The sequence below is a fragment of the Ornithorhynchus anatinus genome, chromosome 5 (assembly GCF_004115215.2).
Source record: "Ornithorhynchus anatinus isolate Pmale09 chromosome 5, mOrnAna1.pri.v4, whole genome shotgun sequence".
Classification (NCBI taxonomy): Eukaryota; Metazoa; Chordata; class Mammalia; order Monotremata; family Ornithorhynchidae; genus Ornithorhynchus; species Ornithorhynchus anatinus.
In genome coordinates this window covers 41,684,007-42,260,722 of record NC_041732.1, presented here as the reverse complement: position 1 = coordinate 42,260,722, position 576,716 = coordinate 41,684,007, and the positions used below count along the sequence as shown (strand labels likewise).

At 42.1% G+C, this 576,716-nt stretch overlaps 2 protein-coding genes across 6 annotated transcripts; one reads left to right on the top strand and one right to left on the bottom strand.

The window, feature by feature from the left end:
- The first annotated feature begins 102,467 nt into the window (after window positions 1–102,467).
- LOC100077790 (60S ribosomal protein L31) lies at window positions 102,468–103,560 on the top strand. The gene is given in 4 exon segments (XM_029066652.1): window positions 102,468–102,554; window positions 102,794–103,021; window positions 103,024–103,056; window positions 103,525–103,560. Coding segments are annotated over 4 exon segments (384 nt in total).
- Window positions 103,561–132,874: 29,314 nt separating this feature from the next.
- On the bottom strand, window positions 132,875–551,850 carry PSD3 (pleckstrin and Sec7 domain containing 3). Of its 5 annotated transcripts, none has more exons than XM_029066223.2 (17): window positions 551,738–551,850; window positions 488,198–488,306; window positions 440,746–441,865; window positions 428,599–428,988; window positions 359,536–359,730; window positions 359,337–359,417; window positions 358,189–358,301; window positions 355,362–355,420; window positions 343,024–343,113; window positions 251,534–251,577; window positions 237,218–237,411; window positions 216,903–216,973; window positions 191,347–191,424; window positions 173,610–173,767; window positions 168,457–168,601; window positions 156,280–156,423; window positions 132,875–139,320 (listed from the first exon to the last, which is right to left on the bottom strand). In XM_029066223.2, exons 1-17 carry the CDS (start codon window positions 551,756–551,758, stop codon window positions 139,105–139,107), a joined length of 3,228 nt encoding a protein of 1,075 aa, XP_028922056.1. In that variant the 5' UTR covers window positions 551,759–551,850; the 3' UTR covers window positions 132,875–139,104. The 5 variants fall into 5 exon arrangements, with proteins under 5 accessions (XP_028922056.1, XP_028922057.1, XP_039767953.1 ...); XM_029066224.1 differs by having other exon boundaries at window positions 551,743–551,836; XM_039912019.1 differs by lacking the exon at window positions 191,347–191,424.
- Between the last annotated feature and the right edge of the window lie 24,866 nt (window positions 551,851–576,716).

Here is a 576,716-nt window from a genome sequence, read left to right as displayed (position 1 = left end):
AGCCAGATTGGAGGGGATCAAGGAGAGAATTGGAAGAGAGGAACTGGAAACAGTTGGTGTAGACAACTCGCTCAAGGAGTTTGGAGAGGAAAGGTGGGAGGGTGATGGGGTGATAACTGGAGGGAGCCATGGGATCAATGGGTGGGGGTTAGGATAGGGGAGGTATGAGTATGTTTGAAAAACAGTGGGAAAGAAGCCACTGGAGAGGCTACCAACTTTGTTGTATGATAATCTCCCAAGCACTTAGTCCAGTACTCTACATTCAGTAAGCACTCAGTAAATACCATTGATTAATTGATTGAAAAACTGGAGGGTAGAGTAACTAAACATTTCTAGTTGCGAGCAAAAACTGATGATGGCTGTTACTAAAATACAAGCAACCACAAAGTAATACCTATAGTAGATGTACCTGTAAAGAATATTAAACAGAAGCATACCTCCTTTTTTAAAAGTTTCATATTCACAATATGCAGCATGGCTCAGCAGAAAGAGCACGGGCTTGGGAGTCAGAGGTTATGGGTTCTAATCCCCACTCTGCAACTTGTCAGCTGTGTGACATTGGGCAAGTCACTTAACTTCTCTGTGCCTCAGTTACCTCACCTGTAAAATGGGGATTAAGACTGTGAGCCTCACATGGGACAACCTGATTACCTTATATCTACCCCAGCGCTTAGAACAGTGCTCGGCACATAGTAAGCTCTTAACAAATACCAACATTATTATTATTAATATATTCAGTGCCTCATATGATTAAGTTAAGAAATATAATCAGTCTATAAATAAAACTGAGATGAGTATCTGGCCCTTTTTACAAAAGTAACTCTTCCTTTTTATCTCTTATGCCTGTAAACATTTGAGTAATTGTACTGAGAAGTTATCTGTGGTGATCATTTCAGTCAAAGGGTCTTCATTTTCATCATAGAATAAAATGTGAAATCTTTCATTACAGTAAAAAACACCTGTAAAACAGGACAGCATGGCTGTTCGGAGCACACCACATGCATTCCTGAAGGAGCCACTCACTCCTGTCGGTGTAAACCTGGATTCCAGGACCACAGTCCTGATGTGCCAGGATGAGATTGCCTAGGTAAGAAGAAAAAACACTTTGACATCTGTATTTTCTTCTGTGTAACTGTCATCTCAGGAATTAGCTTCAAATGTCTCTATGGGTCTCCAACTTCCTTCATCTTGTAATCACCTACCCCCCATCCTTCCTTATGTCTTCCATCACTGCTCTGCTCCCCTCTCCTTCCCCCTGAAGGAACAACAAGAAGTGGGGGGGTGAGGGGGAAGAGAAGAAGTGTGACCTAGTGGAAAGAGCACGGGCCTGGGAATCAGAGGACCAAGTTTCTAATTCTGACTCTGCCGCTTGCCTGCTGTGTGACCTTGAGCAAGTCACTTAGCTTCTCTCTGCCTCACTTACCTCATCTGTAAAATGGGGATGAAATCCCCTCCAACTTAGTCTGTGAGCCCTATGTGAGAGAGGGGCTGTGTCCAACCTGATTGTCCTGTATCTATCCCAGCACTTAGTATAGTGTTTGGCATGTAGTAAGTGCTAAACAAATACCATAAAAAATGTGGCAAGATGCCCACGCAATTGAAGGGGAGTTGCAGGTCTTTTCCAAGCCAGGAAAGGAGACGTAAACAGCGAGAGGCAGATGTAGAAGGTAATAATGAGGACCAGCACAGCCCTCTGAACAAAATGAGAGTAAATGTTTCTGCCTGGCTCTTTTTACAGGAGGATGGGAGAAGAGGAGTAGTGGGGGTTGGTGGAAAGAGCCCAGTCTTGGGAGTCAGAGGTCGTGGGTTCTAACCCCATCTCTGCTGCTTGCCAGCTGTGTGACTTTGGGCAAGTCATTTAACTTCTCTGTGCCTCAGTTACCTCATCTATAAAATGGAGATTAAACCTGTGAGCCCCACGTGGGACAACCTGATCACCTTGTATCCTCCAGCGCTTAGAATAGTGCTTTGCATATAGTAAGCACTTAACAAATACCACCATTTCTTTTTTTCTTTTTATTTTATTGTGAAGGAATGAAGTAGGGTTACATACAGGCTGTTACAACAACACCAATATCATGGCAAAATGGATAGAACACAGGCCTTGGATTCAGAAGTTAAGGGATTCAAATCACAGCTCTGCCACTTGTCTGCTGTGTGACCTTGGGCAAGTCACTTCACTGGGCCTCAGTTACCTCATCTGTAAAATGGGGATTGAAACTATGAGCCCCATGTGGGATAAAGACTGTGTCCAACCCGATTTGCTGGCATCCACCCCAGTGCTTAGAAAAGTGCTTAGCACACAGTAAGGGTTTAACAAATACCACAATTTATAGGAGCTCCATTAGCTCCTGATTCCACAGCCCCCAAGAAATTCTCTGGAAACTGCAACCTCCACTTTAAGGGACACTAGTTTAAATTAAGGTCCATCCTGTGCTAGAAACCCTCACCAACCAGACAATAACATTAGTCCTTACAAAACACGATGATCCCCAAACAGTCATTTTTCCTCATGTAACAATTTCTGGTATAAAGAAAATTGAACTTGATCTTCCCTTGCTACTGATGGAAGTTATTTAAAATTAATTTCTTGCCTCATTCAAAATATATTTCCTGGGAAAAGAAATAGTGCCATAAAAATTGGTCTAATCATCTCCAAATTTTTTTAAAAAAGATTTCTTCCTTTATTAGATATAAATGAATGCTCCACAAATAACCACACATGTTCGAATTTGGCTTCGTGCATCAATACACCAGGAAGTTATGATTGTCGGTGTTATCCAGGCATTGAAGATGAGAACGTGCAAAATCCTGGAAGACAGTGTAAAGGTAAAAAAGCATTGGTTTACTTGTGCTATTTTATGAATAATAGTAGGTGAGGCCAACACTTTGAAACCTGAGTCTCTCAACTTGCCTTCTGTTTGCCCTAGCCCCCCTACAATTGTATCCCACAACAAAAACAATGGCCAAATACACACTTCCCAAGCCCTTAGCATTTCTCCCTGCATCCCAAGCCAGTGAAACTGGTTGCAAGAAGAAACATCTTTCTTCATATCCTATCCGGTCAATCAATCAATGGTATGTATTGCACACACAGAGTAAGCATACGCCATCCTTGTCCCTCAAAAAGGCGCTATTGAGGCTTTGTAGAGCTTTGGTGGTACTCAGGAATATTACCTAACCCTTGGTTTATCCATAAAAGCAAATGAGCACCATTTTTTTTTTACTTGGATATATTTTCTTCAGTTGCAATATCAGCCATTTTCTTTTATCTCTTACTTTCCAGATCCCATAGTCTGCTTTCACAGCTCTACATTCTGTTCACCGACCACTGCCTGTCTTGGCTCAAGAAAATCTGTATGTGCAAGTAAGTTTTTCTAGTTCGGTTTGAATAACAATTCTCTCCTGCTAAACTTTCAACCAAACGATTTAACCCAAGGAGTATTTCCTCATTTTGATTTATGTAAACTGTAGGTAAAATCCTTATCTTTGGTAGGGGTGATTTATGCCACCATACGAAGTAAGGGTGATTTATGCCACCCAGGAAATTAATGAGGACTGCTATTATTCTTAAATGCCCAGTATTCCTCCCCTCCCTCCCACAACACAGTTGAGCTGTATCACCTCTGTTTAGTCTGCTGTTCTGAGTTACAAATGCAGGCATGGATATTCTAATCTGAACTGAAGACACTTCCATTTTTCTTTACTTTGCCAAGCTTCTCTTTCTGTCCAAATCTTGTGAAGATGATGTTTGTAAAGAATTTTGGTTAAAGGTGATGTAGAAATATATAGAGGACTTCCTTGGAACCAAGGCTGCTGCCACTAAGGTACCTACCTATTTTTTTTGGAGTGGGACTTCATATGCATTTGTAAAGAGGAAGTCATACAAAATGCTTCAACGTCAAACCAATCTTTTTTACATCATATATTTTTCTATTCATTTTTTCTTGCTTTGCCCTATCACTTAAGAGCAGAGTGCATGACTGATCCCATCACCTTCTCCAGAATCTCAAACATAAATCACTTGCACCACACTGTATATTCCTCCATGTATTTCATATTTTCCTCAGCAGCATTACATTGACTATCTGGAGTTGTATGAGGAATTGGAGGTTGCAGCAGGAAGTTAGTTGGGAGAATGAGGCACTTGGGGAAAAGTTTATAAACTGAAATGAGTTTGATTCCCTGAAATTTCTGATTGCTGGAATCTGAAGGGACTCATTTTCTGTGGGTGAAAGTTAATATGATACTGTCCTTTTACCCTCTCTTGCTCATGAAACTGTGGTGAGATTAAGGTGAAATACATTGAACGTCCCAGAAGAAAAGAGGATATTCCTGTCCCCATTGAAAGTGGAAGAAGAGAATGGGAGAGAAGGAGGATAATTTGGGGACTTCCCTGGCAGTTTCCCTCATTCTACCACCTCCCTCTCTGTGGGTTTTGTACCCCAGGAGCACATAAAGTGAGGGGGAAAGTGAAGATCTGAAAGGATCTGAACCTTTTAGATAATGATCCCTCCCTCCTCCCCACTATTCCTTACTGGAGAAAAAGAAATAGGGGTTTGGGCCTGACTAGCAGTAGAGATATAGGCAGTAGCCTGAGGCTTCCTAGAAGGGAAATTCCAGATCTCAAAATGCAGTTGCAATCCTGCTTCCAGACCACTGAAAGAGGATTAGGGAAGTAGGGCGGGTTGCTCTCATTCAACCCACATATTTAATCTGTCACCAAATCCTGTTCTATCTTCATAACATTACTAAAATGCACTCTTTCCTCTCCATCCAAACTGCTACTAAGTTTATCAAAGCACATCTTATATCCTACCTTGACTACTGCATCAGCCTCCTCACTGATCTCCCAGCCTCTTTCCGCTCCAGTCCTTACTTCACTCTGCTATAAAACTGATGCTTCCATGCTTCCCCATTCTTCAAGAACCTCCAGTAGTTGTCCATCTTTCTCCAAATCAAACAGAAACTCCTTACCATCGGCTTTAAAGCACTCAATCAGTTCCCCCACTCTGACCTTACCTTCCTGGTTTCCTACTACAAACTAGCCTTTGTACTTCATGTCCCTAAAACCACCCCACTCACTGGACCCTGGCCTTGTCACCTACCCCTCACCCATGTCCTGCCTCTGGCCTGGAATTTCTTCTCTCTTCATGTAAGACAGACCCTCAATCTCCCCACCTTCAAAACCTTATTAAAATCAAATCTCCTCCAAGAGGCCTTACCTGATAAAGCCCTCATTTCGACGACTTCTGCCCCCTCTCGCTTGGATTGGCACTCTTTAAGCACTTGATATTCACCTTATCCTCAGCCACCCAGTACTTAGGTATATATTTGTAATTTATTTTAATGTCTGTCTTTCCCTCTAGACTTTAAACTTCTTGTGGGCAGGGAACATGCCTACAAACTCTGTTAAACTGTACTCTCCCAAGCACTTAGTACAGTGCTCTGCACATGATAAATGACAATAAATACCCTTGATCAACAGATTGCAACAGTTGTCTGGGAAAGCATGCTCAGTGGAAATGAGTCAGGCAGGAACCACTGGAAATTGGTGAAAATTAATTTTAATATATGAGTTTTCCTGAAGCAAAAGCAATCAATCATATCTATTGGGCACTTACTGTATGCAGATCACTATATGAAGGACTTGGGAAAGTAGAATACAATTGAGTTGTTAGACATGATCTCAGCCTTCAAGGAGCTTTTAATTTAGTAGGAGAGACCAATATACAGTAAATTACAAATAGGGAAAGCCACAGAATATGAAGATATATACATATATATAAATGCTATGGGGCTGGGGGTTAATAATGTTGGTATTTGTTAAGCACTTACTATGTGCCGAGCACTGTTCTAAGCACTGGGGTAGACACAGGGGAATCAGGTTGTGCCCATGTGGGGCTCACAGTCTTAATCCCCATTTTACAGATGAGGTAACTGAGGCACCTCAGAAGTTAAGTGACTTGCCCAAAGTCACACAGCTGACAAGTGGCAGAGCCGGGGTTCGAACCCATGACCTCTGACTCCAAAGCCCGTGCTCTTTCCAGTGAGCCACGCTGCTTCCTGCAGCGTTGGGTTGGGGTGTGTGTGTGTGTGGAATGAGCATTAAAGTCCTTATGGGGTACAAACCCAAGAATATAAATGATGATGAAGGGAGTGTGAATAGGGTGCGGAAATGATTGATTAGTCAGGGAAGACTTCTTGGAGAGGATGTGTTTTAAATAAAGCTTTCAAGATGGGGAGAGCTAGAAATGAAGATGGGGAGAGACACAAGAAAAGGGTCAGTGGTGAGAGAGATGAGACCAAGGTATAATAAGTAGGAGTGAAATATATGAGTTCAGTTGTAGTTGGAGATGAGTGAGGTTAAGTAAGAAGGGAAGAGCTGATTGAGTGCCTAAAAATTGATGGTAAGGAGTTTCTGTTCAGAGGTGGATGAGCAACTGTTGGTGGTTTTTGAGAAGTAGTGTCCAGGATGACTTTTTTTTTTATAAAAATGATTCAGGCAACAGACTGTAGTAAGAAATGAAGTGGGAAGAGACAGGGAGGTAAGCAAGGAGGCTAATGCAATAGTTACGGCAGAATTGATAAGTTCTTCGATAAGCAAGGTAGCTGGGAGAAAGAGGAAGGGGGTAGATTCTAAATTTATTGTGAAAGTGGAAGCAACAGACTGAATATGCAGGTTAAGTGAGAGAGATGAGTCAAGAGTGATGCCAAGGTTATGGGTTTGTGAGAGAGGGAGGATAATGGTGTTGTCTATAGTAATGGGAAAGTCATGGGAAGGAAAGGATTTGGATGGGAAGGTTAGGAATTATAATTTGGACTGTTAAATTTAATGTCAATGGGACATCCAAATAGAGATGTCCTGAAGACAGGAGGAAATGTGAAGCTGTAGAGAAGGAGTGAGGTTGGAGCTGGAGAGGTAGATTTGGGAGTCATCCATGTAGAGGCGGCAGTTGAAGCTCTGGGAGCAAAAATCAATCAATAAATCAATGGTATTTAATTAGCATTTACTCTGTGCAAAGCAGTATACTAAGCACTTTGGAGAGTACAGTAGAGAAAATAGACACAATCCTTCAGAGCTTACAATCTAGAGGGGGAGATAGACATTAAAAGAAATTGCAGGTAGGGGAAACAATAGAGTATACATACATAAGTGCTGTGGGGGTGAGGATGAAGTGAGTGCCTAATACTTAGGGGGTGTGACTAAGAATCTAGGTCAACAGTAAGGAGGGATGGAGTTTAGGCAGGAAAGGCTTCCTGGAGGTAATGTGATTTTAGTAAGATGTGTGACAGAGAGAGTTGTGTCCCTTGGATGTGAAGGGGGAGTGAGCAAGCGGTCAATGGTGGGACAGACAGATTAGCATGAGGTACACAATGAGTAGGGTGGTATTAGAGGAGCAAACCACACTGAGCTCATTCCAGGACACGACTGAGGCACCAGAAGTTATGCAGTAGAGGAATTCTATAGAGTCCCCAGTCAACCTCTTAATTCAGAGATCTGGTTTCTCGAGGAGAGAGTACATAGACAGGAAGGGGAAAAGTCCCCCAGCACTCCCTCTACAGTAGGTTGTACAGTGGTAACATGGGGAGGTTGTTGCGGCAGTCTCACCAGAAGTGCTTTTGCCCGAAGCAACATGGAGCCCAAACACTGTCCACATTATTTTATTGTTGCTATTTTTGTCTTGGTACATTTTTAACCCATTTCTGAACTACAACTAAATGTTTTGGGTTTCTGTCCTCTCCTGTTCAGTTGGTGAATGCCAGAAGGACCACAATCCTCACTTAAATTTGAATTGTTTAATAAACCAGCACTGGGTGTCCTGCAGCTCAAAGTACTCTATAAATGATAATATTGATAGCAAGAGCTAGAAGTCCATCAGCACTGCCATCTCCATTTCCCACCGGGAGTGAAGGGTATAAATCCAGGTGCAAACATATCTAGTTGCATCATTACTGCCAAACAATAATCTCAAAGGAATAATTATTCTTGGCACTTTAGGCCTTTTTCACAGAGTCACCAAACTGGGACTAAGATGCCCCAATAAAAGCTGTAAAGGCATCCTTAGCTCATGTGGGTCCATTTCTTCTTTGCTATATTGACCAAAAGGAAAATCCAAGGTATTTTATGCCAAGGTCCTCAACAGTACAGCAGCTTCAAGGCTTCTCTTGAAATAGGTGCTGAAGGGAGGTACAGAAGAAAAATATAAGACAAGGTTCCTATCCCTGAGTAGTTTCCACAGTCAATCGTAGGGGTGAGATCTTAATTAGGTGAGGTCAAAGTCACAGTTCAGCTGTCACTCACTTTGTTTCAGCACACCTATTCTAACAAAGACTGAACATTTTGTTGCTGGGAAAACAGCAAGCCAAAGCACTAAGTGGGCATGTTCATGAGCCCTAAGGGGCAGCTGCTTTGTTCCTTCTCCAGAGAAGGCAAATAAATCACCTGCCTGATGAAATACCATACTGTGAACCCCCAGGAGCCACACATTACCCAAATGAGATTTGTGGAAAAAAAAAATCCAAAGTACTTTCCAGCCCCCGTGATCTTTTCCATCTCTTCCTCTGCATTGTCCCCAAAATGTTGATGTTACAAAGCTGCCATTTTCCAGGTAAAGTGCTAGGATTACACTCTACATCCCACCAGGTTTAATTTTGATGCACCTTCTAAACACCTAGAAGTGCTTTTAGATCTCAAATCATTTTTCTCTGGTTACTCCCCTGTCCGTGCAGACTCTTCCAGGCCCAGCTATGATATTGCTGACACATCACAATCACCCTCCTAGCAGGCCAGGCTGCAGCTCTGAGCTGGGTGGGGGAAGCCAGGAAGCTGGGGAGGGGACAACACCACACATCTCCCCTCTGACCACTGGATGTCCCTGTAACTCCATCAAAATATTGCAGAGCATTTATTTGCCAGAAACTCTGAAAACAAATAAATAAGGACTGGTTCTCATAAAGGCCAACGAGTTTGGAGAGAATGTCAAAAAAATAAAATAAAAAGAGTGCAGGGCTCTCCCTCTTTGACCAAAAAAAACCCGCCCATCCCAACGACTGAAAATGATGAAAATAAAAGCAGGGATTTGTATATCATGTCCAACCAGTGATGCTTTCACCCAAGCAGAGGCAGAAGCTCTGTGGTCTAGATAGCATTTGGCTCCCTGCCTCAAGAGAGACTCAATTAGGAAAGCAGCGTTTGCTGATGCAACCCTACAATTCCTAGATTACTAGCGCACCTTCAAAAAATAATGTTTCAGCCCTACAGGTCTCATTTTCCATATCTGTAATTCATTTATTTACATTAATATCTGTCTCCCCCATCTAGGCTGTAAGCTTGTTGAGAGCAGGGAATGTGTCTATCAACTCTGTTGTATTGTACTCTGCCAATAGCTTAGTACAGTGCTCTCTACACAGTTAGTGTTTAATAAATACCACTGATTGATTGAAAAGCTCATTTAAAAGCTGTGGTTCTCAAGAATAGCCACAAAGGCTTCAAGCAAGACCCAACAAAGTAATCAAATAATCAAAAGAATAAATGTTCTCATCTGACTAGATAGCTTCAACTTAAAATCAACGGTCATTATCATTAGTCTATAATAATACATTTGAATCAGTGCAACCATAAATTAATCTTATGGTGGCCACAATTACAGCACAGCAAATATTCCTTTCAAATGTCTCAAAATATCCTCCGCTTAGTCATTTGGGGTTTTTTTGTTCATGCTACACTTAAAAGGGGCTTATTTAGAAAATGTAAAATGCCTGCTGTGTTAATGTGGAACTGTCAGTGGGTTATTAAATCTAGATTGAGATAGCCAGAGAGGGTGTTTAATTTAAGGACTTCTACTGTCTTTCAGGTAAGCAAGCTTTTGGATGTCGAATCCAGTTCAAAGACTGGGCGTTTGTTCCTGAACTTTATAATCATGAGAGCCAAAAGTTCAAGATGATGTCCAAAAATCTCACTGAAAATGTAAGTTGTCATGTATTCATGACAGATCACTGGATTGGATAGATCATTTCTTTCATTTTCTTATGTTTGGGGCCATCCTGGGGAAAAGATTATGGGATATGGGGCTGTTGGTCAAATACTTTAAAGAGTGAAGCTCCTTGTTGATATAGTAGTTCCACCCTGAAACTGCTCCTTTCCACATTTCGCCCCTCAGAATAAGCCCCGGGAGCCAGTAGTTCCATGGCCAGTTTAATCCAACAGAAATGGCTTTATCACTCACTGAAGGGGGATGGATCTTCTAGGCCCCAGGGTCTAGGGCAATTGGCCCTCCTAGGGACCACCTAGCCTAGGTTCATAGAGCACATTAATCTCTAGCTAAACTATATCTATCTCATTGTGTAGTGGATAGAACATGGCCCTGGAAGTCAGAATGTCATGGGTTCTAATCTTGGCTCCCCACCACTTGTCTTCTGTGTGACCTTGGGCAAGTCACCTAACTTCTCTGTGCCTCAGTTACCATATCCGTAAAATGGAGATTGAGACTGTGAGCCCCACGTGGGAGGGGGACTGTGTCCAAGGCGATTTGCTTGTATCCACCCCAGTGCTTAGTACAGTGCCTGGCACACAGTAAGAGCTTAACAAATATCATAATTATTATTATTATAAAAACTCTAGACTGCAAGCTCAGTGTGGGCAGAGGGCATCCCTACCAATTCTGTTGTATTGTACTCTCCTGAGCACTTAGTACATGATCTGCACACAGTAAGCGCACTGAGCTCCCCTTCTCCCTCTACTCCCTCTACCACCCCCCCTTCACCTCTCTGCAGCTAAACCCTCTTTTCCCCCTTTCCCTCTGCTCCTCCCCCTCTCCCTTCCCATCCCCTCAGCACTGTACTCGTCCGCTCAACTGTATATATTTTCATTACCCTATTTATTTTGTTAATGAAATGTACATCGCCTCGATTCTATTTAGTTGCCATTGTTTTTATGAGATGTTCTTCCCCTTGACTCTATTTACTGCCATTGTTCTTGTCTGTCCGTCTGCTCCGATTAGACTGTAAGCCCGTCAAATGGCAGGGACTGTCTCTATCTGTTGTCGCCTTGTTCATTCCAAGAGCTTAGTACAGTGCTCTGCACATAGTAAGTGCTCAATAAATACTATTGAATGAATGAATTAATAAATACCAATGTTGATGTTGAAAACTCTTGAGATTTATATACCTGATAAAAATGGAATAGTAGAAATGAAATAAAATGGAGCAATTATGCCAAATAAATTTACAACCCACTGGAAGATTTCTGGCTTGGTCCAATCCCTCTGAACCCACCTCCTACATGCCCAACAGGAACTGGATAGCATCAATATCATAATAAAGAGTCCAGATACACATCTCTCACAGAAAGGCTAAGATTAGTTCAGTAGTTATTTTTTTCATTCAAAACATGTTTAGTGACAGGAATAAAGCTACCCCAGTGACCCTGAAACTCGGGAAAACCTACAAAGCTTATTAAGCTCTAAAAGTAGGGTCAGCTTTCAACTATCTGATTTCTCTGAAGTGGGAAATAATTGCCCCTTCACAGCCCCACCTGCATAGTTGGCAGATACCAAGTACCCAGACATATGCGACAGGCACACAGTGTAATGAAATGAAGTCATAGCGAAGTCTACCAGGATCTGCCTGAACCTAGAACATTTTCAGGATCCCTGGCCCTGATCTCTCAACACTCGGGACCACTTTGTTCCCCTCCCAAGCTCTTGTTCACACAGTTGCTGCTGCCAAACCACAGGACTCTGCAGCTGAACCTGAGGTGGAGGGTGGCTGGACCCTCTCAAAGTCTCAACGACTGCTGTCTCAGTGATGGTGCATCCTGATAGTGCTTACCATCTGAAACTAGCCCTGGCTACAGGACTGAGAAAAAAAAACAGTCATCATATGGGAGAACCAAGGACCATCTCAAATATGTTCAATATGATCTCTCTCAGGCACTACTCTCGAAAATAATTTTCACAAACAGGGTTGTACATTTCCTAGTTTGTCTTTGATGGGTCCAAGCCTTAGCTTAGATCTCTTAGTTTGGTTACCATGCTGTTTTTAGACAAAACACTTTGTCTCAGCAGATAGAAGTGTACATGACTTGGAAGTGCATTGCATTAAAAAGGAATATAATAAAAATCTCTCCATTTATTTGAGCAGATGAGTGCAAAGAAAGGAGATTTTCCTGAGTGTTCAGACTTCTTGTAATCAATTTTTATGATTATTTTTTGTTCTCCAGGTGGTTAAAGAAATGCGCACCAGATTACAAGATGATAGTTTTGATATTATAATGGTTGGATTCCAACCTGGAAGTGTTGTTGCCTATTTTATATCTCTACTCAATGGTCAAAGGTACATCGAAGCAAAGGATCTTCAAGGAAAGTTAAGCCAAATTGTAAAGGCCAACCTCGACACGGAGATTGAAGTGATAGTTGAATGTGAGTATATCATCATGTAATGTCCTAATGAGGTTGCCACTCTTTTCGCCAGACTCTACCCCTAGTCCTTCAAAATTATACAGTGACAATTCTAAACTGAGCTTGTCAGAAATATGTTCTTATTCTCCAAAGCATAAAATATTTCTCTTGTAGTTCTACAAGGGTAAACAGGAAATCCTATCTTCTGGAAGACATACACATTGCCATTAATACTGACATATTTCAATGCTAACAGAGATCATCCCTTCAAATCTTACAGCTCAAAGGAGGCTTAAGAATATTCAAGAAGCAATGTGGTCTAGTGGATGGAGACTGGTCCCGAATGTCAGAGGGCCTGAGTTCCAATCCTGGCTCTGCCATTTGCCTGCTGTGTGATCTTGGGCAAGTCACTTGACTTCAGGGACCTCAGTTTCCTCATCTGTAAAATGGGGATTAAATACTTGTTCTCCCCTCGGCTTAGTCTGTGAACCCCATGTGCAACAGGGACGGTGTCCAAACTGACTATCTTATACCTATCCCAGGACTTAGTACAGGCCTTGGTGCATAATTAGCATTTAATAAATACCATAGTTATTATTAAATATTTTTGATTCAACTTCTACCTTGATGCAAAAATGCATTATGCTTCACAAACATTACATAATGGATACTGGTGAACATTAAAGACAAAGTTTAAGGCATCAGTTGCTACCATTACAATTCAATGTTTTGTAATTTAAATTGGCAACTTGAAAACATTTCTAATATACTTCTGTTCACTTACAGCAATGACTCTTACCACTCTGATGCTGAGTACTGAAGATGAACCTACATTGAAAACAGCGGTTATTTTCACTGGTGCTCTTCTTGGAACTGCACTGCTACTCACATTATTGATCGTATTAGTGAGTGTGCGTAGGAGAGGAGAAAGATGTTCAATGTCAACCACAGCAAACAAGGGTGGCAATGTAGTATACCAGAACCTATAAAAAAGGAGTCTGAAAAAAACACTTTTAAATAGGTTATTTTTTTCATTAAATCAGACAAAATGATAGAATAAACATAAATGGAATGCACATATTGCTAATTCTGCACATGGAAATTTCCTACCCAATGAAGTAAAACTTTTCAGTACCCCAGAACCTGCTCTCTGTCTTTATTCCATAGACTTTACAATTTTGTCTCATATGCTCAACTATCCAGATTTCTTCCATCTTTGACCCAGTTTTGATAGTGATTGATGCAATGTTACAGGATTTTTTTGCATTATATATTGCCATAAATAATGGCTATGGAATTTGTTAATGTAAATAAAATGAAGCATGATTCTAGTGACTGGATCTTGGGAAGTGGAGTCAGAGCCAGGAATAGAATTTTGGTCTCTTATCAAGAATGATTCTGTGACTTGGTCGAGTCACTTCACCTCTTGGGGCCTTAGCTTCACCGTCTGCACAATGGGAAGAATAAACCTTACTTCAAAGGGAGGTGGCAAAGCTGGGATTGCAACAGAACAAGGGAGTTCTTAGAGGTCAAAGTTTTAAATGATCATTTGTCACATTTCTATAATCCATTTTCTGCCATGTTTATTCATTTCAAAAACTGAGTATTCTGTGAATTTCCCTGTCCTTCTTTGTGATTAGCCATTTTCCACAACTTTATGCACAGTGAATTGTTTTTGCAGAAACATTCTGAGAAGAGATTTCAAAATATATTTTCTCTCTCTTTTGCTCTTCAAAGCCCTTCTCAAGTCACATTTCCACCAGAAGCCATCTCCCCAATTTCTCCTTTCCCTTGGTTTTATTCTATCTACTATCATCTCATCACTTCTGGGACTACCACATATGTACCCACAACCCTCTGTAGCACTTTTGTAGACACCCTACTACTTAAAGCACTCAGTCCCCTATCTATCCACTTTCCTTCTTCCTCTTGTCTGTAAATTGTTTTAATATCTGCCTTCCTTGCATAATGGTGAGCTCTCTCTAGACTGTTTCATCCTTGTGGGAAGAGAACACATCTACTAACTCTGTTGTACTGTACTCTTCCAAGTGCTTAGTACTGTGCTTGGCACACCGTAAGCACTCAATAAATTCTATTGATTGATCAATTAAGGAGAGAGAAATGGATCAGAAAAGGTGAAGATTTAGGGAGAGATAAAGGGGCTAAGAAAGAATCCATCAATCAACCAATCAATTGTATTTATGAAACACTGTGTGCTGAGTACTGCACTAAATGCTTGGGAGAGAGTACACTACAAAAGAGTTGGCAGATGCATTCCCTGCCCACAAGGGAAACAATGTGGCCTGGTGAAAACAGCATGGGCATGGGAGTCAGAGGACCTGCTCTCTAATCCCAGCACTGCCACTTGCCTTCTATGTGCCTTTGGGCAAGTCATGAAACTTCTTTTTGCCTTAATTTCCTCATCTGTAAAATGGGGATTCAATACTTATTCTCCCTCCTACTTAGACCATAAAGCCTCATGTGGGTCGGGCACTGTATCTAACCTGATTACCTTGTTTCTGTCTCAGTATTTAGTACAATGTTTGGCACATAGCAAATACATATATCACAATTATTATTAAAAGAGAAATAAGGGGCTTAAGAAGAAAGAAATATAGAAGGGAGACAGATTACAATTCCTAATTAGGGGGCAAAAAGAGGCTTGGGTGATAAAATAATCTGATAACCAGAAAGAGGCAAGAAGGGTTTCCGTGGGATTGGATGAAACAAGACATTAACTGGGAAAGTGAAGGCCTGATTCGGTTGTCTGAAAACAAACCAGTAACCAGGATTGAATAACAAATGTTCTAAAAATAAAGTCACTGAAATCAAATCATCTGATTGTCCAAGGTTCTTAGGGAAAGAAAAAAAAATGGTAAAATTATAGACTGATTTGGATTTATGGATTTAAGAAATTCAGTTTTAGACTATTCCATTTCAGTTATTTTGATTACATAATTTGACATCAGGCCAAGCTGGAAATAAAGCTTTAGTTTCAGATTCCTCCAGCGCCTTCAGTTAAATGAGCTGGAGTTGTATCGATTCATCGTGCTGTCTTAGAGCTTGATGGGAGGCTGAAGCAGCAGAAGGGATTCTTGGAAATTGGTTTGCTTGATTATAGGCAACTGAATTTTCAATTATTTGAATTTGGTGCAAATTTTGACATTTTGTTACATCTCTTCATGGCTGATGAGCTGTGCAACTTCTCTCAGTCCCACCAGAGCCCCTGCAGTCTGACAGTTTGGTTTATTTTTATTGAATCATTAAACTGAATTACCCTATAACTCTCTCACTTTTGATCCTAATAAATAATAATAATTGCAGCATTTGATAAGTGCTTACTATGTGTCAAGCACTGTAATAAACACTGGGGTAGATGCAAGTTAATCAGGCTGGATACTGTCCCTGTCCCACATGAGGCTCACACTCTAAGTAAGAAGAAGAGCAGGTACTGAATCTCCATTTTGCAGGTAAGGGAACTGAGGCAAAGAGAAGTTAAGGGACTTGCCCAAGTTGGCACAGCAGGGAAGTGGTGGAGATGAAATCAGACCCCAGATCTTCTGACCCCCACACCAATGTTCTTTCCACTAGACCATGCTGCTTCTAAATCAGAGTCAAATTGGATTTAAAATATTCATAAAATGGTTTCATATTAAAACCCATTAAAATAAATAAAACGATAATTCCAGAATAAAAGAAATCCTAATCTACCCAAAGTGGCTCAAATTAATTCAATTTTTAGGTTTTTAAATGCCTTTGAGAGTTATTTCCCCTGACCAGTCTACTTCCTGGGGTATACAGCAATAAAGGAAAAACTAAATTCAATCAGTGGTATTTACTGAGCACTTCCTGTGTGCAGTGCTGTGCACTAAGCACTTGGGAAAGTACAACACAGTAGTTGGTAGACAGGTTTCCTGATCACAAGGAGCTTACAGTCTAGGGGGGAATTCTATCTATTTCTTTTATTGTTTTCCTTGAGGTTCCTTTGGGAGAACCTCAAAGCTCTTGTAGCAGCCCAACCCTTCCACCAGAGCTAGCCAATGTTTTTTCAAGATCAGTCTGTCCTGTCTTTACAGTTAGATGCCATCTTATTTTGACTGCTTTTATGGAGTCTATTCTGGGTGAAGGAAAGAAACCTGACTTTCAGAAGTTCTGAAGGAAGAGATACATTTTTCTACCAAACCCTTCCCAAAATAGTGAACTGCTCACCCCAAAGAAGTAATGAATGATTGAAAAGAAACAATTCAGTAAATCACACCCTCCGGAACACAAAATGGCTTGAGAAGGGTTAATTTGCCTCCAGTATTAGAAAACAGTTAATCCCCTCCAAAATCATCCATTCCTCTGCATTAGGAGACTCCCTTACTTCTGAGCAACTTCAAACGCTGTCTGGACAGTATCTAATTTCATTATTCCTCTCAGGAGTCCTGTTGGATAGAGAGAAGGCTGATTTTATTATCCTTACTATGATTATTACCCTTGAATGGAACTGCAAGCTATACTTTCGTTGAATGAATCAAATTGTCCGTACTTGTTTAGCAAGTATCCTTGCCGCATTCAAACAATAATTATAGGAATAGAATTTCTCATTTCCAAGTAAAATTATGAACAGAACTCCATAAGAAAACACTCCAAATGATTTGTTCATGATATTCTCTAGTGGGAAGGTCTAAAATGAAAATACCATCTCTCCCCTGCCCCTTGTTGAAAATAGTTATTGGATGAAAAGATCCCATCTGTACTGCAAAAAGTGGTCGATCCCAGTACTACTACATAAAGTGCATATTAAGATGTGCATATGGTCTTTTTATTATGATGTTGTTAAGTGATTACTATTTGGGAAGTACTGTACTAAGTACTGGGGTAGATGTGAGTTTAGGAGGTTGGACACAGCCCTTGTCCCACCTGAGGCCCACAGTCTAAGTAGGAGGGAGAACAGGTATTTAGTCACTATTTTACAGATGAGGAAACTGAGGCAAAGAAAAGTTAAGGGCTTTGGCCAAGGCCACACAGCAAGCAATTGGCAGAGGCAACATTAGAACCATGTCTCCCAGGACCATGCTCTTCGCTCTCCATCCAAACTGCTACCACGTTAATCCAATCACTTATCCTAACCCGCCTTGATTACTATATCAGCCTCCTTGCTGACCTTCCAGCCTCCTGTCCATCTCCACTCCAGTCCATACTTCACTCTGCTGCCCAGATCATTTTTCTATAAAAATGTTCAGGCCTTGTTTCCCCATGCCTCAGTAACCTCCAGTGGTTGCCTATCCACTTCTGAATCAAGCAGAAACACCTCACCCTTGGCTTTAAAGCACTCAATCACCTTGCCCCCTCCTACCTCACCTCACTACCACCCAGCCCACACACCACTCCTCTAATGCTAACCTTCTCACTGTACCTCAATCTTGTCTATCTTACCACCACTGACCCCTTGCCACATCCTGCCTCTCTGGTCTAGGACACCCTCCCTCCTCATATCCAACAGGCAATTACTCTCCTTTCTTCAAAGTCTTATTGAAGGCATATCTCCTACAAGAGATCTTCCCTGACTAAGCTCTCCTTCCTCTTCTCCCACTCCTTTCTGCATCACCCTGATTTTCTTCCTTATTCATCCCCCGAGCCTCACAGCACTTATATACCTATCTGTAATGTATTTATATTAATATTAATGTAATTAATGAATATATTAATGTAAATCCAGCCCCTCTAGACTATAAGCTCACTGTGGGTAGGGACTGTGTCTGTTATATTGTATTCTCCCAAGAGCTTAGTACAGTGCTCTGCCTACAGTAAATGCTCAATAAATATGATTGACTGACTGACTTTCCACCAAGCCACGCTGCTTCTCAAGAAAGTAGAAAAAACCCCTCATTCAAGCAATGGTTTCCTAGGATTCACTGGAGTCACTGCTGGGCCATTCATTGCTGCAGCTGCTGAGGTTAGTGGGCTATTGAGGAGGGAAAAGATTGGATGGGTACAGGGGACTTGTTGGGGGCAGGGGGATCATGTCTACCAAGCCATATTGTGCTCTCCCAAGTGCTGAGTGCTCTGCATGCAGTAAGCACTCAATAAGCCCCACTGGTACACTGATTGATTAAAAATTGTTTTACGCTAGAAAGAAATGTGCACTCAATAATGTGATCAGATGCTTAATGTCTGGTCTAATGATATCAGGGTAGAGGGAGGGCAGGCAGAGTGAAGGAATTTCCAACTCAGTCTTCCTAGAAAACAAGGTGCTTTAGAGACATTTAATCAACTAAACACTATTAGCTTTGAAGAGGGCAAGACTGAGATACAATGGCGAGGAAGAGGGCAATGAGAGAGAAACCAGGAAGATGACTTTTGCCATCTCCACATTTCCTAGGGTTGATGCCACAACTGTGAGTCACAGACCCACTCCCTGTTATGAGAAAGCAGCCTCTGAGGCAGTGCCTCATCTATCACCCATCATTCAGTATTTATTGAGTGCTTACTCTATGCACAGCACTGTATTAAATGCCTGGAAGAGTACAATTAGCAGCATTGGTAGACACGTTCCCTACCCACAGTGAACTTACAGTCTCAAGGGGGAGTTACAGTCTAGAAGGGGTATCTCAATCTACGCTCAACTCATTCCCCTTTTCAAGAGAACACTGAATCTATTGTCATTACTATCTGGAGGAAAGGAAATATTGGTATTTACTGGATGCTTACTGTGTGCCTGAACATAGAGTCAGAATGTTCTATCCTCTAGACTATAAGCTCCTCCAGACTGTAAACTTGTCCACTAGACTGTAAGCTCCACTGTGGGCAGGCAATGTGGCTATCAACTCTGTTGCACTGTATTTTCCCAAACACTTAGTTCAGTGCTCTACACAGAGTAAACACTTAATAACTACCGCAGATGATGGGAAAAGTAGGGAAGACAGACTGGAGGGGTGAGAAGTGGAAGGTAAGGAATCCAGTAGGAAGTCGGTCCTACATCTGGAAAGGAAAAACAAGCATAGAGTAGGATAAGGAAAGGACCCTAGATTATGAACCCCTTCCTAGATTTTGAGGCCTGCTAAGGGACAGGTATTGTGTCTAATTCCCAACTATGTATTATCTCCCAGGACTTAGCACAGTGCGCAGCACACAGTAAGTGCTTAATCAATATTATTACTACTGAGAGTGAAACAGTAGGGCCCCTCTAGACTGTAAGCTCATTGTGGTCAAGGAATATAATAATAATAATAATTAGGGTATTTGTTAAATGCTTACTATGTGCCAAGCACTGTTCTAAGTGCTGGGGTAGATACAAGGTAATTAGGTCATCCCACATGGGTCTCACAGTCATAATCCCCATTTTACAGATGAGATTACTGAGGCACAAAGAAGTTAAGTGGCTTGTCCAGAGTCACACAGCTGATAAGTGGCAGAGTTGGGATTAGAACCCACGACCTGTGACTCCCAAGCCCGTGCTCTTTCCCTTAAGCCAAGCTGCTTAGAAACATAAATCACAGGGTAATCAAGGGAAGAGAAGCAGCTTGGTTTAGCGGAAAGAGCCCGGGCTTGGGAGTCAAAAGTCATGGGTTCTAAATCTGACTCCGCCACTTGTCAGCTGTGTGACTTTGGGCAAGCCACTTTGTTCTCCCTACCTCAGTTACCTCAGCTGTAAAATGGGGATTATGACTCTGAGCCTCATGTGGCACAACCTAATTAACTTGTATCTACCCCAGCGTTTAGAACAGTGCTTGGCACATAGTAAGCACTTAAACACCATCATTATTATTATTATGGATGAGAATAGGCTGAAAAGATTAAGATTTGTCAGTTTGGAGAGATGAAGGCTAGAGGCTGGACTGATTAAGACTAAAAAAAAAAACCCATAAAAGATGTGGATGGAGCAAAAATAGAACTGTACCTCACCCAGTTGGACAGGATGAAGGGAAACCCACAGAAACTTGAAAGCTATAGGTTCACTTAACAAGTGATAAACATAAGGAATCTTTTACCACAGTAAAGTTGCAAAGACAGAAAATGCTTGCATGATATAGAAGCAGTACTACCCATTGGAAAGAGCACGGGCCTGCGAGTCAGAGGACCTCAGTTAAAATCTCCATTCCACCTCTTCTCACCTGATGTAGGACCTTGGGCAAGTCATTTAACTTCTCTGGGTCTCAGGTTCCTCATCTTTAAAACGGAGATTAAATATATGTTCTCCCTTCCCCATAGACAGAGAATTCCATGTAGGACAGGGACTGTGTCCAGTCTCTACACACTGCATGTACTCCAGCACTTAGCAAAGAGTTTGGCACATAGTAAGTGCTTAATTACCACACTTATTGACAAATAAGATTGGTAACTAAAGGAAAAATCTAAAGATTTAAAAAGATTCCTAACCATAAGGTTAGATTTCAAAGAGGGCAAAGACTGTTCCTCCAAATGTTCTCTGTTGCCGAAGTCATAGAGAGTATATTGGATTAGATTGTTCTGCCTTTGGAATGACAAGTCTTGCGTTTCAGTATATCTAGAGTTTGATAAAACATCATAATTGTTCTGTATATCCCATTATATTGTTCATTAGTTTTTAAATTTATCCCACAGCCAGATTATTTTCAGGCACTAAGCTGAGGATCTGTCCTAATTAGCACACCAGGCTAGTCTATCAAGTTACCCAATAAAATGTGTTGGGAAATAACATTTAAATTGCATTACTTAAGGTAAAAGAAAACTTGTTCAACAGATTCAAACCCAGTGATGTGAATGGCCATCAGCTGAAAGAGGGGGCACCTTTTTTGTGCTAAACACTATCATCAATCAATTGTATGTCTTGAGCACTGTGTGCAGAGCACTGCACTAAGTGCTTGGGAGAGTACAATAAAATTGGTAAACATGATCCTTGCCCTCAAGAAGCTTACTGTATTAAGCACTAGGGTGGATCCCAGATAATTAAGTCAGACACAGTCCCTACCCCATGTTGTGAGGGAGGAGCAGTAGTTAATCTCCATTTTACTGATGAGGAAACTGAGGCATAGAGAAGTTAAGCAACTCACCCAAGATCACACAGCAGGCAAATGGAAGACCCAGCATTAGAACCCAAGTCTTTTAACTTACAGGCACTTGCTCTTTCCACTAAGTCTTGATAGAGACTGGCCCAGATCTCAGGGTCCCTCACTTCCATCAGAAAATTCCCCAGGTCTGACTGAAGCAGCTCTCAAAAGATCCTTGGTTTGAGGACTCCAGGGAAATGGATTAATCCTTGGACTCCCAGAACACTGTAGTTTCTGTTTTGTGAACCTGGAGCTTCTGAAGCATTTCTTGTCTGAAAAGTGTGGCCCAATCCCAAACTCTTCCAAGCTCTCAGGATAATGGTGACTTAAAACTGATCCAACCAACTCTTCTAGGGTGTCCACTGCCAACGAGGACAGACCGACTCAGGTGAGCTCAGAGCCTGACTGGTAGCCCCTTGCATGAGCCAGGATATTCCAACAGGTTCCAGAGCCCCAGGGGGTGGGAGTGAAGGGTGGCTCAGCACAAAACCAGACCTTGCCAAACTTGAATGGGCTCGAACTGTGAGCCTGTTATTGGGCAGGGATTGTCTCTCTCTGTTGCCGAATTGTACATTCTAAGCACTTAGTACAGTGCTCTGCACATAGTAAGCACTCAATAAATACTATTGAATGAATAACTCCCCCTTTGATTCATGGGACATCCAACAAGGGCTAGATGATTTTCTGCTACCCATGGAGCAGCTTCTAAATAAAATCCTATGCAAGTTTGTGGATTTTGCCCAGAAGGGTCTAAAAAGAACACTACCCAATCCATTTACCTATTAAGTTTGTAAAATGTGTGTTAATAAAATTAAAGTAAAATTTTGCAGGCTGGAATTAGGGAGTTTCAGAAGTACAAAAATTAGATTTCTATAGGAGGGAGGTAGAAAGGAAGGAATAGAGAGAAAGAAAGAGAGAGAGAAATAAAGAAAGGAAAAAAGAAAGAAAGGAAGAAAGAGGTAGCCCGCATAGACTTGTGACTGGAAAATTCCACAGTGGAGCTATCACCCATCTCAATGTTCCACGGAACAATTTGGGGTTGTAGGTCTCAGTGACATCTGTGTCCAGCTGCCCGATGCTCTTTGCATAAATTACTTTCTACCTCTGTAAAAAGTAAGGAGTGTCACTATGACTCTAACTGTATAATCTGACAGCGAAGGTTCAGATTTATTGAACTCTAACACACTGTGCAAAAAAAAAAATCAAGCAAGTTATTTATTCCAGATAAAATAAATGGTGTCAGTTGCCCTAGTTCCTCAGAGAGAAATAAATCCTCAGAAGGCTCTGCATAGGGCTGAAAGGCCTTCCTGAAAGCTTTTATTATGCGTGAAAGTCGAAAACAGCAACAGTAATAATAACAACATGTATTCATGTAAAAACCTTTCATCTACTGGGCCATAAGGCTTTTACAACTGCTTTCTCATTTACTGTCACAGATATGGGCCTTTGGAACTTGTAAATATTTTTCTTGGTGACATATATGAAGGATTCTTAGAAAGTATGCTAAATTGCATTAATGACAAAAATCAATTTTTTCTGACCACATTAAAGGTCTGTGGACAATTCTCCTTTCAGTCTTGTTCTTTTCATTTTTACACATCATATCATAATTCTCACCCTCAACTCTCCCACCTCCACACTTTGCTGTCTGAAACGCATCCCTACTCTCAGTTTCACCAAATCTGGTTCTTCCTCTCATTTAAAGCCTTACTAAAATGTCATCCTCTCCCTGAGGTTCCCTTGATCAATCCCCCATCTTCCTTGTCCTGTCAGTCAACTCAGCACTCATTATTGAGAAGAAGGAAAGCATAGTGGATAGAGCACAGGCCTGGGAGTCAGAAGGTCATGGGTTCTAATCTCAGCTCTACTACTTGTCTGCTATGTGACCTTGGGCAAGGCACTTCACTTCTCTGGGCCTCAGTTACCTCATCTGTAAAATGGGGATTGAGATGATGAGCCCCATGTGGGGCAACCTGATTAAATTGTATCTACCTCAGTACTTAGAATAGTGCCTGGCACATATTAGGTGCTTATCAAGTACAATTATTGTAATTCTTATTATCTGTTTTTTTACTCACTGATCTCTAAACTTACACCTAGCCTCTCATTCAGTTTTGAAAATACTACTCATTAGTCCAAACAGGTAGGTGGTTCTATAATTTTGCTGAGTGACTGATTGGATGCTTAAAACCAATGCTTAAGAATATATGCTTGGAACAGTGAAGATCTTTCCAGAAGGAAAACTGTATCCAGTACATCTTGGGAAAAGAAATAACACTGTGAATTCTCCTTAGCAGCAAACACAGATTTCTCCTCATCTACTCTAGTTGAGGTTTTACATGGTGGAATAATGACTTTTTTTGAGTTACAGGATTATAAAAATACAGTTAGCAAATGAAGGCCACCCCCATCCTTCCCACAGGCAAACAAAAAGCATCAGAAACCCTAATGGTCAATCTTTTGTTTTGCATTTCTGAATGAGTCAGAACCACACAGCACCCAACTCCCTGCCAGGAAGCTCTAGATGACTGTTATAAAAATTCAACTATTATACTCCTGCTTTAGTTCAGTCCTTAATCTTGGAACCTGAGAAGACAGTGGTGGAAAATTCCCAAGTCACTCTTCTCATCTCTAAGGAATAAAGTAAAACTTCCAGTTTCAACATCTCTAAACTGTAAGCCTTTTGAGACCAAGGAACTTGTCTACTAACTCTGTTGTATTACCGGATCAAGTGCTTAGTACAGTCATCAATCAGTCACTTTTATTGAGTACTTACTATATGTACAGCATTGAACTAAGCCTTTAAGAGAGTACAATGCAACAAAATTAGCAGACATATTCCCTGCCCATAACAAGCTTACAGTCTAGAAAGGGAGACAGATAACATGAATAAATAATTTAAAATATGTAATTAAAAATTATACGTAAGTGCTATAGGATTGGTGGTGGGGCAAATATCAAATGCTCAAAGGTTACAGATTGAAGTGCATAGATAATGCAGAGGGAGAGCGGGCTGGGGAAAAGAGTACTTAATCTGGAAAGGCCTATTGGAGGAGATGTGACCTTAGTAATGTTTCAAAGGTGGAGAGAGTGGTGGTCTGACATATATGGAGGTGGAGAGAGTTCCAGGCTAGAGGGAGGATGTGGGAAAGGGGTCGGCAGTGTGATAGATGAGATTGGGGCACAGTGAGTAACCTGGTGCTAGAGGATGGCAATGTGCAGGCTGGGCTATAGTAGGAGATTAGTGAGGTAAGGTAGGATGGGACAAGTTGATTGAGTACTTTAAAGCCAGTAATAAGGAGTTTCTGCTTGAGGTGGAGGTGGATGGGCAGCCACTGGAGTTTCTTGAGTGGGGAGACAAGAACTGAATGTTTTTGTTGATAAATGATTCATGTAGCAGAGTGAAATATGGGATTGGAATGGGGGGAAACCGGAGGCCAGGAGGTCAGCAAGGCGCAGATGCAGTAGTAAAGGTGGGAGAGAATGCGGTTTGGATCAGCATGGTAACAGTTAGATGCAGAGGAAAGGGCAGAGGGTGCCCAGACATCTGATCCAAGGTGGTTTGACTTGAGAAGACAAGTTTGAAATTCCAGGCTCTACAACAAGCCTAAATCCCTTGAGATGTATGTCCTTGAAATGACACAAGTGAACAGAGTCAGAGCAAGACAACATTTTAGATGTCCATTATCTACCATAAATTTTATTCTGATATCTGATTCCTCTAGGTAGGAAACGTGAAATGTGCTGGTTCTGCATCTTTAAAAGGCATGAACCTCTGATACAATGGCATCTGGGGATTTTTCCATTCAGCAACTTTACTCAATTTGAAACACGACACCTGAAATTTCAGCGTGCTGAGCTTTAGAGAGAGCCTGAATTGTGGTATCACACAGTTCTGCTAATCCTGGGGTTGACCAATATTTTCCATGACATTTCCATGGTACCAATTGCCTGGTAGGGCTCCTTAAATTTCCTTCCTGTGAGTTGTGCAAAATAGCCCAAATAATTGCTTTTTTAAGTTATTCTGCCCCAGAACATTCAAGCCGAGCATTTCCTTCTGGGAATGATGCCTCTCCTTCAGAGGAAAGTCTGTCTCTTTATTACTTTACACTTGGGGTGCTGATTTTGGTCAAATTAGGGGTATTCTGCTTCCTTAGAACTTCTCCTTCCTCTAAAGTAAAGATTTATGTTTCTAAAAGTAAAGATGAAGGAAAGCAGCAAGGTGAAATGAAGGAAGGGAAACAGATGGTAATAGACTGTTTTTGTATATTTGTTCTCAGCACCCTCATTTTAATGATGACTGATAACTCCTCTGCCTTTTGGGAAGATGACTATGCAACTCTTTTTTACAAATAAATACAGAAGGGAGAGGAAATGCTAACTACTACTTCCCCACCCTATAGCATCAAGAACTGCCAGAGACGTGAAGTGGGCTCTGTCATGATTTCATGAATAAACAGCTTTTGCCCCTCCTCTTGCTGTGGCTTCCTAAGGGATCTGTTTAGGAAGCTTACATTTAGCAAAACTCTGCAGGTTCAGCATTAATCCCCCAGCTGTGCTAATGACCCAAAAGACAGCACTCAAATTTCCCCTGAGAGTCAGGCCTGCCACAGAGGAAAAAAGATACATTGTCCATTTAAAATACAACAAAAACCACTGGAGGAACATAGGGGAGGTTCCAAATCTTGGTTGCTGAAGACAATCAAAACCCCAGACATCTTAGGCAAGCAATCACTCTGAATGCACACTTCACTTGAAAATGATCATCTATTCAATCATCATTTCCCAAATCCCATTCCCTAGTGAATAGCTTGCACATAAAAGGGAACAAAATCTTCTAGGGTAAAAATATGTCTCTTCTCTACACACTGCTCTTATTTAGGAGTGTGTGAGCAGCTCCATTCCCCTCTCGGGATCACACCTGGAGATTTTCCAGTACTCTACCAGTCACAGCTACAGGAGGGAGAGTCAAGCAAACATACCCATTCCATTCCTAGCTTTGGGCAGTGGCTATCAAGTGGAAGACAATCTACTACAAGTCAAAAATCACCTGTGCTGGGTAGAAGTGGCATGGGAGAGAGTCGAGGGTGGAGACTCAATTTTACTGCGTGGAAGAAGGCAATGGTAAACCCTTCTGTATTTTTACAAAGACAACTCTATGGATACACTACCAGAATGACTGCAAGTGGAGAGTGAGGTGTTCTGGGAGAGATGGATCCACTGAGTCACTATGGATCGACCTGAAACTTCAGGAGCGAGAACCAGAATGGAGGAGTTGATTATAATGCTAGTGACTTCCCTAGTGCCTCCACTCACAAACTCTCATCCTTCCCACTGGGTCATGGGGAGCAACGGATGACTAGGAGGGCAAGGGTGTAGCAGACTTCCAAGTGTCCACGTTAGCTACCTACAGGCAGAACCACAACCAGAACTAGAAGTCAGGCTGCCCAGATTCCCAACAGCAGTGCTATGCTACAAACATACACACACACACACACACGCACACACACGCACACACACAGAGTCATACATGCTCACAAACACTTTGCACAATTATCATAACTTCTACATTCAGATGATTGTGTTCCAGAAGAACATACACATTCACATGATGATGAATTTGTTTTCAGAATAAGCCACCACACACTGGTGAATAGCCTGAAGAAAGAGGTTAAGTATCACACTACCTCTAGCCTACCCAACATACTGCCAAGGAGCTCCATCAGTGACTCAGAGTTGAATGCTGCTGTTGAAGCCTGCTAGGCAGAACTTTGCCCAGTAATGTAAAAATAGATGAAGAAAGAGGCGACGGTTCAAAGATAGAGCCAGAACATTAGAAAAAGATATTTCCTTTGGAAGAGTAGCACAATATATGATGCTAACAGGACATCAACATTCAGATGAAATGGTAGGTCTCTACAGCAATACATTTGCACTAACCATAGTTAGGGCATTCAACAGACATTGAGTACAATTCCAAATGCATCACCTATGTGCCACACTTATTAATAGCAAGATGCATCAAAAGCAATAAATTCCTGGAATGCAGTCAATCCCCTAAAATCAAAGTAATGCTCCTTACATCACTTCTGCACTGAACAGAATGTTTCAGCACAATTTTCAAGGGCAAGAGAATGGATTTTAAAAAATGGGATACCCAAAACAGTTATTGTGTGGGGAGTCAAAGTAGGGCAACTAAACAGGGAATACAGAAGAAATGTTTGAAAGGCACAATGAAGCAAAACCTCAAATCATGTGGCAGAACCACTAACCTGTGAAGGGTTAACAGTAGAAGACAGCACAAGTCTCTTGGGCAGTGAATAGACATAGAGAGAACTGGGATCATTTTATTTATTTTTGTTCTCAGAGCAAAAACAGGAGAAAAAATGTTTTATTTTATAAGTCCAACTGTAGAATGAATAATTATCTTCTACTCCTGAAGTTTACATTTCCCATATTTACTCATTCTCCATACCTGTCTTCACTGCTACAAGCCTCTTAACATTTGAACCTTTGTTCACGTGCTAAATTGGACCATAAAGCAACCTATTTTTTCAGCTATGCCCATATTTTTGCGAAGACGTGATAAGAACAGCCACTGAAATGCACCTTTGCAATAAATGTGTGATCCACATTGAATAGAGGCATAAATACGTAATTTAACTGGAAGACAATGCAAGGTTTGTGTCAGCAAGTGGACCATTCTACTTGATTTCAAGAGCTGAAAAAAAAGTGTCCTGAGATGTTCCTGCCCTCCAAAGTCAGAGGAAGGGAGGGGAGAATAGAGGTAGTGGAGAAAGAGCCTGGGGAGGGTGAATGTGGCAACCATCCTAGCCTATGCACGACTGAAAAGTGGCCACTTGGAACATCCCCAGACCTCCGAGGAGCACCTGGCTGCCTCTGTCCTACTGTGGCCTCCACCTCAAGGTTGTATTTACTCAAAAGTACACATGCAGAACACCAACCTCCAAACTAAGTACAAATTCATTCAATAGTATTTATTGAGTGCTTACTATGTGCAGAGCACTGTACTAAGTGCTGGGAATGTACAAATCCGTAACAGAGACAGTCCCTGCCCTTCGATGGGTTTACAGTCTAATCAGGGGAGACAGACAAGAACAATAGCAATAAATAGAATCAAGATGCGCATAGGCACTACTGTTGTCTTCCTTCTCATTTGCCTACTTGCTCTATCCTCTGCATCACCTATGTACTTGCATCTGTACTCTTTGAGCACTTTTTCATTCATTCAATCATATTTATTGAGCACTTACTGCATGCAGAGCATTGTACTAAGCACTTTGGAAAGTGCAATACAGCAATAGAGACAATCCCTGCCCACAGTGAGCTCACAGTCTTAAGTCTGCAGACATCAATATAAACAGATATCAATATAAATAAGTAAAAACTATAGATATATACATGAGTGCTATGGGTGGGGAGAGGGGGAAAGAGCAAAGGGAGCAAGTCAGGATGATGCAGAAGGGAGTGGGAGATGAGGAAAAGTGAGGCTTAGTCTGGGAAGGCCTCTTGGAGGAGATGTGCCTTCAATAAGGCTTTGAAAGGGGGAGAGTAATTGTTTGGTGAATTTGAGGACGGAGAGCATTCCAGGTCAGAGGAAGTATGTGGTCCAGTGGTCGGTGGCAAGACAGGCGAGATCGAGGCAGAGGGAGAAAGTTAGCACCAAAGGAGCAAAGTGTGCAGGCTGGGTTGTAGAAGGAGAGAAGCAAGGTGAGGTAGGAAGGGGAGAGGTGATGGAGTGCTTTAAAGCCAATGGTGAGGAATTTTTGTTTGATATGGAGGTGGCTAGGCAACCACTGGAGATTTTTGAGGAGGGTGGTGACATGTACTGAACACTTCTGTAGAAAGATGATCAGTGCAGTGGAGTACAGTACAGAGTGAACCGGGGAGAGGCAGGAGGTTGGCAGGTCAGAAAGGAGGCTGATGCAGTAATCTAGGCTGGATAGGGTGAGTGACTGTATTACTGTGATAGCAGTTTGGATGGAGAGGAAAGGGTGGATTTTAGCGATGTTGTGAGGGGGAGACTGACAGGATTTGGTGATGGATTGGATATGTGGGTTGAATGAGAGAGCGGAGTCAAAGATAATGCCAAGGTTACAGGCTTGTGCGACAGGAAGGATGGTGGTGCACATGATATTCACCCACCCTCAGCCCCACAGCACTTTCTGTACATATCCATAATTAATTTTAATGTCTGTCTCCCTCGCTATATTGTAAGCTTATTGTGGGCAGGGAACCTGTCTCACCAACTCTGTTGTATTATACTCTCCTAAGCTCTTAGAAACAGCTTGGCTTAGTAGATAGAAAACAGGCCTTGGAGTCAAAAGATCATGGGTTCTAATCCAGGCTCTGCAACTTGTCTGCTGGGTGACCTTGGGCAAGTCACTTCACTTCTCTGTGCCTTAGTTAACTCCTCTGTAAAATGTGGATTGAGACTGTGAGTCTCATGAGGGACAGGAACTGTATCCAGTCCTATTTACTTGTATAATAATATTAATTAATAATTGTGGTATTTGTTAAGTGCTGTGTGCCAGGCAGTGTACTAAGTGCTGGGGAGGATTCAAGCAAATCAGATTTGACAAAGTCCCTGTTCCGCATGGGACTCACAGTCTCAATCTCCATTTTACAGATGAGGTAACTGAGGTACAGAGAAGTGTAGTTACTTGCCCAAGGCCACACAGCAGACAAGTGATGGACCCAGGATTAGAACCTGTGAACTGCTGACTCCTGAGACCATGCTCTATCTACTTAGTAGAGTGCTCTGCACATAGTAAGCGCTAAATAAGTGTGATTGAATGAATGAATCAAAGGACTCAGGCTCAGAGAAGGCCCTTGAGCAATCTGTTCTTATCAGCAGCGTCTCCAAGGCTGCTGGTTCTGGGGTGTTTTCTCTTCTTTGAGTTCCCCGAAGAGATGAAGGTCCCTGCCAGACATACCCCTGAGCGGGGTCAGTTCCCTGAAGCAGGTGCTATGGGACTCCTCTTGTCCCCATAAAGGCCAGTGAGTTGAAATTCTCTGGGTCTTGGGCGTCCTGGGTAAATCTCCAGGAAGAATGAACAGGCTGCCAGGAGAATGTGTAGCTGAGATGCATAATCAGTCAGTGGTATTCATTGAACACTTACTGCGTACAGAGCATTGTACTCAGAGCTTGGGAGTGTACGTTACCATACAGTTGATAGACACGGTTCCCTCCCCACAATGAGCTTTCTAACAGCCCAACCGGGTGGTAGCATTGCTGCCTACCACCCTCAGCATCCCCACATTTGTCTCCAAACTGCATTTTACTAGTAGGGGCACAGGGAATAGAATGGACACATCACTTTGCAGTTTGTTTGGATGGGGAAGGAAGAGGCTTCTCTCCCTCTCCTTCCCCACTTAATTCAGCTGAAAACAGGAGAGATCCAACTCTTTGACTTTAAGCTGTCATCTAAGGTGCTCAACATCTTTATTGGTAGCTTTATTCTTTAAAGTTTGTTTAGGGTTTTTCAAAGATTAGCAGTATTTACCAATCTCAAACTGAGAGTCTTAGTTACACACCAAAGCAAGACAATTGTGTGTCCGATGTGGCTTCTTCCCTCTCATGCTGTTGTCATTCTTCCCCTATCACCACCCACTTAATTCCACTTCAAACTCCCAACCACTTGTCCCTACTACAGCAAGAATAAAACCAGGGCAGCAAAAATATGGGAGTAGACAGGACCTACAGATCTCCTCTATACACATTGTTGCTAATGTTTGCCCATGGCAGTTCTTGCAATATTCTGCAATTAGTGCAATTCCTGCAATTAGTGGCCAGCATGGCATAGTGGAGAGAGCACAGGCTTGGGAGTCAGAAGGTCATGGGTTCTAATCCCTCCTCTGCTCTTGTCTGTTGTGTGACCTTGGGCAAGTCACTTGACTTCTCTGTATCAGTTACCTCATCTGTAAAATGGGGATTGAGACTGTGAGCCCCATGTGGGAGAGGGACTGCATCCAACCCGATTTGCTTGTATTCACCCCAGCACTTAGAACAGTGCCTGACACATAGTAAGCACTTAATGCCATAATTATTAGTATTATTATTTTCTGTTTTCCTTCTATGTATTATGAATCACCTCAAATTACATTACATACCAAGTCCTCACTTCTCCTTCTGAAGCTAGTATCTGCCACTTATTGGGGAGAGTTATACTTACCTCTGTGTGTCATTCCCATCAAATTGAAGCATGCTTTGTTCCAAATTTGACTCCACAGGCAACATCTAGACAACACTGCAATGGGATTGGCCAAGGACAAAAATCACTCCTGGCCCTGTATGGCAGACGCACCTCTCCTATTTGATAACACAACTGCATTTGATAAGTGCACAAAAACTCTGATGTCCTTCCAGACAAAAAATATTATTGAAAGGATCAGAAGCAAATATTTATTGGCTCTTCTAGGGGCTACATCCAAATGATTTATATAATTGAGGCCTAAAATAATTTTAGTAACCCAGATCTAAGCTAAGCACACTTAGATCTGAAATAATGGATTAATGAGGCTAAAAGAACCCCCTTAGGTTTTCATTAATACAGTAATTTTGTGCAGAATCACAGCATTTCCCATCCTGGAACAGCTACAGAACCTCACATTTGTTTTTCCTAGACCCATTTTTCTTCAAAAAAGATTCAGTCCATGTTTCCCCACTCCTCAAGAATCTCCAGTAGTTGCCCATCAATCTCCACTATCAAACAGAAATTCCTTACTTTCAGCTTTAAAACACTCAATCACCTTTGCTGCCTCCTACCTCACCTGGCTACTCTACTACTAAATCCCAGCCTGCACACTTCACTCCTCTAATGCAAATCTTCTCTCTGTACCTCCATTTCATTTATCTCACTCTGGACCTCTCGCCCACATCCTGTCTTTGGCCTGGAATGCCCTCCCTCTGCATATCTGACAAACAATTACTCTCCCACCTTCAAAGCCTTATTGAAGGCATATCTACTCCATGAGACTTTCCTTGAGCCCTCATTTTCCCACTCCCTTCTACATTGCCCTGATTTGCTCCCTGTATTCGCCCCCACCCGCAATCCCACAGGACTTATGTACATGTCTGTAATTAATTTATATTAAGGTCTGTCACCCCCTCTAGCCTGCAAGGTGATTGTGGACAGGGGATGTAACTGTTATACTGTAACATTGCACTATCCTGAGTACTTAGTACAGTTCTCTGCATTCAGTAAGAGCTCAATAAATATAACTGATTAATTGACTGACTGCCTAGGAGAGAGGGGGCTGTGGCACACTGCTCTTATTTTCAGTTTCAAACCAAAATAACAAAGGCAGGCAGGCCTACTGAAAACACTAGAGGACTCTGAGTCAGGACACCTGGTTATCATCTCAGTTCTGACACTAGACAGCTCTGGTGCACTGACAAGTCATTTGATCTCTCTGAATCTCAGTTTCCTCATTAATAAACTGGGGATAAGATACCTATTCTCTTCACTGCTTAGATTGTGAGACCCATGGGGCACAGTGACTGTGCCTGATTTAATTATCTTGCATCTGTGTTTGGTATAGAATAAATGCTTAACAAATACCCTCAAGTAGAGGGAAGAGAAGCAGGAGGGTCTGGTGGAGAGAGCATGGGCCTAGTGGTCAGAAGGACCTGGGTTCTTATCCCTGCTCCACCACTCGTCTAATGTGTGACACTGGGCAAGTCAATTCACCTCTTTGGATCTCAATGACCTCAGCTGTAAAATGAGGATTAAGACTAAGCCCCATGTGGGACATGGACTGTTTCCAACCTGATTAGCTTGTATCTACCCCAGCTCTTAGTACAGTATCTGACACATAGTGAACACTTAACAGATGCCATAAAAAAGTGCATTCTCTAAGGGATGATTCTCTAAAAGATCTCACTTCCCATTTATACCAACTATGACATCATTTGGCAGAACATAGATCCAATTAAATCAGCACCTTTTTAAAAAAGCTGTATTCACTGGGTATTTTATTTCATATTCAGAAGCTGGTCAACAGCAGCCAGCCATGCTTTAAAATCAGCCAAAATTGTGAGTCACCTAAGATTAGTAAGCTCTTTTTTCCAGGAGAGTTAAATTCTCCTGTACTGGAGTAGGGGGAGGGAGGGAGAGAGAGAGAGGAGAGCACAAACATGTGTGTATACACACACACACACACACACACCCCTTCTCTTCCCCCCTTCCCAAACCCCTTCTCCTCATAACTGAGGAGCAGCAAGGCCTAGGGAAAAGAGCATGGGCCTGGGAGTCAGAGGACCTAGGTTCTAATCCTGACTCTGTCATTTGTCTTCTGTGTGACCTTGGACTAGTCACTTCACTCCTCAGTTGCCTCACCTGTCAAATGAGAATTAAATCCTACTCTCTCCTCTTGGACCGTGAGCCCTGGGACAGGGATTGTGGCCAACCTGATGAACTTGTATCTAGAACAGTGCCTAGAAGAGTTTTAGAAATATAGTAAGTGCTTAAATGCCAATTAAAAAAATTCATTGCTACAGAATATCACATAATCTTTTCCCTACTTGTTGGTTCACTGGGCCAGCATGATGAGCTGTCAGCCATCCTGTACATTGTTTTGCAAGAAAACTTCCTCCAGGACTATCAGTTGATATTATTTTTTGAATACCTATTTTGTGCAAAGCACTGTACTAAAGTGTTTTTGTGCATACATTAGATTGGATGATATAAAGGCAGCAGAGAGATCGAGAAGGATGATGAGAGAGTTGCATCAGTTAGAGTCAGAAAGAAAGTCATACATGATCTTGAAGAGGGTGGTTTTAAGGGAGTAAAGGGGTCCAAAAGTGGATTGAAGGGATTCAAGGTTTGGAGAAGAGGAAATGGAGACAGTGGACACTGTAAAACAACCTACTCAAATAATTTGGCTAGGAAAGGGAGGAGGGAGATGGGATGAAAGCTGGATGGTGCAGTGGGGTCTGGAGGAGGAGGGTTTTTTGAACAAAGGGGAGATATAGGTATGCTATTCTCCCAAGTGCTTATTACAGTGCTCTGCACACAGTAAGCACTCAATAAATATGACTGAATGAATGAATGTATGAAGGTGGCAGAGAAGGAGCCATAAGAGAACAAGCAGTTAAAAAGACTGTGGTCAGAGAGGAAAGAGTGAGAGTAAGTGTCTTTCAAAGGTGAGAAGGGATGGGGTCAGATGCAAAAGTGGAGGGGGCATATTTTGCAAGCAGGCAGGAGATCTCTTGGGAGATGTCTGAGAAAATGAGAGTGGTGTGTCAGAGGGGGCTGGAGAAGTGAGGTATTGTACCTGATGGTTTCAATTATCAACAAAATAGTTGGGAAAGCTCTCAGGGAAGGGGAAAGGGGAAGGCCAGGGCACTGAGGGTGCAGAAGAAAGTCAAAGGTGTGGAAGAGTTGGTTGGGGGAATGAACATGGGAGTTGATGGTGGAGGAGGAGTGTTACAGTGCAGAAAAGAGGTTAGAACTTTAACAGTCACACCCATAACATTGCTTTCAGGCAAAACAAAAAGTTAAGGCTAGCAAAATTAACCTACAGTCATTCATTTCATTCCAAAGACAGCAAATCTGGGCCACCCCCTCCAAACATCCATCTTTAGTCCCCCTCTCTTTAGTAATGCATTCTTAAATAAATTTTCTTGGTAAAATGAAGCTTACGTCACAAAAGAATATTAAGGTATTATTTGGTCTACTGTCCTGACTTCAGGCAGGACCATGGGTAGCAACTCCATCCAGCTTCACATCCAACTGAAGATCAGTTTCACCACCTTCAAAACTTTATCCAAGAGCCTTCCCTAAGCCCTCATTTTCTCTTCTCTCACTCTCTTCTGCCTCACCCTTGTCCTTGGGATTTGTACCCTTTATTCACCCCACCCTCAACCCGACAGCACTTGTGTACATATCTGTAATTTATGTATTCATGTCTATCTCCCCCTCTAGACTGAAAGCTCCTTGTGGGTGGGGATTGTGTTTAACTCTGGTTTATTGAACTTTCCAAGTGCTTAGTGAAATGATCTGCACACAGGAAGCACTCAACAAATATGATCAATTGATCAATCAATCAAATAACAAGATGAGATCATCATCAGTAAGGTCCTATGCTGAGCCGGATGTGGAAGAATACCCACAAGCATCCACAAGCAGCTGTTGCTCGGCAAACAGAATAGGGACACCTGCAGGCATAGAGAGCAGAACAAGCATTTCAATTGCTATAGTCGAGTGCAGTCTCAAACGACAGGCTAGAATAGCAGATGGTTGAAATACACACTGAACAGCCAGGTAGCTGACATTTTTCAGGCAGAGGCTGAGAGAAGATATGTGGCCAGAGCAAGTACTGAAATTGCTTTTCTCCAAACCCTTCAAGCCCAGGAAGGCATTCAGACTTGAAATGGTAGGTTCACGATGAGCAACGACAACAAAAAATAAAACCGGAATATTGGACTAGTGGACCATTAGTTTGACCCATTAACGACATTTTCTATGTTCTTAAAATCTGGACACCAAGAGGCAGATCAGAAAGAGCGACAGGCACTTGAAATTACAAATGAACAGTACCATCTTTTCATGCACAAAATGTGGATTGGATTGTTGGTTGTTCAAAGGTCTTGGCAGTTGCGGACACACCCACTTCCATAGCTAGGATCACACTGTCTGATGCATCATCTTCCAAATAATAAACATAATAAATGATATTTTCTGAGGACTATGTGCCAGGCACTGTACTAAATTCTGCGTTAGATATAAGCAAGTCAGGTTGGACACAGTCCCTTTACCACATGGGACTCACAATCTTAATCCCCATTTTATAAATGAGGTCACTGAGGCCCAGAGAAGTGAAGTGATTTGCTGACGGTCACACAGCAGACAAGAGGTAGAGCCAGGATTAGAACCTAGGTCCTTCTGATTCCCAGCCTTTGCAATAATAATAATAATAACAATAATAATTGTGGTATTTCTTAAGTGCTTACTATTGCTAAGGGCTGGGGTAGATTCAAGCAAATTGGGTTTAACACAATCCCTTCCCACTTGGGGCTCACAGTTTCATTACCCATTTTGTAGATGAGGTAACTGAGGCCCAGAGAAGAGAAGTGACTTACCCAAGGCCACATAGCAGACAAGTGGTGGAGCTAGGATTAGAACCCATGACCTTTTGACTCCCAAGCTGGTGTTCCATCCACTATGCCATGTAAGGCAGAGCCTTGTCTCACCCGCCCCACCCCCACCCCCACAAATACAGAGAAAGATTTGGTCACCTACGCAAACAATTTTAAAACTGGTTCTTGTTCTATTACCACATCCAGTTTCTCACATGAGACATGAGTCCTTCTTTGCCCAAGCATAGCTACTGAAAATAGTTTTAAATCTTACCTCTCTATAGCAATGTGTTACTACATAAACATATTGACTTAGCTCAGTCACTAATAGTTGAGGGGCTGAATGCTGCACAGAAGCTCTTGAACAGTGAATTTTCGAGCCAACATGTGTTTTAACGTAATTTACATCTTTGTTAGCAAGGCTTAAAGGCTTCTTTTTGTCTAATTGGCCAATCCATTTGCTGATTATGACAACAGCTGTTGTTCAAAAGATTATCCAATGATTTCCAATCCTTTGTAAAGGTCTTTCAAATGACTGAACACAGACACAGCACTGGACTCATAATACTGATGATGATGATGATGATTTCATTTAGAAGAGCTAATTCAAAGAGAAAGTTCATCCTACAATATGGTTCTTAAATGACAATTTAAAAGGTCCTCATTGACTGTTTAAAAGTTGTGAAGTGGGTGTTAATGTTTCTTTAAAATCTTTAAATAATGTTACTGACAAAATCATGTAAAGTCTGGGCAAGTTGCCTGCCCATTTACAGATTTGTGTTTCTTTTTTAGTATTTCAAAGAACACCTTTGAAACGATTGCTGATCAGCTTGTCATTAGCAGTTTAGCATTTTTGTCTAAATTAGAAACTGAAAATTCCCAACAAATTGTCTAGCAAGTCACCAAGAGTATATTGAGGTAGGATATGGGGAAAAGTTAAAAAATGAGAAGAAACTTGCATTGTTGAAATTCCATTTTGTTCGACTGTGGCAATTTAGCATGGCTTAGAGGAAAGAGCATGGGTTTGGGAGTCAGAGGACATGGGCTCTAATCCTGGATCAACCACTTGTCTGCTATGTGACCTTGGGCAAGCCACTCAACTTCCCTGTATCTCAGTTACCTCATCTGTACAGTGGGGATTAAAACTGTAAACCCTATATGGGACAACCTGATTACCTAGTACAGTACATAGCACAAAGTAAGCACTTAAATACTGTAATCATCATCATCATCAACTTCAAAATCTTTTCAGTTTCTGTCTAGCCCTGCCCTAGTATTACTCCACATTCAATCTTAAGTCTCTTAATTGCCAGGTGGAAGAGGATTTTGACCCCTCTCAGGGTCACACCTGGAGAGTTTCCAGTACTTTACCAGTCTCAACTACATGAGTGAGAGTCAAGCAGAGGCATATCCATTCCATTCCTAGCTTGGCCAGTGGCTAGCAAGTGGAAGGCAAACTACTATATACTCACCTGTGCTGGGTATTAGCAGCATAGGAGAGAGTCGAGGGTGGAGACTCAAGTTTACTGTGTGGAAAGAGGAAATGGTAAACCACTTCTGTATGTTTACGAAGAAAACTCTATGGATACATTACCAGAACGATTGCAGATGGAGCACTCTGTGAGAAATGTGTCCAACGCATGACTATGGGTCAGAGACAACTGACAGCAAGACAAGACAAACAGATTTTCAATAAAAGTGCTACCCCGTTATTTTCATGATCCTAGTTATCACCCATGAAGTTCTAAGGGAGGTCTGTGGAGGAGTGTCTGGGTAAAAACTGAGAGGGAGGAGAAGATGGACAGGTCACTGATCCAAATGGAAAAGTTTGGCTCTTTGCTGCCCCAGTCAATCAATGGTATTTATTGAGCATCAGCAGTGTGACTCAGTGGCAAGAGCCCGGGCTTGGGAGTCAGAGGTCATGGGTTCGAATCCCTGCTCTGCCACTTGTCAGCTGTGTGGCTGTGGGCAAGTCACTTCACTTCTCTGTGCCTCAGTTACCTCATCTGTAAAATGGGGATTAACTGTGAGCCTCACGTGGGACAACCTGATGACCCTGCATCTCCCCCAGCACTTAGAACAGTGCTCTGCACATAGTAAGCACTTAACAAATACCAACCTTATTATTACTGTACTGAGCACCCAGGAAAGTACAATGCACTAGAGTTGGCAGACACAGTACCTGTCCACAAGTATTTTACAATCTGGATTGGAAAACAGACATTAAAATTAACTAAATATATTTGCATAAATGCTGTGGGGCTGAGGGTGGGGTACACATTCATGTGCAGAGGTGATACAGCAGGAAGAGGGAGTAGGGAAAACAAGTGTGGCCTGTGGAAAGAACATGAGCCTGGGAGTCAGAGGATTTGGATTCTAATCCCAGCTCCACCACCTGTCTGCTGTGACCTTGGGCAAGTCACTTCATTTCTCTGGGACTCATTTACCTCATCTGTAAAATGAGGATTAAGACTGTGAGCCCCATGTGGAACAGGGAGTCTGTCCAACCTGATTATCTTGTATCTACCTCGGTGCTTAGCACAGTGCTAGGCACATAGTAAGTAGTGCTTAACAAACACTGCTGAAAAAAGGAGGGTGGGGGCACTCAGGGAAGGCCTCTTAGAGGAGATGTGATTTTAATAAGGCTTTGAAGGTGGGGAGAATGGTGGTCTGTCATAATTAAAGGGGGAGAAAGTTCCTCACCAAAAGGAGAACATGGGCAAGGGGTCAGTGGTGAGATAGATGATATTCCTATTTTTCCCCCAAGATAAATGACTGGGCCAAGACTTAATCCCTGTCTCTAAACTCATTTAGTAGACTTCTAGCCCCTGTTGCCAAACAAGAATTTGAAGACTCCTCTGCAGTTACCCAAAGTGTAATTTGTGCCAGGAGATGGTCAACAAAACCCTAAGACTTAGGTTAGGGTTTCAACTAGTTCCAATTATCTCTTCCAGATAGCTGGCCTGGATTTTCCAATGGCCTATACTAACCAAAGTTTAACCAGGTATAACTATTAATATTGCTGATTTTCATTTTTACCAATGTCATTTATTCTCATAAGCCCTAACAGTACTGAATGCAAACTCTCCTTTGATAATTAGATTCCTGAAATCCAGTTATGACTAAGCAATAGTTCTATAAAAGAATCTATTTTCTGTCCTTTTAAGTCTACTGTGTAATGCTGCAATCCTCCTAAACATCCATAGAAACCATTCATTCTTCTTTAAAAGCAAATGGAAAGACCCAATATCTTTTTAAAATGAAGAAAAATTAAATAACATACCAGAGGGGACTCAGAGAATATGAAATGCAGCAATATACGCTGTTGATGTAATTTAATTAACTAAAAAAACTGTCTCACAGCATCTTTCTTGAAAATAACAAAAATCCTATAGGTGGTGAAATAACCACCTCAAGTGAAAACAGAATGACTCTTGTATTCTCATCCTTTCAATGCCAAAGTATTTGCAGATCTTGGGATGACAACCAACAATTTCCGGAAAACTTTATGCCATAAATATCTTTCCTTGCTCACCTAACTTCTGAGAGCCCTGCTCTGAGAGATGTTCCTCAGACAGGGGAATTTCCAAATAAACTGAGTAATTATTCAAACAATGACAGAGCTGGTTAAAAATGAATAATGTCACTGGGGATGTTTACTGCATCTCTTTTGATGTATGGTCCTCTTTGGAACTCTGGAATGAAAACTGGAGTGAAAGTAAGAAAATCAAAAGGGAAAAATTCTGCATTAGCTAGACCTCTTCATGAGGTATAGCATCAGCTAAATCTCAACCTGTTGATAAAAAAAAGTCTCAAGACTTCACATTCAGCTTTGGCAGATTTTGGGTTCAAAATAACATTTGAAATGCACCACTCTCTTAAGTCATTTAGCCGTAACATTTTAGTGGCTGACAAAGTACAAAAATAATGGCATTCACTGTGACTGGAGTCCTCTAGACTGTAAGCCCATCTCTAGCCTGAAAGCTTGCTGTGGGCAGGGAATGTGTCTATTATATTGTACTCTCCCAAGCACTTAGTACAGTTCTCTGGACACCATAAGCATTCAATAAACATGACTGACTAAAATGGGGCATAAAGGTGTCTGCTGTTGCAGAGCTGAAGGAACTCTGCCTGACCTTTTCTCCAACACTACTGCAGTGAAGCAGGATTTGCCATAAGTCAGATTTTCTTTAACCTCTTCTATACTGCCAGGCTCTTGACGAAACCAAGAGGGATCTCCAAGTTGGAATCAGAATGCACTTCTGATTGACTGGGCAGAATTTCAGTAGATAGTGGGAGGCCACTGCAGTAGATAGGTCAGTCTGGCATTCAGCAGTCATGACAGAGGGTATTGAGAGAAGGTGAAGTATACCATCACTGCCTCTTTTCCAGGACTTGGAGCAAGAGAAACCCCTCATTCCCAGTCCCAAAGCCCCAAAAGGATATGTGGTCTTTGCCTGAAACATCCCTCCAAGGTCCAGTAGGCAGCCTTGGAGGTTCTCTGAGGACTGACAGAGACCCAGATGTGGAGCCAAGGGACCAGTTTAAAGCAGAGCAGGGCTGCAGCTCCAGACCTTTCCAGGCTCCTGCTTCACTGAGGTGGATACAAAAATAGAGACAAAGACAGGTAGGTGCTGGGCTGTTTTGGATTAAGAATGAGCAATGATTATTGCTAAGTCGCAATCATTAAACCCCAAATTTCTTCAATTGGACTTAAAATTAAACCAGAAACCGAAAGGAGTAGTGATGTATACATCCTAGCTAGAAACTTTAAAAATCAGTAAATTCACTTAGGGTATGTACAATTCCACCTGGGGATCTAAACTACCATTACAAATGCAGGTTAGCTTAATTAAGTAGATCTTTTTTTGGAGGTTGCAGATGAGGTACTGTTGAATAATCTGCAGGTCTGGATCAGATTCAGGGGCAAAACTCTATTCCCCGGCAGGCTTCTATTCTTAAGGTCTCCTCCTCCTCGAGTATTCAGTGATCCTCTTAGTCCTTTGGGAGGATAAATTTCATTTTTTTCAGGAGCGATGAAGGATTCATCATGCTGATGTTCATTATTGATTTTCTGTCTTTACTGGGATGGTGGCAATATTAATATTTCTTAGGCCTGATAGCAGAGAATTACTTTGAGCAATGAAAGCAAAATTCTCTGTGTGCAAATTTTTTTAAATGAAAATTACCCTTGGCAATTATTTTCACTTATGTAGGTTTTGTTCTTCCAAGTGCAGCTACTTACTTTGGTCAGAGACCCTACAGACATCACATAAACATAATGACACTCTGAAGGCCTATCAAATATGAAATGCCAGATGGCTCATAAACTCCCATATGCCAAACTCCTGTGAGCAAAGATAGGTCTCGGTTTAATATACCCCAAAGTATAAAAGACTTGGCTCTGTTAATGGAATAGGGAAAGTAAATTCCAAAGTGAAAGACAGTATTCAGAGATCAGCTCTACTATCCTGTTTAAGACCATATCTTTCTAATAAATACCAAAGGTCATGGCTCCATCCAAAATGGATAAGAGAAAACTAAACTAAATGATAAGAGGAAACTGAACTTCTTTACCAGTATCCTTATTAATCAGTTATTTGAAATATTTCTCTCTCAAACCATTTTCCTGCCTTGAAACCTGAAAATGCAGCATCATACCCCAAATTGCATATTCTTAGAGGTCAGGGATCATGTCTTCCTACTGAACTGCACTCTTCCAAGCAGTAAGTATAGTGTTCCGCAAAGGGTAAGTGCTCAGTGAATACCATTTAGCCACTAATTAAGAGGGAGCAGATGGAAGCTAGACAAGCAGTGTGGTGTAGTGGATAGAGGAAGAGCCACCACTTTTCTGTGAGATCTTGGGCAAGTCACTTAACTTCTCTGTTCCTCAGTTACCTCATCTGTAAAAAAAGGATTAAGACTGTGAGCTCAGTATGGAACATGGACTGTGTCCCACCTGATTAGTGTGTATCTACCCTAGTGCTTAGTACAGTGCCGGGCACATAAGAAACACTTAACAGATACCACTAAAAAATAATTTTTTTAAAAAAAGGTTTGTTTCCACCAATCCAGAGAATGGAGACTGTGGCCAAATTCCCAAGAGTCTTCTTAAAAAACAATCATTTTTACAGTGCATGCTCCTTGTGAAGGGATGTTTCCCTTTCAATCAATCAATTGCACTTATGGACTGCTTACTCTGTGCAGAGCACTGTACTAAGCTCTTGGGAGAGTATGGTATATCTAACAGGTTGGTAGACACGTTCCCTGACCATGACAAGCTTACTTTTTGGTTTTGTTCATCCCGGGTACTTATGTAGAGTGCACTGGAGCAATAGATGCTCACTAAATGCTATTACTATTGCTACTAAGGGGTAGTGAACATATGTGGACACAGAATATAAATCACGAGGACATGTATCATTATAAGACATTGTCATATGAAGTTTACAAGGTGCTAACAAACAACTGATGGTGCAAATGCTGCTTAACCTTTAAGTAGAGGCATTTTAAAATGTTGGTCTCCAGCCCATATGCAAGTTTCAGGCCATGTAATCATTTATCCACCAGGATCTGGCAGGATTTTGTCAGCTGGCATGCTCTAACAAACCAGTTTCATTCTCAACAAGATGAACATTTCTTCCAAAATGTCATTTAAACTCATCATATTTGTTCTCCCCATGGATTCTAATTCTAAGGCCTCCCCTTCCATATAATTATCCTTTTAAGAGCCTAATTTGTTCTAGTGGTGCCAATCTCCAATTCTCTTAACCACTGCTTCAGAAGAAGAACTGAAAGAATTGATACCTCTAATGTGGTGAGAAAACAAATACCTAGATAAAGAATCTGAGTGAAAAGCCAGGAAAGAGTACAGAGTAAAATACAATAGCCCGGTTTAATAGGAACGAGGGAGGCCATTTTAAAATTCACATATGCCTCCTACTTTCTCTTTCAGGAAAAAAGACCTTGTTACCAGCCTCTCCTCCTCTGAATTGTTGCACTTATGGGGTGTTCTCTTTAGGAACATTATAGAAAAAGAATTGCAGTGCTACAGTATTTTCTGGGGGCAAAACAGGTTTTTGAGTCTGACATATATATATATATATTCCTTTTTTAAAAAATGGTATTTATTAAGTGCTTACTATATGCCAGGCACTGTCAAGTGCTGGGGTAAATATAAATAATCTGTTGGATCCAATCCCTGTCCCACATGGGGCTGACAGTCTCAATCCCCATTTTACAGATGAAGTAAGTGAGGCACAGAAAAGAAGTGACTTGACCAAGGTCACACAGCAGAAAAGTGAAATACCCAATTATTAGAGATAACAGGTATTTCTTAGAACACCACTACCATCATGAACATTGAGATCTTTATGTCTGGGGACTGTCTGCACAGTACCCTAAACTTCAAGAAATTAAGGGAAGATTTACAAAGAATATCTTGAAAAGAATGGTCCCAGTGGGATTCCAACACACCCAATGGAGGGAAGTGAATGACATTTCAAAGTCAGAAGCTAGGAAAAGGATCAGAAAAATTAGCCCAACAGAAATAAAAAGCTGTATGTACGATCCTTCTGTTCATGATTCTCAGGGAACTAAAAGAAGGGTCAGAGCTATGATAGAGAAAGAAGGAAAAGGGAGAAAGGAAGGAAGAGTTGGGGGGAAAAGGGAGGGCAAGAGAGGAAGGAGAAGGTGAGGGCAAGAGGGTAGGTATTCCTCTTCTCCCCAGCTACATATGCCACTCACAATTCCCTAGCCCCACCATTTCTGGCCAGGAGGTGGCTGCTACCAAGCCAGCTGGTGGTGGTGGGCGGTAGCAGTGGTAACCATGGCCGTTCAATTGTGCCATCCTTCTGGGCTGTTGAAAAGAGTTTTCACTGTGACCAGGTGGCATTTTTCCCCAGAGAAGGTGAAGCTCAGCTGTAGTAATGATGGCTGAGGCGGAAGTGAATCCTCCTGTAACTGCTGCTGAATAAGAGGAAAAGGAATGTTCCTTCTGCTTGTCTTCATCAGTGGAAGACATATCCGTCAGAGAGTTGCTGCTACAAGCTCTCATAATATCCCGACTGGATTATTGCATCATGCTTCCCTTCCTACCTCTCCTCCCTTCTCTCTTTCTACCACCCACCCCGCACGCTCCGCTCCTCTGCCGCCCACCTCCTCACCGTCCCTCGGTCTCACCTATCCCGCCGTCGACCCCTGGACCACGTCCTCCCGCGGTCCTGAAACGCCCTCCCTCCTCACCTCCGCCAAACTGATTCTCTTTCCCTCTTCAAAACCCTACTTAAAACTCACCTCCTCCAAGAGGCCTTCCCAGACTGAGCTCCTCTTCTCCCTCTACTCCCTCTGCCACCCCCCCTTTACCTCTCCGCAGCTAAACCCTCTTTTTCCCCTTTTCCCTCTGCTCCTCCACCTCTCCCTTCCCATCCCCTCAGCACTGTACTTGTCCGCTCAACTGTATATATTTTCATTACCCTATTTATTTTGTTAATGAATTGTACATCGCCTTGATTCTATTTAGTTGCCATTGTTTTAACGAGATGTTCTTCCCCTTGACTCTATTTATTGCCATTGTTCTTGTCTGTCCATCTCCCCCGATTAGACTGTAAGCCCGTCAAACGGCAGGGACTGTCTCTATCTGTTGCCTACTTGTTCATCCCAAGCGCTTAGTACAGTGCTCTGCACATAGTAAGCGCTCAATAAATACTATTGAATGAATGAATGATCTCCCATCCTCCTGTCCTTCCCTGCTCCAGTCTATTCTTCATTCCGCTACCCGGATTATCTTTCTACAGAAACGCTCTGGGCATGTCACTCTCCTCCTCAAAAACCTCTAGTGGTTGCTTATCAACCTTCGCATGAAACAAAAACTCCTCACTCTTGGCTTCAAAGCTCTCCATCACCTGGCCCCCTCCTACCTTACCTCCCTTCTCACCTCTACAGCTCACCTCGTACAGTCCACCCCTCTGCCGCTAACCTCCTCACGGTGCCTCGTTCTCACCTGTCCCACTGTCAAACCCTGGCCCACATCCTACCACTGACCTGGAATACCCTCCCTCCTCACATCCACCAAACTAACTCTCTTCCCCTCTTCAAAGGCCTACTGAGAGCTCACCTCCTCCAGGAGACCTTCCCAGACTGACCTCTCCCTTTCCCTCTGCCCCCCCCTCCCCTCCCTATTCCCCCTACTCCCTCCCTCTGCTCTTTCCCCTTCCCCTCTCCACAGCACTGTGCATAATTGTATATATTACTCTTTCATTAATGATATGTATATATCTATGATTCTATTTATCTTGATGATATTTATGCCAGACTACCTGTTTTGTTTTGTTGTCTGTCTCCCCCATTTAGACTGTGAGCCTGTTGTTGGGTAGGGATTGTCTCTATCTGTTGCCAAATTGTACATTCCCAGTGCTTAGTATAGTGCTCTGCACACAGTAAGCACTCAATAAATAAGGAATAAATGGAAACAGCAGCCACTGTTGTTGCCATCCCCATCTTCATCACCACAGTAATTGAGGGGTTCTATCCTGTCGCCCTAGACTTCAGAGGAACCCTATAGAGATCCACCTTAGGTTTTTTCAGTGGGCAGGGAACATGTGTTCCAGCTGTTGTACTGTAATAATGTTGGTATTTGTTAAGTGCTTACTATGTGCAGAGCACTGTTCTAAGCGCTGTGGTAGATACGGTACTCACCCAAGTGCTTAGTATAGGGCTCAGCACATGGTAAATGCTCAATAAATAACAACATTGGTTGATTGGGAATGGAGGACTTTGGCTCACCCTGCTTAATGCAGGGTATCTGATCATCTTAAATTTGTTAGTGTAATCACCTTACAAAGGGACTTTAGTTTACAGTCCAATAAAGGTCCACCAATCATTCAGTCACATTCATTGAACACTTACTGTGTGCAGAGCACTGTACAAAGTACCTGGGCTAGTACAATAGAACAAGCAGCCCACAGCAAGCTTACGGGCTAGAGGGGGAGACAGATATTAACATAAATTTAAAAATTACAGATATGTACATAAATGCTTGTGGGATGGGGATGGAGGGGGCAGTGAATTAAAAAGCAAATCAGGGTAACACAGAAGAGAGTGGAAGAAAAAGAAATGAGGCCTTAGTAAGGCCTCATGCAGGAGATTTGCCTTCAATAAGGCTTTAGAGGTGGGACAGTAATTGTCTGTCAGATATGAAGAGAGAGGGCATTCCAGGCCAGAGGTAGGATGTGGGTGAGAGATGGTAGTTGAAGCCATGGGAGTGAATGAGTTCTTCAAGGGAGTGGGTGTAGATGGAGAATAGAAGGGGACCCAGAATTGCAGCTTGCCAAAGTGAAATCTAGCCTCTTTAAAGGTCCAATAAAACACAAAACACTCCATGACTTTTTTTTTGAGGCTTTCTCAATAAAAGAGTTCCTTGTTAAGCCATGCTAAGCCAGAAAAACAGATGCACTCATAATGCTGTTCCAAGTCAGCTTTGAGATTCTCTTTTAGTCTCTTTATGCATGCTTCACTTTGATAAAAAGAATACGTATTATCCTCCATGTAAATTCTATCACTAACCAGCCTATGGTTATAATTTCATTCAACAGAATTTTGCATTTTTTTCTTTTCACTCTGAAAAAGCTGAGGTAAAGTCAATACAGATTGCATAAACTATGCATGTTTTAAAGAACATTTTTCTCCAGTCTTGCTTAATAATAACAGAAAAGTGAAGGAAAGATTATACTGTAGTTCTTTTGCTTTCTCTTTTGAATAAAGCAGAAGGCTTCACTGAAGTGCTCATAATTTGGCTGTACATATTCACAGCATTAGTGAGACCAGCAGAGCAGCAAGCAGAAGCTCTCACCTGCATGCAGAAACAGCAAATGTTTTCTATTGCTCTGACTACATTTTTTCCACCTTCAATCTGATCTGAGAAGAGAGTCTACAAAGGAAAAATTGCTGCTCAGCTCTTCCAAAATTAAAATACGGAACTACTATTTTGTCATTAAGCATTCAATGAATAGATTTTCAGCAGCATGGCTGGACTGAAAAATGAAGGTAAAAAGAAATCAGCAGATTACGACTACAGTATAGATCTTTCATGCATTTCTGATGGAGTGGAAGGCAATGATAAAAAGTAGTGACAACCCAAAACAAAAATTTTCAGATATAATGGCATTCATCTATGTTCTAACCCAGACTTATGAAATGTTGCAGGCATATCATATGTTAATAATTAATCATTAATGACATTACTATATTAATTATGGTATATCATATATACATTTGGATGAGTTTATAAATGTACATAGCTTGTTGTGGGCAGGGAATGTGTCTTTTTATTGTACTCTTTCAAGTGCTTAGTACACTGCTTTGCACACTTACTGCTCAATAAATACAACTGAATAAATATGTGTACATATGTACATATCTGAACAGTGCTTGACACAGTAAGCATTTAACAAATACTATGATCATCATCAAATTCTCCTGCACTCATGTTTTGCTGCATGGGAAAAGAAATGCCCATTACCTTATTTTTTAAAGCATTAACTCCTCCTTGCTACATGGGACTAACAGTCATTGCTGATGATATAAAATAGCACTATATGGATACCATATAGATGATAATGAGAAGCCATAGGCATCAGAATGGTTCAAAGCACTTCAACCTAAGATGAATGTATTAGATGGGTTTCACATTTTTATTAGACTCAGAAGCTGTTGCTTTAGGAGTCTGAAATTGGTGTTGAACTATAACTAGAAATAACAAAAATAGAGACCATTCTGTATTGCTCTGAGGGAAAATGGGTATATAGATAAGGGTCATGGTCCATTTGCTGGCTCCAGGGAGGCCCCAGTAATCATGGTTGGACCAGATTTCCAAAAATAGTGCCCACATAATTAATCAGTATTACAACTAGAAATTATACCAATGGAGGGATTAAAAAAAAGATTCTAGAATGATATTGAATCGTCAGAGTTTAAAGATGTAAATTCAAGGCTTGGTTGCCTAATTACAAAAGCCATTCACCATGGGCTAGGTTTCAAGGACACCTTAAAGTTTTTGCTTGGTCTAGGGGATGGAAAAGATTTTAGATTAAAATAACTTTAGCTCACCCTAACCTCCTGTTTCCCAAGAATGTAGCTTTCCTACTATTGGTAGGGAAGGTAAATTCCTCCCAAAATGTCCTAGTGGCTTCTGGCATGGCTTAGTGGATAAAGCACGGGCCTGGGAGTCAGAAGGTCATAGGTTTTAATCCCAGCTCTGCCATTTGTCTGCTGTGTGACCTTGGACAAGTCACTTTACTTCTCTCTGTCTCAGTTACCTCATCTGTAGAATGGGGATTCAGATGTGGACAGGGTCTGTGTCCAAACTGATTTGCTTGCATCTACCCCAATGCTTAGTACAGTGCCTGGCACATAGTAAATGCTTAACAATACCACAATAATTATTATTGTCATTCTGGGAGGTGTAGGCAAAAACTTCCTCTTTTAACTCTGTGTTGTATGATTTACTTTTTCTTTCCTTCTCTGCAATTCTATTTCTAGCCTTTTAGCAGGTCTGTTCGAAATTTCTTGTCATGTGCTCACCAAATTAGAAGGACAAAAAACACTTTCTACATTAAATGATTTTTTCCTTATTCAATCAATCAATTGTATTTATTGAGCACTTACTGTGTGCAGAGCACTATACTAAGTGCTTGGGAGAATACAATATAACAGAGTTGGTAGACACATTCCCTCCCCACAACAAGCCTACAGAGTAATATTAGGATGATTAAGTTCGTTTCGGAAAATAAGATCCTCGGTGCATGTCCTTTCTTTTTCTGAAGGTGACCATACAGCTTTGATTTCATTCCATGGATTTGTGTCAGCTCCAAAGCACAAAGAGAGTGGTTATGGATATGGACATACATAAGCCCATTTTGGGTCCTTTCACATCATTAGAAGACAGCATCCATGGAACAGTAGAGCTGAGGCAGTACTGATGAGGCAGAGAAATGTCCAGAGAAAGCCAGACTAAGTGAGGCTGGGAGAGGAGAAGCAGGAAGACAAAGGAGAAAAATAGATATGGGAAATTTGATTCTGCCAATCTCACCCTGGGCATCTTGATGAAGCGGGGGATGACCCGACCCTCTGGCTATTCCTCCTTTAAACTCCCCTTGGTTGCTCTCTTCTGCTACTCCTCTGGGGAAATTAGACAGATAGCGATTATACAGAATCTCTTCATCCATACACAGCAGTTTTTGCTAGTTACCCATATCCTTGATGTGCTTTTTTTTTAAAAAAAAAATGGTATTTGCTAAGCACTCACTATGTGCCAGACACTGTTCTAAGTACTGGGGAAGATACAAGGTAATTAGGCTGGACACAGTCCCTGCCCCATGTGTAGCTCACAGACTTATTCCCCATTTTTATGGAGGAGGTAACTGAGGCACAGAGAAGTTAAATGACTTGCCCAACGTCACGCAGCAAAACAAGTGGCAGTGCTGGGATTAGAACCTATGACCTTCTGACTCTGCACTAGGTGACACTGCTTCTCACTAGGCCACACTATTTCTTGTGCTTTGTAGTAAGAGATTAACAGGCATGTCAAATAGGGAAGAGCAGAGAAGTACATGAACCCCTTATCGCAATGCTCATAGACCTTTCAAAAATCCATGACACCAGCTGGGCAACTGTTAAGCTGCTTGAAGTTTTATCAAGATCCTAAAACTAGAATTAGTGGGGCCTTGCCTGATCCATTCCTCATCATCATTAAGTAAAAGGGGTCTGTGCAACAGGTTTGATCATGTTCAGCCAATTCTAAGCAGACATGCCCATGAATCAAACAAAAAATTTGGAATTTGATGTCAGCTAAGATTCTGGCCCACTGTGAAACACTTTAAAACTCAATTGGCTGGAAGTAGATTACTCATATTGGAGTTCCTATACTCTTTCGACTATGAAGTGCACATGCGAGCATGCACACACACATGCACACTGGCACCAAGATGATTATGAAGCAATTTTCAAAATCAGGAATGCACTCTGACTTTCAGTTAGCCTGAGCCTGGCAAATCCTACATACAGTGAAGTTTTTTTATATTGACTATCCAGATTTTTAGTTAATGAATTATTCTACTTCTGCAGCACCACCCAGAAATGCTAAGAAATAAAGAACAGAATGAAATGTGCAAAAATAGGGGTAAAAAACTCACTTTGTAAGGCCTCTGTTGTCAATAAGGTAACATGATTCAGACCAGACTGAAGAATTATAGAGTAACTGTAGTATACAACCTAGTTTGTGACAGGCACCCTTATTTAGCATCTTTAGCTTCCTCTTCCAAAACAGTTCCACTAATGTCAACTATGTGCCCCAGATAACATCAGTGGCAAGACAGAATCATAAACACTGAGGTCCTAGAATGCATTCAGCCCACTAGCATCAAAGTGATGCTTGTCACATTATACCCTTGCTAGGCATTATGTATGAGCAGAATGAATAGTGAGAGCAGGATACTCAAACAGCTGCTGTATGGTGAGCTAAAACAATAATAATCATAAGAATAATTGTGGTATTTGTTAAGCGCTTACTATGTGCCAGGAACTGTACTAAGCAACGGGGTGGAAACAAGGAAATCAGTTGGGCATAATCCCTGTCTCACATGGGGCTCACAGTCTCAATCCTCATTTTACAGATGAGGTAACTGAGGCACAGAGAAGTGAAGCGATTTACCCAAGGTCACAGAGCAGACAAGTGGCAGAGCCAGAATTAGAACCCGTCACCTTCTGACTTCCAGGCCTGTACTCTATTACACCATGCTGCTTCTCTGAGTTGTAAACGGGGTGAGAAACACTTTAAACATCCGCTAGAGCAAATCCCCAAATATGAAATAGTTGTGCACAGTTGGGAGACAACAGCATATCACAGTGCTTGGCACACAGTAAACACTTAACAAATACCATAAAAAAGCATCACCCTGTCAGACCGCAATTTGAAATGCTATGACTGTCCTATTAAGGTGACTCCTGAAAGATTGCCACACTAAAAGAGGGTAACAGAATTAAGAATTCCCCCCGCTACTATAATTTGCTTATAATAGATTGCAGATTTCAAGGGCAGGGGTGTCTGCATACTCTACTGTACTTTCCTAAGTGCTTAGTACAATGCTCGGCACACTCAGCATATACCATTGACTGACTGTCCAAGAAGGGGCAATCTTCTTATATTCAAATGTTAGAGGGATTTTCAATATTAGTGATCATGCATAAACAAAATGATGGAAATCTCACAGCATCACACAGGAACCCAAAGGACAGCTACATAAATGCCTGTATATAAATACAAATATACAGAGCTGTATATGCCAATGGCTTAGACTTTTGTAGCCAGTAGTAGCTCTTTGGAAGCTTCATATTTTCAGTGAGTTTCTCAGGTGGCTGGACTGATTTCTGGACAGTTTCTGGTTAAATCGCTGTCTTGTTACTGAGGTCTACAGGTTATTATTGTCTGTGTTCATTTTCTGATTGAAATGAGGATGTTGCATATCAATAATGAGCCTACTGTTTTGATGTTCACAACCAGAGTGTGGTATGAACCATGTAGTTCAGTCTTGCCTGAAGGATCACCTGGCTGGAGTTGAGATTTATGCAGTGAAAAGGATTTTTTCTCCCTCAATATAATGCAGTATCATGATTAAGAACATGTTGTTTCGTGTCTATGAGACTAGGTTAAAAGCAGTTTCAAGGATTTCAATGTGACACTAAAATGTACAGAGTACTCAATAAATACTACTGACTGATTGAAACTTTTAAACAATTCATAGCCACAAAACCCTTGGGGCTTACTCTGAGGGACAGCAGAACTGGGAAAATGAGCCAAAATCTCTACAGGATGCAGCATTATAAAATGAAGGGTAATGCCAAACAGAGTTTGTTATCAGAATGTTCATTGTGACATGAATATTCAATGCCTATCACATAAAAAGAAAATGTGCTAGTCTGGTGCCTTGAGAGGAAATTCAGTGTTTGCTGTAATGATAATAATAATAATATTTTTTAAGCACTTTCTAGGTGCCAAGCATTGTATTAAGCCTCGAGGTAAATACAAGATAATCCAATTGGACATACTTCCTGTCCCACACAGGGCTCACAGTTTAGACTGTAAGCTCGCTATGGGCAGCAGATATGTTTGTAATATTGTACTCTCTCAAGTACTTAGTACAGTGCTCTGCAAATGGTAAGTACTCAGTAAGTACAACAAATATAATACCATATGTGGAGCGCTGTTATAAGCACTTCAGTTTAATACAGCGGGAGAGGGAGAATATATATTTTACTCCCATTTTACAGATGAGGAAATAGACATGAACCAGTTAAGTGACATGTGTAGGGTCACACGGCAAATAAGTAGCAGATTTAGGACTAGAACCTGGGTCTAGTCCCAGTCTTGTACTCTTCCTAATAGGCCATGTTGCCTCATTGCTCTAAGAATTTCCCTTGAAAAAAGTATTTAAAATATTTATATAGATAGGAACAAGAAACTAAAATGTTTCTTTTTTTCATTTTCTTCTTAGATCCTTCCTCTATCTCTTCCTTCATCTCCTTTTTCATGTTCATCCTTTTCTTAAGTCTTGTGTATTTTCACTCTTCCTTGGTGGCCTCTCCAATCCTCTCTTGATATGAGAATTTTCTAGTTCTTCAGACTGGAGCTACTCCTCCTGATGTAGGTTTTGAGTTTTATTTGATTCTCTTCCTTCTCTTTCAACTTCCTCAGCAATTTCCTTTGTCTCCCTCCCTTGCATCACTTGAGGAAGCAGCATAGCCTACTGGAAAGAGCATGGGCATGGGAGTCAGAGGACCTGGGTTGTAATCCCGCATCTGTCACTTCTCTGCTGTGTGACCTAGAGCAAATCACTTAATTGCTCTGTGCCTCAGTTTTTTTATCTGTAAAACTAGAGTTAAGACTGAGAGTCCCAAATGGGGCATGACCTGTGACTAACCTGATTATCTTGTGTCTACCTCAGCGTTCAGTACATTGTCTGGCACATAGAAAGCATTTAACAAATACCAATAAAAAGAAATTGACTTTTTCTTCTCATTCCCTCTTCTGCTCCATTACATTTTAATCTCTCCTCCTTGCTTTCCCAAGACACTTGTGTCCTCCTTTCTGCCCCAATTCCTTGCCTAATGTTTGCCTCACCTCTCCCTTCCTCCCCCAGTCCCCAACTCTATCCACTTGCAAGTTTCTCAGGAACACCCACCTGCAAGCTGATGCCACTTCAGCACCAGTGGGCTCTCTCGGGCTCTGCTTCAATTAGCCAGGCTCCCAGCTCGGCCTGGAGCATATGGCTCAAACAGAAGCCAGGTTAGGGAGGCACCTGCATTCATCTTACTTTTTACAACCTTTCAATGCAGGTGTCAGTGTTCAAAGTAAAGCTTTCTTCATTCTCTCTATTTGATTTTCATTTGCTATAGAGCAACAGGAGGTCTCCAAGGAGCCCAGATTAGAATGCAAATTTTAAAATGGTAAAAAAAATAGGAAAGAAAAAGTAGTTGAAAAAAAAATCAAAGATCAATCTCTAGTTCACCCCTGAATGGATCTGGCCCAAATACTGCTTCTTGTGCTCTCCCACTTAACCCTCCCAAAAAAGTCCATTTAGAGAAAGGATGTGAAATGGGGTCTATGACGGGAGCTGCCCTTGTAGGTCTGAAGGTGGCACTACTGGTACCAAGATTCTGCTGTGAGCGTGGTGGATAAGACTGATGAGGAACCAGAAATTCCTCCCACATTATCTGCTTGCAAAGATTGCTCAATGTTATGCTGGCACATTTGCTGCCCTGTTCCTCACACTGTTTTGTTTTTTGTCTCTTTCATGATGTCATGATTTTCTGGAAGTGAAGCACTTTGATACTCACCACAGCACTTATGCTCATATCGTTATACTCTACTATTTCCACCAGCTGTAATTTATTTTAATGTCAGTTTCCCACTGAAGACTGTAAGCTCCTTGTGGGCAGGGTTGTCTCTACCAGAGACAGGAGCCTGGGAGGTCAGCAAGGAGGTTCATTCAGAAATCAAGGAGGGAGAGGATAAGTGATTGTATTAAGGTGGTAGCAGTTTAGATGGAGAGGAAAGGGAAGATTTTAATGATATTGTGAAGGTGGAACTGACAGGATTTAGTGAGCCTTAGTGATACTAGGTTGACTGGTCTTCTGCTGTTATATATCTATCAACCATTTACTGTGGACAGAGCACTGTACTAAGCTCTTAGGACAGTAGAATATAAGAGTTGGTAGACCTATTCCCTGCCCACTACAAGCTTAGAGTCTACAGGGGGAGACAGACATTAAAATGAATTGCAGGTAGCAGAAACAGTAAATGGATATGAACACAGGTGTCATGGTTTCATATGTCCACAGATATACCAAATCATTTGAAACCTAGGTTTTCATGAAAGTTCCTGGGGCATAACCAGGCCCACGTCTCAGAGAACTACAAAGTTGGCCTGGCGAGAGTGCTTATGTGACCTTAAGCACGTCACATCACTTCTCTGAGCCTCAGTTATAATAATGTTGGTATTTGTTAAGTGCTTACTATGTGCCGAGCACTGTTCTAAGAGCTGGGGTAGACACAGGGTAATCAGGTTGTCCTACGTAGGGCTCACAGTCTTAATCCCCATTTTACAGATGAGGGAACTGAGGCACCAAGAAGTGAAGTGACTTGCCCAAAGTCACATAGCTGACAAGTGGCAGAGCCAGGATTCGAACCCATGACCTCTGACTCCAAAGCCCGTGCTCTTTCCACTGAGCCACGCTGTAGTTATCTCATCTGTAAAATGGGGATTAAGACTATGAGTCCCATGAGGGACATGGACTGTGTCTAACCTGATTACCTCATATCTACCCCATTGCTTAGTACAGTACCTGGCAGTACCTGGCACATATCCGTAGTGATTATTGCTGCTAATATCAAGGAGTTTACAATCCATCTGGGGAAAGAATAAAATGAAAACCTATCCATTTCATAAAGACTAGGTTATACTTTCCCATGGATGACTTAGGTGCAAAAGGTGCATTAGTAGACACAATTCTTGCCCACAAGGAACTTGCTTTCTAGTTTTTGATAGTTTAGAGTTCTTTTAATAATAGAGATTTTTCCTATTTCCCAGTCATTATTATTTCAGAAATTTCATTCACGTGGTCCCTAGAAGGCAGGTAGGAGTTAGGAGATCTAGATGAGAAGCTTTTATCTATCCACTGCGGTGGGCGTTCTTTGAAAGTCATCACAGTTCCCTGCTAAAGAGAACCCTGAAGAGAGTGATGATATAAAATGCAGATCTCCAGACCTACTATTATTTAAGCAACCCAATATCTGAGTATTTTAGTTTCACAGAGGATACCAATCATGGAGCCTGAAAGAGCAGGGTTATACTAGGCTAATCACTCTCTTCTGTCTACCTGAAGTTACCATTTGACTCTGCTCTATGGCAAGCAAAAGGAAGTTGTCCATTGGCATGTGGGAAAATAATCTCTCAATAACCCCATTCGATTGTCTTGGCTTGAACTTGGAGTGAGATTTTCATTAGCATTTGTGACAAATATCCAAATAACCTCACCAATAACCACTTATAACCCAAATGATGGCAACAAATCAATCTAGATTACTAGAAGGAGAGATTAATTACCTTCTGAGTGACTTACATTAATAGTATTGTTTACCTTAGCAAAAACACAGTCAATAAAGTTTGCCTTTCTCCAGTAGAGAGGCTTTGTTTAGATGTACAATGTAAAAAGCCTGTGATCAAAATCCTTTGAATGTCTATTAAGGATCTCAAAGCATTTTATAGATATAATCTATGAGAAGCAGCATAGCCAAATGGATAGATCATGGGCCTGAGAGTCAGAAGAACCTGAGCTCTAATCCCAGATCCACCGCTTGTCTGCTTATGTGACTTTAGGCATGTCACATCACTTCTCTGTGCCTCAGTTATCTCATCTGTAAAATGGGGATTAAGACTATGAGTCCCATGAGGGACATGGACTGTGTCTAACCTGATTACCTCATATCTACCCCATTGCTTAGTACAGTACCTGGCACATAGGTAGCATGCTTAACAAATGCCATAAAAAAACCCCAGTGAATCCTTACAATTGACCTCACAAAGAAAATAATCTCACCGACTTCATTTACTGATGGGTACAGTGAGTCATAAAAGGGCATGACTGACATGGAGTAAGGCAGTGAATCAATAAAAGTATAGGTGATAATAATAATGTTGGTATTTGTAAAGCGCTTACTATGTGCCGAGCACTGTTCTAAGCGCTGGGGTAGACGTAGGGGAATCAGGTTGTCCCACGTGGGGCTCACAGTCTTAATCCTCATTTTACAGATGAGGGAACTGAGGCACCGAGAAGTTAAGTGACTTGCCCACAGTCACACAGCCGACAAGTGGCAGAGCTGGGATTCGAACTCATGAGCCCTGACTCCAAAGCCCATGCTCTTTCCACTGAGCCACGAGGTGATAACTAAGCCTAAGATTTCTGGCCAATCCAAACATTAAGCCTAATTTTCAATTATTAGATCCACAAGTTGGTAACAGCTCATGGAGACCCACAGTTTTATAGATTCTGTTCATCCAAATTCTGTGCTGGCCCTTCCAGTTCAGCTTTAAAAAAAATGTAGAATCACAGTAGGGTATCATACCCTACTTAGGCCTGTCAGTTTTTGAATTTTAATACAGAAAATATTTCAAAGACAATGCTGCTGATGAGATGTGTTCTGTGTGTGCGGCCGCTGTCGGCTGCGTGACCTTGTGCAAGTCACTTCACTTCTTGGTGCCTCAGTCATCTGTAAAATGGGGATTAAGACAGAGATGGACTGTGTCCAATCTGATTTGTTTGCAACAATAATAATAATAACAATAATGGTATTTAAGTGCTTACTATGTGCCAACCACTGTATTAAGTGCTGATCACTGTACTAAGCTCTGGTATCAACCCCGGTACTTAGTACAGGGCCTGGCACATAGTAAGCGCTTAATAAATACCATTAAAATAAGAAATTATACTCAATCAAAAAATCACTCATTTATTGAGCATTTACTGTGTGCAGAGTACTGTACTAAGTGCTTAGAGTGTACAATATCACAATTCAACACAGTAAGCACTCAATAAATACAACTGAATATAAAAGAAACATTCCCTGCACATAACAAGGATATATGAGTGTCATATTGGGAGTCTCTTGCAAACTGGGTGCAGGAAAACACAGCAATGTGCCTGTTCTGGCCCCTTGCCATTTGGGTGAGCATCACTCATCATCCCAGTGGTAAAGAGGGGGGAGGCCAGCAGGACTAGTGCTTGAGTGGTTTCTACAGTACTTAGTGGTAGTGTTTGCACTGATCCACACATTCAGTCTTACTCAGAGGTGACAACTCTTGGCCAGAAGTATGGGTGCACTCTGATCACTCACTAGCTCTGGGATGCAGACAGCAAGGAAATACCACTGCACCCTCACCCATTTCATCAGCCAACTGAATAGGCTACTCAATGAGGCTTAGTAAGAGTCAGGGAGCGTCTCTTCCATTTTCTTGCAGAAACTCGAGAAACACAATAACAACAGAACAACACACCATGGTCCTTCACACAAGTAGAGAGACCACAGCTAGAAAGTGGCAGGAGCAGCATGGGGAAGTAGCATGACCTAGTGGAAAGAGCACAGGCCTCAAAGTCAGAGGACCAGGGTTCTAATTCTGACTGCCACTTGCCTGCTGTGTGATCTTGGGTAAGTCACTTCACTTCTCTGGACCTCAGTTACCTCCACTGTAAAATAGGGATTCAAATTATCCCTCCTACTTGCTCTGTGAGCCCCATGTGGAACCTGATTACCTTGTATCTACCCCAGTGCTTGGCATATAAGTGCTTAACAAATACCACAGTTATAATAAGGAGCATCAAAGCAGGGTTCAGGCAGTAAAGGGTGGTTATATTAGGAGGAAGTGCAGCATTGCCAGACAGCTACTTTAACCTCTGGACAGATGTGAATGGGCTGTTTCTAGCAATGATCTAATGGCAAAACCACCCGCTGGCAACCAGTGCTGAGGTGAGGGCAAACTCTTCAAAAACAAAATGTATCCATTACCTGATTTGTGAACCATCTTTCATCAGGCTTTATTCCATCCATCCATCTGCCCATCAATCAATGGTATTTACTGAGCGCCTACTGGGGGCAGAGAACGGTATACTACGCTCTTGGGAGAGTTTCATATAACAAAGATGGTCGACACATTGCAGTCCTTACAGTACCATCTGATGTTGGAATAGCTGCTCCACACTTGGCCAGAATGGCTCTGGTTAAATAAATTCCTTAAACTTGATGTAGAGTCTGGAAGGTTTCTATAAGTTATATCAAGACCTTTCTATTGGTCTTCTCCAGCATTCTACCTGCCTCTAGAATCCTACTCAGACATCTTAAAAATGGAAACGCAGTGCCAATTACATAATCTCTGATCAGAGTACAAAACTATCACTCCCTGTTGGCTCCTCTAGGCTGAAATACAACTGTTCTTTTCTCCAAGGAACTTTCTCAACAGATCTCAGTACCTCAAAAATGCCAAGCCATCTGACTCTTCCCCACTGCAAATTAAATAACATTTTCACTAAATGAATATGTTTTACAAAAGCAAAGTCTAAGGCACTCAGGAGAGAATTTTAGCTGCATAACAAGATGAAAATCTAAAGGAGGAAAGCTGATTAAATCATACAATCATCCACTCCTCCTGGGGCAGACTCACCCAAACCTTGAGTTTAGGGCTCAAACTTTGGTCACCTGAGCACAATTTCTCAGTAGGAAGTTGTAATGCCTGCAAGTGTCCAGCATGGAAAGGTCCTTTGGATTAATAGGATTAAAGACTATTTGGATGTTTACCTTTCTTTGAGGTGGGCCTTGGTTCCTAGATCATGAGTCCACTCAGTTCTGCCATAATGCATTATTTCACTATGCACTGTGATAAGAACTCGATGGCAAAATTAAGGAACTTTCTGACTACTGCATGCATCAGACTGGATTCAGGGCAATGGAATGTTGGAAGAAAGAGTTGTCTGTAAGGGGGTAGTGTCAAATCTGATGTATTTACTACATCATGAGCATTTGTTAAAGAATCAATCTGCAAGAATGCAATCCCTGCCTCATCAGACAGCTGTATATACTGAACCCCATGCCCATCAGCTCTATTCCAAAGTGTGGGGGCTGGAAGGTACCCAGAGGCAGCAACCTGGGGTGGATAGTGGGAAGGATGGCTAGACACCGTAAGTGGGGGCTTTGAGGAGCAAGTCACCTGTGATGCTTCTGCTGTCACAGGAAAGACGGTAACATTGTCCCAAATATGCAGTAGGTAGGATTTGGCTTTTAGAGGTTTTAAAAATATAGAATTTGTGAGTAACTATCAGGTGTTATACCTAGAGTACACTATCTGAAATTGGAGCCATATAGAAATTAGCCATTATAAATTGTACAAACTACTGGTCATTTTCTTTGCAATTATTTTCCCCCTTTTTTTGTATTCAACAAGAGTTCGGACTTTGACTTGAAAAAACATGTAGGACTTCCTTATAAGGCTATCAGGAAGAGAGTTTACCTAGGATGCTTTAGGATCAACCATCAGATCAGTGAAAGAAGACTGGAAGACCAACAAAAACAAAGATGGATGGGGTTGTTCAATATAAATACCAGAAACCTTAAATATCAGATACATCAGAGTTAAAGGAATTTTGACTTCAGTTTAATGCAAGATCCCAAGAGTAAATCCCACTGTGCTTATAACAAAGCAACATTGTATCCTTCCTTATTTTTTCATGTGATTTTCAAAAAATGCAAACTGCCTTCCCACTATTTGAGACTTAGGTAAAAGGTTTTAGAGTATGGAAGAAATCTTAGGAGATACATGAAAAAAGAAGGGCTATTTTTCCCAAATGTTCTGGGCACTGATTGTATTTCAGTATATCGATCAGTGACATTTATTGAGCACTTACTGTGTACAGCACACTATACTAAGCTGTTGTGAAAATACAAGAGAGTTGGCAGTTGTGATCCCTTCCTCCACAGAGTTTACAGTCTACAGTAACAGTTAAGATTTTTTTAAATGCTCACTATGGGATTAGTTATAGTAAAAGACTTTCTAAGATAAATGAATCAGTTCCATTCAGTCTTCTAATCTTTATTTTCAGAGTTAAATTTGAAAAAAATTATTTTTTGTCCTTCAGCAGCTGGTAGAATAGGGAAATTGTTCAGCTGAGGTCAGACCTTTCTACTTTTTCTGAGAAACAATCTTAAAGGGGCAAAACCTTGTCCCTCGTAATCTCCTCTGTACAGAGGATGGAGGCTGTGCTCTGTCTTCCCCACCATCTAATCTCAGTCTGCACAGAAAACTGCTGCTACCTTTTTACTCTTTCATAATTCCTGATCATACCAATTTAGGCAACAACTTTGAGCAGATGGGATAATGGCATGTCAGAGTGAGGGGGAAGGGGTGGGCTTAGCACAAAGTTTTTGTTTGTTTTATAGCATTTATTATTTACTATGTGCCAGGCACTGTACTAAACTCTGGGACAGATACATGACAATCAGGTTGGACACAGTCCCTGTTCTGCATAGGGCTCACAGTCTTAATTGGGGCTCACAGTCACTAGTATCCATTCCATCATCCCCTTCCCACACAGATAAGTTACTTGCCCGAAGTCACACGGCGGGCAGGTGGCGGATCCAGGATTGGAACCCTGGCCCCTAACTCCCAAGCATGTGCTTTTTCAATCAGTCAATTGTATTTATTGAGTGCTCATAAATGCTTGGGAGAGTGAAATATTATAGAGTTGGTACACATTACCTGCCCACAAGAAGCTTAGTCTTGAAGGGAGACATTGATATTAATAAATTACAAATATGTGCATTAGTGCTGTGGGACTGCAATTCTGCTTTTCAAGCTCTTCCTGTAATAAAAAATGTCCTTGCAAATCGATAGCACTCCAAATTAGTGTCCTTGATGTTTAAACAACATTAATTTGCAAATAAGTGTAAAAAAATGTGGTATGCCAGTGTTTATTAATCCCTGGGATCTTCATTAGCCCCTCACATGCCTACCAGAGATGATGTATCTGCTAGGAAAGTAAGAATTTTGATTTAAAATTGAAATTGAATCCAAATATTCCAAAGAGCATGTCTACCAAATCTGTTCTCTTCTACTCTCCCAAACAGTACAATGCTCTGCACCCATTGTGTTGGATAAATACGATTGAGCCCATTGAATACCGGGCTTGGGAGTCAGAGGTCATGAAATTGGATCCCGGCTTTGCCACTTGTGAGCTGTGTGACTGTGGGCAAGTCACTTGACTTCTTTGTGCCTCAGTTCCCTCATCTGTAAAATGGGGATTAAGACTGTAAACCCCACGTAGGACAGCCTGATTACTCTGTATCTACCCCAGCGCTTAGAACAGTGCTTGGCACATAGTAAGTGCTTAACAAATACCAACATTATTATTTTTGTCCCATCTGAGCTATTTCATCCCTCCTATTCCCCATGAATACACTCCCTGACTTCTCACACACCTTTCTTGCAATAATTAGAATGAGAAACTGCGTGGGAAGTCTTGTGGCCTAGTGGAACGAGCCCCTCTCTGAGAGACAGAGAACCCTGGTTCTAATCCCGGCTCTGCCACTTGTCTTCTTTATCACCTTGGGCAAGTCACTTAACTTCTCTGTGACTCAGTTACCTCATCTATAAAATGGGGATTAAGACTGTGAGCCCCATGGACTGTGTCCAAACTGATTATTTTGTATCCACCCCAGTGCTTAGTAGTGTTGGCACATAACAATTAAATGCCAAAAACAACAAAAAAACCCTCCAAGATATACCCAGGGAGGAGAGAATATATGCACATGAGGCAAAGAGGGAATAGCAACTGGTACAATGGGGGAAAGATAATACCGCCACTGCCATAGCCCAAGGTTTGTAATGATAATTATCCTAGGGCTCCCATTCAAAAATGAAATCGTATTAAAGGGACAATTACGGCAGCCATAAGCCACAGTAGCAGAAGGAGTGCATTGGGGTTTTATGTGTATCCAAGAGTGTCCATGTGAAGATTTCTCCCCAGCCAGTTCCAAATTTCTCATCTCCCTCCCAAATCCGAGAGATACAGCTTGGTGATCTTTATTTTCCAATTTCAAAGGCACTGTATTTATAGATTGTTTCACAATACCAATGAAGGAAGGGATGTGGAAAAAAGGACCTTTTAAAAATGAAATGTTCTTATCAAACTTGAAAACCATCTTTGCTGCCTAGTCCCATATCAAAGAAGGAAGAAAAAGATAAGTCTTCTGTATATTCTGTGCTCCAGGAGATTAGTATGAACCAGGAGTTGGCTGCATTTCTGAAGATAAACAAAAATCTGTTGTGAGCAAGCCAGGGATGAAGGCTGAGAAGGTGAAATAAAATATGTGTTGCTTAACCTCTAAATCAACAAAAGTCGGCAAAGGTGCCAAGAGTAAATAATCCAGAAACTGAATCTGAATGGCACTACAGGTTGATTTTGGGGAAACTAAATCCTCTCAGTCTGTGAGTCTAACAGTTGGATGGGAGCACATCAGTGATTTTAATTACAGATAACTTCTGAGAGATGTGTACCTTATGTTTCATACCTTATCACCAATGCTTTGGTAAAGGGCATTTGAACCACAAGACAGACACACGTACAGGCGATTTCATAAACCAGTGAACACACCTTTCTTGTTAATTACCAGTGTCAGTTGCTTCTTGGCAGAAAGCAAGGGAGCTGCTGAGTGACATTCATTAACAAGCCCCTGAATTCTCTTAACATCCCAGGCTGGCAGGAGAACAAAATAATGAGTCACCCTATACAGAATAATTAACCATCAAAGTTCTGAGAGCTACCCACAAATTTGGAAAAAAAAAATCTGTCTTTTTTGATTTCTAGAGTGCTCACCTACCTATCCAGATCCATAACCATGCCAACTCAAGAATTACTGGTCCTTAAATTTGGGGGTTCAAAAGACGTGTTAACTAATCCCTAAAGAATGGGAGCACTCCAACATAGTTGGGCTGCTGGATGGAGACATTTCAGTCATCAGTTACTCATATTCATTGAGTACTTATAGTGTGCAGAGCACTGTATTAAGCACTTGGTGAGTATACTATACTAATAAACAGACACATTCCCTGCCCACAAAGAATTTACAGTCTAGAGGGGGAGACACACATTAATATGACATTTCTCTAACCAATGAACATGCACTGTCTCTGCTAACAAGATAACACCCAGATAAGCCTAACTTTAATCCTTACTGACATGAATTTGCACAGACAAGCCAGGTCTCACTGAGAAATAGGAAGTGGGATTTTCTTAAGAAGGTTCAGCAACAACCTCTTCCCCACAAAAAAGCTTCTGGTTTATCCTTGTGCAGCATCCCAGCCTGACCATATATTTGATCCCAGAGTTGGTTTCAGTTACTAAATCAGGGTTCAGGCTTTTCTGAGTGCTGAAAACTGAAGCAAATAGGCACTTTCTTCATAGAGTGGGGCATGGACAAATAGAAATCTTCCATTCATTAGAACATGAAATGAAATTTAATGGTAATGTCAGCCAGAAGCCTATTAGAGAGGAAAAAAACAGTTAAAAGGTGATGACAATGGTATTTAAGTGCTTACTATGTGCCAAGCACTGTTCTAAGTGCTAGAGTAGATACAAAGTAATCTGGTTGTCCCATTTGGGGCTCATATTCTTAATCTCCATTTTACAGATGAGGTAATTGAGGCACAGCAATGTTAAGTGGCTTGCCCAACGTAACAGAGCAGACAAGTGGTGGAATGGTGATTAGAACCCATACCTTCTGACTCCCACGCCCAGAAGCTTTCAGATAGGATGGAGAGCTGCTGCTGCCATTCCCAGACATCTGGGAACTATACCTGCTTATTACAGATCATTTGGTGTAAGCCAGGTTTGGATAGATTTTGTAATAAAGTGCATGAAAACATAGGAAATTACATTTTCAGAAACTCTCTTCAATCAGCTAGGAGAAAGGCCCTCTCAATTCATCAGCCCTACCATTGAGTAAGAGAGAAAGGAGAGCACCCCAATTCTGGTTGTGTAACATGTCTTCAGGCCACTGCACCAACTCTCTATTTATGGTGCAGATTTAGGAAAATTTAGTAGGTTCGGCAAAATGTTTTTACCTGACTCATCTTTGGAACCTTTCTCCAAGCAAGTTCAAGCATTCATTCAATTATATTTATTGAGCACTTACTGTGTGCAAAGTATTAAGTGCTTGGGAGAGTACACTATAACAATAAACAGATATATTCCCTGACCACAAGGAGCAGACAGTCTAGAGGGGGAGACAGGCATTAATATGAATAAATAAATATTTGGCATCTCTGAAATGTTATTCTCCTTTGTCAACCTTATGATTGTTCCTTCCCTGAGGGTTCAAATGCAGAAAGAATCCTCTGTTGTTTGAATTGTGACTGCAACTCTTTTGGGACCAGCTTTTCCAACTACATAAACACCACAAAGGGCATTGGGAAACCTCTTAATCTGTTTGTGAAGTACATTTCTAAACTGGCTGGGCCAAGTTTTGCCTTCAGAAATTTACCCTCGCTCAAAGTGTGTCTAGAGAGAAGAAGGTGGTTTAGTTCTAATCCTGAAATGGGATTTCCTGAGAGAAATGCAATCTTGGGTCAATGCAGGAGCTTTAGCTCCAACTACTCCCCCAGAAGCAGTGTGGCCTAGTTGAAAGGGCATGGACCTGGGAGTCAGAGGACCTGGGTTCTAATCCCAGCTCTGCCACTTGCCTGCTGTGTGATGATGGGCAAGTCACTTAATTTCTCTGTGCCTCAGTTCCTTCACTGGCAAAATGGGGATTTAATATTCATTCATTCAATAGTATTTATTGAGCACTTACTATGTGCAGAGCACTGTACTAAGCGCTTGGAATGTACAAATCGGCAACAGATAGAGACAGTCCCTGCCCATTGACGGGTTTACAGTCTAACTGGGGGAGACAGACAGACAAAAACGATATCAATAAATAGAATCAAGGGGATGAACATCTCATTAAAACAATAGCAATAAATAGAATCAAGGTGACGTACATTTCATTAACAAAATAAATAGGGTAATGAAAATATATACAATTGAGCGAACAAGCACAGTGCTGAGGGGAGGGGAAGGGAGAGGGGGAGGAGCAGAGGGAAAGGGGGGAAAAGAGGGCTTAGCTGAGGGGAGGTGAAGGGGGGGTAGAAGGGGAGCAGAGGGAAAAGGGGAAGCTCAGTTTGGGAAGACCTCTTGGATGAGGTGAGCTCTAAGTAGGGTTTTGAAGAGGGGAAGAGAATTAGTTTGGCGGAGGTGAGGAGGGAGGGCATTCCAGGACAGCGGGAGGACGTGGCCCAGGGTTCGACAGCAGGATAGGCGAGAACGGGGGACAGTGAGGAGGTGGGTGGCAGAAGAGCAGAGCGTGTGGGGTGGGCAGTAGAAAGACAGAAGGGAGGAGAGGTAGGAGGGGGCAAGGTGATGGAGAGCCTTGAAGCCTAGAGTGAGAAGTTTTTGTTTCGTGCGGAGGTTTATAGGCAACCACTGGAGGTTTATAAGAAGGGGAGTGACATGCCCAGAACGTTTCTGCAGAAAGATGAGCCGGGCAGCGGAATGAAGAATAGACTGGAGCAGGGAGAGACGGGAGGAAGGGAGATCAGAGAAAAGGCTGACACAATAATCCAGTCGGGATATTATTAGAGCCTGTACCAGTAAGATAGCCATTTGGGTGGAGAGGAAAGGGTGGATCTTGGTGATATTATAAAGGTGAGGCCGGCAGGTTTTGGTGACGAATTGGATGTGTGGGGTGAATGAGAGAGCCGAGTCAAAGATGACACCGAGGTTGCGGGCTTGAGAGAAGGAAAGGATGGTCGTGACATCCACTGTGATAGGGAAGTCAGGAAGAGGATAGGGCTTGGGAGGGAAGATGAGGAGCTCAGTTTTGGCCATGTTGAGTTTTAGGTGGCGGGCAGACATCCAGGTAGAGACGTCTTAGAGGCAGGAGGAGATACAAGCCTGAAGGGAGGGGGAGAGGACAGAGGCAGAGATGTAGATCTGTGTGTCATCTGCATAGGGATGATAGTTGAAGCTGTGACAGCGAATGAGTTTTTAATACCTGTTCTCCCTCCTATTTAGAGTGGGATCCCACGTGGTACCTGATTATCTTGTCTACCCCAGTGCTTAGTACAATGGTTGGCTCATAGTAAGAACTTAACAAATATACACCCAAGTATTATTACTCCTACTCATTGCCAACAGGTTCCCAATAGACATACGTACTCACTTGGATACTTCAGGTCTCTATTCTATGATTCTATTTATCTTGATTGCCTTGATGCCTGACTACTTGTTTTCTTTTGTTTTGTTGTCTGTCTCTCCATTTTAGACTGTGATCCCGTTGCTGGCCAGGGATTGCCTCTGTTGCCGAATTGTACATTCCAAGCACTTAATACAGTGTTCTGCACACAGGAAGCGCTCAATAAATATGATTGAATGAATGAATGAATATTTTTAGGTTACAGTGAAGAGGTATGTAAGGAAGAACTTGCAGTTCAAATAAAGGAGAGCAGAATTTGGACTTTGGAAGATGTCATCAAGTCAACTGATTAAGAGAAAGAGTTTAAGCTCCTGAAATTCTTACTCCAAGTGCCAAGTCAGCAACTGCTTTTTCTTACCATCAAATTGGATTCCTATGGGTTAAGTTTTTTCTACTTAGATGAAAACTGCGTACAATTTGCAGAGTTGCAATGGCCATTAATAGAAACCATATTATAGATTTCAACTTGTTTAGTGATCAGAGAGGGGTTGAAGCTGAAAGTCCTAATTAACTCTCTCAGCTTTTCCATGGAAAACAAGAAGAATTTTTCCATCTGCCCTGATCATGGCACAAATGGCACTGCCCAGGAAAGAAGGCAGTGATTATTTAGTTCCCATAAGGCTAGTGTGACTTCCCCAGTGTCTTACGAAAAGTGAACATATGGCCCTGCAGAGAAAAATGAGCAAAAATCATTTTCAAGATTCATGTGTTCACTAAGAATATAAATCAAAGAAAATTCTATCATGTTAGTTCTGATATAAAAATCAAACTTTTTAAAATTCAGATTTTGATGTGATGATTTACAAGATTTACAAATTCCACGTTTGATAGATTAGTTACACTATCTATACAAATTATGCAAAATTTTAAAAATGTCTTTTGGCTGAAATCCTAAAACAAAAGCATATTAAAAAATCATCCAAATTGCAATTTAAAATTCTTTACAAGCAGCTAAAAATCTTCCTCCTGTAAATGTGTCACACTGAAGTTCCATTATGAAGCATGTTAAAAACAGCTTTACAGCAACGAGCGCAGAGTTAATCTAGAAAAATTGGGCCACCAAATGAGTTTAAGATAATGCTTGTATTTTTCCTATCAAAATTTCCAGATTAAATTTCCACAGTTCTCAAAAATTCAAAGCAGAAATATTAGCATGAATGCCAGTTTTTAAACACTCATTAACATGAAATCAATCAAAAAATGTGAAAGAGAAGTTGAAAATAGAAATCTCTAAATGGAGTCTGCTACTGCTGGAGTATAATTAAATAATAGAACAATGAAATGATCATATTCATATCAAAGGTAAAGATGCAAAATTTACCATTAAAATGCTATATTCAAACCCTATATAGCAGTAAATTTATTGAAGAAATTCTTCTTATGATGCATTTAACTACAAAAGGAAGCAAAAAGCTCCATTTCTATTCTCCTTCCAGACATAAGGAATAGATTTTTGTATAATTTTGAAGGGATACATGTCTTATCCTGCAAGCTTTCCCAAGTTTACCAGATAAGCTCTGAGTTTACCAAAAAAGGGAAGAGAATTACAAAAGTAAGGGAAGTGCAGGTGATCCAGAACGGAGACTTGAGGGACACCCACAGTTAGCGCGGGGAGAAGCAGAAGGGGAGCCAGCAAAAAAGACTGAGACGGGGCAGCCAGAAAGGTAGAAGAAAAACTGGGGAAGAACTGAATTGATAAAACAAAGGTTAGATAATGTTTCCCAGAGAAAAGAGTGATTCACAGTGTCAAAGGCACTAGAGGTAAAGAAGGATTAGGACAGAGTAGATTCCACTGCATATGGCAAGGAGGAGGTCAGTGGTGGCCTTGGAGAATGTGATTTTAGTGAGGTAAAAGGTTCAGAAACCAGATTGTAGTGGGGCAAGAAGAGCATTAGAGGAAGGGATTTACAACCTGGTTGTGGAGTTTGGACAAGAATGGAAACAGGAAGCTCTTCCCCTTTGGACTGCTGCTCTTTGTGGACAGGGAAGGTGTCTACCAATTCTGGTGTACTGTACTCTCCCAAGCATTTAGTACTTGCTAAATAAATACCACTCATTAAATGGAGATAGGGTGAGTGTTGGATGTGGCAGCTGGATCTCGATGAGTCCTTTTGAGTATAGAGGAGATTGGAAAATGTTTGAAGGCAGAAGGAAAGAAGCCATTGCAGAGTGACTGAAGATTGTGGTTAGAGACGGAAGATGGGTGGGAAAAAAATGTTTTTAAAAAGTGAAATGGGGTGGAGGTGGATGCTCTCATGTAGAAGGGGTAGACTTTGGCAATGGGTGAGAATTATCAGTAAAGGATGAGAGACTGGATGTAGAGATGAAAAGCAATTAGGGAGATGAATAGTTACTTTGGGGATAGTTTCCATCAACAAATTGGTGATGTCATCAGGAGCTAGGAAGAGGGCTCAGGAGGAAGTTCAAGATATGGAATAGCTGTAGGAGCCAAGAAGCACAAGAGTTGATGTAGCAGAAGTAATATTGCTGATCAGAAGAGTTGCTCTAAGTGTAAATTTGGAATGACAGAAGTTGGTCTGTGGTCTAGCTTAACAACATCCTAGCCAGCAACTCCACTGCAACCACGACAACGATGCTGGCCAATCCACAGCCCCAGGCAACAGCCCCACTCCCTGCTGTGTGTGCCCAGCTTGCCTACTCATTTTCTGAACACTAACCTATTTTAGCACAGCATGACACACCGTGTTTCTAAGGAGTGGCTTTGATGTGTTGCAAAGATAGAAGATAGCAATGGAACCATTAGAAAGACAAAACTGAGCTCGCATGTACTGACATTAGACTAGACAGCATGTCTGTGCTGCCTGGGTCCAAGCAGAGTAAACATTATGAATGTGCATTATAATAGACAATTAAAGTGTTGTTACTAACTGTTACTATTGTTAATAATTGTAATTGTTATTAATAATGATAATGATAACTGCAGTATTTGTTCCATACTTACTATGTGTCAAGTACTAAGTGCTGGGGTAGATACAAGATAATCAGATCCTGAATAGGACTCACAGTCTAAGTAGGAGGTATTGAATCCCTATTCTGCAGCTGATGGAACTGAGACCCAAAGAGGTAAAGTGTCTTGCCCAAGGCCACCTACAGCAGATAAGTGGCAGAGCTGGAGTAAGAACCCAGGTCCTGTGACTTCCAGGCCCATGATCTTTCCACTAGGTCACACTGCTTTTCTGCTCCATATTTGATTGGTCTGGTCCTGCACAGCATAACTTGCATGCCCTGATTGCATACCTTTACAAGTGATTCTAGAAAACACAGCAAAATGGTTTGGGATCAGCTTCAGAGAGCTTCAGGAACAGGTGGAAAGGGGTGTGGAGATGGAGGGTGCTTCCAGGATTTATTTCAATAACTGAATCTGTTGCTGAGGCCTGCACATGGTGTGGAATAGAAGACCAGGTGGGAGGGAGGAAGGGGGAGCTCACAACTGGAGAGAGAGTCTACAAGTTTGCTGACAATAAACCAACAAATGGAGCCTCCATTTCCAGGAAATTGAGAGTGGGCTGTACTGGGGTGAAGATTAAAACAAAAGTTAAAGAAAATACATGGAAAGTTAAGCCAAAACATATTTTTTCCTGTTTTCCTAATAGAAGCTATCCCCAAACATCTGACACCTTTAAACTTCCAAAGATGATGTTTCATTTGAGTCATTATTAAAGGAGAGAAAAGTGTGAGATTGATACCTGTAATGAAGGAGAAATACTTAGGTTAGTATGATGGAAAATAAGTTGAGCAAATCTCAATTTTTTATGTTATTACTGTCTCAGCAGTCCGTAGCAATTTCTCATTAATCATTCAGATAGCCCTTAGGTTGAAATTTGGTCTTCAGATTCCCCTGTGTTCTAATATGAGCTATTAGCCCATTTTACAGATGAGGCTTCAGCCCAGGTCACAGAGTTTGTCAGGGATGGGGCTGGCACTAAGGTTCAGAGAGTTCAGCTTCAATCATATCCCCAAGTTAATATGAACTCTAGTGTTAGAACAACCAACAATCCACCTAGCCCTCAATGTTACAGAGTAACCTCGTTTTGGAAAGGGAAACAGAATGTGGTTTGAGAATGGTTCTAACAGGAGGTAGGGAGGAGTAATAAATATTAATTTCTGCAGCACAATGCACCTTTCAGCCTTAGGATTCTATAATCCTATTTTGATTATCCATGATTTATAACTAGCCATCACTGTACCTATGGCTTTTCCTTGGAGGAGGAGGAGGAGGAGGAGGCTACATCTTTGTCCCAGAGAAACACTTTGGGCAAAATTTCTCCTTCCACAGAAATGTCCAGAGCCTAATTTGATCTTTTTTCTTTAAAAGAAAAAATACAATTTTACTTGCTGAAAAGGTGAAATTTTGTTAACGTTGACTTATGTCAGAGACAGACAAAGGTTCATTTAAATGCAAGTATGCCGTCTGCTTAGCAAATGAGTCTACTTTTGCTTGTACCTCTCTCCCACAGATAACAGGCAATCTAAAATAATGATAAATGCATACTGCTGTCAGCATTATTTAGTGGGAAGTCAGAAGTCCTAGTAAAAACATTATTTTAAAGTCCTATTCCTTCCTGGGATCCTGAGTTTTGGGTAAGAAGGAGAGGCTCAGCCTTGCTTTTTAACCCATCATTGGATCTCCTGGACAGTGTCCAGATTTTCTGATTTTCAAAGAGTAACAGAGGGTGCCACGTTCTGTGAGTAGTATTGGCAAGAGGTGTTCAAACATGGGTAGGAGGGAATTAGTGAAGGAAGAAATAGCCAATATAATTGGAAAGGGAGCAGAGGCAAAGTTGGGGAGAGAGGGTCAATAACCCAAGCCAGAAGGATAGACGCAGATGACACTTCCTAAATTCACAATGCCTTTTAATTAGCCACAAATGCTTGTGTACCCACTGAGGGACATACAAATACTTACCTGCTAAATGTGACTGATGCAGAATGAGTAGAAGCTGATTGTGTGTTAAATAGCAAAGTTGATTTCAGGTGCTGCCACATTTGGCTCTCTGCATTCCTACAACAGCTGTCCAACGGTAAGTCCTTTAGCAGTACATCTCTCGGGATGGCAGAGGTAAGACATCTGGGGAGCCATCAGGGGTAGTAGTTGTGCTTAGCTCATGCTTTAATTTATTCATCCCTGTTGCATGACCCTGTGCTGGATTCTCTAAGGCCATGTCTGGTCTGTCCCTCTGATCTTCTTGAAGAATAGTGGGATTATAGAAAAAAATATTTCACCCAGTGCAAGCTTGGCACCCCAGGGTCAAAAATAGAACTCAAATGATCCTTCACTCTTCAGCAGCTAGCAGGGGCCAGCCAAAAATAAGTGCCACTAAGGTAATATTGACCCACTTTAAGTACAGTTAGGTCAACGTGATGCTCAGCCTGCATTAAGAGTAAAACTGTTGTGTAGAATGTAAGAATCTAAAATATTTGAGTAGCCAAAATGACATCTCTTGACCCTTAGATTCCCTTTTCAAGAGGAACTAATGCCCTTTCCCCTTTGGAAAAAGATTATATAAACCCTGTGCTATCAGTTGGGTTTTCACTCTTCCTTTGGCAAGCTAGAGTCTGGACATGGATGGATGCTATTTTGTTTTTGTGTTTTCTCTTTTCCTGACTTGAATGCTGACCCCAATAAATCTGTTAGGCAAGCATGAGAACACTGTGCTAGTTTCAGGCACTGAAAGTCATTTATAGCCAGTGCTCACCATTAGGCTTAATGGTTAGGAAAGAAAAGTTAGGGCCAGCCAATCCAAATGGATTATTTGCCTTATTTGTTATTACCAGGCATCACAAACCCCCTTCTAAACAGTCATCAATCAGAAATCTGTTTACTTATTAAAGGTTCAATTTGGCTGGAGCACAGAACGTGTTTAGGACATTAAAATGCCTTTAAATTGCAACACCAGAATTTGTTTCTAGTTTTGCCTGAATTCCTTGGGACCCAGTTTATTTAAGCTAGTAGGGAACAGGGATAAAATGGACAAATTAAATTGAGAGCTAGCAAATTCAAAACCCTTATTTCACCTATGAGTTCCATCCTCCTCCACCAAACTTTTATTAACGTTACCAGTAATTAATGAAATGGAATGATCTGGGTTATCCCTCCTCATCCTCAACCTCTTCTAGAGGGACTAATTTACAGTGGAATGTCAAAAAAAAGCATAAGGTTAAAAAAAAAAAAGGGAAGCTAGAGGCATAAATGTTCCACACTCTGGGAAAAACTCAGCTCCCTGAATAATCCAAAATCAGTTGGCGCTGGTGCAAGGGCAACAGAAAGTCCAGTGCAATACATTATTTTGGGAAGAGAACTGAAAATAAGTTAGAGGGCCAAAATGAGACAGCACATCAATAAACAGAACAGATTTACTGAAATGGTAGTAAACATAACGCTTTATCCTAGACATAGGGAAGCAGCATGGTCTAGTGGATAGAGAACAGGGCTGGGAGTCAGAAGTACCTGAGTTAGAATTCCAGCTTCACCTCTTGCCTACTGTATGGCCTGTGGTAAGTTACTTCACTTTTCTGTGCCTCAGGTACCTCATCTATAAAATGGGGATTAAAACTGTGAGCCCCATGTGGGACAGGAACTTCATCCATCCTGATTAGCTGGTATCTACCTCAGTGCTCAGCACAGGGCTTGATACACAATAAGCGCTTAACAGATACCCGCATCATCACATTCACTTCCAGACACATTTTCATTGCCCCTCTATTGACCACTTGGCATAGCTACCAATTCTATGTTTTACACACTGGGAAAGAAAAAAAACCCCTTACCTTCTCATTACTGCCATCCTCCAAGAATTGCCTCTGGTCTGCAGATTTATTGATCAATGGTATTTACTGAGCATTTACTCTGTATATTAATATATCAATCATATTTATTGAGTGCAGAGAACTGTACTAAGCACTTGGGCCTTTAGTAGACACCATCCCTGTTCTCCTAACCCTCTAGCCATGGGGTTACTACCTAGAAACAAATTCTGCTTTCTTTGCTTCTATCCTGCTCCATCATTCTTAGGTCAACTGAAGCTTCCCAATGGGATCCCTTTAACCAAACCTACTGTGCTTGGGATCACCGTTTCTTCCATCTGATCCAATATCCTCTTCAATCCTACTTTTCCTAGTAGAATTCTTTCAGAGCAGGTGGCCCACCTCATCCTCCTCTAGCCATTTGAAAATAATCCATTTGAGCCCATCTTTGTTTTCCAGGGACCCTGGTGAGAGAATGGCATGTAAGTGTAACTATTTCCCCTTATATTTTACTCTCCCAAAGGCTTGGTACAGTGCTCTGTACACAGTAAGCACTCAAATACAATTGAATGAATGAAATGAGGGCTTTGCTGGAACAACTAGATAATGGCTCAATTAAGCTACTGGATGGCAGCAAAAACTCTAGGCCAAGAACCCCCTGACCAGATGCTGATCAGGAATCAGTGATAATAATAATTATGGTATTTGTTAGTGCTATGTGTCATGAACTGTTCTAGGCACTGGGATAGATACTAGGTTTTCAGTTTGGACACAGTCCCTGTCCCACATGGGGCTTATGTCTACGAAGGAGGGAGTAAGATTTAAACCCCATTTTTACAGATGAGGAAACTGAGGCACTGAGAATTGAAGTGATTTGTCCAAGGTAACGCAGCCAACAAGTGGCAGAGCTGGGATCAGAACCCAGGTCCTCTGACTTCCAGGCCTGTGCTCTTTCCACTAAACCATGCTACTTTTCTAATTATTGCCATCTGCCTTGGGTCTGCAGATTTATCAATCAATAGTATTTAGTAAATAGTAATACAAATCAGCACTGTTATTATTACCATTGTCATTACGATGAAAAAGTGAAGAGTGAAGGAAAGTGCATCACCTTTGGGAGTCTTGGAAAAACATGTGGGGCCTAGTGGATAGACCACTAGCCAGAAGTCAGAAGGACATGGTTTCTAATTCCAGCTCCACCACATGTCTGCTGTGTAACCTTGGGTAAGTCACTTAACTTCTCTGTTCCTCAGTTACCTTATCTGTAAATTGATGATTAAAACTGTGAGCCCAGTGTGGGACATGGTCTGTGTCCAACCTGATTGGCTTGTATCTACCCCGGCACTTAGAGCAGTTCCAAACACATAGTAAGTGCTTAACAAATACTCATCATCATTATCAGGTTCCAGAGCTCATCTAAGTCCAATTTTTAGACTAGGAACATGGCCTCTTGGATGGAGCATGGGCCTGGGAGTCAGAATGACTTGGGTTCTAATACAAGAACAGTGCTTGGCACATTGTAAGCACTTAACAAATACCATAATTATTATTATCCCAGCTCTGCCACTTGACTGCTGTGTAAACTTGGGCATGTCATTTAACTTCTTTCTGCCTCAGTTATCTATAAAATGGGGATTAAGACAGTGAACCCCATATGGGACAGGACTGTGCCCAACTTGATCAGCTTATATCTACCCCAGTGCTTAGAACAACACTCAAAATATAGTAAATATTTAACAAATACCATCATTATTATATAGTGATTGCTACATTATTATTATATAGTGAGTGCTAAAATACCATAAAAAAGGTAACTGTGGTTCTGTATTTCCCTTGAGCATTCTGTCAGCCTTAAAAAGTTTATATGCTAAAGGCAAAGGCAATATAATTTTAAAAGGGTTGACCTCATTTTAAAAGGAGGAGCAGCTATTTTGAGACACTAAATATGCTGAACCCAAAATGAAACACAGGATTTGACTAAGCAGCAGATTCCGGAGCTGTAGGGAAAATGCACAATTCCAAAAAAGTGGGATGCGGATTGGCCTGCAAACAACCTGTTGGAAAAACTCCAACTCCAAAGCCAAGTAGTACATTGAGGCAATTCCCTGGGCTGACTGGTGAAAGTCAAATTTTCGCGTTAATTATTTGGGGTTGTGGGTAGGGAAGGTGTCTGCTAATTCTGTTGTATTGTAGATAATGGTACTTTTTAAGCACTTGTATAAACCAAGCACTGTTCTAAACAATGGGGCAGATACAAGTTGATTGGGTTGGACACATGCTCTGTTCCACATGGGGCTCACACTCTCATCCCTATTTTACAGATGTGGTAACTGAGGCACAGAGAAGTTAAGTTACTTGTCCAAGGTTACACAGCAGACATGTGGTGGAGATGGGACTCCCCCATCTGCTTGGTACAGTGCTCTACACATAGCAAACAATAAATACCATTGATTGATTGATACACTTTGCTGTGCCAGAGCATATGTGGCTGATAGAACTTGCCTATGAATCCCTCTGATAAAATCTTCCTTCACAAATGAGTAACAGGCCTCACTCTAACCATGAAAACAACCACCAAGAATCTGTGTAAAGAAAGAAATGATTAGAGTGATAATGGTTTGGTAGCACTGTACCTTGCACTCACCCCTCCCAGTTTTGTTCCCCCTGTGGCGTGGTGTGAGAAGATAGATTGACTGATTGATTGTTACACAGGAACTGTGTATACATCTTTGTCCAGGAATTATGACTTTTAGAGGAAACACACACCAATAAGAAAAATCCTATTTGCAACACTCAGTCAGTATTTACTGAGCACTTACTGTGGGGAGAGTAATGTCCTAAGTACTCGGAAAAGTACAGTATAACAATAAACAGACACTTTCCCTGCCCACACAAGTTGCAATGAAGCAAAATACAAGATTTGTGAAAAACATTCCCACAGCTGTTAGAGAACACTCTCATGTCTAAACGTTCAGAAATTAGCAATAGCTTCTGAAAAGTTGCTAAAGCTAGAATCATCCAGTTTTTCCCAGTCAGTAAGTCCAATCAATCTGTGGTATTTATTGAGTGCTTACTGTGTGCAGAGTACTGAACAAAGCATTTAGACAGTACAATAGAGTTGGTAATAATAATAATAATAATGTTGGTATTTGTTAAGCGCTTACTACGTGCCGAGCACTGTTCTAAGCGCTGGGGTAGACATAGGGGAATCAGGTTGTCCCATGTGGGGCTCACAGTCTTCATCCCCATTTTACAGATGAGGGAACTGAGGCACAGAGAAGTTAAGTGACTCGCCCACAGTCACACAGCTGACAAGTGGCAGAGGTGGGATTCGAACTCATGAGCCCTGACTCCAAAGCCCGTGCTCTTTCCACTGAGCCATGATACTATCCCTGTCCACAAGGAGCTTAGAGTCCAGAAGAGGAGACAGACATTAAAATATATTACAGATATGGAAAATGGCAGAGTATAAGGATGAGTGCAAAAACACTGTGGGGCTGGGATGAGTATCACAGTGCTTAGGGGGAGAGGCTCAAGTGTATAAACAGAGAGGGAGAATAGGATGGGGAAATGGGAGGTTAATGAGGGAAGGCATCTTGAAGGAAATGTGATTTTAATAAGGCTCTGAAGATAGGGAGAATGATGGTCTATTAGCTATGAAGGAGGAGGGAGTTCCAGGTCTGAGGGAGGATATGGGCAAGGAGTAGCACTTAAATACTGTTTTTAAAAAAGGTAGACTGACAGGATTTGATGACAAACTAAATATGTGGGTTGAGTGAGAGGGAAGTGTCTAGCTTGACTGCCCAGGATTATTGGATAATAAAATAAAGATAATAGAAGAGTTTTCCAAAGATCTTATATTCTGAAGAGAATGATCATGCTATAGGAGTGGTCAGAGCACCTGCTAACATCTTGTCAAATAGCTATTTATTATTTAGCTACAAATTCAGAGTTGAGTGATTCAAGACAGAGAAAAAAAACCTTCACCTTTTGTTCATATTCTCATTCTGGCAGATATTTCTGTTTTGTTAAAACATAATTGCCTCTTAAAATTCTCCAAATTATTACCCACAAATTTTTGATTGAATATTTTCAAAAAATTCAGGCTTTTATTGGTGTCAAGATGAGTGACAAATCATCAAAAAAGTGGAACTTTAAATGACTGATCAATTTCGTATTTCGATATGATACATTACTAAAAAGAAATCAAAATTTTCTTACTGAAAACTCCGGTCCTTAAAACCCTCGGGAGTTCTGGCCATAATGGGCACTGCAGAAGTCTGAGTTAGAAGACTTTTAACTGTGGATAACCACTCTATACAGAGTAAGGACTGTTATGCCCCTACCTCCTGGAAAAATAAGAATAATTGTGATATTTGTTAAGCACTGTATTAAGTGCTGGGGTAGAACAAGATGATCAGTTTCCACATGGGGCTCACAATATAACTAGTAGGGAGAACAGGCATTGAATCCCCATTTTGCAAATGAGGGAACTGAGGCACAGAGAAGTTATGTGACTTGCCCAAGGTCACAAAGCAATTAACGTGGTGGAGCAGGATTTAGAATCCAGGTCCTTTGATTCCCAGGTCCATGCTCTTTCCACTACACCATGCTGCTTCTCCTCTACAGGCACCCCTTCCACTATATCTGTGTTACTGGGCAAGAGCAGACTAACATCTGATGTCAGGAATACCGGTAAGGATCCTGGGGAATGTAAATCACAGAGTTTATATTGGAGTGTTATCCTTGATCCAGATTGATGCCAAGTAGCTGCAAATTTGATATCTGATCCACTTACCCTAGTTCAGCCCAGGTCAATAATGAAGGGGTGGGCTAAAGTAAGCAGGCCTTCTCAAAGGATAAGGCATTGGATACAGAACCTCCCCCTAATTTCCTCACTTCATCTCACCATTGACCCTTAGCCTACATCTTACCTCTCCTCTGGAACTCCCTTCCTCTTCATATGGAACAGACCATCACTCTCCCCAGTTTCAAAGCCTTATTGAAATCACATCTCTTTCAAAATGCCTTCTCTGACTAAGCCCTCATTGTCTCTATTTCCTCTCTCTTCTGCATCCCCCTTGCACTTGGATTTATACCCTATATTCACCCCACCCTCAACCCCATGGCACTTTTTTTACATATCCATAATTTATTTCATTATTATCATTATTATTCACAAATACTATCAATTAATAATGATGATAAGTATTAATAATGATGATGCTAATAATAGCACTTGTGAAGCTTTTACTATGTGCCTGGCACTGTACTAAGTGCTAAAACAGAAGTAAGAGAGTTGGGTTGGACACAGTCCTTGTCCCTATTTTACGGATAAGCTAACTGAGGTACAGAGAAGTGAAGTGAGTTACCCAAGGTCACAAAGCAGATAAGTGGTGGAGCTGGGATTAGAACCCAGATCCTTCTGACTCTCAGGCCCATGGTCTATCCATTAGGCCATGGTGCATCTCAAGAGATGTCAAAATATTTTCTTTAGAATCTTTTTGTAGACAACTGATAATTAAGATCAAACTGCAACATCACTATACAGTAGGAAGCAGTATCAAAGCGTTTCCAGATTGGATGCTTACTTCTCAAGTGCCTCATCTTCATTCTCAAATCTATAATGCTAATGCAGCTGTTCATTGATTATTAGAAACTGCCACATGTTCCTAGAGCATCTCTGACAAACCACCCATTACCCCGCCACCTAAGGACCAGAGAAAGCCATCCCTGAAATCCTGAAGGGAGGAGCAAGATAGGAGCCAGAAAGAGATCTGGATCCAAGGATGGCTGACCAAGTCTTTCCCTGGCTCTCCCATCCTCCTCCCTTGTTATATTGGGTTGATTCTTTCTGAATATGTGTCTCTGCACAGTCTCCCCACTACCACCTCTCCACCTCCCCAACCACAAAACATGCCTTAACTCCTGCCATAGATCCCATGAACTCAACTCCATCTCTCCCATCTAACCCGATCACATATGCCTCCATTTTTTGATGAGGCCTTTCAGCTAGTATTTCTCCTCTTGGCACTGTACTAATATCTTGATTTCCACTCCTGATCTGACAGAATCCTTGATTTTTTACCTTTCAGACAGTGAGTGAAGACATTCAATCCAGTATCTTTTGTGAAGGAACTACTGCTTTTGGCTCTAACAAGGTGTTAACAGTAATGAATTCCTATAGTTTTGTATTTGAGTAACACAAACTCAGAGGCCATTAGAAAATTGACTCTGTTCTTTAAATCCAGCAAATAAATAAGTAAATACCAAATAGCTAGTATACTAATTGATAGGAAATGAAACAGAGTATGGGCAAGACTCCTGAAACCCTAAACGTTGAGCATTTCTCCTCAGAATGCAAAAATCAGTTCACTGAAATCTGTTCCAACAATACACCACTGGAAACATGTACACAAAGTGTGTGTCCAGCCATATATGTGCTAGGATATGCTTGTCGCATATGGGTACATATTCATGCACTTACAGATCAGAAAAATACTCCAAAGAAAATTTATATCTTTTTTTTTTCCCCAAAAATTCAGTAAACAGAACATTTAAATCTTCCAAATTGCTTAACTGCTTAATCACTAAATTTCTCTCATTAAAACAAAAACAGGCAGTATCTCTGGGCCAAATTGACCTACTCTGATGATAGAAAAGCACTTTATGAGAAGGAAAAAATTAGACATCTTATTTTGCCTCCTTCTCACCTAATTCCTATATCCCAGTACTATTTCTGCAAAGATCCCTGCAATATGACAGTCTTTTCATTCAGTAGGGGAAAATATTTTTATAGGGGTGACTCACCAATACAGGTTCAGTTTGATCATTTAAGACCCTTTCTTTCCCATTTTTAAAGCCAAAAGAGGTAAGAAACCACATATTATATTACCAAAATACTCTGAATTATTTCATCAATTATATCAGCATTTCAACCCCAATAATCCTTGACACCTTTCTTCAAGAACTAATCATTCTGAGAGCAAGCCAAACCTCTCTGACAATAACCAAACTCAACCAGGGACAGGTTAGAAAGAAATGACAGTGGAGGAAAAAAGCACAAAGCTAAGGAAGAGCCAAGTAAATGCATACTTCCTGAAAGGTAGAAAGCTTGAAAGGAACATTACAATCTCCCTTGAGATTAGGCTCTATTGTCCCCGGCTATTCCTGGGGGAGCAGAAATGAATTCTGCCCCGTCTCCCCTCCACCTTTATTTTCTTGATTTTTTTTTCTTAATTCATACAGGTTACACAGAGATGAAAATCTCAAACCTGTGATTATTATGGAAGGAACATTTATCTAATGCACACATGCACCAGGTACTGTTTAAAATTCAAGTATCTTGCTTTAGACTCTTGCCTCCACAAATCATGGGACATAAACCAGGGGTGTTTCATTCATGATGGAAATTTTTTTTTTAGTTTTTATTTTTAACTTCATTTTTTTTCTTTTTCAGCTCTGTATTTTGCATATCTTGTGGGATGGAGAGGGAGTGTAGGTGGGTGAAGTGGATCGGGGGTTGTTAATCCATCTTTAATCAATATGCTCACCATAACCTAGCTCCTTATGGGGCACTCAGTAAGCACCAAGATAGGGAGGGTTACTCTGGCTCATTCTCATGATGAACAGTAACAATAAACTAAACCATGAGTCTTGCCTGAGAAACCTTTGTGGGAGAGATTGGGTATTGCTTTAATAGAAGTGGGAATGTGTCTGATTTGATATCCTGATTTTAATATTCCCATCTATTCCCATCTATTAGGATGTTAATCCAGAGACACCAAGAAAAAAGTACTCCACCCCAGTATACCAGCATACTAAACCATCCACGAGACTGTAAACTCGTAATGGGCAGGGAACATATCTGCTAATTCTGTTGTATTGTACTTTACCAAGCATGAAGTATAGTGCTATGCACATAGAAATCACTCAGTAAATGGACTGACTGATACCAGAGTTAGTCCTGCTCCCTAGATGAGGCTGGTACACCTTGAGTCCTGCTCATGGATGAGTAGAAAGAGCACTGCTCTGAGAATCAGGGTACCTAGATTCAATCATTTGCATTTATTGAGCACTTAAAAGCCAAAAGAGCCAATAATAATAATAATGTAGGTATTTGTTAAGTGCTTACTATGTGCAGAGCACTGTTCTAAGCACTGGGGGAGATACAGGGTAATCAGGTTGTCCCACATGAGGCTCACAGTCTTCATCCCCATTTGACAGATGAGGCAACTGAGGTACAGAGAAATTAAGTCAATTGCCCACAGTCACACAGCTGCCAAGTGGCACAGTGGGATTCGAACCCATGACCTCTGACTCCGAAGCCCGTGCTCTTTCCACTCACTGAGCTATGCTGCTTCTCTAATAGAGCAATAGAGCAAGGCTCTATACAAAGTGCTTGGGAGAGTACAATATTATAGAGTTGGTAGTCACATTCCCTGCCCACACTGAGCTTAGAGTCTAGAGAGATTAGACTCCAGGATATGCCTACTGAAGCTATGCCATCAGTGGTGAAGGTTTTTGCCTGAAGAACCACTTTGGGCATTCCCAAAAGGAATCCTGAAAAATAGATGGCTATCGTGGGCAAAATCTCCAGCAGCCAACTATTAGTCCATGGTTCTCCAGCATCAGAACTATGCTGCAGGCTTCCTGGCTATAAAATGGGCCCTGTATTTCAAAAGAAAATCCTCAAAAAAAACTTTATATGCAACTCATAACGTGTTACACCTCTACCTGCTTACTCTTTCATTGCTCTGCATGTCCTATAACAGCACTATGCAGGGATGGGAGAGTGCAAGTGGTGCTGTGCAAACACTAGTACTAACAATTTATTTGCATCATTACTTGCAGCTATTCTCTGTCATTTTCATTGCAATTCTATATCACCAGACAAGTGGCAAAAGATGTGCATATGAGGCATGATAGACTCTGGGTACAGTCCCCTTAGAAAGTGGAAGAGACTGAAGGAATTAGCAATGCTTTGCATATTTCCAGCAAGGAGCTTTTAATTTACCAAGAGTGTGAATTCCTGCTCCATTGTCCCTTGGGGGATTGTGGTAAGCATGATACTAATTTACTCAGGAGATCATGTCAGGCTTGAGCAGTAAATAGCTAGGGTAAGTCACTGAATTCCATGGAGCCCTGATGAAACCCTTAAATAAGACTGATGTAACCACTGTCATTGTTTCCCTAAGGTAAGAAAGTAGTCAGTGCTTTATAGTAGCATCTGAAGGAGGTGGAGAGCAAGATTTGGGTGGAGTGTCTCAGGAAGGTTGGGTGATGGAGGGACAGAAAGGGCTGGATTTTGAGATGCCACTTTTTAGCGGTAGTTCTACAAATGGGCTGTCAGGCTCATGAGGCTCTCTATGGTTAAAAAAATTATCAATAGCAAAATTAAAGAATTATGTTCAACAATGAACATAGTGGCAACAACACACACAATAAACCACTTCTCATCAAACAATAATAATTGTGGTATTTGTTAAACCTTTTCTATATGCCAAGCACTGTACTAAGTGCTGGAGGAAGATACAAGGTAAGTGGGTTGGTCACAGTCCCTGTTGCCCAATTCCTGTCCCATTTTACAGATGAGGTGACTGAGGCCCAGAGAAGTGAAGTGACTTATCCAAGATCACAAAGTGGTCAAGTGGAAGAGCTGGGATTAGAACCCAGTTCCTTCTGACTCCCAGGCCTGTGCTCTATCCACTAGGCCTTGCTACTTCTCTTGGAGGACATGGACAAGCCTCTCCACATCCTGCCTTTTTGTGGCATTTGTTCACTGCCTCTGCACAGGCCATTAGCTATATTGGTAGCATGTAGTACAAACAATTGAACGGGACTGTCGAGTTTTATAATAGACTACAGAATTAGGGCTTTTGCTTATACCCCCAGAAGGCAGCCCCCTTTGACATTGTCTATAACTTGTTTAAACAAACTCCAAAGGATCTCCAACAGTGTTTTCAGAGAGATGTGTGGTCTCACTAAAGCTATCAGTCAAGCAGTACATTAGGGCTTCAAATCAAGGGATCTCTAAAAACCAATTTCTCAGACAAACGAATTCAATTGTGAGTCACAAAGCACTGCAAGGAGATTTGACTTTTTTATACTTATTTTTAAATGTTTCATCTCTTGCACTGATAGCAAAAGGCCTCTCCTCCCACTCAGGGCCGCTTTCTCCTAAGACTCACATTCATCATCAGTTACACAAGATTTTTCATAACATTCCTTTCTTTTGAAAGTGGATTTCTTTATCTTAGATTTAAACAATATCTTCTTGTCCTTGGTATATGTCTGGTTCTAGAAATCTATTTCTCATAATAACTAAAGCATGAGCCCTTCCGTCCATCATTTCTGTTCCCTGATTTAGACGATTGTTATTTGCATTGTATGTCTGGATTGAGATGACTGAAAATTGATGCTTGGAAAAAATGTGAGATCACGAAATGCAGGTTAAGTGTTCCTCTTTGGAAGTGGAAGCTGTTTCACAAAGCCCGTTTTCAACAAATCCTTATCATACATCATTTCCATTCTTTTGCCTATTTCGGACAATGAAATTCAAAGAGAAAATGTTCAACTCAAACTTCTTTAGCCCCAGGCTATATTACAAAAATAGATAACTGGAGAAGAGATGTACCTACCACAACAACAACAAAAATCCTTTCTTGGAATAGCACCATTATGCCTGAGGGATTTCAGGTTGGTGGCAGAGGAATTGCAGAATGATCACAAAGAAATATGTTTTTTCATCGTGTTCTCAGTGCTGAGGCTGACGTGTACCTCTGGGGGGGGGGGGCGGTCCTATAACTAGGGAAATTTTTCCTACTCCCCAGCCTAGTCCTTGATTGACATGTAGGAAGCCAAATTCATCCTGCTACTAACCTATACCCAGAATAGAGAGGTTGCCAGATTCAAACTGCTGTACAGAGACCTGGCTGGTTTCTTTAGGTGGCAAATATCAAGACTATGGAAGGTCTTCAGCAAGGGAAGGTTCAGGATCTTGAGAAGTCATTAAAACACTGGGTGACAGCCTGCTGATTGCAAATCAGTCAATCGTATTTATTGAGTGCTTACTGTGTGCCAAGCAGGTACTAAGTGTTTGGAGAGTACAATATAATAGAGCTGGTAGACACTTCCCCCGCCCACAATGAGTTTACAGTCCAGGGGGTGAGACAGACATTAATATAAATACATTACCGGTATATACAATAGTGCTGTGAGCCTGAGGGAGGGATGAAGAAAGAATGCAAATCCAAGTGCAAGGGTGATGCAGAAGGGAATGGGAGAAGAGGAAAAGAGGGTTAAGTCAGGGAAGACCTCTTAGAGGAGATGGGATTTTAATAAGGTTTCAAAGGTGGAGAGAATGATTGTCCGCTGGATAGGAAGAGGAAGCGCTTTCCAGGACAGAGGACATGGGCAAGAGGATGGCAGAACTCACCAGCTTGGTAGGGCCAGTGATCAGCCCACTGGCAGTACCAGCAACTTTGTTCTCAACCTCAGAATATGGGACAAGACACTACACAAGACCATGTGGAGTCTGGCTGGGTCTCATATATTCTTGTGGAAGGAGGTTGAACTTTAGATTCCTTTTCCATCAAGATCATCCACAAGAAGCACATTTGATGTGAATGGTAGTTGGAAATAATTCCAGTTTGCCCTGTGACTTTCAGCTCCTCACACTTCCTGATTTATACTCCACAGGAGATCTGGATGAGAAAATGTACTCTGCACATAGCAGGTGGCCAGTAAATACTATGAATACTACTGAATGAAGTCCTGAAGATTGTTGGGTGTGAACAATTAGTCTATGGGGTTCACAGAATTCCAATCAAGAAGAATCATTTGAGGGCTCTACTCAAATTCTGGAGACATTTCTAGCTAGAAGTTAGAAATTTACTCATCCACAATTCCTATGTTTCTAGGCAAATCCATTTACCTCCTTGTGCAGAACTAAACCATGTGTGCAGAAGGGCACATGTATCCCCCAGTATCCTGCCAGCTTATAAACTCCTCGAGAGCAGGAATCAGGTCTACTAACTCTATTGTGTTTCTTCAAGTGCTTAATACAGTGCTCAGCACACACAGCCTAGTGGATAGGGCCTCCAAGTCAGAAGGATCCCAGCTTCACCACTTGTCTGCTGTGTGACCTTGGGCAAGTCACTTGGTGATCTGTAAATTGGGGATTAAGACTGTAAGCCCCATGGGCGACAAAGATTGTGTCCAACCTGATTAGTTTGTATCTACTCCACGCTTAGAATAGTGCTAGACCCATTCATTCAATTCATTCGTTCAGTCATATTTATTGAACACTTACTATGTGCACAGCACTGTACTAAGCATTTGGGAGAGTGTAACACAAGAATAAACAGATACATTCCCTGCCCACAACCAGATTACAGTCTAGAATGGGGGAGAAAGACATCAATAAAATTAATAAATTTCAGATATGTACTTAACTGCTGGGGGGCTGGGAGAGGAGAAGAGCAAAGGGAGCAAGTCAGGGTAACACAGAAGGCAGTGGGAGATAAGAAAAGGTGGGGCTTAGTCTGGGAAGGCCTCTTGGAAGAGATTTGCCTTCAATAAGGCTTTGAAGAAGGGGAGAGTAATTGTCTGGTGTATTGAGGAATAAGGGAAGGGTGTTTCAAGGCCAGAAGCAGGACATGGGTTAAGGGTTGTTGGGGAGAGAGATAGAGGTACAGTGAGAAGGGTAGCACTAGAGGAGCAAAAGCATGCGGCTGGTTGTACAATGAGAGAATTGAGGTGAGGTAGGAGGGGGCAACGTGGTGGACTGCTTTAAAGCCAAGCGTGAGGAGTGACTGTTTGATGTGGAAGTGGATGGGTAAGGTGGATGGGCAACGGAGTGTTTTGAGAAGCAGGGTGACATGTCCTGAATGTTTTGTAGAAAAAAGAATTAATGACACAGGAATCATGAACTAACTCCAAGATTATGGACTTTTGAGACAAAAGGATGATGGTGCTGTCTACAGTGATGGGAAAATCACAGGGAGGACAGGGCTTGGGTGAGAAGATAAGGAGCTCTGTTTTGGACAAGTTAAGTTTGAGGTCATGGGAAGACATCCAAGTAGAGATGTCTTGAAGGCAGGAGGGAATGTGAGACTGGAGAGAAGGAGAGACACATAGTAAGCACTTAACAAATACCATCATTATTATTATTATTAGCACACAGTAGGCACTCAGTAAATACTATTAATTATTGATCATCTCATGTTGCTAAAGTTGCTGATGAAAGCTGCTACTCTAAAGATTTCTATGGCCCTGCATCCTTCTCTCCACAATACATGAAAAAGGGCCACTTGGTGATGAATGACCCAATGGGAAGTTTTCAGCAGGCTCCACAATATCATCAACTCACTGCATTCCCTGCCCTAACACCTTTGGTTTTTTTTTTTTGTTTTGTCTCTGGAATGCTTTGGCAGCTATCTATAATTGGTTAAAGACTAAGTGTTGTAACTGTGGATATGTACTACTGAGGTTAACAGAAACACCTCACTATTTCTTTGCAGGAATAATCTTCCTGCTCTAAACCAACAATAACTAAAGACAGCAGAAAGAATTACTAGAAGAAAATTTGGTGAGAGATGCTGCAGAAGTGAACAAGAATTCCAGCAAGAATTCTCTCAAGCTATGGTTAAAAGAATAACACACAAAGCCTCTCTTCTTTCATTAGTTGGAGGAACTAATGAAATATTAAACATTTATGAAGACAGATGACCATAATGAATATGGGAACCAGCTTTAATTAAAAACTAAAAAGTATGTGTACTCAGTTTATGTATTAGCACCAGTAGATGTCTGGAAATTGAAAAATGCTAATGGAAAAATGTATAATACACACATTAGAATTGATTATTTTGCACCACTCAGAGAACAGGGCTGGAGGCTAGACATTGCAATAGTTTTAACAACAGATTTGTCAAAGCCCAATCCAATTCAGTGTAGTCTAAAATGTAACAATAAATCCCACACACCAAAAATCTTGTCAATAAATAATTCTTTAATAGGCTAGAATGACTTTCAGCAATTTATTAAAATCCAATTTTATGCTATTTTGAAATGATGATAAAAAGACATGATGGAGCTTCTGTGGAATCAATCAATCAGTGGTATTTATTGAGTTCTAACTGTGTGCAGAGCACTATAGTAAGATCTTGGGAGATTACCAGGAGTAAAAAGAAACATTAGGGGACTCTGTGACTTAGATATTTAAGTAAAAGAAACAAATAGCTGGGGGAATCTTCAAATACCTGAAATTGACACCATAAACAATAAGTGAAAAACAGGATACTATGAAATAATAATCCAAGGTAATGAATGTGAACAAAACTCAGCAGGTTATTCACATATCAATAAAAAATAAATCTTCAGAAAAATAATTGCAGTAAGATGTCCAGGAATTAGAGACAAATAAGGAAATCAAACATATAAAGAAACCCTGAATATCAATGAGTCTTCTAAACTGTAGTAAAATTAGGCAGAAATACTAAAATCCTGAGTCTTTCCTGAATTGGGATGGCACTTCAATATTTTAAAATAACTAAGCAACATGTCTGAATGGCTCTATTGGGAATCTTAGTAACAATTTCAAAAATAATCAGATAGAATTAATTGTGTCCCCTACCTTGAATTTCCTGATGAGGATGACTGAATAGATGTTAATTAATTAAAAATCACACATTGTTCCAGCTAGAAAATAGCCAGTATTATGCCATATGGTAAAGAGCCCATAAATTTGACAGTACTCACTATTTCTCCTCCAACCATAGCAATACTCATCTACTTGGGATTCAGGAAGATCGATAGAAAGAAGCAAGTTGCATTCACAATAGGCCAGGAACTAGAGGTAGAATGAACAAAGCATCCAAAAGAGTGACTCGAAATGCTCTTATCTCTGTATACAGAAAAAGCTGTTGACATAGAATATTGCAAATATCAATTATTTGAAATTTCAAAAGAATTATTTTCCCTTATAATTAGTCTAGGAGACAAACCCCATACCGACAACTAACAGCCACTACAATTCATTTACTTTATCATTACACTGGACACATATCAAGGGAGTTCTCTTTTTCTCTTTTACTGTTTGGAGTCTCTACAAAAATTCCTGCAGTCAGTAGAAGGGAAATAGAAAGTTCCAGGTAATTAAAGTAGGGGCATTATTCTGATCTCTTTTTGTTCCGATAATATTTTGCTAAATGCATCCATTCTAAATAAAAAGCAATTCCAGAAATTTCAAAGGGGCAGCAGTAACCAACACTTCCCAGAATTGGTCCAAGAAGGTCCAGGCTGGTCTGAGCTGGGCAGAGTCAGCCATCATAAATCTGCCCCTTTGAGAGGAATATCATCAAAATGTGCAAGTTCTCTCTGGCTGAGTAAAGCACAACAGCAGATTGGTGATTTCAACATTTTTTTACTACCCATTGGACTAGAGGGGGTGGGGAGAGAAAGGGAAACAGACTGGTGAACTCTTTTTTTGTGATTGGTACATTTTTTATGAGCTTGAAAACTGACCAAATATTTTTATGGAAAATAAATGTCAATATTAGTGGAATATCAAGATTGAAAAGTAAGGAAACTTTTTTTGCTTTTTTGAAGATCAGATGCTACTACCCTTCTGTGGTTTAGTTTCTCAGTTTTACTTAATAATGGTATTTATTAAGTGCTTACTATGGGCCAAGCACTGTTCTAAGTGCTGGGGGAGATACAAGGTAATCAGGCTATCCCACGTGGGGCTCTCAGTCTTAATGCCCATTTTACAGATGAGGTAACTGAGGCACAAGAAGTTAAGTGACTTGCCCAAAGTCACACAGCTGACAAATGGCAGATCCTGGATTAGAACCCACGACCTCTGACTCCCAAGTCTGTACTCTTTCCACTAAGCCATGTGAAAACCCAGTCAACTTAGAATTAGGAAAAACTCAAATGGTTTGAAATCTTAGGAAAATATTTTGGGATAAATTATAAATTCACATGTAAGTAACAGATCCATTCCATAGCAACTACCTGATTTCCTAGTATGAAATGTGGATAACAAAATAATGGACTTAAGAAAAAAGACAACTTGTGTTATTTTAGTTAAAATTATCCTTCTCTACAACACATTTTGCATATCTTCGATGGCCTAGTGGAAAAAACAGTGGCCTGGGAGTCAGAGGACCTGGGTGCTAATCCTAGCTCTGCCAATTGCCTGTTTGACCTTCAGCAAGTCACTTAACTTCCCTGTGCCTCAGTTACCTTTATCTGTAAAATGGGCATTAAGACTCTGAGCCCCACGTCAAATGAACTTTGTAAAATGAACTTACAGTTTAGAGGGGAAGACAGACATTAATATTACTACTACTACCCATGCCTCTCCTCTGTTACTTCCTCACATCTCTCCAGCATCTACACCTGCTCACTCACAGTCAACCCATTTTTATTCTGTCCCTCCTTCCTTCACTCCCCTCTCTGCGTACATGCTCTGCTCATTCTTCTCCCTGAGAGTTTCAACTGTGTCATTTTCTGAATTATGAACAATTTCCATATGGCAAAAAATTTACCATCTTTGGTCACCTAAGGGGCCCAGGAATTAATATGAAAAGGAGGATTAAGAATGACAGGAGATTGCTAGTGGAATCTGGGGCTTAGTGAAGATGAGGCGCCTTCTCTATAATTCCCTGTTTTTGTATAAACACAAATTGCCTCCAAACCCTATAATACTAAAATATCAATAATGGCCTAGGGACAAGAAGCCTTCATAGAAATAAGTCATGCACATCACCCTTTCCAAGGAGCTTTGGACCTTTAATTCTCATTTCTTAAAAGCCTTCCTTTACTCCTTCCTAAGGCAATGGCACAGCATTTCTACTTCTAATTTGAGACTCTTAGCATGTCTTTCCAAGCAGAATATTCAGTCCAAGTCTCTTCCCATTGGCTCTAGTTGGTGTATGCAATACTTGGTAATTTCCTCCACCACTATGCTTATCATGTTCTCCTAAGCAATACTCAGACAGAGCAGGAGTAGAGATTGTAAGTTTGTTGTGGGCAGGGAATGTGTCTGTTTATTGTTATTTGTACCCTCCCACGTGCTTACTACAGTGATTTGCACATAGTAAGTGCTCAGTAAATATGACTGAAATCACACATTTACAAGATCCTTCCCCCATCAGCCTTGCTTCATCTGCCCCCCTCAACCAAATGAGATCACGAATTTAAGCAAATCAATTGCAATATGACAGGTAAGGATATAGACTGAGACAGTTGCCTACCTTCTATTAAAGTAACTTCATCCACAAACTAGTTCAGGCCCTGAAAAAAGTGCCATCCACGTCATAACATGACCTAGGATAGACCTTACAGAAACATTTGACACCATCAGTAGAGCTAGACTCTGGAAATTTGATTGCCCTGAAAAATTCATTACATTTCTGACTATTTCATGATGGGATAAGCTGAACATGTAAGAAATGGGGGTGTACTGCCTGATCCCATTACCAATGAGGTAAAGCAGGGATACTGAGTGAGCCTGGTCAATTTAGTTTATGCAGCCTTGCTGCAGGCTTTACAACAAAAGATCTGGATTTGAAATATTATACTATGCTTCCACTCGTCAAAAAAACTTTTCCAATTCAAAAGACTCTGAATGTCAGCCAAGTCCCAGAGACCCACAGACTCATCATTCACTAATTGCTGTTCCACAAATGATTGCGAATCTAGGGGCACACACAAAAGAAGACTGAAAATGATTGTAACTGCTTTACAGATGAAGATGAGTATAAATAAACTTGGTATTTATCAACATGTATCAAACACACAACCAAAATTCTAGATTTGGCAACGACAGAGCTAAATGCTGTCACAGAATTCTGATACTCAGCAGCAAACTGACCAATGGTGCAATGATAAATGAAAAAGTAGTAAGGCGAATCAAGAAGGCAGGTCATTCTTGAGAGACTACCAAACTATCAACATGGTACTAGGCTTCAGAGCAGTATAAAAGGCTTCAGAGCTGTAAAGACGTAAACACATTTCTTGACTGTGAGGTCAGACACTAGCACCATGTCGGACTCCTTGAACTGTTCCATTAAGTGTCATTTATGAGCTAATCTCAACACCAAATGGCAAGACAAGAACACAAACAACAAAGTCATTCTTCTGCATTGGAGTTATCACCTCATAACAGCTGCACTGGGTGGAATTTATGAAGAGTATTCTCCCTAGCACTTAGTAGGCTCTGCACATAGTAAGCACTCAATAAATACCATTAATTGATTGAATGGAAACCCATTTGTAGGAAGCCCAAACAGCTGCTGATTTATGAGTTGGAACTGGAATACTGAAACCAAGGAGCCAGAAGAAACAATAAATCACAGTCTCAGACATGCAGCTCTGCTGAAATATCAGAGTCAGTTGTTGCAGATAGATCACAAAGGGACACTGCAATCAAGAAAGGAACAGCTCTTTCTGGAGCAGAAGCTCCATTAGGATCCTGAATCAAGGTGCAAAGTGAAAAGAGCACCAGGTGCTGAAAACAATAAATGTGACAGCACAACAAAGAACAACATTGGAATGCTCACATTTGGTTGGGACTGTAGATCCCTCATTGGCTTTTTCAGCCTCACACCCATAATGAATTTCACAATCGGTCACATCTTTAAACTCAAAAGGCACCTTTCTGCAAAGAGCAATGATGGAATCTCGAGATAGCGGTCCCTATGGCCAGACAAGATCACTCAGGCTCAGGAGTGTGCTAATGGAGACATGCCTCACAACAGCCAGCTTGAAATTAAACTGTGCAGTACAAAAAATGCTCTTTTTGAAAGAAATGGGCAGGTATAAATCTAACCAAATCCAACTGCCTATGACAGAACACAGTGTTGATTTATCCTTAAAAACTGAGAACAAAGTTAGAATCATTTAATTCAAGTTTAAACCAAAAAGTACCATTGCCCCTATTTTGCAGCTTCAAAAGTTGAAATAAAAGAGACCTTGTATTATCAAGGTCTCCATGTGAACCAGTGGAGGAGTTAAAACTAAAATTCTAGGCTCTTGCCCTTTAATCTAAGGGAAGCCTCGAGCTAACACCTAGCAGTTACAGTAGTAATAAGAGTAAAAATACTTAATGAGCACTTACTGTGTGCAGAGCAGTGTTACTAAAGCTTTGGGAGACAATACATAGGTGTGATTAAGATTGTCCCTGTCCTGAGAGGGGACTCACATCTAAGAGACCACTTAACCTCCCATATCTTGGATCTATAAAGCTTGAGACAAGTTTCATCCGTTATAACTTGTAAAATCCTCAAACACTCTTCTGGATTTCATCAAATTCAAGAAAAAGGTAATTTTTTACATTCCACAGTTCTTTTCCCTAAATCTACTGTATTCTGCAAGCCTATATCTCAAATGCAACAACTTGGCCAGCATAAAGGCACAATTTTCGCTTCAACAGCATGTCTCCATGGCTTGAAGTTATCACTGTCAAGGACTCTTAAATTAGCATTAAAGATAAGGCATTCTGGGAGGCCATTACAAAGCATGAAATCCAATCAGAGAATAGAAATGAATGATTTTCAGAAACTTGATTGTGCTGCTGCTAATGGTGTTGATCACTGGTTGTCTGACAGTCATTTGTATACTGGGGGACTAAGGGTTCCCAGACCATATTCTCATGAGTTTGGCACAAAGCAAACACCTTGAGAGTTGGGGGAGGGGGAGGCTCTCATGTCGAGAGACTGGAAGAAAGCTAGTCTGGAAATTTTTAACCTCCTCATTCTTGCCAAATAAAATAGGATTTTACCAGTGTTTGTCCTTCGGAGAACTTGGGAAATGGGTATGTACTACTAGATTGTAAGCTCAATTTGGCAGAGAATGTGTCCTACCAACTCTATTTTACTGCCCTCTCCTAAGCACTTAATACAGTGTTCTAGCAAGGGAGGGAAGCTACAAGGGAATCAGCGTGGGTTAGTGTAAAGAGCATGGGATTGGGAGTCAGAGGTCATGGGTTCTAATCCCATCTCCACCACTTGTCAGCTGTGTGACTTTGGGCAAGTCACTTAACTTCTCTGTGCCTCAGTTCCCTCATCTGTAAAATGGGGATGAAGACTGTGAGCCTCATGGGGGACATCCTGATGACCTTGCATCTTCCCAGCGCTTAGAACAGCGTTTGGCACATAAGTAGTAATGTTGGTATTTGTTAAGCGCTTACTATGTGCAGAGCACTGTTCTAAATGCTGAGGGAGATTCAGGGCCATCAGGTTGTCCTACGTGAGGCTCACAGTTTTAATCCCCATTTTACAGATGAGGGAACTGAGGCACAAAGAAGTTAAGTGACTTGCCCACAGTCACACAGCTGACAAATACCAAAATTATTATTATTATTATTACAAACAGTAAGCACTTGAATGCCATTGATTGATTCTTGCCAGGCAAAGTCCATGCTCTTTTCTATGCCTTTCCAACTCTTCCATTAGTGGGGAAGAAAGTAATGGGCTAGCATATAAAGTGGCATAGGTTCCATGGAATAAGGTGTCCTTTTGCTGCTCCTCCTGCAGCCATATTCATTCATCCAATCATATTTATTGAGCACTTACTGTGTGTAGAGCCCCACTTGGGAGAGTACAGTGTAACAGACACATCCCCTAACCACAAAAGAGCTTACAGTCTAGACTTAGTATTACCACTAAAATCCAGGCTGATCTCCAACAGCCACAAGACCTGGGAAATTTCCATATCTGAGAAAGGTCTACCTTGCGAAGGGTATTTTGAGACTACAGCCACCCAACTTGTCTGTCCAGGAATGTTGGATCTCAACTAAAGAAACATATGATCAAACTTTACATTTTTTTTTCTCCCCAACTGAAAAAGCAGAGATTAAAGAAAGCAGGGAGGACCTGGGTCTCTTGCCACCACAAGAATCCAGAAGGTACTGACACTGGCTAGATTCCTCTACCTTCCTCTCCTGCAGACAGCCACTTTATGGAAGGCAAGAGATGAGCACAATACTTAAGAGAGATGGAGGAGAAAGGATAGGATAAGAGGAAAAGAATAGTGGAAAAAGAGGAAGAAGAAGGAGAGAATGGGATGGGAAGTGGGTCAGGGGAAGGGGGGTAAGAAGAAGAAAAAGCAGAAAACAGCATACGAGAAGTGACTGTGAGTCCCATGTGGGACAGAGACTGTCCCCAAATGAATTAATTGGTATCTATCCCAGGCCTTAGAATAGTGTTTGACACATAGTAAGATTTTAACAAACACCATTAAAAAAACAACAAAATTAACATGGGGGTAGAGTAAGGGAGAAATAAAACAGAGATAGATGCAGGGCACGTGCAATATAACGGAAACTAGGATAAGAAAAAGACCAGAACACAGGCAAGAAGGAAGAGAGGAAGAGAAATAGTGTAGCCTAGTGGAAAGAGAACAAGCCTGGGAGTCAGAGGACCTGGGTTCCAATCCCGGTTCTTCTACTTGTTGGCTGTGTAATCTTGGGCAACTCACATCATCTGTAAAATGGGGATTAAGACTGTAAATCCACCGTGGGACAAGGACTGCGTGCAACCTGATTAAATTGATTCTACCCCTATGCACATAATAAGCACTTAAATACCATATAAAGTATGTGAGAGAGAGGGGAGAGAGAAGAGAGGAGAGGAAAGAGATGGGAGGAGACCAGACGGGTGAGACAAGAAGGGGAGATGAGGGAGGGGGAGATGAGGGGGAGGAGGGGAACGGGGTGGGGGCGAGGGGAGGGGAACAGAAAAGGAGGAGGGGAGGCGGCCAAGGGGAAAGGAAGGGCGGGGATGGGAGAAAAAGTGGGGGAAAAGAGGGTAGGAGGAAGTGGGGTGGGGAGAGAGGAGAGAGTGAGAGAAAGGAAGGGAGAGAAAGAAAGGGAGAGATTTGGGAGGTAAATACAAAGAAAGCAGGGAACAAAGATGAGGGAAATAAGAGAATCAAGAGGTGGGCTTTTCTGAATTTTAGAATAACTCATTTATCCTCAGCGTGTAATCATTCTATCCTTGTCTGGAAGTCAGTCACTGGAGCCTCATTCAGTGAATCTGCCTTCCCGAGCCCTTCCATAAACATCAAGCTTCTGGTTGTCATTTAAAGCATTAAAAATGAGCATCCATGAGTTATACTTATCAAATAAAATCCCTCTTACATTCTCCAGAAACAGGGTCCTCTTGACCTCTGAAATGAGTCACTGAGGGTGCTGCCAACAGTGTGCCCGAGAGCTCTGCTCTCAGTTCTAAGAACAACCATTTTGCATGAAAAGAGAACAGCAGCTTTCAGGGACAGCTAAGATCACAAAGTGCACTCCTAGGCAGTACTGAAATGGAACAGCATCGAAGAGGGACTCAGCTCCCACCCCTTAGCTTCCTGGTGAAATGGGGACCAGAGCAGGAGAGGCAAGGACAGGGACAGAGGAATCGTGAATGTTCTTGTCTCATCATGAAAGACCTACGTCGGTTACCTTTATCGGTTTCCTCTTTGAAATAATTCTTGAAACCTGGCTTTTGAATCTGTGCTGCTCCTAATCGGGTCGAAATTTCTCTGTACTGCATTCCTAATTTTAACAGACATACTAAAGGCTGACCTGGAGGGAGGACTGCTTAGATCAGCTAGAAGAAGTGAGGCAAGGAAGGGACTGAATGAATGGTAAATTTAGCAAGTGCACAAGAGGTACCATTGCAAGTGATTTTGCAAGTGATGGTTCCTTTTAATAAGCTTAAACAGGCTACCCTGTCTGAGAAGTGGCATATTGATAGACAGTTCTTATTTCTGCAACTATTATAGAGGCTTGTAGTAGATGAAAAAGAATGACTCTGTCATGAAACATCAATGACACGTAGCATAACAATTCCCTGCTAATACAACAAGTCAGCCCAACTTCTTCGATTGCTAAACAGAAAGCCATGAAGACGTGCTCTGTGTTCAAAGGAAACCTGGCCCCGAATAACTATTAACAGAGCAGGGATGTGGGAACTAAATTTTTGTCTTTAACTTTGTCAAAAAACAGTGACAATCAAAAGGCAGGGTTCAAAGGCAGATATTCGGGCAATCAAGAGAGTTCAAATTGTACAATTGCTTTGAAGATTCAACAACTTCTACTGACTGAAATATCAGCATTCTTCACTGATTAAGGAGGGTCCCAGCTCCCTGGTGGTAAGGGTAACATTTTCCTTGCTCATTAACTCTCTTCTCCATTATTCTTATTGTCCTTTTTGCAGAATCATTAATGTCCAAGGAGCCAGAAGGCGATCAGTCTCCAAGAGTGATACCGATCATGAATGTTAAATGCAGAACAATTGCACTGGTTCATCTTAATGGAAATTTGCTTGAATGATCATGAAAATTAAATGACATGGTAATTTTTCAGGAATGATATCTCTGCAGAAATGGGATTCCCCAGGAAAATGGCATCGACAATTTTCTATATGATCTCCCACCAAAATTCCTTTGTGATAATCACTACCAATCAATTGTATTTATTGAGCACTTACTGTGTGCAGAGCACTGTACTAAGCTCTTGGAAAAGTACAATATAATAGAGTTGGAAGACACGTTCCCTGTACACAATGAGTTTACAGTCTAGCATAAGAAGCCATTCTTATTTTGCCAGAAAGAAGAGCCTTAAAAAAACCCAGGGGGGTTTGCTGGTCAAGGGCTACGAAACAGATTGAACATCTTCTCAGAGAATCCCCCTTCTGGGCCAACATCCAGTATTAAATGTTCAATTTGGTGTTAACATTTCCAAACCACTCCTGCTAAATGATCACTTTTGCTGCTAGTCCCCATATTCATACTTGGTCAGGCAGCAGGTCTAAAATTTTCAATATGAATCTGGGTTACTGTGAAATTCATTTTCCCTGAAGGAAGCCCAGCTTTGCTGACCTTCAAGAAACAGTACCTAGTCAGACCTTAAGCTAAGCAGTTCGAATGAACTATGGCAAAAAGATTGTTTCCGTTTTAAAATAACAACTCTTTGTAGTCCATCTTCAGATGCATTCAAGATACTTGCATGATGGGCTATATGAAATTACTAAGAAAAGACAAGTATTAAAGCAGATCAGTAGTACTGTAATAAAACTCCTATAAAATCATTCCATTTTGAAGTGAAGAAACATTGCAACAAATTATTTGAAACAAATTAACAAACAGTTGAATGACCAATTAGGTGGACTGAGTTTTTAAGCATACCACAATGTAGGAAACATCAAGAGGGGAAAGGGATCTTATGGTGTCTGTTGCAATGCCTTCATTAAATAATGCAAGAGCCCAAGGCAAATGAAAGTGATCTCCGGTAGTTGAAAAAAAATAAAAACCTCTTCCAAGAGGACAATGCTTTCATAAAAATTTAAGTTTAGTAAAGAAACGGCCAAGAAGATTAATGTCTCAGGGGTGCCTCTGCTTACTGGAGCTTAGGTAATGCAGGACTTACTGCATCAAATGAAATACAATGAGCAGCCAACAATTCAAAAGCATATTAAAGTTGTAAATTTTAAAGGTTCACAGGCTTGAACACATAGAAGTTGCAATCATTCTATAATATGAATCATACATAAGATGACAGTAATACTGAAAATGACCCAGCTGGAAATTGGTGCGCCTGCAAGTGGTTCATTTTACAATAATGTGTGGCATTTAACCAACTCCTTTTTATAAAAGAGTTCCAAGTGACTCACAAAGAACATCACATTAGTCATAGTATAGATTTGTGAGGATGGTTTTATTATCTCTATTTTACCTATGAGGAAACTGAGATCCAAGGAGTTTAAACAACTTGTCCAAGACAGCAAAGACAGAATGGAAATGAAAACTACGGATCGCCTGGCTCCCACTCATTATCATCCTCCAAAACTATGATTGAGGACCTGCTGTCTTCATCATGGTGTTCCCTTCATGAAGCTACAATATGTCACTCTTGCTCTCTTGGACTGATTGCTTTAACTTTGTAATTTTAAATTTGTATTTGTGGAATTCCACCCAATCCTCTTCACCCCCTGCAAGATATTTAAATTATTAAAAAATCCAGATTGGAGAAAATCATTTCTATTGAGAGTCTGTAAGGAGACAACTATTTGAGGTTTAATATGTCCCATGGGGTTTATACTCTGAACACTCTAAGATTACTAGATACCTTAGCTGGGCAACAGAGATTGGTGCTTCTTTCTTGGAGGGATAAGCATGGACCCCAGTGTAGAAGGGAATTTGGAACCACACAGATCTGAAAGCCAATTTGGTTCCTCACTACCACCATGATGTCCCCCACCCTGTCTCCCAGCCAAGACTCCTCCAGCTGGTGAAGAATAAAAGTCATCCGTACTTTCAGCCACCATGGCCTGAATACTTGAGGGTTGCCATGGCTACGGGCTTTCCACATCTCCAGGCTGCCCACCAAGTGGCATCGTGCCTGCCCCCTGGAGGAGAGCAGAATGAACAAGGATGAAGACCTACCAAGACTTGGATGACTGTGATGGTTTATACACAAGATGGCTTTGCATGGAGCAGATAGGAGCCTGGGGATTTTTCCGCCCAGCAGTGGGATGCTGTTGTTCTACTTATTGAATTAATATTGAATTTATCCTGTTACTGTTTCCCTATGTATATCTTTCCCTCTCCCTCATCACTCCAGATTGTGGCTAATAATACTTTGCCAAATGGTAAGAAGCTGTGAAGACAAACTCAGCTGAGCCTACCCAACATGCTCCACTTACCAGAGACCACTTTACCCCATTTGGATTCCCTACCCTCTCTTGAAATACAAATCCACACACTCAACTCCACTTTCTCTGAGGGATATAACTGCCTTTTCTATCTGGCTCCCCAGATCTCTGTTAAACTCACAACACCATTCCCCTGTCCTGGATAACTTCCAGAGTACACTTTAGCTCCTAAACTCAAACATCAGACCACTCATTGCCAGAAAAACAAGCACGAGACCTAGTTCAGCCAATTCAAATTCATCCTTACTTGCTATAACTCTACCATTTCTTCCAGTCACCAACACTCCTTCTCTTACTCAGTGCCCATTGCCCTAACATTATTCAACCTTTAGCTTCCTCCTGAAAGTTCCAGTGCCCTACCAGCCCTTTTCTCATACCTGATGGATAGTCTTGCCAACTACTTTACTGACAACACTGAAAGCAGTAGGGGGAGCCTTTCCTGAATTTCCCCCTCCGTGCTCAGTTTACTCAAACCCCTCATATTTCTAGGATTTTACCTTTCCTTTCCATTCAAATGTCTCCCATCCTGAACCAGACACTTATGATATTCTGGTTTGACTACTGTATCAGTCTCCTTTCTGATCTCCCTGCCTCCAATCTCTTCCTTTCTCTAGTTCATACACTACTCTGCTGCCCTAATCATTTTTTCTAAAACCTCACTCTGCGCACTTCTCTCTGCACACATCCCCCCACTCATGAAAAGCCTCCAATCGATAAGAACACAGGCCTGGGAGTCAGAAAGACCTGAGTTCTAATCCCAGCTCTGCTGCTTGTCTGCTGGGTGATGTTGAGCAAGTCACTTAACTTCTCTGTGTCTCAGTCACCTTACTGAAAAATGGGGATTAAGAACTGTGAGTCAAGACTGTGAGTCTCATATGGGACATGGACTGTGTCCAACCTGATTAGCTTGTATTTACTCCAGCTTAGTACAGTGCCTGACATATAGTAAGCACTTGGCAAATGCCATTAAAAAAATGGTTTCCCATTTTTCACCACCTTAAGCAAAAAACTCTACTTAACCACTCTCTTCTCCCACTACTCCCAAACACATTCTTTGTTCCTCTCAAGCTAACCTACTCATTGAAAATTGTTCTCATCTATCTCATTACCAGCTTCTTCCTCTCACCCCTGGAACTCCCTCCCCCTACTTTTTTCATGGTATTTGTTAAGTGCATACTATGTGCCAGGCACTGGACTAAACTCTGGGGTAAATACAAGCATATCAGGTTAAACACAGACTTTGTCCAGCATAGGGCTCACAGTCTTCATCCCCATTTACAGAAGAGGTAAGAGGCACAGCGAAGTTAAGTGTCTGGTCCAAGGTCACACAGCAGACAAGTGGCAGAGCCAGGATTAGAAAGACAACAGCAGCTATCCTCCATTTCTAGAGCCCTCCTTAAATCACATCTCCTCCAGGCCTTCCCTAATTAATTTATATCCCCTACCTCCCACCACAGTAGCAATAATAATAGTAGTAGTAGTAGTACTAATATTCATTAAGTGTTTACTCTGTGCAAAGAATGTAAATTAGATTTGGGCTCTAACCTTCCAGGGGCTCACAGCACATCCATCTGAGCACATAAATTCTCCAACCCCCCAGGACAGTCAGATCCACATCATATAAATTCTTGTAATTTACCATACTGCCTGTGTTCCCTGCTAGACTAAAGGCACCTTGAGGAAATGAATCACATATACTAATGCTGGTGGGCTCTTGCAAGTCCTTAGTACAATGTTTGGCACACAGTAGGTATGCAATAAATTATACGGATTGACTTTTTGATGCCAACGCTCTAGGCTGGGGGGGTGCTCTCTAATATGTTCAAGAAGGAATAGTTTACTCTTTTAAAGAATGACCAAAATAAAAAGCTGGGATGAGACCTCCCAGAAACAGCAGAGAGCAGAGAAGCAGCGTGGCTCAGTGGAAAGAGCACGGGCTTTGGAGTCAGGGCTCATCAGTTCGAATTCCAGCTCTGCCACTTGTCAGCTGTGTGACTGTGGGCAAGTCACTTAACTTCTCTGTGCCTCAGTTCCCTCATCTGTAAAATGGGGATTAAGACTATGAGCCCACGTGGGACAACCTGATTCCCCTGTGTCTACCCCAGCGCTTAGAACAGTGCTCGGCACATAGTAAGCGCTTAATAAATACCAACATTAGAAACAAGTCCTCTAGGCACCAAGCCCGAAAGATAAAAATGATGCATTTACCCTCTAGCTTTGATTTTTTTTGCCCTCAGTGAACCTGATAACTTGACTGGAAAGATTCTAGATTGTGGCTGTTCAACCTCATTAAGTGGACAAAAGATTTTTTTGTGTGTTTTCTTTTTTTTTTTCAGCAAGGCACTTTTTCAAGGGAACTCTCTTAAATTTACAGAAATTGCTAGAATCCCTCCTAAAAAGATGAAAGGTCATTTTGAAATCTGGGGAATATAACTCTCCTCATAGGTGCAAATTTTAATTTCCACCTTCTTTTGCAACATCAGAAGCCAGACTCTAATCAATTATTTCTCTCTAATAACATTAGAGAGAACATTATGCAGAAATGTTATGCATGGGAAAGTCTAAAATATTTCATTTATGGCATAGCCAGCACACAGTGTTAAATTTACTATGCCAAAGGTATAAATAACTCATCACTTATAAGAAAATATGCTGTCATTACTTTTTTTTCAATTAATTTATTTTAAAGTTATATACACCTTGCTGCTAAACAGCCTCCTCTGGAAAAATTGTCCAAGCAAAAATAACATAGAAATCAGGTTCTTTGAAGTTTGCTATGGTATTCTTTACATACTGGGGAACAGGACTCTCTTATTAAGAAAGTAGTCGAAAACACCAATTGGCATCAATTCAAAATTAAACTTCAACCAGTAGAACTGCAAGTTACAAATAAACTGATTGATATCTTTAATAGTGACTCAATTCTTAAATAAAGCTGCCTTCCAGATGTGACAGTAATGCCACTGATACCAGACTTTTTTTTTTTTAATCAGGGTGTACAAGTGTGACTGTTAAAAACCAAAATGTGAATGAAAATCCCTTCCATCTGAGAGACACTGAGGCTCGCAAGCAGGAGTTGTGATGGCTACCCTCAAGAGAGGCAGAGAGAAGGGCCGGTACACCCTCAATGAGGTGATGACATGGGAGTACACCATCAACATCCATCGAGTGGGCTTCAAGAAATGCTCATCGTGAGTAGCAGTGTAGCCTAGTGGAAAGAGCAGGGGCCTAGTCAAAAGGACCTACGTTCTAATCCCAGGCTCTGCCACTTGTCTGATATGTGACCTTGAGCAAGTCACTTTGCTTCTCTGTGTCTCAGTTACCTCATCTGTAAAATGGGAATTAAGACAGAGCCCATGTGGGAGTGTGCATCTACTCCAGCGCTTTGTACAGGGCTAGGAACATAGTAAACACTTAAAATACCATTTAAAAAAAAAAAACCCTTCAAGGAGATATGTAAATTTGCTATGAAAGAGATGAGAAGTCCCAATGTACACATTAACACCAGGCTAAACAAAGCTGTCTGGGCCAAAGGAATAAGGAACATCCCCTACAACATGTGGGTTTGTCTGTCAGGAAAGCAAAATGAAGATGAAGACTCAGCCAACAAGTTGTATACACAGGTACATAAGTGACGACTGTGGTCATTTATGTACCAGTCTCCACCTTCAAAAACCCAGCTCTTCCACTTGTCTGCTGTGTGACTTTGGACAAGTCACTTTGCTTCTTTGTATCTCAGTTATTTCATCTGAAAAATGGGTATTAAAACTGTGAGTTTCATGTGGTTTATCTACTCCAGCCCTTTAGTGCAAGGCCTGGCACAAAGTAAGGGCTTCACAAGTACCCTTACAAGTATTGAGAAGCAGAGTGGCTCAGTGGAAAGAGCCCGGGCTGGGGAGTCAGAGGTCATGGGTTCGAATTCCGGCTCTGCCACTTGTCAGCTGTGTGACTGTGGGCAAGTCACTTAACTTCTCTGTGCCTCAGTTACCTCATCTGTAAAATGGGGATTAACTGTGAGCCTCACGTGGGACAACCTGATCCTGTATCTACCCCAGCGCTTAGAACAGTGCTCTGCACATAGTAAGCGCTTAACAAATACCAACATTATTATTATTATTATTAAGTATTAAAAAAAACAAAAAACCTGCAGACAATCATTTTGGATGAAAACTGACCAAAGGTTTTCTTTTTCCCTAATAAAGTTCTAAAAAGGCCTCAGACTGCTATTTACACATTACTGGTCAGGACGGGGAATGTGATCACTGCCTCTTGTCATGTTGAATTAATGTTATGACTAGCTATCTTGGGGCTGTGGATCTAGAAGGGACGCCCTCTAGACTGTAAACTCGTGAGTAGGGAACATATCTGCCAACTCTGTTGTATTGTACTCTCCCAAGGGCTTAGTACAGTGCCCTGCACATAATAATAGTTCAATAAATACAATTGATTGATTATGTCAAGCAGTGCCTACCTACAAACTGGAGGAAGAGTTTATAGGCTGATGAACTAGGGAGGGTTGGTAGAGGCAATGCCTTCCTCTCACCACTTTTCCTTTGCACTCACTGAAAACTCAGAAGGACCTGGGCTCTAATCCAAGCTCTGCCACTTGTCTGCTGTGTGAACTTGGGCAAATCACTTTACTTCTCTGTGCCCCATGTACATCATTTGTAAAATGGGATTAAGATTGTTAGTCCTATGTGGGACAGGGACTTTATTTGACCTGATTAGCTTGTACCTACCCAAGCTCTTAGAACAGTGCCTGGCACATAGTAAGCATTTAACAAATACCATAAAAAATGAATAATGACAGAAATCCAACCCTCCTAAAAACATTCCCAGTAGTTTGCTGCTATCTGCACCCATTTTGAGTCACCAATAGCCAGAGCTGAAGCAGAGGGTACCCAGGCTAATGGAGACCGCTGAAAGTCCTCCCTTCACCACAAGTTTAACATGCTCAAGACATAACTCCTTATCTTCCCACCCAAATCCTGTCCTCTCCCTGACCTTCCCATCACTGTAGACAGCAATACCATCGTTCCTATCTCACAAGCCCATAACCTTGGTGCTATCCTTGATTCCTCTCTCTCATTCAACCCATGTATTCAATCCAGTGAGTCTGACCTCCACAGCATTGCTAAAAATCAGCGCTTTCACCTCCAAACTACTACTTTGTTAATACAGCATAGAGCAGCAGGGCATAGTGGATAGAGCATGGGCTTGGGAGTAAGAAGGTTATGGGTTCTAAATTCTGGCTCTGCCACTTGCCTGCTGTGTGGGCTTGGCCAAGGCCCTTCACTTCTCTGTACCTCAGTTACCTTATCCATAAAGCAAGGATAAAGAATATGAGCCCTGTGTGTGACATGGACTGTGTCCAGATGGATTTGCTTGTTTCCACCCCAGTGCTTAGTACAGTGCCTGGCACATAGTAAGCACTTAAATACCATAATTATTAATACAATTACCCTATCCTTCCTGGATTTCTGCATCAGCTTCCTTGTTGACCTCCAGCCTCCTGTCTCTCCCCACTCCAGTCCATACTTCATGCTGCTGCCCAGATCATTTTTCTACAGAAACATTCAGGATGTGCTCCTCCTGCTCCTCGAAACACTCCAGTGGTTGCTAGGAAAACAGTGTGGCTCAGTGGAAAGAGACCGGGCTTGGAAGTCAGAGGTCATGGGTTTGAATCCCGACTCTGCCACTTGTCAGCTGTGTGACTGTGAGCTAGTCACTTCACTTCTCTGTGCCTCAGTTCCTTCATCTGTAAAATGGGGATGAAGACTGTGAGCCTCACGTGGGACAATCTGATTACCCTGTATCTACCCCGGTGCTTAGAACAGTGCTCTGCACATAGTAAGCGTTTAACAAATACCAACATTATTATCTAACTCTGAATCAAACAAAAACTCCTCAGCACTCCATTACCTCAGCTGTTCCTAGCTCTCCTCACTACTCTCCTTCTATAACCCAGCTCACACACTTCACTCCTTTAATGCTACCCTTCTCACTATGCTTTGATCTTACCTGTCTCACCACCAATCCCTAGTCCACATCCTGCCTCTGACCTAGAACACCCTCCCTCCTCAAAGCCAATAGACAACCACTCTGCCCCTCTTCAAAGCTCTATTCAAGGCACATCTCCTCCAAGAGGCCTTCCCAGACTAAGTCCCTCTTCTCCTCTTCTCCCATTCCCTTTTGCGTTACCCTGACTCGCTCCCTGGATTCTCCACTCCTCCCAGCCCCCACAACCTTTATGCACATGTCTAACTTTTTTTTTGTACTGATGTCTGTTTCCACCAGTCTAGACTGTAAGTGCATGGTGGAAGGGGGATGTATCTGTTTAATGTTATATTATACTCCCCCCAAGCACTTAGTACAGTGCTCTGCACACAGTAAGCATTCAATAAATATAACTGAATGAATAAACCCCCGACAATGTGACCCTCACCTGCACAAGCTTCCACCAACAGCCACCATAAAACATGGTTGAATAGACCTTGCTGCCTTGGTGCCAGAATTCCCTTCTTCCCTCCATCTCCTCTCCTTCCCATGACTCTTGTCCTGGGGACTGGGTACACGGGAATTGTCATCCCCCATGAAAACAGTCCATCAGGCTCAAGAAGGCTCTGGTGATGCAGCTTTGGTAAGTCAGGAAAGGAGGAGAAGCATCTTGGGCAAGCAGGATAAGAAGTAGCATGATCTAGTGGAAAGGGTTTGGACCTGAAAGCCCAAGGGCCCAGGCTCTAATTCCAGTTCTGCCACACTTGCCTAATGTGAGACTTTGGAAAAATCACAACATATCTGAGTCTCAATTTCCTCATCCTAATGGGGATAAATGCTTATTTCCCTCTCCATTAGACTGTGAACCCCATGTGGAACATAAGGAAAGCAGCACTGCCTAGTGGATAAAGCACAGGCCTAGGAATCAGAAGGACCTGGGTTCTAATCTCAGCTCCTTTGGCAAGTCACTCCACTTCTCTATGCCTCAGTTACCTCATCTGTAACATGGGGATTAAGACCATGAACCCCATGTGGGACAACCCGATAACGGTGTATCATCCAGCACTTAGAACAGTGCTTAACACATAGCACTTAACAAATACCATCATCACCATTATGGGGGACATAGACTGTGTCCAAACTTACTGTCTTGTATCTATCCAAGCCGACAGTGAATGCACATAACAATTGTTACTCTCACCACCCCCCTCGTTCTTTTCTTCTCTCTTCCCCCCCCCATCTTCACCTCTCCTGTCCTCTCTTCCCCTTCTCCTTCCTCTCTTTCCCCCACCTTCACCTGTCCCCTCCTACCTTTTTCCTTCCCTCAAAATCCGTGGCTGTGAAGGAACAGACCAGGATGAAGCCTCTGAAGAAAGCCACTGCCCTGGAACTGAAATGCAAATAGCAACCCCGTAAAGCTAAGATCTAATAGCTGTTAGCTTCCTCAGTGAACGGCAGAGTGTGACTGTTAATAGGGGCATCGCCTGGATCACTCACGTAAATGATCAGCTCCGGCTGGGCTGGGAGCCTGCTGCAGACGAAAAACCAGCTCTAATCAATTAAGTTCAGGAGGGTCATCACTCACCCGGTGACATATGGCGTCACAGTCCAGGCCCTTCGCAAATCCCATAGGCCCAGTTTAAATAAGGGTGCCAACATAACTTTACCCATGACCTGGGCCTTTGGGTCTAACCCTAAATACCAATCAATCAATCTATCAATCAATCAGTTGCATAGAGAAGCAGCGTGGTTTAGCGGAAAGAGCACGGGCTTGGAAGTCAGAGGTCATGGGTTCTAATCCTCACTCCTCCACTTGTCATTCATTCATTCAATCGTATTTGTTGAGCGCTTACTGTGTGCAGAGCACTGTACTAAGCGCTTGGAATGTACAATTCGGCAAGAGAGACAATCCCTGACCAACAACGGGCTCACAGTCTAAAAGGGGGAGCCAGACAGCAAAACAAAACAAGTAGTCAGGCATCAATACCATCAAGATAAATAGAATCATAGATATATACATATCATTAATAAAATAGAGTAATAAATAATATATACAAATATACACAAGTGCTGTGGGGAGCAGAAAGGGGTAGAGCAGAGGGAGGGTGTAGGGGGAATGGAGAGGGGAGGAGGGGCAGGGGGAAAGGGAGGGCTCAGTGTGGGAAGGCCTCCTGGAGGAGGTGAGCTCACAGTAGGGCTTTAAAGAGGGGAAGATAGTGGTCAGCTGTGTGACTTTGGGCAAGTCACGTAACCTCTCTGTGCCTCAGTTACCTCATCTGTAAAATGGGGAGTAAGACTGTGAGCCCCACGTTGGACAACCTGATTACTTTGTATCTACCCCAGTGCTTAGAACAGTGCTTGGCACATAGTAAGTGCTTAATAAATACCATCATCATTATTCTTTATTGAGAGCATACTGTGTGCAGAGTGCTGTACTAAGTGCTTATGGAGAGTAAAATAAAACAGAGTTGGTAGATACATTCCCAGCACACACTGAGTGTTCAATGGTATTTTGGTGCTTACCCTGTGCAGAGCACTATACTAAGCCCTTGGGAAACTATAATATAACAGAGGTGCTAGACACACTCCCTGCCCACAATGAATGATCAACAATGAATGGTATTTGAGTTCTTACTGTATATACAGTACTGTGCTAAATGATTGAGAGAGTATCCCAGAGTCAGTAACCACATTCCCTGCCCACAACTAGTTTACAGTCTAATCTAGGGAGGGGGTGGGGAAATCTCCAAGTAAATCCTGAAGGTTTCTGTATTAATAATAATGGTATTTATTAAGTGCTTACTATGTGCCAAGCACTGTCTTAAACAATGGGGCAGAATCTAGGTATTCAAGTTGTTCCACGTAGGGTTCACAGTCTTAATACCCATTTTACAGATGAGGTAATTGAGGCACAGGGAAGTGAAGTGACTTGCCTAGAGCTACACAGCTGACAAGTAGCAAAGCGGGGATTAGAACCCATGACTTTGGCTCTCAAACCCGTGTTCTTCCCACTAAGCCACACCCAGCCCACCCCACAAAGCCAACGACTCATGTTCCATCCAGGAAAAGGTTTTCATCCCGACTGAGGTGGGACAAACCTGGCAATGATTTAATCTGCAGCTGTGCATAAACTGGAATTTGAAAATTACTGAAGGTGGGAGAGAGATGTCTAGTTCTGAATTAGAAAGGAACCATCCCTGAAGATCTATTAAAATGTTCACACTCACACTTGTGTATGTTTGGCACTATTGTTATCATTAGCAGCTGACAGACATTTTAGAAACCCATCTCAAAAGGATTCACCTCAGATGACTTGGAAAGAAAGATTCATTTCATGATGAACTTTGAATCTGCACAACTGAGCTGCTTCACATTTCTCATAAACAACCAAGGGTAAAGTATAGCAATAGCTCCCAGTTGGATGGTATAGCTACTATTGATAATAAGAAGAAGAATTGTGTTATTTGTTAAGCACAATAGTGCCAAGCACTATTCTAAGCATGGGGGTAGATACAAGATAATCAGTTTGGACACAGTCCCTGTCCCAAATGGGGCTCACAGTCTTAATCTCAATTTTACCAACCAGGTTACTAAGGCATAGAGATATGAAATGATTTGCCCAAGGTCACACAGCACACATGTGGTGTAGTTGGAATTAGAACCCACATCCTCTGACTTCCAGGTTCGTGCTCTTTCCACTAGGCCATGCTGCTTCAGTGTGATTAGTGGTTATTGGACTCAACTAGTGATTAGTTGAGGGTAAAATGAACAAGATGTGTTGCTATTTCTGCTATGAGAAAATTTTGTCTGTCACAAATAGACAACTGCTTGGTCATTTCAAGAGGACACTAAATTATCCAATAGGAGATGGATTGTTTCAAAGGTTACATTGATTTAATCTGGTGATTTGGTGAGAATTATTAAGAGAACCACCAGGGTAATCTAAACCCTCTTTTTCCCCTTTTCCCTCTGCTCCTCCACCTCTCCCTTCCCATCCCCACAGCACTGTACTCGTCCGCTCAACTGTATATATTTTCGTTACCTTATTTATTTTGTTAATCAATTGTACATCGCCTTGATTCTATTTAGTTGCCATTGTTTTTACGAGATGTTCTTCCCCTTGACTCTATTCATTGCCACTGTTCTTGTCTGTCTGTCTCCCCCGATTAGACTGTAAGCCCGTCAAACGGCAGGGACTGTCTCTATCTATTGCTGACTTGTTCATCCCAAGCGCTTAGTACAGTGCTCTGCACATAGTAAGCGCTCAATAAATACTATTGAATGAATGAATTGAATGAATAAAAAGAAAGTTGTTGATATGACACTGCTGACTAATTATGGGACAACCATTAATGAGTATATGTGACATCTTCACTCAAGGGAAATGACTTTCAGTGACAAGGTATGGCTCACTACAGGTTTCATGCCATTTGCAGTTGACTAAAATAGGTAGTGGGAATCCAAGGAGAGGAGCATAGCAAGGAATGACTGGATCTTTGACCCATAAATACCTGGAGCCTGATAGATAAAATATAGAACATTCTAGTAATATTTCATGCTTTCAGGTGGTTTTATAATTCTGAATTAGCCACTCTGATTAACCTATAAATGAGAAAATTTTGTACACATCACATTTCTCAAAAGATTTCAATGGTTGCTCATTCCCTTCCAAACCAAGCAAAAACTTCTGGCCACTTGTTTTAAGGCCCTCAGTCATCTCTTTCCCTCCAGGTTATCCATTCTCTGCTCCCATTACCCCCAGCTTTGTTTCTTTCAAGTTAATATACTAATTGTACCTTTGTTCTAGTGTCACCAATCACCAATCTCTTATATCCTGCCTCCTCCATGCTACTGCCTTTCTCTTCAAGACCAATAAACTACTGCATTCCCCATCTATTTATCTGTTTACCTAGAAATTTCCCATCTCTTCAAATTTCAGCCTTTCCAGACCTCACAGGAGGTAGGTCTCCACTATAAAGCAGAGAATTAAGGCTTTTTCCACAAAAGAAATCTGCATTTATCATCATCAATGGTATTTATTTATGCATTTGTTCAAATTGCCTGAGTCCCGCAACATTAGGATGTTGAAGACATACGATAATATTCTTCCTCAATTATCCAGGTAATGGATTCAATTTTCCCTTTTCCTACATCATCTAGGTACTCATGTTGATTTTCTGCTTTGTTTTACCAGTGAGGACCTGAACCGAATAGGTATTATTTTGAAAATATATCTCTGCCGTATCCCAGGAGCTGCTACTAGATTCCTTTCTCTTACTCCGTCTCACAGTCTGCCACATCACATCCCCCTGGTGACAAGGCAGCCTATTCAACTGAAATTGCCCTGAGAATCATAAATAAGGACTTTGGACCTAACTGTTTGGTGTTCTGATTACTTCTGGACAAGGGTTTAACCCCCGACTTAAAGGAGAAACAAAATACTTGCTCTCCCCTTTATTTGGATGCTGAGAGAGATCATGGGAAAAACTGTTGCAATTTTGCAGAAAGGGACCAAGGAAATCCAAGGTAACATTAAAATCTGATTAATTCAGACCCCAATAATTTGAAATTGTGGTAATTTGCCCCTCCTGCTTCCTCCCTAGTCTTTCTAGAGTTGCCCTGGAAGGGAAAATTTGATCTAAGGAAGTGCTTGATACCCAGTAAATAAAGCTTCAGTGAACTGTAAGAGATGTACAGAGGTAGGAGATAGGGAGAAAAAGGAAAAAAAGACATGCCCAGAATCTCTAAGTATACTAGTCTGATGATTCACACCAGTGCAGCACATAAAAGTACCTTTGAAAAAAAATCCATAATTCACATTTAGAATTGCCCATCCAATTCAGATTTAACTAATTAATAAAATTGCAAATTACTTGCCAGCCAGGTAGAAATCACCCTTTATAGATCTGATTGAACTTCAAATTTCCATTTTAGTAAATTTGCGAAAGTAGTACTCAATCCATCAGTTGCTTTTATGAAGCACTTACTGTGGGCAGAGCACTGAGCTAAGCACCTGGGAGAGTACAGAATGACAGAGTTGGTAGAAACACTTCCTGCCCACATGGAGTTTGCAGTCTAGAGAAGACAGACATTAAAATGAATTATGGATAGGTACGTAAGTGCTGTGGGGCTGAGAGTGGGGTGAATTAAAAGGTACAAATCAAAGTGCAAGAGCAACAGAACGGGTAGAGAAAATGAGGGCTTAGTTGGGGAAGACCTCTTCGTGGAGATGTGATTTTAATAAGGTTTTGAAAGTGGGGAAAGTGATAGCCTGTTGGATATGAAGGGGAGGGAGTCACAGAACCTGGGTGAGGGGTTAGCAGCATGATATATGGGATGGAGGTTCAGCGAGTAGGTTGGCATTAGAGTGAAATGAATGTGCTAAATTGTAGTAAGGAATCAGATAGGAAGGAGCAAGGTGATTGAGTGCTTCAAAACTACTGGAAAGCAGCTTCTGTTTGATATGGAAGTGGATGGACCACCACTGGAGGTTCCTGAGGAGTTGGCAAACATGGACTGAAAGGTATTTTTAGAAAATTTATCTTGGCAGCAGAGTGAAATGTGGACTGAAGTGGACAGAGACAGGAGGCAGAGAGGTCAGCAAGGAGGCTGAGGCAGTAGTCAAGCTGGGATAGGATAAGTGCTTGGATCAACGTAAGAGTGGTTAGATGGAGAGGAAAGGGTGGATTTTAGCAGTGTTGTGAACCAATGAGAATTGGTGACAGATTGACTATTTGGGTTGAATGAGAGAGATAAGTCGAGGACAGTGCCAAGGTTATGGGCTTTTGAGACAGGGAGGATGGGGTGCTGTCTATAGTGATGGGAAATAATAAAAATAATAATTATGGTACTTAAGCGCTTATGATATGCCAACCACTGTGCTAAGTGCTGGGGTAGATAGAGGGTAATCAGGTTGTCCCACATGGGGCTCACACTTTTAATCTCCATTTTACAGATGAGGTAACTCAGACACAGAGAAGTTAAGTGACTTGCCCAATGTGGGTCACACAGAAGACAAGTGGTGGAGGCGAGATTAGAACCCACATCCTCTTACTCCCAAACCTGTGCTCTTTCCTTGTCCCACATGGGGCTCACACTTTTAATCTCCATTTTACAGATGAGGTAACTCAGGCACAGAGAAGTTAAGTGACTTGCCCAATGTCACACAGAAGACAAGTGGTGGAGGCGGGATTAGAACACACATCCTCTTACTCCCAAACCTGTGCTCTTTCCACTAAGCCACACTGATTTGGGTGGAAAGATGAGGAGTTTTGTTTTGGATATGTTAAGTTGGATATCCCGCTGACACCTAAGTAGAGATGTCCTGAAGGCAGGAAGAAAGACAAGATGGCAGGAAAGTAGAAAGATCAGGTCTGGATATGGAGATTTGGGAATCATCTTCATAGAAGTAGTAGTTGAAGCCATGGAATTGAATGAGTTCTCCAAGGGACTGGGTGTAGATGGAGAAGAGAAGGGGACCCAAAACTGAGCCTTGAGGGACCCCTACAGTTAGGGGGTGGGAGGCAGAGGAGAAGTCCGCAAATGAGGCTGAGAATAAGCAGCCAAAGAGATTGGATAACCAGGAGATGACAGTGTCAGTGAAGCCAAGTTTAGATAATGTTTCCAGAAAAAAGGGGTGGTCCACAGTGTTGAAGGAAAGCTGACAGATGAGGAGGATTGAGTTGGAGTAGAGGTCACTGGATTTGTCAAGAAGGAAATGATTGGTAACTTGAGATCTGTTGTTGTCTTTCCTAGCCTGTCCTTCTTTTGTTCATGTGAGTGGGGAGGGGTTTTACCAGGCTTGGAGGTTCCCCCTCTGTCCTGCCTACTGGAACTGGCAAGTGACCAGGGAGGAACTCTCTGCCCCTGTATTCTGTTGCAGCCCTTACAGCCACTGAGAGGAGGAGGGGACTGGGCAGAAGATCTAAGGCTGGTTTTGAAGGGTTGGGGAACTCTGCCACCCAACATTCTGCTCCGTCTGTACTTGTTCTCTGGCTTGGGTGGAGAAAGGAATTTACAGGATATGAGGGTGTTCCACTTTTTGCTGAGGTAGCAGGAAATAAAAGGTGGTGGTGGGTTGGGGTCCTTGAAAGTGGCGCAGAGAGGATGCAACATATATAGGGTTGGGGTGTACAATCTGTTCATTGCTCAACAGGAAAGGGGTTGAATACCTAATGACTGAGGGTCCTGGGGAGTGGAATTCACTCCTCTGATGCGCAACCCACTCATATTGTATTATTGCTTCTCTATTCCAAAGATTTTTCTTAGGGAAGTGATGGCCTTTACAGCATTAATAACACTGTGATACTGGATTTTATCAGGGGTCATTCATCCCTCACAAGTTTGGAAGCTCAGGGTAATGACTATCTTCCTTGACATCCATGTGAATGATTTGGGATGAATTTTCTAACATCCCTAACTTTCCTCTTTAGTACCATATTAAGAATTCACCCATGACTTCATCCCACCCAAATATCAACCTGTTGATATTTTCTTCCTGCATAACTTCCTGTGTTAATACATTAAGAATGTTTACTATCCACTGGGTGTAAGCAGCATTGCCTAATGGAAAGAGCATGGGCCTGGGAGTCAGAGGACCTGAGTTCTGACTTCTCTGTGCCTCAGTTACCTCATCTGTAAAATGGGGATTAAAACTGTAAGCCTTACATGGGACATGGAATGTGTCCAATCTGATTATCCTGTATTTACCCCAGCACTTAGTACAGTGCCTGGTACATAGTAAACAAATACTGTTTAAAAATTTTCTTGTTTTGTTTTAAAACTCATTTTCAAGGCTCAGTGAGTGCCACCTAGTCCTGATATCATGATATTTGTTGAGCAATAATTCTGTGTTCACTATGTCTAGAACTTTCATAATCTTTAAAGTTCAGTCCTATCCCCTCTGTCTTTCTCTTTCCAGACTGAGACACGCAGATCACCTAAACTGGGAGATTTGGGCAGTCAGTTCCTGCAGTTGTTTATTGAAACGATTTTATCACTGAGTTTCATTCAGTGCTCTATGAGCAAGGAGCTTTGCAGGTGACATTTCTTCTTCTTCACTTGAACCATTACCTCCTTGGGACCTGATCAATCCAGTGGAGTCCCCAGAGCTTTGAATGGCCCTTATTTAGCTACAACTGCTGTTCTGACAGCTCTCAAAGCCTTAGAGCTTTAGGATTGCTTGCTGATGAGACTGGCTTCATTATCAGTGACATACTCCATTTAAATAAGGGCATCTTTGCCTCATAAAACCCCATATTTTCACTAGCAGTGTTTATGGAGAAAGAAAAGTCAACAGACTTGGACAACTGTGCTTACTGGGCCTATAGTAAAGAAGAAAAATTCCTCTTCTGAACCTGAAACAGTGATTTAGAGCCTGAATAATGGGCAGAGTAGCCAACTTAACAACCCAAATTGATACTCTCGCAGTCTTGTGAAAGCACCGAAGGCAACTCAAAAACACTAAATGACTCTGAATCTTTGTGAGGAAAGGGAAGGTTTCCGTGCCGACTCCAAACACCTAGGGCAGTGTCGCTCCTCTCTAGATCCTTCACTGTGTCAGCAGGATCTCAGGGTTGGTGCAGTCAAAAGCAGCTTGACTCTGAACAGTGTCTCCTCTGCGCAACATATGGAAACGGCAGTTAAAAGACAGCCTGTGGGTTAGGGATCACACTACACTAGGTAGAGAAAGGATCACACTACACTAGGTAGAGAATAGATGGCAGTCCATAGTGTGTTGCTTCCGTGGTCTAACTGTGTCATATAATCTAAGTCTCAATCCTTTTACTTCGATCAGTGCTATTTACTGAGGGCTTACTCTGGGCAGAGCACTGTACTTGGGAGATTATAATACAGTATTTTTTTTATGGTATTTGTTAAGCACTTATTATGTGCCAGGCATGGTACTAAGCACTGGGGTAGATACAAGATCGTCAGGTTTGACTCAGTCCCTGTCCTGCATGGGGCTCATAGTATTAATCCCCATTTTAAAAATGACATAACTGAAATACAGAGAAGTTAAGTGATTTGCCCAAGGTCACACAAAAGACAAGTGGCAGAGCCAGGATTAGTACCCAGATCTTTCTGAATCCCAGGCCAGTGCTCTATCCACTAGGCCACACTGCTTTACTAGAGTTGGTAGGCACATTCCCTGCCCACAAGGAGCTTACATTTCAAAGCCAAAACGTAAAAGAGGATCTGGTAGGTAAGAGTTGCTGGAAGGAAAAAAATCAGGACAGTTTTTATTTTCCTGACTTGATCCCAAACTTCCAGTAGTACTGCAAATAGTTCAGCCCTGTCCTCCCCTTTTTGCTATTCTTATTCTTGTTATATCATTACTACTCCTGGTGCTTTGTGAGTAGCTCTGTATTAAGCTCCGGGAAAAGATGTTAAATATAATAATAATGGTGGTATTTGTTAAGCATTTATTATGTGCAAAACACTGTTCTAAGCGCTGGGGGGATACAAAGTGATCAGGTTGTCCCACGAGGGGCTCACAGTCTTCATCCCCATTTTACAGATGAGGTCACTGAGGCCCAAAGAAGTTAAGTGACTTGCCCAAAGTCACACAGCTGACAAGTGGCGGAGCCAGGATTAGAACCTATGATCTCTGACTCCCCAACCCATGCTCTTTCCACTGAGCCACACTGCTTCTCTGCCACACTGCTTCTCTCTCTATAATATATATTATATATATATATATATAATCATCTCTGGCCCACAGGGAATTCATTATCTAAATAATAATGATTAATTTGTTAAGTGCTTACAATGTACCAAGCACTGTTCTAGGTGCTGGAACACTGTTCTAAGGAGGAGCAGCATGGCCTAGCAGATAGAGCACTGGCCTGGGAGTAAGAAGGACCGGGTTCTAATCCTGGCTTCATCACTTGTCCGCTGTGAGACTTTGGACAAGTCACTTCACTTCTCTATGCCTCAGTTACTTCATCTGTAAAATGGGAATTAAAACTTGAGCCCCATGTGGGACATGGACTGTGTGCAACCTGATTAGTTTTTATCTACCCCAGGGCTTAGTACAGTGCCTGGTGCTTAGTAAGCACTTAACAAATACCATTATTTAAAGGGTGGGGGGGTCTGTCAAGCTACAGTAGGCAGGCCCTGCCATCCCTGCTCTTGGCTACCCTGGAGCTTTGCTCATGAACCATTCTGCACCAGTATGGTGAAAAAGACATAACCAGAGGCACAGACCCCCCTTCCTCCTCACCCAAATTGAAAAGTTGGGAAGGTTGTGGTGGATGCTGTGACTGAGGGACTCAGAGCCACAAGGAGCCTGGAGCTCTGCTCCTCTAGCCACCATCCCCTGTTGTTCTTTTTTATTTTTTTGTATTCATCATTGTCTATGTCATGTAGCTTTTGTGTTTTGTTGTTTTAGCTCTTCTTATGTGACTGTTACCAGTCCCCTCTCCTGTCATCCTAGATTGTGAGCCCCCTGGGGACAGGGACCGAGACTAATTCTCTTGTGTGTGTTTTTTTCCTCAATGCTTTGCTTACAATAGGAACTTAATAAATACTGTTACTATCAATGCTCCTGGGGGGAGGATAGACATACTGTAGAGAAATAAGTGCAGTACAAAAAATCCCACCAGAGAAGCAGGAGCAGTATGTTACGACTGGAGGGAATAGTCTGCAGACTCATTTCCACTTCCTTTCTTTGTCTAGATTGTAAACTTGTCCTTTAGACTGTAAGCTCATTATGGGCAGGGAACATGTCCACTAATTCTGCTGCATTGTCTAGCCCAAGCCCTTAGTACAGTATTATGCACATAGTAGTGCACAATAAATACCATTGATTGATCTATTGATTGATTGCTCTGGTAAGAGCCATTTTTTGTCTTCACAATCACGAGCAGCTCCAAGATTTAACAGGCATAGGGGTAGCTTTAGCCAGCCCTGCTCCTGTGGGGTGGTTCTTCTCTCTAGTCATATCAGGAGAAAGAAGAGGGGAGGTACTGTGGTCTCAAGTCCCTCACCAACTATTGCACCGATGAAAATTTATGTTGTCATACTCAACTCTTCCTATGCATCCACAGGTATGCAGCCATTTTCTTCTGACACAACGCTCTGTATCCAAACAAACTTATGTTAGACAAATGTTCCTGAATTTCCTATCAATATGCTAACTGAAACGTGTCATAAATAGATGTTACAATAGAACAAAGTGGTCCCTTTTCTAAAAAAACACAAGTAGTTGCTCATCTGCCCCCCATATCAGGTAATGGCTCTTTATCTTTGGTTTTAAGTCTCTCCACCTTGTTTGATTGGCTAACTTCGCCTCCTGCTCCCCTAATCCCATTCTTCATTCTTTCCAAGCCCACCTCCAGGTTGTATGCCACTTTCATCTCACCCACCTCAGGCCCCTTGCTCATATGGTCCCCAGAGGCCTGAAGCTCCCTCTCTTCTCCTAGTCAATCTTCTCCCTCCCATAATTACAAACTATCCACCGTTTCTTTCCTCAGATCCCTTTTAAAATCTCACCTCCTTCAAGAACCCTTCCTCAACTATTAGTTACTCCATTCTATCCAGCTGACAGCCTCCTCCTGCAGTTAGATAGATTTATTTATGGCCCACCCAAGCACTTGTCCCTATTTGCATTTTGATATTTTTTCATTAATCTCCGCCATTAGAATGTAGACTCTTTATGGGCAGGGGACATATCTTGTGCTTCTATTGTATCTCCCAAGTGCTAAGTATGGTACATTGACAATACTGTACTCCCTCTCTAGACTGTAAGTACTCTGAGGACAGGGAACATGTCCATCAACTCTGATATACTGTACTCTCCCAAGCACTTAGTTCAGTGCTCAATAAATACCACTGATTGATTGTGCTCTATACATACTGTTAAATTTGTAGAACACTTTTAAATTTCCTCAGTGCTTTCACATCCATGATCTCATTTTAACTTCATAACATCCCTGTGAGATAGATAAGGAAGCTGAGGCACAGAGATGTTAGTTTTCCCAAAGACTCACAGCAGGCCAGGGGCAGAGCTGGGACTAGAACCCAAAAACCCAGGCCCAGGCTCTATCTACTTGGCTGTGTATAAGTCAATGGTCCTATGAAGGAGTATTGGGGAAAAAAAGTAGGGGGAAAGCAGTTAATTAATGAAACATATTTATTGAGCTCATAGTGCAGAGCAGTGTACTAAGCACTTGGGAAGGGAGAAGGTACAATAAAATAGAGTTGGTAGACACAGTACCTGCTCTCAAGGAGCTTATAATTTAATAGGGGAGATGGTAAATTACTAGAGGAAAGCAGCCAAGTATAAGGATATGTACATAAGTGCTCTAGAATTGGGGTAAATATCAAAGGATTTAAGGGGTACAGACCCAAGTGCATAGGACTAAGGAAGGACTAATAGGGTAAGGAAATGAAAGATGAATCAGGGATGACTTCTTGGAGGAGATTTGATTTTAGCAGGGCTTTGATGATGAGAAGAGCAATGGCCTATCCGATATGAAATGGGAGGAAGCTGCAGGTAGGAGTAAAGGGTTGGCAGTGAGAGAGACGAGATTGAGGTACAGTAAGTAGGTTTGTGTAACCATCGAAGGGCGGTGTGTTTTAATCCTGGGTGGGAGGGGACATGATGTGATTGGATGCAAATTCTTTACTTGGGACTGGTAAAGTCTTTCAATTGATTTTAGCACTCCATTATGAGATCTTTCTGAAAAAAATTGCTAGTTCCCAGCTTTGACAAATCAATCAATCAATCAATGGTATAGATTTAGCACTTACTTTGTGCAGAGCACTATACTAAGTGCTTGGGAGAGTTCAGTACTGCAGAGTTGGTAGACATGTTCCCTGCCCACACTTAGCTTACAGGCTAGAGTGTGAAACATACATTAATATCAATAAATAATTTATAGATGCATACTTAAGTTCATTCATTCATTCAATCGTATTTATTGAGCACTTATTGTTTGCAGAGTACTGGACTAAGCACTTGGAATGTACAGTTCGGCAACAGATAGAGACAATCCCTGCCCAACAATGTCTTAAAGGGGGAGACAGAGAGCAAAACAAAACAAGTAGTCAGGCATCAATACCATCAAGATAAATACAATCATAGATATATACACATCATTAATAAAATAAATAGAGTAATAAATAATATATACAAGAGGAGGCTGATGCAGTAATCTTGGTGAGAAATGATGTGTGTTTGGATCAGTGTGGTATTAGTCTGGATAGAGAGGAAAGGGATGATTCTAGAGACGCTGACAAGGTAAAACCAACAGGGCTTGGTGACACTGAATATGTGGGTTGAATGAGAAAGATGAGCCTAGAACAATGCCAAGGTCACAGGCTTGTGAGATAGAGAGGATAGTTGTATTGACTACAGTGATAGGAAAGACATGGGGAAGACAGCATTTGGGTGGGAAGATAAGGAGATCTGTTTTGAACACGTTTAGTATGAGGTGTCAGAGAGACACCTGAGAAATATAGAGATGTAGAGAGATGTAGAGTTGTCCTGATTGCAGGAGGAAACTCTAGATTCTGAGCTCACTGTGGACAGGGAATGTCACTCTTCGTTGTTGTATTGTATTTTCCCAAGAGCTTAGTATAGTGCTCTGCACCCAGTAAGTGCTCAATAAATATGATCTGCACAAAGTAAGTGCTCAGTAAATACGATTGAATGAATAAATGAGAAAATGCAAGACTACAGAGGAGAGAGATCAGCGCTGGAGATACAGATTTGAAAATCATCTATGTAGAGATGAAGTTGAAGCCATGGGAACAAAGAGTTCTCCAAGGCAGTGGGTGTAGATGAAGAATAGAAGGAGATCCACTGAGCCTTTAGAGTACCCCTCTGTCAGAGGGGGTGAGGCAGAGGAGAAGCTTGCCAAAGAGACTGAGAAGAAGTGTTCAGAGAGATAGGAGGAGAACCAAGAACAAAGATATGCACTTCTCATAGCTGTAATTTTTCCCTGATGTGATTACAATGGTTTAATGCACATCTCATATTTCAAGGGACCATTTTAAGGAAGGCAGGTTACTCTCTGAATTAGAAAGGAGAGTGAAAATCTAGTGGACTAGGTCTAGACCTACTTGCCTCTAATCTTAAGCAAGTTTCTGTGCCATCATGCCCAAGTGCCGATCAGAATGCTGTGGGAATAGCTAGTACCTAAATGAAATGAAGGTTTATACTAGATGAAAGCCACAGGATCTGACACAATGTTCTGTCCTTCCTGCTTTTCCTTTCTTCCTCTGCCCAGCTACTTTAGTCAGAATAGCACAGGAACCATATGCGGGGCCTTTTAGCTTAGTCATTCATTGAACTGACTGTCAAACACTCCGGTTCACACACACAAAGCATTCATATCAATTATCTCTCCATCTGTTACACAATTAATTTTTGTTGTTTTTGAGCCATTTTCCTTATTCAAAATATGAGTCTTTAAGTTTCCTGAAAATGACGTTCTAACCAGCAGCCAGCAATGCTGGAACTGAGGAGAAACATGGATGGCAGTAGCAACAGCATATATGCTGGAGAGAAAAAAAAACAGAAGGGCAATTTATCCACCTTGGGAGGGATAAAAAAATGAAGTTTTTCAAAAGCTAAACCTGAAAGCCTGCTCTCTGAGTAAGCATCTTTAGTATTCTATAAGATAATGAAACTCTCCCACAATGAGCACTCTTCTGATTTTGGTCATACGGATAATGGAGGCTTCTGGACCCAGGGTTGGAGATGGCTCTAGACAGTAAAGCTCTTCCAGGGTAGGAACTATGACTCGTACTTTTGTTGAATGTTTCCAAGAGTCTAATACAGTGCTTTGCACACAAAATTTCCATCATCCTCAACATGGGGATGGTGGGAAATTTTGTATCCCATTTTCCATCTGGGTCCCCTGGATTGGCAAGAAGTGCTAATAATGACAGGGACCTACTCAACCCAAGAGAATGAAACAATGTGCTAGCCCAAGACCAAGTATATTTATAGTCAGTGTATAAAGGCAAACCATTTGTATTACTGCTGAAAATCCTGCAGGAAGCCCGCTTGAAGAAAGTGCCCTTCTAGAGCAGTTTATTTTCTCCCTTTGAATTCTCCACTTCAGTCCCCCAGCTGTTTCTGCTGTATAAAGTGTCTTCTTGAACACAACCCTTTCGGGGTGAAACACATGGTTCCTTGGGGACCAGAGGCACTCTGCTTGAACTGCACTCAGTTCTCCCATAACATGAGTTTTCACTGCAGCCAGTTACTACTGCATCATCTCCTTTTGCTGATCTCCATGTCTTTTCTTTCCCCTCTTCAGTTCTTATTTCACTCTGCTACTTGGATCTTTTTTTTAAAAAATGATGTTTTGCATACTTCCCCTCACGTCTCAAGAACCTCCAGTGTTTCAACATTCATCCCTGCAAAACTTTCTGACCATTGTTTTTAGGCCTTCAATCAGCTCTCTCCCCCTTCTTATCCCCTCTTCTCTCACAAACTTCAGCTGAGATTCTTTGTTCCTCTCAGGCTTAACTACTCTGTATGCCTTGTTGCTGTCTCTCCCACCACCAACCCCTTGCTCAAGTCCTTACCTCCCTCTTTATTTCTGATACAACATAGCTGTACCCATCTCCATAGCGCTTCTGAAATCACATCTCCTCCGGGCAACCTTCCATGGTTAATTGCTAATCTCTCCACCCTATACTCCCAAAATGGGAGTTGTGGCATTTTCATGCCTTCTAAGTACTCACAACCTCCCCCTTACCACTTAATATCATATATACTCATTACTTGACTCCTCTCTGTCATTCAACCCACATAGTCAATCCATCACTAAATCCTGTCAGTCCCACCTTCAAAACAGAGTTAAAATCTGCCCTTTCCTCTCTATCCAAACTGCTACCACATTAATACAGTCACTCATTTTATCCCACCTGGATTACTGCATCAGCCTCCTTGCTGACCTCCCAGCCTCCTGACTCTCCCTACTCCAGTCCACACTTCACTCTACTACCCAGATCATTTTTCTACAAAAATTTTCAGGACGTGTCACCCTACTCCTCAAAAAACTCTGGTGGTTGCTCATCCACCTCCACAGAAAACAAAAACTCCTCACCATTGGCTTTAAATCACTCCACCACCTTGCCCTCTTCTACCTCACCACACTACTCTTCCTCTACAACCCAGCCAGTACATTTCACTCCTCTAGTGCTAACCGTCTTGCTGTGCCTCAATCTCACTGCCGACTCCTGGTCCATGTCCTGCTTCTGGCCTGGAACGCCCTCTATCCTCAAATCCGACAGACAATTACTATCTTACTTTTCAAAGCCTTATTGAAGGCACATCTTCTCCAAGAGGCCTTCCTAGATTAAGCCCCCTGCCTTCTTCCACTCCTTCATGTGTTGCCCTGATTGTTCCCTTTGCCCTTCTCCCCTCCCAGCCCCACAGCACTTGTGCACATATCTGTAATTTATTTGTTTGTATTGATGTCTGTCTCCCCGCTCTAGACTGTAAAATCATTGTGGGAGGGAATGTGCTTGTTGTATTGTACTCTTCCAAGTGTACACTGCCCTGCACGTCGGAAGCGCTCAATAATTACTTTATCTATCTGTAACTTACCTCAGATTCTGTTTCCTGCACTCCATTATAAACTTCTTGAAGACATCAATCATCTCTACTGATTCTGTTGTACTCTCCCAAATTCTTAGTGTTAGTGCTCTGCACCCAGTAGGAACTAAGTTAATGATTTTGATTGATTGATTGATTCATTCATTCAATAGTATTTACTGAGAGCTTACTCTGTGCAGAGCACTTTACTAAGTGCTTGGAATGTACTATTCGGCAACAGATAGAGACAATCCCTATCCAATGACGGGCTCACAGTCTAAACGGGGGAGACAGACAGCAAAGCAAAATAGAGCAAAACAAAATAAGACAACATCATCAAGATAAATAGACTCAAGGAGATATACACCTCAGTAACAAAATAAATAAGGTAATAAATAATATATACAAATGAGGGGAGGGGAAGGGGGAAGAGCAGAGGGTGGGGAAGAGCGGAGGGGAGGGGGAGCAGAGGGAAAGGGGGGCCTCAGTCTGGGAAGGTCTCCTGGAGGAGTTGAGCTCTCAGTAAGGCTTTGAAGAGGGGAAGAGAGTTAATTTGGCGGATGTGAGGAGGGAGGGCATTCCAGGACAGTGGTAGGACGTGGGCCAGGGGTTGACGGTGGGACAGGCGTGAACGGAGGACCGTGAGGAGGTGAGTAGCAGAGGAGCAGAGTGTATGGGGTGAGCAGTAGAAAGAGAGAAGGGAGGTGAGGTAGAAGGGGGCAAGGTGATGGAGAGCTTTGAAGCCAAGACTGAGGAGTTTTTGTTTCATGTGAAGGTTGATAGGCAATCACTGGAGGTTTTTGAGGAGGGGAGTGACAAGCCCAGAGCATTTCTGTAGCAAGATGATCTGGGCAGTGGAATGAAGAATAGACTGGAGTGGGGAGAGACAGGAAGAAGGGCAATCAGAGAGGAGGCTGACACAATAATCCAGTCGGGATATTATGAGAGCTTGCACCAGCATGATAGCAGTTTGGATGGAGAGGAAAGAGTGGATCTTGGTGATATTGTGGAGGTGAGACCGGCAGGCGTTGGTGACGGATTGGATGTGCGGGGTGAATGAGAGAGCTGAGTCAAGGATGACACCAAGGTTGCAGGCCTGTGAGATAGGAAGGATGGTAGTGCTGTCCACAGTGCCAGGGAAGTCAGGGAGAGGACAGGGTTTGGGAGGGAAGATAAGGAGCTCAGTTTTAGACGTGTTGAGTTTTAGGTGGTGGGTGGCCATCCAGGTGGAGACACCCTGGAGGCAGGAGGAGATATGAGCCTGGAGGGAGGGGGAGAGAACCGGGGAGGAGATGTAGATGTGGGTGACATATGTGTAGAGATGATAGTTGAAGCCATGGGAGCAAAGGAGTTCAACAAGGGAGTGAGTACAGATGGGGAGCAGAAGAGGGCCAAGAACTGACCCTTGAGGAACCCCTACAGTTAGTGGATGGGAGGGGGAGGGGGAGCCTGCAAAGGAGACCGAGAATGAACGGCCAGAAAGATAAGAGGAGAACCAGGAGAGGATGGAGTCCTTGAAGCCAAGATGAGATAAAGTGTGGAGGAGAAGGGGATGGGCGAGATCCAGAGATCCAGGGCTGCGGGTTAGTGGAACAAGAGTAGCAGAGGGAAAGGGGAGCAAGCGAGTTGAGTTGAGAGGGTGGAGTTGAGAGCAGTAACCTGATCATTGAGAGTGGGAAGAGAGGAGAAGGAGGCAAGTTGGGGTGTGATGCTTTGGGAGAGATGGATGGCGTCAAGAGAGTGGAGGTCTCTGTGGGGGAGTAATACAGATTTGCTGGGGAGGGAGTGTGAGAGAGGAGGCAAGTGAGAAGGTTATGGTCAGAGAGAGGGATTTCAGAGTTGGTGAGGGTGGAGATAGTGCAGCGGTGAGAGATGATATCAAGGGTGTGACCAAATTGGTGAGTGGGTGAGGTGTGGTGGAGCAGGAGGTTGGCAGTCAAGGAGTGATAGCAGGCAGGCGACAGAGAGGTCACCGGGTACATCCATGTGGATGTTGAAGTCTTCGAGGATCCGAGTGGGCAGGGAGTTAAGTGAACAAAGAAGTTAAGTGATTTGCCCAATGTCACACGGCAGACAAGTGGCAGTCCTCTGACTCTCAGCCTCATGCTCTTTCCACTAGGCAACACTGCTTCTCTGGTTCAATACTAGACCATTAATTAATGATAGTATAGCACTGGGAAATGCAAAAATGGATTAATAATAGGTGTTCAAAGGGAGGATAAAATGAAGGAAGACAAATACAATAGTAGACCAGGTTCAGGAAGCAGCATAGCCTAATGGAAAGAGCATGGCCCTGGAAGTCAGAAGGAACTGGGTTCTAATCCCATTTTCACCACTTGTGTGCTGTGACCTTGGGCAAACCACTTAACTTCTTTGTGCTTCAGTTACCTCATTTGTAAAATAAGAATTAAGAAGGTGAATGGGATATGGACTGTGTCTAACCTGATTAGTTTGTATCTATTCCAGTGTCAGTGTGAATGTACAGTGCCTGATAAATAGTAAGCACTTAACAAATGCCATAAAAAGAGGTAATTTGCTACATTGTTTTTGGTCTTATGTGGCATCTGAGTTCTTATCTAATAGTGAGTTGGAGCACCTAGTTTTGCTATGTGTTCTGACTAGAATGTGGTTAGGGAATAGTGCCAGCCTACCTGGATTCAGGACACCCTGGTTTCCAAAGGAACCCTTGTGCACAGATGCTGGGATGTCAGAATGAGTGAATAATATGGCATCAGTTTTTGTGAGACTGCAATGCTGACATTTTAGGAGAATGACATGTAACTGTCATTGTGTGATGTGCAGTTTTATGTCCCCACTTTATTTGGATTTTGGACATATTTAAATCTATAAGCAGTTCTCCCTGGTTTGGGGATCTTTCATGTACATTACCTATATTCCCTAACTCTGTGTGATGTATAGCTGTATAGCGCTCCTTTTAAGCATGTATGAAGAGAGAAGCAGTAGTAATAGTATTTATTTAGTGCTTACAGTGTGCAGAGCACTGTTCTAAGAGCTGGGTGAGAATACACAGGTGGAAAGAGAGCCATCCAAAGTCGAGAGTCTAAGTAGGAGGAAAAGCAGGTATTTAATTCTCATTTTACAGATGAGGAAACTAGGACACAGAGAACTTAAGTGACATGCCTAAGGTCATACAGTACACGGGGAGAGGAGTGGTCTAACTGGTGCAGTGACCTGCCGAGGGGAGGTGCAGTCACTCAGTGCTGCCTCTCTTACCTCTCCTCACCCGTCACACTGGAATGGTGTCACATCTGTAATTTATTTATATTAATGTCTGTCTCCCCCTCTAAACTGTAGGCTGGTTGTGGGCAGGAAGCCTGTCTGTTACATTGTTCTTTTGTATTCTTCCAAGGACTTAGCACACAGCGAGTGCTCAGTAAATATGCCTCACTGACAGATTATGGAAGGGTTCATTCATTCATTCAATAGTATTTATTGAGCGCTTACTATGTGCAGAGCACTGTACTAAGCGCTTGGGATGAACAAGTCGGTAACAGATAGAGACAGTCCCTGCCGTTTGACGGGCTTACAGTCTAATCGGGGGAGACGGACAGACAAGAACAATGGCACTAAACAGCGTCAAGAGGAAGAACATCTCGTAAAAACAATGGCAACTAAATAGAATCAAGGCGATGTACAATTCATTAACAAAATAAATAGGGTAACGAAAATATATACAGTTGAGCGGACGGGTACAGTGCTGTGGGGATGGGAAGGGAGAGGTGGAGGAGCAGAGGGAAAAGGGGAAAATGAGGCTTTAGCTGCGGAGAGGTAAAGGGGGGATGGCAGAGGGAGTAGAGGGGGAAGAGGAGCTCAGTCTGGGAACGCCTCTTGGAGGAGGTGATTTTTAAGTAAGGTTTTGAAGAGGGAAAGAGAATCAGTTTGGCGGAGGTGAGGAGGGAGGGCGTTCCAGGACCGCGGGAGGACGTGACCCAGGGGTCGACGGCGGGATAGGCGAGACCGAGGGACGGCGAGGAGGTGGGCGGCAGAGGAGCGGAGCGTGCGGGGTGGGCGGTAGAAAGAGAGAAGGGAGGAGAGGTAGGAAGGGGCAAGGTGATGGAAAGCCTTGAAGCCTAGAGTGAGGAGTTTTTGTTTGGAGCGGAGGTCGATAGGCAACCACTGGAGTTGTTTAAGAAGGGGAGTGACATGCCCAGATCGTTTCGCCAGGAAGATGAGCCGGGCAGCGGAGTGAAGAATAGACCGGAGCGGGGCGAGAGAGGAGGAAGGGAGGTCAGAGAGAAGGCTGACACAGTAGTCTAGCCGGGATATAACGAGAGCCCGTAATAGTAAGGTAGCCGTTTGGGTGGAGAGGAAAGGGCGGATCTTGGCGATATTGTAGAGGTGAAACCGGCAGGTCTTGGTAACGGATAGGATGTGTGGGGTGAACGAGAGGGACGAGTCAAGGATGACACCGAGATTGCGGGCCTGCGGGACGGGAAGGATGGTCGTGCCATCCACGGTGATGGAGAAGTCTGGGAGCGGACCGGGCTTGGGAGGGAAGATGAGGAGCTCAGTCTTGCTCATGTTGAGTTTTAGGTGGCGGGCAGACATCCAGGTGGAGACGTCCCGGAGGCAGGAGGAGATGCGAGCCTGAAGGGAGGGGGAGAGGGCAGGGGCGGAGATGTAGATCTGCGTGTCATCTGCGTAGAGATGGTAGTCAAAGCCGTGAGAGCGAATGAGTTCACCGAGGGAGTGAGTGTAAATGGAGAACAGAAGAGGGCCAAGAACTGACCCTTGAGGAACTCCAACAGTTAAAGGATGGGAGGGGGAGGAGGCTCCAGCGTAGGAGACCGAGAATGATCGGCCAGAGAGGTAAGAGGAGAACCAGGAGAGGACAGAGTCCGTGAAGCCAAGGTGAGATAAGGTACGGAGGAGGAGGGGATGGTCGACAGTGTCAAAGGCAGCAGAGAGGTCAAGGAGGATCAGAATGGAGTAGGAGCCATTGGATTTGGCAAGAAGGAGGTCATGGGTGACCTTAGAGAGAGCAGTCTCGGTAGAGTGGAGGGGACGGAAGCCAGATTGGAGGGGGTCTAGGAGAGAATGGGAGTTAAGGAATTCTAGGCATCGATTGTAGACGACTCGTTCTAAGATTTTGGAAAGGAAGGGTAGTAGGGAGATAGGACGATAACTGGAGGGGGAAGTGGGGTCAAGAGCGGGTTTTTTTAGGATGGGGGAGACGTGGGCGTGTTTGAAGGCAGAGGGGAAGGAGCCCTTGGAGATTGAGTGGTTAAAAATAGAAGTTAAGGAAGGGAGGAGGGCAGGGGCGATGGTTTTAAGAAGGTGAGAGGGAATGGGGTCCGAGGCGCAGGTGGAGGGGGTGGCACTTGCGAGGAGGGAGGAGATCTCCTCTGAGGATACTGCAGGGAAGGATGGAAAGTAGGGGAGGGGGTTGTTGGGGGGGAGGGGAGAGGCGGAGGGGTGACTTTGGGGAGCTCAGACCTGATCGTGTTGATTTTCGTGAGGAAATAGGTGGCCAGATCATTAGGGGTGAGAGATGGGGGAGGGGGAGGAACAGGGGGCCTAAGGAGAGAGTTAAAGGTCCGGAACAATCGGCGGGGGTGACGGGCATGGGTGTCGATGAGGGAGGAGAAGAAGCTTTGCCTGGCGGAGGAGAGGGCAGAGTTAAGGCAGGAAAGGATAAATTTGAAGTGTGTGAGGTCGGCTTGGTGCTTGGACTTTCGCCAGCGGCGCTCAGCAGCTCGAGCATAGGAGCGTAGGAGGGGGACGGAGGAGGTGATCCAGGGCTGTGGGTTAGTGGCGCGAGAGCGGCGGAGGGAAAGGGGGGCGAGAGAGTCGAGATGAGTGGTGAGGGTGGAGTTGAGAGCGGAGACCTGATCGTCGAGAGTGGGAAGAGAGGACAGGGCGGCAAGGTGAGGCGAGATGCTATTGGAAAGACGGATGGGATCGAGAGAGCGGAGGTCTCTGTGGGGCAGTAGCGAAGATTTGCAGGGGGAGGGAGTGTGAGAGATGAGGCAGGTGAGAAGGTTATGGTCCGAGAGAGGGATTTCAGAGTTGGTGAGTGAGGAGATAGTGCAGCGGTAGGAGATGACAAGATCGAGGGTGTGACCGAGTCGGTGAGTGGGCGCGGTATGGTGGAGGAGGAGGTCGGCAGAGTCGAGGAGGGACAGCAGGCGGGCGGCAGAGGAGTCGTCGGGTACATCCGTATGGATGTTGAAGTCTCCAAGGATCAGAGTGGGCAGAGAGAAGGAGAGAAGGAAGGTGAGAAAGGGGTCAAGGTGGTTGAAGAAGTCGGAGGTGGGACCAGGAGGGCGGTAGATGACGGCGACAAGTAACTGGAGTGGGTGGTAGAGGCGAATGATATGGGCTTCGAAGGAGGGGAAGGAGAGGGAGGGGGGAGGAGGGATAGTGCGGAAGCGGCATCGGGGCGAGAGGAGGAAGCCGACGCCTCCTCCCTTACCGGTGAGTCTGGGGGAGTGGGAGAAGGAGAGGCCTCCGCTGGAGAGAGCGGCGGCGGAGACCGTGTCTTCGGGAGAGAGCCACGTTTCTGAAAGGGCGAGGAGGAGGAGAGAGCGGGAGAGGAAAAGGTCATGGATGAAAGGTAGCTTGCCTGTAACAGAGCGGGGGTTCCAGAGGCCACACTTGAAAGTAGCTGTGGGTGCAAGGGGAGGAGGGGGGGAGGGGCGGGGGGAGGGGAGGGTTCATGCAGGTGAGCTCAAGACCTGGGATAGTTGCCCTGTCATCCCTTGTGGAGGGTGGGTGAGCACTAATTCATTCATTCGATTACTCATTCATTCATTCAATCATATTTATTGAGTGCTTACTGTGTGTGGAGACACGACTGAGTGCTTGGGAAAGTACAATATAACAATAAACAGACACATTCCCTGCCCATAACGAGCTCACAGTGTAGAGGGGGAGGCTCACACTTTTAGACCATTGACATACTCTCTCAAGCACTCAGTACAGTGCTCCGCACACATTAAGCACTCAATAAATATGATTGCATGAATGAATGAAATGATTCCCGTGAGAGATGACCTCTGAAAAAATGACACGTTGTAAACCTCAGCACTTGAAATACATTTCATTTATTTCTTTCTAAAGTTTGTACATATACATATATCATATACATATTTTAAATCCTTCACTGGTTTGCATGATTTCTATTACATAAAAACCATTTTGAATGCAATAAATTCTGTCATTGTAAAGCAACATATCCCCAACCTATAAAAACACAGAGGAACAGTTATAGTCATGAACATTTACACAATAGAGAAATGTAATATATTTATCACAGCTTCTATACATATCAGGTGAATCACTGTCTACATACTTTAGGTTTACTTCAACAACAATGAAATATAGGGCAATATTTATGTACAGCAATTTTAATGAAAAATAAAGCAATTGTAAATGTAAACTTAATTTCAAAATATTTTTAAACACTAACAATATCCACATTTATCCTTTTCTAGTTGAAAGAGAACGATCAGAAATGCCTTCATTTTCTAGAAAATGGCCTTTCCAGTACCTGTTTCATGGAGGTATCTCAGATTTCAAGAGGAAGGGCAAGGTACCTATAGTTGAGACTTTGTGACTGTGACGTTTGGCCACTGAAAAAGAGTAAGCTGCTGTTTTGCCTCTAATTACCCACACCATTTGTTGCAGGCATATGGCACTATGCCGGAAATGAGACAGAAATTGGTGGTGGAGAAAATTTTGAAAAGAGAGGGGAACAACCACCCTCTTATTACCAGAAAAATTAATTTCTAAAATTTGACTTTACTATCCCACCTATACTCAATGAAATCATACCTCATTACCGACAGCTAGGGTGAGCTGCAAGTAGGAGAGCCCAATTAGTAGGATGGAAAAGCTTCACAGAAAAAACATACACCGTTTCCACTCTTCGATGAAAGACATTCTTACTCTGCCAAACTGTAGTGTAGTGGGAATAAAGGCAGTAGGCCTAATGGAAAAGAGCATGGGACTAGGAATCAGGAGACCTGGATTTTAGTCCTGGCTCTGCCTCTTGCCTGCTGTGTGACCCTGAGCAATTCACAGCTTCTCTGAGCCTCAATTTCCTCATTTGTAAAATGGAGATCTAAAAAACCTGCTTTTCCTCCCTCCCTCTTAGACTCTGAGCCCTTTGTGCGACAGCGGTTGTGTCTGACCTGATTATCTTGTATCTACCCCAGGGCTTAGCACAGTGCTTGGTACCTATTAAGTGCTTCATAAATACCATTATTATTATGATGATGATGACAATTATTGTCATGATAGTTGGGATATCTGTTGGTAACATTCCTGCTGCTGCAAAACCAGTTTTCTTGAAATGAATTTCTAAACCGTGTGTCAGGAAAGAAGGATCTCAGGCTGGAGGCTTTGCCATCACAACCGTTCTAGAACCTCTTCTCTCAACTGAACAACTCGGCAATCACTTTGGCCCTATCTGACAAACCGATATTGCTCCAGGTAGCCTGTCTATGAAATACAGGCTCCGAGGGGAAAGGAATCTTTTGTGTCTGGTTTCATATTTCAAAAGACTGCTTTCTCCTGCCTGATTCTAACATCAAATTTGATTTTGATGATTCACTATAGTGTCTTTTCACTTCACTTGGCCACCCTCCTTGGGGTTGAGGGGCTTCTCTTCAGTCTCCTTTTCCTTCTCACAACCAGGCTTTCCATCTAAAGACTACCATCACTAGGGAGACCTTCATTCTCTAAGGGTGCAAGGAGTTTTTCCAGCTGGTAGTCTAGTGGGCAGATCCAAATACGGCTGCGTTTGGAGTTGAGAAAAGGCAGGTGGGGAGAGAGTGTCCTGCTCCCCGTGTGGTAACTATGGTTGGCTTGGCTAAATTGAAAGAATGTTTCCTCGGGGATTTCAGAACAGGCAAACCAGAGCTAATAACTGCCAATCTTTCTTTGGGTTCCGGCCATAGAGCCTTCCATTTTGAGACATGGTTAACAAAAACACCAGCAGCATCTCAAAGGATGGTTGGAAAATTAAAGGGGATAAGTGACACTTCAAAATTCTCTCCACTGGCAAACTTTCTGGGCTTTTCTACATTAAAGTGCTTATTTATTGTATACATCTGTTAATAAGAAGGAATGGCTACCCAGGAAGAATGAAATGCCCATTGCTAATATCTTTCTCTGTCTTCGTTGTGAGTGGCACCCCCTAAAGCCATTTTTGTTATTTGTAACACAAATTCTTCCATCTTCAGTTTGAGTGTTTTGCAAAACAGGGTTCCATTCTGAGAGGCCATCATAATTTTTTTCTAGAGACCCAGCCTAACATTTTAAACTTTTTTTAAAGGGACATTCATCACAGTGGCACTGCCTTGCCCTGGAAAAGATTTTCAGAACTTAGGAGCCCTCCTCTGGGTCCCTAGAGAGTGGCGCTAATGTCTTCAGAATATCTCTCTGTCCTGGTACCACATGAAAGGAGACAGACTTGGATGTGAAAATGACCATTACTAAGTAAAAGTGCAACATGCACCCCAATCAAAAACCTGACCCCTGAAATTATTCTAGACTCTGGGGAGCCACCATTTTGTGGGAGCTCATGGGTCCTTGGTTCAGCACGTTTAGAAATGCTGCAGTTCAACACTAAGCCTGATAAAATTGGGTTGCCATACTGAAATTTTTCACAGAATGTGTTTGGGTGCCAGTGAACCTGGGGTGATGATGGGCACAGTTATGGTGAACTTTCTATTCTTTTACAACCTTATAAATATGGCAAATCAATTTTTAGCCTTTCTATTCTCTTACCATCTTATAAATATGGCAGAATGATTTTTAGCCTTCTTGGGGCAGGGGATGGAGAATCATGGCTAGTCAAATTAGGAGGCAAGAAAGTCTATTCCCACTTCAATTTGGCATGTTAACTCATTTCTCAGCTTTAAAAATGCCAATCATCATAATAGCACTTTTATAAAAAACATAAAACAGAGCAAAACAAAACAACTGACCACAGGTTCAGCCAACATAAACAGGGGATATTATTATACACAACCAACAGCTGTGTGGGTTTAAAACATTTACGGCTTCATGAAAAAAGTCTTGTCATTTAAAATGCTTAAGGCTGAAAGCTAAACCTAACTGCTCTACCACTCTTTCTTATTATTGAGAACCAATAATTGAGAATCTTCTCTTGCAGAACAAGTCATCAAGCTAGCCTAAAGCATGTCAAGTATGAATTTAAGACTACGCTAAATCTGCAAAAATAGTTTGTAGTCACATAGTAAATAACAAACAACTCAAACAACGAACCCACAGTGGCTGTTTTTCTACCTGCTAAACATTTCTGCCTTCCCAAACCCACCTCTCAGACACAACTCAGAACCTGGCAGTGTGTTAGAACTGAAAGAAGGTCAGACATCCAAACTGGATACACATGCATGCATGCGCGCGCACACACACACACACGGAAACATACATACACACACCCCCACGGAAACATACATGCACACACACACACAAACACACCCTCCCTATCACAGTTCAAATACAGCAAACGAGCCAGTTAATATAAATTTAGTCTCCGATTATATATCTATTTATGCACTATGAGACAAATAGTAAGTTCTAACACTAAGGCCAGTGGCTCTTCTTTGGGGAAAGGCAGAAGGATAAGAGACCTTAAGTACAAAAATACTAAACAAACATGTAACCTAATCCATAGCCAGTTCCAAGACAATTATCTCATTTCCTAAATGCTAAGTTGTGTGCAGGTGTGAACATAAAGAATGCAGCCTCTTCATTGGGATGGTCAAACTTAATGGTGAAGTACTTGTGAAATTTCTTTAAACCAAAAATTATCCACTAGAGCAATTGAAAGAGATGGCAAAATTATAAAATAGCATTTCAACTCTACAATTCTAAAAAAAATTACCTTTCCCTGGATGAATTACAGAAAAAAGATGAGTTTTAAGAATCTTATTTTGTAATAAACCCAATAAAATTTTCAGCTTGGCCTTTTTCTAATCCTCTACTTCACTGTCAAAAGTGGATGTACTTTTTTTCTTCCTGTACTTTTCAAATAACAAGGGACCTTCCAAGTACCAGATAGGGAATACAGTGATCGTTTGAGATGAGTAGTTAAAAGATTTTTTGCCATTTGAAAGCAGAGTAAATTTTCTAATGTAAAATATCATAAAAACTCCAATTTCATACTACTATTCACTCCCAATAACTCAATTATATTTTGAACTTTTTAAGCATATTTTTTCTGATCACACTAGTTGAGAAAACCAAAAAAATTAGTCTTGCTGATGTGAACACGTACCGTGTATTGAGATACATTCCACACATTGGTACACACATATGAATATATACACATGAATACAGCATTTGCAGATGGCAGAACTTCTCTAACATTTTATATACTGTATTTGTGAATGTTTTTCTCCAAACTTCTGGGTTACTATAGATACGCGAGTTACCATAAATGAGACACAAGGACCCAAGAAACACTATCTACTCTGTATTTATACATCTTGTAATATTTTCTGCCTTGTTTATTAACATTGACTATCAGTCAAGATGGTTCAAGTATACACTGAAATTCTCTCCATGAGAATGGGCCAACTTTTGTGTATAAAAAGAGACAAGCCTCATAGCTCAATGATGAGAAAGTTATTAGGGTTGCTCGAATCCTCGGATAATATGGTCATCAAGGAAAGAGTAACAATTAGAGGGGCCAGTGTGGAGATCTGAACCTGTCTCTCTGTTTCTATTCACAGCACGGCTAAAAAAAGTGGGCCATAAAGCTATATGTTTGGATGTATTGGCATTTGAAACTGGGGATGCAGATGGAGCAAGTGCAATAGGCAATGGGCCAGAAGCAGTTGGGACACAAGGAAGATTTCAAGAAGTCAGTGTCATTCTCATGCCATTTACACCTCATTTCCCCAAAGCATTTCTAACTTTTCAGGATTTACTGTCACTGTGAATTAGTGTTCTTTGGAGAAGAGACCAACATGAGAAAGTCAAAGTTATATTATTACTATTATCATAATTATTAATTTTATTAATAATACTAGTAAACTATTTTGCTTATAATTGTAAGAGCTGATGCCTTCACTTTTTGTGCTTCGTTTTATAGTAGGGGTTTTGCTCACTTGGAAAAAAAATAAAACAATCTAATCTATTTAGAAAACTGCAATGGGGAGTTCTGTGCCTGGGTGAAAAGGAGGTGATCAGTTGGCTAGGAAAGCTGGTAATGTGGTCCCAATAAGCTTCAACTAGTTTCCCTGGAATCCAAGCTAGAGTAGGTCAGAATCTCAGTCCTCACAGTTTGGGCAACTCCAGCTTCTGGGAAATGGAGAAAATCAAGATGGGGATGGAAAAAGAGTGTAAAAGCTGCTTAGCAAATTAAGCCCTAAGAATTATTTCTCTTTTCAGTAATTATGAAGGGAAACTTTTGAAAAGCTTTATCCCTCAGTAGGCAGCTGGAAGAACTCAAAAGAGGAAGAAGGGGAAGTTCTTCTAGTGCTAAACTACAGATGGAGTTGGTATGGTACTTCATGTTTTAAGTGGAGACATCCTTCACTCTGATCTTCTTCTTCTTGGTACTTTCCAAGGGTGGGCAAAGGAAAATTGTGCCTACTCTTCGTGTGCATGTGGGGCAGTAAAGAGGGAATGGTGCTTCACCCCACCCTGCATGCATTAGAGTTGTTTTATGACTCTGAGGCTCCATTTGACTTCAGAAATTTTTCCATCCTCAGGCTGGCCACGGATGACAAAAAGAACACCAGATTGCCCAAAGAGAATGGAGCAGGGTCTCATCTTGTAGAGTCCTCAATTTACCATCTTGGACTGAGATGCTAAAGTTTAAGCAGAAGTGTGAGAATTACAGGGCCTAGGTTAGCTAGTCCTATTTAGTCGGATTCCTCCCATACTTTCAGAGACTGGGAAAGACAGCACTTCTGTTTGCTAGCAGAATCCATCTGCAGCCTACCCACCATAACAAGAGGAGGACACTTTAATTACAACACAGCATAATAAAATACTGTCATGGGGACATCCCACCTGCTTTCCATGTTGTTTGATTCAAACAAATGAAAATGTACACATGTACCACTTCGCTAAATTGGACATTTATAAAGTTAAGTTAGAATATTGGCCTTGTTTCTGTGATCTGAAAAATAAACAGTATACATGTATTCTCTTTAGGGATTACCAACAAAAGTGAAAACACTTTCCTGTAGATGTAAGTCAGTATGTTAAAAGAACCCCTGTGGGAGGAAAAAATACTTGGCCTGTTTTCATTTCTGAACCACTTTCAATATGGGTTATTTTGAACCATATCAATAAAGGAAGATTTGGAGCTGCAGAATCAGACCTGATTTTACCTGAAGTTAACAAATCAAGATTCCTCTTCCCTACACACTAAAATGAAGTGGACTAAAGCCAAGAGCACTGATAGTAGATGGATCTGGAATACTGTACCTCAAATACAGAGCAGAAGAAAAGAAGGAGAAGAATCTTGTACCGTGAAGTAAGCAGCACATAGAGAGGAGGTCTGAATTGACTATCCAATCTCCTTTGTTTGCTTAGAGGTCAAAGGATTATTGGAAAGATGTAATGGGAGGTAAGACTGGTTCAGATTTTTATCAAGCCTGGACCAAAGTCTCATGCTATGTACCTCTATGGGGAACCATAAAATGAGAATCTAACTCTGGTGCAATTCAGAGGGCAACAGGAAGAGATGAGAGAAAGGGCAGTCTTGACCCACCCTCACACAATGGATAAATATGATAACCAGCTATAACTTTGGATCACAAAAGCAATTTCTGTACTCATCCATTTTCAAAATATACAAAGCAGAGTAAGAGAGCAGCCAAAAAGTACAGAAATATGCTGTTCTAATCCATGTGACTAAGATAATCTTTCAGAAGTAAATGGAGATGACATTGATGATTGAAATACTAAAAATAATTTTATATTTGACTGTTAATGTTAGCAAAATGTTTCCAAGACTGCTCTAAATACCAGTATACTGAAACAATGTACCATTAAATGTATGGGTATTATATATTGTACAAAAAAGGCACACATACACACTACATTTACACAGACATACTGTTTGCATACACATATTGAAGCAATAGACTAATAAAAGTACATATACTTTTTTTCAGTTACTGAGGCCCATATAAAGTCTAGCCCGTGTACCTGTCTCTTTTCAGCTTACTATTTATGGAATAAATGTGTGCCCAGAAAACAAGCAGACTACAAATAGACACTTCTAAAAATTCTGTCAGTGCCTATGGTGGCCCAGTTTTGTGCATGGGCCAGCATCACCTTGAGAGCTACGCTACTTCAGCCCAAGGTTTGAAATCTTGAACCGAATTGGACCGTGGCCAATCTGCACCTTAAAGATTAAAGTGATTTCAGTTGTGTGAAATGAAGGGATAGATACAACTCAAAGAGTAGAGATTTTCTCCCCTCTGGTCTAATAAGTCAAGCTGTGTGATTTTTTGAATTGGTATAGGAGGTAAATCTTAAATGTTAGGTAACTGCAATTAAAATGTTTTCATAAACCTCAAAATGTTTTTTGAACTATTCCTATGCCAGTTTCCCTAATTTTCTGGAACCAGGTTGCACACCATTTAATTCTTTGGTCAAAGTACCTTCAAATGTTTTAAAAAAAATCAACTAAAAAAAAAACTTCAGAAAATAATTCAGAGTGACTTAACTATTTCCAAGGTATTTCTATTTATGGAGCCTAGAATTAGACAAGCAGGTTCTTTCTTAATGTGAAAAGGAGTCAGTGCTAATTCTCACTGGATCCTCCCTATCAGCCTCTTCTTCTCTTGTTCTGCATAGGCTCTTCAGGCCTACAGCTCTCCTAAATTGTACAGAGGGGTCCATGCAAACGAAGAGAGAGAGAATGAGGCAGGAAGATAGAAATCACTCTGGATATAGGAAGAAGAATGTGCTTCAATTAATGTTCTAAAGATAACTTCAGCTTTACTTCACTGACTCCACAGAAAGTAAAAAACCTGAATACTGATAAAGAAGAGGAGAAATAGGAACAGTATTGAGCTAAGTGATGCATCTAGCTGTTCCCTACAAAACACTGAAATACAAATGAGCTTAAATAAGTTTCCATGGGCAACAGTTCAGCAGCTCTTGATCTAAACTTGGGTATAAAGGTAGTTTTACAACATTACTTGGATGGGTGCTGGAAATTTAGTGAAAATTACTCACCACTATGCAGATTACAAAGTGCACTGAAAAAGAACAGATTCCCAGTAGAGAGACATGTAGATGGACGGAGAACAAGTCCAGTAAACAAGTATCTCCACTTCGGCTATAGGAGTTTATGCTATTTAGGATGACATTAATTATTCCTTATAGATGAAACAAATGTTTGCCAACTTATCTCCCAAACAGCCAGTTATCACCATCACTTTTCATTGGAAAATCAAGCTCATTTTTCCCCTTAAATTATTACAATCTTCACAGATAAAAATTACTCCCCCTTTCCTTTCTCCTCTTATCCTCAATGAAATGACGGCCCCAATAAGGCTAGTTCTCTCAATCCAACAATCTTTGCAATCTTCACCTTCACCTGTATTTTCTATTTCCCTGTTACTGGCAGGGTCCAGAACTCTACAATAAGTGCTAAGGTGTTTGCATTGGTACGTCGCTTTGGGAAATCTCTATTCCCAGGGTCAGAACTTTGCCGAACCTCCACCAGTGGTCAGTTCCACTTCTGTGACTGTGCAATAATTCATTAACAAAGACTTACATAACTCGAGCTAGAATTCACTAAAGCTACAAAGCTCATCCAGCTAATTCTTCCACAAGGAATTACATTAAAAAGTGTAACAGCTGACTTGAAAAGTATGTAAGACAAAAGCAGTGTGCAATGAAAGAGAACAACAGGGAAAGGGATGTGTAGCTTAGTTTGAAATTACACTCCCTCCCCCTCTCTAAAGGTGCTTTCATTGTTAAACAGCAAATTAAGAAAGCAAAGAAAATGAGGAGCAACGATAATCTTGACAATCTGAATACAAATAAACAAAATATACAATAGAAAAATTACTAACGCACCATTCAGTCACAGACTCATTTTGTTGTTTTTTTATGAACCACAGATTATCAGAAAGATCTTGAAAAATAATATTTTGCGGCATGACCAGTGCTCCTGCTATCAAATGACTTCTAAGTAACCTTCTGCTTAATGCTCGGTGTCTCTGGCCTGTAGTCCTTCCTCTCTGAGACGTTACGTTTGACCTTGGCACAAAGTGGAGATGACTCCTGGTTCAAGGAGGGGCTCGAATGGGATTTCTTCAGCCCTGTTCCATCATTCTCCCCACTACTCAGGAGCAGCTTGCCTCCCTCTTTCAGAAGTTTGACATACATTTCATAACGGGTTTTCTGGAAGAAAGAGATAGATAAAAGTATGCATGTATTAGTCCGCTACATGTATGTAACACAAGTCTATGCATCAACAGCATGTTAATAACTGGGGAATTCAGAATGGGTAGTGAAGACCCAATTCCTTTGGTGTTATTTTCAGATATAACCTGAACGTTTTCTTTTTAAAGAGAAAAGCAACAAAATGGTATGAGACAAACATTGAAATTAGGATCATTATGATGGCTTGAGGGGAAGGAAAAGAAGGAAAGACACACAGTTCTGCTAAACTTTGAGTACATATTTAATCCAAGATTTTATAACCCAGCAGAGTAGAAGAACAATGATCAGTGTGGAGGATCACATATTGGACTCTGTATGGGATACTCATGTAAGCCAAATCTATCCAAGAAGACCCATTCTCCAGACAAGCTATGGGAACCCCCAAACTCTTCACTATCTGCTTTAAGGCACTCAATCTGCTCTCCCCCTCCTGCCTTACCTCCTTGATCTCTGACAACAACCCAGTCTGCACACTTCACTCCTCTAACACCAACCTACTCTCTGTACCATGGTCTTGTCCACCCCTTCACCAACCTCTTGCCCAGATCCTCCCTCTGGCCTGGAACTCCCCCCACCGATTCATATCAGACAGACTACCATTCTCCCCATCCAAAATCCATCCAAAAATCACATCTCCTCTAAGAGGCCTTCCCTTACTAACCCCTTATTCGCCCTCCCCTCTGTATTGCCTATGTTCCTGAGTGTGTATCCTTATACACTCTGATATCCCAACCCCACAACACTTATGAATATAGGCTTTATAGTCTGCCACTTCTCCTATCTGTAATTTATTTTGAAGACTGTCTCCTCCTCTAGACTGTAAACTTTCTGTAGGCAGGGAATGTGTCTATCAACTCTAATATTGTATTCTCCCAAGAGTTTATTTCAGTACTCTGCACACAGTAAGCGCTCAATAAATATGAATGATAAAATAGATAAAATTCAAAAGGAGAGGTGAATCTGGGTCACACTTTAAAGGTCTCAAGATCTAGGTCTAGAACTGATCCTTACTTCCCTACATCCTTCCTCCAAATGGCAGGTAGACCTCCCTTTGGACTTCTCTTTAGAGAATCAATCATGGGATCAATCCAAAGAGGGCTATAATGGGGAGTTTAAAGTTAAATTGGCCTTTTTGTGAAATATGTAATCCAGGTCAGGTAAACTATCTTTTCTTTCTTTCACAGTCTTGTTCAGTTAACTTTGCTTATTCTCCTTTACAACTTTAGTTATCTACTCAACCCAAATAAACAACTGGAAGACTATTGAGAGGCTCATGCCTTGGGTAAGAAGAGGGAAAGAAGAGAAACCCTGAAGCAGGGTTAATGCCTGGGCAACAGCAGCTGTTGGGTGTCCCCCCACCCCCGGATAAATCTGACAAATTGGAGGTAAAAGGCATGATAATGCTGTGTTTTTTAGGCAGTGTAAAGTGGCAAAGTTGCACTTACCGCTCAATGTACCATCAAGTAAAACTCGGGCAGTTGGGCTTTAGAGAAAGCATCTATTTTCCTTCCAATTGTTTCTTTGGGTTAGCAGATTCATTCTATTCAACTGTATTTATTGAGCCCTTACTGTGTGCACAACACTATTTTACATACTTGGAAGAGTACAATACAACCATAAACAGACACATTCCCTGCCCACAATGAGCTTACTATCTAGAAGGATTTGAATCACTGTTTAATACTTAAATGAATATTAATATTTCTGAGTGACAAATTCTTGAAAGCAAACAGTGCTACCAAAGTAGATCTTTTTTACATTGTGCTTCCATTGTATTTCCCAAGCCCTTAATATAGCAGGTGCCCAATAAATACTATCACTACATTTTATTAATCAAAACATAATTGAGAGTTATACAGAATACGAAAATGTAACCACCACATTATAGATGAGCTGGGTGTATTTACTTGTGGGATGACTTTCAAAGTCCAGCACTTAAAAACATAGCTCAAAACCAAGAACAGTCCTAGCTTTATCATGATCCTATCTAAAGGTAAATATATTGTTCAAGGAAAGAACATTTTAAAAACTCTTCTAATGACCTAGAAATGTAAGAATGACCAGACTCTGCTGCCAATATTCGGAGAATTTGGCCAGTCCAACTGGTTAATAAAAGAGTAATCAAATTATTAGGATGCAATCAATAATGTGCCTCTGAGCCACAAACAACACTCTTTGCAAGAGAAATCAATGGCACTATTAAAATTCAATAAAGTTGAATTTCTTCTGACAGAAATAGGGTATGACCCCAAACAGTTTCTAAAGAGCAAATGAATACATCTGAAGGCTCACTTTTCCAGGTTATTTAGTCATATTCATTTTTTAGATGATATTTGTTAAGCCCTTACTAAGTGCCAGGCACTGTATTAAGCACTGGGGCAGATACAAAATAATTGGGTTGGATACAGTCCCTGTCTCACACTGGGCTCACAGTTTTAATCCTCACTTTATAGTTGAGGTAACTGTGGCACAAAGAAGTGAAGTGATTTGCCCAAGGTCACATAGGAGACAAGTGATGAAGATGACATTAGAACCCAGTTCGTTTTGACTCCCAGGCCCGTGCTCTATCCACCAGGCCATGCTGCTTCTGTAAATTCATTATATATAGGGGTTAAAAATATACTTAAAATGGGATAAAAGAGGAGAAAGAAATTCTTTGAGGAAACTGTTTGTACTGAGAAAAAGAAGAAAAAGCCACCTGAAAAATGCATGTAGAAAAGCTGCTTCACTATTATCCCTTTTGATCTACAATTTGAGCTCAAAAATCTGTAGAGGCAAATACTCATTGTGTAAATCAGTAAATAGGAGCTCAAATACTCAAATCTCAGTGTGTCAATCAGTAAATAGGAGCCAGAGACACACCAGCCAGAGAATGCATTAATTTTCTGATAAAAGTAAAACAAATATGAGGACAGCTGAAAAAAGGACCAAAAGCAAGGAGTAATTCTCTTTGCTCCCATAATGAACTGAGCAAGGAAAAGCACAATCTGTCTGTTGACTACCTGTATGCTTTGAATATCACAATAAATTTGCAGGATTAAAAATGGTAAACAGCAGTAACAATAGCTGAGAAACTCTGTCCTTCATCATTTTATACACGGTGGCTAAAGCTTTTCAGGTTTTGCATTAAATTCCGCACCAGCTCTTTAAAAAAAGGTATGAGGTGAACAATCTATTTTAATTTCCTCCGATCAATGCACTGTGCGCTATTTTGGCTTGGTAGTGCTATCTATTGGGTTGAAGGACCGGCAGATGAGTCACTCTCAAAGAAATGTGTCCTGATAGATACTTCAAACATTGGGGACAACTAATAAAAGAGAAAAACCAAATAACTCACAACTCCCACCATCCTCCTAATTTCCTGGACATTTTAAATTCCTCTGGGTGTCAGAAAGCACCTTTTCCCTTCCTTTCAGACACCTATATCTGTAATTCATATTAATGACTGTCTCCCTTTCTAGACTGTAAGTTCATTGTCCGGCAGGGAATGGGTCTGTTGTTATACAGTTACATGGTACTCTTCCAAGCACTTAAACAGTGCTCTGAACACAGTAAGCACTCAATAAATACAACTGACTGACTGACTATATCTTTGTCCTCACTTTCCCTTTCCCAGCTCTCTTTCAACTTCCCTCTTTTCTTCCGTGCACCTCAGCCTTCAACTGAAGCGAACTAAAATCACTTGCAGTTCTCCCCTGGCACTAGTTCAGGCCAGGCTGGATTCAGAGGTGGGGCAAGCTCTCCCTCTGCATCTCCCTCCCATTTAGGGGGTCCAAGGGCCAGATGCTTCAGCAGTTGGGGTACTGGTGACTAGAATTTTTTTTTTGGAGCTCAGGTGGGCCATGAGATGGAGGCAGAACAGGGCCTGAAAAAGTGAAAAAGAGGCAGAAAGACAGAGGTAGAGATGGAAAATGAAAAGAAAGAGATGGAAGAAGTGAAGGAGATAGAAAGGGCTGGGTGAATCAGACCAAGCATTTTCAATAATAATAATAATAATAGCGGTATTTGTTAAGCATTTTACCATGTGCCAGGGACTCCACAAAGTGCTGGGGTGGATACAAGCAAATTAGGTTGAACACAGTCCCTGTCCCACATGGGGTTCAGAGTGTCAATCCCCATTTTACAGATGACAGAACTGAGGCCTAGAGAAGTAAAGTGACTTGCCCAAGGTCACACAGCAGACAAGCAGCAGAGCTTGGATTAGAGCCCATGACATTCTGACTCCCAGGCCTGCAATCTATCCTTTATGCTGTCAAGAGACACCAGAAGTACCATATTTGTTTGAGGCTGGGTGTCACAGCCTGAACTGTAAGCCAAACCTACCTCAAGGCCAGCTGCTTTCACCCCCTACAGGAAGTCTAAAAGCTCTATAATTCTATTTCCACTTCTCCCAAGGAGGTAGCCACTAACTGCATGGCATCCAAGTGTGTTTGATCCATTAAAATCTTAAAATGGAGGAGTGCAATGAGTGAACACCTTCCATACTACTGTAACTTTAGTGATGTAAATCAATTCCATATTTTGCTTTCTATGATCTGGAAAATAAAATGAGGATTGGAGATATCTATATTGCATACAAGATTCCCAAATCTTTAATATGGGGTAGCCTGGAGACCTAAATCTGATTCCAAGGGAGGCCTCAGATGTCTCTTCCTCAAAAAAAAAAAAACTGATCCAAGGTGATGATTGAGAAAGGGTGATTTATACTTGATGTCAATTTTTACTTTTCTTGAATTTTCTATTTTGTAATAGCCAGAAACTCCCTGATTCTTTTCATATTTAGCTGAAAAATTATGTGAAGGAATAAAACAGCAGGGCCAATATCTCCCTTTTGATAATATTCTGAAGGCTCGTTGACAGTGTCAGCCCCAGCAAAGGAAAATGTTTTCTCTTTTTTACAATTGGGAGTGACTCTTGATATTGTCTGTCATTGAGACACCCGGGCATCTGCTCTGGGACTCTGGCCACGAGAGGTGCTTCAAGAGAAAAGATGCATATTGAGTTTCTCTTTGGCCTAGCTTCTGCAGGCACAAAAGGTCATTATAGTTAATTTGATCCAGAGGAACAGTGGCAGAGGCAGGGAGCCAGGAGAGTCAAGTTCAGCATTGTAACGATGAGGGCTGTCAGAGCAGTGAAAAAGAAAACTCCTCTATTTCTTTCCACCTTGCCAACACCACCTGGGGAACCTGGAAGGAGGAAGGGAGGGGAGGAGAGGAGAGAGAACAAGGAAGATGGGAAGGAAAAGGGGCAAGCCACAACCAGCTGGTGCAAATGGCTCTACCTTCCTTTTCTATATTTTCTTCTCTTTAGACTCCAGACAAGATTCCAGAACTGCAGCAGGGGAAGCAACGGGGTCTAACAGAGAGAGGACGGGTCTGGAAGTTAGAGAGATCTGGGTTCTAATTCTGGTTCCACTACCTGTCTGCTGTGTGACCTTGGGCAAGTCACTTTACTTCTCCATGCCTTAGTTACCTCATCTGTAAAATGGGGATTGAGACAGTGAACCTTTGTGGGACAGGTACTATGTCCAACCCAATTATCTTGTATCTACCTTAGTACTTAATACAGTGGCTAGTACATAAGAAGCACTTATCAAATACCACACTAATGATAATTATTATTACCTTCATCATCATTATTATTATTAATTGTAGAGTAAAGAACATTCTATGTCCTCTATCTTCCCTACAACACATTCAAAACAGAAATAGTCTTTATCCCACTTGGGGTTCAGGGTCTAAGGGAAAGGAAGAACAGGCATTTAATCCAAACTTTACAGGTTATGGAACTGAGGCACAGAGAAAACAAGTGACTTTCCTAAGGTCAAAAAGCACGCAAGTGGTGGAGCTGGAATTAGCATCTAGGTCCTTCTGTCTCCCAGGCCTGTGCTCTTTCTACTAGACTCGCTCTTCACCATTCATCCAATCGTATTTATTAAGCACTTACTAGATGCAGAACACAGTACGAAACATCGTAAATATGCCATTTTAGTTAAGAAAAAGGGCTAGGAAACATAAGAAGGCTGCCATCATGCACAAGCCAACCTGGCATCTTTTCACATCAAAAATATCCAGACTTATGAATGTAGTAAGTCATATGACTATTTCCCTTAAATTCATTTAAAGGTTCACTTTTTCCAATAGGTTTCCTGGATGGCATAATATTCCTTAAAGGCACAGAAAATGACAATTCCTTTCCTTCATATTGTCACTTACTTCTGCTTTAAGTGAATTACTACTTTCCTTTTTCCTGTGTTGTTTCTATATTTAGATAGCTGATACAGAAGATACAGCAAAGCTGACCAGCCTTGCATTCATGAATTAGAAATGGGGTGACAAAGCAGAGGCTTTGAGAAGACTGTGAAACTATGAAGAAGAAACATAAACAGTGCCAAACACGAGGTATTAAATCCATCCATTCCATAAAGGGCACTATTTTCTTAAAGAGGATTTGCATACATAGATCAATCATTCAACCAATCAACGGTACTTATTGAGTGCTTACTATGTGCGGAGCACTCTATTAAGCCTAGGGAGAGTACAACAGAATTAATAATGTTTGTTAAGCACTTACTATGTGCCAAGCATTATTCTAAGTGCTGGGGTCTTACTATGTGCCAAGCACTGTTCTAAGCACTGCGGTAGACACAAGGTAAACAGGTTGTGTCACATGGGGCTCACAGACTTAATCCCCATTTTACAGATGAGGTAACTGAAGCACAGAAAAGTTAAGTGACTTGCCCAAAGTCACAAAGCTGACAAGTGGTGGAGCCGAGATTAGAATTCATGACTTCTGACTTTCAAGCCCGTGCTCTTTCCACTAAGCCACATTTGACAGACACGTCCCCTGACCATAATGAGCTTACAGCCTAGAGGGGAAGACAAACAATATGAATAAATAATTGATAACATATAAAGATATGCACATAAGTGTTGTGGGGTTTGGCAAATATCTAATGTCCACAGGTCTAGATCAAGTGCATAGATGATGCAGAAGGGAGAGCGAGCCAGAGAAAAGAGGGCTTAATGAGGGAAATCCTCTTGGAGGAGATGTGACTTTAATGATGGTTTGAAGGTGGATAGAGTGATGGTCTGGCATATGTGGAAGGGGAGGGAGTTCCATGTTAGGGGGAGAATGTAGGGGAGGGGTAGGCAGTGCGATAGATGAGATCAGGGCAGAATGAGTAAGGTGATGCTAGAGAAGCAGTGTGTGCAGGTTGGGGTGTAGTAGAAGATCAGTGAAGTGATATGATGGGGAGGGATGAATGAGTGCTTTAAAGCCAATGGTAAGGCATTTCTGTTTGATGAAGAGGTGGATGGGTAGCCATTGGACGTTCTTGACGAGTGGTGTGACATGGACTGAAAGTTTTTAATAAATGATTCATGCAGAGGAATGAAGCATGTACTGAAGTACTCAGGGAGGTACAAGATAAGGGAGCTTTGGATCCCAAAGAAAATACACTTATCTATGAGTTCTCTTTATCTTTGAAAACTATGTGTGCATATATTCACACACACACACACACACACACACATAAGTATATGTATATACACAAAATTATCCATTAATCCTACCCAGAGAATATGATATTTACACTTAGGATACTTATCACATCCTCTGGGAAGGATCAATGAATAATCCTGTAGAGTGTTTAGCGCCTAGGACTTTGCAAGTTTTCAGAGAATTTTCAATGCATGATATTAATAAAAGGCTCTAACATAGACAGAAACATTTTTTATTACCAATGTTAAACCCTGGGGTAGGGTCAGAACTCCAGTGCATTGTTAGAGCCCCTCAAAAGATCAAACTTGGTGGCTGTTTGAGCCACACCTTGATTGAGCCATTGCTACTAAAGATAGGACTTTGATTTTTCAATAAAACAAATGACAATGCAATTTCTAAATGCAGTTATTTTCGAAAGGGATTTTAATGTTGTCCATAAACAAATTCAATTATATTTGACCGCATAAACTACTTCCACAACCCTGCCATCACTTCAGATTTCATTTCATGGAAGACTATTTTCATTTGACCTTTGTTACACCATAAAGGAAGCAGAGGCCTGACTGAAAATGAAATGGCAATAGCAATTCTGCCTTACAATGCCTACTTTTCATATCTGCATTCAGTCCTCTCTAGACTAGAAATCAAAACTTGCATATATTTCTTATTATTTTGCTATTCCATCACAAGTTTACTAAAAGGTCATCTGCAATCCAGGTAGAATAGACTAATAGCAAATATGCAAAACACAACACTTTCAGAGAAGGTTAATACAACTCTGTAGGTCTGTGCACTAACAGAATAGAGGAGTCAAATATTTTACCATGTATTAATATTGTATCACATCTTCAATCAGCATTCTTTGGGGAAAGAGTGGCTGCCAGCCCTTTCCAACTGACTGAGGTTTGACAGGCGCCTATGGCAGCAAGTCATTGTGGACCACATCGTGCTCCACTAAGCTTCCTCCTGGTGTCTCAGGGGCCACTCACACTCTGTTACTCAGTATTATCAAGAAGTGACAGAAACTGAACAAGTGGAATATATTTGAAAGATAATCTTAATATTCTTTATACTTGAGTCTTAATAGGGTGTGAAACTTAAGAAGAGTTTGATCACACACACTCACACAACATTATTGGTTCACATAATTATTTGTCAATAATTGTCCCCTCTTCCATCTCCTGCTTCATGCCCTATAAAGCATACAGACTATAATCAAGATCTTTGTCAATGGCAAGATGCCTTTTTCCTTCCTAAAAGGACTAAACAGGTCCAAACCTGACTGGGGACTAGGTCATAAGAATGCTTGGTAATGTTGGTCCCAGAGATTAAAGCTGGAGGAACTCTGAATAGCTGTTTGGTGGTGACAGGTGCAGGACAGCTCTCTAGGAAATACCTTCCCTCTGCTTATCTTTTTTTTAGCTTACGGTCAGGCTCTTGCTGTTGACTATTGACACACTAAGCACCCAGGGCATGGATTTCACCTCTCTCATTAACAGAGGAAAATAAATTCCCCTTACATTTTTATTAACAAAATAACCCACCTCCTCAAGGGCAGGGGACTGTGTCTTCAATGCCTGTTGTATATTTGCGAGGACATAATACAGGGTTTCTACATTCAGAATAGTGTAGAGTGCTGCAGACAGAATATCAAGCTCTTAAGGAACAGCTAATGAGCAACGGAATAGCAAGTAGTAGATAGCCTTGGACAGTTAACTTGACAATAAATGTGCAGATGTTATATTGATGTTAGTAGTTTCTGGCAACTATTCATAGAGGGATAGTATATGTCACCTCTGGGCAGGATTAGGATGAGAGCTGTAGCTGAACTGGGGTACCCTAAGGGGTAAAGAGCTATGGCTGAACTGGGGTCCCAAAAGGGTTAAAATGTTGGGGGGTGTTGAAGAAAGTCTCAACTCAACTGAAAACGAAAATCCTAAATAACAAAATGAATAGATAGGCAGAGTATGAGACAGAGAAAGAGGCAAGAGAGAAATAGAGAGAGAGAGAGAATGCAATCCCTTCAGCTAAAGGATTCCAACTGCCCAGACACAGACACTTCTAAATCAAACTCTTTAATGCTTAGGAACTATTTTTGCTGAGAACTAAAGTGGCAGTCTCCTGGCTTCTGTTTTATGCCTGCATTTGTGAAGGTGTTAAATACACTCGGATACCCTATGACATAGGGGTTAAATTCTTGACATACCCCATATTAAGGAAAACTAGTGTTCTAGCTTGCATGCCTTGATTGACATGATGCACATTTATATAACCGCTTCTTCTAATATCACAGTGTGCTGTTTTCAAACAGGTGTGGGTTGTCAAAAGAATGTTCCCTATTTCCTTAACAGTGTTCTATTAAACATGTAGAGAAAACATATGCTGTGGATGAAGAGAATGTACGTAGCTCTCTCTAATAACCTTCTCCTCCATTTCCTTGCATAATAATAATAATGACAATAAAAATTGTGGTATTGGTTCAGTGCTTACTTTGTGCCAAGCACTGTATTAAGTGCTGGGGTAGATACAAGATAATCAGGTTTCACACAGTGCTCACAATCTAAATAGGAGGGAGACCAGGTACTGAATCCCCATTTTGGAAGTGAGGGTACTGAGGCATAGAGAAGTGAAGTGACTTGCTCAAGGTCACACAGCAGGTATGTGGATGAGCTGGAATTAGAAACCAGGTCCTCTGACTCCCAAGCCCCTGTTCTTTCCACCAAGCCACACTTCTGCTTAGGGCCTCTCTCCAAGGCACAGTGTCAAAGCTTCTCCATTGAAGGTAGCTTTTTTACTTATTACAACCAAAAGATGAATGTGACAGAGCCACAACTTTGGCCAAGAGGGTCAATCCCTGAATTCCAGATGTGTCTGGGATAAAATTAACCAGCCATTCCCTTAAGGGCTTACAAAGATGTGCAGACTGAGTCTCAAGAAGCAGAAAGTAGATGTAATATACTGGGAGCTCCTGGGAAACACCTATGCCAGGTGCAAAAGCAATTTCTAATCTAAAATGAATGCTACTTAAAACGAACCCATTACCAAGCACTCTTTTGATGTTTATAGTCCTCCATATTTTAGACAAATTTTTATTGTGATTGAATGATGAAATATTTTTCCAGTAAATTATTTGTGCCAACATAAACATTCCATGTCTATATCCATATATATAGAACAAGGCTGAAGTAGCTGGCTTCCTGGTCTTTGATTGGTTAGAGCTACATCTACCTGAGCAGCATCCTTTAAGGGTGAGGTCCCAGTCACAAGAGCATGACGGTTGACTCTCTGACTCCACTGGAAATGCTTCAAGTGAGGAACTCCTGGAAAGGATTATTGCTGGAGCCTCTGTTACTGCCATTTTGTTGCCCCATGTTTCCCCACAGGGACTCTCTGCAGCCATATGATGGGGATTTGCCTTTCCCTCTTTGCCTCTTGCTCTTGTGCTCACTCTGAGCTTTCTTGTTTTCTCTCACCCACTCCCTGAGACTGCCCATCTGCCTGTCTCAGGCTCAGCTCACCCCCTAAATAGAGAGGGTAGGGTTGGAGGAGCTTATAGGGAGGTAGTCAGAGGGGCCCCTTGGTCCATGGGAAGAGGCTGAGAGTTTGCCCTGGTGGTTAGACAGATAGGTGGTGGAAGCCATTTATAACGAAGGTCACAGCTACATTTCTGTGAAGGGTTTATTCACAATAATAATAATTTCTATGGCACTTGTTAAGCACTTACTATGTGCAAGGCACTGTACTAAGTGCTGGGGTGGATACAAGCAAATCGGGTTGGACCACAGTCCCTGTCCCACATGGGGCTCACAGTCTCAATGCCCACTTTGCAGATGAGGTAACTGAGGCACAGAGAAGTGAGGTGACTTCCCCAAGGTCACACAGCAGAGAAGTAGCAGAGCTGGGATTAGAACCCATGACCTTCTGAGTCCCAGGCTCGTACTCTATCCACTATGCCATGCTGCTTCTCAGACAGATTCATTAAATAACTTGGGTTTATAACAAAGTCATAGTACTATCTATACAGTATTATTGATAATGCAGTCACTTTTCCTAATTCTGTCAGATATTAGAGCAAACTAGTTACAGAGGTACTTAGATCAGGCACATCATTTGGTATAGAAAATTACAGAAAGGATCCAAACATCATGGACTACATCTGGAATAGTTCATTCTCCCTCAAAGGTTGTATACTTGCTGCAAAGGAAGATTTTCCTTTATCTAGTTCACCATAGGATTAAAGCTTAATATAATTATGTTGTGTCATAACCATTGAGCTTTAGGATGGAAAGCTCCTGAACAGGAACATCTACTTAATCATGATTATCTGCATGAATGGGGGTTACCAAGACATATTCTAAAATGAACATTTTAACCAATATCATCATCCACTTATCATACTGAACTTTTTAACACTGCTGAGTAGCCAAGACAGACCAAATATATCATCCACTGGACTGTAAGCTCTTTGAGGGTAAGGATCAAGTTTACTAACTCACTGTACTCCCAAGAACTTGGTACAGTGACCTGTACAGAATAGCATTCGATAGACATTATTGATTGATTGACTCCAATGGGAATCCAGACAAATCCATGGAGGTCCATAAAGGTTACTAGAGGGAAAGTTAGAAATGCAGAGGATCAATGTGAGGGAAGGCTCTGACATTGCTCTTCTTTCTCCCAACACTCTATAACTATTACTGGGGACAGAATTCCAGGTTGGGTAAATCACTGAACCCACCTGCCTCTTATGGAAGAGCTAATGAGCAACAAAATAGCAAATAGGAGATATTGAGAGGGGAAAGAAGTCACAGGGCTTGAACAAGTAACAGTTGAATTACAGAGCCCCAAAATATGGTGAAATAATTATCTAACCAGTCTTCATTCATCTCCCAAATAGTTTCTTCAGATTATCATATGGGCTCCCAGGCAAAATGTCTTGTCAGTGAGGATTGCTGGATGCATTTGTCTTGTGTATAGCTGTTGCTAGATTTCTTTTCCTTTCAGCTCAGTAGGCCCTAAACTTTAGTTTAAAATTTTTAGTTTCCTAACTTTTACATCAGGAAATAGAAAATTTAAGATTTATTTCTCGATTTATAATAAGAGTTTAGGACTAGAAATAGTGACCTAAGACCTCAAACTCTTCACTGATTACCACAGCATTAATTAATGTTTTCTTGGAAGAATTTCTGAATTTTCTGAGTTTTCCTGTGTTTTCAGGAAGGTTAATGGTATTTGGATATTCTTGTTTCTAAGGCTCTAATAGGGGGAAAAAATAGACACTAATTTTGATTTTTCTCAGATTTTGTTCAATCAAAATAATCCCTAATCAAATTTCTGTGTGTTTCTAAGATCCAAATATTTGGTGAAATTTGGTCTTGGACAGTGCAGCTCTGGAAAAGTGCAGTTGATAATGGATTGTGAGATGCAAATTCTTTATACTTCCCTAAAAGACTTGAAATAACTAGATTTCCTAACAATAATAATAGTAATGGTGGTATTTAAGTTTCTTCTCCACTAGCAGGTTTCAGTCACACATAAGACAGGCTGCTGCTATTCAAGCCCTCCACCTAATGAGACTTTGCTAACTTCTTGCTGAGCCAGTGTTTGTTCTTGTCAAAGTCTGTAGCCAGAGTAGAACTGTGGGAATTGATGGTGGAGTCTTTATATTTGATTACCCAATTGTCATCACCTCATTTTACTTAGATTTGTTTCATGGGAAAGAAGATTTCCCTGATTCTATAGAGAAGAGACTAGTGACAGCCTACATCTCACACACCCTCTATCAAGGAGGTGAGTTCTGGGTCAATATGAATTCTAGGTTATTAACAAAGGAGGGCTGACTTTCCAAAATCATTTTCATCCATCAGTCATGCTGGATTTTGGTCTCAATTTAAAACACCATTAACTTCCTTAAAAAGACATCTTTAACACTAAACACTCCCTGAATTAATCCACACTGTCAACAATGTGATCATGTAGGGTCTAGAAGGGCCTCTTTATATGAAATAGAATAAATCAGGGCACATTCACATTTTCCGTCAAATTCACATTTTCCTGAGAACCAGCATGTCCTAGTGGAAAGAGCGTGGGCCTGGGAGTTGGAGGACTTGGGTTTTAATCACTGCTCTGCCATTTGTCTTCTGTGTGATTTGTGTAGGTCACAACTTCTCTGTGCCTCAGTTCCTTCATCTGTAAACTGGGGATTAAATACCTGTCTCCCTCCTGCTTACACTGTGAGCCCCATGAGGGACCGAATTATCTTGTATCTACCCCAATGCTTAGTACAGTGCTGGCACAGAGTTAGCGCTTCACAAATATCACAATTATTATGATTCCCTTTTCTGCAGAACTCTTCTTCCCATTCCTCTGCCCACACCTGAATCAAACTGTAGAGAATGATTTCTACTGATTTGTTAGCCAGTGTTTAGAATATTTGTCAGAGATGTTAGTGAATTTGGCCCATTACGAATATAATATGCTCTCTGCAATCTGGTTCCTAAAGTGTGTTATTTTAAACACCCTTAATGTTGTTACAAATAATTCAATGTTACACAAAAAAGAGGGGCTCTCACCATGGCAACCTATCAGAATTTCAGCAGATACCAACCTCCACATCTGACTACGTTCTTAGCCGAATGTAGTTTGATATAGACTACAATGATATAAATAGGTTTGATGAAAGGGTTGATGTAGAATAGTGCTAAAGCCAAGTGCATGTCGTCAGTTTTTATTGGAAACCTGATATGCCTGTAGGCTGGTTCCTCTTGTCATTACACAAGACTTCAAAATGCAAACTGAAACTTCTTCTGTAAGTTCATTACATACTGTCTTGAGGCTCACTGTCAAGAGCTTCAGGTTATTCCACATTAGGAAAGACCAACATGGTTTTCCTGACGGATCACGTTCTAGGGAATGAGTTGCGTCTGCATAGCTGGCTTATGGCAAGTACCCATTCCAGTGTCTCATGGTCATTATTATCACTCATGGACAAAACGATACCCTTTGGAATCTAGCAGAATGGCAAGGTGCTGAAAACAAGGGACTCAAGTGTTGTAAGAGTTAATTAATATGTGTGAAGTTGAAATATAATCTGGGGATGACAGTCCCCACACAAGTGTGAAGTATTAAGACTGCTTCCTGCCAATGTCACCTCCCATTCCCCAAGAAAGAGCCAGCTTGAGAAAAAACAACTATTTAATGGAAAGGGGCATCTCCTGAGTCTTTTAAAAATGCACTGGAATAGCAGAGGACTTCCAGATGTAAGTTGGATGCAAAAGAATGAGAAGGCATTCCTCCCAGATAGCAGGCAAGGGGAAATTCCCTCATGATCATTGCCTCTCAAATGACCCTTCTGATGATCAAAGCAGTGTTCACCAGTAGGGCTCCTAATTCCTCCTACCTATGTCTGACAACTGTGGAAATGATTTACTAATAGTTATTTATGAGATTTATTGTCCTAATAATAGGACACACACATTGAGAACTCTCAACTTGCCATTCCAAACACTTTCAGAGCCAGACTTGTCTGCTGATTTTTTGCGGCAAGAGCCCCATTGGGAGATGGGTCTGTAGTTCTGTGGAAAATTGCAGGAGAAACCTCCACTATGAAAAATTTGCCCCTCAAATCTTAGGGACTCTAGGGCTCTTGCTGCAGCTGCCCCAGTGGGCAGTTCTGTCCACTGATGCAACCCTTTGCATATGGTATTTGTCATCTTCACTACGGATATGAATTTCTCACTTACTATCACTAGTTTTTCAAAACAGGAAGTCTTGGACTTGCAAGGAATCTAGAAGACTCCCCACTGAGGAAAAGAGAGTTTCTATAAAATAGGTCTGCCTAAAAGCCTGGCTCTCCACTCTCAACTAAAGGGCATACAGAAATAATAACCCACGAATTTCAAGAACAATATTTGGCCACTTGTTCATAAAGCAACATTTGAGGCATTCTGTGGTCACTTAAGAGTGCCCCTTTGTGGGATGAAAATTATGCCTAGCCCAAATACCACAGAGACTAAACTGAACTGGCGACCCTAAATTTTGGGCAAGATCCTCAACATTTGAAAGGGCCAGAATATTCCAAAGTCACTTCCCCATTCACAGCTCTATAATGAAGGGGCAAATGTCCCTGAGTCAAATGTTCTCCTTTCCTCCCACATATTCCCCATCTACTCCCTCCCAAGTTTTATGCAAACCAATCTTGATTGCAAAGGAAGAAGAAAATAACTCTAGAAGAGTAGAAAGATGCAGAGTGGTTGGGTGTGCAAGGATTGAAAGCAAAATTTGTTTCCGAAGGAAAATACTATGTTTTTATGGGCGCAACTGTAACCGACTTCCTTTTACTCCAAACAAAATGGAATGGGCCACTGTGAATTTGATTGTAACATTTCAGGAAGTAAGCTGATGGCGTCATCCCATGCTCCCTGGGATTCTCCACCATACAACTGCACCAATCAACCAGTAGTATTTATTAAGTGCTTACTGTGTGCAGAGGGCTATACTAAACCTCTTGGGACAGTACAGTAGATGAGAGTTGGTAGACAAGTTCCCTGCCCACAAAGAGTCTGCAGTCTAGAGGGAGTTGTATTTTCATGTATGCCTGTTGACTCAGGAGTCCATCTAACTTGACACCTATTTCCTGGGAGTGGGGACTTCTGCTCTCTGTTCCTGTCTTCTTCCTACTAGTCTAGCTGCACCTCAGGAACTGCCATGCAGATCCCCAGGACAGGAGTAGAGTAACAAGAAAAGATTGAAATAGCTGCCTAGCTAGCTGTCAGTTGAGTAGATCTGCTGATTTGTGGTTAATGAGGCAGGTTCTGGGGCCAGCATTCTTCCCATAACCCTGACTGGCAAGGAGGGCTAGATGTCCTCTGAGAAGATTCAGGTCCTCTCAAAGAGATGGTTGGTTCTTTGCAGTCCCAGCCAATAGATGTGCTATCTGACAATGAGGAGCAAGATATACTCATAGATGATCTAGGTAGTGGGAAGACTAAGTGCTTCATATAGTGCTCTGCACCCAGTAAGCGCTCAATAAATACCATTGATGATAATGATGAAGATGAAGACATCCACCTTTTAACCAAGTAGGTGCTTTATTCCCTAAAGACACATGCAAAGACATCCCTGAACTAGACTTCACTTTGAAATAAAATAATGAGCAGTATGGGCTCCACAACCCAGGCAAAAAAGAGTCACAAATATAAAATGATTCAATAGCCTAATGAAATATCGGGGAGGACTGATCCCCCTTGCAGTACCCTAGCTAATGTTGGATGACACCAGCCATTTCTTTGTCTTGAAGCCATTCTGTAAAAAGGCACTGCATGGTTCCACATCTTTGACTAGCTTAATGATGTTATGTGTTCTGACTTCTGAGACCAGCACTCATTACATTTATTCCAATTATTTCAAACGTACCTCAAATTCAAGGTAGTGATCTTTCAGTTTGTATTCATCGATTTCCTTGGCTTTAACTTTCTTGTCGGGTGGATAAGAGCGGTGCTCAGTCAGTTCAGTGGAAATTTGTTTCAGTTTGCCTTCATGGGATTTCAGCTGTTCATCCTGCGGAAAAATATTAGGTAGTTGAGTATTCAAAAAAAAAAAATCAGGAAAGGAAACTCAAAAGGGAAAAATAACCTGCCTGAAAACCTGGCATTGAAGAATCATTCAATTTGATGGAAATATGACAATTATAACCGTGGTATTTATTAAGTGCTTGCTCTGGGCTAATCGCTGCTGTAGATTCAAGGGTATGAGATCAGACATGGTCCCTCCCTCACAATTTATCATCTCCATTTTATAGATAAGGGATTTGAAATTTAGAGAGAATAAGAGGTATGTCCAAGGTCACACTACCAAGCCCATTCTAGGAAGTCAGGTCTGCTGACTTCGAATCCCTTGCTCTTCCCATGAGGCAAAGCAGACTCTCTGTGAAGACTTCAATTCATTGAAAGTTGAGCCTGCTTTGCTTCTCCTATTTATCTTCCTTCTCTTGTCCATTCTGCTGTTCATTCATTCATTCAAGAGTATTTATTGAGCACTTACTATGTGCAGAGCACTGTATTAAGCACTTGGAATCTACAATTCAGCAATAGAGGCAATCCCTGCCCAATAATGGGCTCACAGTCTGAACGAGGGAGACAGGCAGCAAAGCAAAACAGAACAAAACAAGTAGTCTGGTGCAGACATCATCAAGATAAATAGAATCATAGATGTATACACATCATTAACAAAATAGAGTAATAATATATACAAATATGCACAGTGCTGTGGGGAGGGAAAGGGGGAAGAGCAGAGGGTGGGGGGGATGGGGAGAGGAGGAACAGAGGGAAAGGGGGGCTCAGTCTGGGAAGGCCTCCTGGAGGAGGTGAGCTCTCAGGTTATTTGACCCCATTTATCACTGGGAAGGGCTCACCATGGTCTAACAGCTATTTAGTCCTGGACAAGGCCTCCTAGACCCTTCAATTTACATGTACAAAATGCAGGAATTAATGTAAGTTAAGTCCTTTGGCTGAGATCAACCAGGAGAACAGAATAGCTTGTTAAACCAGGAGCCCAATTTTTCCAGGTACTAAAGTTATTCCAGCATAGTAATTTAGACAGTGTGTCCTTGAGGCAGACAGCAATCCACTGAATCATCCAGGCTAATGTTCCTTCCAAAGTACCAAATGTGCTCCCAGGGAGTTGCTTAAGGTCTTTGAACACTTGGCTTAAATTTCTCAAGGTTTCTGGTTTATTTCTCAATTCTGTGAGACATGTTGACCTGCCCTCCTTTGTCTTTCCCTGTACCACAGTGTATGGCTACGGGCTTTCCACGTTTCCCATGTCTTCCTGAGACAGGCACTGCTACAATCAGGAAACATTCTTCTTGTTCATTTTGGAGATCTGGGACCACGTCTACCTACTCTGCTATACTACACTCTCCCAAACTCTTAGTGTAGTGCTCAGCACACATTAGGTGCTCAATAAATACCATCCAGTCTTTGGCTATAGTGAAGCATGTTTGTTCCTTCTGACTTCCTCATCAGTCTCTCCATTGGTTTTCCTGCCTCCACTTTCTCCTCTCTTCAGTCTCTCTCTCTTTATTCTGCCAGACCATTTTTTCTATTATGTCATTCTGTCTCTCTTCTTCTCAGAAATTTCCAATGATTACCCATTCCTCTCTGCAACAAGGGGAAATTCCTGAACACTGGCTTTTAGGCACTCAAATGGCTCTCTCCCTCCTACTTATCTACTCTTCTCCAATAACACCCCAGCTCACACTATTAATTACTCTTAAGCTTACCTATTTTCTTTGCTTTTTACCCCCATCACCTACTTCTTTCTCACACCCTTTTCTGCCTGAATTCTACCTCCTGCCTTCAAATTGGAGTCTTCTTCTCAACTTCAAAGTCCTTCTGAAATCATTGCCCATAGAAGGTCTTCTCCAATTAATAATCTCCCCAGGTTTTATCCCACCAAATGACACTTAAGCCCTCCTGAGTCACCTGAGCACCTGTGCTCTCACATCATTCTGCAGGACTCATGTATCTATTTTACATGTCTATTACTAACTTTTGTACTTCCTATTTCTTCTTCCCTCTATCTTTAATTTAATCTCTCTCTCTCTCTCACTAGATTGTAAACTCTCCGAGGACAGAGATCATGTCTACAAACTTCACTGTACACTCCCAAATGCTTAGTAAAGTGCTCTCAGACAGTAAGCACTCACACACTATTGACCGACTGATTTCAGGTATTGTCCACTTTGTCTCCTTAGTTTTTCAGTTACCCCAGCCCCATTAAAATTATAATAATTGTGGTACCTCTTAAGTGCTTACTATATGTTACTATATGCCAAGCACTGTACTTAGCATGGGGGAAGACATAAGATAAGCAGGTTGGATGCATTCTCTAGCCCACGAGAGGCTCATAGTCTAAGTAGGAGGGAGAAAAGGTATTTTATCCCCATTTTACATTTTGAGGGAACTGAAGCAGAGACAAGTTGTGACTTGCCCAAAGGTCATACAGCAGGCCAGTAGTATAGCTGGGATTAGAACCCACATCTTCTTCTTCTTGTTTTTTTAATGATATCTGTTAAGTGCTTACTATGTTACAGGTACTGTAATAAGTCCTGGGGTAGATACAAGCTAATCAAGTTGGACACAGTCCTTGTCCCACATGGGGCTCACAGTATGAAGCTCCACTTTAAAGATGAGGTAACTTAGGCACAGAGAAATTAAGTGGCTTACCCAAGGTCACACAGCAGACAAGTAGCAGAGCCGGTATTAGAACCCAGGGTTTTCTGACTCCTAGGCCTGACCTCTTTCCACCTGGCCACGCAGCAGCCAAATCTCCTACCAGTCTCTTGCCTAGACATGGCTGCTTGAGCAACAGATGAGAATTCACTTGCCTTGAAAACCTCTGTGAACTTTTCTACTCTGTTTCATATGGGTCTCATATATTCTAATTGTCTGAATCCAATCTGGGGCAATTTTACATGTGCAAATGAGACACCTGAATGAATTGTGTATGGGAATTAGATAAGCCAGATGTTCAACAAATTTTTTTTTCAGTTAAGTATGGATATCATGTGATTGTAAATTAGCAAAATTATCATATAGTTTTTGGATGTAATTTTTCTAATCTACACATTGTTTTTTTCAACAAGTGCTAAAGCTTTTTTTGTTGTTTTCTGAGCTCTTCTTGGTTCTTTAAAATCCTTTTCTTCTTTTGTTGCTGAATCGATTACTTATTCAAATGAATAGCAACTTCCCAAAATATGTTAGTCTTGCTTTGTTTTTAGTTTAATGAGCAACTCATTTTAAGAATATTAATAAAGCAATATTTGAGGGCAATAGTGAGCCCTTAATGTATGGCCACCAATTTAAGTTACATATGATTACTTAAATGATGTTGAAAAAAACCATATCTGGTATGTTAAAGAAAAATAGAGGTAAATTATAGTACCGATTTACATTTTTTCTGGCTAATTTATTTTTATACTTTTCTTCTGTAATAACAAATTAATATTCCTTATTGAATAATCCTGTGGCCCAGATAATTGTTGTAATATACTAAGAAATTTCATCCTTATCAAAATGTATACACATTGCATTTTCCACACTTTCTCCCTACATTTAAATATGCATTATACCATTCTCAAAATTTTACACTAATTTTTTTTTAATCAAATGGATTATTTCTTCATCAGAGCTGAAATTGGTCATTCCAAAATTCCAAATTAGTCTTTGGGTTTGTATGTTCTTGTGGATGCAGCTCTTGTTTTTTTGAGGACTCCACCCTTTCTTGTATTCAACCAAGTCAAGACTCTAACACACATGACTTGTTCAAGCTTACTTAATTATCTGGGTGATCTGGTCATTTCTATATGTTCAGTTCTCCCCAAGCCTAGGTTTTCAATAGGTGATTTGGCCAGAATGCAATAAGGGAATGAGGGGATGTTGTTCTGACACCACAAGCTGATATGAGCTTGGTGTGCTGCAATATTTTTTGTGTGCTTTGCTTTGGAGTACAGAGTAGAAATGGCTGGCTGCAGATATTGCTTTCTGTGTCACCTTTGCACTTTGATTTTCACCCTTTATTCACGCCTCAGCCCTGCAACACTAATGAACCTATCCCTTACTTATTTATGCTAATGTTCGTATCTGCCTCTAGATTGTAAACTCACTGAAGGCAGGAAATGTAGTACTGTATTCTCCCAAGTGCTGAGTACAGAGCTCTGCATACACTAAGTGCTCAATAAATAAAATTGATTGATTCACTGCAATGCAATCTATTACAACAGGGGGCATTATGGTGCAACTTTTCCCTACATGTGAGGTTTTGCAAGAGTGCAACCCATATGATTATAGGAGAACTTGGTGTACTGAATTTTTGACAGCATCTGAATTGAAGATGGGTCCAGTGGCTGAATGGTGACAAAGATTAATCAGTCAGTGGTATTCACTGAGCACTTACTATGTGCAGAGCACAGTACTTTGAAAGAATATATTAGAGTAGTTGATATAATCCCTGCCCACAAGGAACTTAGAATTTACTGGGGGAGGCAGACACTGCAAAAAATTACAGATTTTTATATAAGTACTGTGGAAGTGGGTCTCAGTTGAGAAGCCATGTGGTTTAGTGGAAAGAGCACGGGCTTGGGAGTCAGAAGAAATGGATTTTAATTGTGGCTCTGCCACTTGTCTGCTTTGTGACTTTGGGCAAGGCACTTAACAGTCACTTGTTAAAATAATCCTGCTAGACTGCAAGCTCCTTTTGTGCAGGGAACTTTTTTTACTAACTCTATTATATTGTATTCCCCCAAGCACTTAGCACAGTGTTCTGCACATAGTAAGCACCCAATAAATAATGATAATGTTGGTGTTTGTTAAGTGCTTACTATGGGCAGAGCGCTGTTTTAAGTGCTGGGGTAGATACAAGATAATCAGGTTGTCCCATTTGAGGCTCAGAGTCTTAATCCCCATTTTACAGATGAGGGAAATGAGGCACAGAGAAGTTAAGTGACTTGTCCACAGTCACACAGCTGACAAGTGGCAGAGCTGGGATTCAAACCCATGACTCTGACTCCCAAACCCAGGCTCTTTCCACTGAGCCACGCTGCTTCCCCTATTGATTGGTAGAGAGGAGTGTATGACACTTTATAAACAACCGAATCCACGAAATATTGACATATGGAGGATCCTAGGGGGTAAAAGGGGCCTCAGAGAATCCTTTTAGTCCAGTCTTCTGCTTTCAGACATATGAATGATCAAGGCAGTCATGACAGACATTGTTATTCTATTGTAGTTCTGCGGGGTTGGAAATGCCACAATCCCTCTTTGTAGCCCATTCCAGTGTTTTATCACTCTGATAATCATGAAGTCTAGTGAAACATATCCAGCTTTAATTTAAGCCTTTGTTCAGCCTCCTTGTACAGGGGAAGAGATGGTAAAGATGTCTATTAAAACCACTCATATACTTAAGGCAGTTACTAAGTCAGCCCTCAGTCTTTCTTCTACAGTCTAAATAACTTCATAGGCCATATCTTCCAGTCCTTTAATCACTTTCTCTTTGGTGGACCTTATGATTTTCACATTTATTACAGTCCAGAGCTGGACACAACAATAACCGTTTTCTTGTAATGTGAGGGTTCCATTCCTGATGAAATCAGAATAAGATAAACTCATGTAACAGTGCATAAACTTAACTGATTCCACGCACATGCATGCAACTGTTTCGATTAGTAAATACAGTGATTAAATGACCGATTCACAGATCTCTATCAGTTTGTCTTTATCTACTAGGGGCCACAGTCTCTTGAGTCCTTCTCTTTTATCCAAAGTGATTGAATAGTTTTTTTGATTTCTTTATTTCCTTTTACTCTCGGGGTAGTTGCTTCTTTCTAGTAATAACTTTTTAAATTTTGCCCTTTTGCCCTTATATAACCATGCTACCTCATCATACTCTTTGTGCAAATCCCCAAGTTTTGTCTCTATTCCCGGGCTTTTGTAGATTCTGAGCTCCACCAAAATGGCATTCTTATAATTTCTAATTTGTTCCTCAGCCTCCAAGACTGTCTTTTTGGAGAATAGCCTCCTTCCCTACATTCTTTAGCCTCTTTGGTTTTACTTTTTTTCTAGTGGATCTTCCTTCCTATTGAGTTTTTGAGTACTCAAATTTAGCGAAATTCAATTTGTAGTAGAAATGACAATGTGAAGGGAGCCTAAAATATATGCCTCTGACTAAAAGTTCAGGAGATACATGCAGAAAACGCAGAATAAAGTATGATGGTTCATGGACAAAAAGTCAGGAGAGGGCCTGTACAGGTGTACAGAGGCATCTGTACATCTCAGAGAATAAGGAAACGATTAATGAAAAAGAACTTGGGTTTTTGTAATCATAACATACACGAGATAGCATTTTTAAATAGCCATTCAAAGTTAGTAAATTTAAGGAACACCAATGACATATATTTGAAATATAGTTAAATCTTTGCTAAAGTGTCCCATGAAATTTTATATATGAATCAATGAACCAGTGGCATTTATAGAGCCCTGCAATCAATCAATTGCATTTATTAAGTGCTTATTATGTGGACAGCACTTAGGAGAGCAGAGTGCAACAGAGTTGGTAGACACCCTCCCTGCCCAAGAGAAACCTACAGTCTAGATGGGGAGACAGACATTAATATCAAAAATTAAAGATGTGTGCATAAGTCCTGTGGAGATGAGGATGGGATGACTATCAAGTGCTCAAAGGGTATATACATTCAACTGCATTGGTAACATAGAAAGAAGAAATTAAAGAAAAGAGGGTTTAATCAGGGAAGAGCCCTGAGAGATATGATCATAATAAGGCTTTGAAGGTGGGGAAGAGTGGTGGATGGATATATTTGGAGGGGGAGGGAAATTCCAAGCCATGGAGAAGACATGGGAAAGGGATCAGAAGTGAGATAGGTAAGATCAAGGCACAGTGAGCAAGCTGGCACTAAAGCAGTCCAGTATGCGGGCTGGATTGTAGTAGGAAATCAGTGAGGTAAGATACGTGGGGGTGAGCTGATTGAATGCTTTAAAGTGAATTGTAAGGAATTTCTTTTTGATGGAGAAGAGGAAGGCCAACTCCTGGAGGTTCTTAAGGAGTGAGGAGACTTGGATTGAACTTTTTTTAAAAGATGATTCAGGGTAGCACAGTACAGTATGGACTGGAGTGGGAAGAGACAGGAGTTTGGGAGGTCAGTGAAGCAGCAATCACAGTAGTCAAGGTGGGATATAAGTGCTTGGATCACCATAGTAGCCATTTGGATGGAGAGAAAAGGGTGGATTTTAGCAATGATGTGAAGGTAGAACTGACAGGATTTGGTGACAGATCGAATATTTGTGTTGCATGTTGTGTTGTTATATGAGTCGAGAAAAACGCCTAGGTTATGTGGGCTTGTGAGATAGGATAGTAGACCTTAAGCCCATCAATGGGCAGGGATTGTCTCTATCTGTTGCCGAATTGTACATTCCAAGCGCTTAGTACAGTGCTCTGCACATAGTAAGCGCTCAATAAATACTATTGAATGAATAGCATTGTCTACAGTGATGAGAAAGACAGGGGGTAGGCAAGGTTTGGTTGAGAAGATGATAAGGTCTGCTTTGGACATGTTTAGTTTGAGAAGGAGGAAGAACACAGGAATTTAATCCTCATTTTACAGATGAGGAAACTGAGGCACAGAGAAGTCAAGTGACTGGCCCAAGGCCAAACTGCAGACAAGTGGCAGAGCTGTGATTAGAACCCAAATCCTGTTACCCCCTAAGCCCATGCTCTTTCCACTAGTCCATGCTGCTTCCCCTGCTAAGCTAAAGTGCTGAGGGATTTCCCCAAATTCAAAAAACAAATGCTTTTGGAGTCCTGTTCCAGTTAGTCAGTCAATCAACTATATTTATTGGGCACTTACGGGGTTCAGAGCACTGTATTAAGCACTTGAGAGAGTACACTATAATAATAACAGACGAATTCCCTGCCCACACAGGCCTTACCTCTGAGTCATCCAAGGGCAGTTACAGCAGTAGTAGCAAAGGTATTTACTGAGCACCTACCAGATGAAATGCACTGTACGCCATGCCTTAATACCACTGCATTCAACTGACTCACATAGAACTTTTCGGAATTAATCAGTGTCCCACAATGTGGATACTTAACTATTACCTTGAGAAACTGATATGAAATTTTACAAGTTAAACTAGAAATTCCTGCCCCAGGCAGAAGCTAGGGTAGCGATCTAGCCAAATTCACCGTGTTGTTTTTTTCTAGCTCTGCCTCAATCCTATGCTAATATGCAGTACTGCAAATGTTTGGGTTTAAACTTTGTTTTACCTGGAGAAAAGAAAATGTACTTATGAAAAATAATGAGTAAATCCAGTTACCTGGGAGAGTTGTTCAAAAATGAATATTGCAGTTTGAACTAAACTGTTCTGACAATGATCATGTTTAATAATTGAAGTTAATATGTTTTGGATAGCATTCATGAATGCATTAAGGAAAATTCAGAAATAACAGTGCAGCTGAACATTTGTTTTATTTTTGCTTTACGAAGTGTCTCACACAATTTTAAAAAAATCAGGATGCTAATTATTTTCCATTACAGTTTTGCATTTTTATGGAGGGGGACTCTTACTGTGATGCATTATTCTATCATTTTAGACATGTAGCCATCCAACTTAGATGATGATGCTTCTGACGCTGAGATTTTTGTCTGCGTGGGTGGGTTGGGGTGAGAAAACTCATGTGTCTAACCATCCCTGCTGTCGAACCGACTGGATGACTGAAACCATCATGAGCCTTTCCTTTGATATTTTAGAGGTATATTAGTGGAAAATGATAAACATCCTGGGAATGCATGTTACAAAATGGAAAAAAATTCCACATGAACTGAAGGGGTGTGAAACCAGACTGTATATAAAGTTGGGTACTTGTTTACAACGTCTTAATTTAGTAGTACTACCAGCAATGGTAATTATTTAGTGATCACTGAGTGTCATGCCCTGAACTAACCTGGAAAAGCACAAAAGAAAGAAGTGATGAACTTCCCTCCCAAAAGGAGCTTACACTAACGGGGTAGGCAAAAATAAAAATATTTCAAATCTTTCCCCCTCTCTCTGGTGTCCAGCATTCATGATTACTCCTTAAATCACAGTCAAATTCATATTTTATTCTGTACAAATGGAAAGATCTGCTGACATCTCCTCTAGCTCACAAAGTGGAAAACCTGTACAGTCCTCTTAGCATCATCTTTGAAAATTTAACCCCATTTTAAGCTCTCTTAGCTAAAACCCCTTATCTGATTCTACTTCTGTTTGCATTTTCCCTGGCATGTGAACTACAAAGCTTGGAGTGTTTTTCCATGCTGTACCATAGGAAAGAAGATGCATTGATTGCCAGAAAGAATATGCTCTAGGTGAAGAGAGTCCAGATGATTAGGAAAACAAATGAATGAAAAAGGTGGTCACACTGATGAAGCCTGAACCATAAAAGTCCCTATTTCATTAAAAAAGGACAAACAACGCTGATGGCATTAGTAAATGTGTGGGATACAACCTCAGAGGAATTGAATCAGCAGATAGAGCTCAGTAATTGTACTGGTGGTGAAGGGAAGATGGATTTATGTAAAGGACCAGCTTATTTTTTTATCACAAGAGCCCAAACTTTCAGGACTGGATTGAAAATCAAAGGAACAGAATTCTTTATCAATCAATAGCATTTACTTAGTGTTTAGTATATACATGACATTATACTAAGCACTTGGGAGAGTAAAGTACAACAGAGTTAGACATGTGCCTGTCCACAAAGAGCTTACCCTAAAAAAATTTCCTTTGAGGAAGACTCCAGAAACTTCCTTGATAACACATTCCAGTACTTCACAGAACCATAAAGAAACAGTGTGGCTTTGAAAGAGCACAGGCCTGGGAGTAAGTGGACCAGGGTTCTGATCCCAGCCCTGCTATATGTCTGCTGTGTGATCTTGGGCAAGTCACTTAACTCTCCATGCCTCATTTATCTTATCTGTAAAATGGGGGTTATGACTGTGGGCCTCATGTTGGCCTAATGAATAGAGCACAGGCATGGGAATTAGAGGACTTGGGTTCTTATCCTGACTCCACCACTTGAGTGCTGCAAGTCACTTAACTTCTCTGTGCTTCAGTTCCCTCATCTGTAAAATGGGGATTAAGACTGTGAGCCCTATGTGGGACAGGGACTGTGTCCAACTTGATTTGCTTGTATCCACCCCGGCGCCTAGTATAGTGCCTGAAACATAGTAAGTGCTTAACAAATACCACAATTATCATTATTGTTAATTATTAAATGGACTGTGTCCAACCTGATTGGCTTGTATCTACCTTCACGCTTAGTAAAGTGCATGGCACATAGTAAGCACTTAGCAAATACTTTTTAAGGAAAAAAAATTAAAATTTCAGAGAGGAAATTCATCCTAATAGGTAATTTAAATACCACCATTTAAATGTATTCCCTCAATTTCAAGTGAAGCCACCAAGCTCCCAATCATCCCTTCATTAGTTCTTCATTTTTAAAGTGTTGAAAGTTGTCTCCCTGTTCCTAGTTCACACCTTTAGTCTGCTTCTCTAGGCTAAATAAATCCAGTTTCTTCAGATTTTCCTCAGATGGTGAGGAGGAAAAGACTCAAGAGGAATAATAATTATGGTATTTGTTAAGCACTCACTATGTGCCAAACATTATACTAAAAAGAATAACCTTGGAAGCCAACTGATGATATGGAGATGAGAAGATTTGGGGTGTAGGAGGCCATGGTAATGCCATCTGTGATAAAAGGGGAAAGATAAAGGGCAAAAGCCAAGCAGGACAGAATAATATTGGCAGAAGGATTAAAAAAGGTAAGGAAAGTTTTGATAAATAGATCAAAGAAAACAGAATGATTAGAAAAGACTAGTTAAGGTTGAGGCTCTAGAAATTGATGATAACTGTTGGAAATGAGCACACTGAAAAATCCCTCTCTTTCAAGTAAAATGAGCACATATATACAATTAGGCTATTTAGAAGATATTGTTTAAAAAAAAGAAAAACAAACTCTAATGAACAAAATCAGAGTTCTCAAAAATGATGGAAGGTACTTTTGAATTTGATTGCAATTTTGAACAAAAGTGCAATTTCAATAAAGGTATAAAATAGATGACACTGAATTATTAGAGAATTTGGCTGAAAGGAAGTGTGAATTAGTTCAAAAACAGCTAGATTGGATTGTGGAGATAAGACATAAGGAGAGAGGTCATTATATTGGGCCAACTGATAGCTGCTTCCCTCTTTCCATAACTGTTTTCAGTAATTACCATGAAAAGCAAGAAATAGCAAAATATTTCCCCAAAGGCAAAAAATAATACAAAAATGAAGTTGCCTTTTTCAGCAGAGTAGCACAAATCACAATGAAGTTACAGATTCGCAAACACCACAGCAGAGGTTGGAGAATAAAGGACGACTAGAAAGGCAATCTCACTCCCAGCGTTTCAGATGCTCATCTTATGTAATAATATTAATAACAAGAATAATAATTTTTGTATTTGTTAAGTACTTACTATGTGCCTGGCACTGTACTCAACACTGGGGTAGGTACACGATAATTGAGTTGGACACAGTCCCTGTCCCACCTTGGGCTCACTGTCTTAATCTCCATTTTACCGATGAGGTAACTAAGGTACAGAAAAGTGAAGTAACTTGCTCAAGGTCTCAAAGCAAACAAGAGACAGAGGCAAGATTAGAACCCAGGTCCTTCTGACTCCCAGGCCCATGCTCTATCTAGTAGGGTCATGCCACATCTTAAGATCAGAGGCCTCATCATTTAGGTTTTGTAAATCACAGAGCACTTTCCCGAATCTTTTTCAAAAAACACGTGGTGCATTTACGTTGGTTTTTCCTACCCTTTATCTCAATGTCAGTATTTTTAGTTTGGTTGAGTAAGGGGTGTTAGACTCTGCAAACCTATATTGTTTTGTTAGTGCTAACCCACACACCCACTGGATTCTTTCTCTCAGAGAAAAATGATCCAAAGCAATTTCTTCTTACCGACACTGCAATCACATCTTTGGGAGAACTACTTACCTGAGACAATTTTGTGGTAGTGGCAGGAAGAAGAGGGCGGCTGAACTTCTTCTGAGAGCCAATAGCTGCTGGAAATGGTGGCGCAGAAAACACAGCTGCGACACAATTAATTTTGTTTATCCACGCTTGCATTTCCTCTGGGTTCCTGTGAGAGATGGATATAGTTAGTCCTGTTAGGATATTGCTTGATTTGCTTAGTTTCACCTCACTGGCAATTTCCCTGGCAATGAAAAGCAGGTAGCTGAAAAGATTTGGAAAGACTTTCAATCTTCAGCCTTGCTTAAAGGCTCAGTGCAAGTCCAAACCCTGCCCTACTTGCTGGGAAGTGAACTCGGATAGAAGACATCTTCACCTGATCTTGTTTTTAAATGGGGACAGGGCCACATATCAACATATTGCATGAATAAAGGCTAAAATGGGAGAGGGCAGCTAGATCAGACTCACCACTCTGAGCCTGGTGAGAATTGAGGCACTCAGTGTCTTCATAATAACATTAATCCATAACACTATTCCATGCACAATGATACAATGATCCACAATCGATTATTATCACAATAATAATAATAATAGTATTTGTTAAAGCACTTACTATGTGCCAGGCATTGTATTAAGCGCTGGGGTGGATACAAGCAAATTGGGTTGGGCACAATCCCTGTCCCACTTGGGCTCAATATCTATCCCCATTTTAATGATGACTTAACTGAGGCACAGATAAGTGAAGCGAATCATCCAAGGTCACAAAGCAGACAAGTGGCAGAGCCAGGATTAGAACCCAGGCCCATGCTCTATCCACTACACCATGCAAGGCTATTGTTAATTGACAATGAAATTGCCTCTCATCAATGAATTCAAACATAAAACTTTGCTTAACTCCCTCTGACTCTGTCATCATTGATTTGATTTCTTTGGAGTGCCTTTTATAGATAATAACAATGGTATTTATTAAGCACTTATTCTGTTCCAAGAGCTGAAGTAGATACAAGACAGTCAAATCAGATACAGACCATGCCCCATATGGGCTACACAATCTAAGAGAGAAGGAGAACAGGTATCTTAACCTCATTTTAAACATAAAGGAACAGGGAAGGTGTAGAAGTTGACTTGTCCAAGGACACATGGCAATCAATTAATCACTGGCATTTACTGAGCACTGTACTAAGTGCTTGGGAAAGTCCAATACAATAGACTTAGACATGTTCCCTGTTCACAACAAGCTTATAGACTAGAGGGGAAGACAGACATTAATATAAGTAATTTATAGTATATAATTTAAAGATATGTACGCAAATGCTGTGGGGTTGAGGGTAGGGTGATTATCAAATGCCTAAAGGGCACAGATCCAAGTGCATAGATTACATAGAGGGACAGGGAGCTGGAGAGAAGAGGGCTTAATCAGGGAAGGTCTCTTGGAGGAGATGTGACCTTAATAAGGTTTTGAAGTCAAGGAGAGTGGTGGTCCAGCATATATGGAAGGGGACGGAGTTCCAGGCTAGGGGGAGGACATGGAAAAGTGTTGGTGATGAGACAGACAGGATTGGGGCACAGTGAGTAAGCTAGTGCTGGAGGAACAAACTATGTGGGTTGGGCTGCAGTGGGAGATCAGAGAGGAAAGGTTAAGATGGTTGATTGAGTGCTTTAAAGCTGATGGTATGGAGTTTCTGTTTGATGCAGAGGCAGATGGGGAGCCATTGGAAGTTCTTGAGGAATGGAAAGACATGGACTGAGCTTTTTTAGAAAAACAATCAGTGCAGCGAGAGTAAAGTGTGGACTGGAGTAGGGAGAGATAGGAGGCAGGGAAGTCAGCAAGGTGGTAGATGTGGTAGTCAAAGTGGAAGAAGACAAATGCTTGGATCACCATGATAGTTTGGATGCGGAGGAAAGAGTGGATTTTAGTCAGTATTCAGTTATATTTACTGAGCAATTACTGGGCACAGAGCACTGTATAAGCACTTAGGAGATGTTGTGAAGATAGCAATGACAGGTTACGGGTTTTTTAGATAGGGAGCCTATTGGTAGTGTCTGCGGTTATGGGAAAGATGGGAGAGGGCAGAGTTTGGGTGGTAATATAAGGAGTTCTGTTTTGGACATATTTTTAGTGTGATGTGTTGGTGGGATACCCAGGCAGAGCTGTTCTGAAAGCAGAAGGAAATGCAAGATTGCAGGGAAGGAAAGAGATCAGGGATGGAAATGTAAATTGGAGAATCATCTGCCTAGAAATGGTAGTTGAACCTATGGGAGTGAATGAGTTCTCCAAGGTAATGGGTGAAGATGGAGAATAGAAGGGGAATGTAAACTCCCCTCTAGACTGTATGCTCACTATAGGCAGGGAACGTTTCTGCTAATTCTTTTCTATTGTACTCTACCAAGTGCTTAGAACAGGGCTCTGTATATATTAAGTGCTCAATAAATACCACTGATTCACTGATTGACTGATTGACGTAGAACTGAGTCTTGAAGGACCCCCTACTGTAGATGATCCGCCAAGATCCGCCCTTTCCTCTCCACCCAAACGGCTACCTTACTATTACGGGCTCTCGTTATATCCCGGCTAGACTACTGTGTCAGCCTTCTCTCTGACCTCCCTTCCTCCTCTCTCGCCCCGCTCCGGTCTATTCTTCACTCCGCTGCCCGGCTCATCTTCCTGCAGAAACGATCTGGGCATGTCACTCCCCTTCTTAAACAACTCCAGTGGTTGCCTATCGACCTCCGCTCCAAACAAAAACTCCTCACTCTAGGCTTCAAGGCTCTCCATCACCTTGCCCCTTCCTACCTCTCCTCCCTTCTCTCTTTCTACCGCCCACCCCGCACGCTCCGCTCCTCTGCCGCCCACCTCCTCGCCGTCCCTCGGTCACGCCTATCCCGCCGTCGACCCCTGGGTCACGTCCTCCCGCGGTCCTGGAACGCCCTCCCTCCTCACCTCCGCCAAACTGATTCTCTCTCCCTCTTCAAAACCTTACTTAAAAATCACCTCCTCCAAGAGGCCTTCCCAGACTGAGCTCCTCTTCCCCCTCTACTCCCTCTGCCATCCCCCCTTTACCTCTCCGCAGCTAAAGCCTCATTTTCCCCTTTTCCCTCTGCTCCTCCACCTCTCCCTTCCCATCCCCACAGCACTGTACTCGTCCGCTCAACTGTATATATTTTCGTTACCCTATTTATTTTGTTAATGAATTGTACATCGCCTTGATTCTATTTAGTTGCCATTGTTTTTACGAGATGTTCTTCCCCTTGACGCTGTTTATTGCCATTGTTCTTGTCTGTCCGTCTCCCCCGATTAGACTGTAAGCCCGTCAAACGGCAGGGACTGTCTCTATCTGTTGCCGACTTGTTCATCCCAAGCGCTTAGTACAGTGCTCTGCACATATTAAGCGCTCAATAAATACTATTGAATGAATGAATGAATGAATGATGGGAGGCAGAGGAAGAGCCAACAAAAGGAACAGAAAAGAAGTAGTCAGAGATATTAAAGGACAAATAAGAGAAGACAATGTCAGTGAAACCAAGGAGAAGTGGGTGGTCTACAGTGTTGAAGACAGCTGAGAGGTCTAGCAGTATTAGAATAGAGTAGAGGCTGTCAGATGTAGTAAGAAGATAGTTATTGGTTACATTAGAAAAGACTGTTTCCATGGAATAAAGCAGGTGGGAACCAGAGTGGAGGGGATCAAGGAGACAATGGAGGGGAAGAATAGGAGACAGCAGGTATAAACACTTCTCTCAAAAAGTTACGAGAGAAGTGGTAGGAGATGGGGTGATAAATGGAGGGAGCCATGAGCTCAAGAGAGTGTGAATTTCGTTTTTTGTAGGATGGGGATATGTAAACATGTTTGAAAGCAGTGGGGAAGAAGCCTTTGGCAAGTAAATAGTTGAAGATGGCAGTCAAAGAGGGAAAAAGAGAGGGGGTGAGTGTTCTAAAAAGGTATGAGGGGGTGGGCTCAGAAGCACAGGTGGAATGGGTACATTTAGAGAGGAGTTTAGTGACTGTGTTGGGGAAAGAACAATGGCTTCCTATTGACTTCCAGGCCCCAGCTCTATCCACTAGGCCAGGCTACACTAAAATAACTAATACTTTTCATTTTTGCCGACACTGCTACTCAACAGGCTCAACAGTATTTCTCTGGTAGTGAAATCTTGGGGCTGCTTCTTGGCAAAATTCTGAAAAAAGTCATCAAACCTGGCTTCTCCAAATTCCTCATCGACCAACATTCTTCTTCCATCCTCAATGGTTTCCCCTCTCTCTGTTGAAACAAACTGCCTTATTCAAATGAGTCACTAAATCCTCCACTTCTATTAAACACAGGCCTCACACTTGTTACCAATTTTGATGCCAAGAGAACAATCTGTACCCTCTTCAGCTTCACCATCCATAAAGCACTGAAAGACTTTGGTTTAGCTTTTGCTTCTTTTGGGATTCTGCACCACTGTTCTCTACAGTTTTGCAGGCATCCCTCTCTCTCACTCTCTGGCAGACCTTCATTCTGCCAAATTGTGCCATTCAAACAGTTGTCTCAGCATATTCACTACAACATCTTTTCTTCTACAGACTTTTTGTAGACTCTGCCTCTTCTAACGGGTGAAGCAACAGACTCTCAATCTGAAGGACCCCATCGACCATTTCTAATCCCACCATCTGCTCCTGTGGTTTAGGCTTTTTTTATTCTTCTCTACTCACCAGTGTGATGGCCTAAGCTAATGTCAGGGAGTCAGGAGACCTGGGTCTGAATCTCAGCTCTGCTGCTTGCCTGCTGTGAGACCTTGGGCAAGTCCCTTAACTTTTCTGTTCCTCAGTTTCCTCATTTATAAAATGGGTATTAAATATCTGTTCTCTCTCCCCCTTAAGACTGTGAACTCCTCTGAGCCAGGGAAGGGCTGCATTTGATTTGACTGAATTATATCTACCTCAGCGCTTAGCACATAGTAAGTACTCAAGCACCTCCACCATCATCATTATTATGATGATTAGTACCAGTTCTTTGGAGGTTTTCCTCACTCTCCAAAGTTAAGGAATTGCAAGAAAAAAAAGACGACAGAGTAATAACAGCAACCCACCACCCCTATTGCTTTTTCAGATAAGGCTGTTAAAATTCTTCTTGGTGAGAAATGATAAAACACGTTGCTCCCATCTGCATGAATAGAAAAATGAACAGATCAAAACATACTGGGCTTGAAAAAGCAAGACTCTCCAGTCGGCTGTTTTCAGTTTTAACACATTTGGTCTCTTCTCGTAGTCTGTTGCCTTGGATGCCAGAGCATGGTGCACACTAACTGCGTTTTTCAAATCATCTTCAGACAAAGCCTTTTCTGGTTTGTATTCATCCTGGGTTAAGAGAACAAAGATACATTATTTCACTCTTTTCTTGAAAGAGAAAAAAATTTCAAAGATATACAGTTCCCATAGGTTCCATTGATGCCAAAACTAATGTCACTAAAAACACCTTACCCTATAAAAGCTTCCCTGTCTGACAACTATTATGTTAAAAATAACATCATAATGAATCAGGAGATAGACACAAATAGCAATGCAACTTTCTTTAGATCCTTTCTCAGTAAGAAAAAGGGACAAGGTGGTTTGGTTATCATGACGTGAGTAAAAGTCATAAACAAATAAAAAACTCAAATATAAATTAAATTGCACCTCTATTCTATACAGATACATAATATTGAAAAATTATCCTAATTCTGTACTGTCCTACACCAGATATAAGAGCAAATTCACAACGAGAAAGAAATAGAAAATTAGTGAAAATTGTATGCTAGTAGAAGTTTTAATATGTTTAAATCCATGCTGTTATGTCTGCTCTGAAGCTGGGAGTATTTTTGGAGCTTTTGTTGCAACATTTTTTAAACATTATATTCAGTGGTATGGTTTCAAAGAGCTTCAAGAATAATAATCAATGGTATTTGAATGAGTACTTAATATGTGCAGAGCACTTTACTAAGCACTTGTGAGAGTACACTAGGATAGATAACTGATTTGAGTGGCAGACCTCTCTAGAGCTTGGACCTGCCTCTTGCTTCTGCTGTACTCTCCCATGTATTCAGTATAGTACTTTGAACCCAATAGGTACTCAATAAATCCACTGATATCCCTCACTGATTGAATGGGGATAAGTCCATGATCAGTAATCGACTAGAGCATGTATCTATTGTTATATTGTACTCTATCAAGCACTTAATACAGTGCTGTACACATAGTAAGCACTCAATAAATACAATTGAATGAATGAATAGAGCACATTGTGACTATTAGCTCTATTGTGCTCTGCAAACAGTAAGAGCTCAAAAGATACTACAGATTGATCAGAGCAGAGTCTTTGGGAATAGCATGATATGTTCAAGAAAAGGAGAAAGAGGGTGAGCAGGAAAAAGTGAAGGCATGAAAAGGGGAGGATGTTCTCTTGTCTGAAACACCCTTAGATTCCTCAAAACACAATGCCCCCACCCCCCAACCCATTTTTCAAGCCCTCTTAAAAAGGTCCTTCTTCCAGAAAGTACCTCTTGATTCATTTTCGCAACTTCTTGGTAAAGCCATATCATTCACTCACTTCTGATTTTGTGTTTACGTGTCTCCATTTATGTCTATCGTCTCAGTCTCAACTATTGTATCTTCATTAATTGATGTCTACTAACTCCCCCATTATTTTTTAAGGACTTCAAAGGCAGGGATTGTCTCGCACTTTTTTTTTGGTATGCTCTCTAAGAAGAAAGTTTTGTAGGGTGGAAAGGGCTGCCTTCCAATCTTTACAATGTTGGTAAGACTAGGACTAATGACTATTAGGCTGAAGCAGTGAGATACCCAAAGATTGTTCCCTCCAAATATTATTTAGCCTGAAGGTTTATTGTTTTGGTGATTTCTTTATTGTTGTATTTTAACTTGTTTTATTATGGTTTACATTATATTCTTATTGTTTAATATGTCCATCCACCTCCATTTAGACTATGAGCTCCTTGTGTATCGTGGGCCCATTCTTTTGTAATTGATTTTGTGTAAGTACTGTAAATGCCTAATAAATGTTAGTAATAATAAAAATGAGGGTATTAGTTAAGCACTTTCTAGGTGCTGACCACTATACTAGAAGCAGCGAAGCTGAGAAGCAGCATGGCTCAGTGGAAAGAGCATGGGCTTGGGAGCCAGAGGTCATGGGTTCGAATCCCAGCTCTGCCACTTGTCAGCTGTGTGGCTGTGGGCAAGTCACTTAACTTCTCTGTGCCTCAGTTACCTCATCTGTAAAATGGGGATGAAGATTGTGAGCCTCATGTGGGACAACCTGATTACCTTGTATACCCCAGCGCTTAGAACAGTGCTCTGCACATAGTAAGCGCTTAACAAATACCAATATTATTATTACTATGTAAAAATAAGAAAATCAGGAAGGACACAGTTCCTTTCCCACACAAGATTCATAATGTAAAGATGAGGGAGAACAGGTATTGCAGGACGGAGAGAAGTTAAGTGATTTGCCCAAGATCATAAAGCAGGCAACATGTAGAGCTGGAATTAGAATGTAGGTTCTCCCATCTCCCAGGCCTGTGCTCTTTCCACTAGGCAACACTACTTCTACTGTTAATACTGAGAAGGATGAAAGGTAGGAAGAGGAGGAAGATGAAGAAAGGCAGGAAAAAAAAGAAGAAAAAACAACAGGCTACCGAAGATAGCACAACAGATATTCATTTGGGGAACAGTTTTGCACAGTCCAAGGTCTTTGGAAAGTGGTTGTTTAGTAAAATAAATGAGGATCACTTTCCCCACAAAGAGAGCAAAGTTTGCTTGGTCGTAAGTATTTGCATCTCATATTAATGGCCATTTTAAGTACTACCCAGTTCTAGACAAAAACCTACAACAATAACAATAGAGGACTATAACTACAAAGAAGGAAATGATGATAAACTGAGTGATTATTCCCCAGCCTCAAATTGTCCTGACTTCATAAATTTCTTTTCTGGTGTCTTGAGGATCTTTAAAAGTTTACCTTTGTTTCCTGAACCTGGGTTGAAGATGGAATGGAGGGAAGTAAAGACCATTAAATAGACAAAGACCCGAAGACACAAAAGAGACAGAAAAAAATCTACTGGCTAAAAGAATGACACTTTTAGCCTTCACCTTCACCTCTCCGCAGCTTAACCCTCCTTTCCCCCCATTTCCCTCTGCTCCCCCCACCCTTCCCATCCCCTCAGCACTGTACTCGTCCGCTCAACTGTATATATTTTCATTACCCTATTTATTTTGTTAATGAAATGTACATCGCCTCGATTCTATTTAGTTGCCATTGTTTTTACGAGATGTTCTTCCCTTCGACTCTATTTATTACCATTGTTCTTGTCTGTCCGTCTCCCCCGATTAGACTGTAAGCTCGTCAAACGGCAGGGACTGTCTCTATCTGTTGCCGACTTGTTCATTCCAAGCGCTTAGTACAGTGCTCTGCACATAGTAAGTGCTCAATAAATACTATTAAATGAACACTTCACAAAACAGTTATTTGTTTAGTGTTACTAATGTTATTATAATTAGCACTTTGGTTTCTGGCAGGGACTATAGCAACAGGGAACAGACCTGAAACTCCTAAATAATCCCAATAATAATAAAATATCTCTTGACTATTACAGTTATTGCAATAGATAAGCCCAGAGGCTTTAAACAACAGGAACACAGCGTGGCTCAGTGGAAAGAGCACGGGCTTTGGAGTCAGGGCTCATGAGTTCGAATCCCAGCTCTGCCACTTGTCGGCTGTGTGACTGTGGGCAAGTCACTTAACTTCTCTGTGCCTCAGTTCCCTCATCTGTAAAATGGGGATTAAGATTGTGAGCCCCACGTGGGACAACCTGATTCCCCTATGTCTACCCCAGCGCTTAGAACAGTGCTCGGCACATAGTAAGCGCTTAACAAATACCAACATTATTATTATTATTATTAACACTTGAAAAATTGAGAAAAGAGTACTCAAGCACATTAGTTACCTGTTCCTTGTAAAATGATTGGCATTTCAGCTTCCAATGTTTGGATTTCCCCAGTGCACCTTAAGTACGGTATAGCTACCCAGGGGAAAGTTTGGAGAATGCAGGCCTCAACTATAAATGATCACTGGAGCGGCAGTCTCAAAATATACCTGGCTGATACCAGGTTATTTACTCCAAGGGTGACAATAACCTTCTGCACAATCCAGCAGAGAAAATTGAGAAGATAAAAAACCAAGGATTATTATGCTCTATCTACAAAAGTATCCCAAGACAGCATAGACAAGAGACCCAGGTTATAGTCCCAGCTCCACCACCTGCCTGCTGCATTAAATTGGGCAAATGTTTTTTATTAGTAGTAGTAGTATAATTTTCATGTCATTTGCAAAGTGTTTACTATGTGCCAGGCACTGAATTAAATGCTGGAGTAGATACATGTTAATCAGGCAGGCAGTCCATGTCCCACATGGGGCTCACAGTCTTCACCCCCATTTTACAGATGAGATAACTGAGGCACAGAGAAATTAGGGGACTTGCCCAAGGTCACACAGCATACAAGTGGCAGAGCCAGGATTAGAATTTAAGTCCTTCTGATTCCCAGGCTCATGCTCTGTGCCTCAGTTTTCTCATCTGTAAAATGGGGATAGGATGCCTATTCTTTCACCCCAAGGCTGTGAGTCCCATATATGATAACTGCTAGCATTATCATTATTTCTCGTGTACCTGCCAACTGCAGAATGAAGCAATTAAACACAGTCCCCATCCAGATCGTTGTCTACCAACTCTGATGTATCGTACTCTTCCAAGCACTTAGTACAGGGCTCTGCACACAATAAGTGCTCAATATATATGATTGATTGATCAAAGTCCACCAAGAGGAAAATTTGGTCTTTCACTTGTTCATCTGGATTTTCCCTCAAATATGAAGTTGTGGATGGGAAGAGCCACCTTAAGGAATTGGACCCATATGGGATACTGCTCCCACCCCTACTTCCCTGTCCGTTTTATGACTTCAGGACAAGAGTCTTCTTTCTTGTAACACAAGAAAAGATTATTTTATATTCTTTCTAGATCTTGGAACATATTAACAACTTAGAATTCACACAGAATTGCCTGTTTTTTGTTTATGGGTAGGGCATCTAATATTTAAAATTTGCTCTTTAAATTGATGCAAGAGAGAAAATCTAAAAAAAAACAACTTTATTCATCTCCAGAAATTTTACACTTTTTTTACTTTTCAGGTTTGTTCAGTACCTCTAAAATGGTTTTCTTAAATAGTCCAATAAACTAATATTACATTTGAAAAGTTCTTCCCTCTCCCTGCCTTTTAAAATTGTACTCAGAATTTTAAAAGGATAAAGTTCATTACTACAGTGATAATCCATAGTGCTAGTCAAGCCTGATTAAAGTGCCACTCCTTTTTCAAAAAGGCAATAAAGGTAATTACCTTAATAATGTTAATAGGCTGATAATAGCATGTGCTAGTGCTATATATATAATTAAAATAAGTTCTCTTTAGTGTTGCCTTTCTTAAATTATAATAAAGATTCAGTAGAGACCCTAGAAGGAGCACTGATTTGGTCATTCATTATTTTGTCTCTCTCATTTTTTAGTCCAAGCTTCCAATTACCTTGATTACTTTTCTCTACTTCCTTTCTGCCTTCTGTCCAATGAAATTTTTATCTATTTTGAGTTGAACCTCCCCCCCAAAAAACACACAAAGGGAAGCAATGTGTTGCCATGTGACAGAATAATGGCATTATGTTATATCTCAGCTTTCCAGGGATGGTAATGAGGGCATTTATTAAAGCATTTACTATGGGCTGAGCAACAGGAAAACAAGATAATCTGACAGAGTCCCTGTCAAACACAGGGCTCACAGGCTAGGAAGGAGGGTGAGTAGATATTATATAGATGTAGTACTGAAGCACAGAGAAGTTAAGTGACTTTCCAAGATCACACAGCAAGTGAGTGGAAAAACCAAGACTAGAACCCAGGTCTGGCTCCTAGCCTTGAGTTCTTTCCACCAAGTGGTGCTTTAACCCATTACTGCTGCTTGAACATATTCTGTCACAAACATGGCTGCAGCCTGCTCTAGGCTGAGAGTGCTTCAGAGTATTTTTGGGTAGGACATCTAATCTTTAATTTTTGTTTTTTAAATTGAAGCATGAGAAATTTTTTTTAAAAAAAAACCTTTATTCATCTCCAACGATTTTACACTTTTTATACTTTTCAGGGTTTTTTTGTTTTGAGGGTGTCTAGTTTTTCTGTATTTTTTTTGGTATTTTTTACATGGTTACTATGTGCCAGGCACTGTACTGAGCACTGGGATAAATATAATGTTAGACACAGTCCATGTCCCACATGAGGCTCACAGTCTTAATTCTCATTTCACAGATGAAGTAGCTTAGGCACAGTTGCATTTATCTATTTGCCTAAGTGTGTACTTGTGTATTTTTTAATGGTATTTGTTAAGCGCTATGTGCCAAGCACTATACTACGCAATGGAGTAGAAACAAGATGATTAGGTTGGACACAATCCTTGTCCCACATAGTGCTCATAGTCTTAATACACAATTTGCAAATGAGGTAACTAAGACATGGATAAGTTAAGTGACTTGCCCAAGGCCATGCAACAGACAAATGGAAGAGCTGAAATTAGAACCCAGGTCCTTCTGACTCCCAGGCTTGTGCTCTCTCCAATAAGTCACATTGCTTCTCTCGGTGAGTTTCAGTGCGTGAGACCATGTGTGTGCTTCCTCTAGTGTTTGTTGCCATATGAAGTTGAGTGGGCTGAAAATGTCCACCTTCCCCATCTTCAAAGCCCTACAATAATCATACCTCCTCCAATTTTCTTCCCCTGACTTCCCCTCATTCCCCTGTTCTATCCACCCTCCCCTTTACATCGCCAATACTCTTGGATGTGTATCCCTAAGCACTTTAATATTCCAGCTCCAGCACCACAACACTTATGTACATATCCTTATAGTCTGCCATTTCTCCTATCTGAAATTAATTTTAATGACCAACTGCCCCTCTAGACTGTAAGCTCCTTGTGGGCTGAAATCATATCTACCAGTTCTATTGCACTGTACTCCCCCAAGTGCCTCATAACAAGTGCCACACTTAAGTGCTCAATAAAAAACACTGATCGATCAATCAAATGATTGGTTCAAGAAGAGTCTGGAAAATTTCCAAAGAAGATACGTATCTATGGACTTCCAGAGGAAAGTTAAGGGTGATGGTACAGTCCTGACCAATAGGATGGACGTCAAGGAGGGCACCTGTCACCCTGTTAAGCATCCTAATGCTATGAGAGATAGTAGGCCAGACCCATCTGACCTAATTATGGCATTTCTTCAGATTGTAAACTTGTCTCTAGATTGTAAACTTGTCTCTAGATTGCAAATTCATCTCTAGACTGTAAATTCATTGTGAGCAGAGAACGTGTCTACCAACTCAGTTGTACTGTACACCCCAAGAGCTTAGTTCAGTAATTTGTATACAGCAAGTGCTCAGTAAATACCACTGATGATGATTTCTTATTTGAGAGTTTAGCTGAGGTGCCTCTGAGATAAACAGGTGGAACAAAGTCACAGATTGGCCCTCTGATTTGCTTTGGCAGGGTCAAGGTGAGGGCAGGGGGTGCTATGACAGAAATAATCACCTTCCCAGAGAGCCAGTGTACATGTAGTTTTATTTAAGAGTGCTCTAACCCACGTTATGGTTGACTGATTGTACTGATCTGCTTGTTACCATGTGTTTTCAAATCACAGTTTGGCTAGAAAGCTACAAGGCAATTAGGGAAAATTCCTCCAACAATGTGGGCCTGTTGGGGCTTTCTGTGGGTCACATCATAGAAGGAACAGCTTGTGCACCTGTGCATGGCATGGGGACATGTGAGTACCAGAGCATGTGTTTCCCTTAATGGGAGGTTTTGCACGGGAGGCTTTGCACGAATGCAACCCGCTCATTATAGGAAAGTTAACTGTATTCTGGAAGGAAATCTTAAGCATTTGTTTTCTATTGGATAAAAATAGAAACAATAGTTAATAAGGGGGTGACATTACAAGGCTTCTTAGACAGTATCTAAACTGCAGAAAACTTCAATAGCTGGTTGGAGCTGTTTCTAGTGAATGTCTTACCAGTGAACAGCAGTATGCGGTCAGGAACGCAAGTCATACTGGGTATGAATAAACAGAAATCTAAAAATATACAATAACACTCTATACTGAAATGTCATTTATTTTACTTTACCGTATGCTCATTATGCTTATTTTCTTCAAACCAAGCTAGCCTGTAATGTTGTCTAATACCATTTCATGCTATGTGAGCTCAGCATGCTTTTCTGAGACTTCCAATACGATCTCGTTAGCATGACTTTGAGCGTATTTAGATGTTAAATAAGCTTGGTGCACTCAAAGAATGGGGACCTTTGGAATGGAGAAGCCTTTTTACAGCAAAGCAGAGCTTTACTGTCTGAAGGTGGGCAGGGAATGTGTCTACTTATTGTTATATTGCACTCTCCCAAGAGCTTAGTATAGTGCTTTGCACACCATAAGCACTGAATAAATAGGACTGAATGAATGAAAGGAACCTAGTATTTTGTTGCCCTGTGGCTGGTGTCCTCCCTTCCAGACATCTCTACTTGGATGTCACACCAACCTTTCAAATTTAACGTGTCCTCTTCTTCCCACTCAATCCTTGTCCTCCCCATGACTTTCCCATGATTATAAATGACACCAATCTCCCTGTCTCAAGAGTGTGTAACCATGGCATTATCCTCGACTCAGGGCTCTCATTCAACCTGCATATTCAGTCTCTGTCACCAAATCCTGTAGGTTCTACCTTCACAAAATCTCAAGAATCCATCTCTTCCTCTCCACCTAAACTGCTCCCATGCTGATCCAAGCACTTATCTTACCCTACTTTGACCTCCTTCCTGCTCTCCCATCCACTAACTGTAGGGGTTTCTCAAGGGTCAGTTCTTGGCCCTCTTCTGTTCTCCATCTATACTCTCCCTTGGTGAACTCTTTCGCTCCCAAGGCTTCAACTGTCATCTCAATGCAGATGACACCCAAATCTACATCTCCTCCCCTGTTCTCTCCTCCTCCCTTCAGGCTTGTATCTCCTCCTGCCTCTGACACCAGGACGTCTCCACCTGGATGTCTGCCCACCACCTAAAACTCAACATGTCCAAAACTGAGCTCCTTATCTTTCCTCCCAAACCCTGTCCTCTCCCTGACTTGTCTGACTCTGTGGACTGCCCAACCATCCTTCCTATCTCACAAGCCCGCAACATTGGTGTCATCCTTGACTCAGCTCTCTCATTCACCCCACACATCCAATCTGTCACCAACGCCTGCCGGTCTCACCTTTACAATATCATCAAGATCCAGCCTTTCCTCTCCATCCAAAAGGCTATCGTGCTGGTACAAGCTCTCATAATATCCCAGCTGGATTACTGTGTCAGCCTCCTCCCTGATCTCCCTTCCTCCTGTCTCTCCTCACTCCAGTCTATTCTTCATTCTGCTGACCGGATCATCTTCCTACAGAAATGCTCTGGGCATGTCATTCCCCTCCTTAAAAACCTGCAGTGGTTGCCTATCAACCTCCGTACGAAACAAAAACTCCTCACTCTTGGCTTCAAGGATCTCCATCACCTTGTCCCCTCCTACCTCACCTCCCTTCTCTCTTTCTACTGCTCACCCTGTACACTCCGCTCCTCTGCTGCTCACCTCCTCACTGTCCCCCGTTCACGCCTATCCCACCGTCGACCTCTGGCCCACGTCTTACCGCTGTTCTGGAATGCCCTCCCTCCTCACGTCCGCCAAACCAACTCTCTTCCCCTCTTTAAAGCCCTTCTGAGAGCTCACCTCCTCCAAGAGGCCTTCCCAGACTGAGCATCCCCCTTTTCCCTCTGCTCCCCCTCCACCCTCTGCTCCTCCCCCTTTCCCCTTCACCTCCCCTCAGCTGAGCCCCCTTTCTCTCTGCTCCTCCCCCCTTTCCCTCCCCTCAGCACTGTGCTCATTTGTATATATTATTTATTACCCTATTTATTTTGTTAATGAGGTGTACATCCCTTGATTCTATTTATTGTGATAATCTTGTCTTGTTTTTGTTTTGTTCTATTTTGCTCTGCCATCTGCCTCCCCGATCAGACTGTGAGCCCGTCACTGGGCAGGGATTGTCTCTAACTGTTGCCGAATTGTACATTCCAAGCACTTAGTACAGTGCTCTGCACATAGTAAATGCTCAATATGTATTATTGAAGGAATGAATGAATGAATCTTCCTGCTTCCTATGTCTCCCAACTCAAGTCCTTACCTCATTCTGCTTTTTATTTTTTCATTCTGGGAAAAGGGGGAAGTTCAGTCTGGGAAGGCCTCTTGGAGGGGGTGAGCTCACAGAAGGGCTTTAAAGAGGGGAAGAGAGTTGGTTTGGTGGACGTGAGGAGGGAGGGCATTCCAGAACAGCGGTAAGACGTGGGCCAGAGGTCGACGGCGGGATAGGCGTGAACGGGGGACAGTGAGGAGGTGAGAGGCAGAGAAGCAGAGTGTACTGGGTGGGCAGTAGAAAGAGAGAAAGGAGGTGAGGTAGGAGGGGACAAGGTGATGGAGAGCTCTGAAGCCAAGAGTGAGGAGTTTTTGTTTCGTGCAGAGGTTGACAGGCAACCACTGGAGGTTTTTAAGGAGGGGAGTGACATGCCCAGAGTATTTCTGTAGGAAGATGATCTGGGCAGTGGAATGAAGAATAGACTGGAGTGAGGAGAGACAGGCAAAAGGGAGATCAGAGAGAAGGCTGACACAGTAATCCAGCTGGGATATTATGAGAGCGTGTACCAGCATGATAGCTGTTTGGATGGAAAGGAAAGGGCGGGTCTTGGCGATATTGTAAAGGTGAGACCGGCAGGCGTTGGTGACAGATTGGATGTGTGGGGTGAATGAGAGAGCTGGGTCAAGGATGACACCAACGTTGAGGGCTTGTGAGACGGGAAGGATGGTCGGGCAGTCCAAAGTCAGGGAGAGGACAGGGTTTGGGAGGAAAGATAAGGAGATCAGTTTTGGACATGTTGAGTTTTAGGTGGCGGGCAGACATCCAGGTGGAGATGTCCTGGAGACAGAGGCAGGAGGAGATACAAGCCTGAAGGTAGGAGGAGAGAACAGGGGAGGAGATGTAGATCTGGGTGTCATCTGCATTGAGATGATAGTTGAAGCCTTGGGAGCGAATGAGTTCACCAAGGGAGTGAGTATAGATGGACGTCCTGGAGGTAGAGGCAGGAGGAGATACGAGCCTGAAGGAAGGAGGAGAGAACAGGGGAGGAGATTTGGATTTGGGTGTCATCTGCATAGAGATGATAGTTGAAGCCATCTCCACACTCCTCAAAAACCTCCAAAGGTTCCACATCCATTGCTCCATCAAATGGGAACCCTTACCATCAACTTCAAGGCACTCATTCAGCTCTTCCCTTCTGACCTCACCTTGCTTATTTCCTACTACAATCCAACCCACACTCTATGCTCCTCTAATTCCAACATTTTCTGTACTCGATCTCATCTGTCTCGCTACCAACCCCTTGCCCACATCCTCCCTCTGGCCTGAAAATCTCTACCCCTTCCTATCTGACTTTCCCCACATTCCAAGCTCTCCTACATCTCCAATTATTAATGGTATTTATTGAGTGCTGTGTGCAGAGTACTGTACTAACCACTTGAAGAGTGCAATACAACAGAGTTGGCAGACATGTTCCCTACCCACAATGAGCTTACAATGTAAAGGGGGAGACAGATACTAATATGAATAAATGATTTATAATATATAATTTATAGATCTGTACAAAACTGCTTTGGGGCTGAAGATTAGATGAATATCATTTGGTGAGCCCACAATGAGCTGCCTTATTAGTGACTGTTCATGATCTCATGAAGGCACTGATGGGCTCTACCTGAGACAGGTGATTGCTGGCCTATGGAGGCAGAGCATGGAGGGAGATGTGGCTTTCTCTCCCTGTTCTGCTCGATAATGGGCCTGGACCAATCAATGAATGCCACGTAGAGCCACAGCTGCGATGCCTAAGCCAGATAAAAGGCAGTGGTTTTGAATCTCAAGGAGGGATGAGCAGCACAAAAGCAAGCAGGAGGCATAAAGCGAAGCACCTGGAGAAGAAGCATGTAGAGGAGAAGCAAAGAAGCATATTGAAAGCAGTAGTAAAGCAGCACTTGAAAGCAGCAGAAGGCAGCAGCTCTTGGAAGCAGAAAGAAGCAGCACTGGCAGAATGGGCTCCCTTGACCAGCAGACTGGTATTGGACCCTTGGTGGAGTGGAGTGAGTAAGTGTGTGTATGTGTCACTCTCTTACACTTTGATAAAACTAAGTAAAAAAACTTTCCACAGTAACCTTGGTGATCAGAAGTGTGGTTTGACTTTACTATGTGTCACCGAGGCTTCCCGGTCCAGGAAAGTCCTGGTTGGTATGATACAGGGGGTTTGTGACACATCAAATGCCCAAAAGACACACATTCAAGTGCAAAGATGACATTGAAGGGATAGGAAGCCAGGGAAATGAGGGCTTCATCCAGGAAGGCCTCTTGGAGGAGATGTGACTTTAATAAGGCTTTGAAGGTAGGGGGAATGGTAGTCTGGTGTATATGGAATAAGAAGAAGTTCCAGGCAAGGGGAAGGATGTGGGTGGTGGTGAGATAGCCAAGATCAGGGCTCAGTGAATAAGCTGGTGCTAGAGGAGTGAAGTGTGCGGGCTGGACTGTAGTATATCAGAAAGGGAAGATAAGAGGAGGTGAGCTGATCGAGTGCTTAAAAGCCAATGATGAGGAGTTTCTGTTTGATGCAAAGGTGGGTGGGGAACCACTGGAGATTCGTGAGGAATGAGATGTGGACTGAAAATTTCCTTAGAAAAATGATCCATGCAGCAGAGTGAAGTATGGCCTGGAGTGGAGGGAGACAGGAGGCAGGAAGGTCAGCAGTCATCAAGGTGGGATATAAGTGCTTGGATCAGTGTGGTAGCAATTTTGATGGAAAGTACAGGGAAGATTTTAACAATATTGTGAAGATAGAATTGACAAGATTTCATGATGGATTGAATATGTGGGTTGAATGAGAGAGATGAGATGACGCAAGGTTTCAGGATTGTGTGACAGGGAGGGTAGTGGTATGTCTACAGTGATGGGAAAGGTGGGGAGCGCAGGGTTTGGGTGGGAAGATAAAGAGTTCTGTTTTGGACATATTAAGTTTGAGGTGACAGCAGAACATTCAGGTAAAGATGTCCTGAAGGCAGGCGGGAATGTGAGACTGCAGAGAAGCAGAGCAGGCAGGGATGGGTAGATTTGGTAATTATCGACATAAAGATTGCAGTTGAAGGCATGGAAGCAAATGAGTTCTCTGAGGGAGTGGGTGTAGATGGACAATATAAGGTAACCCAGAACTGAGCTGTGAGATTGGGTGGCAAGGAGGAGTCTGCAAAAGAGACTGAGAAGGAGCCATTGGAGAGAAAGGAGAACCAAGAGGAGACAGTGTCAGTGAAGTCAAGTTTAGATAAATTTTCAAGGATAAGAGGGTGGTCTAATAATAATAATAATAATGTTGGTATTTGTTAAGCGCTTACTATGTGCAGAGCACTGTTCTAAGCACTGGGGTAAACACAGGGGAATCAGGTTGTCCCAAGTGGGGCTCACAGTCTTAATCCCCATTTTACAGATGAGGGAACTGAGGCACAGAGAAGTTAAGTGACTTGCCCAGTCACACAGCTGACAAGTGGCAGAGCTGGGATTCAAACTCATGAGCCCTGACTCCAAAGCCCGTGCTCTTTCCACTGCGTCTACAGTGTCAACGGCAGCTGAAAGGTCTAGTAGGATTAGAATAGAGTAGAGGTCATCAAACTTGGTGAGAAGAAGGTTAGAGAGGACTATTTCCTTGGATGTAAAGGGGAGGAAGTCAGATTGGAGGAGATCAAGGAGATTTTTTATGATATTTGTTAAGTACTTATTATGTGCCAGGAACTGTATTAAGTGCTGGGGTAGAGTCAAGGAACTCAGGTTGGACACAGTCCAAGTCCCACATGGGGCTCACAGTCTTAATCTCTATTTCACACAGGAGGTGACTGAGGCATAGAAAGGTGAAGGGACTTGCCCAGGGTCTCACAGAAGACAAGTAGGGGAACTGGAATTAGAAGACAGGTCCTTCTTACTCCCAGGCCAAGAATGAATGAAGGGAAGTTTCCCTATGTTGGAGCAGGGGTTCCACAGGGCGCACTTGGCTGAGGCTGGAAGTGGGCAGTGGTGCCCAGGATGAGGGACATCATGAGGAGTAGGAAGGAGTTGAATATGAGTGAGCTTGTGGGGCCAGTGGGTTGAGGATGAGGGGCAATGCTGGGACAGGATGAACAGGATGTAGCAGGAGAAAAGAGTGAGGGGGTGAGGAGAAAAGAGTGAGCAAGGGGGTGAGAGAAGCAGTATAGTCTAGTGGATAGAGTAGGGGCCTGGGAGCCAGAAGGACCTGAGTTCTCATCCTATCTCTGACATTTGTCTGCTGGGAAAATCATCTTGGGCAAGTCACATCAATTCCCTGTAATTCAGTTATCTCATCTGTAAAATGGGGACTAATACTGTGAGCCCCAGGTGGGATTTGGACTGGGAACAACCTGATTAGCTTGCATCTACCCTAGCACTTAGTAGAGTGCTTGGCACATAGGCAGTGCTTAATACACACAAAAAAAGGGGGGTGGGGGTGGGAAGTAGGATGGGAATAAGCTGACTGGGGAGGGAGATGGGGGGTGCTGGGCATGGGGGCAGGATTGGGGGGAGCAAACGGAGGGGGCTAAAGGAGTTAGGGTGTAAAAGAAAGAAAGTCTGGAGCTGCAGCAGCTGATCTGTGGAGGCTAAGGAGGGTTCCTTTAGTAGGTGGGAACTCAGCAACTCTCAACTGGGGGGCTCTGCAGAGTGAGTAGACAAGTATTGACAAGCCCAAGCCTGCTAATTTAGCAAATCATTTTAGCGGCTGTCCCCAGAGTGAATGGGCGAGCCTTTCAAGTCATGAGTTTTTCATGGGTTAACCCGTTTGTTATCTTCTTGGTGACTCTGTCCTGCTTCTTTGGCAAGCATCCGGGGTCCTGGTATACAAAGGGGTGGAGGTGATGAGGGGACTGACGATTCTTTCTTTGTGCAGGTCCAAGTCCCCAGTGCACAGATGCGGGGAAGCAGGGAGATGAGGGAGGGCTTCGTGACTAACCCTTCATGTCCACTGCCCGCCCTACCCTCCACATCTCCTATACACTCAGATCTGTATCGCATAAGCTTGTGAAATTCACCCCATTCTCAGTCCTTATGTACATACCCTTACACTTTACCATTTCCCCTATCTCATTGTGGGCAGGGAATGTGTCTACCAACTCTGTTATATTATCCTCTCCCAAGAGCTTAGTGCAGTATTCTGCACACAGTAAGCACTCAATAAATACGACTGAGTGATCTGCAATTCATTTTAATGTCTTATTTATATTAATGGCTTTCTCCCCATCTAAACTGTAAGCTCCCTCTGGGTACAGAATGTGTCTACCAACTCTATTGTACTATATTCTCCCAAGTGTTTAGTACAGGTGCTTTGCACACAGAAAGTGCTCAATAACTGACATCGATTAATAGATGGATTGACTGCTCACGTGCTTCATACACAGTAAGCATTTAATAAATCAATGAATCATAAGTAGACATTTTGAGGTGGCAGTGAGATCTCCAAGTGTAGATTTACAGGAGGAAAGAGGAAATGAAGGATTGTAGGTTAGATGAGAACCCTGGGCTGTAATGGTGGACTTGGAAGACTCTTGCATAGGCAATTTGTGTGGGTATGAGAGAAGGGTTGGGGTGGGGCAGTGAGTGGATTGTGTATTCCTACCTCTCTGTATTTTTCTTTACCTGTCTGCACACCTCAATTTATCTTTATTCCTTTCTTGCCTTATCTCTCTCTCACAATCCCAAAGCACTGCTCCTACACCTTGGAAGCACCCTCCCACCCCCCTCACTAAAATGCTGTACTGCTCATATCTCCTCACTGTCTTTTGGTTGTGGATTCCTCTCTGCATCAAGCAGAAACTCCAAATTGTTCATTTAAAGTACTCCGTCAGCTCTCTCCTTCCTACCCTCATCCATTCCCACAGCAGCCGATTGATCTGGGTTCCTCTCAAGTTAACCATCAATCGATCATTCCATTCATTCAATTGTATTTATTGAGTTCTTACTGTGTCCGGAGCACTGTACTACATGTTTGGGAGAGTGCAACACAACAGTAAATAGACATTCCCTGCCCCCAAACAAGCAAGCACTTAATCAGATTTCGCCTTCCTACCCCCAACCATTCCCACTATATTTCAGCTCCCGATCTGAAGCTAACCATTAATCAATCAATCAATGGAATTTATTGAACACTTACTGTATGCAGAGCACTGTACTAAGTGCTTGGGAGAAAATAATACAACAAGAGTTGGTAGGCACATTCTCTTCCCATAATGACCATCTATTCCCTGCCCATAATGACCTTGTGCCATTTTGCTTTGCTTTTGTCTCTCCCAGAGACGACCTCTTTCTCATGCCTTCCCTCCACCTTCACAGTCAACAGACCAGAGTTCTTTCCAATTGTCAATACCCTTCTGAGATCACAACTCCACCTGGGGGTCTTCCCCAAGTAATTTCAAGACTGCTACCTTCCATATTAGCTGAGAACTTAAGTACTCAGAACCATCATCTTATATACTCTACTATGCCTCCTGTGATTTTTTTAAAATCCTTGTCTCTCAAATTAGGCTGGAAGATCCTCAAGGGCAGAGGTCATGACTTCTAACTCTTTTATGGTCTCCCAAGTGCTTAGTACAGTGCTCTGCCCACAGTAGACATTCAATAAATGTTATTGCTGAAGATGAGGATAATCACTAATTTAAGTTACTTTTGTTTCATTTAATAACAACATATTAACAGTCAGAGCAGCATTAACTGAGCATCTGCTAGGGATGGTGCTCTCTGGAAACTACAGAATAAGAAGCCCTGCACTCCTCTAAGAGGGGAGGAAAATATGAAATATTTATAATGAAAATTGTCAAAATAATGAGTGCTACAAGAGTGCTACAGAAGGTGTAAATAAAGTCTTACATTTTAGACAGTTCCTCAGACAATCACAATAGATGCCAAGCAAGCATCTATTTAGAGTTGGCTAAAAGCTCCTTGTGGGCAGAGATCACACCTACTTACTCTTGATTTTTATAGTATTTGTTAAGTGCTTACTATGTGCCAGGCACTGTACTAAGCAATGGGGTAGAAACAAGCTAATCAGTTTGGCCACATTCCATGTCCCACATGGGGCTCCAGGTCTTAATCCCATTTTACAGATGAGGGAACTGAGGCACAGAGAAGTTAAGTGACTTGCTCAAGGTCATACAGCAGACAAGTGGTGGAGACTGGATTAGAACCCAGGTCCTTGTGACTCCCAGGCCTGTGCTCTATCCACTAGGAGTGCTGCTTCACTGAATATTTCTCTCCTAAGCACTTAGTAAGGTGTTCTGCACACAGTAAGAACTCAATAAATACCATCAGTTGATTGCTGGCCCTAGAAATTAAGAAGAAGGTGGGATTTGAATATGGGGAGAGCTGTGGTTTCTTTGAAGTGGAGATGGAGAGAGCGCCAAGCCAGGGGATAAAGTGTTCAAGGGGATGGAGGCAGAAGAGTCTAGAGCAAGGTTCAGCTAGAAGCAAGTTGGGGAAGAGCAGGTGATGGGGAGATAGATGGTGCAGAGCCTTAAAGCTAATTATGAGAAGCTTTTGTTGGAAGTTAAGGGATTCAGGTAGCCAGTGGAGGGTTTGGAGGATAGGAGAGATGTGAGTCAGGCGTTGCTATAAGAAGATAGACAAATTCACAGTGTTTTTTGTTTTTTTTTTAGGAATGTGCACCTTTTTGAAAGAGCAGTCCATGCATGAATATCTTTCCAAATATATGGCCCATCCATAGGAACAGGCTTGATCTGCTTGCTAAAGAATAAAGGAAAAGCAAATGTTTGACATATTTAGACCTCATTAATAAAAAGAAAAATAGATTTGCACAAAATACATGATAGGTAAAGATGTGATACTGAAGCTTAAAGTATTTCAAAGTAGTGAAGTGGTAACAAGAAATAATGCTCTTCATAAAATCCCAGCAGAATCTGCAATTTTCTGTCTATTTCTCAGACTATCACAATAGATGGCAGGCAAGCAGGTTTTCCCTCCTCTCTCTGGTCTAGGAATTTGCCAGTACAAAGTGTTCTCTAACATCTACCTTAAAATCCAGTAACTTAATAAACACAAACTTAAGCTTGTTTAAATTTCTAACTCAGAAATGCCTCAACTCAGGCTACGATACAAGTAATTTCTTGCTCATTTGAATCATTCTCAAATAAAGGAGAAAAGGGGATATGGTTCTGAACTGTTTGTCATAACCAATGCAGAATATTTTTCCTTAGTGTGGCTATTTAAGACATCTTTAAGATATTTAATGAGCTGAAACAATTCTTCTGTTCACCTGAATTTTAACGATGATAGATAAGGCTACTGGATCAAAGAGAGAGTTCCTGCCTAGTATGTAAGAAACTGAAAATCAATATCCTCCTCAGCAGCATAGGTTGGGTGGGAGGATTACAGAACAACTCAGAGAACAGCACTGAACTTTGAATTTTTAAGGTTACTAATAAAAATAGATCTGTGTTAGCAAGACCAGTCCTTCCAGGTCCAAGAAATGGGACGTGTCTTGTTCGCCCACTTGATTGATTGATATCCACTAGTTGCTGTACTTTATTATACCAGGTAATTCACACATATCTTCCTCCTACTTGCCTGTTCCAAAAATTACCTGACAGTTTAACTTCAAGCTCAGCACGACTTACATCTCTGTGGCTACCAGATCTATGACTAGAATACCAATTGGTGTAGGACGGAAAATCACAAAAGCCAACTTTGGATGAAAAAACAAACCAATGGCTTTCCTCCTCGTGCATTTAAAATCTTTCGTTTGCTTTTCATTTGAGCAGAAACTGAGAGGAGGGGGATAGAGAATGGAAGGAAGGAAGGAAGGATGGAAGAACGGGAGGGAAGGAGAAAGGAAGGGAAGTAAGAAGGAAGAAAGGAGGAAATGAGCAAGGAGGAAATAAGGGGGGATCAGGAGAGAGAGGAAAGGAAGGGGAATAGTTGAAGTTTTAGACCAATGACAGAATTTTTCTTAAAATACCTGGCCAAGAGATGACTCACCAATTGTCGATGAATGGACATGAAGCTAATATTCAGGTCATCTTGGGATGAGTCATTACCAGGTCCAAGAGACATTTGATTATTTTACCATCAATCCATACCAACTTCAATTTTGGTCTTTGTGAGATGTCAATATACAGTGGGACCACATGCTAGAACACCATTTAATCAGTCTCCCCAAACCTGAAACTCATCATTCTCCACATTGAACAAGTAGTGACAAGTCTATAAAACAATCAGCTATCAACAGGCAGTCCTTTACCAATCCATGGCTGTGTGGTACTTCTAGAGCATTGGAAAGAACCAGAGCAAATAATTAGTGCTCTCTACTGCCTACAAAGCCCACAATAGCCCACACTGTTGTGCTTGATTATTCCCAGCGCCCAAACCTTTGAACAATCTTTGACTGAAGATAAACGTTTAAATCAGTCCAACTGCCTTTGCTGCCCAATAGTGGAGTGGGGAAAGGAAAAGCGGCTGAAATTCAGAATAGAAATGTGGTGATTCCTCTCGTGGCCGAGCCCTTGCCCACATCATCCCTCTGGCCTGGAAGTCCCCTCCACCTTCTATCTGACTTTCCCCAACTTTAAAGTCCTCCTGAAGTCACATCTCCTCCAAGAGGCGTTCCCGACTAACCCTTCATTTCCCCTCCCACCCTCCCCTTTTCATCCTCTATGCATTCAGATCTGTACCTCTTAATTTTGTGATATTCACCCCCCCCCCAAGTACGTGGCATTTATGTACTTATTAGCCTTACACTTTGCAATTTGAATTTCCCTTCTGCATCGTCTATGCACTTGGACCTTTGACTTTTGGGAATTTGATATCCATCCCACCCTCAACCCCACAGCAATTATCTACATATCTTTAAATTATTTATATTAAAGTTCATCTCCCCCTCTAGACTGCAAGCTTGTTGTGGGCTGAGAATGTGTCCGCCAACTTTGTCGTACTGTACTCACTCAGGCACTTAATACAGTACTCTGCATATAGTAAGTGCTCAATAAATACCATTGATTGATTGATTTCCCCTGTTTGTAATTGATTTTAATGTGTCTTCCCTTCTAAACTGTAAGGTCATTGGTGTACCATCTGTACTCTTCCAAGTGTTTAGTACAGTGCTCTGCACACAGTAAGTGCTAAATAAATGTGACTGATTGACGGCAAGCAGCTGGGGGACAGAGAGTCCACCTTGATAGACCTACAGCATCTCTCCCAGCCACACTGTTAGCTCATTGTGGTTTGCTTCTCTATGGTTTCACATTTTGAAACTGGTGTCAAACTTGCTCTCTTAGGTCCCTCCAAAGCATCACCAGGCTAATAAATCAATGGAATTTATTGAGGGCTTACTGTGTGCAGAGCACTGTACTGAGTGCTCGGGAGAGTACAATATGACAGAGTTGGTAGACATGCTTCCTGCCCTCAACAAACTTACAGTTTAGAGGGAAAGACAGACATTATAAATAAATAATGTATAGATACGTACCTAAATGCTGTGGAGCTGAGGGTGGGGATAAATCACAGCTACTCGGCCAATGAAGTTATTTGTTTAAAGTTTCCCTCCTACCGAGACTGTAAGTCTCATGTGGACCAGGGACATGTCCAACCTGATTAACTTCTATCTACCTCAGGGCTTAGAACAGTGCTTGACACATAGTAAGTGTATAACAAATACCACAGTAACAAATGTAACAGCAATAACAATAGGAATAATAATCTGCTGTCAAGGGAGAAGTGGGTGATTTCCTTGGGAAATTAGTATTTAGGAACATTTTAGGCCTCAGATATGTTTTTAAGGCAACAGTACTGTAAAGTTTTCAATTGCAAGGCAAGCCACCTGATAGAGGTTTTCATGATCAGAAGATAAAAGGACAGGGGATACTGTAAGCAATCAATAAATGCCACTGATTGATTGATATAAAAGGAGCAGGGTACATAGGTATGAGAGCTGGTTGCTGAAGAGTTTATTCCAAACCCCAATATTTCTTCCATAATTGGGCCTGCCTCTTCTCTATCCAATGCCACTTCTCTTATTTAGGCCCTAAAATCATGGCCTAGTGGAATGATCAAGGAACCAGGGACCAGGAGATCCAGGTTCTAGTCCCACCTCTGCCACCTGCCTGGTGTGTGACTTTGGGCAAGTCATTTAACTCTCTTTACCACATCTTCCTCATCTACAGAATGGGGATAAAATATCTTATTCCCTCTTCCACTTAGACCCATGGTAGTAAGGGTCTGTAACTGATCTGCTTACCTCATGCCTACTCCAGAACTTAGCACAGTGCCTGGTACACAGTATGTGCTTAATAAATACAATTATCATTACTAATATTATTAATGAGACTCATCAACAGATTCCTTTTTCATTGTGTTTTTAGGATCCCATTTTGTTAGGACCTGAAAATTTGGCTTGCCTTTGCAGCTGGAACAGTGGGACTTTTCTCAAGCTACTGGCTGTCTCCCTAAATTTACCAACTTTTATTCTAGTCAATATGCTGATTCCACTTCCCTGAAGGGGATCCCAGAACTGCTACGATCTATCAATCAATGGCATTTATTGAGTGCTTACTGTGCACAGAGTACTGTACTAGGAGCTCAGGAGAGTACACTTTAAGAGCTAGTGAGTAAATTGGTGTTTCCTTTCCTTTTTCCTACAGTCCTCTTATCTCCCAGCGGCAACAGCAGCTCCTCCCATTTTGCCCAGAAACACAAGGGCACAAAACACAAGGACTCCTTCCTGCTGAGACCTAATAAAGTTGCCATTACATTTAACAGACCTGGAAAGAACGAATGCAATTCATAACATTTCTAAATCTATTATTGAATTTTATCCTTGCAACAGCCCTGTTTTTGAGCCTTGGATCATCTATTTTCCATACATGGCACTTTATATATTGCATGCATTTATTTGGCTTCTTCATGGCAGGAACCATCTCTCCTCTACATTCTGTAAATATGCCACCCCCTTCAGCCCCCTTCTCCCCCACTGCATTTCCCAATAGATCCTGGCACAGAATCTTGCACCATATGGGTGCTCAATAAATATTCATGGACTTGAACCAGTTAAAGAGTTTCTAATTATTTCTTTTGAAAAGACACATAGGATTATCTTGTTAAAAAGGTCCCCTTCTTCTAGAGTGATTATTTAAAAATGCCTAAACAGCTTGGCCTAGTGGATAGAGTATGGGCCTGGGAATCAGAAGGACTTGGGTTCTAATCCCAGCTCTGCCACTTGTCTGCTGTGTGACCTTTGGCAAGTCTCTTCACTTCCCTTTGACCCAGTTACCTCATCTGTAAAATGGAGATTAAGACTGTGAGCCCCATGTGGGACTGGGACTGTGCCCAACTTGATTAGCTTATTTCTGTCCCAGCTCTTAGAACAGTGCTTGACACATAGTAACTACTTACCAAATACCATTATTATTATTATCTTTTAACAAGGTAAAGTAAAACTGACTAAGGACTAAGAGGTGTCTGGACTGGCAAAAGAAAACATTAAAAGTAAACTCCAGTGATGGCTACTGGGGTGAATGTGCCATGGAAAGCAAAGGATATGATAATGTCAGAGTCTGCCCTGGGGAGCAGTGCACGATATTTTGTGCCAGAAAGAAATCAGTGAAAGGAAGTAAAGGAGATTCAGTAGAACTAAGATGGACATTGGGGACTGGACATTTAGTCTTAGGAAAAGGGGAGGTAACTGAAGAATCTGAAAATAAACAACACCCTGGTACCAATTTTAAGTGTTGACTAATAAATTTATAAAGAAAAATAAGCAGTAATGACTCAGTGGAAAGAGCATGGGCTTGGGAGTCAGAGGTTATGGCTTCGAATCCCAGCTCTGCCATTTGTCAGCTGTGTGACTTTGGGCAAGTCACTTAACTTCTCTGTGGCTCAGTTACCTCATCTGTAAAATGGGGATTAACACTTTGAGCCTCATGTGGAACAACCTGATTACTCTGCATCTACCTCTGCGCTTAGAACAGTGCTCTGCACATAGTAAGTGCTTAACAAATACCAACATTATTATTATTATATTGTTATGGAAAATGCAAGCTGACATTTAGATAAATCAAAGGAACTATCCAGCAAGAAAAGAGTTCTGTTAAATCTCAGTGACTTGGTGAGTTTGGGAGAATAATATGTTCTGGTTAGAAATTGCTTCAAGAGTTCAACAAATCCATCACCTTGACTTCAGGAAAACCTATTCATAAACCATGTGAGGTGAGGTGAATATCATATTTTTAATGATCCCTTTTAGAAAAGAACCATTTCCCTCGATAATTCATTCTAATGTTCTCCCTAGCTAAAATTCTTACAGCTATTTCCTCTTATATTGTTCAGTCAACTTCAAGGCACTCTCCCAAGAGCTTTAGTACAGTGCTCTGCATATAGTAAGTGCTCAACAAATACCATCAATTGATTGATTGTTCAAGGTATATTCAGGTAATGAGATGTCTAGGTCAATGGGGGAAGCAAATTTTATGGATACAGCACCTCAGTAGAGTCTAAATTGCCTATAAACTCTGATCAGACTTCAAAACCACCCCTCTTCACAGTTTCCAAGTGAGATCATCAGCAGAGAGTGGGAGCAAGGCTATAACAAAAGAGGTAAAACCCTTTGCTTAAATCAATTGATGCATGGCCACCTCACTGTTTTACCAACAAGAAAAAGAAGGGACACTTTTGCATTTGATCTGAACAGTGTGTTTATAAACATTTTCTCTAGGAACAGACAAAGCCATGAAAATCTGGATAAAGTCAATCCAGATTGCTTCATAAAAATGGGGATTTAGGTTCCAGTCCCTTTGAGGCCCAGAGGAAGCTGGGTGAGGTGGAGGTGGGAGGCTTTTGAAAGAGGGGAATATTAGGGGGAAGAAGGTATGGAGGACAGTGGATGGCCAACAGCTAGGGAATGAAGGCTATCACTGAGAGCAGGGAAAAAGGCAGCAACCATGGAGAAAGATGGGGGGGAAGGCTGTGATTCCATTAGGGAGGGAAGCGTGTGGGGCTTAGCCTTTGTCAGAGATCTATGGCCTGGGAAGGGAGAGTGTGACTCTCCATCTTGTAGTCTGGGAAGGTGCCCAACTTACTGCGGAAGAATGTTGGGGTCTCCCTTGTGACTGAGGAACCATGCTATGATATACCTCCAAGCTCTCTTAGGTTAACTAAGGGCCTGTAGGAAAATAATGGCACTAACTATGTGCCAAGCACTGTTCTGAGTGCTGGGGTAGATACAAGGTTAATCAGGTTGTCCCACAAGGGGCTCACAGTGTTAATCCCCATTTTACAGATGAGGTAATTGAGGTTCAGAGAAATGAAGTGACTTGCCCAAGGTCACACAGCAGACAAGTGGCAGAGCCAGGTTTAGAACCCATGACCTCTGACTCCCAAACCCATGTTTTTGACACTAGGAGATAGTAGGAAAGCCCTTTCTAGGCTTGCAGGAAATCCATGGAACATTCTGCCTCTCAGAGCTCATGTTCTGCAGTATGATTGTCCTGAATATGTACATTTGTGTCAACTTTCTCTGGGGCAGAGAATCACAGTGATACTCCAAAGCAAGCCAGGGGACCTCAACAAAATTACCCCTTTTCCCTGGTATTTTGGGCAAAAGCTATGCTACAACTGAAGTTACAAATGATTACTCAAATAGCATGGCCTAGTGGAAAGGAACTGGGAGTCAGAGGGCTCCCAGTTCTAGTCCTGGTTCTGCCACTTGCCTGCTGTGTGACCTTGGTCCAGACACTTTACTTATCCATGCCTCGGTTCCTTCACCTGCAAAATAGGGATTCCTACTTAGACTGTGAGCCTCATGTGAGAGCTGATTATCTTGTATCTTCCTCTGTGCTTAGTACAGTGCTTGGCACATAGTAAGCAATTAGTAAATACCACAGTCACTGTCCAATATAAGATAACTGAAAAATCAACAGAAGTCAACTTGAAAGGAACAATTTAACAAAGGAATATTTGCTGAGGAATTATGCACGTTGAACTTTGAATAATATTCTGCCAATAGACACTTACTATGATATATCCCTTATACAAATACCTTCAGTACCAAACAAGGCAAAAATGAAAATATTGTCAAGAAAGAAGCACAGGGTCAGAAAAGAGAAATTTAAAATGATGAAGAAAAGAGCCCTCATGAAACTCAAAGGAAAAATGCCAAGGAACATAGGGCACTTTGAAGGGATGTTAGGAAGATGATTTCTAATAGACCATGAAGAATTAAGGAAATGTAAGAGAGTTGACAATTACATAAGGCTGAAATGGAATATCTTGGTGGAAATGTATAACAAAAATGGAAAGAGCTTGACAAAGAGATTGAGGATGGATGAATTTACATGGTTTTTACAAGTCGATACAATGAAAGGTGAGTCAATTACATCCAGCAAAGAGTGAACCCGGATCCAGCCCTGGAAGTAATATGGGAAGGCATCAAATGTGCCAACTGTAGAGATAACATATGGCCGGAATATCTCAAAGCAGGAGGTATACCTATATTTAAAATGCTGGCACAATGTTCAATCTTCTGAACAAGCAAACTGCAACTGCATGGAAAAGGACAATGAAAATAGTGTTGATGAAGAAAATAAATTTAAAGATCTCTCAAACTGTAGAGCAATAACATCTCACAAATTAAAAAAAAATTCACCAGGGTGAATCTAAATCTCATCTTCCCTAAGTTTTATTATAATCATTCTAAATCTTGATCCTAATCCTCTTCAGCTTTTGGGCTGCATTGCATATGGGGGTCACTTCCTTCCTTCAAAAACATACTCTAATCTTGTTTTTGTGGACACAGGTTGCCCTTTCCTCCTACCTCTCTGGCCAATCCAGCTCAGGGTCTTTGGCCAGCTCAGCCCCTATCTGCAGATGTTCCTCAAAGCTCTGTTCTGGATTGACTCCCGAATCTACCTACCTAGCCCCAGCATCTCCCTTTCTCTACAGTCTTGCATTTCCTCTTTCTCCCAGAACATAGCTTCACTGTGTCCTGATGGAACCTGCAGCTCACAAGGTCCAAAACTGAACTAATCTTCTCTACCAAATCCTCTCCTCCACCTAATTTTCCCAATTAATTCCTTCAATAGTATTTATTGCGCACTTTCTGTGTGCAGAGCACTGTACTAAGTGCTTGGAGAATACAATTCGACAACAGATAGACAATCCCTACCCAACAATGGGCTCACAATCTAGAAATGAAGTGAATCCAACTATCCTCCCCTTCCCTGAAGCCAGGAATCAAGGTACTCTCCTTGACTTCTCCCTCTTGTTCAACCCCATACACAGTTTGTTGCCAAATCCTGTCAGTTTTTCTTCCACCCTATTTCCAGGATCCACGTCTTCACCTCCATCCAAATGAGCATCGTGTTGGTCCAGCCCCATCTTATATGCAGCTAGACAACTGCATCAATCTTCCACAGGTTTCCCTGATTCTATTCTCTCCATTCTTCAGTCCTTCTTTCACTTTGCTGCCCAGATCATTTTTCTAAAATATCATTCCAATTCTCTTTCCAATTTCTCAATTACCTAAAATGATTATTCATTTTTCTTTGCATCAAACAGAAAGAATTGACCATTAGCTTCAAGTCAGCTCTCACCCCCGTAATTACTGATTATCTTCTTCCTCTACACCCCAGCTCACAATCTTTGTTCCTCTCTACCTAACCTCATTGGACTTCAATTTTGTCACTCCAACCACTTAGCTCCTCCTCACGCCATTGCCCCTGCCTGGAACTTCCTCTCCCTTCAATATGATGGACCACAGCATCTCCCCATCTTCTGAAATCCCATATCCTCCAGGAGAACTTCCCCAATTCATTTCTAATTCTCCCTGCTTAGGTTTTCCCTAGTACCTCTCCAGCACTTCTGTGCTACCTAAGCCCCTAAGTACTCATAACCTCCCAGAGCAATTTTGTTCATATTTTACATATTTATTATAAAATCACTAACTTATGAATATATCCGTTTGCTGCTTCTTCCAATCTATATTTTAGTGTTTATCTCTTCTGCTAGATTGTACGCTCTTGAGAGAACATTATGTCTAATAATTATTTTTAATAGAATTTAAGTGCTTACTCTGTGCCAGGCACTGTACTAAGTGCTGGGATTAATTCAAGCTAGTCAGGATGGACACAGTCCATTTCCCACATGGGGCTCACAGTCTTAATCCCCATTTTACAGATGTGGTAACTGAGGGCAGAGAAGTTAAGTGACTTGTCCAAGGTCATTCAGGAGGCAAATGGTGGAGCCAGGATTATTCATTCATTCATTCAATCATATTTACTGAGCACTTACTGTGTAAAAAGTACTGTATTAAGCACTTGGGAAGTACATTTCAGCAACAGAGACAATCTCGGCCCACACCAGGCTCACAGTCTAGAAGCTCACACATCATTAATATAAATAAATAGAATTATAAATATGTACATATATACACACAAGTATATATATATATATATATATATATATATATATATATATATATATATATATAAGTGCTATGGGGGGTGGTGGGGTAGAGCAAAGCAAGTGAGTCGGGCAATGAGGAGGGGAGAAGAAGCAGAGGAAAAGGGGGGCTTAGTCTGGGAAGGCCTCCTGGAGGAGGTGAGCCTTCAGTAGGGCTTTGAAGGTGGGAAGTGTGATTGCTAGGTGGATTTGAAGAGGAAGGGCATTCCAGGCCAGAGGTAGGACGTGGGCCAGTGGTCAACAGTGAGACAGGTGAGAACGAGGCTCAGTGAGGTTAGCATCAGAGGAGTGGAATGTGCGGGCTGGGATGGAGAAGGAGAAAAGGTAGGTGAGGTAAGAAGGGGCAAGGTGATGGAGGGCTTTGAAGACAATAGTGAGGAGTGATAGTGACTAGAACCAAGTATTTCCTACTGCCAAGCCCATGCTGCTTCTCATATTAATTCTCCTGCAAACTCCCAATTGCTTAGTGTAGTGATCTCTGCACAGTAGGTGTTTAATAGATAGTTCTGATGATTGCTCATCAGGAAAGCTCCTGAATGCCAAACAGCCGAAGACATTAGTAATCCACTCAAGATACTCAACAATGGACCACCTCCACTCTCTGCCATCTGTAGTAGTAGTAACGCTACTTATTAAGCCCCTTCCAAGTGCAAAGCACTGTACTAAATGCTTAGGAAAGGGTAGCAGAAACATGAGATACTCCCCTGCCCATATGGAGCTTACAGTCGAATGGGGGAGATAAACAGAAATATTTACAGTGAATTCTGAATAAATTGAAACTTCAGTCAAAATATTCACATACACCCAAAGCCTGAGGATGGGCATAAACAGAAATATAAAGACAAGAGGGAGCTGCTACTGAATAGAAAAAACGTCAAAAATATTTAGTCTTAGTTTGCTGTAAATTTGATAAGAGGACATTCGACTCAATTGAGTACAATACCAAATTCAATGTGTTCAATTAAACTGAAGGTTTGACATACACAGACCTCCAGGATGAGATAATCTGCAGTTACATAATGTAAATCATGACGTTCAACATTCTGTGTTGCATAAACCAATGCAGAGGGGTGTAGCAGAAGTACACAATCTTACTAAAGCTGTTTACACTCATTCTGGAGTCGCTATTCTCCAAACTCAACTGGGAAGAAGGAAGAAATATTGATGGCAAACTACACTTGGAGTGATTTTTCAAAACAATTGCGGTGAATTTACAAATGATGGAGCAGAGTTGAAATGAAAAATGCCAGCAATTCAGAATGGTACATGAGGTTGGACTCCAGATTAACTGTACACTTGCACAGAGAAATGATTACACAATATTACCCAGAAGAATCCAATTAGAAAAATGGTAAAGAAATTGAAGTGAAAAGTTTCATTTACATTTCACAAGAAAATAAACAATATCTCCAACCCCTGCCTCCCAGAGACAATTCCTCCCTACAGGAATTGGGGTGGTGAGTGGAACCAAATCCTTCCCTAGACTGGAGCCCTTCAATCAGTCCTCATGCCCCCAAAAGCCCCCTACTCATATATTCTGTGCCCCACGGACACACTCCAGGCCGCTGAAGAAAGCTTCCTCCAGTGAATGTCTGATCCTTTGGCTCTCTCCCATTAAAATTCACATTTCAGTTCTAGCCCTAGGTCTCCATATCCAATTCCACCTTACACGAATGGAGGTCATACCAGTTCCCTATCCTCTTGGAACCCAGATTTACCTATGTGTCTGCCTCACTAATACTTCCCAGAATGCAGCTTGGGAGCAGCATGGATCTGTTTTATATATTCATTTAATCATATTTATTGAGCGCTTACTGTGTGCAAAGCACTGTACTAAGCACATGGGAGAGTACCATATAACAATAAACTTTAATAAAATAAGATGCCACTGATGTATGGTGGGCTACCTATGAAGGAGAGAGACCTTGTTGACTCCACTATTGTGCCATCAATGACACACAGATTAGAGCTGGTTGTCAATATGTGCTGCATTAGCGAGTGGCTCTAGGCCAAAAAGCAATGGAACAACATATGACCAAATTTCCACTTCAAGAACATATTCCAAACAAAGAAATGACAAAGTAAACAGGTGGTGCTGGCTAGATACAATGGAGAATGAAGCTTGGGGCCAGGCAGCCCACAGGAGGGACACCAGATGGACCTCCCGCCTAGCAGATTGGACCCCATGAAGTGGAAAATGTCCACGTAGAAAGAAGATTGAGAAAGACAGAACTTTTGGTTGAGAAAGGGAGGCAGAGAGTTTTAAAGGATGGGGGGAGGGGGAGGAGGGGGTATTACCCCCCAAGCATTTGTGGAGGAATGAAAAAGTTCTAAAAAAGAATAAAAAGTCTGCGGCTCTGTCTTCAATAGTATAGCTCGCACTGTGGCAGTTCGGTTTTATGAAGGTTTGAAATATTTACTTTGGGCATTTATTTTTGGCAAAACAAATTATTGAGGCTTAAATAACGCCAAAATCGACTTTCACTCATATGGACATCTTGTAAATACACTGACAAGGCAAACAATTTATAGTTGAACTTCCTGGACTAGATTTACTTCAACTATTTGCTATGAAATATTTGTTTAATTGGAAAAACGAAATAATAGCTGTAATTACAGACCTAAAGTGCAAAGAAAACTGGGACTGTATCTTTTAATGTGCCTTGTCATCACCCAACCAAGCACTAAACTGCTTACTTAATATTGCTAGACGATTCATTTAGCTGAAACTCATAACAGCACTATGGAGTTGTTTTAATTGTTTTTTGCCCCAGGGATCTGGGATCCAGAGGTGCTCCCTCCCTCCCCACCATGACCAAAGAGAAGCCCCTCACCCCTACACACACACACACACACACACACACACACACACACACACAGATAATGGAGACAAACTACGGTTACATCACTTAGGATGTTGGGAAAAGTCTTGGTCATGTTTTGAAGTGAATTCAATCAATCATATTTATTGAGCTCTTACCGAGTGCCAGCATTGTACTAAGTGTTTGGAGAGCACAATATAACAGAGTTCATAGACACATTCCCTCCCCAAAAGTAGATCACAATCTAGAGGGTGAGACATATATTAAAGTAAATTATGGATATGTACGTAAGTGCTGTGGAGCTAAGGGTGGGGTGAATAAAAGGTAAAAATCCAACTGCAAGGATAAAGCAAAAGGTATGTGGGTGAGAGGTCAGTGGTGCAATAGATGTAATTGAGGTACAATGAGAGGCTGTCATTAGAGGAGCAAACTATGCAGTTGGGTTATAGAAGGATATCGGTGAGGTAGGGGAGTTGACTGAGTGCTTTAAAGCCAATTGTAAAAGTTTCTGTTTGATGTGGAGGTGGATGGACAACAATTGGAGGTTCTTGAGGAGGGAAGAAACATACACTGAACATTTTGTAAAAAAAAATAATCTGATTAGCAGAGTGAAATATGGGAGTGGAGAGAGACAGGAGGGTGGGTGGTCAGTAAGGAGGCTGATGCCACAATCAAGGTGGAATTGAATAAGTGCATGGATGGTAACAGTTTTGTTGGAGAGGAAAGGGTGGATTTTGGTGATGTTATGAAGGCTGAGCCAACAGGATTTGATGACAGATCCATTATGTGGGTTGAATGAGAGATCCCTTGAGGATAACTACAAAGTTATGGCCTTGTGAAACAGGGAGGGTGGTGGTGCTGTCTACAATGATGGGAAAGTCAGGGGGAGGATAGGGTGGGACTATAAAGACATGTTAGTTTTGAGGTTTTGGTGGGACATCTAAGTAGAGATATCCTGAAGGCAGGAGGAAATGTGAGACTGCAGAAAAGGAGAAAGATCAGGGTTGGAGATATAGATTAGGGAATTATCTAGAGAGATGGAAGTTGAAACCTTGGGTGCGAATGAGTGCTTGGAGGAATGGGGGTAGATGGAGAATGGAAAAGATCCCAAAACTGAGCCCTGAGGGACTCCCACAATTAGTGTATTGGAGTCAGAGGAGGACTGCGAAAATGACTGAGAATGAGCAGCCAGAGAGATCAGAGGACAACCAGGAGAGGACAGTGTCAGTGAAGTCAAGCTTGGATAATGTTTCCAGAAGAAGGGGCTAGTCCACAGTGTCAAAAGCAGCTGAGAGATTGAGGAAGTTTAGGATGGAGTAGAGGCCACTGGATTTAGCAAAAAGATCATTGGTGATTTTTGAGAGGGCAGTTTTGGTGGAGCAAAGGGGCGAAAGGCAGATTGGAGGGGGTCAAATAAAGAATTGGAATAGAGGCAGCATGTGTTTAGTCAACTCAATGATTAAGTGTCCATTTGGCACCTAGCACTTTACAAAGCACTTGAAAAGAGAGAATAGTCTAGAAGCAAAAGACAAATTTGCTGCCTTCTAGTGGCATACCACCTAGGTGCATAAATTTATAGGTAAAAAATCTTATACCCCAACAAACATTTTTCTCTCATCAAGGTTCAGTTCCAGAGTTATTTGGGTGTGGTCACATATAGTGACCACACATAGTCTGGCCCCTTCACTCCACTCAGGTGTCATGCTAACCCTCCCTAGGAATAACCTGTTTGAACAGTTTCCAAAGACTAGAAAGGGAGGGGAGGGTGCCACAGTTCCAAAAGAGAAAAAAAAAAGACTGTCTCTCATACTTACTTCCTGCCTCATCATGCCTCATCATCATGCCACTATCACATGCATGCAAACCAATTTTTCAAACACCACATCATATCTTGTCAGTACAGGCTCATGTTGTCTGAAGAATGTTCTCTGATTCCCTAGCAGTAGTCATTACGACAGAACTTAATGTGTATCTATAGACCAAAACAGTCCATTACTATTTGCCGTGCAACAATCTTTGCGTAATTCAAGAGGCCTTCTCCCATTAAGCCCCCATTTCCCTTATTCCCTCTCCCTTCTTTGGTCTGTAATATCTGATAGATGATCACTCTCCCCACCTTCAAAGCCTTATTAAAAGCACATCTCCTATATGAGGCCTTCTGCAACTAAGCCCTTATTTCTTCTTCGCCCACTTATACATTGTCCTTGCACTTGAATTTGCACCTTTTATCAGCCCTTGCTAGCCTCAGCACCTATGCACATATCGGTAATTTATCAGATAATTTAGCAAATTATCTCCCAATTACCTCCTTTGCAGTTTCACACTTACCTGCACCAAACACTGTGCTGAGCTTTAGGATAAATACAATATCCGATTGGACACAATCTCTGTTCCCTATAGGTTCCCTGAGAAGCAGTGTGGCTCAGTGGAAAGAACACAAATTTGTTAATCAGAGATCTTGAGTTCTAATCCCAGCTCCTCCACTTGCTGTGAGACCTTGGGCAAGCTGCTTAAATTATCTGTGCCTCAGTTACCTCATTTGTAGAATGGGGATTAAGACTGTGAGCTCCACATGGGACAACCTGATTACCAGGTATCTGACCCAGTGCTTAGACTCCTTGACACATAGTAAGTGCTTAAAAATACCATAATTATTATGTCTCACCATCCTAAACTGTAAGGAGAGCATGTAAATTTTCCTTATTTTAAAAGTGAAGATACTGAAGCCTAGAGTGGTTGAGTGACCTTGCCAAAGTGATAAAGCAGGGCAGTGACTGTTGGGTCTAAAGCTCAGACCTTTTGGGTCCCAGTTCCTGTCAGTCAGTCCATCAATGATATTCATTGAGTGCTTACTGTGTGCAGAGTACTGTACTAATTACTTGAGAGATTACAAGGAGCAAACACATCCCTTTCCCACAACGAGTTTACAGTCTGGCCACTAGGTCACGTTGGGATCCTTTGAGCCACTGGGCCAGAAACTGCAATGATACCAGTAAAAACAACAGGGTTGTGTCCTGTGAAAATCTGGAACTTCTTTACAGTAAAGTGCAACTGTTTGAAAACCCTACGGTTTCAGCCAATTTCCCAAGAGCCTAATTGTAATGTATTCTGATAACTGCTGAACCCAAACCAGAAATAAACTGAAAAAATTAATGTATTGATTCAACACCGTATGCTGTAGTTACAGAACCTATTTCAGGGCATCCTAGACCATATACAGCGTGGCTCACTGGAAAGAGCACGGGCTTTGGAGTCAGAGGTCATGGGTTCGAACCCCGGCTCTGCCCCTTGGCAGCTGTGTGACTGTGGGCAAGTCACTTCACTTCTCTGTGCCTCAGTTCCCTCATCTGTAAAATGAGGATTAAGACTGTGAGCCCCACGTGGGACAACCTGATTCCCCTGTGTCTACCCCAGCGCTTAGAACAGTGCTCGGCACATAGTAAGCGCTTAACAAATACCAACATTATATACAGAATTCAGAGATGATACCATTTTCAGGATCAATGGAAAATGTGGACTAGGAAAAAAGAGAAACCTCATGCTTATTTGGCATTGGGAAGTCTTATTGATTAGAAAGACAGAGCAATCATATGCTAGTTCATCTCTAAGCTCACTGGGAAGTCTTATTGATTAGAAAGACAGAGCAATCATATGCTAGTTCATCTCTAAGCTCACAAGCCCTCTGGGAACACCATCTACAAGGGGGTATGCTGAAATAGTCCATTAACACTAAACAGGAAGAGACTGTACAAAATGAGAAATGGAGGAGGAAAGAATGAAAACATATCATTACCAACACAGTCATGTTTGCAGTGGGTCCTCAAATAGCATTTGAAAGACATTAGTTGGAGAACTTGCTTGACAGTTTAAGTACCATTCCTTCCCTCTTAAACCATTCTAATAATTATGTGGAGCAAGTGCCCCCATGTTTATCCCCCAAGTGATCCTGTATGTTTCCTGTTATCTGTAAGGAATCCAGAGTGATTTCATTGACTGTCTGTCAATCAAAAAGAAGTTAGTAACCTTTTACCACTCAGTGCTTACAACATAGTAAAATGCTTAATGAATTATATTACTACTACAACTACTATTACTAAAAGTGTGTAAGAAGCACAAATAAGCTAATTTTGGTCAGGAGCTATTCACAAATAAGAGACAAATAAGAGGAACACTCATTACACCCCCTCTAGACTGGAAAGCTCCTGGTGGGCAGGGAATATTTCTACCAATTCTGTTGTATTGTACTCTCCCACACACTTAGTACTGTTCTGCACATAATAAGCACTCAGTAAATGCCATTGATTGATTATTTCAGTAGCACCTGTCTCCCTTGCACTAGACTACAAACTCCCCACTAGAATGCAAACTCCTTATGGATAAGGATTGTTTACCAACTCTATTGTCTTGTACTTTCTCAAATTCTTGGTATGGTGCTACCACTAATGGATTGTGAAAACTAATGGTTGCCCCCGTAAATCCCTCTACCAGTTCCAATTGTGATCTCAGTTTGAACTCTAAACTGAAAATGAAATGCCTGTCCGCTTCTTTCAAGATCACTGCTGATGCCCCTGAGAAAGAGAACATGATAGCTGAAAGAAAGCATACTGTCTCTGGTAAATTCAGTCATCAAGGACTCTCAATTAAAAATAGTGAATAAACAATAGGAAGCAATTCAATCGATCAATAAATTGCATTTTTTGAACACTCACTGTGTGAAGAGAATTGTACCAAAGGCTTGGGAGAGTACAATATAACAGATTTGGTAAACACATTTCTGGCACACAACAAGCTTACAGTCTAGAGGGGGAGTCAGACATTAACAAAAAATAAATTTGGATATGTACTGAGGAACACTGTAGTGTGAGAAGTAGCAGCTGGCACCTCTGGTGCATCTCATTTTCAACATACACTGCTGAGGCACTTTTCATTCATTTAATCATATTTATTGAGTGTTTGCTGTGTGCAGAGCACTGTATTATGCACTTGAGAGAGTACAATATAACACTAAACATAAACATTCCCTGCCCACAAAGAGCTTACAGTTCAGAAGGAACTTACAGTCTAGAAGGGTATAATGTAGTGATAATACTGTAGGGAAAAATGGAGAAATACCACTACTTGATCAGTCGTATGTATTGAGCGCTTATTGTATGCAGAGCACTGTACTGAGCACTTGGATGAGTACAATATAACAAGGTATAAGAGATGGTAGACACATTCTCTGCCCACAGTAAGCTTACAGCTTATACTAACAAACAACACTCCAGGAACAACATCAATTGCACTGGGAATCTGGCAGCCTAAGAAAGGATCTGCCTCAGTTTCATCTGTCCACAGTAAAGCACAAGAACTTTTTGCTTTCTCAAAATTTCTGAGTTGGGAGCACTCCCAACTATGAAGGTTTTCATTAGAGCCATAAAGACTTCTGTGTTCCTGCCTTAAGAAAAAAAATTCTGTTGTCTAGTGGAAAGACCAAGAGCTTGGGTGTCAGGGACCCCTGGAGTTGTAATCCTGCCTCTGGCACCTGTCTACGATATGACCTTGGGTAAGTCACTTATCTTCCCTGTGCCTCAGATACCTCATCTGTAAAATGGGGATAAAATACTGGTCTCCCACACTCTTAAGTGTGAGCCTTTTGAGAGACAGGGACAGTGTCCAATCTGATTATATTGTACATATAATACTCCAGCACTTAGTATAGTGAATGGCACATAGTAAGCACTTAAATACTATTATTATTATTATTAATATATGGGACTTGGACATGAGTTTTCTTTCTACAGAAAAGCAAAATGGCTTAGTGTAAAGAACCTGGGTGTCAGAGGGCCTGGGTTCTACTACCAGCTCTGCCACTTAGAGAAGCAGCATGGCTTGGGAGTCAGAGGTCATGGGTTCTAATCCCAACTCTTCCCCTTAACAGCTGTGTGACTGAGGGCAAGTCACTTAACTTCTCTGTGCCTCAGTTACTTCATCTGATAAATGAAGATTAAAACTGTGAACTCTATGTGGGACAGGGGATATGTTCAATCTGATTACCTTGTTATCTACCCCATCACTTAATACAGTGCCGGACACAGAGTAACTGCTTAATATCATTTTAAAAATTCTAAAACCTTTTTAAATGGAAGTGGTGACAACACAAGAAGGTGCCCAATAAACTGTTTTAAGGCAGGAGAGCAAAAGTAGGTGGAAACTTTATAAAGAGCTGTCATGCTGCTGCCATCCCCAAAATGCTGTTCATAACACTCCACCTTACTATTCCGACCTCTGATCTTCAGGACAAATATTATTAAGGATCTTAACACCACATTCCTATAGTTATAGAACTTTTTAGATGAAAAAAAACAATTAGAGTATTCAGAGCCAGAGGCTGCATTTAAACTACTACTAAATGACAACTTCAGTGTTCAGCTACAGTAATCTAGAAACTTCATTCATCTATGAAGAGACCAAAAGGAGTGTCAATTGAGGGATTAGGGACTTGACAGGAGGGATTTTTTAGGCTGGTGAATGGTTACTAGAAGATTTTAATGGGCTTGTGTGGTTGGGAAGCCAGCCCGCTAAAGTCTATTGGAAAGAGCAAAGGACCTGGATGCAGGAAAGTGGATTCTAGTTCTGGCTTTCTAAATATTCTGGTCACACTGGGTAAATCCAGTGATCTAATTGTACCCAGTTGCCTCATGTGTGAAATGTCAAGAATTCCTGTCACTGCTCCTTGAAAGGGTTTAAGGTAAAAGGGCACCAATGGCTGAACCCATCCAATCAATCATATTTATTGAACACTTACTTTGTGAAGAGCATTGTACTAAGTGCTTACTCGTACAATATATCAGAGTTGGTAGACAAACTCCCTGCCCACAATAAGCTCACAGTCTAGAGGAGGTGGCAGACATTAATATAAATAAATTATGGATATGCACATACATGCTGTGGGACCGAGGGAGGAGTGAATAAAGGGAGAAAATAACATTGAGGATGCAGAAGGGAGTGGGAAAAGAGGAAATGAGTCAGGGGAGGCCTTCTGGATAAGATGTACCTTCAAAAAGACTTTGAAGGTGGAGAGAGTAATTGTCAGATAGGAAGAGGGATGATGTTCCAGCCCAGAGGCAGGATGTGGGTGAGAGTTTGGCACTGAGATAAATGACATCGAGGTACAGCGAGAAGGCTGGCAATAAAAGGACCAAAGTGTGTGGGCTGGGTTGTAGTAGGAGAGCAGCAAGGTGAGGTAGGAAGGGGCAAGGTGACTGACTGCTTTAAAGCCAATGCTGAAGAGGTTCAGTTTGATGTGGAAGTGGATGGGCAACCACTGGTGGTTCTTGAGGGGTGGGTAAAAATGGACTGAACATTTTTGTAGAGAAATTATCTGGGAAGCAGAGTGAACTCTGGACTGGAGTGAGGGGAGAGAGAAGGCAGGGAGATCAGCAGGCATAGCCTAATCGCAAGAGCATGGGCTTGGGAGTCTGCCACTTGTCTGCTGTGTGACTTTGAGCTGTGTGACTTCAATTCCCAGTGCTTCAGTGACCTCATCTGTAAAATGGGGATTAAGAGTGTGAGCCTCATGTGGGATAGGGACTCTGTCTAACCTGATTACCTTGTAACTACCCCAGTGATTAGAACACTGCTTAGTAAGTGCTTAGCAAACGCCCTTATTATTATTTTTATCATTAATCAAGGTGGGATAGGATAAATGCTTGAATTAATGTGGTAGCACTTTGGATAGAGAGGAAAGGGAAGAATTTAGCGATGTTGTGAGGGTTGAACTGACAGGATTTTATGTTGGTTGAATGCAATAAAAGAGTCAAGGATAACACCAAGGTTATGGCTTGACAGGAAACATGGTGGTGCTGTCCAAAAATTACCCCCACCTTTGGGAAGGCCCATGAGGAAAGATTAGGCAACTTTCCTTGCTCAGTTTTCTGGAGGGAAGTCTGACGTTTTAAAAACGTTCCAATTCAGAGTCAGAGAATAAATACTGCTTCTTTAACCCTGGACATTCAAGACCCTGACAAGTAAAGATGTTCACATATCTTGGAATTGGAAACATGGCCACTTCAGTTATAAGCAAAGGAAATAATACAATAACTCAGAGTCGACTTATAGCCTCTTTAGTGGGTCCATCTGATTTTTCAGACTAAACATTAGGTATCACTTAAATTGCCATGGGTTTCATAGACCTGCATACATTCATCACTCTGCTTCTTCTGTGTTTCTTCCAGCCTCCCTTTTCCCCTCAAATCAATCAATGGTATTCACTGAGTATTTACAATGTGCAGAGCACTGTACTAAGCACTTGGGAAGGTACAACAGAATTAGCAGACACGCTCCCTGCCCATAAGCACTAAGAGAGTAAGGAGGAATACAGATTTAATTCTGAAATTAGTGTGAACTCCTCTTATCTGGCTCAATCCCATCTTCAACAGATACGTTCCAATCATGTTGGCATTTTCATTTATTCAAATTAAACACCAAGCTGACAATTCAGTTTTATTTTGCACTCTCCTACACAGGCATAGCTAGTACTCCCTTAATGTCACAATTTCAACAAAAAAGTTTTATTTTCTGAAATCTTCCATAAATGAAATATGGCACCTCTAGGAGGTGCTGTAAATTTGGATAAGAACTGGGAATAAGAAAAAGCAGCACAACAGTCCAGCCCTTAGCCTCTGGCACTTCTAGTTCCCTTAGAATGAAATGCAAGAAATAAACACATTTTCAGTAGGTGAGAATGCTGTTGGCTAGGGTGGTGTTTTGGGAACAGCTAGGCTCTCCAGAGAAGCTGTTCCTCCTTGCAGGCCTTATTTGTCTGACAGCCTGAAATGATCCATTCAATGCTGGGCCCAACTTCCTGTCAACCCTGAGATTAGACATCAATTCCCTTTGATCCAGCATTTGTGTAAATGCCTTTGACAGCACTGATTACGGCTTTCCCCAGATCAATGCACTTCTTTCCAGCTGCCCCCAGGAACTCCCCGCCCTCCATATACATCAGATCAGCACTCTCTCCATCTTCAAAGCATTATTAAGTTCCTATCTCTTCCCAGGAGGCCTTTCCCAATCAAGCCCTCTTTTGCCCAGACAGTTCTGCACTATGCCCTTGAATTTGTGACCTTTGGATATTTGATATTTACCCCAACTCCACAGCACTTATTTACAGATTTTAAATTAGATATTGTATATTGTTTATATTGGCATCTGTCTCCCTTTCTAGACTGTAAACTCCTTATGGGCAGGGAACCTTTCTTCTAATTCTGTTGTACTGTATGTTTCCAAGAGCTTAGTATAGTGCTTTGCACACATTAAGTGCTCAGTAAATACCGCTGATTGATTGTCCACCATCTTCTAGGGTCTCTATCCAGATCTCTACCATTATATGATTTTCCTTTTCAGCAAGTGAGATAGGAAGAACCTGAGAGGGTAGGAAGTCTGTTGGGTCTGAGGGTTTTAATTTACCTGGGCCTTCTAACTACAGCTGCAGAGCCGAAGTGACCAGTGGGAACCCTGCTACCCTATCAATCAAACTGTTGGAGAAACTTTTAACAGTGCAGTTATCTGTGCAGCCCAAGTGGTCTTGCTTATCCCAACCATATTATGCTGTTTTGCAGAGCAACACTGACATTTTATGTCTAGAAAGAGTTCATTTTTCTCTCCAGGTCCTAGCAAAGATGAGAAAGTTTCCCTCAGACCCCTGTGGAAAGGTAGCTTAATCCTTGTTGGAAGGAAGGTAGCCCTGATGGCAGAAAGTGTTCGATTCTTTTTCTTCTCCCTAGGGGAAAGCTAGCTGCATGCAACTTTACAAAAGTAAAAATCAAAATTAACCTAAGGAGAAGAATCAAAACCTTAATTAAAATCACATCTCTGAGAGGTCTTTCCTAATCCTTTCCACATTGCTTATGTACCCTAGAGATGTACCCAAGCCCCACAGCCCTTTCATATATATCTATAATTTATTTATGTATTTATATTAATGTCTATCTTCCCTTCTGGACTGTCTTCTCCTTGTGGGCTAGGAACATGTCTACCAACTCTTTTGTATTGTATACTCCCAACAACCTCCAGTGGTTGTGCATCCATCTCCGCATCAAACAGAAACTCCTTTAAAATATTCAATCACCTTGTTCCCTCCTACCTTACTTCTCTGATTCACTATTACAACCTAGCTCCGCACAGTTTGTTCCTTTAATGCCAGCCTACTCATTGTGCCTCGAAAGATGAGATAATCTCTGATATAGATGAGATATAGATGAAATAGATGAGATGAGATGATCACGGCCAACCCCTCAGTCGCAACCTGCCTCTAGCCTACCTGGAACTCCCTCCCTATTCATATCTAAGAGATGATCATTCTCCCCACCTTCAAAAGCTCTATTAAAAGCACATCTACATGAGGCCTTCCTAGACTAAGCCCTCATTTTCTCTTCTCCCACTCCCACTCCCTTTTGTGTCACCCTGATTTGCTCCCTTTATTCATCCCTCTCTCAGCCCCACGGCACTTATAAACATATCTGTAATTTATTTATATTAATGTTTGTCTCCCCTTTGTTGTGGACAGTGAATATGTCTACCAAGTCTGTTATATTATACTCTCCCAAGTGCTTAGTACAGTGTTTTGCACACAGAGCGTGCACAACTGATTGATTCATTGATCCCAATGAGTATAGTGCTCTACATATAGTAAGCACTCAATAAGTACAATTAATTGATTGTCTGATTGACCTAGAAGACTCTAGAGGCTCACTTTAGCTCGGTCTTCCAAGTGTTTTTTGCATCATTCTAGAGTTGGTTGGGTAGGAAATTTTCCAAGACAGGTTTTTGTTCTTTGTTGGAATGCCAAGGTTTTGTCTTGTTTGGAATAATGCACACATCATTTCAATTTACTGTATATATAACATTACTACTACTATGATTTCCTGAAAGATTTTCAATCATTACCAAAACTCTTCCAATGAGTATGATTTAAAATAGTCCGTGATTTCAGTGGTGCTTGTTTTAATTCTATAAATCAGGAATTGATCTTCAATTATAATTCCAATGATAGTTCAAAGTAAATGTCTCCAAAAGAAATAGAAATGAAAGAGATGTGAGGTGAAAATGTCTGATGCACGATTGTATTTGGGTGAGCCTGTTGCTTACAAAAAAAAATGGTGAGGATAAAAGAAGCTATCAACTGAGTCTGTTTTCTTTCTACATAAAACTGCCCATATATGGCAGTCAAAATAAAAACACAAAAACAAAACTTTTCAATGGCAACTAATGGCTAAGATATTTTTGTTATGGCTATTAATCAATCAATTGAGGGCTTACTGTGTTCAGAGCACTGTACTAAGCTCTTTTCATGCATTCATTCAATTGTATTTATTGAGCGCTTACTGTGTGCAGAACAGTGTACTAAGCACTTGGGGGAGAGACAAAATAACAATAAACAGACACTTCTCCAGACACTTCTCCTGCCCATAATGAGCTTACAGTCTACAGGGAGATACAGACAACAATATAAATAATTTATGCATACATATAAAAGCACATGGGACTGAGGGTGGTGGATGAATACCAAATGCCGAAAGGTTGAGAATCCAACTGCATAGATGACACAGAAGGAGGAGGGAATTGGGGAACTGAGATAGGGCTTAATCAGGCAAGGCCTCCTGGAGGAGATGTGACCTTAGTCACATCTCAGGGACGGAATATTACCTCTCCTGCTTCCTCTAATTCCACGCATCTCAAGGAGGGTACCAGCAGCCTGACTCCTAGAAAACTGAATATTTCTTGGATCCTCTAAGATGTCAAGTGCTGCAATCAATACTATCTTTCCCCCTTCCCCCACCTCTCTGTAACCCATCCCTAACTCTCCTTAGGAGGTACTCTGACTTAAGCTCCTTTTGGACAGGGAACATGTCTGCCAACTCTGATGTAATGAACTCTCTTAGCGCTTAGTACAATGCAAAGGTTGAGAATCCAACTGCATAGATGACACAGAAGGAGGAGGGAATTGGGGAACTGAGATAGGGCTTAATCAGGCAAGGCCTCCTGGAGGAGATGTGACCTTAGTCACATCTCAGGGACGGAATATTACCTCTCCTGCTTCCTCTAATTCCACGCATCTCAAGGAGGGTACCAGCAGCCTGACTCCTAGAAAACTGAATATTTCTTGGATCCTCTAAGATGTCAAGTGCTGCAATCAATACTATCTTTCCCCCTTCCCCCACCTCTCTGTAACCCATCCCTAACTCTCCTTAGGAGGTACTCTGACTTAAGCTCCTTTTGGACAGGGAACATGTCTGCCAACTCTGATGTAATGAACTCTCTTAGCGCTTAGTACAATGCTACGCACAGAGTAAGCACTTCACAAATACCATTGATTAGAGAATGCATCAACCCTGTAACTTCCGAGAATGCAAAAGTCTAGATAACAAATTTCCAAGCTGCAACAAGGTGAAGAATGGCTCATGCCCAAAAAAATTTTTTAGTTACTTTGACCCAGAAAATTAATCAATCAGATGAAACCTTATTTGCTGAGTTTAAAATGATAGTCAAGGCCCGCACAATGAAAAGAACCTCTCACTTGGAACACATCTTACCTGCACCTGACATCTCTAGCTTTAGTTGCACGGAAACAATGCATAACCATAGAAACTCTCACAAGATTTGCTTAAAGAGAGACTTATTTTTCCCAGTAAAAATAGCCGAGACATTTGCTATAATGCAATTCCTATCCATTTTCCTTTCCAGTGCAAGGAAGCTGAAATTAAATATAATCAAATTATGGAGAATTCTAAGTAAAAGTAACTAAACTCATTAAATCAGACAACATCTAAACAGTTCATTGGCAAGAGAAAATTTAGGAACGTGTTTTTTTAACTTTCACAAGGTGACTTGTACAAAGCATCCTTTTTGCATACTTTGTTTAATTAATGTTACATAGAAAGTTATTGTTTTTACCTTTTGTAAGTAAAGAACTGTTCCCTTCAGCACAGCATAAAAGGTTTTCCACCCTCGCTTCCCCCTTGGAGCTAAAACGAAAACAAAATAAATGGAAGAAAAATTACTTGAATTCAGTTGGCATTTGAACAGCAATACTATTGTTAGTATTTCTGTGTTCACCATAGTGACTAACAATCCAAACTCTACCATTTGTTGCCAGAACGAAAAAACAAACCACATTTTGGTAAATCAACCAATCAATCAATCGTGCTTACTGAGCACATACTGTGTGCAGAGGATTGTACTCAGCGCTTGGGAAAGAAATATATAGTAGAGTTGGTAGACATGATCCCTTCCCACAAGCACTTACAGGTGCAAAAAGACACTAAACTGTACGTAGGGGAACTAGTAACATATAAGGATACATAAGTGTTGCAGTGTCAAGGTATCAAGTGCTTAGATACACAGTCGAGGACATAGTCAACACAGAGGGGAGGGAGGGAAAGGGAAATGAAGACTTAGGGAAGCCCTCTTTGAGAAGATGTGATTTTAGGAGGGTTTGGTAGTTGGGGAGACTGGTGAACTGTCAGATATGAAGTGGGAAGGAGTTACAGGCCAGAGGAAGATAAGGCAAGGGATCTACGGGAAGACAGATGGGATTGAGGAGTAGTTTGGTGTTAGAAGAATAAAGTGCACAGGTTGGGTCGCAGTAGGAAATCAGGAAAGTAAGGTTGGAGTGGGGAGAGCTGATCGAGTGCCTTAAAACCGAGGGTAAGGAGTTTCTGTTTAATGAGGCGATCTATCCATTTGAGGTAAGACCTGATTTTAAAGAATTTTTACTGCAGATAAGAAACCACTGGAAAGGAGAAATAATTCTTCATGTGATTCACACAGATTCAGGAGGAAAGAGTTTAAGTTGCTCTGAGAAGAACAAAGGCAGGAGTTAAGAAAATAATTAAACTAAATATGGTCAAAAAGGGCAAAAAGAATCTCTGCACAAAAAAGGCTCTCTTTGCAGTAATTCTATCCCTAGACCCTTATGGGACTCCTTCAAAACATGCCTGAAGCCATAAGGGCACACCTCCAGGCTAACGACTACTGTTTCCTTCCATACCCAGAACTTGTATGTGCAATTCTGCCTACAATCAAAGTTAATTAAAAGTTTCACACTCTTCCACCTTGGCACGTTTTCAGAATTCAGAGACTCTTCTAAAGAGTAAAAGCATAATTCCTTGATAGAGTTCCAACTTCATTTGTAAAAACCCAAAAGCACAAATGCAGGAATTTTTTATGTATTGGAAATTGAGTCCTTGATAAACTTGCCCAAAAGCTGTATATGTTAATTCAGAAATAGTGGCTGTATTACACCTGTCTCATTTCTGAAGGAGGACTGAAACATTTGGGTGTGACCATTTTGTTTTCCAGGTCCTCAGTAACAATAATAAATGTAGTATTTGTTAAAGGCTCGCTGTACTGCAAAATGCAAAGTACTGTACTAAGCACTAGGGTACATACAAGGAAATCAGGTTGGACACACTCCCTGTGTCCTACACAGGACTCACAGTGTACAGAGAAGGGGGAATAGGTATTTTATCCTCATTTTACAGATGAGGAAAAAGAGGCACAGATAATTTAAATGACTTGCTCACGGTCCCACAGCAGGAATTGGTGGAGATGGGAAAGAACCCAGGTCCCCCGACTCCCAGGTCCAGGCCCTTTCCACTAGGCCACCATGCTTCTCGGATCTTTAGCAAGCATGCAGATATGGATGAGGTGACACTACTCTGTTATCAATGGTATTTTTAGAGCAGTTACTATGTGCAGAGCACTGTACTAAGTGCTTGGGAGAGTACAATACAACAGAGTTTTTTTTTCAAAATAATTTTTTTTCAAAATAATTTTTTTCAAAATAATTTTTTTCAAAATAATTTTTTTTTTCAAAAAATTATTTTAAAAGGCGGACATGTTCCCTGCCTACAACAAGCTTACAGTCCAGAGGAACAAAACTCTCAACAGAAAATAGGCATAAATGAAGTCCTAGCCAATAACAATTTCCTAGCCCATTAAACTTGAGAACTTAAGAATCCCTGTGCCTGGAGACGCATGTGCATGACGAGAACATAGAAGTTCATTCCATACTACACTGTGATGGCCACCTGATAAAATGGAATCAAAATACACACATGTGGTTGACTGTCAGAGGAAACCAAAAACATCACTGTGTTTGTTCCTCCCCTTGCTAAAAGCTATCAACTATATATGTATTGCTTCTGAAACAATGAAAGAAAATGGGCGGGGGGAGGGGGTTGGAGCATTAAATTTACCCACCTCTTGTAAAATAGATAGGAGAAAGAAAGAATGAGTGAAGTGCTCCACTCAAATCAGGGAATGGAGTAAAAACCCTTTTAACAGCTTATGCAGCCTGGGGATGATGGAAGATTTCAATCTTGAATTAATTTAGGAAGCCTCTCAGAAGGGACATGTTTCATGCCGAAACTTAATAACAGATAGGTGGAGTTTAGGCACTAGGTAGAGGATTAGTATTCCTGGTTTAGGTTAGCTAGGGCTTGGAATCTGAATAGTGAACTACAAGTAAAAATCAGCTGGCTAGAACAGTGGACAATGACTGTAGATTAAAAATTTAATTATGGTGATCGTTGAGTGCTGACTGTGTCAAGCACAGTTCTAAGCACTGGGATAAATGCAGGGTTATACAGGCTGGACACAGTCCCCATCCCACATGGGGCTCACAGTCTAGGGGTAAGAGGGAGTACGGCTTAATCCCCATTTTAAAGATGGGGAAACTGAAGCATAGAGAAGTTAAGTGACTTGCTCATGTTTATACACCAGACAAGTGGCAGAAGCTGAATTAGAATCTAGGTCGTCTAACTTTCAGACCCATTCTCTTTCCACTAGGCAATGCTGGTTTTCTAGGTGAAGAGATATAGTTAAGAATGTATTAGTTATATAGTCACTGAAGTTTACAATAGAAAGAGTGTCGGGAATTTTTTAAAAAAGCAAAACAAGCAATTGTTATAATAGCTGAATGAAGATGCTATGTGAGCTCCTCAAATTGTTTTATAAAATTCTAAGTGTAGGAAGTAACCATTCACTGTGAAAGAAATCCCAACCCATAGCATCACAAAATTATATTCTGTCACAAGATCTTACAAAAGTAAAACGTTATGAGGCTCTAAATACTACTTGATGAATCCCTAACGTATATACTGCCTTTTGTATTTCCACTTTCCCACTGTGTTACCTCACTGAATTTAATTAATCCACACAATATCTTTATGAGCTCATAGATTTATCTCATTATCTTCATTTTACAATTAAGAAAATGGTGTCCCAGTCAACAGTATTTACTGAGTACACACCATGTGCAGCAGGAGCACTGAACTTAAGTGAACAGGAGAGTACACTAGAAGTAGTGGCCCAACGACTACCCTCCCAGAATTTAGAATCTAGGGAAGGAGACAGGCAGAAAAATAAATTTCAGATTGGAGGGAAAGGAGATTAGTACCTGAGTTAGTGTTTAAGAAAGAGGGTATGTCAGATATGTACTTCAGTGCTATGGGAAGTTGTGAGTACCTAAGTACTCAGGTGGCACAGAAATGCTGAAGAGGCAGTAGGAGGGAAAATAAAAATGAATTAGGGAAGGATTATTTTTCACTCTTTTTTCTTAATAATAGTAATAATATGATGATGAGGGTTTTTACTAAGCGATTACTATGTGTCAAGCACTGTTCTAAGTGCTGGGGTAGATACAAACTAATCAGATTGGACACAGTCCCTGTTCCATATGAGATTCAATCTTAATCCCCATTTTACAGAGGAGGTAACTGAGGCACAGAGAATTTAGTAACTTTCCCAAGGTCACACGGCACACAACAGGCAGAGCCAGAATTAGAACCCAGGTCCTTCTGACTCCCAGACCCTTGCTCTATCCACTAGGCCATGCTGCTCTAGATGGTACTTGTAAAGCACTACTCAGTGCTAATACCATCTCTGGCCCACAAGGGGCTAACAGTTAATATAGGAGGGACCCCGGGAGAATATACAATTTCCAAAGGGCTTTGAAGATATAGAGAGTTGTGTTCTGTTTGAAAGAATTTGAAAGAAAAGGAAGTACAAAGCAGGAGGTAAGGTGTGAGCAATAGACTGTTTAGGGGAGAGCCCAGAATCAGACATGAGGAGTAGGAGTACATCTATTAGTTGGGAGGAATGGAGAATGTGTGCTGGGGAGCAGTGGGAGAAGAGAGTGGAAAAGTGGGAGGGAGCTAATTGCTTGAGTGCCTTAAAGTCAACCTCTTCCCTCTGAACCAATGGGCTGATGTTTGATCGAATGAGGCAAAGTCCCCACTCCTTCTAACCAGCATGGGGAATGGCATGGCCTAATGGAAACGGCAAACAGCAGGGACTGTCTCTATCTGTTGCCGACTTGTTCATTCCAAGCGCTTAGTACAGTGCTCTGCACATAGTAAGCGCTCAATAAATACTATTGAATGAATGAAAGAGTCTGAGTCTGGGAGTCAGAGAATATGGATTCTAATCCCACTCTCATTTGTCTGCTGTGGGACCCTGGGCAAGTCGCTTCACTTCTCTGTGCTTCAGTTACCTCATTTGAAAAATGGGGATTATGACTGTGAGTCCCATGAGGGAAACTGACTGTGTACAACCTGATTAGCTTGTATCTGCCCCAGGGCTTAGTAACCATGTCTGGCATATAATCAGCACATAAATACCTCATATCCCTTTCCATTAGTGGCTAAGATTGCCCCCACAAGATGCACAGGTTGGAGTGCAAGGAGTCCATGCACTCGAAGGCTGAGAATGACTAACTTCTTTCTCTCCCTGCTCCCCCCACCACAGTGACCCTTTGATCATGCCCTACCTCAATCAAAAGTGTTTCTTGAGTATTTAATGTGTGCACAGCATTGTACTAAGCCCTTGAAATTACAATACCACAGAGTTGGTAGATATGATCCCTGCCCACAAGGAGCTTACAAGTCTAGAGGAGGAGACAGACATTAAAATAGATTAATTATAGAAGAATTAGTTCAGTATAAAAATATTTATACAAGCATTGTGGAGCTGGGGTGAGTATCTCAGTGCTTAAGTATACACAGCCAAGTCTTTACATGCCTGGAACTCCCACCCCCTTTTCATCCTCTTCCCATCTTCAAAAGCATATAAGATCCCATCTCCTTCAGGAAGCCTTCCCTGACTTCTCACGCTCTGTTTTCCTTCCCTACTGCAGCACCTATGCCTTTGCACTCAGGCACTCACCCCACTACCTCAGAGCATTTATGGACAGATCCTCATACTCAGTTGCTTATTTATATTAATTTCTGTCTCCCTCCTCTAGACTGTACATTCATTGTGGAAAAGAAATGTGTTGTCTACTAACTGTACTCCACCAAATGCCTAGTACAGTGCCCTGCATATAGTAAGCATTTAGTAAATACCACGGATTGATTGATTGATTCCCTTTCCTGTCATTTATTTTAATATGTATTGCCTCTTCTGAACTGTAAGATCTTTGAGAGGAGGGATTGTGGGTCATTTATCTTTTATTTTAATGGTATTTTTTAAGCACTTACTATCTTCATCATCACCATCAGTAGCATTTATTGAGCACTTTTGCATGCAGAGCGTTATGTGCCAGGCACTGTACTATATCCTGGGGTAGATACAAGATAATAAGGTTGGACACAGTACAAATTCCACATGGGGTTTATCCTTTATCCCCATTTTAAAGGTGGGGTAACTGAGGCACAGAGAAGTTAAGAGACTTTCTCAAGGTCACACAGCAGACAGGTGGCAGAGCTAGGATTAGAACTCAGATCCTCTGACTCCCAGGCCCATGCTCTACTTATTTTATTGTACTTTTCTAAACATTTAGTGCAGTGCTCTTCACAAAGTAGGCAATCAGTAAGCACCATTAATGGATATTTCTGATTTGGAGGCAGTAACTGAAAGTCTCAGTGACTTACCTGCATTGAACTCAATGAATGAATCAGTCATATTTATTGAGCATTTACTGTGTGCAAGAGCACTGCACTAAGCACTTGGGAGAGTACAATGTAACTGTTGGTAGATACCTTCCTTGCCCACAATGAGCTTACAGTTTGATACTTTTGTGGCAACTTAACCTTTGGGATGCAGCATGGCCTAACAGCAGGGGCTGGGAGTCTGAAGACGTAGGTTCTAATCCCGGCTCAGCCACATGTCTGCTGTGTGACCTTGGACAAGTCACTTAACTTCCCTGGGCCTCACATCTCATCTGCAAAATTGGGATTAAAACTGTGAGCCCCATGTGGGACAGGGATTTTTCCCAACCTGAATACCTTGAAGCAGTGTGGCTTAATGGCAAGAGCAGGGGCTTGGGAGTCAGAGGTCAAGGCTTCTAATCCCGGGTCCATCACTTATCAGCTGTGTGACTTTGGGCAAGTCACTTAACTTCTCTGTGCCTCAGTTACCTCACCTGTAAAATAGGGATGGAAGACTGACTCCCACGTGGGACAACCTGATTATCTTGTACCTACCCCAGCGCTGAGAACAGTGCTTGGCACGTAGTAAGGGCTTAACAAATACCATTATTGTTATTATTATTATTACCTCAATGCTTAGAACAGTGCTTGGCACATAGTAAGTGCTTAACAAATACCACATTTATTATTAATCACCATGCTGATCGGTAATCTGATGGCAAACAATGAAGAACTCAAACCACCCTCATGATCCATTACAAACTAGGAGTCCCTAAAAAGCCATCTTTCAACAAGAAAAGGAATAATCTGAGTCTTTTGAAAAAAGAAAAAAAAAAATGGTGAAAATATATCTCTCACTATATCTCCTCAAATAGATATCTTACTAGAAAAAGTAAGTGAAAGAGGATGATTGCTCCCCAAACTCCAGCCCAATGTGATGCTTTGGGGTCTTAAACTGGAAACATTTTCATCACCTCTTGCTCTGTGTCTTTCTTAAACCCCTGAATGGCCACTTGACTTCAACTAGTCCAGGTGATTTTTATTATAGATAATGGGTGAGACCTAAATGGGGAAGAGAGCCAATATTATTTATCTCTGTTTCTGAAGCATCAGGTATAAATTACTCCTAAGGACAAGATAATATGCTGCAAGGATCAATGGATTTGTTCCAGGGAAAATGGCAATGTCTGTTACTTTTAATCCCCAAATAAGTACTGGCTTCAGGTAGAAGGCAATATTTGTTTGCCCAGTTTTCCATTTAATTTTCTTTTAAGCTGAACCGGCAACAGATTGCTTTTAAAATAATTAATGCTTTTCTAGCACTTTGTTTTTATTGAAACGATCAGATATTTTCGAAGCCAAAATTATGTTCTGCCCTCTTCTGATTGTTCCGCCTCCTCTTCCCTCTGGTTTATCCACTTCATCTCAGATTTTTCCACTGAGTTTTTAATTTTGGTGAAGCAGAGAAGGACCACATCCACCAAAGAAGATGATGCTTATTTTCAACAGTATTTATTGTAGAGTGCCTCGTTCAAGGCAAATGACAGAATATGAAAGTAAAGACATGGTCTTTACAGTTGATGACGGTCTATCTAATGGGATGGCATAATGCTTTATTTTTTTTTTCTGATTACAAATACCCCAAGCCTCTATTAATAACTAATGTAAAGTTGTAATATCTTTCAATTAATATTTTTCTGGAAAACACCTCAGAAATTTTTCCTCAGCAGAAATAGAGCAAGATTCAACCCACTGTAGAATAGTTTATGGAAGAAAAATCTTTTGAGTCATATTCTAAAGACTAGTAATCTGTCAGCATAACCTTTCCTCCCACCATCCTGGTTTAGGATATGAGTTCTCTTTATAATTGAGGATTCTGTCACATAATAGATGTCCCGTGTCATGCTGCACACCTCAGTGACAGTGCTTGGAAATCCTCAAGGATCTTGGAGCCTAGGGATACTGTAATCAATCACCGGTATTTATTGAGCACTTAATGTGCTCAGATCACTATACTAAAAGCTTGGGAGAGTACAACTTAACAGAGTTGGTAGACACATTTGCTGACCACAACGAAGTTAAACTCTAGCAGGAAAATCCTGTAAATTCCCCAAGAGTTCCAGGGAAGTTCTTGGTGAGAACTCTGAAGACCTGAGGTGTATTTAAGTCCCCCAGTGTCCCGAGTGGCTCCAGGAAAGCAGCGTGGCCTAGTGGATAAAACACATGCCTGGGAGTTAGAGGAACTGGGTTTTGACCTCAGCTCCGCCATTTGCCTGCTGTGTGACCTTGGGTAAGTCACTTCACTTCTCTGCCTTAGGTTCCTCAACTGCAAAAAAGAGTTTATAATATCTGCTTTCTCTTCTAGTTAGACTGTGAGCCCCATGTGGTACAGAGACTGTGTCTGAACTGAAAAACTTGCATTTACCCCAGCACTTTGAACAATGCTTGACACACTGTAAGCACTTAACAAATACCATAAAAAGAAGAGAGGCCTGAGGGAGTTGACTCAGTTTTGACCCCTCTCTTGTGTCACTCTCCAAGTGCACCAGAACTCTGAGGTGTCCCAGACTCTATCTCTGCTAAGATCCCTGAACTATGGAGGCCCTCTGGGTACTCTCTGTCTAGCGTGGTTCTTCTCAGGTGGCCCAAACCCTTGGGGAAGCTCTGGGTTAACCTCCAAGCAATACTTTGGGATGCAGGGGTATTTGTGGGATCCCTCAGCCAGGAACAGCAGAAGCAGAACTCTCTTAACAAACTGATATAGTGATAAAATAGCAAGAGATCTGCCCACCTAATCACTACTAATTCATCTCTATCATGAACAGCACAGCACTTAGTACAGTGCCCTGTAGAGTAAGTGCTCAATTAATATAACTGATTTATTGTTCACAATGAACGCTTTTAAAGTCTTTTTTCCTTACTCATACTTGCACCTTTAGTTAAAACATTGAAAAATTCCCCAATGCAGATCCTCTCCCCTCTTTTCAAATCTAAGGTAGGTAGCACTTCAAAGAGATTATTAGTAGTTGTATTAATAATGGTGTAGATTGAGCACCCACTAGGTGTAATGTACCATATTAAGTGCTTAGAAAAGTACAAAAGAAGTAGGAGACATTCCCCAGAGATTAAATTCTAACTGGAGAGAAAGACATGAGATTATTCATAAGGTAATTGGTGTAAACAATTGAATGCACTCTCCCAAGTGCTCCGTACATAGTGCTCAATAAACACCATTAATGATTATAAAGGTACAATATAATAGACATTCATACCCAAAACAGGTGGTCTGTCTCAGTTATGGAGGCATCCCAGAGGTCAAAGCAATGATTAATTTAGTTTAATGCTTTATCTTCAGAGAAGCAACATGGCCTAGCAGATACAGCATGGGCCTGAAGGTCATGAGTTCTAATACCAGCTCCACCACATGTCTGCTGTGTGACTTCACTTCTCTGTGACACAGTTTCCTTAACTATAAAATGCTTTGAGCCCCATGTGGGACAAGGACTGTGTCGATTATCTTGTATTTACCCCAGTGCTTTAGATTAGTGCCTGGCACATAGTAAGTGGTAAAAACCACAATTATTATTATGATTATTATTGATCAATTGCATATAAAGTTGCTTGGAAACAGAGTTTGCTGATTTACTCTTCTTACCAACCATCTTTGACATTAGGGTTATATTTTCTAACATTAATGTTTCCTTCTACTACTCCAACAAGGACATACTGTTCATGAGAACTTGAATCCTTCATGAAATTCTTAATATTTTATACCTGCATAATATCCTTTAGAAACAAAGTCTAAATGATACCACCAGCTGTGTAAAAAAGGTTTTTCTGGAATTCAAGTGGCTTGAGGGAATGTACTGTTTAAGCTGGCAGTATGGTAATCAATTCCTCCATGTAGGATTTCAGTCCTGAAGTCTCATTTCTGAGAGGGGACTCCAGCATCTCCACTACCTCTAATCTTCAAATAATGCCCCCTCCAACCAGTACCATGTGATTGATGAACACCAATTGCATGTTCACACGGTCCACTCTCTTCATGATCTGTGAGACTAGAGGCTTCTCAGTGAATTCTTTCTTGTCCCTTTATTAGCCTTTTTCATCTTTTCCACTTTCCAAGATTAATCTCACCTACAGATGGTAGGAAAGCAGTATTGGCCTAGTGGAATGAGCACAGGCCTGGGAGTCAGAGGACCTGGGTTCCTATTCCTGCCTCAGCCAATTCCCTGCTGTGTGACCTTAGGCAAGTCACATCACTTTTTCATGATTCAGTTTTCTCATCTGTAAAATGGGAATTAAATCCTATTCATTCAATAGTATTTATTGAGAGCTTACTATGTGCACAGCACGGTACTAAGCGCTTGGACTATACAATTTGGCAGCAGATAGAGACAAACCCTGCTCAGTGACGGGCTTACAATCTCCCTCCTACTTACACTGCAAGCCTCATGTGGGACAGAGACGGTGTCCAGCGCTTAGAACAGTGGTTGGTACAATGTAAGTGTTTAACAAATACCATCATCATCAACTTCTTTATCCTATATCTCCACTAGTGTTTGGCACTAGTAGATAAACTCAGTCCTGGGAGTCAGAAGGCCCGTGGGTTCTAATCCCAACTCTGCCACTTATCTGCTGTGTGACCTTAGGCAAGTCACTTAATTCTCTGTGCCTCAGTTCCCTCATCTGTAAAATGGGGATTAAGACTGTAAACCACTTGTGGGACAGGGACTATGTGCAACCTGATTACCTTATATCTACCCCAGTGATTAGAACAGTGCCTGGCACACAGTAAGCACTTAACAAATACTACAATTATCATCATTATTATAATAATAAGCATTTGACAAGTACCATTAAAAAAAAGGATAGTGTGGATTTCAGGAGGCTATTTCCCTTTTCCTAATTCCGTGGCTAATGTCACTGGATGATCTTGAACTAGCCATTTAGACTCTGTTCCCCAATTTTTTTTTACTTCTATAAAATAGGAAATGTAACATCTTGACATTCATCAAGAAGATCTATGTTCACTCCTGCCCCTGGTGTAAAGAGATAAACTAGAGATGGGGCTCTTTGTCCTTTGTATCTTAAAGGGGAACACATCTAAAAAATACTTACAAAGCTTGGGTATAGATTATAAAAATTATGAGTTTACTCACAAATGAAAACATCAATTGTCATGGCAGGCTGGGAACTGCAGATTGCATCCCCCCAACTCACACCAACAGCTACTACTGAGGGCAGCCACAAGAAGCAATGAAAAGGCTATACACCAGGAATGGAGAAAAAAAGAAAGAAAAACAACAACAACAGAAAAAAAACCAATGACTAGCCACATTTTCTGCAAAGACGAAGTCTAAGGAAGCAATAACTACAAAAACCATTCAGAATGTAAAATATTTCTACAAAACTAGAAAGGCTGAAATGGGTTGGTCAGGAAGGTAAACAGACAATAGACAAAACACAGTGTAAATATCCACAAGCTGAGATTGGAAGAGGAGCGAGGAAAAAATATAACAATTCGGTAGTAAAGATTCTGAAAAAGGATGCATTAGTGAGGTAGATCAAGAAAATCCCCTAAACTTTTATTATATAAAACAGCAAGTCTAGATGATATGAGACACAGAGTATTTAAGGAATGAATAAAAAGGACTCCTACATGATTTTTGTGGTTCTTTAGAAAAGCATGACAACCGGAAAGTAGTAAGAAAATTGACTTCACACTTGCAGTAATCTTACAAGAAAAAGGATGCTGAATCTGGAAATAGTCTTTGATTATTTTTCATACAGACCTTATATGAAAAGAGGGCATCTGTAAACTATTTGAGACACGAATATAGGCAGATTTGATTAAAATGACCTGAATTCTGCCATTACATCATACAATATATTTTCAATAATTAATGAAGGATGCAGATCTGTTATAAATTATTTCAACCTTTGAAAATACTAACACTCTTTAAGGCTTCTGGCAAAATTAATTTCAACTGACTTAGAAGGGCAGACTTTAAAAAATCATAAAGAGATGTCACTAATCCAAGTCACAATGGAAATAATAATTATGGAATGTATTAAGTGCTACAATGGATGGAACTATGGACTATAGACTTTAGGCTCCTTTTTAAAAAAAAATGTTAAGCATTTACCATGTGCCAGACACTATTAATAATAATAATAATAGTGGTATTTGTTAAGCACTAACTATGTGCCAAGCACTGTTCTAAGCACTGGGGTGGATACAAGGTTATCAGGTTGTCCCACATGGGGCTCACATCTTAATCTCCATTTTACAGATGAGGTAACTGAGGCACTTGGAAGGTAAGTGACTTGCCCAAGGTCACACAGCAGACAAGGGGCAATGGCCAGGTTAGAACCCAGGTTCTTCTGACTCTCAGGCTTGTGCTCTATCCACAAGGCCCTGCTGTTCCTTGTGGGCAGCGATTCAGTCTATCAATTCTGTTGCATCTTACTTTCCCAAACACTTAATACAGTGCTCCACACACAGTAAATGCTCACTAAATACCATTAATTGATTGACTGATGTTAAAATAAACAGATTGGAACCTAGTCCCTGTCTCATCCTATGTTCACAGACTAAGGGCAGGGGGGAAAGGCCAGGGGGTGGAGGGGGTGGGGGTCGAGAGGATGTATCATTCCCATTTTGTAGATGAGAAAATTGAGGCACAGAGAGGTTAACTGACTAGAGCAAGGTCACACAGAAGGGCAGTAGTAGAGCTGGAACTACAGCCCATTAGAAACCTAGCTCTTTGTGTCAGGGAATGCATCTCTTGCTTTTGTTTTATTTTCCCAAGCACTGAATGCAGCACATTTCACCCTGTTAATGCTCAATAACTGGAAGCAGCATGGCTTAGTGGAAAGAGCACTTTCCTGGGAGTCAGAGAACTGGGGTGCTAATCCCAGCTCCACCAGATACCAGCACTGTGACCTTGAACAAATCAATTAACTTCTCCATGTCTCAGTTTTCTCATGTGCAAAATGAAAATTTAAAACCTCTTCTCCCTCCTACTTAGACTGTGAGTCCCATAAGGGACCTGATTATTTTTTTCCCACCCCAGTGCTTAGTACAGTGACTGACACATAGTATGCACTTAATACCACAATTATTACTACTACTACTATAAATTAATGGTATTTACTGAGTGCAGAGCACTGTAATAAATACTAAGGAGAGTACAATTAACAGAGTTGGTAGACATGTTTCCTGGCCACGAGGAGTTTAGAGTGTAAAGGGAATATAGAATCTAGGGCTTGAATATAGAATCTCCTAGAATCTAGGTCTCAGAACCATATTAACCCAGATACAAGAAATCAAATTAGGTGGTATATGAAATGAAAGATAAAGTTATTGATGAATATCAGAAACAATACCCACAACAAAGCTTGATGACTGTGTAGTATCTTTATTGAGGAAGTGTTGGATAATCCACTTAGCATGGCAATGTGGACAGAGCACGGGCTTGGGAGTCAGAAGACGTGGGTTCTAATTCTGCCTCCACCACTTGTCTGCTGTGTGACCTTGGGCTAGTCACTTAACTTCCAAGTGCCTGAGTTACCTCATCTGTAAAATGGGATTAAAGGTGTGAGCCCCATATGGGACAACCTGATTACCCCACCCCAGCACTTAGAACAGTTCTTGGCACATAATAAGCACTTAGCATAGTTATTATTATTATTATGAAATGTAAATAGTGCAAACTTTCAGTCCCTAGACAAATGCAGTAATCCCTGAGAGCATTTTCCTGTCTTTTCCACGTCTTTTTATTTTTGAAACTACAATGATTCTTCCATTCCATATATTTCCTCCTCAATTTTACATTCATGTGGCTTCCTAAAATTAGCCATGCGGAGAAGTGAACACGACGTGATACCAGTGACCACCTACACAGAAAACAGCCTCCACCAGAAAGGCAGCAGACAATTAAAAAAGAAACTCTTCCAAGAACACATTGAAGAATCTTAGTCAAGTGGCTTACTGTCTAGGTCAAAAATGCAAAGATGAGTAGGACATATCTTCTTTCTAAGCCTTTATGAAACTTCCTCTTTGGAAGCCCACATCAAACCAGGAGCAAAAGTTGAGATGCCAGCCATGTAACTGGAAAAAGGAGAATTCCTGCTAAAGGAATAATGTTTTTTTAAAATCCTTTCTTGGCAATCTTTTGACTCTTGTTCAAGATAGGTGCCTGAATGCCTGCTCATTGCATCTGTAGAGTGACCCAAAATGGGGCTTCATCAGTTTCACAAGCACCATCATTCTAAGCATCATTCCTGTCAGGAAACACCATCATTCCATTGTCACTGGGTTGCCTTTGTAGCAGAAGTCAGTGATGGCATTCATTTCTGGGTCACCGAAGGAAGTCTTTTATATGTGTAGGTTTTGCTGAATAAGCCCTGATAAATGGCCTCAATTATTGCTAGCTAACAGCCAATATCTAATGGTTTGTGATTCTGAAAGCACTACATTTGTGCTAGAGTAAAGCTTACATGTCCTGATATTACAGTCCCCCATACTAAAAAAAAATCACAAATTGGAAAAAGAAAAATTCTAGTTTTAAAATAATTGGCTTGACTTTGACTATTTTGAGGAGGAAAAAAACACTTTATTTCTCTAGCATGAGACAACTGCTTTGTGGCAAAGCACCATAACAGTGTTCTGCACATAATAAGCTCTTGAAAAATACCATTAATGATGATAATTATGTCAGCATTACCAATGTAATGCAATTAGCTATGAATTGTGTTGGCACATTATTATAAACTCTTATTTTCAATGTTTCCTGACACAGAATATTATCCATAGTCTCAAACATGACGTGAAGGCCTAAATTCTCAAAACTTTCTATACAAATGAATGACACTTTGGACACCCTTATGTACTTAGTGCTTCCTCTATGTCCATTCTTAGTTAAAACAGATCAACTCAGTTCTTCCACGTATGCTTTCACCACTCAGCTAGAAATATTAGGGAACTAGGAAATGCTTCTGTGACAACGTGAGCCTGTTTGAATATGGCTCACTGGTTGCGGAGGAAATAATTTGTGCACATGCATGTGGCATCAGAACGAGTGAGTTTTCCGGTGTTCATTTTCCTTAACTCACGGTGTTTCACGAAAGTGCTCTTGGAGAGAGCTGTCTCGAGGAAGTGAAGGAAACAAAAGTCAGATTGTAGAGTGTCAAGAAAGTACTTGGAGGAGAGGAAGTCATGGCAGCAGGCATAAACAACACTTTTGTGGAGTTTGGAGGTAAGGAGGAGGGGAGATTGGCTGATAGCTCTATGGAGCAACAAGGTCAACAGAAAGATTTTTTAGGATAAAGGAGAGTCAGGAAAGGGAAAGTGGTGGGTGTAAGTGTTTTAGAAGGTGTAAAGGGATAGAGAAATGGGTTCCTCAATATAATGATGTACAATTACACTCACATTTTGAGGATCAAATTATAGATGAATCCTAGGGAATGCCTACATTTAATCAATCAACCATATTTATTGAGTGCTTACCGTGTGTAGAGAACTGTACTAATTGTATGGGAGAGTAAAATATAGTAATAAACAGACACATTCCCTGCCCACAGTGATCTCAGTCTAGAGGGGGAACTGATGTTAATATAAATAAATAAATTACAGATATATACATAAGTGCTATGGTGCTGGGAAGGGGGATAAATAAAGGGAGCAAGTCAGGGAGACATGAAAGGGAATGAAAGAAAAGGAAAAGAGAAGGCCTCTTACAGGACATGAACCTTCAATAAGACTTTGAAGGGGGGTAGAGTAATTGTCAGATATGAAGAGGGAGAGGCAGGATGTACGAGAGAGGTTGGCAGTGAGATAGACAAGATCGAGGTACGGTGAGTAGGTTGACATTAGAGAAGAGAAGTGTGCAGGCTGATTTAAGAAGCTTTCTCTGGATCACACTACACCCTGCAGTTATCAGCCCATATTCCTCCTACCTTTCTGGTACAAATTCCTCAGATTGGATACATACATTTGCTGCCTTCTTTTTTGACCTTCTAAAATTCAGTTCTACCCCCTTCCACTGAGACTGCCGTCTCCAAAATCACCAATGACCTCCATCTTACGTATCAGTTGACTTGACCAAATACTACAGCTCTACATACAGTAAGAACTCTAAAAATACCATTGGTTGATATTAAGGCCATATTAACTGAGCCTGGGGTTGATCTGGGGTTCACTGTCTAGTGAGCCTTCCTCTCACGTGGCCTTTGATGATGTCATTACAGCACCACCAGCCAGAATGATGGGAGAGATGTGACGAGCTGTTGGTGGCCTTGGCCTAATCTTGTGAGAAAGAAGGGACTGGGGATTCCAATTCAGACCCAGATTTTAAATGCATGTCTTCTTCCTGTGTTGGCTACCAAAAATGTAATTCCACATTTCAGAGAAAAACCAGTTATATTCAGCTAGTAAGTATGTAAAAATTTCAAGACAGATGTTTTTTATCTGCTATACTGGATTCCACAGATGTCTCAGTCCTCATTTCAAAAGTGCTTGCTGAGGTTAAGGATAAACAGTTTTTTTCCCCCTCCAGTAGCCCAGTAGACATTAAGTGTTCCAGATTTAACTTCACAAAGTTTTCCTTTAATGTCAGATTTAATGGGTCTGGTAAACACTGCTATTTTGTAAGAGATATGACCTTTTCCTTTAATCATGATTTCTCCCTCAGTGGTAGAGGACTTGGCATAAGCAAATCTGAAAAAAAAAACTAAGTTCTTTGGCTGTTTTTATACACAATCATAGCAGTAATTCTGATTTGATTTCTCTCTATTAATTATAAATTTTAAAGGAGAATCAAGTTCTTGAGGTGAATCAGTGCAGGGCTAGCTTCAGAGGATTCAGTGGCAGCCTGTTGTAGTGAGGGCAGCAAGCTCAGGTGCAGTGTCAAAGGGGGCATGGGTGGTTGTCTAGGGACAGTGACCCACAAAAATCAGAAAGCACTCTTCCTCCTACCACCTGAGTCTGAAGCGGTACCTATGTTAACGAGGTCTTGGCTTGAGAACTTGGTGGTTCTGAAGAAAAGGGGTGGATTGGCCAGGAGGAATGTCCAATGGTGCCCCCTGCAGAATTGCTGTAGATCCAGTGGCTTGAATAGACTGCCACATGAGGTCCCCAGGCTATGGTCTCTCTCAGACTGTGAGCTCCACGTGGGACAGGGATTATATGTGTAATTTATTTAAATTAATGCCTGTCTCCTCCTATAGATGGTAAGCTCACTGTGGGCAGGGAATGTCTACTGTTGTATTGTACCCTCTCAAGCGCTTAGTACTTTGCACACAGTTAATGCTAAATAAATACAGTTGACTGTGTTTGACCTGAGTATCTTTCATCTAACCCAGCACTTATTATGGTGCTTGGCACATAAATGCACTTAAATACTACAACTAGTAGTAGTATCATCATGTTGGGTGCATGATGCTGCATACAGAACTCATCATACCCACTCAGCATAATGGAATGTCAGAAGGAAAAGGAATGGGAGCACATTTTTCCTTACCTCAAGCTGCCAAATGTCTGAAGCTGGCCCTGGCTTAATGGGTCCTTCTAGTCAGGTTAATCAAGATTTTCTGAGTAAATAATACCCACGTGGGACTTTGACCTGAATATTCACATATTTGTCAAACATTTTTAGAGTCTGTCAGGAGAGCAACTGGCGCCCTGTTCACATTCAGGTAGCAAATAATATTCCCTCTTTGTAGGCAGCCAAGCACAGCAATATAACAAAGTAAAAGGTACACCTAAGTAGAGATTCCCTAATGAGATGAGTGTACTCTGTGGGCCACTCTTCTAGGCTTTTCCAAAACATCATAAGATGGAACAGCCCATCTAAGTAGTACTATTAGTATTTATTAAGCGCTTACTGTGTGCAGAGCTCTGAACTAAGCACTGGGAGAAAATACAAAGGTGGAAATTAAATATCTGTTTTAGGAAATGGGCAGTTGCATTTAGAATCTGTTTTTTTTTTAAGTGGATTTTCAAGGCAAATACAGAGAAAATCACTCAGATTAATCCCTTCAGAGGAAATAGAAAAGAAATATGGTCAACGGTGGCAAGAGAAACAGCACATTCTTGAAGCCTCTTCATCGAGGATAATGAAAATGCATTCCATCAATTCTCGACACTCCCAACAACCAGGAGCATTTTCATCTTCTCAAAATTAGGTTTCTCCCTCATAGGAGAACACTGTTTTAAAATCCAACCCTATTTCACAATCCGCAGCATCTGCAAAAAGTGACGTGGGTTTCTTTAGAGGCAGAGCTGAATCTGATATGTCCCCTGAAAGGATCCAGTTAGGCTGCTGATGAAATCCAGGCTTGCAGATGCCACTGTGATTTTGATTTCATGTTGGGGTAAACTCCATAATCATTTCATTCTATCACAGGTGAAATGACCTGCTTTGTATTCTGAGAGCCTTTGAGGAATAAAAATGTGTGCATGTTTCTGTGAGAAGAATGAGAGGGAATGCTGCAAACACATATCACCTGTTTGTTTCATACTTCCTAAGTGCTTAGCACCCAGTGGGTGCTCAATAAATATTACTCTACTATTAAAACTAGTCAAGAGAAAATGTAAAGTTTTAGTTGAAATGATGAAGATATTTGTGCAAACAACTGACAAGGGCAAATAATAGCAATAGCATTAAGATTCAAAAAGCTGTTAGCAATAATCAAGAATTAACATCCTCCACAAAAACACCAGAAGATGTTAGAGCCCTTCCTAGTAGTAGTGACAGTATTACTCTTCTCCCTCCTACTTAGGCTGTGAGCCCCATGTAGGACAGGAACTGTGTCTGACCTGATTAACCTGTATCTAGCCCAATGCTTAGAAAGGTACTTGACACAAAGTAAATGCTTACCAAATATCATTTTAAAAAAGAATTTACATAATACTAAAATTTGGGTGATGTTTGCTATGTGAAATACATTTTCCTGTCTCAAGGAAAGCTTGCTTTAAATCCAGAATTGTCTTGATTTTAAAGCAGTTGGGTAACTGCTATGTAACTTGATTAATTATCAGAGCCTTTGGAAGTGGTTCCATTAGGTTCAATCACTTAGCCATTATATCAGTCAGATCTCTGTAATGGAAAAATTGATCTAAATTTTACTCTGGCAAAATATATGTGGCTATTTATCAGGTAACTATAATATTAGGAAGTTGCTACAAAAAGGGAATTTCCTGCCCTTGGGAATTTGGACATTGACTATATTAAGGAAATAAAGTAGATAAGAAATAATAGTTGGTTCAGATTTTTAAATAGTTTCCAATTAAGGGTGTAAAAATGAGAGTTATTAAGATAAACTTGTCAGATCAAAAATTACAGTAGGATAAGCAAATAAGTCTAAAAATTAAAATTTGATTTTCAGAATTGAAATAACATGGCCTCCCCACAAAAGCAGTGGATATTGTTCCAATGATTAATGATAGTCCTAAAAAAGAATCTGAAAAAAATGAAATAATCCAGTTAGAATAAAATCATTTTCCCCACTACTGCCAAAGCCTATGGTTTATATTGCGCAGGATGTCAGTGGTTCTCTGATCCTGTAACTTCGCTTTTGTAGAGTTGGGTAACTTCTAATGATTTCACCACTGTCTTTGATTTTGTAATGGATACTGAGTCAAATAGTTAAAACAATCAGTAGGGGAATATACAAAAGGATATTATTAAACTATTATTAAATTACTGAATGAATTACTAAATTGTTAAATAATTGAGAGAGAAGCAACACAGTCTAGTGGATAGAAAATGGGCCTTGATGTTAGAAGGACCTAAATTCTAATCCCAGCACCTGCCTCTTGTCTTCTGAGTGACTCAGGGCAAGTGACTTAACTTCTCTGTGCCTCGATTACCTCAGCTGAAAATGGGGTTTAATACTGTGAGCCCTATGTGGGACAAGGACTGTGTCCAATCTAATCAACTTGTATCAACTTCAGTGTTTAATATAGTGCCTGGCACATAGTAAGCACTTAACAAAAGCCATAAAAAACAAATAGCCAAAATACAAAACATGAGAATCACTTGCTTTATATGAAAACACATTTCAGTACTTAAAAACTAGAATTTCCCAAAACTTCACCATTAAATATGCCATTGATTGTTACAAAAATGTTTACTGAGCTGTACTATCATTTTAAATTACCTTATTACTGGGAGCAGTGAGTTTCTTCCCCTGACAAGACGTTAAATCACATTCTTTAATTTGTGACTTCACATACCCTTGGGTGCACATTAAATCCTTGTTCTCATTTAGGTAAGGAGGCAATGACACAAATGAAAGACTGTAGGGAAACCCCCACAAAAAGACACTTACTTTTCTTTCCATCCATATCAGCATGAATTTTGCGAGCCAGAAATCCAGTTTTATACACAGCAGCATTTGGGTCATGAGGAATGTCCAGGAATGGGTTACTGGTACTGCCAATCCGACTGACTGTCTTTGGCTGAGTTCCATTTGCTTTCTCATCAGTACCCTCTGAGGGAGATTTTTTTTTCTCTTCATCATCTCTGAAAGGAGGGAAACAAATATTTTGTGAAAAAAAGAGAAAAGAAAATGCTCCACTACCTTCTATAGAGCCTGCTTTTTCTTGGACAGTTCCAATATAGGCAAGAGGTGAGACCTACTAGAAATGTTTGGATAATCTCCATTTCAGGTATTGGAACAATGAGATAAATATGAAGAATTCTCAGGAACCAGTGGATGAATGATTTACACTGGAAAATACAAAAGCCACTTGGGGAACCACCTCTACTTCCTCATCCTGAATCTAGCCCCATCTCTTTGTGGATATTGTTCACTTTAGGATAAACATTACACTTCAAATAAAAACAAATGGCTAAATGGAGATGATAGGGATGAGAGTGATGCCAGAAGAGGAGGTCCATATGAAGGAGGTCCCCTTTTCTCCCCTTTGTGAGATGTCTGGTGCTGAGTGTTATTCAAATTAGTTAATGTTGAACTTTTGCTTATGGTCCCCAAAGATGGATTCTTAGGCACAACATCCAAATTTATTTTTTCCAAATGAATTTGAGGTAAATGCTTCAAATTCAGTTACCTGGGTTCATTTCTATTTCAGGTCTTCTGGTATTATTGTTATTATCATTACTATTATTATTGGTATTATGCCCCTACACACATACTATAGGAGCTTAGCAGGCATCTATGGCTTTGTTTTATATCTGGACCTCGAAGAGCAAGCTCCTATCTGTATAAGGGATATCAGAAATAGATTCGAGAAAAGCAAATAATGTTATTAAGCAACATAGAACAACATCTAGCAGATTTCTAATTGTTTTCAAAGTAGATAATCAATAGGGAGCCTGCATCAATCATTTGACTTGTTTCATCTATAAAAGAGATTTTTAAGGGATAGATTGCTAAATCTAAAATCATTAATTATCCCTGCAATTGTGTTTTAAAGACAACAATCGCCGAGTGATTCAGCAACTGCAAAACATCTGCCACAAGGTTTGAAGGGCGGTTGGTTTTTCAGTTTTAAGAAAAAAAAATTACACTTCTCATGCCAAATAAATTGTTTTAATTTTAAAACAGCCTGAGCTTTCATTTTCATACAATTAGAAGACCTCCAACTCAAGTCTTGGCTCCCACAGGCTCAATAAGTATAAACCTCCAAACCGCTCTGTAAACTCAACTCTCCTGCCCTTCCCCACAACCCATTATAGGCACATTTCAACCTCGTCATTATCATCACCGACAACCCTACTGAATGATACCTCCTGTATGTAGTGCTTTGTACTAGGAGCTAGGGAACATACCACAGCAGTAAAAGGCCCTGCCTGGGACATCCACCTCTCTACCCTCATTCATTCATTCAATCATATTTACTGAGCACTTAGGTTGTAGAGCACTCTACTAAGCACTTGGGAGAGTATGGTTCAACAATAAACACACACATTCCCTGCCCACAACAAGCTTACAGTCTAGAATGAGGGAGAAATACATTAATATAAATAAATGATAGATATGAACATAGGTGCTATTGGGTTGCGAGGGGGGAAGAACAAAGGGAGCAAGTCAGGGCACTGCAGAGGGAGTAGGAGAAGAGGAAATGGACTTAGGGATGGCCTCTTGGAGGAGATGTGCCTTCAATTAGGCTTTGAAGGAGGGGAGAGTAATTGTCAGATTTGAGGAGGGAGGGAATTCCAGGCCAGAGGCAAGATGTGGGCAAGAGGATGGCAGTGAGATAGATGAGAAGGAGGATACTCTCCTTATCGCTCTCTTCTTCAAAGCCCTCCTAAAGTTGCCTCCTCCAGGAGACGTTCCCAGGAGAGTGGCCTAAGTGGAAAGAACACAGGCCTGGAAGTAAGGGGAGAGGGGTTCTAATCTCAGGTCTGCCACTTGATTGCCGTGTGACCTGAGTAGTCACTTAACTTCACTGTGCCACAGTTACCTCATCTGTAAAATGAGGATAAAGTATCTATTCTCTATTCCTCTTGGATTGTGAGCTTTATGTGGGGCAGAGATAATATAATCTGCTTATATTATAGCAACCACAGCAATTAGGACAGTGCTTGGCACACAGTAAGCACTTAAATACCACAAATTTTATTAATCACCACTGATCAATCCACCTTCCTGGCCATGTTAACCCAGTAGCCTTGGCAATCACAATTATCTACTTGTCATTTATTTATGCATTTTAGCCTGTTTGTTATATACATTTTCTTTGTTTTAACAGTGGTACATTTGTCCTTTTATTCTGTCTCTATTACATTATGAACTCCTTCAGGGAAGAATTAGAATCTTTTACTCTTTCATATGTTCCCCAATCTCAGCACAGTGCTCTGCATGCAGCGGGTTCTCAATAAATATCACTGACATTGATACCCAGCAATTGAAGCAGTGTGGCCTAGAGGAAAGCACAAAGGTCTGGGGGTTAGAGGATCTGGTTTCTAACCCCAACTCTGTCATGTACCTGTTCACTGACCTTGAGGAAGTCACTTAAATTCTACTTACACTCATGAGCCCCATGTGGATAGAGAACAAGTCTGGGAGTCAAAGGGTCATGGGTTATAATCCCAGCTCCACCACTTGACTGCTGTGTGAACTTGGACTAATCACTTCACTTCTCTGGACTTCAGTTACCTCATCTGTTAAATGGGGATTGAGACTGGGTGACCCACATGGGACAGAGACTGTGATCAACCCGATTTGCTTGTAACTACCCCAGTGCTTAGTACAATGACCGGCACATACTAATCACTTATAAATACCCCAAATATTATGTGGGACCTGATGATCTTGTATCTACCCCAATGCTTACTACTGTGCTTGGCACAAAATAAGTTCTTAATAAATACAACTATTATTATTATTGTATTGTGCTCTCCCAAGTGCTTGCTATCATGCTCTGCAAAACAATAAGCACTCAAAAAAATAGCACTGATTGATTCCCAAAGGACACAGATTTTTCCAAATCAAGGCAGCTTTTGAGAGGCCCCTGGCCTGTTCTCTATCCCATCACAGCTTTCTCAAAATTCTTCAGATCATTATCCTTCATTATGAGATCAAAACCAACCTAAAAACACATCTTCTCCAAGAAGACTTCCCAGATTAAGCCCTTTATTTCCCATCAGCCCTCCCCTCTGTGTTGACTATGTACTTAGCTGTGTACCTCTTAAGCATTTTAAACTAAACCCATCCCCACAAAATTTATGTAGATATTTTTATTTTGTATGTCCCTATCCCCAATCTATTTTAATTCCTGTCTCCCCCTTTAGAGTGGAAGCTCCTTTTTTCAAATGGCATTTGTTAAGTGCTATATGCCAGACACTGAACTAAGCACTGGGCTTCTTACAAGCTAATCAGGTTGGACTAAGCACTGGGCTTCTTACAAGCTAATCAGGTTGGACATGATCCCTGTCCCACATGGGGCTCACAGTTTTAATCCCCATTTTACAGATAAGGTAACTGAGGCACAGAGGAATTAAGTGAGTTGCCTAAGGTCACAGAGAAAACAGCAGAGGAGTGGCAAAGCCAGAACTGGAAACCAGGTCCTTCTGACTTCCAGGCCTGTGCTCTATCTAGTAGGCAACACTGCTTCCTTGTAGGCAGGGATAGCATCTACCAACTCTTGGGTTTCACTTTCCCAAACACTTAATACAGTGCTCTGCACAAGCAGGCACTGTGAGCTCGTCCTCTAAACGGGGAGCTCATTGTGGGCAGGGAATGTGCTTGATGTTATATTGTACTCTCTCAAGAACTTAATACAGTGCTTTGCACACAGTAAGTGCTCAATAAATACCATTATCAATAATAATAATATGTACCATTGATTGTCAGTCAATCATATTTACTGAGTTCTATGTGTACAACATTGTACTGCGTACTGGGGAGAGTACAAATCAACAGTAAACAGACACACTACCTGCCCACAGTGATCTTACAATCTAAAGACTGATTCCTACAGAGTGATGCCATACTTCCAGGCTTGTCACTGGACCCAGAGACAAACTGTTATGGGACCCAAAGTTAATTGATTTTACTTTATAGAATCTCTATATCTGCCTTGCAGTTTTTGTTTTTGTTGGCTTCTAGGTGAACAACCTCCTTTTTTCAGAGGCACCCTTTCAGGTAGTGATGATGTTAGCAAATAGAGCTATAATGGTGAAGGAATCTGGTAAAATGAACTTCAGATTGGCTGCATAGCTCAACAAATGACACCCAAAAGGGGCAATTGTTTTGATCAATTTGTAGGCTGCATGGGAAAATTGAAAATGAGTGTCACTAGTAAGTTTTACAACTAAGGGGTGACAAGTGGAGTACAACTAAAATGAAGTCTGGCTAGAATGGTCTTGTGCACGATGTGGATCATGTGAGCATTCTGTTGTGGGTGTGTTGGTTGAGAAGCAAATTAAATAGGGTAGAGATTGTGAAAAGAGGAAATGGAAGGGCTGCAGTGGGGTGTAATATTGAGCAGAGCACTGTGCTAAGACCTGGGGAAAGTACAAGAGTTGGTAGACACGATCCCTACTCACAAGGGACTTACAGTCCATAGAAGGAGACAGATATTAAAATGTATTAAAAATAGGGGAAATGGCAGAGTAAAAGGATATGCACTGTTGCACTGTACTCTCCCAAGCACTTAGTGCAGCGCTCTGCACACAGTGTTTAGTAAATATGACTGAATGAATGATATGTACATTAAGTTGTGTGGGTTGGGGGAGGGGTGAATATCAAAGTGCTTAAGGGCCACAGACCTGTGACAGCATAGCATAGTGGAAAGATCATGGTCTGGAGAGCCAGAGGACCTGGGTTCTAATTCCAGATCGCCCATTTGCCTGCTGTGTGACTTTGAACAAGAGACTGTAAGTCTAGTGTAGGCAAGGATTGTATCTCTTGATTTCTGAAATTTACTTTCCAAGTGCTTAGTAAAGTGCTCTGCACACAGTAAGCGCTCAATAAATATGATTGAATGAACTTGTCTGGGCCTCAGTTTCCTCATCTGCAAAAACTTGGGAATTAAAAACTTGTTCTCCCTCCACCTTAGATCGTAAACCCCTTGTGGGACAGGGACAATGTCCGACCTGATTACCATGTCATCTATGTGAACACTTAGTACAGGGCCGAGTACATTCTAAGCATTTAAATACCACAACTATTATTTGTGGTATTATTATTATTATCATCATCATTACTATTATTACCAATCACTAACAATTTATTGAGCCCAATTCTCCTCCTTGAACTATGAACAATCAGTGGTGGGAAGATAAAGCAATTCCCCCTGCTCTGCCCTGTTCTGTGGCCATCAATCACTAAATCAGTAGTATTAAGTAAGTATATGCTGTGTGCACAGCACTGGGCTAAGCACCTTGGAGAGTGTGCCTGCTTAAAAACGTATTGTCTTATCCTCAAGAAAATTACAATTTAATGGAAGAGCAATTGACATATAGTTGGGGGAGGGGAAGAAATGAATATCTTTCAACTCAGTTCATTATCAAGTGGGCTGCCTGTGGCAAAGGCACTGTGGATCTATTTTCAGCCCTCTTCATAGCTTAGTCACATGATTCTCAAGTTGCATGTCTGCTTATTTGGACTAGTTAAAAGGGACACAGATCCTGTGGGCTTAAAAATCCCCTGGGCTAAACAGTTAAGATGGGACACAAATATGTGCTATCTGTAAAATAGGAGGGGAATGGTGTACATGATATCTGAGCAGGGCCATGGGGAGTCTTTGGCTTCCATATGCAATGCCTGCCAGTTATGGCCTCATGTAAGTCCTCATTTCTTCTGCTCCCATTCCCTTCTGTGTCACCCTTGCATTTGGATTTCCTCCGTTTACTCATCCCTCCCTCAGCTCAAAGAGCATATGTATATATCTCTAATTTATATTACTGTCTCCCTCTCTAGACTGCAAGCTTGTTGTGGGCAGGGCACCTGTCTCCAACTTTATTATACTCATACAAGCGCTTAGTACAGCCATTCTACACACAGTAAGCACTCAATAATTACAATTGATGGCCCTGTGGAACATCACCAGCTCTGTGTTGCAGCCCTTATTCACCCTTCTTTCTACATTGCCTATGCACTCAGATATGTGGCCCCTGAGCACTTTGATATGCACCGCACCCCCAGCCCCATATCATTTATGTACATATCTTTTTACTCTGCTGTTTTCCCTAGCTGTAATTTATTTTAATGTCTGTCTCCCTCTTGAGACTATAAGTTCCTTGTGGGCAGGGATTATGTCTTCCAACTCTATTGTACTGCACTTTCCCTAGTGCTTAGTTCAGTGCTCTGTCCAGAGTCAGCACACAATAAATACCACTGACTGATGGATTAATTGGTCCTGCTGTTATTGGGACCTGCCTGTGTCCCCTTTGTCATGTACTGTAGCAATTTCTACCTTCTCAATTTTCAATCAATTGTGTTTATTGTGTGTTTACTGTGTGCAGAGCACTGTATTAAGTGCTTGGGAGAGTACAATATAACAGAGTTGGTAGGCATGTTCCCTACCCACAGCGGACTTACAGTCAAACATCCATGGCTCCCAGTCCTGACACCTCAGGACCAAGGCTCATGCATTCCTCTAAACTGAAGACTGCATCATCACTGGACAGGGGTGGCTGAAGGGACTGTCTTTCTCTAAGAGTGATACCTGGCTATCGGACGTACAAGTTTCTAGGATGTATCTGGATTAAGGAACAAATGGCCAGGCTATATAAACAGATTTATTTCGTATATATCATTGAAATGGCTGAAAGAAGCTGAGGATTCATATCAGGCTTTTAGAACCTGAGCAAAAAATATGGTTCCCTTATGTAATAATGAAGTGCCATGGTGTCAGTAGGAGTATAATAATAATGACGATGATAATATTGCATTTGTTAAGTGCTTACTATATTCCAAGCACTGTATTAAGCACTGGGGTAGATACAATTGAATGAATACAAGATAATCAGGTCCCACATGGGGCTCATGTTAAGTAGGATAGAGAACTGATATTGAATCTCCAATTTTCAGATGAGGGAACTGAGGCACAGAGAAATTAAGTGTCTTGCCCAAGGTCATGCAGCAGATAAGTGCCGATTCTGGGACTAAAACACAGGACCTCTGACTCTTGGGTCTGTACTCTTTCCACCAGGCCATGATGCTTCTACAGAGGTGGTAGATGCAATCCCTGCCCTCAAGGGAAGAGATGGCAAACAACCTGGGAGGTCTCTCAAATGCTTATCTCCTTCTGAGAAAGCCATCGTACCTGCTCTTGACAGCTTCAAAATCCCTACAAAAAATGTCTAATTGGTCACACCAATACGGTGGCAAGGTGCATGAGTCAAAGGGCAGTGGAACTCAACCCTCATCACTGCATTTCCCTCTAAGAAAGAATGGTAAAATCTCCAGTATTTGTTGAGAATAACTATTACATTTTCCCATTTCTTTATAATGTCATTGCAAAGTGTCCATTTTCAGTGTTTTGTGCTTTTAAATGATTTTCTTCCTTAAAATAGGGTAACAATTTACAACACTGATGACAATGTGACAGCAGAATTTGAATGCTGAAAATAACAGTCTAACAGTGCTAAAAATAAACAAATAAATATGACCCTACAATTTGCCAAAGAGAATGAAATCCACTTTTCCACAATGCATAACAATCCAGTCAGTTCCTGATCAATCAGCTCCTTCCATTAACGTGGACTGAAATACACGATTCTAGGTTGCTGTTCTACAGATAACTGCTACTAACAGCCAAAAGCTTTCTTTGATGGTACAAAATGTGAAAGCCCCAGGAAACCAGGAAATTAATTAAGAACCAGACTGTATATACTCAGGAGTTTGTATGTCACAGTCCACTGAGTATCATTAGCTAAATAACTGGAAGAGCAGGCATTCAAGGTGGAAATAGCTTCAGTGTGAATTCCTTTGGCTAAAGGAAGCTGTCTTGCTCATGGTGAAAAGGCAGTGGTGTGCTAGATTGTCACATCCTTGATGGCCGGGATCCTGTTTTTTTTTTTAATAGTTCTGTTAAGAACTTACTATGTGCTAGGTACTGTACTAAGCACTGGATTGGATACAAGTGGTCAGATTGGACACAGTTCCTTTCCCACATGGGGCTCACATTCTTAATCCCCATTTTACACATAAGGAAACTGAGGCACAGAGAAGTTACGTCACTTGCCCAAGGTTACACAGCAGACAAGTAGTGGAGCTGGGATTAGAACCCAGCTCCAACTACTACTTAGCTACTAATTCTAAATGTACTCCCCCAAGCGCTTAACACAGTGCTCTGCACAAAGTGAACCCTCATTGATACTAATGACTGATTTCCTGAAGATGTTGCCAGAGACAAAAGAGCATACAAAAGGTTAGTGTATCCCCCCCATGACTAGATAACATTGTCCAGGAAGAGAGTCTTGTCCTGGCAAATTTCTGCAGAACTTTCTCTCCTTTAACACTGCTCTACTCAGACTAACTCACCTATTAAGTGGCCAAAATTTTAAAATCCAAGGGCTCTACTGGAAAGATTAAGCATTAGTAACAGGATGGATCTGATAGTCCACTAAGACTCTGCCTCATCTTGTACTATTAATGATTCTATTATAAACAGATCCCAATCCAATGCCCAGGGGCTGCACGAAGTAAGTGTTTAATATTGATCTATGATTTTGGAGGATCTATCTTAAAAGGCTCTTTAATTACCTCCAGATGTATTAATCCCCAGGTCACTACAAACATATGTGTGAGTGCTCTGCCCTTCAGCATCACAGCAGGAGCAAGACCACCAAATGACAGAGTAGCTTACGTGGCTGTCAATCAATTAATACCATTAATTGATCCCTTACAGTATACAGAGTACTGTACTAAGTTTTGGGAAGGTGCAATACAACAGAGTTGCTAGTCATGTTCCCTGCCCACAGAAAGTTTACTATCTAGAGGACTGGCTAGAGACCAGGCCTATGTCCCCTACTCTGCAAACAGTGTACCAGGTTGAGAACTTTCAATAAATTAACCCTGCTAGGGGGAGTTTTACACTTAACTTCTTGTTTTGCTACAATTATTCCACCATGGTATGCCATACTTACCAGTAAGCTAAAAATGAAAAATGATGAAGTCTTGAGCACTTCTACATAAACATAAGAAAGACAAAAAAGTTTTCAGGGACTGTTGGAGAATCCTTACATGTATAGCTTCATTTGTTTCTCCATCTCACTGTTTGTCAGATTCTTACTCCGATAGGAAAGTGTGACAGGAAACGAATACAAGGTAACTAACCTTGCAAATGAGAGGGTTTAGCTGCTTCTTGAGAAAGGCTGTCATGCCTCGCAAAGAAAGTGGAACAGGTTTGTGTATTAAGATGTTTAAGAAAAAAACAAAACAGCAGCAGCTAATTCAGCACCACCTTGGCACCCTCACCAGCTGATAAATGTTCTTGAAAATCTTAAAGGTAGGTTTGTAATGGGCTAACACCTCCAAACATTTCAAGTTAATCATCCACTGGGAATAACTTTTCGTATTACTGATTGCTGCCTAATTAACTTTTCTTTTTCTCACTCCTGCTTCCTGTAATCTCCACTCTCCTTTTTTCTCTACCTTCTTCTCTCCATCTTCCCCACAAGAAAAGGGAAGTGAGGTGGAGCCCAACATTTCATTTATTGCATCATTCTAGTATTTTTCTATAAATCCAGAGGGCTACTTTTCCAGAGGAGAATACTGAAAAACCCTTGAACTCTGCAGACCTAAGCTTTTTCACACAGATGGGAGGGGATGAAGTTGGGGGAGGGGGAGCATGGCACCTAGAAGGAGGAGAAAAGAAAGATGACACACCCCATGGAAAGCTGGTAAAGCAATGTGCATGTTGTGAGCCCCATGTGGGACAGGGACTATGTCCAACCTACTTAGTTTTTATCTACCTCAGCACTAGTACAGTGCCTGGCATAGTAAGCACTTAACAAATGCCATTAAAAAAAACATAGTCTAGAAGATGAGTTTACATTCTAGACGCCAACTTTACAGTCCACTAAGGACTGTGTGAAATGTTTGTAACTAACTGTATTGATTAATCTAAATGTCCATCAGTTATCAGCCTGGGAGAAAAAAAACCCTTCAATTTTAAGACCCATAATATTTTTCATCTTAATAATCTTAAAATTGTTTCAGTACCAGTAGGCTACACACACTAGCTTGCATTCATCTCCTCATCAACCAATCTAACCTTTGAAGTTGGAAGTACAAAACAACATATGGCCAAGACAATAAGGATTATGACAGTAGGTGAGAAAGCTGCTTCAATTAAGAGCGTGAGCCCGATGTGGAACACGGACTTGTCCAACCTGATTAGCTTTTATCTACCCCAACGCTTAGTACAATGCCTGGCACATAGGAAGTGCTTAACAAATATCATTTAGAAAGGGGCAATAAATAAATGCTTTGTTGAGGCACTGTTTTATCCTGGCAGACCAAGAATAGGTATATTTCTCCGGAAAATTTCAAATCAAATGCTTTTGCTTTCCATGACACATTCACAAACAATTTCACAGCTACGAAAGATTGGCTGAAATGTTTTGGTGTTCATATAATGTCTCATATTCACAATATTTGGATAAAAAGGGAGTGTCCTCCAGCCATGCCTTTGTATCTGAGGTCTGCAAAGCAATAGGAAATCTTTATGTCTTCTGAAAAAAATCATAGATTGATTCAGTTGCTGGGCTTTAAAAAACTATGCCCAAATGCTGAAGTCTTACATAAATGCTCTGATAAACATAAAACTTTATTGATGATAACTGAGACCAGAATTGCCTTGCAGTTTATCTATTCAAGGAAAAATCTAGCTACGTTTACTGTTTGTACCATTCCCTGACTGGGCAATGAGGTGAAAGGCAGGATATTTCAAAGAAATTTCAATCATTCTCTTATTTATTAATCAATAGCACCATGTGATCTTCCAAAATCCCCACCACAAAGCAGACATATTTACTGAGCGCTTACTGTGGGCAGAGTACTATACTAGCATTTGGGAGAGTACAATATAACAATAAACCATCACATTCCCTGCCTACAATGAGCTTATAGTCTAGAGGGAGAGAGATATATTAATAAGAGGTGAGGTGCAGGCTGCAGACCAGTGGTGTAGTAGGCTACATTCGGCACACCAAGCTCTGATGACTCCAACCCATTAGGAGTATTCTCAGTTCTGAACAGTAAAACACGTGCTATTACCACACTAGCATTGCGGCTACAACACAGAGCTGGTGCATCTGCCAATGGGCCACTAAAATATTCAGCAAAGTGGGAAACCAAGGGCAATGGGTCAAAGGAGTCAAAGAAGCAGGGAAGCAGCGTGGCCGAGGGGATAAAGCACAGATCTGGGAGCCAGAGGAACTGGGTTCTAATTCCTGCTCCAACACTTATCTGCTGTGTGACATTAGGCAAGACACTTTACTCCTCTGTTGCCTTAGTTTCCTTAACTGCAAAATGGGGATTCAATATCTGTTCTCCCACTTACTTGAACTGTGTGCCCCATGTGGGACAGGGACTGTATTTGGCCTAACTTGTATCTATCCCAGTGCTTAGAACAAGTGCTCGATACATAGCAAGTGCTTAACAAACACCATCGAACAAAAAACATGGCAATGGGCTGCTGCTTGTCCTGGTGGCACTGCTACCAACACAGGTGAAAACAGGCATGGGAAAGTCATGTGGGGTAGGAGTGTCTGCTTTGTGGTGGGGATTTTGGAAGATCACATGGTGTTATTGATCAATAAATAAGAGAAGCAGCGTGGCCTAGTGGAAAGAGCATGGGAGTCAGAGGACCTGGGTTTTAATCCCATCTCTGCCAAATGCCTGCTGTATGACCTTAAGCAAGACACTTACCTACTCCATGCCTCAGTTTTCCTCTTCTCTCTCCTTCTTAGACTGTGACCCATATTTAGGACAGGGGCTGTGTCCAATCTCATTCACTTGTATCTACCCCAGTGATAGTGTTTAACAGTGTTAAACACACAGTAAGCACTTAAATACCATTAAACAAGGTATTTACTGTTTTCTTTGTGCAGAGCACTAAACTAAAGTGATTGGGAGGTGGTAGACAGATAACCTACCCACCAGGAGCTAATAGTCCAGTGGGGGTGATGGACATTAAAAGAAATTACAGATATGTACCTGAGTGCTGGGGGCTAAGGGTGGGTGAATGGGGTGGAGTGCTTAAAGGGTACAGATCCAAGAACATAGGCAACACAGAACAAATAAGGTGTAGGGGAAATGAGAGCTTAGTCAGGGAAGATATCTCGGAGGCCAGAGGGAGGACAGAGCCAAGGGCCGGCAGCAAGAGAGATGAGATCCAGGTACACTGTGGAGATTGGTGTTCAAGGAGTTTAGAGTGTGCGCTGGGTTGTAGTAAGAAGTCAGTGAGATAAAATAGGAGGGGCGAGGTGATTGAGTGCTTTCAAGCTGATGGCAAGGACTATATGTTTGATGCAGAGGTGGATGGGCAACCATTGGAGTTGGGAGGCCTGGACAGAAGGGGTTTTTTTAGAAAAATGTTCCAAGCAGCAGAGTGAAATAGGCCTGGAGTGGGGACAGTCAGGAGACAGGGAGGTCAGCCCAGGATGCTGATGCAGTTGCAGAATCAGTACAATAAGTGCTTGGATCAGAAGAGTAACAGTATGAATGGGGAGGAAAGGATGGATTTTACAGAGGTTGTTAAAGTAGAACGAAGAGGACTTGGTGACAGATTGAATATGTTGGTTGAATGAGAGAGATGAATTGAGGATAATGCAAAGTTACAGGCTGGTGAGACAAAGGGGATAGTACTGTTCTCTACAGTGATGGGAAAGACATGGGGTGGACAGAATTTGAGTGGGAAGATGAGGAGTTTTATTTGGACGTGTTAAGTTTGAGATACTGGTGGGACATCCAAGTAGAGATATCCTGAAGGCAGGGGGAAATGTGCAGAGAAAGAGAAAGATCAGGGCTGGAGATTAAGGTTTGGAAATCATCTGTACAGACTGTAGTTGAAGCCATGGGAGTGAATGAGTTCTCCAAGGGAGTGGATGTAGATGGAGAATAGATGGAAACCCAGAATTAGGCCTTGAAGGGCTTCCACAGTTGGAAGGTGGGAGGCGGAAGAAGAACCTACAAATGAGAATGAACGGCCAGAGAGCTAGGAGAAGAACCAGGAGAGGACAGTGTCTGTGAAGTCAACAGTACATAATGTTTCAAGGAGAAGGGAGTGGTCCACAATATCAAGAGCAGAAGAGAGGTCAAAGAAAATTAGAAGGCAGAGGATCTGCCAAGAAGGTCAATGATGACCCTAGAGAGAGCAGTTTCCATGGATAGAGGGGCAGAAGCCAGATTGGAGAGGATCAAGGAGAAAACTGGAGGAAAGGAAGTGGAAGTAGTGGATGTGGAAAAGGAAGTGGAAGTAGTGGATGTGGACAATCATTCAAGTGCTACGGACAGGAAGTCTTCCTAATACCATGTCAGTGACCTCACTGCCCTTTACTGGACTGTCCATCTCCAGGACACACAGTAAGTGCTCATGAAATATCATTGATTGAATATCATTTTGTCCCTGTGAAATCAAAACCTGCTCTCCTTGGAGTAATGGGAAGACAATGGAGTCAAGCAAACTAAGAGTCTGAAGATATCTCAACTGGACCATGATGCAGAGACTTTGCCAGCAGCATGGCATAGTGGATAGAGCACAGATCTAGGAGTCAGAAGATTGTGGGTTCTAATCCCAGATCAGCCACTTTGCTGTGTGACTTGGGGCAAGCCGCTTCACTTCTCTGGGCCTCAGTTACCTCATCTGTAAAATGGGCATTGAGACTGTGAGTCCGATGTGGGTCAGGGACTGTGTCCAACCTGATTTCCTTGTATCCACCCCAATGCTTGGTACAGTGCCTGGCACAGAGTAAGCGCTTAATACTACAATTATTATTATTATTATTAACAACAATCTAATAAACCCCTTATCTGTGGATTAGACATTTTCTAGGAAATGATTAATGAATTCTTTATGATGGTTTCACTATGTATTCCTTACAAATATATTCTACAAATAAATTCAAATGGATCACACCATAGGTCCATCACCACTGCAAAAAGTTAAAAATGTGTGAGCCTGGTCTTTGCTTCTACTAAATTAATGCCATAAAATATACTTACACAGCCCATTCGAGCTTCTCATTCTTGATTGAGTTGTAGAGCGCCTGCAAGGAGAATAAACAGAACATAATTACTCTTTCAATCTGTCATATTTTAGATTTTCATGTTTGCTTTTTATGGTATTTAAGTGCTTATGCTGTACCAGGCATTGTGCTAAGCACTGAGGTAGGGACAAGGGAACAAAGTTGGACAATTTCCCTGTCCCACACAGACCTCACAGTCTTATTCCTCACTTTATATATTAGGTAGCTGAGGAACAAAGAAGTGAAATGACTTGCCCAAGGTCACCTAGCAGACAAGTGGTAGGGCTGGGTTTAGAACCCAAGACCTCTGACTTCCAGGCCCGTGCTCTTTCCACTAGGCCACAAAATATGTGGAGTGACTGAGGAAGTCAGCAAACTATGACTCTTCCTAGACACTTTTCCTGGAGATTAATAATGTTGGTATTTGGTATTTGTTAAGCGCTTACTATGTGCCGAGCACTGTTCTAAGCGCTGGGGTAGACAGGGGAATCAGGTTGTCCCACGTGGGGCTCACAGTCTTAATCCCCATTTTACAGATGAGGGAACTGAGGCACAGAGAAGTTAAGTGACTTGCCCACAGTCACACAGCCGACAAATGGCAGAGCTGGGATTCGAACTCATGAGCCCTGACTCCAAAGCCCGTGCTCTTTCCACTGAGCCACGCTGCTTCTCCATAATTGGTCTTGGTATACTGGTGCCCATCGCACCCAGCTCTGGAGCACAAAGCTTCCCCAGAAGGCAGTGGGAGATTAGCAAGTAGTGAAGAGAAGTCAGGATACGTGGACCCATTGTGTAACAGGAGTCCTGGGAACATTTTTCTATGGCATTAAAAATACCAAAATTAAAAGGAAACTATTTCAAAAGCAGTGTGGCTTAATTGAAAAACATGGATCTGGGAATCAAGGGACCTGGAGTGTAATCCTGGCTGTGCCACTTGCCTACTGTGTTCCCTTAGGCAAATCACTTAACTTCTCTGGGCCTCAGGTTCCTCATCTGTAAAATGGGGATTACACAGCTGTTCTCCCTCCCCTTTAGATGATGAGCTCAGGTAGGACAGGGATTGTATCTGACCTGATTATCTTGTACCTAACTCCAGGGCTTAGCAAATTGCTTGCCACACAGCAAGCTCTTAACAAAAACCAGTTATTATTATTATTGTTGTGGTTGTTGTTAAAAGCACAACACACAACAATGAGTTACTTATCCTAACAATGAACCTCAACCTGATGTAAAGTTTGTACAATATGCCCTAGAATGTGGGGTTTGAAATACTGCAGAAAGCCATACTAAAGAAAATTTACGTTGCGGGACCCAGGCCAGGTTTGACCCTGGACACATGCAAACAACCATTTCTTCAGACTCTGCATTTTATTGTGACCAGACAAATGTGCTGTCAGGAGAACATTTCCTAATTCTGCTGTTGCCAAAATGTATAGCAAGAAAATACATTATGGCAGAACTGACTGTAATTTTCTATCTTTGGACATGTATTTTGGTTCTGTGATTATTCATTGAAATAATTAACCATTCTTAATATGCCATTGTTATTGCTGAAATTAAGAGCACTAAAGAGGGCGAGAATCAATCCTCGAATAGTAAAGAAATGGAGAATCCCTTTGTGGTGAACCCTCTTCATCTTACAGATTAGTGTCCCAATTTGCAGAATGATGTGTTTAAACAATCTGGGATTTTAATTATATTTCACTCTAAATATAATTCCAAAGTGTTAGGAAAAACATGCCAGTAAGTTTCCCTAGAATCACAGTAAAAGCAGCACAAAGTTGCAGCAATAGTGCAGTTTAGTGCAGAAAAGAAATAGCAATTTAATAAAATAGTTCTAGTTCTGTTTTCATTACACAAAGTTTCTTCCTGAGCGATTCCCACTGAAATACATCCATATCCACCCTCTTCTTTTACCCAAACTGCTCCCCAAATCCAAGCTTCTTCAGAAAGCCTTCCCTAATTAAAAGAAAAGTGGCAAATTTCCTTGATCCCACTCGCCTATACATGAAACTCCATTGATTCCTCCATCACTCACTACCTCATAATATTGACTTATCCCTTGGTGTATAATGATCCCAATTAATCAGCATAGGCAAAATGCGCTTAGCAATACACTAAACAGCCCAGAGGACTAATTTGCCAAAAAGAATAAACACAGACAACAGGAGAATTGGACTTACTGTTACCATATGTTTAGTGTATGCTGTTTATCAATGATGTCTATTTATTATTTGGCCCTTATATGCAATTGCCCATTTCACTGCTCACTTTGTAAAATTTCTTTATCCGACTCTTTTTGCTGGTGACAAGGCAACGAAATGCCATACCCCAAACCTCCACTTTATGTTAATTCCAGCATTCCAGAGCACAAGTGAAAGAAAATACACGCAACAGTCCTTTTGATAGCAAATGAAAAACAAATACTTTTGACAGAAAAAGCCTTGAGCCCTTTGTAAAAAAATAAAATAAAATAAAATTCCCTGCCTGGAAGAGTCTTATGATTATGAACTACTTTTTGCCGTAGATGCAATGACTTATTCAAACCCAGGTCTCCAAACAACCCCATATATTAAGAGCAAAACTTATTTGTTTGATAGGCAGGATTTCATAATTAATGAAGTGCTAATTCTTGGGCAATCAGCCAATGGTCACGAATGTGTTGAATAAGAGAGCATCATTTCAATAGTAATTGGAAACCTCATCAGAGATAATTATTACTGCTGAGAAATAGAGTACATACTTGGTCATCATAGGGGAAACGAACAATGACCAACGAAACCAACATTATATTAACAGAGGAAAAACATATCTCAAAAGAATTGCATGGGTTTCAGGAATGCCAACATGGCTGAATCAATCATATTTATTGAGCACTTACTGTTTGCAGAGCACTGTACTAAGTGCTTGGGAGAGCACAATGTAACAGAGTTGGTAGACATATTCTAGAGCTTAGAGCCTAGAGGGAGAGACAGGCACTAATAGAAATAAATGAATTCCACATACATACATAAATGCTGTGAGACTGAGTGTGGGAATGCAAGGGTGACACAGAAGGGAGTGGGAATACAGTATTGCTCCAGTAGTAGAAGGGAAAGAGGCCTTATTGTGTGTTCAATTACATACATGGAACACTTTATCCCTACAAAGGACTTTGAGATCAAAAACTGCAATGGGAAAAAAAAGTCAGGGCCCTCAGTCCTAATCTCTGTAATTTAAAATTTCCTGGAGAGAGAAAGCTTGTCCCCAGAGAAAAGGTATCTAATATTGAAATCTAGGGAACTCTGTATTTCATTATTCACCCTTAGAACAAATTCTACCCTAGAACAACCAAAGGATTGCTTCCAATTATCATTTTTTAAATGACAGAACATATTGTTCACATCAACATCTCAAAGGCATTGTACTCCACACTGATTACTCAGTTAGACCAGATGGGCCATCACTGTCACAACAACATCTCCTTGTCAGTAGTTCAACTCTAGTGTTCAGTTACTGTAATTGAGATTGCTTTTCTTTGCTTTAAGAGAAAGCAGCATGGAAAGAGCATGGGCCTGGAAGTCAGAGGACCTGGGTTCTAATCCTGTCTCTGCCACTTTCTGATTGTGAAACCTTAGACAAGTCACCTACTTCCTCAACTGTACAATGGGGATTCAATACCTGTCCTCCCTCCTATTTCGACTGTGAGCCCTATCTGGGACAGGGAATGTGTCCATCCTGATTAACTTGCATTTACCCCAGAGCTTAAAACACTGCTTAACACATAGTAATACTTAACAAATACCATAAAAATAAAAAAAGAAAGGGAATATATAAGTTTTCAGAGTTCCTCAGGAACACAAGGTTTAAAAAGTATGTAGTATGAAGAATAATATCTAACGGGGTTGAAATGATATGGAAAACAAATAAGGGGGAAAAAAAAGAAAGGGAAGAGTAAAAAAAAAAGAATGATAGAAAAGAGTAAGCAATGGCCAAGTCCTAGTTTTATTAAAAGGATTCATGATGTGACTGGAAAAGCACAGATGAAGTGCCACTGCCTCATGGCAACTGGTAGAATATGCTGGTAGCATATTCCTCTGCAGCTAGGAAAATCAATGGCAACTTGATGACTGTTCTGCAAGCTCTTATTTGAGGCCTCCTATATTGCAGTGGAATGGTTTCAGTAAAGAAACCCAGGGCATAATGAGTCTGGAGATTGAATAATCTCGAGCCCTTAAGTGGAAAGGCAGTAGGCGTTACTACTATGACTACTGTGGTGTCTTCTTGGGCGATGGAGGATTCAAGTCTGAGGAAACAAGGCTCTACATTTACCAACACTAAGGAGCTGGGAAAACCTAAATGGCATTCTTTCATACCTACTAAGGTTTTGAAAAATATATTTTGAGTATTTTAGTGTACTGGACATGACAGGGATGGCCACACCTCCAATGAACTGCAAACCCAAAATAGGAGGTCAAAAGCTGCAGATGCAAAATGATTCCTTAAACCAGAATGTCAGGCGGGCACTCAGGGTGAGGAAGGGAGGACTCCTCACTCTTGGCTTCAAAGCTCTCCATCACCTAGCCCCTCACACCTCACACCTCCCTTCTCTCCTTCTGCAGCCCACCCCATACACTCCGCTCCTCTGCCACTAACTTCCTCACTGTGCCTCCTTCTCGCCTGCCCCGCTGTCGACCCCTGGCCCACGTCCTACTATTGACCTAGAATGTGCTCCCTCCTATCTGCCAAACTAACTCTCTTCCCCTCTTCAAAGCCCTGAGAGCTCACCTCCTCCAGGAGGCCTTCCCAGACTGAACCCTCCCTTTCCCTCTGCTCCTCCTCCCCTCCTCATTCCCCCTACTCCCTCCCTCTGCTCTTCCCTCTTCTCCTCCTTACAGCACTTGTGTATATTTGTATATGTTATTTATTACTCTATTTACTTTGTTAATGGTGTGTGTATATCTATGATTCTATTTATCTTGATGATATTGATGCCAGACTACTTGTTTTGTTGTGTTGCCTGTCTCCCCCTTTTAGACTGTGAGCCCGTTGTTGGGCAGGGATTGTCTCTATCTGTTGCTGAATTGCATATTCCTAAGCACTTACTACAGTGCTCTGCGCATAGTAAGCACTCAATAAATACAATTGAATGAATGATGAATGAATGAATGAAAAGTGAGTAATGGTGACAAGCAAGGGGAGCTGGACCAGGAATTGCAGCTGGGGTCAGTCACTACAACTGACCCTGACTGAGGCTCAGGGAGGCAGAAGCACCACAACAATATTGCTCACCACCATAGCAAAGAATTAAGCAATAAAGCACTTGTTATCTAGCTTTTCACCATGTGCTGTGCAGCAAGTGAAGAAAGCAGCTAGAAGCAGTGTGACCTAGTGGAAAGAAGATGGGGCTGGTAGTTAGGAAATTGGGGTTCTAATCCCAGCTCCCCAACATGCCTGCCAGGGTACTTTGGGCAAGTCACTTAACCTATAAGTGCCTCAGTTTCCTCCCTCTCTACATTCGACTGAGAGTCCCATACGTGCCAGAGACTGTGCCTGATATGACTGTAGTAAACTGTAAACTCCAGTACTTAGTTCAGTGCTTGGCAGTAACCACTTGATCACAATTATTATTGTGCTTCCCCTTTTTCTTTATATTTGTTAGTGCTTACTATGAGTTGTGTTCTAAGCATTGGGTTAGGTATGTGTTAATTAGTTCATACACAGTCCCTGTCCTGCATGGGGCTCACAGCCTAATATAGGAAGGAAAACAAAAAAATCCCCATTTTACAGTTGAGGAAACTTAGGGCCGGAGAAGTCCTCCTTCTCCTTGTCGTCCTCCTTCTGAGCCATATTTTGCTAAGAGCCACAGTTTACCCATCCCTGTTAAATGACATATGCACAGGTACATATGTAGAAAGTCCCTGAATGGATAAAAATGGGCACTGATGATCAATAATTCAATTTGATTTGAAATAGCTCTAATAGTCCAAATATATTAATAAAATACTTGTGACTTTCTTAATGAAAAGCACAGTCCATGAATAATTCAAACTGAGTTTCTTCAAACTGAAAATTCATCAAGGCAATAGAAAAATTAACTCTTTTTAAGAATCCATACTTTAAATGATCTTTTATGTGCAAAATGTGGAAATGGAAAATGGAAATTTTATGCATAGGTACAATGTACAGGATCTCTTCACAAACAAGATAAACTATCAAATATATTTATATTAATAAATATAAATTTATAAACTATAAATTATCTCTGAAAAAGACTGGTAAGCTGTTTGGGTTATACATGACAGGCATATGTTCTTCAATTCCACAAAGAATTCATTCTGCTATTAAATATTGTTAGCCATTAATCAATTTTTATGACCTCTTGCATCTATTAGTGATTTCATCTTGAGAAGCAGTAGACAATTACATTACAGCTAAAAAACAAAGCTATACATTTCTTCTCCTGGGTTTACTAACAAATTCTTGCAATTACTCATAATTTGACACAGTATAAGCAGTGTGGCCTCGTGGAAAGAGCATGGACCAGGGAGATAGAGGACCTGAATCCTGTCACGTGACCGTGGGCAAGGCACTTAATTTCTCTGCGTCTCGATTTTTTCATCTGCAAAATGGGGATTCAATATCTGTTCCCCTCCCTTTTAGACTGTAAGTGCCATGGGGGACAGGGAACCTTTCCAATTAGAATATCTTGTATCCACCTATAAGCTTAGTACAGAGCTTGGCACACAGGGAGCACTTATTATGGTTATTATGATTATGAATAATAATCATAATAAAAAGAAAAATATTCAGCCTCCATTGCAACCTACAAGTTTGCTGAGTTTTATGCTTCGCCTAAAACAGGCTCAGAGTCAACAGGAAAAACTAATATTTTGAATCATTTCCCAAATGTCCCCCAGTGATGCCTGTCATTCTGAATGTATACTTAAAACACAAGGAATCCTGGTAATAATTTATTAGTAAACCAGGTCAACCACAGTCTATTTCATCAGCGGACCTAGAGGAGGCACTAGACTGAATATGAGAAATCTCAGGCATCCTGCATATAGTGATCAGAAATTGCAGTTTGGCCAGAATAGTCTGTTTTTTCCTGTCCTCTTCCCCATCCTGATCCAGTTAGTGTGGGGAAGGGAGGTAGCTGCAGGGAGGCCTAGTGGGAAAAAGTACAAGAGTGCACTGTTCTTCCTCCTACTTAGACTGTGAGCCCCTTGTGGGACAGGGACTGTATCCGGCCTGATCAACTTGCATCTATCCAGTGCTTAGAACAGTACCTGATAAACAAGTGCTTAAGAAATACTGTTAAAAACATATGCCTGTCATGTCTTAACAAGTGCTTAAGAAATACTGTTAAAAAGGGTGTGTGTCAGGAGACCAGGGTTCTCATCGACCTGGGTTCTAATCTCAGCTCAGCCCCTTGTTCATTCATTCATTCAATAGTATTTATTGAGCGCTTACTATGTGCAGAGCACTGTACTAAGCGCTTGGGATGAACAGGTAGGCAACAGATAGAGACAGTCCCTGCCGTTTGACGGGCGTACAGTCTAATTGGTCTTCTATGTTACCTAAGGCAAGTCACGTTTTTTCTATGCCTCAATTGCCTTATTTTTAAAATGATTATTAAATCCACATTCTCCCCCGAGTTTAGACTATGAGCCCGGTGTGGGATGGGATTGTGTCCAATTTGTTCTGTAACTTTCTCAGTGACTGTTACATATAGAACAATTATTAAGATTATACCCAGCAAGCACATTCCAAACTACCTACTGGTTCCATGCCACAACTGGCTCTGCAGATCACTCTGGCCTTAGTGGTAGTTGCACTGTACACAGAGGAGAACTGCTTCTTTTCCCAAGCAGAGCTATAAATGGAAGACACAGATTCCACATCAACTGCAGAATCAGCAGGCTGAGTCTTTCATCACCAACTGTCAAAACACCTACCCCTGGTGTTGCCCTTTCCTGCCCGATAGAGTCTGGGGGCTCAGGTTGGATCTACATTTTAGAGCATTTGTTCTGAGTGTGGGCTCTATGTCAGGAAATGCTTTCTTTCCATTATGTCAGTCATTATCTGAAATCATTGGCAGGAGCCATAATTTTTCTGTCATCCTCTTGTAACCATGCCCAGAGGCTAAAAAAGGATAACCACAACATACAGATACAATAAATAAGAATGCTGTCCTTTGAATTTAGCAGGATATTGTGGATCAATCACAGAAAGTTTCAATGATCAGAAACAATCGCTGAGCTCTGGATTGCTTTTGAAATTTGGGATCCCAGCAATACTCCAAACCATTTGTACTTTACCTTTAATCTCTTAGAAAAATCAGAACAAAAGATCCCAGTGGTTCTTTTTTTTTTTTTACTAAAAATTTGTCCCTGAGTGACTGTGAAGGTCAACTTACATGAAACTGCATAAAATCACTTTAATTTAACTTCTCCTTATTTGGGGCTCATCTCTGAGAATCTTTTTCATATGAGCAAATAAAAATGCCTTCTATCAGTTTCCTTTATTTCAATATGTTAAACAGTTTCTGCTTAAACATAACTAATTATGTAAAGCTAATAAATATATACTTAGCTCAATGAGGATCTGTTGACCTGCACACTAAACCTGGATGAACAATTATCTTCTGTGGAACTGGGGATGAGTGCGATTTAAATAATGGCTCCACAAAATTGACCCCTTGTGTAGGAGAATTATCCAGGTTAAGTTTATCTGTGTGACATGTAACTGGGGGTGAAAGCAGTGCAGAATGGTCCGGAATGGAGAACCAGAAAAAGACTATTCTGGTCTTGCGTGTTGAGGTTTGAATGATTTTGAAGTGGATGCCTTTTTTTTTTTTTTTGGTCAGGACCCTGGATCACGAACTCCACAACAGTAGAAGTAGGTAGCAGTAATAATAGCATATAAGGCGCATTTATTGGGTACAATACACTGACACTGAACTAAGCACTTGGGTAATTCAAAACAAGGAAGTGACATTTCCCTTGCCCAAAAGAAGCTTACACTCTAATGGAGGAGACAGAAAAAAAATACAAGCAGAGTAATCAAAACAAATAAATGTACAATCAACAAAGTGCACATAATGGATAAGTATAATCAATCAGTGGTATTTATTTATTAAGCCCTTACTTTGGGAAGAGCTCTGTACTCAATGCTTGGGAGAGTGCAATATAACAGAGTTGGTAGACAAATTCCCTGGCCACAAGGAGATAAGGGCTAGGGATGGGTGATAAGTTTATAACTTTGGATGCTGGGAATTCATCAGGGAAGGACTGTTGAAGGACCTGGGTTTTCAGAAGGGCTTTGAATATGGGGAGAGTTGTGGTCTGGAGGAACAGTGTGAGTCAGGGGGTGGAGGTGGGAGGGCCAGGAACCAGGTTCAGTTAGAAGGGCTGGACTGTCCTCATTGGAGTTCATGTGCCATGGTTCATGTAATCCACAAAGAGGCCACAATATTGATGAGAAAGTACTTTTGCTCCAACAGTCCTTTTTCAGGGAAATAGATCAGGGATTGGGAATCAGCTCAATTTGAAACATTTTAATAGATATGTAAATGAAAGATACTTTAAGATGCCACATGTAGGCTGACAGTATTATTTTTATTGAAAATAGGATCCCAAGCTGATGCATTCTTCCCCATCCTTTTTTTATGGTGTTTGTTAAGTGCTTATTACATTCCAGGCACTGTATTAAACACTGAGGTAGATACAAGCTAATTAGGTTGGACACAGTCTGTATTCCACATGGGCTCACATCTTAATTTCCATTTTACAGATATGGTAACTGATGCACAGAGAAGTTAAGTGACTTGTCCAAGGTCACAGAGCAGATAAGTGGCAGAGTCAGGATTAGAATCCAGGTCCTCTGACTCCCAGGACTGTGATCTATCCACTAGGGAACACTGCTTCACTCTTGGCCAATGTGGAAAGTGGGACTAAGTCGGGAAGCTAAATTCCACATCCTACCTTCCAGGACATCGGAACTACAAGTCCAGGAATGTTGAAGGGTCTAAATGGAGCATTCTTTGAGCACACTCCAAGTCAGACATGAAAATCCACATGCAAAATAGGCAAGAATAGTTGGGAATTGGGGAAAAGTAGACTGATGAGCTCACCTGGGATATTTCCAATTCTGGTATGTTCACATATTTTCCCAAATTTGCCAGAGTAGCCTACAAAAATACATGATGGATCTGACTCAAATTGGACATATGATGAGGTAACTCTGGGATGAGATGGAGGCAGTAATAATAATAATTGTGGTATTTAAGTGCTTACTATGTGCCAGGCATTGTACTAAGCACTGGGGTAGATACAAGCTAATCAGGTTGGACACAATCTCTGTCCCAGATGGGACTAACGGCAATTACCATTTTACATTTAACTGAGGTACAGAGAAATGAAGTGACTTGACCAAGGTTACACAGCAGACAAGCCACAGAGCCTGGATTAGAACCAAGGTCCTTCTGACTCCCAGGCCTGTGCTTTATCCCCACAGCACTTATGTATATATTTGTTATTTATGTATATTAATGTCTGTCTTCCCATCTAGACTGTGAACTGATTGTGGGCAGGGCATGTGTCTATTTAATGTTATATTGTACTATCCCAAGTGATTAGTACAGTGCTTTGCACACAGTAAGTGCTCAATAAATACAATTGAATGAACTGAATGAATTAATGCACTAGGCCATGCTGCATCTGTTCAAGAAGTTTCTCTGGGCAGCCTCTAACATTAGGATTTGAAATGGGCAGTTAAATTCTCACAGTTAAGTATTTTTATCTCCAGTGTCTTTATGGGTAGTTGTGAGGAAGCGGGAAAAATGCCTCTCCTGATGGCATGAGATGTTTAGACTTAGAATATGTTGTTTTTTTTCCTCATCCATTACTTTGAGCGATTAGTGTCCTGTTCACTGTTCACTATAGCACCTAGATTAGACTGTCGAGGGTGTCAACTGAGGAAAGTTATATTTTTCCTAAAATAGAGTTCCTAAATGATTGGTGTTGAATTGATAGTAAACAGTGATTATGCTTGGAAAAAGCATTTTTCAATGTTTATGAGACCCTTTTGTCAAGAAAATTGTTGTAGATTTTAAGTTAAGGTATAAGCTTCTTGACAAAAGGGTCTCATAAACATTGAAAAATGCTTTTTCCAAGCATAATCACTGTTTACTATCAATTCAACACCAATCATCTATGAGTTTGGTTTACTGGCCTAAAATCCAGCGTTTTCCCAAGAAGGATGGAAGAGTGAGAAAGCAAAGGGAGGCTCTAATCCTGGTAACATTTTACTAAAATTGATTTTTTCCTGGAGACAATTTACAATCAGTCACTTTAGACATCTTCTTGCAGATAAAGTCTATTATACAAAATTTTCCTTTCTGGATAGATAACCTCTTGCTGCTTGGTCTCAGTGAAGTGCAATTCACTTCAGCCCCTCTGAGGAAGTTTTAGAATGAATGTGACTACTCTTGCATAAATTCTACCCAGAATCGCAGCAGGGTGACTATTGCCCTGTAACAATAGCCTACACTGTACCTTCTAAACCCAACAGAAAAAAAGTCCTCTGAATCTAAGCATAGGCCTTCCCAGACTTTCCTGTGGATTTGGAGAAGACTTAACCCTTTGTTACTCATTTTATATTCTAAGTTGATTTTCCTATGTCGGAAGGTTGGCAAAAAGAAGAATGTTAACTTACTAATTTATATTCCCCATAGATTTATATGATAAAAAAATTGTATTTGCCATTGTTAGCTACTTTAGAACATTGTTAAATGCACTATTTAGTCACCATTACTTCAGGGCTAGAAAACCTGAGTGCGTTACAAAGAGCCACTGTTGCCACTGTAGAGGAAAAAAAACTCTAAGAGCTTAAATCCGACAGGTAAATTGGATGGGCTGAAGTGTCTGAAATCAAGTGAACATCCAATCAACATATAAAAAGCTTTTGATATGGTGCGATCAGCAATGAGAGAAAATATATTTTTGGGGGGTTTGTGTTTTCTGTGGGGGGCGGAGGGGGGCACGGGACTCTACCTGATTTAGCTCCCTATTTAAAACTCTATCAACAGGAAGCCAATCAGGACACTACCTTGGGTGTTTATTTGTGTGCAAAAAATTTTAAGAACTGCAACCATAAGTCTTCAAAATCCAATCCAAGAGTAAAGAGAACACAAATCAGATTTATATTTACAAAATAACATTCTTTAAAGAAAAACGGATAACTATGACAGTTTGGAGCCTGAAGAAATTAATAACTGAAAATAAAAGAAGCCATGGGAAAGGTTTCATTTTAAACTTAAATCAATATTTATGAAGTTAGTGGTATTACATTCTCTATCCATTTTCATGGCCCACCATATGCTTTAAAACTCTTATTGCTTTTCTTCCAATAAGCATAGCAAAGCTGTTTAAATAGAAGAGCTTGTCTGATCTCTTACAGTGAATAAAAGTATTATTCCCAACACCTGTGTGTTAGCTTCATCCTACTAGCATTTCATCTTAATTGATTTTTCCCTGGAGACAATTCACAATTGGTCACTTTAGACATTCTTTACTATACAAAATTTTCCTTTCTGGATATATATCCCCTCTCTGTTCCATTCACTATTCCCCATCCTGAACCAATACTCAACCACGTTGGCAAAGCTGGCATGGAAAAAGGATCTTCTGGGGTTTTCACATTAGCCTGAAATCAATGTATTGTCATAAAAAACAATATAGCAGATGTCTTCAGATAGCATTTTTGAAGTGAGTTAAGGAATTGTAGCTACAAAGAGGAACCTGGATGAGAAAAACGTCTTTTTCATGTTTTAAAAAATTTGGGTTGCTAGCGCTTGCCAAAGATTCTGGTTCCCAAAACCTATTGTGTTTTATCTTCTTGGTGAACCACAGTGCAAACCTGTCAACCCTGATTTATTCTTTTTGTGGTAGCCTACTCCAGATGTAACAAAAAACTGTAAGTTGTGTGCATATCATGCAGGATAATAATGATGTCTAGTAGCTCAAAATCCCCAGTACTTTAAAAATAAATCGGGAAATAAAGCTACTGAATTAATTATTGTTAGTAACAAGCGACATTACAAATGAGGAGTAATGTTTTTAAATCTGCAGGTCAGAACAAGAAGTCTTTTTTGGCCAATAACTACAGTAGCCACAGACATTGCTTATGAAATAACAAATGTCCCATTGCTGATGTGGAAGTAACAGATGTACATTATGTTCTGTGTGTTTTGCAACCTGACCATGCCAAACAGAAGATTTTGTAGAAATCCACAAAACCTAGAACATGACGCCAGAGGGATCTCTGACTTGTAAAACGCTGGTGTTCCCCGCCCAAGTCCCCTTAAACATGAGTAGTGCTTCTTAACCATGGGACCTGGCAACAAGAGCCAAGATGGGAGGCAGCTGGACTTTAAAAAAAAAAAAATAAGGGGCTTAAAGGCATCATATAGTATTCTATGAGTCCTGGAAAAAAATGGCCACCCATAAATAACCCATCCATTCAAAATTGTTCATTCATTCATTCATTCAATAGTATTTATTAAGCGCTTACTATGTGCAGAGCACTGTACTAAGCGCTTGGGATGAACAAGTCAGCAACAGATAGAGACAGTCCCTGCCGTTTGACGGGCTTACAGTCTAATCGGGGGAGACGGACAGACGAGAACAATGGCACTAAACAGCGTCAAGGGGAAGAACATCTCGTAAAAACAATGGCAACTAAATAGAATCAAGGCGATGTACAATTCATTAACAAAATAAATAGGGTAACGAAAATATATACAGTTGAGCGGACGAGTACAGTGCTGTGGGGATGGGAAGGGAGAGGTGGAGGAGCAGAGGGAAAAGGGGAAAATGAGGCTTTAGCTGCGGAGAGGTAAAGGGGGGATGGCAGAGGGAGTAGAGGGGGAAGAGGAGCTCAGTCTGGGAAGGCCTCTTGGAGGAGGTGATTTTTAAGTAAGGTTTTGAAGAGGGAGAGAGAATCAGTTTGGCGGAGGTGAGGAGGGAGGGCGTTCCAGGACCGCGGGAGGACGTGACCCAGGGGTCGACGGCGGGATAGGCGAGACCGAGGGACGGCGAGGAGGTGGGCGGCAGAGGAGCGGAGCGTGCGGGGTGGGCGGTAGAAAGAGAGAAGGGAGGAGAGGTAGGAAGGGGCAAGGTGATGGAGAGCCTTGAAGCCTAGAGTGAGGAGTTTTTGTTTGGAGCGGAGGTCGATAGGCAACCACTGGAGTTGTTTAAGAAGGGGAGTGACATGCCCAGATCGTTTCTGCAGGAAGATGAGCCGGGCAGCGGAGTGAAGAATAGACCGGAGCGGGGCGAGAGAGGAGGAAGGGAGGTCAGAGAGAAGGCTGACACAGTAGTCTAGCCGGGATATAACGAGAGCCCGTAATAGTAAGGTAGCCGTTTGGGTGGAGAGGAAAGGGCGGACTTTGCAACTCAAACCACGAACAAGGTGGATCTCAAGACTTAGAAACAATGGCAGTTACAGCCTTAATACGGGGTCATGTTCAAACTTTAAATAAAAAAGCAAAGACAAACCACTTGGATTGTTTCAAATGGACTATATCCAAGACAATAGGGAGAGCCCAGAGGGCACACTGATGAATAATTGCTTTGTAAGATAAACACTTAAATTCCCTACTGCATGCTATTTGCGATGTTATCACAGAACAAAATTTAATTGTAGAAAGTTTCAAGTGGCAACGTAACAGTTTCATTACTGTTTCATAGATGGCAAGCTTTCCTTTCAGTGGTTAAGTCTCTGCAGCAGATAAACATCTCCTAATAGCCACCGCTTAAGCAAAACAGACCACAGCAGGCGGTTGATGAACCACAGCATAGCAACTAGAAAACATTGCCCTGTTTTAATGAAAGTACTTTAGGCATGTCTTCGATTTTGCATGATATAAAGACAGACATACTCTAAGGAACACGGCTACATAACACAAGATGCTGCTAATTTTCTTCAGCACATCAACACTGAGATTTCAAAAGTACTCACCTCCAAGTAATTAGGTCTTCTCTGGCATTCGGATCATTAGCCCCTCAAGGGCAGAGACTATTATTTTCCTCCAATGTATATTCCCAAGTGCTTCATATTGTGCTCTACCAATAGTAGGTACGCAAGTGTTGATGAAGAAGATGTTTACAATAGAAGAGGGATGCTTCTGTTTTTGCCTATCTTAGATACCGAGCACATGTGGGAAAGGGACTGTGTCTGACTTGATTATCATGTATTTAAACTTGCCACACTGCACTGAAATACAACTTTTAAATAGGCATTTCTTTACAACAAGTTTACTTTGCTAAGAACTAAGGGAAAATTTGAGAATCAGAAAATGGTACAGACTATAGCATTTAACTGAGGACAACCCACAGGGATTTCCACCCAACACTAACATAATAAAACTGGCATCAAATAAAACACAGGTAGAAATTCAACTTTTACCTTGTCTACACTTATTCTTAAATAAATTAGAGTTTTGGAATTGCCAAAAGATTTCCTTAGTGACTTCAGCTTCTATATCATCCTTCTTGCTGATTTCAATTCAGTACACCATTTACTCTAGCCTGAGGTTCCCTGTTCAATCATTTGGCCAAAGAAGCCAATTTCCTATTTGTTCTTTTCTGCTATTGGTGTAACCTCCTAGCTATGCACAATTGGTCCAGGCATATCTCTGGGTGGGTCACCTCAAAAAGGCTAGTTGTCCTGGTAACTGGAATTACTTGGGGTGATATTTTTGCATGCTTGGGAACAGAAACGATTTCTTCCAGGACTTCTTTCCTTTATTAATATCGGAAACAAGCTAGCCGGGGTTGCACGTTCACACCTTGCATTGTGTACAGATATGCTTCAGTGAGCCTGCTTGAACAAAGGTAATACAATTGTGGCAAGATGCCATGATTCACAAGGTGAGCTCGCCCTCATCTACTTGCATACTGTGGAGCAGAAATTGGGAAGTAGTGGTATTAAGAAACCAGCACAGAAAGCTAGGAAGTTTGGCCTATAGGTGGGCCTAAATTTCAGGCTCTGTTTAGGCATATGCATTTGTTTAAGGGACTGTTACCTTACAGCCTGTGCTTAGGTATATGCATTTGTTTAAGGACTGTTACCTTCCTGAATCTCTTTGGTGCCTTAATGAGGGACCCAAGAAATTCGACCCAGGTCAAGTGACTATCTTCCTCTTCTTCCAAAATTCTTATACCTCATCAGGGCTCTTATATGAATTGTTTTCTCCTCCATTACAGTAATCTCCGTTTGGATGTCATTTTAGGGAGCAAATACTTCAAATATAAAACTTTCAATATGGGCTTTATAGACAAAGGAACAATAAGCTATTTATTGGCTTTTCATAACTATTTTGGAAGGAATTAGCCTAGACACCCAGTTGACTAGCTAATCACTCCATTTGAGCATCATTTACAAAACTGAGGTAAGTAGCAAATAGCTACGTATTATGAATTGGTCATTTTGATAAAATTGAAGGTTCAACTAATGTTTTACTGGTAAAAAGGCTGTTACAACCTAGAAAATCCATAAAGAAATTCCACTTTAAAAAATATATAATCAAGGAGACTAAATGAAACAAATTTTGGACAACTACTTTTATTAATCTGCATAATTTCAATATAAACATAAATTTCTAATTTCATGGTATAATCTACACAAATGGGGATTTTCTTCTTATATTCAAAAATCTTATGAAATTGGTCCTGCTCACTTAGGGAGATTTTCACTTCTTTAACTAGGTAGCAAATGAAGAAGCCGGTTTACCAATGACCTAATCTATAATAGGAAGACATTGTTCCAGTGAAAATACTCAGCTAACAATTAGGCTTCCCAAATAGCTATGGGCATTTACTAAGCTTAAAATATATTAAAGTTTAAAGAATGCTTAAATGGATATTTCTAGGCATATAAAAATAACTCTGGGCCAAAATGTTTAATATGAACTTCATCGAAGCCCTTCGTAACCCAGTGACTTTGATGTTCGTACATACAGTAATGAATGAGCTACATTCGGCAACCCTCCCCTGAGCTTTATTCTTAGTTTGAGAACCCAGAAGGTAATGAAGTACTAGTAAGGAATTACATTTTTTTTTTTTAAATCTGAAAACCACCCACAAGAACTGCAGGTTCCAGCAAGACATGTTAGGGATTTATTCAGGCTGCCATTGTGTGTAGATTTGACACACAGAGGGAGAACATTAACCTAACAATCTGAAATAAATAGCAAATAAAATCAATGCAGAATAGAAGGAATTGAGTTTGGTAGGGCCTTTCATATTCAGCATCCCACATTATTCCAGTATTTTTTACAAAGCAAAAATTAGTTGCTTATCATGTAGGGTCTTGAACCAAATGCATTTTTATTTTTATGGAAACAGCTCCCCAGTAAGAGAGTGGGTGAACTGAAAACACACACAGTTAATAAAGTATATAATCTATTTCTCAATCCAATATACCTACCACCAGAATCCTTACTGTCCTTAGGCACCAACATTCCATGCGGAGTATGAGGGTAAGGAAGGAATGGGATTTGAAAGGGATGTGGCTGTTATGAGGCATAGCTCCAAGGGGCAGAAGCTGTTACCCTGGCCCAACACAATGTGCAAAAAACAGCCAACTTTTTTGGCCAACTCCATTTTTTTCATCCTTTCAGCAGCATTGTAACTACATTTTTTTCACCAGAAAAAGCTTCACCAATTTGTGCCCAGGATCCTTGGGAATACACCACCCCCTGCTCCACTCCCCGGCTTCCAGATGTCCTTAAGTGGGAAGGAGAAACCATAGCCCACTCCCCACATGGAGAGAGGGCTCCTGAAAATCAGTGCTTGGTTGGCAGAGACCTAGAAGCTACCCAGGCTTTGAACTTCTTCTGGGCAAGGAATGTGTTTATTTATTGTTATAATGTACTCTCCCAAGCACTTAAGTACAGTGCTCTGTCCACTGAGTATAGTGCTCCACACACAGCGCTCAATAAACACGATTGAATGAATGAACGGCTCTGTCCCACTCTCCTCACACACAAGAAATGTTGCTTGAGGTGGGTGATAAAGAGTGTGTGTCAGAGTCAGGTGTAGGGTGGGAGGATGCCCTGGAATAGCAATACTCACTCTTTATATCAGAAAAGAAGTGATAGCACAAAGACCATTCATTCAATTTCATTTATTGACGGCTTACTGTGTATAGAGCACTGTACTGAGCGCTTGGAAAGTACTATTTGGTGACAGATAGAGACAATCCCTACCCAACAACGGGCTCACAGTCTAGAAGGGGTAGACAGACAATGAAACAAAACAAGCAGACAGGCACCACTACCATCAAAATAAATAAATAGAACCATATATACCATAAAAATAAATAGAACGACAGATAAATAATAATGTTGGTATTTGTTAAGCGCTTACTAGGTGCCGAGCACTGTTCTAAGCACTGGGGGAGATACTGGGTAATCAGGTTGTCCCACTTGGGGCTCACACACTTTTAATCCCCATTTTACAGATTAGGGAACTGAGGCACAGAGAAGTGAAGTGACTTGCCCACAGTCACACAGCTGACAAGTGGCAGAGCTGGGAGTCGAACTCATGACCTCTGAGTCCGAAGGCCAGGCTCTTTCCACTGAGCCACACTGCCATCATTAATAAAATAGAGCAGTAAATATGTACAAATATATACAAGTGCTGTGGGGAGGGGAAGGGAGTAGAGCAGAGAGAGGGAGTAGGGGCAATGGGGAGGGGAGTAGGAGCAGAGGGAAAGGGTGGACTCAGTCTGGAAGGCCTCCTGGAGGAGGTGAGGTGTCAATAGGGCTTTGAAGAGAAGAGGGCTAGTTTGGCAGATATGAGGAGGGAGGGCATTCTAGGTCAGAGGTAGGATGTGGGCCAGGGATCGAAGGTGGGATAGGCAGGAACAAGGCACAGCAAGGAGGTTAGCGGCAGAGGAGTGGAGTGTGCAGGCTGGGCTGTGGGAAAAGAGAAGGAAGTGAGGTAGGAGGGGGCAAGGTGATGGAGACCTTTGAAGGCAAAGAGTGAGGAGTTTTTGCTTCTTGCGAAGGTTGATTGGCAACCACTGGAGATTTTTGAGGAGGGGAGTGACGAAACCAGAAGGTTTCTGCAGAAAGATAATCCGGGCATCAGAGTGAAGTACAGACTGAAGCGGGAAGAGATAGGAGGATGGGAGATCAGAAAGGAGGCTGATGCACTATTCCAGTTGGGATATTATGATAAATTGTACCAGCAAGGTAGCAGTTTGGATGGAGAGTAAAGGGCGGATCTTGGCGATGTTGTGAGGGTGAGACCGGCAGGTTTTGGTGACGGATTGGATGTGTGGGGTGAAAGAGGAGAGTCAACGATCACCCCAAGGTTGTGAGCTTGTGAGACGGGAGGGATGGTAGTGCCGTCCACAGTAATGGGAAATTCAGGGAGATGACGGTTTGGGAGGGAAGATAAGGAGCTCAGTCTTGAACATGTTGAGTTTTAAGTGGCAGGTGGACATCCAGGTGATGTCCTGAAGGCAGGAGGAGATATGAGCCTGGAGGAAGGGAGAGAGATGTAGATTTGGGTATCATCTGTTTAGAGATGATAGTTGAAGCTGTGGGAGTGAATGAGTTCACCAAGGGAGTGAGCTCCTTCCCTATAGTTACAATTGAACATTATAAAGTTACTAGACAATTATGGAACTGTGACAAAGATTTCAGAAATGAATCCTCGTTAGCCTAATATGCTGTTACTATAGTCTAATATAATCCCAAATACAACCAATGAAATATTGAGAAATCTTTCAAACACAATTACATGCTGTGATTTACTTCTTCCAACAAATTTTAAAACCACACAAAAATACCCCACTTTGAGTTACCAAATTGAGAATGTGAAATTGATGTAAAAATATGTAAGGGACCCACTGGTTAGATAAAGGCCATAGAAAATCTTAAATTTTTTGCACATCCTAGTCCAGAACATTACTCTGATAGAATCCTTTTCAGTGCCTTAAAGTCAGGGAGAAAATCATAGGACCTGATGATCTACACTGCCACCACATGGCTATTAACTTGCCGATTGGATGTTCCAAAGGGATGGGGCTATACGAATCGGCAACCTATGAGGTAAAGGAAAAATGTAAGTCATTTGGGATTCTCTGCTGAATGAAATAAATGTTTATATTTCATTTTCTGGGGTTCCTGTGTCAGAACAATTTATAGTTTCGGGGGACAGGGTTCTTTGATATTTAAGAAAGGAGTCTTTGATCACTCAGGATAAAAAATAGAGCCCACCTGGACAATTAAGAAATACATTACTTTATATTCATACATGAGTTTTAGTAAGTTAAATCACATTATTTACAAATACATCCTGGCAGAGTCTGAGGGTTAGAAAATATAAATTCTCAGTGTGGAAAGGTCATCCATTAGGCAAAGCCTTTTAGGTGGTTAGGTTAAGACAAAAGGTATCATAACCTCCAATCTTGGAGAGGTACACAAAATATTACCTTCAGAAGAACAACAGTATATGAAAATGAAAATGATTTAAATAGGAGAGAATGGTAGTTGTGGTAATTGTTCGGTGCTTACTACGTGCCAGACACTGGAATGAGCACAGGGGAAAATATACAAGATAATCAGATCAGACCCAGAGAAATAGTGACCACTAACGTGTTACTGTTGAAGAAACCATTTTATGACTAAGAATACCGGAGCATAATGACTTCAAAATCTAAATGAAAGCTTTTTACTCATTAGGACCTCAAGATACTTTAGTTTATAACTACATCATTCCAATGTATGGTTCAAGAAAAACTGATTCACACACACACAAAAATGAAATCAATGCACAAACTAAAGTCCACACTTCTCTTGTGCAGTGCTGTCTCCCCATCCCTCCCTGTTGCATTTGGCAGCAAATGAAAAGCCTAAGGTGGCTGCGCAGGAGAGAACCAAGGATTCTTTAATTAGTAGACCACACTTTCTTCAATTTAAGGGGTGAGGGGGGAAGATGAATAATCAAATATCTTAGTTAATAGGAATGTCAGGTATTTAATTTGACCTTAAGTAGATTTCCAAACACATGCATGTGTGTAGGACATGACTATGTTTGCATTCCAATTTCAATAAAAAAATGCCAGTGCAAAATTATCTCAAATTTAATATCATATGATAATAGAAAAATACTGTGGTGCTTAGGATTGAGACAACTACAAACAAGTGATTTGGCTTGCAAGTTCAACATTTAAGCGGTATGGCCTTGAATATGAACTTGAATTTGCAGATCACATGCTCTATCATAAAAATATGTTTTTCACACACAACTTTGCTGTTCGCAGGACCAAGTCATGCTGCTACAAATGATCTCTGAACTTGCCGCTCACTTGCTATCAGCCACTCTCCACCAAAATCCCCCAGTTCTCTCTTGTACAGAGACCATCCCCCACACCCCCTACAGACCACTTTTTATTAGGCAGTGGAGTTGAGGATGGATTGGGATCCAAAAAAAAATTGAAATTGATTTCATTCTCCAGATGTAGATGGGGGCGAAGGACCAGAGAATCATGGAGCACAATCTGATTGCAGGAAGCTGTCGTGCTTTCTGTGTCCTAATAATCCAGCATTTATAAAACCATCTGGTAATTTGTTACATCACAATAGGGGGTGATTAACTGATGCTGGTCTGGGTAGTGTCATATACATCTAAACCTTACTTGGTGTCATATATATTGAAAAAAAACCCAAAATGTAAAAAGCTGCAAAGGTGCACTTTGCATGCTACCCAGGTGCCTGACAACTAGAATCTTAAGAGCAATTTATATGTATTTTTATATTCAATATGTCACCTCAGCAGCATGAGATAGTAGTAATCATACCTCAGGTGATCCCATAAAATGCTTTCAGCAGAATGGCACAGTATAGCCCTGTCATTTAAATAATTAGGACTAAGACTTCTTTTGGCCATAGTATTTGCTAAAAATTGTGAGCTAGAGTATCCTTGTAGAACTACAATCTTAAAGGGATGGATAACTCACATAGTTCTTGCATTTCATTTAAGGTTTCAATCGTATTGTAAAACTCTTTCAGTAATACATTGAAGGGAGATGAGGGAGGAGGAAACTCATGGGAGACTCCAGCTAAATGTCTATAGAGGTCTACTGAGTGAGTTGGTATTTTTGTACCTGGAAATGGATATATGCACACACACACACAGACACAAACCAGAATTGCTCATGTATTAATGTTTTCTCCAGCCCATCTCAATAGAAACAAATGATATCAAACTATTACAAGTCAGTACATTTGATAACATTATACTCTTAAATGGAACCCGTGTTTTGTGGGATTTGTCATTTTTGATATGTGTGTGTGTGTGTGTGTGTGTGTGTGTAGGGCGGTAAAGGGATCTCTGAGCACATTGGTGGAAGTAGGATGAGACTTGGGAATATGCTGTATGGAGTAAATGCCAACTTCTCTATGTAATCACTCCCTTGTATTCCATTACATGAACAGTAACGACTGTATTATTCTGGCTTATGGGAACACACTGAACACAGTTGCAATGGCACGTGCTTAGACACGTTAAAGAAGGTATGCATTTTTGTACAGAGAATGTTGAAAATGTTCTAATTCGGTATGCTTTGTTTAATATTTAGGTATGGAAAAAAGACACTCCTGATAAGGGTGATCTACTATTTTAAATCACACTCTTCATACCTAAAAGCACAGGAATATAATCAAAGACACATAAGAACCCCATATCTTTGTTCTGCACCAGCATTATCTGCCCCTCCAAAATCTGATCTTTAAAATGCCAGTCTATCTTCAGACAGGTTTCTCCATTAAAGCCTCTACTAGCTTTTTACTGACTTCAGTTATTTCCCAGCAATTCTATGCATCCTTCAAATCATCCAAGACATTTGTACAAGATTTTTCTCAATTTCCTTCCCCTGCAGAAGTAATAAGAAGGTTGAGTTTATTTGTTTTACCTTGGTTTCTTTAGCAGAAAACTCAGAGGAATTGGAAATTTTCATAGACTTTGACCTGTGGGATTGCCGCCGGATAGAGTCCTCCCGCGAGTATTTCACTGAACCCGAGGTCCTCACCCGCACCTTGCTGGTACTCTGCACACTGTTAACTCCAATCATGACCAAGGTCAGGTGGGGAGGGGGAATAAGATGAAAAAAGGCACTTCCCAAACCTCTGCACAGCTGCAAAGCTGAAGCAAACCTGTCAAGAAGGAGCTGAAGCGGCTCAGAGTGCAGCAATCAGCATTTGCTTATGATGCACCCGGCTGCTTTCGCCAGCATCTTCAACTATACTGTTTTGAGAGTGCCTGATTGTTCCAGGCAAGGCTCACGTCACTGGCTGCAAGGGGGAAAAAAAAGAGAGAGAAAAGATCCCACCCCCTCGCTACACTTTCCTCTTCTCCACCCACAAAACACACGCTCTCTCTCCTCTCTCCCTCCCTCTATTTCCCTCTCTCCCACTCTGTCTCTCTACTGGAACAAATGGTAATTGGCCAGGCAAGCAATTCATTTACATTCCAAATAGCAACACTATCATTCTTATGACATCGTACTGCAGGCTCATTAATGTCAGCAATAAAACAAAGATACCACAAATAAAGAGCCTTGAGTAATCTGTTAGGCACCAAGCAGAGTGGGAATTGTAGCTGAATTATCCAAAGGAAAAACAATGACCGAGCTCCGGCATACAAAGTCAGTCAAGGAAGGGGGTCTGGAAAAGTAGCATTGCACAAGGGCATCGGGGGATCATTTGTCCTTTCCCTACCACATTTTGTTCAGCAGCAACCCATCCTGTGACACCCCCGGAGATTTAAACAAGGTTCAGTTTTAAAGACTGCTGGCTTTCTATGACTATGACTGAATAGATACATAACTACAGGCGACGTGAATGCCGGCAACAGAACACTTTGCAACACGGGGGTGAATACAGCTCTGCTATGCAGTTTATCTTTACTATATTAAAATTAAAGGTGCTAGCTATTAGCTTTGAAAAAGTCTGAAGGTGAGAAACTGAGTAACTCAAAAGGCCATAAATGGCAAGATCTGTAGGTTTTCCCAAACTGTGAAGCTTAATAAAATAGTACTAGTAGTAATAATAGGGGTGGTGGTGATGGAGGTATCCTTCTCTCTTTCTACCGCCCACCCCGCACGCTCCGCTCCTCTGCCGCCCACCTCCTCACCGTCCCTCGGTCTCGCCTATCCCGCCGTCGACCCCTGGGTCACGTCCTCCCGCGGTCCTGGAACGCCCTCCCTCCTCACCTCCGCCAAACTGATTCTCTTTCCCTCTTCAAAACCTTACTTAAAAATCACCTCCTCCAAGAGGCCTTCCCAGACTGAGCTCCTCTTCCCCCTCTACTCCCTCTGCCATCCCCCCTTTACCTCTCCGCAGCTAAAGCCTCATTTTCCCCTTTTCCCTCTGCTCCTCCACCTCTCCCTTCCCATCCCCACAGCACTGTACTCGTCCGCTCAACTGTATATATTTTCGTTACCCTATTTATTTTGTTAATGAATTGTACATCGCCTTGATTCTATTTAGTTGCCATTGTTTTTACGAGATGTTCTTCCCCTTGACGCTGTTTATTGCCATTGTTCTTGTCTGTCCGTCTCCCCCGATTAGACTGTAAGCACGTCAAACGGCAGGGACTGTCTCTATCTGTTGCCGACTTGTTCATCCCAAGCGCTTAGTACAGTGCTCTGCACATAGTAAGCGCTCAATAAATACTATTGAATGAATGAATGAATTGAGCATCCACTTGAGTCAGCGTATGATATTCGGTGCTTGGGAAATATAAGATAATAAAATGACAAGTTCCCTGACCACAAGGAATTTTTGATATGATAATTAGCACAACAAAGACTATGTAATCTCTGAAAGATTATGTAGGTAATATTCCTAGTATCCATTCCATTCCTAGCTTGGGCAGTGGCTAGCGAGTGGAAGGCAATCTGCTACAAGTAAAAATTCACCTGTGCTAGGCAGCAGCAGCAAGGGAGAGAATCGAGGGTGAAGACTCAAGTTTACTGCTCAGAAGGAGGCAATGGTAAACCATTTCTGTATTTTTATCAAGAGAACGCTACGGATCCACTACCTGAAGGATTGCAGATGGAAGTGGGACGTTCTGGGAGAGATGTGTCCTTGGCGTCACTTTGGGTCGAAGATGACTCGACGGCATAAGACAAGACAATATTCTTACAAGTATACTACATCATTTTAAAAGTAAATACATAAAGGTGTCTTCATTGAAATAATTATTTTCAAAGTATTATATATATTTTCACCCCTGATGATGTTCCTGTAAGCCATACTTTCCAAGCGATTTGTACTTTCCAAGCACTTAGTACAGTGCTCTGCACACAGTAAGCGCTCAATAAATATGATTGAATGAATGTTTTTATCACCAATTAGAACTCTAACTGGTTAAAGACTCCTTACTCTAGGATTCTATTTCAATTTTGTATGTTAGATTATAAACTCTTGGAAGACAGGTAGCACATACCATTAATTATGTACAACTGAACATGGGGCTGTGCACATATGTGCCTGAATTACAAACAATATTAATACAATGAGACTGGATCTTTAAAAACCATATGAGAGCACCACCAGCCAGGAGCTTATATGCACCATTAACTTATGGATATACAAATATATTTAAGAGGAGGGTGAATTGGTTATGTTTATTTACATAAATGAAATTGGGTGTAGAATTAAAATGATTGTGCATATGGATGTAATCCTTATTATCATGGTTTGTACTATATAAGTAGGTTTGATGTTTTATTTTGGATTCTGAGTGCCAAAAACAATAGGAAGACCACCTTCTCTAAACTGTCACAGCTCAAATTCAATGGAGGAACACTACTTAAATGCCTATTAATAAAAATGAGAAAATGTAATCAAAAATGTCAGAAATTACTCTAAGTCTGGAATAGATGGTAGCACATGGTAACAAACCAATGTCATATTTCCAGCCCTCCTAATGTTTGGGGGGTTTCTTTCTGGAACCTCCCTTGGAAGATTCCAATGAGGAACTGGAATGTTTAAGGGTACTGGGGAGTGATCACAAAACTTTATGAGAATCTTGATATTTGGTGGTCAAGAAAAAAGTTTGTGCAAGTCTTGTGATTTACTTCCAGTAATAAGTTACTTATTCTACAGTCCTCCAGAGTTCAGGGGCATGAATAATATGTTCAATGTAAACCCTCTTTATAAATAAATGCACACATAGCTCCCACAGTCAACCAATTTTAGAGGAGCTCTGGGAAAAGATTTACTCAATCAATCACATTTATTGAGCACTTATTGCGTACATAGCACTGTACTAAGTGCTTGGGAGTATACAATAACAGAGTTGCTAGACATGTTCTCCACCCACAGTCAGCTTACAGTCTAAAGTGGGGAGACAGACTTTACATGGACATGTACATAAGTCCTTATAGAAATGGAGGTTAAAATGACTGGCTAAAATGAACTTTTTGGTTATCTGTCGATTTCCATTACTCAGACTCACCCTGAACTCCTTGATCGTATACAATCAAAAGTTGCTGTATTTGCTTACTCCTTTTCATTTCAAAAAGCTATAAAGTTTTTAAAAAATATTATCAGAGGAGCAGCCATTCAAATTTTCACAGCACACTCTGTAGGAAACTAAGGCAGAAATTGAAGAAGACTTCCATAGCCAATTGAATTTGCAAGAAAAATTCAGTTAGGCAGAGTGTAACTACGAACTATAGATACCCTGCATGGCATTTCCAAAAAAGACAACATTTCTAAGAATGCTACAGTAAAACCTGTTGAAATGTTATTCTGTTGTGATAGACCCAGTGCAAGTGTTTAGCACAGAGCAATGCGCCAAATGTGCATTCAATAAATGATTCTACTTCAATAACTACTGCATGCCTGGCACAGTCCTTAATGAATCATCTCATGAGCTACCCCCCCACCCCCCCGCCCCAGATTGCAGTTTCAAGAGAAAATGGTGATATGTGCCAGAAGTTGTTGAGTAAGTTAAATCTGCTGCTTCTCCTAGTGCCCTATGCACCAATGTGGGAACAGACTTGGGAGAAGTATGGGGAAAGACTTGGAAGTCCTGGTCAGTTGTAGCAATAGCTACAGCAGCACAGACCAGAAGCCCCTAAAACAAGACTTTTAAGACAACTCACGGTTCAAATGCATCAATCAATCAATCAGACTGAAAGTTTGTTGTTAGACTGTAGGCAGGTTGTGGGCAGGGAATGTGTCTACCAACTCTATTAATAATGATGGTAATACTAATGATGGTATTTAAGCGCTTACTATGTTCCAAGCACCGTTCTCAGCACTGGGGTAGATAGAAGGTAATTGGGTTATCCCACATGGGGCTCGTAGTCTTAATCCCCATTTTACAGTTGAAGTAGCTGAGGCACAGAGAAGTTAAGTGGCTTGCCCAAGGTCACACAGGAAATAAGTGGAAGATCCAGGACTAGAACCCATGTCTTCTGACTCCCAAGCCCATGCTCTTTCCACTAAGCCACACTGCTTTTCCTGCTTCTCATGTACCCCCAAGCACTTAGTACAGTGCTCTGCATATAATGACTCAATAAATACCACTGATAGATGATTTGACTGGTATTTGAGCAATTGCGGTGCACCGAGCAGCATTTTCTCCAAAGCATAGCAGGGAAAAAGAGACTAAATGCTCTCTTTCTTCCACCATACACGGTAGCTTTTTAGCAAAATCTCCAAACCACAAGTAGATTTCAGAAGATTGAAGAGAGGGTCTGGAACATCTGGTGTAACATTTGGGAAAATACAGAGAACTGAGGAAAGAAATCCTAGAAGATTTAAGACAGGAAGTTTAGATGGTCAGGGAACGACTCTACCAACTCTGTTGTATTGTACTCTCCTGAGTGCTTAGTGTAGTGCTCCTCACCTAATGAGCACTCCACAAATATGATTGTGTCCAGCTACAGTAGAAATGGCCAAGGGTTCATGGTCAACACAATTAGATAGTCCTCAAAGGCTAATCAGATGTAATTTAAGCTGGTATCAGCTAGCTTTATCTCAAGTCTTCAATAGACCCAGTTCTTCTATAAAGTGGCTGTGGTGTTCTTGAAAAACAACACATTAAGGAAATCTTGTATTGCAGTACTTGTCCAGTGCCATGCACCTAAAATCCACCACTCTTCCAAGTGCTACTAGAACTGAGTGGATAGCATCCCTCTGCTCCCAAATGACACCTTTCCATATAAAACAAAGGCAAATGTATTTAAACTAAGAAAAGCTCTCTCACCTTTATCTTCAGGTGCCTTTCTAACTGGATATCAGACACCTGCTGCCCTTTCTCTTCAAATCTGGGTGGAGACCTCAAGTTTTCTTGTTGAATAACCCAAAGACACAAATTCCTTATCAGTGACAAGAAGCAGTGTGGCTTAGTGGAAAAAGCATGGGCTTGGGAGTCAGAGGATATGGGTTATAATCCCAGCTCTGTCATTCGTTACTGTGTGACCTTGGGGAATTCACTAAACTTCTCTGTGTCTCAGTTACCTCAACTGGAAAATGGGGATTAAGACTGTGAGCCCCTCGTGGATCAAACTGATTACCTTGTGTCTACCTCAACGCTTAGAACAGTGTTTGGCACCTAGTAAGCTCTTAACAAGTACCATAATTATTATTGATGATCAAAATCCTCATATATAATCATAATAATGCTGGTATTTCTTAAGTGCTTACTATGTGCTAAGCACTGTTCTCAGCACTGGGGTACATACAGGGTAATCGGATTGTCCCACATGGGGCTCACAGTCTTAATCCCCATTTTACAGATGAGGTAATCGAAGCATAGAGAAGTTAAGTGATTTGCCCAAAGTCACGGAGCAGTACCTGCTTCCTCAAAAGGCTTTTACTTGAAGGACCATCCAGTAAATGAATGTGCATATTGTTGGCCATCTGATCAGGTTTCTATAGTTATTGTTTTAATATAGCATTTGTTAAGCACTTACTATGTATTTAAGTGCTTATAATGTGCCAAGTACAGTATTAAACACTGGGATAGATAAAGGACAACCAGGTTGGACACAGTTCATGTTCCATATGGGGCTCATATTCTTTATTCCCATTTTAAAGATGAAGAAACTGAGGCACAGGGAAATTAAATGATTTGCCCAAGGGTCACAGAGCAGACAAGTGGGAGAGCCAGGACTAGAACCTAGGCCCTTCTGACTCCCAGGCCTGTGTTCTATCTACTAGGTCATGCTGCTTCTAAGTAGGGTTAGGGTTAGAGTAAATTAATCTAAACTCATTCATTCAGTCAGTCAAATTTATTGAGTGCTTACTATGTGCAGAGCACTGTACTAAGTGCTCCTATTCATGCCCCCTCCTGTGTAATATCTGGGTTCATGTTCTCATTATAATGAAGAGCTGATGCTTCAGCTCCTCACATTTTTGCTTCTTTGGCCTCCAGACCCCAAAGCCTCAAGGGCAATTTGAAAATTTCTCACTACAGATCAGCCACTGGCCATCCCTGAGCTGGGACCTGCAGGGATGCGCCCCAGGGATTTCAGCGGGAATGTCCACCTCTGGCACAGGTGCTGAGTTTTCCTACACCTTGGTGCGGTCCATCACACTGCTGCTTTTGCATCCTGTCATTGTCCAGAATCCTCTATCATCCTTTCTTACCAGTCAAGCGGAAATAATAATTATGGTATTTGTTAAGCACTTACTATGTCCCAGGCAGTGTACTAAGTGCGGAGGTGGATACAAGCAAATTGGGTTGGACAGAGTCCCTGTCCCACATGGGGCTCACAGTCTCAATCACTATTTTAGGAATGAGGTACCTGCGGCACAGGGAAGTGAAGTGACTTACCCAAGGTCACACAGACAAGTGGCAGAGCTGGGATTAGAATGCATAACCATCTGATTCCCAGGCCTGTGCTCTACTATGCCATGCTGCTCCTCAAAGGAAAGGAATGTTCAATCTGATGTACCAAGGTGAGCACAGATCCCAGGAGCAGCCACAACCCAAGGCAGGAAAGGAATGTAGACTTTGGCAGAAGCACAAAAAAACAAACAAAAAAACAACATTCAAAATTACAGCAAAAGAAGTGGCTGCAATGAGGTAGCCAAAAGCTGTGACTCCAGAAGCAGGATGCATCTAAGCCCTTTCCTGATTATCCAGCCTCTCCCTTCATGGGTCAGCACAGCAGCCCTATTAAGCTGCCCATCCCAGATTATGAAGAATCAGAAGTAGGTGTGCAAATCCAGCATCACCGAGAAAGTGTCCTTTCAAACTACAAATTTTAGACTCAAATCCCAGTATCTTGCTCACCAGGAAAGCAGGTTACCTCCCTCTAGGAGCCCTAAAGAAAGTCAGTGATGTCATGTGACTCTAGTATTTTCAGTTCCTGACATACTTAAAGCAACAGAAGTAGGGAATAAAAAACCCTTTAAATAGACCTTTTTAGCCATTTAAAATGAATTTTGGGCAAAAAAATGATCATGTATGAATATAAAACTTTAAAAGTAACTTCAAATCCTGGAAAAAAACCTTTCTTAAAGAAACCTGAATTTACAATGGCTTTAAGACACTTTAGAGAACACACATGCACACTGGATTTCCTTACTTGGAAATTTTGAATATTATAAACATCCAAGAGCATCCATGGATCCACAGTATTTAATCCCTGTTAATAATGATCATTTCCCACCCCTGCTCACACCCTTTCAAATCTTGGCCTTGGATGGAAATAAGAAGTGCCTACCAATGACAAATTGCTGATTATGAGGAAACTAACAATTTTAGTAAAGCAAATTACCCAAAGGAAAACCTCTGCTTTCTGGGACAAATGAATAAAATAATCTTTTTACTGGATCATTTCTATTCAACGAGTATAAAGGGTTGCTAAAATATAGTGTTATAAAACAGAATATAGAATGTTTCTTTATTCTAGTTCTACCAGTATTATTTCTGGATAACACCCAACATGCTGGGAAGCAGAAGCAATAGCAGATTCTCCAAGTGAATAGATGGGCTCCAGCCTAAAGATTTTGGAGGGATGGAAGTTTTGTAAGCTACTTGAGGGCAGGGATTGTGTCTATTAACTACACAGTAATATCTCAAGTGATTAGAACAGTGTTCTGCAGAGAATAAACACTTAATACTATTGATTGAAGTGTAAAAAAACTACAAATATCAATATTGTTAATATTAGGCACTTATGTGTATTTTTTCTAATTCAATTTGTGTCTGACAAAATATGTGAGCAAATGCAATAAGACTGTAAATCTATCACCTGCAGTATGCTTAGGACAAGCAAAATAAAGAAACTGTGTGGTCTTGTGGAAAGATCATGGGCCTGAGTCAGAGGACTTGGGTTCTAGTTCTGACTGGGTCACTTGCCTGCTGTGTGACCTGGAGCAAGACATTTAACTTTTCTATGCCTCACTTTCCTCTTCTTAAAATAGGGGTTCAATTCCTGTTCTCCCTCCTACTAAGACTGTGAACCCAATGTGGGACAGGGTACTGTGGCCAATATGATTATCTTGTATCCACTCTAGGGATTAGTACAGTGCTTAGCACATAATAAGCATTTTTAAAACCCCACAATTATTAAGGGGGTATATCCTAGTTATTCTAAGAAAGCCTCTTAGCAATTCTACTCCTTGAGAAGCTTATGACAGTGCTTCTTGTTTTTGTGCATCCAGTTGAAAACAAATTGTTGGTACCTTAGCCAGTAAGCCTTCTGTAAGTAAGTAAGACTTCTCTGCCTATGAAGATTTCCAGCAAATTAAGCACACATAGAGAAATACCACCTAAGCCTGTGAGAAAGTATCATACTAACTCCTGCCAACTTACTAGAAACAACTGCTATCCATTACCACAAGAAAAATAGGAGATAACTCATATGAATTGAGTTTGATTCTAGAAACAGAAAATGGATTTCAGAAAAATAGAGCATAAACATTCAAGTGGCACTGCTGGGTTTTATCACTATCTTCTACTATGCTGCTTGTACCACGTGTCTTCTCTTTTCATATTTTGCCCCTTTTTACTCTTCTTTCCCTTTCCAACACCTCTTCCAAATTTTTGCCACTTCAATTTTAAAATGTTTTTGATAAAGTTAAATGAAAAATCTGTTTTGGTGGAGTAACTTGTGTCTCTCAAAGGAAAAGCAATGCAGGATACAGAAATGAAGAAATAAAGTTGTCATTAGCTGAATGTTTCCTCAGCTGCAGGTTCCCTTGAGTCCTTGTAAAAGTAACAAACCAATCCAAATTTTCACTCAAATTATGGTAAGTGAAGAGGGATTCAGGAAGCAGTCTCATCCAAGATTTATGGCCCTCTGTTACTTAATAGCCCAGGGCAACTTGGGCCAGATATAACACATTTAAAACTTAATAAGAAAAGGTTACAACAAGAAAACAAAGCCTATAGCTTTAAAGCACTGAAAGTTACAAATTAAAAAGGATAAAAAAGATGAACTATTTAGCTTTCAATTTTTGATGGGGAGAAGGTTGTTCTAATCAATCAATGCTATTTATTGAGCACTTAGTGTATGCAGAGTACTGTATTAAGGGCTTGGAAGAGTACAATATAACAGAGTTGATAGACATGTTCGCTGGCCCCAATGAGTTTACAGCTCAGAGGAGGAGCTAATAACTAAAGGAATGATTTGAAAAAAATCTCTCTCCGGGAGATAACACTTAAATCAATCATATTTATTGAGGGCTTACTGTGTGCACTGTACTAAGTACTTGGGAGAATACAATATATCAGAGTTGGTAGATGCAGTCTCTGCCTATAATGAGCAAATAGTGTAAAGAGGAAGGCAGACATTAATATGAGTAAACTACAGATATGCATATTAGTGCTGTGGGGCTGAGGCAGGGGTGAATAATGGTGGCAAGTAATAATAATAATAATAATGTTATTTAAGCGCTTACTATGTGCCAAGCACTGTTTTAAGGCTGAGGTAGATAAAGGGTAATCAGGCTGTCCCACATGAGGCTCACAGTCTTAATCCCCATTTTACAGATGAGGTAACTGAGGAACCGAGAAGTTAAGTTCATTCAATAGTATTTCATTCAATAGTATTTATTGAGCGCTTACTATGTGCAGAGCACTGTACTAAGCACTTGGAATGAACAAGTCAGCAACAGATAGAGACAGTCCCTGCCGTTTGACGGGCTTACAGTCTAATCGGGGGAGACAGACAGATAAGAACAATGGCAATAAAATAATAATGTTGGTATTTGTTATGCGCTTACTATATGCAGAGCACTGTTCTAAGCGCTGGGGTGGACACAGGGGAATCAGGTTGTCCCACATGGGGCTCACAGTCTTCATCCCCATTTTCAGATGAGGGAACTGAGGCACAGAGAAGTTAAGTGACTTGCCCACAGTCACACAGCTGACAAGAGGCAGAGCTGGGATTCGAACTCATGACCTCTGACTCCAAAGCCCATGCTCTTTCCACTGAGCCATGCTGCTTCTCTAAGTTAAGTGACTTGCTCAAAGTCAAACAGCTGACAGGTGGCAGAGCCAGGATTAGAACCCATGATCTCTGACTCCTAAACTCGTGCTCTTTCCACTGAGCCACGCTGCTTTTCAAGTAGAAGTGCAAGGGTGACACAGAGGGAATAGGAGAAGAGGAAATGAGTGTTGAATCAGGGAAGGCCCCTTGGAGCAGATGTGCTTTTAATAAGGCTTTGAAGTGAAGAGAATTACCGTCTGTCAGATATGAAGAGGGAGGGCATTCCAGGCAGAGGCAGGATGTGGACTAGAGGTTGGTGGTAAGGTAGATGAGATTGAGGTACAATAAGTAGGTTGGCTTGAGAGGAGCATAGTGTGCAGGCTGGAATGTAGTAAGAAATGGAGATGAGGTAGGAGGGAGGAAGGTGATTTAGTACTTTAAGGAGTTTGTTTGATGCAGAGGTGGATGGGCAACGCTTGGATGTTCCTGTGGAATGGGGAAACATGGACTGAATAGTTTTTGTAAAAAAATGATCTGGACAGCAGAATGAAGTATGGAGTGGAGTGTGGTGAGACAGGAGGCAAGGAGGCTGAGGCAGTACACACAAGAGTAGACCATATTTACAATAGTCACTGATACCTGAGAGTCATTACTATGTTTCCTAGTCACAGAATGTAAAAGGTAAGATTCCACATTTTATGGATATGAGAGTGGTTGACTTCAGATGAATTCTTCTGGTTCATTTGTACCTTGGAAATTAAGAACAACATCTGAAAGTCAGTCTCAAGAGGTTAATTTGACTTTTCCTTTGTCCTATTCTTCCTCACAGAAGTGACATTTTCAGAGCTTTAGTGTGGAGGTGTATTAGTTGGATTCTATCAGATGTTGGTACATTTGAGGCATTTGTTTAGAATTTCAATTATTTAAACACTTGGGAAGAAACATGTAGTGAGAACCCAAGACATCATTTACTATGGTTACTCTCATGTGTTAATCTAGCCTTAATGGATAGCCTCAACTTTCTTTTCCAGTTTCTGGCCTCAACTCCCTCTAGCTGACAGTGCTCTCATAGTCTTTTCAGCTCAGCACCTGAAGATTACTTCCTTTTACATGATCAAAGCCATCAGTATTAGTTGTCCCAAAAGTTCCTTTCTGCTCTTAATGTTCTCTGTCCCACTCAACCACCTTCCTTCTCTTTCATCTGGCCTTAGAAATTTTCTCTCTTAAAAAAGCCCAAAAAGCCTGCATCCACTCTTCTCCTCTCTCACAACTGTCTTCAACCACTATTTCTTTTCTAGTTCCTCTACTTTCAAACGTGCCCAAATCTTCCCTGAAAAAAACAATTGCTTTTGAACCTACTTTAAAGGCTGCTTTTTCCATCTTGAAAGTCCTCCTAAAATTCCTCCTCCTCCATAAAGCCTTTCTCGATTAATTCGCAACATCTAGCTGTGTCAATCCAATGCTCATGCTTAGCATTTATGGATCTTATTCCTATCCTCCACATGTACACTTTTGTTTATTTGTATACTCAATTATTTATTCAGGTATTTTATCCTGATACTTTGTCCTCTTTCTTGCTACATCCTTGTCTTCCTCCTGCTACCATATTTCTAAATAATTTATGCCTGCCTTCCCATTAGACTGTAAGCTCCCTTGAAGGCAGAGGATCGCTTGTTTTGTATGCTCCTAGGTCACAGTACAGTGTTTTGCATTGATTAACTGATTAATTATCCTATCTCTCCTCTTGATATATGCAGAAATTCCTCAAATTAAATAAATCCACTATCTCCAAATCTTCTCTGTTCTTTTTTGACTTTAACCCGCTTCATTTCATACGCTGATTCTCGTTTTGGTTTCTGAAACCCGCCTCCTGTCCTCTTTTCTATTTTGATCCTCCTGACACTCTCTCGTCTACTTCTAACCCAGTTGGCCACCTTCTGCTCCTCACAACTCCCACTGACCTTAATTTCTGGAACACAACTTTTTCCTGGCTTTCATCTTCCCGCTTTGACTGATCCTCTTCAGTCTTGTTTTTCACATTGGCCTTTAATGTGGATATTCCTTAAGTCTCACTTCTAGGTCCCCTATTTCATTTTTCTCTCACTTTCAGGGAAATCGTCTACTCCCACAGTTTCATGAAGAAGCCTCCTAAATCTGTCTCTCTGCCTTACTCCCCTACACTTCAACCTCATATTTCCTCCTCTTTTTGACACCTACTTCTGAATGTTCCAGCACTGCCTTCAACCTAATATATCTACAGTTTAACTCATTTCCCCTCCTAAACCCTCATATAATAGTAATAATAGGGACATTTGTTAAGCACTTACTATGTGCCAAGCACTGTTCAAAGTGCTAGGATAGATACAGGATAATCAGGTTGGATTTAGTCCCTGTCCCACATGGGGTCCACAGTCTAAGTAGGAGGGTGAACAGATATCAAATCCCCATTTTACCAACGAGAATCCTGAGGTACAGAAGTTAAGGGATTACCCCAAAGTCCCCTAACAGGTAAGTTGTAGAGCTGGAATTAGAACCCAGGTCCTCTGACTCTCAGGCCTATATTTTTTCCATTAGGCAACACCACTTTTCTTCCTAATTTTTCCATACCTATTCTCCATGTCTCTCCCACCCACAACTTTAGAATCATGACTCCTCCCTACTGTTTACCTCTCCTCACCCTACCTCTCATCACCAGACCTTGTCGACTCTCCTTCAATAATATTAAATAGATCCACCCCTTTCTGCTCCAGGCTGCCCTGGTACAAGTATTGGTTAGTCATCATAGCCACAAGGCACCATTCTAAATTCTGAAGAAATCAGGTCCTTCTGACTCCTGGGCCCATGCTCTATCCACTAATCCATGGATTGTCTCCTGCTTCTACTCTTTTTGTTTTGCACCTACTCTCTTGGGGAGCTCATCAACTCACATGACTTCAGCTAACACCTCCATAGGGATGACTCCCAAATCTATCTCTGGCCCTGACCTATAGTCTCACATCTCCTTGTGCCACCAGGACAAATCCACTTGGATGTTGTGCTTGCACCTCAAAGTTAACACGTCAAAAACCAAACTCCTTACCTTCCCCCCAAACCCCTTCTCTTCCCCACTCACTTTCCCATCTTGGTCCACAACATCAACACCCTACCCATCCCAGAAGCCTGGAACTTTGATATCATCCTGGATTCCTTGCTTTTGTTCAACTGTCTCATTTCCCAATCCACCCCTTCTTCCCCCCCGCAAATTGCTACCACCATGGTATGAGCTCTAGTCTCACCATGGTTAGACTATCATATTAACTTTTATGCTGGTCATCCAGCTTCCAGCCTTTCCCCACTCTGATCTCTACTACATGCTGCTGCTCAAATAACCTTCCTAAAGCATCTCTAAGCCCACATCTTGCCTCTCTTTAAAACCCTCCTCAAACAAACACTCTTGACAATTGGCTTCAAGGCTTTCCATTATTTGGCCCTATCTGCTCTTCTCCAACTTACTGTCTTTGTCTTCCAAAGCCAACCTATAACTTTCTCTCAACTCTCCTACCTCTAGCCCATTGCTTTCCTTGTTATTCTAGCTCAGGACTCACTCACTTCCTCACATCACAGACTAGAGCTTTCCCCATATTCAAATCCCTCCTTATATTCCACCTCTCCCAACAAGCATTCCCTGAGTTAATTTCTCTGAACACTGAGCTGCATCATCCCTTCGGCCAACTCTAGCTCTTTTGAACTTGCTTAAACCTTCTTTAGCACTCATGTAGGGGGGTGGAGGGGGGCGGGCGGTAAACATATATATGTGTGTATATATATATATGTGTGTGCGTGTGTATATATATATATGCGTATATATATATACACACCAGCTTGGTATATTAATTTTTGCCACCTCCAATTGTAAACATTTTTATGTTTGTTTTTCCCTTTAGAGGGTAAGCTCATTGTTGGTAGGGAAGTTTATTCTTCGTGATACTGTATCCCCTACTGCATAGTACAGTACACCACAGCAAATGGGTACTCAATAAATATCCCAACTACTACCACTCTAAACATAATTGAAATTTGACTATGCCCATGGATAGTATTTGACTTTAGATGAAAGAACCAGCCTGATATCCTTAAAGATGAGCATGAGATGTCAACAGTAGTCTAATATTTTCATTTTAATTTATAGCTTTAAGATCTGAGGTACTTAATATACTAAAGATTCTCTGTATCCAAAATATTCCCGAGTAAAGTGTAACCCTCATTCCAGAGGTTCAATGGAACTGTTTTGAAAGAGCAAAAGAAGTCCTTGATGAAGCTCTGGAAGTAAATTGTGTGTCCTATTCACACTTACTTCTCATACGATTTTCATAATGCAGCTGTCTATTAGAAGAGGTTTATCATCAGTGAAATAAATGCAAATGAGCTATGAAAATTTCCCATTCTGCTTCAGTAGTTAAATCTGTGTATCTGCTCACAGTACAAATGCCTTCTAGCATAACGTGCCTATATGGGTTTGTGCATATTTTCGAATTACGTCTACTGAGTTCTATTTTTCACTCCTTAAAACAAATTTTCTTCTTTTTTGTAATTAACCAGGATAATTATTAGACCATGAGTAGGTCTTTTAACCTGTCTATGGCAACTCATTACATCTTGCAAATTTTTTTTTTAATGTTGACACAATGTCTGACAAATAAAAATAGAAAATATTGAGCATCTTTGCTTGAAAAATAAATCACAGGTGTGGTGGAAACATTGTCAACACAATGAGCACAAAGGCATACTTGGAAAAACAGACTTGATTCTCCTCCCTGGCCATTCCAAAGGCAATTTAGTTTTGGCTCCTGAAGAGAGCTGCTCACTGAGCCAAATGCACACAGACTCATTGGGGACATGTAGCAGCAAGCAACCCACAAATCACATTTTCCAGCGAGTCTTGGGCCAAAACATGCCTAGCCATGCCTAGGATAAGGACAAAAAAAATGAAGTACTTATTGGAAATATGAACATGCCAAAAGTATAAGGAGTACAGAATGGGAAAGAAAAATCAATCACCAGGGCACCAAAGGCACAGGTGGGGCAGAATTATTATAGGGTTGAGTACTGTATATAAAATATTGGCCTCTTGGTTCAGTGAGTGGAAAGAGCACAGCTCAGGGAATCAAGAGAGCTGGGCTTTTATCCCAGCTCATGTCTTCCAACTCAATTGCACTGTGCCCTCCCAAGTCCTTAGTACAGTGCTCTGCACCCATTAAGGGCTCAGTAAATACCATTGTTGGGTCAGTGGTGAGGGTTTCTGACCAAAGAACTGCTTAGGCCATTCTGTAAGGTGCACAAGCTCCACAACAATTCCGATAGATAGCTGGCTAACATATGCTGAGGATTGCAACAGCTACCAAGGCAACAGCCTGCTGGATCATGGTGCTACGGCCGAGCATTGGCACTCTGCTCTGAGTGCTACTTCAGCCACAATCAGGCTCTGCATGCAAAATGTTGGCATGCACTGATGAAGGTGCTCTACCCTGCTCCTCGGCTCATTCAGGACACTCCATGCTGCAGCAGGAACACTGAATGGTAACAGGCCTATGCTGACAACAAGATTAAACTGGTAATAAAAGGAAAATTTACTTGCAAGGTCTTCTTATGCAAGGGTAACTGTAGTTATCAACTGTAGATAACATAAAAATATGTGTAAAAACAAAATATTAATCATCTTTGAAATACATAATTATGTATAACTTATAATAACTTAATAGTTGTGTATCAATTATGTTAATACACTGTATTGTGTAATATAATTATAATTTATATGTATTATAAAACATATAATATTTATATATATGTTTATGTTAGCAACCAGTTTTCTATAAAATTTGGGAGTGTCCCAGCTCCAATCTCCCATTTAGCATTGGGCACCAAGAGCAGCATGGTCCAATCAAAAGAGCACAGGTTCTAACTGAAGCAGCATGGCCTGGGAATCAGCAGGACCTGGGTTCTAATCCCAGCTCCTCCACTTTGCTGTGTGGGTTTCTGCATATTTTAGAATCACCTCTACTGTGTTCTACTTTTCACTCCTTAAAATAAGTTTCCTTCTGGAAGTTAAAAGGATCAGGGTTCTAATCCCAGCTCTGCCACTTATCTGCTGTGTGACACTGGGAAAGTCAGTTAACTTCTCTGTGCCTCCATTACCTCATCTGTAAAATGGGGATTAATATGGCGAGTCGCATGGGGGACAGGGACTGCAGTCCAACTTCATTAGCTTCTCTCTACCCCAGCACTTAGAACAGTGCTTGACACATAGTAAGAGCTTAACAAATACCATTATTATTATTAGACTGTTGTGACTTTGGGCAAGTCATTTAACTTCCTGTGCCTCAGTTTTCTTATCTGTAAAATAGAGACTCAATACCTTTTCTCCCTCCCACTGAGACTGTGAGCCCTATGATGGAGAAGCAGCGTGGCTCAGTGGAAAGAGCACGGGCTTTGGAGTCAGGGCTCATGAGTTCGAATCCCAGCTCTGCCACTTGTCGGCTGTGTGACTGTGGGCGAGTCACTTAACTTCTCTGTGCCTCAGTTCCCTCATCTGTAAAATGGGGATTAAGACTGTGAGCCCCACGTGGGACAACCTGATTCCCCTTTGTCTACCCCAGCGCTTAGAACAGTGCTCGGCACATAGTAAGCGCTTAACAAATACCAACATTATTAGAACTGTGTTTGATCTGATTGCAATGTATCTATTCCAGTGCTTGGTAAAGTGCTTGGCACACAGTATGTGCTTAAAAATCACCTCAATTATTGTTAGCACTTACTCTTTGGTCGTTTGTGGGGGGTGCGCAACCCACATTGAAAAAATTAAAATTATGGCTCTATCCTATGTACCAAATCACTCTTAGATAACAAAGCAAAGGGCTCACATTAGCTGCAAATAGAAAATTATGGCTTCATAGTCTGAATTAAAGTCAGACTCAGTGTTACTCTTTTTTAAATGTTAGCACATTTTCAGTACTTTGTGAAGGAAAGGAAAACAAAAATGCTTCCAGATAGTTGGCTACAAATTCATTCCAAGAGATTTGGAGGGTCTACGCATTAGTCAAAGTGAATTTATTATAACTATATTAATATTATTAGGTAATGGTTGTCATTTGATTTGGGGGTATATTTTACTTTAAAAATGGCATGATTCACCAAATGAAAGAGATTTACAACTGGACAACTGGCAGTTCACCAAGAAAAACCCATTTACAAAACCTAGAAATTCACAGACAACATTTCATTTAAGCCTTTAGTGAGCTGATAACTTTCACAAAAATGTGTACTTTGATGTGAAATTCTCCATCCTTTAGATCATTTATGAATCCTCAAAACACTCATTTGTTCCATAGGTGCTATGACAATTGAAAAAACAAAATCTTTCAAGAATCTATGATTTGACTTCTACTTCTTCAACATGTCTATGATTTTAGGGAATTCCAGGTATATTGATTTTTCTAGTGTCTCCCAGTTATTGCAGGATTTTAGAACAAACTAGAATGAAAGGCACCTATCTATAATTGATATTGGGTGCTTTCTGTGGCCAGAGCACTGTACTAAGCACTTGGGAGAGTACAGTGAAACAGCATGGCTTGGGAGAGTACAAAGCAGCAGCATGGTTTAGTTGAAAGAGCACGGGCTTAGAATCAGACATCGTGGGTTATAATCTCGGCTCTGCCAATTTGTCAGCTGTGTGTCTTTGGACAAGTCACTTAACTTCTCTGTGCCTGAGTTACCTCATCCATAAAATGGGGATTAAGACTGTGAGCCCCACATGGGACAACCTGATAACCTTGTATCTACTTCAGTGCTTAGCACAGTGCTAGGCACATAGTAAGCACTTAATAAATACCATCATTATTATTATTATTACTATTACAACAGAGTTGGTTGACACATTCACTGCCCACAGTGAGCTTACAGTCTAGAGGGAGAGACAGATATTAATATAAATAATTTAAAGATATGTAGATAATTGCTGAGGGGAGGAGGATAAGGTGAATGCCACATGTGCACCGGTGCAAAGGCATCTGTGCTGATGCCTATACTCGGAATCATTGTCAGGTGCAGGGAAAAATGTTGAAGAAGCTAATTGAAGCACTTCCAAGTAAGAAAGGCAATAACCCAATAAGGAACAACAACACAAGAAGCTGTTTAATTAGCAGTGGCTTTGGAACCTGCAAAAGTGGTTCTCCTGAGCAAAGTCTATAGGCATGTGCCTTGAGATCAGCAAGGGAGAACAAAGTGTGATTGACAGGGAGCTGGCTAGATAGATCCTCTCTCCCTCTGCCTTGGGCACACCTCTAGTCAGAGCTTTGTAGCTAGCCCTGTGACAGCTAGCCCTCAGAGCACCCAAGGATTATAAGGGCCAGGGAGGAAAGCAGAAGCTTTCTCACTCCAAAGATTATAATAATAATGATGGTATTTGTTAAGAGCTTACTGGGTGCCAAGCTCTGTTTGAAGCGCTGGGGTAGATACAAGGTATCTACTTGATTAGGTTGTACCATGTGAGGCTCACAGTCTCAATCCCCATTTTACAGATGAAGTAACTGAGGCACAGAGAAGTGAAGTGGCTTGCCCAAAGTCACACATCTGACAAGTGGAAGAGCTGGGATTAGAAACCATGACTTCTGACTCCCAAGCCTGGGCTCTTTCCATTAAGCCACTCTGCTTCTCAAGGGACATGATATTTTGATATCACTTTTTACTCTATTTCCTTTCCTGGAAACTTCAATGGTAAAGATAAAGCCCCAGAACTTTAGAGTCAGTTCCAGGATTTCTACAATAGCAGATGTAACATCAAAGAAGAAAATGCTATTGCTTTCCAACAACAATACTTTTTTTTAATCTTTAAATATCCTCAGTGTGATGGATTTCACATATATACAGGTTTATATTAGGCAGGGCTGATAATTGAGAACTTTGTTTTCTAAATACAAGACTTTTTAGAGGAGGAGACTAATGTAGGAGGGCTGAGAAATTCAGTCTCCAGGGTCATAAGGAAAAAGGGGAATTGCAAACTTTTGGGGGCCCCTAAAATACTGGGTACATGAGAGTATACATTCACATATAGGCACATCTAGCCGTATCAGAAAAACACTGCTAAACAGTATGCTAAAAGAGAGAGGAAACACAGACTAAGCCTGCTGAATGCTCGCAATCAAGTACTTGCACTACAAAGAGTTGTATTAATTCAAGGACAGGTTTGTCATTATGGTGTGATGTTTTAGGATGAAATATTAGCTTTTAGGTTTGGTCAGAGAAAATTCATAACATTTATTCCGATGTTCCAACTTTTTGGTGATGATAAATATTCCTGGACCAAAAACTGCCGCATCATTACATTTAAAGGAATTTCACAGCATCACATTTTAATTATCTAAATAACCCCATTTAATCTTGTTGGGTAGGGATTGTCTCTTCTTTTGGAGAGTTTTGTTTGTTTTGTAACAAAATACACGCCTGGGCAGTGGCACCACCAGTTTGGTGAAAGATCCATCTTGCGAGCTCTCAACTTCTCTTCTTCTTCACACCACCAAAGTCATCCACCCCACCTCTCCTAAAGGGAATTACCTAAAATGAGGTCTGATGGAAAACTGAAGTGAAAAGATGTCACAGAAGCAATGAAATGCAAAGTAAAAAAAAAAAAATGGAGAGGTAGGTTTGCCTAGTGGATAAAGCAGGGTCCTGGAAGTTAGAACGACCTGGATTCTAATCCTGATTCTGCTACCTGCCTGCTATGTGACCTTAGGCAAGTCACTTAACTTCTCTGAGCTTCAGTTACCTCATCTGCAAAATGAGGATTAAGACTGATAGCCCCATGGGAGACATGGTTAATCTATATCAGTTCTTTGTACAGTGCCTGGCACATAATAAGTGCTTAACAAATGTCGTAAAAAATCAAAAGCAATCTGTAGTTAATGCCAGCCTATACCTATCCTCTCTCCTTTCACTGGGGTAGAAGGAATGAAAATTCTGGTTCAGAATTGGACTATAATTGTTATCTTTGTGTCCTGGGCACTGATTAGTATGCTGCTGCTACTACTGCTCATTAAACAACAGAATAGCCGTAATAAATCCTAAGCATCAAATTCTGTTTAATTCAAAGCTCTAATTTTAATTTTGTAATTTATTCCTACCATTCTAGATCCACTTGCTCTCCATCATAAAGAACTTGCATTCTACATCAAGGTCTTTATTTGGACCATATGCTTGTCACCAATGAAACAATTTTGCTCCTTTTATATTACTTTTTGCCATTCTCCCTGTTGATTTTTTAAGCACTATATTTCTAACACATAATGGGCCAGAAAGTTTACGTTATATTACACATCTCCCATTTTCTCTTCTGCATCTTTAAAATATTTTGCCTAATTTGGGGTGATTATAGGCCATTTAATGTAGCAGATTTATTTAGCATGAATGATTTAAGATGTCTAGGTGTTAACATAGGATGCTTTTTAACTGAATAAGGTATGAAAATACTGAAAACTAAGTATTTACATATGTACATGCAAAAACATTTATTTAAAAATTGACTGTTGGTACATATTAGCATTACTATTTGATCAGGAAACTAATTTTTAATCTATTTAAAATATTTTTCTATTTGATCTTTTTTGGATCTTGAGAACACATTAGTGTACTCTATACTATTTCTTATGTGAAACTACACTTCATTTAGCAGGCTTAACCTTAAGAATATTCTCATGGAAACAATTAAGATTGTTAAATCAGGGCATAGCAGTGTACTGACCAATATTTAGCATCCACTGTTCAAGATCAGAAAGAAAATTGATATTTGTATGGAAAAAGTACCATATATATGTGGAGGCCAACATTTTCAAGATATTAGAAAAGACCAGAGGTAATAGGTAGCTTGGTACCAACACTTGCTCAAATATGTTCTTATTTTTTGGGCATTCGGTTCTCCTAAAATAAAGAGGTTAATTCTAGAGGTTTCCTAGAATTTAGGAAGACACACCCTTCAGTATGAAAGTCTTCACTGACAACCAATCAATCATTTATTGAGCACTTATCGTGTGCAGATCACTGTTCTAATAGTTTGGGAGAGTACAAAATAATAGAGTTGGTAGACATGTTCCCTGCACACAATGAGTTTACAGTCCAGACAGGGAGACAGATGTTACTATAAATATATAAATTACGGAAATGTACATAGTGTTTTGGGGCTGAGGATGGGGTGAATAAAGGATGAAAATCCAAGTGCAACAATTTCACAGCAGAGTAAGGGGTTGGAGGCAAGTTAGATGAAATCGAGATAAAGTGATTAGGCTGGCATTAGAAGAGCTAAGTGTGCAGGCTAGGTTGCAGTAAGAAATTACAGAGGTAAGGTAGGAAGGGACAAGATGATTGCTTTAAAGCCAATAGTAAGGAGTTTCTATTTGATATGGAGGTGGATAGGCAACCCCTGGAGGTTCTTGAGGAGTGGGAAAACATGAAGTGAATGGTTTCGTAGAAAAATAATCCAGGGAGCAGAGTGAAGTGACACTGTACTCATACATTTCTTCTGACTTCACATTCTATCCAGAAAGACACTTGCTGAAAGAACATTCCATAATTCCACAACAGCATTTTACCCAAAACATGTAGTGAAAACACAAGGTATGGTAGACCTCATTTTATTCATCTCTGACTCACTGTGTTACTGATAACCTTGAGGAATTGGAGCTTTAGTACAGACTGCAAAGGAGAGAAGGGGGGAGAGGTAGGAAATGGGAAGAGAATCAATTATGCTATTGATGCCTGTCTACTTGTTTTGTTGTCTGTCTCCCCCTTCTAGACTGTGAGCCCGTTGTTGGGTAGGGATTGTCTCTCTCTGTTGCTGAATTGTACTTTCCAAACACTTAGTACAGTGGTCTGCACACCATAAGGGCTCAATAAATACGATTGAATGAATGAAGGGATTGGAGAGAAGGGGCAGGAGATGAGAAGGGGAGATGGAAAGGACAGGAAAGGACTACTTATATGAATGATTTTTTAAAAGGTGTGAGAGTCAGAGAGAACAATCCAAATATTACAACAAGCAACAAGGTAAAGAATGAAGCAAAGTCAAGGTGTTTTAATCACAGAAGTCGAGACTCCTGGATTGTTTGGACATTACAACGAAATGTGCACTCTCCAGAGATTGAATAAATCAGCAGATGTAGGAATGAGTTACCCAAATATTTGGCAAATAACAAAAAAGCAGCCAAAGCATATTGCATTTGTGCTGTCTTTTAATGTTTCATGATTCCTGATGTATCTGTGTCTAGTCCTTTTCTTTTAAATGGTACTTGTTGAAGTGCTTACTAGATGCTATGCACTGGAGTAAGTGTTGGGGTAGACATGAGATAATCAGGTTGACCTCAGTCCCTGTTCCTCAAAGGGTTCAAAATCAGGAATATGCCTGTTTATTGTTCTATTGTACTCTTCCATGCACTTAGTACAATGCTCTGCGCACTGTAAGCGCTCAATAAATACAATTGAATGAATGAAGCAGGAGGAAGTGGAATATAATCCCCACTTTACAGGTAAGGAAGTCAGAAGTTAACTGACTTGCCCATGAGCACACAGAGAACCCAGGTTTCTGACTCCCAAGATCATGCTTCTTCCACTTGGTCAAGCTCCAGCTCCCTACTTATATGCTTAGATTGTGAGGTCCCCAGGAACAGAGACCATGTCTAATTCTCACTTGTATATTTTATCACAGTGCTTAGTACAGTGCTCGGCACTCAATAAGTACTTAAATATTATTACTACTACTCCTATTTAAAGATTAGCTATCAGAGTAGACTTTGAGACAGATTATAACTTTATATCAGCAACTTCATAATATTTACAGCTATCCTTCATTTTGGGTCATAAGCAATCAGCCTTTTTTTAGCCAAACACAACATCTGAAGGGCACCTTAGGGGAGAAATACCCATCACTGCTGGGCTGCACAACAACCGACAGCACTGGAACTGTAAAAGCAGAGTATCTGGCTAGATAGCACACCCATAGTGAAACTCCTTTTTTCCTCTTACCCACGCTGAATTGCATTTGGTTTCCATGGCAGAATCATACTCAAGCTCTCTCAGAAGACTGAAAATCATCTAAAGTTACCAGTTGAACCTACGCTATTTTAGCCAACCTCTTTTTGGTTATAGTCTTTCTGTTTAGTGGGAAACACATTTTGTTTCATCATAGAAAAATATTAAAAAAAAGACTAAAAGCTCTTTCAATTAAAGTCTCTTACTGTGATTTACTTCCTCTGGATAAAAGTTGGGGGACCATTATGTTATGCTATTTTCAATAACCACATGCAACTAATACTGAAGGGTTAGGATAATGATAGTTATCCTTATGAAATAATCTATACTCAGATCCACTGGGCAGAACAATGCTCAAAGATGTAGGGGATTAGAGCCTAGGAGTGGAGAGAGGGAAGCAGATTGGTTATAGTGCAATAACCTTTTGGGATATAGCAGTTTAAATAGAGGGGGCAGGGTCAGGTGGAGAGTCTCTCGGCAACACTATTAAAATGCCCTTACAATGCCTCTTACAGCCTCTGTTTCATTAGTGTTGGAAAAACACTGGGATTCTCCCTCCTCTGGTCCTCTCTTTCCTTTCACATCCAGCAGACCATACCTCTTTCCATTTCTCACCTATTTGGACTGTGAGCCCCATGTGGGACAGGAATTGTGGCTGATGATTATCTTGTGTCTACTCCAGTGCTTATTAAAGAGAAGCAGAATGGTGCAGTGGATAGAATATGGGCCTGGGCGTCAAAAGGTCATGGGTTGTAATTCCAGCTCTGCCACTTATCTATGTGACCTTGGGCACATCACTTCACTTTTCTAGGCCTCAGTTCCCTCATCTGTAAAAGGCGGGTTGAGACTGTGAGCCCCATGTGGGACAGGGACTGTGTCCAACCTGAATTGCTTGTATCCACCTCAGCAGTTAGTATATTGCCTGGTACATAGTATGCACTTAACAAATTCCACAATCATTATTATCCTACTAGTGTGGGTTCTTCTCTCTCTCTCTCTCTCTCTCTCTCTCTCTCTCTCTCTCTCACACACACACACACACACACTCCTCCTCCCATATCTCTAATGTGTATGCTAGTGTTTCATCCCTGCTTAGCTCCTCAGATACTGCCCATATATCATCACATACTGGACAACACTTCTTGAAAATGATAAATCAGGTTATGATGTGTTATCTAGACCTTGTGAAAGTGCTAACATTTGCTGGATTACATATTTTGGAAAATGGGCATCTTCTAACACTCAGTCCTTGGATCGCTAATCAGGTTGAATTAGCTTCTCTGATGCTTTATAATTATTATAAGTGAAATTATGCATGGCAATAATGGTGCTGCAGATTTTAATGTTTACTGAATAAAGCATCTGTTCTGGAAGACAGAAGAGTTCACAAACTTTTTTATAAAGTGGATTTCCTGTTTGTTTGCTCATACACGTACACATCTATAAATGGAGTGTAACATAAGCTACCTACTATCAAATGAGCTATCAAATATATTCCAACTGATTTCTATTTTTGCAAAATAGGATGAGAAGACCTGGAAATTTGTGGACAAGTGAAATAAAAAGAAAATACATGGATATGTCTGTAGAATGAATACAGAATCCTGATGAACCACCCCCACAAAGCTCTGAAAATGGCATACAAATCACAGAAGCAAGCCTGCAGATGTACTCTTAAATGTACTTTAAATTCAAAGATATCTACATTTTTCCCAATGAAAACAAGGCTAAAAGGACAATGAAAAAACAATTGTGCTAATATTCAATTGTGCTAAGGTAAAAAGTTTATCCAAATCTCCTCTCTCCTATCTTGCTGCATTTTTCGCAGGATGCAGGGGCCCCTGGCACTATCTGCTCTAGCAAAAAATAATTAAATTGAAAGTTTTGAGAGAAAATGTTTTAAGAGTTTTAGCAATGAAACTTCTGAAGCCCACCATTCCTCCCCAGGGATGACCTACTGAATTTATCTGCTGCCTTCTCCTGCCCATCCCCCCTCCCATGGGCTAGAAGTGCTTAACAATTATGGTGCAACCATAGCTCAACCTAGCTCAAGAAAAAGTGTTGTCTAGTGAGTTGAGCATGTGTCTGGGAGTCAGAAGGACCTGAGTCCTATTTCCAGCTCCACCAATTGTCTGCTGTGTGATGTTGGGAAAAATCACAAATTCTTTGGGCCTCAGTTACCTCGTCTGTAAAATGGGGATTAAGACTGTGAGAGTTTTTTCCAACCAGATTAGCTTGTCTCTAACCCAGCACATAGTAGAGAGTCTGGCCATAGTAAGTGCTTAAATACCACAAAAAAAAAAAGAAAAGAAAGAAAAAACCACACCCACTCATGGACAGCTGCCATCCAACGCACAAAATGAATGAAGGAGGCAAAATGGCCAAGAGTAGTAGGTGTGGCTGCTGTGTTGGCAAATCAGCTCAATGGTGTGTTTTCCCAACTCAAGCTGTGATGAGAACTCCAAAGAAAATGCATTAATGTTCAATCAAATAAAGAATATGCTTGTGAGTGTCAGATTAGGTTAAGAGATGACTTCAAACACATTCCAAGGTACCATAACACTAACCAGTCACTAGGGGACAATTTAGTGTACTGGAATAGTAATTGACTAAATGGCTCTCGAGACCTGAAAGTATTTTTGTGCCTTTCAATTTACTAAACCAACAGGATTTGTATTATGTACACATACCATGTACATTAAATACGAATATAAATATATATATATATTCAGAAAGAGTAAATCCAGTATCTCCAATCATTTGATTAGGTCAGAGTTGGCTTTCTGGTGATGACTTACTGGAAGGACACACACTCCAGCACTGGGTACCTCCTGCTGTGGCATTTTGCAGAGCTGCAGTCAAAATGTCTCTAACTGGGGGGCCCTCACCTGACTCCCATTGCCCTCCTTATTGCTGATTCAAAGACCTGACCTTCTGAATCAGGCAGTCAGGGAGAGTTGCCAAAGTTGGAAGGATCCGAAAGATTTGCCTTCTGCCATGGTGGCCTTGATGATAGTAGCTGCAATAGGGACCTGTGTACTGACTGGAGAAGCAGCAAGTAATGGCAAGTCTCTAAGTCAGTCTCTCTCTATCTGCCTAAATCACCTTCATTTCTACCTCTCCCTCTCAGTCTCCTTCCCTTCCTCCTCTCTCTCTGTTTCTCTGTTTCCTTCCCCTCTCCTCCAGCCCTTCTCTCTTTCTCCTTCCCTTCCACCTCTCTCTGTCCTTCTCCTATCTGTCACAGTCATGTGAAGCACAAGTCGCTAACCTTTTCAGACTATAAAAATCTAGCCTGAAAACAAAATAAAAGATCTCCAACTACAAACTAAAAACTATTAGCAAAACATAGAAATTTGACTACTAGCTGTATGATGAGTCCAGGTTTTTATTTAAAGGATGAGCAAGTTACGTGGGTCATAGAAAGTAATGTCATGTCATTTTTAAGTGTGATGACTAAGAACTCACAAAAACAGAAACCAATTTGCAGTTATAAGTATGAAACCACTGCAGACATAGAGATTTTTAAAAAATATGGTATAAAATATATTTCTACTCCTTCTCTTCGGCTGCAGAATAGAATTTAAATGTCTCATAGATTAGTGGGAGGAAGATCAAAGAACGTTTTTTAAAAAAATTTAACTCTACTACCCACATGTCTGTGGGAGTAATATGTCAGTGGCACTAAAATGTACGTGACAGAGTATTAAAGATTTCCCAGCTCTCAAGCATTCAGTTGATCAGCTATTAAAGAAGCAACACAAATTCCATTTGCTTATTACCATCTCTATTTTCTGAATTGGCAAACATAATAAATGAGTCAATTATGGAACAAAAAATGGCGTGTTCATTTTCCATTGCCACCAGAAATTAAGACAAAACTTAAGGCTTTTCTTACATAAAGCAGATCTGTAACAAAGGACTTTACTCTTAGGTTTTGAAACTGATGGTGCGCATTATGTTTGTGAATGTCAAATTAGCATATCACTTCAGGATACTCTTGTACTTCTCTTTATAAATATTAAAATTATATTATATTATATTATGATTCTAACAACATATAAATCAATAAATCCATCAATCATATTAATGAATGCTTACTGTGTGCCAAGCACTTGGGAGACTTCAATACAAAAGAGTTGGTAAATATATTTCCTGTATACACAATATTAAACCAAGGCCACTGGCTCCTCAAGGCTACCACTGAGTGTCCTAAGAAGTAGACACAGTAGCCAAGATATCACCAGCAGGCTTCAGAATGTGTATCTTATAATTATAATCATGGCATCTAGTAAGCATTTACTATGTGCCAAGCACTGTTCCAAACACTGGGGTAGATACAAGTTAATCAGGGTGGACACCATCCCTGTCCCACAAGAGACTCAAAGTCTAAATAGAAAGGAGAAGGATTTATTCCTCGTCCTACATATGAGGAAATTAAGACACAGAGAAGCTAAGTGACTTGTCCCACGTCACACAGCCAACATATGGCACAGCCAGGATTAGAATGGAGACAAGGCCCAGCTTAACCCTAGCTCTGACCTCAGCAGTCTTGATGGTAATGGCGCCCCAAGGGCAGCAATGGTTTAAAGTTGTTGCTCCTCTTCCTTTTGAACTCATTGGAGCTCTTGCCTCCATCACCAAAACATGGACTAGCACTGGGAGAAGCAACGAAGAGAAGTAGCATGGCCTAGTGGATAGATCATAGGCCTGGGAGTCAGAAGGATGTGGGTTCCAGTCCTGACTCAGCCACTTGTCTGCTTGGCCCTAAATTAATTTATGCCTTAGTTACCTCATCGGTAAAATGGGGATTAAGACTGTGAGCCCTATGTGGGACAGGGACTGTGTCCAAACCAATTATCTTCTATCTACTCCAGCACCTTAGTACAGTGCCCAGCACACAATAAATAATAATAATAATAATCCCCTTATCTTCCACACCCTATCTCACCTTGGCTTCACGGACTCCGTCCTCTCCTGGATCTCCTCTTATCTTTCTGGTCATTTATTCTCTGTCTCCTTCGCAGGCTCCTCCTCCCCCTCCCATCCTCTAATTTTGGGGTTCCTCAAGGATAAGTTCTTGGCCCTCTTCTGTTCTCCATCTACACTCACTCCCTTGATGAACACATTTGCTCCGAAGGTTTCAACTATCATCTCTATGCAGATGACACCCAAATCTACATCTTCTCCCTTGTTCTCTCCTCCTCCCTTCAGGCTCATATCTCCTCCTGTCTCTGTCTCCAGGACATCTCCACCTGGATGTCTGCCCGACACCTAAAGCTCAACATGTCCAAAACTGAGCTCCTTATCTTTCCTCCCAAACCCTGTCCTCTCCCTGACTTCCCTGACACTGTGGACTGCCCGACCATCCTCCCCATCTCACAAGCCCGCAACCTCGGTGTCATCCTTGACTCAGCTCTCTCATTCACCCCACACATCCAATCCGTCACCAACGCCTACTGGTCTCACCTTTACAATATCACCAAGATCTGCCCCTTCCTCTCCATCCAAACGGCTATCTTACTGCTACAGGCTCTCATAATACCCCGGCTGGATTATTGTGTCAGCCTTCTCTCTGATTTCCCTTCCTCCCGTCTCTCCCCGCTCCAGTCTATTCTTCATTCCGCTGCCTGGCTTATCTTCCTGCAGAAACGCTCTAGGCATGTCACTCCCCTTCTTAAAAACCTCCAGTGGTTGCCTATAAACCTCCACACAAAACAAAAACTTTTCACTCTAGGCTTCAAGGGTCTCCATCACCTTGCCCCCTCCTACCTCTCCTCCCTTCTGTCTTTCTACTGCCCACTCTACATGCTCTGCTCTTCTGCCACCCATCTCATCACCGTCCCCCGTTCTTGCCTATCCCACTGTCGAACCCTGGGCCACGTCCTCCCGCTGTCCTGGAATGCCCTCCCTCCTCACCTCTGCCAAACTAATTCTCTTCCCCTCTTCAAAACCCTACTTAGAGCTCACCTCCTCCAAGAGGCCTTCCCAAACTGAGCTTCCCCCTTTCCCTCTGCTCCCCCTCAATCCCCCCTTCACCCCTCAGCTAAGCCCTCTTTTCCCCCCTTTCCCTCTGCTCCTCCCCCTTTCCCTTCCCCTCCCCTCAGCACTGTGCTCGTTCGCTCAATTGTATATATTTTCATTACCCTATTTATTTTGTTAATGAGATGTACATCCCCTTGATTCTATTTATTGCTATTAAGTTGTCTTGTTTTTGTCCGTCTGTCTCCCCCGACTAGACTGTAAGCCCCTCAATGGGCAGGGATTGTCTCTATCTGTTGCCGAATTGTACATTCCAAGTGCTTAGTACAGTGCTCTGCACATAGTAAGCACTCAATAAATACTATTGATGAATGAATAATAAATGCTTCACAAATACCACAATTATTATCATCATTATTAGTAATCCAGGTCCTCTGACTCCCAGGCCCATGTTCTATCCACTAAGCCATGTTGCTTCTTTTCAATTTCCTCTGCCACTGCTAGTCCTTGTTTGGGTGATAGACAACAGATTCAAACCACTGCTGCTCTTGGGACACCATTACCATCAAGACTGCTGAGGTCTGAGCTAGGATTAAGCTGAGCCTTGTTTTATGCAAGTTTGATCACAAAGGTTATTAGGAAGGCTGGAGTTTCTTTGTTAAGTACTGTAAGTGGAGATGTGTTTGTGTGTGTATGTGTGTGCGTGTGTATAAAAAACCTGGATGCACATGAGTGGCTGAGGAAGTGCTGTACTTCTATGTTCCTTCATTCCTTTCCTCCAGTTCCAAGCCCTTGATGATTCTTTCCAGCCACAAGCAAATCCCAAATTCTGCTAGCTACATTATGATATGCCTGCATCCAAGATAGGGTAATCCACACTCAAAATCTCAAGGGCTCAGTGATGGAATACCTGCTTGACACTAGGAGAGGATGACAAATGATGACTAAAGAGAACAGAACACAAACTTGAAGAATATATTTGCCTGCCATAGCTTGCCCCAAGAGGCCCAATAATGTTCCTGATATTGTACATCAATGGTGAGGGTTCATCCACAAGTAGGAATGGAGGAATATCAAATTATAAATATGAAGCTAGGACTATCCTTCGGCGGTTCCGGTCACAGTAAGCCCATTGTTGGGTAGGGATTGTCTTTATTTGTTGCTGAATTGTACTTTCCAAGTGCTTAGTACAGTGCTCTTCATACAGTAAGCACTCAATAAATACGACAATGAATAAATGAATGAAATATTAGGTGGGAGGGGGGCTAAATATGGTGAGCCCCATTTCACAGAAGGGAAAACCCTAGGGCTAAGGAAATTGAATCTGAGCCTATTCACTTGCAACTCCAACCCTCTGTTTTGAAACTATTTTTAAGACCAGCTAGGCACAAGTCTAGGTGCCTATTCTATCTTACTCATATCACCAAAATCTCTCCTCAAAGAAAAAGCTCACTATAAGGCATTCAATTTTCAAGTTAGATTATCACTGGCAGTTTCTATCACCCAAGTGTAGAATGGCTCCCCATGTATATCAATCAATCCAACCAATCAATAGTATTTATTGGGCACTTACTATGTGCAGAACACTGTTCTAATCACTTAGGAGAGTACAAGGGAATTAATAGAAACATTCCCTGTCTATAATGAGCTTACTGGATCAATCTTTCCTCCAACTGTATGTTAATGAAACTTTGCCATTTTATATTGCAGTGCTACCTTAGCTTCTTTTAAAAGATGAATGCCTTCTCTCTGGTTTAAATTCAAGTTTTTATCACTTCAGAAAGTAGAGTGTCACGTCAACAAGTCACTTTATGAAATGATTATTTCAAGACATGCAGATCATTTTTAGACACACAGACATCATCTTTCTTCTTTAGGACAAAGTCACACATCATTCATTCCATCCCAGTCCTCAGACACATCATGGCAAGGATCATTCTGCCTGCCAGGCTTTAAATCCAGTACATCTTCCCAGTCTCATGATGGCTAATGGACAGTGCTGCATGAACTTTTGTTTAGTGAAATAATGAAACCCCTGGTTAAAAATGCAAAACAGATCCTTTCTGAATGCTCAAGCACGTGCAAGAAGAATTCTGAAGGGCACGGCCTATTTGATATATTCTGACACATATTGGAACATTCCTGTGGAAGTGCTAATGACAGGCTGTTTGGAATAAAATAATTTATTGATTTGAATTGTACTCTCATTCCCTGAACCATGATTTAATTTAACTTAATTAGAAATGTCTGCCGCATTTGGAGCCAATCAAATTGCCAGTAGACACCTGCTGTTGCTGCAATTCTAACCTTTTTCACAAGAATATTCTCTCCAACATTCTTACCCAATATTCAGTATTTACTCAATACTGGGATTGATACAAGCTAGGCAGGTTGGACCCAATCCATTTTCCACATGGGGCTCATAGTCTTAATCCCCATTTTCAGATGAAGTAAATGAATATTATCTTCAAGTCCATGATGGGCACACCTTTCAGGCTTGAAGGAGAGACTTAAATCAAGCAAGTAGTCAGCACACAAATATTCTAATCCTGGCTCTGCCTCTTGTTTGCTGTGTGACCTTGGGCAAATCAATTCATTTCTCTATGTCTCAGTTACCTCATCCATAAAATGGGGATTAAAACTTTGAGCCCCATCTAGGGAAGAAATTGTGCCCAACCTGATAAATTTGTATCTACCCCAGTGCTTAGTACAATGCCTGGCACATAAAAAGTGCTTAAATACCACAATTATTACTATTCAAGAGGCAACCAGAATACCACACAAACCACTGTAGAACTTGTTAGGAATATGCACCAGCAGAAATACAAAAACACATATGTACACAGAACAAGCAGATAAAAACGATTTTAAGGAAGAGCTAAGAAGCAGGTCAAAGATTGATTTGGGACCAAGAAAGTTCCCCCGGCAGGGTCAATGCATCTGTCATGGTTTGGATGTTCATTTAATTGATCCCTTACCAATAAGACACGCCAATAAGGTCGACTTGCTTCACGAGGCTACAGGGAGAAATCACCAAATAAAAGCTAAAGACAAATTTGACATAGGATGAGATGAAAGTTACTACTCTAGTTCCAACAAATGAAAACCAATGTCAGAGCTGAGGAAGCATCCAAATTCCAGTTTCCCCACTCCATTTTCCACTTCTGACACTGACACAGCCCCGTGCCTCCATCTGCCTCCCTCCTCTTCATCTTACTTCCCAGCCCCAATACTTCCAGGCCCTAATATCATCGAGTCTGCCCCCTCGCTCAACCACTAGCTTGGATCAGGCAACAACAGAATGGAGGTTAGGGAAACCAGACTGTATACACTTCCCCTCACCTCACCAGATACCAAGCTGGAAGAAGGAACAGGTAGGGGCATCATTCACCCCAAATTCTCCCCCACGGTGCTGCTTGAGCTGTGTCCCTGTGCACCTACCCATCCAACTCCCACCCCATAACACCACTCTCTTGGTCTCTGCTCTTCAGTACTTTGTCTTTCTTGGAGGTATTTATTAAGGACTTACTATGTTTCAGGCACATTACTCAATATTGGGGTTGATACAAGCTGGGCAGGTTGAACCCAATCCATGTCCCACATGGGACTCACCGTCTTAATCCCCATTTTCAGATGAGGTAACTGAAGCACAGAAAAGTTAATCAATCAGATTTATTGAGCGTTTCCTGTGCAGAGCACTGTATTAAGGGCTTGGAAGAGCACAATATAACAATATAACAGAGTTGGTAGACATATTCCCTGTCCACAGTGAGCTTACAGTCTAGAGGAGTGACTTGACCAAGGTCACACAGCAGACAAGTGGCAGAGCCTGGATTAGAACCCATGACCTTCTGACTCGTAGGCCCATGCTCTATTCACTATGTCAAGCTGCTTCTTTTATATTGTCTGTCTATCACTTTAGACTGTAAGCTCTTTGTGGGATGCTAATGTGACTACCAGCTCTGTTATATTTTACCCTCCCAAGTGCTTAGTACAGTGCTCTACACACAGTCCATCACCATGCCCTCACCTACCTCACCTCCCCTCTCTCTTTCTACTGCCCACCCCGTACACTCTGCTCCTCTGCCACTCACCCATTCGGGCCTGTCCCGCCGTTGTCCCCTGGCCCACGAACTACCGCTATCCTGAAATGCCCTCCCTCCTCACATCCGCCAAACTAACTCTCTTCCCTTCTTCAAAGCCCCGCTGAGAGCTCACTGCCTCCAGGAGCCTTCCAAAACTGAGCCCCCCTCTCTCTGCTCCTCCTCCCCTCCCCATTTCCTCTTCTCCTGCCCTCTGCTTTTCCCCCTTCTACACCCCTCAGCACTGTGCATGTGTGTATATATTTCTCCATTTTGTTAATGCTGTGTATATATCTATGATTCTATTTATCTTGATAATATCTACACCAGACTGCTTGTTTTGTTTTGTTCTGTTTTGCTCTGCTGCCTGTCTCCCCCATTTAGACTGTAAGACCGTTACTGGGCAAGGATTGTCTCTATCTGGTGCCGAATTATACATTCCAAGCGCTTAGTACAGTGCTCTGCACATAGTAAGCACTCAATAAATATGATTGATTGAATGAATGAATAAATACCATTGATTGATTGATTGATTTTCCCATACTCTTACAATGCACCAAATCTATATAATTTTCCCCCTGCTTCCCCTGGCAACATACAATTTCTGTCTGCTTCTCATTAAATTATAAGCTCTGGAGGCATGGACCGCAACTTTGACTTTGCTTGTGTTCTCCCACACACCAAGTACAATGCCTGGCACCCAGTAGGTGCTCAATGACCACAACTGAATGGATGAACTTTAACTGGAATCATCCATTTTCCTCTTTGTTGCTGAAGAAGTGAAGCAGCACAGCCTGGTGGAGAGAGCACAGGCCTGGGAATCAGAAGGTCCTGGGTTCTAATCCTGACTCCATGACTTAATAATAATAATAATAATAATGTTGGTATTTGTTAAGCGCTTACTATGTGCCGAGCACTGTTCTAAGTGCTGGGGTCCACTGTCCACTGTGTTCCTTTGTGCCACAGTTACCTCATCTGTAAAAGGGAGATTAAGATTGGGAGGCCTATGTGGTATAGGGACCATGTTCAAAGTGATTTGTTTGTATCTACCCCAGCACTTAGTACAGTGCCTGATCCATATTGAGAAGCAGCGTGGCTCAGTGAAAAGAGCACGGGCTTTGGAGTCAGAGGTCATGAGTTCAAATCCCAGCTCTGCCACTTGTCAGCTGTGTGGCCGTGGGCAAGTCACTTAACTTCTCTGTGCCTCAGTTACCTCATCTGTAAAATGGGGATTAAGACTGTGAGCCCCACGTGGGACATCCTGATTCCCCTGTGTCTACCCCAGCACTTAGAACAGTGCTCGGCACATAGTAAGCACTTAACAAATACAAATACCAACATAAGTACTTAAATACCAAGATTTTCACTTTTGCATACAGTTCCAAAAACACCTGCATTGCAGTGACCAAAATCCTACCTGGTTGGTAGACACGATCCCTGCCAGCAAGGAGTTTACAATTTAGTTTGGGAGACAGATATTAAAATAAAGTACAGACTGGGGAGACAGCACAGTATAAGGATTTGTATATGAGTGCTGTGGGATTGAGAGTAGAGAATCACGCCACTTTAGGGTAACAGACCCAAATGCAGAGGTAATGCAGTGGGGAGAGCAAAAAGGGTGGGAGAAAAGAGAGGTTAGTCAGGGAAGCTTTGAAGATGGACAAAGTGATGGTCGGTTGCCTATGAAGAGGGAAGAAGTCCCAGCACAGAGGCAAAATGTGACCCAGGTGGCATAAGATACAAGATGGAGGAAAAATAAATAGGTACAGTAAATAGACTAAAGTGAAAGTCTAGCAGGCAATGCCAGTAGAGGAGAAATTCCTGCATAACTACTCTCACCTTATCACTTCCTGATTTAATCTATTCCACCTACTTGCATTTTTTTTTTGACATTTTTGGGGCGGGTTCTGTCCTGGGGCGATTTCATCTGAAAAAGGGACATTTTCAAATCTAATGAATGACATTAAATAGGGTGCTAGGGAGGGCAGAAGAACAGTGTTTCTGGAGGCAAATGCCGCACACACGGCAAGCTGCAGCCAAGCAATGAAATGCAAGGCATTGCCTAATACACTGCCCACTTCCTCCCACGCCGAGACTGCTGTTCCAAGCATGGGAAAACAGCTTGAGAGACAAACAGAGGAATCAACATCAACCTTCTTCCCCATTTCTATGCAGTGGCATTTACCTAATGCCTGCTATTGAATGGGAGGATTATGCAAAGCTAGACACACATGGACCACATCTTTGACTGCATTATGTCCATTTTTTTATGGTATTTGTTAAGCGCTGTACTGCAGAAGCAGCATGACCCCTAGTGGATTAAGCATGGGCCTGGGAGTCAGGTGGTCATGGATTCCACCATGGAGCTCCACCACTTGCCTGTTGTGTGACCTTGGGCAACTCACTTATCCGTGCCTCAGTTCCCTCTTCGGTAAAATGGGGATTAAGACAGTGAGCCCTATGTGGGAGAGGGACTGTGTCCAACCTGATTATCTTGTATCTAAGTGCTTAGAACAGTGCCTGCCACACTGTAAGTACTTGGAAAAATACCATAATTATTATTATTAAGAGCTGGGGAAAATACAAGCTTAACAGGTTGGATGCAGTACATTGCTGGGACTTAGCAAGAATCAGAGGATTCCTGATTGCAGCCAGTAACTTGGAATCAAATCAAGTTCACTGACAAACCACAAATCACTGGACTCTGTCAATAATAATAATAATTAGTAATTGTGGTATTTGTTAAGCATTTACTATGTACCTGGGACTGTACAAAGTGCTGGAGTGGATACAAATAGATAGGGTGTGTCCAACCCCTGTCTCATGAGGGGCTCACAGTCTCAATTCCCACTTTACATATGTGGTAACTGAGGAAGAGAGAAGTGAAGTGACTTGTCCAAAGTCACAAAGCAGACAATTGGCAGAACTGAACTCTTGACCTTCTGACTCCCAGGCCCATGCTCTATCCAAATCATCCTACTTATGCACTCCTGAGCCAAGACATTCCTATTAAGCCGATCCTTATCAAAGGATGAGTACCTGAAGACAGGAAGTAACTGGAAAGTGACAGCTCAAATTTAAAGAACTAGCAACATTCACCCCCCACCACATTTTGACAAATTTATCCAACCAGTTAAAAGAATCACTAATTCCCTGCTTTTATCTCTAATCTCTGTTTCTATTCCAATATCAGTTGCTATGTAACTGATTTCAATGCTACAAGGTGAAACGATACAACCATTACAACACACTGCATCAGCAGAATACATGATCAAGAAATCTAAGCCCACTGATAGCCTCTGATCAGAGAATTACAGAACTGCTCCCCTCCAGTTCCAGGCAACAAATGAGAGTTCAGTAAAGATCATCTATGAGAAGCAGCATGGTTTAGTGGAGAGAGCATAAACCTGGGAGTCAGAAGGGCCTGGGTTCTAATCCCAGGTCCTCCATATGTCTGCTATGTGATTATAGTTAAGTAATTTAACTTCTCTGTTGCCTCATCTGTAAAATGGAGATCAGGAGTATAAGCCCCATGTGGGACAGGGACTGTTTCCAACCTTATCAAATTGTACCTATCCCAGAGCTTAGAACAGTGCTTGGCACATGGTAAGTGCTAAACAAGTACCATAAAAATTATTAATAATAATGTTGGTATTTAAGCACTTACTATGTGCAGAGCACTGTTCTAAGCACTGGGGTAGATACAGGGGAATGAGGTTGTCCCACATGAGGTTCACAGTCTTCATCCCCATTTTACAGATGAGGGAACTGAGGCACAGAGAAGTGAAGTGACTTGCCCACAGTCACACAGCTGACAAGGGGCAGTATTATTTATTATCTGCCTGGGGCTGTGATCTCCTCAAGGAAACATTTAACAAGTATTACACATAGTCGATTAGCCAAAGAGCTGTACAGTGCTTAAGGGCAATGAAAGTCGTGTTTTGGTAACACCCTTTCAACAAATGGCAAGACATTTCACCAACGGTGACATTGTGGGATAAAGTCAGTGTCCCTCCATCAAAGAAATGCCCCTACCCTTACTGGGCGAAGAGAATGATGGACAAAAGAATACCCAAGCAGTTTCTGGACACTGGGGTGAGCTAGGCCAGACACAGCTAGAAAGGACAGGATGGATATTTCAGAGACACTGTGCACCACAACAAAGGATGAGGCCTAATCCCAGTAGAAAGGCCAGACCAGCATAGGGCAATCAGGAGGGAGGGGTTTATTTTTTAGGCAGAGATACCAAGCTACTAACTGAAGTCTCCATCAGGGAAGTCTCCCAGGGCTTGGTATAGGGGGTACTACCAGGCACTGGCTTGAGCTGCTGTTGTTCCTCACTTGGCTGCAAATGTGAGGTTCGCTTGGGAGGCCAATGGGCAAATGACTGGAAGTCTTATGGAGTAGTCATAATCATGGGGTTTTCCTCAAGCAGAAGTTTTAGTAATAGAATTTATGAGCTCTCAATAAGTGCCAAGCTTTGAGCTATATGCTGGGGTAGAAACGGGATAATCAGATTGGAACAATTCCTTGCTTCCCAAGGGGCTCACAATTTAGGTATACAGTGTCATGAGGCAGAATCAAAGCAGCACCAGGTACAACAAATTCAAATTCAACAGAGAGCACAACTAAAGGCATGGGGAAGGGAGTGTTCAACATATGTCTTTTCCAACACACCTATACACTTTTTTATGGTAATTGTTTAATGCTTACTATGTGCCAAGTGTTTAGTATAGTGTTTGGCTCATAGTAAACAGTGGGGTAGGTAAAAGTTAATTTGGTTGAACCCAGTCCATGCCCCAGAAGGGGCTAAGTCTTAATCCCCATTTTAAAGACAAGGTTACTGAGGCAAAGAGAAGTGAAGTGACTTGCCCAAGATCACAGAGCAGACAAGTGGCAGAGCCGGGATTAGAACCTAGGTCCTTCTGACTCCCAGGTCCATTCTCTATCCATTAGGCCATGCAATATTACTTATAAATGGATAATATCCCCCTGTAACATCACTTTCATACATAAAGTTCAATTCTATAGTTATTTAATTCCATTTCCTTTTTATTATGGTATTTGTTGAGCATTTACTATGTACTGGGAACTATACTAAGCGCTGCAGTAGATACAAGCTAATCAGGTTGTAAATATGTGCAGTCCAGGTTGCACATGGGGCTCACCGTCTTCATTTCCATTTGACAGATGAAGTAACTGAGTCACAGAGGAGTTAAATGACTTGTCCAAGGTCGCACAGCAGACAAATGGTGGAATCAGGATGAGAACCCAGTACTCCGACTCTCAAGACCCTGCTTATCTACTAGGCCATGCTGCTTACCTTTTCAGGTCAACTATCTTTGTAAATTAATATGAATTTATTCTGAATTGGATTTTTTTTTTAAATGGAAAACATGATGTTTCCATTTCTCACATTCCATATGCTCTTGATCTGAATTTTGGAGGTCAGAATATTTCTGCATATGAATTTACTTTCCTTTGAATTCTCCCAGCTGATGTGCTGCCTCCTTTTTTCAGCATAGCACTCTAAGAAAATAGCCTTTGTTTTTAGATGTCTTTGGGAGAAAAAGTTTACCTAGATATTCATCTATCTGTCAATGCATTGGGAGGTCTGCCAACTTATATCATGAAACCTTCACAAGTATCTGCACATTACAATTGATTGACTGACATTAAAACCTCTGAGGAATTGGGCTAGTTTGTCTACACAGTTAATTGGAATCCCAAGCACATGAAACATCACTCTATCCCTATCAAAATGATGCACAAGGTTTTCTTTACTGAATTCGTAGTTGTGGCTCCCAGCAAGCCCTACTTCAGGGAGGTCATAGAAAGATGGTTGGGTCCACGACGTCTGACTGCCTTTGGATCTTAATCAACCAACTTGCAACATAGGCTTTTGGCTACAAGAGTGTGTACGTGTGCATGGCCCAATGCAAACCCCTCAGCAGTAGTGGGAAAAAAAACAAACTAAAGCATACAGCCCATTGATGATGCAATACTTCATATACTGAAAAACTAAATGGCTTAGACTATATCAATAATTATGCTATTTGGCAGGTACTTAATAGGTGCCAAGCATTGTAATAAGAATAATAATGTTGGTATTTGTTAAGCACTTACTATGTTCCAGGCACTGTTCTAAGCGCTGGGGTAGATACAAGATTATCAGGTTGTCCCACGTAGGGCTCCCAGCCTTCATCCCCATTTTACAGATGAGGGAACTGAGGCACAGAGAAGGTAAGTGACTTGCCCAAAGTCACACAGCTTACTAGCGGTGGAGTCGGGATTAGAACCCGTCACCTCTGACTCCCAAGCCCGGGCTCTTTCCACTGAGCCACACTGCTTCTCCATTGTACTAAGAGGGCTTAGTCAAGGAAGGTCTCTTGGAGGAGATCTGCCTTCAATAATGTTTTGAAGGGGGGAAGAAGTAATTGCCTGTCAGATATGAAGAGGAAGGGTGTTCCCAGTTAAAGACAGGGGTTGAGGGGTCTCTGGCAAGAAATGTGTGACTGAGGAACAGTGATGAGATTAGCATTAGAGGAGCAAAGTGTATGGGCTGGGTTGTAATAGAAAGTTTCTGTGGGGTGAAGTTGACAGAAGACTATTGGAGGGGGTCAAGGGGAGAACTGGAGGGGAGGAAGTGGAGACAGCAGGTATAGACAACTTACTCAAGGAGTTTGGAGAAGAATGGTAGGAAGGAGATGGGGCTATAACTGGAGGGAGCTGTGGGGTCAAGGGAGGTTTTGTTTTTTTTCTAGGATGGGGAGATATGGGCATGTTTGAAGGAAGTGGGGAAGAAGTGAATGGAGAGCCAACAGTTGAAGATGACAGGGAGGGAAGAAGGAATGGGGCAAGTGTTTTGATAAGGTATGAACAAATAGGGTAGAATGCACAGGTAGAGGGGGTGAATTTTGAGAGAAGGCAGGAGATCTTCTCTTGAGATACTTCTGAGAAAGATGGGTGAGTTGAAGAAGGTACAGAAGGAGGGAGGGACTGGGCGGGGTGGGGTGGGGGGTAGGGGAGATTTTAGGCCAGGTCATTGGGAGACAAGACATGGAGGAAGCTGGATGGAAGGAGGGTGTTTGAGGAGGGAGTATGCTTGGAACAACTGATGAGAGCAGTAGGCATGGGTTTCAATAAGGATGGAGAAATAATTTTTGCAGGGCAGAGGAGAGGAAGGAGTTAAAGCTCATAAGGATTTGCTACAGAACAACTTCCTTGTTTTTATGGTGTTAGAATTTTAAATGGGAGAGGAAAATATATAGTTTGATGTCATCCCTTCACCCCTTACCATGACCTATAACTCTTAAGGTGAGGAAGGATGGATTGCTTGAAGGTAACCCAACATTCTCCTTTTCTCCTGTTGTTGTCTCAGATATCCCCAGAGCCAATTTAGATGCCTGGCACATGGTCTAAAGCCACTACGCCAACTGATCCCTTTTTATCTTTCAAAGATGCATCTGACCAGGAAGCTCCAGGCCAGCATAGTAAGGAGGAAATCTAATTGATGCTCTTGGCATAGTCGCCTTGGGTGATGCACAATCACTACTGGGTTATCCCACCTAGAAATAAAACATCATATGAAAGCTGGCATGCTATCATTTCTAGCAAGGATAATGATAACTTCAAGAGGGATCTAAGCAAATAAAATGTAACCATTCAACTATTAATCCACAGTTTTCCAAAAAAAAAAGAACTGAATAATTCAGACTGTTTAAAGACCAAGCAGCTCAGATTATGACTGTTGTTTAAGGTCTTGGACTATTACTGCCCAGAAAAAAAAAATGTGTGGTTATGTATACATACACAACACTCGCATGGCAAACCTGGATTTCATTTTCTTCCTCCCCATTTAATGCTTGTACAGGTAGGTTGACCCCACTGAATTAATACAGTCAATAACCAAGAGCATGGGGCCTGCTGAAGCGGTCGGTAAGCCATATGCTCAGCCTGTGATCTAGCACAATTCCTTCAGTGTACACTGTAAGAACAATTTGGCTGGTCCAACCTCATCCTTTTCTCCATTTGACATTTGAAATTATAACACTAGATCAAATGTGATCTCAGTAATTCTAATACCCTGTTTGTTTGCAGGACCTAAGCAAAGTCTCTGTCAGTCTGAAAGAAAAGTGCTGAAAAGATGAGACTTTAATTAAAGTGCAAAAAACTGACCGTAAAATGAGAAAAATACTACCTTGCAGCTGAAAAGGAAATTGCTGGTAGATGCCGGCATAAGGAAGTTGGAACAAGCCCTCATTCTGCTCAGGAAATGAAAAGTTTTAATCTTCAAAATGGTTTAAAATCCAACCAGAAAATCCAAAACTAAACTAAGTATACCTACCTCAATGCCCCTCTAGGAATAGGTACATCCACAGCATTCTCCCTCAGTATAATCACGGTTCTCTTTTTTCATATATATTAACATTTACACTATGTCTTGGCTCTTAAATCCCTCTTGGTTCTTATATATGTTATAATGAACCAACCAACACTCACAAAGCTTAGATTTAAGAGTGAATAAACCATTCAATTCAAACATGCCAACTGACCCAGGAACAGGAAAAAGAATGTTATTTCAAGACCCAAGGCAAAGGCATGCTTAATTCAGGACAGTAATGGTTTTCCTCCACTCATCGGCACTCAGTGGCAAAGAACAATTCTAGGGTGCATTCCTACAAAACATAGAGGGAAAGAAGCCAAAGGCTTGGCCGAAGGGAAACATGAGAAGTAGGATAACCTAGTGGAAAGAGTGCAGGACTGGAAGTCTAGCTGTAATACTCTGAGTATCTGGAAAAGGGTGGGGGCTGTTAAGATGGATGGGAAAGGGCAGATCTGGAAAATATTATAAATGGCCATTTACGTCCCCAGGCCTTGTACTGGGGTCCAAGACTCTGGGGTCTGGTCTTACTAGAAGGCGAAACTGCACTAGGCTCCCAGGGGCCGAGACTATTTGAGGACTTGTTCACTCTTGGTGGACATGGGTGCCAGCATGTGGATCCCATCTCTGTGTCTTCTGGAGTGTGAGGGCCAAGGACAGGGAAAGAGAACAATGGAGCCAGGCCCCAGGGCCACCTGCATCAGGGAGGGGGTGGAATAAGAGTAAGGAAGCCTAGGCGCTAGGTCCTCTTAGTAGCAAGGATCAGGCTGACCCAACAACAGAACCAAGTCCAGAGAGATTAAACTCTAGATAACAGCCCTGGGGCCTCAGACTGGGCAACAGGGCCTCAGACTTGACAACCCATGGATTCTTTCCCTGTTAGACTGAGAGTGGGGGAAAGTTGGGAAAACAGTATGAGAGAAGGGAGGACAGGAGAGTTCAAAGCATGATAGAGTTAGGTTAGCTGGGTCACCTCATTTCCTTTTCCCATTCCCTTCTGCATTGCCCTGATTTGGTCCCTTTATTCACCCCTCCCTCAGCCACACAGAATGGATGTACCTATCCTTAATGTAGTTATTCATATCAGTCTCCCCCTCTAGACTGTGAGCTCACTGGGGCAGGGAATGTGTCTACCGACTCTGTTGTATTGTACTTTTCCCAAGCACTTAGAACAGTGCTCTGCACACAGCTGGCACTCAACAAATACAATCGAGTGATTGACTTGGTAGTACCAAATTTTATTCACCTACCCTTCTAGCATACATGCGAGGTCTCAACTTCTGACTTCCCCTTATTTCTCCATTTCTTCTTCCATACTTCCATATCAATAGCTGTAGCATTGTTTCTTTATTCCTCATTATATCTTTGCAAATGACGTGTGTCTGTCAGTCTCTCCCCACTAGAATGCAAGCTCCTTGGGCACAGGGATTGGGTCCTCTCCCAGGGGCTTTATTCAGTGTTCTGCACACATTAGGCGCTCAATAAATACTATGGTTTGACACACTGGCACATGTATACAAGACAAAAGCTAGGAGGTTCTCGTGTCTTAGCACATTATACAGAGCATCCAAGTTCTTAAACTGTGTAAGAAATGTTTTTTCTTGGACAGCATAACCAGTCTGCACCTGATATTAGAAGCTGGAATCCTAAGGTTAGTTGAGCTGAAGTTGCTAATTCACTGAGTGAATCCCTACTACATGAACAATGGGCCAAAGGAAGTAAATACAAATAGAGAAGCAGCTTGGAATACCAAATAGAGCACATTGCTTGTCTATGGTGCAACCTTGGGCAGGTCACTTTACTTCTCTGTGCCTCAGTTATCTTGTTGGTAAAATACAGATTAATACTGAAACCCACATGTGGTACATGAACTGTGTCTAACCTGATTAGCTTGCATATACCCCCATGCTTTGTACAACACTTAAATACCATTACAAACGACAGTCCAACTTTTGATTTTTCCAAATCTGTCAGACTGAAGCCAATGGCTGAAATTGGTTTGTCATAAAACAGTCTGATGTACCAATGAAATGCCATGAATGACCTTGTTTTTTATAAAATGGTTTCATTACGAGTCAATATGACAACTGAATCATAACCATGGACACATGTATTTTGAACCCTAAAAAGGTTACTGAAGCCTGTCAAAAAAGACACTATGTTCCCAGCAGCTGCTGCTAAATTGAAGTGTTAAAGCTGCCCCAGGGAAAAGACATAATGTTAGTCACAGGATGGAGGTGGGAATCATGATGCAAATCCATTAGCCAGACAATTTCCATATTCTTAAACTAATGCTAACTTTACCAAAAATCAAGGAAAAGTAATAAAACATTAATTTGGCAAGTAGCCTTTGGAAATAAAAATCATGAAAGAGTAAAGATTAAAATGAGAAGACAAAAAATGAAAATTTTGGATCACAATGCTGAGAGTCATCTTATAGTTTAAAAAAAGAGAAGGGGAGAGGAGATGATACATAAACTTGAGTGCAGACAACTCCAACCCCCTGTACATCTGGCCAACCACTGCCTTTCCCATCTTCAAACCCCTTCTGAAATAATCCCAGTGCTTAGTATGGTGCTTGGCACATAGTAAGTGCTTAACAAATACCACAATTATTATTATATTTAGATGTCTTCTACATGATTAATGTCTAATCTTCCTATTCAATAAACCTGTCTCAACTTCCACTTCAGCACTTTCTCTTCACCTAAGCACTTGACAATCAATAAATGATATTATGGAGCACTTACTGTGGGCAGAGCACCGTATTAAGTGTTTCAGAGAGTATAAGAGTGTACAATATGACAGTTGATAGACATCTCCTGACCGCAATAAGCTTATAGTCTAGAAGAGGGGAGCCAGACATTAAAATGAATCACTACTCATACAACCCCATAATACTTATGTACACATCTTCATACGCTATTACTTTCTCCTAGGTATATTTTAGTGTCTGTCTCTCCCACTAGATTATAAGAGCCTTGAGAGCTGAGATCATGTCTAACTTCACTGCACTCCCCCCAAATTTAAAAACAGTGTTTTTTCCACAGTAAGCATTCAAGAAAAACAATTCAACTAAGTGTCCATTTTGCTTTCAAATCCACTCTTCAAAATGATCACATAAATGTTGTACTGCATAATTCTAATATTGGCATAGTCCCTTCAAAAACTACTGCAAGAGTGTTTTAACATGCGAGTCAAAAAATCAAAACAGAAAAAAGCCATAGAATTCTTCAATGGGCTTCAAGACTCCCACCAGCTCTTCCAATTTCCTTCATATTTGGTCTCTTCCCCCATGACTCTCCAGCTTAATCTCTTTCCCCTAAACTCAGTTTCTTATTGTATGCAAAGAACTCTTGACAATTCTGATTCAGTTGTTTCATAACATGTGGTTTCATTACACTTTTGGGTAGAATGCTGGTAGAAAATTAGGGATTGTCCTCCTGACCATATGTCTAGATAGAATATGATGTGACATTAGAAAACAGATTTACAAGTATGCATGCAGGGTCCATCAAACCATGCATAACACTGAGAACACAATTCCTGTGCTGAAGAACTGAGTGCATTGTGAAAAAAATGTCAGGGTAGGATGCTGCCTTCTGAATGATGACAAAATTATCTGATTTTTCAGCACATATTTGGTATTCAGGAAAGGATTCAAAATGCAAAAATAGCTTACAATTTCCCTGGGCCATGCCAGATAAAGAAAATTTGCCCACTAGTTATCAGTAATCCTTTTCCCCATTCCAAAGAAAGAAGTCTTTGCAGATAAGCAATGGCCATAGACTTTTCTCACACTTCTAAAATAATCACAGTCTGCCTACTTATTCTTGTCTTAGTCTGACATAATAAGTGTAACAAATTCTGTGCAGTAACTAGATTTTACTGAATAATTCTGCAAACATATAAGAAAAAGAAAGTTGGAAAAACATTTAAATAGGACTAAAGGTGATTTAATTAATGGTAGTTAAGGTAGAGAAGCAGCGTGGCTCAGTGGAAAGAGCATGGGCTTTGGAGTCAGAGGTCATGAGTTTGAATCCCAGCTCTGCCACTTGTCAGCTGTGTGACTACGGGCAAGTCACTTAACTTCTCTGTGCCTCAGTTACCTCATCTGTAAAATGGAGATTAAGACTGTGAGCCCCACGTGGGACATCCTGATTCCCCTGTCTACCCCAGTGCTTAGAACAGTGCTCGGCACATAGTAAGCGCTTAACAAATACCAACATTATTATTATTATTATTAGTTATTGAGCACTTACCTATATGCATATGTTACATACTCTAGTACTTAAGTACTTACTCATATACATATATGCTTTACTTTCTTCCTTTTTGTAAATTATTGTAATGTCTGTCTTTCCTCCCATATCTGTAAACTCCTTGAGGACTGGGATTATGTCTATTTACTGTACTCTCCCAAGTGCTTAATTCAGTGTTTGCATAACAATTAGTGCTAAATACAACTGAAAAAATCTCCCAACTCTTAGTTCAAGACTTTAATACATAACATAGTAAGGGCTCAAGAAATACTAGAATGAATGAATGGTCAGATGCAATTTGACAATGAATGAATGGCCAGACTCAACATAAGGAACAGTTAGTTGCAAGAGTATTCTCCAATTGAACATAATGATAATGACATTTTACAAATGAAAAATGGGTAGATCCCAAGATTCAAAGAATAAATTAAAATTTGCATATCATCATAAAAATTTCCAAATTAAACAAAATGTGTTTGGGAAGGCTCTGTCCCAATCAGCTGGTTGAATGGGGCTAAAAAAAATATCCTTTCAATTTTTCCTCCCTGCCTCCATTTGTTTCTGTACTGGACGATTTACCATCCTGTCTCTGTTCTGTCTCCTTCCCATATTGTACTAGGCAATTGACCATCCTGTGCCCATTCTATCTCCTTCCAATATTGTACTAGACATCCTATCTCCATTTAATCTCCTTCCTGTGGTAGATCAATCAGTTAACTTTGGGTAACAATGTGTCAATTACATTACCTTATCCAACCGCTCCTAAGAACTGGTTCTGAATGGAGGGTGGAGTACCACAACGCAAGGGGATTGGGTGGGATTTGGGGTGCACACTGGAAGAGTTGAGGTCAAGTGGAATGTGGAAATGCTTGCAAATAAAGGTACCAGGTTCGGGGTGGCTCGTGGCTGTTCGTCACTCGTACCCCACCGGGGTGAACGGGCAGCAGCCACTTTCCTCCCTTTCCTGCTCTCTCAGCTCGCTCTCTTGAGTCTGTTCATATCTACACCAAGGTCACGAAACCCTCTCATGCGATTGCGAGATCAGAGTCGTTTCTCTGATAAAAATCCGTAAGTTTCCCAGTGTGAGTTGGGAGCCACTCTGAACCTGCATTTCTCTTTACTCTCTGTCATTTGTTTTTGTTGCAAGGGTGTGTCGGAAGACACCATCCTTCCTCTCTCACAAGCCTATAACCTTGGCATCATCCTAGATTCCTCTCTCTCATTCAACCTACATATTCAATCACTAAATCCTGTCAGTTCAACCTTCACAACACTGCTAAAATCTGCCCTTTTTTCTCTATACAAACTTCTATCACATTAATCCAAGCACTTATCCTATCCTGCCTTGATTACTCTATCAGCCTCCTTACTGACCTCCCTACTCCAGTCCATATTCTACTCTGCTGCCGGGACCATTTTTCTACAAAAACATTCAGTCCATATTTCCCAACTCTCCAAGAATCTCTGGTGGTTGCCCATCCACCTCTGCATCAAACAGAAACTCTTTATCATCAGTTTGAAAGTATTCAATTCATTTCTTTATTTGTTCAATTTCATTTACTGAGGGTTTACTGTGTGCAGTGCACTGTACTAAGTACTTGGGAAAGTACAATACAAAAATAAAGTGTGACTTTCCCTGCCCAAAATGAGCTCACAGTCTAGAGCAGGGGAAACAGACATGAATACAAATAAATAACATTACAGATATATACATAAGGGCTATGGGGCTGGGAGGGGGGATGAGCAAAGAGAGCAAGTCAGGGTGATGCAGAAGGGAATGAGAAATGAAGAAAAGTGGGCCTTAGTTTTGGAAGGCCTCTTGGAGGAGATGTGCCTTCAATAAAACCTTGCATGGGGGAGAGTGATTGTAAGATTAGAGTTGAGGGGATATTCCAGGCCAGAGGCAGGAAGTGAGCTAGGGGTCACTGGCGAGTCAGGCGAGATGGAGGCCCAGTGAGAAGGTTAGCACTAGAGATGTGAAGCGTGTGGGCTGGGAGGTAGAAGGAGAGAAGAGAGGTAAGTTGGGGGTGGGGGCAAGGTGATGGAGTGCTTTAAAGCCAATGGTGAGGAGTTTTTGTTCAATTACCTTGCCCCTCCTACACCATCTCACTACTCTCCTACTCACTGTACCTCAAGCTTGTCTATCTCACCACTGACCTTCCAGGCACGTCCTGCCTCAGGCCTGGAACACCCTCCCTCCTCATAGCCAAAAGAAGACTACTAAGCGCTTAGTACAGTGCTTTGCACACAGTAAACGTTCAATAAATATGATTGAAGGAATTAATGTCTCCACCTTCAAACCTTATTGAAGGCACACCTCCTCCAAGAGGCCTTCCATAAGCCTTCATTTCCTTTTCTTCCACTCCTTTATGCATTGCCCTAACTTGCTTCTTTTATTCATCTCCCCTCTCCCAAGCCCATAGCACTTATGTACTTATCCCTAATTTATTTACTTATATTGATATCTGTTTCCCCCTCTAGACTGTAAACTCATTACGGACAAAGAGTGTGTTGTTATATTATACTCTCCCAAGAACTTACTACAATGTTCTGCACACGGTAAGGGCTCATTAATATGATTGATTTGTGCTTGTGGTCTGTACACAAAGCTCTGTTCTGCGTCCCTGTGTATAGGTTCACAGCTTAGGGAAGTAGCATGGTGTAGTGGATAGAGCACAGGCCTAGAAGTCAGAAGGTCATGGGTTTAATCCTGGCTTTTCTGCTGTGTGACCTTGGGCAAATCACTTAACTTCTCTGTGCCTCAGTTACCTCATCTGTAAAGTGGGGATTGAGACTGTGACCCCCAAGTGGGACAAGGGTTTGTGTCCAACCCAAATTGCCTGCATCCATCCCAACACTCAGTTCAGTGTCTGGTACATAGTAAATGCTTAACACATACCATAATTACTATTATTATTATTAAAGGCTCTGGGTGTGAACACTCACTGCATTAATATGCGTGGTCTACAGTATGCACAGACGGGTATGTCTGTATGTATGTCAGAGAAGCAGCATGGCTCAGAGTAAAGAGCACAGCCTAGGAGTCAGAGATCATGGGTTCAAATCCTAGCTCAGCTGATGTCAGCTGTGTGACTTTGGGCAAGTCACTTAACTTCTCTGTGCCTCAGTTATCTCACCTGTAAAATGGAGATTAAGACTGTGAGCCCCACTTGGGACAACCTGATCACCTTGTATCCACCGCCGTCCGCCCCCCTCCCCCCGACGCCAGCGCTTAGAACAGTGTTTCGCACAGAGTAAGCGCTTAAATTCCAATATCATTATTATGTTTGTGATGCCTGTCGTGGGCAGGGAACATTTCTACCAACTCTGCTACACTGTACTCTCCCAAACACTTCGTACAGTGTTCTGCACACAGTAAGCGCTCACTGCATCTGTTACACTGTTATATTGTACTCTCCCAAGTGCTTAGTACAATATAACAGTATAACAGACATATTCCCTGCCCACAATGAGCTTACAATATATGTGAAGTGTTCTGCACATAGTAAGCACTCAATTAAAATTCCTGATTGACTGATGAGTGAAAATATAGGGTTATAGCTAACAGTCTGAATGCAAGTATAAAGTAGCATGGCCTAGTAGAAAGAGCTAGGGCCTGGGAGTCAGAGGACCTGGCTTCTAATTCCAGTTCCAACTGTCTGTGGTGTGACCTTGGACAAATCATTTCACTTCTCTATGCCTCAGTTACCTCATCTGTAAAATGGGGATTAAGACACGTGGGTCATGAAATGTGTCCAACCCGATTAGCTTTCATCTACCCCAGTGCTTAGTATAATGCCTGGCAGATAGTAAGCACTTATATACTACTGAAAAAAGTAGCACTTAAAACAATGTTTGGCACATAGTAAGTGCTTAACAAATACCATAATTTTTATTTATATACATATGTATATTTATTTGAATGAATGCAAGTGAGGGCAAGTGCAAGTTAAGCATTTAGGATGAAATATATGGATAGATGTGTTTTAATAAGATTGAGAGAATGTTTGGGAGGCAAAGGAAAGAATAATATTTTTGTATATGTGCATGAGGAAACATATCTTTATTGATGGAACTGTGTTTTTTGTCAACCCTGCTGCATTTCTTGTCAGTACATTTTTTATATAGTGGGGGAATCAAATAGCCACACTGTCTTTATGTCCCATATGGGAAGTGAGAGTAGCAATGGCCTGTTCTGACATCATGAACTTTCACATTCAAGCCCCAGGGTGGAAAACCCTCTTTGGCTAGGGAATATTCCCTGCCCAATTCACTGTCTGATCCTGGTGGCCTCCCCTTCAGTTCCAGAGATAGTTCTACCTCTCTCACTGATTAACTGAAGACATGGAGAATGAATGTGATGGTAGAGGTGTCATGCGGAGGGAAGGGAAGGAAAGCAAAAGGGAAGGTTCAGACTTTCCAAGATGGCCAGGGAAGCAGTCTTGTGTAAGGCAGGTGCATGTTGCATCCCAATCGTTAGGTGATCCAGCCATCAGTCAGTGGTCAGGAAGCATGCCATGATATCCATCTGAAATCATACACTTCTCCATATGAGATGCAGTGTGTTCTAGTGAATACCTGGCCCTTGGAGTAGGAAGAACTTGGGTTCTAATCCTGACTCTGTTACGTGTCTGCTGTGTAACCTTGGGCAAGTTGCTTCACTTCTCTTTGCCTGAGTTATCCATAAAATGGGGATTGAGACTGTTAAAAACAGCATTCTGAGCATAGCAGCTCTTGATCTAAATGACTCTGTTTTTGTCTCAGGAAGTCCCCCATTTCAGGTGGGATGTATATCACATCTGCAAATTCCAAATTCAGGGGGACAGGAGATTGCTTCTTTCCCAAAATAGATAAGTCCTGCTTGGACAGGAGATTGCTTCTTACCCAAAACAGATAAGGCCTGCTTGAAGAGTCTCTTTTGTCATTGAAGAAAACACACTTGTCTGAGTTCTTTTGTGATTGGCTACTTCTCCTATACTTTGCAAATAAAGGCACAGCCAAACAGGAGAGGGGGCCATTGTGTCACTCGTACCTCTCCGGAGGTGAACGGGCACTCGGTCACCTTCCTCCCTTTTCTGATCTATCCAACACTGTCTCTGAGTGTTACTTTCCTTGCTTGTGTCACCACCTTGGGTTCAAATCCTCACTGCCTTTTAGTTCCATTCCCTTTTCGAGTACAGAGACTGTGAGCCCCATGTGGGACACAGACTGTATCCAAACTGATTAACTTGTATCTCTCACAGAGCTTAGTACGCTTAGTACAGTGACTGACACAAAGTAAGCACTTAGCCACTATCATTAAAAAAAGAAAAAAAAAGGTGAAGAGTAGAGGACAACACCATCATGCTTACTTGAGATTTTCATATATATATATATGGCAACGTACTTTGTAGAAATCATTTCATTTGCAATTAAAGTGCCCCACCATCAGTCTCAAGGCAGATAAGGTTTTGGGGGTTTTTTGGTTCATTTTCTAAAAGATTTCCCTGGATGTGTCCTTAATTTCCCCTTGCCTTAGCTTGGCCATATGGAAAGGAACATACATAATATACTAATGCATTATCCACTTCATGATGATTTTGTGAAAAAACTTTAAGATATAATTTGCACAATTCTTGGAAATACATAGAGTACAAGAATGTTGTTATTAGAGGTTTTGGTTCTTCTCTAGTGCTCACTGCAACACTGAAAAATTCACTAATTAGTATTTGTTCCTTTTTCTAGTTGATCATTTGTGACACTACAGGAGACACTTTTTCTCTCCGAACTGCACTCAATAGTATTGTCTGCTTTGCTTTGGGCAGAAGAATTAAAAAGAATTGTTGTGTTTCTTCCCTTCTGTTCCTTTTTTACTCTTCCTCCCCTCCAATGACAACATATTCAGAGGTCATTGCTTTGGCAGGCTAGACAGGTTGATTTCTAGACATCTGTATTCAAATTACTGTATCAAACCTATTTATTACACTTTGCACAGCCTACAGGCTCTGAGCCAATTTGCTATTCTGCTGGCAATGTTCTTAGCCAATTATTTTTTTCAAATTATATTTGAAGAAACACATCTTTGAATTTTCATGTCTTTAAATTTTGAAAAAAATACTCAGCACCACTGGAAATAAATAAGTGCCTACTGTGTGCAAAGCAATGTTCTAGACACTTAAAGGCCATCAAGAAGAATTAAAAATCCTACTTAAGTCACTGCTGAATTGAAAACCTAATGGGGAAGATAAGCCGATATGAATGGGCAAATGCCCAATAGTTAAAAGAATGCAAACATATGTATAATTTGGATATGTATACACACACAAGTGGAAAACTCTTACTCTCTCCCCCCATCTAGAAACTCCCTCCACTTCATATCTGACTGACCACATATCTTTTCATCCTCAAAGCTCCAAGTAATGTCAATTCTTTCCATCCCACAATTGCCTCCCATAAGCACTGTATTTACCATAGCTCCTTAGAATTTATTTCCATGCCTTACAAAATTCTACAAATCCACCCATCTGCAATTCATTTGTCTGTCTCCCCTGCTAGACTGTAAGATCTTCAAGAGCAGGGATGGTATCTAACTTTCTGAACTTGTTTGAGGGCTTAATACAGTGCTCTGCACACAACCAGTGCTCAATATATGCTACTGATGTTGATGAAGTACTCAAATACTAATGATGATAAAGTATTCACATTGGACATACAAGCAGTGCTCAATATATGCTATTGATGTTGATGAAGTACTCAAATACTAATGATGATAAAGTATTCACGTTGGACATACAAGCACTCAGTCTTTGATGGTAACTTTTCAAAATTTAAGAACTAGAAAAGAACTGTAGTTTTTTGGGTTATGTGCAGGGTGGGGAGGGGAAGGGGGAGCGGAAGACCACAGTGGGCAAGGGAGAAGAAAAATCCTGACCTATTTTCCCCAGCTGTTCAGCTAGGAAAAGCCACTGCTGAATTTAAAAATATCCAAAGGAAACACAAACAAACACAAATCCAGGTCCTAAATAGACAATGCATAAGATTCTTGAGGGCAAAGACTATAAAGTCAGATCAATCAATCAAACAATGTTATGTATTGAGGGTTTACTATGTGCAGGGCACTGTACTTAGCACTTGGGAGAGTATGATACAATAGAGTTGGTAGACATGCTCCCTTACCATAGTGAGCTTAGAGTCTAGGGGACTGTGCCTTTTATTTCTACTGCATTCTCCCAAGCACCAAGTACAGTGCTCACAAAAAGGCCATTGTTGCGCCTGCTAATGATGATGTTAAGGTGGCGAAGGCATGAACAAGAGGATGGAGGGATTAATTTGAGGAAGCCTAATTACTTAATATGAATTCTAGAATGGCTTTTAGAAGGGCAGGTTTTCATTTGAAAATGCTAAATAAGGATTAATCAATCAATGGTATTCACTGAGCACTGACCGTATGCAGAGCAGCGTATTACGCATTTGGGACAGTACATTGCAAAGTAGGGATGGGCTCCAATTGTAGCAGGAGGAGAAAGAGACCTGAGCTTGGAGAATGGGTGGAATAATGATTCTGTTAACCATTACTGAAAACTTGGACAGAGTTAAGGATTTAGGAGGAAAGAATTGGGGAGACTATACCTTACTGCTACAGGCTCTCGTTATATGCCGGCTAGACTACTGTGTCAGCCTTCTCTCTGACTTCCCTTCCTCCTCTCTCGCCCCGCTCCAGTCTATTCTTCACTCCGCTGCCCGGCTCATCTTCCTGCAGAAACGATCTGGGCATGTCACTCCCCTTCTTAAACAACTCCAGTGCTTGCCTATCAACCTTCGTTCCAACCAAAAACTCCTCACTCTAGGCTTCAAGGCTCTACATCACCTTGCCCGTTCCTACCTCTCCTCCCTTCTCTCTTTCTACCACCCACCCCGCACGCTCCACTCCTCCGCCGCCCACCTCCTCACCGTCCCTCGGTCTCGCCTATCCCGCCGTCGACCCCTGGGCCACATCCTTCCGCGGTCCTGGAACGCCCTCCCTCCTCACCTCCGCCAAACTGATTCTCTTCCCCTCTTCAAAACCCTACTTAAAACTCACCTCCTCCAAGAGGCCTTTCCAGACTGAGCTCCTCTTCTCCCTCTACTCCCTCTGCCACCCCCCCCCTTTACCTCTCCGCAGCTAAACCCTCTTTTTCCCCTTTTTCCTCTGCTCCTCCACCTCTCCCTTCCCATCCTCACAGCACTGTACTCGTCCGCTCAACTGTATATATTTCCATTACCCTATTTATTTTGTTAATGAATTGTACATCACCTTGATTCTATTTAGTTGCCATTGTTTTTACGAGATGTTCTTCCCCTTGACTCTATTTATTGCCATTGTTCTTGTCTGTCCATTTCCCCCGATTAGACTGTAAGCCAGTCAAATGGCAGGGACTGTCTCTATCTGTTGCTGACTTGTTCATCCCAAGCGCTCAGTACAGTGCTCTGCACATAGTAAGCGCTCAATAAATACTATTGAATGAATGAATGAATGAATACCCTGAAGCTATGACCAGTGTGCAAATAAAAGACAAAAGGTGCTGTTGACCTCACATTGTGAACATTAAATGGTACCCTTTAAAAACAGCCTGAAGAAGTATAATGTAAAATATATGTCAAGAGTAAATGGAACTGGAACCAATGATAGATGTTAAGGATAAAGTATTCTCTACGCTGTAATCCCCTCAAGAGTGTGAGCTTGTCAAGGCCAGAGAAAAAGTCTACTAATTCTTTTGTTTTGTGCTCTTCCAAAGAGTAGTGCTCTGCACACAATAAATACTAATGATGATGATAAAGTATACAAGTTAGACATCCAGGCACTCTGAGTGTTGATGGTACCTTTTCAAAATTTAAGAACTAGAAAAGAACTGTAATTTTGTTGGGTTTTGTGGGGGGGCAGAGAGGGGAAGGCGGGCAGAGGAGCACAGTGGGGAAAGGAGAAGAAAAATCCTGACCTATTTTCCCCAGCTGGTCAGATAGGAAAAGCCACTGTTGAATTTAACAATATCCAAAGGGAAAAAAAAAATCACTGGTTGAAAATACTCTAAAAAACTGGGACCTGCTAGAGTTAGCCAGTAAACAGTTGATAAATCAAGAGTCTGTGGTCACAAAAGCCTACATAGTTTAGACAAGTTATCTTCAATTGCCCAGGCTGGAAATATTTAGAAGTGAGGATTCTAATCAGCTTGACACTTTTAAGTACTTGCTGACAAAGAAAAAGACCAATTGACAAATGTTTGTTTTACTTTGCTTTTCACCACAATCCAAATAGGCAGTTGGCAAAGATTTCTCAGATTTATATATTGGATCTTCTGTTTCTCAAGCCACCAAAACAGTAAGCCCAAGAGTCTATATTGTACTTAGAGGACTCAAATACAGTCTAATATCAATTTAGAAGAGAAACAGAACTCTAACCACCTGTTCCAGCCTACTGAATTTTTTCATTTATTATAGGGTGAAGCTTGATTCAATATTTTGGCACATCCAATCTGAACCAGCACTGCATCCTAAAGGAAATAACCCAAAAGTGCTTTTAAGTAATTGTGCATAATGTTAAGTGGTGTGTGGCCTCCAAGGACCTCACTGCAGAGCCCTCTATACTAAGTAAAGCCCAGAAAGGTTAAACAATTTTCTAAGGTTCAGTCAAGATTCAAAATAACAAAAGAATGCAAACCCCTGACTTCCAGACCAGGTTGCCCCAAATCCACAGGCAAAAGTAGCAAGCAACAAATGGCCTTGTCCATAAAGCCTGTCCAAACATGAAGATGATTATAAACACAAGAGTCCATTATACTGGAGTTCTGGAAGGAAGAATCCCAGGGAGTTCTCTCTGAGCCCTGCTCTCACCGCCTCCTGGTTTGATGCGGCCCGTGGGTGGTTAAACGACTGCATTCGTTTAACCACTGCATTCAAAGAGGGAGCAGGATGTCGGCAGAGCCATACCCGCTAAAACATTCTTGTCTGGAATCCCCCGTGGAAAGTACTGCAGTCTCCAAATGCTGCTGCTGGGTCTCCATGGAAACCCCACGGGGCGGTGCCATCACACTACAGTGCATCACCCTGTGAGCCTCAGGGACATTGTGAGCCCAGGGGCATGCTGAGAGGTGGAAACAGCTCTTAAATCACTAGACAGGGCCAGGCTATTTCTCCCAAAACCATAAAGCCTGATTCCTTTCAAATTCCTCATCAATTCTCTGAGTTAAAGAGAAGAGCATTAATTCATCCCATTTCCCAGATGAGGAAGCTGAGGAACAAAATACTGGGGAGAAGGAAACAGAGCAAAGTAATTCAGCGCAGGTTTGGGATTAGAATTGGCAGTTCTCGAGTTTCACTTCTATTTTCTATTTCCCTTCTATTTGTTTGCTTCAGCCATCGGTAAAATGCATGTTTTCAGAAAGTAAAGGAATCTTATAGCATAGGCTGCTTAGTTGTAAAAATAGGCAAACTATTTAATTCTATACATGTGTTTGAGTATGAAATAATGTGGAGCTTGCTCATGATGAGATTAAATATAGCAACTCACTGAGAATCATTAATATTCCATTACAGTACCCTTAACCATTACAACACCCCCTCTCAAATGAAAAATTCTATTTTTTTGCTAAAAATCTGCTTGTACTTTTTAAACAGCATCTGTTCTGTCAAAAAGTTCTAGCTGATTAGGTTTTGATATAGCCAGACATATTTTTAATATCATGATGATTTTTTCAAATTCAAGGTCTTTCAAAGACTAACCAGTACCATCATCAATATTGGTTTATACTAAAGAGCTGATCAGATCTGATGAGGATTTATGATAGATTCATTACTCTATGCATTAGCACATTTGTAAGAATGTTGGATAACACTGTGAGTCCAAACTATTCTACTGGGGTTGAGAATTTGAGAACGGGAACCATCATGATCTATTAACCATGCAACTTAGATTTGATTTTCTTCCAAAATAATGTATTTCAGATTTTAAGCCCTAACATCTGAAGTTACTATAAATGTGTGCTTAGTACGTTAAAAAGATAGGTGAGTCTGCATCTTAAAGGATAATGTGTTGCAGCCCCTTTCCCACTCATAGGGTTGTTATTGAGCTTTCAATGGCCTTCTCTTTTAAGGGATGGCTCACCTAGTCTAGGCAATAGTTTATGCTCTTTTTTTTAGCTACACTTAAATACCACCCATCAGTTCTCCTTCAGAACTACATACTCTGAAAGCAGCTCAGAATAGGCTTTTATGAGAAGTCATTTGGATCTTTCATTAATTCACTGTTTCTTCATAATGCTGTCCTCTGACTAACCCTAGATAATGTTGTCTCAACAGGATTGATTTTGACAGATTAACAGTTGGGTTCCCTCAAATATCACCTCTTGAGCTTCTTCTCCCTCTAGCCCTTTCAGTGGCATTTTAAACCATAAAATTAAAAAAAAATGGTGGCATTTGTTAAGTGCTTACTATGTGCAAAGCACTGTTCTAAGCGCTGGTGGATACAAGGAGATCAGGTTGTCCCACGTGGGGCTCACAGTTTTTAATCCCCATTTTACAGATGAGGTAACTGAGGCACAGAGAAGTTAAGTGACTTGCCCAAAGTCACACAGCTGGCAAGCGGCAGAGCCGGGATTCGAACCTATGAACTCTTTTCTCCCAAGCCCGGGTTCTTTCCACTTTGCCATGCTGCTTCTCTAATAGCAGTATTATTCTTGGTTTGGTCTTTTCTCCATATTTAAGAGTACTTTTTGAATTCTAAACCAAATCATTCTTTTAATAATGTCTTGTTCCTCCCAATTTTTTCTACCTTTTCCAACTCTTTTCCACTCCACATGAGGTGATTAAGGTACTACAAATCGAGACTTACTGTACAATACAACAAACAATCACAGCAAAGGACTATGGGATAGAAGAGCTTAAAAATAGAATAAGGCTTAAGTGTTTTCCTATGAAATGAAAGTAGCAGTTCTCTCTGTATGTAAGTTTCCTTCCATGGAGTAAGTAAGGCATTTTGAGAAGCATTAACTCATTTGCCACAACTAATATGGAAAAAAATATGACACATATAGCCTTTACCTGAGTACAATAATAATAATAATTGTGATATTTAAGTCTTACTATGTGCCAGGCACTGTACTAAGCACTGGGGTAGATACAAGCAAATAGGTTTGGACAGTTCCTGTCCAATATGGGGTTCAGTCTCAATCCCCATTTTACAGATGAGGAAACTGAGGCACAGAGAAGTGAAAGGACTTGTCCAAGGTCACACAGCAGACATGCGGTAGAGCCAGAATTAGAAGCCATGACTTTCTGACTTCCAGGCCCATGCTCTATCCACTGCACCAAGTACATTTTCACTCAGTTGTGCATTTTATGTTTGTTCTCTCTCTCCCTCCCTCTTTAAAGGCTGTTAGCTAACATACTGCTCCCTTTAGCAACCCAAGACCACTCTCCTACCAGGCAGTAGTAGCCAGGCCCTGTGAAACATATTAACTATCCTAAACCCCCGCCAGTGTCACTGCTCCCAACATCCATTTGATAAAGTTCAATCATACAAGTCAAATATGTGGGCAGATCTCAAAGCCTACTTTAGCTATTCTTCTAAAGACAGTCTATAACAATCCCTTCCTTTTTCCTCAAATGTGTGGACTTTTCATTTTATATGCTCATTTCACCTAAATATCATAAGAGATAATACCACAAACTAGTTTTGGCTCCATGAAAAGTAGGGTTATAAAGAAAGGAGATAGGGTCCTTCTAAAAATGAACCACTGATGGGTCAAGAATTTGCTCAACACTTGTCTTTAAAGTGATTATTTAGTTTCTTGTCCTAGTAAATAGGAGCCCCTGTTGAAAAGTCACTAGACATCAACATCCATTCCACAACTTTTCCTAAGGTAACACTAAAGTCTCAGACCAAAACAGATCAGCATCCATCCCCATATGCCATGCAAAAGTGGTAGAGTTAGAGGATGCTCATTTATTGACTTAAATTTCAAGTCAGAAGCAGTCTCTCTATCCCATTCTGTTCAACCCCAAGACCTTATCAGTAGCCAGAGGTCTGGAGTGGTGACCTATCCATGTTCAAATTTCTTTGCTCCAGGTCAGAAATGTAAAAGCAGTTATTACTGTTGGTCCAAATTTGCGGTTCTAATTTACATATGGGAATACTTTTAAAATGCTGCAATTTATAAATTTATTGCAATTTGTTAGCAATCCAATATATTATTTTGAATAAAATTGGTGACTAGAATTATACTTTTGTTGTGGATATGGTTTTGGTGAACAGGAATCTCAACAGGGTAGAGGCAATGGTCCAAGATCGGGGGGAAAGGATGGCAGGAACTGAGAAAAAGGATGAGATAGAGATAGGAAAACTAATAATAATGATTATATAAATAATAATTTATGTGTGCTTAGCTGTAAGCACTGGGGTAGATACAAGGAACAAGGTACTTCTCAAAATGAGTTTCAAGGCTCTTTACCAACTCATCCACCATTCCCCAGTCACTGTCTTCCTTCCTCTCGAGTTGACCTTCTAGCTGGCCCTCGCTATTTTTTTTACGATTTTTATTAAGCACTTACTATGTGCCAGGAACCTTACTAAGCACTAGGGTAGATATCAGCTGATCTCTCAGCTGATGGGACTCTCAGTCTTAATCCCCGTTTTACAGTTAAGTAACTGAGGCAAGTGGTGGAGCAGGGATAAAAATCCAGGTAGTAAAGCAGCACAGCTTAATAGCACACAGGCCTGGGAGTCAGAAGGAGCTAGATTCTAATCCTGGCTCTGCCACTTTGTTATATGTGACCTTGAGCAAATCACTTAACCCACTCTCTTGCCTCACTTTTGCCATGTATTTAGACTGTAACTGTATTTAGATTGGGAGCCCCATGTTTATCTTTCCCAGAGCTTAGTACAGTTCTCGGCACAGAGTAAGTATTGAACAAGAAACACTATTATCATTATTGATGATTATTATTAATTCTTATTACCATTAATAAGGGGTCAAAAGCAGGGGCAGAGCAGGCAGCTCCAATTAGCTGAGCTGAATTGCTCTTCTACAGTTCGCAGGACACTGCATGAAGTACTCGGGAATGTAAAGTATGAGACATGATCCCTGTCCTCTTACACTCTAGCTTACATTATATATTAACTAATTCCACTGCTCCTAACAACTCCTAAGAACATGAAAAGTCCATAAACATGCCCACGTCTCCCCCATCCTAAAAAAACCCGCTCTTGACCCCACTTCCCCCTCCAGTTATCGCCCTATCTCCCTACTATCCTTCCTTTCCAAAATCCTAGAACGAATCGTCTACAATCGCTGCTTAGAATTCCTTAACTCTCATTCTCTCCTGGACCCCCTCCAATCTGGCTTCCGTCCCCTCCACTCTACCGAGACTGCTCTCTCTAAGGTTACCCATGACCTCCTTCTTGCCAAATCCAATGGCTCCTACTCCATTCTCATCCTCCTTGACCTCTCTGCTGCCGTTGACACTGTTGACCATCCCCTCCTCCTCCATACCTTATCTCACCTTGGCTTCACGGACTCCGTCCTCTCCTGGTTCTCCTCTTATCTCTCTGGCCGGTCATTCTCGGTCTCCTTCGCTGGTGCCTCCTGCCCCTCCCATCCTTTAACTGTTGGAGTTTCTCAAGGGTCAGTTCTTGGCCCTCTTCTGTTCTCCATTTACACTCACTCCCTGGGTGAACTCATTTGCTCTCATGGCTTTGACTACCATCTCTACGCAGATGACACGCAGATCTACATCTCTGCCCCTGTCCTCTCCCCCTCCCTTCAGGCTCGCATCTCCTCCTGCCTCTGGGACGTCTCCACCTGGATGTCGGCCCGCCACCTAAAACTCAACATGAGCAAGACTGAGCTCCTCATCTTCCCTCCCAGACCCGGTCCTCTCCCAGATTTCCCTATCACCGCGGATGGCACGACCATCCTTCCCGTCTCTCAGGCCCGCAATCTCGGTGTCATCCTTGACTCGTCTCTCTCGTTCACCCCACACATCCTATCCGCTACCAAGACCTGCCGGTCTCACCTTTATAATATCGCCAAGATCCACCCTTTCCTCTCCGCCCAAACGGCTACCTTAGTGCTATGGGCTCTCGTTATATCCCGGCTAGACTACTGTGTCGGCCTTCTCTCTGACTTCCCTTCCTCCTCTCTCACCCCGCTCCAGTCTATTCTTCACTCCGCTGCCCGGCTCATCTTCCTGCAGAAACGATCTGGGCTTGTCACTCCCCTTCTTAAACACCTCCAGTGGTTGCCTATCAACCTCCGCTCCAAACAAAAACTCCTCACTCTAGGCTTCAAGGCTCTGCGTCACCTTGCCCCTTCCTACCTCTCCTCCCTTCTCTCTTTCTACTGCCCACCCCGCACGCTCCGCTCCTCTGCCGCCCACCTCCTCACCGTCCCTCGGTCTCGCCTATCCCTCCGTCGACCCCTGGGCCACGTCCTCCCGCGGTCCTGGAACGCCCTCCCTCCTCACCTCCGCCAAACTGATTCTCTTCCCCTCTTCAAAACCCTACTTAAAACTCACCTCCTCCAAGAGGCCTTCCCAGACTGAGCTCCCCTTCTCCCTCTACTCCCTCTTCCACCCCCCTTCACCTCTCTGCAGCTTAACCCTCTTTCCCCCCCATTTCCCTCTGCTCCTCCCCCCTCCCTTCCCATCCCCTCAGCACTGTACTCATCCGCTTAACTGTATATATTTTCATTACCCTATTTATTTTGTTAATGAAATGTACATCACCTTGATTCTATTTAGTTGCCATTGTTTTTACGAGATGTTCTTCCCCTTGACTCTATTTATTGTTCTCGTCTGTCTGTCTCCCCCGATTAGACTGTAAGCCCGTCAAACGACAGGGACTGTCTCTATCTGTTGCCGACTTGTTCATTCCAAGTGCTTAGTACAGTAATCTGCACATAGTAAGCGCTCAATAAATACTATTGAATGAATGAATGAATAAATCAATGGTATGTATCGAGCACTTACTATCTGCAAGCACTGTCCTAGGCCCTTGGGAAGAAACAATACTGTTCCCTGCACACAAGGAGTGTACAGTCTAGAGGGGGAGTTGTACATTAAAATACATTTCTAACATGGAAATGGGAGAGAATAAGGATATGTACATAGGTGTTGTGGGGCTAGGGATAGGGTAATTATCAAGGGCTTAAGAGATAGAGAGCCAAGCAATAGCCAATGAAGAAGGGAGGGCAAATAAAAATGAGGTTCTAGTCAGGAAGAAAGCGGCAAGAAATATTATTTATTGTCCTTTCTACAAGTGGAGAATCTAAGATATTAACATGTGAAATGATTTAGCCAAGGTCATCTAGAGAAAATAGGGTCAGACTTTGTTCTTAGAGAAGCAGAGTGGCCTAATGGAAAGAGCCCAGGCCTGGGAGTCAGAGGACCGTGATGTGTATATATCTCTAATTCTATTTATTTATATTGATGCCTGTTTACTTGTGATGTCTGTCTCCCCCTTCTAGACTTTTAGCCTTGTGTGGGCAGGGATTGTCTCTCTTTATTGCTGAATTGTACTTTCCAAGTGCTTAGTAGAGTGCTCTGCACACAAGTGGTCAATAAATACAACTGAATGAATTCTTCAGACAGGACTTATCTTATGCAGGCCACCTTCCAAAGTCATCCCAGTTAAAGCTTTGTGTTTTAGAAAGGTGTCCTAAGCCAAGTACTTCAAGGCTAATGGATTGCCTTGCTGATTGAACCTTCAACCCCACAACACTACCTTACAGAGCTTATCGATGGTGAATTTGGAGACCATTTTATATTTCATAATTTTGTCTTGTCACAATGGGGACATTATTCTTTATTGAAAGTTTCAATCGTTTTTATGCTGACCTTTTATATCCAATGTTTGCTTTCATTTATCCCCCGCCTCTTCTCATTTTGCCAAAATTTACTCCACTTTAGTAAATTAGTTTTCCCCTGATAAAACAAAATGAGAAACTCCCTTTAGGACATCAGAGCATAGGCTGCTTGCAGCCAGCTGAGAGTGAGAGAAGATGAATATGGCTAGAGCCCTCACAGTTCAGAGCCTGATTTCAAAACTACCACAAATGGGGAGAGACAGACAATAATGGAAAAAAAAATCCAGAGAATTTCCTCGTGTTCACTGGACCCATGGCATAGAAAGACATAATAGAGAAACAGATTTATAAAACAAAATCTTTAGCCAGTGATGCAGACCCTTACTCACCCCAAAGTTGACAAGCTATGAAAGCATATGTCTTTATTTCCAGTCTCATTCTGACTTCAAATTAGAAAATCTATTCCAACCCAAGTTTCTAGAAAATACAGAAACAAAAATCCTACATAAATGACAATTATGAAGAATTATTTGATTAATTCAAACCAGGTACTAAACTATCGACCTGAAAGATATTTTATGATCGATGAATGCAGAAAGGATTGATTTCATTTTAGCATTTCACTCATATCCTCCAAAGGCTCATGAAGCATGACTGATCAATATAGCTGTTGGTGTGCGATTAAATCATGGGTTTCTTTGAGTTTTGAGACTTTTATAACCTAGGCAATATGTAGTGAACCACAAGGCATGATGCAAATAAATAACCAAAATTACCACCTCCACTAGCATTGATAGTTGGGTCTCCCTTATTGGCTAAAACTGTTGCAGCCTTTTAGAGAGACATCAACATTTTTTCACCCTTGAAGACTTAAGGTTTTCATCTATGAAGACTTCACAGACTTCTTCACCATTATTATTAAAAATCAAAATGAAAAAGACGTCTCTCAGCTCCCGATATTTAAAGAAATAGCACCCCCAACCCTCCCTTTGGCTCATAGTTAATCCAAGTCAGCAAAGCTTTGGCCCCTAGAAATAAGACCTATCTGCTTAAATTGCAAGTGGGGGTTTTTGAACTATATAATCCAAGTCTGAAAATATTGGGCAACTCTAAAAAATAGAATGGCTTCAATGAAATGTTATCAGAGGGAAAAGAAGCCTGGGCAATGAAAATATATCATTTTAATAAGGAATTAAAAAAGGGATTGGTGCATTTTTCATTCCTTACCACCAAAAGATAGTAAATTTAACTACATTTTGCACAGCTACCCGGTTCAATTGATTTTATTTATTGAGCACTTACTGTGTAAAGGGCTCGGTACTAAGTTCTTGGGAGTTCAGATACTATCCCTTTTCTTGCTGAGCTAATTGGTGGCCTGTCACGGTCATGAAAAACCTCAGCTAGCCTATGATTCTAAAATGTGGAATTTTTTTAAATTCAATTTTTTGAGTCTCAGGAAAGCACCAGTGCCTTTGACATCATTTCCTACCAGAAAGTATTCTTTGTTAGCACTTTCATCTAACAGACAAGATGGTGGCCTTGTCTATAGTGATGGGACAGTCAAGGGGAAGCCAGGGCTTGGGTAGGAAGATGAGGAGTTTTGTTTTGGACCTGTTAAGTTTGAGGTGTCAGCAGGACATCCAATTAAAGATATCCTGAAGGCAGAAGGAAATGCATCACTACAAAGGAGTGAAGTCAGGGCTTGAGAGGTAGATTTGGGAATCATCCATGTAGAGATGATAGTTGAAGTCATGGGAATGAATGACTTCAAGGGAGTGGATGTAGATGGAAAATAGAAGGGGACCCAGAACTGAGCTTTGAGGGACCGCTCCAATTGGAGGTTGGGAGAAAGAGGAATAGCCCATGAAATAGACTGAGAATGAGCCACCAGAGATAGCAGGAGAACCAGGAGAGGACTGTGTCAGTGAAATCAAGGTTATATAATGTTTCCTGGAAAAAGGAATGGATTGCAGGATCAAAAGCAGGAAGGATGTTGAGGAGTAGTAGGATGGAGTAGAAGCCATTGGATTTGGCACAAAGGAAGTAACCTTAGAGAGGGCAATTTCCAGGGAGGGATTGGGAAGGTAGCCAGATTGTTGGGGGTTGAGGAGAGGAAGTTGAAGTGGAGATATAAACAACTTGCTTGAGGAGTTTTGAAAGGAGGGAGATGGGGCGATAACTGGAGGGTACCTTAGGGTCTAGGAAGGGCATGGGCATGTTTGAAAATAGTGGGAAAGGTGCCATAGGAGTTTGAACGTTGAACATGGCCATTATGCTGGGAAGTAGGGAGGGTGCAAGTGTTTCAATATGGTGTGAACAGATGGGATGGGAGGCAAAAGTTGATGGGGCCAGTTTAAAGAGGAGGTGAGAGACCTCTTGAGATCCAGCAGGCAAGGTTGGGAGAGTATTGAAGGGGCAACAGGAGGGTAGGCCTGGAGATGTAGCTGCTAAGGAATGAACCAAGATCCCTGTAACCACATAATGTATAATCTATTGAGGAAGAGAGAATTAAAATAAGAAGAAAAGTACATGAAATGTGCCTCACAGCAGTCCATGATACAGTAAACCATTCCCTTTTCCTGGAAATCTAAACTAGGTGATTCTGGCCCAGTTACCTCCTGGTTCTCCTCAGATCCTCCTCAGCCTCTTTAGGTCATCTTCTGCCACAATCCCCTTCTCTTTTCAACTTCATTCACTCCTTTGGGGAGCTCATCCAATCCCACTGCTTTGATGACTTTTTCTATACAGAGGAATGCCAAATCTACCCCATTAAACCCTCTCTCTATAATCTGGCATTTTCTCTGTCTCCATGACATTTATACATGGATGTTCCACAGGCACTTCAAGCTCATCATGTCTAAAGCTGAACTCATTTTCCCTTTCAAATATTTTCCTGCACCTATCTTTCCTATCATGGTTGAAAAGACCACCATCCTGACATCTCTCAAAGCCATGCAGTTAGCATTATTCTTTACTCCTCCCTCTCCATCCCCACATTCAGTCTGTCACCAAATATTTGTGGTTTTTCCTCCACAGCAATTCCAGGATCTGCCTCTTCCTCTCCATCCAAAAGCCACCATGCTGCTCCAATCAATCAATTGTCTTTATTGAGTGCTTGCTGTGTGCAGAGCACTGCAATATGCATTTGGAAGGGAATAATATAACAGAGTTCTGTGAAGGAACTTGTCTACCAACTCTGTTATACTATACTCACTCAAGCACTTAGTATAATGCTCTGCACACAGTAAGTGCTCAATAAATACAATTGATTTATTGCTTCTGCTAGCCTTGTGTTCTTCTTTGCTGGGGACTCTGGAAGCTGTTAAACATTTTACCACCAATCTCATCAGCATATTCACTACCAAAATTCATCCAAAAAACAAGTGCTGGGCCTGTCCCAAGCCTTGAAACAAACTAAACTCTGTTCACTTGACCTCGCATTTAGCAATACCAAAAAGCATGTCACTTAAAAAAAAAAGGTATCCAAGAAAAAGCTTTTTTAAAAAAATTATTGATGATAATAAAAATTAAGGGAGGTGAAGAAATAAAAATCAGGCAAAAAATACAAAGTAGTGAAAAAAGAAATGGTCCTGAGTAACCTTATTCTTGTTGCAGCTTACAACAAATGCTGAGTTTTAGCCTGATAAAAGACTCTCACCTTCAAAAAAACTCCAGTTTTCTATTTGGCAGCTCCAAGCAAAACACATCAACATTTTCAGAGTACAAATGGGTATACCAAAACTTCCCCTAAGTGAATGAAGCACAATGCATGTCCTTTTTTCCCCGAAGGCTAGTAAACATGGTTTTCATTACCAGATAGAGATAATTATTTGGGAGAGAATGAGAGGAAGAACTGGAGTTCACTTATAATGTCTGGCTGTCATAGACCCCTACATTAGCCATATTTTTTTCCTAATTATCACAGCAAATGTGCTCCCATGTGCACAATTACACAACTCCAGTAACGTGGGCTTCTGCAGACTCACCATTAATAACCGAATGGTACCTAGTGAAAATTGATCTGTCAGTATTAATTTCTGATATTGCTTGATAAAACCCCTTCAGTTGTCTCTCTTGAAACAGCATAGTTTTCTGAGCTCATGCCAGAGTGAAAATATTTTTATAAACCAGGCCACATTTTCATTTTTGATTTATGCCAAAACTTTGCATGTCTGTTACCCTAACAAGATTTAGTTTATGGCCATGCAAAGATAGTCAGTGTGCAACGACCATAAGCACACTGGGGTAATGGCTATGTTGCTCAATAATGAATTAAAGAAAGCCTTAGCTGATAGAGAAAACGGATGCTATATTTGTTTTTCTGTGATCTAAACTTACTGCAAAATGTACTGCCAAAACTCTTGTGAAACTTAATAGATGTACAAGAATTATTTCATGTCATCCTTCAGTTTCACAAAACCGTAACCATCTCGGATAACATTGCCTTTTTCTTTCTAAAAATAGGGGGTTAAAGCAATTGAAGTATAATAATAACAATTATGGTATTTAAGTGCTTACTGTGTGCAAAACACTGTTCCAAATAGAAAGACACATCTACCAATAATAGTGCATTTCCATGTTGTAGCATCACCCAGTGAAATACATTTGTCACCTTTACTCAGCAAAATATAGTCCATAAGAACAGATGCCTTCAAAAATCTTTATGTAAACTGGGTTAGAAGGAAGGATTGGGTGAAAAATCTTCTGCAAACCACACTCTCATAGCTGTAAACCCATGGCAAAAGAGAATATAAGTCCTTAGATCATAGTCATCATGCATTTCATCTGATGTATATCATATTGTGTTGTGTTGAAGAATATGTTATGAAATACGATGTTCATTGTGTTGCCTCCATGATACCAATCTGTCAAAGGGGAGGGATGTGCTGATTGTTACCCTTAATAAAACCTGGCTACAAATAAAGTAGGCATTTTATAACTGCTCAGCTTTAATTTAATCTATTTGCAGAGCCAACAAGTTCCATTGTGACTAGATGGCAAATACAACCAGAGCTGTCTATATGTGTGTGTGTGTGTGTATATATATATATATACATATATATATACACAAGGCATATGCTTTTTGTTTCCATAGTGAATACACATTTGTAACCTTTCTGAGACTGAGACATAGTTTGATAACAAGTGAACAAGAACTTCAACACCGTCCATAATCTATGCCAGCTTCTCAATTTACTGTAACCATTCAACATCTTAGGTTTGCACTGCAACTTTTATACTTCAGTTCTAAGAAATGAATTTTTCTAGGCTGGGTGAGACGGAGAGGTGAGAAATGTGGAGCGGCTGGGGAGAGGGAGATGCTCGTTAGACTACTCTGAAGCTGCAAGCAGACCACCTCGTGAGTCCTGAGATTCAAGATTGATCAATGAACACAAAACAAAACCCTTAATTTAAAATTACATCTTCACACTTACCTTCAGCAGCCCTCTGGGGAAATCTTCACCTTCATTCACCCCATGAAGATTGGCGATGAATTCTTGACAGCTCATCTTCTTTCCAATGTTCTGGAATATGGCAGAAAGTAAATCACAATTACATTTTATGATGCTAATACAATTTCATAAAAAAATAGATCTAATTACATCACGAATGATTTGGCTTCAAACCACCACAAAATGAGCACATTATCAATGCCATCTATTTAAAAATAATGGGGAGAGGTTACACAAACTGAAAGTTATAACAGAAGAAAAATGAAACACTATTAAAAATATTAAATGCATAGTGCCCAATCAAATTAGAAAACTTGGGTTCATTTCACTTAATGAAACAATCGAGAAGTATGTTGTCATCCTTCTTAAAATGAAAAGTATACATTCGGAGGGCTTTCACTTTAACAAAATGAGACCTCATTGGAGAGGTCATTCTGAGAATGGGAAGTTAATGAAAATTCCAGATGTTATCCTGCTAATAGATTTCACCAACAGCTTTAGTTTGCAAACACAAAAGTTAAAGCCAGGGATGTAAATAATCAGAGGTCTTTGACAGAAATGGGACACAAAGAACCCTTTCTCAGCCATCCCCTCCTCTCTTAGCACTAATTTTTAAAAGCTCCAGGGAGTGGCCTCACAACAAGATCATAGTTGGGGAGAGACAATGTCACTGTGGGTTGAGGACCCATTCTTTGGATTAACCTAGGGCCTGCCTCTGGATTTACCTGAGTGTTTCATGGAACTGGCCCAAAACACTCACAATAAAAAAAAACAAAAAAAACGTGAAGGCAACTACCTGCAGGAAACATTGTTGTTGGTTGCCACAGCAAGGCCATAACACCACAGACATGTTACAATCTGAGAAACATGGTTGCAGATACAGGAAATGATCCTCTTTCAATATTGTCTTTAAACATCATAACTCAAAAAGGAGAACAATTTCTGAAGGTACGACAGAAAAGGAGATTTTATAATTCTATGGATCTGAAAGTTAAATGTCTTGAAAATGTGAGTTTAGGATTTTCCTGAAGCCTAAGAAATACTTTACAGTTTAGGGCAAACAGCATATTTCTTTCAAAGGTTATGATCAGTTTCCACGTTGGCCTTAAATTTGAAACAATGTACTGTCAGTCCCACTCCCCTATCATATCTAAGAGTCCTTCAGCCCTTATGTCACATCAATGAACAACAGAGTTTTAAAATATCAATTACCACCGATATAAAGGAAAATGGCATTTGTAAATTTCTAAGCCCATAATAAATGTAGGCACTTGCAATTGGATTTGCACTCTTGATAAACTCCTCCCTCTTCACTCATTTCAATAATTCAATCGAATTCATTGAGCTCTTACTGTGTGCAGGGCACTGTACTAAGCACCTGGAAAGTACAATTCGGCAAGAGATAGAGACAATCTCTACCCAACAACGGGTTCACAGTCTAGAAGTGGGGAGACAGACAACAAAACAAGTAGACAGGCACCAATAGCATCAATATAAATAAATAGAAAATTAAAGATATAATAAATAGAATTATAGATATTGAGCCCTCTGCCTCAAAGCCCTTATGCCCACATCCATAATTTTTTTTATGTTAGTGACTGTCTTCCCTTATAGACTTTACACTTGTTGGGGGAGGGAACATTACATTGTTATACTGTACTCTCCCAAGAGCTTAGTACAGTGCTTTGCACACAATAAGCACTCAATAAATATGATTGTTTGATTGCCAGGCACCATAATAAGCACTGAGGTAGATACAAGATAATCAGGTTGGATACAGTCCATGCCCCACATGGGGCTCCTAGTCATATTCCCCATGGTACATATGAGGTAACTGAGGCAGAGTGAATTGCCCAATGTCACACAGTAGGAAAGCAGTAGACGCAGGATGAGAAGCCAGGTCTTCTGACTCCCAGGCCGGTGCTCTATCCACTAGTCAATGCTCACTCTCAGTGAGAAGCAGTGAGAGATATTTTCTTTCTGGGAGTTGATATATTCACTGACATTAACTTTTCTGAAAAAGAGCATTAACAAAGGCAATAAATATCTTTCACAATTCTATAATATTATCTGGTTTGTCTTTGGGAGCTAAGCAACAACGGAGTGAAACCAACTCTAAATTCAAGCTCGTTCTGACTTATCTACACTTCATGCTTTGGGATCCAATTTTCTCTCATGTGGAGAAAGAGCTGCAACCCACACATCTGAGAATTTCCACATCTTGGAAAACATCAAATAGAATACTGGATTCTAGCGAATATACCCTAAAGATCATCAAATTCCCTGTCCCCTTACCTCTCACCCCTAATGACTTGACTATGTACTTTATTGAGAAAATGGAACCATAAGGCATGATCGCCCTAAAACCTTTCCTTCTTTCCAACCCCTCCTCCTGCTCCTTCTTCAACTCTCCCATCTTTCCCATCAGTATTTCAAGAGGAGATCTCCTGCCTTCTCTCAAAATCCACCCCCTCTACCTGTGCTCCCATCGCCATTCCTTCATACCTTATCGAAGGGCTTGTCCATCCTTTCTTCTCTCCCTGACTGCCATCTTCAACTCTTCACTCTTCAGTGGCTTCTTCCCAACTGTTTTCTAAACTGCTCATTTCTCCCCTATTCTAAAAAGACCCTCCTTTGACCTCGTAGCTCCCGCCAGTTATCACCCCATCTCCCTCCTACTATTCCTTTTCAAATTCTTTGAGTGAGTTGTCTACTTCTGCTACCTACACTTCCTTTCCTCCAATTCCCTCCTTGATCCCCTCCAATATGACCTCCACCCCCTTCACTTCACCAAAATGTCCCTCTCAAAGGTCTCAGGATCTGCTTCTTGGCAAATTCAACAACTCTATTCCATCCTATCCTCCTCAACTTTTCAGCCGTTTTCAACAATGTCAACCACCCCCTTCTGGAAATATTATCCAACCTTGGCTTCACTTATACTGTCCACTTCTGGTTCTACTCCTATCTCTCTGACTGCTCATTTCAGTCTCTTTCGCAGGCTTCTCCTCTGCCACCCACCCACTAACTCTGTGAGTTCCTCAAGGCTCAGTTCTGGATCCTCCTCTGTTCTCCATCTACACCAGCTCCCTGGAAGAACTCATTTACTCCTATGGAGTTAAATACCATCTCTATGAGGATGATTCCCAAATCTTTATTTCCAACCCTGATCCCTCTCCTTCTTTGCAATCTCATATTTCCTCCAGAATTCAGGAAATCTCTATTTGAATGTCCTGCCAGCACCTCAAAGTTAACATGTCCAAAAGAGAACCTCCATATATTCCCACCCTAACCCTGTCTTCCCATGACTTTCTCACCACTGTAGACAGCACTACCATCCTCCCAGCTCACAAGCCCATAATCCTGGAGTTATCCTAGACTCATCTCTAATTCAACCCATATATTCAATGTCACCCAATCCTGTCAGTTCAACCTTCACAACACTGTGAAAATCTGCCCTTTCCTCTCCATCCAAACTACCATATTAATTCAAGCATTTGTCCTGTCCGTCTTGATCACTGCAATCTTCTTACTGACCTCCCTAACTCCGGTATCTCTCCACTCCAGTTCATATTTCACTCTTCTGCCCACAACATTTTTCGACAAAATCATTCAGCCCATATTTCCCCCTTCCTCAAAAACCTCCAGTGGTTGCCCATCCACCTCCAAATGAAACTTCTTACCATCCATTTAAAGCACTCAATCACCTTGCCCCCTCCTACCTTACTTCGCTCCTCTCCCACTACTACCCAGCCAGCACACTTCTTTCCTCCAGTGTCAATTTACTCACTGACCCTCGATCTCTTCTAACCCATCGGCCCCTCACCCACATCCTGCCTCTGTCCTGGAACACCTATTTCTTCCCAACAGACAATCACTTCACAATCGCCCCACTTCAAAGCCTTATTAGTAGTAATACAATAATTATAATAATAATGATAGTTATGGTATTTGTTAAGCACTTATTATGTACCAAGAACTGTTTTAAGTGCTGGAGTAGAAGCAAGGTAATCAGGTTGGACACAGTCCCTGTCCCACATGGGGCTCACAGTCAATCTCCATGTTACAGATGAGGTCACTGAGGCCCAGAGAAGTGAAGTGATCTACCCCAAATCACACAGCGGATAATTGACGGAGCCAGGATTAGAACCCAAGGCCTCTGACTCCAAATCCCATGCTCTTGCCACTAGGCCATGCTGTTTCCCTCCTCCAAGAGGCCTGCCCCAACTAAGCCCTCATTTCCTCTTTTCCCAATCCTTTCTGCAATGCTCCTGCACTTGGATTTGCACCCTTTACTCACCGCCCCCTCAGCCCCATACAGCCCTTATGCATATCTCTGTACATTACAGATACAGATATGTGCAACATACAGATATGTGCATATGTGCATATATCAATGACATTTATTGAATGTTTACTGCATGCAGAGCACTGTACTAAGTGCTTGGGAGAGTACAATATAACAGAATTAGTAGACATGTTCCCTGCCCACAGTCAGCATTCTGCTTCCTATTTATCCACTCTCCTCCCCAAATACACTCCAGTGCATATGGTATAATTCTTTTGAGATAACCTAATCACTTTGCTCCTTTCATCTCTCCTGCCAAAACCTCTTGCTAACACCCTCCCTTGCCTCAAACTCCAATCTTTCCTTTCACTGAAAAAAAAAGGGATTGGTCAGCGAGCCGCTATTCTCTCAGGCCTACCTTCCTGTGTCGTCCCAATTATGAGCTAGTGGACGTGGAACCAGTGAGAGAAAGGAATAGCTGAGGTCATGAGAGGTCAACCCATTATCCAGTAAATTTAGAGGACTAAAAACCCACATGCTAAGCACTGAGAATACTGAGCTGTTATACATGGGATTGGTCCTCATTTCACTGCATTTTCCTGAAAGGTCTCTTGGAAGAGGATGCTGACCAGCCCTGAGTTTGTAGGGCATGAGCCAGAGAGACAGTCATCGTCAGAAGAGTCAAATGCATGTTGGAAAAGCTGACTGGTCGTAACCAAGGACTGTGGCCTGAATCCCCATTCCAAGATGGGTTTTCCCATATTATGTCCTTAATTACTACATTGTTTACAACTTATTACTGCTTTTCTACACATTCATCCTCCCCAACCTGGACTGTGAGAAGCAATTTAGCTTAGTGGCTACGGCATGGGTCTGGGAGTCAGAGGGACCTGGGTTCCAATCCTGCCTATGCCACATATCTGCTGGGTGACCCTTAGGCACGTCAATTAACTTCTCTGTGCCTTAGTTATCTCATCTGTAAAATGGGGATTAAGAGTGTGAGCTCCATGTGGATCAAGGACTGTGTCCAACCTGATTAACTTGTATCTACCCCAGTACTTAGACCAGTACTTGGTACATAGTAAGCGCTTAACAAGTACCATAATTGTTATGATTGTGTCCAAACCTATTCCCAGTGTTAAGAACATGACAAGTGCCTAATGTCACAATGTCTGAATGGGATAAATTCTGGCTCTATAAGCAAGGGTGAAGTGACCTAATATTACACTAGTCTAAGGGCTCCTTCATATGCAGGAGTGTGAATATGTGTGGGCCATAACAGCAGAGAGAAGAGGACAGACTGCAAGGTCCATAACAGCAGTGGGAAGAGGACAGACTGCAAGGTCTATTGCCAGTCTAAAAACTTAAGAGCAAAGATCATGTCAACTAACTGCATTGTGCTCTCCAAGGGCTTAGGATAGTGCTCTGCATGAGTAAACACTGAATAAATACTACTGACTGACTGATAGCAGCTGTGAAGGGGGTGATAGCAACTGCCACAAAGGTGAAATCAAAAGGCTATAAGAGAGGGAGAGCCTAAGGGAGCTTGGAGAAGCAGCAGCAGGAGGGCTGGTGACAGACCCAATCAAGGGACCCTGATTTTGCCAATTCCCCTCACCAATTCCCCATGACCTGGTCTCTTGACAAGTTCCGCTCTCTTTGGAAGTGCGGGGAGAGACAGTCAGACAGATGGCAATGTCCTAATGCAGAGACGGAGCTTCTGGGTAACTAGCATGATGTAGGGGAAAGAGCATGGGCCTGGGAGTCAGAGGACCTCAGTTCTAATCCTAGTTCTGCTACTTGCCGGCTATGTGCCCTTGCACAAGTCACTTAACTTCTCTGCTTCAGTTTCCTCATCTGCAAAATGAGCAGTCAATGCCTCCCTCTTAGAATATGTCCAACCCGTTTATTGTTGTATCTGTCTACTCCGGTGCTTAGAACAATGCTTGACACATAGTAAACACCTAACAAATACCACACTTATCATCATCTTTACTATGATTAACCAGCATTATTGTATTCAAGTCACAACTACCATTTGCCTGAACTCAGGAAAGAGATTCAGAAATTTTTCTATTGTTTTTGTCAGGCCATAGGAAACGAGAAGAATTTCTTTGACAAAGATTAGAGATGGGTTGCTGCTAGTCCTTCAAGTTGTCAAAATAATCAGTTAAGGACTCCCAACTCTAATCCTATGCAGTGAAAAGACTACAGATTCAAATTCTTTTATCGGTCTCTTACAGTACCACTCCCAAGAGGAGAAAAAAGAAATGCAGTAGTACGCATATTTACCACAGAATCTTTGCACAGGTCTCTGCATGTATTTATTATCTTCAGACCCAAGAATGAAGAGATAGGAAGGGCCTCTTCTTGACCAAAAGCACACTCCCCATCCATGAACACACTGACCACTCTCACAGTTAGTATTAACAGATTGGACACAAAGGGAAATGTTCCCTATCATATTTCCAACAGAGGGCTCTCTCTTCATTCTCCCTCTCGTCCCTCCTCTCTTTCTGTCTCTTCATCTTTCACGCTCCCTCTTCCTTTCTTTCTCCCTCCCTCCTTCCATCTCTGACTTTGCAGAGTGAGCCTGGGCAGCTCCAAGCAGTTTCACTCAGTTGGAAAAGCCTTGCTTTGCATGAAGTGGACACTGATAAATGCATTACTCGGCCACCCCAACCCTCCTCGATAATTCAACCACCTCCAAAATGTTACCCAAACTGGTGAAATGCAGTGTTACTGCCTGGGAAATCACTTCAGTTGATTGAAATTTCATGTGTTGGGGCACCTCCCTCCCACCCCCATGTGTCTAGGTTTTGCTGCCCTCAGCTCTCTCTCCAGAATGAGCTGACTTGGCTTGTGAGGTGGGCTCCTCGGACACTGCCAAGCTGGTGAGGACTATGGTTAAACCATGCCACCTCCTCATTTCTACTGAGCATGCTTTTTCATTTAGTCAAATGAGCTAAGGACCAGAATAAAGCCTAGAAAACCACCCTTAGGGAAAATAGAAGAATTGTTTTCATTCATTCCATTGTATTTATTGACTGCTTCCTAAGTGCAGAGCATTGTACTAAGTGCTTGGGAAAGTACAATACAGCAATAGAGGGAGACAATGCCTGTCCACAACTAGTTGTATTGGAATAGCTAACTTCTTAAGAGGACCAAACTATAGGCTGAGGAAAGAAAAGGGAAATGGTGTAAGGGAGAAAACATGGAAGATAAAAGACTTGATAAAGAACATTTTCTGCCCATCTTCTAAAGTACCCCACCTGTAGAACCAGGAAAAAGATCACCAACTATAACAGCAAACTGGTATTTATTGAGGGCTTATTATGTGCAGAGCACTGTATTAAGTGCTCAGAGAGTACAATACAACAGAATTAGCAGGCACATTCCCAGCCCATAATGAGCTACCGCCTAGAGGGGGAGACAGACATTAATTTGCTTCTCCATGGCAAGAAGGCACAGAGCTAGCCTCAGCCAATGAAATCCATAGAGACTTCTTGGTTTCAGTCTCTCTCTCTCTCTCTCTCTCTCAAACACACACACACACACACACACACACACACACACACACTCCTCCAGCTCCCACCAACAAACCTTTTTTCAGAACTGCTATTAAGATAAAATTGGCACAAATAAACTCTAACCATTTTCCTCTTGCCGATTTCTGGTAGACAGAACTGCTAGTGAGCCATGTAACTTCCAAAGGCACAGGAGAGTGAGAAAAGAATCAATCCTATTTACTGAATGATTACTATGTGCAGAACATTGTACTAAGCACTTGGAAACCACAGGGTATGGATTATCCACAAGCTAGTAATTAGACAATAATTCACCAACAGTGTTTCCCAAGTGATTTTACGTATGAAGGTGCCCAATTTATTTTTGATTATCAAGAGGTAGGTCTGGATGGACAGAATCTCCCTTTTATAATTACTGAGAGGTGTAGAAGAACAAAAATTTGTTTTCAAAGGTGATTGAGCATTTTACATATAGTTTTTTACATTAGAAGTTGGTGCACGTTATACAAATTGAAATCATAACTTTTTTTTACTCAAAACTCTCCCTCTAACACACAATTGCATTTCTGAATTCCATTTTTGGCCTTAACTTTCTAAACTTCACAGTTTAGAAATCTAGTGCAAAGTCTCAAAAGCCCCTCCCTGTAACACGTTCTATAATGCAAACCCACTAGGGGCACACCAAGCAAAAAACAATAAGGTGCTGCCTTCCTTTTGCCAAGCAAGGATTAAGGGACAAAAAATAATTTTTAAAAAAAGCCCAAAACAAAAAAAACCCTTGGTGTTAAATATTACAGGCAAATTTCTAAGATTATATTTTATGCTTCCTGCTTGGCAATCATTTTATCAGGTGACAATGTGACATGTTTTTCCCTCTATAGTACTGATGCAAAAAATGATTACAAAGAATAACTTAAAATCTGCATCTCATTTACCTTTCTTACCAAAATGACCCCCATTTTGCTTACCATTGCACCTTTGTTACTTAGCCGCGTTCTTTCAACACATCACTGATTTCTTCTGGCTGTCTAATCAACCTGTATATATTGCACTCTCTGACATGTAATTGTGGTATTTGTGAAGCACTTGCTATGTGCCAGTAAATTAAAGATAATCAGGTCAGACACAGTCCCTTTCCCACATGCGACTCAGTCTAGAGGAAAGAGAGATTAGGTATTCAATCTCCATTTTTACAGTTGAGGAAGCTGAAGCACAGAGAAGTTAAGTGACCTGGCCAAGGTCACTCAGCAGACCGGTGGCGAGTGGAATAGAACCCAGGTCCTCAGCCTCCCAGGTCCACATTCTTCACACTAAACCATGCTGCTCCTCATGGACTATCAAACAGGCATTCAGAGCTCTGCAGCTGCTATCTCTGTGACCCGTGGAGCCCTCTCACAGGGTTTGCAATAGTCAGTTAAAGACTATTCCTCATTTCTTTACATGGTGCCCCTTCTCAAGTACCCAAGTTTTAGATTGTGAGTTACATTATTTGCCCTGATGAATCATAAACCCATCCCAAGTTTCTGCCAGATTTTCTGGAAAGGATTATTGCAAACTAAATGCTCTGTAAATGCTCTGTACAGATTATCCTCAAGAAACCCCAGGGCATGCTATTTCCAGCACTTTACTGGTAAAAAGTAACCTGAAAAGCACCTAGCTAACTGGGCAATGCAAAAATTCAAATATGCTTTTCCCAACTCTGAGGACTTTTTTCAAATTCCAACTCAGTCAACGATCTATATCTTGTTTCAGAGATGGTATAAAAGTGATACTCATAAGGGCTGGAGACAAAGATGAGAAGCACAAGCGGGAAAAGGCAGAGTTTAATGCAGGTATCTCTCAAGGGCCCAACATCCACTGCCAAACACCTGAGTCCCATACCTCAAGCCAGAGGATAAGAAGGCAGTGATAGCACAAATAATAGTAATGATGGAGGTGAGATTTGTTATGTGACTATTGCGCACCAAACACTGCACTAAGCACTGGGGCTGATACTAGTTAATCAGGTTGGACAATCCTTGCCCACATGGGGCTTGCAATATAAGTCTGAAGGACAACAGGGATGGAACCCCCAATTTGCCGATGAAGAAACTGAGGCAGAGAGGAGTTAAGTGACCTGCCTAAAGTCACACAACAGACAAGTGGCAGAGCCGCGATTAGAACTCCAGTCGCCCGACCACCAGGCCTCTGCTCTTTCAACTAGGTCAGCACCTGAGCCCTCACAGATAGCCAGAAATTTGGTTGGGAATTTGTAGCAAAGGGATAACTAGATAACAAATTTGGCTTTTGTTTTGTTGTCTGCCTCCCCCTTCTAGACTGTAAGCCCGTTGTTGGGTAGGGATCCTCTCTCTCTCTCTCTGTTGCCAATTTGTACTTTCCAAGCACTTAGTATAGTTCTCTGCACACGGTAAGGCTTAATAAATACGATTGAATTGAATGAATGTTTGGTCCTTTCAAAAAATATAACACTGATGAATCTTTATGATATCTTTTCCCCTACCTTTACCTCATCTAAGTGTCCTGTCTTGGCTATCCAAGGTTCTAACTTACCTCAGCACCCCAGGTCTACAGACTTTCTCACCAGTACCACTGACCTACACCCCCACAACTTCAATTAGGGCCAAAGGTCAAGCCTTCAATATTGGAACAACTCTATGTCTTCAAGGGGACATGAAATTGCTCAAGTTCAAATACTGAAAGGACACAAGGCTAAGAGAGGAGCCCAGTTTCTCCAGTTAACAAATGGCACTTCCCATTCTGAGATGCAAATGATGTCTTGCCATGATGCACATCCAATTTTCCCTATTAGGTACTCATGCCTGTACCACTGCTACTGTTGACAATCACAGAGAGGGATCTTCATAAACAAGATTTTTACATGGCAGGCAAATGACAGTGCTCTTTCAGATCTTTCTCTTGGAGGGTATATTTTAAGAAAAGCCTGTGCCAGCATTTTGCAGTCAGTCATGCTACTGAAATGCTATCAATGATACCTTAGTGAGGAATAAAACAAAAATGGTTTAGTAGAAGTTTGCGGTTCAAGGGAATGAATGCAATACATCATGAGGATGACAGGAAGAGGAAGAGGGAGGGATGTGCTTTGTGAGGGGAGAAGGAGAGCAGTCCTCATGACTGGAAACAATTTTCTCCTCTCTATCTGGAGGGAGGCTTAAACTCATTAGAATCATGCTAGTCAGTCTGGACAGTTGACTAACGGGAAATCAGGCATTCATGATAGATGCAAAGTTATATTGATAATTAAAGACAAAAACTTACCACCTATAAGGAAAAGTCATAAAAATCAAAACAGATGATCCAGAGAAGGAAGGACAGGAGAAATACATTTCAACAGTTAGTGATTACATTGTGGTTCAAGCATTCTAATCACTCAAGCAATATGCACAGTCAAGTTAATGCTACATAACTAACGGACCTACCTATCAGGAATATTTACCTTAAGGAACAAGACAAAAATGTGGGGTCAAAAAACAAAAATGGTGAGGATTCAGCTCAATCTGAGGGGGTGGAGGGTGATGCTTAGGGGGCTAGAGGATTTGTGCTTCTTCTCCTTAAAAATCAGGATTATGGGAAGGATCAAATAATTATACCCATCGCTATATCCCCATCCTTTTTTGGCCTGCTTCCCTAAGCCACCCAACATCCTCTTCCAGAGCCATTAAAAAAGCACAAAATTAACTGATTTGTTTTTCCTTGATCCTGCCAACACCCTGATGCAGAATAACCAAAATAAGAAAGTAGAAGAAAGACAGACTCTGGATAATCTACCAATGAGATTAAGAGTCTCTGAATCATCGGGTCTTGAATATGTTCGTTCACAATTTCTGTACTTTAAATTTCAATTATGAACTAAAATATCTGCACCAAACATTTTTCACTTTTTAAATTTATGACCTTGGTTTAAAAAAAATGATTTTAGAAAATTTGATCTCTAACTTCGTCTTCAGAGGAGCATATTCATTGACTCATTTTGAGATTCTTTAGTGTATAACTAGTTGTGGAAAGACTGGAGAGTTGAAGAGACAAGAGGAATACAATTCCAAGACCCTTGGACTCCAGCTAAAGCAACAGAACATAAAAGTGATTTATACTCAGGGATCGCAGAGTAAATCACAACTCTCTCCATCCCAGGAACTAAAACAAATGCTGTGCATTCTCTGCCATCTAGTGGGTAAAGGTAGAAATGAGTTCTCAGATATTTTAAAGATCCACCATTTTGATTGTGTCATGAAAGCAATTCATGAATCTTGTCCGGATACTGTTAGTGTGTCATAATTAGCTACATATTTTGTTTTTATGGAAAAGCACAAAGCCTCTCCTTTAAAAAAGAGGAGGGCTCAAGGAGTGATTATAGAAAGAGGATTACAGACAGTGAACAATGTTTCCACTGATTGCACCTATACAGGTCCTGCCTCACTCAGCTAGCAACAGAAACATTTGTAATATGAAGTTTATCAACAGAATATGCAGTTCTTACGCTCTCTACTTACATGGCCATGTAGATCAGTGTTGAGGAGCATCATTGCACAGGTAAGGCAGTGGACTCCATCTGAGGTAAACACAAATATAAAAACACCTACTCAGAATTACCCTGAATTTTCCCAAATTGAATGGGGCAGGGGGCAAAGGAATCTAGGAATCTGAGAAAGATTTAGCTTTCTAGGACATAAATCCACGTAAAGATCATTTTTTCCAATAGGCAGTGTTTCTTTAGCTTTTCCTCTCCTGAGACATACTCAACATCATACATGCTACGCTGGCACATGGTGTACTACAATGATGTGACACATGGCCGCTATTTTGCAGGAATCAGTTCGAGTTGGCTAGACTCAACCCAAAACAATGTCGCTTTTCCAATTGACCCTGAATCTCCAATATTTGCAGAGCCATTTTGTTCCCCTAGCAAATATGTGTTAACTCATGAAACTCAATGCTGAAAGCAAATATTCGGGATATAAAAGCATCTGGTATCACATTGGTACTGGCCAGACTAACTGTTGAAAGCTACACAAATGGCCACCCTATTTTACATGGGAAAAAAAAAAAAACCAGCACTAGATTCTCTCCTCTTTGTCTTGATTCTGGTATTCTGGTTAAACTCAAACTGAAAACAATCTCTCTTGTCCAGAAGAGTGAACACCTCCTCCAGATTGTATATCAGAATCTGGGATACTATGGACACTGCAAAGGTGAATCCTCATAAAATTTGACCAACTCTCAGAGGTATAAACTTCATATTTTATCTAAAATTAAATTTGGAGTCCAAATGTGAAAACTGAAGCTAAAGCCTAGTAGAAAGGACAAAGAACTGGGAAACAGAAGCAAATCATCTTCACTTCTCTGGGTTTCAGTTTCTTCATTGGTAAAATGGGGATTAAATACCAGTTCTCCATTCCCCTTAGACTGTGCAACCTTTGTGCAACTGGGACTGTATCCAATCTGATTATCTTGTACCTACCCCAGGTCTTAGTAAAGTGCTGAGCACAGAATAAACAGTTAACTAATGCCACAATTATCACTATTTGGAGACCAGGGTTTAAGACCTAATACATCACTGGCTAATAATAATAATAATGTTGGTATTTGTTAAGCGCTTACTATGTGCCGAGCACTGTTCTAAGTGCTGGGGTAGACACAGGGGAATCAGGATGTCCCATGTAGGGCTCACAGTTTTAATCTCCATTTTACAGATGAGGTAACTGAGGCACAGAGAAGTTAAGTGACTTGCCCAAAGTCACACAGCTGAGAAGTGGCAGAGCTGGGATTTGAACTCATGACCTCTGACTCCAAAGCCCGTGCTCTTTCCACTGAGCCACGCTGCTTCTCTGCACGTATGTACTCAACTGTATGGACCAACTGTATGGACTCAGTTTCCACACATACAGTGAGGACAAAATAGACTATAAGTCTCAAGAGGAATAGAGATTGTGTCGGATACCATGTATTGGTAGCTACATTAGCACTTATCCCATATTAAGAATGTAATAAATAACATAATTATAAGGGTAGGGTATTTACTTTTAGAATAAACTAGAAATAGTCCATAATCTCTTCCTTCCCACAAACATCTGTTTCCCAACTCACATTTATCACTTTCTATCCATCATTAATTACAAATGAAGTGCCAACTGCTTTCAGTTGTCTGTATTGGAAAATGCTTGGGCCAGGCAATAAAAGCAGCTACCAAATGAGCAACAGGTAAGGGGGTGGTGAGTGGGGGCATACCTAAGATTAACCAGCCAATTGGGAGGACACATTTCATGTCTGTGCATCTCACACTCTGAGATAGGGGAATGAATGGGATGAATCCTGGCCCACAAGTCCTAGGAGAGAGCCACAAGTGTCCACTGTAATGTCACCACACTGCGTAGCACGTCTAGCAACTCTATTGAATTGCACTTCCCCAAGTGCTTGGTACATTATTCTGTACACAGTAAGCACTCAATGTATCAGGGAAGGAGAATACCCGAGTGGAAAGAGCATAGGTCTAGATCATATTCCAGATCTGAAACTTGCCTGCTGTGTGGCCTTGGGTAAGTCACTTAACTTCTATGTTCCTCAGTTTCTTCATCTGTAAAGTCCTTCTCCCTCCAATTTAGACTGTGAGCCCCTTGTGGAACAGGGAGGTATCTAACCCAGGTCTTAGTACAGTGCTTCATATATAGTAAGCACTTAGCAAATGCCTGTTTACTTGTTTTGATGTCTCTCTCTCCCTTCTAGATTGTAAACCCGGTGTAGGCAGGGATTATCTCTCTTTGTTGCTGAACTGTACTTTCCAAGCGCATAGTACAATGCTCTGCACACAGTAAGGGCTCAATAAATACGAGTGAATGAACATATACCATGATTATCGACAATAATAATAATACCATTGATTGGGCTGGTTACACTTAAGGAAGAGGATAACAGCTTTTTTTTTTTTAGTTAAAGTTTGAATCCACTCCACTGAAACACCAGAAGAGATTTCTCATTTACACTTATGTCCACATTTATCTTTAAAACACTTAAAAGTAAAACATTATTAGGCTCTATTGCCAAGTTTTAAAGAAAGACAAGAAAAAAATTGAGCAAGATTTCACATCTTGAATAAAAGCAATGGACACGGAACTGCAATGCTGCAAAAATCAGCATGTATAGGTAAATGGAGATTTACTTCTAATTTTCTAAACAAATGTGGGATGGGTTCATACGTAAAGTCTCAAAACTGGAAATATAGTATGAATAATGAGCAGAAAAAATGAACCACAATACTTCATTATCACAGAGCGGAGGAAAGTAATTCAGAAATTTGTCTTCCAGAAGCAGATATAAATTTACCTTGAGAAGAAATGGTGTTTGGGTTACACTGAAAGTATCTGTTGGAGAAGTGGATTAAAACTCTCTCGCGTTCCTGAGTTTCTCCCATAAGTGAAAATGCTTTAAAAAAACACCTATAAAGTTTTTAGAAAAATGAAATGTCAAATACTGTATATCTCTAGAAGTTGTAAATGGTAAATATAAAACTAATAATACATTTCATATAAGGAAAAAGGACCTAATGTCCAACACACAGATTCCATCTTTTCAAGGGAAAACCAGTTGACTAAAAGTTTATGCCCTATAGTTACTTAGGAATTATCCTAAGAAAGAAGGAACAAGAAGTTGACAGTCACTCTATGCGGTCCATAACGGAAAAATGAGGAAACACTTTCAATACAAACCACTTGTGGAGAATCCATTAGATGTAGAGCTGAATACAGTTTGGGGTCAGGATTTGTCGGAAATGGGGGGAAATCTTAGGTATTCCTTTTAACAGTCAAAGGGTATCTTTTCTGTGAAAACATTCTTATTCATTTGGGGGTTTCATAAAATCTATAACTAGTCCCTTTGAGAGTAACATCCGTGCAGAATGACATGCTCATTTTACTGCACATCATCTACTTGTTAATTTCATTTTTTTAACTTTTATTCCATTTAAGAGTTAAACTCAGAAGTGACAGACTGAGGTGTTTATTTTGCTCCTGTGTACCTATGATTAGAAAAATCACTATTACCTGCAGTTGGCTATGCACAATTTCACCAGCTATCCTGTCCCAACCACAGAGTGTCCTCAAGCTTCTCCATCCAATTCTACCCAATTATCTAGCTTAAACCAAATACCCTAGATTAATCCATTTAGCAAATACAGAAACCACTTTTAGTAGCCAGAGTTAGTATCAGTATCTCCACACAAAGGTTTAAAAGGTTTTACTCAATCCTGATTATTTCAATGCTTAGTAGTGTCCTGCACACTCCATAAATACAAACATGATATCAAGATTCTCTCTTTGATAAAACCAAAAGTTACAAAGCAACAAAGTGAAATAAAGCTGTAAAAATGTTAGAACCTATTTACTCTATTCCTAGCTTCTATGCATTCATCTCCAGGGGTGTTTTTCTAGGACTAAGATGTGAAATAAAAGGAAATATTTAAATGTAACACATACCTGAGAGACTGATCCAGCGTCATTCCTGTAAAATCAAAAAACTTAAGATATTCTTCAGCCACTAGTTTGCTGAACTCATTGCTATAAAAAAAAAGGAAGAAGACAGATTTGGTTATTCAAATAAAAACTCAAGGTAATTACATTTTTTAACCGAGACACTCAAGTGGGAGGTAGTCTAAAGCAGCGAGATCCCACGTACTTCTTGCCCAAGTGTTTTGCCACGTCAGAACGCCGGAACCGGTCCAATTCATAGAGGCGCTTGGCCAGTCTTCTGGCGGCTTCCAAGTTACTGCTGGTACCATTGCTGATGTTTTCAGTGCTCTCCTTCTCCAGGAATTCAGTACTACCCATCTCAACATTGGTCTCCAAAAGATGGCTTTTTACCCCAGCATTGCTGTTAGTGGAAAGACAGGATTTTAAAAAAAAAATAATTACCTTGTAAAATTTATCTCTCACTGGCAAAAATGAAATTGGTGGTTTCTGTAATTCTGTACATTCAACTTAGAGGCACATATCATTTTCCAAAGAAGGTTGGTATTGCATTTATATTCAGTTCTATAACACTAGGATTGCATTCTTGCAAAATCCCATGTTAAAAAATACTCACTCAAATGTTCTGTTTTGACATCTAACACAATCAAACACAAAGAAGCAGATTCTTTTGATATTAAACTACATTGTAATCAAAGAAGCAGGATTTTTGATACAACACTATACTGAATCCAAATATGTTTCCTTTTTGGATGAATATTCCCTATTCCCTAAAAGAACTTGTTGTAGTTACCTAAACATTTATTTTCAAATCAACCAATGTTACCTTTTGAGTGCTTACTGTATTCAGAGAACTGTACAAAGCACTTGAGAGTACAAGAGAGTTGGTTGACATGATCCCTGACCTCAAGGAGCTTACAATCTAGTGGGGAGATAGGCATTAAAATAAATTACTGGCAGGGGAAAGAGGAGAATATAAGAATATGCACATAAGCGCTATGGAGCTGAGCAGGAATAGTAGACAATTACTGAAGGGATATGGACCCAAGAGCATAAACACCACAGAAGGGAGGGTGAATAGGGTGAGAAAAAGAGAGGCTAGTCAGGGAAGGCTTCTTGGAGGAGACATGATTTTAGTAGGGCTTTGACAAGAGGGAGAGTGTTGGTCCATCAGATGGGGGAGGGAGTTATGGGCAAATATGAAATCCCAAAACAGGCTTTGCAATGCTGTTTAGTGGTCAAAAAAGTCTCAACATTTTCTGAATATGTCATTTACACTGGGAAGGATTACCACTACCTATTTAATAATAATAATGTTGGTATTTGTTAAGTGCTTACTATGTGCCAAGCACTGTTCTAAGTGCTGGTGTAGATACAAAGTAATCAGGTTGTCCCACTTGAGGCTCACAGTCTTAATCCCCATTTTACAGATGAGGTAACTGAGGCACCTAGAAGTTAAGTGACTTGCCCAAAGTCACACAGCTGAAGGGTGGCGGAGCCAGGATTAGAACCCATGCTCCTCATTACTATGCTAGAATCTCGGTTGAACATAAAGTGCCTAAAGATATGTTATTGAGCTGGGTCATAGTTAGTATTTGGGGTATGAGTGGTGAGTTTTCAAACTCTAATTGAGTCTGGCAAGAGAACTGAGGGGAAGAAAATACTAAGCAGTTGCCTACATTTCCCAGAGTCCATTGAGGCCACTCAGGAGGAGTTTCTCTTCCACACAACACTAGGGCAAAGCAAAGTTTTTAGAAGTGATAACTCAGAAGCCGAAGCTTCATGGCTCAGTGGAAAGAGCACGGGCTTTGGAGTCAGAGGCCATGGGTTCGAATCCCAGCTCGGCCACTTGTCAGCTGTGTGACTTTGGGCAAGTCACTTAACTTCTCGGTGCCTCAGTTACCTCATCTGTAAAATGGGGATTAAGACTGTGAGCCCCACGTGGGACAACCTGATTCCCCTGTGTCTACCCCAGTGCTTAGAACAGTGCTCGGCACATAGTAAGTGCTTAACAAATACCAACATTATTATTATTATTATTTCTGCTGCCTGCTCTTAACTCTGATTGGTATTCTCTGACAATCCCAGTAGACTGTAAGATTCTTGAAGGCAGAGATCTTGTCAACCAAATCTGTTGTATTGTACCATCCTAGCACTTAGTACAGTGCTTTGCATACAGTACGCACTCAAAAAACACCAACTGACTGACTGATTGATAAACTAATGGTCCTGCCGACGTTGGACCATGTGGCAAGGTTTTTCCTTTTTGTATGCTTAACCAATTCCTACACTCAGATAGGCTAGAGACATAACAACTGAAAGAAGCAGCATGGCTTAATGGAAAGAGCCCAGGCTGGGGAGTCAGAGATCACGGGTTCTAATCCCAACTCAGCCATTTATCAACTGTGTGACTTTGGGCAAGTCACTTAACTTCTCTGTGCCTCAGTTATCTCATCTGTAAAATGGGGAATAAGACTGTGAGCCCCACGTGGGACAACCTGATTACCTTGTTTCTACCTCAGTGCTTAGAACAGTGCTTGGCACATAGTAAGCGGTTAACAAATACCATTATTATTATTATTTGGCAACTGTGACTCCACCCTTATCTCAAACAAAGCCTTAGGAGATCCTGTGCTCTGGAAGTGTGGCCCCCAGCAAATGGTAGAAGGCCACTTTACTGATAGGTTAAGTTTTAATTCTCAGACTGGTGAATCCCCATTTGCTCCTATGTTTGCATTCTTTCCAATTGTCATATTCTTTATACACTGACTTTGGACATGTCTCTTTCAGCCATGCTTAACAAGGCTTTTGCACAGCATACAAACTGGATCTTGGTCCAATTGCTCTAACCCCTTTTTCCTTTACTGTGCACTGGGTGCAAAAAGTTTATTTGTTTAGTCCTTAACCATGGATATTAGCAAGAGCCAACCCCAGTCTCACAAGAAATATGAGCCTGATAATAACAATAATATAACAATAGTGGTATTTATTAAATGCTTACTATGTGAAGGAGCATGGAGAAGCAGCATGGCCTAGTGGATAGAGCATGGGCCTGGGAGTCAGGAGGACCTGGGTTCTAATCCTGACTCTATGTGATGTTAGGCAAGTCATTTTACATCTCTGTGCCTCAGTTACCTCATTTGTAAATTGGGCATTAAGACTATGAGCCCATGTGGGACAGGGACTGTGTCCAACCCAATTTGCTTGTATCCATCCCAGTGCTTAGTACAGTGCCGGGCACATAGCATGAGCTTAACAAATACCACAGATTATGTGCAAATACCACAGTTTATGTGTCAAACAACCAACAATATTTATTGAGCACTTACTGCATGCAAAGCCCCATATTAAGAGCTGGGGTATTAGAACAGTGCTTTGCACACAGTAAGCGCTTAATAAGTATGATTGAATGAATGAATATGATAGAATGAATACCAGATAATCGTGGGACTAACAGTCTAATGAAGAAGAATAGGTATTCAATCTACATTTTATAGATAAGGAAACTGAGGCACAGAGAAGTTAAGTGACTAGTCCAAGATCACCCAGTGCTCATGTTCAATTATCATTGTTGGCCTACCAACAAACACAACAATTACCGCCCACAATTCTCTGGTTCTTTACATTTTTTTTAAATGGTATTTGTTAAGCACTCACTATGTGCCCCATACTTTTCTAAGCGCTGGGGCAGATACAAGGAAATCAGGTTGGCCATAGTTCCTGTCCCACAGTCTTAATCCCCATTTGAAAGATGAGGTAACAGGCATAGAGAAGTTAAGTGACTTGCCCAAGGTCACACAGCAGATAAGCGGTGGAGCCAGAAGTAAAACCCAGATCCTTCTGACTCTCAGGCTCATGCTCTATCCACTAGACCACACTGCTTCTCTACTAGTCCACGCAACTTATACCTTCATCACATACTTTTTCCACAGAAATTTACTTGACAAAATATGCTGTCATAAAAAGATGAACTACGAAAGTAGAACTTCTTTAGAATAATAAATTCATGAAACAGACCATTAAAATAAGCATGAATGGTTACAAAGCATTGACTGTTCAAATGTAGCTGCAGATTGAGCTAGTAAGCTATTTGCTGAAACATAAAAACATTTGAAGTAAAGTATGGGTAGGTAAAAGTGACTTGAAAATAGCATATATGCTCACCTGAGAACAGAGGAAATAAATGCATCAGAATTAAATTATTAATATACTGATGGAAACATGATGTCCCAGGATTAAGTCCCCTTTGGATGTCCCAGAATTAAGTCCTCTTTGCCCAGTAGATGCCACCACATTTGTATGTACATAATATATTAAAATAGAAGATACTTTGATAAAAAGGATTCTCCTTTTACCTAGACAACCTCTGATAATCCCCAACAAATGTAGCATGAGGTATATATAATCTCTTATAATTTGTTCTGTGTGTAGTCAATTCATTATATCTGTGAATATTTCTATGCTCTTTGCTCTAATTTATTTCAAGTACAATCTACTATATCTAAAAGGCAAAGTATATTTACCTTTAGATAGTAAATACTCTCTCCCATTTTTACTCTTCAAAGTCTGAACATCATTATCCCACCTACTCCCTTACCCAACTACTTTACCCAACTCTTTGACATCCTCCAGATGAAGCTCCTTGGTATATTAGGTTCAATCATTCTTCTCTACAATTATTTGAAGAAAAGCTTCATTGCTGAGTAAAAATTTGTCTCCAATCCTTCCTGGCCTGCAACTGCCCCTTTATCCAAGATTCTTGATTTTATTCAGTACAGTCCCCTGACCAACATGGTAGAGGTGTCCATTTTTCACTTCTATGACTGAGCAAACTCACCAGCAATAACACAAATTCCAACACTCAGCCATGCCCCAGATAAACACGCTTATCTTGCCGTACCCCAGCAAGGCGCTTACTGAACTATTGTTCAGTGACTTCTGGGATTTTCACCCCCTATGAGGTCACATTACTATGACCTCACTTTTTCAACAAATTGTTTATTGTTGGACGTTTGGTCATGTTTTCACTGCCACAATGCAAACACAAATTAGAATACAAGGAGTGCTATATATTTAGCACTACCATCACACAACAGCAGCTCACTCTGTGGCGTTTTCAATAAAGCATATTGAATGAACCCTCCCAGCAGGGATCTGGCTCCTCAGTTCTTTCTCTGACAAATTCAGCAGTGTTTGTCTCTCAAGCTGAATGCTCTTCATTTTTCAAGTAAGATTTTCCCCCTTTTTCTTGTGCCTTCCTTCCACACTCACTATTTTTTGTGTAATATAATGCATAGGTCCCCTTAATCACTAAAACTTCAGGAAAATATAAATATTTTCCCCACCCCGTGGCAGAGGGAAAAAATATTTAGGCACAGCATTTCAGCATAAATTAATGTGCAAAGAAATGAAGGTGGGGTCATTCAAATGGGCTTTGGATCTTCACAGTACACTTCTCACTGAAACACCTTACCTGAAGTGTACCTAAATATATATGGTGATGATATCTGTTGCCTGACTCCCTTAGCAGCCTTATTCCATATTATTTTCTGCGATGTGACCCCTTTTTTTGTTCCTTTCCCCTGTGTTCCTTTCCTAATACCTTCTAAATTTAAGAATAAAATAATTTCATTCATTTACATGCTTCCACTGTTGTGACTGGACTTCTCTCTCCTCCAAACCTTTCCCCCACTGTTATATAAAATTCATTTTCTGTAACATCCTGGGTCAGAATCTTAAATCACTTCTTTTTTGGTTCCTTTCACCATCTTACTGACTTCCTGTAAGCTCATTATCCCGGCTGGATTATTGTGTCAGCCTTCTCTCTGATCTTCCTTCCTCCTGTCTCTACCCGCTCCAGTCTATTCTTCATTCCGCTGCCCGCCTCATCTTCTTGTAGAAATGCTCTGGGCATGTCACTCCCCTTCTTAAAAACCTCCAGTGGTTGCCTATCAACCTCCACACGAAACAAAAACTTCTCACTCTAGGCTTCAAGGCTCTCCATCACCTTGCCCCCCCCACCTCTCCTCCCTTCTCTCTTTCTACTGTCCACCCTGCACGCTCCGCTCCTCTGCCGCCCACCTCCTCACCGTCTCCCGTTCTCGCCTATCCCACCGTCGACCCCTGGGCCACGTCCTCCCGCTGTCCTGGAATGTCCTCCTCCTCACCTCTGCCAAAATAATGCTCTTCCCCTCTTCAAAGCCCTATTGAGAGCCCACCTCCTCCAAGAGGCCTTCCCAGACTGAGCTTCCCCTTTTCCCTCTGCTGCCCCTCTACCCTCCCTTCACCTCCCCTCAGCTAAGCCCTCTTTTCCCCCCTTTCCCTCTGCTCCTCCCCCTCTCCCCCTCCCCTCAGCACTGTGCTCGTCCGCTCAATTGCATATATTTTTTATTACCCTATTTATTTTGTTAATTAGATGTACATCACCTTGATACTATTTATTGCTATTGTTTTAATGAGATGTACATACCCTTGATTCTATTTATTGCTATTGTTTTTGTCTGTCTGTCTCCCCCGATTAGACTGTAAGCCCATCATTGGGCAGGGACTGTCTCTGTTGCCGATTTGTACATTCCAAGTGCTTAGGACAGAGCTCTGCACATAGTAAGCGCTCAATAAATACTACTGAATGAATATGGTGAGTGACTGAGGAGCGCCTCCCTCAGGATGCATTGATGGGGGTGTGGCCTCAGGGCCTTTGGAAGTTAACTTCACTTGACTTGTAAGGGGCGCCTCTGGGAAAAGGGACTTGGAAGATAACTCAATGGCTCTGGAACAGAGGTCAGCAAGAGAGGGTGCCAGAAAAATGCGCTACATTCTGGGGTTTGGGGACACCTCAGTATAGAAGCACACCTGGGCCAGAAGGACACATGAAATGTAATGGGATGAGATTATCATAACAATAATGATAAAATAATAGTTATTTGTTATGCACTTACCTGTGCCAAGCATTGCTCTAAGCACAGGGGCAGAAACAAGCTAATTGGGTCAGACACAGTCCCTGTCCCACATGGGCTGTCACTCTTAATCCTCATTTTATAGAGGTGGTAATTGAGGCCCAGAGAAGTGAAGTGATTTGCCCATGGTCACCCAGTGGACATGTGGCGCAGCTGGGATTGGAACCAGGTCCTTCTGACTCCCGGGCATGCTCTATCCACTAAGCCACACAGAAGTGGGCAGCAAATCTTTCCCTCCCTCAAGAGTGGGAACACCAGTTCCACATCATTTTCAAGTAATTGTCTTGCTCTGTTTGACTAACCAACTAACTGGACAGAGGTGGTAGACATGAAGGAAACAGGTCGGGGCTGGATGCCGGGAACATGAAGGAAGCAGGAAGCCATTTGGCTGGCCAGGGACACTCTTGGACACAGTGGTACCTGGGCTCACAGGAATTCACTGTAAGTCAAGGAGGCAGCTCGTTTACATTCCAATGGCCCTAAAGAACTGAAACCTTATTGAAGGGCCTGCGCCTGCGCGCACACGTGTGTGTGTGTGTGTGTGTGCGTGTGTGTGTGCATGTGCGCGCACATGCGCGCATGTGTGGATGTGGGTGTGCATGCTATAAGACACAGTCCAAAGACTATTTTGTACTGGTTATTTACTGGTTATCGCTCATCATGTCCGGAGTCCTTTTCAATAAGAAAACTGTTCTCACTCTGTATCTGTGTTATTTCTTTACTGGGTGCCAACAGCATTATGACCACTTCTGAACTTACTGAAAACAAGAAATAGCTTCTAAGGAAAGTAGCTCATCCATCCCCTTCACAAGTATATTATCAATTAATGGTATTTATTAAGCGCATACTGTGTGCAAAGCACACTAAGCTTGGGAGAATACAATATGAACAGAAATGATAGACGCATTCCCTGACCACAATGAGTTTACAGTCCAGAGGTGAGTTTACAGTCTATGCTGTCTTTTGGGTCCAGAATTCATGTTACCAAAGGTCAATCTGGACATTTCTATTGCATTCCGTGAGTGTAATTACTAACACCAAGGCTAGATAAACACTCCCTTCCATCAATCAGCATGGTTTAGTGGAAAGGGCCCGGGCTTGGAAGTCAGAGGTTCTAATCCCGGCTCCGCCACTTGTCAGCTGGGTGACTTTGGGCAAGTCACTTAGCTTCTCTGTGCCTCAGTTCTCTCATCTGTAAAATGGGGATTAAGAGTGTGAGTCCCACGTGGGACAACCTGATTATCTTATATCTAACCCAATGCTTAGAACAGTGCTTGGCACATAGTAAGCTCTTAATATTATAATTATTATTATTATCAGTCTATATGACCTTATTCCCAGCTCCCAAAGAAATACCCTCCTAACTACCGTCCTGTAGTTTGCAAACTTTATCCCAGTTATTTCCTTTATACAGATACAAAGCAAAAGACTCATAAAAAACAAGATTTCTTCTGCACCATTAAATCCTGTTGGTTTGGCTCCCCTGCCCAAAAAGCAAACCCATAATTTCCACGACCCTGATTGATAAGCTGTGTCACCCATGTGCGTATATCACTAGGTAACATTTACACGTTTTCTTTCATATATATTAAATAAGACCATTGTGAGCATAGATTAAAGATACCAAATCCAAACAAGTCATAGCTTTATAATAATGTTGGCATTTGTCAAGCACTTACTATGTGCAGAGCAGTGTTCTAAGCGCTGGGGTAGATACAGGGTAATCAGGTTGTCCCACGTGAGGCTCACAGTTAATCCCTATTTTACAGATGAGGGAACTGAGGCACAGAGGAGTTAAGTGACTTGCCCACAGTCACACAGCTGACAAGTGGCAAAGCTGGGATTCGAACTCATGACCTCTGACTCCCAAGCCCGGGCTCTTTCCACTGAGCCACGCTGCTTTATATCCTCACTATCATCAAGTATGCTCAGGCAAGGGAATACAAAGAAAATGAAAGGAAACATGCGGATCTGGTTCTCCAAATAATGTAGGGGTTCTGGTCTCGCAGAGCTGAGGGAAACTTTTTAGTAGAACTCACCTCATCAATCAAATCAATGGTATTTATTGTGCACTATGTGCAGAGCACTGTACTAAGTGCTTGGGAGAGTACAATACAACAGAATTAGTGCAAATGTTCTCTGTCCATAATGAGCTTACAGTCTGTAAACCGGAGGCTTTGTATCTGCACACAATTGTTGCTTCTGACGAGAAGTCATACTCTATCCAGATGGCTGAACCCTCTTGAAAGACCACTCTTTAATTCTGCTGGCTCAATCTAACCAAAAAACATAGAGACAAGATGCATTCTGGCAGAATTTTGCATACTTCCTTATCTTTCATGGCTGGGTCCTGTAGACTGTCAGCTCACTGTGGGCAGGGAACCTCTCTTAAGAAGCAGCATGGCTCAGTGGAAAAAGCCCGGGCTTGGGAGTCAGAGGTCATGGGTTCTAATCCTGGCTCCGCCGCTTGCCAGCTCTGTGACTTTGGGCAAGTCACTTAACTTCGCTGTGCCTCAGTTACCTCATCTGTAAAATGGGGATTAAAACTGTGAGCCACACATGGGACAACCTGATCACCTTATATCCCCCCAGCGCTTAGAACAGTGCTTTGCACATAGTGCTTAACCAATACTACCATTATTATCTCTATCTAATATGTTGTATTGTACTTTCCCAAACACTTATGTGACCCAGATCTAAATCACCTTTCCCTCTCTGAGCTCACGGTGCCACTCTCCTACTACAACCCAACCTGCAAACTCACTCCTCTAATGCCAACTTTATTGTGTACAGAGCATTGTACTAAGTGGTTGAGAGAGTATAAATAACAGAGTTGGTAGACACATTCTCTGCCCACAACGAGCATACAGACGTTCATACAAATAAATAACGGATCTGTAACCCTAAGAGCTCAATAAACACGACTGATTGATGAAGATGTTAGGTCACACTGGATTCCCTAGCCCTATTACAAGCTAGACAGAAGCATAGAGCACAGCAACCTCCATTAGGTGGCAGCAATGTACTAAACTGATGAGAGAAATGTCACCAGCACACCAACATATCAAGATATACACTAAGTAAAATATGCTCACCTATGAGACCAACTCATGGGAGTATAACTAAGAATGTGCTTATATTTTTTCCCAGTGTTTTGAAAACATAGGGTATCTAATTCATATGTGATTCTATTCACTACTTGAGCAAGGGATGGCCTTCACAATATACTTGATAGGTCAGTGTGCCAAGTTATCACATTTACTTAATGGAGCAATTGTAGTTGTCAAAAAAAAATGAAAAAGACAACAAAATGCTGATGTTCCAAATACTTCTCTACAGGGTTTTTTTTCCCCAGTGTAGTGTAGTGCCCTGCACAAAGTGCTTAATAAACACCACTGATTGACAAGTGGGTATGATTCATTCAGAAGTTAATAATAATAATAAAGTTGGTATTTATTAAGCACTTACTATGTGCAGAGCACTGTTCTAAGCACTGGGGTAGATATAGGGTAATCAGGTTGTCCCAATTGGGGCGCACAGTTCTTAATCCCCATTTTCCAGATGAGGTAACTGAGGCACAGAGAAGTTAAGTGACTTGCCCACAGTCACACAGCTGACAAGTGGCAGAGTTGGGATTCGAACCCATGACCTTTGACTCCCAAGCCTGGGCTCTTTACAATGAGCCACGCTCCTTCTCTAAGTTAGTGCTGGTGAGGGGTGAATAACCGCTTGCTTGTGGCCAAGGCAGAGTTAAAAGTCACCCACCCCTTCTCTATGCCCAATCGATCAGTGGTATTTATTTAGTGCTTTCTTTGAGCACAGCACTGTGCTAAGCCCTCAGGAAAGTGCAATGCAAGAGAGGTGGCAGACATTTCCTGCCCAGAACGAGATTATTTATTTGCTCCTCTAGACTGTAAGCTGATTATAGGCAGGGAATATATCTGCTAATTCTGTTTCATTGTGTGCTCCCCAGCTCTTAGTACAGTGTTCAGCACATAGCAAGTGCTCAATAAATATAATTGATTGATTGGGTCCCTCCTTTCATTGTCAATTGTTCATTGCATATCTATAAGAAGCATCTTCCAGTTCAAAGGCAACACTGCTGCAGTTGGTGAGATTTTGTTCTCCTCCGAGTATAGCTGGAAAGTTCCTCTCTCCTGGACTGCATACTTTTATAGTCATGCATTCCTTATGGAGCATCTTCATTCATTCATTCAACTGAATTTACTGAGCACTCACTGTGTGCAAAGCACTATATTAAGCACTTGGGAGAGTAAACTATAACAATTAACAGACACATTCTCTGCCCGCTGGGATGTTCAACACCTCTCTGATGTCAGAGACAATTCTGCTAGCACACCTGAACCACAAGGGAAAGGGCCTAGCCCCCATGATCACATTGCATAATTGTCATCAACCCACAATGGTGCTGTCGGTAAACAGACTATAAGCTCGTCATAGGCAGGAAATTTGCCCGTTATCAATCAATCATTGGTATTTACTGAGCGCTTACTATGCGCAGAGCACTCTTTTACTGCTATTTAGTTATTGTTATAGTGTACTCTCCTAAACTCTTAGTACACTGCTCTGGACACAGTGAGTGCTCAGTAAATGCCATTCTAACAACCCCAGAGAGCCAGGAACAAAGACAGAAATAGTCTGGCTACTATTCTTGGCCAAGAAAGGTTATGTGTCAATGATTTTAGGTCTGTTACATAGGTTACTTAGCATAATGTCCTTAGCATACCAAAAGTTGATTCTTGATAAAGTATATCACCTGCTCAACACTCTCCATTTTCCTCCCATGTCCCTCTGAACACGGGCACCTCTTGTGAGCCATAGACCCCAATGGCAGGAGCAGAAGCAGAGGGAAGCAAAATGGCATAGTGGATAGAGCATGAGCCTGGGAATCAGAGGAACTGGGTTCTGATCCTTGCTCTGGCACTTGTCTGCTGTGTGACCTGGGGCAAGTCACTTCATTTCTCTGGGCCTCAGTTCATTCATCTGTACAATGGGGATTAAGACCGTGAGCCCATGTGGGACACGGACTGTGTCCAATCTGATTAGCTGGTATCTATCCCAGTGCTTAGTACAGTTCTTGGCATATAGTAGGCGCTTAACAAATACAACAAAAAAGTAAAGAGAGGGAGGGCAGGGGTACTAAAATTAAAATATCAGACCTAAAGGTATCCCGTGCCATGTCTGTACCACACAGGGGACAGATGAGCTGAAAAACAGATGAATGACTATCCTACCCAAATCCCTAATTGGATGTCAAGAAACTCTCCCTAAATGTATGTTGAGCAATTTAAAACCTACATTTTTACAAGGAATATGTGGTTGCACCAGCATCTCATTGCATTAAAATTCTCTCACGCTAGTCTCTTTCAACATAAAGAGAAATAGTGAATAGGAGAGAAGTTTGTTCCAATTTCTTTTAGACAGATAGCAACTGACCACGGCCTTAGTGATTGGTGGTGAGATAATCTGGCACAAATTGTTGGAGTCAGAAAGGTTGTAATTTAGAGCACACACACCCACTGTAAAAATGATCTGTGGGTTTTTGCAGGCCAAGATATTCCACCCCTTCCTGTTTTCCTGACTTCACAACATAACTAATCTAATCAAAACTATTTCCTTGTTAGGAAAGTACAAAAGGCTAGAGAAAATTAAGAAAGAAATGATCATTCCTTTCTGCTAATTTATGATCAAAGTCAGTGGCCTTCCTAATGCCTTCTTTCTCCTTCTCCCTCTTCTCCTCCTTCTCCATTTACAAGGATTGTGGGGTCAAGGTGGGTTGGCAGGAGAGAAGCACATCTTTTCAACAGACATTTTCTGTGAGATCCAAAACTTCAGGGCAATGTATCATAGTGGACTCGTAGTCCCAGACACCTGGGGCGAACAACAGTGGGAGAACCGAAGCTGTGGTGGACTGATTTGTCCACCCTCACCATGAATTTGCTCTCTGGGATTGTTTGTTGGCCCCTTGTGGGATCTAAAGCAGTAGGGGCTGTGCCACAGATAGGGAAAAGATGGTACTGAGACAAGTTTTGAGGACACTTGCACAAAAGACTGGCTGAGTCAAAGCCAGGGCTGCCTAAATGCATGGGAGCCTGGGTCAACTGACTTGCTCCAAAACACCTTTCCTACCCCTTCCCACAGCCCCCCTTTTTAAAAAAATGGTATTTGTTGATCACTATGTCCTAGGCACTGTACTTAGTGCTGGGATAGACACAAGCTAATCAGGTTGGACACAATCCCTGTCCCTCATGGGGCTCACAGACTTAATCCCCATTTCACAGATGAGGGAACTGAGGCATAGACAAGTGAAGTATCTCATCTAGGGACACACAGCAAACAGGTAGTGGAGTCAGGACTAGAATCCAGGTCCTACTTGACTCCCAGACTTGTACCCTATCCACTAGGGCAAGCTGCTCTCTAGGCCCCCCACTTCCTCCAGTCCTGCTGAAATTATGGTTTGTCTCCTTCAATGGACAAGTGCCCCCAACCACAGACCCCCTGTAAATACTAACTTCACATAGAAAAGACAAAAATACTGAGAACAGTGGCATTAAGGTTATTCATTCATTCAAAAGTATTTATTGAGCGCTTACTATGTGCAGAGCACTGTACTAAGCACTTGGAATGTACAATTTGGCAACAGATAGAGAAAATTATGGGCATTCTTTTAAGCCTTACCTACCCAGCTCCCCTAGTCCAGGGACTAAAGCATTTATACACAAGGCAAAGATACCTCCAGTCACTGAGAGCAGTAACATTATGGTTCAAAACTTTCTTTTAAACCACCTATACAACATTAATTGTGGAAGGGCAGAGGGAAGGTGGAGAAAATGAAGGAGGGAGGGGAATAGGAAATGTTCTGAGTTACCAGGAAAGTGATGGCTTACTGAGGACTCTGAAAATCATTTTGCGCAAACCTATTGTTCAATTATTCAATAACTTATTTCTTAATTACCTTATAGGCAGAATAAGGAAACAGAAGTAACAGGTACATGGTTTCCTGAAACTCTAAAGGGTCCAGTTCAGTCAGTAGGTTATATTCCTAAATTAGACTGCTCAGTGGGTCCCAGAATACAAACACAAAAGGAAAGTCCAGTTTAGTGAAGTAAAGGATTTTATATCTGTGTCTCCACAGAGAATTTATGAAAAATGAGGCAGAAAGAATTTAAAACTGAGAAAATTAGCCTTGCCCTGATCTCCTTACATTACCTATCCACTTGTTGATGAAGGATGGCACTTAAATTACTTAATAGGGTGGACATTCTTGCTTTGTGCTACCAACAGGCAAGGCTCTTTATTACTACATTCTCTCAAGGAAATGAAGATATATTAAAAGGAAATGAGGATACATCCTCTTTTTAAAACAGTGTGTTCGCACAGAGTCATCTAAAAACTCAATATGTAGTACGGTTCTACTTAATCCCATTAATGTTCTTAATTAAACAAAGTACAGCATACTAAATTAAGTAAAAAGCACTAAAGCATGGTTTTTCAAGGAAATAGTTAATGTGCATTAATACAAGACTTTTCAAATGGCCACTACAATATGTACTGAAAAACAAAAGATGGTTACAAGATGACAAGGTTCAATGTAACATAATATCTTTAGTTATCATGTGTAGTGTGGCTCAATGGAAAGAGCCTGGGCTTGGGAGTCAGAGGTCATGGGTTGTAATCCCATATCTGCCGCTTGCCAGCAGTGTGACTTTGGGCAAGTCACTTAACTTCTCTGTGCCTCAGTTACCTCCTCTGGAAAATGGGGATTTAAACTGTGAGCCCCATGTGGGACAATCTGATCACCCTGTATGCCCCCAGTGCTTAGAACAGTGCTTTGCACATAGTAAGTGCTTAACAAATACCCCCATTTTTATGTGTAGATATGTAGCTGCTTAAATTTCAAAGTGTCATCTCTCACACTCTATTAACAAACCAAAGATTTGTCATTATCTACAATGAATAGATCTGCTACTATGCAATGCAAAAATGAAATTGTCTTTACTGTAGTCAGTCAGAATACTTCAACAGTTGAGTAGGGGAGGCAGGGTGATCTAGTGGAAGGGGCTCTGACAATAGTCAGGAGACCTGAATTCTAGTGCCAGCTCTCCCACGGGCCATCTGCCACTTTCTCCACCCGCGCTGAAGGCCTCCTGTTCCCTACGTTCTCTGTGTCTGTGGTTAAAAACCACTGCCACGTGTTCTCAGCATCCCCCCCGCCCCCAGCCAGCCAGCCACGTTGCCTACCCAGGAACCAGCTCTGGATCTCCTCTGCACCACTGCAGAGACCCATCCCATCTAGCCTGCCATCGCTGTGATGGGAGAGAGAAGAGCACCTGCAGCACAAGACTGCCACAAAACCTCGGGAAGAACGGTGGCTGTGGTAGCCATCACTGGGGCCTTGGACTGTGAGCCATGAGAAGCCTGAAATTCTGCTCCTATATTCACAGCAAACTGTTGATTTTGTTTATTTTATGCATTTGTCCTAGGACTTTATTCTTCAATCATTCCCGATGTGTCTGTCAGTCCTTTCTTGCAACTTTTATTCTTAGATTGGGGGTCTCTTGAGAGCCAGGAACTCTGCCTAATTCCCACCTGTGCTTCCCGGTGCTTAGTACTGTGCTCTGCACACAATTAGAACTTAATAAATGCTATTGTTACTTTTACTACTAATTATTTCTTCTACCTCATACAGATGTTGTGAAGATACACTGAGATAATGTGAAAACACTTCAGAAAATAAGAGTGTTATACAAATTCATGGTATTATTAAACAAAGAGAAAACGGGAGGCGTTTAAGCCAAAGTAACTCTGCAGCATAATCTTAAAATGAGAAAGCATTCTAAGAAATGCAGAATTAAAATACTGAAATAAGTGTTAGAACAGAAAATGTCCAAACATCTTCATATATCTGACTGGCAAATAGGTACTATTAAGATATTCAGAAAACAATACACCAGAATGGTATCTTAATGGACTCTAATACAAGCAATTGGTTTATTTCATATATTTTGTTAGAACAGTGAAACTGGTAGCAGGCAATTTCCACTAACTTTGGAACATAACCCAGACTCAAGCACACAAAAAACCTGAATAAACTCAAGAAATAAAACCCACCATATCAAAAACAAACCAGATAAACCAGAGTTCTGGATAGGCAAGGGCTGGATAAACAAAGATTGTATTGTAAAGCCTGAACATTTTATATCTTTAGTTTATGTAATTTTTTCCTACAAAATACTTGACACTGAGATCTGTTTCCTCTTTCTGTAGGTCCCTCTGTCATCATTTTAAATGCACTACTTTTCCCTCTGCAGCACTAAGGACTAGCAACTTCAGGGATTATTAGCAAATCAACTTGCCCACACAATAAGCTTTTGAGGAGTAAATCTTGAAAACGGTTGCACTTTCTCAAGGTAGTCACTGCCCTTGTGTCTCCAAAAACCCTTGATTTTTGGAACAGAAGCCCCACAAAAGTCACCTGCACGAAAGTGTTGATTCACACACCACAGTTTCAGAAAAATCAACAATGACCTGTGTCAAGTGGTTAACATGATATTTGCCAAGATCTAAAAGTCACTGCCAATACTGCTCTAATCTTCCAGAAAATCTCCCTTACCTTTCAAGCCATTCAGTTCCCAAAGTACCAGAATCCAATAACAAAATGGGTGGTTCCACACGAGTCTCTTCTCTCCAAAGAATAACTCAATTTGGAGCAAAAGGGTGGAAAAAAAAAAATCTACCTCCACTACTTGCGTTACTGATTTCCCACCCTGCTTCAGTTTGAAACTTAATATGGTGATCTATCTAACTGAACCAACAGATTTCAGGAGAAAACACACCAATAATAATTGCAGGATGCAGCAGTTCATGAACTGAAGAAAATTCCATTCCCTTAGTTATGTGTTTCAACTACCTAAAGCCATCCAAAAAGAATGGACTTCATGCACTGAAGTGTGTTTTCAATTATTCCACTTGTTTCTGTCTCGGAGGTTCTGGCCTGTAAGCTGAGCACCCACTGAGTGGTTCTTTAACTAGCCCTGTGGGCCCAATTCTTTTACCTCAGAGTTAAATACCTCATGACAGTGCAAATATGCCAGCCACAGGGGAAAACTGAGCGCTTAAACTTCAGTTGTTGGAAAGTAAAATTATATAATAGCTTAAAAAAGGAAAATGTCACCTAACATTATACTCAATTCCCTATACTTCCCAACCCTTTTATTTCCTATCATTGACCATTAAAAAGATGTACTGCCTTAAACATTTTTATAATTCACTTCTTTCTTATTCGGCATATCCCAGTGTAACATCCACGGTTGCTCATTATCACTCACAGTAGATAAACAACTGACCAAAAATCCTGGAGGATCTCAATGGATGTCACAACTAAACATCCAGATACAGGCTCCGAATATACAAAAACAAACCACCAATAAGCAGCATAAAGATGCCCAATTGAAATGAAAGAGAGAGAGAGAGTGACGAGAGGCATGGCAGGAGATGAGGGGAGATGGGGGAGGGGGAATGAGTGAACTAAAGTTAGATTTGGGGAGGAAATCAAACTGTCCAATGTTTCAAATGCCAAAATTATGGAATCGAAGTATCAGGTCCTGCATGAAACCAAGAGTAAAGACTGGTTGGACAAAAGAGGCTTCATCAAGCGCTTAGTACAGTGCTCTGCACATAGTACGCGCTCAATAAATACTACTGAATGAATGAATCTAACTGCCAGCTTTGTAGCTGGCACTTAAAGGCAAAGGGTTCCAAAAGAGGAAATGGGTATTGGTAAATGTCTACTTCTTTGTTTATTTGTTCAAGACAACAAATATTGGTTGCTTCCTCTTGCCAGGACAATTTAGATAAGTCTGTTTGCTTAGAATAAATCACAGTCATCCCCAGCGTTTGCATTTTCTGCTCAAAGAAAAATGTATTTCAACGTGAGCACTCTAAAGCGCAAGGGTCATGAAATTTACGCAGGCAACAAAGTCTAGTGGAAAGAGCATGGGCCTGGAAGTCAGATGACCTGGGTTCTAATCCCAGTTTGGCCACCTAACTGCTATATGACCCTGGGCAAGTCACTTAACTTGCCTGTGGCTCAGTCACTCCTGTGACTATGGGGATTAAAGACATGTTCTCCCTCTTTCGAACTGTGAGCCCCATGTGGGACAAGGGCTGTGTCTGACCTGATTACCTTGTATTTAACTCAACACTTAGTTCAAGCCTTGCCTGGCACTGGGTGAAAGGGCCAAAAATGTTTTCATCTGAAATAGAAGAGCAGTGTGGCCAAGCGGATAGAGGATGGGCCTGGGAGTCAAAAGGACCTGGGTTTTTGTTTTGTTGGTATTTGTTAAGCGCTTACTATGTGCAGAGCACTGTTCTAAGTGCTGGGGTAGACACAGGGGAATAAGGTTGTCCCACATGGGGCTCACAGTCTTAATCCCCATTTTACAGATGAGGTAACTGAGGCACAGAGAAGTGAAGTGACTTGCCCACAGTCACACAGCTGAGAAGTGGCAGAGCTGGGATACGAACCCATGACCTCTGACTCCCAAGCCCGGGCTCTTTCCACTTAGCCACGCTGCTTCTCTAATCTAATGGGTTCTAATCCCAACTCCACCACTTGTTGATGTGTGACCTTGGGTAAGTCACTTAACTTCCTTGTGTCTCAGTTACCTCATCTGTACAATGGGGACTACGACTGTGAGCTCCATGTGGGATGTGAATTATGTCCAACCTAATGAGCTAGTACCTATCTCAGCACTTAGTACAGTGCCTGGCATGTAGAAAGCACTTAAATACCACAAAAAATATAATAATAATAATGTTGGTATTTGTTAAGCACTTACTATGTGCAGAGCACTGTTCTAAGTGCTTGGGTATTGTTTGTTTGTTGGTTGGTATTTGTTAAGCGCTTACTATGTGCCGAGCACTGTTCTAAGCGCTGGGATAGACATAGGGGAATCAGGTTGTCCCACGTGGGGCTCACAGTCTTAATCCCTATTTTACAGATGAGGGAACTGGGGCACAGAGAAGTTAAGTGACTTGCCCACAGTCACACAGCCAACAAGTGGCAGAGCTGGGATTCGAACTCATGAGCCCTGATTCCAAAGCCCGTGCTCTTTCCAGTGAGCCATGCTGCTTCTCAGGGTGATCAGTTGGTCCCACATGAGGCTCACGGTCTTAATCCCTATTTTACAGATGAGGTAACTGAGGCACAGAGAAGTGAAGTGACACAGAGAAGTGAAATGACTTGCCCACAGTCACACAGCTACCAAGTGGCAGAGCCGGGATTCGAACCCATGACCTCTGACTCCCAAGCCCAGGCTCTTTCCACTGAGCCACGCTGCTTCTCTATAACTAGTCTGTCAAGACCATAAATATTTGCTGAGCTCTCCTACCACCATCAAGGCAATTATTCCCCTACTACCCCTCGTTTGTGTGGGATATATGAGACGATCTAATGAAAGAGGAAACCCAAATAGCTGTTCTTTGGTGAACTGAAATGAGAAAACCATAAACAGGGAAGAAGAAAGTTTTTACATAGAGACTGAAGGAATATTTTAGATGATGTGGTACAAGCCATGGATAGTTAAGAGGCAGCAGCAGAGTCAGGCAAGTAGCAATCTGAAATAGGATGACTTTTTAGAATAGAGGCTCAGAAAGAGCACATCACAAAGTGGGAGAAGTGAAAATGGCAGCAGGTGCATCATCACAGCAAAGGACATTATTGTGTATGAAGTAGAAGGAAATATTGGTTATATAATAATTATGGGATTTGTTAAGTACTCACCATGTGCCAGCCACTGTATTAAGCCCTAGGGTAAATACAAGCAAATTGGGTTGGACACAGTCCCTGTCCCACTTGGGGCTCACAAGTTCAATCCCCATTTTACATTTGAGGTAACTGAGGTACAGAGGAGTAAAGTGAATTGCTCAAGGTCACACGGCAGACAGGTGGAGGAGCTGGAATTGGAACCCATGACCTTCTGACTTCCAGGCTCATGCTCTATCCACTATGTTATGCTGCCTCCCATGGACCTTGGAGCCCAGAACATCATATAAGAAATTTTATGTTCATAGTATTCACAGTCCCTACCTTCAAGCACTTAGAACAGTGCAGCGTGGCTCAGTGGAAAGAGCATGGGCTTTGGAGTCAGGGCTCATGAGTTCGAATCCCAGCTCTGCCACTTGTCAGCTGTGTGACTGTGGGCAAGTCACTTAACTTCTCTGTGCCTCAGTTCCCTCATCTGTAAAATGGGGATTAAGACTGTGAGCCCCACGTGGGACAACCTGATTCCCCTATGTCTACCCCAGCGCTTAGAACAGTGCTCGGCACATAGTAAGCGCTTAACAAATACCAACAGTGCCCAGCGCTTAGAACATAGTAAGCACTTAACAAATACCATCATTATTATTATTATTCAAGAGACTTGTATGAAACAGGGGAAAATCAATCAATGGTATTTATGAGAAGCAGCATGGCCTAGTGACTAGAGCACAGGTCTGGGAGTCAGAAGGTCATGGGTTCTAATTCCGACTCTGCCATGTGTCTGCTGTGTGACCTTGGGCAAGTCACTTTACTTCTCTGGGCCTCAGGTCCCTCATCTGTGAAGTGGTATTCAGACTGTGAGCCCACGTGGGATGGGGGACTATGTCCAACCTGATTTGCTTGTATTCCTCCCAGCACTTAGTACAGTGCCTTGCACATAGTAAGCACTTAACAAATACCATCATTATTATTATCAGCGCTTAGAACAGTGCTTGGCACATAGTAAGCACTTATATGCCATTATTATTATTATTTAATGAGCATTTATGTACAGAACACTGTGCTAAGTGCTTGGGAGAGTATAATGCACATAATTAGCAGACACATCCCCTGCCCTTAATGAGCTTGCAGTCTAGAGTTGTCTAGGAAATGAAACAAAGCACTATAAATAGCATGCAAAATATGTAAATATAAGAACCAGTAAGTATAAATAATAATTATAATAATAATGATTACGGTACTTGTTAAGCACTTACTATGCTTACTATGTACTGTGCTAGATACAAGTTAACCAGTCATGACCTTCTGACTCCCAGGGCTGTGCTCCACCCCCTACACCGTGCCACTTCTCTAACTAGAGAAGCAAGTTATGCCTGGAGGAATGGTATGGATAATGCTGTCAGACTGAAGAATGAACAGGGAAAACATTCCTAGAGGAGGTGGGTAAAAGTTGAGAATCATCTGAATAACTGTCTCCATTCTCCATTTCACAAATAGAGGAGATGTGCCTATGAACTCTAGGTTCCGGACAGGGTTTATCTGAAAGACTAAACTGATTCTTAAATTTGGTTCCTTATATTGGCAACCTATGATTAAGTTGAAAATTACAGGAGATCCTATGTGGTTTCCATCCCGTTTCTTTAGCTGGACTAGGCATCATTTTAAACTTGTTTTCAGCTCTGAATGCTTACTGACAATTCCTTAAACAATAATCCAAGATCAGAATTTTTTTTTTATAAGTGTACTTTAAATAATGTGCTTCTTTTAAATGTTGCTAAGTTGACCAACATTTAAATTACATGACTACAGCAAAATATAGCCTTCACCCTAAGTGAAGAATACAAGATCTGGCCAAAAATAATAAAGACATTTTCTTTCATTATGACCAATCAGTGGTATTTATTTAGTGCTTACTGTGTGCAGAGGACTATACTAAGCACATTATGATTTTGTATAAATGTGATTGTTAATTTCTAATGTAGGGGCATCATTTGGGAGACTGAAAATTCAAGCAAATGCATAACCACACTTTAAGAGAAATTTAAATGACAGAATAAATGAAAGGGGGATGTTAGAAGCTAGTGAAGGCACCTTCAACCATTCCGTCACTGCTAACAGGCCTGGGTTGACTCCATGTCACCAAGACCCCTAAGTACCTTGAGTAAGTTAACACCAATAGCTTGACCAAAATCCAAGAGAAATTATTCTTTCCTACAGTCTTCTCTTCTTGGTCTAAACTGCTGACCAAGTGGCGCTTGGCAACATTCATTAGCATACATCCATCTCTTCTCCCAAAAGGATTTATTTCAACGATGAATCTAAGATTACCCCAGGAAATTGTGCAAGTAAAAGGTACCCATCAATTCAAGAATGCTGTACATTAATTAGGGCTGTTAGAAGTCTCAAAAAAACCTAAACAGCTACAAGGACAGTAGGTCTATAATGTGGTATTAGAGGAATTATTAAGATCACATCTCCTGCAAGAAGCATTCCCCAATTAAGCCCTCTTCCCCCACTCCCTCTCCTTTTTAATATTATTAATAATAATAATAATTGTGGTCTTTGGTAAGAGCTTATTATGTGCCAGGCACAGTACTAAAAGTTGGGGTGGATACAAACAAATCCTTCTCCCACATCGGGCATCCAGTCAATCTCCATTTTACAGATGAGGAAACTGAGGTATAGAAAAGTGAAGTGACTTGCCCAAGATCATACAGCAGACAACTGACAGAGCTGGAATTGGAACCCAGGTCCTTCAGACTTCCAGGCCTGTGCTTCATCCACTACGCCATGGTGCTTTTGCATCCCTTTGCCCTTGTATCTGTACCCTTTATTCACCCTACCCTCAGCCCCATACCACTTATGTACATAACTACAATTTGTTTACATTAGTGTCCATCTCTTCCTCTAAACTGTAAGCTTATGGGCAAGGAATGTGCCTATGAACTGCCATATTGTCCTCACCCAAGTGCTTAGTACAGTGCTCCTTACACAGCAAGCGATCCATAAGTACCATTGATTATTGAACATTAGATGGAACATTAGGATTGAAGCCCAAAGGAAACCAATTACACCAGTTATCCCAGCATCCTTTGTGGCCATTAGTAAAAGACATTTCCAATAGTCTGACCCAACTTGACATTTATGTTTTTCTGTACATAAAATAATTCACTTTGAGTAATATGTAATCATATACATTTTTCTTCTATTGAAATATATGTCAATTATACCCAGTTACAGTCCAAGAAATCCTCCTTTCACAAAAATCCATAAACACAAAATACATAAATTCAGGTTCTCTCAATTTCTGACTATTCTCCCCATATATTTGACCTTAAATACACTTTGATGCTTCTCCTCGATGCAGGATCTAACAGATACCATGTCCATGTCCCAACATGGGGTTCACAGTCTTGATCCCCATTTTACAGATGAGGTAACAAGCACAGAGAACTTAAGTTACTTGCTTTTCTGAACACAGTATGAATTTTTATACTTCAGAGTTAGGTATTGGCCTCTCCACTGGATCATTTTTAGAATTTTTTTGTTTCCTAATCTCTTAGCCTCCTCACCAATCACAGGTAGAGAGAGCATCCCTATATTCTTCAAACCTATCATTCAATCAATGATTTTTTTAAGCACTTACTATGGGCTAAGCACTGCACTAAGCACTTGGGAAACTACACTACAACAAAGTCAGCAGACACTTTCCCTACCTATAATGAGCTTACAGCCTAGAGGACTGGTTGAACAGGGAAGCAGTATGGTCTAGTGGAAAGAGCATGGGCCTGGGAGTTAGAAGGAAGTGGTTTCTAATCCTGATTCCACCACTTATCTGCTCTGAAACCAAAGGTGAGTCACTTAACTTCTCTGTGTCACAGTACCCTCATCTGTAAAATGGGGATTATGACTGTGAGCCCTGTGTGGGGCAGGGACTGTGTCCAATACAATTATCTAATATCTACCCCAGCACTTAATTCAGTGTCTAGCACACAGTAAGTGCCTAACAAATACCATAAAAAAAAAAACACTCACTGGGACATTTTGGAGCTCTACCCCTTTAAGCATAGACTGAACTGCTTTATATTTATCTGGATAATTCACAAATATATAATATATTATATAATATACACTATAATTTATGTTATAAATTTATAAATTTACCCAATTTATCTGGGTAACTTATAAGTAGCTCATAAATGGAAATCTTTGGGCAATCTGTATCAATATCTGAGTTTAGTGGATTTCACGTTTTTGACGATGGGGTTTGATCATTCAACAGTAATCTCTGAATACTTACGTGTGAAAAGTGCTATACTAAGCACTTGGGAGAGTACAATAAAACAGAGTTGGCAGACATGTTCCCTGCCCACAAGGAGCTTATATACAGCCAATAAACTGAGAAAAATAACTAAAAACAATATCAGCCACACACAGATACAGGCAATGCCAATGATAAAAATGTGCAAAAATTTTGATCCTAGTAATTATTCCCTAAGCAAACTCTCCTTTGCTTCTGGCTTTCTACAGCCAACTATTTTCACAAAATCAAACCTCAGTCAACATATTTCACTGCACAGAACTGAGCATTGGGTAGCCCCATTTCTAGTTGTGGCCCTGCTAAAACCTTGCTCCATAACCTAGGGAAAGTCTTTTAACTTCTCTCTGCCTCAAATTGTCCAGAACCAAATTGTCCAGAACTAACACTACTGACCTTACAAATTTTGGCTTGCTTTAGGAACAGTAGGACTCTGGGTTCCCAAATATTCCAAGTTTCCAAGAAATAAATATAGTCTGTTAGATCACTGTGAGCATAGAACATGTCTACCAACTCTGCTGTACTCTTCCAAGCACCTAATAAAGTGCTTGGCACAAAATAAGCATTCAATACATATGACTATCTTCAGCATTATTTTTCAGTTCTTATCTAAATCAAAGTCAAAGGGTAGAAGAAGTCACTCAAAAAGCCTCTTGCATATTTTGTTCTATCATGTCAGACTTGGGATGTCAAATTATACCAATTCATAGTCAGGATTAAAATTGCCTCATAAATTAATTCATTCAATAATATTTATTGAGTGCTTACTGTATGCAGAAAACTGTACTAAGCACTTGGAAAAGTACAAAAAACATATTTCTTGCCCACAAAGGACTTATAGTCTACGGTCTAAATGAAAGCAGGAGGCAAGGGACCAGATTTAGAAACTTCAAACACAAACTCAACTTTCTTTTTCAAGCTGAAAAGAAAAGCTTCAGCAAGCCACACCATTGTTTTCTCCTCCATGTGACCAAATGATGACAAAAAAATAAAACTGCCTCCACTAGTACCATCCCCCACCGTCAGGCCCCTCTGGCCCTGTTCCAGGACTCTGGTCAGGACTGGGCTTCGCTGCTACCCAGTTCTGCCACTCCTTCCTGCGTCCTTACTGATGCTCCACCACTTACCTGCTGTGTGACCTAGGGCAAATCACTCAACTTCTCTGTGACTTAATTTCCTCACCCAAAAATGGGGATAAAGGGGGTTTTCTCCCTTGCCTTTACTGTGAGCTCATGTGGGACAGGGAGTGTGCCCAACATGATTAGTTTTGCATCTACCCCAGTGGTTAGCTATTCTTGGCACATAGTAATAATGTATTTATTTGTAACGACATCTGTCCCCCCCCCCAGCTCACTGTGGGGAGGGAATGTGACTGTTTATTGTTGTAGTTTACTCTCCCAAGCGTTTAGTACAGTGTTCTGCACACGGTAAGTGCTCAATAAATATGATTGAATGAATAAATGAATAGTAATAGTGGTATCTGTTAAGCACTTACTATGTGTCAGGCACCTTACTAAGTACTGGGGTAGATACAAGATAATCAGGTCAATCAATCGTATTTATTGAGCACTTTCAGTGTGCAGAGCTCACATGGGGCTCAAAGTTTAAATAGGAGGGAGAACAGGTAACTATCTCCCCATTTTGCATTTGAGGGAACTGAGGCACAGAAAAATTAAGTGATATGCCCAAATGTCACACCATAGACAAATGGCAGATCTGGATTAGAACCAGGTTCCCTGATATTTATCAAAGACTACAATCTATTATTCATTTATTTAATCACATTGTCTGTCTCCCCTGTACACTGCAAGCTCATTGTGGGCAGGCAATGAGTCTATTATTGTACGGGCTTGGGAGTCAGAGGTCATGGGTTCTAATTCCGGCTCTGCCACTTGTCAGCTGCATGATTTTGGGCAAATCACTTCACTTCTCTGTGCCTCAGTTACCTCATTAGTAAAATGGGGATTAAGACTGTGAGCCCCACGTGGGACAACCTGATAACCTTGTCTCTACCCCAGCACTTCGCACTGCTTGGCACATAGTAAGCGCTTAACAAATATCATCCCTATTATTACTGCATAGTATTCTGTCAAGCACTTAGTACAGTGCTTTGCACATAGTAAGTGCTCAATAAATATGATTTAAGTGAATCATTTCAGGGAGTGAGGTTGTCGGTTTTCTTTTGTTTTTGGTGACCCAACAGTCATTTTATAGGCCAAATAAAATGGCTGAGATTTTTATTTTTCCAAAAATATCACAGGAAGGTTTAATGATCCCAAGTGTAATTTTTTGATACTTCCATTTTAATTCCCACTCCACAAAGGAGACTTGGTGGAAGTTATCTTGTTCTGAAATATGCAGCATGCAGGTAGAATTTAGTCATAACTGAATCACATCCAGGATATTAATGGATTTTGCCTGTGGTCTTTTACCATCTAGATTATTCAGTTGCCCTCATTTCCTGTGGGTCTGAATAAACACTCTCTGAAATGACTGATGCAAGGTCTGCATTCAGGCCCTGCCCCCAGTTGCTTTTATCTAGCTAAGTGCCACATCCACTGCCTTCAGGGCCTGCTGCTTTTTGTTAGCAGTCCCCGGTTTAATCAGTTTAGACTTCAATCTGATTAATCATTGCTTAAAAAATAAGATACTTAGGGAGGGTCCTCTAATTTAACTAAATAACCCTGAATATTTACTTCAAGGGGATACTTGTGCTTCTTTGCCAAGTGATTGAAGAAACAGTAGAAGGAATTAAATACTACTTAGATGGAGAAAGGGTGTCATCAGTAAACAAGGATGAGGTTAATGCAGATTTAGCAGACACTGGAATCAATCAAACCCATTTATTGAGTGCTTAACTGTGTGCAGAGCACTGTACTAAACCCTTGGGAGAGTATAATGCAACAATATAACAAACACAATCCCTGTCCACAATGAGCTTATAGTCTAGAAGGGAAGACAGGACATTAACATTAAAAAATAAATTGTAGATATGTACATAAATGCTATGGGGCTGGGAGAGGGATGAATGAAGGGAGCAAGTCAGGGTAATACAGAAAGGAGTGGAAGTAAGGGAAAAGAGGGCTTAGTCAGGGAAGGCCTCGTGGAGGAGTTGTGCCTTAAGTAAGGCTTTAAACGACAGGGGAATACTCATCTGTCAGATATGAAATAGGAAGGCATTACAGGCCAGAGGCAGGACATGGGTGAGAGGTCGGCAGTGAAACAGACAAGATCAAGGTACAGTGAGTAGGTGAGCATGAGGGGAGCAAAGTGTGTGGACTAGGTTGTAGTGGGAGGGTAGCAAGGTGAGGTAGGAGGAGGCAAGGTGATTGAGTGCTTTCAAGCCATGGGTAAGGGAGTTTCTGTTTGATGTGGAGGTGGATATGCAACCACTGGAGGTTACTGAGGAGTAGAGAAACACGGTCTGAATGTTTTTGTAGAAAAATGATCTGGGCAGCAGAGTCAAGTAGGCCCTGAGTGGGAAGAGACAGGAGGTAGGGAGGTCAGCAAGGAGGCTGATACCATAATCAAGGCAGACTAGCATAAGTGCTTGGAGGAGAGGGAAAGGTGGATTTTAGTGATGTTGTGAAGGCTGAACCGACAGAATTTAGTGATGGATTGACTATAGGGGTTGAATGAGAGAGAGGAGTCAAGAAAAAAGCCAAGTTTGCGGGCCTGTGAGACAGGAAGGATGGTGATGCTGCCTACAGTGATGGGAAAATGAGAAGGACAGGGTTTGGATGAGAAGATAAGGAGTTCTGTTTAGACATGTTAAGTTTGAGGTGACAGCAGGACATCCAAGTAGAGATGTCTTGAAGGCGGGAGAAAATTCAAGGAAATGGAACTGTGAGAAGATGATTTTTGACAATTTGAAGGTCGATATAAATTACAGAAAATCAATTAACTAATGGTATTTATTGAGCACTTACCATATGTAGTGCTATACCAAGGGCTTGGGAAAGTACAATACAGCAGAATTAGCAGACCCTTTTAATGGTATTTAAGTGCTTACTGCAGGTTAATTAAGTTGGACACTGTCTCTGTCCCACATGGGGCTCACAGTTTAGGTAGGAGTGAAAAGTTAGGCCCAGAGAAGTTAAGTGACTTCCCTAAGGTCACACAACAGGCATTGGCAGAGGCAGGATTAGAAGATAGGTCCTCTGACTTCCAAGCCAGGGCTCTTTCCACTAGACCATGCTGCTTCTAGTTCTGCCTATAACGAGCTACATTATTGTCTGCATGCTTTTGAGATGACACTTTTTAAACAGTTATGGTTTTAACTCTTTCACCTATACACTTCCTTCCTTTCTGATATTCACCTCACCCCCACAGCATTTCTACACATACATGTAATGCAGTAATACAGTAGTGTCTGTCTCCTAGACTGTAAGCTCCTTGAAAGCAGTGAATGTGTCTACCAACTTCATTGTCTTGTACTCTCCTAACCACTTAGTACAGGTGCTCTGCACATGCTAAGCACTCAGTAAATACCATTGATTGATTTTAAGGACATTTCTTTGCCTTTACTTTGTCTTCCAAATGTGAGTCAGCCCAAAGTGTAGTACAGTGCTAGACATACTGTTGGACCAGTCTAAATAGCACTGCCCAAAGAATCAGTAAGCTCCTTCTCTTGGCTGTAAGATCTTTGTGGGAAGAGAATGTACCTACCAACTCTGTTCTACCAAGCACTTAGTACAGGGATCCACACACAATAAGCACTCAATAAATATCATTGAAAGATTGAGATCTGGCTTCAGACCACAGAACCTTCTAAGGCTTTCCACAAGACAGGCAGCAGTGACTACAGTACCACGGCAGCAGCTTCCTGGTTCACGTTGCTACGACAAAGGATCAGCTTGCTGCTGTGGTCTATTTGGCCGTAAATGGGACCTTCTCATAAAAACCTTCACATGCATTTCACATGCGGCACTTCTGCCCGCTTATTCTCACATTACATTGTGACCCTTTGGGAACATGAGTGAGTTAGGAGGTCATGGATTAAAATCCCACTTCCACCATTTATCTGCTGTGTGAACTTGGGAAGTCACTTCACTTCTCTGTGCCTCAGTTATGTAATCTGGGAAATTCATTCATTCAATCATATTTATTGAGCGCTTACTGTGTGCAGAGCACTATACTGAGTGCTTGGAAAGTACAATACAGCAGCATATAGACACAATCCCTACCCAACAACGGGCTCATGTCTAGAATTGAGACTGTCAGCCCCATAAGGACAGGGCCTGTGTCCAACCTTATTTGCTTGTATGCACCTCAATGCTTGGCACATAGTAAGCGCTTTAACAAATACCATAATTATCAATTCCTTCACCCAGGTTCTCGGTCCCAAAGTCTCAGGATTGATAGTTATCCATCATTTTCAGTGGAAGATTCCATCAGGTGCACTTATTTCTTAGGTATGGAGTGACTTTTGATGCATTTTTCACTCTATGAATTCCAAAGATAAAGGTATCTCTTACAGTGCCTTTTTAAAAAGTATAATAGCAAATAATTCTGAGCTCAACTTTCTTTCACTTACCTAATGAGAACTATAACTGCTGGAATAATAAAATATAAGATATAAGATACATGAGAAGCAGCATGGCCTAGTGGATAGAGCACAGCCCTAAAAGTCAGAAGTACCTGGGTTCTAATCCCAACTCTGCCACTTGGCTGTTGTGTGACCTAAGGTAAGTCACTAAATTTCTTTGTCCCTCAATTACTTCATCTGTAAAATGGGGATTAAGACTGTGAGCCCCATGTGAGACAGGGACTATGTCCAATTTGATTTGCTTGTATTCACCCCAGTGCTTAATACAGTGTCTGGCCCATAGTGATTAGACTGTAAGCCCGTCAAACGGCAGGGACTGTCTCTATCTGTTGCCGACTTGTTCATCCCAAGCGCTTAGTACAGTGCTCTGCACATAGTAAGCGCTTAATAAATACCATTCTCTCTAATTAACCAATACCATAATTATTATCATTTTCATTATGTGGGACAGGGACTGTGTCAAATCTGATTAGCTTCTATCTACCCTAGCGCTTAGATCAGTGCCTGGCACATAGTAAACTCTTAGCAACTAACAATAAAACACAAAACAAACAGAAAACAAAAACAAAGCTAAACGCTTCTTCCAGTTTGCATCCCAGACTGTAGGCTTAAATTTCCACAAACTGCCAAATGCCATTCTCCCTTGAGCTTCAGTTTTGATTTCACACAGATCTTGAGATTCATAATAAGACTTGCAAGAGAAAGTTCATCTGAAAAACAATCCTGCCAGAAGTCCATCCTAAACAAAGAAAAGTTCGACATTTCCTTGAAAGGAAATTAGCCTGACTTGCCCTATCTTGTTGCCTCTGCCCACCTAAAGCAATGAAATGATGAGCAAAACTAAATGAATTTACTGAATAAAATGTGTGAATGCTGTGCTTGTTTTAGTTTAATTAGTAAAGGAAATTTACATAAACTCCAGCTACAAGATTTCAGTTAATTAAATGCATAAATTTAAAGTTCCCAGGGATAGAAAGCCTTTTAACTTCATTGCTCTCTCCTGAATTTTCCTTTACTACTCTTTGGTTTTCCTTGGACTACTAGGCTTTCTGGGAGACCTAAATAAAAAGTAGTCCCTGTGTAAAGACAAGGCAGGATGAGGTTATTGGTTGTCAGTTGAATGCTCAGTGGGCTGAGGTCTACAGGTGTTACTCCCCTATGAGTAATCTGCTAGCCATCCCATTGCTTGTGGGAGGGTCCTTTTATGAAGATGAGGGTGTGTGCCCCAGAGGCAATTAAAAGAAAATAATTCAAATCCTGACTGATGCTGAGCCCGGGAAATCATCACAAGTAGAAAGAGCAGGCAAGTATAGTGGATATACAATTGCTAATAGAAAGTGACCCTTCCTGTTAAATCAAGTACTTACTATGTGCAGAGCACTGTACTATGCACTTGGGAGAGTGCAGTACAATAAAGTAGATCTCATCCCTGCCCACAAGGAGCTTACAATCTAGAGGACGCATTAAAATACATTACAGATAGATATGGACATTTAAGTGGTGGGAGGATTGGGTGGAAAAAAATCAATGTGCTTCTGGTTTGCAGACAGAACCAAAGGCATAGGCAATACAGAAGGGAGGGCAACTAGGGGAAGTAAAAGCTTAAAAATGGTGTATTTATTAAGTGATTACTATGTGCCAGGCACTGTACTATGCACTGGGATCAATACAAGGAAATGGGGTTGGACACAGTCCCTGATCCATATGGGGCTCACAGTCTTATTCCCCTTTTGACAGACAAGGAAAATGAGGCCCAGAGAAGTGAAGTTAATTGCCCAAGGTCACACAGCAGTCAGAGGGCAGAGCCAGGATTAAAATCCAGGTCTTTCTTACTCCCACACCCATGCCCTACTCACTAGACCATGATACTTCTCATGTCAGGGAAGGCTTCTTGGAAGAGATGTGATTTGAGTAGGGCTTTAAAGATAAGGGGAGTAGTAATCTCTAGGACAACCCAGCATCTGTCAGACCTGACCTGCTCTTCCTAAACCCTCAATGACTTTGGCAGGGAACACATTTAACTAGTCAGGGGAGGGGAGGCAGCATCCCTGGAGCACACCTGTCCCCAGGCAGCAAAATGAAGTACATCTGTCCTCATGCAACTCATTAAATCCCTTTTACCAAATTACAGTAGGCTAGCAGTTGACTGTAAATTAAGAAACCCCAAAAAGCAACTTCTAAGCATTTTTCCAGGTTAAAATGTTTCCTGATTTGCTGATTATGCAATTTTTGGAATTATGAAGTTTTCATACACATACAAGCACATGGGGCTCAGCTGACACAGATCTTTCCTTTCAGTGCAAACTCAGGTAAGTCTTTGTAGACAAACACACACTCACAAGGCTCACAGCTGACACATCTTTCCCTTCAATACAAACTCAGGCCTCCAACAATCACAAGAATATGCTTTGAAGTCAGAATTATTTGGCAAAACTTTGATGGAAAAGAAATCAGACCTAAGAACAAAGATTTCTACTTTTGGGATATATATGTGGTATCTCACACCTCCCTCCACAACTATTCCCTGAAAGTTACTTTTTTTATTTGAGCCTAAACAAACTGGCACTGCCATTTCAGTCCACTGTGGTAGAAAGGAAGGCCACAAAATTTGCCCAGCCATGATAAAGTCTCACATCCTTTGGGTTTCAGAGGGCTCCTCCCCAAGTTTCACAAAGGTAATACAAATTTAAACAGGGATGAGTTCATTCAATCATATTACTGAGCATTTACTGTATGCAGAGCACTCTAAGCACTTGGGATTCCCCAAAGAACAGCAGTTTCAAATCCCCAAAATCTTGGCACAATTTTATAGCTTTTAAAGTTACACTCTGCACAAATTCCACCGCTCGACACTTCTAACAGGAATACCATAAAGTTACTTTACCTGTCTCCCGTCCGGAATAGAAAGAAGAAAAGTTGTGCTCCTCTGTGTCTTGGGAAAGCTACAACTAAGACACACAGTAGACAAATATCAAATCTCCCCTGCCACCCACATCCTTGATAGCAAAGGACAGACAGAGGTGGTAGCTACTTAGTAATACTCTGTGGTTACCTCACCCACATCATTCTCAGGATACACAACACAAACCCATCATTCCAGAGAAACTTCTCTATCTATCCTCCCACGTACTGTGTAACTACATGTAATCACTCACTTTATTATATAAAAGAGCAAAATAGTGGTTTATGTTTGACAGAAAGTAGTCATTTCACAAGCTATTAAAATTATATTTACTTTCTCAATGGTCTGGCTATGAGCAATTACATCCAATCAGATTGAAGATATATGTGATAACATCATGGCTGGCTCCAGGTGAGCTGAGTGAAAACCTTCATTGACTTTGATTTAGCCAGTTAGAAAACATACACCAATCTCTGAAGTCTAACAGCAAAGCAAAAGAAAACAGGTTGTGAGGAATAATTTAGTGAATACCTCTTTACTGTGCACGAGGCACTGTACTGAGCACTTAACACTGTACTAAAGATCTGGGTCCTAATCCCAGCTCTGCCACTTGTCTGCTGTGTGAGCTTGGGCATTTCACATCACTTTTCTGGACCTCAGTTCCCTCATCTGTAAAATGAGGATTAAGGCTGTGAGCCCCATATGGGACAGGAACCGTGTCTAACCGGATTACCTTGTATCTACCCCAGTGCTTAGAACAGTGCTTGGCACATAATAAGCACATAAAGACCACATATTATTATTATTTATTGATTGCCCACTTGGTGTGGTGCACTGTACTAGGCATCTGTGAAGTACAGAGTAAGTGCACACTCGGAGCTTATTCTCTGCTGGGGAGACAAATTTATTTTTTTTTTTTATGTACAATTAGAGTAGCCAGATTGGTCTCTAACTGTCCTGAGAGCATGGGCTCAAACTAAGGTAGATCCAACATGACTTACAAAGGTCCTGGACCAAGTAAAACCCAGACCTCTTTTTAGAATGGACCCTTATCCAAATTAACAAGGTTACCTCAAGATCCTCTGAGCTAAATTTTGGTAGCTCTACCATTCTGCTCCAGAACAAGAATGAGAACACAGGAGAGCCAGAATTTGGATAAGGGCACCTATCCATTGTAGTATGTAGTCAACTTCTCTTGTAGTTCACCACCACATGAAACCATAGTATGTCCACTGTCAATCAATCAAATTTATTGAGCGCTTACTGTGTGCAGAGTACTGTATTAATCACTTGGGAAAGTACACATTCTCTGCCCACAATGAGCTCACAGTCCAGTAGTTCACAGATGGACTACTGGAATCACTTCTGTTTCCTGAATCAGACAGGAGACTACTACTGCAGCATGAGGTACAGAGACGGGCAACCAAGCTGGTCAGGGAAATGGAGATTATTTCTCATGAGGAAAAACGAATTAGGGTCTTGAGACTTCAAGACCAAGAATCTGAGGGAAGGGTATAGTGGTGTTGGCTTATTCAAGATCACTCTCTCTCTCTTCCCTCTGCCAGTCATATTCCTGCTGGGACATGGAAGATGACCAGAAAATAGGCAAACAGGAGGGCAGCACATTGAAAAGGGCACCCAATGATTCTTTAGGTGATGGACCCATTTAGGGGCAGTGGCTGCAACACGGTGTCCATGGTGCCATGAAAGAGTTAGCAGTTGCCTTTGTTGCCCATGTTTAGCCACCTATTTTTTTAAGACTTCTGCTGAACCTGTCTCATAGAATGCCAGAGAATGATTCTTTGGACAGAAACTCTTGCCACTAAGGGCAAAGCCTTAGCAAGCAGAAGCGGCACTAGAACCCAGAGCTCTCTATTTCCAGAGTAGTGTTCTTTTCATTGGATCAACAGCAGTAGAACAAGTTCATGGTATGCTGGGTGACAGAGTATAAAATATTCAAAAGAACTTCTCCCCCTGTTGTGGTAATTTCAGGTGCATTTTAAGAAATCCAAAGAAATATATAATTATATATATATATACATATTACATATATATATATATATATATATATATACACTTATAGTGGAATAAAGAATCTGTTCTAACTACTTCTCCCAATACCAGTTAAGACCATGTATAATGTCCAGGTGGAGTGGAAGCTCATTTTCCAATACCTTCATGTAAGAGTATCACCTTAAAAATTATGGGAAGAAATCACTTATGCTACACATAATCCTTTTTTATGGTATTGTCAAGCACTTACCAGATGTCAAGCACTGTTCTAAGCACTGGGGTACAGACAGTTAATCAGATAGGACACACCCCCTGATCCACATGTGACTCAGAGTCCAAGTAGGAGGGAGAACAGATACCTAATTCCCACTTTGAAGTTGAGGAAACGGAGGCACAGAGCGTGACTTAACCAAGGTCACCCAGCAGGCAAGTGGCAAGTGAGAAGTAGCATGGCAAGTGGACCTGGGAGTCAGAAGGTCTTTGGTTCTAAACCCAGCTTTGCCACTTGTCTGCTGTGTGATTTCAGGAGAGTCACTAAACTTTTCCATGCCTCAGTTACCTCACACATAAAATGGGGATTAATACTGTGAATCCCATGTGGAACACAGACTGTGTCCAACCTCAGTAGCTTATATCTGCCACAGTGCTTCGTATAGTGCCTGGCACCTAGTAAGCACTTCAAAATTACTACATAAATAAGAAAAAAAGTGGTAAAGTCAGGATTAGAACCTAGGTCCTCTGGCTCCCAGGCCCATACTCTTTCCATTAAGCCATGCTGCTTCCTTGATCTCCATGGGAAATGCATCCAATGTGAAGCTAGAGATTCACCCAGAAAATCCTCTCACACCAGTAGTATGGAGAGGATTTCCCCCAAGGTTTTTGACTTCTTTTACCAAAAATACAGTGTTTTCTTGCTTCCCAAAAGAGAAAAACAGATGTCAAGGAACCATTCTCAGAGTATCCTAATTTCTTACTTCCATTTTTAGAACAATACATTCTTAGAGTAAGTGAAGACATTTGGGCCTTTGGTCCCAAATGGAAACTTTGACCACCACTACCAGGCAAGGAGGCACCTTAACATCACAAGCAGAGGCCCTGAAGTAGTTTAAGCCACTTTCAAATAAGTACAAATAAGTTAGGTATGAGCATCCTCCTTTTCCCTGACATTTGCAGCTAAGACTATTCTCATTTTTGAGCCAAATCAGGTTCAGCATGAGATACCTCTAATTACTGTGGGGATGAAAAAAAGATGACATTCTGATTGGACCTCAAATTGTTTATATACAATCTCTGATGAACTGCCTATTACAAGAACCACCTCAAGCGAAAAGCAGCTTTATCATGAAAGTTAGCAGGTTAAAAATAGGCCTCGGGATGGAGATGGTTGTAACGTGGCTTCAGAATGCTACAGAAGCTTTTAATCAGGAGTAAACTGGCAAAATAAAATCAAGTAAGCTAGCGTGCACATAGTTTACTTTGCAGGGATATGGAAAGTGACAGTGTAAAAGAGCTCGGTTCTGAAACAACTGCTCCATACAGAACTGGTTATAATGAACAGTTCATTGTGACGTGGAGGAATAAAGTCTCGGACTCACTGCCAAACATGCACTGCACAGAAATGGACTAAAGAATAAACTGGGCCAGGATTGTTAAATGGCTTCAAAACATCATTAAAAACGGTTCTGGACAAAGGTCAGAGGCTAAAACCGAGGGAGGAAATATGCTGTTGATATGTGATATGCGATTTCTTAAAAAGAGCTTCTCCAAAAATAAGATAAATGCATTGCCATCCAGTGCTTAGAACAGTGCTTTGCACATAGTAAGCGCTTTAACAAATACCATTATTATTAGTAGTACTCATGAAGCATAGGTTTATTTAAAAAATGATTTTTTCCAAAGGGCTGAGCACCCTTTGCAGTGATTCTCCCAAAAGTCTTCAAAATATTCATTTCAGACAGTGTGGGATGGCATAAGGCTAGCTTTCTAACTATATCATCTGTGAGGTAGTAGTAGAGTATTAGTGGTAATATAGTAGCAGCAGCATTCACTGAACACCCATTTGCAATGGGCTATGTGCTAGGGAAGTTAATGAATCAGTTGTACTTATTGAGCACTTACTGGGTGCAGGGCAGTGTACTAAGCCCTTGGAAGAGTATGATACAACAGAGTTGTTAGACATGTTCCCTGCCCACAACGAGCTAGAATAAAAAGACTTGACATTTCCTGCCCACAAAGAGTTGAGACTCAAATGGGGATGACAGACAAAATTATTTATGACTAGAGAGTTCAGAAATGAACAGCTGTACTCAAAAATAAATAATTGAGTATACATTGATACATGAATACTGAGGAGAGCATAATAATAATAATAATAATGTTGGTATTTGTTAAGCGCTTACTATGTGCCGAGCACTGTTCTAAGCGCTGGGGTAGACATAGGGGAATCAGGTTGTCCCTCGTGGGGCTCACAGTCTTAATCCCCATTTTACAGATGAGGGAACTGAGGCACAGAGAAGTTAAGTGACTTGCCCACAATCACACAGCCGACAAGTGGCAGAGCTGGGATTCGAACTTATGAGCCTATACATTGATAAGTGATTTTGTTAGCTGAAGGAATGATATAGTTCAGGGATCTGGGAAAATATTTGGGGAAGGCTAGTTGGAGGAGGTGAGATTTTTAGGAGAGACTTGAATGTAGGGAGAGCTCTGGTCTGCTGGCTGTGGAAGGGGAGGGAGTTACAAAAATTGTCTGCAGATATTCCATTTCCCAAGGAAAAAAAGAGGTTGAGCGGGCCATTTAGCATCGCACAGTAAAGCAGGACTCTGAAGAGAGCCAATATTCCCCTACACTTCACCCACATCATGCTGCCTCATTCCAGAGTGCAGTGTTAGTTTTCGCTGGGGCACAAAAGTCTCTTTGAAACTAAGCATTGACCCTCACCCCTGGAAAGGAAGGAGGAAAAAAAGGCGACAAAACAGGGGAAGGCTGAAAGGAAAAAGACATCAACCACCCCCTCTCCCCACCCGCCAGCCCAGTCACAAGCTTCTTTCCTCTTTCAGGAAATAATCGGCAGCTGAATATGAGTGTGACACTGACACGACCTTAAGGAAGTGTATGGGCCTGAGAGTCAGAGGACACAGGTTCTAATCCTGATCTTCAGCCTTGTGCAAGTCATTTAATAATAATGTTGGTATTTGTTAAGCACTTACTATGTGCAGAGCACTGTTGTAAGCGCTGGGGTAGATACAGGGTCATCAGGTGGTCTCACGTGAGGCCCACAGTTAATCCCCATTTTACAGATGAGGGAACTGAGGCCCAGAGAAGTGAAGTGACTTGCCCACAGTCACACAGTTGACAAGTGGCAGATCTGGGATTAGAACCCATGACCTCTGACTCCCAAGCCCGGGCTCTTTCTACTGAGCCACGCTGCTTCTCTGAGCCTCAGTTCCTCATCTGTAAAATGGGGATTTAATACCTACTCCCCTTCTACTTAGACTGTGAGCCCAATGTGGAGTCAGGGACTGTGTCTGACCTGATGATCTTGTATGTATCCCAGTTCTTAGCAATAATAATAATAGTATATGTTGAGTGCTTACTATGTGTTAGGCACTGTGCTACGTGCTGGGGTGGAAACAAGCAAATTGGGTTGGATACAGTCCCTGTCCCACATGGGGCATACAGTCTCAATCCCCATTTTACAGATGTGGTAACAGACAGAGAAGTGAAGTGACTTGCCCAAGGTCACACACTAGACAAATGGAGGAACTGGAATTAGAACCCAAGACCTTTTGACTCCGAGGTCTGTTTTCTATCCAATATGCCATGCTGCCTCCCACAGTACAGTTCTTCACACATACTAAATGTTTAACAAATACCACAATTATCATTATTACTATTATAATTTTTGACAGGGCAGTCACATTAGGCTGAACTCTCCTCCTTTCTTTGCTGGTGGAGATCAACTACAAGAAGGAAGGGTGGGGGCATTTCTCCCCCCACTGTTAGCAATAGGGGGCAGCAACAAACACCATCATTCAGATTAGTGTGAAGCGCTGTACTAAATTCTTAGGAGAAACAACAGAAACAAGAAAAACAGGGTTCTTGCACCGATGGAGAAACAGGGTGGTCTTAGTGAATAGAGCATGAGGCTGGGAGTCAGAAGGATCTGGGTTCTAATCTCAAATCCACCACTTGTCTGCTGTGTGACCTTGGGCAAATCACTTCACTTCTCTGTGCCTCAGTTGCCACATCTGTAAAGAGGGATTAAGATCGTGAGCCCAATGTGGGACAAGGACTGGTGTCCAACCTGATTAGTTTATATCTATCCCAGTATTTAGTACAGTGCCTAGCATATAGTAAGCACTTAAATGCCTTTAAAAACAAAACAAAAAAACAGCAAAAACACACAGGTACCACAAGGTCAATGGGAAATGGATGGGATCCTTCATACCCTCCATGGCACACATACTGTTCTATAAGTGTTCATCAAGAACAATTGTGCTAAACTCTAGTGATTTTTCAAAGAGTGTTTGCACTGGAATCAAGAAAAAGGTGATAAATGCTCATCACAGAAAGGTTGTTGTTCCCCATGAAACTCCATTTCACACTGGAAAATCTCCTGCCATCTTTTATTTTTTTAAATTTCTATAACAAATGCCAGTGCTTGCAGGCAAGAAATGCATCTACCAACTCTGTTATATTGTACTCTCATGAGCACTTGGTAGTGTTCGGTACAGTGCTCAATAAATACTATTGATCAACCTCCATTTGTCCTCTGAGCACAATGCAGCATCCTTTTTACTCACTAAAAGAGAAATAAGAGCACCTTAAAACAGCAAGCTTTAGGGGCCAGCCATGGGCTTGGTAGTTTAACTGACCTAGTCTCGGGAAGGTGACTAGAAGTTGGATAGAAATTCCATTTATCCATGGCTTTACATTTTCACTCTCTTAAAATCATCCCCATATTAGAGTGAAGGGAAGTTCATTTACACTAACAAATTAATCTTTGCTAGGCACCTTGTTCTAACAAAACCAGTTTTAAAAATTTTGAATCTTACTCTTTTCCATTTCAGTTCTCAGAATGTCTTTTCGATTTGCCTTTTTTATGTTATTTGTTAAGCACTTAATATGTGTGAGGCACTGTACTAAGCACTACAGTTTCTGCTTCGTTACATTTCTGTAGGAATAAGAATACAAGGTTCCTTCTTCTGTCCTCTACACCCTTTGAAATGAATTTGTGCAATGCTTGTATTAAGCTATCCTTTCTGTTTCTGGCTGACTCTTCCTTGACCCAAAGGTGGAGACACAAAAACATTTTTTTTGCCTGACTTTTCACTCAATTTGGGGGGAGGAATGAGTTGTCAATCAAAAGTGCAGATACTTGGCTTTCATTTTTTCTTTATCCTCCTGGTACCGCCATCTGACTTGGACAGGCTGAAAGGGAGGCCCCTTAGCCATGAGGCATAGAGATGCCAGCCGTTTTTATGACTAATTAAGCAGCTGCCTCAGAGCTTGTCCACAGGAATTTTGTTCAAACCTTGTCAATTAAAGGAAAAGGTTCTCAACTATGGGTGCATGAGGAGAAAAATAGAACCTAAGAGAAATGACATGAATAAGGAGATCAGTTTGGGTCTTTAACAACTCCTCTATGGATGGAGAGAGAGAGGGGGAGGGCAGGGGGGTAGTAAATAGGGGGTTGTCCACCAAGATTCAACAATAAGGCTGATGACTTTTCAATATTGAGCCAGAAAACAATTCTTCTTTTCAGTTTTCTAAGATCACTTTTGCTCTGTAGTCACTTCTGTTTGGTGGCAGCCTAGTGGAAGGTTTCAAGCAGAACGGATAAATTAGCGCTGGGCTTGGGGGAGTTAGGTTGGTTTACAATTCAGTCACTCTACACTACTTTGTCACAATCTCTCTGTCACATAATTCCTCACTAAGATTGGAGCTGGGAACAAGTGGCTCATGCCTGAAATGGTTACACCATCATTACTTTCGTTGTTATTACTGACATCATTGCTGTGAGTAACAAGAGAAATGTCTTTCGTCCAAGCACACTTCTCTAGCTTGATGCTGTTATAGCCCTATTTCCCAACTCCTCCTTTAATCCCTCCTTCCACCACCAAACACTCCCACACAGGATTTCACAAAGAAAAATAATGGAATGGTTTACTTTTCTGTCAGCCATCAAACTGGGAGGCATAAAAGACTCTTAGGAAAATTACTTGAATTCTGGGAGAACAGCTTCCGGGAAGTCTTTTCCAGACAAACAAGCTGTTAGAAAAAGCCTTTTGGAGACCTGTTCTGGACCTCAAAAATCAGTCCATTATATGGTTTTATGTTGCCCATGGCTTATTAGAGGGAAGAGTTCAGAGAGCTACTGGCACCCGGGACAGTAAAATCTACTCATGGTATGGAGAAGGGCCCCAGCTAAAGCACATTTAAGTAGTGATGCTTCTACTGCTTCCTTGATATCCCACTCCTGGCAAACATCTCTGTGAATCTCCCTGCTGCCAGCCTACAGCTACTCTGTTAAAGTGGATAGAGCATAGGACTGGGAGTGAGAAGGATCTGGGTTCTAATCCCAGTTCTGCCACTTGTCTGCTGTCTGACCTTGGGCAAGTCACTTAAATTCTCTGTGCCTCAGTTACCTCATCTGTAAAATGGGGACTAAGACAACCCCATGTGGGACAGGGATTGTGTCCCACTTGATTAGCTTGTATCATCTACTCCAGTGCTTCGTATAGTCCCTGGCATATAGTAATTGTTTAACAAATATTGTTCAAAAAAAATAACCCACCAGGCAGGTGACAGACCTGGATAGGGAGCCACTGAATAATGCAGAAGTTGACAGGGACACCAAGGGCTGGAGGAGTGGAGATTGAGAACCAAAGGATTCAGATCAGGGTTTGGTGGTTTGAACATCCCTTCACTTCCTACCCTCTGGTTTATTTTAGATCCTTTTGCTTTCATTTCTGTTTTGGTATGAGAACATGAGCTGCATGGAAGAAGTCAGTCAGCTGTGCCTGAGTGTGAAGGGAAGTTTTAACCCTATCTGCCTAATCAAAGAAAACCTTTGGAACAAAATGGACATGGCCTTGGTTCTAGGCATAAAACGATCACCCAAGGCCTTCATTAGTGAGGCTTCAGCAGTCATAGCAACACAAATCAGCCTGGAAAGGGTCAGGGAAATAGAAAACTCTGAAAAACTATTTTCCTAATGCTTTCTTTATCGTATTTATTGGTGTTTATTCAGGTGTCGGTGCTATGTTTCTTTTAGATATATTTTTCTTCATTGCTTTTTTCCTCCTTTTAGACTGTCAACTACTAGAGGAGAAGCAACACATCTACTCACATTGCTTTGCACAGGGCCCTAAAGAGTATTGCCTAGGCATGTGTGCTTAATAACTCTAGGTTCATGAAAATGAGCATATTTAGGAACGCTCTAGAGTTAAGTGAGACTAAGTAAGACAGTTGGAGAGAGAGAAAGGACCAAATTAGGCTTTGAGGTAGGAAAGCCTTAGGCAAAGTTAAATGCAGATGGAAACAAGCTGAAGATTAAACTGAGAATGAAGGCGAGTGAGAGGACTAAAAAGAGTAAGAGCAGGAAGCAGATGGGAAACCACAAGGTCGGGAGGATAGCAGGCGGAGGGGCTGGAGTTAGCTGGAGGACTAGTCTCAGTAATCTTTCTACTTAAAGACTGTGAGCCCCATTTGGGCCTGGGACTGAGTTCAACCTGAATAACTTTTATCTACCGAGGTGCTTAACAAATACAGTAAGAATTATAATAATTATTATCCCTGAATCACAGAAGATAGAGTGATGTGGGGGAAAATATGTTGCAAATGAAAATTTACCAGCTATTCAATATGCTTTTCCTTGGAACTGCCTTTAAAGGGATACAGATTTTTAAGTTACTGTCTTGGTCCCACCCAACTCCCTCCTTTTTGTGATATTTGTTAAGCACTCACTATGTATTCTATGTGTCACTGTTCTAAGCATTGGGGTAGGTACAAGTTAATTAGGTCCAACAGAGTTCCTGTCCTGAATGGGGCTCACAGTCGAAGTATAAGGGAAAACAGATATTTAATCCCTATTTTACAGTTGAGGAAACTGAGACAGAAAGAAGTTAAGTGTCTTGCCCAAGGTCACCCAGTAACTGGCAGAGGCAGGGTTAGAACCCAGGTCCTCCGACTCTCCAACTTGTGTTCTTTCCACTAGGCCACCCTGCTTCTCTAGACTATAAGCTTGTTTTGCACAGAGGACACACCTACTGTCTCTGTTATACCGTACTCTTCCAAGCACTTAGTATAGTACTCTGCACATGGTAAACACTCAATAAATACAATTGATTGAATGCAAACTTGTCTCTCCAGATACCTGATTTTGAGATGCTGTAGAACTGAATGAAGCATAGGTTACATTCTATTTCCATATTGGTCAACAATGTGTTTATTTGGATCTTCACAACATGTGGCATATAACATTCTAGTCTCTAACCCACAATTTTTACTCCTCCAGATGCACATTTCCTGCACCCAGCAGAAATAATACTCTTAAGAGGTGGATGGGAGACCCTCAGAGAAGACCAATGAAGCTGCAAGAAGAGAGGTTCCTGGCTCAGCAGATTGCCCCCTTTCCTTTTTGAGTCAGCACTGCAGAATCAGGTTATAGAGCTGAAAGCAACGTGTCCTCGGGTTGGAAACACAAGCACTGTAATAAGATTGTGGGTCAAGTAAAATTGCTGGCTTCTGCCTCTCTCCAGGATGTTCTTGGAAATAACATGTTTGACTGCAATCCAGTTTTCCAGCAAATATTTTAAGGGAAAATCAAAAAAATCTTACTGTACTTTACAAGGTCTGTTTTTACTATTATTTTGGCCAGGACTATGAAGAAAACTCTGAATAGCTTTGGTTACCTTCATTTAAATTACAACCACCTTACTGACACACACCATGTGCACAGACTGATACCCACTTACCACGAGAAGAATGGAAGATTAGGGTTTATGCTTAGTTTATGTGCATGACAGTGCCCCTAGGCAAGGATTCTGGGGCCACTCTCTAACTCTGTTCTGCATGGCCTTGTGGAAGGAGCACAGGCCTGTGAATAAAGGATCTGGGTTCTAATGCCGACTCCACCACTTGGGTGCCTGGACTTTGAGCAAGTCACTTCACTTCTCAGGACAGACATTCCTTCACAAAAAATACGCTGGAAGGAACCAAATTCTGGAGGAGTACATAATCAATCTTGCAAATTCAAAATAAAAAGGTGCAGTGCTCTAATGCAGACATTTTACAATTTCATTCCTTCTTCATAGGAAGACTACTGTAAATATAGGGAAGTACAAAGGCCTTTTTAAGTTTATTTTTCAGTGATCATGTTTATGTTTAACATCCAGAGGATACAGAGAAAATCACAAGGCAAAAAATTCCAGACCTGGCCCAACCCAGTGCATCCTGCCCAGCCTAAGTGGGACCCCTGAGCCCTCGTAATAATGATAATAATAATATTCAATGTGGAATTTAAGAGCTTACTATGTACCATGTTCTGTACTAAGCACTGAGGTAGATAAAATAATCAGGTTGGATTATTATAATTCATTTCCCGCATTGCACTCACAGTCTTAATCCCAGGTCCTCTGACTCCAAGGCCCAGGTTCTTCCCACTAAGCTTTGACTCCCCATCTTACAGATTAGGCAATGAAGGCATAGAGATATGAAATGACTTGTCCAAGGTCCAAGCACCCAAGTGGTGGAGTCAGAATTAGAAACCAGGTCCTCTGACTCACGGATTCATGCTCTTTACACAAGGCCATGCTGAGCAGAGTACAGAGTGGCCCCAGAATTCTTTGCTAGGGGCACTGTCATGCACACAGAGTGTTTCACACTCTGAGACCTGCTAAAATCTAGCCTTTGAGACCAGATAACAATTGTAGTCCCAGCCACACAGATGCCCTGCATATGTTCAGAAGAGGTTCAATCAACCAACCTATGGCACTTATTGAGTGCTTAGTGTGTGCAGAGTACTGCATTAAGCACTTGGGAAAGTAGAGTTCAATAGAGTTGGTATACACATCAGTGCTCTCCAGGAGCTTACAAGCTGCCCCCATCCCAATTGAGGGTGAGGGCTGAGGGGCATCAGAGAGGTTTCTGTATCCAATTTAAACTCGGGTGGTCTTAGCTTTAACATGGTCCATCTCTACCAAAGAGCTCTGGACTTGGACACTAGCCCTAATCTGAGCCGGGCTCCAACTCGGAGACACTTCAGGCTCCAAAGATTCCAGCAATCACGTATGTTGTGACCATGTGCATCTCACACACAACACATACACAGTTTCAAACACAAAATGTTCCTCCAAGTATCCTTTGATCCCACTGTGTCAGAGACAGGATACTGAGTTGAATGGACAATTTAACTGACCCATCATGAAACTGATTATGGTTTTCTATCTTATAAGTTCCAGTACTGAATTTCATCTCATTGTGAGCAACTCTATTTTATTGGATTGTACTCTCCCAGGCACTTATTATAGTGATCTGCATGCAATAAGCACTTATTAAATGATTGACCTCCTTTATTAGTTGCAATATCCTTCTCCCCTAAAGCCCGCCAACTCAAAGAAAGCATCTATGGGATTCTGGGCTTTTGTTCACTGATCCATCTACTGTAATCCTCAGCTGTTGTACCTTCAGAGAGCTTAATATGCGACCAGACACAACAAGTCTCTCCTGATATTCAAGTGGCCCTAAGAGCAGAAAGAGTGAAAATGAATGGCTGAGCAAATAGGATGTTCAACTAATTCCTCCGGAGAGCTCTGCAGTCCCCTGACATCTGGCTTGCATTTGGAACAGAGGCTGTGAGCTTCTTACACCAGGAGAAAAAAGGGTGGTTTCTCCAGGTCTCCAAGGCACGAGGGAAAATGGATGGAGTGCACGGGGGCCAATGGATAAAGACACTCCAGGGGCCTGGCAACTGTTCTGCTGCTGGGCAGGCCTGCTCTCACGCTTCTGCTGGTCAACCAGCAGACATCCATGATAACGAACAGGAAAAATGGAGAGGAGTGACCCTGTGCCTGTTTCTTTCAGGAGCAAAAGGCTCAAGGAATGTACAGTTAGAAATCTGGCCCTCCTGACTTCCCAGTAAATCAGCTGCAAGAGCAGCTGAAAATATTTTCTGTCACTCTCACACCTAAGATATTCTAAAAATCAGGACAAATGTTCCTCCTTTTAAACGTGGTGTGGCAGAGCCTGGATTAGAACCCATGAGTGTGGCAAAGCCAGGATTAGAACCCATGACCTTCTGACTACCAGGGCCATGCTCTATCCACTACGCCAAACTAGGAAAGGGGTCAATAGTGATATACATGAGGTTGGGCCCAGTGGGCAAGCTGGTGCTCGACGAATGAACTGTGCAGGCTGAGCTGTAGAAGAAAATCAGGGCGGCAAGGTAGGAGGGTGAGACCTAACAGAGTATTTTAAAGCCACTGGTATGGGGTTTTCTGTTTGATATTGAGGCTTACGTTTGTCAAACTAGTTGACCTGGGAAGAAAGGGCAGGACCCTCACCCCTGTATTGCTTTCCCTGGGATTCAGAGCCCCAGGCTTCTTACACTCCCTGGGCGCAATATTCCCCTTTCTTTATCCAACACCTCTTCAAGTGGATCAATTGTATTTATTCTATGTGCAGAGCATGTACTACCTGCTTAGGAGAGTACAATTTAACAATATAATAGACACATTACCTGCCCACAATGAGCTTACAGTCTAGAGGGGGACATGTACATTAATATTAATAAATTAAATTACATATATATACATAACTGCTGTGGGTCTGGGAGGGGGATGAATAATGGGAACAAGTCAAGGGGCTGCAAAAAGAAGTGGGAGAAGGGGAAAAGAGGACTTAGCCAGGGAAGACCTTTTGGAGGAGATGTGCTTTCATAAAGGCTTTGAAGGTGGGGAGAATAATTCTCTGTCAGACATGAAGAAACCTTAGCCCAGGACTCTGGGGATGTAACATTCCTGGAGCTTCCTCCACCCATAGCGTGGCTAATCACCAGTATCACAAAGTCCCACTTTCAGCGAGTCTGGTCTGTGTGTGGCGCCGATAAGCCTCGCCCTGCAAAGTCCAACCCACATCTCACAGAGCGGGAGGGGTGAAACAGAGAGAAGTAAGGAGTGCCTCTTGGGGCTCTGCCATCAGTGCCTTCAGGTTTCTGACCACACAAGGCATCTTACCTCGTTGACAGGCTCAGGAAGAATCGTGAAACTCACCAGATAATATGAGAAACAAAAGCTGCAGTGGCTAGTAAGGGGACTACCCTGCCAACTGCGGGCTGGTCTCTGATATCAACACTATGCTGTGGTCACTGTGGCCAGAAATGTATATTGAAGTCATGCATGCATATTCTTTTCATATGTGCTGCATCTGCTGTCCCAAGAAGAAAGCGATGGGCGGGTACCAAACAAGGTGAATGGCATTTTGCAAACCACAAGCACTGTGATCATTTCCTTCACACAGGTCCTTGATACCAAAATCTTGGTAGCAGAACTGAGAACTGAGAAATGACCCACCATTTACAATGGGAATTCAATTATTGACATGGCACTTGATGCCTTTATGCCTTGTGTTTTTATTTTAACCCACCAGCCTGTCTCCAACCTCAGTGTCTGTCACTAAATCCAGCAGTGGATCCTGCATTTACAAGGACCTAGGGAGGAAACACAACATCCTTGGCTGGGTTAAGAGCAGGGGTCAGGGAATTCCTGGAAAGACAGCTCAGGTTCTGTGGATTTCTGAAAAGAACTGTTTTAGTGAATGTTATAACACGGCTATGGAAATGCTTTACCACTGGCTTTTTAAGCATTCAATCAGCTCCCTCCCCCACCTACCTAACCTCACTCTCCCAATACAACCCAACCAACACAGTTCATTCCTCTAACACTAACTTACATACTTGTACCCCAATCTCATCTCTTGCCAACAACCCCTTGCTCACAACCTCTCTCCTTCCTGGAACTCCCTCCCACTTGGTATCTGACCAACCACCCTCTCCCCAGTTCCAAAGCCCTACTAAAAGCCTTTCATTTCCCCACTCTGCTCTCTCTCCCTTCTGCATTGCCTATGCACTTGGGTCTGTATTCACCAGTCCCTCTACCCCTACATCTTTTTTTCTTTAATGGTATATGTTATGCCCTTACTATGTGCCAGGCACTGAACTAAGCCCTGGACACAGGTTGGACATACTCTCTCTCCCACATGAGGCTAACGGTCTTACTTCCCATTTTACAGAAGAGGTAACTGAGGCACAAAGAAGTTAAGTGAATTGCCCAAAGTCACACAGCTGACAAGTGATAGTGCCGGGATTAAAACCTGGAGCCGGGATTAGAACCCAGGTCCTTCTGACTCCCAGGTCCATGCTCTATCCACTAGACCATGCTGCTTCTTTATATCTTTATACCTTGCTGTTTTCCCAATCTGTAATTTATTTAAATGTCTGTCTCCTCCACTAGATCCCAAACTCCTTGAGGGAAGAGATCCTGTCTACCAACTTCATTGTATTGTATTTTTTCAAGCACTTAGTACTGTGCTCTGCACACAGTAAGTGTTCAAGACAGTCACTTAACTTTTGTGCCTCGGTTACCCCATCTGTAAAATGGGGATTAAGACTGTAAGCCCCACATAGGACATGGACTGTGTCCAACCTGATTACCTTGTATCTACCCCAAGGCTTACTGCAGTGCCTGGAGCAGAGTAGGTGCTTAACAAATGCCATCAAAAATGAATATCACTGAGTGATTATTAAAACATATCTTTTACTTCTCAGTTGGCAACAGGGGCTAAGTATTTCTCGGTGCTGTCAAGTGGTCACTTTATCCAAGCATGAATGAGAAACTGAGAATAGGAAGAAAAAGATGGGGGAGGAAGAAAAATAAAATGGGCAGAGGGAAGATGAAGGTAGAAAGTGCTAGATCTAATCAAGAGATTTGCCTACGATTAATCAGTAGACACTAGAATTCAAGTCCCTCTTCCATTTCAGAACATGGAATCCCCAACTCCCCAGCCACCATATGGACTAGCTTTTTCTTAGGAGACTTCAACAAAGATGAAACAAATACCAGGTGGGGGTATCAGAGAGAGTGCCACAAGTTGTCTAGAGAGGCAAAACTGCTTTCAGGTCTGATAGAACTTTCCTATATCATTGCTTCATTGTTGTAATTTTCTAGACCACCAAATTTTAAAATCTAACCAATGAAGAAATACTGCATACTTTACTGCTTTATTCAATGGAAAAATTACACTTTGTTTGTCCTTAGTTGTAATATAATTAAGGCAGCTTGCTAACATTGCCCACGCTACCAACAAACAAAAATTCAGATGATGCAGCACAGCTGTGAAATTCTGGGGGGCAATTTTAGCAAAGACAACAGATGGGCATACTGCAATGGGAAATGGGACAGCTCTCTTTCAGCAATTGTTCATACAGCTTTCTGTCCTAAGAGGCAAAGCAGCCAACAGGAGGTGCAACACAAAGACCAGTTTATACCTGTGTGTTCTGTGTAAAGTTCTGAAGAGAACTCTAAAAGTGTAGTCATACAGGAAACACAGACAACAACCCCATCTTCAACATAACTAACCAATGGAAAGAACACTATGGATAGACAAATGCAAAGTTGAAGCAGCTGAACCACTTCCCTAAGACTTAGACCTCAAAACAGGATTCAAGACATAAATCTACTCTATGTAAATATGACTGTGTTTTTCTATTTCCCCTACTGATAATCTATTTTTTAAGTCTGTCTTCCCCTGTAGACCTCTCCCTGTAAACTATAAGCACCTGTAGGCAGGGATCTACCAACTCTGTTGTTTTGTACTCTCCCAAGCTCTTAATACAGTGTTCTGCACACAGTAAGCACTCAAATTCCACTGATTGATTGAGGACATTTCTAATTGAGCTCCAAAATGTTAAGTGGGCAAATGTGCAGTTAGATTAATGTCACATGTTCTTTACGCAGCACAGGCTTCCTTTTATGTCTCATACCTGACTATGGTGGTAAAATAACCATTCAGGATCAAGTATAAAATTAAAATTCCCTTTTCAGAGGCTAAATTTCTGAAGTCTTCAAAGAGTAATATAGGATACAAATAGATAAGGAATTAAGTCCTTTAAAAGCAGACTTCTCCAAAAGATCAGATCTGCTGTGAATGACACAACCAACCTCGCATGCATAATGAAATGAATAGAGTGACGGTTTTTCTGCCGGCAACAGCTGAACAACTGCTGGGAAATTTTCAATTGGCCCAGCCCAAGCCAATAACAACCCCAAAGAGAGAATTACTACAATTTCCATTTTCTTCTTACAGTTCTTCTTAAAGTTTAATCTTTTAAATATGAAAGGTGGTATTCACACAAAACATCTAGGAGCTGAAAATGATCAGCTGTATTAAACCACCACTAATGTTCAGTAAATACTGCAAATCCTCATACACCTCTCAGCAATCTCCCAGCAAAAAAGCATCCAAGCAGCCAAAGTCTCTCAAACTTTGTGACAAACTCCCTGAAAAAAAACTGATTCTTGTTTTTGTTGAAATATTCTCTTTAATCAATGGCATTTATTAAATTCTTACCATATACAGAGCAATGTAGTAAGCGCTTGTACAATATGACAGTATAGTATGACAGAGTTGGTAGGCACGGTCCCTATTATTTCAGTGCTAAATACTCCCTAAAACTTTAACACATTTTTAACTCAAAGCAGACCCCCACAGTCAATGTTCTGCAAACTGCATTTCAGCACATTCCAACTCTAGCAACAGATGATGAAAATCGGATTTAAAAGCTTCAGTTACCTCTATCGGCAAATATTCAGTCACAAACTCTTCCATGGATAGGGGGAGCATTATCCCAGTCCATCTGCTTGGAAAACTCTTTTTCTTTTCCTCCCGATCGCCTCTGTTCTGCCACCAGTCCTGCAGCTCAGCAGGGCAGACCCCACAAGGGACCCCTGTGTGACATTCTCCCACAAAGCGGCTGCCGCTCTCACGGGAGAGCACAAGAAGTAGAAAGCAGTTCTTTAGTACTTCCCCCACCCTCTTCCCACCCTCCCTTTTTCAACCACAACTTCCCTCCAAGAGACCGGGTTCAAATACCCCAAAGCAGTGAAGTCACACATGACCTCATGAGTAATTCGGTTTAACTGTTTGGAGACCAGAGCAAAGCTAGGGAGGGGCGAGAGGGCGGAGGCTGGGAACGGAGCAGCTGTTTCAGCTTTTTCGGAGGCTTGTTGGAGTTCTTCTGCAGGGGCGCATCTTTAGAAGCAGAAATGAAGATACATCCAACTTTTACTATTCTCTTTTTCCAGGCAGGAAGACTGTCTGTGGAGTTTCATTTTGCAAGCCAGTTTTCCCCCCATACTAAAAAAGTAAAAAGAATGATCTTTCTCCCGAACATATTACAATGATTACAATACACCTACAGAGGACTTCTTCGCAAACGTTTGTTATGCAAACATACGTCCAGCTCCATTGTCTTACAATCATCCATCGGCAAAGACAACAAACAGATAGGGACGTGTTCAGGGGCGCTGCTCAAGTCCTGCTCCAGATAGCAAGGGGAAACTGGCAACACCAGTCACAACTCTCTCTCTCTTTCTCTCCTCCCTCATCTCTCTTCTCTCTCTTCTCCTGTGCCTCTCCTCCCTCCTTTCTCTTTGTCTCCCCTCCCTTTTCTCTCATTCTCTCCTCTTTTCTCTCCCATTCTCTCCTCTCTTTTCTCTCCCTTTTCTCCTCTCTCCCCTTTCCTTCTCATTCTCTCCTCTCTCTCCCATCTCTCTCTCATTCTCTCTTTTTCCTTCTATCTCCCCCCGTTTCTCTCTTCTCCTCCCCTCTCTTTTCTCTCTCTTCCTCTCCTTTCTCTTTCTGTTTTTATGCTTCTCTCTAGGTGTGTTTGTGTCTCTCTGGGTTTGGCTGTGTCTATCTCTGCTAGTGTATGTGTCCCCACTTTCTCCCACACCCTCCAACCCGGGTGAGATCTGTCCTAGTCGTAGCATAAGGAATTGAAGCAGCTTGTGAACATGGGCCAGACTACTTATTGAAACAAAAATTCGGATGATGTAGCCCAGCTGAGGAATTTGGGGGTGGTGGGGGGAGAACACACACGCAACATATACACAGAGACATCCCACCCCCCTATCTCCCACTCCCCCCCATCACTGGGCGGTCTCTCCGCAGACAAGTGACAACCAGACTTGACTAATGGATAACAGAGGCACGGTAGGGGCTGCTGGTGTGGAAGTCTGTGTGGGTTTCAGCCCTGTTTTCCTTCTTCCTGTGACTGCCTTAGTTTTCAGAAATTGGTCTTCAGGAGGGGGCTGACAATTCGGACCACAAGGAGGTAAAAAAAAAACCAAAGTGTCCGTTTTTAATTCACCTAAGAGAAACACAAGCACAAACACACACGAGGAAACTTTTGATGGAAATATATCTGAAAAATGTGAGGGTGCCCGTAAAGGTCAAGCCAAACTCTTCACCAAGGAGAGGAAAAAAAAATAAATCTCACTTGCCTAAGATAAACACACCTCTCAGAAGTTAAGGTTTTTAATATCAGATGCAGAAATTATTCCTATCATTATAGGACAATCATACAATGGCTTTTCTATGAGTTTCACCCATTCACCGCCCGGCTAGCATAAGCCACAAGTAGACAAGACCCTTCACAGCCCAATAACTCCCTTCTCGATTCCCCACATTCCTGCAGCTGCCACGACACTACATTTGCTCCAGAACGAATGAGGCCCAAGTCTTACAATTCCTGTCCAACAACCTTATTTTCCCCATCCCAAACAGTTTACATTTGCACTATGCCAATAACAAGAAACATTTGGTTCAATGCACTGAGACGGGAGTTTTAAAGTTTGCTAAATTTCCATCATTCATAATACTACTATCATGGGTTTTATATTGTTCTCTTATTTTCCCAAAGTGCTTTCACTTTAATTATTTCCTTTCATCCTCACAACCCGGAGATGAGGTATTATCCTCATTTTACAAATGTGAAAACTGAAGCCCAGAGAAGTTACATGACTTGCCTAAGTTCCTTCAGTAGGCCAGGGACAAAATTGGGGCTGTAACCCAAATCTTCTCACTTCTAGTCCCATTCTTGTTCCACTTGGCCAAACTGCTCCTCAAGATATGAAATGATATGAAGAGAGAAACACAACAAAATACTATATGCAAGCAAAACTGCTTGTTTAAACAGCAAAAAAACCAAATCCTGAACTCTCCTAATGGCAACAACACTCTGCATCCTCCTCCATGAGCCTGGATCTCAGGGGATGAGAAAGATCGGACAAAGAAACCAAACACCATGCCCTGCCTTTACAAAATAACTATTAATGGACTCCAAAAGCCTGCTGGAAAATATTGCACTAATGAAAATAAATTACTGTCATCTCTCAGGAAGTATAGCTACATAAACATCCAAAGCTTTACATTTCAAGATTGATAAGGGACAAGAGTCATTTAATAATCTGTGTCTGGATACTCTTCTCATTCTGTTTCTCTCTATTCACCATACATAGAGTCGTTCCCCAAGTTACCTTAAATAGGAACAGCGTGTAATAGCCAGAAAGTCTTTTGCTCTACATGGCCAGATCTGTCAAATCTGATTCACTGCTGGCCGAGGGCAGGACAATCATACTGAAACTTGACTTTTGGCCCTTTAGGGAGCGGACAGTTATGATAAGTATTGGCAACCTTGTTTTTCTGCTTTGCCTTTTCAGGAAGGGCTACAGGGGAAGGAAGATGGTCAAATGCCCAACCTGATTAGTCTGTAACCCAGCACTTAGTACAGTGCCTGGCACATAGTAAGCCCTTAAATACCATAAAACAGTGCCAGTTGCAGAGTGCCTGCTTCTGGCCACAGTTGGCAAACTGCTGCTTCTCCACTGGTTCCGGGGTCCACGTTGTTCCCACTGCTGCTGCCTAGACAGCTCTCTTGCTTCCTGGATCACTACTCCAGGGTTCTGTCCAATGGGCAGGGGTGGGAGCATAAAAGCGAGGGCAGTAGGTATCTCAAGAAGGCTGCTGAGCCCCAGAAGCATCTGTGTGGTCTGCAGTGAAAACCGGGTGAAACCCTGGAGTTGTGAGAATCAGAAAGACATCATAGGCCTCCCTCTGGCAAATCACCCTGCAAGCCAATTCATTCATTCAATCATATTTATTGAGCACTTCCTGTGTGCACAGCACTGTACTAAGCACTTGGGAGAGTACAATAAAACAATAAACATATTCCCTGCCCACAGTGAGCCAGTATAGCAGTGGTATTTGTTAACTGCTTACTCTGTGCCAAACACTGCTTTTAGTATGGGATAGATATAAGGTAATTAGTTTGGACACATTCCCTGACCCATATGGGGCTCACAGTTTAAGTAGGAAGAAGAACAGGTGTGAATTTCCATTTACAGGTGAGAAAACTATGGCCCAGATAAGTTGTGACTTTCCCAAGGTCACACAGCAGGCAGGTGGTGAAACTGGGATTAGAACCCAGGTCCTGCAATCCCTCTTTCTATTAGCCCATGTTACGTTACTTCTCATAACTTTCCAAGAAATCTAAAGAGGAGGTTTCCCTTGCTTTCTCTCTTACTCTGTCTGCATCCTACTGCCTTTTCTAAACTGAGATTTCAAGACACCATATCAGCTTTTAAAATATATTTTGTCAGGCATTCAAGTTTAAAAGCATTCAGCCATATTAATTTGTCTCAATATCTCCATCAGCAAAATGGAACATATACTATTGAGTCAATTTATCAAGTTTAAGAAAAAATCCCAAAACCTGGAGAAGATATATGCTGAGTGTAAAATATAATGAAGAGACACACTATCCCTTCAGCTGTTTCTTACCCCCTTCTCTAGAGGGGCATGGGGTTTCCTGGTACAGCATTTCAGCAAGGGATAAGAAAGGGAAGGATAAAATCTTGTGATGGATCTCCCCATAGTGCTAAAAGCCCTGCTGGGATCGGCTCTATCCGCCAAACCATTCTGCTTCCTGCGCATCCTTCATTAATTGAACACCATCCTTTCCCAAACAGTTACTTTTGAGGAGAGACCTTCACCAAGGACATATCACACAGTCACAACCAGTAAAGATGAGGGGAAGAGTATTGATCCAAATCTCAATTTTTGTGCTGAAAATTTGATTTTGACATGTATATAGGTTGACTTGTAGGCTTCAAAAGGAAACACTATCATCTCCTGGAAAGTGCCCCCTTCTCCCAGGAACTTCCTATGCTATCAGAGAAGCAGCAAGGCCTAGTGGAGAGAGTAGAGGCCTAGAAATCAGAATGGCCTGGGTTCTAGTTCCGGCTCTGCTACTTGTCTGCTGTTTACCATAGGCAAATTACTTAAATTTGCTTTGTTTCAGTTACCTCATCTGTAAAACAGGGATTAAATCTGGGAGCCCTATGTGAGAACTGACTACATCTAACCGGATTAGCTTGTATCTATTCCAGCATTTAGAGCAGGACCAGGCACTTAGTAAGTGCTTAACAAATAACCTTAAAACAACAACAAAAAAAAAAAACCCAGCAGTTGGCTACTGTGTACACAGGACCATTTGATAGACTGCACAGTTAAAAAAAAAACCCCTGTGATTCCTGACTTCAAGGAGCTTCTAAACAAAAAAGAAAAGTCAAGGCAGCTGACAGACAACAACCTAAACACCTAGACCAGTTATACTGGCACCCTTGAGTAACAGTGTTTATTGACATCACTTTAACTCAGTGTTATTCAAACCAAGACAAGAAATAAGCACATGGGATGCCAGCTCTAGACTCAGTGTCCCCAACTCTTTCTCCTTTGACACCTAGTTTGCTCCAGAGAATGGGGAATTAAGTTTGGAAAGTGTTTATGCCTGAAACTCTAGAGACAAGAAAAAAAGCAGAGGAGGAGAAAAGATGAAGAAGAGTCAAAACTGGAGTTACCGCAATTAGAGGTATATTACTGTTATTATTATTCTTACTACAACTAGTATTAAGCATTTACAATGCTTAAAGCACGTTACTAAGCACTGGTCACAGCACTATGCACTCAGCAGGAAAGACAGGCTGGTGGCAGTGCAGCACTCATGCTTTCAGGGTGTTTTTTTTTCCATTATCTGCATATCAACCACCTTCCAAGATTTTCCACAGCCTTGACTTCCCCAGCTACATGCCATGAACACGGAAGACAAATCTCCTCTTCCTTCACCTTAAGGAGGTCTGGCCCACATCAAACTCCCACCCTCATCACCCACACTGACTAATTCAAGTCTTTCAAAGCAACTCTTCAGCCCTTGAATAACTGCTGAAAACACACATGTCCTCCAAGAGGCCTTCTCCCAGTAATTTCTACTCTGTCCTCAAATAGATGCATCAGGCTCTTGGTTTCCACCCACTAGGTAACAGTGCTGCCTCATTGGTTGCCAACACCGAGCCCCTTTGGGTCCCAGGGCCATAATCCCATCCAGTTTTCACACCAGCATGACCGAGAGGACACAACCAGCAACAGCACGGGAGCTCCACAAAGTAAATAACCTTGGAGGGCCATAGCTGAACCTTTAGCCGGATGGTGATTGGAGCAGTGTGGGCAACTGCCGGACTCTGAACTGGGAGGAGCCCAAAACTCTGTTCATGTAGCCAATGGACCCCATAGCCTTTTAGTTTCTACTGTGTCTGTCTTTGTTCTTTTCCTACAAAACCATTCAGTCCATATTTCCCCGCTCCTCAAGAGGTTGCCCATCCACCTCTGCATCAATAGAAACTCCTTAACATATGTTTTAAAATAATCAACTTGCTCCCTCTTTCCCTACTAAAACCCAGCCCGCACACTGTAGTCCCCTAATGCCAACCTACTCACTCTACCTTGATCTCATTGATCTCACTGCTGAGTCCTCATCTCATCCTGCCTCTAACCTGGAACAGCCTCCTTCTTCATATCTAATCACTTTCTCCACCTTCAAAACCTTATTAAAAGCACATCTCCTCCAAGAGGCCTTCCCCAACTAAGCTCTCATTTCCCCTTCTCCCACTCCCTTCTGCATTGCCTTTGCACTTGAATTTGCACCCTTTATTCATCCCTCCCTCAGGCCCACAGCATTTATATACAGATCTATAATTCATTTATTTATATTAATGTCTATCTCCTCCTCCACTCCCCCCGCCCCCCAGACTGTAAACGTGCCTATGTTGTCATCGACCCCTTGCCCACGTATTCCCTCTAGCCTGGAATGCCCTCCCTCCTCAAATGCTACAGGTAAATACTCTCCCCCTCCTTCAAAGCCTTACTGAAGGCACATCTTCTCCAAGAGGCCTTCCTTGACTAAGCCCTCCTCCCACATCTTTCCTCTTCTCCCACTCTTTTCTGCGTCATCCTAACTTGCTCCCTTTCTTCTTCTCCCCTCCCCACCCCACAGCACTTATGTACATGTCTGTAATTAATTTATACAGGGAATGTGTCTGCTTATTGTTGTATTGTACTCTCCCAAGCTCTTAGTACAGTTTTCTGAACACAGTAACTGCTCGATAAATATAATAAGGAATGGGCAGGGAATATGCCTACCAGTTTTGTTATATTGTTCTTCCAAGTGTTTAGTAGTGCAGTGCTAGACACACAGTAAGCACTTGATACACAATTTCTCTCTTTCAAAATGTTTAAGTGTTTTTATTACATCAGCTGTCCTCATGTGTCTGTCTCTACTCCCCCCACCCCCACTTTATTTGAATGTGAGCCCTTTGAGGGCCACATTCACATTCAACTTAGCCACCCTTGTTATTTTGCAAACAATAGGCACTTGAATACTCTTTCTATGCCTACTCCTACTACTAATTGCCTTTTCTGACTTCTGTTCCACCTGATCACTGTGAATTCACAACCTCCCACAGCACTTATAAATATATCTTACCTACCCCAGTGCTTAAGCACTATTCATGTACTTTCCTCCTACCTGCAAATCATTTCCAGGCCTGTCTTCTCTGCTGGACTGTAAGCTTCTTGAGGACAACGACCAAGTCTACTGATGCTATGGCACTCTCCCAAGTGCTTAGTACAGTGTTCTGCACAGACTACCTACTCAATAAATACTAATGATTGATTATAGAAAAAACTTTTTTCCATCCAGTCAGATCGTGAGGTTTCCAACAATGCAGTTAAGACTGATGCTCCCTGTTCCCTGACTGGACTTAGAAGGAAAAGTTTCCCAGAGCGCTATGGTCCAGGCGTTTGAAGCACTGGTTCTTTCCCAGCACAGTCTGGTGAGTAAACTCATCTAAGCTTCGGGGTCAATGTATGGCCAGAGCCGATCTGCATTTTCAACCAAGTCCAGGCTCTGCCTCAATGGAAACGCTGAGGAGTTCTTCAAAGAGCAACAAGCCCTCTGGACTCAATGCCAACAACAGTAAATAGATGGAGGGGAATAGGCAAGAGAAATTGTATGTCTGAAGATCAACATCTCTGAGAAAAAGCAAATGAAATATAAATCAAGCAACCACTTGAGATGGGTTCCACACACCTCTTTCTTATGCATGGCACTGGTGTACTAGTAACAACAAGCCTCCAGTTCCTAAGTGCTTCAGAAAATTTGGGATCTTTGTTGTGTTAAAGAGAGTTGATTTGCACAGGAAAATTTCATCAAGGGAAATTTGTGAGGAAGGATCACACATTTCTCTGTTGCCCAAAATAAATACATCAACCAAAGTCCTTTTGCCTAGCACTGACTGTACGGTCAAACACATTCCCACTTTTATTCTGTTCACCACGTATACAAATCCTATTGCTGTAGTACCCAGGCATTTTTATATGATCATATTGCAAGACAAACCACTGTAAAATCACTATTTCCCACCACACGACCCTATGATATGGGTTAGATGCACGTGACTTAGCAAACCTATTCTAGAATAAAAAGAAGTAACTGAGGGAAGAGGGAACAGTTAGAGAGAAGAAGGAAGAGGGTAGAGAGAAGGCAGGAAGAAAAGGGGGATGAGGGCGAAAGGGAAGGATAAAGCAAGAGAAGCTCTATGATCCAAGACTATAATCCATTTAGGTGGGGGGGAAAAAGAACGGCAGCAGAAGATCACAGGCTAGTAAATTCAGTAGAGACAGAAGCCCTGAACATTTTCCTCAGGAGTATCAGTTGCACTCCGATATAATTCATCTCCTGGTCCGTCGTAGTCCGAAGGACTCTGTACACTCACTATAAGGAAACCCGTGCGGCTGAAGCAGGAGGGCTCATACTCTGCAGGAGTAGGATCGAAGGGAAAAAGCAGTCCCGCCCTGCACTTTCCTCAGAGAGGGCCAAAGACCACCTCCTTCCTTGAATGTGTTGTAAACAGGCACAGTGCACCCAATCCTCGCCCAAGACTTCCCTCCCCACCCCCAACACCAATCCATTTTCCATGGGTCCCAGTGACAACAGTTATGCCCTGCATGCTTCAAGTCAGGACTTACTGAATGGAGTCATGGTCAGCAGCTGGAAGGCCGGCAGGGGAAAAACACCCAGACACAAAGGAGCCCATAGGAACATGTAAAACTGGAAGTCTCTAATTATCCTTTCTAATTTCAGAGCCATGTGACTAGCCTTTACATAGCTCCACTGGACCCCTGTGAGTCCAAGCGCTCCTTATGACTGTACCACAAAGAGATGCTCCCCTTCTGCTCATTCATTAAAATATTGTGTTACAATATCGTGGTGCATTACTTCCTGGCTGATCAGCTGCTTCCCTGGTCAACATTTAGTGTTCCGATCATTCAAAGCACCTGGGACAACTTAACCATTACTTTCCAGATTCTTCCAAGGATTTAAAGAGCAGCTCATCCTTTACAGAAAATGTGTTTGACACATGCATCTGTCAGGGAAATATTTATTAACTCTTGACTGACAGCTTCAAAAAGACCTCTTTTTCAATAGTGCTTCCTCTCGTGATTGCTCTTTGCCAGCTTTCTAGTCCTTGCACATAGGTGCCAACTTCTCATTTTGAAAGATGGAGGGGAAGGAGGAGCTTTTAGCAGGGATGGGAGCTGGGAGGGGACAGGCTTCAGAGAGCTAAAAAACCAGCCAGTCACCATTCCACCCTGGCAGGAAACACGCAGATCTGGTCAGAGACATGGGCTATGCCCGAGCCTGGGAAGCCAGCTCACACAGCTGTCAGGACAACTGTTTCCACAGTCCCTGTGGAGCTGCAACTGGGCCAGTGAAACACAGCTTGAAAATATCTCCCACAAAACCACTTCCTATCCCCCAGCTTTTTCTCACTGCCCAGCTTTTTCCCACTCTGCAACTTTACCCCTTACCTTGATTCACTAGAGGAAGTAGCATGGCCTAGTGGATAGAGCATGGGCCCGGGAGTCAGAAGGACATGGGTTCTAATCCCAGCTCTGCCACTTGTCTGCCCTGTTATCTTGAGTAAGTCACTTCACTTCTCCATGCCCCAATTACTTCATCTGGGAAATGGGAATTACGACTGTTATCCCCATGGGGGACAGGGACTGTGTCCAACCTGATTAGGATGTAACTACCCCAGTTTTTAGAACAGTGACAGGCATATAATGAGGGCTTTACAAATACCATAAAAAATTCACTATCTTACAATCCACTAGCTCCTTGAGGGTAAGGATGGTGTCTACTAACTCTATTGCAATGTACTCTCTCAAGTGCTTGGTTCAGAGCTCTGTAAACACTAAGAGCTCAATAAATACCATTAATGCATTCATTCCTTTCTCAGATACTAAAGAATATGCCATAATTTCCATTAATAATCATCTGCCAAATGATATTGCTAAATGTCCCTCTGATCTGGGGAGGACTCTTCCACTGATCTATAGGCTCTGGGTGATCTTCCACTCCACGTAAAATCACATTACTGACATTTTACCAAACCACTCATATGTTTGGGTAGATTTAAATGGAAAACTAAAAAGCAAGTCAGAAAGTGACTTATGAAAATTTACATATATATATATACATATATATATATATATATATTAATGTCTGTCACTCCCTCTAGACTGTAAGCTCATTTTGGATGGGGAACATGTCTACGGATTCCATTATATTGTCACACTGTACTCTCCCAAGTGTTGTTTAGCTCTGAACACAGTAAGCACACAATAACATATCTACTAACTCTGTTATATTGTACTCTCCCAAGTGTTTAGTGTTTAGTTCTACACACAGTATGCGCTCAATCAATATTATTGAATATAATTGAATGAGGGATCAATCAATTGATGTTATGTATCGAGCACTTACTGTGCAGAGAGCACTGTACTAAGCACTTGGGAGAGTACAGTAGAGTTAGTATACACAATCCCAACCCTCAAGAAACTTGTGGAGGATCTTGGAGTCATCTTTTTGGACTTTCGTTTTCAATGCTGCCATCATTTCTGACTTAGAAACACATTGCTGTTTTACCACTGCAGGGTGAGGATAACCATCCCCTGGGTGAGATCTTGACTCTTGGAACTGAGATTTGCTGGCCTTAAAGAGGATTTCCATTACTTTTCCCCACCATGAGCAAAACCCTCATCCCTCTCATGTAGGTGTAAAATGTCATATCATCTTGCATTTGGAAGCAGCGCAACCAGACAGCGCCTCTGAAATACAGTCTGGTGGGAGAGAGCAGAAATCAAACAATTTCAAGCAAATCCAGCTTCAAATCAGGCTGTACACCAGGAGACACAAAAAGCAAAGGTCACCGAGGGCTAGTTATCCAAAGGCTATTTGCTTTTTTGGTTTTGATAGAAATTGAAAAATCACTTTTTAAAGACTCTCTTTTTCTTTTGGAGAACACTTTTGCCAGTTGAGGTGAGATGAGGTTATAGAAACAGTGACAGAGCAACATTGAGACACCTCTGTATCCCTGACTGGCTTGATTTGAGGCCCATTTGCCTTGCTTGGTTTTATGATTCTCTTACTCTGAAATTAGCCTTTGGAATTTTTTTTTTTTAAATCACAGACTCCTTTTCCAAGTCTCCCTCTTCTGCTCTAGATGCGACACATATTCCATAGAAAATCATTAGCATTTTTTAAAATGCAGGGGATCAGGAAATCACATTCTCATTACTTCTAGGGCTTCCCCTCCTTCAACGTACAGCTCATGGCCACTCCTCATCTGGCCCTACCTCTTGTCTCTCCCCACTCCAGTTCTTATTTCAATCTCCTGCTCAGATCACTTTTCAAAAAAAAAAAAATAATAATCTATATCTCTCCACTCCTTGAGAAACTCAAGAAACAGAAACTCCTAGCCACTGAGCATAAAGCACTCTATCACCTTGCTCTCTACCTTACCTCACTGCTTTCTTACTACAACCAAACCAGTACTCTTCACTCCTTTAATGGCAACTTACTCACTGTACCTCAATCTTGTCTCTCTCGCTGCCGACCCCTTCCTTTCTCTGACCTGGAATTTCTTCCCCCTCCATTTGTGACAGATCACCGCTCTCCCCACCAAAGCCCAATTAAAATCACATCTCCCTTAAGAGACCTTCCCCCACTAAGCCCTCATTTCTCCTACTCCTTCTGCCTTCTGTGTTGCTTATCCACTTGGATACTTGGATTTGTACCCTTTAGGCACTTGCTATTTAACCCCACTCTCAGCCCTACAGCACTTATATACACCTCCATAATGTATTTATTTGTATTAGTGTCTATCTCCCCCTCTAGAATAAGCTTCTTGTGGGCAGAGAACATATCTCCCAGCTCTGCTGGATTGTACTCTTCCAAGGACTTAGTACACTGCTGTGAGTACATCAAGCTCTCAATAAATACCACTGATTGATCCTCTCTCTAGTCTGTCCAGCCCAACCACTCCTGCTCCCTCTCTTCTCTCCCAGGGAAGCATCACCAGACTGAAAGACAAAGGAACAATGCCCTCTAAACCCACAGAAATTCCCCTGGAGAAACCCTCTGGATGTGAATAACTCCTGTGCATTTCCACAAAATGGCATATAGGACATCATCACCCTGTCTCCACAGTATAATTCAGGTGACATCACACATGTCCCAAAGCCCAGCAATCTCAAGTGCCATCAATGGCCACACAAGAAGTACTTGACTCCATTTCAGGCACTGCCCTGAGGGTACCATAGGTAATTCACTCACTTCTCTGCTTCACTGGCCCCTCTGTAAAATGGGATGGAGACTAGCTGTTCCCTAGGCTACCTCCCTGGATATAAACAAGTGCTTCTAAAGCATTTCTGAGACTGATGCTCTATCAGTAACTAGAGTGACAGAAGCTGCACAGACCCATAACCCCTTTTACATATCTTCTAATAGGTCTCTTATGAATTATTGAGTTAATAGTTCTAAGGATGGATCTGATTCTCCTTGGTCGCTTCTGATACAGAAAAATAAGTGCCACCAAGGTAGAGACTATCTGTATTCCTGAGTCTCTTTTTTATGGTATTTGCTAAGTGCTTACTGTGTACTAGGCACTGTATTAAGTGTTGAGGTAGATACAAGATAATAATAATGATGGTATTTGTTAAGCACCTACTATGTGCCAAGCACTGTTCTAAGCGCCAAGATAAATACAAGGTAATCAGGTTGTCCCACGTGAGGCTCACAGTCTGAATCTCCATTTTCCAGATGGCTTGCCCAAGGTCACACAGACCAGTGTCAGAGCCGGGATTAGAACCTGTGTCTTCTACTCCCAAGCCCGTGCTCTCTCCACTAAGCCAAGCTGAATCAGGTTGGACACAGTCCATGGCCCACATGGGGCTCACAGTCTTAATCCCTATTTTACAGATGAGTGAATTTAGGCACAGAGAAGTTAAGCGACTTACCCAAGGTCACAGGGCAGAGAATAAGTGGAGCCAGGCTTAGAACCTAGGCCTTTTTGACTCCCAGGCCCATGCTCTTTCCACTAGACCACACTGCTTTTCACCTCATCTTCCAGTTCTCTACAGAATTCCACAAACAACACATATTCTACACTTTACAACTGTTTTAATTACATAGCTTGGTGAAGATGCTGGAGGTTAGAGTCTGAGTGTGGGTGCAGAGGGAAAGGGGAGGAGAGGATAATTGTATAATCAATCACCCATGAAGTCAAAAATATATTTTGTATTCTGGCTTTCTTAATACCTCTTAAAGGATTAGAAATTAATCAGAAATGCTCTTTAAGAGTACTTGGATTTGTATCCTTTGGGCACTTGTCATTCACAGCCCCACACTACTTGTATACATAGCTGTATTTATATTGATGTCTATCTCCCCCTCTAGACTGTTAGTTCATTGTGGTCAGGGAATGTTTCTATTGACTCTGTTGTACTGTACTCTCCCAAGCACTTAGTTCAGTGCTCTACACACAGTAAGTGCTCAATAATACCACTGATTGATTAATTTAAAGGTTAAACTGCCTTTTAACACTTTAAAAGCCTACACAAGCCCAGGTTGTGGGGTCTGGTTCTACCTGAGGGCCACAGGTGCTGACCACTACTAGCTAGCCTGAAGTCCCACACAAGTGCACAGGGCATCAGCCTCTCCACATGACCCCACCCTGCTCAGCTGCTCTGGTCGCATAATAGAACTTCGACAAAGAGAGGATTTAAAAAATTTTTTTAATAATAAATGTGGCAATGCCTCTGTTGCTGTGTTTCTCAGGAATGCGTCTGTTTATTGTTAACTTGTACTCTCCCAAGTGTTTAGTATAGTGCTCTGCACATATTAAGTGCTAATAAATGATTGACTAAGGCAAGGGTGTCCCAAGCCCAGAGCCTACACTGGCCTGAACAAGACAGACTCAAACAAACACACACACACTCTCTCTCTCCACCCCCACCCCCACCCCCAACGCACGTGGGTCTTTGCTGAGGAAGCCTTGCAAGAAGGTCACTTGGCTATGTATAGCTATGTATATGTACTTGGCTATGTATATGTATAGCCAAGTGGTGGCATAATGCATAACTTAAATTTGGGTTCCCAAACCAAGTTTAAAGAATGGGGCCCCAACTAGGGTAGGAGGTAGGGCTGTTTTGCACAATGGGACAACATCACAGTTCCTGACCCAGAGCTCTGAACAAACTGCCAGAGAGCAAAGGTGTGACAAACAGGGAAGGTGATTAAATTATCAGTGGAGACCCTTTCTCCCTTCATGAGCCCATTTTTCTGGGCCGCTCATATGCCCCTGAGCCAAGTGGCTTGGAAGATCAAGCAATCAGTAGTTGATTTGCTATGTGTGATTTGCTCAACTCAATAACACAGTCCAAAAAGTTCAATTTAGGATCTGAATAATCCACTTATACTCTGTACATGGAACATATCAACTGGGTCAGCATTCTCTGCTTGGAGTCCAACTTAGCTGGGAGATCTAGTCCCTACCCTGACTAGTCACAGAATTGCCTAGTTCTCATTCATTCCCTCAATCGTATTTCTTTAAGTGTATAGAGCACTGTACTAAGCGCTTAACTAGTCCTAATTTAACTGGCTCGATGTCTCATTCTTTATTCTGCTTCTAGTTATTTATAAAAATAAAAATTTGAAATTTATCCCATACCACCAGCACTCTAGTTCTCCATCCCCTGAATTCCAAGGCAACTGATGCATCATCTCTGTAGAAAATGGTGAGAAAGATGTGGGCTGATCTGACTGCCCTGCAAAGCCACTTTTAAGGAAAGTCCTTCTGTTTGTAGCTTTTTACTCCAACGAAGAACTGTGTCACAATACCAAATCTTCCCTTAATAGAAAATTTGTAAATCTACCCTTGGGTTTTTTAGTAGAACACATTCAGGTCTGCCACGACGTGTTTCCTCCATGCATTTTATCTAGGGCACTGTTTGAGAAGTAGGGAGGGTTTCTCTGACTGCAGGGGTTCATACGGATAAATTGTGATGGGTTGAAAAGATGAGGGGTTGGACATGGAAAATCCTAATTGTCCTTTTCATCTGTGTCTAGTGTCATGAATTTCTCCTAACAACCAGAGTTCTTAATTTGGGCTGGTGCAGGAATGCAAACCCTGCATTAAAGGAGGACTGAATGTACCTTGCTCTTTCCACCAGGGCACTTAAAGTACTTTGTATTCGTTAGCAAATTACAGAAAGCAGGATAAAAAGGTTCCGCCATTTGCCCAAGGTCAGGCAGTGAGTGGCAGTGCCCAAGCAGACCCTTCTCCCCATCCTCGTTTCTAGCCAAGACAGCACACCACCTTCCAGAAGTGAGGCTGCAGGGTACTGCATCTTACCTTGGCACTTGTACCTTTCCATATTTCGCCCTATCCTCCTCTTGAAATAACATGAAAAGGATGACTCAAAATCCATCACCTGGCCTATCTTCCCTACTCTACCTCAAACTCTCCTGGTAGTAATAGTATTAAGCATCTACTAAGTGCAGAACACTGTACTAAGTGCTGGAAAAGAATACACAATTGGGAATTAGACACAAATCCTATCCCTCTAGGAACCCACAGTCTGAGATTTCTAGCTCTTGCAAGTATCTAGCTAGCTAATACTACTTCCATTCACCCATGCTCATGATCATTATTAATAATAATAATAATAATAATTGTGGTACTTGTCGAGCTCTTACTATGTGCCAAGCACTGTTCTAAGAACTGGGGTAGATACAAGGTAATCAAGTTGGACACAGTCCCTGTAGTATGTGGGGCTCACAATCTTAATCTTCATTTTACAGATGAACTGAAAGACGTGAAGTAACTTGTCCAAGGTCACACTTGCCCAAGGACATGTGTCAGGGATTAGAACCCACGTCCTCTGACTCATAGGCCTGTGCTCTCTCCACTAATAATAATTATAGCAATAATAATAATGGCATTTGTTAAACCATGAACTAGACCATTAACACATTCCTTGCCCACAAAGAGATGACATTTTACAGGGAAAAGCCTTCAGCTACCACGAGAAATATTTGTGCCACACGTTTGCCAACTCTCATGCCCCATCAGCCTTGACATTAATATCAGAGGCTATTTCTTACCCACTTTCGTGCAAAATCACAACCATCTTGCCCTGTTTCGCTCCCTGATTCCTCGGGCTTTAAAGTAGGCACATTTTCGCTCACCCCAGAACAGCAGGTGACTATTATTTATATTTTTAGCTGTCCCAATCCATGTCTGACTGATTAAGACAACACCCCAACTCCCCATCCCCTGGAATTGTGCAGTTGAAGGTCGGGAATGCCATGTTTCTGGAAGACAATTTTTGTGCTCAGTTTTCTGAGGACCTAGAGACACACTGGGAAGCCTAAGATGCAGAGGCCTGACCGAAGACCTACTGCTACCTCTTTCGAGTGTTCCAAACAGTTTACTCCCATCCATCCCACCCTCACTTACTCTAATTTCCTTAATTCTAGCCTAGCCCCTGAAAGATAACCAAGCCTACCCATCCATGGCTGCTCAGGAATGAGGGAAAGCCAGGTTGGGGTGAACCAAAGGGGCAGATAGACAAGAGTTTGTAAATTGAGATCTAATTCAAAGCATTAATGGCATTTCTTTTGAACCATCAGGCTACCAGGTAAATTTGGAAAGTAAGAAATCAACATTTGTGCTACTTCACAAATTGTTTAGCACCCTAAAGTGAACCCAAAATCAACAAACTGGGCTCAGTATGCAATAAAGGAGTAGTAGTAGCATTTATTAAGTGCCTACTTGGTGAGGTGCACTGTATTAGGTGCTTGGAAAGTACAGAATAAAGAAGCAACAGCTCCTGTCTACAATGAATATACAATATTGCACTAATATTGCACTAATGAATATACAAATAGTCACAATTAGAGTGGTCAAAATAACGTAATACACATATAGACCTGAGTGCTAAGGAAATTCTTAAGTCCTAGAGTTAGGTGAAAGGATAGGGTGTTAGGAGATTAATCAGGGAAAGTGGGAATTACTATTATTACTATAATACTTCAGCATGTATTACATGTCAAGCAGCAGTGGGGTGGGTACAAATAAATCAGTTCAGACACAGTGCCCTTTTATACGATGCAGGGATGGATTTCCCAAGAGACTCCATGGACCTTGATGTAGGGTCGGGGGGAAGGGGTGGGTGGCAGTGTTGGTCTGGTAGAGGGGGAGAGAGGTGGAGAGAATGACAAGAATTAAAACCTTTATATCTACCCTAAAAGGCACTTAACAGTATTTTGTCCATTTCCCTTTGTGCCCTACTAACATCTAAGTACAGTACAATACAAAGAGCTTCCATTAGATTGATTGATTAGATTATAATCAGGGAGGACATCTATCTCCACTGTACTTTCCCAAACACTTAATCATCAATCATATTTATTGGGTGCTTACTGTGTGCAGCACACTGTATTAAGCACCTGAGGCAGCATGATATAACAATATAACAGATTCCCTGCCCTCAGAGAGTATATAGTCTAGAGTCTATGCAATGAAGGTTCAGTAAATCTTTGATTGATGGATTCAGAACTCAGGGAGAAGCAGGGTAGCCTAGTGGATAAAGCACAGGCCTGGGAGTCAGAAGGACCTGGGTTCTAATCTCAGATCAGCCACTTGTTTGCTGTGTGACCTTGGGCAAGTCACTTAAATTCTCTGCGCCTCAGTTACCTCATCTGTAAAACATGGATTGAGACTGTGTACCTCATATGGGCCATGGACTGTGTCCAACCTGATTATCTTGCATCTGACACGGTGTTTAGTACAGTGCCTGGCACATAATAAGCGCTTAAAAAATGCCACTAAAAAAAATGAGCCGTGATTCCTCATATGACCCTGAGCTCAAAAAACATCTCTTTTTTTTCTTCAAACTACAGGGCAGCAATAAGCTTTGTGACCAAAGGCAGCACAATGTTAAATCCATCCAGCTCAGAGCAAGCCGAAAAGTTGTCCCTTCCGTTCAGTGCAGTGGCTAGTTTGGATAGGCTGGGTTCCCTCTCTCTGCCCTCTGGTGAAAAGTGCAGAGAAATGACTAGTCTGTCACTCACAAAAGTGACTTTTTATTTGTATATGATGGGGCATGAAGCAAAAGTTATAAACTGCTTTAGCACTTGATATAAATATAAATCACTTAATAGAATTGCAGTGCTCCTGAATGAAACTTAATGCCCAGGCTGGTAAAGTACTTCAATATTCCAAGTTCGCTTGAATTTCTTTTCCCTTTGTTAAGTATGAGTTACTTAACCTCTACCATGTTGTCCCTGAAAACAGGCTCTTATTGGTCCAGCTCTCAAAGCCCCACTTATGCTGATGCAAGGAAATCAAAAAGTGCAAAGGTTAACTGAGGATTCCCTGAGGTTAACTGAGGATTCAATTCCATCATTGATCTGGAAATGAGACAAAGCTCCATGTAGCTGCAGAAGCAGCATGGCCTAATGGACAGAGCTCGGGCCTGGGAGTCAGAAGGACCTGGATTCTAGACCCAGCTCTGCCACTTGTCTGTTGTGTGACCTTGGGCAAGCCAACTGACTTCTCTGTGCCTCAGTTACCTCATCTGTAAAATGGGGATTAAGACTCTGAATCCCGGGTGGGACATGGACTAAGTCCAACCCAGTGATCTTATATCTACCTCAGGGCTTAGAAGAGTACCTGGCACATAGAAAGAGCTTAAATACCATAAAAAACAAATAGCCAGTTTCCCCGGGAGCCTCCAAATTATTTTTAAATGTGCATCTTCTCCCCAACATCCAAACTGCTGACCCTCATCTCAAATTGACTTGACTTGTAAAGCTCAACTTGGGGGATGCCTCAAGATTCATTGAAGAAACAAATGGCCAAAAAGGAACCAAGAAATCATTACCTTCCCCAGAGAGCAACCTCAGGGATGCCTTTTCTGAAGACTGTTTCACCGGTATCATTCAACCCGTTGGTGATCTCGGAGTAACCCATTACTATCCCGCCGTCGGCAGAAACGCTGAGGATATCTTGTGGTCCTGTTCCCATGGTCCTCTCCAGGAAATGGCTGCCTTCTTTGATTCGCTGCTGAATCATTGGGGTGAGGGGCATTTCAAAGCTAAAATAACTATCAGGTTCTGAGTATAAAGTCTCCAGTGACTCTGCACTGTAGTATAAAGAAGTATTATCCAGAATGTTTTCAAATTGTGAGCTGTACACATCTGTTGAGTCCTCTGTGTACCTATGTACGTTGTCATCTTCTTCTCCTTTGGTCATTTTCTCCACCTGGGTAAGCCTAGAAATTAATTGAAAACTTCAGTATTTATTTCATAGAAATATATATATATTTAATGAACTTGTTCTAGTGCCTGTTCATTATTCAAACATCCCAGGGAGAAGAAAAATCATCAGTGCAATATTCTGCAAAATTAAGTCCTGAATCCACTGGAGGCTCTTTGTTCTCCATCAACAGACAGGAAAAAGTTATGTTCTGAATAAAATCAATCAATGCAATTTATTGAGTGTTCAATGGATGCAAGAGCACTGTACTAAGTGCTTGGAGAGTACAATAAAGTAAGTAGGCATGATATCTGCTCTCAAGAAGTTTACAATCTAGCCAGGAAGACAGCCATTAAAATAAATTACAGATAGATTACATGTAGGGGCATCAAACTAGTAGAAGAATACGTTCACTTGCAGCCAAGCAAATCATCCGGTAATTGCAACCTTGCAACCCTGCATGCTCTCAGCCCGTCCTCAGCCCTCCCTCCCAGCCCCCAACCATAGCAGAGGAATTCTCTGCCTGCCTGCGGCATGCTGTGTGGGCAGCGTGCCAGCTATGGAAACTACCACTCGGCCTCCTCATTCCCTCTTCGCCGCTGGAGCGGAAGGAGATGGCTGCCATGTGCAGTCTCGCCTCCCTGCACACTTTCATTGTGACTGAGCAAACGAACTTTCTCACCACCCAGGGCTGGCATCGGCTGCCCTCTGGACCACGGGGGAGACTCCCAACCCTCCCTACTTCCTGCCACCTCAGTGAGAAAGAGAACCTCACTTAGACCATATGAGGCCTCAGAGAATCTTGGGAAAGCAGGTGGCTTCGGTAGCTATTGCTGTGGACCATGAATCACGAGGAGAAATTCTGCTCCTCTAGCCACAACTCCCTACTCTTTTGTTTTTATTTTGTGTATAACATATTTGTCCTCATCACTTATGCTGCTTTAATATTTTAGTGTTTCATCACTCCCATGTCTCCACTCCTTCCCACCACACCTAGACACATAGATTATGAATTCGTCAAGGGTCAGGGTCTGTGTCTAATTCCCACCTGTGCTTTTTTTTCCCCAATACTTAGTACAGTGCTCTGTACACAGTAAGTGCTTAATAAATATAATACCTTGACCTTATCTATCTCGCCTCAGCCAACCTCTCACCCACATCTTGCCTCTGACCTGGAACGCCCTCCCTCTTCATATCAACAGACAATTACTCTCCCTGACTTCAAAGCCTTAATGAAGGCACAGCTCCTCCAAGAGGCCTTCCCTGACTGAGTCTCCCTTTACTCTTCTCCCACTCACTTCTGTGTCACGCTGACTTGCTCCCTTTATTCACCCACTTCTCCAGCCCCACAGCACTTATGCACATATCTTTATGTATTTATATTAATGTCTGTCTCCCCCTTATTGACTATAACCTTGTTGTGGGCAAAGAATGTGTCAGTTATATTGTTCCCTCCCAAGTGCTTAGTACAGTGCTCTGACAGTAAGCACTCAATAAGGGCACACAGTAAGGGCTTAATAAATTATGATTGACTGACTGACTCTTACTGCTACATAAGTGCCAGGAGGCAGACATGGGGGAGGAGAACTCAACTGCTTAAGGCATTCAAAATTTAGTGCAGGGGTGATGTAGATAGAGGGGAAAAAAGGGTGGGAAGGGAGAGATTAGTTAGGGTAAGATTCCTGGAAGAGAAATGACTTTAGTAGGGGTCTGAAGATGGGGAGCATAGTGGTCTGTCAGACAATAAGGAGAAGGGAGTGAGTGTGAGCAAAAATGTTATAGCATGTACAGTGACAGGTAAATATTAGAGTGAAGTAAAAATACACATCACATACAAAATTCTGCTCTTTCATTGCTTTTACATTATTCCTGGTAGTTGCCCATTTTACAGATTTGTTTTTAATGTCTGTCTCCCCCTATTGGTTGAAAGCTCCTTGTGTGGGCAGAGATCATGTCTACCAACTCGGCTTTATTGTGGGAATGTTATGTTGCACCTTCCTGTTTAGTACAGGGTTCTGCACAGAGTAAGCACTTGAAAATACAATTGATCGATTGAGAAACAGCATAACCTAGCAGAAAAAAGCATGGGCCTGGAAGTCAGAGGACCAGGATCTTACCCCGATTTTGTCACTTCCATGTTGTGTGACCTTAGACCAGTTGCTGAACTTCTTTACGTCTGTTTCCACATATGTAAAATAGGGATTTAGTACCTATTCTCTCTTTCACTTAAACTGTGAGCCCCACATGCAGCAGGGACTGTGTATGACTTGAATATCTTGTATCTCCCCTTGTGCTTATTACAGTACTAGATATAGAGTAAGCACTTAACAAATACCACAATTAATTATAATTTGCCCTATGAGTCCACACCTGTTTGTGCTGTAAAAACTAACAAAATTGCTTAGTAACTCCTCCAAAATCTAGCTTCCTTAACAATACCAGAGAAAGTACAAAACAGGTATAAAATCTTCAAAATTTACATTTCAATTTATTATCCTATCAATTCATCATTACTGTTCATTTCAGTAAAACAAATAGCAGATATTCCTTATAAAGAGAAGAAATTGCTGCCACCTGCTGCCAGGAATATCGCATTGCGCTACATCAAAAATGAATTAAAGTTATGGTCTCCGCTTACTCCTCTTATCAATCATATTTATTGAGTGCTTACTTTGTTCAGAGCACTGTACTAAGCACTTGGGAGAGTACAAAATAACAGAGTTGGTAGACATGTTTCCTGTCCTCAGTGAGCTAACAGTCTAGCGGAGAGACATTGACATAAATTACCGATATGTACGTAAGTGCTGTAGGACTAAGGGAGGGGGTGAATGAATGCTACAAATCCAAATGCAAGAGTGAAACAGAAAGGAGTGGGAAAAGAGGAAATGAGGGTTTAGTTGGGAAAAGCCTCTTGGAGGAGATATGGTTTCAATAACGCTCAGAAGTTCGGGAAAGTGATAGAATGCTAGATATGGAGAAGGGGTGTTCCAGTCCAGAGGCAAGGTCGTAGGCGAGGGGTTGAGATCTAGGTACAATGAGGAGACTGGCATTAGAGGATCAAAGTGTGAGGGCTGGGTTGTAGTAGGAAATCAGGGAGGTAAGGTAGGAGGAGGCAAGGTGATTGAGTGCATTAAAGCCAATGGTAAGGAGTGTGTGTTTGATGCGAAAGTGGATGGGCAATCACCGGAGGCTTTTGAGGAGTAAGGAAACAGGGACAGAATGCTTTTGTAGAAAAATGATTCAGAATCAGGGTAAAGTATGGATTGGAGTCAGGAGAGACAGGAAGCAGGGAGATCAGCAAGGAGGCTTAATCAGGGAAGGTCTCTTGGAGGAGATGTGACCTTAATAATGGTCAGGAGAATGGTGGTCAGGAGGGGGAGGGAATGGAGTCAGAGGCAAGACTGATAAGATGGGGGCACAGAGAGTAAGCTGGTGCTAGAGGAGCAGAATGTGCACTGGGGTGAAGTAGGAGATCAGTGAGTTGAGGTAGGAAGGGGTGAGCTGATGGTGCTTTAAAGCTCATGGTAAGGAGTGTCTATTGGATATGGACTGGGTAGATGGGCAGCTATTGGAGGTTCTTGAGGAGTTGGGAGACATGGACTGAATGTTTTTGTTGAAAAGTGATCTATGCAGCAAAGTGAAGTATGGGCTGGAGTAGGGAGAGCAGGAGCGGGGAGGTCAGCAATGAGGCAAACATGAGTAGTCGAGGAGCAATAGGAAAAGTGCTTGCATCAGCAGAGTAGCAATTTGAAGGAAGAGGTAAGGGTGGATTCTAGCACCGTTGTGAAGGTTGAACCAACAGGATTTAATGATAGATTGAATATGTGGGTTGAATGTGAGATGAGTTGAGGATAACACCAAGGTCATGGGCTTGTGAGACAGGAAGGATGGTGGTGGTGTCAATGGTGATAAAGTCAGGGGGAGGACAGGGTTGGGAGGGAAGTTGATGAGTTCTGATTTTGACATGTTATGTTTGAAGTGTCGGTGGGCCATCCAAGTAGAGATGTAGATTTGGGAATAATCTGTAGAGAAACAGTAGTTGAAGCTATGGAAGCAAATGAGTTTTCCTGGGAAGTAGGTGTAGATGGAGAATAGAAGTGGACCCAGAAATGAGCCTTGAAGGACTCTTACAGCTATCTAACTGTAAGATGATGGGAGACAGAGGAGGAGCACACGAAAGAGCCAGAGAAATAGGAGGAAAAACAGGAGAGGACAGTGTCAGTGAAGCCAGTGTTGGATATTGTTTCTAGCAGAAGGGAAATCAATTCATCCCGCATGGGACTGACAATCTAAAGGGTAGGGAAAACAAGTATTTAAACTCCACTTCACAGAAAAGGAAACTGAGGCATAGAGACATCAAGTGACTTGTCCAAGGTGCCACAACAGGTAAGTGCCTGAGAAGCAGCATGGCCTAGTGGTTAGAGAGCAGACCTGCGAGTCAGGAGGACCTGGGTTGTGTATTTATGTACATATCTATAATTCTATTTATTTAAATAAAATAAATTGTGGTATTTGTTAAGTGCTTACTATGTGCAAAGCACTATTCTAAGCGCTGGGGGATACAAGGTGATCAGGTTGTCCCACATGGGGCTCACAGTTTTAATCCCCATTTGACAGATGAGGTAACTGAGGCACAGTGAAGTGACTTGCCCAAGGTCACACAGCTGACTAGCGGCAGAGCGGGGATTAGAACCCATGACCTCTGGGTCCCAAGCCCGGGCTCTTTCCCCTGAGCCACACTATTTATATTAATACCTGTTTGTTTTGATGTGTATATATCTATAATTATATTTACATCGATGCCCATTTAACTCATTTTGATGTATGTCTCCCCCTTCTAGACTGTAAGCCCATTATAGGAAGGGATTGCCTCTCTTTATCGCTGAATGGTAATTTCCAAATGCTTAGTACAGTGCTCGGCACACAGTAGGCTCTCAATAAATACTACTGAATGAATGAATAATCCCAGCTCCTCCACTTGCCTGCTGTGGATCCTTATCTACTTAGGGTCAAACAGTCACTAAACTTCTGTGTGCCTCAGTTACCTCCTGTAAAATGGGGACTGTGAGCCCTATGTGGGACATGGTCTGTGTCCGACTTAACTGCCTTGTACAGTGCCTGGCACATAGTGAGCACTTAAATACTATTAAAAAAAAGTGGGAGAGCCAGGATTAGCACTCAGGCTCCCAGACTCCCAGTTCTGTCCTCTCTCCACATGCCACGTGGCTTTAACAACAGCTAGATCTATTTATTTTTCTCTGAAGTACCAGTTAAGTAACAGAAGATTCCTAGAGGAACCACAGCTATAACATGCTCAGGGGAAAATTGGAAAATCTTCTGGTATTTTTGAGTTTCTATTTCCAACTCCGCTTCCCGCTCCCACAATTTTGTGCATCCCCTTTGACATTCCACTTTGTTCTCCCTTCTCTCCCTAATCCTCTTCTAAATTTACTAACTCAATTTCTTCTTTCTTCCCTTCCTTTTCTTGTTACTCTTCTCATCCTGCTGTCTTCTTTCCCAACTGTCTCTTTTCCAACCTCACTTCTTCCTCCCTCACCTCCAAGATTCTCCCTGACCCCAGCTTTTTTCTCTTCTTCTAGGTCTCTTTTTCAATCTATTTCTTCTTTTTGATAAGCAGTTTGGCCTAGTGGCAAAAGCACGGGCTTGGGAGTCAGCAGTCATGGGTTGTAATCCCGCCTCTGCCATGTGTCTGCTGTGTGACCTTGTGACCTTGGGCAAGTCACTTAGCTTCTCTATGCCTCAGTTACCTCATCTGTAAAATGGGGATTGAGCCTGTGAGCCCCACATGGGATAACTTGATCACTTTGTATCTACCCTAGCGCTTAGAACAGTGCTTGGCACATAGTAAGCACTTAACAAATACCATAATTATTATTATTTATTATCTCTAACTCTTCTCTCTCTGCACCTGAAGTTAGTCTTTCCAAATCCCATCTCCCTTCCTCGATCACACTGTGACTCTCCTCCTTGTTCAACCTGCCTGAACTTAGCCTGGCCCCTTCCTCTGGCACACCCTGGATACCCCTGCACTTAGCCTAGATCTTGCACTTGCTTCAGCATCCTGTCCCTTATTCCACTCCCCAGCCCTTCTTAAGCATCGCCCTCCATAATCCCTGGTAGCCTCAGCACACCTTGGGATGCCCTGGCCATGTTACCACCACCTCCAGACTTCGACCCGGCTCCCCATGTTTTCTTTGAACTTGGTCTCCCCCATACCTGCCCCGCTAGTAAAGCAGTGTGGCTCAGTGGAAAGAGCCTGGGCTTGGGAGTCAGAGGTCATGGGTTCGAATCCCGGCTCCGCCACTTGGCAGCTGTTGGCCCGCCACCTAAAACTCAACATGAGCAAGACTGAGCTCCTCATCTTCCCCCCCAAACCCGGTCCTCTCCCAGACTTCTCTATCACCGTGGATGGCACGACCATCCTTCCCGTCTCTCGGGCCCGCAATCTCGGTGTCATCCTTGACTCGTCTCTCTCGTTCACCCCACACATCCTATCCGTTACCAAGACCTGCCGGTTTCACCTTTACCATATCGCCAAGATCCGCCCTTTCCTCTCCACCCAAACGGCTACCTTACTGCTATGGGCTCTCGTTATATCCCGGCTAGACTACTGTGTCGGCCTTCTCTCTGACCTCCCTCCCTCCTCTCTTGCCCCGCTCCAGTCTATTCTTCACTCCGCTGCCCGGCTCATCTTCCTGCAGAAACGATCTGGGCATGTCACTCCACTTCTTAAACAACTCCAGTGGTTGCCTATCGACCTCCGCTCCAAACAAAAACTCCTCACTCTAGGCTTCAAGGCTCTCCATCACCTTGCCCCTTCCTACCTCTCCTCCCTTCTCTCTTTCTACCGCCCACCCCGCACGCTCCGCTCCTCCGCCGCCCACCTCCTCACTGTCCCTCGGTCTCGCCTATCCCGCCGTCGACCCCTGGGCCACGTCCTCCCGCGGTCCTGGAATGCCCTCCCTCCTCACCTCCGCCAAACTGATTCTCTTCCCCTCTTCAAAACCCTACTTAAAACTCACCTCCTCCAAGAGGCCTTCCCAGACTGAGCTCCTCTTCTCCCTCTACTCCCTCTACCACCCCCCTTCACTTCTCCGCAGCTAAATCCTCTTTTCCCCCTTTCCCTCTGCTCCTCCCCCTCTCCCTTCCCATCCCCTCAGCACTGTACTCGTCCGCTCAACTGTATATATTTCCGTTACCCTATTTATTTTGTTAATGAAATGTACATCGCCTCGATTCTATTTAGTTGCCATTGTTTTTACGAGATGTTCTTCCCCTTGACTCTATTTATTGCCATTGTTCTTGTCTGTCCGTCTCCCCCGATTAGACTGTAAAGCCCGTCAAACGGCAGGGACTGTCTCTATCTGTTGCCGACTTGTTCATTCCAAGCGCTTAGTACAGTGCTCTGCACATAGTAAGCGCTCAATAAATACTATTGAATGAATGAATGAAGTCACTTCAGTTCTCTGTGCCTCAGTTACCTCATCTGTAAAATGGGGGTTATCTGTGAGCCTCACGTGGGACAACCCGATTACCCCATGCCTACCCCAGCGCTTAGAACAGTGCTCTGCACATAGTAAGCACTTAAATACCAACATTATTATTATTAGTAGTAGTAGTAGTATTAAGACACTTGTCTTCACCCCGCTCCAAATGCATAGCCTAGAAATCTGGGAAATTCTATAGGGAGAAAACATCTGCCAGTTCTAGAGGAATTTGGATAAATTCATGGATGACTTGTCCATAATGGATTACTACAGGGAAATTGGGAAATGTAGAGGGAAATGTCATGGGTTTTTCTCTGATTGGTACAGGTGGATGTCAAGCAAGACAAACCGCTCATGGTTCTGCCACATATCCTGCAGCCACTGTAAGAGGCAGAATCCCAGACTGGATGAAGCATTGATGTGGCCCAGAACTGCCATTTCTGATGTTTTTATAAACGATGTTGTAAAGAGAAGCAGGAATGTCTAGTGAATAGAGCACGGGCCTGGGAATCAGAAGGACCTGGGCTCTCATCCTGGATATGCCACTTTTCTGTGTGACCTTGGGCAAGTCACTTCTTTTCTCTAGTTAACTCATCAGAAAAATAATAATGTTGGTATTTGTTAAGCGCTTACTATGTGCCAAGCACTGTTCTAAGCACTGTAGGAGATACAAGGTCATCAGGTTGTCCCATGTGGGGCTCACAGTCTTAATCCCCATTTTACAGATGAGGGAACTGAGGCCCAGAGAAATTAAGTGACTTGCCCAAAGTCAAACAGCAAACAAATGGTAGAGCCAGGATTAGAATCCAGGTCCTTCTGACTCCCAGGCCCATGTTCTTTCCACTAAGCCACGAAAAATGGGACTAAGACTGAGAACCATGTGGAGCATGAGCTGTGCCCAACCTGATTAGCTTCTATCTACCCCAGCGCTTAGTACAGTATGTGGCACATAATAAGTACCATAAAAAAGGTGCTTCCCAAAGCATGTTTCAGGCTACTTTCAAACCAGCTCCATCTAAAAGAGGGAACCCAAGAGGGTCGGAGGGAAAGGGAGAAACAGAAGGGCATCCTAATCCAGCCCAATCCAGTCAAATCTAGTTAGCTTCATCCTGACAAACGGATCCCAAACCACCTGAAAAGCCAGGGGCTTTCCTGAGGCCATGCCGAGGTCTATGGCTCCACCACCCATTCTGCTAGCTCTTCTGTGACACCTCCCTTACCCTGTTGGTCAGACCCCACTCTTTTTTTTTTAATGGTATCTAAGTGCTTACAATGTTCCAGGAAATAGTCTAAGCACTGGGGGAGATATAAGCTAATCAGGTTGGACACAGTACATGTCCCACATGGGGCTCATAGTCTTAATCCCTTTTAGCTCAGTTTTTGCCTTTGGTCTGACTCCACACTCTTACTTTCAGCCTCTCTTACAGTGGAGCAGTGTCAACAACACTTAGCATTAGTACTGGTTTCACCATATAATTTGAGTCCATGTGGTTCCTTAGGGTGTTGCCAACCTCATCACCAGAAAACCTTTTTCAATATGAAAGGGTAAGTTACCATGAAAACATGAGGATTCTGGTGGAATGCCATATATGCTATATAATGCAGCTGGTGATTGTCTTGGTAGTCCCTGAGGTTTTTTAAGCAGAAAATGGGGGAAATAAAGACAAGTAGCAAGAATAAAGTTTCATGCAAATAAATTATCAAATACTCTTAAAATAATTGTCTCCTCTAATAAACATCTTCATTCATCAAGCACTGTGGCCCAGTGAAAAGTGCACTGGCCTGGGACTCCTCCAGTCCATCTCTTGTCTGTTGTGTATCCTTGGGCAAGTCAGTTAACTGCACAGTACCCCCATCTGTAAAATGGGGATTAAATCCTACACCCTCCTACTTTAATTGTGAGCCCCATGTGGAACAGGATCTTTGTCCGATTTGATTAATTTATATCTACCCCAGCACTTAGTACAGTGCATGGCACTAAGTAAACAAATACCACAAGTATTATTATTGAATTATTATATTATCAAAGATAAATATTCCATTTATTCTATTTGTCTGAATTTGGTAAATGACATCTTAAATGAGAAGAGGATAATCAGACTACTAAAGTTACATGTACTTTCCCAACCGAAAATATAGGTCCACAAGGGGTGTTTATTTCTGGGTGAAGGAAAGAGAGTTTATTTCAGGAATCATCTGCATTTAATATTTTGAAAACTGACTGGAGAAATTCCCTCATCATGCCCTGGAAAATTCTAGGAGGACACATGCTCTTCCTTTCTGAACACAGTAAAGTGCTCATTAAATATCATTGACTGATTCAGTCTCTGAAATGAGAGAAGAAACCATTCTAGGAGATCTTTCTGAACCCAAAGCAGGTCTAAATTCCTAGTTCCCCTAATGCTTGGAGACCATTATGGGAAATAGTCCTCCTTTCTGCCCATCACTAACCCACTGCCCCTCTTGGCAAGGTAGCCTTGGGGCTGGAGAGGTGGTCTTTTTGTGGCCATTTGGACTAGGGCCCCCTCAAAATCCGCCACATGTTTGATGAGTTCCTACTCAAGCCCACAGCCAGTGCAAGTGAGATGACTCCCCCACCCTCCACAGCTGTGTCCATCCTGGGTGGCATTGGTCAGCAGCTCCGCACACGGATGCAGACAGTCCACAGCTACCTTTTGCCCACTCTTAGCCATCTTCGTAGGTGCAACCCCCAGCATAGAGAGGGGAAACAGGCTGGTGCCAGCCCTTGGAGGGGAATCCTGACCCACTTTACTTTAGACTGTGAGTCGCCAAGGGTCAGGGCCCTAACTCCTACCAGTGTATCTTCCTCAGTGCTTAGTACAGTTGAGGAAGCTCTTAGTAAATTCCATTATTGTTACAACAACAGAGAAGTCAGTCACTGGTCAGAGAGTAGCATAATGACCAATTTTTTTTAGCCCCATTATTAAAAAAAAATACTGGTATCTGTTAAGCACTTACTTTGTGCCAGGCACTGTACTAAGTGCTGAGGTAGATTCAAGATAATCCCATAATGGACTCATAATCTGAGTCAGATGGAGGAGAATGCAATCCCCACTTTACAGATGAGGTAACTGAGGTCCAGAGAAGTTAAGGTCACACAGCAAAAGAGTGGCAGAGCCAGGATTAGAAAATAAGTTCTCTGACTCCCAAGCCCCTGATTTTCCACTAGGCCATGCTGCTTCCCACATTCCTATGTTCTCCAAACCAGAAGGTTAGGACACTTAGCCAGCCACTACAAAAAGAAAAACAAGACCATGCTCCTTCTTTTGTAGTCCTGGCTGAATAAACAGATGCAATTCCTCTCTTCTCAGCCACCAAAAAATAAGACTTCCTTTTAGACCACGGATCCCTTATGAGGCAGGGCCTGTGATTGATCTACTTATACTCACTATGCTCCAGCACTTAGTACAGTGCCTGGCACATAATAAGCACTTAAAATAATACTACAGTTATTATTAAAGAAAATGCAGCAGTTCAGGGGTGTTCCCCAGAGGCTGCTCCATAAAATACATCACCATATAAACTTCTTTATGATTTCAAAAACTCCAAAAGCTGTAAGCCAAAAGAAGCAGTCCATTAGATGAGTTTCTCTGAGAAGCATTGGAGAGTGAAATCCAGATGTACCGATTTCTAGGAAGACTGTACTAGTTTGGACATGCTACAGAAGGAACATCATATGTGAAGGTAAAATTCCAGGCCTTGGGTTAGGAATTCCTAAGACAGACATTATTTATGGGGAAATGTCTCGCTAGAGAATGCCCAGAAAATGTAGACAAATGATCCTGCCTTTGATATTTTCAGCACCCTTGTGACAAAGAAATAGAATTTTGTGACTCTTCAATAACTCTCAGAGAACGCTAGTGGGTCTTCAGACTTTTGGCAAATACTTTCAGCATATGTCTAAAATGTACCAACATGCCTGTATTAGTTGTGATTACCTTCATTTGGGACATGAAGAGCAAGAATTCCCAAACTAACTTGCATTAGTAAAATGAGAGAGAAGGAGCACTTCTATGCCAAAACAGTGGAGTACTATAAATTGTCCAGATGCAACACAATATTAGAAAGATCCTTTCACAACTTTTTTTTTGGCAGTAGATTCTCATTTCAAGATTACTAAGCCTGTCATTAAACTCAAAGACAGCATCAAAAAGCAAATAAATAGAGCAGAACAAAATATCCACATTTGTGCGTTCAAACTGTGCTCTGTGTTAATCGTGTTACTAGAGAAGATTACAATTTACCTTTCCATTTCTCTCTCGGGCACAGCCTTTGTCTCAAGATGCTTCTTATTTTCCTTCAGGAAGGCCTCTTCCTCCCCACCTTCAACCAGCAATGACGGAAAAGATTTCCCTGAGCTTGTTCCAGGTCTGTTTGTAACACCTTGCCAAGGTTCATCCCAAACAGCCTCCGTCACACCAACCGACTCTGGGAAAATTCCACGTGGAATGCAATGGCTGGACCCTTTGGAAAACTCCTTTCTTGCCACAGGAGCTGTCATTCCCTCTCCTGCATTGTGTCTCGTTTCTCCCTTTTCCCCTCCTGTCCTCAGAATCTCCACCCCTTGAAAGCCAACATGTTTGTTCTTGGCGGGACGACTTGTGGAGACCACGCTCTCACGAGGCCTGTGGGCCCTGCTTGGATCACGTCCCTGAGGCTCCTTCTTGTACTCGAACCTTCCGTCGCCCATGGCCCCAAGGGTGCCCTCAACTTTGTGTTCCAGCGTGGCAGTCTCCACAGAGGGCGTCGGACGGATTGTCCTCTTCTCTCTGAGCGCCTCCCCGTTCTCATCATTGGTGACCTGCAACAACTTTGGCTGTGTTTCCCCCGTTAACAAGGCGGCCAGATCCTTTTCTATGAGCAAGTAAAAATTTTCCTCAACTGTTACTTCAGCTGGGAGAGGTATTTCTGGTGTTTTTTCTTGGCCAGCAAGAGACGGTTTATTGGCTCCTTGTGTTTCTTTACTGGCAGTTTCCAACCCTTTTTCCATTTGCTTGGCTGGAAAAACAGAAACGGCATCTACGTCCAGGATCTTTGTAGCTGGGAACGCTCCTGGAGCTAGGTTTATTTCTGTAGCTTTCAGAGCCGGAGTCAGTGAGTCGATGGGTTGTAAACTTCGTTTGTTGAGGTGTCTCGTTGAGGTTCCCTCCAGCCCACATTCTGGCCTTTCTGCAACACTGCCAAATCGATGCTGGGGGCCAACCAAGAGCTGACCCCCTTCTTGCCCACTAGGACGGCATTGTAAAGTCTCTGGTTCAAACTCAAGTGAAACCCTTAATGCTTCTCCACTTTCTTCCATTGTCCCATACTCTGGAAACTCGTTGGTGACATTGGGAGGCAGCAAAGTGCTACCTCCATGATCACCTATGGAAGGAACACACAAGAAAAATTATGAGAGACTAAACCTCATTTTCCTTGCCCCCCAACCACAAGCTTATTCCCAAATACACATTACTGCTTATTCACAAAAATGCACTATGAGGACAACAGAGATGATAACTTGGGTCTCTCCCTCTAGACTATAAACTCACTTTGGGCAGGGACCCTGCCTACCGACACTGTTATATTGTTACACCTTACACTCCCAAGTGCTTAGTACGTGCTCTGCACACAGTATACTCTTGATAAATATGATTGATTGATTGATTGAGTCACATTCACAATCACTGCCTGGGGATCCCAGGACCTGTGTCTTGAAGAAACTTCAAGTCCCTATACATCATGTTTGCCTCTGGTTGCTATCCTTGTGTTCATAACATGGATCCCTCTATCACTGTGTTGTAACAAACCTCTCTGTGCTAGTGATGTGAGCAAACGCTTCACTCAGGAGCTATGCCAGTGTCGACCAGGTGAAGGAAACTGTTAATGCTCTAAGGAGTGCATGCTTTGTCTCGGCATGCTTTGGAATGAATGCTGTGATTGTGTTGGAATGTGTAATCTATGCAATTACACTGACACCCTCCCTTCTCCAAATATCAAAGAGCACCGTGGAGGAGCTGCATGAACCAATTCCATCTCTCTTCCGAGCTCTCACCAAAGAAGGCATCAGCTGAACTGGAACATATTTTCTTTTTCTGATACTGAAGCACTCTCACATCAGGAAAATCTGGTTTTGTTTTTAAAAACCGTCAGCCACAGCGCCGGAATGCATCTGTTCCCAGCAACACTGCCCATGCCCCATAATCCAGCTACAAAGAACACATGTGTGCTGTGATTTATTTTGATGACTGCATGTCAATACATCAGTGCAAGATTTCTTGAGAGTCCTTGGAAGCATCTAAGCACTGATGGTTTCATAATGCCTGCTGTAGGTGTAGTGGGCCTGAATGTATTGTCCATGGCAGTAAAACTGTCAAATGTATGAACTGCGTGTTTCGAAGGCCAAAAAGGACTTGTATAAAATGCAGGCTAAAATGATTTTTTTTTATTGAAAACAAAGGGACTGAAAGTCACTTGTTGGTGAAGTGTACTGGTTTCATTAGAATACCAGTAATCTGGGGGAAGAAGATGCAAAAAGTTTGAAGGCCATTTGTATCTTGCTTTCGCTTTTTTAAACACAACAGAAATTAGTAACAATTTTGAATATCATGCTTTAAGTTTATTTCTTTTTTAGAAATTCACTGAGCATTTGCCTTTGCATGCCTACTATAGCCTATCAATAAATTCTGTTTTGACTATGTCTTCATTTTGATTTTGATACTGTAACACTTGTTTTAGTCATTTTAGGATGAAGCTTTAAGGTGATAACTGTAAGAAGACCAGCATTTAAGTTTAATCATGCCCATTAAGCAAGTACTTGAATGGAGAATTCATTAATAATAATAATAATGTTGGTATTTGTTAAGCGCTTACTATATGCAGAGCACTGTTCTAACCACTGGGGTAGATACAGAGTAATCAGGTTGTCCCACGTGAGGCTCACAGTCAATCCCCATTTTACAGATGAGGTAACTGAGGCACAGAGAAGTTAAGTGACTTGCCTACAGTCACCCAGCTGACAAGTGGCAGAGCCGGTATTCGAACCCATGACCTCTGACTCCCAAGCCCGGGTTCTATCCACTGAGCCACAGTAATCAATCAATCATATGACTTGAGCACTTATTGTGGGCAGAGCATTGTACTAACCCTTGGGAGAGTACAGTATTACAGAGTTGGTAGATACATACCCTACCCACAAGGAAGTTACAGTCCGGGCAGGGACAGACAAATATAAATTATTAATAGGTAAATAAGTCTTGTGTGGCCACGAGTGGAGTGAGTAAAGCAGTGCAAATCCTAGGGCAAGGGTGACAAAGAAGGGAGAAAGAGAAGACATTATTATCCCAGCCACACTTAAGTAAATTAAAAACCGAGGCTGCAGAAAAGTAAAAATTTCAATAAAAACTGAAAATACTAACTATAGTACTCTATTTTTTTCCAGCTAATTCTGTTGCCCACCATGAGAAGCAGCTTGGCCTGATGCAAAGAGCACAGGCCTGGAAGTCGGAGGACCTGGGTTCTAATCCCAGCTCCATCACTTACTTGCCATGTGACTTTAAGCAAGTTACTTAACTCCTCTGTACCTCAGTTCCCTCATCTGCAAAATGGGGATTCTATCCTCCCTCCTATTCAGATGGTGAGCCTAATGTAGGACCTGAGTATCTTGTATCCACACCAGTTCTTAGTACAGTGTTTAACACATAGTAAGTACTTAACAAATACAGTAGTAGTACATCATTGTTTTGCCATGGATTATTTGGGCTGGTTGGAAAACATTTCTGTGGGACGGTAGAGTTTTTTTGGATCAAAGCTGTAAGACAAACAAAAGTACTTTTCAGTGTGGGCTGGTGGAAAAAGTACATGACAATGAATCAGGGGATCCTGGTTCTATTCCTGGCTCTGCCACGTTTGCCATGTAGCCCTGGGTGAGTCATGCAACTTCTCGGTCCCCGAATTCTCATCTGTGAAATGGGTATAAGCTATCCGATCTCCCTGATTCTTATATTTTGCAACCCATGTGGGATATAAGGGGCTGAGTCAATCGTATTTATTGAGCACTTACCATGTGCCGAGCACTGTACTAAAGGCTTTCAAGAGTACAGTACAGCAGAGTTGGTAATGTTCCCTGCCCACAGGAAGGTTAAAGTCTAGAAGATTGTGTCCAATCTGAAAATCCTGTATCTACCCCAGAGATAACCACAGTGATTAGCCCATAGTATAAGACTTTAATAAATACTATCCTCATCATTATCATGGCTTAGTGGAAAGAGCACGGGCTTGGGAGTCAGAGGTCATGGGTTCTAATTTTGGTTCTGCCGCTTATCAGCTGTGTGACTTTGGGCAAGTCACTTAACTTCTCGGTGGCTCAGTTACCTCATCTGTAAAATGGGGATTAAGACTGTGAGCCCCATGTGGGACAACCTGATTACTTTGTATCTACCCCAGTGCTTAGAACAATGCTTGGCACATAGTAAGCACTTAAATACAAGTATTATTATTAAATACGAGTTTTCTCTTGTTTTTACAGAGTTTTAAAGTAGCTTCCTCTTGACGCTAGCTATACTTCACCCCAGGGCTAGTGGTATTCTGAACTGTTCAATGTGATGAATTATAATACTAAAAATACTTTATTATCATTTGATCTATAGTCTCAGCAATTTAAAGAAGTAGAAATCAAATTTACATCACAACAGGAAAATGCCTATAAATCAATCTGTGCCATTTATTTTATTGTCTGTCTCCCCCTCTATACTGCAAACTTTTTGTGGGCAAGGATTGTGTCTATCAACTCTATTGTATTGTACTCTATCCAGTGCTTAGGACAGTGCTTGGCAGACAGTAAATGTTAAATAAATACCACTGATTACTGATAATTTTAAAGAAGTGTACTTCTTGTATTCGAGAATATCTTCCTTATCTTACATGAGTTGTTTCATTTAGAGGATTAGAAAGAAAAGTGGTTCCCTAAAAGTTGGAATTGTTTCTGCAGGGTTTGTATGTTGGGTAGTGTCTAGATCTTTATAAATACTCTGAAATGCCCATTCTTCGAAAGTTGTCATTAAAAAGCAGTTTCAAATGGGTCCATAGAGAGGCAGAATGATCAACTACTGTAATTTGGAAAGTATTCAAACAACTAAGAGCAAGTTCAAATGAAAGGAGCTAGCTACTCTGGGCTCTTTCCAATCGACCTATTGAGCTCTCAAGTGCTTAGTACAGTGCTCTGCACACAGTAAACACTCAATAAATATCACTGATTGACCGGTTGCTCTAACCCCTGGACCAAGCACATAACAGCAGGTCAATTCATGAGAAATCTTTTCAATCCAGCCCCCAGAACAAATTGAGCACTGGCAATTATTATTATGGTATTTATTAAAATGGTAAGCAGCATGGTCTAATAGAGTATGGGGCTGGGAGTCAAAAGGACGTGAGAGTTCTAATCTCGGCTCCACTACTCATCCACTGTGTGACCTTGGGCAAGTCACTTTGCTTCTCTGGGCCTCACCTCATATGTAAAATGAGGATCTAGACTGTGATCCCCATATGGGACAGGGACTGTGTCCAAACTAATTTGCTTGTATCAACTCCAGGACTTATTACTGTGCCTGGCACATAATAAGTGCTTAACAAATACTGCCATTATTATTATCATTATCATTACTACAGCTTTTACTATATGCCACGGAAGGTACTAAGTGCTGGAGTAGATACAAAATAATCAGGTTGGACACAGTCCCTGTCCCAGAAGGGGGCTCACAGTTTAAGTAGGAAGGAGTAGGATTGAATTCCCATCTTAGAGATGAGGAAACTGAGGACAGAAAAGTTAAGTGATCAATCAGGTCCAGGTCAATCAGCACGTAAATGGCAGAACAAGCAAGACAACAAATAGGCCTCTCAATTGAAAGTTTTGACTCCACAGTAGTTTCCTTCCTTCTTTCCTTTTCATTTTGTCCCTGGAAAAACTTACATCTTTACCCTTTCCCATATCTTATTCCTTGATTTTCACTCATTCATGTACCACCAAATACAACTTGAATTTATAGTTTTTTGAAGACAATTATTTTAAACTAAATTTATTTTAATAATTCAGCCAAATTTACTCATTCTAAGCAGCCCAAAAATACCATGCAAGCTTCCTCAAGAGAAAATATTATTGGCTACGGAGCATTTTTTTATTTTTTCTTAAAATTTATCAAATTCTCACTAATATTTAAAATGAGATTAGTGTTGGGATTTTTAAAAATTTGTGTAAATTTTCCAAGACCCCTGATGGATGAACAGCAGGCAGCTGGGATCCCTGGCATTCAGAACTGGGTACAGCTTTGGGCTTCCCAAAAGTACTTTCTTTCTAGCCTGCTGCTTGGTGCAGTAGTAATCTCATATTTTCCTTAATTCATTCCCCAGAAATGTCCCAGTTAATCCACATAAGTACTACACAAGTTTCTCTTTCATTAGAAGACCAATAAGATCCCAAACCAAAGACGTTACAAAAATACAGGTTTCACCAAAGATTTAAACTGTCCCTTGAGGAACTTAACGTTTTATACACAAACAGCCTCAAAAATGCCATCTTGTAAAAAAAATTAAAATAAAAAAGGTCACTGCTATGCATAATGAAGCAGTCAAATTAAAAATGAAGGGCAGTGGTCCTCTCTACCCTGTGTGCTGTACAATTTACAGTAACATTCCTGGTGGCCCAAGACATAGACTGGTGGCCCAAGACATAGATAACTGCTCAATGCAGACAGGGAACATGTCTAACAACTATTACATTGTATCCTCCCAAGCACTTACTACAGTACTCTGTACCCAATAATTGTTCAGTAAATATGATTTATTGATTTGATCACCTAAAAGGCTTGAGATGCTACTGGAGGAGGGTGAACTCTTACCTCAGAGACCAGAGTGTAACAGAGATTGAGCTCTTTAAGAGAAACTCCTCCCCATTCCCATCCACCACCACACCACTGTATCTCGCCAAAGCCACCGGGATATACTGTTCCCCCTTTCTTCTAATATAATAGATCCCAAAAAAGGGAAAATAGAAGAGATTATAGAATCGTGTTTTCCAGGGTAGCCAAGCAGAAACAAAAGAACAAAGAAAGGAAACAAGATTTCAGGTAAGAATAATATTCCGTTTTCCATTTAAGGTTACTGCTTTTGGTAAAAGCCAAGACTAAACCCTAAAAGCGCTGTTACCGATTTACAACAAATTAGGCTGAGGCATAGACGGGGGAGTGGATGGCATCTTTCTGATGACTAAGAATTTAAAGAAACCTTGGCTTGGACATGACTGACATAAATGGCAGTATGATCTTTCACATGTAAATGTTCAGCAATAAATTCCAATCAACCCCTAGGGTGCCTCTTAACTGGATGATTTTTTTTAAAAAAAGAAAAGACAAGACTAGTAAGCAAAAGCATAAAAGAGACAGACGGATATTTTCACAGCAGCATTTGACACAAGATAGGTCTATTTTTGCCTGCAGAAACCTACAAATAGAGGTTACTCACAGAGATTGCTGTAGCTCCAGCAGTTACCCATTGATCAAAGAAAATGCCCAGATCATCAGTTTAACGCTTGAGTAAAGTTAGTTAGAAAGAGACTCGCTAATTCAATTTCTGCCGTTCTAGTCAACTGGAAGCAAATTAGTTTCAAATTTCCTGGCAGTCCCTCTTGCCCTGCATCGCACACGGTGATGTAAATGGAAGCATTTTGAGCATGAGGAATGGAGCAGAGAGGAGCTGCAGTTTCAGTCTCTCTCACAAAGGCTGAGCAATCTCTCTCTCCTCTGTCTCTTTGTCTCTCTCTGTCGCTTGCTCTCTACCCTGGTAGCTAACTGAAAACAGCCACCGAAAAGCTTTTCTCTATTTGAGAAAACTACTTCCAAGGAGATGATTGAGATGCTGGAAGTTAGCTTTAATATAACCGTTTTCACCAGTGCAGTAGCAGGGGAAGCCTAGCGAGGCTCTGAGAGGATTGTACCATCCTCCATGACATCAGAGGTAGAGATGTCATTTTAGTATTATGCAGCATTTTCTTTGATGCAGAAATGATACCCATGAAAAAACACAAAACAGATTTCCCTTAAGAAGTGTGAATTCCATATTTCACTTCCTTAAGGAAATAGACTTTAATCCAGGGAAATAAATGGGAGGCAATTCCTTCTTTGATTAAACACCTTGTTGCCAAATGGCCCTATTTCATTTTATTGTTAACTGCCATTATGATTGTTCATTTTACTTTAACTGATTACATATATTCTGGCAAGGTAAAACTTGGGTTGATAATGATACTTGGAAATTTGGGGGTATTAAAATATCAGTGCTAATGATACTGTGGCAGAGAAAATTACCCTCTGTAGTAGCTCTTTGAGTTTAACAAAATCTTTCATCAGAGACTGCAACGAATATTGATGGTAAAAATCATTTCCATTTTTTAGATGAGGAAACTGAGGTACAGGAAGGTTAAGGCACTTTATAAGATCATACTAGCAGGTTCTTGGCAGAAAACACAGTAAACCCTCACTCTTGCCAATCTGGGCTGTGCTCCTTCTTAATAAAATGACCTGTGAAAAACTAACAAAAAAAAACCTGCACTAATAGGTCTCTGACTATCCCTTTCCACTTCCAGCAGTTCACAGGAAAGGGACAAAGGATGTCATTGGGAGGTGATTTCCACTGCAAATTTACATTCACTTTGAGGAGATTGTTCATTAATGATGTCAAAGGTAGACTATCCCTGAGTGAGATTTCCAAAGGAGCCTGCTTAATTTGTAGGATGTGATTTTTCAGAACCTTGGCAAGACAACTGAAGCTGCAGGCATGCATATACAGCACAAAGGATTTAAAGAAAAAGGACAAAGATATACAAAAAGAAGGGCCATGGGGATTAGCCTATTCAATTATCTGGTCTGAAACCACACTATGTTCACATTATCAGAAGTTCAAATAACATTACAAAACTGTTTTGGCTCCTTTCATCAAGAGCTCACCCAACTCTGTTTTCTTACCTAAGTCTTTTTTTCCTGATTATTTCCATTAATCAAGCAATCAATGGTATTTATGGAGTGTTTTCTGTGTTCGGAACATTATTCTAAGCACTTGGGAAAGTACAATGCAACAGATTTGGCAGACATGTCCCCTAACCACAAGGAGTTTACAGTCTAGGTAGTAGCCTCAGCTTAAATAGCCAGTTAGCTCAGGAAACAAACATTTGTAGGATCAGCTTCCTACTGTACCAGATTTCTTCTACACCTTTGCTTTCTACTGAGTAAAGACTGATGTCAGCTCACGAAACAAACATTTGTAAGATCAGCTTTCTACTGCACCAGGTTTCTTCTATACCTTTGCTCTCTACTGAGTAAAGACTGAGTGCCTCCTCTTTTGGTGGAAAAAGTAGGGGCATGCAGTTTGAGGGTCATCTTCCATGATCAGACTCCCCAAATTCCACAATGAACCCTGAATTACCTCTAGCACCCTTATCACCAGGCCTGACTGGGTACACTTACATTTGCAAATCTCATGTTGCAAGATATTTCCAGCCTTCCAAAATTCTAATGATCAAACTACAGCATTAGCCCCAAGCTGATCACAGGCCTGCCTTACAGCTGCCCAGGTATTCTTACGAATCCATGAGCCATCCATTCCCGAAGGATGTGCTTGTTCCATGAAAATGGAAAGGGGAGAAGAGGGTTTCATTTGCCATATTCATACCTTCATTCTTTTATCATGGTATTTTAAGCCATTACTATATGCCAGGCACTGTACTAAGTGCTGGGGTAGATGCAAGCTAATCAAGTTGGACATAGTCCATGACCCACTTGGAGCTCACAGTCGTAATCCCCATTTTGCAGATGAGGGAACTGAGGCACAGAGAAATTAAGTGACTTGCCCAAAGTCACCCAGCAAACAAGTGGCAGAAGCCGATTTAGAACCCTGGTCCACCCGACTCCCAAACTTGTGTACTACGTACTTCCTCTCCTCCGATGACTCTGGAAGAGGCTTCCACAAACTTTAATTCAGAAGGGGAAGGAATTTTAGAAATTCATGAGGATAGCTAGCAGTCCTGTAGCTTTATATATATAGTAAGAGAAAAAGAACAAGGCAAAGCAGACCTGGAATCTGCTAATCCATTGACAGCATTTCCTGAGCGATCACTGTGTATACAGGGTTGTAGCAGTTCTAGAATTGATTTGGGTGTGCAGGGGGATCCTTTAAACCAATGCTTGGAAGGGAATGTGTCAGTTTATTGCTGCATTGTACTCACCCAAGTGCTTAGTTCAGTGCTCTGCACACAGTAAGTGCTCAGTAAGTACAAGTGAATGAAAGTAAGCCAAACCTGGCCTGAACATGGCTACGGTAGAAGAAAAAGTGTCCGATTGTGGGGGGTGGGGATGGCCATGGGGATGGCGCCCTCAGGGGCCAGGGAGGGGCTGCAGCCTGGCCCTGTCTCTCCCCACTCCAGTCCATTCTTCACTCTGCTGCCTAGATCATTTTTCTACAGAACTGCTCGGTTCATGTTTCCCCACTCCTCAACTCCAAGTGGCTGACCATCTACTTCTGTATCAAACAGAAACTCCTCACCATCAGCTTTAAAGCACTCAATCACCTTGCCCCCTCTTACCTAACCTCGCTACTCTCCTACTACAACCCAGCCCGCATACTTCACTCCTCTAATGTTAACCTTCTCACTGTGCCTCGATCTCATCTATCTCTCTGCCGACCTCTTGCCTATGTCCTGTCTCTGGCCTGGAACACCCTCCCTCCTTATATCCAACAATTACCCTCCCCCCTTCAAAGCTTTATTGAAGGCACATCTCCTCCTCGAGGCCTTCCCTCACTAAGTCCTCTTTTCCTTCAACTCCTCTGTGTTACTTTGACTTGCTCCCTTCATTCCCCCCGCTCCCACCCCCCAACCCCACAGCACTTACCTATATATCTGTCATTTGTTTATATTGGGGTCTGTTTCCCCCTCTAGACTGTATGCTCATTTTGGTAAAGGAATGTGTCTGTTATAACGTACTCTCCCAAGCGCTTAGTACAGTACTCTGCACACAGTAAGCACTCAATAAATACTATGGACTAACTGCTCCTGGCCCCAGCTTTCAGCTGTCACTTTGGAGGTCAGCAGATCACGAACCACCTTCCCATTTTATTCCACTCTGAAGCTCTGGGCTGGGTGCCTGGTGTCATCTTCAGCAACTGGCTGGCCATGCCCCTCAACACCCACCATCTCAAAGGCCTACTAATTTGCCCACCCCCTGGCTAGAAAGCCCACTTGCCTCTTTCAGTTGGAGATTTTATCATCTTTTTAAATTTTCCAATCTGCTTCCAACTCTGCGCCTCTCCTTTCCCCCGCAAACTCTTTCAATATTTACAAAATGGAGAAACTTGACGCTTTCTTCCCCACATTCATCAGCATTCACTAGATAACATATGAAAAGTATTTTGAGTTGAACAATCAAACGAGGCTTTACAATTACTGTTCAATAGTTTACTATGAAATTTGGGTTCTAGAATATTCCAAGTCTTGTTAGCACCAAATTACAGTTATATGCATGTTGATTTTGTTCCTTAGCAACTCAAATTCCAAAGCAGTAATGTGCTCTACAGACATAATGACATTATTTCCCTCGTTCATCCATCAGGTGCTGAAATGCCTGGCTGCAGGTGATATTCTGGATTTATTCCAGTCAAAAATTTTCAAATATATTTTCACCGTGTCCACATAACCAGACCTTAATTATCCCATCACCCAGCACAATATAATACATAATTGAGTTGGATAAATAGGGGTTACATTCCCAACAACCTTTCAACAAGGATTGATGTTCAAAAACTCGGGCCTGGGCATCAGAAGTTTCTAACTAATGAACATCCATCCTGCTGCTCCCACAAGGACTAGTGGGGTAAAAGGACTAGAAGGAGTCACAGAAGTGGAGAGAGAGAGAAGGCCATGAGGTAGGGGGAGCCCCCAGTTCCAGCCTCTCAATGGTGCCCAGTCTCCAAAAAGAATATAAGTTGGGGAAGAGGAAATTAATGCTACATATGAGGTTCCTGCGGACTATAAACTTGTGGCAGGCAACAAGTCTACCAAATCTTTTATATTCTCCAAAGCACTTAGTACAGTGCTTTGCACACAGTAGGAGCTCAATATGATTGAACGCACCAGACCTTAAACGGCTGAGTCACCTCCTCTCCTGCCTCTCTCAGTAAACAGCGTGGCTCAGTGGAAAGAGCCCAGGCTTGGGAGTCAGAGGATGCGAGTTCGAATCCCCGCTCCGCCACTTGTCAGCTCTGTGACTGTGGGCAAGTCACTTAACTTCTCTGTGCCTCAGGTACCTCATCTGTAAAATGGGGATTAAGACCGTGAGCCTCACGTGGGACAACCTGATTACCCTGTATCTACCCCAGCGCTTAGAACAGTGCTCTGCACATAGTAAGCACTTAACAAATACCAACATTATTATTATTATTAATAAACATAAATTCAACCACCCTTCCTCTGACTGCCACCGCTATCTCAACTTCCATCCTCACAATTGCTCCCCTCTCTTCACTGTCATTACCCCTTCCCTGCTGCACCATTTGAGCTGTTCACAATGAAGTCCTAAGAACAAATCTTTGCCCCAGGGAGGATGCTTGTAACACTTAGTTGGGAGCATAATTTTCCTCTTATAAGTTTTGGGATTTTTCATTTAATGAGCCCCGAAAACATTTTGTGGGTGACTTTCAGCAAATGCATAAAGAGAAAGGTCAAAGAAGTATGTTGAAATTATTGTCAAAGTTAAACCTTTCATTAAAAGTATTAATTTTTCTGTTCACTGAACAAAGCAGGGATAATAAAAGAAAAGAGTCTAGCTTCACTATGTATTATTTTTTCTTATTACAGTCCAATTGTTACATTATGAATAATGCTGGATAATGCTGCAGGATTTTTTTTCAAGCCTTTGTAAGAGCAATTTAGAAAACTAAATCCATATTCAAGTTAATTTACCTTCACTATCTATATTGTAAATATGTATTTTAAATTATGCTAGCAAGTAGAAAACAAAATTTAAAATCACAAGAGGGGAATGCAGCTAAAGGTACTTCATTTCCCTAAGAGAACCAGCGTGGCCAAGGGGATACAGCACGGGCCTGGAAGTCAGAAGGACCTGGTTCTAATTCCAGCTCCACCACTTGTCTGCTACACCATCTTGAGCAAGTTACTTCACTTCTCCGTGCCTTTCTGTAAAATATGGATTAAGACTGTGAGTCCCATGTGGGACAGGGACTGTGTCCAACCTGATTTACTTGTATTCACCTCAACACGTAGTACAGTGCCTGGAACATAGTAAGCACTGAACAAATACTATAATTATTATTAAAGGTAAGAGAAAAGGGTTCCAATTGGTAACAGGAGCCAAATGGAGCACATAATATTTACAAGTGGCATTGCAGTTCCTGCAGGGGTCAGTGACTCAAGACAAGAAAGCATCTGGCAGAAAGAATTAAAATAGCTGAGTGTTTTTTGTATTAGATGTAATGTCTAATCGACTCCATTAGCATCAAATGGAGGGTGGCAGTTGTTGGCTGACTGGCAAAAATGGGAGTTTCTTATCCATCAAACCTACATGAAATGGCCAAGGGAGCATGGGTTAGTGAATACAGCATGGGCCTGGGAGTCAGAAGGACCTGGGTTCTAATCACAGATCTACCACTTGTCTGCTGTGTGACCTTGGGCAAGTCACTTCACTTCTTTGTACTGATGTCTGACTTCTACCCGCTCCCCAGTCTCTGAGCTCGTTGTGGGCAGGGAATGTCACTTTTTATTTTTGTATTGTTCTTTCGCAAGCACTTAGTACAGTGCTCTGCACACAGTAAGTGCTTAATAAATATGAGTGAATGAATGAATGAACTTCTCTAGGCCTCAGTTACCTTCTCTAGGCCTTAGTTACCTCATCTGTAAAATGGGGATTAAGACTGGGAGGCCCATGTGGTCCAGGACTGTGTCCAATCTGATTAGCTTGTATCTATCTACTTCAGTATACAGTATTTAGTGTAGTGTCTGGTACAGAGTAAGCATTTAACAAATACCATAAAAGAGAGAGACAGCACAGTTGGGACCAGATTAAGGCACTTCATTGTCTGAAAGCACAGGAAAAATATCCCCCCATACCAAACATTTCACCTGACAACGTCAGGACATTGCATAGGCAAACAGCATATATGATATGAAGCTGAAGTAGTGTAGTCTAGTGGATACAGTATGGGTGCCTGGGATTCTGAAGAACCTGGGTTCTGATCCTGGTTGTGGCACTTGTCTGCTCTGTGACCTGGGGCAAGCCACTTCACTTCTCTGTGCCTCAGTAATCTCACCTGTAAAATGAGGATTAAGACTGTGAACCCCAAATGGGACATGGACTATGTACAGCCTGAATTCCTTCGACCTTGCCTGGCACAGAGTAAGCATTTACAGAATACCATAAAAACAAGTCTATGAACTCTGTTATACTGCGCTCTCCCAAGCACTTAGTACAGTGCTTTGCACATGGTAAGCACTCAATAAATATGATTGGGACACCAACTGTGTCCAAACTGTTTTGTATTTACCCCAGAGCTTAGTACAGCCTGGCATATAATAAGCCCTTTTCAAATACCATAACCACAGCCCCGCCTAAAGAAAACCAAAACAAAAACAAAGACCTCAAAAACTCCTAGATGACTTCAGGCTTATCACTATTATCTCCCAATAAGGTAATAGGGTTATTTATTATGAGATCAAACATGCCTTGAGCAGGTGAGTAATCAAACTATTCACACACTTCCAGCTTCCTCAGGTGTCTGAGGTAACCCCAATCTCAAAAGGCTGTCCATTGCCAGGAAAGAATGGGGCTGGGAGGAAGAGCAGAAAGATCCTCTTTTCCCTCTGATGTTAACCTCAAGAAACAACCTGCTAATCTTTGTATTTCACCTATAGTCCTAATTGGGGTTTGTGGTGGCATTTTTCTGTGTATGTGTTTTTTTCTTTAATCTTCCCTGCAAAGCAGTGTTTAACCTACTGGGCAAGTCACTCTGAACACACAAAATATCCCCTCTGTGTCCCAGGCAGCCCATAAATTGCAAACTTCCTTAGTCTCAAATTAAACTTCCAGGAAGCAGGAGTTTGTTTCAGCACCACATTATAAAAGAAGAGAAAGAATAAATTTATTCCTCAGCAAAGTTCCCTTAGGATGCATTACCCTATTACTGTCCTGCTTGATGTTTGTATTGGATAAATTCTCCAGAATACATCACAGCTGCAAATTCAACTTATCAGCAATCATACCACTTGAACCAAGACCCATCTCCTGTCACCTGGAGGGAATTTAGGAAAAAAGAAAACATCCTAAAAGTATTTTCCCTCCCCATACCTCCCCTGGGCTTTTATGCTACAATGTTTCATTCAGTATTGCTCAAAAATTGTTGGCATTGTTGGCACTAATCTCAGTAGTGTCTCCTCCCCAAAGGGGCCCAGTGAAATGATTGGACTGCCAGAATCCCGGATTCTCCAGTTGATTCTCGGGTGGAGAGAAATAACCAACTTTCATCCATCTCAAAATTGACCTAGTCAGCCAAATGTTTCCCCTTCTGAGAATATAAAAGCCGAGTTCAATGGCTGTCAACAATTTCGTATAAGCTTGGTTAAGTCTTATTCTATATTAGAAAAGTAGTAGTATTCCTACTGTACCAAACACCTACCATGTGCAGAGTACTAGACTAAGCAATGGGCAATACACAGATGAGAAACAGATTCATTCCCCGGCCCCCAAGGGGTTTCTAAGAGGCGGAGAGAGGGGATGAGGGAAAGATGAAACAAAAATACCAAAGACAAGGTTGAATATAAACACATGAGGAGCAGTAGAGCATCAGGCTCCTCAGGCTCAGGCCAACATTCAGAAAAGTCACAGTCCCAGAAATTAAGCAGGTCTTAAGCACTGCTGGCATATAAGGCCTCATGCCACCGACATTTGAATACTTCCCAGGCAGGAGCAAAGGCTGACAGGAGTCCCAGTGGTGTGGAGGTGGGGCAGTTTCCCTCCCTTGCAGTGACCTTGGAAGTCACTGAAAGAGAACCAGTGAGGGCTCACCCTGCTGCTGCTTGTTTGAGTAGAGGAAAGTAGAGAGGCAAGTAGAAAGAAAACTGGAGAAGAGCGTGGCCTTGTGGAAAAATCAGAGGACCTGGGTTCTACTCCCACTCTGCCAGTTGCTTTTTGTGTGACCTTGGACAAGTCATTTTACTGTTCTCTGACTGTTACCTCATCTGTAAAATGGAAATTAAATCCTCCTCCCTCCAACTTTGACTGCAAGCAACATGAAGGATACAGTCTGTGTTCAACCTGAAAAAACATATCTACCCCATCATTTAGAACACTGCTTGACACATAGTAGGCACTTAATAAATAACACACACACACACGCACAAAATGAGTTTGGTTGAGGCCGATCCCATGGCATCAAATAGGTCATTGTTTCAAAATGAACCATTTGTAAGGCTCAATGTGAAAATCAAAACATCAGTGTCTGTTGCTTTACAGTACAACAGTTCAGTAGTTGAACTTTCTAAAATGAATTAACTTCAAAACATATTGCAAACACGACGCATACACAGCTGTGGTGTGTGAAAAGTCAAGCCAAGAAGGACCCCAATTAAACTGTTATACACTCCAAAAGGGGCCATAAAATTACTGCATGCTAACTTTGGCACAAACATTTGGCATGGTATAGTTACGTTCAACATACTTTATGATTAGTTGGAAAATGAATGCTTTCACTTGATGTTTTATTTCCACTTAGAATATAAGCTCATTGTGAGCAGGGAATGTATCTGTTTATGATTATACTGTACTCTCCCAAGCACTTAGTATTGTGTATACTTATTACAGTGCTTTGCACACAGTAAGCACTCAAATACAATGAATGACTAATGAATGAACTTTAAAGATTTGTGTGGCAGCGAAGCTGGGGAAAGAAAGGGCTTCTATTTAACCTTATTTTCCTCCTTCCCCTTTCATTCACTCAATCATAATTATTGAGTGCTTACAGTGTGCAAAGCACTGTACTAATTTCTTGGGAGAGTACGATTCAATGACAAACACTCCCTATCCACAACTAGTTCACAGTCTAGAGAGGGGAAGACAGATATTAATATACATAAACAAATAAATTACAGATATATAAGTGCTGTGGGGCTGGGAGAAAGGACAAATGAAGGGAGTAAGTCAGGGTGATGCAAAAGGGAGTGGAAGAGGAGGAGAGGAGGGCTTAGTCAGGGAAGGCTTCTTGAAGGAGTTGTGCCTTCAATAAGGCTTTGAAGTGGGGGAGAGGAATTTTCTATCTGATGTGAGGAGGGAGGGCAATCCTGACAAGAGGCAAGATGTGGGTGAGAGGTTGGCAGCCAGATAAATAAGACCTGCCACACCACCCCAAGCTACGATGCAACAGGGAATTTCCCAAAACTCCTCACCAAGCTCCTTGTGGGCAGGGAATAAGTCTGCTTATTGTTGTACTGTACTCTCTCTCAAGCACTTAAGTACAGTGCTCTGCACACAGTAAACATTCAATCAATACAACTGAATGAATGAAAGCCCTATCAAACATTAATTTGGCATCAATAGAAAGTGGAGTATATGCTACCCCCACAGTTGGACTGAAACCCCTGAAAAAATCCAAAGTGAAATCAGCAACATCACAGCAGGGTACACACAGTTTCCCATGATGCAAGTGTTGCATATTTGCCAGTCTCGCAGTAAGAAAACCTTGTCCTGCAGCCCTCACCCCCCCTGATGCTGCATGTGGGCAGATAAATCTGACACAAGCAGTTTCCTCCAAGAAATCAGCCCACACAGGCTTAGACAGTCAAAAAAGATTTCCCTTATTCCTTACAGCAGCCTAGCCAAAACAGCTAGTGAAAATCCACCACACAACCAAATTGAACATATAGACTGGCAGTCCAGGTGAACAGGGAATTATGTCTACCAACTGTGTTGTATTGTACTCTCCCAAGAGCTTAGTATACTGCTGTGCTCACAGAATGAGCACAAAACCACTGATTGATTGGTTGGGGCACTCTTGCATCCATTAATTTTTCACAACACAGCATTTTTTATGAAAAGATAGTGTTGAAAGCAGACTGTTGAGAATGACATTTGCATTTTAAAGAACAGGTAGAAATGGGAATATAAAAAGAATTCAAGAGCAGAGCCTTGAGAAAGAGTAAAATGGAATTTAATTTATGAAAACTGAAAATTTAATATTTCTTTTAATAGTAACAAAACCTTAAATGTGTTATATTACTAGGTATAAAGCCAAGTTTTTCTGCTAAGGTCTGCTATGCATATTTTTATTTCTGACTGTTATTAATAATAACAGTGGAATTTAAGCATTTACTATAATAATATATGTCAAGCACTGTACTAAGCACTGGGATAGATATAAGATAATCAGGTTGGACACAGTCCCTATCCCATACTAGGCTCACAGTAGGAGGGAAAACAGATATTGAATCCCCATTTTATAGATGAGGAAACTGAGGCAAAGAGAAGTTTTGTTTCTAAGGTCACAAAGAAGGCAAGTAGTATTTCAGGATTAGAATCCAGGTCCTCTGATTCTTCGGCTCTTTCCAGTAGGCCATGTTGTTTCTCTTTTGTTGCAAAGAAGTGTACTAAATGCTGGGGAATCTTATAGAGTTCCATTATAAGGCATTTTTGCTGTTCTTTTGCAATAGTGCTGTGGAATTCTAATGCAGGTGATGCTTTCAGAGCTCCCACACTGCAAGATAATGTCTCAAACATCTCTTTTCCCTACTCATTGAAGTTTGCCTTACGACTGACAAGTAGACATTAAAGCCCATTTCAACCTAACATTAGATGACAGTTTTCTTAGTCTGTTAGCACAAAGTGTTTCAACAGGATGTGAAAGATAATACCTTGAAATGCATTTATATAGTATACAAATGTGTGCATATATATGTGAATCTATACATATATATGGAAAGAGAGAGAGAAAGAGAAGCAAGCAGCAAGACCTAGTAGAGCAGAAGCCTGGGAACCCGAAGACCTGGGTTTTAATCCCAGCTCTCCTCCTTGTCTGCTGTGCGAACTTGGGCAAAATCACTTAACTTCTCTGTGCCTCAGTTACCTCATTTGTACATTGGGGATGCAATACCTACTCTCCCTCTTTCTTATACTGTGAGCCCCATTAGGGACAAGCACTGTGTCCAATCTGATTAACTGGTATCTACCACAGCATTTAGAATATTGTTTGACACATAGTAGGTTCTTAACAAATACCATAAATATATCAATACAGACAAGAAAATTTAATTCCAAATCTTTGATACATATTTGGCTATTTGCTCATGAATTTTTTAATTATTGATTTTAACCTATTTCTATTGCTTTGGGCAATGTTTTTTTTAAAATCAAAAATGCATTAATGCACTTTACACTATTTCCTATGGGAAAGTATGCTTCATTTACCTCTGTTTCACTTAACACTATTTTCATGGAACCAATTATGGCTGTTAATTGCAGTATAGAAGTACAAGGATATTGAATCAGACATGCTTCCTCCCAGGAACATAGTTCAACATCCAGATGATGGGGTAAGGAAAAAAACACAGGGAAAGAAAATCAGGGAAGCTTAGTTTAGAAAACGAAACAAAAACTAGTTTATGATGGGAGGGAATAATCTTCAGGGTCCTCACCACTTAAGTCCGAGTTCTTCTGGGCCAAAATGGTCACATTCCTACAGTTGGGTGCTTTGTGACTTCCTGCCAAATGTGCCCATGGGACAGGTTTTTGCCCCAGTGGTGGTGGGTGGGAAGAGAGGGAGGAGGTGCCATTGAATTTAGAAGATGAGATCTGGGAATAAACACAATGAGAGGCAAAACACATGTCCTTACATTTGTCCCCTTTCACTAAAGAACCAGAGTACAGCTGGAAAAAGAAATCTAGAAAGGCTCAATTTACTAATCACATTGGTCCTGGGGCACCACATGTGCCTGGGAGTCAGAAGAACCTGGGTTCTAATCCCAGCTCCACCACTAATCTGCTGTGTGACCCAAGACAAGTGGCTTCACTTCTCTATGCCTCAGTTACCTCATCTGTAAAATGGGGATTAAAGCTGTGAGCCCCATGTGGGACAGTGACTGTGTCCAACCTGATTAGCCTGTATCTACCCCAGAGCTTAGAACAGTGCTTGACAGAGTAAGCACTTAAATACCATTATCATCATTACTGAACTAGGAACCAGGAGTTCCTCTCTCGGAGAAGCAGGGGCTGAATGACTCACTTCCCTTTCAACATCAAGGAATCGTGAAACAAGCCTTGTGACTCTCAGAAGCTCTACATCCTGATCTGTAAAATGGCATTATTAACTGCCCCCCTCCAACCTCCTGCCTAGCTTGAAAGTTTAAAAGTGCCATTAATGGAAAAAAATAAGTGTGTTAGAAAAAATATTTCTGATGAGCAAGGTAAAAGTATAAAGAAAGAGGTAGTGGGGTAAAGAAGTAGACTACGAAAAACAGTAGCTATGGTCATTTTCAGAGTTACAGACTTTGAAAGTTTAAAGAATGAAAAGAAGGCAAAAGAGTGAAAGCTCAATGCTAAGTTTGACAAACTGTGAACCCTTAGGGCATAATGTAAAAATGAAATTATAAAACATTTTAATTATTTGTGCCACTTCAGTAAAATTATTTTAATTAAAAAAACAAACCTGTAAGGATTCATTCCCGGCACCCTAAATTAAATAAACGTATCAGTCTGCTCTAACACTTATGAATTTATCTATAATCCATCATGGACACTTTTGCATGTAGGTTTTTTTTCCCCACTGTACATTCAATAATTCCGAATTATTGAACATTCTGAATGCTCCTTTGGTAAACAATTTTATGTCAGTCAACCTCATTATACTATAAGCCCCCTGGGTGCAGGGAAGATGTTGCTTCTTTGGTACTTCCTAAGCCCTTGCTATAGTGTATTGCTTGAAGAAACTCTTCTAAAACATTTGTAAAACTTGTACTTCATAGAGATGGATGCCTAAACTATGCATACTCATCAATTCAGAAAAGGGGGTCAAGTCCACTCTCAATTAGTGAAGAGATTAAATTATAATCAACAAATCAATGGCATTTGTGGACCACTCAGTGTGTGCAGACCACTGAACTAAGCACTTGGGAGAGTTACAATACAGTAGAGTTGGTAGCGCTAAGATCCCTGCCTGCAAGTAGCTCACAAACTATAATGATTTTTTAAATTCAATTTTACTAAAGTATGCAAATGTCGACTCCTGGTAGATTGTTATGTGTGCATACATGCAAGTGTTATGACTAGACTCGCTGATCTTTGTACTAGCCTTTCACAACTCTTTATAAACTCAATTAATGCCAGCTTACCTATACATAATGACAGAAGTGAATGATAAAAAATAATTATGGCATTTGTTAAGCACTTCCTATGTGCCGAGCACTGTTCTAAGTGCTGGGGTAGATACAAGGTAATCAGGTTGTCCCACGTGGGGGTCACAGTCTTAATCCCCATTTTACAGATGAGGTAACTGAGGCACAGAGAAGTGAAGTGACTTGCCCAAGGTCACACAGCAGACAGAAGGCGAAGCCGGCAGTAGAATCCACATCCTCTGACTCACAAGCCCATGCTCTTTCCACTAAGCCATGCTGAATGATGGTCTGGTGAGGAGTGGGAAGTATGTGCATGCTTGAGGATGTCTTCCCCAGACAAATTTTTTGGGCATATTATAAAAGTAAACCAGTTGGGTATGCTTTCAGAAGTATAAGCTCCTTGAAGGCAGGAAGTATGTATACCTTCAGGCAGTCAATTATATTTACTGAGTGCTTACTGAGTGCAGAGCACTTTACTAAGCACTTTGGAGAGTATAACGCTATAACAGACACAATCCCTGCCCACAATGAATTTACAGTCTACAGAGGGAGACATTAAGGTAGTTTCTCAAGTGCTTACTTAGTTCAGTGCCCTGCACACAGTATGGCCTAGTGGAAAGAGCATGGGCCTGGGAGTCAGAGGACCTGGGTTCTAATCACAGCTCTGCCACTTACCCATTGTGTAACCCTGGGCAAGCCACTCCACTTTTCTGGGATTTGATACCTGTTCTCCTTCCTATTTAGACTGGGAGCTCCATGAGAGACAGTACCTATATGACTGGATTATCTTGTATCTACCCCAGTACTTAGTACAGTGCTTTGCTCAAAGTGAGCACTTTACAAATACCAGAATTGTTCTTATTAGTAGGTGCTCATTAAATTATCAGTAACTGAAAGATTGACCCCCAGGTCTGTGCCACTGGCACAGGGATGCAGCGTCCCCTCCCAAGGCCACCCATCACTGGGCAGGGATTGTCTCTAACTGTTGCCGAATTTACATTCCAAGTGCTTAGTACAGTGTTCTGCACATAGTAAGTGCTTAATAAATACTATTGAATGAATTAACGAAAGGACCCACTTCTTTGGTAGTCAGGTATAAATCCGCCTATGGCAGCTGGAAATTCTAATTCTCTTGCTCTCCTATGTAAGATGATAATGGTACTTGTTTAACTGCTTATTAAGTTTCAAGCACTGTTCTATGCAATGGGGTAGATCCAAGTTAATAATAATAATAATAATGTTGGTATTTGTTAAGCGCTTATTATGTGCAGAGCACTGTTCTAAGCGCTGGGGGAGATACAGAGTAACCAGGTTGCCCCACGTGAGGCTCACAGTTAATCCCCATTTTACAGATGAGGTCACTGAGGCACAGAGAAGTTAAGTGACTTGCCCACAGTCACACAGCTGATAAGTGGCAGAGCCGGTATTCGAACCCATGACCTCTGACTCCCCAGCCCGCGTCAGACACAGTCCCTCTCCCACATGGGGCTCACAGTCTAAGTAGGAGAGAGAACAGGTATTGAATCCCCATTCTGTGGAAGAGGAAACTGAGGCACAGAGTAGTGAAGTGACTTGCCCAAGCTCACACATCAGACAACTGGCAGAACTGGGATTAGAACCCAGGTCCTCTGACTACCAGGCCTGCACTCTTTCCACTAGAGCAGACTGCTTCTACAAAGCCCTGACTGATTGCAACTTCACAAAGATTAAACTAACCATAGTGTCAATCAAGCATTTCCTGCTTTGGATCAAACCCTCCTGTCCTTTCACAGCAAAAAAGGCCAAGAGAGAGAGTGGGGTTAGAACAGGTCCAAATTACCACATTTTCCCAGTAAGTGGGTTTTGAATTAGTGAGGCTGAACTGTATAATTATTTCAAAATTTTAAACTTTTAATCCTGTTGGGACTTCTCCATTGTTAACAAAAACAGACTCTTAAAATGGTTTAATTTCCTACCCTCCTGTGCAGGTTGAAGAGGAAGCCCAAATTAGAAGGGAGGGATGAATCCATTTCAACTATTCATTAAAATATGATGGCACTGAGGAAAAAGTCATGGAATGAATTTCATCATAAAGGTTGATTTTAATTTGTACATGGCACTGACACCAAGGACTCTCAAAACACTGGTGAATTTTTAAGGCATTAGTTAACAGCCCAATGCCAATTCTCCCTTTGTTTAAATCATCAACTATAAAAAAATGACCAATTAAATGGCAGGGAAAATAGTTTCCCAAACCCTATTTGAAGGCACCCAATTCTACTATGTGGTGGAGGTGGGGCTGGGGGGCAGGGTGCTCAGTTCCAAAATGAGCACACAAAGATTGTCTTTTGTCTGGCTACTGTGTTTGCTGTTGGCCATGCTTTTTTGTTTAAAAAGAAGCAAAGACAGCTTGTTTTTCATGATTCCAAGAATAAATTGGTCACCTAGGGCCAGCTCATTCCAATGTACTGACTCTGAAATTTCTAAAATTTTGAACTTAAACAAAAAAGATGAAAATCTGATATTTGTTAAGGTCCATTTGAGTTCTTAGTCATTTGCATTAACATCAACCATCAGGCATTGACTTTATTACATTCTTTCTTGACAGGACAAGCTGAGTGCAGAGCTAATGCTAATTAAATGCCAAGCCATCACTTAGACTTTATCAGAATGAAAGATGGAGTTGGGGGACTCAGTGAGAGTCTTATTTTACAGCTAGGGAAACTCCCAAATGTGAATTTTGTCCTCTCTTGAATGGATAAAGCATCTCTCACCAAAGCTCACCAGTACATCAACATCATTCCTTAGGCTAAGCAGCTTATGCAGTCAGAATGTGCACACATTCTGCATTAAAACATAACTCCACATTTCTAATAAATTACTGCACAATAAGTAACAATCGGATACATTCTTACTGAATAAAGGGAAGTGAATTCAAATGAAGATGTATCTATTAGTTTCTTAGATAGAGTGAGAGGGGGCAGGCTCAAGGAGCGGAGCACAGCCTAGGGGAAAGAGTGCAGGGCTGGGAGATAAAGGAACTGGGTTCTAATCCTGACTCCACCACTTTTCTAGTGAGCGACCTTGGGTCACTCATTTCATTTCTCTGGGCCTCCGTTACTTCATCTGCAAAATGGGGATTGAGACTGTGAGCCTTATGTGGGACATTGACTTTGTCTGACCTGATTAACTTGTATCTACGCCAGTGTTTAGTACATTGCCAAGCACATAGTAAGCACTTAACAAGTACCATTAAAATATATATACATATATGTATATATCCAAGATTAAGGGGAAGAAAAAACATGAAATACGAAGCAGACTCAGAAGATGCCCCTGTTCCAAGCATGCCCCTTCTCCAAGATCATCTCCTTGGGCAGTATTCATTCATTTAATAGTATTTATTGAGCACTTACTATGTGCAGAGCACTGTACTAAGTGCTTGGAATGTACAAATCGGCAACAGATAGAGACAGTCCCTGACCATTGAAGGGCTTACAGTCTAATCGGGGAAGACAGACAGACAAAAACAATAGCAATAAATAGAATCAAGGTGAGGTACATCTCATTAACAAAATGAATAGGGTAATAAAAAATATATACAATTGAGCAGATGAGCACAGTGCTGAGGGGAGGGGAAGGGAGAGGGAGAGGAGCAGAGGGAAAGGGGGGAAAATAGGGCTTAGCTGAGGGGAGGTGAAAGAGGGGTAGAGGGGCAGCAGAGGGAGTGGAGGGAAAAGGGGAAGCTAAGTCTGAGAAGGCCTCTTGGAGGAGGTGAGCTCTAAGTAGGGCTTTGAAGAGGGGAAGAGAATTAGTTATGAGTCAGGTATGCAGCCATCTAATTTGAGAAAGACGGAGACTTTAATGCATCACGTTGCATAAGGGGCAGCTAATATACAAAGATACCAGAGATAAATGTTAGACCTAGGAAGTGACCAATGGAGTGGACAGCATCACATTCTACACCAACTTGCCACAGTAATAACTAGGATAACTGTAGTATTAGTTAAATGCTTACTTTGTGCCAGGAACTGTACTAAGCTCTGGGGTGGAAACAAGCAAAGTAACTTGGACACAGTCCTTGTCCCAAGTGAGGCTCACAGTCTCAATCCCCATTTACAGTTGAGGTAACTGAGGCCCAGAGAAGTGAAATGACTTGTCCAAGCTTACATATCAGACAAGTGGCAGAGCTGGGATTAGAAAAGATGATCTTCTGACCCCCAGGCCCATGCTCTATCCATTACACCATGCTGCTTCTCTAGATCCTTGCTCCGTAGTGGAAGATGTGCTTTTTCTACTGCTGTGGCCAGTGCAAGGGACTGATCTTCTGGCAGGAAACTGCATGCATAACAACTGCTGCTGAGCCCCAGAAACTTTTCAGAGTAGACCCTCAACACCAGAGCATAATAATAATAATGCTGATGATAATAATAGTAATAATAATAATAATTGTTGAGTGCACACTATGTGCTTTGCACTCTATTATGCACTGGAGATAATCAAGTTGGACATAATCTCTCACCCACATGAGACTCAAAGTCTGAGAGAGAGACCAGGTATTGAATCCTCATTTTACATATGAAGAAGCTAAGGCACAGAGAAGTTAAGTGAGTTGCCCAAGGTCAAACAGCAGTCAAGGGACAGAGCCAAGATTAGAACCTAAATCCTCTGACTCCAAAGTCTGGTTCTTTCCATTGGCTACACTGCTTCTAGCAGCAGCGGTAGCTATGCCTCCAGTTCAAAGGCACCAGTAGTCCCTTCCCAGGAAGGGGGACTGATTGATTCATTCATTCAACCATATTTATTGAGAATTTACTGTGTGTGGATCATGGTACTAAGTGCTTGGGAGAGTACAGTGTAACAAACAGACAGATTCACTGTCCACAACGAGCTTACACTCTAAAAAGGGAGACAGAAGTTAATGTAAATAATGACATATGTACATAAGTGCTCTGGGGCTGGGAAAGGGGAAGAACAAAGGGAGCAAGTCAGCAGAAAGGAGTGGGAGAAAAGGAAAGGGGAGCTTTGTCAGGGAAGGCCTCTTGGAGAAGTTGTGCCTTCAAAATAGCTTTGAAGGGGGACAGAGTAATTGTCAGATTTGAGGAAGGAGGGCATTCTAGGACAAAGGTAGGACATGGGTGAGAGGTTGGTGGTGAGACAGATGAGATCAAGGTAAGAAGGTTGGCATTAGAGGAGTGAAGTGTGCAGGCTGGATGATGGTAGGAAAGTAGTGAGATGAGGCAAGAGGGGGCAAGGTGATCAGGTGCTTTAAAGCCAATGGTGAGGAGTTTTTGTTTGATACGGAGGTGGATGGACAAACATTGGAGGTTCTTGAGGAGTGGGGAACCACGACTTAAATGTTTTTGTAGCAAAATGATCTGAGCAGTGGAGTGAAGTATGGGGAGAGAGGAGACTGGGAGGTCAGCAAGAAGGCTGATTCAGAGACGCAGCATTGCTTAGTGGATAAAGCAGGGACAAGATAGTCAGAAGGACCTGGGTTCTAATCCCAGCTCCACCACATGTCTGCAGTGTGACCTTGGGCAAGTCACAACTTCTCTGGGCCTCAGTTACCTCATCGATAAAATGAGGATTAAGAGTGTGAGCCCAAAGTGGGACAGGGACTGTGTACAACTTGATTAACTTTTATCTACCTCAAGAGCAGTGCTTGGCACATAGTAAACGTTTAACAAGTACCATAATTATTACTATTATTATTATACAGTAATCAGGGCAGGCTGGAATAAGAGGTTGGATTAATGTGGTAGTTTGGATGGAGAGGAAAGGATAGATTTTAGCAATGATATGAAGGTGTAATTCACAGGAATTAGTGATGGATTGAATATTTGGGTTGAATGAGAGAGAGGAGAAAAGGATAATGCCAAGATTACAGGCTTGTGAAACAGAAAGGAAAAGTTAGGGGGAAGACAGGGTGACACAGAGGGGAGTGGGAGAAGAGGAAAGAAGGACTTAGTAAGGGAAGGCCACTTGGAGAAGATATGCCTTCGCTAACATTTTAAAGTGGGGAGAGTAACTGTCTGTTGAATATGAGGATGGAGGGCATTCCAGGCCAGAGGCAGGACGTGAGCAAGAGATTGGTGGCAAGATAGACGAGATTGAGGTACAGTGAGAAGGTTATCATTAGAGGAGTGAAGTGTGTGGGCTGGGTTGTAACAGGAGAGTCATAAGGTGAAGTGGCAGATCTTTTCTTGAGATACTGATGGGAAAGATGGGAGCATTAAAGGGAGGGAGGAAGGGCCTGGAGAGGAGAAGGGGATATTATAGAGAGATCACACCTGATGGCTTTAATTTTCTTAATAAAATATGTGGCCAGGTCATAAGAGACGAGGGACTGGGATGGGGAGCAGGAGGACAGGGGTTTGAGGAGGGAGTTAAATGTCTGAAATGGCTGGTGTGAGCACTGAACTTGGTAGTCGATAAGGATGTGGAAATAATGTTGCCAGGTGGAGGAGAGCCCCTTTCAGGTCAGGTTGCTATTACAGATAGGAATCACATCCCTGTGCACTGTAACATGGCATAATGTCTGTTCTAAAAGTGCTTAGCACAGGTACCAACCATCACTTGCCTGTGGCCTGCAACAGCCTGAGCAAGAAGGGGATTTTGCCACTCCCAGCTGGTGGGTTGTACACTGAGAAGCTCTGCATGCCCTGACTGATGGCTCTGCAGAGAAGTGACAGCTTCGCCTACTGCTCACTCAATTAGTGGCAAACCTGAGGCCAGGACGCCTGCTTTCAAATGCACAGTATTGACTATGACAGAGTAGGGGTCCTATAAATAAGACTCTTGATTGACGGCTTCCATTCTTATTCATTCAACACATCTTCAGAGGAGAGCAAAGGCAATTTCTGCCATTAGTGTCAGTCAGGAAGTAAAGATGTGGCTTGGTGCAAAGAACACAGGTTTAGGAGTAAGAGGATGTGGGTTCTAATCCTGGCTCCACTTGTCAGCTGTGTGGCCTTGGGCAAGCCACTTTACTTCTCTGTGCCTCAGTTACCCCATCTGTAAAATGGGGATGAAGACTGAGCCCCACGTAGGACAACCTGATCACCTTGTATCCTCCCCAGCGCTTAGAACAGTGCTTTGCACATAGTGAGCACTTAACAAATGCAATTAATAAATACAACTGACTGACTGCTTCCATCACTTACACTGCATGCTGGGTAGAAGGCATGTGATGTCACTTGCATCTGGATCCCCCACATTTTAGGAAGCTTTTCCTCTGTACTATTTGTTCATGAGAGATAATAATCTTGGTATTTGTTAAGTGCTTACTATGTGCAGAGCACTGTTCTAAGCGCTGGAGTAGATACAGGGGAATCAGTTGGTCCCACATGAGGCTCACAATCTTAATTCCCATTTTACAGATGAGGTGACTGAGGCACAGAGAAGTTAAGTGACTTGCCCACAGTCACACAGCTGCCAAGTGGCAGAGCCAGGATTCGAACCCATGACCTCTGACTCCCAACCCCGAGCTCTTTCCACTGAGCCACGCTGGATAGGTAATTTCCCTCAGTTGCTGAGGAACCCGGGTGGTAAGGCTCAGTGCTTCCAAAATCACTTTCTCCAGCAAGGTCATGCAATCCAAGCCTGGGAGCTTTAAGGACATTATCTGCTTGCTTAAGGAGTTTCCTGTTTTAATGGCCCTCTTATCAGTATCTGCCTGCTGTAATTTAATAGGGCAATGTACCCCTGGGTTATATCTTAGAGAGCACCACTTAGACCATCTAAAGTCAAACTGCTATACAATACAAGGAATAATCTGAAGGAGGCCACATTCTCATTTTATCTCACAAAGAAGCCCATGTCTCCAGCCCTCCACAGAAGCCTGTTTATGCTATCACATGATTTACAAGGATTGAACCATGGACATGACACTTTACTTCTCTGAGCCTCAGTTACCTCATCTATAAAATGGAGATCAAGACTGTGAGCAACAAGGACCCGTGTCCAACCTGATTAGCCTGTATCTACCCCATCGCTTAGTAAAGTGCCTGGCACACAGGAAGCGCTTAACAAATACCACAATTATTTTTATTATAATTATTATTGACGCCACTTCTCCTCATAGGGTTAGGTAATAATAATGATGGCACTTAAGCGCTTACTACGTGCGAAGCACTGTACACAGAACTGAACGTGTCAAGTCTAACATAATTTAGCCTTTCAGCTATTTAGCCTTCTGCCATTTGGAGGAAGTTTTTTGCTTTGAAGGACTGGCTGAGAGTTCTACAAAGGACTGACCTCTCTAGACTGTAAGCTGGTTGTGGGCAGGAAATGTGTCTGTTTGTTGTTATATTGTACTCTCACAAGAACTTAGTATAGTGCTTTGCACATAATAAGTAATCAATAAATACCATTGAATGAATACAGCCCTCTGCACACAATAAGCGCTCAACAAATTGACAGATTGTGGGTGGCTGTGAGAAGCACTATCAATGCAGATGGAGAGATTCAGTTTATCCCTGGAGATATTGGGCACCCTTTGCACCCGTTCCTGGGGGGGGGGAGGGTGTTTAGCTCAGGGTTTTGGAAGCAGGCAATATCTTTGAGACCTCCAGGCTGAACTGGCTTCCATAACTGACAAACAATAACTGGCCCAACCAAGCCCAAAGGACTGACAGGCAGAGATTCCTTGATGAGCCCCAGGTTTGACTGACCTAAACCTAAACTATAGGGGTTTGGGAAAAAAAAAAATCACTCCATGATCCTTACTGAGCTCTTCAAGTATGCAGAGCATTGGACTAAGTGCTTGGGAGAGTATAATACAATGGTGTTGGGAGTCACATTCCCTGCCACAAGGAGAAGCAGCATGGCCTAGCAGAAAGAGCACATGCCTGGAAGTCAGAGGACCTGGGTTCTAATCCCAGCTCTGCCACGTATCTGCTGTGTGATCTTGGACAAGTCACTTGACTTCTCTGTGCCTCAGTTATGACATCTGTAAAATGATGATTAAATCCTACTCCCTCCTATTTAGATAGTGAGCCCCATTCACTCATTCAACAAAATTTATTGAGCCTTTACTAGGTGACACAGGGACTGTGTCCAACCTGATTAACATATCTGCCCCAGAGCTTAGTACATTCATTCAATCATATTTATTTAGTGCTTACTGTGAGCAAAGCACTGTACTGAGCGCTTGGGATAGCACAATATAAAGATGAACAGACACATTCCCTGTCCACAATGAGCACAGGTTCTCTAATTATTAAGGACCGTACAGTCTAGATAAGGAGCTTACAACCCAGAGAGACCTCATGTAAGGAACAATGGGTTGAGACCTTGACTGACTCATTGTATTCATCATGGAATCAGCTTGAAGAACTCTGAAGCGTTCCCTGATTTTCCTCCCTATATCCCAAACTCACCATCATGTCTCCCCAGCCCGCTGCAGCCCTCTCTGCTGTGCATCTTTTTTTTTTGTAACTTTTATCCATTCTATCGCTTCAATTTAATGGGCTTCATTGCTCCCTTGGGCCACATTGGAGCAGGCTGAGGGGTTGTGGGGGGGCGGGGGGAGTGGTAGGTGGCAAAGAAGGAGAAGGTGGGCTGCAGGAGAGCATCACACCTTCTCTCCCAGGATCCATGCCCTCCTCCTCCTCTTCCTGTATCTCACCCCCCAAAAACAGGGGCTTTCAGACACAAGAAGGGGTATGGGTAGCAGACACAAAGTGTTGGACCTATAGGAAAAAACCCTCAAAAACTCAAGTTACAAAAAGAGAGATGAAACTGGTGGGATTGAGAGAGAGAGAGAAGGGGAAGGTAAATCCAGTGTGTAGGATGGAGGATCAAGAAAGTTTCAGGAATGTGGAGGAAACTGGGCCAGGAAGGAAGGGTCAGGGCTGCTTCCCTGGTGAATTCTGGAATCAGAGATTAAATGAGTCACCACTTTGAGAGGAAGTGATTTCCATCACACTGATGTGGGCCCTGTCTTTAAATTCCAGCCAGTTAGCTTCGAGTAAATGTCCAGCCCAGTAGGGTCTCCTCACCTTTCCCCCTTTATATTTTTTAATATTTGCCATTTACCGATTCCCACCCTTCTTATTAGATGGCTAAACAATCCATAAATTCTGCAATTTGTAACTGAAATTTTACACTCAGTTCTCCTAAAACCATGGGTGTGGCAACACTGTTGTAGAACCTGACATTTAGGAAAGCTCATGGTGTTGTACAGCATGACCTAGTGGATAGAGCACAGGTGTTGGAGTCAGAAGGACCTGTGTTCTAATCCCGGATCCACCACTTGCCTACTGAGTGATCTTGGGCAAGTCACTTAACATCTCTGGGACTCAGTTACCTCATCTGAAAATAGGGATTAAGATCGTGACATGGACTGTGGGACACGGACTGTGCCCAACCTGATTACCTTGTAACTACCCTAGAGCTTAGAATAGTGTCTGGCACATAGTAAGCACTTCAATATCATTAAAAAAAATCCACACCCAATGTCATGGGTGCATCTAATAATAATCATGGTAATAAAAATGGCATTTGTTTAGCATTTACCATGTGTCGAGCACTGTTCTAAGAACTGAGGCAGCTACAAGGTCATCAGGATGGCAACAGTCCCTGTCCCGCATGGGGCTCACAGTCTAGATAGGGCATAGCCTAGGAGTCAGGAGATCGTGGGTTCTAATCCCAACTCCACCACTTGTCTTCTGTGGTACCTTAGATAAGTTACTTCATTTCTCTGGGCCTCAGTTACCTCATCTTTAAAATGGAAATTGAGATTGTGAGCCCCACATGGGACAGGGTCTGTGTCCAACCCAATTAGTTTGTATAATAATAATTATGGTATTTGTTAAGAGCTTACTCTATGCCGAGCACTGTTCTAAGCGCTGGGATGGATACAAGGTAATCAGGTTGTCCCATGTGGGGCTCACAGTTTTAATCCCCATTTTACAGAAGAGGTAATTGAGGCACAGAGAAGTTAAGCAGCTTGCCCAAGGTCACACAGAAGACAAGTGGCAGAGCCGGGATTAGAAGCCATGTCCTCTGACTCCCAAGCCCATGCTCTTTCCACTAAGCCATGCTGCTTCCCATGTATCCACGCCAGCGCTTAGTACAGTGCCTGGCACATAGTAAGCACTTAAATACCACAATTATTATTACTATTTAGGTATGAGGGAATAGGATTTAATCCCCATTTTACATAGGAGGAAACTGAGGCCCAGAGAAGTGAAGTGACTAGCCCAAGACAAGTGGGCAGGGCTTTGACTAGAAATGGCATCTGATCAACTTTCTTCTATATTGCTCAAGAGATCAGCAAATCCCAGACAAACTGTGGCTAACTCAACTGTACAAATGTGTATACACTGTAAATGCAGCTTATCCCTCAAGGGAATGCAGGGGCCAAAGACCAGCAGCACAGGTTCCTAAGCTCCCACACCTTGGCAGATTGGTAAATACCTCAGAAGCACCATCATAGGAGCTTGGTTGATTCTAACGATTGACCTAGGAAACTGCCCTCCCTCTTCCCTGTCCACTCCCATAGAAAGACCAAAATCAGTGATGGGAAGAGGGCTAGGAGGTGCTCAGGTCATCAGTGAACATTCCCAGATACTTGTTTCACTTTAACCATAGATACCACTGCATCATCCCACTGTACTGTCTTCTTTGTTCTTTTTAAAAAAAATTTTAATGGCATTTGTCAAGTGGTTATAGTAATCACATAGTGTGTCATGCACTGTATTAAGTTCTGGGGTAGATACAAGCTGATCATGTTGGACATAGGCAATGTCCCACATGGGACACACAGTCTCAATGCCCATTTTACAGATGAGGTAACTGAGGCACAGAGAAGTTAAGTGACTCACCCAAGGTCATGCAGCAGCCAAGTGAAAGAGCCGGGAATAGAACTCAGGTGTTCCTTGACTTTCAGCCCCAGGCTCTTTCCACTAGGCCACTCTGCTTCTGAGTACTTCCTGCCCTTCTCACTCTCTTTCCAAAATCTCCAAGCAGAGGTGTGCTACCTGAATGGGAGAAACCCCAGTGGAACTGAGGGTCAGTCAATCAGTTAATCCTATTCATTGGGCACTAACTGTGAGGGCAGAGCCCTGAACTAAGAGTACAGTACAGTATAACAATATAACAGACATATTCCCTGCCCACAATGAGTTTACAGTCTAGAAGGTGCCACTGGCATAGAGCACAGGCCTGAGAATCAGGTGGTCATGGGTTCTAATCCCAGTTCTGCTATTCATCTGCTGTGTGACCGTGGGCAAGTCAATTCACTTCTCTGTGTCTCAGTTACCTCATCCATAAAATGGGGATTGAGACTGTGAGCCCCATGTGGGACAGAGACGGTGTCCAACCCGATTTGCTGGTATCCACCCCAGCACTTAGCACAGTGTCAGGCACATAGTAAGCACTTAACAAATACCACTATTATTATCACTAATGTTACACCACCATCAAGAGATATGCCTAATGGAGACCTGAGAAGATATCACTACAGCTTTCTTCTCCCATACTTCTCATTCTCTACCTTTCCTCCTTTTCCTCTCACACAGCATGGGTGTCCATCCACAACAACTCAGATCAATTCTCAATGCACTACACTACAGGTGAACAGTTAAAATATTAACTACCTTGATGCCCCATGGTTTGGAATATAGAAAATGGTCCATTTAGAAAATTGTTTAAAGGAAGTACTTCAATCTTAGTTCCAAGCACCCCTGCGAGCAGGGGATAGTGAAGCTGTTGGGGGAGTAGAGAGGCAGAAAGAAACCAAAAAGGACAAAAGCAGGACGAGTCTTGAAAAATGAAAATTGTCCCAAGTGGGCTGCAAGAAAGAAAAGAAAGACCAGCTTGGCACTGAAACATCTCTTACCACTAGAGGGTAATACTGCTCTATATTAAACAGAACCTGGCAGGTTTCCTCAGCAACCTAGAATACATTTTTCAGTTTAATCACTAAATTTCTTGTCTACTCTAGCTCTTTGAACAAAAATTCTAAGTTTTTCTTCAAATAAACCAAAGGTGTAAATCCCATAGAATACTGAAAGATAGTTGTCTTCCTGCATTAAAAATCTATTTCCCCATTTAAATTTACTGCTTTAAAGACAATGACTCCAACTCTTAAGAAAATTACAACCAATTCAAAGGGTTGTCTCTCTCTCTCTTTCACACAGACACACACAGACAAATTATGTCAAATGAAGCACCATAAACCTTATAATAATAATAATTATTATATTGGAGAAGCAGCATGGCTCAGTGGAAAGAGCCTGGGCTTTGGAGTCAGGACTCATGAGTTCGAATCCCAGCTCTGCCACTTGTCGGCTGTGTGACTGTGGGCAAGTCACAACTTCTCTGTGCCTCAGTTCCCTCATCTGTAAAATGGGGATTAAGACTGTGAGCCCCACGTGGGACAACCTGATTCCCCTATGTCTACCCCAGCGCTTAGAACAGTGCTCGGCACATAGTAAGCGCTTAACAAATACCAACATTATTAAAATTGTGGTATGTGTTAAGCAGTTACTATACATAAAGCACTATACTAACCATTATGGTAGACAGAAGGTAATCAGGTCAACAGTCCCTGTCCCTCTTGGGTCAGAAGACTTCAAACATTACTTCACAGGACAGGTAAATTAACATGACTCTAGAAATATCATCTTTGGTTGAGAGAGGAGTGGGGAGGAAGAGAAAGAAGGGGTCAGAGGAAGTGGGAGGAAGAGGGGGCAAAGAGGAGAAAGAGATATTCGTTAGAGGGGAAGAGAGAAAGAGAAAGAAAAGCAGGAGAGGGAAGGGGACAAGGGATAGCAGGGCCCAGAGCAGAGGAGGCAACCTGGCTGGGCTGGGGCAGTTCAGGAAGGAGGCTGCCCAGCCAAGCCAATTGACCCAAAACAAGGGGCGCTGCCCCTCTCTGCGTGGCTTGGCCCTGGGTCAACTGGCTGACTCCAGGCCAGGCACCCTGACAGCTCTGGGTCTCTGGAAGCCTCAGCCACCCTCCAAACTTCAAAGCAGCTTGCAAGATCACTAAAGTCACTCCATGCTCGGTGACAGCAACAAAGTCAGCAAAAAAGAATTTTAAAAAATGGAAAAAATTTCAACATCATGAGAGCTCCAGGGCTTCCAACTCATAGTTTGTGTGCATCTTCACACCCACACACATACTCACATCAAGAGAGACACACACATAGACACGGAAGGAGACAGCCACTGACTCCTAATTCACTCAAGGAAAGATGCTATGTTTCTCTTAAGACTATTAATATAAAGTAAACAAGAATATTGACCACAATTTACTATTTAGAAGTAAATCCGAGCATACTAAGAGAAAGAAAGACAATCCAGTGAATGTTCATTATATCTACTAATTTTCAGCAACAATACATCAAAATCATTGCTAAAAACAAAGCTATTCTAAGACAATTTCACAACAAGCAATAGTGAGGTTCTCTATGTTGGCTTCTTATGTGTTCCACCAATTGGGCAGTTTTGTGAAGCACTTAACCATTCCTATTAGCTGCTCATAATGTTGATGAGAGGAAAGGGCTGATTTGCAGCCCTCTCTATTACATAAAAGACCTTAAACAAGAATTCTTAGTCCTACCATAATTATTACTATTATTATTATTATTATATTTGTTAAGTACATACTTTGTGGGAGATACAAGTTAATCAGGTTGGACACTGTTCCTGTCCCATGTGGGGTTTCCGTTCTTAGTTGGAAGTGCTACAGGCATTAATCCTCATTTTGCAGGTGAGGAAACTGAGGCTCAGAGAAGTAAAGAGTCTTGCCCAAGATCACACAGTAGACAAGTGGCAGAGCCAGAATTAGAACCCAGGTCTTCTGAGTCCCAAATCTATGCTCTTTCCACTAGGCCATGCTGTTTCTCCAACTAGGTCCACTTACCCCCAGCAGACCACCAAACATTAGCACAAATCCAGGACTTCTTGTGGTATGGCTAAAATAATGTATAATTTATTTAAGTAACTGTAAAAATCAAATATATTCTTTTCATTTGGTTTAAACGTTAAACTAAAAACAAAGCTGTAGGACAGGATTCACCATTCAGAGAACATGTAAAGTTACAAAGCAATGAATGACACAGAACACAGATATTAAGTAGATTACAGTGTCATTCTTCCAACAGACATTAAAGTGTCTTGAAGTCATGAAACAGATTTCTATGAGGCTTCTTGAAAATATCAAGCCCAAGAAAATAGTTTTTTATGAGAAGCAGCGTGGCTCAGTGGAAAGAGCACGGGCTTTGGAGTCAGAGCTCATGAGTTCGAATCCCTGTTCTGCCACTTGTCAGCTGTGTGACTGTGGGCAAGTCACAACTTCTCTGTGCCTCAGTTCCCTCATCTGTAAAATGGGGATTAAGACTGTGAGCCCCACGTGGGACATCCTCATTCCCCTGTGTCTACCCCAGCACTTAGAACAGTGCTCGGCACATAGTAAGCGCTTAACAAATACCAACATTATTATTATTATTTGTTGTTGGATTTTTTTTTCCATTTCTCCGGGCATTGTTCTTTGGTCTTATAGCCATGATTTGAATTGGTCCTCCAATCTATATGTAGAATTGTGCTTGTAATTTCCTTATTGTTTTAGCACCAACACTTTCAGCCAGATTTGCCCTGCCAAGAGCAATCTTTGCAGAATTGCTAAATCCCACTTCGAGGCAGAGGGCTTGTAGGATATTTTTGGTTACTCCACTTTCCTCTTCAGCACATAGGCATGTTCCCAATGCAATCAATCCCAGAGCTCTTGCCAATCAATGGTATTCACTGAACGCTTACTGTAGAATAATTGTGGAATTTGTTAAGTGCTTACTATGTGCCAAGCACTGTACTAAGTGCTGGGACAGATACCAGATAATCAGATTGGACAAAGTCCCTGTCCCCTGTGGGGCTCACAGTCTCCATCCCATTTTACAGATGAGGTAACTGAGGCCCAAAGGAGTGAAGTGACTTGCCCAAGGTCATACAGTAGACAAGTGGCAGAGCCAGGACCAGAACTCATGACCTTCTGACTAGAAGCCCAGGGTCTATCCACTGTGCTGTGCTGCTTTTCTAGTAGCAGAGCCCTGTACTAATCACTAGGGTGAGTATAATACAGCAGAGACGATAGACTTGTTTGCTGCCCACAACAAGCTCACAATCCAGACGGGGATGTGTCCAGCCTCAGCTAAAAATACAGTCTCACAAGAATGATATACGCCACACAAACCTAAGACAACTCAGTCAATCAATCAACCAATGGAATTTATTGAGCATTCACTGTCTGCGGAGCACTGTACTAAGCACTTGGGAGAGTACACTATGACAGAACTCATAGACACAAAGAAAGGACACGATGAAATTGCAAAAAAATCACCTTCACCGAAGATGGATGTACTGCTCGTCCTTCCAACTAGGCGGGACCTTGGCATACCAGTTCTTTTGTTCCTCAAAATCTTGCCTGACAAATGAAGGTCAGTTAGACACCAAGCTCTCTGATCTCTATCTCCCTAGTCAGATCTCAAAGATTTCTACTGAAATCCTTGAGAATCTCTCCATTCCTCCATTTTGTTCTACCCCTCAGTTCCACTGTAATCCCCAAATGATTTCAGGCTTAGAGAGCTGACTTCCCCCCACCACACACTAAGTGCTGGTGAAGGACTAGAAAGACAATATAAAAGTAGAAAGTTCAAATGTCCGACTAGCTCTTCTATACTGTGAGTAGGGAATGTGTCTACCAACTCTGATATACTGTCCTCTCCCAAGCACTTAGTACAATGCTCTTCACACAGTAATTGCTCAGTAAATACCAATGCTTGATGGAGAATGAAAAAGTAAACTAGTGATCAACACCAATGCCATCGACTCCCATCCGCTGTTCATCTTGCAATTGGTAATTTTTCTCTCCCCACCCTTCAAACCTCACTGAAGGAACATCTCCATAAAGAAGCCTTCCCTCTCATCTTTTTCTTCAACTTCCTTCTGTGTCGCCCTGTCTTGCTCCCTTTATCTCCCCCCAGTCCCTGCCCCGCCCCATCAGCAGCCTCAGATTACTTATGTCCATATCTGTAAATTATTTATTTAATGTCTGTCTCCCCCTCTAGACTCTAAGCTCATTGTGGGCATGGGATGTGTTATACTGTACTCTCCCAAGAGCTTAGTACAGTGTTCTGCAAACAACAAGCGCTCAATAAATATGATTTAATGACTGGTTACTCCACTGCCCTCCTTTCCTCTCGACTGTTAGTTCACTGCGGGCAGGGAATTTGCTTATTATTGTATTGTACTATCCCCAGTTCGTAGTAGAGTGCCCTGCACACTCTAACTGCTCAATAAACATAATACCCTGACTGACTGACTCCTTTCCTTCTTCAGTAGTAAATTCAGGTCCCTGTCAGCCAATCTTCCTTTGTACTCTACCCAGAGCAATATCAACCCAGGACACCCAGGCCTCGTGCATGCCCTTCAGGTTCCAGCTTCTCAAGGCCTAGGAACTGCTATCAGCAGGGTAGTGGTATCAGTTGCCAAAGGAACGACAGAGAAAGACACACAAGAAAGAGTTTCTTAGAAACTCCCACTCAAATCAAATTCTCTCCATTCATTACTCTCTCCACTGAGCAGGGATGCAGCAGGCAGAGTTCACACCTGGCTGCTAAGGAGGCATTTGCTCATGGGCCCTCTTCACAGGAAAGGCCCCATGCTGCTTCTCTGAGGGCCTGGAAAACCACATTTGCCAAAGAGACACTAAGTTCAGTGCCAACACAACACTCATTCAATTGGCAGGTGCTGATGAAGGGGCCAATTTTCCATTGCTCAGTCACTTCCAGCCAGGTCTTCCTGACCATACACTAGACTGTAAACTCCTTGTGGGCAGGGACCGTGTCTACTGACCCCATTATGCAAAACTCTCTCAAGTGCTTAGTACAGTGCTCTGCACACAGTAAGTGCTCAATAAATAAGATTGATTGATGCAACTGCAGATGGTAGTCAGGGAGAATATTTCGCTGCTGTCATGATGTAGGCGAGTTGACAAGTACTGTGAGGCTCAAATGGGAACAACTTAGTACAGTGCCTGGCACATAGTAAGCGCTTAACAAATACCACAGAAACACCCTCTGCTGCTCTGTCCCCACACCCAAAAAATATAAAAACAAAAAAAGGGAAACTTGCTCTCTGGAAGCCTCAACAGACTCTCCTAGTTTCTATCACCAATAACTTCTTGCTGAGCTCGGCAGAAGCTAAGAAGAGGATGAGTGACAAGGGCCTCCAATTCTGATCCCCTTCTCATTGGGAGTTAATAATGTTGGTATTTGTTAAGCGCTTACTATGTGCCGAGCACTGTTCTAAGCGCTGGGGTAGACACAGGGGAATCAGGTTGTCCCACGTGGGGCTCACAGGCTTAATCCCCATTTTACAGATGAGGGAACTGAGGCACAGAGAAGTTAAGTGACTTGCCCACAGTCACACAGCCGACAAGTGGCAGAGCTGGGATTTGAACTCATGAGCCCTGACTCCAAAGCCCATGCTCTTTCCACTGAGCCACGCTGAGTTCTCCTTCATATCAGGTCTACCCTGCCCCCTTACACAGGCAAGTCTACCTTTAAACGGTTGTTATATGGAAAATGTAGTCAATCCATCAATGGCATTTATTAAACACACACTGTGGGTAGGGCACTTTGATTCTCCTTTTTTCGTTTTGTGTTTTTCAAGTGTGTTTTGTGCTTCTCTCCCAACTTCATGTGACTGCTTTCAGGGTTACAATGCTTTGATGGATCTAAACCACACAGCTTCATTTCTGTGCAAGAAGCATATAGTACATATTATCTGAAAGAGGAAGTGGGCAGATTTGGCAAGATTTACTGATGACACTAAATTGTGTCTCGTTAAAAACACTGACAAGCTCAGTCCCCACACATTTAAAAGCAACAGTCAGTTGGACAATCAGGAGACATATAATTCTACATTGATAAGAGAAAGTGATAATACATCAGGAGGAAACTGCCATGTAAATTTTAAAAATCCTCCCAGTTTGTTACATTTGAAAGGAAGTGAAGATCCCAAACTGGCCAATATGTAGATTTATATTGTTTCTGTTGGATTTATGCTATCTAATGCCTTTCCTCTGAAAATCCTCCATGGGTTTATTTGGAATAATGACGGAGTTGTTTGCTGTCAATTGTACATGTAAAGGAAGACATAAAATAAAATAAAAGAGACAGCTTGAAAGAAGAAAGTGCCAAAGAGTAAAAAAGAGGTAGGGTAAGTTAGGGAAATTGTACATACTGCATGGTGCATACAGGGTCTAGGCTAACAAGTACAGATCTTAATTAAAATTGTAACAAGTTCAAAAATTGTATCGCATTGCATCGCATTGTACTGCATATACAAGAGAGTTGGGAGTAGGGTGGTGAATGAAATTAAAATTTATCCAATTAAAACAATGAGGAAATAAACTTTTTTTTGGATACCTTTGAACTTTCACCACTATCTCACGGAGCCAAATACTACAGCCATTTATAGTTGGGTGGGGTTTTTTTTTAGTGTTTCTTCTTTAAACCCAACGTATTTATGCACCATTAATAATATTAATTGTGTAACTTAAATGTAATATTAATTCAATTTCAAAGGCAAACTTCCTGGTCAATATCCCAAAGACAGTTAATATGATAAATTTACATTTTGTACCCCAGAAAGAATTTCTTGAAGAATGAATTTGGCTAGTCATACAGTTTTTTAAAAAGTCATAATTACAGTAAGCCTTGTTCTAAGAAAAGTAAATGTTGCTTCCTGAAAGCAGTCAGAATACTAATTCCTCTTTATACTTTACCAGATTAATTTTGGTAAGGAATGAATTTCTCTGTTCATTCTGCACAATTATCAGAATTGTAATTATATTATCATTTACAATTCTTGTATGGAATTTGTCAATTAAACCAAACAAAATAATTGAATTAGAATTAATGTTAATACCAAGGTGCTATATTCCCCCTTAGGACAACAATTAAAACTCCAGGGCCTAGAAAGGGTTATTTATGAACTAAATGGAAGTAATAATAAAAATAATATTTAAGTGCTTACTATGTACCATTCATTGCGCTTTTACAGGGGGAGATGCAGGACAATCAGATCAGACACAGTCCCCGCCCAACGTGGAGCCCATATTCTTATGGGGAGAGAGAACAGGTATTTAATCCCCATTTTAAAGAGAGGAAACACACAGGTTAAATGACTTGCCCAAGATCACACCCAGGAGGCAAGTAGCAGAGCTCAAATTAGAACCCAGGTCTCCTGATTCAATCAGTCAGTGCTATTTGTTGAGTGCTTACTGTGTGCAGCAAGTACACAGTACTTACTCTCAGGGGTAAGGTATTCTTACTAGGTAACTACCAGACATTGGACCCTGGCTCAGCTATTGATATCCTGGGACTGAAAACTCCAAAGACTGATTTTTTTCCTTTCCAATCATTTTGGTTTGTTTTCAATCGGAATTTGTTAAATGCTTACATTGTGCCAGGCATTGTACTAAGCGCTGGGCTAGATACGAGATGATCGGATTGGACATAGTCCATGACCCACATAAGGCTCTCAGCCTTAAACTCCATTTTACAGATGAGGTAACTGAGACACAGCGAAGGAAAGTGTCTTGCCCAAGGTCAACAGTAGACAGGTGGCAGAGCTGAGTTTAAAATACAGGTCCTCTGACTCCCAATACCATGTTCTTTCCACTAGGCTGCACTGCTCCTCTTCTGCTCTTAACCAGTTTGTGCTCAGCATAGGCAGCCATGTGATTACCCCCACAAGTAGTTTATCTGGGAAGGAGACTTGCAGTATAATATGAGAGCCCAGGACTGGGGACTGCCAGTGAACCCTCTCCACCATCATGGCCCAGTGGAAATAGCATGGGCCTGGGAGTCAGAGTAGCTAAGTTCTAACCCTGGCTTTGACACCTGTCTGCTGTGTAACCTTGGGTAAGTCACTTAACTTCTTTGGGCCTCAGTTCACCTGTCTGCAAAATAGAGATCCAATACTTGTACCACCTCCTACTTAGACTGTGAGCCCCATGTGGAAAGTGATTAACTGGTATCTACCCCATCGCTTAGTACGGTGCTTGCCGCATAAGTAAGCGCTTTACAAATACCACAGTTATTCTTAGTTTATTAGTAACCACCACATTCTCCAGTCATTTCCTCATCTCCCCACTGATTGCAGCATCAGCAAAGTACACTGACAAAGTCTCTAGCCACCACTAATTAGAAGAAAAGCTAAGGAGAAAATCCCAATGTGGTCCTGGATTTTGACCAGTACTTTTAAGAATGGACCATGACTGGAATTACTCCAAATTCAGGAAATGTCAGGAAGTAAAGCTAGGGAAGGAAAGACTGCATTTGAAAGAACTGTCCAGAGCTAAGGCAGTCTATGCTGGTGCTTGAGTTCCACCTAAGCAGCTCCTTATATGCAGACACACCCAACACAGATCCCTGCTCTACACTGTACACTCTGTGGGCAGGGAATATGTCTGTTGTTATATTGTACTCTCCCACTTCGTACAGTGCTCTGCACACAGTAAGCACTCAATAAATACGATTGATCTGCTTTACACATTCTCCCTCAGTGGGGGGCTGGGTGTTTACGAGAGAGGGGAAGGGAAGAAGAGGGAGAGAGGAGAGGGAATGAGGCTGAGTAGAGCAAGAAAACTATGACTTCCCACCCTCTAAATCAACCAATCAAACCACATGTGCTTACTTTGTGCAGAGCACTGTGCTAATTGTCTAGCACTGTAGTAAAGAAAACACCCATGAGGGAAGGACAATTGCAGAGGCTGGGATTGCCTTCCCTTTTTTGAGCAGAACTGTAGAATGAAGATCTGGTCAGAGTGAAGTATGGACTAGAGTGGAGAGAGAGAAGAGGCTGGGAGGTCATCAAGGAGGCTGATGCCATACACAATGCAGGATAGGATAAATGCTTAGATTAATGTGGTAGCAATTTGGATGAAGAGGAAAGGGCAGATTTTAGCAATGCTGTGAATGTTGAACTGACAGAATTTGGTGACACTAAATGTGTGGGCTGAGAAAGATGAGTTGAGGATAATGCCAAGGTTAGGGGCTTGTGAGGCAGGTTAGGATGGTGGTGCTGTCTACAGTGAGGAAAAAGTCAGGAAGAGGACAGGGTTTGCGTGGGATGATAAGGAGTTCTGTTTTGGACATGGTAAGTTTGAGGTATTGGAGGGACATCCACAAACAGATGTCCTGAAGGCAAGAGGAAATTCAAGACTGTAGAGAAGGAGAGAGATCAGCACTGGAGACATAGATCTGGCAATTATCCACAAAGAGATGGTAAAGACATGGGAGCAAAGTTCTCCAAGGGAGTGGCTGTATATGGAGAATAGAAGGGGACCCAGAACTGAACCTTGCGGGACTCCGACACTTAGTAGGTGGGAGGAAGAGGAGGAGCTACGAAAGACGCTAAGAATAAGCAGCCAGAGAGATTGGAGGAGAACCAGGAGAGGACGGTGTCAGTGAAATCAAGGTTGGATAAAGTTTCCAGGAAAAAGAGATGGTCAAGAGCAACAAAAACAGCTGAGAGGTTGAGGAGGAATAGGATGAAGTAAAGCCTGTTGGATTTAGCAAGATCATTGGTGACCTTTAAGAGAGCAGTTTCTGTGGCATGAATGGGATGGAAGCCATGTTGGAGGGGGTCAAGGAGCAAACTGGAAGAGAGGAAGTGGAGACAGCAACTGTGGACAACAAGTTCAAGGAGTTTGGAAAAGAATGCTAAGAAGGAGATGGGGCAATAACTGGAGGGAGCCATGAGGTCAAGAGACGATTTTTTCAGTATAAGATATGCATGAGCTTGTTTGAAGGCAGTGGGGAAAAAGTCACTGGAAAGTGAACATTCAACTATGAACAGAACAGTGAAAAGAGTGAACAGTCATCTTCAAAGATGGTGGTCAGGAAGGGAAGAAGAGAGGGGGCAAGGGCTTTGATAAGGTGCGACAAGATGGGGTCGGAGGCACAGGAGGAAGGAGTGGATTTTGAGAGGAAGCAGGAGATTAAACACACTAAGCATAAGAAGCAGCATGGCATAGTGGAAAGAGCCCAGGCCTAGTAGCCAGAGGACTTGGGTTCTAAGGCCACCTCTGCCACTGGCCTGTTGTATTACCTTGGACTTGTCATTTAACTTCTCGATGCATCAGTTTCCTCATCTGTAAAATGGAGATTCGATGCCCGTTCCCCCTCCTGCTTTCACTGTGAGTCCCTTGTGGAACAGGAACTATGTTCCATCTGATTAATTTATATATACCCCAGGACTTAAAATAATGTGTGATACATAGTAATCACTTAAATACTACAATATTGAGAACAACCTTCTTCTTGTGGTAACAGGTATGGCTGGTTCGTAGCTCCCCAATCAATTCAAATAAATTCCTTTCTTGTTGCAGCAGTTGAGAAGTAGCATGGCCTAATGGATAAAGCATGAGCCTGGGAGTCAGAAGGTCAAGGGTTCTAATCCTGGCCCCGCCACTTGTCTGCTTGTGACCTTGGGCAAGTCACTTCACTTATCTATGCCTCAGTTCCCTCATCTGTAAAATGTGAATTGAGACTGTGAGCCCTACATGTGTCCAACCCAATTTGCTTGTATCCACCCCAGTACTTAGTTCAGTGACTGGCACATAGTAAGCACTTAAATACCATAATTATTATTATTGTTTTTCTAGTGTTGAGAAACCTGAGATACATAAACTAGGTTATACCTGATCTATACTTAAAGAAACCCATATGATCAAACAAATAAGGCTTGGTGGGAACCAAAGTGAAATTTGCTACCTCAAAGTAGAGCTGACAAACAGGAAAGAGTCGAACCCTCCCTAAATGTTCTTTTTGACAGAACATTGAAGGCTTTGTTTCAAAGTGAACCATAGTTTTCACATTTAATCATCATGTTATTTGTCATGTCTATGGAAAAGTTGTGCATTAGAATAGGAGATCATATTGATTTGGAAAAGGTAGGGTTAATGGACAAGTGAAGAGTGAGCAGCTGGAATTTAAAGGAGGTAGGAAGAGGTGAGGCATGGGAGAGGTGGGGTGAAGCAGTTTCCAAAGCCTCCAGACACCTGACCAGAAAATAACCCCATGAGACTGACAGGGGCAAACGGTATAATCCTCCTAATTGCAGCTACGGAAACTGAGGCCCAGAAGAATTAAAGGAGTTTTCCAAGGACTGCAGGAATTCATAGATGTTGCCAGTGCAATGGAACTTCCCTAACCACATCCATAATCGCATCATCACCATTTCAGTAGCTGGTCTAGGGATGTGGGGCCAGAAAGGCTCCAGTTTCTTGTTTTTTGTTTCTTAAGTTTCTTTTGCCAACCCTTGTTGGGTACAGTTAGCCTGGAGAGTTTAACGAGGCCACAGAGGGCTAGAGACAGCATTAGCCCCAATAAGCCAGCCATCCCCTTCCCAATCACCAGTTGTCTCTTCTCTGCCCCAACTAAGGATGTTTTCTGGCTCCACAGGCATTTCTGTACTCAGGGAGAGCAGGGGTTGAGGCCTGAACCCTTCACCACATAGCTCTCTGCCTTCTGATCCCGTAGTCCTCTCGTGCCCAACAGGCCCAGGGAGACCCTAACGTGGTACAATCACCCGATTGCCCAGCCCTTCAGGAATTCGCACTTGGCTCTGGCCTGTTACTTATGAGCTACTACCACCTTCCATCTGATTGCCAGAGTGCCCTCTCCTCCTGAATTTTTCTTTATTTTGGTATTTAAGTGCTTACTATGTGTCAAGTGTGTGAGGAACAGCGGGCTTAATGGAAAGAGCATGGGCTTGGGAGTCAGAAGTCATGGGTTCTAATCCCAGCTCTGCAACTTATCAGCTGTGTGACTTTGGCCAAGTCACTTAACTTCTCTGTACCTCAGTTACCTCATCTGTAAAATGGGAATTAAGACTGTGAGACCCACAAGGTACAACCTGATTACCTTATATCTACCCCAGCACTTAGAACAGTGCTTGGCCCATAGTAAGCACTTTACAGATATCATTATTATTAAGTACTTTTCTAAGCCCTGGGGTAGATACAAGTTAATCACATTGGACAGTCCCTTTCCACATGGAGCTCACAGTCTAAGTATAAGGGAGAACATAGGTATTGCATACCGCTTTTCCAGATGAGGGAACTGGAGCACAAGAAAGTTAAAAGACTTGTCCAAGGTTACACAGTAGACAACTAGCAGTGACAGAATTAGAACCCAGGCAGGTTCTCTGACTCCCAGGCCTGTGCTCCTTCCACTGGCCACACTCCTTCCCACTAGGTCCTCCTTCCCACTAGGTCATGCTGCTTCCCTCACACTATTTTCACTAATGACTTAAGTCACTCAAGAAAAAAAAGGGAGCACCAGGAAACGGGGCAGTTAGAGCAGTCTGGAGAGCCAGCTTCCAGATAAGCAAGTCACAGCTTAACTCTCACATTAGAACCAGTTTTTAAAAATTCCTTCTTTTTGCTGTGTGCCCATTTTTAACAAGGAAATCCTGGCCCTTCCAGCAGACCTCAGGTGAACCTGCTGGCTCTCTTCCAGGTTGGAAACCTGGTAAGAACTCAGGCCCCCTCAGCTGGGAGGAGACCCCAGATTTCAGCCTTGTGCAGGACTACCTCCAGATCCAGAGCAAACCCTTTTATCCTTTCTAACCCCCCTAGAGCCTTTTGGAAGTTCTCCCCTTGCCTGCAGTCTCCTTCAGTAGTCATCTCTAGACTGTGAGCTCATCATGAGAAGGGAATGTGTTTGCCAATTGCTATAATGTACTCTCCCAAGTTCTTAGTTCAGTGCTCTGCACACAGTAAGCACTCAATAAATACCATTCATTGAGTGCCCAAGGACACAGCTAGCAAGTGGCAGAGCCGGGATGGAAATCCAGGTCTCCTGCCTCCCAATCCTGTATTCTTGCTACTAGGCCACACCGCTTTCAGTGAAATTTAAATTTAAGTAGCAAGCCTGGTGCATATGGACTGGGGTTGTAGACAAGCTTCAAAAACAAGATATTATTTATCTAAAGATTCCGAAGGTAAGCCCAGGGGTCTAAGAGCCAATAAGGATGTTACATTTGCATTTTGAAGGTTTGGGGCTGGCAAGGCTTCCGCCACCTCGAGAAGGCTGGTGTGGGAACCACATCCTTTATTTTTTGGCTCCACATCCTGGGCAGACAGTCCTGTGGTTTCGGAAGAGTTACGTTCTGCTCGTGTAACTACAGCTCACTGAAACGAAGCAAGTCCAGCACCCAGGACCATAGGCATTCTCCAGGCATCGGAGGTGCACATGCTTGATCTCAAATGAAGAAGAAACACTTACTGGTTTCCGGGGTTTTCTCATCAGGTCGGCCAAACAAAAACTCGTACTTGGCCTTGGCAACACTCTGGGAATGAGTTGATGCGTTGTTAAGCCAAACAAACGTCTCTGCCTGAAAAAGTAGAAAAAAACACATGATCAAGTTTCAGTCTTGAAAGACTTAGCATTCTCCAAGAAAATCATCCATGAAGACAGTTAACCCAACCTGAAAAGATTAATCTATGGATTCTGTTCTTTCTATATTTAGTAATGCCACTGACCACCAAGGGCACAGAAATAAACATAAAAATCATCATAAACAGCCACAGTATTGCCAGGAGAGGTAAGCTGTGGGGTGGTGAGTGACTCCTTTGAAAGGGAAGGCAGACGATTATGCTAAAGATATTGCTTAGTATATTGTTTGTACTGGTCAATAACCTATGGTCTTGCTGGCATGCATTTCTGGAAAAAGTCCAGGAATTTAGTGGTAAATCCAAGACTAAACTGGAAAAAAAAGCCACTCCCACATGAATATACACCATCCCTGGATAATTTGGCTTGACGGGGAGGGGGAGGAAGGGGGACAGAGAGCAAAGAAGAAGGGAAGATGGAGGGGAGGGGGATGTGACAAGGAAGAAAATGGAAAGAACATGAGACTGGGAGTCAGAAGACCTGGGTTCTAATCGCAGCTCTGCCACTTGCCTGCTATGTGACCTTGGGAAAATCACTTCGCTTGCTTCAGTTCCCTCTTCTGCAAAATGGGGATTCAGTACCTTTTCTCTCTCTTTCTTAGACTGTGAGCCCCATGTAGGCCTGATTATTTTCTATCTTACCCAGCTATAAGTAGAGGGCTTGGCACAGAGTAACCACTTAACAAAAAGCACTATTATTATTATTGTCAGTCAATCCAATTTATTGAACACTCACTGTGTGCAATGCACTGTACTAAGCATTTGGGACAGTAAAATACAAGAATAACACAGACACATTCTCTACCCACAACAAACCTACAGAGTAGAGGAGGGGGCAGACATTATTATAAATAAAATTATAAATAGGCACAAAAGTGCTGTGCCTCTGGGAGGGGGCAAAGAATAAAGGGAACAAGTCAGGGTGACACCGAAGGGAGTGGGATAAGAGGAAAAGAGGGCTTAAATGTAAGTTCTGCAAGGTTGAAAGCTGTTCCATGTGCCACATTGTTTCATTCAATGATAGGCATCTGGGTATATGGTCTAGAAAAATCTCTTTTCATAATTACATGACCTTTAATGCCTGCCCAATGAAATATTCAAGCCCAGAGGCTAAAAGCACAACTGAGGTAAAGCCTAGACCTAAAAGTTTTTCTAACTTGATGATGGGGTCTTTGCTAGATTTAACTCTGGGGAAGCACAAAGACAAAAGCACTGAACCTCAAGGGGTATATGCCCAAAATTAAAATAGCTTCAAATGGCAGAGACCTATACAACTGAGCTCAAAACTAGAAAAATGAGTTTTCATGAGGAACAGCACTGAAACCCAAAATCCCCTCACACTCTCTCTGAGTCTCTCACGCACACACGTCCGCACACACGTACACACACACGCTTTATCCAGTTCTATCTAATCTTTTTCTTGTCCAACATTCCAGTCAAGGTCAGGTTCACCTGCATAGTTCAGCCCCAGAAGTGGCAACAGTGAATTCACCAGCGGGAGAGGGATGGCAGGGCAAACCAAGGATCCAGAAGGCATAAAGGGAGCTGTGACTGAGCCTGTCCTAATTAAGAAACTGATTTTTCTTTCTTTTTTTTCAATCCAGAATAAAATGCTTTTAGGATTGGGTGGATTGGGGAAATGAAGGGTGATATAGAATCAGTGAACCAACTCCACACATATAACACTTCCCTAGAGAGGATTAGAGGATTTGCTCCCCGGTAAGAGCAAAGGGCAAGGATATTGACACCTGAAAACTCACTTGCTTATGAAAAAGGATATAATGCAAACAGAAATAAAGGAGTATTAATTTCCATAGATTGAAAAGGGCAGTGTGGCCACTTACCTGCTCTGTGACCTTGGGTAAATCACTTAAAATTATCTGTACCTCAGTTTCCCCAAATGTAAAATAGGGATGAAACACCTATTCACCCTCTATAGTAAACTGCTAAACCCAGGTGGGTTAGTGATTGTGTCGGATCTAATTTCACTGTATCTACCCCAGCACTTAATACAGTGTTTGTCACATTAAAAAGTGCTAAACAAATACCATAATCATTACTCTAGCAGAGAAAGTGCACTTCTTCCCCAAACACTGAATACAGCACTCAGTACCTAGAGGTGCTGCAATGAATACTAGTGGCTGACTAGTAAAAGGGTTTGATTTGTGTCAAGGGTCACTGGGACTCAGATTTGGTGCTAGTGGATAGATCTCTGGCACCTGAAAGGCTCACCACGGTAATCTGCTGAACACTTCTATATCAATCACTCAATGGTATTTATTGAGTGCTTATTATGTGCAGAGCACTGTACTAAGAGCTTGAAAGAGTACAATTCAGCAGAATTACCAGCCGCATTCCCTGCCCACAATAGGTTTAGAGTCTAGAAGACTACATCAAGGAAGCCCGCTTTTGGGAGTGGGTGCTATATCAGTGCTGCAACAGGATATCTTGGTTACACAAGGGAGATGTTTTGGCTCCTCAAATGCCCCTCCCACTTGATGTCTAAATAATAGCAGAGTTTGTTAATCAATCAGTCAATACTATTTATTGAGCACTTACTATATGCAGGGAGCACTGTTCTAAGCGCTTGGAAGAGAACAATATAAACAGAATTAGACTTGGTCCCTAGACACAATGCGCTTGTAATCTATGTACCAAGCACTGTGCTAAGCACTGGGGGAGATACAAGTTAATCAGGTTAGTCAGTCCCTGTTCCCCATGGGGCTCAGACTAAATAGGAGGGAGAACAAGCTTACTTGATTATAAACCTGCTGAGGGCAGGGGCCATGTTTTACCTCTGATATATTCTTCCAAGCACTTAATACAGTGCTCTACCACAGAGGAGGAGTTCAATAAGTGCCATTAAGAGAAGGATTGATTCTACCAAGATGGCTGGGAGAGGTGCCTTAACCCACCACTAACCCACCACTATTCCCAGGACAAATTAAGGCCAGCCAAGCTGGAACTCAGGTGTGCACAGGTTGATTTGAGGGTCCTATCCTACCCAGGCCCTCCAAACCCAAACCTCACAGGTGAAGCAAAACTTGGGGTCCATCCTAACAAACCTGAATTTTTCTTTTTATTCTAAAGTTGTACTACTGCAACCTGGGCCCAGCACCAAGAGCCAGGAAAGGCAGACTGATATGCAAATTTCTGAGAGGGCCAAAACTGAGACAATAGGGAAATTTAAATATGCGTTTGTCTTCTCCCTTCCACCTCTTTTTCACTGCCTAATCTACGATAGGGTTCAGGAAGCAGGAGGAGGGGAGGTTACCAGACCCTAGCAGCCTCAACTGGACTGGGCAGAAGCAGAACTGAAGCTGGCTTACTGCCAACCCAAATCAGCCCCACAGGATCATGGAGCCCACAGGCTAAACATGATTCATTCAGAGTTAAAGCAGCATTTTTAAACCTTCAAGTTTAACTGTGTCTTTCAATTTTTCACTTTCTTGATGTGATTTCCCAAGGGACAGGAGGGGGCTGTGAGGATAATCAGCAGAGGCCACTCATAGGGAGGCTGGAGAACATCTGAAAAAAAAATCTGTCCCATCTCTTCCTGTATCCTTGAGGGCAGAGATCCCATCTACCAACTTTATTGTACCCTAATCTCCCAAGTGTTTAGTACAATCCTTGGGACACAATATGCCCTTAATGAATACCACTGATTAACTGATCTCTCTGCCAGTTCCAGCACTACTGACCCCTCTCCCAGTTCCAGCACTCCAGACCTCTCTGCCCCAACCTTTCCTTACCTCGTCCTCTTACTTTTCTTCCTCTCTGAGCTTAGAATCAGCAATTCCCCTCTGCTACTAGGAAAAATGAAGACACCCAACTAAAGGGGAACCAAAAGTTTTTCTCCCTCTAATCTAACCTCACTACAGTTATATGTTTATGGAACTGAACCAACACTTATCCACTGAGATAAGTCATTTGAAGTAATGAAGCACCAAAAATGTGAGACTTCCTAGTTATTTCAAACAGTAGGGTGAACAAAATTTGCTTTCATTTGCACTGAAGCAAAACATGAGTACCATAATTCCAGCGTCCTACTGGAATGAGAAATATTAGAAATACCCCCCTCTTCCAAATGCTCATTTTACTTCTGATTCTATTCAACAATGTCCAGAGGAGGTCCTCATCCTGATAGGCTGAAGCATCTCTCCAGGTTTAAAATATATAGGAAACCTGCCTGCATGAACTAACAAGCAGAACACAGGACTGAATGGATATAAATCACCACCTCTTTATAACTCGCCCCTAAAACTGGCTGTTATTTCCTTGACGAGTTAATTGGTTGCACACAGAGCAAAGCCAATCACACCACAGAGGAAAGTAATGACAGGGGCCTTTTCTTTCTGCAAAGAAGAATGCAGGTGTTGAGTAAGAATCAAAGAGCTCAATATTCTACAAGCTAAAAGCAAAAATGACAGTCAGGCAAAACACAGGGTGATTAGACAGGTTAAAAGTAAGGAAGGGCAAGGCAGCATGGCCTATTGGATAGAGCAGGGGCATGGGAGTCAGCAGGACCTGGGTTCTAATTCCAGCTTTACCACATGTCTGTTGTGTGAACTTGGGAAAGTCACTTGACTTCTCTGGGCCTCAATTACCTCATCTATAAAATAGGGATTAAGACTATGAGCTCCATGTGGGACAGGAACTGTGTCCAATCTGATTACCCTAGCACTTAGAAGAGTGCTTGGCATATAGCAAGTGCTTAACAAGTAACATAATTACTTCCCTCTTGACTTCAAGCTAGTTGTGGGCAGTGAATGTGTCTGTTTATTGTTATATTGTACTCTCTCGAGTACTTGGTACAGTGTTCTGCACATAATAAACACTCAATAAATGACTGGCAGACGGGAAGTGACCATCAGGTGCTTGGGAAGGCTCAGAGAGGACAATACCCTTTGGCATCTCTCCTAACTACTCTGCACACTGCCGGTTCGATTTAATTGGATGAGCACCAGAGGCAAGAGTTGAATTTACAGCTTTGAAAAGCCCCTAGAGGCTCCTTTCTCATTCTCCCACCAGCTGCTGCCTGCTCACCTCTTGTCATTTTCCTGAAAGTGGATTCTCTGCAAAGAATAGGGAAGGCTGCTGCTAGAGGGACAGTGTCTAACCAAGTCAAATCAACTGGAGCCAATTCATAGTGAGGACAGCAGGTTCCAAAGGTAAAGCTGACAGCAAACAGTAGGGGTTTCCAAAAATTATAAATATGGATATCCGTGGCATGGGGGAGAGTTGAGGGCAGAGACTCAAGTTTACTGCAAGAAAGAAGGCAATGATAAACCACTTTCATATTTTTACCAGGAAAACTCTATGGATACAGTATCAGAATGATTGCAGACGGAGGTGGGGCGTTCTGCGAGAGATCTGGCCATGAAGTTACTATGGTTAGGAGACGACTCGACAGAATAAGACAAGACAGTGGCGGAGGGAGAATTAATAAGGCAAATCTCTAGCACCTTCTGAGGTTAGGTTAACCACCCTCAAAACATTCACACAGCTCCCATAGTTCTGTGATTCTTCTGGGTTCTCTCGATAAGGGCAAATCACATTCACCACACAGACTAGTCCAGCATGAGCATGGCACAGAATTCAAAACTCATTAGGGCTTAACTACAAAAATGACTTGGGCTGCTGGTAAAGTTAAACAGAGAATAAGGATGTTATATGGACTAGCAGATATGTGTTTCAAAGAGTAAGATAATAAAATTGTTCACACAGATAGTTTGTATAACATAATAATAATAATAATAATGTTGGTGTTTGTTAAGCGCTTACTATGTGCAGAGCACTGTTCTAAGCGCTGGGGTAGACACAGGGGAATCAGGTTGTCCCACGTGGGGCTCATAGTCTTCATCCTCATTTTACAGATGAGGTAACTGAGGCACAGAGAAGTTAAGTGACTTGCCCACAGTCACACAGCTGACAGGTGGCAGAGCTGGGGTTCGAACTCATGAGCTCTGACTCCAAAGCCCAGGCTCTTTCCACTGAGCCACGCTGCTTCTCATGGAACTGTCACTTCTCATGCATGCTTCTCATGCCACTGTCTTGTCTTATTCTGTCGAGTCGTCTCCTAACCATAGTAACTTCATGGCCAGATCTCTCGCAGAACGCCCCACCTCCGTCTGCAATCATTCTGATACTGTATCCATAGAGTTTTCCTGGTAAAAATATGAAAGTGGTTTATCATTGCCTTCTTTCTTGCAGTAAACTTGAGTCTCTGCCCTCAACTCTCCCCCATGCCACGGATATCCATATTTATAATTTTTGGAAACCCCTACTGTTTGCTGTCAGCTTTACCTTTGGAACATAACATAACATGTCTGACTATTGCAATATCACACCTGATTTTGCAACTAATCTATACGCACCTTTGTAGTTTCAGAGCATTGGACCCTAAATATTTTAGCAATCTACAAAGACATGTCATCCTGGACTCCGCACTGCCAGTTCTTCCTATACATCTCCCAAGGAGGCTCTTCTCTTCACCCAAGCTACCAGAACCCTGGTACAAGTTCTAGTTATCATGACTAAACAACTTAACTATCCTCTTCAATGACCTTCCAGTCTCTCCTGGTTCCTATCTAAATTATGATACTGTTGCCAATATCATCTTCTTGAAGAATCACTCTAAATCCTCCACCGACTTTCCTGCTTCTCTGTGCATCAAAGAAAAACTTTCCAAAGCAGCCTCAATTAATCAGTGGTGTTTAATAAGTTCTTATTGTGTACACAGCACTGAATTAAGAGCTTGGGAGGGTATAATACAGCAGAGTTGGTAGACACATTCCCTACCCACAAGGAGCATACAGTCTAGAGGAGGAGAAAGACACTAAATTAAATTATGGATATGTAAGTAAGTGCTGTGGGGCCTTAAGATCCTCCTCTAACCTGCCCCACTTTATCTTTCTGCTCTCTTCAGTCCTCCCAAGCTAACCTTCTAATTGCACCTCATCCACAACTCTTCCATCTCTTTCCCTTTAATCACACTTTTCCTGGCTTAGAACTCCCTCACTCCACAAATCCAACAGACCACAGCTCTCCCCACATTCATAGGTCTCCTAAAATCCACTTTCTCCAACAAGCCTTCCCATATTAATTCCCAATGCCCTAAGTCATATAAACCCATAAACAAGCTCTAGCACTTATGAATTTATACCTACCCTCAGCAATTTTTATGGGATTTAAGTGCTTATTATGAGCTAGGCACTGTTCTCAGCAATGGGGTAGAAACAAGAAAATAATAATAATGATAATTGTGGTATTTATTAAGAGCTATGTGCCAGGCACTATACTAAACACTGGAGTGGATACAAGCAAATTAGGTTGGACACAGTACCTGGCCCAGGTGGGACTCACAGTCTTAATCCCCATTTTACAAATGAGCTAACTGAGGCTCTGGAAAGTGAAGTGACTTGCTTAGGGTGACAAAGCAGACAAGTGGTAGAGCTGGGATTAGTACCTGAATCCTCCTCTTTCTCAGGGCCATGTTTAATCCACTAGGCCACGCTGCTTCTCTACTTCTATGTATATGTTTGTTCAACTGTGCAAGCAATTATTTATCTTGACTATTCTATTAGTAAATATGTCCATGCCTGCCTTCCCTAGTAAGATTGTGGGCAGGTAATGGCTAACTTTGTTTTGAACTTCCCAAAGGCTTAGTACCATGCAGGCACTCAAAAACTACCCATCCACTAATACTACAATTTCATTCATTCATTGGATCACATTTATTGAGCACTTACTGTGTACAGAGCACTGTTCTAAGTGATTGGGAGTGTACAACAATAAACAGATACATTCCCTGCCCACAACAAGCTTACAGTCTAGACATTAATATAAACATAAATTACAGATATGTATATAAGTGCTGAGGGGATGGAAGTGGGGAGAAAAAGAGTGACACAGAAGGGAGTGGGAGAAGAGAAAGAGGGGCTAGGTCAGGGAAGGTCTCTTGGAGACGTGCCTTCAATAAGGCTTTGAAGAGGGGGAAAGCAATTGTCTGTTGGCTTTGAGGAGGAAGGGTGTTCCAGGCCAGAGGAAGGACCTGGGCAAGGTGTCGGCAGCGAGATCATGACATAATGAGCAGGTTAGCACTAAAAGAGCAAAGTGTACAGGCTGGGTTGTAGTAGGAGAGTGGTGATGACATTAATATAAATGAATTACAGATATGTTAATAAGTGCTGTGGGACTGGGAGGAGGTAATGTACTCCTTACTCCCAACCCTTCCAGGATGCTTGGAATAATCTGGGCAGGACAGGGTTTGGGGACCAAAAGGGTGAAAAGCTCTTCTACTAGTTCACAACAGACAAAAATACAAGGCAATACAAAGGGAAAAAAATCTGAATTGATTATGCCCAGAATTTAATGACTAGAGGGATACCAGGCTTAGCTTTAATTACAGCTAAATGAGGATGGGCAATAAGAGATGTCCATCCTCAGGGTCTGAGATGATTAGGCGAGGCTTACAAGATCGCCAGTCTGTTGTGCTTCAGAGATTCCTGGGGTCCTGCCCTCCCATTCCTCTCCCCCCTGCTGTCAGCCTGTCAGGACCCTGGGGGCTGCCCTAAAGTCACCCAAGTGGCAAAAATCCCAGAAGTCTGAGGAGCAGTGGTAACATCCAAGAAGCCGCCAGCCCAGCAGGTCTCCGAATGGTCACTGGCATTCTGGGGTAATAATAATAATAATGTTTTTATTTAAGTGCTTACTATGTACAGAGCACTGTTCTAAGCACTGGGGGAGATACAGGGTAACCAGGTTGTCCCTTATGAGGCTCACAGTTAATCCCCATTTTACAGATGTGGTAACTGAGGCACAGAGAAGTGAAGTGACTTGCCCACAGTCACACAGCTGACAAGTGGCAGAGCTGGGATTTGAACCCATGACCTCTGACTCCAAAGTCTGGGCTCTTTCCACTGAGCCACGCTGCTTTAAGCAGTAAAAATAAGTAAATTTATTCATTACAGTGTGTGCAGAACACTATATTAAATGCTGGGGGAGAATTCACAGGTGGAATTAAATGTGGTCGCTAGCCATCATGGCTACACACGTCTCTCTGGGGGTTTGACATCTTGAACATCCTCCTATCAGAATGCTGTTGAAAGCTTTAAGGATCAGGTGACCTAGCCACCATGTGACTAGGTGGCTTGGAAAGTTTTCCCCTGAAAAATACAGTTAGGAAAAATACACCTAGCCACAGCAGTCAATCATATTTAGTGAGTGATTACTATGTGCAGAGGACTGTACTAAGCACTTGGGGAAGCACAAGACAACAAAGGTAGCAGACCTGTTCCACGAGCTTATATGATCCTAGAGTATCAACAAGTGGCAAAAGTAATGGTTTTTATTAAGTGTTTACTTTGTGCAGAGTGCTGAACTATGTGCTGGGAAATAATATAAAGGTGGAAGTGAGACGTGCTCCCTGGCCTGAAAGGGTTCACAATCTAAAACTAAGGGAGGGGATTTGGGATGGAGAACAGACTCCTAAGGAAGGATAAAATAATTCAAAACAACAATAAAGAAAAGATAACAATATCTACAAGGAGGAAGAGGGCATTGTGGTTAAAGGAGCAGATAAACATTGTATGATAAACCCTGCACCAATTTTTTTATGGTATTTGTTCAGCATTTACTATTCATTCATTCATTCAATAGTATTTATTGAGTGCTTACTATGTGCAGAGCACTGTACTAAGCGCTTGGGATGAACAAGTCGGCAACAGATAGAGACAGTCCCTGCCGTTTGACGGGTTTACAGTCTAATCGGGGGAGATGGACAGACAAGAACAATGGCAATAAATAGAGTCAAGGGGAAGAACATCTCGTAAAAACAATGGCAACTAAATAGAATCAAGGCGATGTACAATTCATTAACAAAATAAATAGGGTAAAGCATGAGTAAAGCACTGTTCTAAGCTAAGTTCACCCAGCCAGATACAGTCCCTGTCTCACAATCTAAGTAGATAGGGTGAGCAGGCTCTGAATTCTTATTTTGCAGTTGAGGAAACTGAAGCACCAGTGAACTTAAGTGACTTGCCCAAGGTCACACAGCAGGCCAGTGGTGAAGCTGCAAATAGAACCCAGGTCCTTTGGCTCCCAGGCCCATGTTTTCCCCTCTAGGCCACACTGTTATGGGGTGTTTGTAAGTGCTTTAAATTCTAATGTGCTTAGTGCTTTTGTTCCTATCCCTGGTTAAACCATGCAACTGAAAAAAAAAAAAAATGCAAGAGCTAGATTTTCCAACAGTCCACCACCTGGCCTTGAAACTTGTGCCATTTCACAGCTGAGATAAGGGCTCCCATAACTGGCCATGTTTGAAGATAGGAGATTATTCTGATGGGGCCATGTGAATTTAGAGGTCATGGAAAATGGAAGGCCAGTACAGACTTTTGAAGAATCACTTTATGGAGAGAGCTAAAATAGGAAGAATCTAGACTTAGAATACTATTTTTTTTTAGTTTGTATACTGTTTGTATCTGCCCTAGTCCCTCACACTCTTTTACAGTTTTATTCTTTCAATGCTCCCAATGTGTCTATCTCCAGTCCTCTCCTCCAGGTACAGTCATAGATGGTGAGCCCCTCAAGGGGCAGGGTCTGTGTCTAATTTTCCCCTGAATACTCTTTCCCAGTTCTTAATACAGTACTCTGCATACAGTATGTACCCCCTTGTCCCCCATACAGTGCTCTGCTCGCAGTAAGTGCTCAATAAGTATGACTGAATGAATAACACGTACTACTTGTACTACTATCCTAAACTTAGTTTTCTTTCGTTCTCCTATTAATACCTTTTCTGTGAAAAAGTGTCTGTGAAGTAGGATGCTGAAAGAGATGGCAATGATGAAGGCGGAGCCTTCCATTATTCCTTCCATTAGAGAAGCAGCGTGGCTCAGTGGAAAGAGTCCAGGCTTTGGAGTCAGAGGTCATGAGTTCGAATCCCAGCTCTGCCACTTGTCCGCTGTGTGACTGTGGGTAAGTCACTTCACTTCTCTGGGCCTCAGTTCCCTCATCTGTAAAATGGGGATTGAGACTGTGAGCCCCACGTGGGACAACCTGATTCCCCTGTGCCTCCCCCAGCGCTTAGAACAGTGCTCAGCACATAGTAAGCGCTTATCAAATACCAACATTATTATTAGGAGTGATAGATGAACCCTGAGACTTCAGGGCTGAGACCCCACATGGAAGAGTTCATTACAATGCTAATAGTCGCCCTCCCCAATCCCTACCACTCATGTTCCTGTTGGGGACCAGGATGAAACAGGTGAGGAGGTGGGCAGAGGTGCGGCACATGGCAAAGAGTGGGTACAGTCTTCACCCACTTTATCCTGCCACAGATAAAACTAAGACGCAGGTCTCCTGACAACCCCCAGCAGTGCTCTTTCCAGTGGACCAATGGTGAGGCTCAAAGTCTGATAATGAATGGTTAGAGGGTGAAGAAGAAGGAAATAAAGCTACAGGGAAACTCAGTGTGCTCCAAGCCCAAATGCAAAGAGCATCGAAGCTGGTTCCCCAGGAGAAAGGAAGTAAGCTTACTGTGGGCATGGAATGTGTCTGCCAACTTTGATGTATTGTGCTCACACAAGTGCTTAATACTGTGCTCTGCACAGAGTAAACTCTAGGTAAGTACAATTGATGAAGATGATGAAAAAGAAAGTAGTATGCAATAACTGCGGTATTTGTTAAATGCTTACTGTGTGCCAAGCACTGTTCTAAGTGCTGGTAGTAGGTCCAAGTTAATCAGGTCGGACACAGTCCCTGGCCCACTTGGGGGCTCACAGTCTAAGTGGGAGGGAGAAGAGGTTTTGAATCTACATTTGACGGATGAGGGAACTGAGGCAAAGAACAGTGAAGTGACTTGCCCAAGGTCACAAAGCAGACAAGTGGTGGGGACAGGATTAGAATCCAGGTCCTCTGACTTCCAGGTCTGTGCTCTTACCATTAGATCATGACGCTTCTCATACTTGTGCAAAACATGCAAACATGAATTTTCCTTAATGTTTTAGGGGCAGTGTACAGCAGTTAATTTGTTCAGGGAAATCATGTTAATTTATTGACTGTTTGTGTTTTGTGCGCAGGGAATGTGTCTATTGTTACACTCTCCCAAACGCTTAGTACAGTGCTCTGCACACAGTAAGCACTCAACTAGCACAATTGAATTAACTGAATGAATTCAAAGACAGAAATTCTAGTACTCCGGTTTGCTTCGTCTGAAGGACAATAAACCAGGATTGGCTTTCTGGCATATTGAATTCCTTTTTCTTTTGGACCCCATGACTATTTCCTTTCATAAGCTTATGACTGGTATCTTTCCAAGAGTTCCAATATTTAAATTTACCACCAACCCAAAGAATGAATCAGGAACAAAAATAAATTTGAAAAAATAATTTTTAAAACTGCAATTTGGCAGGGTTTGGAAGTTGGGGGAAAGGACTTCGAGCACAATACACCAAACACTGATTGATAAAATGGTCACTCTATATTCGGAGCCACATTTACTGTAAATTGTACATTCTCTGCCTATAAGAATAAAGCTTTTCAGTGAATCAATGGTATTGAGTACTTACTGAGTGCAGAGCACTGTACTAAGCATAAAGAAGAGTACACTCCAGAGTCAGTAGACACCTTCCCTTCCCACAGAATCTGGGTATCCAAGAAGTGAAATAAATGAAGTCAACCTTGTTGACTACTTGCCCAGCCTAAATCACTACTCACTCCAACTGAGTAGGCAAGACACTACTTGCAAGACTGTTGCAAATCATAACTGAACAACATTAAAATCAAAGTACCATTTAAGCCTAAATGTCACAGAGTTGAATTACTAGGGATAAAATATTCTTCATACCAACATACGTAATAATTTATGGTTCACTAACCCTTCACCACAGCAGAAACAACCTCTAACAATGTGGAATGCCAGTCCTTCCCCCAATTTAACAAGAATTCCACCCATAAGCTGAGACATCTGATAGACTTTCATTTGAATACACCTTCATGTTAGGATGAAAGACGCCACAAATATAAATGTAGACAAAAATCCAGACGGACACATAGAAGGGGGCTTTAAAGAAAAGAATGTGTCAATTTTATAGAATGTGCTAAAACTTCTTAACATCTTTCATGTAAACACAGTTCTAATTGCAGCTCTGGATGGATCCACATTAGTCTTCATCTAAATACAAATTATCTATCAATAAATGGTACAGTCCCCTCTAGAGTGTAAACTTGTTGTGAACAGGGAACATGTTTACCAACTCTGTTATATTTTACTCTTCCCAGGACTTAGTACAGTGCTCTGCACACACTGCTCAATAAATACGGTTGGTTGATTGATTGGTATTTATTAAGTGTGCAGAACACTACTAAGCACTTGGGAAAATACAATGCAAAAGACAGGTTCCCTGCCCACAAGGGGCTTACAGTCTCTATTTTAAAAGTAACATGTACACTCTGGGTTTGTAATGTCCTGTAAACTGCTGATACAGACAAACGTGGCCCTCTAGACTGTAAGCTCTTTGTGGAGGGAACATATCTACCAACTCTGCTGTACTGTACTCTCCCAAGTGCTTAATACAGTGAAAGTGCTCAATAAATACCTCAAGAGCATCCAACAACCACAGAACATTCAGACATTAAGAAGCTTATTTTCTACTAATAAAAGATAACTTCATCACCCATGCATAGCATGAGTCCAAAAATCAGTCAATAAAGTACTTAAGTTTAGCCTGCCCAAAATAAAGTTCAACACCCGAATTATCCACAGATGTGCATTAATTTCAGAGTAAAAATCTGCTTTTCCAAACAACCTCTAACAATGTGGAATGACAATCCTTCCTCCAATTTACCAAGAATTCCTATTCCCCCTCCTACTTATACCGTGAACCCCAGGTGAATCCTGATTATCTTGTGTCTATCCCATTGCTTAATTCCATACTTGGCACATAGCAAGTGCTTAATAAATACTACAATTAGTATTATTGTGAAAGTTAGCCAGGTCATTTGTGCTGCTTGTTATACTCAAAGAAGGCATATATTCTTGATCATGTTTATTTATTCATTCATTTTATGTCCTGAACTTTCATAGAACTGAGCTGAGTAACTCTTCTCTAAATTTAAACTGTGTATGCATGTTAAATGGTAAAGGAACTCTTAGGGAACCAGGCTCCCATCTGTCCATTAACCTGTTCTGGGACATCAAATGGTACACAGTTCCTTAACACCATTTTCATAAGCACTAATCAATCAAATATATTTACTGAGCACTTACTGTATGCAGTACAATATCCTAAGACCTTGCGAGAATACAACAGAGTTGGTAGATTCAATTCCCTGTCCACAATGAGCTTACAGTCTAGAGTTCCAAAATACATTCACAATAATTGTGGTATTAAGCTCTTACTATGTGTCAAGCACTATTTTAAGTGCTAGGGTATATTCATTCATTCAATTATATTTACTGAGCACTTACTGTAAAGAAAACACTGTACTTAGCACTCAGGAAAGTACATATCAACAATAAACAGGCATATTTCCTGCCCACAATGAGTTTACAGTCTAGAGAGGGGAGACAGACATCAATACAAATAAATAAATTAAAGATATATACACAAGTGCTGTGGGGCTGGGATGGGGGGAGAACAAAGGGAGCAAGTCAGCGTGAGGTAGAAGGGAGAGGGAGAAGAGGAAAGGGTTGTCAGGGGGGCCCAGGTTGGGAAGGCCTTTTGGATATGTGCCTTCAATAAGGCTTTGAAAGGGGGTGAGTAATTGTCTGTCAGATTTGAGGATGGAGGGTGTTCCAAGCCAGAGGTAGGATATGGGCCAGGGGTCGGTGGCGAGACAGGTGAGACTGAGGCAGAGTGAGAAGCTTAGCATTAGAGGAGCGAATTGTGCAGGCTAAGTTGTAGAAGGTGAGTAGCAAGGCAAGGTAGGAGGGGGAAAGTGGTGGAGTGCTTTAAAGCCAATGGTGAGGAGTTTTTGTTTGATGTGGAGGTTGACAGGCAGCCATTGGCAGTTCTTGAGGAATGCAGTGATGTGTCCTGAACATTTCTATAAAAAAATGATCCAGGCAACAGAGTGAAATTTGGACTGGAGTGGGGAGAGACAGTTTTGGTTTGGCTGGTAGGTCAGCAAGGAGGCTGTTACGGTACTCCAGGCAGGACAGGATGAGTGATTATATTAACACGGTAGCAGTTTGGATGGAGAGGAAAAGGCAGATTTTAGCAATGTTGTGAAGGTGGAACTGACATGACTTGCTGATGGATTGAATATGTGGTTTGAATGAGAGAGGATTCAAGGATAACACCAAGGTTTAGGGCTTGTGAGACAGGAAAGATGGTGGTGCAATCTATTCATTCATTCAATAATATTTATTGAGCACTTACTATGTGCAGGGCACTGTACTAAGCACTTGGAATGTACAATTTGGCAACAGATAGAGATAATCCCTGCCCAATAATGGGCTCACAGTCTAAATGGGGAGAGAGCAAAGCAAAACAGAACAAAACATCATCATCAAGATAAATAGAATCAAGGAGATATACACCTCATTAATAAAATAAATAGGGTAATAAATAATATATACAAATGAGCAGAGTGTTGAGGGGAGGGGAAAGGGGAAGAGCAGAGGGTGGGAAGAGGGAGGGGAGGAGGAGCAGAGGAAGGGGGGGGATTCAATCTGGGAAGGCCTCCTGGAGGAGGTGAGCTCTCAGTTGAGCTTTGAAGAGGGGAAGAGAGTTAGTTTGGCGGAAATGAGGAGGGAGGGCATTCCAGGACAGCGGTAGGATGTGGGCCAGGGGCCAACGGCAGGACAGGCGAGAATAGGGGACGGTGAGAAGGTAGGTGGCAGAGGAGCAGAGTGTGCAGGGTGGGCAGTAGAAAGAGAGAAGGGAGATGAGGTAGGATGGGTCAAGGTGATGGACAGCTTTGAAGTCAAGAGTGAGGAGTTTTTGTTTCATACCGAGGTTGATAGGCAACCACTGGAGGATTTTGAGGAGGGAAGTGACATGCCCAGAGCGTTTCTGAAGGAAGATGATCCAGGCAGCAGAGTGAAGAATAGACTGGAGTGGGGAGAGACAAAAGGAAGGGAGATGAGAGAGGAGGCTGACAAAATAATCCAGTCAGAATATTATGAGAGCTTATACCAGCATGATAGCAGTTTGAATGGAGAGGAAAGGGCGGATCTTGGCGATATTGTGAAGGTGAGACCGGCAGGTGTTGGTGATGGATTGGATGTGTGGGGTGAATGAGAGAGCTGAGTCAAGGACGACACCAAAGCTGCAAGCCTGTGAGACGGGAAGGATGGTTGTGCCATCCACAGTGACAGGGAAGTCAGGGAGAGGACAGGGTTTGGGAGGGAAGATAAGGACCTCAGTTTTAGACATGTTGAGTTTTAGGTGGTGGGCAGACATCCAGGTGGAGATGTCCTGGTGGCAGGAGGAGATACGAGCCTGGAGGGAGGGGTGAGAGAACAGGGGAGGAGATGTAGATTTGGGTGTCATCTACATAGAGCTGATAGTTGAAGCCATACAATGATAGGAAAGTCAGGGGAAGGACAAGGTTTGGATGGGAAGATAAGGAGTTCAGTTTTGGACATGTTAAGCTTGAGGTGATGAAAGAACATCCAAGTAGACATGTCTTGAAGGCAGGAGGAGATGCAAGACTGGAGAGAGGGAGAGAGATCAGGGCTGGAGATATAGATTTGGGTATCATCTGCATAATGGTGGTAGTTGAAGCCATTAGAGCAAATGGGTTCTCCAAGGCAGTGGGTGTAGATGGAGAATAGACGGGATCCAGAACTGAACCTTGAGGGACCTCCACAGTAAGGGAGTGGGAAGCAGAGGAACCACCCATGAAGGAGACTGAGAATGAGCAGCCAGAGAGATTGGAGGAGAGCCAGGAGAAGCCAAGATTGGATAACATTTCCAGGAGAAGGGGGTAGTCCACAGTGTCAAAGGCAGCTGAGAGGTCGAGCAGGATTAGGATGGAGTAGAGGTCATTGCATTTGACAAGAAGATCATTGGTGACTTTTGAGAAGGCAGTTTCTGTGGAGTGAAGGGGAGGGAAGCCAGATTGGAGGGGGTCAATGAGGGAATTGAAGGAGAGGAATTTGAGAGAGCGGGTGTAGACAACTCGCTCAAGGAGTTTGGAAAGGAATGGAGGGGGGAGATGGGGTGATACCTGGAGGGATCCATGAGGTCAAGGGAGGGTGTTTTTGTTTTTTTTAGGATAGAGACATGGGCATGTATGAAAGCAGTGGAGAAGAAGCCACTGGAAAGTGAACAGTTGAAGATGGCTGTTAGGGAGAGAAGAAGGGAGGTGGCAAGAGTTTTGATAAGGTGCGAAGGAATGGGGTCGGATGCGTAGTTGGAGGGGGTGGCTTTTGAGAGGAGGCAGGAGATTTCCGAATTGAAGAGGAGACCAGAAGGAAGAAGGACTGAGGAGGGGCATGGTTGACATGGGTGATATGTCACCTTTAGTAGCACCCTCTTAAGAAAACCACAACTACAGCTGAATGGATAATTGTCCTTCGTGGTTCAGAAATGACATTAAAGATGGTGAATGTTCATCCACACGTGCACATTACTGGCAGGAGACCGAAGGCTGGCTCTAATATCAACTAAAAAGTGATGATCAATGGCTTAGTATTAATCTGAAGGGAGGGAAGGGGGAAAAAGATGCGTATCCAGTGGGGCCTGGGCCACTGACATTGAACTTGGAACCCATGGCTTTTAATATCTTAAAATACAGGCAATGGAGGATATTCACTTAATGCTATTTGTATCATACTTTCATCCCAAGGTTATTTTAGTAAAGGGAGCAGTTTTGTTTACCTGTGTGTAGCCTTGCTGTTGGTCCAATGGAAGAGAGCTGCTCTGGGAAGCGGAAGACCTGGGCTTTAGTCCGTATTCTCCCCTTAGCTACACCAATCTGTTCTGTATTATCATCATTATTCATAATATGCTGTATCCCGGCCTGATGACACACTTACTTGCGGCATGCTAAGCTCAGTGGGAACACAATTGACAGAGATGAGAGTGCAAGTAATGCTGCCCAAAACACTAGCCCTTTATTCAATTCCTTCGCGCAGATTCTTGGTCCTAAAACTCAGAACTAAGACTCTTCCATTCTCCCTGACAAGAAATTCCATGATCATTCTCCACCAATGTTAGGGCCTACTGAGGTAAGCAACATTTTAAGTGCCTGGGACAGTACAATAGCAAGGCTCATGTTTGCTGTCCTCAGGGAGTTTATAATTTAATGAGAGAGAAGGGCAAAAGTAATTTAGCAAGTAAAAGTCGGAGAAGGCAGATGAAGGATGAAACCGCTGAGCAAATATTTGAATGTATGGATAAATGCAATAAACCACAAATTCTGAATCCTGAGAGAGTGCATCTTGGGAGGAGAGAGAGAGAGACGGAGACAGAGAGAGAGAGTGCACTCCACCACAGGTGAGAGCGAAAAAAAAAATCTGAAGCCAATTCTGCCTCAACTCATACTTTCATTTTCTCACTTCATCTGAATTGAACACACATAACACACATTAGACATGTATATGAGACAACAACAAATGCTAACTTTTCCCCCGCACCAGCTAGTCCTTTGCTGACAGAGAAATTTGAAAGAGATCCAGGCAGATTCACAAATCCTTACCAAATCCCTAATGTACAAATTTCCTCCCACTACTGCTTCATCCACCCATCTTTGTTCTCAACCTATGAACTCAGGAAGCTTATGCCTGTATCAGCTAGAGATGTTGAACTTAGAGGGGCTTCTCATTCCCAAATTCACATGAGGATTCCCATCATGCCTCTGCTCCGAGCAGCCCTAGAGGCAATTTCCTAGTCCTCCCTAATGCACAAAACACACTTTCATTTCAGTCACTTCCACTTCAGAGGTGACATTCCTGATGTTGGAGTCTCCCCAAGGCAGGTCCTGGAAGAGAACAGAATCATGCCAGGCCAGATCCATACAGGAGCCATCAAAGCTGATACTTCTAACCCAAGCAAAACTTTATTCTGGCACTTCCAATCTAGCCTATATACAATAGAGTACCCAAGGTTGTTAGCATAAGGCAAAAGCAGAAGTACACACATGTGGCAAGAAAATGACAATCTAAGATCCATAGGCATAGTTCTTCCTTGGGAAAATGGAGCAGACTAGATCTGGGGTCAGGGAACTATGAGTCTTCTTGGGATCAAACGTACCTCCTGAACAGTTACCCCCCCCGTAGACTCCACACAGTGAAGGCAATTAATGTTATACTGTTATATTGGACTCTCAATAAATAGGACTGAGTGAATAAATGATTCTATTAGCTCCACTTCCACAGCCAGAAGCTATGAACAGGAAGCTGGGAGGGAAGTAACTAGGTTTTCTGCCCCTATGAGCCAGAAAGGGGCTGAGGGGAAGCTAAGATGGCAGCTCCCATGCCTTACCAAGTGGCAGGGTGGGCTCAAGCTGCAGCAGTCAGCATCAGCACTAAGGGGATCCAGCCAAACTTGTCCGAGAAGGCTTGCCCTCCAAGCTAGCAGAGGTCAAAGTGTTTCCCAAGCCAGGTGCCACCGAATGCTGGTAGTGGTCATGGGTATGCAAAGGGCTGGGGAATTGGGAGGGGGTTGGGCGTAAAGTTCCAGAGATGGGGTGGCTTCAGCTGCTTGGAGCACTCATCACGGGGCTCCTAGGCAGGCCGGGTCAGTGCTGGTGGAGTAAGAAGAAATCCACAATATTTTAGTTCAATGCTCTAACTTCCTGACCTTTCCCCAAACCCTCTCTTTAGCAGGGTAGGACACACACAAGCTTTACCAAATCCCCCTCACCTCCTCCTTGCCCAGGATCTTCAGCTAGTGCTAATGTAATAATAATAATAATAATGTTGGTATTTGTTAAGCGCTTACTATGTGCAAAGCACTGTTCTAAGCACTGGAGTAGATACGGGGTAATGAAGTTGTCCCACGTGAGGCTCACAGTCTTAATCCCCATTTTACAGATGAGGTAACTGAGGCACAGAAAAGTTAAGTGACTTGCCCACAGTCACACAGCTGACAAGTGGCAGATCTGGGATTCGAACCCATGGCCTCTGATTCCCAAGCCCGTGCTCTTTCCACTGAGCCACCCTGCTTCTCTGTAATATGGGTGGAGGGTTCCCTCCAAATTAGCCCCATGGGCTGGACAGGGGACAGGAGAGAGGTGAATAGGAGAGAGAAGAGCGAGGGGAGCAGGAGAAGGGCTAGACCACCACCCCTCCCTCTCCAGCCAGCAGCTCCTCGTCTCTTCCCTCCATCCCCCAGACTGGCAGTTGTCCAGAGGCTGGAGATTGGGGTGTGGATTCAGGCTAGCTTCTGACAGGCTGAACAGCGTCATAACACATGCGTATAGATCCACGCTGACAAATAGGGCAGAAGCTCCCTCCCTGGGAGAATCAGAAAAGCAGTGTGGCCTTGTGGAGAGAGAACAGGTTTGTAGCTCAGAAGAACCTGCATTCTAAACCCAGCTACATCACTTATATGCTCTGTGACCTTGGGCAAATCACTTCTTTGTGCCTCAGTTACCTCATCTGTAAAAGTGGGGATTAAGACAGTAAACCCCATGTGGGACAGGGATGCGTTCAACAGCGCTTAGTACAGTGCCTGGCACATATTAAAAAGATAATGAAGAGGAAAAAAAAGAAGATTGGAGAGAGGACTCCCCAGTTACAGCAGTTTGCATTCAGGTCCTTGCGTGAGTAGAATAAGGTAGAGATGATCCTTGCCCTTGATAGTGTTTGATGAACAGTTATTCTCTGCAGAGCAATGAATTACAGTAAGGTAGATATGTTCCCTTGCCCCCATGGTGCTTATAGTTTAGCAGGGAGAGGCAGACCCTAAAATGAGGTGCATGAATTAATTTTCCTTCGTAAGCCCAGACATGTCAGGTGGTCCTCAGGTGACAGATCAACAAACCCAAGGAAAACATTTCACCAGTGTCCAGAGGCACTCTACGCAAAGGGTTCCTGCCTCCAAGGTCAGACAGAGACTCACTGGAAGGATGAAGAGAGGCTGCCTTGTAAGGGAGGGGACAGGAAGATGGAAAGCAGAAGGTAAATTGAAGAGGGTTGAGGAACTCTTGTTATCAAAGAACCTAGTGAGGAAAGGAGTCTCTTTCAAGAGTTTGGCAGGGGCTGAGTGCCTAGGGAAGAAAAGCACAATGCATCAGAGGGAAAAAGAAAGCATCCGAGGAAATAGGAAGCCTGATGCTAAGGAGACTCTGCCAAGGGGCATGACTGTGCAGAGCCCACTGAGAAGTTTTGGCAGACCCAGCCACCACTGGGAGGGAACGACCTGCCTCACCCACAAAAGGAAGCATTTTCTTCCGGAGAAACCTGGCACGCTGGGTTACTGAAAGCTGGGATTGGGGCTCTGGCCTACTCACATGAGCCTCACATACTTTTATATGCTCCTGATAGTTCCACTACAGGACAAGGCCACCTCAAAGGGGAAACAACACTTAGCACTTAACAAATATCACAATTAATAGGGAAAGAAAAGGAAGATATAGGAACTCACTTGTGCTTCTCCTCTTTCTCCCCCTCCACTTTTCCAGTCCTGACCAGGAATTGGGGCTGGAAGGGAGTGGGTCCTCTCACACCCTCCCTGAAGCCTCCGGAAGAGGAGATGGACCAGCAGCCTGTCTTTCCACCAGTGGCTCTGCCCGAACAACTTGAGAGTTCTGCCAGGAAGGGTCTGGAGCCACTGTGGCAGCAGCAGATACCCATCATGGCTGCCCAAGCACCAGACTGTTTTGAGGCCCACACCCACAACTGCAGCAATGGCACTGGGTTGTTTCCACAGTGACAGGAGTCACTGTCTCTTATCCAGCTACTGCCACTGAAGCAGCATGGCCTAATTGAAGAGCACAGGCCTGGATATCAGAGGTTGTGGATTCTAATCCTGGCTCTGCCCCATGTCTGCTCTGTGACTTTGGGCAAATCACTTAACTTCTCTGTGTCTCAGTTACCTCGGGCAAATCACTTAACTTCTCTGTGTCTCAGTTACCTCATCTATAAAATGAGGACTAAGACTGTAAGCCCCACATGGGACAGGGACTGTGTCTGACCTGATCACCTTTTATCGACCCCAGGACTTAGAACAGTGCTTGGAACACAGTAAGCACTTAAATACCACAGTTATTATTATTATCCTGGATGTGTTCTTTCCCCATTCCAATCTGAGTGGATACCCCAGGTTGTCTGAATGAACCAAGAGAGGACGAGGCAAGTAGATGGTTCCTTCTCCCAAGGTTTCAGAGTGGAGATGTGAGGAATTGCTGGTGCCCAGCCACCATCTCTAATAATGACCAGAAAAGTGGCACTAGTGGCTTCTTCCCCTTGCTCCACCCACAAATGGGAGGCAAGAATCAGAAGCAGGGTGACTGACTTGGTGGACAGAGCACAGGCCTGGGAGTAGGGAGGACCTGGGTTCTAATCCCAACTCTGTCACTTGCCTGCTGCGTGACCTTGGGCATGTCACTTCACTTCTCTGTGCCTCAGTTATCTCATCTCTAAAATGGGGATGAAGACTGTCAGCCCCAAGTGGGACGTGGACTGTGTCCAACCTGATTAGCTTGACTCTACCCCAGCACTTAGTACCGGGCCTGGCACATAGAAAGCAATTAAATACCATTAAAAAAAAAAAGGAGGTGAAGCTGCCACACCTCTAGACTGTAAGCTTCTCATGTACAGGGAACATGTTTGCTAACTCTGTTGTATTGTACTCCCCCAAGTGCTTAGTACAGTGCTCTGCACATTCTAGGTGCTCAAAAAATACCAATGATTGATTCTGGCTTGGTTACAACTCTGATTCCCTACCAGATCCAAAGGGTTGGTCAGAATGACTATGCTGCCCCCAAAGCTCTCCCCTATCAGTACTGCTCCCGGGGACTCAGACTGCACTTCAGAACACTGTACACAGCGGAGCCCCCTTTAAGAGCCTCCCTGACCATGCGGGCACATAGAGTGCAGAGGGGAGAGAGAGCATGTGGGAGGGAATGGCCCAGTATAGGAGGAGCAGATAGAGTGCAGAGGGGAGAGAGAGCATGTGGGAGGGAATGGCCCAGTATAGGAGGAGCAGAGATCCAGATGAGAAAAGCAGCCTAGGAGCAGATGGTGAGAGCCAGCTAATTGATCCCACCGGGGGAAGAAACCATCTAAATGGTCTTGGCTCAGTGGAGATACAGCAGGCAGGGAGGTCAGGGATCAGAACTGGGGGTGGGGAATCCCAACAAGATATGGATGGGGCTCGAGACCAGGGTAGAAGGGAGAGGGGAAATGGAAGGAAAGAAAGAGTGGGGAGAAGGGAGGGTGGGGAGAAAAGGGAAACAAATGGAGAGGGAGAATAAGAAAGAATTGGGGTGAAGACAGGAAACAAGACAGGACTTTAAGCACTTAATATCCTTTAAGCAGCTGATATTCAGCCCACCCTCAACCTAACAGCACTTATGTTCATTCATTCAATAGTATTTATTGAGCGCTTACTATGTGCAGAGCTTGGAATGTACAATTCGGCAACAGAGACAATCCCTGCCCAGTGACAAGCTTACAGTCCAATCAGTACATATAATATAATAATAATAATAATGTTGGTATTTGTTAAGCACTTACTATGTGCCAAGCACTGTTCTAAGCGCTGGGGTAGATACATGGTAATCAGGTGGTCCCATGTGGGGCTCACAGTCTTCATCCCCATTTACAGATAACTGAGACACAGAGAAGTTAAGTGACTTTTCCAAGGTTACACAGCTGACAAGTGGCAGAGTCGGAATTAGAACCCATGATTTCTGATTCCCAAACCCGTGCTCTTTCCACTAAGCCACACTGCTTCTATCCATATCCATAATCTACTTTAACTGTGTAGCCCCCTCTAGACCGTAAGTTCCTGGTGGACAGAGAACATGTCTACATGTCTACAGTTGTACTGTATTCTCTCAAAGCAGCATGGGATCGGGGATAGAGCACAGGCCTGGGAGTCAGAAGGTGTTGGGTTCTAATCCTGGCTCTGTCGCTTCTATACTGTGTGACCTTGTGCCTCAGTTACCTTATCTGTAGAATGGGGATTGAGACTAAGCCCCATGTGGGACAGAGACTGTGTCCAACCTGATTTGCTTGTATCCACCCCAGTGCTTAGTACAGTGCCTGGCTCATGGTAAGGGCTTCACAAATACCACAGTTATTATTATTATTACAGCACTCTAGAGAGATAGCACTCAAATACCTTTGATTGAAAGAAATTTCATTGGATTGCTTTATTTAACAGAGATTCTACAGTTCTTTCAAGGAAAACTGTAAAATGTAGACTGTAGGTCCTGTGGATTGTAAACCCTCTGGACTGTAAACTCTTTGTGGGCAGGGAACATGTTTACCAACTTTGTTGTATTACACTTAATACAGTGCTTTGCACCCAGTAAATACTCTACAAATACCATTGATTGAAAACATTTTATGGCATTAGATTTTAGACTGTCCTCATGAGTGCAAGTGCTGTGCATTCTTGTCCTCTCCATTTACCCACTATCACTGTTCTCCTCCACCTACCAAAACAAGCAGTCGAGGGTAATAGCAAACATCAAGGGGGGCTGGTAGCTGCTGCAGAGCCACCCAGCTGCTACCAAATGTACCTGTCCAGTTCAAGGATGCAGAGTGAAGCAGATTGGCTTAGTGGAAAAAGCACGGGCCTGGGATCAGAGGACATGGGTTCTAATCTGACTCTGCCACTTGACTGCTGTGTGACCTTGGACAAGTCGCTTCACTTCTCTGTGCCTCAGTTACCCCATCTGTAAAATGGGGATTAAGACTGTGATCCCCACATGGGATGTGGAATGTGTCCAACCTGCCTGCTACTGTACTCGCCTACTAGACTGTAAGCTCGTTACGGGTAGAGAATGTGTCTGCTAATTCTGTTGTGTTGTACTCTACCAAGTGCTTAGTACAGTGCTCTGTACATAGTAAGCGCTCAATAAATGTCACTGATTGATTGCCACATAGTAAACTCTTAAAAAATACCATTTTTTTAAAAAAAGGGATTTTCTTCAAAGGCTGGATGATGCATTTCTAGCTGCATTGGAACCTCCCATCCCCAGGATGGAGGAAACAATTCAGCTTTGGGGTGGGGCTGAGAGGATGGTGAAGACAAAGGCGGCAGCTGTGGATGTGATAGCAGCAGCAGATGCTGTCATTGTTACTGCAGCCCTCCCGCTGGAGCCCAGAGTAAAACCCTTCAGGGGTCTTACACTGGTGAGTGGCAGGATGGACCCGTAAAAAGCGTGACTATCCTGTTTCTGGTCTTCTGTTCACCTGTAATGGGAAATGTGTTCGGAGAGGGAAAACAGAGAGGGAAGAAGCCCAATAAAGGGAGAGTGCCTGCAGGGCCTGAGTAAGTAAGGCAGTGTGGCCAAAGGAACGCCTCTCTGGCCAACTGCTTAATCTATTTCGTTTTAATAAACCTTGTATTTATGAGAAAAATTCTGAGGGTAAGTGAATATGCAAATGTAATCAGGTCCACTTTTACAAAGGGCCAAGCGAGACTGCTGCCTTAGGCCTAACTCCTTGCTTTATCTGCATCAAGATGGCTACAGGTCTAAAAATAACCTCATCATGCCATCTCACCATATTTCTTAGACCTCGATACCTGAATGCTAATTAATCACTTAATTTAGGGGGTTTTTTAATATAATTTGCAACAAATTGCTTCTTTTTCTACCATATTTGGTGATTTCTGTCTGCTTGTTCTCCTCATAAGGTAGACTCCTTGAGGCCAGAGCCTGCATCTTTTATTGTATGGTCCCAAGCACCATGCAATCTGCAGTAATGCCCCATCAAATAGTGACCAACAAATAATGCTAATAATAATTGTGGTATTTGTTAAACGCTCTGTGCCAAGCACTGAATTAAGCACTGGGGAAGGTACAAGATAATAGGGACCCACGTGGGACTCTCAGTCTACAAAGGAGGGAGAACAGGTATTGAATCTCCATTTTGCAGATGAGGGAACTGAGGCAGAGAAAGTGAAGTGACTTGCCCAACCAAGATCCCACTGCAGATGAGTAGAAGATCCATATTTGAACCCTGGTCCTCTGACTCCCAAGCCCTTACTCTTTCCACTAGTGCTAATGATAATATTTCTGGTAGTACATGGACAGGAAACCCAAAGGCCTTGCTCTGGGATTGCAGGTGAGTGCACTTTAGCCAAGGAAGCCCACCAGGCTTCCAGTGCCCTATGTCCACAAAACTGAAACCTCATTGCCTAGTGGATAGAGCTTGGGCCTGGGAGTCAGAAGGACCTGGGTTCTAATCCCAGCTCCTCCATTTGTCTGCTGTGTAACCTTGCCAAGTCACTTAACTTCTCTGTGCCTCAGTTACCTCATCTGTAAAATGGGGATTAAGATTGTGAGCCCTATGTGAGAGATGGACTGTATCCAACCTGATTAGCTTGCATCTACACCATGCTTAGAACAGTGCTGGACACTTAGTAAGCACTTAAATACCACCATTATCATTATCTGTCCTCAATAACAGTTTTGTAATACAAAATGGCATTAATTGAAGGCCTTGCTTGTGGCTCCACCAATGGTCCACATTATCATGATTAGAAATCAGGAACTCTCAGATTCTAAACCCCATTCTGCTGCTGAGTCACCTACCTGACTTCCAACAAAGCATTTTTCCCATCCCTCCAGGGTTTCAATTTCTAAATTTCAAAAATGGTGCTCCCAGGCCTCATATACCACAAAAGGAGTGCATAATGGCAAACAATCAATCAAAGGTATTTATTGAGTGTTTACTGTGTGCCAACATTGTACTAAGAACTTGGAAGAATACATCACAACAGAGTTAGGAGACACATTCCTTGCCCACAAGTAGTTTACAGTCTGGAGGAGGAGTTTAACATTGGAGCATTTATTGAGTGCAGACCAAGGTATTAGGAAGGGCCTGGGGGAAGATAAATATGAAGATTAAATAATTACTTCATTTTCTTGCACAGGGAGTTTTATGTCTCTAATGACTACCATTAAATCCATTTTAAATCCTACTTTTAAATCCCTTTCCTTTTTTTGCTTTCTTGATCTCAATTCTCTGCTCTTGAACATTTTAAGTATATACTCAAGCTGCCATGGGCTTTTTTCATTCAAAGATTCTGTTTTAAAATGGACCATTACTGTTTAGATTATGTTTCCAGCAACTTAAGGCATTTCAAGGATTGTGCTTTAAAGTGGACCAAATTCATTATTTAAAATGTTTCCAGCAACCTAAGCCATTATGACTTTATGAAATAAAAGAATGAAAATTCACACTGCTCAAACCTTCCAGCCTCCCCACCCCCACTCTAACCTCCTGAAAATCAACTTTATTTTAAACACTATCATTTTCTATGACAGCATACATTCATTTCCCAGTCATTTAGAAATAATGTCTTCCTGAAAACACTGACATCTGACTTTTAAGTCAGAAAGAAATGTTTTCTAAATGTGTACACAAAAGGGTTGACCGCCTAAAGATATATAGCCACATCCTGCCTCAAAATTGCCTGGGAAGTTTCAAAATCAAAATCACTGGGGACTTCTGCATAACAATCAGTGGCTGTACCTGACCTTACATGACTGGTGTAAACTCCATTCCTTAGAATGTGACAAACCATAAGAAGGGTCTCATATTGCTGCTCTTTATTGCCAGGACCAAGCCTCTCCCTCCCGGGTCTCCAGGACACAGACCCACTGGGCTAAAATGTCAGTCAGTCGTATATGTTGAGCTCTTACTGTGTAGACAGCACTGTACTAAGAGCTTGGGAGACTATGAAATACCAATAAAAAGACACATTCCCTGCTCACATCAACCTTACAGTCTACAGGAAATGTGCACCCTATTGCTCTCATGAACAATATTCACGTTTGGTTTGGACTGGGGTTGAACCAGGAAGAGTTAACGGAAGGTGTCAAGAGGCTAAGATGGCATGGGCAGCCTAAAAGCTGCAGGGTAAGAATAAAAGCTCTATGATATGGGTTAAACCCAAGGTGCAACACACAAATCTGCAGACGTCTTAAGATTGGCAGCGAGTTTGAACAGGAAAAACTGACAAACCTACTCTTTGTCTTGACGCATAGATATTATCACACCCACTAGATAAGCCCAAACTGAACAGAGTTACTTTACAGTTGAGAAACAGCATGTGAGCAAAAGAAATGGGTATTGCATACCAAGTGTTAAAACCACTGACAGTGGTGGGACTTGGCTAATATGACACTTTGCATTTAAAGAACAACTTCCCTCCAAAGAGCTTAAAACTGAGGAGATGGAGATTATAATAGTTGTTGCCCACCTAACTCATCAATCCCCTCAACACCCGAGGAGGTAGGTGGGCAACAACTATTATAATCTGCATTTTACGGAAGTTAAGTGACTTCACTCAGAGCCATGAAGCGAATCAGAGGGTAAGATGGGGAAGGGGTTAGTTTGGGCTGAATCCATCTTGCACTTTACTAATCATAAAAGTCATATTCCCCATATAAAAAATCAACATCTGTAAGTGCTGCATGAAAGATGCCCCATTTTTTTCAAGCAGGTCTCTCTTCTTACTTTTGCAGGCAAAAACTTTGATTACACACATCGATCCCCAGTTCAACAGCAAAGCAAATGATCAAGGGCCACAACCAAGTCTGGAGCCCTGCTGCTTGTCGAAGGCCACAGCTGAGATGAAGCCAAGAGTCCTAAAGGTCGAGTTCGAGGCTGGCCAATCTCGGTGGCTCTTCCCTGCCTGAATAGCTGATGGAGAAAAGCCAGGTAGACTGTGGCCTGGAGTTTGCCAGTGGTGGTGGCAGCGAGCTGCAGTGGGAGTGCTCCTATCCACATAGACCCATGCTGGAGCGGGGAGAGGTGCTGACTGTCCTCTCTCTGGGCCCTGCCAGGGTTCTCTATGATAGGGGGCAGTAGTAGGCAACTGGGAGACTGTAAGCTCGTTGTGAGTAGGGAATGTGTCTGTTTAATAATGTTGGTATTTGTTAAGCGCTTACTACGTGCAGAGCACTGTTCTAAGCACTGGGGTAGATAAAGGGGAATGAGGTTGTCCCATGTGAGGCTTGCAGTCTTCATCCCCATTTTACAGATGAGGGAACTGAGGCACAGTGAAGTGACTTGCCCACAGCCACACAACTGACAAGGGGCAGAGTCGGGATTGTCTTACTTTATTGTCTTACTTTACTCTCCCAAGTGCTTAGTATAACCTCTGCACACAGTAAGCGCTCAATAAATGCAGATGTATGAATGAAATTTGAGAGTGGGGCATTTTAACAAGACAGAAGAAGCTGGACCGGTGGCGGCAGTAGCACCACACCAGGGCGTCAGTGGGAGAATCCCGAGAGCAGCATTGCCACAGCGACCCCCACAACCAACGCAGTATCCGCTTCGCACCATCTCATCATTTACAGCCCCATCTCCCGTGCGGCCACCACCATACTCTGTCCCAGGCGATGAGGCGGGGTGCAAAAATCATCCCCCTCCCCTGTGTCAGGTCTATGTGCATTCTATTAGATACGGAGGCTTTTTCCACAGAAGAACGACATTGGGACCTGTGAACTGGAGAAGCAGCGTGGCTTAGTGGAGATGGCATGGACCTTGGAGTCAGAGCAACTGGGTTCTAATCCCGGCTCTGACAATTGCTTTCTGTGTGACTTTGGGCAAGTCATGTGACTTCTTTGTGCCTCAGTTTCCTCAACTGTAAAATGGAGATTTAATACCTGTTCTATCTCCTACCTAGACTGTGAGCCCCATGTGGGGCAGGGACTGCGTCTGACCTAGCTGACCTGTACCTACCCCAATGCTTAGAACAGTGTTTGACATATAGTAAGTGTTTATAACAAATACCATAAAAAAGACTGCATAAACCCAAACCAGGAATTAGAGGTTCCAGCTCAGACCCACTTGATAGAGATCTCAGCAACTGGGGTCAAACCATATTCCCAGACAAAACCAGTTCAAACTTGGGGTTTAATCAATACCACAAATTGGAAAGGACTACAACAAAAAACACTGAAGTTGAGTTTTTCCAAATTAATATTTAAAGGCACTGAGCTGCCTGGGCCAAGCTGATAAGATGATAGTGTATTCTCCCAAGTGCTTAGTACAATGCTCTGCACTTAGTAAGCACTCAATAAATACAACTGATTTGTAACACAAGGCAGACACTGTGTTTTCCATTCGTTCATCGAGTAAGCACTCGATAAATACGAGTGAATGAATGAATGTGCGCAGATCACTGTACTAAGTGCTTAGGAGAGTACAACAATAATGCAGTTGGCTGCCTGAGAGCTTGCTTGGGGAACTGACAACAGGATTTAATCTGATAACCCTCAAATTAACTCACCCATGCTTCCACTGGACCCCAGGTAGAGCTTAAGATGAGAGGGATTTCCACATGCCACTCTCTTCTGTCTTGGTCTCAGAGGAGTATGTCAGTCAATATTTACTGAGTATTTACTATGTCTAGAGCACTGTACTAAGCACTTGGGAGAGTACAATATAACAATAGACACATTCCTTTCCTACAATGAGCTTACAGTCTAGAGGGGGAGACAGACATTAATATAAATAAATTACAAATATGTACCTACGTTTTATGGGGTTGCAATACACCCCCAGCAAAGCCAAAATTGACTGCCTTTCCTCAGTTGCTCTGAAAGTGGGGGATACCTCCTCAAAGAGGACACAGAAGACCCTAGTAAATTCTGGGAAATACAGGCTTTGCACCAGGGGGTCTGTAGTCTGTGATTCCTTCCCTGATGTTAACTCTCCTGCCTGGCCTCCTTAGGATTTTAAAGCACCCTGCTCTGGTTGAGGCCTTGCTCTTTAACATACCTCACCTGGCTCTGTCCAGCACACTGAGCCCCAGAAAGAGCAGCAACCAGAGGCGGCCATGGCACCAACCTAGTTACCTGATAAAATACCCCAGCCCTCCACCTCTGCCCGAGCCAAGCCATCTGGCCCAATGTTGAGTCTGTCCTGAGTCAGGCCAGCTGCTACCATGTGAACAGCTGCCATTAAGCAGGTTTTTAATTATGAGTTTTTCAGTCAGTCATATTTATTATTCTCTCCCCTGATCAGACTGTAAGCCTGTCACTGGGAAGGGATTGCCCAACTGTACATTCCAAGTGCTTAGTACAGTGCTCTGCACATAGTAAGCACTCAATAAATACTATTGAATGAATGAATTTATTGAGCATTTACTGTGTGCAGAGCACTGTACTAAGCACTTGGGAGAGTACAATATAACAGACACATTCCCTGACCACAACAGCCTTTCAGTCCAAGGGGGAGGCAGACAATAATATGAATAAATGAATTACAGATATTTTCATAAGTGCTGTAGGGCTCTGTGGGGGATTGAATAATGGGAGCAAGTCAGAATGATGCAGAAGGGAATGGGAGAAGAAGAAAGAGGGGGCTTAGTCAGGGAAGGCCTCTTCGAGGATAAGTGGCTTCAATATGGCTTTTAAGGTGGAGAGGGAGGGAGGGAGGGCATTCCAGGGCAGAGGCAAGGAGGTCAGCAGTGAGATGGACAAGATCAAGGTACAGTGAGAAAGTTAGCATTAGCGAAGCAGTGCTGCAGGGAAGTAGGGAATGTTCTACCAACATTCCTATCTAAACACAGCACAATTACACTGCCACAAGAATTTGTTGTGGGTGGGCGTACAGCACCAATCAAGGTGCTCATCCTCAATGCTGGCTTCAATCAGTCAATCAGTGATATTTACTGAACATTTACTATATGTAGAGCATTGTATTAAGCTCTTGGAAGAGTACACTACAATAGAGTTAGCAGGTATGTTCCCTGACCACCCGAGATTACAGTCTAGAGGCTCTCTCAGGAACCTAACTCCCATTCTAAAGAAGAAATGAGTGCATGCGGCTGTAGAGACCTGACTGCTAATAAATGACACCTTGAATTTTATGTGACACTTTCATTTTCCAAAGACCTTTCACATTGTTTATCTTATTTTCTTTTCCCTTCACAACATCCCTTTTTATGGTATTTGTTAAGCACTTAATATGTGTCAAACTGTTGTAATCACTGGCACAGCTCTAGTCAATTAGGTCAGAAACAGTCCCTGTCCCACATTGGGCTCACAGTCTAAGTTAGAGTGGGAACAGGTATTTAATCCCCATTTTACAATTGAGGAAATTGAGGCACAGAGCAGTGACTTGCCTCAAGACAGTAAGCACCCTCACGACTATAAGCTCATTGTGGGAAAGGAACATACCTACCAATTCCCAAGCACTTAGTATAGTGCTCTAGACACAGTAAGTGCTCAATAAATACAATCAATAGATTGATTGATTGACTTGCCCAAGGTCACAGAGCAAACAATTGGCAGAGCCAAGAGGTAAGAAGAGCCAGGTATTTTTATCCCCATTTCACAAATGATGAAATCAAGCGACAGAGATTTAAAGTAACTCTCCTACAGTTATACTGGAAAGCAGTGTCCCCTACTGGAAAAGGCATGGGGTTGGGAGGTTCGAGGTCCTAGACTCTGGTTCTAGTCGTGACAATACCACTTGTCTGCTGCGTGACGTGACAATACCACTTGTCTGCTGCGTGAAGTTTGGCATGCCTCACCCTCGTTATTCATTCATTCTTATTTATTGAATGCTTATTGTGTGCAGAGCACTGTACTAAGTGCTTGGGAGAGTACAATATAACAATAAAAAAACACTCCCTGCCTATAAGCTTACAGTGTAGAGGTGGGGGAGGGGGTAAGGAGAGGGAGAAGACAGCCATCAATACAAATAAGCCTTGGTTTCACCAACAGCAAAATGGGGATAAAAGTCTGCCCCCCCAATCAAAGTACATAATAACATAACAATTGTGGTATATGAAACCGGACAAATGGCCACCTAACCACCAAAAATCCTGACTTGGAAAGCATGGAAGATGGTGAAAATGCAAGGAGAATTTTGGGAGTAGTGCCCCAGCTGGAAATTCAGGACTCTAAGACTGACCCAGTCATCTAGACTGTGAGCTCGCTGGGGGCAGGGCATGTGTCTCTTTATTGTTATAATGCACTCTCCCAAGCACTTAGTCCAGTGTTCTGCACAAAGTGCTCAATAAATACGACTGAATGACCCTGGATCTTTACCCTTAAAACATTTAACATTCACCCCACAGCCCCACAGCACTTAATCACACAATCGTATTTTATTTTCATGTTCTGCATACAGTAAGTGTTCAATAAATTCCATTGATCGACCACTGATTGACTCTAGCCCCACCTGGCACACTGCAGCCTCATGAGGCCCAGCTCAATGGCCCCTTACCACAACTAGGGTCAACCAACCTTTCTGCACAGTAGCTTGGGAGATCCCTCTGACAGGTCGGATATGCTAATCAAAGCCCTGGAATTCTTTAATGTTCTTTTCGGGCATTCTTTCTACAGATATATTTGGACAATTCTCTAAGAGTCCCACAGGGGGAAGGTGTTTAATTAGCTTCTAAAATGAAATGGTGAAGATTAAAAAGAGGAATTGACCTACTTTAGCAAAAATTCCATGAGGAATGCCTGGGATCTGATCCACGCAACCTTTGGTTCTCTGTAATAACAACTAGTGATTATTTTGGTTCTTTAAACATTGTGTCAGTAAGGGCTCCGTGTCCCTCCAGGTAAGCTCTCTGACCTCTGGGGCAGTACCCAGGCCTCACTCGGGAGGGAAAAAAGTGTGCCAGTTAAACATGGCAAGGATCTTCAAAACCAACATCTATAACTGCCAAATCTTCCAGTTCTGGTAGATTTGGTTTCAAAGCCTTCCAGCTCCGCTGCTTAAAGCCTCACATTTCCGACTTAGCAGGTTCATCTTTGGCCAGTCAGCTAGACCCAGCGTCAGTTCCAACTTCCTAGACCTCTCTCCCTGGGCACACAAGGCATCTTTTCTCCACTCATCTGCCTTGAAGATCAAGAAATGAACCTATCCTTGAAAGGTCCTCTAAAATTCATTCAATAGTATTTATTGAGCGCTTACTATGTGCAGAGCACTGTACTAAGCGCTTGGGATGAACAAGTCGGCAACAGATAGAGACAGTCCCTGCCGTTTGACGGGCTTACAGTCTAATCGGGGGAGACGGACAGACAAGAACAATGGCAATAAACAGCGTCAAGGGGAAGAACATCTCGTAAAAACAATGGCAACTAAATAGAATCGAGGCGATGTACATTTCATTAACAAAATAAATAGGGTAACGGAAATATATACAGTTGAGCGGACAAGTACAGTGCTGAGGGGATGGGAAGGGAGAGGGGGAGGAGCAGAGGGAAAAGGGGAAAATGAGGCTTAAGCTGCGGAGAGGTAAAGGGGGGATGGCAGAGGGAGTAGAGGGGGAAGAGGAGCTCAGTCTGGGAACGCCTCTTGGAGGAGGTGATTTTTAAGTAAGGTTTTGAAGAGGGAAAGAGAATCAGTTTGGCGGAGGTGAGGAGGGAGGGCGTTCCAGGACCGCGGGAGGACATGACCCAGGGGTCGACGGCGGGATAGGCGAGACCGAGGGACGGTGAGGAGGTGGGCGGCAGAGGAGCGGAGCGTGCGGGGTGGGCGGTAGAAAGAGAGAAGGGAGGAGAGGTAGGAAGGGGCAAGGTGATGGAGAGCCTTGAAGCCTAGAGTGAGGAGTTTTTGTTTGGAGCGGAGGTCGATAGGCAACCACTGGAGTTGTTTAAGAAGGGGAGTGACATGCCCAGATCGTTTCTGCAGGAAGATGAGCCGGGCAGCGGAGTGAAGAATAGACCGGAGCGGGGCGAGACATACACCCCACTCACACTGTTGCCTAAGTGGCAAATGCATGCAAGAAGGCGGGCATGGGACTTGGAATATGCTCCTTCAGGGATTGTTAAATGTCCCGCCCCACACTTAAAATGTAAACAGACTTTGAATACCTGCAAAGCTGGGCAAGATCATTCACAATTTTGCCCGCTTTCTGTATTGGGGAGGGGTAATCCACTGCACATATAGGTTCAATTCTTTGGGCAGGCAAATTTCCGAAGACATCTGGTCTCCAACCTAATCCCACCAAATTGACCTGGCAGGATCAAATGTGACCAGATGTTGGGGCCCTCTGCCCTGTCCATTCATCAGGAGAACTACATGCTCTGGGAGGCCCCTGAACTGAATTGCACAGTGGACAGAGCATGGGCCTATAAATCAGAGAACCTGGATTCTAATCCCAGCTCTGCCACTTGTCTGCTGTGTGACCTACGGGCAAGTCACTTCACTTCTCTGTGCCTCAGCTACCCCATCTGCAAAATGGGGATTAAGATTATGAGCTTCATGTCTGGACAGGGACTTTATCCAACCTGTTTACCTTGTACTTATCGGTGTTTAAAATAGTGCTTGGCACACAGTAAGGCTCAGGTGAACCTGCAGACAGTGCAAAAAACTTATGTACACAACTGAGATTCCCCAGTCACAGCTTGCCAAATTCAAACAATTTGGGGGCATTTATGCTACTTAAATGGCTTGTACTGGGAGAAGAGGGTACAGGGATGAGATTTTTTGATTCTTATTTTTTCATTTAGCAGCAAATTACTATCAAGTCTACAGCACTCACTGCTGCTGCGGATCTAACAGGACAAAGACTGAGAAAAGGCCTTCAGACTTGAAATCTCTACACTGTGTGCACAGCACTATACTAAGCATTTGGAAGAAAAGAAGTCACTGGAAATGTCAAGGAAAGTGGTTTCTATGGCATGGAAAGAACGGAAGGCACATTAAAACAAGAATTGACAGGGGGACTGGAGAAAAGAAAACAGACACTGGGAGCACACAGAATGCTCGGTGGGCTTAAGCGCAAAGGAGAGAAGATGGGGAAAGAGTGGCTAGAGGAGACAATTCAATTATACAAAACTTTCTTGGGCTAGCCATTTCAAAGTACAGGAGAGAGGATCGTTCTTCATATGAAAAATGGGAGGTATCATTACACAGGAAATAGTGATAAGGAGTAGGAAAAAAAAGTTTGTCTGCCATGACCACGAAGAGGGATGATGAGAGCAGGTGCGATCAAAAGGCCTAAGACAGGATAGAGAAGCAGAGGCAGCTGGATTTGGGGAGAGGTGAAAGTTCAAAATAGTCATCCAAGAATGAGATCAAAAGAGGAGCACTATCTTACCCCATCATGTGAGGAACAATAAATATTGGACTAAAATGGGTGCTGCAACAAGGGTCTGGCTTACATTAGAGGTGCTTGTTTAGATTCCACTGCCTGTGTGCCCTATCAAATCTACCAATTCCTAGTAGAAGGGGTTGAATTATGACCCAAAAGGGTGCCCTCCTCCCCGTGACTGATATCTACCGGTCATATGATGCAATATGACTGAGGCCTGGAGCCCGCCTACCACACACATCCATGCAGCTGTCCTGGGGGGACACAGGGACGGGACCGATGCTGACATCAGAGGGGGTAGCAATGCCATCGGGGCCCCAAGATGTGGGCCGAGTCTGGGCGGGTTCAGTTCTGGCCACACCCGGAGGCAGTCGGGGCCAGCCTCGACAAAAGAACAGCCCGCCTTACCCCTGCTGTTCCGGGAAGTGGACACAGCCGTCTCTCATGGGAAGCAGCATGGCTTAGTGGAAAGAGCACAGGCTTAGGAGTCAGATGACATGAGTTCTAATCCCAGCCCCGCCACTTGTCTGCTGTGTGGCCTTTGGCAAGCCATTTAATTTATCTGTGCCTCAGTTACCTCATCTGTAAAATGGGGATTAAGATTATGAGCCCCACATGGAACAATCTGATTACTTTGTATCTACCCCAGTGCTTAGAAAAATGCTTGGCATATAGTAAGCGCTTAACAAATATCATAATTATTATTATTGTTCCATCCCCAGATCGCTGCTCTCACCCCCTAAAATAGCATGCATGCATACCCCGGGACAGTCCGATATTTAGTGCAATGCCCCAGTATTTAGTACAGTGCTCTGCACACAGTAAATACTCAATGAATAAAACAGATTAATTGGTTAGGGTGATATATTCCAGGCATTTCCCTCACCCCTAGAAACTTCTATTTCACTCCTCACTTATTCAACAGGGCACTCAAAACTGGATGAAGGGAATTTATAGCTACAATGTGCAAGAAGGGCACAGTGCATATTTAATAAACATTGGTGCCTGACTCAGACAATCTCTATCTCTAGCTGATGTCTATTCATTGCCACTTGTAACTGCTGGATGCAAAACACCCTAACAGACATCCTGAACTCTGACTTGGTTAAATTTGGATGTCAATCTTGACCAAAGTTTTAAGTCCACAATTTTCATACATAAATTAAAATCATTCTCCAAGGTGCATTAAATCGATCCCCTTTATAGCTCCAGGTAGCACATTCTTACTGAATAAAAGTATTCTGGGCCTTAAGATTAACAGGATTATTAGATTATTTCACTCCTCATCACATATTTTTATTTTTCAAATATTCTATATCTTTCCTTACGGGCAAAAGATTTCTGTTCTTTTACCTCGTCCACTTCATTGCAGCCTTTAAAGTTAAAAGCCTGGCTTTTTACTCTATTAAAATGTGTTTTAGCAACAGAAAAGCAGAAACAGAGACTTGGGTCCTTGGGGCCTATATTTCATAAATGTGTGTCAACGTTATGGAGGCAAACTTCAAAACACTGAAAAATAGGCTGAATGTTCTAATACAGAACATAAAATTTTACCCTCGACCAAACTCAGTTTATATGCAAGTGACTTATAAACTCGACTATCCCCATATAAAAACATTCCCTGTTATACAGTAGATGTTTGGGAAGGATGCAAACTTGTACCAAGAAAAAGTTAATGACTTCTTTCAAGGTCCTAACATACTACCAGGAAGTGAAAAACAAGCATGAGGGAAAAAAACAACAACAATGACTTGAAAGAAGGTTCTGGTTTGGCTCTTCTCCCAGGAGCACAACGATGGTCCATTTGAAATAGTCTGTAGAACCACTAGCTTTTATTTTCCAAGAAGGGTCTCCTCTTATCCAGAGAAATCCCAATGATTTTAGAAGCATTTTCTTCCACTGAATGAGAGACAGGCAAAATGTTCAGAATCTCATTGTTCTTTCCACTCCACCCCTTTTAGGTAAATGTCAATATAAAACACAAATACTTTTAGGGGTGAGTAGTCCCTTCCCCTCTTTCAAATCATAGACCAATAATCAAATAATCCAGGGTATTTTAGCATCTTTAAACTGAGTAATGCTCACAAATGCCAGCAAAGATTAGCTCTCCAGATGGCAGTGAAGCAATCAAATTTCTTCAGGCCCTCCAAAATGTGTAGGTAACGTATAAGCCCAGTTTTGCATATGGGTCAGTGAATAATATAATCACCATTTTACAAGTAAAAATGTTAACAGAGAGGTATATGGTACCCAGCAACCGAATCTAGCACAATTTTTTTGTCTCCCACCGAGGATTTATACTCTACAAATCTCATCAATCTGTGATTTCCAAAATGTTCTTTGCTCTAGAACATTGGGCTGCCGGACTGATTTTTCATAACCTTGGTATGATGCGGGCCTTAGTCACGCCTCCCGCTCCACCCTGAAAGCACCATTGTGTGTTTCCCTCAGGCTGCGCTCTTCTAGTTCCTTCACCTTATCCCTACTTTTCCTGACCTCTCAGTGACATCCCAGCCACGAGGGTGATGGAGCTCATGAGCAGCTACGAGGAGGGGGAGGAGGATGTTGAGCAAAGCCAGGGCAGCTGTTCATCCTGTGCCATGCCACTGGTGGAACCCATATTACAAAGCAGTCACACAACCTTTCAGCTCATGCAACTGTCTTCCAGTCTAAGATTGGAAAATACAGTAATTGGAAAGAAAACTACTCAAACACAGGGAAAACCCAAAACAAATGATTTAACTGTAACCAACTCAAGCATGAAATGGTAGGGAAAAATGGGCAGCACATGAAAGGAGAGTCCGGAAAGATTTCTCCTCAGACACTTGGCAGTCTGACAGGGGGAGATGCATGAAACCAAGTAAGCAATGTAACTGCCATCGAGATATTTATTCTTTGGCTCTCATGGCTGGGCACGGACTAAGTCAATAAATTCAATACTGAATAACTAAGACAGGCAATGGCAAGAGTTCACTTCCGTCAGGTGAACTGTGTAAATATAGAATTTTTAGTTTTATCAGTTTATATGTTGTTGGTACACTTGGCCACCATTTGATGCCATACACTTTTCTTTCCGACCCCATGCCTTTGCAGTATCCTTACATACAGCTGGGCATTGTCAGAAGAATATTCCCTAATTCTGCCAACATGTTCTATCCAAAGCACCTAGTGAAAACAGGTGTCCTCTTAGAGCTGCCCATACATTTTAAGAACCAGATCTTTCAGAGAATAGCACTGATGAAACAAAGGCTGTAATCGTCACCCAACAAGAACAGAAAAAAGCAATTCTAAAGGCAAGCTCAACATTTCCTTCTCTCGAAATACTGTGCCAGATGTCCTGTACCACATGGAAAGGCCTAAGGGTCAGCCACACATCATCTATCTTCCTTGTATTTTATTGACATTTGGCTGGGAGAGATTTACATTACCCTATTAGCACACCAAAATGCTTCCACTCATTCAGAAGATACCGTTCCAAAACTCATTTTTATTTTAGATAAGGCACGTACTATGTAGTAACCCAATCGCTGACCAATAAGTAAACTACATCACAAATATACATTCGCCTTTTGAATGCAGTTTACAATGAAGCAACAGCTTTTGTTTATGGTGAAATGTGTCTGCTTACAGTTATATTGTACTCTACAAGCACTTGGTACAGTGCTCAGCACACAGTAAGCACTCCAATATGATTGAATGAATGAAATAAACCAGTGTTTTTACTTATCTTCTATTTTATTGATGCAGCAAGGATGTAGGTGATCAGAAACCTGTTGCTTCCAGTGCAAGTACGAGAAACGAAGGAATCTTTAGACTGTGAGCTCGTTGTGGGCAGAGAATGATTGTACTCACCCAACGTGCTTTAGTACAGTGCTTTTCACACAGTAAGGTGCTCAATAAATATGAATGAATGAATGAATGAATGAATGAATGAATGAAAGAAGAAGAAAGAGAAACTATCCATCCCCGCTCTAATGGCCTCATCTCTTCCAGCCCTCTGTCTTTCCTCCCCTAGGCTGGCTCTTTCTAGCCAATTGTCCACAACCTCACCCCATTCGCACCTCTGCTACCGATGCTTCTCCTCACAGCTGCTGCCAAGACCAGAGTTAAACTGGACACTGCTGACACTACTGAAGAAGATCAGACACCACTTTGCCAACACTCCCTCCCCAACCCAACACACAGCAATGGACAAAAGACAGTCTAGCTGAAAACCAGTCTGTCCAGAATAAAACCAGATGAATAGCTACCCTTCCCATAGCTATATGGCTTCCCATTATTTGCCTAGTGTAATTCACATACATATTAAGTCATGTGCATAGCTACAAACCAAAAGCTGCTTGAATGACACATATTGAGACATAAAATAAATACAGGAATCCTGTGTGACTACTGGCATTTGTTCCTAAACTAAAAAATAATGAACCAGACTGCAAGCTCATTACGTGCAAGGAATGTGTCTGTTAATTGTGTTGCAATGTACTTTCCTAAGTGCTTAGTACAGTGCTCTGCACATAAGTGCTTAATAAATATGATTGAGTGAATCAGGGAGAGGGACAATAGCAGTACTCTAAACCCCAGCTAGTTCGGGTATCTGTCACCCTTGAAAGACATGTATATGCACCTTACACAATAATTTTAATTATTTTCCTTTCACTTTCCAGTGAATTTTCTTAAAACAATTCCCTAGCTAATCAGAACACCGGTGGGAAGAAAAACAAAGTAAAATCTCAGTACCAAAAAGATAAAGGAGACCTAAATGGGGTAAGCCCATATTATGCTGACAATCTCTTTAATCCACCATTTACCCAAAATAGTATATAGTTTTAACCATCAAAACAAAATAGTATTAGTAACAGTGAATTTATAAAGTAGAAATAAAATAGCATTTGCAGACAATTCAGACTATCTCACCACATAAACTTTAATCCACAATGAACAAAACGGGTACAATTCTCCTTGATTAATACTACATATTTAGCCAACATACCAAATAAAACCACAGCAGAATGTTCACATTCCTGAAACTAACCATGGTGGCCCAGAGGAGAGTGCCCAGTCCCAGTCGTCAGGGGGCCAGGCTTCCAATCCCAATTTTGCTACTTTGCTGTTACTTTACCTTGGGCAAATCACTTAACTGAGTGCCTCAGTCTACTCATCCTGTAAAATGGAGACTGAATAACTGTTCTCTATCCTTCTTATACTGTGGAACCCCCACTGGGACACTTTGTCCAATCTAATTATCTTCTACCTACCCCAGTGCTTAATTTAGTGCTCGGAACATAGTAAGGGGCTTAGACAATACCATAATTATTATCTTCCCTCTTAAAGGATGAAATCAAGTAATCAGAATAAAAAAGTTCCCAAAGTTCTGATATCAAATCTTTGGATGCTTCCTATTTGGGGAAAGGGATGGTGGCAAAAAATTTGCAGTTTACAAAAATGGCCCACAGTCACCAACTACCTCCCTTAGTTGTGGAATAACATCTGTTGCTCCAAGTTAACTTTTGAAAAAACTTACTGCAGTAAAATCAAAAATGCCTGTTCCCAAAAGAAAAAAAGCCCATAAAATGTTTTTCCTACACTCCATCATCTTATAGACTGCATGGCTAGAGATTAAAACATTTAGTATCTTACGTCAATGGAGACAAGAGAGGCCACGAAAAGCCTGCACCTTGGTGTCTGAATGGAAGCGATTACCACTAGGGTGAAGCTTAGTTCTGAAATTTAAGAGAGAACTCGCATAGTTCAGGGATGATGCATGACTCAAACCAGGCCTAGCTCACTATTATTTTTTTTTGTGTGTCCACCTGGTCTGCAAGAAACCCAAATAATTTTCCAGCTTTCTATGATCTTTGGATACAAAAAGATTACAAGTTATTTTCTAGAGAAGGTACTCTGGACAAAATTTGCTTCTTGGCAACCATGAGCAAAAAATGTGATGGATGGCAATGGCAGAGGCCTCACCCCACATAATTCTCAAATTCCCATGCTAAACAGATTTCCCTAATACCAAAATGGTTTTGAGTTTCAGTGCTCATGGCAAGTCATGCTATGTTCATTCAGTTCTCCTGTAACACAGGGGCTGCGTTCTTAGCAAGCCGCAGATTAAAGAAAATGTCTGTCACAGTGTGCATGCCCTGACTGACATTGTGCATTTGGACCCAAATCACGTCTTCTGGCATTTACTATCCTCATATTTATTATGTACTTACTGTGTGCAGAGCACTATACTAAGCACTTGGGAAAGTACAATCCCAGCCCACAAAGAGCTTAGATTCTAGAGACAGGGAAGGGGGGGGGACAGATATCAATACAAACAATGAAATTACAAAATACAAGACATAAGTGTTGTGGGTCTGGAAAGGGAGTAAGAGCAAAGGGAGCAAGTCAAACGGCGAATGCAGAGGGGAGTGGAAAGATGAGGAAAAGTGGCGGGCTTAGTCTGGGAAGTCCTCTTGGAGGAAGATGTACCTTCAATATGGCTTTGAAGTGGTGGAGAGCAATTGTCTCTTGGATTTGAGAAGGCAGGGTGCTCCAGGCCAGAGGAAGGATGAGGTCAGGGTCAGCAGCAATGCAGGCAAGATAGAGGTACAGTGAGAAGGTTTAGCCGCCAGAGGAGTGAAGTGTACAGGAGAGAAGCAAGGTGAGGAAGGAGGGTGCAAGATGATGGAATTCTTTAAAGCCATTGGTGAAGAGAATGATGAGCATCTTCTGATTAAATCTCTGCATGTTTTATCCAAAACACAGAATGAAAGCATGTGTAATGGCGAAAGTATATGAGACCAGAGATGTAGATAGAAAGTAGAGACAGAAGAGTTCTTGCTATTGAACAACCATTAGAAATTGACATGGCAAGGGTTTAGGGCACTGTGATCCAGAAGTGGAAGACTGAGAGAAGAAAGTACTAAGCTTTGATAGAAATGATTGATAGGTTCCCAGAGCTTTCCGCATGTTCTCTCTGTACCACAGGAATGATTTTTGCTAGTCAACAAGAAGCCTTAGAGGTAAAAAAAAGTTGTAAATTTTTTTAATGGTATTTAAGCATTTTTTATAGTATTTTTTAAGTGCTTACTATGTGCCAGGCACTGTACTAGGCACTAGGGTAGATTTAAGCTAATCAGGTTGGACATAGGTCAAGTATCACTCACAGGCTTAATCCCTATTTTATAGATGAAGTAACTGAGGCAGAGAAAAATTAAATTACTTGCCCAAGGTCACACAGCAGACAAGTGGCAGAGATGGCATTCAAACCAGGCCCTTGTAACTCCCAACACCGTGCTCTATCTCAGACTCCACTTCTTCTCAAACCTTCTATCAAAGTGCAGTAATAATAATAATAGTATTTGCTAAGTGCTTACTATGTGCCAAGCACTGTACTAAGCACTGGGGTTAATACAAGATAATCAGGTCCTACAAGGGGCTCATAGTTTAAGTAGGAGAGAGAACAGAGATTGAATTCCCATTTTACAATGAGGGAACTGAGGCACAGAGAAGTAAAGTGACCTACCCAAGGTCATAGAGCAGCCAAGTGATGGAGCTGGTATTAGCACCCAGGATCTGTGGCTTCCAGGCCCAGGCTCTTTTCACTAGGCCATTGTTACTTCAATGTGACATGGCCAGAGTAACGCAAACCCTGCTTCCCCAAAGTTTGATTTCCCTTGAGCAATCTAACATTGCTCATTTCAAGGAAACTCTTTTGTGATAAGATGGAAGGTTCTGGAAGCAGAGGCCTGGATGGGGAAATCAGTAAAAGGAAAGAATTCTAAACTAAAGACCAATCAATCAATGGCATCTATTGAGCACTTACTGTGTGCAGAGGGCTGTACTAAGCACTTGGGAGAGTACAATACAACAGAGTTGGTTGACCGGATCCCTGCCCCTAAAGCGCTTAGAGTCTAGAGGGGGAGAGGAAGCATGAACAGACCTTACTACTCAAGAGGCTCCAGGAGGATCCCTAACACTCACTGGCAATGCTAGCCCACCACCTCTGCTCACAGGGGAGGTGGGAGAAAAAACGGAAAGGCAACCTGAACTTCCAGGACTACCAGGAACCTTCTAATATGTTCCAACACTAGACTGTAAACTCACTGTGAGCACGGAATATGACCATTATATTCTTGTATTGCACTATTCCAAGAGCTTAGTAAAGTGCTCTGCCCACATTATGTGCTCAAAAAATACAATTTACTAGCTGACTGATAACACTAAGGAGGCTGAGGTGGTTTAGAATCCAAACCTGCCAGGAGCCCTGAGGAATATAATCATTCCTCCCACCAAGAACTCTGTTTGGCTTCTTCCTTTTATAGCGTCAATTATTGTTGTTTTGTATTTCACTTGCTATTCTTCCAGGTGTCTGTCTGTCTGCCCCTATTTATTTAGGAGGCCACCTTGTGGTAGACACTCAGTTGGCTTTGTTTACTTTGTAATTCCTTTTACAGTGTTATCTTGCATCGTTAATTATTGTTGTTCTGTATTTCACTTGTTATTCTTCTAAGTGTTTGTTTACCCCATTTAGTTGGGAGGTCCCCCTGTGGTAAACGCTCAGTCGGATTTCTTTACCTTGTAATTAACTCAGTTAAGTAGGGGGATCTCAGGCACTTCGGAGGTGCTTACTAAATACAATTACTACTACACTGAAATGATGGACCGACTGCTACCCTCTGAAAAAACAGGCAAAAGGGGACAGAAGAAACAGCAGGAAAAGGAACATTAGTAATATCTAAGCCTCTCCCTACTTGAGCCACTCCTGCCATCCTTTAAGCAGCAGCAGCCCCCCAAAACCCAGAGAAAAATGAGCTTTTAGGAAGAGCAGAGGCATGGTCAAATGTTTGTGATTTTCACCCTTTCACTAACAGGCTCTTTCTTCCAGGATCTCTGCTACCCCTTCCTACTTACTAACTTCTTCCTTACATGAGGCATAACTAGCCTGAGCCACAGTCCAACCTATTTAATCTTTGAGCAGTATTAGCCGCTTCCCTCTAGCCCAGAAAAGGCATGTGAAGGCAGAACAGAGCTGCTCTATCCAGTGTATAAACAGGATCTTGCCCTTATTCATGTGGAGACCCACTGTTCTGGTCAAATGCAGGACTCATGGCAATTCTCAGGTTGTGGCACCAGGCTGACTGCAATGAGTCTGGCCACAAGGCAGTGTTTGCTGCTTCCCGAAAGCTACATCTTTGTATTAAATACAGAGGTGAAAAGTAGCCTACTGAAGTGATTTCATTAGGCTGAAACTGGAAAAAGCCTGAAATTTGAGTTCAGGAATCCCTAAATTAAAAGTCTGGAATATAACATTCATTTATTCATTAAATCGTATTTATTGAGCACTTACTGTGTGCAGAGCACTGTTCTAAGCACTTGGAAAGTACAATTCGGCAACAGATAGACAATCCCTACTCAACGGGCTCACAGTCTAGAAGGGGGAGACAGACAACAAAACAAAACAAGCAGACAGGCACCAAGAGCATCAAAATAGATAAATAGAATTATATATACACATCAATAATAAAAGAGTAACAAATACGTACAAATATACACAAGTGCTGTGGGGCAGGGAAGGGGTAGAGCAGAGGGAGGGAGTAGAGGCGATGGGGAGGGGAGGAGAGGCAGAGGAAAGGGGGGCTCAGTCTGGGAAGGCCTCCTGGAGGAAGTGAGCTCTCAGTAGGGCTTTGAAGGTGGCTGGGGAGGGGGGTGGGGAAAGAGAGCTAGTTTGGCAGATGTGAGGATGGAGGGCATTCCAGGCCAGAGGTAGGATGAAGGCTAGGGGTCAAGGGCGGGACAGGTGAGAAAGAGGCACAGTGAGGATGTTAGCAGCAGAGGAGCTGAGTGTGCGGGCTGGGCTGTAGAAGGAGAGAAGGGAGGTGAGGTAGGAACGGGCAAGGTGATGGAAAGCTTTGAAGCCAATAGTGAGGAGTTTTTGCTTCATACGAAGGTTGATAGGCAACCACTGGAGATTTTTGAGGATGGGGGTGACATGTCCAGAGCGTTTCTGTAGAAAGATAATCCAGGCACCAGGGTGAAGTATAGACTGAAGTGGGAAGCGACAGGAGGATGGGAGATCAGAAAGGAGGCTGATGCAGTAATACAGTTGGGATATGATGAGAGACTATACCAACAAGGTAGTGGTTTGAATGGAGAGGAAAGGGTGTATCTTGGCGATGTGAAGGTGAGACCGGCAGGTTTTGGTGACAGATTGGATGTGAGGGGTGAATGAGAGAGTGGAGTCAAGGATGACACCAAGGATGTGGGCTTGTGAGATGGGAAGGATAGTAGTGGGCAAGTCAGGGAGAGGACAAGGTTTGGGAGGGAAGACAAGGAGCTCAGTCTCGCACATGTTGAGTTTTAGGTGGCGGGCGGACATCCAGGTGGACATGTCCTGAAGGCAGGAGGAGATACGAGCCTGGAGGGAGGGAGAGAGAACAGGGGAGGAGATATAGATTTGGGTGTCATCTGCATAGAGATGACAGTTGAAGCCGTGGGAGCGAATGAGTTCACCAAAGGAGTGGGTATAGATGGAGAACAGAAGGGGACCAAGAACTGACCCTTGAGGAACCCCAGCCTCTTGTGTCCAGAGAAGTCAAGTGATCCTCTCTGTACCTCTTTTAATACAGCTGTTAGGAACATAAATAGAATTTTGATTGAAAACCAAATTCTGAACCTGTTTTTCAGCTATTCTAAATAAAGCAGGAAAGAGGCCACTGCCCCTGAGTCTATCGCTACTTATGAAATGGCTAAACTAATTAGATTAATCAGACTTTTCTGATCCATGTGGTTATAGCCTCCTAATTAAAGAGCCCAGAATATTCATCCTTCATTAAGCCTCTGGACATTACTCAGTGCCCCTTCTAAACCATTTCCTAAAATGAGCATAACTTGGAAGTGCCACTCTGAACACTGAAGTTTCAACCTTACGGATTTAAGACATAATAAAAAGAATGATTTTTCAGAAACAGGAATAAAGGTATTCCAGAAAAATACTTTAATAAATAACAGAATAGAAAACATTCGAAATTTTTTTAAATAATTTAATCACTGACTCTAAATCAGCAGAAAGCTGAATCCCAAAAATATGCCACAAAAAGCTAATTAAAACTGAACTCATCTTCCCACCCAAACTCTGCCTTCCCCATGTCTTTCCCATCACTGTGGACAAGGCCACTATCCTCCTTGTCTCACAAGCCCATAACATTAGCATTGTCCTCTACTCAGCTCTCTCATTCAACCCACATATTGAATCTGTAACTAAGCCCTGTCGGTTCTACCTTCACGACATGGCTAAAATCCACCCTTTCCTCCCCATCCAAAGTGCTACCATGCTGATCCAAGCACTTATGCTATCCTGCCTTGACTATCTGCATCTGCCTTCTCGCTGAACTCCCTGCCTCCTTGTTCTCTTCCTGGCTCCTGTAACATACTTCACTCTGCTGCACTGATCAATTTCAACAAAACCTTCAGTCCATGTCTCCTCACTCCTCAAGAACTCCATGGGCCAACCACTCACCTCTGCATATAAAAGATAGCTCCTTACCATTGACTTTCAAGCACTAGTCATCTTGTCCACCTATTCATCACCTCACTAATTTCCTACTAACAAGCTCAGCCATCACACTCACTCCCCTGGGGCACTTCCTCACTATGGCCTGTCTTGTCGAATATCAGCAGATCCCATCCATGACCTCCCCTTAGCTGGAACTCCCTCCTCCATATTATGCCAGACCACCACTCTCTCCACCTTCAAATCTATTACTAAGGTCCCTCCCCCCTAAGAGACCATTCCCCTCCTTTCCCCAGCTCACTCTCCCTTCTGTGCTGTCCATGCATTTGGATCTGTGACCTTTGGACATTTGATATTCACCATCCCCAACACCTACAGCACTTATGTATACATCTTTAAATTATAGATTACAAATTTATTTATATTAATATCTGTCTGCTCCTCTGCACTGAAAGCTCAATATGGGCAGGGAATGTGTCTGATAATTCTGTTGAATTGTATTCACTCAAGTGCTTAGTACAGTGCTCTGCACATAGTAAACACTCAAATACCATTGATTCAAAATTCAAGTAGCTATTCTAACAACAGTTGGATGAAAAGTGGGGCATGTCCAAACCTGGATCAATGTTAAATAGCCAACACAAGTATATCATTACTGCATTAATGGGTATCCTTGTGCCCAACACTGCGATGGGAACTGAGCCTACTGACTCTCTTTCCTTCTCTGCGGACTCACATTTCCTCCTTCCTCCAAGACATCTTTTCTTGGATATCCTGAAGACACCTCAAACTTAGCATATCCAAAACCGAACGTCTCATCTTTCCACCCAAACCCTGTCCTTCTTTGTCTTCCCCATCACTATAGACCAAACAGCTAACCTCCCTGCCTCAAGTCCATAACCTTGGCATTATCAACTCATCTCTCCCTTTCAACCCACACATTCAATCTATCACCAAATCCTGTCAGTTAAACCTTCACAACTTTGCTAGAATCTGCCCTTTCCGCTTCAGGTTCTACACACTATAAGCGCTCAATAAATACAATCGGTTGACTGATCCCAAATGCTATGACGCTGATCCAAGCACTTAACAGATCCCTCCTTGACTACTGCATCAACCTCCTCGCTGACTTCCCTGCCTCCTCCCCCCACTCCAGTCTTTACTTTCATTCTGCTGCCCAAATCATTTTACTAGGAGACCATTCAGCTCACATATTTCCACTCTCCCAAACCTCCAAAAACCTCCAAAGGTTGCCCATCTACCCCACATCCAACGGATGTTCCTTACTAATGACTTTAAAGCACTCAGTCTGCTCTACTCCTCCCTCCTACCTTACCTCACAGTCTTCCTCTAGTACCCAGCCCACATGTTCACTCCTCCAACTCCAACATACTCACCGTACCTCACTGCCAACCCTAACCCTTGCCCACATCATCCTCCTGTCCTAGAACTCCCTCCTCCTTCATATACAACAGACCACCACTATCCCCACCTTCAAAGTCTTATTAAAAATCACATCTCCTCCAAGAGGGCTTCTCCAACTAAACCCTCATTTTAGGTGCCCACCATAGGTGTGAACTGGCTAAGCTATGTCTGATTGAATTATGGCCATCCTGGGTGACTCCATGTGACCTTCCTTCACTCAGCTGAACGAGTTCATCTAAGGCTGGGTCTTAAACCACATTTTGATTGGTTCCTGCCAACATGAGCTGCATCATTTTTTATGGTATTAAGTGCTTACTATGTGCCAAGCACCGTACTAAGCACTGGGGTAAATACCAGATAATCAGGATGGAATTTTATTTCATTGGCTTCTGCCAACAGGATCTAAAAACTTCATTAAAACTTATTAAAGATCGAGAGAATGTTTCTGAGAAATCAAAAGCAGTATCCTTCCCTGTCCCAGCCCCATTGCCCCTGCTGCAGAAAGGCTTTGGGGCCAATTCAATTCAATCGTATTTATTGGTGCTTACAGTGTGGAAAGCATTGTACTAAGCACTGCACTGTATTAAGGGCCAGGGTCACTGCGTCTCAGCAGATGGCAGAAGAGGGGCTTTGAAGCTTTATTAAGATCCCCCCATTTCTAGGTAATAGTAAGATTAAAATCCCTCCCTTCCCAGGTAAGTGAGATTAAAATTCCCTTGTTCCCAAATAATGGTGTCCAAGTAAGACAGAGAGAAAGTTTTGGAAAAAATGAAAATCAGTATCCTTGCCTGTTCCCAGCCCCACTACCACTGCTTGGGGATGGGTCTAGAGTAAGGGCTGCAGCTTGTCCTGCTCCTCATTGTGCAGAGCCTCAGAGGGAGATGGAGATGAGGTAGAGGGAGAGCGGGCCCAGGAGGGGAAGAAGTCAGGATCACCAAATATCTCACCAGAGCTGAGGCTGCCCACAGCCAACCCAGCTCCTTGGGGTGCAGAGTCTAGAAAGGGAGCAAGAGCACTAGGAAGATGGAGCCTAGGAGGGGTAAAAATTGGACTCACCAGTGCTGGGGGATTTAGCTTTTATTTTTGAAATAAAAAGAATGCACACCACCACCTCTCCTGGTCAGTCCTATCCACAGGGAAGCACTGATGCAGCTCTACTGCTTGCTTGCTCCCTTTCCCTCCTGCAGCTCCAAGAGGGTCAAAAGTGGCAATGACAGCAGGAGCAGCAGCTCTGCAGGACCAGCCAGGAGACCTGCAGCTGCAGCGGTTTCAGAGGATTCCTGGATTCCTTCCCCCTCAGCTTCATGGAAACTCGACCGGTTAAACAATGGTATTTACTGAGCACTCACTATGTGCAGAACACTGTACTAAATGCTTGGGAGAGTACAACCCAACAGAATGAGACCTGTTTCCTGCCCAGAACGAGTTTACAGACTACAGACTCCTCATCCCCGGCTCCTCCCCCTGCTTGCCAAATTGGATGATCTAATAATAATAATAATGTTGGTATTTGTTAAGCGCTTACTATGTGCCGAGCACTGTTCTAAGCGCTGGGGTAGACATAGGGGAATCAGGTTGTCCCACATGGGGCTCACAGTCTTAATCCCCATTTTACAGATGAGGGAACTGAGGCTCAGAGAAGTTAGTGACTTGCCCACAGTCACACAGCCGACAAGTGCAGAGCTGGGATTCGAACTCATGAGCCCTGACTCCAAAGCCCGTGCTCTTTCCACTGAGCCACGCTGCTTCTCTAACTAGTACTTCAAACTGTGAGAGGGCTCATACCAAAGACACTTAAAAACATCGATTGATATATCATTTTGAAGGATTTCAACTGAACAATATGTGATAGTAAAAAATGTACCACCCCGCTTCAGAACCCTAATTTCCCACACTCCCTCTCCCTTCTCACTTCTGCACTTGGACCTGTACCCACTGAGCTATCGATATTCACCCCTTCAGCCCCACAGCACTAATGTACATATATGTAATTAATTTCAATATCTTTATCGCCCTCTAGCCTCTAAGCTCCTTGTATCATACTCTCCCAAATGTTTAATACAGTGCTCTGCACACAGTAAGCAAATACCATTCACTGATACTGAGAACCATTCTCCAACATCTCTCCCACCCCTCACTCCTTCAAGGTTTTAAAAGCCAGCCTAAGAAAATGGCCACAAACACTGGGGGGAAAAAAATGAAGAGACCTCCTGTTGCCAACACCAAGTCACATCAATTTTGGCCACACTGCAGAAAGCTCCTCCAGCAACAAGCACATTAAGAGAGGAGAAAGAAAAGTAAAGAAGATAATTATGTCACATGCGCATATCTGTGGGAGGGCCAGGTGAGTACAAGAGGACTCAAAAAAAATCTTAAGAAAAAACCAGCTAGGAGAAAAGTGGGGGAAAATGTGCCAATTGTCAGAAGAGAAAAGAAATTTCCAGAAGGGCTGAAGTGAAGCCAGTAGGAAAGGTAGCATAGTTTAACAATACTGACCATAAACTGGAAGACTTGAATTCTAGACCCAGTTCTGCTCCTAGAGTCATGATCACATCAGCCAACAGCAAATATAATGAGAGGGTCATGTGGCTCATGTGATTGTGCCCTCCTGCTCAGCTCCTGCCTGGACCACAAATTCACTTAACTAATGGCTATCTGCCAACTGTCCCCATCCATCCCCTCCTCCCACTCACCCCCAACTCCCCAATAGCCCCACACCAGCTGGCCTATAATAATATAGTAATAATAATTATGGTATTTAAGCACTTACTGTGTGTCAGGCACTGTACTAAGTGTTGCGGTGGATACAAGCAAATCGGGTTGGACACGGTCCCTGTCCCGCAAAGGGCTCACAGTCTTCATCCCCATTTTACAGATGAGGTAACTGAGGCACAGAGAAATAAAGTGACTTGCCCAAGGTCACACACACAGCAGACAAATGGTGGAGGTGGGATGAGGACTCATGACCTTCTGACTACTAGGCCTGTGCTCTATCCACTATGTCACGCTGCTTCTCATGGGCCTGGACTCTGGACTCCTCATCTTTGACTTTAAAAGCAATCACCTTGCCTCCTCCTACCTCACCTCATTACTCTTCTATACAACCCAGCCTGCACACTTTGCTCTTCTATTGCTTACCTTCTCAATGAACCTCGATCTTGTCTATCTTGCTGCAACCTCTCCCCGACATTCTGCCTCTGGCCTGAAATGCCCTCTCTCCTCATATCCAGCTGACACGTACTCTCCCCGCTTCAAAGCCTTATTGAAGGCACACCTCCTCCAAGAGGTCTTCCCTGATTAAGCCCTCTTTTCCTCTTCTCCCACTCCCTTCAGCATCGCCCTGACTTGCTCCCCTTATTCATTTCCCCTCCCCAGCCCCACAGTACTGTATAAATACTATATCTGTTATTTATTTAGTTATATTAATGTCTGTCTCCCCCTCTAGACTGAAACTCATTGTGAGCAGGGAATGTGTCTGTTTATTGTTACACTGTGCTCTCCCAAGCGCTTAGTACAGGGCTCTGTGCACCGTAAGCACTAAATATGAATGACTGACTCACCGGTTGGCCGCCACCACTGGCTGGTCTAAACTCTGGAGTCTGTCAGACTCACCAGAGTGACTGCCTTGTGGAGAGAATTGGGCTCTATCGTCATTAAACAGAGCAAACTTACTTCTCATGGTAGACATAGCATTTTGAGCATTTTTCCACTTCTCTTGGTGAACTGTACTATTAAGTAGTGGAATTGCTTCATTCTCCTCTTTAAAATGTAAAGGGGTAACACTTTCCATAGTCCCTCAGCCTCCAATACTGGAATTAGAGAGGTAAAAAGCAAGAAGCAAAACCTAAACGACAGCTTTTCCTCCTCTCAGAAATTAAGTTATGATGCTTTAGCTACACCCTGATGCAAGTTAACTGACTAGTTCAGAGCAACTGAAGTCAGATCACAAACAACTGTAACCTGGAAATGCTTGAACATTTAATCCTGTGACCAGGGATTGCATTTGTAGCTTGACTGTTTATCCACGCCTTCTGCACAAGCTACAAAAAACTAGGTCCCAACCAAAAATATAATTAACCACTGTTCCCAGACCAACACATAGCATTTAACTGCACACAGATCTATTTTATAGCCCCTATATAGGTGTGAAAATTACCCACAAACATTTTTGGAAAAAAACTGTCAAGGACACCAGACAAAGATTGAGCCAAAGGGAAATGCATTTCACTCCAGAAACAACCGATATAGTTCAAATGCAATGGAGTTCCTAAAATTCATACTAGCACTTGGAACAAAAGTGAAATTACACTTTCCAGTGTTCTAATTAGAAACAAGTGGAATGAAGCTGATGATGAATCTTATTTGTCTCCTCTGGAAAGGGCCCTGAGGGACAATTTAATAAAGCTTGCTCTGTTGGCTTTTGAGCAAAATTCTTCCCTCTTAGAATCTCAAAACACCTTTCACTCCAAGAACTCTGTAACTGCCTAAAGTTGGAGCTCAATATATAAGCGGAGCTCAATATATATTATCAGTGCCATCTGTCCTAAGATCAATTCAATTAAAACCACACTGCCATAAGTAAGTCCAGGTATGTAAGTTTATTTTTATAACCTTGAGCTGAAATTTTATTTTAATTATAGTACAGAAAGGTTTTTTTCCTAATTAAAACATTCCTTGATGTACAACAAGCTTTAATGGACCAAGTTTTGCTAATAAATTATTTGAGTTTTGAATTTCCTGCACAAAATTGTTTTATTTCCACTTTTAGAGAGAGAAAAAATCAATATGCAGTGTAAACACCATTTACAGCTTTGCTCTATTATTTGGCCATCTAACCAATATCATGGATGTTTGTAGACCTAGTGATTGCTATAGTTTTGATCAATACATCAATTCAATTGTAGTTTCAAGAGGCACCTTAAAAATTTACTGAATGCATAGTCACAATTGCTTATGAAACAAGTACTACTCTCTGTGCTTTCACTTCATTACCTTTAAAAGGTCAGCAAACTATTTGAGGGATAGGAAATGCTCTGGGCATGTCACTCCCCTCCTCAAACATCTCCAATAGTTGCCTATCAACCTTCACATGAAGCAAAAACTCCTCACTATTGGCTTCAAAGCTCTCCATCACCTTGTCCCCTCCTACCTCACCTCCCTTTTCTCTTTCTACTGCCCACCGCATATACTCCACTCTTCTGCCGCTCACCTCCTCACGGTCCCCAGTTTGCGCATGTCCCGCCGTTGACCTCTGGCCCACATTCTACCACTGACCTGGAATGGCCTCCATCCTCACATCTGCCAAACTCTCTTCCCCTCTTCAAAGCCCTACTGAGAGCTCACCTCCTCCTGGAGGCCTTCCCAGACTGAGCCCTCCCTTTCCCTCTGCCCCTCCCCCTCTCCCCATTCCCCCTACTTCCTCCCTCTGCTCTATCTCCTTCCCCTCCCCACAGCACTTGTATATATTTGTATGTATTATTGCTCTATTTTATTAACAATGTGTATATATATCTATGATTCTTTTTATCTATTTTGATGGTATCGATGCCTACTTGTTTTGTTTTGCTGTCTTCCCCTTTTAGACTGTGAGCCCGTTGTTGGGCAGAGACTGTCTTTATCTGTTGAGGAATTGTACATTCCCAGTGCTTAGTACAGTGCTCTGCACAAAGTAAGTGCTCAATAAATATGATTGAATGAATGAAACAGGGTTAGCTTAATTTTGCAATCAGATTTATTTTAATGTAAAAAAGCTATTCTCTCAGTATTGATGTTTTGAATCTGGTTTTGAATAAAGTATTTCCACCTATAAACGTACAGATAGATTCTTTCTAGTCTGCAAACCTCTTTCCTGAGAATGTATTTGCTTTACATTTTGATTAATTATCCAAACCACACTGGGATACACTCCAGAGCTAGAATTTTTGTACTTTGAGGAGTTCAGCAAACATTGTTGTATATCTTCACAAAGTAATTTCAGTGCAAGTGCTGCTGTGTTTTAAGTTACACAGCAAGATGCATATGACGTTTATGTCACAAAAACAGAGCCCAGGCTTTATCTAGTGGATGATTTTGCCAGCAGGGCAGGTCCACGTGCTGACATAAACAGTATAGCTATCCTTATCTATTGTGCCCGAGTTTGTCATTTACACGCACTAGCCTGTACTCACCATCATTCATACCTGGAGAGCTAAAAGCAGAGGCAAAGAACTCCAATAAACAATTAGGAAAAAATACCCCAAACATTTAAGAATTCAGCAAACAGCAGAAACAGCAGAGGCCCAATGGAAACTTGACAGTGGAAAGGTTAAGAAGCAGGAAACAAAGCTAACAGGCGCTGCCCAAGCCATCCCCCGGCCTCCAAGCAAGATCGTCCCTAAACTAGTCCAGAATGAGAATGATTCATAGTCATAATGTTCTAGGAATGGAAATATCATGACCTGCTATGGGATGCCATAAACACAGCTCTTTTAGATCTCAGCTAATTAACCCACCTCCTCCCCCCAGCTAGGAGATAGAACACAGAAACAGCTGCCCTTGTCTTCTCTCTCCACCTGACCCAAAAGGTTGAGAACCCAGGCTGATCCAATTTTATAATTCCCGTGTTCTTAGCAGAAGAGAGAGAAAAATGGAGCAGCTGCTGCCCAGGTTCTCTGTTAACACTTCAGTTCCCTTCCTATCACTTAGTTTTGAGGCCCCTCCCCTTACTCATTGTCCCAGGCATCCCCCTCCACCCAACTCCCAGTTCTCCGGAGACCTGAATGAGCTGCAGTAGGGAGGGAGAGACTGGGAAGCAAGGATGGAAAGTAGTCATCCTTCATGAGATATGGAGACCCTAACAATGTAATAAGCTATAAAGTCACATTATGGTGGCATTAAATGACAAGTTGCTAATAAGCCTTGTGTCTTTCAGTGATCATTTTGCACTAGGTTCTGGACACCAACACTGTCATGGGATGATTCTGTGATAGCAAAGAGATCTTTTGGTTCACATAGTGTGCTGGAAGCAACTGTTGATACTTCTTGAGCCAGACTGCAGCTCTTATCCTCATGCCTCATCGGGAAAAGTTCTCCAACTATTGGTTTTGTTCCTGAATTTACTCCCTCTCCTATTCGGGATCAAAAGTCATTAAAAGCCCAACCAGAGCCCAGTAAGAAATGGGGCTCGAAAGGCCCTGGTTGGCTATTTGTCAAGATGCTTTTTAAAACAAAAGGCATTGAAAAATTTGGGGCCCTTAGAATTTGGCAACAGATAATTTGCATATTAATTCTATCAATTCATGTTCAAATTTGGGAAAGTCACTTAACCTCTCATGCCTCAGTTTCCCTACTGGCAAAATAGAGGTGAAACTGGTACCATCCAAACTGCTACCATGTTAATCCAAGCACCCAAATATAAATGTTTCCTGTCTCTCCCCCACCACTCCATACTTGACTATGCTGCCCAGATCATTTTTCTACAAAAACGTTCAAGTCCATGTTTCCCCTCAAGCAACTCCAGTGATTGCCCATCCACCTCCATCTCAAACAGAATGTCCTTAACAATCAGCTGTAAAGCAGTCACCTTGCCTGCTTCTACTCCATCTCACCTGCTGCTCTCATGCTACAACCCAGCCCGCACACACTCCCCTCCTCATAATGCTAACCTTCTCAATGTATCTGATCTCATCTAACTCTCTGCCTTCCTCTCACCCTCACCCTCCCTCTTCATATCCAACAGACAATTACTCTCCCCCAATTCAAAGCCTTATCTTCCATGAGGTCTTCTGGAATAAGCCCTGCTGGGTGACTTTTAAAAAGTCCCAGGACTGTGGATTGAAAGTACTAACTTGTTTATTGATCTCCAAGACTTTAACTCCAAACTATGTAAAAATGAAACTGAAAAATGTATTCATCTTTATTTCCCTCTGCTCAGGTGAAGAAGGCTTCAGTCATGAAAGCGAGGGCAGTAATATCCAGTTACCCATGATCAGCAGCATGGTCCACTGGAAAGAACATGGGCCTGGGAGTCACAGGATACAAGTTCTAATCCCAGCTATGCCACTTAATAGTCATTCATTCAATCATATTTACTGCTTTGTGTGCAAAGCACAGTACTAAGTGCTAGAGAGAGTACAACATAACAACAGACACATTCTCACACACAATGAGCTTAGAGTCTAGAGGGGGAGACAGACATTAATACAAATAGATAAATGAATAAATAAATTACAGATCTATACAGATATGTATATGTGCTGTGGGGATGAGAGAAAGGATGAAGGAGCGAGTAAGAGTGGCACAGAAAGGAGTGGGAGGAGAGGAGAGCTCAGTCAGGGAAGGCTTCTTGGAGGAGATGTGCCTTCACTAAGGTTTTGAAGTGGGAGAGAGCAATTATCTGTCTGATATAAGGAGAGAGGCCATTCCAGGCTAGAGGTAGATTGTAGGTTAGAGGTCGGTGGTGAGATCTAGGTACAGTGAGAAATTTAGCATTAGAGGAATGCAGTGTGCAGGCTGGGTTGTAGTAGGAGAGGGCAAGGTGATTAAGTGCTTTAAAGCCAATGGTGAAGTCTTTTCGTTTGATGCAGAAGTAGATGGGCAATGATTGGAGTTTCTTGAGGAGTGGGGAAACGTGATCTCAACGTTTTTGAAGGAAAATGATTGCGGCAACAGAATGGAATATGGACTGAAGTGGGGAGAGATGGGAGGCAGGGAAGTCAGCAAGGAGGCTGATAATAATCAAAGCAGGCTAGGATAAGTGCTTGCACTAAACTAATGTAGTAGCAGTTTGGACAGAAAGTAAAGGGTGGATTTTGGTGATACTGTGAAGCTGGATTAATTATTAATAATAACAATAATAATAATAATAACTATGACATTTGTTTAGTACTTATGTGCCAAGCACTGAACTAAGCTCTGGGGTAGACAAGGTGATCAGATTGGACACACAGTATTTGTCCCAGGTGGGGCTCACAATCCACGTAGGAGGAAGAACAGGATTGAATTGATTCCCTATAGTACAGATGGGGAAACTGACACACAGAGACATTAAGTAACTTGCCCAAGGTGACACAGAAGGCAATAGACAGAGCCAGGATTAGAACCCAGTTCCTCTGACTCTGAAGCCCAGGATCTTTCGACTAAGCCCCTTGCCTGTTGTATGACCTTGGGCAAATCACTTAACTTCACTGGACCTCAGTTTCCACATCTGTAAAATGAGGGTTCAATAGCTGTTCTCCCTTTCCTCTAAACTGTGAGGCCCATGTGGGAGAGGAGCTATGTTAGACCTGATTAGCTCACATCTACCTCAGCAGATAGTATAGTGCTGGACGCAGTACGAGCTTAATAACAAGAATTATGATTATCTAGCTGAAGGTTGTTCATCAGCTGGCATGTTACAGGGAGCTGAGCCCCTCATGTCCAGCAGTCAGCCCCTTCCCCATGACAAGGAGAGTAGCCAGTGAGCTCTTGCTCCTTGTTCCAGAGGCTAGCCCCCCCCACAACACCCTGCTTCTTCTGAAGTTGTAAACTGCAGCAGTCCCTACCCAATCTGGCCACAGGCTGTTGAACTTCTAGGCACGATGATCATTTTAACCCCCATAAAGGGGATGTGGTGTAAAGTGGTGGTGGTCCTTCAGATTGGGTATTTTCCTAAGCAAATTTGCTTTAGGATAATGAAATGGAACATTTATTTTCAATGTGCGACAGGATGGGGGGGGGGGGAGGGAGTCAATATTCTTAATAATTATTGATAATCATTTGATTGGTTTACATTATGGTTAAGCCCCACCATTCATTTAATCGTATTTGAGCACTTTCTCTGTGCAAAGCACTGCATTAAGTGTTTAGGAGAGTACAATATAACAGACACATGCCCTGCCCACAGCGAACTTTTTGCACCTCTAGGTTGACGCCTTACCACACTGTCAAGTATATTAATACTGCTAAATTGGCTACAGTGGTGATGTGGATGTTAAAAAATAACTTTTGAAAAGTTGGCTGAAGAAAGTCCCGGTAACCGCCCGGCACACTGAGGCTCTTTGTTTATGGCTACAGCATGTGTTTTACCCACTCTGGGGGTGAAGACTCCACCAAACGCTTCAGCCCTGATTTATCCACTCCTAACACTAGTCTGTGGACACTGATGAGGACAGAAGTGTTTTTACAAGGAAATCCCATAGCAGGGGAAATGTCTTAGTGACCTTTGCCTGTCTTCTTCCTTTCCCAAAAGCTAGCTCTTTCTAGTTGAGCCTGAGGTGTTGCTTCAGGAGTGAAGCTAGAGTGTCTGGCTTGACACTCAGCCAGGAGTGTCAATTTTCTGTGGTCAAGCTTAGGAAACCTGCTTTGGTCCATGTCCTCTCCACACCCACTCTGGAATGAATCGAATTCCATCATCAGCCCCTGCCCTCCCAAGCTTCTTACCCGTCCTCCAAACTAGTCATAACTTACACACATCTCGGGACCGCTACATGCTGGACCTTTGTGCCTGACCCAAATCCGTGGAACTAGGTCAGCCCAAAGTGGCCTCCAAGAGAGAGGACAGCACACACCATTTCCTAGGACAGTTACACTTCACTTTCAGGTTTGGCTAGCTATCATCTTCGCAAGCACAGATGAGATCACAAAATGATCTCTAATATGTAACTGAGTTTTCAGCTATCAGTCATGTCTGATCCATCTCTGATCTATTCTCTCCCTCAACAGGACTTTTAAAATAATTACAGCCTGCTGACCCTAACATGGGCCTCTCAAAAACTAACCATAGACACCCAATTAATATTGACAACTTTTTTTTCCAGTTCCTCTGTGGCACAGCTGAAACCAGGCAATTACCACACCTGTAGATTTAGTTACTAAATAATGCATGACAAAATCACCTTAACACTTCTCAGAGAAATATAGATTCAAAGACACATTTTGTAACACTATACTGCTCTGGGCAGTCATTTTCTCTTTACAAGACTATGTCACAAATTAGTGTTTTCCTCTATAGCAAGAAAACAGGATACAAAAGGCATAACTTTAAATGGGAACTCAATTACTAAGGAGAAACATTGTTTGAGGGAATGTTGTTTTTGTTTAAAAACAAACAGTTGAGCTTTTCTTTATAGTTTAATTTGCTTTTGAATCCCAAAGCCAAGCTTTTACTAGAATGATTTTCTTTTTGCTTTTTCTATGTCTAATATTGAGTTTTGGCTGCTACAAGCAACACCTGGCCAGAGCATCATTGTATGGAATGGTAATTACCCTACAATACACTAAAAGGGAAATAGATCAAATTGTGTGGCAACAAAACATTCTCGAAAAGTAAAATACCAACCCATAGAGAACACTCCAATTCTGCACATGCTTTTGGCTTTTACTATACCTCCTAAATACAATTATAATAGCCTTATTACCACCAAAATAGAAGAGCAAACCTCATTTTTTTTTTATAAAAAAAGGGATCTGTTAAACACTTACTATGTGCCAGGCACTGGACTAAGCACAAAAGTGGATATAAGCTAAGCAGGTTGGGCACAGTTCATGTTCCACATGGGGCTCACAGTCTTAATTCCCACTTTACAGATGAGTTAACTGAGGCACAGGGAAGTTAAGTGACTTGCCCAAGGTCACACAGCAGATGAGTGGAGGAGACTGAATTAGAACACAGGCCTCTTCCACTACACTTTCAAATTCAACTAAGAGTTCTGATTATTTGAATTAAGTACAAGGTCATGTGTAACAAGACTAGCATCTGCATGAAAACAGACATTTAGAATGCACAGTTCTGAATAAAGCCGACACTACATTACATCTCATTTTGGCGTGGCTGAGTGGAAAGAGCACGGGGTTTTGAAGAAAGGAAGAATGCTTGGGGTTTCACTTCCTAACAGACTGTGGTTGAAATCGGGCATGGTGGAGGTGTGAGGGAAGAAAAAAAGGAAAGAAAAAAAAAGATCAGTGGACATTGCCACCCCAAAGATAATCTTTTCGTGAGTCTCGCCCCACTCCTCCACTAGTCTGCTGTGTGACATTGGGCAAGTCACTTAACTTCTCTGTGCTTCAATTACCTCATCTGTAAAAATGGGGATTAAGACCCCTCGTGAGACAACCTGATTACCTTGTAAACTACCCCAACGCTCATAACAGTGCTTGGCACATAATAAGCGCTTAAGAAATACCATAATAATAATTCTTTTCAAGTAAATGTCTTTGCTGAATTGTCTTTAGCACATCACCTCCTGGTCTATAGATCCTATAATTGTGTCAAGAAAGCAGATTTTTTTTAATATAATGAGAAAAATTAAAATGAGATCACACATATTTAAAGAGTGGATGGGGGTTAGGAGAACGAGTGCATCATTTGTCCTCATTCAAAGTGCACGGGTAAGGTGCGTTGCTTTCTCATGAGCACCATCAGGCTTCTGAACGTTACAAAAGGTTAGTACTCCATCATTACCTGAGTCATTACTGTACTCTACCAAGCGCTTAGTAAAGTGGTCCACGGCAAATACTCAATAACTATGACTGACTGATTGATCCACTTAAGGCACCACATCAAAGCAGTAGGGCAGTGGGGAGGAAGGAAAACGTACTCCCTGATATGAGACATATCCAGAACAAGTCTCCGCTAAAGAAAAACCCAAGGAGTCAATCATTCACTGTTAACCACTTTCAACTTCACCGCAGTTACTTTTAACAGCTTTAAGTCTGGAAAGCAAAATACATCAACTGATAAACTGAATACTTTTGGGAGAGTTTGAAGCTCAGGATATTCGGAGCCAGAAAGTACTAAAAGCAGTGGATGAAGAATGGGCTCACCTTGGCTACAGAAGGAGAGAAAACACTTCACCGAATAAAATTCATTGAAGTTCTGCAACAGTTATTCCACGTTTGGCAGCTAGGCAATCATCCCCTGGCTGGGTGCTCAATACACAGTCCTTTCCTCCGGCAGAGCAACTTGACTTTGTGCTTCGGGACGGGAAACCCCCGGGAAAATCCCCCTCCCTCGAACACACGCTTTTGTAGAAAAGAGGAATGATTAGACCGTGAGCCCGTTATTGGGCAAGGACTGTCTCTATCTGTTGCCGAATTGTACATCCCAAGCGCTTAGTACAGTGCTCTAGACGTAGTAAGCGCTCAACAAATACTACTGAATGAGTGGGATTTCTTTTCCTAACAGACGGTGGTTGAAGTGGGGCACGGTGGGGATGGGAGGGAAGAAAAAAAGGAAAGAAAAAAAATCAATGGATATTGCCATCCAAAGATAATCTTTCCGTGAGTCGCGCTCCACTCCCCACTAGGCAAAAGAAAGTTGTTGGGCAGGGATCGTCTCTATCTGCTGCCGAAATGTCCATCCCAAGCGCTTAGTACAGTGCTCTGCATGAGAGCTCACCTCCTCCAGGAGGCCTTCCCGGACTGAGCCCCCTTTTCCCTCTGCTCCCCCTCCCTTCCACCCTCTGTTCTTCCCCCTTGCCCTCAGCACTGTGCTCACTTATATATATTCTTTATTACCCTATTTATTTTGTTAATGAGGTGTATATCTCCTTGATTCTTTTTATCTTGATGATGTCTTGTTGGGTTTTTTTTTGTTCTCTTTTGCTTTGCGGTCCGTCTCCCCCGTTTAGATTGTGAGCCCATCACTGGGCAGGGATCTGTGGCCCAGTGGCCATCCCAAGCGCTCAGTCCAGTGCTCTGCACATAGTAAGCGCTCAATACTACTGAATGAAAGTAAGGGCTCAATCAATACGAATGAATTTATTGCTATTGTTCTTGTCTGTCCGTCTCCCCAGATTAGACTGTAAGCCCGTCAAAGGGCAGGGACTGTCACTCTCTGTTACCGATTTGCCCATTCCAAGCGCTTAGTCCAGTGCTCTGCACATAGCGTGGCTCAGTGGACAGAGCCTGGGCTGGGGAGTCAGAGGTCACGGGTTCGAATCCCGGCTCTGCCACTTGGCAGCTCTGTGACTCCGGGCAAGTCACTTCACTTCTCTGTGCCTCAGTTCCCTCATCTGTAAAATGGGGATTACCTGTGAGCCTCACGTGGGACAACCTGATTCCCCTAGTATCTCCCGCAGCGCTGAGAACAGTGCTCTGCACAGAGTAAGCGCTTACCAAACACCAACAGTCTTATAGTAAGCGCTCAATAAATACTACTGAAGAAGAAGAGGGCGGAATGAATGAAAGCAAAGAGTTTCCAAGGCCGGGAGGGCCAACTCAGGTGGCCCAGGAATGAAGGAAGGGGAGGGAGAGGTGGGAAAAGTTTGGTGGGTAGGGGTTTTTTTTGGGGGGGAGGGGGAGTTTATTTCTTTTAAAAGAGAAGCCCCAGCCGGTGCCTTACCCCACCATTTCTTTCTTCCATCTTCCATGTCCCGCCGCGGTGGGCGGGTGGTGCCGGTGGAGGGTTGAGCAGCCGCCCTGTGCTGCACCCTGCGGCGCCGGGCAACGTCAAAGCGAAAGCAGCAGCGGGGGCGCGCGGGGCGCGCGGGCACGCCGGCCGGGGGCGGGGGCGCGGGCGGGGACGCGCAGACCCGGGAACCATCCATCCCCAGGACGGGGGGGGGGGCGGGGACGCTGAGGGTGTGGGGAGGGGATGAAGTCGGGGAGGAGGGCGGCTTCTCCTCCTGCAGGACATCCATCTCAAGTCTCACTATCCCTCCCGCCCGTCGGCTCCCGTCTGCTGCCCACCCCTCCTCCTCGACTGTCTCTCCATCTCCATCCTCCCCCCCCGGCCGCACTTGGTATCTCCCGCCTCCCCTGGCTCCTCCCCCCCCCGCCGGGCCCGCGCACCTCATTCATTCATTCAGTCGTATTTCTTGGATGCTCCCTGGGTGCAGAGGGCTGTACTAAGCGCTCGGGAAAGGACAGTTCGGCAACGGTGACAATCCCTGCCCAAAAGCAGGCTCACCGTCTAGAAGGGGGGGAGACGGACCAAGCGGGTAGAGAGGCATAATAATAATAAATAATAGTATTTATTGAGCGCTTACTATGTGCAGAGCACTGTACTAAGCGCTTGGAGTGGACAAATCGGCAACAGGTAGAGACAGTCCCTGCCCGTTGACGGGCTTACGGTCTAATCATAATAATAATAACATTTGTTAAGCGCTTACTATGTGCAAAGCACTGTTCTAAGCGCTAGGGAGATACAGGGTAATCAGGTTGTCCCACGTGGGGCTCACAGTCTTCACCCCCATTTTACAGATGAGGGAACTGAGGCCAAGAAAAGTGAAGTGACTTTTCCAAGGTCACACAGCTGACAAGTGGCGGAGTGGGGATTAGAACCCATCACCTCTGACTTCCAAGCCCGGGTTCTTTCCACTGAGCCACGCTTGTTCCTCAATAGCATCAGTATAAATAAGTAGAATCATAGATCGATACCCAACACTGATAAAATAAATTCTACTCCAGACGACTTGTTTTGTGTTGTTCTGTTTTGCTCTGCTGTCTCCCCCGTTTAGACTGTGAGCCCGTTATTGGACAGGGATTGTCTCGGTTGCCAAACTGTCCATTCCAAGCGCTTAGTACAGTGTTCTGCACATAGTAAGCGCTCAATAAATACCACTGAAGGAAGGAAATAGAGTAATAAATATGTACAAATATACACATGTGCTGTGGGGCGGGGAGGGGGGTAGAGCAGAGGGAGGGAGCAGGAGGAATGGGGAGGGGAGCAGGGGCAGAGGGAAAGGGAGGGCTCAGTCTGGGAAGGCCTCCTGGAGGAGGTGAGCTCTCAGTAGGACTTTGAAGAGGGGAAAAGAGTTAGTTTGGCGATTGTGAGGAGGGAGGGCATTCCAGGCCTGGGGTAGGACGTGCCCGACCGTCCGGCCTCGCAGCCTGTTGCTTCGGCGGGTGCAGGTCCCCGGCGGGCCGGGCCTCAGTGCCTCTGTTTTATTGTAATAATAATAATGATGATGATGATGGCATTTATTAAGCGCTCACTCTGTGCAAAGCACTGTTCTAAGCGCTGGGGAGGATACAAGTGATCAGGTTGCCCCACGTGGCACTCACAGTCTTCATATCCATTTTACAGATGGGGTAACTGAGGCCCAGAGAAGTGAAGTGACTTGCCCAAAGTCACACAGCTGACAAGTGGCTGAGCCTCGATTTGAACCCATGACTTCTGACTCCCAAACCAGTGCTCTTTCCACTGAGTCACGCTGCTTCTCTCTCCCAAGCACTTACTACAGTGCTCTGCCCGCAGTGAGAGCCCAATACATATGACTGATGGATTGTACTTGGGGCTGGGGAGAGAGTTACCCGACCGGGAAACTTTCCGCTGGAGGCGGAGCGACCCTGGGGCATGGCCGAGGTGCCCATCTCTGCCCTTATCTTGGGTCCCTTGGGGCTCATCTGGTCCGGTTCGGTTCGGCCCAAACTCCGGGTACCCCTTGCGGGCCCTGCTCGGCTCCAGCCCCCGACCCACTGGCTCGCTCTTCCTTAGCAGGGATACCAGCAATCCCCAGCCCCCAAAGCTATGGACCAAACCAAGATTTCATGGGATTCCCAGGCCGGGTGGGATTTGGTTTTTGAGACTTTCTCCTTGGTTGACAAGTGGATGGGGTGCGGGGTCCGGGGAAATTCGCCCTTCCCTGGAAACGGTACCTTCATCCGCACAGTAAAGTGCTCCATCTATAATAATAATAATGATGATCTTTAATAATAATGTTGGTATTTGTTATGCACTTACTATGTGCCGAGCACTGTTCTAAGCGCTGGGGGAGATACAGGGTAATCAGGTTGTCCATGTGAGGCTCAGAGTTAATCCCCATTTTACAGATGAGGGAACTGAGGCACAGAGAAGCTAAGTGACTTGCCCACAGTCACACAGCTGACAAGTGGCAGAGCTGGGATTCGAACCCATGAACTCTGACTCCCAAACCCGGGCTCTTTCTACTGAGCCACAAAGCGCTTACTATGTGCCAAGGGCTGTTTTAGAGCTGGGGTAGATACAAGGTAATCAGGTTGTCCTACATGGGGCTGAGGCTTTTAATCCCCATTTTGCCGATGAGGTTACTGAGGCACAGAGAAGTTAAGTGACTTGCCCAACTCACTGAGCAGACGAGGAGCGGAGGAGGGATTAGAACCCACGTCCTCTGACTCCCAAGCCCGGGATCTTTCCACTAAGCCACGCTACTTCTAAATGCATCGGGCACTCTGACATAATAATAATAATGATGGTATTTGTTAAGCACTTACTATTTGCAAAGCACTGTTCTCTGCGATGTTAATTACCTCTCAGGTCTAAACATTTGAAGGAACCACAGGTGCCCAGGTGGAAAGCACAAAACCTCCCAACCACACCACTAGGCTACTTGAAAACAGAAGCAGCCCGACCTACAACAGCAGTGATAGCAGAACTATTCTGGAGGTGTCCGAAAAGTAGTAAAAGTATTAATTGAACACTTAAACTGGGTGCACTCCGTGTATTAAGTGCTGGAGAGGAATACATCGTTGGGAAGTGGACACGCTCCCTGTCCCAGGGTGTCGGGGAGGGCCCACAATCGAACAGAAGTCTGAATGAAACATGTCAGAGCAACTCAACAAGCAGCCACTTACCCAAAGCACACACCCAAAATGCAAAGTCTTCTTCAGTGCAGAAGCACTTACATGTGAAATCCTGGAAAGCAGTTGTCAGTGTCAATTTGCTTTGAATATTTCCCACAACGACGCATATAGAGCTTTACAAAGAATGGGGGTCCTGCAAGTAATACTATGGATGGAAAATATCCCCATTTTCAGACCAAATTCTTGAGGTACAGAGAAAATAACTAAGATCATTAACGGTAGAGCAATATCAAAATGTCTGTGTTCTCAGTGATTCTCGGCCAATGTGCAGCTCATCAGAGTGTGAATCCCATGTGGGACAGGAACTGTGCCCAAACTAATTCACTCGTATCTACTCCATGGCTTAGAACAGGGCTTGCCACATAGTAAGAGCTTAAATATCATAATAAATTTACTGTGTCTATCATGTATAGACCACTGTTTTATGCAGTTGGAAACCATGGACAAAATCTATAAAATAAGACCATCAATTGTATACTCTGATAATGAACACCTGGATGTTTTTGACTACCCTTAAATTATTTTCCTGAATTTAAACTATTGAAATTAAATGTAAAAGCTGTACTTGGATTTGGTTGTGGTTTAAAATATAGGCCCCATTTCTCTTGCTTCCTGCTTGGACATCTAGGGCAAAGATACAAGGAAGACTCTTGGAGTTGTGCTTAGGATGTGGAGCAAGAAGGGCAGCAGAGGTGCCAGTGCTTCATTTCCAGAGCTTTGAGAGGTCGGAGGTGAGAGGACCAGAGGAGATCAGGGAGGAAAATCTGCTATTTTCCCAATCCTCACCAAGCATCGGGGCTGGACACAAATGGATTCTCTTGTCCCGAAGCCCTAGGGGTCCAAGCGGTCCACCCGCCTCACCCCTGGCTGCTCCACCCAGGCAGGTTTGGGGGAATTATGGAGGACAGGGAGGTGTCATGACATACCTGAGACAGTGGTCCCAGTGAACTGCTTGTGGGGCAAACAGTCATGAAGCTCTCAATGCTCCTTCCCTGATGTGGGGCATCCTCAGAAGGCAGGATTGGACTGGGGTTCTGATAGGCCAGAGGCAGTAGAAATTCCTACCCCAGCCCTCCCTGGAGTATGTATGGACCCCTGCTCCTGAGCCAGCTCAGACAGTGCTGGGTGATTTTTCACCAGAAACCCCGTGGGAAGAGAGAAGAGGAAAAAGGAGCTACTTTGGATTTGGTGAAGGGGGTCGTTGACAAGTCACCCATGTGCCAGTTTATAACAGACCTGTAGATGACGTGGCAGACAGGGGGCAAGGGCGGGAGGGGGGATGGACCGACATCGCTAGCCTCTTACTCCTAGTTTCTGGGGAGGAACCGAGAAACAGCATGGCCTAGTGGAAAGAGCTCGGGCCTGGGAATCAAAGAATCTGGGCTCTAATCCTGGTTCTGTCACTTGTCTGCTCTGTGACCTTGGGCAAGTCACTTCACTTCTCTCTCCCTCAGTTACCCCACCTATAAAATGGGGATTAAGACCGTGAGCCCTACGTGAGACAGAGACTGTGTCCAACGCGATTATCTTGAATAGACCCCAGCTCTTTGTACAGTGCCTGGCACATAGTAAGTGCTTAATAAATACCATTAAAAAAAAGAAACAACTAGAAGAGAAGGGGAGTTGTCATGGTACAGCATGGTATTGGTTGTAGTAATACCAGTCAGTCAGTGGTATTAATTGAGCGCTTTCTGTGTGCAGAGCACTGTACTAAGTGCTTGGGAGAGAACAATATAGCAGATAGATTCCCTGCCCACAATAAATAATACCAGGAGGGGACTGGGAACAGGAGTCCCTCAAATTGGCAATCCCAAGCAACCACCTTCTTTGCCCATCTAAACACCAACTCTTGAAAAAGTGTAGGAGAATGTCTCCTAGAGTCAACCTTTACAAAAGTATCCTTATCAATCAGTTGCTGGGATTTACTGAATGCCTACTGGGTGCAAAGCACTGTACTAAACCCTTAGGACAATTCAACAGAAGCAAGACGTGTGATTACAATCACAAAGAGATTACAATCTAATGGAGACAAATAGTGGGAGCACAAGGAGGAACACAGATATATCAGGTAATGGTACAATTACTTCAGGATGAAACTGTTCAAAAAGTAATTGTGTTTACAAACACAGAAGTGCTAAGAGTCTGTTGGGTTGATATGACTAAGGAGGAGGTGGGAGTTTTAGGAGGGTTTAATAGTAACGTTGTGACCAGGTGGATTTTGAGGATAATAATAATAAAAATAATGTTGGTATTTGTTAAGCACTTACTATGTGCCAAACACTGTTCTAATCACTGGGGTAGATAGAGAGTAATGAGGTTGACCCACGTGGGGCTCACACTTTTAATCCCCATTTTACAGTTGAGGTAAGTGAGGCCCCAAGAAGTGAAGTGACTTGCCCAAAGTCACACAGCTGAGAGGTGGCAGAGCCGAAACTAGAACCCGTGGCCTCTGACTCCTAAACCCGGCCTCTTTCCACTGAGCCATGCTGGGTAAGGGAGGCCAGGCTGAGGGACCTGTGTGTGAACAATGGGTCAGAGGCAGGAGTGAGGCCCATTGAGAAGGTGAAGAGAACCAAAGAAGACATGGGTTCTAATCCTGTCTCTATAATGTACCTATGTGATCTTGGGCAAGTCACAACTTTTCTGTGCCTCATTTTCCTCATCTATAAAATGGAGATTCAATATTGGTTCCTTCCTACTTAATTTGAACTCCATGTGGGACCTGATTTTCTTGCATCTGCCCCAGCGCTTAGTACAGTTCTGGGCTCATAGTAAGCACTTCATAAATACCACAATTATTATAATTATGATAACTATCACTAGTAAGCTTCAATAATCACTGTGGAAACTGATTTATAAGTGGCACCAAAGAGGCATCTCCGCAGAGAATTTGTGAACTTGGCCCAAAGTGCCTGATGAATTCCAACTGGTGATGGCCTATGTGCAACTCTTTGGAATTCTTCAGACACTTGCATTTGGTTACAACCCCAAGTTCCACACTACGTTATCATACCAATGCTGTTTGGGATAAACTTTCCCTCTTTAGGAAGAGAGTGGGAAAGGAGGCACTAGTAGAGAGAAGGAGCCTCCAGGTTCATCTCTTCTGCCCTGTTCCTGTGGGTTGGAGACTCAGCCTCTAGAACTGGAACCTTCCCTGCTGGAGCCCCCACTACTGGGGATAGAGGAGATCTAAATTTTGAAGGACATTCAAACCTTATCTTCTTTGACCAGTGCTTTTGCATTTTATACACAAAATCTTCATTTGATTCAGCCTTGCCCCTTGTTATGATGGCAAACACTTGTATGAGGAAAGAGATATCAATATTGCTACATGTGAAACTGTTTCTTTGCAACTTCAAACATTTCCAGCAGTTACTTTCTGAGAGGGGAAAGAGTTCCTTGATAGATTCACTTGTGCAAAATATTTATCCAGTTAAGACAGTGCAATTTCAAAAAATTTCTTCACAAACAAAACAGATCGTTTAGAATGCATTAAACTGAACTTTTTTTAAAATAACATTATTTCTCTCCCACCGTTTCAGCTGCAAAAGTAGACATAGTTTATATATGTCCCAGAACATTAATACTTAGGTGTGTGTGTTCAGCTCATTAATATCTGGAATGAAATTGGACTTTTGACATCAAACCTGATTCATACAGAAATTTAATCTGCCATGCCACTTCAAAAAGAAAGCTAAGAAAACAACTTTTTTTTTTTTAATCAAAGGAAGTATCCAGCTGGGATTCAGAGGCTGGCTTGCTTTGTGACTAAAGATGACCCAGCATCAGAAAGAAAGCAAAGAACACTAAAGCGATTTCTTCATGAATAGGATTACGAGAGGCTGTCATTATTGTTAGGGAATCATTGTTATAAAAGTGGCCACTTTAAGAAATGAGGTCAAATGTTTTTCAATTTGTCACAACTAGAACTGATAGAATAATGTTTGAAGCCACAAGAATAAAAAATACACCAGCTGATCAACCTTATTTACAACATTCTAGGAACACTATGTTCTACTATTTTGAACCAAAACATCCAAATAAGTGAAAAGCCCTGTTCACTTATGGTCCTGCACTTCCTTTTCAATTAAACAAGTGTATTTATTGAGCACCTTTTGCATAGCACTGTACTAAGCATTTGGGAGAATTCAAAAGAGCTAGAGAAATTATCTCTGTCCTTAAATCTTGTCTGATGCCATCAAGTCATCTCCGAGCCATAGCAACACCATGGACACATCTCTCCCAGAACGCCCCACCTCCATCTGTAATTCTTCTGGTAGTGTCCCTGTCCTTAATAGACATTACTTTCACTGTGCTTTTTTCCCCTTGTATCCAGTTTCCTATATTAAAATAGATGCTATGCTAGATTTATAGGCTGACTACCTAAATATGCCTACAGAGATATAATGATTCAAGTTAATGATTGAAGGAGGACTACCTTCAAAAAGAAGCATGCTTTTCTTCTCCTATCATTTGTATTTCAGGCTGTTAGGTCCCCCCAAAAGCCCTATTTGTTGTATGTGAATAGAGGGGTCATGGTCAGTCAGAGGGGAAGGAAATTCAGGCCCATCAACTCTTGGTCTTCTTGCTTTAGCCTTCCTTCTTTGTCCATCTCTCGCTCTTCCCATTCTTCTGTTCACTCCTTGGTCTAGGTACTCTCCCTCTGCTGTAAGCTGCAAGACTGAAAGTTCTTTGTGGGCAGGGAGCATATCTACCTACTCTGTTATAACATTATATTATACTCTCCCAATAGTAATAATAATAATACTAATTGTGGTATTTTTAAGTGCTTACTAAATGCCAGTCAGTGTACTAAGAACTGAGGTGGATACAAGGAAATTGGGCTGGACACAGTCCCTGTACCACCTGGGGCTCACAGTCTCAATCCCTATTTTATAGATAAGGGAAAGGAGGCACAGAGAAGTGAAGTGACTTGCCCAAGGTCAGACAGCAGATAAGTGGAGGATCAGGGATTAAAACCTAGGTCCTTCTGACTCCCAAGCCTGTGCTCTGACCACCAGGTCACATTGCTTCGCAAGTTCTTAGTACAGTGTTGTGCATACAGTAAATGCTCAATAAATATGTTTGATTGATGGATTAGCTTCCTTTCTCTTGTTTCAGTGCAGCTGTCTATAGCTCCTTCTGCTGATGACTATTATTTTCAGGTTATTACCAAAGTGATAGCAGGCACCCAGAAAACCACCTTCTCTTCAGCAGGAAGGGACTGATACTGTTTTCATGCCCAAAACAAACTTTTAATTGGTCAGGTTTGCATACAGCTACAGAACATGGCAATTCTGGCCACATATGGTTGTTACTACTACAATTTAAAAAATATAAACTTAGGAAGCATAAAGATATGTTGTGTGTGAGGGCACCAGTGTGGATTTCAATTCTCTCTTGGAGAAAGGATTTCACAGAATATCTAAAGGAAAACTAAAGACTATTAATTTAAGGAGAATATTTTCAGACTTAAAGGACTCCAAGAGAATTATAGCTTCAGGAGCTCCATGAGAAGGAGATACATGGAGTGAAGGAATGAAAGAGAGAAGTCTGACCTCAAACAATGAAAAGTAAGATAAACACACCATTCACCCAACAGTCTCACCCCCAACTTGGGTGAGACTTGGCAGGGCAAGTCTGAGGGCTCCACTTTCATCCCCAGAGACTCAGACAATCCAATGCAGAGAACTACAATGGGATTGGGTCCAGGAGCCTCTTGGAGATCCAGATTGGTTCTGGGTAAAGCAGCTAGATTTCCTGGAACTGCAACTGGGTCATAGGTGAGATCAACAATCTAGTTTACTTTGAAGGGCTGAGAGAAAAGGCAGAAACAAACTACTTTTGTGAATTTGATTTTGAGCAAGTCACTTAACATCTCTGTGCCTCAGTTTCCTCATCTGCAAAGTGGATATTCAATACCTGTTTTCGCTTCTAGTTAGACATTGAACCCTATGTGGGACAGAGATTGTATCTAAACTGATTAACTTGTCTCTACCCCAGCACTTAACACAGTTCTTGGCACATAGTTAACACTTAATACCCTAATGATGAGAATCCAAATAACAGTGGTAATAATAATGATAAGGACCTTAGTTTTAATTTCTTAATGGTGATGGAATCACCAAGAAACTCATGTCATTAAATCTATGGAAAATATTCTAATTAAATTAAGTTATCTATAATCTATCTATAAATCTATAAATTATCTATGTTATCTATACATGAGCAGAAAAGTTGGAAATTCATTATTTTAAATGAATCAGAAATACAAACAGAGCCTTTAACAATTATAATCATGTAAATCAATGCTTCCCACAACAAAGTTACATTTTCATTATGACTTCTTTAAGCTGTTACCCAATAGAAACCTCAGGAGAAAATGCAGTTAACCCTACATTTTCATCTAGGCATTAGCCTATCTTCAGTTACAACAATGAAAAATGCTTTATGCTTTTCCCCCAAAATTATTCTCAATGTGCTCCAGTTGAAAATATAATATGCAGAATAAATTAATAATTATGAGAGGTATATTTAGGGAAGAATTATAAGCAAGAGTTGTCTCATGGGAAAAAAGAACACATCATGAAAGAAAACGGATCATTCATAGCTAATTAATCAATCAAGGGCATTTATTGAGTGCTATGTGCAGAACACTGTATTAAGCACTTGAAAAAGTATGATACAACAGAGTTGGAAGACACAATCCCCACTCACAGTGACCTTACAGTCTAGAGGGAGAGAAAGGAATTAATATAAATAAATATTACAAAAATAATAATTTATGGATATAATTCAAAATATTCAATATTTAACATATTAAATGCAGAACCAACGTCTACTCTGCAACTTCTAACAAAGACTCATAATCACATGACAACACACTGATAGTTTTGCTTTGAATGACTTGAACAATAATTAATTCTTCAATAGTATTTAACATTACACTATGGAAGGTGGAAAATACTTTTCTATCATTTTCCATAGGTTCTGGAAGCTGGTCCCCATTTGCATAAGGTAAATCTATGGGGAAACATACTTGGTAATCCAGCCATTCACCAAAAGAAAAACATATTTTCAAGGAACACAGCCATGGGGCCGTGCGATAGACCTTTATCATGTGCTTTTCTGCCTCGTTTCCCTAATTAAATTGTAAACATCTTCCAGGCAGAGGTCACATCTATTCTCCAGTTAGGATCCCAGGAAATTAAGTACAATGCTATCCATAGAGGGGACCCTGGCTAAATTTTGTTGTCTGACTAACTGACGTGTGGCCGTGGCCGGGAGGAAGGGGAGGGAGGGGGTGGTGAGAATCTGGTTAGAGGCACTTGATTTTAACCAACTGGTGACCTAGAGCAGATCAGAATTCAAATCACCCATAAATTAAATAAAGTGTAATATTTACCTTTTGCCATTTGATTGTTCAAAGCTACATAAATCCCATCGCTTAGGTATGTTTTAAGGGATTCATTTTTTAGTCTATTTTTTTCACTGCATGTGTGGTTTTAATATAAAAGACAAAACAAAACCAACAAGAAGCAGCTGAATGAACATGTGGTTTCAAAAACATTACATAATAAAATAGAGGGGAAAGATACAGATTCCCATATGGGATTTGACATATGGTATTTCATCCCTGTGGGCTCCTTTTACATATCTTGACTTCCAAAGTGATATAGCAGGAGACCCAACTCTCATGAAATCCTTCTGTAAAGTTGCTTCTTTGGCACATACTTATTCCAACTTTTGGCTGATGGCTACCATATGACAGTAATCTCCTAAAATGTACTCAGATCAATATCTCCAAAAGGTACTATAAATATGCACCAATAATATATAATAAGTAGTAAATTGGTGCCCAACAGCATAATATCCAAAGCAGAATGCTATATATTAAATTAATTTGTGTCTAAGAATTGATCCTTTTTTTTAACAGTTTTTAAACAATGGAATAAAAATAAATTATAGTTCACAATCAATCACTCATTGGTATTTATCATGCACTTACTGTATGCAGAGCACTGTACTAAGTGTTTGACAGCGTAAAATAAAAGTTTATAGACACGTTCCCTGCCCACAAGGAGCTTACAGTTCTGTTGGAGAGATAATTAAATTACAGAAATGCTGTGGGACTGAGGGTGGGGGGAAAATCAAAATGCTGAAAGTGTTCAGATCTAAGTGCATTGATGATGTAGAAAGCAGGGGGAATGAGGGCTTAGTTGGGGAAGGCTTCTTGGAGAAGATGCGATTTCTATAAGGTTTCAGAAAGTAGGGAGAGTGGTGTCGTATATGATGGGGAGGGAGTTCCAGGACAGAGGTAAGACATGGACAAGGGTTCGGAAATGAGTCAGATGAAGTCAAGGTACAGTCATTAGGTTGGTGTTGGAGGAGCAAAGATTGTGGGCTGGGTTGTTAGTAGGAAATCAGTGAGGTAAGATAAGAAGGGGTGAGCTGATTAAGTGCTTTTCAGCCAAAGGCAAGGGCAAAGGCAAAGGCAAACTCTTCTGTTTGATGTGCAGGTGGATGGGCAACCACTGGAGGTTTTTGAGGAGTAAAGGACTGGAGTCAGGAGACACAGGAGGCAGGGATGTCAGCAAGGAGGCTGGTGCAGTAGTCAAGGTTGAATATGATTATTATCATCGTTCTTATTCTTGTTATTGTATCTCTTAAGCACTTACTATGTGTCAAGCACTTTTCTAAACTGGGGGTAGATACAAGTTAATTAGGTTGGACATAGTCCCTGTCCCACATGGGACTCACCATCTAAGTAGGGGATAGAATAGGCATTGAATTCCTTTTTTAAAGATATGGATACTGAGGCACAGAGAGGTTAAGTAATTTGCCTAAGGACACACGGTAGGGAAATGGCAGAGCCGGAATTAGAACGCAGGTCCACTGACTCCCAAGTTCGTTTCACTAGGCTACGTTGCTATTACTTGGATCAGCATAGTAGCACTTGGGATGGAAAAGGAAGGGCAGATTTTAGTGACGTTGTGAAGCCGACAGGATTTGGTGACAGAATGAACCTGTGGAATGAATGAGAGCATTCTCCTTTAATAGCACAAATGATTCAGGAGCAAGATCAGGCCTGCCCAAATTATTTTATCCAGGTGCCACTGGAGGTCTAAATAGATGGATTCATGGGGACCTGGAAGGAATGTCATAAATCCACATAATGTGCTTGCGAGGTAGGTGAGGCATTTGAATTTCATTTGCAGTGCTTGGGTTTGCAGCACTTGGGTTTATAGCCAAAGTGCAATTCCTCTTTTTAATTGAACTAAGTGCTGGTGAATGAATCACACTTTCTAAAGAGAAAGAAGAGTGCAAATAAAAAAAGAAAAAGTAAACGTCATCTCCTTTGAAAAATGGGTAATGGAATCAATGCTTAAAACATACCAGTGGAATAGTTAGGTCAGCAAAACTCTCATCATACAATGAAATCAAAGATCTACTCTTCAGTCAACCAATCAGTGGTATATATTGAGCACTTACTGTGTGCAGAGCATTATAATCACTGGTGCCATATATAAATAATCAAACATCCATCACCTTGGTCCAGACTTTCATCATATCAATCAATCAATCATTCAATCAAGTGATACAGCATGGCATAGTGAATAGAGCATGGGCTTGGGACTCAGAAGGTCATGGGTTCTAAACCAGAATCCTCCACTTGTCTGTTGTTGCCGACTTGTTCATTACAAGCGCTTAGTACAGTGCTCTGCACATAGTAAGCACTCAATAAATACTACTGAATGAATGAATGAATGAATGAATGAATGAATGCTGTGTGACCTTGGGCAAATCACTTTACTCCTCTGTGCTGCAGATACCTCACTTGGGCCAGGGATTGTGCCTAACCTGATTTGCTTGTATCCACCTCAGTGTTTAGTACAGTGCCTGGCAGATAGTAAGTGCTTAATAAATACTATAATCATTATTATTATTATTACTATTATTTGGGCACGTAATGCGTGAAGAGCACTTTATTAAGTGTTTGGAAGAGCGTGTGTTATTGGTAAGAGCATGGACTTGGGAGTCAGAGGACATGGGTTCTAATCCCGGCTCCGCCACTAGTCTGCTGTGTGACCTTGGGCAAGCCACTTAACTTCTCTCTGCTTCAGTTACCTCATCTGTAAAATGAAGATAAAGACTGTGAGCCCCACGTGTGACAACCTGATTATCTTCTACCTATCCAGGTGCTTAGAAAAGTGTTTGGCATATAGTAAGTGCTTAACAAACATCATAATTATTATTATTAACAAAATGCAACAGAGTTGATAGACATATTCCCTGCTGACAAATATCTTACATTCTAGAAAGGGAGAAGATATTAATATAAATAATTAACAGATATATACTTTCCTCTCCACCTAAACGGCTACCATGTTAATACAAGCTTTTATCCTGTCCTGCCTTGATGACTTTATCAGCGTACTTGCTGACCTCCTTGCCTCCTATCACTCCCACTTCAGTCTATACTTCATTCTGCACCCAGATCATTTTTCTACAAAACCATTCAGTCCTCAAGAACGTCCAGTGGTTGCCCACCCACCTCCATATCAAACAGAAAATCCATACCATAGGTTTTAAGGGACTCAATCACCTTGCCCCCTCCTACCTTACTATCCTGATTTCCTACTACAACCCAGCCTGCACACGTCACTCCTCTAATCCCAACCAGTTCACTGTACCTCAGTCTCATTTATCTCACTGCTGACGGCTCACCACATCCTGCCTCTGGCTTGGAACACCCTCCTTCTTCATAGCCAAGATATGTTCATTCTCTCCAACTTTAAAGACTTATTAAAAAGAAGTCTCTTTCAGGAGGTGTTCCCCAACTAAGGTCTCATTTCCTCCTCTTCCACTCCCTTCCACCTCACCCGGGTGCTGAGAAGCAGCATGGCTCAGTGGAAAGAACACGGGTTTGGGAGTCAGAGGGCATGGGTTCTAATCCTGGCTCTGCCACTTGTCAGCTGAGTGACTTTGGGCAAGTCACTTAACTTCTCTGTGTCTTAGTTACCTCATCTGTAAAATGGGGATTAAGACTGTGAGCCCCATGAGGGGCAACCCGATTACCGTATACCCCCCCCCCCGCCCCAAGTGCTTAGAACAGTGCTGGGCACATAGTAAGCATTTAACAAGTGTCATTATAATTATTATTATTTCCACCTTTTTTCATCTCTCCCTCAGCCTAATAGCGTTTACTTGCATATACATAATTTAATCTGTATTAATGTCTGTGTCCCTCTCTAGATTGTAAACTCATTGTGTGCAGTAAAAATGTTTATCAACCCCATTGTATTATACTTTCCCAACTGCTAGTACAGTGCTCTCAACACAGTAAGTGCTCAATAAATCAGATTGAGTCACTGATTGATTTAAGTGTTGTGGGGCTGAGAGTGAATACTACATGCTCAAAGGGTACAGATCTAAGTGCACAGATGATGCAAAAGGGAGAGGGAGTCAGGGAAAAGACAGCTTAATTGGGAATCATATCCCAGTTTGACTTCTTCATTAGCCTCCTCACTGGTCTTTCTACCTTGCTGGTACAATCTCTCATAATATCCCGACTGGATTATTGCATCAGCCTCCTCTCTGATCTCCCATCCTCCTATCTCTTCCTGCTTCAGTCTATACTTCACTCCGCTGCCCATATTATCTTTCTACAGAAACACTCTAGGTATGTCACCCCACTCCTCAAAAACGTCCAGTGGTTATCTATCCACATCTGTATGAAGCAAAAACTCCTCACTCTTGGTTTCAAAGCTCTCCATTACCTTGCCCTGTCCTACCTCACCTCCCTTCTCTTCTACAGCCCATTCATTCATTCAATAGTATTTATTGAGCACTTACCATGTGCAGAGCACTGTACTAAGCGGTTGGAATGTACAAATCACCAACAGATAGAGACAGTCCCTGCCCATTGAGGGGTTTACAGTCTGATCGGGCCCACCCTGTACACTCCACTCCTCTGCCACTAACTTAATAATAATAATGTTGGTATTTGTTAAGCACTTACTATGTGCCGAGCACTGTTCTAAGTGCTGGGGTAGACACAGGGGAATCAGGTTGTCCCACGTGGGGCTCACAGTCTTAATCCCCATTTTACAGATGAGGGAACTGAGGCACAGAGAAGTTAAGTGACTTGCCCAAAGTCACACAGCAGACAAGTGGCCGAGCCGGGATTCGAACCCATGAACTCTGACTCCAAAGCCCGTGCTCTTTCCACTGAGCCACGCTGCTTCTCTCACTGTGCCTCATTCTCACCACTCCTGCTGTCGAACCCTGGCCCACGTCTTAACACTGACCTGGAATGCCCTCCCTCCTCACATCCGCCAAACTAACTCTCTTGCCCTCTTCAAAGCCCTACTGAGAGCTCACCTCCTCCAGGAGGCCTTCCCAAACAGCCCTCCCTTTCCCTCTGCCCCTCCTCCCCTCCCCATTCCCCCTCCTCCCTCCCTCTGCTCTATCCCCTTCCCCTCCCAGCACTTGTGTATATTTGTATATATTATTTGTTACTCTATTTTATTAATGATGTGTATATATCTATGATTCTATATATCTATTTTGATTGATAGATGCCTGACTACTTGTTTTGTTTTGCTGCCTGTCTCCCCCTTTTAGACTGTGAGCCCATTGTTAGGCAGAGAGTGTCTCTATCTGTTTGGCTGAACTATACATTCCAATATCTTAGTTCAGTGCTCTGCACACAGTAAGGACTCAATAAATACAATTGAATGAATGAATGAATTTTCTCTTTGCCTCTAGCCTTTCTCCTATCCAGTCTTCATTTGGCTGCTCAGTTCATCTTCCTAAAATATCATTCCGCACACATCTCTCCACTACTCACATACTTCCAATATCCACCCATTCATCTTAAATTCAAACAGAAACCCCTGACCATTGACCTTAAAGTGCTCAATCTGCTCGTTCCCTCCTACCTGTCCACTCTCATCTCCTACTACACCCCAGTTTTCACTCTCCATTCCTTCCAACCTTTCTTCCTTGCTGTGTCTCATTCTCATTCCTCCCACTTTCACCATCTGGCTCATGTCCTCCTTCCTGACTGGAACCTTCTCCCATTTCAAATCCACCAGATCCCAGCTCTCCTCATCTTCTAAACCCTTTGGAAATTACACCTCCTCCAGGATGTCTTTTCCAATAACCTTTTTTCTGCATCAGGTCACATCTTCTCTACTCTAGTCTCAGCACTTCTGCACTCACTAATTCTCACTGCACTTTAGTAAAAATCATTTTATGTACTCTATTATTTGAATACTTACTAATATTAATAATGAAAATGTCTTTTGTTAAGTACTTACTCTGTACCAAGCACTGTACTAAGAACTGGGATACATACACAGTAATCAAGTTAGATACACTCCCTCTCCCCCATGGGGCTCCGAGTCTAGGTGCAAGGGAGAATAGGTATTTATTGAATCCCCATTTTATAGATGAGGAAACCGAGGCACAGAGAAGTTAAGTGACTTGACCAGCAAGGTAAGTGGCAAAACTGTGAGCCCGTTATTGGACAGGGATTGTCTCTATCTGTTGCTGATTGTACACGTCAAGCGCTTAGTCCCATGCTCTGCACATAGTAAGTGCTCAATAAATACTACTGAATGAATGAATGAACTGGAATTTTATCATCATTATTTTCAATATATAATAAATAATAGTAAACATAGCATTTATTAAGTACTTATTGTGTGCCAAGCTCTGAACTAAGCACTGGGGCAGATACAAGATGATCAAGTTAGAAACGGCCCCTGTCCCATTTCAGGCTGATGCTCTTTCCACTAAACCACTGCTTCTCTTCATCCTCTTTCTTGTACATTATTTTATGTCTGTCTCCCCCTACTAGATTATGAATTGTGGCTTTCCCCCCTTCCAAGCTCTCTCTGAAGCTGATTAATGTGGAAGAACAGAAATTAAGTTGCCAATTTTGCCTCTTTCTGTGAATTTACAATTGACACATATTTGAAAAGGAAATGTAGTGAAGGGCTTTCTGCGTCTTCTCCAACAGAATCCATTACCCAGGAAACTGGTCAGACTGTAACTACCTGTTGGCTCTGTAAATGGGTGAATAAATTCAGGGATGGGCTGTCAAACATAGACGACCAAATTAGTAATAATAATAATGGTACTATTTGTTAAATGCTTACTAAGTGCCAATCACTGTACTAAGCACTGGGATTGATATGAGATACTCAGAATAGACAGAACCCCTGTCCCTCATGGGACTTACAGTCAATGTAGGAGGGAGAACAAGTATTGCATCCCCATTTTACAGATGAGGAAACTGAGACATGGAGAGTTAAGTGACTTCCCCAAGATCCCTCAGCAGCGATATGGAGGAGCCAGGATCAGAAAGCAGTTATTCTGACCCCCGGGTCTGTGCTCTTTCCATTACATCATGCTGCCTCCCAGATTTGGGTGTAGAAGGAAAGACTGAGGATTTACACTGTAAATCGTTAAATATTTAGATCAATATCAAAGAGGATAAGCATCTTGTTGTCATTGTCAGAGACAGAATAGTGGGTTGGATTGATTATTGACCCAATAATGGCAATGCTTATGTTTTTATATACTACTGCAAACCCCAGAGAAATATGAGTCCAGGGCCTAAACATCAAGTGTATCAGTGTATCTGCCTTGATCTGACCCCAGTTAGCAAGAAAATTTTCCTCAAGATGAACAAATTTTTACTTGAACTCTTTCATGTGTCACATGCAGGGATAAGGAACAAAGTTTCAAGGGACCTCCTTGTGGGCAGGGAATGTGTCTTCCAAGCCTGTTGTATTGTCCTCTCCCAAGTACTTAGTACAGTGCTCTGCACACTGTAAGAGCTCAATAGCTACCAATGATTGATAGACCTTGTGCTAGACAGTGCCTGCCCTCCATAATTTACAATCCAGTGCTTATTAGGTTGACCTCTGGGTGGCACCCTTCCCACCTTTCTTCAAGAGGAAAATCTGGGAGAAGCAAAGGCATCATTACCATGGCAGCAGCTTGGACAATTGCTCCAAAATTTAGGGGAGTCCATTTTAGCTTCCAGAAGAGCCAAGATAATTCTTCTGGGGGAAGTGTGTGGTTTTTGGATTAGCTAATCCTCTGGAGAAGACACTAGTGCAAAGAAAAGTCCTGGAAAAACATGGAAGAGGCAGACCATTCATTCAATCATACTTATTGAGCACTTACTCTGTGCACAGCACTGTACTAAGTGATTGGGAAAGGTAACAGTACAGAGATAAAGAGAACTAATCCCTGCCCAAAACCAGCTCACAGTCTAGAGGGAGCTCCAGATGGATAGAAACTATAACAATGCTAATGGAAGAAGCATTAGCAAGATTACAGATTATGGCAGAAGGTAGGACCTTCTGGAGAAAATATATCCATAGAGTCACTATGAATCGGAAACGACTTGATGGCATTTGATAATAACCAACAGTTTGGAGCTTGCTCAGCTGCTCCATAGCTAGTTCTCAATGCACTTGCTCTAGCTGTTCTTAGGATTCAGGCCTTAGGAGTCTGCAGGACTTCAAGTCAACCCTTCTCCCCCGTTCATCAGTGGAACAAAGAGAAGTTGAGACAGGTTCAACATTTACTTCCTGACCTCAGGTTCTTGAAGCAATTTGTTCCCTGCTCCTTTCCCAATCTCAAACCGTAAATTTGGAGGCATTTAGGGAACCCTTCCCCATTGTGGGGACATGCACTGGAATTGCCCTTCCCAAAACTCTTCATTCCTGCTCTCATTTACAAGAGCAAATTAAGTATTCAATGAGCTTTGCCAAAAACTAACTTTCTAAGGATACTATCCCCAAATCTTCATCCCACCTCCAGAACCAAAGCTTTTAAAGATATTATGACCAACATTAACCAAAGTGTATGGCACCTAACCAGGAGTTCCTGCCCAGCAAATGGGAACCTCTCAAAATTTGCTCTTAACTCCTTATGATAGCAATTCTCAAATGATTTCTGAAAAATTGCCTGGGAAAGGTTCTCCAGTGATACCAGAACTACTTTTTCTGGTAAAGATACCCTTTACAGAAAGTAAAATGGTGAGCATCTCTGACCAGTTCTCAATATCTCCTGAAAAGGCAGAAAAAAAAATAGAGATTGAGCATAAAATCTATTTTAGGCATCTCTGGCCTGGGAAGGTGACACAGTTAGCCTAAGAGCGACCCCAAAGAAAGACTGAACTTCACTACATTCTCTGAAGCTGTAATAGAGGGAACACAATGATTGATTGATAAGCTAGCTCCTTGAGGCTAGGGATCGAATCTACTAACTTGATCGCAGTCTCCTAAGCACTTAATACACCCAGTGAGTAAGCACCCAGTGAGTAGTATTGATCGATTGAGTGATTGAACTGGAATAGCCAATGCTAACATGAGGAAAAGACCTTTTTCGACAAGTGGGAATAAAGTTAGCACAAGAGGAAAATAGAGTTTTATTGTTCTGGTTTTGGGCGGTGCACTATGGACTTATTAAATAATAGCACATTATCATTATTTACATCTGAAGTGGAAATAGGCCTCCCTTAGTAATTATGATAAGCTTCCAAAGATACTATTAATGCCGTTCATGAAAACTTCCCTGTAAGCTTGTTGTCGGCAGGGAAAATGTCTATGAACTCTGCTGTATTGTACTCTCACAAGCACTTAGTACAGTATTCTGCACAGAGTGATTGCTCAGTAAATATGATTGATTGAAAGGGGCTAAGTCTTGTGATGCCCAAATTTCAAAAAGTCACACAGCAAACACATGCAGTGTGCAAAGCCCTGTGCAACACACAGAAGAGAGGATGTGGTTATTAGGCATGGTCCCTAACCCACATAAGTGACAGTCTAAATGAAGGAAGGCAGAGTTAGAAAAAAAATAATTATAATTACAGGATTGCAGACTAAATTTAAAAATGTGATAGTAAACAAGAGAAGGGAATAAAAGGAAAAGAAATCAGGCAGGTATTTTCTCCTTGGCCTTTTGACTCCTCACTGCTGTAGTTAGGACCAGTCATGACTTGCCATTACCTTTAACATTCTGACTACCATATAATAATAATTATGGTATTTGTTAAGTGTTTACTATGTGCAAAGCACTGTTCTAAGTGTTGGGGTTGATACAAGGTAATCAGATTGTCCCACGTGGGGCTCACAGTCTTAATTCCCCTTTTACAGATGAGGTAACTGAGGCACAGAGAAGTTAAGTCACTTGCCCAAAGTCACACAGCTGATAAGTGGCAGAGCCAGGATTAGAACCCATGACTTCTGACTTCCACGCTCGTGCTTTTTCCACTAAGCCATTCTGCTTTCATATGGAGCCTGGCCTCTTCTTAAAGTGTTTTCTTAAAGTAATTTTATTCTGATGTATTTTTGCATCTATTACTTCAATCAATCAATTGTACTGAGTGCTTACTATGTGCAGAGCACTGTACCTCATTACTTCATCTTGTCTTAATTAGAAAAACATTTCTGGGATGGTATGTAAGTGTATAGAAGAGCATGTAATTTAAAACTGATATCCAGGTTCCTTTCCTATTTATATGCATTACCAGTCTAACCTATATCTGATTTGTTCTCTTATCTACCATTCTTCCTTTTAAACAACAGCATCAAAGAAAATGGTCCCCAGTACAATAAATGCTGCCCAGCCTATTTCCTTCATCAGAATCCTTGGACCCCATCTTTCTTTCCATTTCCCTTTGGCCAAAGTTATTTTCTCCCTTTCCCCTAGGAACAGCATTCTTCGCTTTTTTGCCCCCCTCTTTTTTTAATTATTATTATCGCAAAAGTGGATCACAACTCTAGGGACTTTGAATAGACGAAAGAGCCAATTTTCTCTAACATTCAGAACAATGTTCAATTATCCTCCGGAGACTTCAGATACTAAGCCTTTTCATCAAAACTGACAAGGACTTTAAAAAGTTCCACTGTAAAGTCCTTGGTCTTTATAATAATTGATCATCAATCTCTGGCAAGTGAAGTGCTTTGTTGTTGCCAGAGGTCAGAGACAGATTTATATGAGGTGCCTGTTAGAAATGCGTTTGGTGCCTTCTTTGCCTCACAGATCCACTTTCCACTAGTAACAGAGTCAGTGTACTCCTGATAGATCTGGCAAGCCAGAGGTTAAAAAAATCTTGCCGCCTGTAGCCTCAAGGAACATAGCTGCCAGCAATTACATTTGCCTCTGTCACCCTTGGCCTTCTGGGGCCGAATGCCAGAAAGCATTGGGTTCCTGGAGAGATGGGAGATAAATCCACCAGGAGGAGGCTTGGCAGAGTCTGAGCTATGCACTTGAGAAAAGAAGGCATTTAAAAGCCTCACCTGCTTGGTATTCAACAAGTGGCAAGTCACATAACTTCTCTGTGCCTCAGTTCCCTCATCCGTAAAATGGGGATTAAGACTGTGAGCCCCATGTGAGACAGGGATAGAGCATGGGCCTGAGAGAAGGTCATGGGTTCTAATCCTAGCTTTGCCACTTGCCTGCTCTGTGACCTTGGGCAAGTCACTTCACCTCTCTGTGCCTCAGAGATTTGGAGAATACTGGAATTCCTCTAGGAGGAATTAGAAGAGTATTGATGAAGTACTTATTATGTGCAGAGCACAGTACTTAGTACTGTGCTGGGAGAACATTCCTTCATTCAATCGCATTGAGCACTTACTGTGTGCAGAGCACTGCACTGAAGCACTTGGAAAGTACAGTTCAGCAATAGAGACAATCCCTGCCCACACCGGGCTTACAGTCTAGAAGGGTTGGGGGGGGGGGCATCAAAACAAACACGCATCAATATAAATAAATAGAATTATAGATATATACACATCGTCCCTGACCTTTGGGGAGCGGAAAAAGGCACTGCAAGTGCTGTGGCAAGGGACATTCTTTACAGCCTATTATGGAGTGAATTTGTCAGATGCGCACAAGTCTTTACAGCCATATGAGCATGTAGGGTTCCAATTTTACTGTCACTGGCATTAACTATTGCAAATGACAACCCTGAATTTCAGTTTGAAGCCAGTAACCAGCAATGTTGTCTAATGGATAGAGCATGGGACTGGTACCCAGAAGGACCTGGATGTGCCACTTGCCTTCTGTGTGACCTTGGACAAGTGATTTCTCTTTACTGTGCATTGTGCTTCAATTCCCTCTGCAAAATGAGGATTCAATACCTGTTTTCCCTCCTACTTAGACTGTGAGCCCCATGTGGGACCTGACTATCTGTTATCTACCCCAGCTCTTAGTACACTCACTCCCTTGGTGAACTCATTCGCTCCTATGGCTTCAACTATCATCTCTATGCAGATGACACACAAATCCACATCTCCTCCATGTTCTCTCCCCCTCCTTTCAGGCTCGTTTCTCCTCCTGCCTCCAGGAAGTCTCCACCTGAATGTCTGCCTGCCACCTAAAACTCAACATGTCCAAAACTGAGATCCTTATCTTCCCTCCTAAGCTCTGTCCTCTTCCTGACTTCCCTGTCACTGTGGATGGTACAACCATCCTTCCCGTCTCTCAAGCCCGCAACCTTGGTGTCATCCTTGACTCAGCTCTCTCATTCACCCCACACATCCAAATCCGTCACCAATGCCTGCCGGTCTTACCTTTACAATATCGCCAAGATCTGCCCTTTCCTCTCCATCCAAATGGCTATCTTACTGGTACAAGCTCTCATAATATCCCAGCTGGATTACTGTGTCAGCCTGCTCACTGATCTCCCTTCCTCCTGTCTCTCCCCACTCCAGTCTATTCTTCATTCTGCTGCCCAGATCATCTTCCAGCAGAAACGCTCTGGGCATGTCACTCCTCTCCTTCAAATCCTCCAGGGGTTGCCTATCAACCTCCGCACAAAACAAAAAACTTCTCACTCTGGGCTTCAAGGCTGTCCATCACCTTGCCCCTTCCTACCTCTCTTCCCTTCTCTCTTTCTACTGCCCACCCCGCACGCTCCGCTCCTCTGCCACTCACCTCCTCACCATCCCCCATTCACGCCTATCCCACTGTCGACCTCTGGCCCACATCATTCATTCATTCAATTCAATAGTATTTATTGAGCGCTTACTATGTGCAGAGCACTGTACTAAGCGCTTGGGATGAACAAGTCGGCAACAGATAAAGACAGTCCCTGCCGTTTGACGGGCTTACAGTCTAATCGGGGGAGACGGACAGACAAGAACAATGGCACTAAACAGGGTCAAGGGGAAGAACATCTCGTAAAAACAATGGCAACTAAATAGAATCAAGGCGATGTACAATTCATTAACAAAATAAATAGGGTAACGAAAATATATACAGTTGAGCGGACAAGTACAGTGCTGTGGGGATGGGAAGGGAGAGGTGGAGGAGCAGAGGGAAAAGGGGAAAATGAGGCTTAAGCTGCGGAGAGGTAAAGGGGGGATGGCAGAGGGAGTAGAGGGGGAAGAGGAGCTCAGTCTGGGAAGGCCTCTTGGAGGAGGTGATTTTTAAGTAAGGTTTTGAAGAGGGAAAGAGAATCAGTTTGGCGGAGGTGAGGAGGGAGGGCGTTCCGGGACCGCGGGAGGACGTGACCCAGGGGTCGACAGCGGGATAGGCGAGACCGAGGGACGGTGAGGAGGTGGGCGGCAGAGGAGCGCAGCGTGCGGGGTGGGCGGTAGAAAGAGAGAAGGGAGGAGAGGTAGAAAGGGGCAAGGTGATGGAGAGCCTTGAAGCCTAGAGTGAGGAGTTTTTGTTTGGAGCGGAGGTCGATAGGCAACCACTGGAGTTGTTTAAGAAGGGGAGTGACATGCCCAGATCGTTTCTGCAGGAAGATGAGCCGGGCAGCGGAGTGAAGAATAGACCGGAGCGGGGCGAGAGAGGAGGAAGGGAGGTCCTACGGCTGTCTTGGAATGCCCTCCCTCCTCACCTCCGCCAAACTAACTCTCTTCCCCTCTTCAAAGCCCTACTTAGAGCTCACCTCCTCCAAGAGGCCTTCCCAGACTGAGCTTCCCCTTTTCCCTCTACTCCCTCTGCTCCCTCTCTGCTCCCCCTTAACCTCCCCTCAGCAAAACCCCCTTTCCCCCTTTCCCTCTGCTCCTCCCCCCTCCCTTCCTGTTCCCTCAGCACTGTGCTTGTTTGTATATATTTTTATTACCCTATTTATTTTGTTAATGAGGTGTACATCCCCTTGATTCTATTTATCGTGATTAAGTTGTCTTGTTTTTTGTCTGTCTGTCTCCCCCGATTAGACTGTAAGCCCCTCAGTGGGCAGGATTGTTTCTATCTGTTCCTGAATTGTACATTCCAAGTGCTTAGTACAGTGCTCTGCACATAGTAAGTGCTCAGTAAATATCTATTGCCAATTTGCACATTCCAAACACTTAGTACAGTGCTCTGCACATAGTAAGTGCTCAATAAATACTATTGAATGAATTGTTGAATGAATGAATGAATGAATAATACAGTGCTTGGCACATAGTAAGAGCTTAAGTATCACCATTATTATTATTACTATTATTATTAAATGATGCTGCTGCTCAGAGCTACAAATTAGAAGCAACAACATACTTGATCCCCATGTTATCCCAATTCATCTCAAGACCTCAAAGCATTTTTTAAAGGCAGGATCTCTCATTCATATTCTAGACTGTAAGCTCGCTGTGGGCAGGGAAGGTGTCTACCACTCTATTATAGTGTACTCTCCCAAGTGCTTGGTACAGTGCTCTGCACACAGTAAGATGTCAATAAATATGATAGATTGATTGATCCATAGAACATCCCTGCCAAGATCAGGATCCAAGGTG

What these genes read in the sequence shown, in the direction of transcription:
- PSD3 (XM_029066223.2), bottom strand. Translation starts at nt 551,758, where the DNA reads ATGGAAGAAAGAAATGGTGGG. An exon ending in TCCCCAGAGGGCTGCTGAAG is followed by an intron (nt 251,578 to 343,023) that starts GTAAGTGTGAAG and finishes TTCTCCTTGCAG; the next exon opens with GCGCTCTACAACTCAATCAA. An exon ending in CTACCACAAAATTGTCTCAG is followed by an intron (nt 156,424 to 168,456) that starts GTAAGTAGTTCT and finishes ATTTTTCCGCAG; the next exon opens with GATGAACAGCTGAAATCCCA.